Raw genomic sequence first — 484,343 nt, 5'->3', positions numbered from 1 at the left:
TGCAGTCTTTTTACCCTAAAGTAGGGGTATGTAAAACTAGATTTATGGTGAGGGGGGATAAGGTTTAAAAGAGGTCAGAGGAAAGTGAGTGTATGGAACGGGCTGCCATTGGAACTGGTAGAAGCAGATACAATTACAACATTTTTACAAGGTATTTGGACCATTGTGTGATTGGGAAAACTATAGAGGAATATGGAAAAGCAAATGGGAGGTAGCTCAGGTAGGTAGATACCTTTGGTCAGCATGGGCTACTTGGGGTGCAGAACCGGTTTCTGTGTTGCATAACTGTGAGGCACTCTGAAACTTCAGCCAGTACCTGAGCCTGCGGCACCCCCTCCCCTCGCTCCCCATGGAATGCTGAATACTTACACGAGTCCCGGTGCAGGCTCTGGGGCCGGCCGTCAACAATTCCTCTCCCTGTCGGTGTTCGTTGTTTGCGTTTTATCTCTTGTTTTCATTCTCACTTCTTATTCTCGTCACACAGTCATTTTTGGTGCTCTGACTCTATGTCAGTAAATCCGTCAATCGTGTTCCCCCCCTCACATCTCCAGTCATGCATCGTCTTTGGTATTCCCACCCCCACCAATTCTCCTGCCATCCAGCCACATAGCAACAAATCTTTGCGATGTGGGAGGAAACCAGAGCACCTGGGGGCAATCCATGTGGGTACAGGGAGAGAGTTCAAACTCCACACTGACAGCACCAGGGGTCGGGGATTAAACCCAGATCCGTGGGGCAGTGAAGCAGAGGCTCTACTACCTGCACCACCGCATAGCCCACGACATAATCGCTGCTGTTTGTTATCTTTTATGGAATATTTAACGCCCCTGAAGATGCATGGAGCTGATGAAATTCTTTTGTGATAGCATCATTCTCTACAGCAAGGCTGGAGAGCCAGGCCTGGTACAGCAGGCGGTCTGCAGCTGGCTGAGGGACAGAGCCAGTGGCCGTGCCCCAGGCGGCGTGGCTGTGGTGCTGGAGCTGTACGTCCTGCATGTGCTGCTGCCGCTTGGTCTCTACGCAGAGGCAGAGAAGGAGATCACGGACACAGCAGTGTTGACGGAGCAGCAGAAGGAATTGGCACTGGAGCTGGTTTCGCAAAGGAGGTCCAGGTTGCTGGAGCAGGAGCCGGTGGATGGCAGGAGCCAGGATCCAGCAGAATGCAACAAGCAGAGGTGCTCAGGTAACCATCAGTATCAGCCTGATTCAGAACCATTTACAAACAGCGATGAGGAGCCAGAACGTAGTGAATCTGTGGAATTCATTGCCACAGTTGTGGAGGCCAAGTCATTGGTATATTTAAAGTGGCGGTTGATGAGCTCTTGTTAAGACATACGAACAGAATTAGGCCATTTGGTTCATCGAGTCTGGTCCACCAATCGACCATTACTGATTTATTTTTCCTTTCTTAAAGGTGTTGAGAGTTACAGGAGGAAGATGAGAATGGGTTTGAAAGGAAGCGAAATTAGTAATGAGTGAGTGACTCGATGGGCCGAGTGGCCTGGTTCTGCTCCCATGTTAACATACGCTGAAATGTGTCATTTGCTTTAACAACCAACACAACCTACATCCCACAAATGTCACCACACATTCTGATGCCGACGTAGCATGCCTGCATAGTTCAGCAGAACAATAGCAATACAAGCCCATTTTCTCCCTCCCCCACACGTCACCAACTCCAGGACAGGCTTTCTCTCGGCTTCCAACCTCCAGTCCCTGTTCCAGACTCACTTCCAACTTCCAGAGCCCCTGACCCAGGGGCCATAACCACATAGACTAGTTGGAATGAATGATCCCTTGCTACCTGCAGGGCTTGTGTAACACCAAATTCAAAGACACAGATTCAAATTCCGATGTACAGCACTTATAAAAAGTATTCACTCCCCCTTGGGAGTTTTCATCTTTTATTGTTTTACAACATTGGATCACAGTGGATTCAATTTGGCTTTGTTTTACACTGATCAACAGGAAAAAACTCATGTCAAAATGAAAACAGATCTGTACAAAGGGATCTAAATTAATTACAAATATAAAACACAATTGATTGCATAAGTATTTACCCCCTTCAAGACACTATTTAGTAGATGCACCTTTGGAGCAATTACAGCTTTGATCTGTGTGGCTAGGCCTCTATCAGCTTTGCACATCTGGAACTGCAATTTTTCCCCATTCTTCTTTATAAAACTGCTCAAGCATTGCATGGGGATCAAGAGTGAACAGCCCTTTTCAAGTTAGCCACAAATTCTCAATTGGATCGAGATCTGGAGTCTGATTTGGCCATTCCAAGACATTAACTTTGTTGTTTTTAAGCCATTCTGGTGTAGCTCTGGCTTTATGTTTGGGGTCACAGTCTTGCTGGAAAACAAATCTTCTTCCAAGTCGCAGTTCTCACACAGACTGTGTCAGGTTTTCATCCAGAATTTCCCTGTATTTTGCTGCATCATTTGACCCTCTACCTTCACAAGCCTTCCAGAGCTTGCTGCAGTGAAACATCCCTACAGTATGATGCAGCCACCACCAGTAGGGATGGTGTTTTTTTTTTAATGATGTGCAGTGTTTGACTTATGCTTATATAATGTCCAAAAAACTCAATTTTAATTTCATCAGACCATAAAAACTTTTTCCAGCTGACTTCAGAGTCTACCACATGCCTTCTGGCAAACTGTTCAAGATTTCATGTGAGTTTTTTTCAACAGTGGCTTTCTGCTTGCCACTGTCCTACAAAGCTGGGACTGGTAAAGCACCTGGGCAACGGTTGTTGTATGCACGGTCTCTCCCATCTCAGCCACTAAAGCAGGGGTAGGCAACCTATGGCCCACGGGCAAATACTGGGATACTATGCTTATCTGGCCCGCGAGCGATTTTTCCTTATTCTGAGTGTTTGACGCGACCAAGCTGATGGATATGCATGGCGTCTTGTTACACTGGCCCCAGGTTCTGTTTTGTTCCAAACCAAACACTGGTATACTGTATACGAATGACGGGAAGGCAGACTACCTTATTAATATGTATTAGATACTCTCCGTGCACGCGCAGGTTTTCAGATGGGATCGTTCAAATTTGTAAACAGAAACAGCGTCACTGTGTTTTAACAAGAAATCCACACTAAATATCCAGATATTTATATGTGCTACGATACTTGTTGAATAACTCGCGTTTCAAAATAAAATCGATGAAAAAAATTCCAATGGCAATGAATGCAAAACGCAGGAAGGTAGACTCTGAGTGCCGAAATTTCCAAGACACTTGGACACTAGATTACTTCTTCATCGAGCAAGCTGGGAAACCAGTTTGTCTCATTTGCCTAGAAAATGTTGCTGTGACAAATATCAGGCAACATTACAAGACCCACCATAGTGGAAATTTTAACAAGTTTACTGGGCAAGCAAGGAAAGATGAAGTTGAGCGAATGAAGGCTAGTTTCGGAAAACAAACGTCATTTTTTGCCAAAGAAAGCAGTGAAAATGCAGGAAATACCCGTGCCAGCTACGAAGTCTCAAAACGTATTGTCTCAAAAAGTGGACACTGCATCAGAAATTTTTCAAATGGAATTGATTGAGATGCAGTGTGACAACATATTGAGATCAAAATTTCATTCTGAGGATGTGTCAGTGCTTGACTTCTATGGAAAATATATTCATCCAAGTGGGAAGTATCCTGACCTCGTGGGCCATGAAAAAAAGATGGCATCATTGTTTGGCAGCACTTATCTGTGTGAGCAATTATTTTCAAAAATGAAGCACACCAAGAACCATTTGAGAACAAGATTGACTGATGCCCATCTGGATAATGTCTTGCTCTTGGCATCAACAAGTCTAACACCCAATATTGAGAAGCCTTCAAGCAACAAAAAGCATCAAGTTTCACATTGATTTGTTGACTGTTTGCATTAAAAGTTTCTTTTTTATTATACTTAATTTACCACCATTCAATGCATCATCTTCATAGGTTTTATGTTTAAAGATTCTTTGTGTCCTCTTAATAGATTCAAAAGATGCCTTGATTGAAATAAATTGCAACTAAACTGAGTTCTTTGATTACTAATTGGCATCCTTGGTTAAGCACAAATGATTTTCTAGCATGCGTTATTCATTAATTTGAGGCAAAACATAACTAGATGTATTTAAATGGATAATTCCCATATTTCAAGTTTTTTATGGCATTTATCTGGCCAACTGTCCACTCATTAATATGTGATCTGGCCCACAGAGGCAAAAAGGTTGCCGACCCCTGCACTAAAGCTTGTAACTTCTCCAGAGTTGTCATAGGTCTCTTAGTGGCCTCCCTCACTAGTCCCCTTCTTACACAGTCTCTCAGTTTTTTGAGGATGGCCTGCTCTAGCAGATTTACAGCTGTGTGATATTCTTTCCATTTCTTGATGATTGACTTAACTGTTCTTCAAGGGGCATTCAGTGACTTGGAAATTTTCTTCTATCCATCTCCTGACTTGTGTTTCAATATCCTTTTCGCAGACTTGTTTGGAGTGTTCTTTTGTCTTCATGGTGTAGTTTGTGCCAGGATACTGACTAACCAGCAGTTGGACATTCCAAATACAGGTGTATTTCTAGTGCAATCAATTGAAATAACTTGACTGCACACAGGTCTCCAAAAACAAATCTCTATTTAACTAATTATGTGACTTCTCAAAGCAATTGGCTGTACCAGTGATGATTTGATGTGTCAAATTAAAGGGGGTGAATACTATTTTGTGTTTTATATTTGTAATTAATTTAAATCACCTTGTAGAGATCTGTTTTCACTTTGACATGAAAGAGTCTTTTTCTGATTATCAGTATCAAAAGAGCCAAAATTAAATCCACTGTAATTCAATGTTGTAAAACAATAAAACATGAAACTTTTCAAAGGGGTGAATACTTTTTATTGGCACTGTACTTATCATGTGTACATGTGTATATACAGAGAAATACAGCATTTGCGTTAACACAAAGAGCAAAACCACATAAAACACAACAAGCGACAAAACAACCACAGCAGAACAACCCCTGATTTTGGACCAGAATGCTGGAAATTGGCAGCCTCTGTGGGGAGGGAAACAGTTCAGTGGTCTTGAGCAGCCCCCGTATATTCTGACTGTATTTCTGTTCTTGCAGTTTCTTGCTGTTGACTTTTCCTGATTTGTTGGGTTTCTGTCTAATCTTTTGCCCTCATGTTATTGCAACTGCTGACCGACAAGAGGCCCTGTATCCCTTTCCTACTGTCTTCTACACCGTCTTGATTCCTGGTGAGCTGGCAGCAAGCTGTTAAACTGTAAAGGCTGTGAAAATGGTGCACACACTTCGTACAGCCTTTGCTACACCGCTCTGTCATACACTGCTCTGTCTTTGTTGGATTCTAACCTGCATTAAAAACATGCTCTCATAAAGCTGCTGTGGTGTAGATTTGGAGAGCAGTTCCTCTGTTTTTTTGTGTGTGTGTGGCTTGGTATTGAGCTTGGAACAGGTAATGAGTACCTTTTACTCTAAAAGTCAGTCCTTTTGCTCTAAACTTGTCGTTGTTGCCAAGCTGTATCCTCGGACCTTCCATCTTAGTCCACTAAATCCTTATCTCTGGCATTTTGCATCTAGGATTATTGCAATGCTGTCTTCTCTGCCGTCCTGTCTTATATCATAGACCCTTCAGCCCACAATGTTGTGCTGATCCTTTAATCTTCTCCAGGATCATTCTAACCCTTTCTGTCTGTATAGCCTTCAATTTTACTTTCATCCATGTGCCTATCTAAGAGTCTCTTCAATGTCCTTAATGTCTCTGCCTCTACTGTCACCCCTGGCGCATGTTCCACAGATCTATCACTCTCTGTGTAAAAAGCATACCCTGATACTTTCCTCGAAAAACCTGAAAATTATGCCCCCTTGTATTAGTTATTTCTACCCTGCGGAAAAACTCTGGCTATCCATTCAATCTATGCCTCTGTTAAGTCACCTCTCCTCTTCCTCTCCAGTGAAAAGCCCTGGCTTACTCACCCTATTCTCATAAAAAATGCTTTCTAATTCAGGCATCATCCTGATAAATCCCCTCTGTACCCTCTCTAAAGCTTCCACATCCTTCCTATATAATGAGGTGATCAGAACTGAACATAATGCTCCAAGTGTAGTCTATAGTTTTGTAGAGCTGCAACATTACCTTGCAGCTACTGAACTCAATCTCCTGACTAATGAAGATTCTTAACTACCCTATCAACTTGCATGGCAACTGCAAGGGTTCTATGGACATGGACCCCAAGATCCCTCTGTTCTCACACACTGCCATTAATCCCATACTTCGTTTGACCTTCAAAAGTGTTTCACTTCATACTTTTCCAGATTGATCTCCATCTGCCACGTCTCAGACCAGCTCTGCACCCTGTCAACTATCAATGTCCCATTGTAACCTACGACAACCTTCTACGCTATCTGCAACACCACTGACTTTCAGGTCATCTGCAAACTTACTAATCCACCTGTACACTTTCTCATGAAACTAATTTATAAAAGCTAGATCAAGGAGGAACTCAGTGGGTGATAGATTCTTGGCCTGAATCACTGACTGTTTAATCCTCTCAATAGATGTCGGGTTCCTCCTGCATTTTGTGTTTTTTGCTCTGGATCTCTGGCTGTCTGCAGGTTCACTTGTGTTGATGTTGAGGATAATCATACAATGTTTATATTGCCTCCTCTCTCTCTGCAGCACACTACACACCACGCCACACGTTCAAGTTCATTAAGCAAGTGTTAGGGTTGTGTGGACGAAGTCTACATTTGGTATCTCTGCGCAAGCTGCTGCTGGCGGTGTTTGTGGCCTATCTACTGATGGTCAGGCTGGATCCTGGTGAGTGGCACATCTCCCTCATGTGCACCTGTTAGTCACTACAGCACCTCACAAATCCATGCCCAGTCCACCATCACCTGCAGGCTCCCTTCCGAGCTGCCCACCATCCTGACCGGGGTGATACATTGACAGTATTCCATTGTCACTGGGATTCCCTTCTTTCCAGCATTGCAAGAGCACCACCTTCAGGATGACTGCTGCAATTCATTCAGTTCAGTAACCCTGCAGCTCCTTGCTGTGGCTAACTTGGGACGGACAGTAAATGCTGGCCCTGCTGGCGACACCCAGCTCCCAAAATTTGAATCACACGAAGGAAGTGTTCCCAGAGCCATCTGCTATTACATCGTGATGCTCCAGGGACGGGTTGCAGTAGTATGGCACTGCCCAGTGCTCACTGAAGCGACATGATCATGATCATGTGTATCATGATCTGTACACATCATGATAGATCAGATGTGTATATTTTGAGTTTTTCAGGTCATATCAATCAATTCCATAACACCAGTAACACGAAGGCTGATTCAGTGTTTGGCTGTTCTCTTGGGTATGACTGGCTGAAGTAATCCCAAGAGTGCTCAGCGCTTGGTTATGGATGGTGTATAGAAAAGAGTGGGTGTGGGCTGACTGTGAACGAGGAGTGAGCAGTATGTAGGTGGACAGCTGACGTGAGATGAGTTAATAAGTATCTCTGTTTTTATTTTGGATTTCCAGCATATGCGGAGTGTTGATTCTCAAGGACATTTCTGTGTTTTTTTTTCTCTTCAGCTTCCCCAGCAACCTTATCCTGTTTAACCAGCCTCCGGCACTTTGTCAAGGCAACGTGGGACGCTATGTTTTCTCTTTACCACAAGGCAAGGATTGGTGTGTGACGGCGGTTGCCCATCCTCTTGTTGGTTAAGCTCCATGGTGTAGCGCATGTGAGGAAGTCCAGCAGCCAGGGTTTCACTGCAACTCTAGTGAAACTCATCCTGATCAGCATTATCGGATCTGCGGTCTGTGGCCTCTGCACAGCAGATACAAACCTCAACATTCTCTGCTGTGATCCCTTTAAGCCATCCTCTGTATTGAAGGGGTTAAATATCTGTCGCTGGGTTGCTGTTATTATCAGGCCTCTACTGATCAGTGTATTGAGGAGGTAAACATGTGGGGTCAAAGTGGGGAGCAAGCCCCAATCCCTTCGTGGCCTTGCCTGTTCCACTGGTCAATCCACCGCCTGCCAACTGTTCCCCTTAACCTCTGTGATGTATCCTTTCTTCCTTATTCCTCACAACCTCATCTAAATAACTGGTGGCATTGAGACACTTGTATTTGCTTATATTTCCGTAACTTTCTCTTCAATGTCACTCCTGGCAAATCCAAAACCCAAAAGTACCATTCTCTGTTTAGAAATTATTAAGTCCTGATATTTTTAATGATAGCAAATGGTATTTGCATTTCAAACCTGAGGATCTCAGACCACCAATTCTATATTTGGAATATAAAATTCTATTGTTAAAAACTCATGGGGAGGTATAAAAATTCCTTCACTGGGCCCTGGACCAACTTGGAAAGGATGCTATTGGAAGCATTATGAAATATTAAAGAATAATAAATTCGAGGGATGGAATATATCCTAAAATCCTAGCCCTCAGTATTTTCATCTCTCAAGTTTATTTATCCAATCATGGCTGGAACATTCAATCCAGGGATCGATCCTGAGGTCAAGATATTTCTCAATGTTACTTGGATTAATAAATGAAACTTCTCCTCCATTGAAAATCCAATTATAGGTAGCGTTAAAAAGGAGCGTATTATTTTTACACTCCATATATCATAGTCAGCAGTCTTGTCGAGATTAACTTCAAGACTTGTATTCTTACAGATGTTCTCCTGGACCTTGAGGATATTGACCACGTCCTTGTGAGAGCTGCTCACAAGGACATCATCAACAAAGGCTAAAGCTGTACATGACATATTGTCAGCAGTGTTGTTGCACGAATGAAATCCCCAGAGAGAGTTACTGGTAGATACAAAGCAGCTTCTTTATTCGACAGAACCAGGTACAGCAGGCATCATATGGAGATGCTTTCGGTAGAAAGGTCTTCTGGCCCAACGTGGGGCTTGATATTTATTTGCTAAGCACAAGGCAATTCCATATCTACAAAGTATAGACAATGCTTTCTTTTGAAGCTACATACAAACTTCACACCTTCTGATTGGCATCCATCCCGCATACGTCAGCAGCATCTGGACTGGGATCCACAGCTTTTAGGAATGCATTGTCCCACGCTGACTCCACAATACAGGAACAGAAAACTGGTAGCCAAAGCCATTTACTAAATGTAAATAACCTGAACCCAAAATTACTCTAACAGTCCCTCCTCTTCGGGAAAAAAAATAAATTTGTACCAGGAAAGGCCAACCTAGGAGATCTACTCAAATAGGGCAGCAAAAAAGCCCTGCCTCGAAATTCCTCCCCCCCCCCCAATTTTGTGTGCCAAGATCTACTTTAGCATCCCCTAATCACTACCTACCAAATGTTAAGCAGAGAGGTTGTTCCAGAAATTTGAACAAGTCATTAGAAATGCGGCTTCTGCAAGGACCTCTCCCTAGTGGCACCCCCTTCCGAAATGTCCAGTCAATCACTGGCGCGACTGCTGAAAGGGCCCAGCCCCTCAGACTGGAGGTTGCTGCTTTCAGATGCCGTGTGCAGTCTGAAATGCCATCGAAGTTGTGGAACTTGTTGTCTCTACTTTAACTTTAAAAAATCCTTCCCCATCTATTTTCCAATATCTTTTCTATTCTATGCTATTAAACTAATCATCTACCTTCAGCAGCCAGCCTTCATTTACAAAGTACCATCATCATCACACTTTAGCATGCTCTTCATGGTTTCCGTCTCGCTGTCTGCTGCTTCTGTCACGCTGTTGGGGTCTTCTGCCTTTGCATTTTCTCTGGGTATGTTTTCATCAGCTGTGGTCTGGCTGGTGTTCCTCTCTTAGGATCTCTGTAATTACACTTGATCCACCGCTCTGTCTGTGGGAGCAACAAGAGGGTGAGTCATATGCTTTAACTTGAATCCAGTGTTTCCACTGGCTGTCTCGCCGACTCTGCACACAGACACAAGTATCATGGGTTAAGAGTACCACCTGTGGCTCTGCCCAGCTGGGGGCAAGCCCTGGCCTTTCCGGCAGCACCCTCACTATAACTTGGTCACCGGACTGTGGAAGGACTATCTCCCTTCCCTCTGGCTCTCTCTGATCAGCGATTCGCTGCTGTTGCATCGCAAGGTCCTTCAACACTTTAAGTTGATTACAAAGGTCTTTCACATACTGTGTCATTCTATCCCTGTAGGCCCCAGGCTCTCCGCAACCTGTGATTACTCCATGATGTAGCTTCAGTAGTATCTGCCTAATACATGGTGGGACCACCACGTCTCTTTCCTACCTGTGTGCCTAGCTCCCATCTGGTCCCTGCTTTGCTCCTTTCTCTGCCCCCTCTCCTTCTCTTCTGCCCCCACCTCATCATATAATTTTACCAAACTGGCTTCTGTCATTTCTTCCTGAGCACTTGCAATTTTAATTGCCTCTTGTTCCTCCGCTGCCTTATTCGCAGTAATGTCTGGCCTCGGAGGGACTGGAAAAGCTTTATGTTCTGGAGACAGGCCATTCAGGATTGTTGCAGGGCCCGCCACTAAGGGATGCAATCTCAGTTTGGTCTTAAGGGTGGTATAGCCTGTTATTAATGGATATGATCCACTGGGCTTCTTTACCGGCCATATAGCCAAGTTAGTAGTTGCCACAGTCACTCTGAGTATCTCCAGGTGTTTTAGTTCTTTTACTTTACCCTGAACAGCGGTCAGTGTGTCAGTATTTATAGGGTACTACTTATGGGGTTTATACAGACCCCTCTCTATTTTAACTGAGTTTATCTTTACTCAATCACAATCTTGCTTGTGTATACCCCACACTGCTGGGAACTGCTGACAAAGTAACTCATAGATGCAGTCCTGGCTCCAGTCTCTGATGATCGGGGCGGCTGTTGGACTATGCTAGCCAGACTGTGTGTTCTATTGGTTGTACATGTTTGCTGCCCTGACTTGTCCATGTTATTTCTCCTTTTCCTGAATCTATAACAGCTCCTGCTTCCTTTAGGATGTCTATTCCAGGGATGGTGTCCTCATTATTTGGACATACCCAGAAATACACTGGAAGCTACACTCCCCTGTTTTCTAGTATTTGTGCCTCGCTTCTCTCTGCTTTCACTGTTTTCCCTCCTACACCCCGAATATAAATGGCCTGTCCGGTTGTTGGCAAGGGTAGGCCAGTTATTGATACCAATGCCCCTGTGTCCATTGGCATATTGCATTGCTGTCCTCCTAACAATGCTGTTGCGTACATCCACGGGGCACCAGCGCTGGCAGTGGGGCCCGCCGCCACATCTTTTTCTTTACTAGCTCTATGATCTGATCAACAGTCAGACTGGGCACCGATGGGTTGAGAGATAGTGTGTCTGCTGTGACATTCACCTGTTTTTCTTTCCTTTTTCTTGGACACTGCCTCCAACCATGTCCCAATAACTCCTTTACCCTCCCACGTCTATTCCAGCAGTTCTTTGCTTCGTGCCCTCATCGCTGGCAAGCAAAACAAACTCTCTGGTACATCATAGCAGCTGCTTCCACTATAGCCACTTTACGATCTCTCTTGCACTTTCTTGGGTCTATCTCACTGGCCCACGGACAGAGTAGGTCGACCCCACCGTTAAGCACTCAAAAATTGACCTTGGCTTTTTTTGCTTTTTTTGCTAAGTTGGCTAAGTAAAGTTATGAGGGAGACGAAGTATGATATACCCAATCTTAAATCTTCATTTAGCTATTGCTGCACATACCATAGGCCTTATTTCTCAAACAATACCATAGCATTTTTATCTAGGTATTTTTCCCAACCGTGTGTTCTGAGAAAGTAAAATGGAAATGAGCTCAATAAACTCCTCACATGTTTTAGGTGAAAGATATGAAGGGGTGCCTGATCCTGCATTTCCAAATTTCTGTATGTGTGCCTTCAAAAATAGGTCAAACTCACTTATTACCTCTAGAATGCCCATGTAGTTGCCGTTATCAGGCCTGCCAAATATGTCACTGGAGCCTCGGATAGCCAGTCCCCTCTCGACCAAAAATTTCACAACCGCCACCACTCTTCTCAATACGTCGGTCCAGTAGACACACTCTGACTCGAACTGTTTTTGCAGTTCTGTATCTATTCTTCTGTTGTCAGGTGCTAGTGTAACGTAGGTCAGTATCGTTTTCCTGTGGTGTTTGCTATTTTCATGCTCTCCTATGCGCTCAGCGACATGTTTCCAGTCGCTAAAGTCAGGTTTGAAGATGGACTGAGTTACCATCACTGAAGATGCGACATGCAAAACAAAACATAGCCAGTGGAAGGGGAATATAAGAGCCATTGCCTTGATATGTACTCACCATTTATGAGCCTGAGTTTGAAGTGAAATTTGGAGAAAAAACGTCTCTGCTGTTTGTATACTCATTCCGAAGCTTTGATATGCATATCCGTATTCCGGCAGGACTCCGGCCCTTTCTTAGCCCAGTACGCTCAGACTGAATCATCTAACATTTCCTTTCCCCAGTGAGCAGGATCAGTGCTGTAAGGATCCTCAGTAGCAGTAACGTTAACATTAATGGTGGCCCGACTTGGTTGCTCGGAGGCCTCTGTGGTCAGGAATCCCAAAGTCATGCTCTCTGCCTCTTCGAGGTTAGCTGCTGACTGTGGCAAGGACGGTGGTCCTGTGCTAACGCAGGTGCTAGCACTAGCGCTAGCTGTTGAACAAGTCTCTATTTGTCCACTGGTCCCAGACTGTGACGAGAGCGATGGTACTGCTGCATCATCGAGAACAGGTTTAAAAAATTCTGTCAATTTCAATGTCTTCTTTAATGCTTCTTTCTTACGGTCCTTGTTTCCTTGTATATATTTTCTTTTCTGTGCTCCACTCACGTATTTTTTTTTGTCCGCCATGATGATAGCTACCTATTTTGGGCTGCTCTGCAGCTTTGGCCCCTGGGCTGCGGCCCAGCCTAGCCCTGCCTAAAGTCCGGCCCTGGGCTTGTGAATGGTCATATTCATTGTCAAGGGCTGGCTCGGATCATCAGGGTTTTCAACCCGACATTGCTTGGTCTCAATAGGTGCCATCCTGACACATATATCTGGGTAAAGCTTTTCCCTGAAGTAACTCCACACTAATTCCCACACTGTGGTGTGTCCATCGTCGTCGATGAAGACCTCAACACCATTAGTCACTTTGAGACTGGATGCGGTGTGTCCGAAGATGACTGGTCAGGCCAATTCAGGCATGAATTGTCCTGGCACATGTTGGGCAGACACGTGTAGGCACTGCAGTCATTGCGCTGGTGGGTCTGGACTTGTGCAGCTTGCGCTTATGTTGTGCTTCAGCAATGCGCCTTGCTTCGTAAGCTTGACAGCCCTTGTGGATGAGGCCGCGCCAGGTAGGGCAGTCTTGTGCCAGCGTTTCCCAGCAGGTCGTGTCTATGTCAAATGACTTCAGGGAGGCCTTTATTGTGTCTTTGTAACGTTTCTTCTGCCCTCCACGCGAGCGTCTTCCAGCAGAGAGTTCCCCAAAAAGGAGTTGCTTGGGTATGCGCTCGTCCGGCATGCGGATGATATGGCCTGCCCACTGGGTCCGTGCTCTCATCAGCAGTGTGTGGACTGATGGTAGACTTGCTTTAGAGAGAAGTTCAGTGTCTGGTACTTTATCTTGCCATCTGATACCTAATATTCTGCGAAGACAAGTCATGGGGAAATGTTTGAGCTGTCTTGCATGCCTTCGACACACAATCCATGTTTCACAGACATACAGGAGGGTAGTGAGTACCACGGCTCTGTAGACCTTCAGTTTTGTTGCTGGACTGCTTCCTCGATGTTCCCATACAGTGGAGCGCAGTCTACCGAAAGCAGAACTTGCCTTCACTATTCTGCAGTTAACTTCTGTATCAATAGTCACTGCTCGGGAGAGGGTGCTGCCAAGGTAAGTAAACTGGTTCACTGCCTGTAGTTTCTGTCCTTTGATTGTGATTTTGGGTTCTGTGTACGGTGCATGAGGAGCAGGCTGGTGCATGACTTCGGTCTTTTTGATGTTGATGGTGAGTCCAAAGTTGTCACAAGCCATGGAGAATTTGTCCATGTTGACTTGCATCTCTGGCTCTGAGCCAGCATACAGGGCGCAGTCATCGGCAAAGAGGAGGTCTCTCAGAACAGTCTCCTTCACTTTGCTAATAGCTTGAAGTCTCCTCAGGTTGAAGAGCTTCCCATCCACTCTGTACTTGAGGCTGACTCCAGCATCACTGTCCTGGAAGGCATCATTCAGCACAGCAGTAAACATCATGCTGAACAGTGTGGGTGCAAGCACACAGCCCTGTTTGACGCCATTGGTGACTGGGAACGCCTCAGAGGATTCTCCGCCGTCCAGCACTCTGGTCATCATGCCATCATGGAACTGGCATACCATCTGAATGAATTTGGCGGGGCAGCCGAACTTTGATATGATCTTCCACAGACCTTGTCAGCAGACAGTGTCGAAGGCTTTTGTGAGGTCAACAAAAGTTGTGTAGAGTTCGCGATTCTGCTCCTGACACTTCTCCTGAAGTTGGCGCGCGATAAAAATCATGTCAATAGTACCACGACCTTTGCGAAAGCCACACTGACGCTGGCAGTAGGCCCAGCTCCAGATGAGTGACCAGACGATTTAGCAGGACTCTTGCAAGGGTTTTTCCTGCGATGGAGAGCAGCGAAATTCATTGGTGGTTGTCGCATACTTGTCGATTGCCCTTCCTCTTGTAGAGGTGTATGATGGATGCATCTTTAAGTTCCTGAGGAATGGATCCTTGCTTCCAAAAAGACTGGAACAACTCGGTGAGCTTCTCTATAAGTACAGGACCACTGGCTTTGTAGATCTCTGCAGGTATGGTGTCTGCCCCTGGGGCTTTGCCACTGGATAGCTGGCTGACAGCTTCCGTGACTTCGACTACTACCGGTGGGTCATCCATGGTGCTGTTAATGTCAACCTGGGGAATCCTGTCTATCGCCTCATCATTAATAGATGACGGTCAGTTGAGGACGGCTTCAAAGTGTTCAGCCCATCTCTGCAGGATCTGAGCCTTCTCTGTAATGAGAGTTGTACCATCTATGCTCAGGAGGGGGGTACTCCCGAGAGACAGGTCTGTAGAGAGTGTTGAGGGCTTCATAGAATCGTTTCAAGTCGTTTCTGTCAGCATATCCCTGTATTTCATCTGCCTTGGTACTCAGCCAGGCATCTTGCATTTTACGCAGTTTATTCTGGACTGTCCTGCGAGCACTGGTAAAGGCGTTTTTCGTGACAGCTGATGGTGGGTTGTTCTGATGGGCACGATGAAGGCAGTGCTTTTCAACAAGTAGAGCCTGTGTCTTCTCATCATTCTCATCGAACCAGTCATGCTGCTTGCGGGTAGAGAGCCCTAGCATCTTCAGTGCAGATGAATGGACAGCATCCCAGTCGTCCACAGCGCTGCCTGCAAGATGCAGGTCAGCAAGCTTGCTTTCTAAATCTTCAGCCAGTGCTGAAGCTATGCTGGAGTTCTTCAGCCTGGCCACATTGATTCTTTTCATAGCCGTGCTTCCTTGTGGTTGCCTCTTGGTTCTGATACGGAGCTTCATTTTGGAGACAATGAGCCTGTGATCTGTCCAGCAGTCAGCGCCACACATGGCCTTGGTCACTCTGACATCCTGCCTGTCTTTTCTCCTGACAATGAAGTGCCTCTACACTGATTCCCATACCACGCAAAATATAAAAGACGGGTACCAGTTAAACAGTACTTAAAACTGCAGAGTATGTACTCTGCAATCTGCCACTTTTGAGCGCCTGAACTCATGATGCCTGCTGTATTCCTTTGCATCACACTTGCAAAATGTGCACTAAAGTGCAGCTCCCCGAACGAGTGTACATGCCTCCACTCTGGCGTCCCGAACCATCGGTAACCATTCTTCGCAAGTGGTGGCTCCTTCTCACCAAGTTAACATGCAAAGTTTCCTCACTTACATAAACACACATGCACGCATGCACACTGCTTGTATATCTAGCAGTTCAGCTCTCCGCGTTTGTGGTACCTTGTGTTCCTGTGTACCGCTGACCCAAACAGATCCAAGTCTGAGTGCGATTTTAGAAAATACTCACCCACTTAGACTGCTAAGATTATTGGTCACATGATGGGTCACGAAGGTATCCCACTTCTGATACCAAATGTTGTTGCGTGAATGAAGTCACCGGAGAATTACTGGTAGATACAAAGCAGCTTCTTTATTCAACAGAACCAGGTACAGCAGACATCATACTGAGACGCTTTCGGTGGAAAGGTCTGCTGGCCCAACGTGTGGCTCGATGTTTATTTGCTAAACACAAAGGCAGTTCCATATTTACAAAGTATAGACAATGCTTTAGAAACATAGAAAATAGGTGCAGGAGTAGGCCATTCGGCCCTTCGAGCTTACACCACCATTCAGTATGATCATGGCTGATCATCCTAACTCAGAACCCTGTACACGCCTTCTCTCCATACGCCCTGATCCCTTTAGCCACAAGGGCCATATCTAACTCCCTCTGGACTTCCCCAACATAGCGAACAATCTTCCTGCATCTAGCCTGTCCAATCCCTTTAGAATTTTATATGTTTCAATAAGATCCCCCTCAATCTTCTAAATTCCAGCGAGTATAAGCCTAGTCGATCCAGTCTTTCATCATATGAAAGTCCTGCCATCCCAGAAATCAATCTGGTGAACCTTCTTTGTACTTTCTCTATGGCAAGAATCTCTTTCCTCAAATTAGGGGACCAAAACTGCACACAATACTCCAGGTGTGGTCTCACCAAGGCTTTGTACAACTGCTGTAGTACCTCCCTGTTCCTGTACTCGAATCCTCTTGCTATGAATGCCAGCAAACCATTCGCCTTTTTCACCGCCTGCTGTACCTGCATGCCCACTTTCAATGACTGGTGTATAATGACACCCAGGTCTTGTTGCACCTCCCCTTTTCCTAATCGGCCATCATTCAGATAATAATCTGTTTTCCTGTTCTTGCCGCCGAAGTGGATAACCTCACATTTATCCACATTAAATTGCATCTGCCATGAATTTGCCCACTCACCTAACCTATCCAAGTCACTCAGCATCCTCCTCACAGCTAACACTGCTGCCCAGCTTCGTGTCATCCGCAAACTTGGAGATGCTGCATTTAATTCCTTCGTCTAAGTCATTAATATATATTGTAAACAACTGGGGTCCCAGCACTGAGCCTTGCGGTACCCCACTAGTCGCTGCCTGCCATTCTGAAAAGGTCCCGTTTATTCCCACTCTTTGCTTCCTGTCTGCCAACCAATTCTCTATCCACATCAATACCTTACCCCCAATACCGTGTGCTTTAAGTTTGCACACTAATCTCCTGTGTGGCACCTTGTCAAAAGCCTTTTGAAAATCCAAATATACCACATCCACTGGTTCTCCCCTATCCACTCTACTAGTTACATCCTCAAAAAATTCTGAGATTCGTCAGACATGATTTTCCTTTCACAAATCCATGCTGACTTTGTCCGATGATTTCACCGCTTTCCAAATGTGCTGTTATCACATCTTTGATAACTGACTAGCATTTTCCCCACCACCGATGTCAGGCTAACCGGTCTATAATTCCCCAGTTCTCTCTCCCTCCTTTTTTAAAAAGCGGGGTTACATTAGCCATCCTCCAATCCTCAGGAACTAATCCAGAATCTAAAGAGTTTTGAAAAATTATCACTAATGCATCCACTATTTCTTGGGCTACTTCCTTAAGCACTCTGGGATGCAGACCATCTGGCCCTGGGGATTTATCTGCCTTTAATCCCTTCAATTTACCTAACACTACTTCCCTACTAACATGTATCTCCTTCAGTTCTTCCATCTCACTAGACCCTCAGTTCCCTACTATTTCCGGAAGATTATTTATGTCCTCCTTAGTGAAGACAGAACCAAAGTAGTTACTCATTTGGTCTGCCATGTCCTTGCTCCCCATAATCAATTCACCTGTTTCTGACTGTAAGGGACCTACATTTGTCTTAACCAATCTTTTTCTTTTCACATATCTATAAAAGGTTTTACAGTCAGTTTTTATGTTCCCTGCCAACTTTCTCTAATAATCTTTTTCTCCCCTTTCCTAACTAAGCCCTTTGTCCTCCTCTGTTGGACTCTGAATTTCTCCCAGTCCTCAGGTGTGCCGCTTTTTCTGGCTAATTTGTATGTTTCTTCTTTGGAATTGATACTATCCCCAATTTCCCTTGTCAGCCATGGGTGCACTACCTTCCCTGGTTTATTCTTTTGCCAAACTGGGATGAACAATTGTTGTAGTTCATCCATGCGATCTTTAAATGCTTGCCATTGCATATCCATCGTCAACCTTTTAAGTATCATTTGCTAGTCTCTCTTAGCTAATTTTGAAGCTACATACAAACTTCACACCTTCTGATTTGCATCCATCCCACAGACGCCAGCAGCGTCTGGACTGGGATCCACAGCTTTTAGGAATACATTGTCCCACACTGACTCCACAATACATTATCGAGGAACAGAAGATTGGTAGCCAAAGCCCTTTGCTAAATGTAAATGATCTAAACCCCAAAATCACTCCAACAAGCAGCAAGATAGAAACCAGAACCATCCCTATCTAATAAACAGAATAGATTAGGGATCCCCAACCTTTTTTGCACCGCGGACCGATTTAATATTGACAATATTCTTGCGGACCAGCTGACCGGGGTGGGTGTTGAAATAGGGTTAAACTCACCTCAACATGTCTTTTACAGTTAGGGTTGCCAACTTTCTCACTCCCAAATAAAGGACAAAAGTAGCAGTCAAATCCCGGGACACTTTACCCCGGAAAAAGACTACCAAGACCATGAAGCCTTGCACAGGTACGCACATACATGTACGTGCTGATTTTTTCCCCCACAGACCGGTTTTGCCTTCATCTTCCAGACTATACTGTACATACATTATTTCTACTTTATATAGGCTGTGTATTTATCATATCATTCCTGCTTTTACTATATGTTAGTGTTATTTTAGGTTTTATGTGTCATTTGGTATGATTTGTTAGGTTAATTTTTGGGTCTGGGAAAGCTCAAAAAATTTTCCCATATAAATTAATGGTAATTGCTTCTTCGTTTCACGCCATTTCGGCACGAAATGGGAACGCTCTACCTTAGTGGGGGAAATACGGGACAAGGGCGGTCTGGTATGGGACAAACCAATTTAGCCCAATATACAGGATGTCCTGGCAAATACGAGACAGTTGGCAACCCTATGTTCAAGATCAACAGTGGGCGTGACAGGGAATGATGAAAGGTGCAATTGACTCATATCATTTCCTCACGGCCGGGTCGCACATGGCTTTGCGGCCTGGTACCGGTCCATGGCCCAGTGGTTGGGGATCGCTGGAATAGAGTGTCCATGACAATGTTAAATAATGAGGAAAGCAGGTCACCACAGTTTACCCATCTTAAAATAGATAGATCCAAATTTAGACTTGCCATTCTCAACAAGATTGTTGGAACCGGCATACAAGTTTGTGATGAGGTTTACAAAACGAGTGCGACACCCCACCCCACCCAAATCTGGTCTAACAATAAGCAAATGGCCAAGGGAGTCAAATGCTTTTGCAAGATCAACAAACACTACTGTTAGCTAGAACCCATCAGTTCCCTTGCCAGACCTTTTTTTTATTAGCATTACAGTGAAGGCTATACATCTCAACTTTAGCTTCCTTGTTTCAAGCTTGTATGGCCTTTCCCTTTTTGTCTACAGAAATATTAGTAACATTTCCTAAAATCCTAAAACTGAAAATCATTATTAATAATATCTAATGATGGATTATCTAATATGGCCAAAGCTGCTGAAGTATGTCTCTATCTGTATATAGATTCTGTCTGGTTGGTAATAGATGCACTGACTATGACTGAAGTTAACCTCATGTTCATCTTACCTATTAGTATTTAAATACTTATCTCTCAATTGGACAAACTCTAGTTTCCTTTAATATGAAATCTGTTTATTGGTCTTGGAGCCTTATCACACTGTCAAGGAAAACATAAATGTTTTTCTTGCCAATGTATTATTTTTGCTCCAAGGCCAATAGTCTATATTGATTGAGGTCTACCTTTCTTAACCGGTTTCTGTGCAACTAGAAGACTTGGAGGTACATTGGCTCTTCTCGTCAAGTTGTGCAGAGCTGGGTGCATGTAGAACTCGTGCTGGCCTAGACCAATCTTTGAGTTGAAGGATGCATCACATTCATTGCATTTGAATGACCTGGAATTCTGATGCACAAAATCAGCACATCCCTCATCAGAGTCTGGTCTGCTCACATACAAGACTTTGGGTTTGGACTGTGTGAGGGAGATATGCCATTAAAAGATCCACTCCAGTTGATATAGTCCAGTGAAACTGACCATGGTGATGAATACAGCCTTCCTCGCTGTAGCAAAGGCCACCCAATAATCTCCCTCACTACAGCAGGGGTTTTCAACTTTTTTTTATACTATGGAGCCTTATCATTAACCAAGGGATCTGTGGACTCCAGGATGGGAACCTGTGCGCTACAGCATCACTGGGCTGGTGCTCCAGTAACTGGCACAGTATGGCCATCAGCAGTCATTGCCAATCTTCAATAAATAAACTGGACTTCCATTTACAATAGAACACACCATGACTGGACCTTGGGGCAGGAGTCTCTAACCATACAGTTGTTGTCAGACATAACAACGTGGATTGAGTTACAGGTTCCAATCACACTGTAAATTTGCTTAATCAGGAAAGTTGACAATAAAGATAAACTGGAAATGTATTGATTCTTGTTGGTTTGGAAAAGGTTCCCAATGGGTAACAATTTGTTTTAGTCTTTACCAGCCCCGGGAATCCCTCAGGGCAGTGTCCTTGGCTGATCTTCAACTGCTTCATCAATGACTTTCCTTCCATTGTAAGATCAGAAGTGGAGTAAAACCAGAATGCTCAATTCCATTGTCTTCTCAGCAAGTGAAACAGCCCATATCTGCATGCAGCCATGCCTTGTTAATATACAGCATAGGCTGATAAACAGATACAATATTTTTTATGTAATGTGGCCAGGAAATAATCTCCAACGTAGTTATAACACATACAATGAGTCAAATCTCCCACCATCAATAGGCGAGGAAGGAGTCTCCATGAATTAGAAATACAGCTGAATCAGACACAGAGTGACTACAAGAACAGGTCAGATGCAATTTTCCATTGCAACTAACTGGCCTTCTGCCTTACCATCGACAAGGCAGTTGTGAGGAGTATGATGGAATAATCTCCCCTTTCCCAGATGAATGCAAGTCCCAACAGTTTTCCAGAGGCTCAGTGCCATTTAAGACCAAAAAAGGCCCATTTATGTGCCATTCCCTCCCTCCACCACCAACACACAATGGCAGCAGTGTTAACCATTTAGAAAATGAATTATAGTTACCCAGGCTACTCCAAGGGCACCTCACAAACCCATGTGAGATTCATGCTCTACCACTAAGGAAGAGGTCAGCAAGTTCATGTAGTAATCGGTTTACTATTGATAAGTTGTACACCACCATGACTTGCACAGCAAAGGAACTGGCTTTTCAGCCCACAGCAACTTCTGACTATGATCCTAATCCCATCGGCCTGTACATGGTCTGTATCCCTCCATTCCCTGCCAGTTCACATGTCTGTCTAAATATCTCTTAAACATTGCTACTGTATCTGCTTTCACCATTTCCCATGGCAACATGTTCTGGGCACCCATCATTTTCTATGTTAAAGAAGTTGCCTTTTAAATCTCCTTTAATCTCACCCCCTCCCCCACCACCGCCACATTAAAAGTTAATGCCTTTTAGCACTAAAGATTTTCATCCTGTGAAAAAGGGACATCAACTTTCTACTCTATGCCTGTCATAAGGTTTTATACTTCTATCAGATTGCCCCTCTGACACTCCAGAGAAAATAATCCCGGTTTATCCAACATCTTATTGCTAATATTCTCTAGCCCAGGCAACAGCCTGGGCTACATTCTCTTCTGCACCCTCTCCACAGATTCCACATCCTTCCTGTAATACAGTGCCCAGAACTGCACATAATACTCCAAATGTGGCCAAACCAAAGTTTTGTATAGCTGCAATGTGACTTCCTAACTTAACTAATCAACAAGTTGATTGATGCTGTACACCACTTTTGCTTCTCTATCTACTTGTGTTGCCACTTTAAGAGTGTTAGAGACTTGTATTCTAATATTCCTATCTATGTCAATGCTTCCTAAGGGTCCTACCATTTACTGGGAACGTTACCTTTATAATTGACCTCCCAAAGTGGACACTTCACACTTGTCTGGATTGAACTCCCTTCTTTCATCTCTCTGCCCTCTCCCCAATTCCACCTAGTCTATATTATGCTGAATCTGTTGACAACCTTCCTCATTTTCCACAATTCCTCCAATTTTTGTGCATCTGACAGTTACTAATTAACCCTACAGTGTTGTCCAAAATTTTCCCAGCAGTAGTCCTTGTGGAACATCACTGGTTGCAGACCTCTGGTCAGAATAACACTGTCTTCTTCAGCCAAACTAATTTTGAATGCAATCTTCCAAGTCTCCATGAATCCTATGTGGCTTAATCTTCTGAATCAGCATAGTATGAAGGACCTTGTCAAAAGCTTTACTAAGATCATGTGGCTAACATTAACTGCCTTCCCTACCTTCATCAATCACCTTAGTCACCTCAAAAAACTCAATCGTTAGTAAGATATGATCTACATAAAGCTATGCTCACTTTCCCTGGTAGGTTTGTGCTCTTCCTGATGTAAGTAGATCCTACCACTAAGAATCTACTTCCATAATTTCCCTACCACTGATCTAAGATTCTGATTTTCTGCTGCTCTGCATAAAAAAGGAACATTAGCCATTCTCCAGTTCTCTGGGACCCCACCTGTGACTAAAAAGGATACAAAGATTTCCATCAAGGCTTCAGTAATCTTACTTCTCAATAACCTGGAATTGATCTCAACAGGAGCCATCCTCCCTAATGCTCTTCAAAAGACCCAACACCTCTGCCTTGATATCAACATGCCCTAGAATATCAGCATACCCGCTTCCTGATCTCACTATCCTCCAGATCCTTCTTGCTGAGTATCAGTGCAAAATATCTTACCCATTTCCTCTAGTCCCAGTTATAAACACCCTGTCTTGTGACCAGTAAATACCTCGCCAGTTCTTTATTAAAGCTGAGTCTAAATCCTCGAACTCTCCATCTGAAATTGTGGGGGTGTTTTTACCTCAAATGTGCAGGTGTTTGAGGTGACACCATCTCTTCCTGAGGGCAATTAGGAAGGTGACACCTTTAGCCGTTAAGCAGTCACGTGCTAAATAAATTAAAAAGGTATTCACAGTGTGCAAGTAGCATTGTTCACAGATTAAACAACAATTGATATTATTTCACAGATGGCAAATGATAAACATGTCATAGACTATAAAGGCTCATGAATTCCATAAGGTAGACCTACCACTGTTTGGTGATTGCCAATGGCAGGTGTATCATGCTGAGATTGCACAGTTAGTGATGTCACCTCAACCTAGTTTCATGGGGTAGATATTTTTGTTCACCATATGTGTGTATTACACAGGTAGATATTTAACTGCTCATAGGTTGCATGAATTGGTGAAGTTTTGTTCTCAGACAGTGCAGAGTACATTTGTAAATCCTTATAGATTGGCCAAGAGAGTAGTTTCACTGCTCTAAGTCTGCAAAAAATAAGGACACCACTGAGGAACGTGTACATAGCAGATGTTAACTGTTGAGAAATGCATGGGTAGTAACGTCATACATATAAACTGCACATGAGTATATTACTGCACAGATTGCACAGAGTAGAAATGTCACTTCACATATTGCACAGAGGCACACAGGGTAAGGATGTCATTGCTGACAGATGGCACTGGTAAACTTACAATCTTCAACAGATTGTATGCACTTAAATACATCACTTTTTAATAAGGTGTAAATATATATCAGCTCAGACTGCACGTCACAGAGGTTACCCTTCACAAACTATAGATAAGATGTAATCACTTTTCTTTTAACCAATTGCACAGAATCATTGACTTCATTCCTCACATTGACATAATTCCCCCGGTCCTACAGTGTGAGTGCATGTCTTTGACTGTGTGTGCTGTGGGGGTACAACTTTCAATACACCACTGCTGGGTGTTGACTGCCCACAATAAAGTTGATTTTGTTTGTTCACCATTCTTGTTACCTGCCTTAACCAACGTGAAAGAACTATAGACAGTACATCACGGAGTAATTCAATAGTTCCATTTAATGTCAGAGGATGTATACAATATACAACCTGAAATTCTTATTCTTCGCAGACACCACGAAAACAGAAGTGCCCCAAAGAATGAGCGACTGAGTGTTTTGCCGATAGAACTGCCGCTCACTGGATGGTTGTTTTTAAATTTGTTCTACCACTCTCTGTAAACTAGAGACTGTTGTACATGAAATTCCCAGGAGATCAGTATTTCCTGAGATACTCTAACCACCCCCTTCTGGCACCAACAATGATTTCACAGTCAAAGTCATTTAGATCACATTTCTCCCCCATTCCAATGTCTAGTCTGAAGAACAACTGAACCTTTTGACCATGTCTGCATACTTTCAGGCCCTGAGTTGCTGTGATGTGATTGGCTGATTAAATGTTTGCACTAATAACAGGTTTACAAGTATACCTAATAAAATGCCCACTGAATATATATATTATAAGGTTCGGCCATCGTCATCGATGAAGACCTCAACACTCAACCTGGCACAGATGGCAAGCGTGCCCGGGAGCAGCTCAACTAGATTCGAACTCTGGAACCTTCGCTCCCAGAGTCCGGCACTGATATCACTGCACCACTAGCCGGTAGGTGGTGTCGAGACTAGCGCTGTGATTTGGATTTAAGTGAGGGAGAGTTGCACAGCGTCAGCCTCACTCTCTCTTCCCAATTCCCATCTGGATCCAGTGGCAAGACAAGAATCGAGATGGCTGGAGATGGGACTAGGCGCAGTGGATGACCAGGACGTCTTCTGTGTCTTGTCCTGCTCTATACATTCCATGACACTTGCAGAGACCGCCTTCTTGACCATTGGACCTTCCATTGGTCTGTCCGCTCAATCCGCCGGAGTCTGTCTTCACATGCTGGGATAGGCAACTCCCTATCTCACCGAGGGTTTGAGACCCGTCGACTACCCTCACCTGGTTTAGCCGGCTTGTCGAAGCCGTTGCCCGGAGTGTGGCCGCTGTCGCATGCAAACAGCTACGGGGAGCCACAGGTGAGAGCTGAGTGTCAGGTGGGGACCAAAGGTGGACAAACTGCCCTGAGAAGGACGTGACATGTCCCCCCCCACCAGAGGTGCTACCCCTCCCTGACACCCCATACACTCCTAATACATATATATACTGAGGTGGAGTGAGACTAGAAAAAGAGGTCATAGTTTAAGGGGGAAAGGTGAAATATTTAAGGGGATCATCTCCACTCAGAGGATCATGAGAGTGTGGTATGAGCTACCGGTGGAAGTCGTGGCTGTGGGTTCAGTTTCAATATTTAAGAGAAGTTTTGATAAGAACATGGATGGGAGGGGTGTGGAGGGCTATGGTCCAGATGTGGGTCAATAGGACTAGACAGAATAACATGGACTAGATGGGCCAAAGGGTGCAGTAATGCTCTATGACTCTGCTGGTGGCCCTGTGTCTGGCTCTGGGGCTCAACAGGGAAGGGTAAAGTCAGGCAATGTGGTGATTAAAGGAGATTCTCTGGCTGCAAAAGAGACACCAGGATGGTGTGTTGCCTTCCGGGTGCTCAGGTCCATGGTGTATTGGAGTGGCTGCAGGATATTCTCAAGGGGGAGGGAGAACAGCTAGGGGGTGTGGTGCATATTGGCACCAATAATAGGCAAAAAAAAAAGGGAAGAGTTAGGAAAGAGTCTGAAGAGAAGGACCCCCTGTCCCATGGAACAGTGCAGGTAGGAATGGGGTGATAGCACAGATGAATGAGTGGCTGCAGAGGTGGTCCAGGAGACAGGGTTTCAAATTCTTGGATCATTGGACCCTTTTCTGGGGAAGGGGTGGCCTGTACGAGAGGGACGTGTTGCACTTGAACTAGAGGGGAGCCAATAACCTGGCTGTGAGATTTGCTGATGCTATTCAGGAGAGTTTAAATTAGTTTTGCAGGGGACTGGTTTGATTAATAGGACTGGATGTTACAATCCCTAAAGTTTCTGCACTGCACTTGACTTGAGTGGAAGTAGTTCTTAAAGATGACCATTAGATGATGTTACTATCATTACGACACATCTTCAGTTGTGTACCTCGACATCACTGGGTGTTTCGGCCTTTTATCACAAGACACCCTCAGCCGAGGCAGGCCCACCACAGGCTGATCAGACCTGGCTGTGTGTCACATGGTTAGTCTCTAGATGGTCACTTGGCAGCCCAGACAACGCCCCTTCTTTTCAGCCACAGCCAGTGACTGCTCATTTCGGCGGCATTAGCAAGTGCTTTGATTGCCTTCCTATGGGCCTGCCCTCTGACTCCTACTTCTCTTAGCAGCCTTACGGTGGAACTGGCTACAAAGCCCCTGCACCCCACCTCAACTGGGCGCACTTTTACATTCCAGCCTCGCTCCTCTGCTTCAACTGCGAGGTTGGCATATCGCAGCCTTTTCGGTTCGTAAGCCTCATCCACAGCATCCTCCCAGGGGACCGTCAGCTCAATGATAAAGACGCCCCAACAGGAGTTGGTCCAAAGAACCGGGTCAGGCCATAGGTTGGTCGTTGCAATTTCAGATGGGAAGGTCAGTTTCTAGCCTAAATCAACACGCATTTCCCAGTCCCTGGCTGCACTCAGTGGGCATGAGTCATGAGGCAAGGGGTTAGCCCCCGGTTTCTCTCCTTCCTGGATGAAGGATGGTAGTTGTGGGACCGTTGTCTAGGCATTGAGAGGCCTGGCATTGGTGGTTAGTCTCTTACACTCCAGTTCAGCTGCCAAACACCTCAGCATTTGGTTGTATCGCCTGGTGTATCTGCCTTGTATTAGGCTGGTCTTGCAACTAAAACAATGTGCTTGAGGGATGCCGGAACTGCTCACAGAGGACAGGCTGGATCCTCTCCCAGCCAAATATTTAGGTTTGTAGGAGAGGGCAGGACATCATATGTTGCTGTGATGATGAAGCTCAGTCTGTTTGACTCCATGCTCCACAGCTCACTCCATGTGATTTTCCTCCTCTCAACACCCTCCCACCTCATCCAGCAGCCTTGCTTGGCTTGGGATATTGCTTTGGTGGTGCACCTCCACCACCACCGGGTGCTGGCGTTCAGTTGTAGTAGCCTTTTGCCAGGTAGGTTTCATCACTCCAAGGCCAAAGCCTCCTCTGCCCCATTGGACATAGCCTACTATGGACATAACCCACCCGGAGGGCGGCTTCTGCGTCCAGTACTGCTGCGGCCGGGGTTCATTTCTTCCCTGTTACTAGAGCAGGAGCAACACCTCTTACAATTGGGTCCCGAGATTTTTGAGTGTCATTTCCAGCCTGGCTTTGGCACATTTGCATTCCTCCACCAGGCTAGAAATTGGCAGAGAAAGGGCTCCGTTCCTGTGAAGTCCTATGCTGCTAAGGCATCTTGGTAGCCCAAGCCACTTCCTCACACGTGAATTCACCAGACTCTCCAGTCGATTTGCATGAGACAAAGTGATGAGTCTGTGGTGGCCAGTGCGATCATGTTTGCTGTTGTGTGCTGGGGCAGCAGGCTGAGGGTAGCAGACACCAACAGAATCAAAAGACTCATTCGTAAGGCCAGTGATGTTGTGGGGATGGAACTGGACTCTCTCACGGTGGTGTCTGAAAAGAGGATGCTGTCCAACTTGCATGCCATCTTGGATAATGTCTCCCATCCACTACATAATGGACTGGTTGGGCACAGGAGTACATTCAGCCAGAGACTCATTCCACCGAGATGCAACACTGAGCGTCATAAGAAGTCATCCCTGCCTGTGGCCATCAAACTTTACAACTCCTCCCTTGGAGGGTCAGACACCCTGAGCCAATAGGCTGGTCCTGGACTTATTTCCTGGCACAATTTACATAATACTATTTAATTATTTATGGTTTTATTACTATTTAATTATTCATGGTGCAACTGTAAGGAAAACCAGTTTCCCTCCGGATCAATAAAGTATGACTATGACTATGGCTATGACTATGACCTCATAGATGGTAATTGGCCACATAAGTCGGGGCAACAGTCCAAACTGAAAGCACCAAAGCTTCAACCTCCCCGGGAGAGCCGTGTTGCTGATTAGCTTGAGGCCACTGATTGTATGGGCACAGTTGTTCCACCCGCACTGTGTCTCTGAGGTCTGTGTTGTACCAACGTCCGAGGCTTTTGATGGGCTTCTCCAAATTTTGACAGTTGGTATTGGCTCAGCGTTGATATTAAACATTATGTTGGTGAGCCGGCCTTTGACAATTGAGATACTGCGAGACTTACTGGATTTGATCTCCATTCGTGCCCATTTGGTGTTTCACTGGAATTTATCCAGCAGGCATTTGGTGCATGCTTTTGTTGTTGTTATTGTGGTCATGTCATCCATGTACGCCCTGATTGGAGGAAGATGCAGCCCATTCTTCAAGCGTTTCCCTCTGACCACCCATTGTGATGCTCGGATAATGAGGTTCATTGCCATGAGAAATGCCAGAGGAGAGATGGTACAGCCCGCCATTATGCCTATCTCAAGGTGCTGCCGTGTGGTGGTGTTATCTTGTGTTGTGACACAGAACTGCAGATCCTGGAGGTACACGTTGACCAGCTTTGTGAAGCCCTCTGGAACCTGGAAAAAGCTGAAAGCTGTCCACAGAGTCTTGTGAGACACCGACCCAAAAGCATTGGCAAGATCTAGGAAGACCACATGCAGGTCTTCCTTTTCTTTCTTGGCAGTTTGTATCTGGTGCCAGATGACATTTGCATGTCCCAGACATCCTTGGAAACCATGTATTCCTGCTTTCTGCACTGATATGTCAACGAAGTTGTTGCTCTGCAAAAAGGCTGAGAGTCTTTGAGCCACAACACCAAAGAAGATCTTTCCTTCCACATTCAGGAGACTGATCTGCCAGAACTGACTAATTGTTGAGGAATTCTTCTCTTTGGAAATTAGTATCCCTCCCGCCCTTCGCCATGCCTTAGGTATAATTCCTTTCCCCCATGCCACCTTCATTAGATTGCAGAGGTATTTCAGGATGCCAGGGGTGTCCTTATAGAGCCTGTATGGGATGCCATTGGACCCTGGAGCTGATGCTGATATTGCTCGTTTAACTTTACTTTCCACCTCCTTCCATGTAGGGGGCCTTACATCCATCTGGTGCTCAGGTGGGTGGATTGGTGGCATGTCATTCGGAATGGTGACTGGCTCATGCCTCTGGTTATCAGAGTGGGTCTTCCTCAGGTGCTCCTCCAGTTCCTTCACAGGTACTCTAGGAGTCTAAAAGGAGTTCAGTTTCCATGTGTCACATTGATGAAGGTAGAGCAGTGGTTGTAGTATATATGGATTTCAGTAAGGCAATTGATAAGGTTCCCCATGCAAGGCTCATTCAGAAAGTAATGAGGCATGAGATCCAAGGAAGCATTTCTTTGTGGATCCAGAAATGGCTTGCTTACAAAGGGTGGTTGTAGATGGTTCGTCTTCTGAATGGATGATGGTGACAAGTGGTGTTCTGCAGGGATCTGTTCTGGAACCCATCCTCTTTGTGATTTTTATAAATGACCTGGATGAGGAAGTAGAAGGTGGGTTAGTAAGTTTGCTGATGACACAAAAGTTGGGGGTGTTGTGGATAGTCCGGAGGGTTGTCAGAGGTTACAGCGGGACATTGATAGGATGCAGAACTAGGCTAAGAAGTGGCAGATGGAGTTCAACCCAAATAAGTGTGAAGTGGTTTATTACTGTAGGTGAAATTTGAAGACAGAATATAATATTAATGGTAAGACTCTGGCAGTGTGGAGGATTAGTGAGATCTTAGATTCTGTGTCCATAGGATATTCAAAGCTACTGTGCAGGATGACAGTGTTGTCAAGAAGGCATATGGTGTGATGGCCTTCATCAAACGTGGGATTGAGTTCAAGAGCTGGGAGGTAATGTTAAAGCTATATGAGAGCTTAGTTAGACCCCACTTGGAGTAATGTGATCAGTTCTGGTCACCTCACTACAGGAAGGATGTGGATATTATAGAGACAGTGCAGAGGAGATTTACAAAGATGTTGCCTGGATTGGAGAGCATGCCTTATGAGAATGGGTTGAGTGTACTTGGCCTTTTCTCCTTGGAGCGACGGAGGATGAGAGGTGACCTGTTAGAGGCGTATAAGGTGATGAGAGGCATTTTGATCATGTGGATAACCAGTGGCTTTTCCCAGGGCTGAAATGGCTAACACAAGGGGGCATAGTTTTAAAGTGCTTGGAACACCTACAAGGGGATGTCAGAGGTAAATTTTTCACATGGAGAATGGTGGATGCGTGGAATGCACTGCCAGCGATGGTGGTAGGGGCGGATACAATAGGGTCTTTTAAGAGACTCTTAAATGGGTACATGGAGCTTAGTAAAATAGAGGGCTATGCAGTAGGGAAATTCTAGGCAGTTTCTAGAGTAGGTTACATGGTCGGCACAACATTGTGGGCCGAAGGGCCTGTAATGTGCTGTAGATTTCTATTTCTGATGTGTCACCAGCAAGGAGGCATTATATGCATCAAAAGTAAAACGATAGCTAGGGATTGGGTGGAGGCACTCAAGGATAAAGGGTTGTAAATTTGCTTGGGTGCAGAGAATGTGAGTGAGGTATTTAATGAGTACTTTGCTTCAGTATTTACCAAGGAAAAGGAGATGGAGGACCAGGAGATCAGTGCTGAGTGTATAAATACGTTAGGGCGTTTAGAGGTCAAGGAAGAGGAAGTGTTGGGCCTCCTAAGGAGAATTGTGGTGAATAAGTCCCCAGAACCTGATGAGAAATACCCCCAGGTTATTGAAGAAGCAAGAAATGAGATTGCTGAGCCCTTGACCAGTACCTTTGTGTCATCTCTAGCCACAGCTGAGATCACGCAGACTGGTGAGCAGCTAAGAAGGGAATAAGGGAAAATCCTGGGAGCTATAGACCTGTGAGTCTCACATCAGTTGTAGGGAAATTGCTGGAGAAAATTTTGGAAATCCATGGCCTAATTAGGGAGACCCAGCGTGGCTTTGCTTGTTGCAGTGTTTGAGTTTGCAGTTGCAGTAATTGAGGCACATGATTCTCATTTTGGGCTGGCTACATAAACAGCTCCTTGGTTCAGCTTCAGTTACTGGACTGTTCCCTTCCCTTCCCTTCCCTTTCCCTTCCTTCTGTAGCCTTTCACCTGTGTTCTCACCTATTCTCACCAGTCAAGTTCTTCTGCCGGAGCAAGACCAGAGCCTTGCTGTGTCTAGATAACGAACTGTCTTTCGTTGTTTGGAACTGTCTCTGTATCCACACCTTTGCTAGGTAGGTCCGGCCGTTTGCCGCTACCTTGAGTTGGGAACTGTCTCTATGTCCATGCCTTCACTAGGTAGGTTCAGCTGTTTGCCGCTACCTTGAGTTGGGAACTGTCTCTGTGTCCATTCCTTCGCTAGGTAGGTCCGGCCGTTTGCCACTACCTTGAGTTGGGAACTGCCTCTGTGTCCACGCCTTCACTAGGTAGGTCTGGCCGTTTGCCACTACCTTGTGTTGGGAACCATTTCTGTGTCCACGTCTTCGCTAGGTAGGTCTGGCCATTTGCCGCTATCTAGGGAACTATCTTTGTGTCCATGCCTTCGCTAGTTAGGTCCGGCCGTTTGCCGCTACCTTGTGTTGGGTACCGTCTCTGTGTCCACGTCTTCGCTAGGTAGGTCTGGCCATTTGCCGCTACCTAGTGTTGGGAACTGTCTCTTTGTCCACACCGTTGCTAGTTAGTTCCGGCCGTTTGCCGCTACCTTGTGTTGGGATCTGTCTCTGTGTCCACGCCTTCGCTAGGTAGGTCCGGCCAGTTGCCGCTACCTTGTGTTGGAAACTCTCTCTTTGTGCCCTCAGCTCCGCTGGGTAGGGCCGGCTGTTTGCCGCTACCTTGAGTGGAGATCTGTCTCTCAGTGTTCTCTGTATGAGTTCCGGCCCTATGTCCTGTTTCCAAGGAGGGGTTCCGGCTCTGTGTTCCATGTTCCTGTCTCTCAAGACCAAGGCTCTGTGTTCTGTGTTCCTGTTCTCCCTCAACCAAGGCTCTGCGTTTCTGTTCTCCCTCAACCAAGTCAAGGCTTCATATTCTCGTCCTGTCCATGTGCCTCACCCAGCCCAGGAGTACCTCGCCCAGCCCGGTGCTGGGGTTCCCTCATCCTGTCCAGGAGTCTCACATCCAGTCCTATTGCCAGTCCTCGTCCTGTAGCCACATCTTGTCCTTGCCTGGATCCAGGGTCCGAGCCCGAATCAAGACCGGGTTCCAGGTCCCTGTCCAGTCTCTGGCCCAGAGTCCCTGTCCAGGTTCCAAGTTCCTAGTTCCTCGTCCAGGTCTTGCTTTCCTAGTCTAGTCCTAGCCCAGGGCCTGTGTCTTGTCCAGCATCGCTTCTTCCCCACTTCCCTTGCTTGCTTGACACACCTAGTCCTGTTCCTAGTACTTCAGTGTCTGTGTCTTGCATTTGGGTCCGCTCCCAACGCCACATTATGACAGGCAGGTCTTACCAACTTGATAGAGTTTTTTGACAAGGTGACGAGAGAGATGGATAAGGGTAGGGTAGTGGATGTTGTCTACTTGGATTTTATAAGGCATTTAAAGTTCTTCATAGGAGGCTAATCTAGAAGATTAAGATGCATGGGATCTGCAGTGAATTGGCAGTTTAGATTCAGAACAGGCTGGCGCATAGAGGACAGAGGGTATGGTTGAAGGGACGCATTCAAGCTGGAGGTCTGTAATTAGTGGAACTCTGCAGGGATCTGGGTTGGGACCTCTGCTGTTTGTGATGTGTATAAATAACCTGGATGAAAATGTAGGTGAGTAGGTGGGTGGTTAGTAAATTTGCAGATGATACCAAGAATGGTAGAGCTGTGGATAGGGTAGAAGACTAGCAAAGAATACAGTGGGATATGGATCAGTTGCAGATATGGGCAGAGAAATGGCAGATGGTGTTTAACCCAGATAAATGTGAGGTGTTGCACCTTGGTGGGGCAAATGCAAGGAAACAGTCCACTGTTAAAGGCTGGTCCCTTAACAGTGATGCTGAGCAGAGAGGTCTTAGGATCCAAGTTCATAGCTCTTTGGAAGTGACTACACAAGTTAGTAAGGTGGTTAAGAAGACTTTTGAAATGCTTGCTTTTATTAGTCGAGGCATTGAGTTCAAAAGTCAGGAAGTTATGTTGCACATCTGGAGAATTGTATACAGGTCCAGTTGCCCTGCTATAGGAAGGATGTTGAGGTTTTGGAGAAGGTGCAGCAAAGGTTTAGAGGGCATGTGCTATCACAAGAGATTGGATAAACTTGGGTTGATTTTTCTGTAGCACTGGAGGCTGAGGAGAGACCTGATAGAGGTTTACAAGGTAATGAGAGGCATAGATAGAGTGGACGGTGAGTATCTGTTTCCCAGGGTTGAAATGTCTAATACCAGAGGGCAGACATTGAAGGTGAGAGGGGATAGGTTCAAGGGGATGTGACAGGTAAGTTTTTTTTACTCAGAGAGTCACAAGTGCCTGGAACACGCTGCCAGGTATGGTGGTAGAAGCAAGTATATTACAGTCTTTAAGAGACGTTTGGTTAGGCACATAGATGTAAGGAGGATGGAGGGATATGGACATGGTGTAGGTAGGAGGGATTAGTGTTTGGGTGTTTTTGATTTGCTTTTTAGCTGGTTTGACTCAACTGTGGGCCAAGTGGCCTGTCCTGTGCTGTACTCTTCTATGTTCTAGTAGAAACGACTCCTTACAGACTGCACACAGTGGATGATGGCTGCTTGCACGGGCTAATTATATATTTACAAAGAGATACAGAGGTTACATGAATCACTTTGCATAATGTACAAAGCTGAACTAACAACTCACCGTTTGCACAAGGCAGAAATACCACACAAATACACACACCCACACTCTCATACACACACACACACACGGACATGGATAGGGCTGATACTACGTTGTTTTACAGCATGATAGGTATCTGAGCAAAGGTTTTAAGAGAGCAGGGACATCCCTGTTCTCATATAAGGGTTCATTTACTATTAATAGATTGCTTAAGGGTCCATGTGAGCAATAGGTGCAAGGGCTGGTGAGTCAGCACACCTGGAGGTCAGGGTCCCATCATTGGCAAGTCCGGGGGCAGGGGGTGGGCGCGGGTAGTCAATACCGAAGATTGAAGCCTGAAAGTTGATCGGAAGTCTGCAAGTTGAAGCCCAATGGCCAAAGCCTGGAGAATGGAGACTGGAGACCCAAAGGCATGTCCTAGGGCTGGAGAGAGGGGAGAGGGGTTGGGAGTTGTTGTTTTGTTGCTTCTGGTGTTCTGTGTTGTTCTGAGTATGCTGTGTTGGCACCAGAATGTGTGGCAACACCTGGGGGCTGCCCCCATCACATCATTAGGTTGTGTTAGATGTTAATATAAGCAACACCTTTCACTGTATGTTGTGCTTCCATCTATACGTGATATACAAATCTGAATATTTCAGTGTTCGCACTCTGCAAATGTGGAGTTATCACAGCTTGCTCATTGAACAGGAATGGGATATTATTGCACCGAGCAATTCTTAGTTGCTCAGGCTCCACAGGGTGGCGATCTCACTGCTGAACGTTGCTGGGGTAGCTGTATTACTGCTCTCAGACTACAGGTCAATACTTTGCTTCCCGGAATGCACCAGATAAATGTATTTAGGTTACCGAGTGGGTCCATCACCACTGACCGATCGTTCAGACTGCTTACATCCCTTGTCACTGATAGGACCAAGTAGAGATATCGCTGCTCAGAGATCGAACAGAATAGATTTATAGTTTTTTTTTACTTCAGATGTTGGGAATCCAAAATCAAACAGGGAATACTGGAAACACTTTCTTCTTCAGCCTTTTACCTCTTCCACCCATCACCACCCAGCTTCGCACTTTATTCCCCCTCCCCACCCACCTACCTTCCCCATTGCTTGGCCTCACCTGTCACCTACCAGCTTGTCCTCCTTCCCCTCTCCCCACATTCCGGCATCTTCCCCCTTCCTTTCCAGTCCTGATGAAGGGTCTCGGCCCGAAACGCCAACTCTGTATTCATTTCCATAGATGCTGCCTGACTTGCTGAGTTCCCAGTATAGTGTGTGTGTGCTGCTAGAAATGCTCATCAGGTGTGGCTGTATCTGTGGAAAGAGAAACAGTTAAAATTCCCAACTGGAGAATGACTTGCTGAGTATTTCCAGCACTTTCTGGTTTTGCTTTTGATTTATAAATGTTATCACTCTTCATCTTGCAGGAGGAAGAGGTACCACAGTTCCTAGATACAGTATTTTATGTGATGGCTGCAGTGTGCAGTGTGAACTGTGACCACACAGGTTTGCAATACCATTAGCAAGAGATGGGTGTACCAGAGGTCCTTGTTTGCACTGGCTATGTATTTCACGCTCAGGTTTCTGCTATCAGTTTGCTCAAGTTGATATCTTACTGCTTATAAATTGCACAAAGACGTCAGAGGCGCCGCTGTGCAGATTGTGAAGATACAGTATACCTGTGCCCAGAGACGGCCCAAGTTACAATCCTCCCTCCTCTGGGATTGCAAGAATTGATGGGGTACAGAACTCTCTAAAGTGCATCATGGATCATAGATCATGAGGAAAGTGATATCATGACAGAACGGAGGGTTACCAGTACTCACAGAAGGTAGAGGGTAGTTCTGGTCCAGTCTGGATACAGTATTGCTCACAGTTTGCATGATGTAACAGTTGTATACAGGCCCTCAAACCGTAGTTACAACAGAGCATACAATCAATCAAGAAATTAGGTACAAACAACAAGGAGGGATTTTAATTTGTATATTGACTGTGTGAAGGCCAATGCCCATGTGGAGGATGCAACATAAGATTTGTGTGTTCTGAGGCCACTCTCAGCACCTCCATGTTCTGTCTGGGTAGCCTCCAACCTGACAACATGAACATCAGTTTCTCTAACTTCCAGTAATTTCCTCCCCCTAACCCTTCTCTGTTCTTCCATTCCCCAATGTGGCTCCCCGTTACCCCTTCTCTTTTCCTCAGCTACCTCTCTCTGATGCCACTCCTCTTTCCCTTTCTCCGATAATCCATCATCCTCCTCTATCAGATTCCTTCTTCAGGCACTTACCTGTACCACCTATCATCTACCAGCTTCGTACACCCTCACCCACCCACCTTCCCCCTCGGCTGGCTTCACCTATCATCTGCCAGTTCGTACTCCCCCACCCACCCACCTTCCCCCTCAGCTGGCTTCACCTATCACCTGCCAGTTCGTACTCCCCCACCCACCCACCTTCCCCCTCAGCTGGCTTCACCTATCATCTGCCAGTTCGTACTCCCCCACCCACCCACCTTCCCCCTCAGCTGGCTTCACCTATCACCTGCCAGTTCGTACTCCCCCACCCACCCACCTTCCCCCTCAGCTGGCTTCACCTATCATCTGCCAGTTCGTACTCCCCCACCCACCCACCTTCCCCCTCAACTGGCTTCACCTATCATCTGCCAGTTCGTACTCCCCCACCCACCCACCCACCATCCCTCTCAGCTGGCTTCACCCATCATCTGCCAGCTTCGTACTCCCCCATCCACCCACTTTCCCCCTCAGCTGGCTTCACCTATCACCTCCTTCCCCTGCACCACTTTCTTATTCTGGCTTCTTCCCCCTTCCTCTCCAGAGATGCTGGCTGACCTGCTGAGTGAGTTCATCCAGCATTTTGCGTGCGTTGCTCTGGATTTCCAACATCTGAACTCTTCAGTTTGATGTGGGAACTGGTTACTTTTCCGTCCAGCGCAATGAGAAAGGGTTAATTGATGTAAGAAGAGATCAGCTGCAGACATTCGGCATCGTGGGCAATATAATGAAGAAGTAACAACAGTAAGCGTTTCAATCAAGCATTCTTCCTCAGGTAACAAGCATACCTGACGTAACCAGCTGTGAAGCTGCTAGCAGCTGGAGGGAGTTTCACTTCAGACACCTGTCGCCCAACCTGGAAAGGTAAGAGAACAAGTTTGTTTTTCAGTTACGGAGAGGGGGTGGTGGAAGAGAGCAGGGGAGTGTCTGCGGTGAAGTGTAGACCAGAGCGGTTCAGGTGTCACAAGTCCTCTTTGTACAGTCTCAGGGAGGGCAATGAGTGCTTGTCTGCCTGGGGCAGGTGTAAGTAGAGGGAAGTGCCTGAGAACACAGGAGAGAAGAAAAGCGTTGCTGGATTGTGAAATACAGAACACAACTGTTGCTGGAAATCTGAAATAAAGAGGAAGGCTGGAAATACCCAGCAAAGCAGGCATCATCTATGGAGAGTGAGCCCTATTGATCTTCTGTGTTGAGCTCCAAGGGTTAGAGCATATCTAGACCTAAAAGGAGGTGCTGTTCCTCAGATTTACATTGAGCTATTATTAAGGAATGAAGTGTGGAAGGTTTGGACATTTGTAGTGAAGGAGAGCCAGTTGGAACCAGTTGTGTGTACAAAGGGACTGGATGAGAAAGAAAAGTCACAGTGGAATGATTTAATCGTGTGGTTGTTATTGTGTCCTTAGCGACTAGTGATCGCAATATGGAAAATTGGGAGTGTTTTATTCAATCTGAAACCAATTGTCTTCCATTTGAATTAATAAAACTACAAAGGCATGAGTTATCTGGCAAACTGCACTGGACGCAAATAACAACTGGCTAGTATTTAAAGAATTAATACAGAGGTTACAAGTCATGTTCTTTAAGGCAAAAAAACCTCAGGAGGAAGAGTGGACCAGCTGTGGCTGTCAGATGTTAAGGTATTTAGAGGTGGTATTTAGTAGCAGTTAGCTTAATGCTATTACAACACCAGTGACCCTAGTTCAATTTCAGCCTTTGTCTGTAAGGAGTTTGCATGTTTTCCCCGTGACCACGTGAGTTTCCTCCAGGTGCTCAGAGTTCCTCCCACAGTCCAAAAATGTATTGTATGGGTTAGTAGATTGGGCATGTGTTGAAATGTCTAATACCAGAGGGCATGTATTCACGGTAAGAGGGGTAAGTTCAAAAGAGATGTGTGGGGCAAGTTTGTTACACAGAGAATAGAGAGTACTTGGGACGTGCTGTCAGGGGGTACTGATATGGGTATAACTGGGTGGCATGGGCTTGTTGGGCCAGAGGGACCTGATACTGTGCTGTATCTCTAAGCGAAATAAAACGCCACTAAATTAAAAAAATAATAATAAAACAAACTATTTAAGGCATGTGGTGTTGTCAAAAAGCAATGATCATGATTTTGGAATTCGACAGAGTACGGAGGTAAGGAAAAAGAAATAATGAGAGGAAGCAAGTGGGAAACATCAGAAGATGGTAGGAGCATCTCTCAGAGATGCTCTATTCTTATTATACTCTATTCTTGGTTGGTGCAACTGTAACAAAACCCAATTTCCCTCGGGATCAATAAAATATGACTATGACTAAAACAAATTGGTTTTATTTGTTTAATTAGAAATTAATGAGATGGAGCTAAATGCTCAGGATGCACCAACCTTCGTTCCAGGGTTTTGAAAGAGCTGGCTTATAGAGATAATGGATGCTCTAGGTGCATTTTCCAAAAATTCCAGGGATTCTAAAAGGCTGGAAAGTAACTAACATTTCGGAGGGGAGGATCGAATTTCCTGGTGAAGTGAAGCTAGGTGGCCGTGTTGTTTATAAGGAGGATACATGGAAAAGCAAAAGTGCCTTTTGGACAAGAGCCCCTGAGACCTCAGCTACATCAAGCAATTAGGGAGGCAACTAACAAGTTGCCTTTGTCGCACGGGGTTTTGAGTAGAGAAATGGAGACATCTTGCTCTGATTATAGAAAGCTATGGGATAGGATACAGCTGGAATATTGTCTATGAGTCTGCTTTCTCTACCTAAGAGAGCCCACCAGCACCTCTACTTCCTCAGGAACCTAAAAGAAATTTGGCATGTCTCTGTGGACCCTCACTAATTTTTATCCATGCACCATAGGAAGCATTCTGTCTGAATGCATAACGGCTTGGTGTGGCAGCTGCTCTGCAAGTGGCCGCAAGTAATTGCAGAGAGTTGCGGACGCAGTTCAGCACCCGACAGGAAGTAGACTCCCCTCTATGGACTCTGTCTTTACTTCTTACAGCCTCAGTAAAACAGCCAGCATAATTAAAGACCCTGCGTTCTTTCCTCTCCACTCTTTCAATGGGAAGAAGGTACAAAAGTCTGAAAGCACGTACCATGAGGCTCAAAAGGAGCTTCTAGGCATTGCACTGTTATACGACTCTTGTATGATCAGATTGACTCTTGACCTCAGACTCACTGAGCATATCTACATGAAATGCTGTTGTAGGAAAACAGCATCCATCATCAGAGATCCTCACCACCCAGGCCATGTTCTTTTCATGCTGCTGCCATCAGGTAGAAGGTACAAGAGCCTCAGGACTTGAACCACCAGGTTCAAGACCAGTTACTACCCCTCAACCATCAGGCTCTTGACCAAAGGGGGTAACTACACTCACTTGCCCATCCATTGAGATGTTACCACAGCCAATGAACTCACTTTAAGGACTCGTTATCTCATGTTCTCGTTACTTATTGCTATTTATTTATATTTACATTTGCACAGTTTGCTGTCTTCTGCACTCTGGTTGATCTTTCACTGATCCTGTTAGAGTTACTGTTTTGTAGATTTGCTCAGTATGCACACAAGAAGATGAATCTCAGAGTTGTGTATGGTGACATATATGTGTACTTTGATAATAAAATTTACTTTGTACTTTAGCTCGTTATGATCTTCCACTTTGTTTAACTTTTACATTTTATTCTGAATTGTTATTGTTTTACCTTGTTCTACCTCAATGTACTGTGTAATGATCTGATCTGTATGTACAGTATGCATGACAAGTTTTCATTGTATCTCGATACGTGTGACAATAATAAACCAATAAGAAGAATGTATTGTGTTTGAGGTTTAACGGCAAATGTCATAGCGAGTCATAGAGCACGTAAGCAAGCCCTCCAACTCACTTATGCCGACAGTGTTGTCCAGTGAGCATGTTCCACCCGCCTGCGTTTGGCTCACAGCCCTCTAAAACTCTCCAAGCCATGTACTAATCTGGATGGGTTTTAAGTGTCCCCTCTCGGCCACTATTTCTGGCAGCTCATTCCATACGCACCACCGTTTCCATGAAGAAGCTGCCCCGATGCCCCTTTTAAACCCCTCGCCTCTGATCTTAAACCAATGTCCTCTTGTTTCTAGCATCCCCTGCAAGACTACGTGCTTTCACCATATCTGTGCACTTCATGATCTTATATACTCTCTCAAGCCACCCTCAAATCTCCTACGTTGCAGGAAATAAAGTCCTATTTTATGTAACCTCTCCTTGTTACTCAGGCCCCCAAGTCCAGACAATGCCCTGGTAAATCATTTCTGCTTTTTCAATGTTTACAAGGGTGATCCTTGGTATACAGGTTTTAGATTCAGACTGGGCTCTTTTGAATCTAAAAGAAAGAGGAGCGATGTCCATTTTACAGGGTACACATGGAATTGATGCTTCCCCTGTCTGGGATCTCTAGAACTGGAGGGGAGGGGCGCTCAGAGTATCAAACTAGAGTCTCGGCCATTTAGTACAGAGACAGACTGAGATATAAATGACCTGGATGAAAGCTTGTAGTCAGTTTGTAGATGATGCAAAGTTTGGTGGTGTTGTGGGTAGCCTCGAAGACTGGCAAAGGATACAACAGGATATAGATCACATGCAGATATGGGCAGAGAAATGTCAGATGAAGTTTAACCCAGCCAAATTTGAAATGTTGCAATTTGGGAGATCAATTGTAAAGAGACAAAATGCTGTTAATGTTAGCAGTGTTGATCCTTGGGCCCAAGTCCATAGCTCCATGAAAGTGGCCAGATAGAATAACAGGGTGCTAAAGAAGGCATATGGCAGTCCCTATGTGATTCAATTCTCCGTTCATCCCTCCCCACTGATCTCCCTCCTGGCACTTATCCCTGCCAATGGGACAAACGCTACACCTACCTAGTCAGCTCCTCCCTCAGTACCACTCAGGGTGCCAAACTCTCCTTCCAGCTGAAGCAACACTTCACCTGCAAGCCTGTCAGGGTCACCTGCTGTATCCTGTGCTTCCCATGCAGTCTGCTCTACATCGGTGAGACCTGAAGCAGATTGGGAGCAACTTCACTCCGTCCATCACAAAAGGCATGATTTCCCAGTGGCCACCCATTTCAACTTCCCATTCCCTTTCTGACATAACTCTTTTGCCACGATGATTCCACTCGCAGGTTGGAGGAGCAACACCTTATATTCCATCTTGAAAGCTTCCAACCTGACTGCTTATCTCCCCCGCCAACTTTTCTCTCTTTCCATTCCCCATTCCGGCTCACCTCCTACTCCTTCCCTTCTCCTCAGCTGCCTCTCCTTCTTCCCTTTCTCCCACGGTCCACTCTCCTCTCCCATCAGATTCCTTCTTCTCCAGTCCATTTCCTCTTCCACCTATCACCTCCCCTGAACAGGGCAGCTTCTACAGGGCCAACCAAAGATATTATTGCCTTTTTTAAATGTACTGTATTTTTTACGATCACAAGACCTTGCTGGATATTAAGACCAATCTGCGAGTTGTTCATTGGAGAAGCTGAAGGAGCTGGACTTGGTGCAGATCGTGATGCTGCCGCGTCAGAGAGTTGGAGTTGGCGTGTGAAGAAGGTGCGCAGAGTAACACTGAGTAATTGTCGTAGTTGCTTTTCTCATGATCACAAGAGCCTTTTGGACATCGGTTATGTGTATGCTGCAAGTCTGATTCACTGGTTTACTGATGAACGGTGGGGGAGCTGCTTGGCCTTGGTCGTAGGGAGCACAAGGCCTCAGGCTGCATTGTCACCTGTTCGCAGCTGCCCAGGAGCGAGGTGTCAGTGTCAGTATGCACCAGCGGAGTGCCAGAGGCAGTACGGTGCAGCGCCCATGCTGGAATCGGCGCTGCACTCCAGTGTTCGCTCGGCAGGAAGCTCAACTGCAGACTGCTGCAACACTCATGGACCCAGGGACTTGGACTGTATTTTTTTTTGCATTTTACTGCTTGACACGTTATATGTGCCATACATGCCTTGTGCTGTGTGTGACTGTTTTGTGTTCACAGGCTTTTACGTATGGTTGAATGCCACCTAAACTTGAACTCAAAATTATAAGATCATGAGAGGCACAGATAATGTAGACAGGCAACATCTTTTTCCCCAGTGTTGAAATGTCTAATACAAGAGGGCATGAGCTTCAGGTAAGAGGAGGTAATGTGTGGGGCAAGTTTATTACACAGAGAATAGTGGGTGCTTGGGACGTTCTGTCAGGGGTGCTGGTGGACGCAGATATGATGGAGGTGTTCTGCAGACTCTTAGGTAGAAACATAGAAAATAGGTGCAGGAGTAGGCCATTCGGCCCTTCGAGCCTGCACCGCCATTTATTATGCTCATGGCTGATCATCCAACTCAGAACCCTGCACCAGCCTTCCCTCCATACCCCCTGATCCCCGTAGCCACAAGGGTCATATCTAACTCCCTCTTAAATATAGCCAATGAACTGGCCTCAACTGTTTCCTGTGGCAGAGAATTCCACAGATTCACCACTCTCTGTGTGAAGGAGTTTTTCCTAATCTCGGTCCAAAAAGGCTTCCACTTTATCCTCAAACTGTGACCCCTCGTTCTGGACTTCCCCAACATCGGGAACAATCTTCCTACATCTAGCCTGTCCAATCCCTTTAGGATTTTATACGTTTCAATCAGATCCCCCCTCAATCTTCTAAATTCCAACGAGTACAAGCCCAGTTCATCCAGTCTTTCTTCATATGAAAGTCCTGCCATCCCAGGAATCAATCTGGTGAACCTTCTTTGTACTCCCTCTATGGCAAGGATGTCTTTCCTCAGATTAGGGGACCAAAACTGCACACAATACTCCAGGTGTGGTCTCACCAAGACCTTGTACAACTGCAATAGTACCTCCCTGCTCCTGTACTCGAATCCTCTCGCTATAAATGCCAGCATACCATTCAGCTTTTTCACCGCCTGCTGTACCTGCATGCCCACTTTCAATGACTGGTGTATAATGACACCCAGGTCTCGTTGCACCTCCCCTTTTCCTAATCGGCCACCATTCAGATAATAATCTGTTTTCCTATTTTTGCCACCAAAGTGGATAACTTCACATTTATCCACATTAAATTGCATCTGCCATGAATTTGCCCACTCACCCTACCTATCCAAGTCACCCTGCATCCTCTTAGCATCCTCCTCACAGCTAACACTGCCGCCCAGCTTCGTGTCATCCGCAAACTTGGAGATGCTGCATTTAATTCCCTCATCCAAGTCATTAATATATATTGTAAACAAATGGGGTCCCAGCACTGAGCCTTGCGGTACCCCACTAGTCACTGCCTGCCATTCTGAAAAGGTCCCGTTTATCCCCACTCTTTGCTTCCTGTCTGCTAACCAATTCTCTATCCACATCAATACCTTACCCCCAATACCGTGTGCTTTAAGTTTGCACACTAATCTCCTGTGTGGCACCTTGTCAAAAGCCTTTTGAAAATCCAAATATACCACATCCACTGGTTCTCCCCTATCCACTCTACTAGTTACATCCTCAAAAAATTCTATGAGATTCGTCAGACATGATTTTCCTTTCACAAATCCATGCTGACTTTGTCCGATGATTTCACTGCTTTCCAAATGTGCTGTTATCGCATCTTTGATAACTGACTCCAGCAGTTCCCCCACCACCGACGTTAGGCTAACCGGTCTATAATTCCCTGGTTTCTCTCTCCCTCCTTTTTTAAAAAGTGGGGTTACATTAGCCACCCTCCAATCCTCAGGAACTAGTCCAGAATCTAACGAGTTTTGAAAAATTATCACTAATGCATCCACTATTTCTTGGGCTACTTCCTTAAGCACTCTGGGATGCAGACCATCTGGCCCTGGGGATTTATCTGCCTTTAATCCCTTCAATTTACCTAACACCACTTCCCTACTAACATGTATTTCGCTCAGTTCCTCCATCTCACTGGACCCTCTGTCCCCTACTATTTCTGGAAGATTATTTATGTCATCCTTAGTGAAGACAGAACCAAAGTAATTATTCAATTGGTCTGCCATGTCCTTGCTCCCCATAATCAATTCACCTGTTTCTGTCTGTAGGGGACCTACATTTGTCTTTACCAGTCTTCTCCTTTTTACATATCTATAAAAGCTTTTACAGTCAGTTTTTATGTTCCCTGCCAGTTTTCTCTCATAATCTTTTTTCCCCTTCCTAATTAAGCCCTTTGTCCTCCTCTGCTGAACTCTGAATTTCTCCCAGTCCTCAGGTGAGCCACTTTTTCTGGCTAATTTGTATGTAAATATAGAAATATAAGCATGTAAATATATAGAATGGAGTTATATGGACATTATGTGGGCAGAAGGGAGAAGTTTATTTGGTGTTTGATTAGCACGAAATTGTGGGATGAAGGGTCTGATCCTGTCTGTACTGTTCTGTGTTTAAATATCTTCACCAAGTGGTGGTAAATCATTTGAATTCTCAATCAGGTGAGCTGTGGAGGCTCAATATAATAAAGAAAGGGATTAATAGACTTTTTGATATAAGGAAATCAAGGGATATTGAGTTAAGGTAGTGTGTACTAAGTACAAGATGTACTGCAGCACCTTCCAGACCCACAACCACTACCATCTAGAAGGACAAGAACAGCAAATACCTGCAAACCCCACCACTTGGAAATCCCCCTCCAAGTCGCTCACCATCCTGACTTGGAAACCTATCGCCGTTCCTTCACTGATGCTGAGTCAAAATCACGGACAGCACTGTGGGTGTACCTACACCTCAGGGACTGCAGCGGTTCAAGAAGGCAGCTCATCACAACCTTCGCAAGGGCAACTAGGGATGGGTAATAAATGCTGGCATAGCTGGTGACACCCACATCCCATAAATGAATATATATTTTTAAAAATGGTGCTGAGGTTAGAAAAGTGGCACATTTTCAGGTACAGGGGTCAGAATGTGTTAACTAAGGAGCATGCACTCGCAGGTGAGAGGTGGTAAGTTCAAAGGAGACGTGCAGGCAAGTTTTTTTTACACAGAGAATGGTGGGTGCCTGGAATGCACTGTCGGGGGTGGCGGTGGAGGCAAATACCATAGACGTGTTTAAGTGGCTCTCAGATAAGCAGAATGTGCAGAGAATGAAGGAATATGGACACTGGGACGGCAGAAAGGATTAGTTTGGTTAGGCACTTGTTTCATTAGTTTGCCACAACATTGTGGGCTGAAGGGCCTTTTCAATGCTTAATGTTGTATGTTTAACACATAGAACAGTTCTGCACAGAAACAAGCCCTTTTACCCTCAAAGTCTGCGCGGAACACAATGCTGAATTAAACTAATTTTCCTCTGCCTGTACGTGATCCATGTAGCTCGAACCATGCATCCATTTAACAGCCTCTTAAACACCTCTGTTGTATTTACCTCCATCTCACCCTGGCAACACATTCCACCACTATCTGTGGAAAAAAACTTCCCCTGCACATCTCCTTTAAAATTCCCCTCTTACCTTAAATACATGTTCTCTATTACTTGACATTTACACACTGAGAAGAAGATTCTAACCTTCATCCTGCCTCTCCACAGCCTCTGCTGCTTTAGGGAAAACAACCCATTTGTCCAACCTCCCCTTATAGCATACACCCTCCAATCCAGGCAGCATCCTGGTTAACCTCTTCTGCACCCTCTCCAAAGCCTGGACACCCTCCTGTAATGGGGAAACCAGAACTGCATGCAATGATCCAAGTGTGGCCTAACGAAAGTTTTTTATAGCTGCAATATGACATGCATCCTCTTATACTCAATGCGTCAACCAATGAAGGCAATCATGCCGTAAGAATTCTCTGCTCCCCTATCTACTTGCATGGACAATTTCAGGAAGCCATAGACTCCAAGATCCCACAGTACATTGATGCTGTTAAGGGTCCTGCCTTTATTGGTATACTTTCCCCTTACATTTGAACTTCCAACATCTCATACTTGGTGGGATGGACTCCATTTCTCTATCCATTATCTGTCACTGATCTAAATTCTGGTCTGTACCCTTTGACAGCTCTCTCCTTTGTCACAACACCACCAATTTTTATGTTATCTGCAAAATTTACAAACCCACCCAGCTATATTTTCATCTATGTTGTTTATATATATCACAAATAACAGAGGACCCAAACTGATTCCAATGAAATACCACTGGTCACAAACCTCTGGGCAGAACAACATATCTCTATCACTACCTTCTGTCTGCTGTGGGTAAGAGTCTGAATCCAATCTACCAAGCCACCATGGATCCTGTGCATCTTGACCTTCTGTATCAGCCTACTGTGAGGGGCTTTGTCAAATGCCTGACTAAAAAATCCATGTAGACAACATCCACTACTCTACCCTCATCAATCACCTTTGTTACCTCTCAGCATGAAGTTATCAAGGAGTGACCTTCCCATGTTGACTGTCCAGAGTCAGGCCATGTTTTTCCACATGCACTTAAGTCCAATGCTGAAGAATCCTGTCGATTAGAATCCTCTCCTATAGATTCCCTACCCTAATGTGAGGCTCAGCATCCTATAATTTTCTGGATTACCCCCGTTTCCCTTTTTGAACAAAGCAATAATGTTGGCTACCTTCCAGGCCTCTGGGATCTCACCTTGTCAGAGAAAATTACTGTTGCTGATTAGACTTAAACAAAGACACAGGCCTTGGTATTTGGTTTAATTACTTTATTAAGTGATCACCAAGAGCCAGCTATGACTCTGACAAAGCGAGCACAAGCAAGGTCTTTTATACATTAAAATACATGCAGTTCAGCAGTCTTGAGGGGTCAAGATTTCATGTTTAGACCTAATTGACAAGGTTCAGGATGCTTCCATATCTTACACAAAATTAGACATAGGGTCCCCATGTACACAATCAGTTCCCTGTTAATTAGAAGAAACCAAGCTGTTAGTCCTGTAGCCTTGAAGGCTGAAGGAGCCTCTCCATTAATTATAAGAAACCAAGCAGTTGGTCATGTAATCTTGAAGGTCAATGGTTCCTCCCCATAGATTATAAGAAACCAAGTCATTAGTCATGTAGCCTTGAGGACTAAGGACTTCTCCTTACACTCAACATTCGTGCGTTATCAGCAGGACTTATGACATCTGCGCATTATCAGTTCTTAGTTTCTAACAGGACTTATTGCTACTTAGTACGAGTAGACAGACACTATCTGCTTCTTACCCTGCTGCTCTCATCATTTGGTTAATCCTTAATTCTCAGGCTGAATTTTCTTCCACACAACCGTGGCTAGTGAAGAAACAAACAACTTCATCAAGAGCTGAGCAGTCTCCTCTCTTGCCTTCTTGATAACCACCAGGGTCTGGAGACTACCCAGCTCAATGCTGCTCCAAAGACTCAGCACCACCTCCTTCCTGATCTCAACATGCCCTAGCACATTAGTGTGCCTCACACTGCTCCCACTATCCTTGAGGTCCTTCTCCTTGGCAAATACTGTTCATTAGTGTGTAGAATTGTTATTTTCCTTCCTGGTATTTTTATTTGATCACCTATATTCATGGAATTGTTCAGTGAATTTTCCAGCAACTATGGTAAAATTACTTCTATATTTTTCTTGAAGCTTCTTAGTTTTGCGTAGCAGGTGTCAATGCCACATGAATCTGGCTTTAATAAATTAATTGTTATCACTGTAATTTTTGTTATCTGTAGTCTGAGTATGAGCTGACCATGACTGCTTTTATTCTTTTGTCTTGTTTTGTTTGCTCCTTGTTCTTCTAACACTTAATAAAGTTGCTTAGCAGCAAGTTTTATGCCTCATTCTTGACTTTTGAAGAACCTTTGGATTTCAAAAGCAGCAGGATCCAACAATACTGACACAAAGTACTCTCTTAGTACCCAGCCCACATCCTCTAATTCCAAGTATAAGTTCCCTCCTTTAGCCTATGGTGAACCTAACGTCTCCCTAGTTTATCCCCTTTTTTAATATAAGTAAAAGATGTCTTGGGATTCTCTTTAATCCTGCTTGTCAGGAATATTATATGGCTCCTTTCGGCCTTCCAAATCCCCTGCTTGGGCTCTTTCCTGCTACCTCAATATTCTCTAAGGACCCTGTCTGATTTTAACTTCCTAAACTTTACATATATTTCCTTTTTCTATTTGACTAAGTCCATTAGCTCTCTTGTCATCCAAGATTTTCTTACTTTGCCATTCTTGTCCTTCCTCCTGGATCTTGTCAATCCTGAACTTTGATCATCTGGTATTTATTTAAACAACTCCCACATGTCGGATGTGTTCTTGGCTGATAACTACTGCTGTTAATTAACTTTGCCTATTTCCTGGTCAATAAGGCGGTGATTTGCCCTCCTCCTACTTACTGGGGAGATGTGTTTGCATGGCTGAGTCACTGGGTACATTGGGTTACCGTTGGAGGGTTATGGTCCGGAATGAACCGTTTCTATGGGAGTGTCACTGTACAGGAGAGATGGAGGAGGTGTCATTTGATGGGATAACATTAGAGGGAGAGTCGTTGTAGAATGGAGTTTTGATGGATAATAGCAATCCTCCCATCTTAGTATCTCCTGCTCAGGGTGAGTGTGTGAGTATGCTATGTTGGCATTGGAAGCACAGTGACAGTGGAAGGCTACTCCCAGTAGCTTCTCATTGTGTTGGTTGGTGACACAAACAGCCCACTTCACTATATGTTTCAATGTACATATGACAAAGAAAGCTAATGTTTAGCATTTTTAATCTTTATCCTGTGTGTGTGTGTGTGTGTGTGTGTGTGTGTGTTTGTATATAAACTAGCCGAGTGTGTTTTGATGTACGTGTAACAAATAAAGCTAAATTTTATCATTTTTCATCTCTAGTTTGTGTGTGTACCTGTATGTTATACCAGTTGTATGCGTATACTGTTTATGTGTGTATGTATGCATACCAGCTGTATGTGTATACCAGCTGTTTGTGTGTGTGTGCATAACAGCTGCATTTGTATACCAGCTGTTTATGTGTGTGTGTGTATGCATACCAGCTGTATACCTGTATACCAGCTGTTTATGTGTGTGTGTGTATGCATACCAGCTGTATACCTGTATACCAGCTGTTTATGTGTGTGTGTGTATGCATACCAGCTGTATACCTGTATACCAGCTGTTTATGTGTGTGTGTGTATGCATACCAGCTGTATATGTGTATACCAATTCTGTGTATATATACACACTATGTGTGTATATATATATATAAACTGTACCAGCTTTATGTGTGTGTGCATACCAGCCGTGCATGTGCATATCAGCTATGTGTGTGTAAGTATAAGCGAGTGGGGGGCGTTGGGGAAACCAGTTCGAGACCGCCGTGTGTCCGGCCGGTCTTTTGTGCCCCTCCACGGCTGAGTGCTCGCTGCCGGCCCGGTGTTAACATTAAAGCCGCCCCCGCCCGGCAGCGCCTCTCCGAGTGGAGCCGCCCCCTTTCCTGCCGCTCGCCGGCCACTGTGGGGAATTCACGTCAAAGGTTGGCTGGCGATCCATGAGCAACGATGAGATCAACAGGCCGCCAGCTTCCTCTTCCCGGAAGGAGGGCCGCGCTCCAGGGATGTGATTGGCAGCGGCCGGCTGGAGCGCCGCTACTTCCCCCTGCTCGGCGCTGAGGCTTCCCGGAACCCGGCTGGGGGCTGCGGGTCGGCCCGGGGCCGCTTCCCCCTCGCAACGGCCCACAGGCAGGAGGCCAGCGCGGACCATGTCGGAAGCGGCGGCGGCAGCCAGTGCAGGCATGTCCGAGGCCTTCGCCCAACCTCATATCAAGGTAAACACAGAGATTGTGGCCGGCTCCGCGCAGAAGGAGAGCCCGGTGTGTGGGGCCTTCGGGCCGGGGACGGAGGGGGGGTCGGGTTGGAGAGCCGGTGTGTAGTAGGTGCCCCTGGGCCGGGGGAATAGCCCGGTGTGTGGGGCCCTCGGGCCGAGGGGCGGGGTGGGGAGAGCCGGTGTATGGGGCTCGGCTGGTGCCATCACAGCGGAGAGTGCGGAGGGAGGAGAGGGACCCGGCCGAGCCGGATCAGGAGGCTGGAAAGTTGGACCACCAACCAGCCCTCCCCCACCCCCTGTAAAATAAAACTCCGGCTTCCAGGAAAGGAGCCCGGGGCTTTGGTCTGCGTCCAAGTGTAGAAAGAGCCAGGGGCTGAGGCGCAAGGTTTTAACCCTTTGCTGGCAGCCTTTGTGCCGACTTGTAGAAGTAAATACTGCACTGGGTTTGCACCCCGGCTTCCATCCACCCTGCCTGCGTTCACTTCCCCGCAGAGACACTTGATTGAAATTAGATCCGATCCCCTGGCTGAGGGAGCCCTGGGGCACTTCTCGGTTCGCGGTCTCACAGTGACGCAGGTCCTTCTAACCTGGGGAATTCGAATCCGTGCACTAGTGCCACATATACTGTGAACAGCTTTTGTTGTGCGTGCCATCCGGACGGATCATTCCATTACATCGAAGCAGTGAAATTAGTTTTAGTTACAGAGAAAGTGCGGGTAGGTATCTGCCGCAAACCTGGGACTTAATGCCATCGAGATTTGACATGCAGTGGCTGCATACTACTTTAACCTGCCTTAAAACCCATCCAACCAGCCCATCATTGTAACAACTCCCAGTGGCATGAACTAATCAGACTCCTGTACTTCCAGTGCTCATGTTACAAACGCAAGAATTTGAATCAGGTTTAATAGCATATGCCGTGAAATTTGTTGTCTTTGAGGCAGCAGTACAATGCAATACATGATAGAAAGGAAAAAAACTATAAATTAAGCTCTGGAGGACTGTGCTGCTGGTTCTGCAGATGCTAGAAACCCATAGTAAAACAGACAAAATGCTGTAGGGAGCTCTGCAGGTCAGGCAGCATCTATGGGAACGGTATAAGAGGCAAGGTTTTGGGCGGAGGCCCTTCATCAGGACCGGAAAGGAAGGCGGTAGAAGCCGGAATAAGAAGTTGGGGGAGGGGAAGGAGTTCAGGCTAAAAGGTGAGTGGTGAGACCAGGTGAGGTGGAAGGTGGGAGAGGTGGAAGAGGTAAAGGGCTAAAGAAGGAAGAATCTGATGGAGAGTGGACCATGGGAGAAAGGGAAGGAAAAGGGACTCCGGAGGGAGGTGATAGGTAGGGAGAAGATGAGGTGTGAGAAGGGATCTGGAATAAGGAATGGAAAAAGAGAGAAGGGGTGGGGCAAGAAATTACTGGAAGTTGGAGAAATCATGTTTATGTCATCAGGTTGAAGGCCCCTGAGAAGGAATATGAGGTGTTGCTTCTCCAATGTGAGAGTAGAATGTCTGAATGGGAATGGGCAGTAGAATTAAAACTGTTGGCCACCGGAAAATCCTGCCTATTGTGGATGGAGTGAAGGTGATCTTGTAGTTGGCTGGTAGGGGACAAGCTGCAGTTTTTAAATAGTCTCATTACTGAGAGCATCTACCAACTACTTGACGGCAGGACATTGTCTTGAAGCTGACCTCATGCCGGGTGTTCCACAACAGAGTGATTAGTGATAGGCAGGCAGGCTGAAGTTGGGTGGAGATGGAAATGCACAAACTTCTGGAAAGGAAAGATTAATTGCTTTACAGAACTGAATTTCAGTGATGTCACATCATCAACAAGTTGAGTTTTTGTTACAAGCATAAATACAGTGGTGCTAGAAAGTTTGTGAACCCTGCAGAATTTTCTCTATTTCTGCATAAGTATGACCTAAAATGTGATCAGATCGTCACGCAAGTCCTAAAACTAGATAAAGAGAACCCAATTAAATAAACAACACAAAAGCATTATACTTGTTCATTTATTTATTGAGAAAAAAATGATCCAATACTGTATTACATGTATTTGTTGGAAAAAGTATGTGAACCTTTGCTTTCAGTAACTGGTGTGACCCCCTCCCGCCCCCCCCCCCCCCGTACAGCAATAACTTCAACCAAACGTTTCCGGTAACTGTTGTTCAGTCGTGCACATTGGCTTAGAGGAATTTTAGGACATACCCCCTTACAAAACAGCTTCAACCCTGGGATGTTGGTGGGCTTCCTTGCATGAACTGTTGCTTCAGGTCCTTCCACAACATTTCTATAGGTCAGGGCTTTGACTCAGCCATTCCAAAACACAGTTTTTGTCTTTTTAAACCATTCTGTTGTTGATTTACTTGTCCTTTGGATCATTGTTTTGTTGCATTATCCAACTTCAACTAAGCTTCAGGTAATGGACTGCTACCCTGACTTTCTGCTGCAAAATGTCTTGATACAGTTTTGAATTTGTTGTTCCCTTAACGATTGTAAGCTGTCCAGGCCCTGAGGTAGCAAAGCAGCCCCAAACCACAATGCTGCTTCCACCATGCTTCACGTTTGGAATGAGGTTTTGGTGTTGGTGTGCTGTGCCCCTTTTTCCTCCAAACATAGCAATGTGCATTTCTGCCAATGTTCAACTTTTGTCTCATTTGTCCACAGAACGTTGTCCCAGAGCATTGTAGAACATCCAGGTGGTCTTTTGCAAACTTGAGACCTGCAGCAATTTATTTTTGGAGAGCAGTGGTGTCCTTCCATGAATACCATTCTTGTTTAGTGTTTTTGTTTTTCTATAGTGGACACGTGAACAGAGACTTTAACAAATTCTAGAGATTTCTGCAGGTCTTAAGTTGTTAAACCCTTGGGTTCTTTTTCACCTCCTTCAATATTACACGTTATGCTCTTATGATCTTTAAGGTCCTTTGAAAGTTGTTTTGATCAAGGCATGGTGCACATAAACAGATCTTTCTTAGGAAGAGTAGGCTCTGTCAGTAACCTGACTTTGTGTGTCTTTTTTATAGGGCAGGGCACCTCTACAACCCACCCCTCCAATCTCATCTCACTGATTGGAACACCCGACTCCAAATAGCTTTTGTAGAAGGCATTTCCCCAGAAGTTCACATCATTTTTCCAGCAAATACATGTAATATCGGATCATTTTTTTTCTCAATAAATAAATGAACAAGTATAATGTTCTTGTGTTATTTACTTAATTGGATTCTCTTTATCTAATTTTAGGATGTGTGAAAATCTGATCACATTTTAAGTCATATTTATGCAGAAATAGGGAAAATTCTACAGGGTTCACAAACTTTCTAGCACTACTGTATTGAGGTACAGGTACAATGGAAAAGCTTGCGGTGGTGTCACAGACAACATGTTGAACTTGAGTTATACATAAATTTTACATACATTATGCCAGAGGGTGAAGAACAAGACAGTGTAAAACAGCACATGAGCACAAAAGTGTTATTAGAAACAAGACCATTGTAGTGCAAGAGGTGGTCTGTAGTATTCCATTGCTGAGGTAAGGCTTAGGGTTATGTAGGTTGGTTTAAGATTTTGGTGGTTATAGGGTTGTCACTGAATAGCAGATGGGGTATCCTAATCCATTGCTGGAGGAAGGAGGGAAGAGAAAGCTGACTGGAATTTCTTGGAGAGGTTAAAAGTGAAATCTGGTGATCCCACCATAAATTCTGGAAACTATGTCCAGTCATCTCAATAGCGAATCGGGGGCAATGGTTATGTCTACATTTGAGATGCTACCAATGTTGGAGGTGATGTTACTTTTTTTTAAAAGCAAGCTGACAAAATTCTAAGAAGCTGTTGAGACGAATAAAGAATTGGTTTATTATTGTCACATGTACCAAGGTACAGTGAAAATCTTTCATTTTGCATGCCAAGCAGAGAGATAATTTCATCAGTGCATTGAAGTAGTACAAGGGAAAGCTTTAAAAAGTGTTACAGTTACAGAGAGTGTGCTGACAGTAATGTGCAAGGACATGATGAGATAGATTGCGGGGTCAGGAGTCCATCTTATTGTACTAGGAGACCGTTCAATAGTGGGTTAGAAGCTGTCCTGAGCCTAGTGGTGTGCTTTTGCATCTGCTGCCTGATGTGAGGGGTGGGGGAGAGAAGAGAGAACATCTGGGGTAGGAGGGGGTCTTTGATTATGCTGTCTGCTTTTCCAAGGCAGTGTGAAGTGCAGACAGATTCCATGGAGGAGAGGCTGGAAAGCCATAAAAAAGTATCAAACGGAATACAGCGTCAATATTCTAACTAGTTTAGTTGGGCTGGGGAACGGTATGAGGTAAGTGTGATTACGACTGCTAAATGGAGAACAGATTTTACAACTGACAACCTGGGCTGTTTTAATGTACTGTTTTAATTTGTGTATCTTTGGGCTAAGAACTCTTTATTGTGGGGGATTTCAGCAAAGCATATCTGCTCACTGTGGTTTAAAGATGCATTGTGTCCTGACAAACATTAATCTCTACACTCTGCAGAAACCAAACCACTGGATTAACTCCACAGGTCGGGATACACGATGTACAATATGGCAGTCAGATCTGAGAAAATTGCACCAGTGATGAATTTCAAAGAGAAAATTTGAGGTCCCTCAAGATTAAGCCTCAGTGTTATGCAGTGACAGGCCCGTCCCAACTTTTACTGTGTCTCAGTGTTTTACACTGACGGAACCATCCCCACCAGTACTGTACCCCAATGATAAACGGTGACAGACCCATCCCCACCAGTACTGTACCCTGGTGTTATACACTGACAGACCCATCCCCACTGGTACTGCAGCCCAGTGTTTTACACTGATAGACCCATCCCCACCAGTACTGTACCCTGGTGTTATACACTGACAGACCCATCCCCACCAGTACTGTACCCCAATGTTATACAGTGACAGACCCATCCCCACCAGTACTGTACCCCAGTGTTATACAGTGACAGACCCGTCCCCACCAGTACTGTACCCCAGTGTTATACAGTGACAGACCCGTCCCCACCAGTACTGTACCCCAGTGTTATACAGTGACAGACCCGTCCCCACCAGTACTGTACCCCAGTGTTACACAGTGACAGACCCATCCCCACCAGTACTGTACCCCAGTGTTATACAGTGACAGACCCGTCCCCACCAGTACTGTACCCCAGTGTTATACAGTGACAGACCCGTCCCCACCAGTACTGTACCCCAGTGTTACACAGTGACAGACCCATCCCCACCAGTACTGTACCCCGGTGTTATACAGTGACAGACCCGTCCCCACCAGTACTGTACCCCAGTGTTATACAGTGACAGACCTGTCCCCACCAGTACTGTACCCCAATGTTATACAGTGACATACCCATCCCCACCAGTACTGTACCCCAATGTTATACAGTGACAGACCCATCCCCACCAGTACTGTACCCCAATGTTACACAGTGACAGACCCGTCCCCACCAGTACTGTACCCCAGTGTTACACAGTGACACACCCGTCCCCACCAGTACTGTACCCCAGTGTTATACAGTGACAGACCCATCCCCACCAGTACTGTACCCCAGTGTTATACAGTGACAGACCCATCCCCACCGGTACTGTACCCCAGTGTTATACAGTGACAGACCCATCCCCACCAGTACTGTACCCCAGTGTTACACAGTGACAGACCCATCCCCACCAGTACTGTACCCCAATGATAAACGGTGACAGACCCATCCCCACCAGTACTGTACCCCAGTGTTATACAGTGACAGACCCATCCCCACCAGTACTGTACCCCAATGATATACAGTGACAGACCCGTCCCCACCAGTACTGTACCCCAATGATAAACGGTGACAGACCCATCCCCACCAGTACTGTACCCCAATGATATACAGTGACAGACCCGTCCCCACCAGTACTGTACCCCAGTGTTACACAGTGACAGACCCATCCCCACCAGTACTGTACCCCAGTGTTATACAGTGACAGACCCGTCCCCACCAGTACTGTACCAGTGTTACACAGTGACAGACCCATCCCCACCAGTACTGTACCCCAGTGTTATACAGTGACAGACCCGTCCCCATCAGTGCTGTACCCCAATGATATACAGTGACAGACCCATCCTCACCAGTACAGTACCCTGGTGTTATACACTGACAGACCCGTCCCCACCAGTACTGTACCCCAGTGTTACACAGTGACAGACCCATCCCCACCAGTACTGTACCCCAGTGTTATACAGTGACAGACCCGTCCCCACCAGTACTGTACCCCAATGATATACAGTGACAGACCCATCCTCACCAGTACAGTACCCTGGTGTTATACACTGACAGACCCATCCCCACCAGTACTGTACCCCAGTGTTACACAGTGACAGACCCATCCCCACCAGTACTATACCCCAGTGTTATACAGTGACAGACCCGTCCCCATCAGTGCTGTACCCCAATGATATACAGTGACAGACCCATCCACACCAGTACTGTACCCCAATGTTACACAGTGACAGACCCATCCCCACCAGTACTGTACCCCAGTGTTATACAGTGACAGACCCACCCCCACCAGTACTGTACCCCAGTGTTACACAGTGACAGACCCGTCCCCACCAGTGCTGTACTCCAATGTTATACAGTGACAGACCCATCCCCACCAGTACTGTACCCCAGTGTTATACAGTGACAGACCCGTCCCCACCAGTACTGTACCCCAGTGTTACACAGTGACAGACCCATCCCCACCAGTACTGTACTCCAATGTTATACAGTGACAGACCCATCCCCACCAGTACTGTACCCCAATGTTATACAGTGACAGACCCATCCCCACCAGTACTGTACCCCAATGATAAACGGTGACAGACCCATCCCCACCAGTACTGTACTCTGGTGTTATACAGTGACAGACCCATCCCCACCAGTACTGTACCCCAGTGTTATACAGTGACAGACCCGTCCCCACCAGTACTGTACCCCAATGATAAACGGTGACAGACCCATCCCCACCAGTACTGTACCCCAGTGTTATACAGTGACAGACCCATCCCCACCAGTACTGTACCCCAATGTTATACAGTGACAGACCCATCCCCACCAGTACTGTACCCCAATGATAAACGGTGACAGACCCATCCCCACCAGTACTGTACCCCAATGATAAACGGTGACAGACCCATCCCCACCAGTACTGTACCCCAATGATAAACGGTGACAGACCCATCCCCACCAGTACTGTACCCTGGTGTTATACACTGACAGACCCATCCCCACCAGTACTGTACCCCAATGTTATACAGTGACAGACCCATCCCCACCAGTACTGTACCCCAATGATAAACGGTGACAGACCCATCCCCACCAGTACTGTACCCCAATGATAAACGGTGACAGACCCATCCCCACCAGTACTGTACCCCAGTGTTACACAGTGACAGACCCATCCCCACCAGTACTGTACCCCAGTGTTATACAGTGACAGACCCATCCCCACCAGTACTGTACTCTGGTGTTATACAGTGACAGACCCATCCCCACCAGTACTGTACCCCAATGTTATACAGTGACAGACCCATCCCCACCAGTACTGTACTCTGGTGTTATACACTGACAGACCCATCCCGACCAGTACTGTACCCCAATGATATACAGTGACAGACCCATCCCCACCAGTACTGTACCCCAATGATATACAGTGACAGACCCATCCCCACCAGTACTGTACCCCAATGATATACAGTGACAGACCCATCCCCACCAGTACTGTACCCCAACGATATACAGTGACAGACCCATCCCCACCAGTACTGTCCAAAAATGATATACAGTGACAGACCCGTCCCCACCAGTACTGTACCCCAGTGTTATACAGTGACAGACCCATCCCCACCAGTACTGTACTCCAATGTTATACATTGACAGACCCATCCCCACCAGTACTGTACCCCAGTGTTATACAGTGACACACCCATCCCCACCAGTGCTGTACCCCAGTGTTATACAGTGACACACCCGTCCCCATCAGTACTGTACCCCGGTGTTACACAGTGACAGACCCATCCCCACCAGTACTATACCCCAGTGTTACACAGTGACAGACCCGTCCCCACCAGTACTATACCCCAGTGTTACACAGTGACAGACCCATCCCCACCAGTACTATACCCCAGTGTTACACAGTGACAGACCCGTCCCCATCAGTACTGTACCCCAGTGTTACACAGTGACAGACCCGTCCCCACCAGTACTGTACCCCGGTGTTACACAGTGACAGACCCATCCCCACCAGTACTATACCCCAGTGTTACACAGTGACAGACCCGTCCCCATCAGTACTGTACCCCAGTGTTACACAGTGACAGACCCGTCCCCACCAGTACTATACCCCAGTGTTACACAGTGACAGACCCGTCCCCATCAGTACTGTACCCCAGTGTTACAGTGACAGACCCATCCCCACCAGTACTATACCCCAGTGTTACACAGTGACAGACCCGTCCCCATCAGTGCTGTACTCCAATGTTATACAGTGACAGACCCATCCCCACCAGTACTGTACCCCAGTGTTACACAGTGACAGACCCGTCCCCACCAGTACTGTACCCCAATGTTATACAGTGACAGACCCATCCCCACCAGTACTGTACTCCAATGTTATACAGTGACAGACCCATCCCCACCAGTACTGTACCCCGGTGTTATACACTGACAGACCCATCCACACCAATACTGTACCCCAGTGTTATACAGTGACAGAACTGTCCCAATTGGTACTGTACCCTGGTGTTATACACTGACAGACTCATCCACACTAGTACTGTAGCCCGGTGTTATATACTGACAGATCTGGCCTAGTGGTACTGTACCCTGTTGTTTGTTCTACAGTGACAGACCCATTCCCCTCCGGTACTGTACCCCAGTGTTTTACACTGACGGACCCATCCCCACCAGTAATGTACCCTGGTGTTATATAATGACAGACCCATTCCCCCATACTGTACCCTGGTGTTATACAGTGACAGACCCATTCCCCCATACTGTACCCTGGTGTTATACAGTGACAGACCCATCCCCCCATACTGTACCCTGGTGTTATATAATGACAGACCCATTCCCCCATACTGTACCCTGGTGTTATATAATGACAGACCCATTCCCCCATACTGTACCCTGGTGTTATATAATGACAGACCCATTCCCCCATACTGTACCCTGGTGTTATATAATGACAGACCCATTCCCCCATACTGTACCCTGGTGTTATATAATGACAGACCCATTCCCCCATACTGTACCCTGGTGTTATATAATGACAGACCCATTCCCCCATACTGTACCCTGGTGTTATATAATGACAGACCCATTCCCCCATACTGTACCCTGGTGTTATATAATGACAGACCCATTCCCCCATACTGTACCCTGGTGTTATATAATGACAGACCCATTCCCCCATACTGTACCCTGGTGTTATATAATGACAGACCCATTCCCCCATACTGTACCCTGGTGTTATATAATGACAGACCCATTCCCCCATACTGTACCCTGGTGTTGTATAGTGACAGACCCATTCCCCCATACTGTACCCTGGTGTTGTATAGTGACAGACCCATTCCCCCATACTGTACCCTGGTGTTATATAATGACAGACCCATTCCCCCATACTGTACCCTGGTGTTGTATAGTGACAGACCCATTCCCCCATACTGTACCCTGGTGTTATATAATGACAGACCCATTCCCCCATACTGTACCCTGGTGTTATATAATGACAGACCCATTCCCCCATACTGTACCCTGGTGTTGTATAGTGACAGACCCATTCCCCCATACTGTACCCTGGTGTTATATAATGACAGACCCATTCCCCCATACTGTACCCTGGTGTTGTATAGTGACAGACCCATTCCCCCATACTGTACCCTGGTGTTATATAATGACAGACCCATTCCCCCATACTGTACCCTGGTGTTGTATAGTGACACACTCTTCTCCACCAGTATTGTACCCAAGTGTTATATAGTGACAGACCCATTCTCACCATTACTTTACCCTCCTGTTAGACAGTGACTGACCAGTTCCCACAAGTACTAGACTCCGGTGTTATACTGGAACAGACCTGTCTCCATTGGTACTGCACCCTGGTTTTATACAATGACAGACCCATCCCCCACCAGTACTGTATGCTGGTGTTATACAGGGATAGACCTGTCTCCACCAGTATCATTCCCTGTTATAACAGGGGAAACATGTCCACTAATATTATGCCACTGTATTTTGCTAGTGTCCATGATGTTAAGTGTAACTGGTGGTGAGGTTCCATTTACCTAAGCTTCAGTAATTGACGCAGTTCAATTTGTTTCTCACAGCAGGAGCGAAACGCATACACCCCGCCCGTCAGCCCCGTGCCACCGTTTCCCAGCTCCATTCACGGGGCTGCTTCCGAGGGTAGACACATGGCAGATGGATCACATACTCTTCCCACCCACCTTCGTAAGTAGACCTGGCAATCTGGCGTGTGCATAAGGACTATTCCACTTGTGTGGGCTTTGACACTGACTACTTCATCCAATTTCTCACCTTGCTGCTTAGACTCAAATCCGAAGCCATTCTTTTTCCCTATTTTGCGTTTCTTCTCTTTCCTACCCATTCCTTTATCCTATCCTTCTACCCCTTCTCATACCCTTCTAGTCAGTCTTTTATCCCTTTCTGCCCCTCTCTCCTCCCTTTGTACCTCTCTATCTTCCCTGGGCCCTGTAATGTGCAGCTCCAACCTCCTTTCCCTCTCTCTGTACATCCTTCCTGTTCCAACTCTCCAAGCTGAACCTTCACTCCCATTTCTTGCTTTTCCATCCTGCCTTCCTGACCTTCCACTCTCCCTTGCTGCATCTCTACTTGCCCTTCTTCCTGGTAACTATATTTCTGGCCTCCTTCGCACTATCCTCTCCTCTTCCCATATGCGCCTCTTCCTCCACATGTCTCTTCTTCCCTTTGTAATGCCTCTCCTGCCCAAATTGGCATTCATTTCCATCTTTTGATTCTGATCCCTTTTCCCTCGCTTCCCTGATTTGCCTCTCTACTTGCCACATCACGCTGCATCGACACCTCACTCGAAGGGAGATGGTTGTATCTGTTGGGCATTAATAAGATCAGTGCCATGACTGCTGAGTCCCTCGAGCAGTGTCCTGGGCTCAAGCATTTTCAGCTGCCTCGCTGTACGTTCAGCCACGGGGATGTCTGCTGATTGCACAAAATTCAATTGCATTCACCTCAGCTCGCTCCCATTCAATTCCTCACCATTCCACAAATGCTACACTTCCAATTGGATTACCTTTCAATTTTCCCCACTGGACGTTGGTTGTTTGTCAGTCTTTGCTTATGTATAGTTTTTCATAAATTCTATTGTATTTTCCTGTAAACGTCTGCAAGAAAATTAATCTCAAGGTCATATATGGTGACATACAATTGCAGTGGTAATAAATTTATTTTGATTTAGCTTTCTTAATTTCATTCTTTTAAGCCAAGCCTGCTGCCTGTTCTACACTTATCTATCATTTCTAACTATGAAGAATCCTGTAGTATTTAATTTCCAGTTTCTAACTGTGCTTCATTAATGGTTATTACCTATTTACTTCTAGTTGAGTTAATAGTTCATTGATCTTGGCACGAATCACTGTGTCTTCAGTTTTTATCCCTGCTCTAAATCTGATTGTAGAATCATAAAGTTATACAGCATAGAGGAAAGGCCCTTCAGCCCATCTCATCCATGCTGATCAAGTTATTTATCTGAGCCAGTTCCATTTACCTGCATTTGATCAATCTCCCTTTAAATTAATCCTAACCAGGAACCTGTCCAAATGTGTTTCTAACATTCTACTTGTATCTGCCTCTACCACTTCCTAGTTTTTTTAGGAACATATTCTTCCCCTGTGCCATCAGATTTCTGAACGGTCCATGAACACTACTTCATTTTTAGCTTTCTTTTTGCACTATGTTTGAACATTCTAAACATTTTTACTGCAGCTTATAGTAATTTTTTATGTATTGCACTGTACTGCTGCCACAAACCAATAAATTTCACAACATGTGTCAGTGATAACAAATATGATTCTGATTTTTCTGGCAGCTCATTCCATGTACCCAGCACACTCTTAAAACTGCTCTCTATGGTTTTAGATTCCCCTAACCTGGGAAAAAGACTGTAACCATTTGTCTTATCTTTACCCCTCACGATCTTATGATAGTAGATATTTCCTGGTATTTGCATGTTTTGTCCTTTCCCCTGACGCACAGTCTGGTTACTGTTACCCATTCTCCTGCCTGCACCATTGCTTCGTCCTTGCTCTGTAACTTTCTAAATTGCCAACGTACCCCTTGACACCCTGGAGCTGGTCCGCCATCTACAAAGTACACAAGGCACAGGTTGGGTATGTACTAGCATACTCTCTGCATACTTTGGGTGGTGAATTGCTACTGCGTGTAATGAGTCTTGGGCACATGTGTATAGCTAAGATGCCTAAGACTTTTGCACAGTATTGTATTTGTTACTGTGGAACAGAGAGCAAGTTTGTAATTCTGGCCGGAGCAAGCAAGTTTGTAATTCTGGCTGGAGCAAAGGGTGTTGGGAATGGTGAGGGTGGAGCACTGTGGGACAGGTGGCAGAGAAGAAGTGCCAGGGCTGGGGGTGTGGCACAGGTGCAGACACACCCAGCCCTAAGACACCAGGCAAAGTCATTTGATTCCAAACAATTGGTTTATTGATCATTACAGAATGTGTCTCTCCCTTCCCCCTTTCCCGACCATGACTCCCTTCTCCCTGCCCCCTTCCCACTCTCAGTTCACAATAGGAACCCATATCAAAATCAGATTTATCATCACTAACATATGTCATAATTTTTTTGCAGCAGTACAGTGCAATACATAAAATTACTGCTGTACTGTGCACACATCTTGGGCATCCTAGCTATATTTATGTGGCAAGACCTTTGCATAATGCTTTTCATTCTTCCCAGTTACCATGTGGGTTTCCTCTGGGTGCTCCAGTTTCCCCCTACATTCCAAAGGTGTATGGGTTAGTAGGTTAATCGGTCATTTGGGTGTAATTGGGCAGTGTGGACTCGTTGAGCTGGAAGGTCCTGTTACTGTGCTGTATCTCTAAATAAATCAAATAAAATCAAGTACTCTGTGCGTGGACTGAAAGAACTCTGAACATGTTTGACACCAGGACAAAGCTGCCCACATGATTGCTGCACTCTACCTCTCTAGGCAGTACCTGCAACCATCGCACCGGGGCCACTAAAGGAGCCGTAGTTACCTGTCCTGCTGATCCTTGGTACATCATCACTGCCAAAAAGAAGGATGAATTATTACAACCCCTTGCAACAGAGGTCTTCCAACCTCCCAGCAGTACTTCTGTTTTCATGTACTGCCAAAGTGAGCAACTTCAAATTGGATTCTGACTTTTTGTTTATCACTTTCCGCACCTTGGCATCTTATCCTGAGCAAATGTGGGTTCCTTACACTCCCTCTTCATCTCAGTCATTCCCAGAGATTACAGTTAATTAATCCCTGTGCCAGTCTGCAGCTTCTCCGACTGTTGCCTCTCCTTCAGTCGCTCATCCCTATGAGACTTCGTCTAATGTGACCCCACCTTCTCTAACACTTTTTGAAGGAGGTGGAACCACTTTCACCTTTCTTCACCCCTTCTACCCTCTGCTCTTTGTCTGAAGACTGTCCTCTGTCAGGATAATAGATTCTACTTGTGGGTTGACTGTGATGACCTTCCTCGCATCCTCAGCTGATCCTTTGGTACTGAGCCCGTACTCCCTCAGCACTGCCCACCTGAATGGCAAGTTCATGTTATGTCAGGGGTTGTGTGTACATGCACGCGGGCACGTATGGTTTTTTTGGGGGGATGTTGTTTGAGCAGCGGCGTTGCATTGTGGTGGGTGGTGGAGTTACTGTTTGTTGGAGGATTAGAGGATGGGTCGGAGTCATGGAGGTTCAGAGGTTGGGGCTGGGATCTCTCTATGGAGAGGTTGCCCGGTCGTACAGCACAGAAATGGCCCCTTTCGCCTATAAAGCTAGAACTGCTTGTGGCACCCCGTGACAGTGTAGAAGGTTGCTGTTGAGGAGTGGGGTGCCTGTATGCCGTGGGGTGGGGGCAGTGCCCGAGTGTTCCACACTTCTTGTGTTTATCAGCCGGCACTGTTTACGTCCCGCAGGACTGCAGCCTGTGTTTTGGAGCAGGCTCGACGTCGGTCAGTGGCTGAAGTGGGCGGAGCAGGAGTACTCTCTGCGCCCGATGGACTGCAACATGTTTGAGATGAACGGCAAAGCCCTGTGCTTGCTGACCAAAGAGGACTTCAGGTATCGCTGCCCGCACTCAGGTAAAATGCCGTCCTTCAACCAGACCGTATCGTTGGGGGGGGTCGGGGGGAGCATACCGCTGGAAATCGCTGGTAGTCCCTGTGCAGGACCCACAGCTGAGGATGAAAATGAATCAGAATCGAGTTTATTACCACCAATATATGTCATGAAGTTTGTTTTGTAGCAGTACAGTGCAAAGCATGCACAAAAAAATGACACCAAGTTGGAATTAATAGTGCAAAAGAGAAGTAGCAAGATAATATTAATGGGTTAGTGTCTGTGGCTTGTGGGGTTGAAGGAATCGTGTGGAAGATGGCCTGTCCATGGGGCTGGGAGTACTTCACTCCACCCCTTCTCTTTAACTGCTTAGCCTGCGATATTCCTCCCCCCCGCCCCCCCCCATGCAAACGTTCACCCTCCACCTGCATCACCACTCCTTTGCTTCTTGTACTTCTCCTGATTCTCCCCAGGCTTGTTTACTGGTCTCTCATTTGCTGAACTATTGCTCCTTCTGTAAATGCCCTCGCTTCCCCTCCCACCCCTTTCTGTACCCTGCTTTCTCAATTGCTTCTCCACCCCCCCCCCCCACCCCCGGGCCAAATCTAGTGGTTGAAGAAGTGAATGTTGGGAGTGGGGGATGCAGTGCCAGTTAGGAGGGCTACAGAGTTCTTGGTGGTGCTGAGCTTTTTGAATGTTTCTGGAGCCACACCTATTAAACACTAGTGCTGGCTGGTGCCTTGTAGGTTGTGATGAGGTAGTGACGTACACGATGCTGGAGAAACTCAGCAGGTCAGGCAGCATTCGTGGAGAGAAATAAACAGTCGACATTTTGGGTCAAGACCCTTCATCATGACTGGAAAGGAAGGGGGTAGAGGCCAGAATAAGAAGGTAGGGGGAGAGGAAGGAGGAAGTACAAGCTGGCAGGTGATAGTTGGCCACACATTTCAATTTGAATTCCTATTCTGACATTCAGGCAGGATTTCCTGGTGGCCACCCATTTCAATTTGACTGCCCATTCCCATTCCAAGAAGTCCATCCATGGCCTCTTCTAACGCCATGATGATGCCACCCTCGCGGGTTGGAGGATCAACACCTTGTATTCCATCTGGGTATCATCCAAACTGATGGCATGAGCATCGATTTCCCTAATCCCCAGCTTCTCACTTCATCCCTCCTCTCCTGCCTATCTGTTCTTGGACATTGTCCCCACCCCTTAGTCCTTGCTTTAACCCCTGCCTCTCATCGCAGTCTTTTACCACCCCTTCTCCCCCCCCCACCTTCTGTCATCCCAACGGCCTTCTGCCTTTCTTGTTTTTATTGCCCTCAGTCCACTGTGACCTGCCCCATCGCTCCTGTATTTTGTAGCCCACCCCTTGGCTTCCTTTAACTCCTCCCCACGTGACCTCGTGCTGCTTTGTCCCTGGTGTCTCCCAGCCCAGTTCCACTTTGCTTCATGCCCCATCCTGGTCACCCCTGACCTTGGGCCTCTCCTTGTCAAAGTTCAGAGTACATTCATTACCAAAGTATGTGTACCGTATATAACCTTGAGATACATCTTCTCGCAGGCAGCCACAAAGCAAAGAAACACAATAGAATCCACAAAAAAACCCACACCACAAAGACCAGCAAACATGTAATGTGCGGAAAAAAGAACAAATTGAGCAAATAATAAGTACGGTAAACAAGTAACACACTGAACATGAACTGCAGAGTCCCTGAAGGTGAGTCCACGGTCATGGAGCCAGTTCAGCACTGAGGCGAGTGCAGCTAGTCCAGAAGGCCGATGGCTGCAGGGCATCTACTGCTCCCGAACCCGGCTGCGTGGATCCAAGATCTTCCTGATGAAGAGAGGGGGTCGGGTCAGACGTAGGCAGACAGGACAGGCTCAGGTGAGGGGTCCTGGCTGACGTGGAGTAGTGAGTTGATCACCGGTTCGTCCTTCAGACCCTCCCCCCCCGTCCTCGATGCCTTAATCTTTATCATCTGACTTGGCGCTTAAATCAGATAAACATCGGTTCAGGTTCTGCTCACTGAATCCTTCAGGATACCACAAAAATGCCATATCGTTCAGACAGTTTGAAAGCACAATTCCTAAAGGGAAATTACGGGCTGTACATTGCAGTAAACATAGTCCAGAAAAAGTAATTTAGTAGAATAGTAAATTTGTGAGCTGCCTGCAAAATATCACTGTAAATCACCAGCACCACCTTGACCTAACCATCACCACCTCCTCTACCTCTGTTCCTGCCCCTCTGTAATCAGCTTCATCCTGTGATCTTCTGCTCACTTACTCTTCGCCCCCATTCCCTTTGCTCCACATTGCACCCCCCCCCCTGTCTTCACCCACTAACTTCTCTCTCTTCTACTTTCCTATACCGATCGATGTTTAGTTCTTCTGCCCCTTTTGCTCCTTGGGATACCTCATTTTGTTTACCCCTGTTTGTTCTATGACCACACCCCTCTTGACTCTCCACTGCCTTTGTCCGTGCACCCCCTCCCATTTGATCCAATGTTCATCTTGCTCTTCACCCCACTTATTCTACACCACCCTCCCCATTATTGTTCTACAGCCCTCTACTCTCAGTCCTGCTGCCCCCACCCTCTGGACAAATTTCTCCCTTTACTCCCCCCCCCCCCCCCCCCCCAGGTCCTCCAGCGATTCACCACCCCTTGCCCCATCACCTTTCCAACTCCCATTGGTTCCTTGCTCTCCAATCATTTCAAATGGCAGTAATCATCTTGACTGTCCCCCAGCCCCCTTTGACCTTATTGTGAACTTATTCTGCATCTCTCGGTCTAATCACCCCTCCCTGGTCCTTGACTCACTTTTATCAGAATCTGGATTATTCTCACTGATGTGTGTCATGAAATTTGTTGTTTTGTGGCAGCAGTTCAGTGCAATAAATAATATATACTATAAATTACAATAAGTGATGTATGCTCATTGGTCACTTTATTAGGTACCCTTGTATACCTGCTTGTAAATGTAAATATCGAATCAGCCAATCTCGTGGCAGCAATTCAATGTAGAAGCATGCCTATGTAGTCAAGAGGTTCAGTTGTTGTGAGACCAAACATCATGAGGAGGAAATGTAATCTATATGATTTTTGACCATGGTAGTTGGTGCCAGACAGGGTGGTTTGAGTATCTCAGAAATTGCTGATCTGCTGGGATTTTCAAGCACAACAGTCTCTATAGAGTTTTCAGAGAATGGTGCAAAAAAACAGAAAACATCCAGTGAGCAGCAGTTCTGAGGGTGAAAATGTCTTGTTAATGAGAGAAGTTAGGGGAGAATGGCCAGGTTGGTTCAAACTGACAGGAAGGCATCAGTAATTTAAATAACCACACATTACAACAATGGTGTATAGAAGAGCATCTCTGAACACACACCATGTCAAACCTTGAAGTGGATGAGCTACAGCAACAGGAGACTGCACCAAGTTCCACTCCTGTACCTAATAAAGGTGCTGCAGTGTACTACAATAAATTAAGCCGTGCCAAAGAGAGAAAAAATAGTGAGGTAATGTTCAGGAGCTGGTTCATTGTCCGTACGGAAATCTGATGGCAAAGGGGATGTTACTTTTCCTAAGACCTTGAGTGCATGTCTTCAGGCTCCTGTACACCATCTCTGATGGTAGCAATGAGAAGAAGGCATGTCTGGGTGATGGTGATCCTTAATGATGGATAATAATCATTGATTTCACGGTTGCTCGCTTCTTGTGCTCTCAGGAGATGTCCTCTACGAGTTACTGCATCACATTTTGAAGCAGAGGGAGTCGCCTGTGTGGTACCCACCGTTCCTGCAGTGGGGGAGTACGCCACATAATCCGCCTGAGATCATCCTTCACAATCACTTGGAAAGTAAGTGTTTATGGGACACACCAGTGAACCTAGTCTCTCCTTATAAATGAATCACCCCATCCCAATCGCATCCTTTCCTATAGTATGGTGATCAGAATGGCACACTGTACTATAGCCATAGCTCCACTCAGTGCCAGACGGTCCTTGGAAACATGGGTCAGGGTCAGGGTTTATTGCTGGCTCAGTTGCAGAACAGGTCACATCAGGAACATGTGACAATAGCAGCGACTCCAGGTGGGAAGCCACTTAAGCAGCACTCTGGCCTCAGGGAGGCTGTTCCATTGCCAGCTCTCAAAGTGATGCCACTGCCAGAGTGCTGACAGCAAGGAGTAAGGTCAAGTGGTTGAAAAGGTTAGGATAAGGAAATCAAATTGAGGATCTGAATAAAGAGTTTGAACTCTTTAAAATGGAGAGAGAGAAGGATGAAGGAGGGCGAAACAGTGAAAGAGAGATGCGTACGGGGAGAAAGAGAGGGAGGAGAAGAGAGATAGGGAGGAGGGGACAAAGAAGTAGAGTGTGGGAAGACAGGAGGAAACAGATGGAGTGTGGGGGAGAGAAAGGAGGGGACAGAAAGGTGGATGAAAGGGATACAGAAAGGAAGGAGAAAAAGGATAAAAGAGGGGGTTAGAGGGTGGGGGTAGTGAGAGGGATGGGGAGAGAGAGGGAGAATGGAGAGTGGGAGAGGAGGATGGAGAAGTGCAGAGAGAAAAGGAAGGTATGGGAAAGAAGGAAGAGAGAAGGTGTCTGGAGGGAGGAGAGAGTGGTAGAGAAAAAATCTTAGTTAATTGTCTGCAATGTATGTTCTCAGAATTATGCACAGCGAGAGGGACAGCCGTTTTAACAGATTTTTTTTGCTCTGTTTTCTTGGGTCACTGGGATTAATCCTGGGACAACAGATGTTCACATAGGATGAGTGAAGGTGGAGAGTGTTGGAATTGGGAGTGCTGGTTGCACCTGTAGTCCACGACCCAGGGGGAATATTGTTCAGTATAAAATAGATATGGAAAAGGATATCAAGGACTCCAAGGTGACAACGGGGGAAAGGCCATTCCCAGTGGGATGACAGCAGATGCAGTTCAGGTGAACTGGATTCTGAGTTTGGCTGGCTAAGCTGAAACTGAGTGATCGAGGTTTTTAAGATGGAAATATTACAGCTGCAGGCTAAGGAATGAAAATCTTGGAGTTTCCTTGACCATCCAGAACATGAAACAGGAAACTGGTGCCTGTGGCAGAAACCAGGTTGTGAGAAACAGGCTGTACTCAGAAAGTCCTGAGGGGACATGAAAAAGGAAATGGGAGTGTACAATTTCCTGAACCTAATATTTTCACGCTTTTAATCCTGTGCGCATGACTTCCTTTTGCAGGTGCGGTGCACAGAAACTTGCGGCCATCAGAACAGGCCGGCCACCAAATGCAGCCCTCCGCGGAGCGGTTGCTTCAGTCGCCGGCGCGCAGCAACCACCGGCTCTCTCCAGAGATGGATCAGGAGAGCTCGCATAACCTCCTGCCGCCAACGGACAGGAACCAGACCCCCAGGTCTCAGGCGGAGAACACGCACAGCTCCTCGCCAGACATGGAGCAGAGACTTTCCATTTCCCCGGTCGATGAGAACCACTGCCCCTCGGGCAATGAACAGATGCTACATCCGCAGCAGGCGAATGGCTCGCCGCAAGACAACTCTCGCTACATCCAATTAATTCCCACTTCCATGATGAACCCCATTATCTTTAACAGCAGGCAGCCATTGGAGTTCAGGCCTAGACCGTCAGAGGAGAATTCACACAAGGAAAAGCCATTAAACCTTTCCCATAAGGAGGAACAACTGTACAGGAACCATCTCATGGTCCCTGTGCAAGCCCAGGAAGAGCCATTGATGCCCATAGGGAGGATTGCAGGTTGGTAATAAATAACCCTTGCAGGGGACCACCACACTGTACACTTCATATTACAGGACTGAACCTCAGCTCCTGGCTAGTGGTGATGGGTCTTGTTTCTAGATTTGCCAATTTCAGGGAATCACCTTTGCTGGCTCGTTTGGATCAGAATCAGGTGTTTGTCACTGATATGTCGTGAAATTTGTTGATTTGCAGCAGCAGTACAGTGCAATACATAAAATATACTATAAATTACGGTAAGGAACTTCTTTGTTTTATTGTTCATTGTTTTCGTTGTCTGTTCAGAAATCTGATAGCAGAAGGGAAGAAGCTACTCCTAAAACTCTGAGTGTTTGTCCTCAGACTCCTATACCTCCACCCTGATAGTGGTAGTGAGACAAGGTTATGTCCTGGGTGGTGAGGGTCCTTCATGATGGATGCCAACTTCTTGAGGCATTGCCTTTCAAAGATGTCCTCTGGTGGGGAGCCTTGTCCCTGTGGTGAAGCTGGGCTGCGTTTACGACCCTCTGCAACTTTTTTCAAATCCTGTGCTGTGTGGCCCGTCTGTACCAGACGGTGATGTAAGCAGTCCAAATACCTTCCATGGTACAAAGTTATCCACCTGAAGGAATAGTTTTGGAAATGTTATCTTGATTGTGTCTGTGTTCTATCACAGCTGTCCCTCTGTTCTCCTCATCCTCTTCCCTTAGCATCAGAAACAGGCTGCTTTCTCGGTGTCCCAGTTGTGATGACAGGCCCTTGACTTGAGGAGGGAACTGTTTTGTTTTCTCTCTGCTTCTCAGCATGCATTTCCATCATTCTGTGCTCTTGACTCAGATTTCTAGGCTCGCTGTTTTGGAGTGTTTATTGAGTAACGTGCTCTTGTGATCGAGTAAGGTCTCTGTACAACGAGATGAGTAAGGAACAGCAATGTCCTCAGACAGAGAACCAAAGGTGCAGGAGGAGGGAGAGACAGCCAGGCAATTGGTGCCAAACTGGGAGTGAGAACTACAATTCTGGGAGGAGCTTCCTATCCTCCCAGCTTGTGCTTGAGAGAGACTGTCCCCAAAGCTAGTACCCCAGAAAGTATAAATTCAAAGGACACCTTTGTCCTTAAGTTCTACTGTTGGACAGGGTCTTGTGGTGTTCTTCTGAGTCCAGCTTAGACCGAAGACAAAGGAGCAGCATTCGGCCATGCGTCCCATCAATCCTGCTTTGTCATTCCATCATGGCTGGTTTTATTTTCCATCTCAACACCATTCTCCTGCCTTCTCCCTGTAACCTTTGACACCTTTACTGATCAAGAACCTATCAGCCTCCGCTTTAAATATACCCAGTGGCTTGGCTTCCACTGCTGCTTGTGGTAATGAATGCCACAGATTCACCACCCTCTGGCTAAAGAAATTCCTTCTCATTTCTCTTCTAAAGGGATGTCCTTTTGTTCTGAAGCTGTACCCTCTGGTCCGAGACTCCCCCACAACTGAAAACGTCCTTTCCATGTCCGCTTTAGCTAGGTTTTTCAATATTGGGTGGATTTTAATGAGATTCCCTCATTCATTTAAACTCCAGTGAGTGCAGGTCCAGAGCCATCACATACTTTAACCCATTCATTCCCATAGTCATTCTCGTGAACGCCTCTAGACCCTCTTCAATGACAGCACATTCTTTCTTAGAAACGGGCCCCAAAACTGCTCACAGTATTCCAAATGTGGTTTGACAAATACCTTACAAAACCTTAGCATTACAACAGTGATTTTATAAATCTAGTCCTCTTGAAATGAATGTTAACATTGCATTTGCCTTTGCCTTCCTTACCACTGATTCAACCTGCAAGTTAACCTTTAGGGAATTCTCCACTAGGACACTCAAGTCTCTTAGCACCTCTGATTTCAGAATTTTCTCCTCGTTTAGGAAATGGTCTACACCTTCATTCCTTCTACTAAAGTGCATAACATCAGGAGCAACCCACTTCAAAAAGCTTTGATCTGGCGCTCAGGGTGAGGGAGAGCAGGTAGCTGAGGCATCACCCGCCTTACTCCAGACTGTGAGCATATTCAGCCCATTCCCTCTGCTGAATGATGTACATGGAGGTGAGTGTGGCCAGTGCCAGGCAAACTGTGCCCCCCCCCACCCCCTTGGCCCCATCACCGACTGTCCTTGCTCCTTTTCCTGGCCTGAGCCAGAGCAGCAGCCTGCATGGGAATAGGATGTAAGAAATATTTGGCCGCACAGCCCTTCAACCCTGTTCCCCATGCAGTATAATCGTGGTTGAAGGACGTCCCTTTAGAACAGAGGTAAGGAGGAATTTATTTCATCAAGAGAGTGGGGAATCTTTGAAGTTCATTGCCACAGGCGGCTCTGGACCGAATCATTGGGTATATTTAATGTGGAGGTTGTTAGGCTCTTGATTAGTAAGGGTGTCAAAGGTTATAGGGAGAAGGCAGCAGAATGGGGTTGAGAGGAAAAATAAATAAGTCATGATGGAATGGCTGGAGCAGACTCATTGGGCCAAATGGCCTAACTCTGCTCCTAATTCTGCTTCTATTTTGTCGTCCAATCTTGGCCCTTGTGTTTCTGCTCTCTCCCCTTACCCTTTGACCCCCTTGCATTCTCTGCCATAAATGTGTTCAATGGCTCCCCCTCCACAGCATCTCTTGTGGCGATCTCCATGGTCACCACTCTCTGAATGGAGAAATTCCCCCTCATCTGCATTTTAAAATAGGTAACCCCTTTTTTCTGAATCTATGCCCCTATGCTTTAAGATGCCCCCAGATGGGACATCCACTCTCCAATTCCCTCTTAGTATCTTGTCTTGCAAATATGATGGCCTCTCATTCTTCTCATCGTATTGACTCAACTTCTGAACTTCTTGCATCAACTTGTTCACCCTGGGGACAACTCAATGAACCTTCTCTGCGCTTCCTCCAGTCCAAGTACATCCTTGAAAATGCAGTCTTATTAACTCCTTGTAAAGCACACTCCATAATCCCTTTCAATAAAGACCCACATTCTATTGCTTGCTGTGCTTGGATGCTAACTTAGACCATATGGTATAGTAGCAGAATTAGGCCATTTGGTCCATCGAGTCTGCTGCACCATTTCATCATGGCTGATCCGTTTTTACCTCTCAACCCCAATCTCCTGCCTTCTCCCTGTATCCTTCATGCCTTGACCAATCAAGAATCTATCAAGCTCTGCCTTAAATGTGCATAATATATTTGGTGTCCACAGCTGCCCATCCTTCACCTTTCCCATCCCCAAGATGCAAGCCAAGGCGTTGCTGTTCAGTGCCATCTTAACTTCATCTCGCCTTCTATGAGAATGGTCTCCCACCATTCTCAGTCCTGTCAGACTGATCCAGGGTATTTTGGACAATTGCAGATGGAAGGGGTATTGAATGCTGACAAAATAGGAAGATGGCTTGCTTTTTCTTTTTTTTTGTGATTCTTGTTCTTCAACGTACAAGTAGCCTCCCCATCTCATTGAGAGAGGGGTCACTGTTCTAGAAAATGGGCCGTACCCTGCAACAGAATTTGAGTCATCTGTGCAAGTGTCATCAAAACGGAGTTGGAAAAAAAATGTTGATTTACTTACTTCCTCATATTTTGTGAGAGTGAATTTTATTCTGTATATCAAGTGATTTTTGAATTCTGTAAACGTGAATTTCTGTTACCTGAATGGCCATAATGTGGAGGGTCGCCTCTAGTCATAGTAAAAGAAAACACCACAGTGAGTGTGTGTTCTGTTATATCCCTCTATCTTTTTCAAATGTTATGGATTAAATATTTACTGTGTCACCAGGATGAGGTCCTGTCCTCTTCATACAGTATAGTGGAGTCTTTATTGTGTACCTGAGAGGGTGTTTACAAAGCTTTCACGGTTAGTCTTGAAGGAGATGTTCCTTGACAGTCTCTGCTTGTATTAGGAGTTCGGATCTGAGTGTGAATTCAAAGCCAAACCATTAGTCAGAGGTAAGATTGCTTCATGGGTCAACTTAGCAAGAGATCAGGGGAAATTAGTGACCATAAGGCAAAGGAGCTGAATTAGGGTATTTGGTCCATTGAGTGCTCTGATATCCATTCATGGCTAATTTATTTTCTCTCTCAACCCCATTCTCCTGCCACCTTTGATGCCCTTACTAATCAAGAACCTATCAAACTCTGTTTTAAAAATATCCAATGACTTGACAATGGATTCCACAGATTCACCACCCTCTTCCTAAAGAAATTCCTCCTCATCTCTGTCCTGAAGGGGCGTCCTTGTATTCTAAGACTGTGCCCTCTCGTCCTAGACTCCACCACTTTTGGAAACATTCTCTCCATGTCCGCTCTATCTAGGACTTTCAATATTTGATATGCTTCAATCAGTGAATGAGACTTTGGCTTTTTATAAGAAACTAGACATTCTTCAAAACAAAATGCATATTTTGGGTTAGGAGCCCATTGAAGATTAGAGGTATGTAGCTTATCTCTCGTTGTTAATGTTACTCTCCCCAGACTGCAGGCTCTTGTGGGATTATGTCTACCAACTGCTGTCGGACAGCAGATATGAAGCGTTCATCCGATGGGAAGATCACGAGTCAAAGGTTTTCCGAATCGTGGACCCTAATGGCCTTGCACGTCTGTGGGGGAACCACAAGGTAGGGCACATTGGGATGTGTCTGTCAAGGGCCATCATGGCATGACTGGGTGCTCTTGGGGGATCCTTATGATAATTAAGGTCATGTGATGTTGGAGCAACTAATAATAGAGATGGGCTATGACCCATTGATGTTACTGCAAGGCATGGAGATGAGGTTTGTATCTGTCAAGCATTCATGTGGTGAGGGATTCAAGCAGTGTTTTCACTCCCTGCCCTCATTTCTTTGAGTGAATTCTTTTCTCCCAGAAGAAGGAGAAGAAACTGCAATGTAGTGCGTTTAGCTCACGCAGGGCTGATAAAAGGAGAATTTACAGCTGTTACAAGGCTTCAAAGTGTACAGCAGTTTAATGTTCCAAAACTCTCTCCTAACAGAACAGAACAAACATGACGTATGAGAAGATGTCAAGGGCTCTTCGCCATTACTACAAACTCAACATCATCAAGAAAGAGCCTGGACAGAGGCTCCTGTTCAGGTACCCAGCATTTGTGGTGGACCCACACTTTTTGGAAGATGGAATGGGTGTGTTTGTGTCTGCAAGCAAGCATGATGTGCCCCTGTGGGTAGGGAATGGGGGGTAGGACTATGGAGGAGCCTGGGTGTGGTGCAGTCAGCAATGGTGGTGGTAGGTTTATGGGGAGTGTTAGGGTATGGGCAGATCCAGTGGTGAGGATTGTGGAGGGGGAGTGGCAGAGGGTCATAGAACACTACAGAAGCATGCCCTTCGGCCCATCTATTCTGTGCTTAATTATTATTCTATGTCATCTCATCAACCTGAACCTGGCCATAGTCCTCCACACCCCTCCCATTGTTGTACTTAACCAAACTTCTCTTAAATGTGGAAAACAAACTTGCATCCGCCACTTCTGGAGGTAGCTCATTCCACACACTCACCACTGTCTGAGTGAAGAAATACCCCCTCATATTCCCCTTAAATATTTCACCTTTCACCCTTAACCCATAACCTTCTGTTCAAGTTTCAGCCAATCACTGAGTAAAACCCTACCTGCCTGCACTTAACCTATTTCTACACATCATCATTTTGTATACCTTTATAACATCTCCCTTCATTCGCTTATGGTCCAGGGGAAAAAGTCTTAAACGGGAAATGGGAGAAGAGGGAACGGAAAGTGAAGAAGAAGGAATGGGAGGAGCAGTGTGAATGGGAAAGGCTGAAATGGGAAGTGATAAAGTGGTGCAACTGGATGTCAGTTTGTCCAAGATAACAGGATTATGAGGTAATGAGAGGAAAATGAATAGGAATATAGAGAAGGTAGGATCTGTACGAAGTGTGGGTGGTGTAGGGAGTACTATATAGGAGTGGGCAAGATGGGGAGGCAGAGGGGAAGGCACATAGCTTGCTTCACCTCCACTTTTAATAAGTTTTGTCCTGTGGCCTCTCGACAGATTTATGAAAACACCAGACGAGATTGTCAACAGTCGATCAGACCGCCTGGAACACCTGGAGTGTCAGGAGATGGAGGAGCCTCTGTACCAGGACGAGGAATGTTGAATGTGGTAGCGGGGGAAACTTGGTACACTTGCTGGATGTGAATTACTTGCCAAGGTGTAATGGTTGATGGACTGGCAACCCCGAGCTCTGGAGCAGAAAGTGGCTCTGTGAAGTGTTGGAGACACTTGCGGCTCACCTAGTAGTACTCCAGAACATCGCTATATCTATTCTACACTGCTGTTTCATTACTGTGACAACCTTCAACCATTTATTTGACCAGTGATTGGGAGTTGCTAAAGATACGCAGAGGTTCAGCCCAGACCCAGAAGCCTAAAAGGAGTAGAAGATGCTGCCATCTCTGATGCCCCGTCATGGGCTCTGTTCTACTTCCGGGCCAGGGGAGTGGAGCCAGACCTGACTGATAGATCTCGTGCTGGAACTCTGTCTGTGTCAGCCTGCTAGGGTGGGGGAGTGGGGTATCCTGCTGTCCAATGCACTATTTCTCTTAATAGTTATAACTTGAATTTTGAGTTTTTTAAAAAAAAATGTAATTTCTCGCTCTTTCTCTCTGAGCTCATGCTGAGAATCCATATTTCTGACAAAAACACACTTTGTATCAACTCTTTTTAAGCAATGCTACACCTCAAATTAAAATGAAAATGGATTCGAAATATGCATGCTTGTAAGGGATTGGAGTTATGTTCACTTGGGGTGATTCTGTGAATCAAGTATCTTGCAGATGTCCTTGAAGAGCCAGCAACCACTGTGACAGTTAAAACTTGGTGCTTGACTATTAGTCATTTACAAGGTTTCATCTACCTTATGGTCTGTAAGTTGGTGTTGTCCATAAATCACAACAGGGTCACTGGCTGTTTTTATCTAACCAGGTGATGTATACCCATCCCTGCCAGCTGCCCATACACTTTGCAGATTGAACTGGGCATGCTCCCTTTATCCTCGTTCCTTCACTCTGGACAGATATTTTAGCAGCGCTGAAGCGCAATTCACTAACTTCAAAATTCACACCCTCTGTCAGCTATTGAAATCACTTGGTGGGGGGGCGTGGGGGAAGGAGACTGCTGACTAGGGCTGCGTCTGTGCTGCCTTGTTAAAGTGTTCTGAATGCTCTGCAAATTTAGTGCATCTAAATGTTTATTCATTTTCCATTTCAAAGTTTTTAATTGGTTTTCATCCTTTCAGAGTGCCCAATGTTTTCCATGCCTGTTTCCACCTCTTATCCACTAGTTCCTGTTTCCCACCCATGTGAATCTGGTTCCATCATCCAATACCTAACTTAGTTCAGTTCCACTATTACCTACTAAACCCTGTCTGGCACCTCCCTCACCTTTATACTGCCTGTCTGTACACTTCGTCCTGATGCAGGGTTTAACCGGAAACATCAATCATACCTTTTCCTCCACAAATGCTGCCTGACCCGCTGCATGCTTTTTGTTTTGTTTCAGAGTTCAGCATTTGCAGTTGCTTTTGTCTTCATCAGTTTTGTTTTTAAAACAACAGTGGATTGGATACTAATCGTGGGGGCCTTGCCTTCTGATACCACAAGTCAGAGATATGCATTGAGTGCAGTGATGACACTCAAATTCCACATCCAGAACTAACAGCCTATTAGATAGGTACCCCCATGTACCTGTATGTACCTTCTACAAACTGCACTGTAACTATTTACAGTACCTAGGCAACTGCGGTAGCACCTCTCAAATCTATGACCTCTGCCACAGAGAAGGACAAGGCAAGGGGATTAGGGATAGTCAGCATGGCTACTTGCATGGGAAATCATGGTCTCTCATATTTGGATTGAGTTTCTTGAAGAGGATTGATGAGGCTAGGGTGGTAGATATGTCTATGTTAACTTTAACAAGCACTCTGACAAGGTCCCATATTATAGGCTGCTCTGGAGGTTAGAACATGGGATTGGGGGGAGTTAGCAATTGGATACAAAATTGGCACAAAGACATGGGGTATAAATAGATCATTCCTTAAAAAGTGGAATTTAGGCAGATGGGGTGATGGGGCACTGAGTATAAGTGTCAGGATGTCATGTCACAGTTTACAAATGTTGATCAGGCCACACTTGAAGTATTGTTTGCAATTCTGGCCGCCACATTACTGGCTTTTTCAGGTGGCAGAGTTGCAGTCAACTCGGTGGAGGAGACTTTATGCAGGTGCAGGAGAGAGAGATTTCAGCTTCTCTCGGCGCAGTCACGAATCATTAGCAAGGGCAATTAAAAATAAAGCAGGGACAAGCAGAGCAACCATTGTTGGAGTGTTAGGCTTTGGCTCATCAGGCTTCGGCAAGATAAATATCTGGTGAGTTTCTTCTTCATTCTAAATTCTTCATCTGTTAGTGCATAGTTAGAGCAGTGAGAATGGCTCCAGGGGCTGTGTTGTGTTCTTTGTTTGAGATGTGCAAATTCTGGAACACCTCCAGCCTCATCTGCACCAGGTGCTCAGAGCTGCATCTCAATCACTTACAGCTCATACAGGAAACTGAGGCGGTGACAGATAGGAGCTACAGAAGGGTGGTCACCCCCAAGTTGCAGGAGGCAGGTAACTGGGTGACTGTCAGGAGAGGAAAGGTAAATAGGCAACCAATACAGAGTACCTTTGAGGCCATTCCCCTCAATAATAAGTGTACCTTTTGGGATATTGTTGAGGGGACTGACTGTGGGGGGGGGGGGGGGTGGGAGAGGAGAGCCAAAGCAACCTGTTCTCTGGCACTGAGTCTAGTACTGTGGATCAGAAGGGAAAGGGGGAGAAGACTGCAGTGGTGATAGGGGATTCCATAGTTAGAGGAGTAGACACAAGATTCTGTGGATGTAATAGAGACACCTGGATGGTGCCTCCCAGGTGCCAGGGTCAGGGACATCTCAGCCCCACTTCCCAGCTTTTGCCTCGTAACCTTCGATGCCATGTCCAACTAAGAACCTATCAATCTCTGCCTTAAATACACCCAACAACCTGGCCTCCACAGCTGCCTGTGGTAATAAATAACACAAATTTACCACCCTCTGGCTAAAGGAATTCCTCTACATCTCTGTTTTAAATGGACACCCCTCTATCCTGAGGCTGTGCCCCACTGTCCTAGACTCCCCCACCATGGGAAACATCCTTTCCACACTTACTTTGAAATGCTTCAAATGTTGAAAGGCCTAGACAATGAGATTCCCCTCCCCCCAATCTTTCTAAATTCCTGTGAATACAGACGTAGAGCCATCTAATGTTCCTCGTGTGATAACCCTTTCATTCCCGGAATCATCCTTGTGAACTTCCTTTGAACCCTTTCCAATGCCAGCAGATTTTAGTTGAACACAAAACTGTTCACAAAGGGCAGAAGTTAGTGCTATCACTATAAATAGGAGAAGATGCTTGGGGAAACTGAAAGGTCTGAAGGTAGATGAGTCACCTGGACCAGGGGGGCGCGGAAGCTGGTGGGGTGGTAGGTGAGGACAAGAACTTGGTAGGGTGGCGGGAAGATGGGGTAAGAGCAGGCATGCATGAAATGGAAGAAATGCGGTTGAGGGCAGCGTTGATGGTGGAGGAAGGGAAGCCCTGTTCTTTGAAAAAGGAGGACATCTCCTTCGTTGTAGAATGAAAAGCCTCATCCCCGAGAGCAGATGCGGCTTTTCCGTACAAAAATCACAAGTATGTAAAATAAAAAATGATGTTTAAAGATTAAATAAAAATTCGTTAAATGCAAGGTTAAATAAATGGGTTTTGAGCTGGTGTTTAAAAGTGTCATCTGAGTCTGCATCCCTTATAGTTTTAAGGAATTCAATTCCAGTTTAGATGTGTAATTTAGAAAAAAGCTGGCCTGCCGATGCATTTTGAGGGTGATTGTTTAAATTTCAGAGACTGACAGAAGAGGACCTGAGAGCTTGACCATGATTATAAAATGAAAACAATTCTGTGATTTACTTTGGTCCCAGAGTATTAAGAGCTTTAAAAACAAGAAAGGGAACTTTAAAATCAATTCTAAAAAATACAGGAAGCCAATACAGACTAGCTGGTATGGGAGTGATGTTCTCTCATCCTGGTTTTGGTTAAAAGTCTAGCAGCGGCATTCTGAATGAGTTGAAGTTTGTCAAATCAAAGGTTGCTTTGGAAGGCCAGTAAAAAATGCTTTTCAGTAGTTAGTCTATTTGATATAAAGGCGTGAATTAGTTTTTCAGCATTATTGTGTGACAGAAATGAATGTACCTTTGCAATATTTCTTCAGTGTAGAAGTGCTGCTCAGGTCACTTTCATTATATGGGATTTTAAAATTCAAATCTGAATCATGGATAACACCCAGGTTAGCTACTTCTGATTTTATAAGAGGAGACAAGTTCCCAAGTTTATCCAGAATAAAGCATTGGTGAAACCTCATTTGAAATACTTGGAGATATTTTAGGTCTTATATCCAAGAAAGGATATGCTGGCATTGGTGATGGTCTGCAGAAGATATATGAGACTGATTGAAAGGTTTGAAGTAGAAGGAGTGCTTGGTGTCTCCGGATCTCCACTTGATAGAATTCAGAAGGATGACGGAGAATATCTTTGAAACCTGGATACTGAATGACCTAGATCAGGGGTTCCCAACTGTTTTCATGCCGTGAACCAATACCATTAAGTAAGGGGTACGTGAATCCTGGGTTGGGAACCCCTGACCTAGATAGAGTAAATGGAGAGGATATTTCCATTAGGAGGAGAGTCTAGGATCCGAGGGCACAGCCTCAGAATAAAGCAACGTCTCTCTGGAACAGAGATGATGAATCTCTTCATCTAAAGGATGGTGATTCTGTGGAATTTGTTGCCACAGAGGGCTCTGGAGTCCAAGGCAGAGATTTCAAAAGGTACATTTAATGTCAGAGAAATGTATACAATATGCATCTTGAAATTCTTTTTCTTTGTAAACATCCACAAAAGCAGAGGAGTGCCCCAAAGGATGAATGACAGTTAAACGTCAGAACCCCAAAGCTATAGGTCAGGGACTTCAAAACAACCTTGAAAGAGGAAAAACAAAAGATATCAAAGATAGAAATAGAGCTGTTTCTGAAAATGCAAGCGAAGGAGTTAGCTTTTAGCGCCATCATCACATTTGATAGGTTCTTGATTAATAAAGGAGTCGAGAGAAAGCAGGAGTTTGGGATAGAAATAAAAATCAGCCATGATTGAATGGTAGAGCAGACCTGATGGGCCAAATGGCCTAAAGGACAGACTGGTTAATTAACCTAAAGGTCAATTTGCAGGTTGACTCTGGTGAAGAAGGCAAATGCAATGTTAGCATTCATTTCGGGAGGACTAGAATATAAAAGCAAGGATGTAATGTTGAGACTTCATAAAGCACTGGTGACACCTCACTTGGAGTGTTGTGAGCAGGTTTGGGCCTCTTAGGATGTGCTGAAACTGGAGAGGAAGTTTGTGAAAATGATTCCAGGTTTGAAGGGCTTGTCATATGAGGCGTGTTTGGTGGCTCTGGACCTATATTCATTGGAATTCAGAAGAATGAAGGGTGACCTCACGGAAACTTGTCAAATGGGGAAAGGCTTTGATGGAGAGGATGCTTCCTGTGGTGGAAGAGTCTAAGATCAGACGACACAGCCTCAGAATAGAGGGGTATCCTTTCAGAACAGAGATGAGTTTCTTTAGCCTGGGAGTGATGAATCAGAGGAATTTGTAGCCATGGGCAGCTGTTGAACAATGAATAAATGATGAATGGAAGCAAGGTAATGACCCTTCATTGTCTTTAACCCCTCAAGATCGTCCAAAGATGTGAAAACTTCGTTACTCAAAACCATTACTTGCTTTTTCTTTTACTTCCTACCTCCCTGAATACTCTGTACCTGAAACATTAGGCTCCATAATCTACTCTTTGCTGGTTTCAAATCTCTAATCACCTGATATCATGTTCTCTGATGACCATTTGGGCTCACAGTTTGCCAACATAAATACTAACCTCAAACGTTTTGTTTTCTATGTCTTACTCATTCTTTGTGCATGCTTTCTAAGGAAGTGCATTGCAGAGAACTGGTTTTTTCAACATGCTTGATCAAAAACGGATGTAAGCCAGATCACTTTAGCAATCATTCCTGGATGAGATTACATCTTACCCAAGGGGCCTCTCACGACAAGATTGCTAATTAACCCCTCCTCATTGCTCAAAACCCAGTCCAGAATAGCCTGCTCTCTAGTTGGTTCCTCGACATGTTGGTTCAAAAAACCATCCCGCATACATTCCAAGAAATCCTCTTCCTCAGCACCTTTACCAATTTGGTTCACCCAATCTACATGTAGATTGAAGTCACCCATTATAACTGCTGTTCCTTTATTGCACACATTTCCAATTTCCTCTTTAATACCATCTCCGATCTCACTACTACTGTTAGGTGGCCTGTACACAACTCCCACCCGCGTTTTCTGCCCCTTAGTGTTACACAGCTCTACCCATATCGATTCCACATCTTCCCGGCCTATGTCCTTCCTTTCTATTGCGTTAATCTCATCTTTAACCAGCAACACCACTCCACCTCCTTTTCTTTCATGTCTATCCCTCCTGAATATTGAATATCCCTGAACGTTGAGCTCCCATCCTTGGTCACCCTGGAGCCATGTCTCTGTGATCCCAACTATATCATAATCATTAATAACAATCTGCACTTTCAATTCATCCACCTTGTTACAAATGCTCCTTGCATTGACACACAAAGCCTTCAGGCGCTCTTTTACAACTCTCTTAGCCCTTATACAATTATGTTGAAAAGTGGTCCTTTTTGATGCTTGCCCTGGATTTGTCGGCCTGCCACTTTTACTTTTCTCCTTACTACTTTTTGCTTCTACCCTCACTTTACACCCCTCTGTCTCTCTGCACTGGTTCCCATCCCCCTGTTGTGAACTAACCTCCTCTCGCCTAGCCTCTTTAATTTGATTCCCACCCACCAACCATTCTAGTTTAAGGTCACCTCAGTAGCCCTCGCTAATCTCCCTGCCAGGATATTGGTCCCCCTAGGATTAAAGTGTAACCCGTCTGTTTTGTACAGTTCATGCCTGCGCCAAAAGAGGTCCCAATGATCCAAAAACTTGAATCCCTGCCTCCTGCTCCAATCCCTCAGCCACGCATTTATCCTCCACCTCATTGCATTCCCACTCTCACTGTCGCGTGGCACAGGCAGTAATCCCGAGATTACTACCTTTGCGGTCCTTTTTCTCAACTCCCTTCCTAGCTCCCTATATTCTCCTTTCAGGACCTCTTCCCTTTTCCTACCTATGTCATTGGTACCTATATGTACCACGACCTCTGGCTCCTCACCCTCCCACTTCAGGATATCTTGAACACGATCAGAAATATCCCAGACCCTGGCACCAGGGAGGCAAACTACCATCCGGGTCTCTGAACTGCGTCCACAGAATCGCCTATCTGACCCCCTTACTATCGAGTCCCCTATCACAACTGCCCTCCTCTTCCTTGCCCTACCCTTCTGAGCTACAGGGCCAGACTCTGTGCCAGAGGCACGGCCACTGTCGCTTCCCCCGGGTAAGCTGTCCGCCCCCAACAGTACTCAAACAGGAGTACCTATTGTTAAGGGGCACAGCCACCGGGGTACTCTCTATTACTTGACTCTTCCCCTTCCCCCTCCTAACCGTGACCCACTTGTCTGCCTCCCGTGGCCCCGGTGTGACCACCCACCTATAACTCCTCTCTATCAACTCCTCACTCTCCCTGACCAGACGAAGGTCATCGAGCTGCAGCTCCAGTTCCGTAACGCGGTCCCTTAGGAGCTGCATCTCGATGCACTTGGCGCAGATGTAGACGTCCGGGAGGCTTAGAGACTCCAGGGCCTCCCACATCCGGCACCTTTTGGTGAAACTCTTTTGGTGGAAAGGTCTGGCTGGCCCAGTGATACCCAATATTTTATGTGTTAAGCATCAAAGGGCAATTCCATATTTACAATGCATTCACAATGCTTTTTCTGAAACTACACACAAACTTAAATTTGCGCCCACACCACAGACACTAAATGAATTTTAATCAGCATTGTCTGGTCTGTGATCCAAGTCTTTTGTTCATAGAACATAGAACAGTACAGCACAGTACAGGTCCTTCAGCCCACAATGTTGTGCCGACCCTCAAACCCTGCCTCCCCTATAAGCCCCCACCTTAAATTCCAACATATACCTGTCTAGTAGTCTCTTAAACTTCACTAGTGTATCTGCCTCCACCACTGACTCAGGCAGTGCATTCCACGCACCAACCACTCTGAGTAAAAAACCTTCCTCTAATATCCCCCTTGAACTTCCCACCCCTTACCTTAAAGTCATGTCCTCTTGTATTGAACAGTGGTGCCCTGGGGAAGAGGCGCTGGCTATCCACTCTATCTATTCCTCTTATTATCTTGTACACCTCTATCATGTCTCCTCTCATCTTCCTTCTCTCCAAAGAGTAAAGCCCTAGCTCCCTTAATCTCTGATCATAATGCATACTCTCTAAATCAGGCAGCATCCTGGTAAATCTCCTCTGTACCCTTTCCAATGCTTCCACATCCTTCCTATAGTGAGGCAACCAGAACTGGACACAGTACTCCAAGTGTGGCCTAACCAGAGTTTTATAGAGCTGCGTCTTTACATCGCAACTCTTAAACTCTATCCCTCGACTTATGAAAGCTAACACCCCATAAGCTTTCTTAACTACCCTATCCACCTGTGAGGCAACTTTCAGGGATCTGTGGACATGTACCCCCAGATCCCTCTGCTCTTCCACACTACCAAGTATCCTGCCATTTACTTTGTACTCTGCCTTGGAGTTTGTCCTTCCAAAGTGTACCATCTCACACTTCTCTGGGTTGAACTCCATCTGCCACTTCTCAGCCCGCTTCTGCATCCTATCAATGTCTCTCTGCAATCTTTGACAATCCTCTACACCATCTAAAACACCACCAACCTTTGTGTCGTCTGCAACCTTGCCAACCCACCCTTCTACCCCCACATCAGATCTGCATTTTAAATTTAATCTACAATGGATATTCAGGTTTGAAGATTGGTGGCTGAAGTTATTTGCTGGGTGTGCTAAACCCAACAATTGCTCTAACGGTCTCTGGACACAGTCCTGCACAGCATCCACATCCTCATCAGGTGGCTGAGAAGATAGAAAAGCATTGTCTGTATGGGATAGAAGGAGGATGTGAATTTTAATGAGTTGGTAAATTCAAAAATCCCCAGCCCAGATTGGTTGATGATAAAGAAAAGCTGGATTGGTAAGCACTGAGGAGGACACAAAGAGCCTGCTGGAGGTTAGGGAAAGGTTAGGTACGGGCAAAAGGTTGGCCCTCATAGTATTATATGGGAAAATGTGAAGTTATCCACATGGAAGTTAGAATGAAAAAACAAATTATTATTTAAATGGAGTGGAGCTAGAAAATTATGCAGTATAGAGAGGGCTGGGGAATGGCAGTTCATGATATACAAAGGGTTGGTGTAGAGCTACAGGAAATAATTAAGAAGAGTAGTGGAATATTGGCATTTATTACCATGGATATGGAATATAAAAGTAAGGAAGTTTTGATGCCACTTTTCAGGGTGCTGGTGAGACCACCCCTGGAATGCTGGATGCAGTTTAGGACACCCGGAAGTTTCACTAGAATAAAAGTGTTGATGTGTGAAGAGAGGTTGAGCAAGTTGGGTATGGTACCCTTTAGCATTTAGGACAATAAGAGATGATTTTATTGAAATATAGATATTCTGGTGGTTTTGAAAGCGTGGGTGCTGAGGAGGGTTATCTAGAGCTAGGGCTCATAGTGTCAGAAAAAATTGTGCCATTTAAGGTGGTAATGAGGAAAAATTTCACCTCTCAGAGAGAACTGTGGAGAGACTGAGGTTTGTTTGAACTACAAAGTGTCAAGAGCAGGAAAATGTTGCTGCAGCTATAAAAGGTATATGAAAGGTAGAAACAGCGGTTTGTTTGAACTACAAGGAGTCAAAGAGTAAGAGGCAAGAGCAGGAAAATGTTGCTGAAGTTAAGTCTGGATTGGTCATGGTTTTGTTGAATGGCAGGGCAGACTGGAGGGGCCGAGTGGCCTCTTGCACCTGTTTCTTATCTTCAAAACAAGCAAACCTCTCCAGTTGTCACCTGTGACAGAGTACACCAATAATCAGGTGACTTGCAAGTCCATCAGTGTTGGTAGTAGGTCAACAATGCATGATTCATTGATCTAATTACTTCAATAATTTCCCACAGCATTGCCATTTCCTGATGAACGGAAGTTCATTTAAAGTACCCTACCCTCTGCTCAAAATACACCTTCCACAGACACTCACAATTCTGCAGGTATGAATAGATGTTGAGAGCCTGAAAACTTTGAACTTGTACAACACACAAAACACAGGAGGAACTCAGCAGGTCAGGCAGCACCTATACAGTAGGCATCATATTGAAACTCTTTTGGTGGAAAGTTCTGGCTGGCCCAATAATACCCAATATTTTATGTGTTAAGCATCAAAGGGCAATTCTATATTTACAATGCATTCACAATGCTTTTCTTGAAACTACACACAAACTTAAATTTGCACCCACGCCGCAGACATTAAATGAATTTTAATCAGCATTGTCTGGTCTGTGAGTCTGTGGGAGGGAAGTCAACATTTTAGGTCAAGCCTTTCACCTGGACTGAAAGATACTGAATATCAGTACCCAAAACGTCGACTGTCTCATTTCCCTCCACAGGTGCTGCCTGACCAGCTGAGTTCCTCCACCATTTTGTGTGTTGCTCCAGACTGCAGTGTCTGCTGTTTCTTGTATCTCAAACACAAGAGATTCTGCAGGTGCTAGAAATGTTGAGGAATACACACAAAGTGCTGGGTAGCAATAAGGGGACATAGTGACAGCTCCACAACAGCCTGGGTTTGATCCTAATCTTTACGAGGCTTGCATGTTCTTTTTGTGGCTGCGTAGTTTTCCCTGGGCTCCTCTGGTTTCCTCCCACATTCTGAACAATTGCTTGTTGACTGTAAATTGTCCCTAGTATTGATGAGTGGCAGAATCTGGCAGCAGTTGATAGGGATACGGGGAGAATAAATCAAAATGGGATTAATTTAAGTGATGGGGCAGACTCAGTGGTGCAAAGAGCCTTTTTCTATGCTGCATGACCCTATAATGAGATATAGGGTGGAGTACATGCATCTGTATCAGTGGTGCTGAGGAGGAGATGATGGAGAGATCAGAGTTCCTAGATTTAAATATCACCAACAATTTGCCCTGATCCAGTCATGTAGATACTATGACCAAGAAGGTACACCAGCACCTCGACTTCCCCAGAAAGATAAAGAAAATTCAAATGTCACCAATGACTCTTACCAATTTTTACTGATGCACCACAGCTTGGTACAGCAATTGCTCTGCCAAAAAAACCCTAGAAATTACAGAGAGTTGTGAATGCAGTCTAGTCTATCACACAAACCTCCTCCATCTACATTTCCCACTGCCTTAATAGAACAGCCAACATAGTCAAGGACTTGTCCCACCTTGGTCATCCCCCTCCCAGCGGACAGAAGAAGCAAAAGTTTGAGAACACTTACCACCAGGCTCAAAGGAAAGCTTTCTTCCCAGTTATCAGATTCTTGAAGAGGCCTCTCATACACTAAAAGATGAACTGTTCAACTCCCAGTTTACCTTGTCATGGCACTAGCACTTTGTCTGCCTGCACTGCATTTTTTCTGTAACTGTTAGAAGCATAGAAAACCTTCAGCACAAAACAGGCCCTTCAGCCCACAAAGCTGTGCTGAACATGTCCCTACCTTAGAAATTACATATGGTTACCCATAGCCCTCTATTTTCCTAAGCTCCAGGTATCTATCCAGGAGTCTCTTAAAAGACATTCTGTATTCTGTTCTCCCCTTTACCACTTAAATGGGATTATGAGTGGAACAATATTTTTACTTTATTTAGAGAACGGGCTTTCTGGCCCGATGAGGGCATGCCGCCCAGTTGCACCCACGTGATCAATTAACCTACTAACCAGTACATCTTTGGAATGTGGGAGGAAACCAGAGCACCTGGAGGAAATCCACACAGTCATGGGGAAAACGTACAATCTCCTTGCAGACAGCTGACTGGATGGCACACAAAACAAAGCTCTTCACTGTATTTTTGTACACGTGACAATAATAAACCAATAATAGTAATTAATGCTCCTCAATGGCTGTAGTGCGTATTCAATCGAAGGCTGTGAATACCACCCAACAGCTCCAATTTATGCCACAAGATAGAAACATGTGTTGCACAGCTATTGCTAGGTATGAGCTGCACACAAAGTTCTTCATTCAGCTTCCTGTTTGATGTATTTTCACTCAGAAACAATAGTGGGTAGGATCTAATGTGGTATTACGTGCGATTTCTGCAATAGGAGCAGGCATAGTTTATCCAGTTTCCAGCCATTTAGTCTGTTTCTTTTTGTTCTTTTTTACAAAATGTGTCATCTTACAAATTTTTGCATTAAATTTCATTTACTGGTGTTCATTCTGCCATTTGCATTTTGCTGTCTTCATTGTTAGTTAGCACACCTTCAATATTTGTGTCACGTGCAGATTTGCAAAGTTTGCTCTTCTCTCTCTATTCAAACACAAACAATTACCACATAAAAGTGTTTTTGGTATTATCCGCAAACAACCTTCCACTCTGAAAACAATCATTTATTACAATCTCTCTCCTTTATGTCCTTAAGCCAATTTATTTTTATCCACACAACTCCAGCTTCGCCTTCCTTTCACGTGAGCGAATGAAGAAAAAACGCAGATGCTAGAAATCTGAAGTAAAAACAGAAAATGCTGGAAACCTTAAGATCATAAGATTTAGGCCTTTCAGCTCATCAGGTCTGGCCTGCCAATCCATCATGGTTGACTTATTATTCCTCTCAACCCCATTCTCCTGCCTTCTCCCTGTAACCTTTAATGCCTAAAGGAGTTTGGGGGCTTGACCCTATAGGAGTGTAAAATTATTTATATTATCAAGCCCTAATATATCTAATTTTTTTCAACCCTCAGTTATGGATCAAGCCTTTTTGATATGGAAAATGAAAGGTATAACATGCTTTCGTGACTTATTTCTGGATAACTGTTTCATGTCTTTTGAACAGTTACCTAATAAATTTAATTTGCCCAGATCCCATTTTTTTAAGATATTTACAAATAAGAAACTTTTTAAATACCACACTGCCTACCTTTCCGATTTCACACCCTACTGATATCATCGATAAAATTTTAGGTTTAAATCCCTTTCAGAAGGGATTAATAGCATCTATTTATGATATAATTATGAAATTACAGCCAGATGTATCTGATAAAATTAAAAGTGAATGGGAAAGGGAACTTCAACTTTGCCTACCTATAGAGAATTGGGATAAAATTTTTCAGTTAGTTAGTTCTTCCTCCATATGTGCCAAACGTATGCTAATACAATTTAAAGTAGTGCATGCGGCCCATATGTCTAAAGATAAATTGGCCCCTTTTTATTCCCATATAAACCCTATTTGTGACAAATGTCACTCTGAGGTGGCTTCCTTAACTCATATGTTTTGGTCCTGTCCTCTTTTGGAAAAATTCTGGAAAGATATTTTTGATATTATCTCAACAGTTTTGCATTTTGACTTACAACTCCATCCTATTACGGCAATTTTTGTTTTGCCAATGATAGAACATAGATTTTTATCCTCTTCAGCCCGTCAGATGATCGCATTTGTTACTTTAATGGCCAGAAGATCCATTTTATTGAACTGGAAGGAGACCACATTTCAATGGTTTTCCCAAACTATATCATGTTTAAATTTAGAAAAAATCAGAAATGACATTTTTGATCCTTCAGTTAAATTTGAGGAGACTTGGAAACCTTTTATTCAACATTTTCATATGATGTAATTTGACCTTTCTGAATCCTTCTTATTAACTTAAAATATATGAATAGAGGAGGGGAGTTGACAATATTATTGAACATATTCGACTTAAGATATTGGTCCAGCCTTGTTTTGTTCAGTTTGCTTTTTTTTGGGGTTTAGTATTTAGTTTTTTTTGCGGGGTTTTCTTTGTATTTTTTTTCATTTCTTTTTTCTCTATGATTAACTATATTAAGAGTTTGGAAGACTATTACACCTGTATTATTTGAAATCTTTTTTGTACATGTTTATCAACAATAAGATGATTCCAATCTCTCTGTATCAATATTGTTATTCTGTTTATAATTTTGGAAAATTAATAAAAAGATTTAAAAAGAAAGAAAGAGGTGTAAAATTATGGGGAGGGGAGCATAGATAAGATGGATGGATGCAGCCTTTTTGCCTGGGTAAGAAAGGCTTACTCTATGCTAGAGGGCATAGGTCTTAGGTGAAAGGGGAAAGATTTGGAAGAGAATTTCAGGATGTATATTGTAAACATTTCTCTGACATTAAATGTACAGTTGAAGTCAGAAGTTTACATACACCTGAGCCAAGTACATTTAAACTCAAAATACTTTGCAGATGCTGGGGTCAAAGCAACACTCACAACACGCTGGAGGAACTCAGCAGGTCGGGCAGCATCCGTGGAAACGACCAGTCAACGTTTTGGGCCAGAACCTTTCATCAGGACTGAAGAGGGAAGGGGCAGAGGCCCTATAAAGAAGGTGGGGGGAGGGTGGGAAGGAGAAGGCTGGTAGGTTCCAGGTGAAAAACCAGTAAGGAGAAAGATCAAGGGGTGGGGGAAGGGAAGCAGGGAGGGGATAGGCAGGAAAGGTGAAGAAGGAATAGGGGAAAACACAATGGGTAGTAGAAGGAGGCAGAACCATGAGGGAGGTAGTAGGCAGCTGGGGGAGGGGGCAGAGTGAAACTGGGATAGGGGAAGGGAGGGGGGAGGGATTTACTGGAAGTTGGAGAATTCAATGTTCATACCAAGGGGCTGGAGACTACCCAGATGGTATATAAGGTGTTGCTCCTCCAACCTGAGTTTAGCCTCATTATGGCAGTAGAGGAGGCCATGTATGGACATATCCGAATGGGAATGTGAAGCAGAGTTGAAGCGGGTGGCAACTGGGAGATCCTGTCTGTTGTGGCGGACGGAATGGAGTGGAGGTGTGGAGGTGTGAAACTCAGTTTTTCACAATTCCTGACATTTAATCCTAGAAAACATTCCCTGTCTTAGGTCAGTTAGGATCACTGCTTTATTTTAAGAATGTGAAATGTCAGAATAATAGTAGAGAGAATGATATATTTCAGCTTTTATTTCTTTCATCACTTTCCCAGTGGGTCAGAAGTTTACATACACTTTGTTAGTATTTGGTAGCATTGCCTTTAAAATTGTTTAACTTGGGTCAAACGTTTTGGGTGGCCTTCCACAAGCTTCTCACAGTAAGTTGCTGGAGTTTTGTTCCATTCCTCCAGACAGAACTAGTGTAACTGAGTCAGGTTTGTAGACCTCCTTGCTCGCACACACTTTTTCAGTTCTGCCCACAAATTTTCTATCGGATTGAGGTCAGGGCTTTGTGATGGCCACTCCAATACCTTGACTTTGCTGTCCTTAAGCCACTTTGCCAGAACTTTGGAGGTATGCTTGGGGTTATTGTCCATTTGGAAGTCCCATTTGCGACTGAGCTTTAACTTCCTGGCTGATGTCTTCAAATGTTGCTTTAATATATCCACATAATTTTCCTTCCTCATGATGCCATCTATTTTGTGAAGTGCACCAGTCCCTCCTGCAGCAAAGCACCCCCACAACATGATGCTGCCACCCCCATGCTTCACGGTTGGGATGGTGTTCTTCGGCTTGCAAGCCTCACCCTTTTTCCTCCAAATATAACAATGGTCATTATGGCCAAACAGTTCAATTTTTGTTTCATCAGACCAGAGGACATTTCTCCAAAAAGTAAGATCTTTGTCCCCATGTGCACTTGCAAACTGTAGTCTGGCTTTTTTATGGCAGTTTTGGAGCAGTGGCTTCTTCCTTGCTGAGCAGCCTTTCAGGTTATGACGATATAGGACTCGTTTTACTGTGGACATAGGTACTTGTCTACCTGTTTCCTCCAGCATCTTCACAAGGTCCTTTGCTGTAGTTCTGGGATTGATTTGCACTTTTCGCGCCAAAGTACATTCATCTCTAGGAGACAGAATGCATCTCCTTCCTGAGCGGTATGACGGCTGCGTGGTCCCATGGTGTTTATACTTGCATACTGTTGTTTGTACAGATGAATGTGGTACCTTCAGGAGTTTGGAAATTGCTCCCAAGGATGAACCAGACTTGACATCATTTTCTGACCTCAATCTGATAGAAAATTTGTGGGCAGAACTGAATAAGCATATGTGAGCAAGGAAACCTACAAACCTGACTCAGTTACACCAGTTCTCTCTGGAGAAATGGAACAAAACTCCAGCAACTTACTGTGAGAGGCTTGTGGAAGGCCACCCAAAACGTCTGACCCAAGTTAAACAATTTTAAAGGCAATGCTACCAAATACTAACAAAGTGTATGTAAACTTCTGACCCACTAGGAAAGTGATGAAAGAAATAAAAGCTGAAATAAATCATTCTCTCTACTATTATTCTGACATTTCACATTCTTAAAATAAAGTAGTGATCCTAACTGACCTAAGACAGGGAATGTTCTCTAGGATTAAATGTCAGGAATTGTGAAAAACTGAGTTTAAATGTATTTGGCTAAGGTGTATGTAAACTTCTGACTTCAACTATACCTACTGAGACCTGAAGGACAGGTTTTTCACAGAAAAGGTGATAAGCATGTGGAATGAGCTGCCAGTGGAGGTGGGGACAATTACAATGTTTAAGTAACATTTGGATAGGTACATGTATTGGAAAGCTTTAGAGGAATCTGGGGCAAAGACAGGCAAAGGGAATTACTCAGGGAGATACTTTGGTAGAAGGAATAAAGGTGTAGATTATTTTCTAAATGGGGAGAAAATTCAGAAGGCGGAGGTGCAGAGGATTCCCTAAAGGTTGAGTCAGTGGTAAGTAAGGCAAATGCAGTTTTAGTATTAATTTCGAGTGGACTAGAATATAAAAGCAAGGATGTAATGCTGAGGCTTTATAAGGCATTGGTCAGACCACACTTGGAATATTGTGAGCCATTTTGGGCCCCTTATCTAAGAAAAGATGTGCTGGCATTGGAGAGGGTGCCCAGGAGATTCTCGAGAATGATTTTGAGAATGAAATAGTTAATGTATGAGGAGGATTTGATGGCTCTTGGCCTGTACTTGCTGGAGTTTAGAAGGATGAGGGGAGATCTCATTCAAACCTATCGAAAATTGAAGCCTAGATAGAGTAGGTGTGGAGAGGATGTTTCAAATAGTGGGAGAGTCTAGGATCGGAGGGCACAGTCTCAGAATAGAGGGATGTCTATTAAGAACAGGAAATTCCTTTAGCCAGAGGGTAGTGAATCTGTGGAATTCATTGCCACAGATGACTCTGGAAGCCAAGTCATTGGGTAAATTTAAAGTGGACATTTGTAGTATCTTGATTAGTCAGGGCATCAAGGATTATGGGGAGAAGACAGGAGAATAGGGTTGAGAGGGATAATAAGTCAGCCATGGATTGGCCAGATGGCCTAATTCTGCTCCTGTCTCTTATTATGTTCTTGTTGTGTACTATCATCTGTGTGGATGAGTTGGCTGAAGGGCCCTTTGCTCTATAATTCTCTGATTCTATGGAAAATGAAGAGATTAGGTCGATTAGGCCTATATTGCTCGAGTTTAGAAGAATAAGAGGGGTTTTGCATAGAAAAATAGCAATAGGACTGGACAGACTAGATACAGGAAGAATGTTTCTGATGGGTGGGGAGTCTAGGACCAGGGATAACAGTCTAAGAATAAGGGGTAAACAATATAAGATGGAACTTGGAGAAAATTCCTCTCCCAGATATTGATGGAACTGTGTATTTTCTACCACAGAACACCTTTGAGGGCAAATCATTTAATCTATTCTAGAAGGAGTTAGATGTTCCCAGGAGCTAGAGGAATCAAGGAGAAAACTGGAACTGAAGTTGGATGATCATCTGTGATGGTGTTGAATAATGAATCAAGCTTGAAGAGTCAACTATCCTGTTCCTACCTCTACGTGTCTGAAAGAGTAGGAGAAATGTACTGGAATTTAACTAACAAAAACAAAACTGGTACTCCAGCAGGCCTACCTATTGCCATTCCCACAATGTTGGGGTCATCTAGCAAGCTGGATGCGATCCACTGGCTATTTGTTATTCTTCCCTGATGTTAAAACATCCATAGCATTTGCTTCATCAGATTTTTCTGTTAACTGTTAACAGATTTGTTTAGGTTGGGGATCGTATCTGCACAGTCTAGCACAACACACACACAATACTGGAGGAACTCAGTAGGTCAGGCAGCATCTATGGAGACAAATAAACAGTTGATATTTCAGGCTGATATCCTTCATCAGGGCTGTATAGCTCCATAGAGAACCACCAGGCTCTTAAGCCAAAGGGGATAACTTCACTCGCCCCATCATTGAAATGTTCCCACAACCAATGGACTCACTTTCAAGGACTCTTCATCTCACATTCTCGATATTTATTGCTTATTACTTATTTATTTATGTATTCATTCATTCATTCTTAATTTTTGTATTTGTTCAGTTTGGGTGAACATCCAAGTTGGTGTTTCATTGATTCTGTTATGGTTATTATTCTATAGATTTGTTGAGTATTCCACAAGAAAATGAATCCCAGGGTTGATAATTAATTTACTTTGAACTTTGCAATGTTATCACACCACAACAAATAAACAAGAGAACAGTCCAGCTGTATTCTCTGGCTGTAAAGCATAGACCACAATTTAAGACCTTACACCCGTAAAAGACTTTGAGTTCACTTTTGTATCAACTGCTATTTTATACTCATCTTTTGTTTTTGCCTGTGTTACTTTCACGTCCTTCCTGAATTTACTATATTCAGTCTGGTTCACACGTGAATTCCTCACCTGACATGATTTAGGCTTGTAAAAATTTCAAAGCTTCCTTCTGTTGCTCTTCTGATGATTGAAATACCATTACTTAGCCAATACTTAGCTGGAGCGTAATGTGCTACTTTTTGTAAGGAGGACGCATCTACTAATTTTGCACATTGCCAGATGGATATCAAAGTCTAGCAAGAACAAGGAAGTGAAATAAATAAGGATTAGTTTTAAAAAGTACTGTAGTACTGGAGAGTTTGGTGAGATTAAATCCCTAGGATGGCATGATACACATCTCAGAGTTTTGAAAGAGGTGGAAATGTAGATAGTTTCTGGAATTTTTCTGTGGATTGGAGGCAAGCAAATGTGACTCCACTGTTTAAGAAAGGAAACAGATAAAATTGTTAACAAGCATCTTGTCAGCCCAACATCAGTGGGAGGAAAAATGTTAGAATTTATGGTGAAGAATGTTGTAATAGACCACCTTGAAAAGAATAATAGGATTGAGCGGAGTTGACTTGAAAGGAAAATAATATTTCACTAATCTGCTGGGGATTTCTGAGGAAGCAGCAGTGATGTGGTGTATTTTAATTTTCAAAAAGCTTTCAATAATTTCTCATGTAGGAGGTTGGTCAACCAAGTTGAAGCACATAGAATTATGGGTTATATGACTGGCATGAATTGAGAATTTGTTACTGGACTAAAGTGGAGGCTATAAATGGTTTTCTTGTGTTGGCAGGCTGTTTAACAGGTTACTGCAAGGATTAGTGCTTGGGCCCCAACTGTTTACAAGCTACATCAATGACTTGGTTGAAAGGATCACATCTCATAGTCCACAACATGCTGGAGGAACTCAGCAGGTCAGGCAGCATCCGTGGAAACGATGAGTCGACGTTTTGGACCGGAACCCTTCGTCAGGACTGAAGAGACTGGTACCAGCCTTCTACTTCCAACCCTCCCCCACCTTCCTTATAGGGCCTTTGCTCCTTCCCTCTTCAGTCCTGACGAAGGGTTCCAGCCCAAAACATTGACTCATCGTTTCCACGGATGCTGCCCGACCTGCTGAGTTCCTCCAGCGTGTTGTGAGTGTTGCTTTAATCCCAGCATCTGCAGATTATTTTGTGTTTACGTGTCATAGTCCTAAATTTGCTGATGGGTACTAAATTAAGTGGGATTGTGAGTATGGAAGAAGGTGTGAAGAAGCCTCAAGGGGGAATGGACAAGCTGAGAAAGTGGACAAGAACATAGCAGGTGGAATATAATGTGATTAACTTTGATGCTCAAAACAAAGAACAATGTATACTTTTTCAATAGTAAATATTATTTAATCACCTGACTTAAGCTAATGTTTAAAGGTACCTCAGCAGGTCAGGCAGCATCACCAGACCCTTCACCAGGACCAGGGGTTCCCAACCTAGGAGTCCACAGGCCATTTGCTTAATGGTAGTCCAAAGCATAAAAATGGTTGGGAACCCCTGGTCAGGACCATTCCTGATGAAGGATCTTGGCCCTAAACTACAACTCTTTATTCCTCTCCATAGATGTGGTCTGACCTACTGAATTCCTCCAGCACTTTTTGTGCGTTACTCTAGATTTTCAGCATCTGCAGAATCTCTTGTGTTTGAAGTTACCTGGAGTGCTTATACACATGACACTGAAGGCCAACCTGCTGTTGCAACAGACAGTTAGGAAGGCCTGTGGTGATGAGCCTTCTTTACAAGAGGATTTGATTATAGGAGTAAGGAGGTTGTAATATAATTGTCCAGTGCCTTAGTTACACTACGTCAGCTGTATTGTGCATAATTTTGTTTTCCTTACTTATAGAAGAACATATTTTCCACGACATTCATGCAGAAAGATTTACTAGACTGAATCAGTGGATGACAGGTTTGCCATATGAGGAGGGAGTGAGTAGATAGACTATAGAAACATAGAAAACGTACAGCACAATACAGGCCCTTCGGCCCACAATGCTGTACCGAACATGTACTTACTTTAGAAATTACCTAGGGTTACCCATAGCCCTCTATTTTTCTAAGGTCCATGTACCTATCCAGGAGTCTGTTAAAAGATCCTATCATATCTGTCTCCACCACCATTGCCGGCAGCCCATTCCACGCACTCACCACTCTCTGTGTAAAAAAACTTACCTCTGACATCTCCTCTGTACCTACTTCCAAGCACTCTAAAACTGTGCCCTCTTGTGTTAGCTATTTCAGCCCTAGGAAATAGCCTCTGACGATCTACACGATATACACCTGTATCAGGTCACCTCTCATCTTCTGTCACTCCAAGGAGAAAAGGCCAAGTTCACTCAACCTATTCTCATAAGGCATGCTCCCCAATCCAGGCAACATCCTTGTAAATCTCCTCTGCACCCTTTCTATAGTTTCCACATCCCTCCTGTAGTGAGGTGACCAGAACTGAGTACAGTACTCCAAGTGGGGTCTGACCAGGGTGTAACATTACCTCTCGGCTCTTAAACTCAGACCCACGGTTGATGAAGACCAATGCACCATATGCCTTCTTAACCTTCTTAGCTGCAGCTTTGAGTGTCCTATGGACTTGGACTCCAAGATCCCTCTGATCCTCCACGCTACCAAGATACTATTAATACTATATTAATATTAATACCAGTAATACTATTAATACTATATTCTATACCATTACCATTAATACTATATTCTACCATCATATTTGACCTACCAAAATGAACCACCTCACACTTATCTGGGTTGAACTCTTATCTGCCACTTCTCAGCCCAGTTTTGCATCCTATCAATATCCTGCTATAACCCCTGGCAGCCTTCCACACTATCCACAACACCCCCAACATTTGTGTCATCAGCAAATTTACTAACCCATCCCTCTACTTACTCATTCAAGTCATTTATAAAAATCATGAAGAGAAGGGGTCCCAGAACAGATCCCTGAGGCACACCACTCTATAATTACTTGGGCTATCTTTACTCCCTTTCTTGAATAAGGGAACAACATCTGCGACACTCCAATCATCTGGAATCTCTCCCGTTCCCATTGATGATGCAAAGATCATTGCCAGAGGTCAGCAATTTCCTCCCTTGCCTCCCACAGTAGCCTGGGGTACATCTTGTCCGGTCCCAGAGACTTATCCAACTTGATGCTTTCCAAAAGCTCCAGCACATCCTCTTTCTTAATGTCTATATGCTCAAGCTTTTCAGTCTGCTGTAAGTCATCCATCCCTACAATCGCCAAAATCCTTTTCCGTAGTGAATACTGAAGCAAAGTATTCGTTAAGTACCTCTGCTATCTCCTCCGGTGCCATACACAATTTTCCACTCTCACACTTGATTGGTCCTATTCTCTCATGACTTATCCACTTGTTCTTCAAATACTTGTAGAATGCCTTGGGATTTTCATTAATCCTGTCCACCAAGGCCTTCTCGTGGCCCCTTCTGGGTCTCCTAATTTCATTCTTAAGCTCCTTCCTGCTAGCCTTACCATCTTCTAGATCTCTATCATTACCTAGTTTTTGAACATTTTGTAAGCTCGTCTTTTCTTCTTGACTAGATTTTCATTAGCCTTTTTACACCACGGTTCCTGTACCCCACCATCCTTTCCCTGTCTCATTGGAACATTCCTATGCAGAATGGCATGCAAATATTCCCTGAACACATGCCATATTTCTGCTGTATATTTCTCTGAGAACATCTGTTTCCAATTTATGCTTCTGTTCCTGCATGATAGCTTCATATTTCCCCTTACTCCAATTAAACACTTTCCTAACTCGTCTGTTCCTATCCCTCTCCAATGCTATGATAAAGGAGATAGAATTGTGATCACTATCTCCAAAATGTTCTCCCATTGAGAGATCTGACACCTGACCAGGTCCATTTCCCAATACTAGATCAAGTACAGCCTCTCCTCTTATAGGCTTATCTACATATTGTGTCAGGAAACCTTCCTGAACACACCTAACAAACTCTACCCCATCTAAACCCCTTGTACTAGGGAGATGCCAATCAATATTTGGGAGATTAGAATCTCCCACTACGACAACTGTTATTATTACACCTTTCTAGAATTCCCCAAGTTTAATAGAATGAGAAGTGATTTCACTGCAACTCACTAAATTCTGACAGAACTTTCCAAGCAGGATCAGGAGTGTCGAATTAAGGGCACAATCTCTGAATAGGTGTAGACCATACCACTGAGATGAGGAGACATATCTTCATGCAGTAAGTGGAATTCTCCACCATGGAGCCTCAGTCATTCAGCACACAGATCAGAAGCTGGACATTAAGGGAATTAAGGAACATGGGGATAATGCTGGAAAACATCACTGAGGGCTATAGTCCATGGTCTTGCTGAATGATAGAGCCTGTTCAATGAACCAGATGGAAGCAGAAGCACGCTTGGAGATAGAAGCCTAGAAACATGGTAGTGCCTTTTTATTGACATTTTAGCTCCCTTAACTTTGTTAGAAAGTTCCAAAAACATTGTATTTCACAATGGTGAGTAAAAATTGTATTATTTGACTCCAATGTGTAATGCCATGCTGCTGCATAACCGTGGGCATTACTGAGAAGTTTGAAGCTTGTTAGGACTCAGGCACATAGCAGGGAGCTAATCAGCCAGCCCATGTAGTCACACAAGGCACCAGCTCCCTCCGGCTCTTGGGGTATCTGAAGATAAGGAGCATGCTAGGGAGGGAAGGTAGGGATTTAGTGAATGGGACCTGGAGAGGCCATTGAATAACATCACCCACAGGAGGGGAATAGAATCTCTCTAAGGCTCCCTGTGGGTGATACTTGCAGGGGGCTGCCAAGGAGTTCACTGTAAGTACAATAAGTAACCAGTGTCAAGCTAAATATCAAGTTTAGTTAAAAAGTAACTCCTCACAGTTCAAGACCTTCCTTACATCTAGATCTCTTGTATTCACCGCCTTTCACATGCCGCTGGCTCAGTGGCACGGCTAGTAAAACCGCTGCCTCCGCAGTCTCTGAGGCCCAGGTTCAATCCTGACCTTGGGTGGTGTCTGCATGAAGATTACATCTTCTCACTGTGACCACGTAGGTTTTCTGCAGTTGCTGCGCTTTCCTCCCATGTTCCAAAGATATGCAGATCAGTAGGTTAATTGGCTACTGCAGATTTTGTCTCATATTTAAAATTGGGGCAGCTGATGTGAAAGTGGGGAGAATATAAAAATCAGAATGGGGTTAATGGAAGTAGATGGTTAATGGTGAGCATAGACCCTGGGGGCAAGGGGCCTGTTTCTATTTCTTTCTCTCTCTCTCTCTCTCTCTCTCCCTCATAGAACATAGAAACAGTACAAAACAGCAACAGGCCTTTTGGCCCATGATGTGCCAAACTAATTAAATTCCTCACTGAAATAGTCCCTTAGGGCTACACAAGTCCAGATTCATGTACCCTTCTCACCTTAAATTCTTGCCCTCTGGTATTAGACAATTCAGCCTTGGGGACAAAAAATACCAGCTGTCTATCCATGCCTCTCATAATCTTATAAACCTCTATCAAATGTCCCCTCAGCCTCCATTGCTCCTGAGAAAACAACCCAAGTGTGTCCAACCTCTTCTCATAGGAGGTTCTCTTATCCAGACAGCATCCTGGTAAACTCCTTTTTGCACCCTCTCCAAAGCCTTCGCATACTTCCAGATGTGTTTGAACCACAGTTTTATAAAGCAGCAACATAACTTCCTGAGTTGAGCTCAATAACTTGACTAATAACGACAAGCATATCATATGACTTCTTTACTACCCAATCAATTTGTCCAGCCGCTTTAAAGGAGCTATGAACGTGGACCCCAAGATCTCTCTGCACATCAATGCTGTTAAGGACCCTGCCATTAACAGTGTACTGTCTCTTTATATTTGATCTCCCAAAGTGCGATGCCTTTCACTTGGCCAGATTAAACTCCATCTAACATTTCTCCGCCCAGTTTGCAAATGATCTATCTCCTGCTGTATCCTTTGGCAATCTTCTATATTATCCTCAATACTACCAATCTTTGTATCATCTGTGAACACCATTTTTTCATCCAAGTCATTTATATATATCATAAACAGCAGAGGTCCCAGTACAGAACCCTATGGAATACCACTAGTCATGGACCCCCAGCCAGAATAAGTCCCATCAACCACTATCCTCTGTCCAAATAGCAACGTGTAAATCAATTCTGAATCCAAATGGCCAAGTCACCATAGTTCCCTCTGGATGAACCATGTTGGAACTTATCAAACATTTTAATTATAGTTCATGAGATACAACACTGGGCGGCACGGGAGGTCATTCCTGTCTGTGGCCATCGAACTTGCAGCTCCTCCCGTGGAGGGTCAGACACCCTGAGCCAATAGGCTGGTCCTGGACTTATTTTCCATCTGGCATAGTTTGCATTTTGTTGTTTGATTGTTTGTGGTTTTTGTATTGCTATATTTACGCTCTATTCTTGGTTGGTGCGGATGTAACGAAACCCAATTTCCCTCGGGATCAATAAAATCTATGTATCTATCTATCTGTGTAACCACAGCTCTACTTTCTTTGATCACCTTTGTCACCTCCTTGAAAAACTCAATCAAGTTAGTAAGACACAACTTGCCCCACACAAAGCCATTCTAACTCTCCATAATTAGGCCATGGTTTTTGTAATGATCATGAATCCTAGCCCTAGGAATCCTCCAGCAGTTTCCCTAGCTATGTCATGAGATGCTGCAGTTTATAGTTACCAGGATAATCCTCATTTCCCTTCTTAAACAACAGAACAGCATTAGCCACTCACTATTCCTCAGGGACCTCACTCGTAGCTAGACTGAACATCTTGGTAAGGCCCCAGCAGTCTTATCTCTTGCCTCTCTCAATAACCTGGGATGTATCCTACAAAGCCCTGGGGGCATCCACCTTAATGTCCTTAAAGAGACGGTGCACTCTTTCTTAATCTTGAATTACCCAGTATATTAGCATGGTCCTCAATGTCCTCCATGTTCTTCTCCTTAGTAGATACTGACATTAAGTGCTCAATTAGGACTTCATGTACGACCTCTGCCTCCAGGCACATGTTTGCTCCTTTATTCTTGAGTGGTCCTACCCTCTCCCTAGTTATCCTGTTGCTCTTAGTGTAGTTGTAGAATGTCTTGGGATTCACTTTAATTCTACTGGCCAGGGACTTTCCATGCCTGTCTCTCTGAATTCAGTCCTTGAATTTTTTTGTAGCTTTTTAATTCTCAAGTGCCTGTTTGATTTTATTTCCAAAACCTTACTAAGCTTTGTCTTTCTTCTTGCTTAAATTTATCACCTTTTTCACAATCTAAGGATCTCTTATGTTGCCATCCTTATGCTTCCTTCTTAATGGAACATACCAGTTGGTAGACTGCAGTTAGTCTTTAAACAACCTTTACATGCCAAATGTGGACTTGACCAGAAACAGTTCTTCCCAATTATCTTTCTAGCTCCTGTCTAATACTGTTGTGGTTTTCCTTGCTCTTATTCATCACTATCTTAAACCTTGCGGAGTTGTGGTTACTGCTTCCTAATTTTTCTTTCACTCTTGTCATTGGACTGTTTACATATTGATTTAGGAAACCCCCTTGGATGCATCTGACAAAATCTTCCCCAACTAAACCTCTTGCACAAAAGAGCACCAGTCTGTATTGGGGAAGTTGAAGTCAGCTATGCAATAACCCTCACACAAGGAATTCTGCAGATGCTGGAAATTCAAGCATCCTGACAAAGGGTCTCAGTCCGAAATGTTGACTGTACCTCTTCCCAGAGATGCTACCTAGCCTGCTGCGTTCACCAGCAACTTTGATGTATGCAATAACCCTGTTGTTTTTGCATGTCCCTAATTTGCCTGCATATCTGTCCCTCAATATCCCAATGGCTATCGTGGGAGGGGGAAGGGGGAAGGGGGGAGGAGGCTTCAGTGGTATAATTCCATCAGAGTGATCACACCTTTTTTATATTTGAGCTCTACCCATATAGACTCAGTAGGTGATGCCTCCATTATGTCCCCTTTGAGAGCAGCTGTGATTATGCCCTTGATTAAACTCCCCCTCCCCCTTACCTCCTTCTCTATCTTTCCTAAAAATCAAAATCTTGTATCATTATATCTTACCACTCCTCTTGCAACCAAGTCTTTGTAAGGACCACAACATCATTGTTCCTGGTAGCAGAATCTCTCAAACACACACTGAAGATGCTTTGGCTCCCACACTCTGCTTCCATCTCCCTCTTTCTTCTTCTTTCCTTGGCATGCCAATGGATCACATACAGGCAGAAGAGATTTAGTATAATTCAGCTTCAGGCATTGTGGACCAAAAAACTTGTCCCTGTGCTGTTCTGTTCTATGAGCTCCGAAAGTACAACACCTTATATTTGTCTGCATTAAATTCTATCGTCCATTTCTCAGTCAATTTTTCCAGTTGGTCCAGATCCCTTGATAAGCTTTCCTTGCTTTGATAGCCTTCCTCACTGCCCACTACTCCCCCAATCTTGGTGTCACCTACAGATTTGCTGATTCAGTTTACCACGTTATCATCCAGATTGTTGATATAGAAGACAAACAACAACTCGCTCAGCACCGATCCCCGTAGCACTTCACTAGTCACAGGCCTCTGGTCAGAGAGGGAACCATCTACTACCGCTTACGTCTAATCTTATATTTATTAATAACGATCTTAATGACTGGTAAGCACTGTCTGTAATTATTAAGATTATTAAGGGATTGGACATGCTAGAGGCAGGAAACATGTTCCCGATGTTGGGGGAGTCCAGAACCAGAGGCCACAGTTTAAGAATAAAGGGTAGACCATTTAGAATGGAGTTGAGGAAAAACTTTTTCACACAGAGGGTTGTGGTTCTGTGGAATGCTCAGTGGAGGCCAATTCCCTGGATTCTTTCAAAAAAAGAGTTAGATAGAGCTCTTAAAGATAGCAGAGTGAAGGGATATGGGGAGAAGGCAGGAAAAGGGTACAGATTGTGGATGATCAGCCATGATCACAGTGAATGGCGGTGCTGGCTTGAAGGGCTGAATGGCCTACTCCTGCACCTATTTTCTATTGTAATAGTGGTAGAGGCAAATACATTAGAGGGTCTTAAGAACTGTTTAGATAGACACATGTACATGAGGAAGATGGGGGGGGGGGGATATGGACATTGTGTAGGTAGGTGGGATTCATTTTTGGGGGGTTTTAATTTACTTTTTAGCTGGTTTGGCACAACATCATGGGCCGAAGGGCCTGATACTATGATGTACTGTTTGATGTTCTATGTTTTTAACTTAGAGTTATGATCACTATACATAAAATGTTCTCCTACTGAAACTCTGCTTACCTGGTATTTCCCAATACAAAATCTAGTATGAATCCTTTTCTGGTTGTACTATCTACAAATTGTTTCAAGAATTTTGCCTGCATGCGCCTAACTAATAATGCTCCATCTTAGCCCTTGGCATTAAAGGAGTCTGAGGAAAGTACTTGCTACTTTCCCAACTTTCCAGCATCACAGCCATTCATGATGTTAGGTTTTGGCTTGTGGGAAATAATTGCTGCCACAGCTGACATGTATCTGATTCTGTCTCTAATTTCACCCAGAGTTGCTTTTTCACTCTCACAATAGCCTTCTGTAGGTCTTACCTGGATTTCTTGTAGAGCTTTTGATCACTGAGTAATGATCTGGTAGTTAGGAATCTTCTTGGAATGAGTGATCACAGTATGATTGAATTTCTCATACAAATGAAGGGTGTGATCTTATGCCTAAATAAGGGAGGAACTGGCTAGCATAGGTTATATAGACTGTATGGTGGGACAGTTGAGAACTTTCAAAGGGATTTTTCATGGTGCTCAACTAAAGTATATTCCAGTTAAAAGCAAGGACAGTAACAGTAGGGAGAACCAGCCTTGGGTAATGAAAGAAATAATACAAGATAGCAAACTAATGCTTATGCACACAAAGTTCCCAAGAGAAATGGGAAACTGGAAGATTGGGAAAACGTTATAAAGCAAGAAAGAACCACTAAGCTAGCAATAAGGAAAGGGAAGATAGATTATGAAAGTAAATGAGCACAAAATATTTTAAAAAACAGGTAGTAGAGTGGAAAAGGGTGGCTAAAGTGAATATAAGTCCCTTGGAAGATAAGAAAGAGGATTAATATTGGTTAGTGTGGTAATGCCCAAGGCCTTGAATGACTATTTTGAATTGGTCTTCATGGTAGAGGATGTACCTAAGATGCCAAAGGGAGATGTTATGGATATGATGGGAGATGAGGGCCTCAATACAATCACTGTCACTAAAGAGGTGGCGATGAGCAAACTAGTGGGCATGAAGACAGACAAGTCCTCTGGTCCTGATGGGAGCCATCCCAGGGTACTGAAATAAATGGTTTAAGTTAGAGTAGATGCATTGGTGATAATTTACCAAAATTATCTGGTCTCTGGTTGGGTCCCAGCAGATTGGAAGACAGTGCATGTCATGCCACTGTATAAAAAAGGGTATGGGTAGAAGATGGGTAACTATAGGCTAGCTAGCTTAGCATCTGTAGTTTAGAAAATGCTTGAAGCTATCATTAAAGAAGAAACAGGGAGAAATCTGGATTTATGTGGTTTCATCAGGCAGACATAGCATGGGTGCAAGAAGGGCAGGTCCTCTTTGACAAACTTCCTGGAGTTTGTTGACGATATAATGAGTGCAGTGGATAGAGGGGAACAGGTATACTTGGATTTCCAAAAGGCATTCGATAAGTTGCTACATAAATGACTTATCCATAAGGATACATGGAGCTGGGAGGATTGTACTAACATGGATAAAGGATTGGTTATCCCATAGAAGGTAGAGAGCTGAGATAAATGGATATTCCTCTGATTGATTGGCAGTCAGTGTGAGTGAAGTGCCATGGGGGTCGATGCAAGTGTTCATTATATACATGAACAATTTAAAAGAGAGGACTTAGTGCAGTGTATCTAAGTTTCTGATGACACTAAATTGAGTGGAAAAGCAAACTGTGCAGAGGATGCAGAAAGTCAACAGAGAGACATAGATAGATAAAGTGAGGGGGCAAGGTTCTGGCAGATGGAGAGCTAGGTCATCCACTTTGAAAGGAAAAATGAAAGATCAGATGATTATTTAAATAGTGAAAGATCACAGCATGCTGTTGTGCAGAGGGATTTGGAAGTGCTTGTGCATGAATCACAAAATGTTGATTTGCAGGTGTAACAGGTTATCAAGAGTGCAAATGGGATGTTGGCCTTCATTGCTAGAGGGATTGAATTTAAGAGCAGGGAGTTTATGCTGCAACTATACAGTGCACTGGTGAGGTTTGTGCAGTTCTGGTCTCCTTACCTGTGTAAAGATAACCTGGCTTTGGAGGTGGTGCAAAGGTTTACCAAGTTGATTCCAGAGATGAGGAGTTTAGTCTATGAGGAGAGATTGAGTTGCCTATGTCTATACTGACTGGAATTCAGAAGAATAAGAGGGAATCTTTTAGAAAGATATAATGTTATGAAAGGGATAGATTAGATAGAGGCAGGAACATTGTTTCCACTGGTAAATGAAACTAGAACTAGGGGATACAGCCTCAAGATTTGGGAGAACAGATTCAGGACAGAGATGAGGAGAAACTGCTTTTCCCAGAGAGTAGTGAATCTATGGAATTCTCTTCCTGGGAAATCAGTAGAGGTTATCTCAAAGCTACAGGGAAGAGACAGGTGGGTGGAGTTGAGTCCATGGCCAGATCAGCCATGATCTTATCGAATGGTGGAGCAGGTTCGACGGCACAGATTGCTCCTAGTTCTTCTGTTATGATATAGATCATGTGCAGGCAGTTGTAGAGTCTTACAGCATGAAAATAGGCCCTTTGTCCATGCTGAATGTGTTGCCCCGTGAGCTGGTCCCATCTTCCTCCATTTGCTCACAGCCCTCTACACTTCTGTTCGTGTACCATACTGTGTAAAAGTCTTAGGCACATATACATAGCTAGGATGTCGAAGACTTTTGCACAGTACTGTAATAATTTTATGTATTGCACTGTACTGCTGCGGCAAAAAAAACAAATTTCATGACATATGCGATTGATAATAAACCTGATTCTGATATGGGTCTCTATTGTGGACTGAGAGTGGGAATGGGGCAGGGAGAGGAGAATCATAGTTGTGAAAGGGAAGGGAGGGGGAGGGAACAGGAAGCACCAGAGGGGCATCCTGTAATGGTCAGTAACCCAATTGTTTGGAATCAAATGACTTTGTCTGGTGTCTCAGGGCTGGGTGTGTCTGTACCTGTGCCATCCCCTGACCTGGCACTTCTCTGCCAACCTGTCCCATGGTGCTCCACCCTCACCATTCTCAACATCCTTTGCTCCCGCCAGATTTACAAACTTGCTCTCCACTCCACATTGACAAATATAGAACTGTGCAAAAGTCTTAGGCATCCTAGCTATATGTTCCTAAGACTTTTGCACAGCACTGTATGTATCTAGGTGGCTTTTAAACATTGCTATTATGCCTGCCTTAACTACTATTTCCGTCAGATCAAATAAGGTTGTAAATCTAGGCAGCTCCATCTTGGGCACTAGCCTACAAAGTACCCAGGACATCTTTAGGGAGCAGTGTCTCAGAATGGCAGCGTCCATTATTAAGGACCTCCAGCACCCAGGGCATGCCCTTTTCCCATGATTACCATCAGGTAGGAGGTACAGAAGTCTGAAGGCACACACTCAGTGATTCAGGAACAACTTCTTCCCCTCTGCCATCATATTCCTAAATGGACATTGAGGCTTTGGATATTACCTCACTTTTTCAATACACAGTATTTCTGTTTTTGCACATTTTAAAAAATCTATTCAATATACATAATTGACTTTCTTATTTATTCATTATTATGTTTTATTTTCTTTATTATTATTTTTTTTTCTCTGCTGGATTATGTATTGCATTGAACTTCTGCTGCTAAGTGATAATAAACTTAATACTGATCTTTGTGTGAAGAAACTGCTCCTGATGCTCCTTTTAAATCTCGTCTCTGATCTTAAACCTATGCTCTTGATTTTAGTACCCCTTCCCTTGGAAAAAGACCCTGTCACCCTTTCTAGGTCCCTGATGATCTAATATATGGTCATCCTCTGCCACTCTCCTATGTCCAGGCAATAAAGTCCTAGTCTACACAAACTCTCCTTGTAACTCAGGACCCTAGTGCAGGATTGCTTCAAGTTGGCATCATGGTCAGCACAGACATTGTGAGCTGGAGTCTGTTTCTGTGTTGTACAGTTCTACGGTCTAGAAAAGAATGCAGAACTACACTGCTCTGTGTTAATGTGATTTTCAGCCATGCAAAATTCCAGCCCTTAGTACTCTGCACAGCTGGCTGGAATCTGTAGTGTCACATTAAGATGTGGGAAAGAGTAAGGACAGCAGATTTCTTTCCCCAAGGAATATTACTAAACCAGATATAATTTCATCATAGAACAGTGGTTTCACAATCCTTATTCCTTAATATGGAATAAATAAATTAATAAGAGTAATAATTCACTATTTTATGGTGCAGCTTGAACTCCTGTGTTGGATCGTTAGCCCAGGCCTTTGGAATACAAAATCCACAACCTAACTCCTCAGAATTCATTCTTCTGTTAGTGCTCTTGAGAAATACTGCAGTACAACATCTGAGATACATTGTGTTGCAATCCACCATAAACCTTTGCTTCACGACATTTTAACAGTCTGAATACATGTGATTATATTGTAAGTAATGCGATATATTCTGTGCTAACTCCATGAATGGCTGTACTAATCAGTTACTAATTGTATTAATTTACCATGCCATTGCTGCGATAAGTGGCTTGTATCAAGAGTGGACATCCCTGAATATCAAAGCCACATATCTTGAGCTCTACAACACTGTGATTATGAGAAATTTTGCTCCAAGATCAGTTTAACTCTTTCCTCCTAATAGCCCTCAATTTTCCCTTTATTTTTTTATTTAGAGATACAGCACAGAATAAAGCCTTCGAGCCACGCCACCCAGCAACCCCTGACAACTCCGATTTAACCTTAACCCAATCATAGGGCAATTTACAATGACCACTTAATCTACCCAGTACATCTTCAAGAGTCTCTTAAATGCCTCCAATGCATCAGATTCTGTGAATATCTGAAATGTTTTACAGTTTTCTTGGTCTGGCATTTATGCATCCAGAATCTCCATGCAACTGGTAAGCATTTCTCAGAATATCAGACTATTATTAAGCAACAGCAGATCTATTCAAAGCCAATAAGCCGAAATCTCCACAGCCTTCAAGTTCAACTCATGAAAGTGCTGTTGAACCTGAAGAAATGCCATTAAGAGTATGCAGAACAAGCAAATAGATCACACTGCCTTTTCAAGATTTAGTATTGTGATTTTAGGTGGTGGTTTTGCCCAGGATAGGATGTGTATAGAAATCTAGGCATAGACTTCATAATATTATTAAAGTATGTAAACTTAAACAGTGCATTTTATTTCTAGAATAATGAAAAGACATGTTTAGTTTATTTAATTTCTCCATAAGGGCAGCGCAGTTGCCAGCTGATTAGCAGTAGCCTCTTCTTTGCTATAGTGAATTCATAGAACACCGCAGCACAGTACAGGCCTTTGGCCGATGATATGGTGCCAGCCTTCTAGCCTACTGTATGATCAATCTAGCCCTTCCCTCATATATAATCCATAACCACCCATTTCCCTTTCATCCATGTGCTGATCTAAGAGTTCCTTAAATGCCCCTAAATGTATCAGTCTGTACCACCATGTCAGGCAGCGCATTCCAGGCATTTGCCACTCCTGTGTGAGAAAAAAAACCTACCTCTGACATTTCCCCTAAACTTTTCTCCACTCATTTTCACAGGATGTTTTCAGGTATTAGCCATTATCTCCCTGGGCAAAAAAGTGCTGGCTGTCCACTCTATCTAAGCTTCTCAACAAGTTGCCTCTCATCTTCCTTCGCTCCAAACAGATAAATGCTAGCTCACTCACCTTTGAAAGTTTAGTGCCATTTGATTAATTTTTTGCTGTATTTAACTTTAATACTATTGAGCCATAATTTGGAGAAGTGCAGTGTAAAATATTGTAATTTACAATAAAGTAGCTGCTCCAGGAGACCAGTAACACACATGAAAAATGCTGGTGAATGCAGCAGGCCAGGCAGCATCTATAGGAAGAGGTACAGTCGACATTTCAGGCCGAGACCCCTCGTCAGGACTAACTGAAAGGAGAGATAGTAAGAGATTTGAAAGTGGGAGAGGGAAGGGGAGATCTGAAATGATAGGAGAAGACAGGAGGGGGAGGGATGGAGCTAAGAGTTGGAAAGTTGATTGGCAAAAGGCATACAAGGCGGGAGAAGGGAGAGGATCATGGGATGGGAGGCCTAGGGAGAAAGAAAGGGGGGGGGAGCCCAGTGGATGGGCATGGAGTTATAGTCAGAGGGGAGGGGAGGGGAGAGGGGAGAGAGGAGGGGAATGGATAAATAAATAAATAAACAAATAAGGGATGGGGCATGAAGGGGAGGTGGGGCATTAATAGAAATTAGAGAAGTCAGTGTTCATGCCATCAGGTTGGAGGTTACCCAGACTGAATATAAGGTGTTGTTCCTCCAACCTGAGTGTGGTTTCATCTTGACAGTAGAGGAGGCCGTGGATAGACACATCAGAATGGGAATGGGACATGGAATTAAAATGTGTGGTCACTGGGAGATCCTGCTTTCTCTGGAGACTGGTGTCAGGTATGTGAACAATGTGGCTAACCCAGTGGAACTGCCTTGGTGTAATTAGAGTAGAATGTAAAGAGGATCAATTGGTGGAAATTTACTATCAACTCTAACAGCATGGCAGATACAATTTATGGTTATAGCCGTCTAATAGTAGAAAAATGTCAGAGATTTCTGCAACGAGAGGGTAACATGGACTAGTTGAATTGCTGTTGGGAGGGTCTGATGGAGTCTTAGTTGCTCATTCAGTTTCCAGTATGCCCGATAATTCCATATTGAAACAGTTCAGCACATTTCTTGTGTAAAGACCAAGAGATAAGCATTCAAGCCTTTCTCCGTAACGAATAGTGCCAGAACAACTGATGTTAAACATAATCTGGCTCTGTAATCACAAGCATAAATTCAGAAATATGCAGTTGGCTGCAAACTGGAGTGCAGTTAATAGGGAGGGAGTAGCAAAACAATGAAAGAAAGGGAATGTCCTGGGCCTGTGGTGAAGTTCCCTGCTATGGCATGCAGTTGTGTAGCAATTAGCTCATCCATTGACAAGTGGCAGTGCCACCTCCTGCTCGGCAAGCTCCCTGTGCGACAATCTAACCATGTAGGTTAGAACACATCTATAGATCTTCTGCAGTCTGCCAGGAGGGTTGCTGTCTCCAACTGAAACAACGGAAGTAATCAGCACAAATAATTGAAAGCACCCTATTCTTAGCTTTCTTCTTTACATCAATGGAATTTCTGTTTCATGGCACTTGGGTTCTGGCTGGGGATCTAAGAACAGATTCCCAAGTAGGAGAGTTTCACCACTTCCACAGCCCAATGTTGCTGGCACACATGCTGACTAATGCTGGCAATTCTGCACTGTAGCTTAATACCTCAGCCAGAAAGTTACAATATAAATTTGGGAACAATAAATTAATTGTAATGTAGGTGAGTTAAACGTGTTGCATTTTGGTAGGAAGAACGAAGGAGGCCACATTCTCCTTGGAAAATGAAGATGTAAATGTGTAGAGCAGCATAACATGGGAGTCAAGGGATATGGGGAGAAGGCAGGAAAAGGGTACTGATTGTGGATGATCAGCTATGATCACAGTGAATGGAGCTGCTGGCTCAAAGGGCCGAATGGCCTACTCCTGCACCTATTGTCTACGACACATAAGGCATTACAAAAACAAACAAAAAGGTAATGTTGCAGCTATATAGGACCCTGGTCAGACCCTAATTGGAGTACTGTGCTCAGTTCTGGTTGCCTCACTACAGGAAGGACGTGGAAACCATAGAAAGGATGCAGAGGATTTTACAAGGATGTTGCCTGGATTGGGGGGGGCATGCCTTATGAGAATAGGTTGAGTGAACTTGGTCTTTTCTCCTTGGAGCAATGGAGGATGAGAGGTGACCTTGTACAAGATAATGAGAGGCATTGATTGTGTGGATAGACAGAAGCTTTTTCCCAGGGCTGAAATGGCTAGCACAAGAGGGCACAGTTTTAAGGTGCTTGGAAGTAGGTACAAAGATGTCAGGGGTAAGTTTTTTTACACAGAGAGTGGTCAGTGCATGGAATGGGCTGCTGGCGGCGGTGGTGGAGGCGGATACGATAGGATCTTTTAAGAGACTCCTGGATGAATACATGGAGCTTAGAAAAATAGAGGGCTATGGGTAAGCCTAGGTAGTTCTAAGGTAAGGACATGTTCGGCACAGCTTTGTGGGCCGCAAGGCCTATATTGTGCTGTAGGTTTTCTATGTTTCTAAAAACTTGGCTTTCTTTTCTGGAATTATAGACCTGGAAGCCAAAGCAGATGATACTGAGATTGGGGGTGTAGCGGACACCAAGGAAGGCTATTAAAGCTTACAGCGGCATCTGAACCGGTTGGGAAAAATGGCAGATGGAATTTAATGTGAGGTGTTACACCTTGGGGGGACCAACTTGCACAGTGAGCGGTAGGGCACTGAGGTGTGTGGTAGAATAAAGGGATCTGGGAATACCGGTCCATAAATCATTGAAAGTGGCATCACAGGTAGGGTTGTAAAGAGAATTCAGGCACATTGGCCTTCATAAATCAGAGTATTGAGTACAGGACTTAGGATGTTACATCGAATGTTGTATAAGATATCGGTGAGGCCTAATTTGGAGTACTGTGTGCAGTTCTGATCACCTATCTACAGGAAATATATCAACAAGATTGAAAGAGCACAGAGAAGATTTATAAGGATGTTGCAGGGACTTGACAGCCTGAGTTGTAGGGAAAAATTGAAAAGGTTGGGACTTTATTCCCTGGAGTAAGGGAGAATTAGGTGAGATAGAGGTATACAAATTGAGGGGTATAGATAAGGTGAATGCAAGCAGGGTTTTCCCACTAATGTTGGGCTAGACTAGAACACAACCACAAGAACACACAAACTCTTCAGCACTGGATTTCAGGATTGAACCTGGGTTGCTGAATTGTTGAGACAGCAGCATGCTGTGCTGCAGCACAGAAAACATTTTAAAGATTAATACATTAACTTCTAAGACCAGAATTAAAGGCTATTAACAAATTTGTATATTGGAAACACGTTACCAATAGAGGTTGTAGGCTGTTTGTGTGACAAAAAGGGAATCTTACACCAGAGTGAATGAGTGCATCTCTTGCCTTCAGGGGTTCTGTCATAGGCACAATGTGCAGGAATGAGGACATCCTTTACCTTCAGTGACAGAATCACTGAAGGCAAAGAATGTTCTTGTTCTTCTCACACATTGCCTGATATTCTTCACACGTTGGTCATGACTAGACTGAACTCCTGCCTCAGCAAGGATCTGGACCCATTGCAATTTCCCTATTGCTACAACAGGTCAACGGCAGATGCAATCTCAATGGCTCTTCACACAGCTTTAGACCACCTGGACAACACAAACATTTACGTCAGGATGCTGTTTGTCGACTATAGCTCAGCATTTAATATTGTCATTTCTACAATCCTGATTGAGAAGTTGCAGAACTTGGGCATCTGTACCTCCCTTTGCAATTGGATCCTCGAATTCCTAACTGGAAGACCACAATCTGTGCGGATTGGTGATAACATATCCTCCTCGCTGACGATCAACACTGGCGCACTTCAGGGGTGTGTACTTGGCCCACTGCTCTACTCTCTATATATCCATGACTATGTGGCTAGACAGAGCTCAAACACCATCTATAAATTTGCTGATGATGCAACCATTGTTGGTAGAATCTCAAGTGGTGACAAGAGGGCGTACAGGAGTGAGATATGCTAACTAGTGGAGTGGTGCCACAGCAACAGCCTGGCACTCAACGTCAGTAAGACAAAAGAACTGATTGTGGACTTCAGGAAGGGTAGGATGAAGGAATACATACCAATCCTCAGAGGGATCAGAAGTGAAGAGAGTGAGCAGCTTCAAGTTCCTGAGTGTCAAGATCTCTGAGGATCTAACCTGGTCCCAACATATCAGTGTAGTTATAAAGAAGGCAAGACAGCGGATATACTTTATTAGGAGTTTGAAGAGATTTGGCATGTCAACAAATACACTCAAAAACTTCTATAGTTGTACCATGGAGAGCATTCTGACAGGCTGCATCACTGTCTGGTATGGAGGGGCTACTGCACAGGACTGAAAGAAGCTGCAGAGGGTTGTAAATTTAGTCAGCTCCATCTTGGGTACTAGCCTACAAAGTACGCAGTACATCTTCAGGGAGTGGTGTCTCAGAAAGGCAGCGTCCATTATTAAGGACCTCCAGCACCCAGGGCATGCCCTTTTCTCAGTGCTACCATCAGGTAGAAGGTACAGAAGCCTGAAGGCACACACTCAGCAATTCAGGAATAACTTCTTCCCCTCTGCCATCTGATTTCTAAATGGATATTGAAGCTTTGGACACTACCTCACTTTAAAAAAAAAATACAGTATTTCTGGTTTTGTATGCTTTTTAAAATCTATTCAATATGTGTAATTGATTTACTTGTTTATTTATTATTATTATTTTTTCTCTGCATTGAACTACTGCTGCTAAGTTAACAAATTTCACGTCACATGCCGGTGATAATAAACCTGATTCTGATATCCTACACAATCCTTTTGCTCATGATTTCTCCTGAGCTCCAGGACTCCCAGTTGCAGTGATTTAGGAGCAAGAGGAGCTCCTTTTTTTGACAGAATTTCAAAAATTAGCAAGAAAACTGGTGCATTTCTTCTTTATCATCTGTGTATTCTTCTTCCTTCTTCTCCCTCCAGCACACTGTAGCTGGAATAGCCTCATGTTCGACTCCTGTTTATTTTTCTTCAAGTGACAGTTATCAATTTAGCAATGATGGCAGAATCAGAACTCATTTAAGTGTGAATACCAGTGGAAACTTGACTATCATTATGACGTGTGTGTCTGTCTTACCCCAGTCTCCATGAAGAGAGAAGGGAAGATAAAAAGATGTTTATCAGCTACCTACAGGAATATATCATTTAAGGCTGTAAGAGTACAGAGAAAATGTACAAGAATTTCCCTGTAACTCAGGACTTGAGAACCTGAATTACAGGGTAAGATTGAATAGGTTAGAAATTCATTCCCTGGAGCATGGGAGAATTAACTGACATAGAGGTATAGATAAGGTAAATACAAGCAGGCGTTTTCCACTGAGGTTGGGTGAGACTGGAACTAGAGGTCATAGGTTAAAGTTGAAAAGTCAAATATTTAAGGGGAACCTGAGGGGGAAACATCTTCACTCAGAGGTTGGTGAGAATGTGGAACGAGCTACCAGCAGAAACACAGAAAACCTACAGCACAATACAAGCCCTTCAGCCCACAATGCTGTGCCGAACATGTACTTATATGAAGTGGTGAATGTAGATTCAATTTTAACACTTGAGAGAATTTTAGGTAAGTACATGGATGGGAGGGCTATGGTCCAGGTGCAGGTCGATAGGACTAGGCAGAATAATAGTTTAGTATAGACTAGATGGGCTGAAGGGTCTGTTTCAGTGCTATAGTGTTCTATGACTCAAACTTTCCAAGTATGTGACTGCATTTATTCATAACGAACTCACCTGTGCTGATGTGTGCACATTCATCTCCATACTGTGCACTGCTTTTGTCTTTTTGACCAGTGATTCGTGTATTTTCACTACTTTCAGATTTGATTTACCTTCAGGATTTCTTTAATCCTCAGAAATGAACTTATATTAATGACCCTGTACTCATTTCTTTTTCACGGTGTTGTTTCTTCCACTTCTGAGTAACATTAGTAATCACAATCGCCTTCAGTACTTTTGTGTACATCTCACTGCGTGCTTCTTCTTTCATTGTGTGACTCAATTTATGCAAAACACTTCAGCCATTGCCCTCAAGCTCACCATTTTATTTGAACAATTGCTCTCCCAGGTATTTATGATCATTTTGCTTTTACCTTTACTGCATCTCCTCTCCGACTCTCGCCTCATGATTTGGCTGAACTGAGCTCTGCCACCTCACTTGGGGAATGTGGTACCACAGCTGAGATGGAAGTTTACTAGAGGATGTACCATTTCAGCGTCCTTGTAAAACCTTTCTGGGGTCTCTTCCATGATTCTCACTCATCTCTCATGCGAAGCTAGGTGGCTCAGAGAAATAGACATATGCTTAAATACCATTTTGCTTCATGAAATGCTCAAATAAAAATAAATCTAACTGTTCATAGTCTAACACTAGCTTTTCCAGCAAGCCATGATGCAATAGTTATCAGCTCTTCAATCTTGTACTCAGTGATGCAGGGTAGGGCCCATCCTGAATGGTCATCTCTGAGTATTTTTGCAAGTTATTCATTCCCTTTTCACAGCAATCAACATATCCCCTGTTAGGTATCACTCTGGAGTTATGACATTATGTATATTGTAATCATGGATTAACTAAAAGAACCAGTCTTGAAGAAATCAAACATGTACACAATTTAATGGGACATTCTGATATTGTCCCATTGAAACTACGTAGTGGAAGACAATAGAAGAATGTTCCTGCTATTATCACTGTTAAAGGTGTATTCCTGCCACTTTGTGCAGTGCAGAACAGCCATTGTCACTTAACCTTCTGCCTATTGTATATTCACGGAGCCATCCCTCAACACTGTGGCACAATAACGTCGTGGTTAGCAGAACACTTCACAGTATCAGCGACCCAGGTTCATTTCCCACCACTGTCTGTAAGGAGTATGTGACCGTGTGGATTTCCTCCAGATGCTAGTTTCCTTTCACAGTCCAAAGTCATATTAGTTGGTAGGTTAATTGTTCATTGTACATTGTCCTATGATTAGGGTAGAGTTAGATTGGGGGTTGCCAGGTGGTGTAGCTCTAAGGACCAGAAGGGCTTACTCCACACTGTATCTCAAGAAATTAATAGATAATAAAAAGGGTATATTTTGGGTATTTGACTTTAAGAACATGCATTGGTTTTAAATATTCAAAGAGATTTGCTAGTTGGAATGTGGCATCATATGTAATTCTGTAAATTTACCTGACTATATTCAAAATCTTAAATTTAAGTACGTGATTACAGCAATCAAAACTGCAGTTAATTGTTTATTGTTAACTTTGTGTTAAAGTATAAAACATCGTGTCAGAAGAGTGAGATCTTTCCTGAAAGTTCGCTATGTGAATAAGGATTTTTATATTTCCCAGTTTCAGCTTCTGTGTGACTCAGTTTTTGTTCAGTCACAATATCCTTTTTGGAAAAGTCTGGTTGTCTATTACCCATTCTGTAAAGGTGTCTTCACTGAACTGACTGCAATCCTTGCAAATCCTGGTATATTTCTCAATACCTCTGGCCTGACCTGGTTAATATGCAAAATATCTGGTGTATTACTTTCAAGCTCAGAACATCGGAATGTTGAGTGAAGCTCCTCTGGAATTGGTAACAAGGAAGGTCGATGAGTGTAGTGTTTTTAATTAATCTACATGCATTTTTCAGATGGCCTTTTCACGAGTACTCTCACAGCAGATTGGTTAAAATTAGTGTAAGACCATAAAGTGCAGGACAGATTGGCAACTGGATCCAAAATTGGATGCAGATGGTAATTGCTGTTGGGTGTTTTTGTTACTAAGGCCGAAGGCCATTACTAGTTAGGTTCCACAGGGCTTAGCAGTTAGTCCCTTGTTTTTCATAATGTATGCTGGCTGCGAGGCTGAGTGAAGAGCAAAGCTTTAGGCAGCAGGAAGTGGCCGACTGAGTAGGGAGGAAAATTGGCAAATGGAGTTTAACCCATTGAAGTAGTGTATTTGGGGAAGAGTAAGGGGGGGGGGGTATGTGGGATAGCAGGACTTTAGTGTACATGTCCACTGGATTTTAAAGGTTGTAAGACAGTACAATAAGGTCATTGAAAAGGCATAGGGGATGCTTTCCTTTATTTCCCGAAGCAGCAAAATTATACTAAAAAATGTACACTGATTAGGCTGCAAATTTAAGTGCTGTGCAGATCTCCAATCCATGCTCTGAATTCTCATGTGGGAAGTGGGTAACACTGCCGTGATCTCATTTTATCTCGTTTCACTGTTCAATGTGCAACCATAGTGGGACAACAGACTGGTCCATTTTGGCATGCCTGACACCGATGCTGTCAATGTTACTCACTTTGCACCTAGAGTTTTCATTAGAGATTTATGGTTGATGGCCAAAGCAAAACATTTTCTGAGTAAGAATTAATGAAACCTTTTCATTCAAAAGTAATCCCCAATGCTGATCTCAAATTCAAAACATTTCCTACTGCTCTTAGTCAATGTCAGTGATGAAAAGACAACTGTTTTTCTTCAACATCATCCATTATATCATTGAATTACTGTTCATTCTCCTTAATTTAGAGCATTCTGTTTTATTGAACATACTGCATTATTATAAACTAAAAAAAAATCATCTCCAGATTTTATTTTTACACAAGTCTTTTGCCCTAATTTAAGTTCTAATCTTTTCTCACTGATCTGTGGTGCCAAGACTTTAGCAGGATCTGGCTGACACAGTATTACACTGACTGGACACTGGGCACGAATGTAAACCCTACATCAGGGACCAGTGTGAATCGTGAATCGTGCATTGAACTCTCTAGTGTGAACAATATGCAAGTAATGCTTCCAAATCACCAAGAACCCCGCTTTGGACATCCATTGTAAACCCGACATTAGCAACCACAGCAGATACTGCAGCTGGCGCCAATGCAGCTTGAAAATTGGCCATCATTGTGAACCGTACACTGTGTGCCATTGCAAACTGCACACAGGCAACCATACTAAATCCCTGGGTACCAGTGTGAATACTACACTAGCAACCACTGCATATTCTACACTGTTCATGTCTATGACCCATACACATCACTGTCCTGTAAGCCAGCAACACCGTACTGTATACTGGGATCATTTTAAAAGCTAGCCTAGAATTACTATGAACAGATATTGCAATAAATACGAATTGCTGGAACTGTAGTCTGGCACCACAATGAACATTGAACTGGCCACTAGCACAGTAAACCATACACTTGTACCACTGAACCCTAACAGCGTAGAAACTGTAACTAACTATGGAGATGCAATCAGTGATAGAAAGTCACTAACAGCACCCCCTGATGGTATATGATTCAACCTCCTCCAATTAGTAATATTCTGCAGTTTAAGCAAGCCACATGCCATGCAAGTACCATGCTAAAGGCCTTCTTCAAAGGGCCTCACCACAGTCACAAACCCTGATTGTGTATGATCAGAGTTATGCTCAGCCACTGCTATGCAACCATCAAGAGCTGATACTGTGAACTCTTAGACAAGGCAGGATAATGGTGCTGACTCACAACTCCAGAGACCCAGGTTCGGGCCCGACCTCCACCGCTGTGTGTGGACTTTGCATGTTCTCCCTGTGACCACACGGGTTACCTTCCATTTTCCAATGATGCAGGTTCATAGGTCAATCGGCCATTGTAAATTGGTTATGCAGGTGAGTGGTTAGCTTGAGGGGGGGAGTTGGTGTGGGTTGAATCTCTGTGAGAATGCGTTAATTTGGCCCATCGTGTCTTTGCTCACTCTTTGAAAGGGGTTGTTCACCACCTTGCTCTTTCCCTATTGCCCAGTAATTTATTTTTCCTACAATCAATGTGGCAACTGCATTTTGGAAGGAACACTATTCTTTGTTCCCACTTCAGACAACATTAGGAAAAGATTCCAATTTATGAGACTACAGAGCCTGGATAATAGAGACTTTCTGTTGTGACGGGGTCCTGAATTACCCCTATGAACTGTGCTTTTGAAAAGAGAGAGTTATTTAACACCAACATGTTGTTTTGAAAAGAGAGAGAGAGAGAGACAAAGACTAACTTTTGGACTGTCACTTTAAGGCATGAGGAACTATTGGATTTCTGCTGAGTTGGGAGAGAGACAGCACCGAGCAGCTTGCAAGTCGCTATGGTAACCGAGGGCGGCATTATTTGATGGACAATTGATGTTATGATTTTTCGGCAATGTGTTTATACTTCCAAGGACATTTGCCTGCTTGTACATTTCTTACACAGTCAAAGGAAAGAGGAGTTATTTGAATGACAGTTGGTACTCAGTACAGTGAGATAAATAGGAGGTCAGATGATATAGACCTCAGGCACATGTTTTGGACACTGAATGAGCTTTGTTGTGCCCAAGGAAAAAGTGGGTTTTTTGGAGGATCAATCAGTGGCTCTTGCAGTGAGAAAAGGGAGTGACCGGTGGGGAGTTGTCCATGTGTCCAGCCTTTGCCTGGGTTGATAGCTCCACCACAGAAAAATGGTCCCCTTTGTTGTGGTCACAGTTGGTGACTTATAAAGGATTTTGGAGGACAACGAGAAGATCGACGGGGTCAACTCAACTGAAGACTCAAATCTATCACTACTCAACTCAACATCACAAACTGAACTTTACTTATTGTCGTAAGACTATCTTTTTACCCCTAGACTTGAAGAAGCTTAGTTTTTCATATATATTTCCACACTTATATACTTACTTATATCATTGCTAACCTGTTTGATTTATCTACATTTATATTACTGTATTGCATAGTTACTAATAAATATTATTAGTTAATAGCAATACCGGACTCCAAAGTGTTTTCCATCTGTGCTGGATCTTTAACCCGTCACGGGGTACGTGACACTGTCAATTTGCACACAGAGCCCATGCGTGTTGGCTGGATAAAGATTAAAAAAAAAACACAGGCAAATAAAAAGCAGAGGAAAATGTTTTTTAAAATATATAAATTTGTATCATACCAAGTGTTAATAAATAACTTTAATTCCACCTTCACACGTTGCGAACGATAATTATTATCCAAGTGAGTGCAAATGATACCAAAGCACATCACAGTACGTAGCCTGTCACAGAACATCAGTGGCATATTTACAGTAAATTCAACATTGTAATCCCTGCAAACTGGAGTCTTACAGAGGGAGTCTGCATGTAAAAAGTACACAACAGGGAAAATATGATGATTCATTCCTGTTTTGTGCACATCTGAATGTAACATTTACTGTTTGCTGACAGTCTGCCAGTACAAAGGAAGATTTACTATCTAGATCTCTGTGGGGTTGAGATGGCTTGCCGGGGGGGGGCGGTGGAGGAGAGAGTGGGAGTGGGGATAGGGGAAGAGCGAAAAGGATGGGGAGAGAGGGAGGGGTGAGGGGAGACATAGGGGGAGGGGGAGGGGAAAGAGGGGGAGGAGAGAGAAGAGAGAGGGAGGAGGGGAGAGGAGAGAGAGGGGGAGGGGAGAGGAGAGAGAGGGGGAGGGGAGAGGAGAGAGAGGGGGAGGGGAGAGGAGAGAGAGGGGGAGGGGAGAGGAGAGAGAGACAGGGGGAGGGGAGAGGAGAGAGAGACAGGGGGAGGGGAAAGGGGGGAGGGGAAAGGGGGGAGGGAGAAGGGGGGAAGGGGGAAGGGGGGAAGGGGGAAGGGGGGAAGGGGGAAGGGGGGAAGGGGGAAGGGGGGAAGGGGGGAAGGGGGAAGGGGGGAAGGGGGGAAGGGGGGAGGGGGGAAGGGGGGAAGGGGGGAAGGGGGAAGGGGGAAGGGGGAAGGGGGGAAGGGGGGAAGGGGGGAAGGGGGAAGGGGGGAAGGGGGGAAGGGGGGAAGGGGGGAAGGGGGGAAGGGGGGAAGGGGGGAAGGGGGGAAGGGGGAAGGGGAAGGGGGAAGGGGGAAGGGGGGAAGGGGGGAAGGGGGGAAGGAGAAAACAGCGCAGAATGAAATGGGTTAAAGAGAGAATGAGATGACTGAGACTATATTTAGGAAGAGGAGATGAATGAGACTGAGGGTGTTTAAAACATGGGATTGAAGAAAAACGGGGAGAGTACTGAGTGAGGTTGCGTGGTTTCACATTGTACATAGAGTATAGCATTGAGAAGAGGGAGACAGAGGTAGTGACAGAGACAGATAGATGGGAGGGGCAGAGGTCAGGGACAGTCTCTAGGTGATCCCAGCACAGTGAGCATGCCTGCAGGGTAACAACAGGTTCAATGATCACAGATCCATTGACTTGTGTCTATGGACAACACTCTTCATACTGCAACTAGATGTGAATGATATATCCACAACACTGGCTGTGGGGTTGACAGGTTAGAGTTCCACAGCTGGTTAGACTGGGATCCCCAGACCCTTTGTAGTTCTGACTTACTCAGCAACAGTTGTTGGAGCTCTCCTTACTAAGGACTCCAGTATTTATGCTGGGTAACCGACTGCCACATCCTGTGGGGAACTCTGTCCCGATGGAGTTTGATAGGGATTGGAAAGCTGAGGCAAAGAAAGGAAGAGTTACATTCTTTAAAAAAATTGTGCAATTTAAAAAATTATTTTGAAGTGTTAAAAGAGGAGTGGCACAATGGTGCATCCACTAGAGCCACTGCCCCGCAGCTCCAGAGACCTGGGTTCAATCCTGACTTTGGATGCTGTCTGTGTGGAGTTTGCATGCTCTCCCCACGTGAGTTTCTTCCAGGTACTCCAGTTTCCTCTCACAACCGAAAGACATGCAGGGTGGTAGGTTTATCGGCCATTGGAAATCACCCCAGCGTGTGGGCGAGTGGTAGAATCTAGGGGGAGTTGATGGGGATGTGGGGAGAATTAAGAGTGGGATTAATTGAACTGGATAGCTAGACCCTTACTCAATGGGCTGAAGGGCTTGTTTCTGTGCTGTACAACTCTCTAACTGCACGAGCAAGCCTGAGGCAGCAAATTAATCTCAGTGAGGGCACCGCGCAGAAAACTGAATCAACTGAATGTATTTTAAGTGTATGAAGCACCCTGTACAATCACATTTTATCACGTTCCCATTGGGAACTGATCTGATTCACAGACCGATCAGGCCTATAAATGCTCTCGCAGAGAGGCTACCAGTAGGTGGGGGCTCCTATCCAGTTCCTGGATTTCTCTTATTCTCCATCTGATTTAGACTCCAGTTTGAGTGCAGCCACAAAGTCACAGACACAGATTTCAAACCTGACCTTCATAATTACATTCCTCAGCATTCCACAGGATTTCATTCTTAAATATATTTGCACACCTCTGTGTACTATTACACGCACACTCATCTGTACATAATACTGTGTTAAACCACAGGTTCAACACTGCTGTAACCCTGACCGCATCGTAAGATTGCTGAAATACAATGAAATAAACACACTCTCACCCAGACACACACACACACACGCACGCACGCAGATGCAGAAACCATGCACACAGTGTTCAGTTCTATTTGCAACTCTTTAGGTAATAAAGCAATCCATGTCCACATGCAGCAAGACCTGGACTATATTCAGGCACAGGCTGATAAGTGCCGAGTACACTTGCACCTCTCGTGCCAGATAATGATTACCTTTAACAAGTGAGGCTCTGACCACCTCCTCTTTACACCTTGTTGCATTACCATTGTCCAATCATCCACTGTCAACACCCTGGGCATCTCCAATCACCAGAAACGTAATCAGACCGCATACGTGAATATCGTGTCTCTGAGAGGCTGTGTATCCTGCTGGGAATGGTTCATTTCCTGACTCCCAAAGCAGTCTTCTCCATCTGTTAGGCACATCAGGAGTGGGATGGAATACCTTCCATCTGCTGGATGAGTGCATTTCCAAGTTCGGCAACATTCAGGATGAAACTCAACTCGTCCACCACCCTAAACATTCACTCCCTCCACCACCAATGCAATAAAGTCCAATTGCCTGTAAGTTTAAATTACTGGCTGTTCTCCACTAATTCAGGAGATGTTGAGACAAGTGCTATCAACTAAATGTACAGCAGTTCCTTACCAAGGCTCCTGTAACAGAACTTCTCACTCCTAACTGCAGAAAGGGCAGCAGAGGCATGGAAATACCATCAGCCCAGTGATGTTTCATGTCCTACAGTGGAGGAAAACTAATAGAATTGCTGAGAGGGTTGGAGCAGACACTGTGTCACTCTGCAGGTCCCCTCCAGACTTGGAGTGGTATTGCCACCATAATTCCCTCCTAATAGCACCATGGGAGTTCCTTAAACGGGAAGCAGATTCACTACACCACCTTCAGTGCAACTAGGGATGGGCAGTGACTGGTTCTGTAGGAGTGATACCATAAAGCCAGAATAGTGGGCAGGAGTACGTGGCTGGTGGGTTTGCACTCAGGATCATGGTGGGAGGAATGCAGAACAGCTGGAAAAGGCTGCAGAGGGAAAGGAAATGGGTGGAGGGCAGTGGTATGTCAGAAGGGAGAAAAGTAGGACGTAGGGACAGGGTCCAGTGCTTGGAGCTGAAAGGAGTGTTGTCAGGCGACTGGAGTGCGTTGGGGAAGGAAGTGTGCCTGTTTAAGGGTTGGGAGTCGCATGGGGTACAGTAACTGCCCAAAGAGGGAGATACTCCCTGACATGTAAGCATTCCCCTATCCAGGTAGAGGCTGCCAAAGGACTGAAAGTCTGCCAAAGTGGTCTCATTTTTGATAAAGGGAGCAGGGTCAACAGCCAGTTACTACAGGTTAGTCAGCCTAAGACCAGTACGGAGAAATCACTTGTCAGCAGCTTTGGGCCCTTTATCTATGAAAGGATGTGCTGACATTGGACAGGGTCAGAGGAGGTTCTTGAGAATGATTCTGGGAATGAAAGGGTTACCATGAGGACTGATTGATGGCTCTGTGCCTGTCATTCCCAGAATTCAGAAGAATTGAGGGGGGGGGGGAATCTTACAGAAACCTACTGAATGTTGTAAGGCCTCGGTAGGGTGGATGTGGAGAGGATATTTCCTATGGTGCTAGAGGGCAAAGCCTCAGAATAGAGGGACGTCCATTTGGAATGGAGATGAGGAGAAATTTCTTCAGCCAGAGAGTGGTGAATCTGTGGAACTGATTGCCACAGGCCACTGTGGAGGCCAGATCATTAGGTATATTAAAGGCAGAGGCTGATAGATTCTTGATTAGTCAGGGCATGAAGGGTTACGGAGAGAAGGCAGGGGATTGTGGCTGAGAGGAAAATGGATCAGTCATAATGAAATGGCAGAGCAGACGTAATGGGCCAAACAGCCTGATTCTGCGCCTACATCTTATGGTCTATGGAAATATTCAGGGAAGATTTAGTCAAGGATAATCAACATGAAATTGTCAGCCAAGGTTGAATAAGGACAAATTAGATTTTTTTGTGGAGGTATCAAGGAGTGGATCTATAGTAGCACAAGACTTCTGGCAAGATCAATTCCATGGCAAGAAACTAAAAGCCCATGGGATTTAAGTGAGAGTGCCAATTGTCTCTCCTGTGCGGGAAAAAGCGAAGGGTATTGATAGGATGGATGTTTACAGAGGGGTTTCAAAAGGGCTTGATGCTGGGTGTTTCACAGTGCACATCATCGATAGGGAGTTAACTCTGGGAGCTATGACAAATAGATTGCAGATAATGTAAGAATTTGTGGCTAACAGTGGCCAGGGGCTGGCCAGACAGATAATGTAACTTGTAGAAGGGCAACATCGTGCATGTGGGGAGGGCAGACACTAAAAATTGGCAGGATACTGGGAAATCTAGACCAGCAGAGGCTTTGGAGTGCATATTCCACAGGATCAGAATGTCCCAGAGTAGGTAGATAATGGTTTTTAGGATATTAGGGATACTTGCTTTTATTAGTCGAATCAGAGGATATAAGAGCAGAGAAGCTCCAGTGGGTGATGTTTCCAATAGTGGGAGAGTCAAGCAGAGCCCGAGGACATCCTTTTAGAACAGAGATGAGGAGGAATTTCTTTAGCCAGATGTGGAATTCATTACCTCAGATAGCTGTGGAGCCAAGTCCACTGGGTATACTTAAAAGTGGAGGTTGATAGGTTCTTGATTAGAAAGGGCATCAAAGGTTACCCGAAGAAGGCAGGAGAATGGATTGAGAGGAATAATAAATCAGCCATGTTCAAATGGTGAGCAGACTTAGTGGGTTTTACAGTCTTATGGAGAGATCATGTGATAAACGTATAAAATACTAGTTAAGCCACAGTTAAAGTATTGTGTGCAGTTCTGGTCACATTAGAGAAAGGTAGCTTTTAAATTTATTTCCACACTGCTGAAGGGAGTGGCCGAATACAATATGTGATGGTGATGTGGCAATGGATTAGGATAGGTGCTGGCACACACATATGCATGCGAAGGAATAGCAGCCAGCCACGTCACTGGGCGTGTGTGAAATGATGGGTATCTTTATTTTGGAGATATAGGACAGGAACAGGCCTTTCTCTCCTGTCATAAGATAGGATAGATGTTACCAGACTCTCCAACGAATCTCTTACACACTGAAACTCCCAGCCTACCTCATTGTAGCCATTGCACTTCAATGTCTAACCGCACTACACATTATCTGGAACTGTAACATTATATTCTGCCTTGAAGTACTAATGAAGGGAATGGTCTGTCTGGTAACGCACAAAACAAAAGCTTTTCACCGTATATCAGTACACGTGACAATAATAAGCCAAAACCAACTGGCTATGCTGCCACTTTGTTCCACCCCATCCACCTACACTGATCTAGACTGATCCAGGTGAACCTCTATTCCCCTCTCCCTGAAATGCCTATCCGGCCTCCTCTTAAATATCACTGTACCATTTCCTTCTAACACCCCCACGGTAGACAACTCCACATTTTTGAGTACTGTTGGGATTTTTAATGACTCCCCTACTGGAATGGGCTATTATGTGTTTGTTCAACTGAGATATGTGAGAGATAATGAGGAGCTTTAGGGGATGCAATGTCCAAGTGAACCAATGACAAGGTAGAGCATGTAAGTGAAAAGGTAAGAAAAAGAAATGAGCTGCTGAGTGCTTTTTAATGGTGAGAAGTCACTGGACTCCTTTAAATGCATCACCATCTATGTTTTCCATCTCATTCTGTTCATGCCGTGGCATTTGAATGGTTTCTGCTGTATCATGCAGAGCCCAGCCTCCCCAAAGAAAAGGTAACTGGTGCCTACAGCAACAGATGGAGGTGGGGTCACTCTGCGCTAAGCACTCTGAGCTCCAAGATCAGTGGCAGGAAGCTACAAAAGACCCTGATGATACCTCTGGTTGGACTTGGTGTCACAGGGCAGTGGCACCACTGGTCTGGAGAATTGGACAGTGAAAAGATGGAAAGCATGCCTCCATCTCAAGGTGCGGGGTATCTATTACTGCCTTGCATAAGAGAAGGATCTGCAGAACGAGCAGGGTCTATACTTACTATAGGGTTCACGTCCTGTGCTTGCCAGTTCTACAGTTCCATCAAAAGTAATTAAGTTCTTATGAATCTGTTGAAATGAGCTAGTGGCCCCATAACTCGTGCAAATCGGTTGTGTCTCCTGCCCTCTGAGCACCCCTCCATTATTGTCCAGAGTATTCGAGAGCTGGCCAGTATCTGATCGGGATCGGCTGAAGTTGCTCTCAGTTCAGGTGGGGACATGTATGTGTGTGTGGCTGACACATTGGCATGCAGCACAACCACTATTCTGCAGTGTTCACCACAGTGGGAATCTGCTCCACCAGCCACCCATAGGACAACCTCTTGCTACCCCTTCTGACCACTGTTGATGCTGTGCCCGGGCTTTCTGCGTCTGCAGCTGCAGGTGGGCCATCTATGACCAGTTCAAGTTGTAGCTCTTGCTCAGCATGACAGCCTCCAAGTCCTTGTCTTCCTCCTTCTCGCGGAGCCGCTGTTCTTCAAGCAGCGCCACCAGTGCGTCTCGCTGCTCCACCACCTCCAGCATCTCGTTCAGGATCCGCCTCTCCTCCAACAACTCCTCGCTGTTCTTCAGATTGTCTGCCAAACACAATGGAGAATCATCAGGCACAGAGCAGCTCACTGTCCCAGCCACACCAGGGCATGGACTGTGATAAGCCACAAAACGGGACGGGTGCCAATACCCAGGACAGAGATCTTCTGAGAAGAAAAAAGGGAGAACACCACATACCCAGATAATCTGGGAACATGGATCCAGATACCCAGAGCAAGAGGATGGGAATGATCTAGGAACAGGGACAGAGTTACCCCCAAAATAAGGAACTGAAAGATGGAATACTCTGGGAAAAGGGACCTCGATACCCCAGAGCAAAGGATAGGGATTGTACTCCCAACAAGACAGACATAGAAATCCCTAGAACACAGAGTGTTGAGGAGGATACTGTAGGAACAGGGATCTAGATTCCTTCAGAACAAGGGGCTCAGGGAAGAATACTTGGACTAAGGAGGGATACTTTGGGACCTCGATACTACAAGACAAGTGGGTGAGAGGGAAATACCATGGGAACAGGGACAACCAGAATGTGGTGGATACTGTGGGAACACGCTCCCAGATATACCTAGAATAAGCGGCGTGAAGGATTGTGAATACCCTGGGAATGTGATCATGTATATTCCTAGAAGAAGGTGTTACAATATTCTGGGAAAATTAAACTATATATTCCTAGAAAAAGGAATGGCGGAATACCTAGAGATGAAGGATCGAGATAATTTTAAAACAGGGGAGTGGGGCATTATTTTGGAACCAAGATTAGATGCAAAGGGAAGAGAGAAGACTCTGGGAATAGGGGTGAAGTCATACCACGGGCAATATCCAATGGATTAATGGAACTAGCAGTGATCATATGCTGGGACTGTAGTGAGAGGTTGGGGAGAGACGTCCCAGGATCAGGGTGGGGAAGGGCACTGGAAGGGACAGAAGGGATGCAGATCAGATGGGATTAGGGTCAGGAGGATTGGTATAGGGTGACAGCAGTTCAGAAGAGATGAGGGACAGAGGGAGTGAAGGAGAGGAGGAGAGAGGACAGACGGAGAGAAAGGAGGTGACAGGGTGGAGGGTGGGAGGGAGAGGAGGCATGGAGAGGATACAGTAAGTGGAAGAAGAATAGTGAATGAGAGACGGGAGAGTGAGTGAGGAACAGGGGAGGGAGAGGGATAAAGATGAAAAAGAAAACAGAGGGAAATAGGAGTGAACAAGGGAGGTGGGTGGAAGCAAGGATGAATTGGGGTGCTGGCAGCCAAACACTGCCCTTTATGTTGTGCCTGCCTTCTTGCCATTGTTCCCTATAATTTTACCAATCCGAATGCTTGATCTCCGAGTAAAACCTCCCAAGCTGGTCCATGGGTGGTTGCACCCAGAAAAAAAGACCAGCATGATCTTATTGAATAGGAGAGAATATGCAAATGGCCAAATGGCTTCCCCTGCTACAATTTCTTATGTTGTTAAGAACCAAGCTGAAGGACTTTTGGACATTTGTTCCAGGTGATTGCCTTCTTCTCAGACAGTCCCTTGATATCAAAGATGAGTAGTTTCTACTCCAGTTCTGGGAGTTTTTTTTCTGACTGTGGGATGAACTCAGCAGGTGGGGCAGGTGGTCTTGTTGTAGGCGAGTACGCTGGAGGTGGTGCTCCCCTTCCACAGTTTGCACTTGGCCTCTGGGAATCTCCTATAGTGTGGAGAACTTGTAATGGGAGTCTGGTGTGACATTATGATCCACCTGCAGACACAAGGACTTTGGATTTTCTGGTTAGTGACCAGCCCTGCTAACTCATCAGGGCCTGTGAGGTCACTTAAACTTTAGAGTAGTCCCTGGCAGGGCATTGTACTATCTATCAGAGTCACCTTAAGGGCAATAGATGCTGGCCTTGCCAATTCTCAAAGTATGAGTGCCACTTACCATCAATGGCCATGCGCTCCCGGAGTTCCTGCTGTAACCTGCTCTGACAATCCTCGAGCTCCAGCTCACGGGCACTGCACAGGAAACAAATACAGTTCATCATCCGGCATCTGGCCCACTGGTCCTGGTTTATTCTGACATTCAACCACACTCAGCTTCATGTGGGGCTACAGGAAACTGAGGGTAGAGCTCCCATGGCATGGGGCTGAAGCCTTTCCTCCTGTCCTCTTTGCTACTGACAAAAGCTTCTAAACTGTTTTGGACTGCACCTGATAGATCATCTGCTCTGCTACTGGACTCCACATTGGAGATGGGGTGTGGAGGCAGGGGACACTGCACTAGGAGGGGTTGATGTACAAAGGGCTTTCTCCTGCACCATAAATTATTATACACAATTAAATAAAATTATAAAACATTAACTATAATTTCATAAATACTTACACTATTTTCCTGCAGTTCAATTACTTCATTAAAAAAAAATTGTTGAGATTGATTTGAACACTGACAGGTTGCAACAACCTTTTGGAAGAACTCCAAATGGGTCGAGTAGCATCCGTTGCGGCAAAGGAACTGTCGACTTCTAGTGTCAAAGCCTTGCATCAATACTCAGGACATCACGTGCTGTTTGCCCGCTGAGTTGCTCCAGCAGATTGTTTGTTGCTACAGATGCAGTCCTTCGTGTCTCCCTGTTTGCTACGCTGGCTGGGCTCAGTGGGTTATCAGGAGCAGAATGCCTCATTTTAAAGATGTGAGGAGTCTTGACTGTAATTCATGATCATAGAACTCTTAGGGGATTGTGTAGTACTTAAAGAGCAGAAACAGTCCAAATGTACCAACATTAAACTCCTCTTCTGCTTTTCATTCAAGAGGTAAAAGACTAAATTATGGTTCAGGATAAGTGAGAAACAAATATTGCAACTTACAAGATCATCAACTCTGATTCATAGCGTACCAGCCTGTTCTTCTCCTGCACCAATTTAAACCACTCCTGCATCAGGCGAGGGTCATCCTTTTTGCCCATTCCTGTTGGAGAGCACATCAAAGTCAAAGAGCCCAACAAACAAGGCGATGCATGAGGTAGGAGGTAATGTGCCACTCACCAATATGAAGACATCTCTGTCAAACAACCTGTTTGTAACTGCAAACACACTGGAGGGGGTCAATTCAACATGGCACTACCCCTGCACTGCATACCATGGGATAACACACTGACTTACCCTAGCCCTAGGTCATCGGTCAGTGGCATCATCAAACTGGCAGCAGAGTGTTTGGCAATCAACTCCAAAGTAGTATAAAAATCAGCTTGGTGCACCTGGTTAACTATCAGCACCACCCTCATTTAACTTGATGTGAATGTATAAAATTCTCAAATTTCTCGACTCTTTCAGACTAGAATTCACTTCCAGGTAGGTGTTGTCCTTTATACTGATTGCCTGAATTTCTTGATTGCACTCTAAGCAGTAACTCACTCCCATATCTCTCATCCTGTGTATAAACTTCAAATATTCTTGATTAGATTCGAACCAATAATCTACCCAGTGCATCTGTTCACCTACATTAAACTCCCAAACTTTTGGCTGGACTCTAGGATGCAACTTGTTTTCCAGATATCTGTGTGTGGTTTCAGCATGTCCCATCTCATTACAATCCAGCTGCAACCAAGCTGGGCTCAGAAAGTAGGTCACAAGGTACACGCCTAGGGTTGTATTGGTTCTGGAGGCCAGGATACATACTTGAGGGGGTAGGGGTATTGCTAGGGTAGGTAGGTGGAATCACAGCGTCTAGTTCAGGGAGAAACAGGGATCAGAGTATAAAGAGTGTGTGTGTGTGTGTGTGTGTGTGTGTGTGTGTGTGTGTGTGTGTGTGTGTGTGTGTGTGTGTGTGTGTGTGTGTAGATGAAGGTAAGTGTTTCACTAACTGTGTGGGCCTCACAGAGAATCTCTATGACAGTAAGACCATCTTGTCCTGGTGCCCCACAACACCATCCAAGTCCCCTTGCAATGCTCTAAAAAAAGCATTGTGCACGGAATCAATGCACCTTGTACACCTGATGTGGAAATTAGCTCGTGGTCAGAGGAGTCACTATGATAGGAAGTGTTGGGCGGAACTTTTGCAGCAATGTAAAACAAATTGAAAGTGGGTATTGTGCATCATTCACTCATGGAAATCATCAAGTCAAAGGCACTGGGCTAAAAAAATATTTTGCAATGGATTTCCGGACACTGGAACTTCAGTTATAAATCCACCAAATTTCTCAGTAAAATGGTAGCTGGCAACATGAACTAAACCTGCTCAAATCTCGCGATTTCAGTTTAGAATTTTGCCCAAGAAATCTCTCTTCAACATTCTTCCAAAAATCACTCAGCAAGATTATTCCAAGGCATTCTATATACAAGTCACCAAAATGTTTCAGTAAAAGAGACTCTTTGGCCCACTGAGTGCATGCTTTTTTGTCTCTGTTAATCCTGTTTTCAGTACTCACCCAAAGCCTTTAATGCCATAGCATTTTAAATGCTTTATCTAAATGTTACGAGAGTACCTGCCTCCTCTACCCTCATAATCACTGTATGCCAGAATCCAACCATCCTCTGGGTGAAACTTCTCCTTCTCAGATCCCCTACTCTTTTACCTCATACTCATGCCCTCTGGTTACAAACACACCTGCTAAGAAAATGTTTCTCGTGACTTTCACTATCTTTGCCCCTCATGATTTTGTTTACCTCAGTGATCCTCAGCCTTCTCTGCTCCAAAGAAAACAAATGCAGCCTCTCTAGTCTCTTACAGCTGAGGCACTCCATTCAGACAACACTGTGGTGATTCTCCTCTGTTCCCCTCTCCCATGCAATCATGCCCTTCTGACAGTGGAGTGACCAAAATGGTACACAGGACTCCACCTATGGCCTATCCAATATCTTGTATTTCTATATTCTACACCCCAGCTAATGAAGGCAAACATCCCATATACCTTCTTACTCACCTTGTCTACTTGTGAGATTGCCTAAGGGGACTTAGACGTACACCAAGGTCCCGTTTTTTTTTTAAAAAAAGAGTTCTGCTATTCATTGTGTTTATCTTAGTGTTTTGGTCCTCCCAAAATGTATCATCTCACATTTTTCAGGATAAAATTGTCTCTGTCATTTCTCCGCATATTTTACCACTAAATCAATGTTGTTCTGAAGGGTACCTTCCCCATTATCAATTACACCAACAATATTGTCCCACTACCTACATTCACATCCAGATCATTAATGCACAGAACAAGCAGTAAGGCTTGTAGTACTGGTTCCTGTGGTACACCAATGGTCACACACTTAGTCATAGAAATCTAATTGCATTCCAGCTTGTAACTCACTTCAAGGTGTTAAGTTATTCACTATATAAACTCCCAAAGCTGGCCTGTAATGTACTTCCAAGTACCTCAATTTAGAGGGGGTACCTGCTTTAAAGAACACAACGTTTCTGTCCACAAGAGTGATCCTGAGCTTCAAGTTGCCTGTTTCTTTTGTTTGCCATCCCACTTTCATCTTGATCTGTTAGCCACTAGCTTCTTTTAGCTCAACTTCATCTTCCCTCTAGACTAATTTACAGTCCTCAGATCAGCAATGAATTCAACAATTCAGCTATTCCAGTCTTGCATTTCACATTTACACTATGCAGTCCCTTATTCTTCTCTCCTCTCCTGCTGTTTCAGATTTCTTTCCTCTTCTCCTATCTACACCTTCCAGACATATCTTCACCTCTCTCAGCGGGCACCACCACTTGTGTTGTTCAGTGTCTCCTGGTTTCTATCCTATCAGGCACCTCTCTATCTTCTAGGCAACAAAACACATTTCATTTCTAACTTGTTCCCAGTTCCAAGAACATTGGTCTTAAACACTGACTGTATTTCTCTGTTCACAGAGACTGCCTGACCTGCAGAGTATTTCCACTGCCTTATGTTCTTCTACATATCTTAAAAACTCCAGTGACAATCTGCACATAACTCACTTTAATGCTTCTGTTATTCTATAAATGTGCCCAAACCTGTTTATTTTATTATGGCTTTTACCTATTTATAAAACTCAAACTTAGTCCAGTTTGGTTGTTATTCTATAAATAAGAAGCCAATAGCTGTCATCCAAGCTGAAGTCTATAACTTGCTCCAATTTATTTCGGATTATCTTCAAAATCTCTCAATAAGACAATTTATTTCTCAGATTGTTATTCCACTTTTGATCTCTTGCTCGTACTTCCATCTTGATACCTATTACCTATTCCATAATTAAGTTCTCAGTTAGGTTCTGGACAGTAAACATTAAAAGACATCTATTATTCTTTATGTACGTCTCAAATAATTTGTGTTTCGATTGTACATTCTAACTCACTCTTCAAGTATTTGTATAGGAACTTACCACATCTCATCTCCAGTCATCTATTGTTCCATAATTAAACTCTCTGAATTAGATTTTACTTTGTATCTCACTCTCAGACAGCTGATATTCCACTATTGACTAGATTTTAGCCCACAACATACTTCAGGGTAACTGCTACTCTATTATAAACTCACAAAGTATTTTGATAAATTTCCAACCCATATCTTACTCCAAGTTTTACACTCTCTACATCAACCTTCAAATCCCACTGAATATGTTGTAACCTGTAGCTCACTACGTGGGTATACATAAATATCCTACATCTGAACTTTGAAAATCTCTCAGTTTGGATTTGGCATTGAACTTATCGCCAGGTATTTTATATTCCACCTGTAATCTCTTCGATATCTATTGATTAGATTCCAGGCTGTAACTCAGCTGGACATCTGTTACTGACTATATAAACTACAAGAAATTCTAACCTGCAAGTCTCTACAAGGTCTGCTATTCTCGATAGTGCATTCTGCTGTCAGGTACGCTGTATCACATAGACAATTTCTGTCACACATTCACTATTTTCTGGGACACCCCAGGCAATTCTGAGCACAAGTGTATATCCGCTATCTCAGAGACACTCACGTATGAAGACATATTTTCATTCGCAATGCACACGTTCATTCACAGAACCTCAGAAGTGACCAAAACTCTAATACAATCACATTCCTGAGCCTACTCTATCCTGAACGTAGATAAAAAAAACAAAGCAAGCAATGGTTCTTGGATGTAAATTAGAGACTGACCTTTGAACATTTTCCTTACCCCACTTGCTTATTCCTTCAATAACTTATTAGGCACAGCAATGCTTTAACCTGTAATATCTTTCTGGAGTGGGACCTAAAACGTAACTCAGATAGCCTCAGGGACTCACTGAGCACTGGGAACTGGCGTAATTGCAACAAGCAACTAAAATAAAAAGTCAGTAGATAACCAGGTGAAGTCTTGTTATAGTATTATTGCAGTGGTATATCTATAATCAAAGTTTGTACAAAGGGAAGCTTGAAATGTTGGTTTTATTGCAATAGAACAGAGAAGTCCTTAATCAGCTTGTTTCAACTGAGTCTGATTTTGACTTAATGGTTGGTCTTGTGACACTGGTTCCTTACAATGGCTTGGCTGTATTATCAGTTTGTTAAGAGGAGTTTTACAACATTGTTTTTATTGGAATGCAGTCTCTACATTACTAATTTCACACAATGGTTGATGTTATATTGGTTTATTACAGCATGAGGCCTTTACTGTTAATTTGTAATAATGGATCAGCTGTAATATTGGCTGAGTGTAATGTGAGATTTACACTATTAGCTACACATAACAGTTGCTCTGTAATCTACCCAGATACATATAGTGATTAATCTGCAATGCTAATTTATGATAGGAAATCTACAAAATCGGTTACAATGGCAGGTCTGTAATATTAAATTGAAACTGATTGGTCTGTAATGTTACATTCATACCATGACTGGTTTGTTATAAAGGAAGCCGTTTGTTAGCTTATTACACTGATAAGCTTGTAATGTCAATTTGTTTAACAAAGAATGATACTTTTTGTGAGATTTAACCTAAGATTTCCCCAATTTTTTTGTTATACCAAGACAATGAAAAATTCCTCTATCAATGTACTACCCAAAGATATTATTGCTGCTCTTCTGCTTGTGGAAAGCTGTGAGAAGGGGGAATTGGAAGAGCAGAGTAAAGGTGAGTGGATGGAAAGAGGAGGGAGGATGGGGCCATGTTGGGCCTGACAGATGAGCATAGTATTTCCACATAACGCCTACTGATGGACAGCTTCGAGTTTATTAAGTTGGCCTCAGCTACAAAACATTCTCTAGAGAACAGTAGAAGTCAGGAAATGAAGTATTTCAGACTCTTGTAAAGCATTTAATTAATGTAAAGTTTCATTTGTATTGAATTCAAGGTTAAAAAAAACTGAAAACACTTCCCAATAACTTTGAGTGGTATGGATTTGATTGGCTGGTGTTCCTACTCTTACTGACACACTTGAAACTCACACTGGATTCATTCCCTTCTTGCAAATTCGTATCTAGGTTATAACAGTGACTGACTAACTACCATTCAGTCACTCTGGTACCATAGAACACCGCCAATTCGGTTCACTGGTTTATTGGAAGGACCGATGGCAGGGGGAGCTGTGTGGCCTAGGTAATACACATAAAAGTTGCTGGTGAACGCAGCAGGCCAGGCAGCATCTCTAGGAAGAGGTACAGTCAATGTTTCGGGCCGAGACCCTTCATCAGGACTAACTGAAGGAAGAGTGAGTAAGGGATTTGAAAGTTGGAAGGGGAGGGGGAGATCCAAAATGTTGTTTGTTGGCCTAGGTAATAGTCAGGATTAGGCCTCATGCCGCAGTGTTGCCTGTTGCTACCGCCAGGAGGGGAGACACTGGAAGCGGTGTGGTGCAGCATCCATGCTGGATTGGGTGCAGGCTCCAATCATTGGTGCTGCCCTCCGGTGTTCATTCGGTGGAGGACAACTTGGATTGCGTGTGTTTATCCGCATACGGCTGAGGGTTTGTTCTTGCCAACACCGTTCATACTTCATCAATCTACAGGGCATGTCACTTAAGGACTCGGGGGCTATATTATTTTTTTTTGTGTGACTGTATGTTTACTGCTATCTTATATCTGTGATATGTGCTTTGTGTTGTGTATGACTATTATGTGATTTGCACCTTGGCCCCACAGGAACACTGTTTCATTTGGCTGTATTCATGTATGGTTGAATGATAATTAAACTTGAACTTAGCCTGACAATCCATTAAGAAGGACAGCTTCTAATCGGTTTGGAATGAATATAGAAATCTAAAGATGCTGCTGCTTCCTACTTCTGTCCCTGAACATGTGTTTAATTAGTACTAATTAGATTTTATGGTTTTAAAAGTTCAAGGTATATTTTAAACAGCAAGTTTGTATCATCATTATTCATATCATTCCAACTTCTTTGTACTTTGATGAGACTGGGCTAGTTGAGGGAACTGTGTACTTAGTGCTTAGAACCACTGTCTGCAAACCCGTCTTTCCGCTTTCCCAGCCCCTGCCCCATGTTCACCAGCTGTGGTTTGCACCTGACTCCTGATTCACTCTCTCTGGCCATGTTTGACAGGTAACCCTCAGATGCCTCCACTGGCAGCTGACCAAGGCTTAGAAATACCGTGCCTCTGCAAATGGAAGGATTCTCAGCCAAGATGGGGGGAAAGAGGGATCTCAGACCATTCAACAAAATGGATACTTGCAAAAACCGAAGAGAAGAGCAAGGAGCAGGAATAAAGCTCAGTCAGTGAGATGAGAAGTCAGTCCGGGTGGAGACTGCTGCGGGTGAAATGGAGCGAGTTACTGCAAGCAGGCAGAAGAGGCAAAGTAGAGTCCCAGGGAACAGCAGTTATGCGCTTATCAAATCCACAACCTGATTTCATGCTTGCCATCCCTTGTCAGCCCCAACAGGTACCCACAACAAAGTGAATCCTTGGGGGTGGAGCTCAGGAAATTGCCCTTCCTCATTTGTTGCCCAACTCCTCACCTCCTTAAGGGTGGTAGTTGCTCGTGGGTCTCCTACACTGTTGCCTGGCTTTCAGACCCACTGTACCATGCTGGCTCTGCACTAACCCCATTTAAATGAACGCCACACTGCCCCACTAACTCTCCTGTGCATCTCGGCTTCTGCTGAGTGTGTATTGACTGCAGTCACATTTGGAAATGACCCTAATCTACTCCCAAGCCACTACCCTCCGGGTAGACTGCTGACTGACTTTTCACTCAGAGTGGTTTTCCAGTTCTTTAGATTGTTATTGCTGGTGTGGGAATGGTCCACTTGAAAATACGCGGTCTGAAAGGAGGATCTTTACCACAGTGAGCATATGCATCAACATAAATTGTACCATCAAGTACTGGACGGGAAAAGGGGAGCTCAGGGAAAGATGAGGGAAGAAGTTAGCGAGGAAATGTGTGGGCCAGAACATTTTGTTAAGAGAGATTGGGAGAAAATTGGATGGGTACAGAAGCACCTAATGGGGAAAACAGGAAACGGGAAGGAGCGGCCAGGAAACAGAGTAAAAGGAGAAACAGAGAACAGGAGATGGGGAGTCTAAAGGGTCAGACTAGGAGTGTGCCTGCATGGTGTGGTCACAGGGTAGTGAAGAGTAGCAGGAGAGAGTGAGGGCATGAAGCAATGGGGTCAGGGCACCGAGGGAAGTGGGGATTAGGGGTGGCGACGGGGTTGAGTGCAGGTATCAAGGAATAGCATAAGGGCACTAGTGTTGAGAGCTGGTACAGAGGATGAACCAGGTGGTAAAGTTGGGGGGTGGTGGTGAGAGATGAGATGGAGCTTAGGGCGGGCATCAAAGAATGGTGTCAGGGCACTGGTGTTGAGAGCTGTGACAGAGGATGGAAGGGTTGGGGTGGGGATTGGGGATGGCGGTGAGTGGTGTCAGGGCACTGGTGTTGAGAGCTGTGACAGGGGATGGAAGGGTTGGGGTGGGGATTGGGGATGGCGGTGAGTGGTGTCAGGGCACTGGTGTTGACAGCTGTGACAGAGGATGGAAGGGTTGGGGTGGGGATTGGGGATGGCGGTGAGTGGTGTCAGGGCACTGGTGTTGAGAGCTGTGACAGAGGATGGAAGGGTTGGGGTGGGGATTGGGGATGGCGGTGAGTGGTGTCAGGGCACTGGTGTTGACAGCTGTGACAGAGGATGGAAGGGTTGGGGTGGGGATTGGGGAAGGTGGCGAGTGGTGTCAGGGCACTGGTGTTGAGAGCTGTGACAGAGGATGGAAGGGTTGGGGTGGGGATTGGGGATGGCGGTGAGTGGTGTCAGGGCACTGGTGTTGAGAGCTGTGACAGAGGATGGAAGGGTTGGGGTGGGGATTGGGGATGGCGGTGAGTGGTGTCAGGGCACTGGTGTTGAGAGCTGTGACAGAGGATGGAAGGGTTGGGGTGGGGATTGGGGATGGCGGTGAATGGTGTCAGGGCACTGGTGTTGACAGCTGTGACAGAGGATGGAAGGGTTGGGGTGGGGATTGGGGAAGGTGGTGAGTGGTGTCAGGGCACTGGTGTTGAGAGCTGTGACAGAGGATGGAAGGGTTGGGGTGGGGATTGGGGATGGTGGTGAGTGGTGAGATGGGAGGGAGGGGGCCGAGGGACAGGCGGTCCTATGTCTTGTTTCACTGAGGATCACTGTTAGTCTGGCAGAGTATTTAGATCCAATAACCTAAGTGAATCATTTCCCTTCTCTCTCTGCCCCATCAGTCTGAAGTTATGAATTCCTCGGCTTCCTGATGGGGGTCCAGCTCTCTATCTGCTCTTGCCTCAACCTCACTAAATCTCGTCCCGCAGTGGGCGCGTCGTTGTGGATTCAGATTTACAACCCGAGCGGGTGTCCAAGGGAACTGTACTGAGCCTCAGGGTTTGAGAGCCCTGCGGTGTGGTTAGAGTGACCCCCTCGGGGCTTGTTTACGTTACCTCTGTCGTGGGTGCAGCAGTGGCAGAAGGAAAGAGGTCTTCGCCGCGGAGCTCCAACAAGGGCCTCAACTTCAACCAGAGAAGTGAAAGAAAGGGAAAGCACAGGAGCAGAGTGTGAGAGGGACAGAAGTAGAGGGCAAAGAAAAGATTCTAATAATGAGGGCAGGAAACAAGCAGAAAGAAATGAAGGAAAATAAGAACAGAATGAGACAGTGCAAATGCCTGCAACAATCCAGGAACTAATGGCATTTTCCAGGCATGCAATCCAGGGTTAAACAATCAAAGACTACGGGTAACCTTTGATAACAAGCAGCCTCCAACTTTCAAAACCTGAAGCGTAGTGTTCTCACTGAATCAAGAGTGGGGCAAGACCGAGGGAGAGAGGCAGAGCCAGGGAGCAACTCAGACAGAAACAGAGAGGCAGGGAGGAATGGGAAGCATGGTTTGAGGGAGGGAAGGCACGTGCGTGCAAGAGAGTGAGGAAGAAATAGCAGGGGGAGAGAGAGAGAGAGAGGAGGCAGTGAGTCAGTGTGAGAGAGAAGAGTAGATGAGAAGAGTGAAAAGTGAATCCAAAAAGGTGCAGGAAAGATTTGTTGCTGATGGCACTGCCCACGTATAGCTCAGAATATGGAGTGTTCTGCCTCTTTCTCTCATTGCCCTTCTGTTGTTGTGCTGTGTCATAATGGCTGGTTTATAACAGTAGTTTCTTTGGTCTTCAGCTTTTAGGGTCTGTGCTCTAGCTAAGCCGGTTTGGCAGAAGACTGCTTGAGCAGTGTAGAACCTAGCACGATGCTGAGTTAGGGAAACAAATTCCACAGTCATGGAGCATCATGCGAGTCATGAGAACATCCACCAGTGCCCATGCTTAAACCGAACCAACACCACGGGACAGTCTGCCCAACAGGGAGAAGTGTTGATACAGATCCAAGGTCAAAGGGCTATGGGTGATGGAAGAGAGGAAACAGTTAATTATTCAACAAAGAAACCATTTCAATTACATAAAGAGCATGCAATCAAACCAGCCTACATTTAAAACCAGGAGCAAACATACAGCTGGACTTTATCAGTGACTGTCCCCTCTAAGCGTAAGTCAGCCCATTAACAGTAACTGTTCCCTTTAGCAGTGAGCTATCCATTTGGCATTTAACCTGGTCAGAGGGAGCAGGGCTATCCATGAACTGTGATTCTCAAATCACACCGAGAGTGATTTCTGCTCTCATCCCTCTGACTTGTAGATTCCAACTCGAGCTGTGCATCATCACCTTTAGTAACGTGTCAAAGCTTCAAGGATGAGTACGGGTTGGCTGTTGTTAGGGACAATCGCAGCTGAGGACAGTTGTGGTTGCTGCCAACATCTGCGTGTGTGCCATTTTTCCACAGCCAATGATAGGGAGCAGGAAACCAAGCCAGACAGATGGTTAGGTTCATGCAAAGAGATGTACACAGTGATAGCTAACAGAGAGAAGTGAGTGTGAAACCTACAGTCCACTCACTATTGTTAATATTACTGCTCCAAAGTCTAAATATTCAGGCTCCTGTGATAAAACAGAAAAATCAGGTAAAAATAACTGCAGAGCACACCCTTTTCTTATTAAGTGCAACAACCTATCTCCAGTCTCTCTCCTCTGCCTCCCCGTCACAGTTCTCTTCATCTCTTCCTATCGCATCCTGCCTCCCCCAGTCAGAACCCCATCTCCCCATACACCCAACTCCCCTTAAACACCCGCTGTCTCCTCGATTCACACCATCTCCGTCACATCTGCCTCTCCCCATCACACCCTACATCTCCCCACACTCTCCTCAACCTCTGCTTCTGCCCACCACACCATCTTTCCTCATCACACCCTTCCTGTCTCCTTTCCCACACTCTCCTTCACTTCTCCCATTTGCCTTGTCCCACGCCATCACACTCCCCAGCCCTCCACCCCATCACATCTCCCCACCCTTCACAGAACTTTAGTATGGTCCAGCACCAGAGACTTAACCCCAATAACCCTGCATCAATCTTTCAAACAGGACATTGCTTTATTTTCAAATATCCTTTGGGAGGCTCACCCATCCTATTAGGTGATGCAGTGGTCCTGCCCCATCCATCTGTAGCCATTAATATTTATTCTGCCCATTAGTGTCCATCTGCTTGATAACTAGAGTTCTGTTTTGCCCCATTATTGCCCACCTCACACCATCTTATTACCTCCCCAACACTGTCAGTCTCCCTCCACTGTTCGAACGTTGGTGGTTAAAAGTTCCACCTCAATGACTACAGCTCCACAACTCGGGTTGACCAAGTGCTGCATCGGTCTCGATAAACCATCTCCCTGCACTCTAGTCCATTGCCCCATAAGATCCATTCAATCACTCAGAGATCCCTGCAACATTTCCGACACAGAAGGCCTCCCTTTCAGTGCTCCTGCTTCAGCTAATAAAGGAAAGGCCCCAGTATATCTTTTTAACCACCATAAGACATTGGAGCAGAACTAGGCCATTCGGTCCATCAAGTCTACTCTGTCATTCCATCATGGTTGATTTATTATCCCTCTCAACCCCATTCTCCTGCTTTCACCGCATAACCTTTGATGCCCTCTAGAGCCATCTATGACAATGAATTCCACAGATTCACACCCCCTGGCTGAAGAAATTTCTCATCTCTGTTTTAAAGGTATGTCTTTCTATTCTGAGATGGTCCCTTTAGTTCTAGACTCCCTCATTATACGAAATATCCTCTCCAAGTCCACTCTATCAAGGTCTTTCAATAATTCGATAGGTTTCAATGAGATCCACTCATTCTTCTAAACGCAGGGCAGGTCTAAACCTATTGACCTGTCCTACTACTTTTAAGTGTTTGTTCACACACAATCTAAGATTTCTCTGTTTCTCCACACCATTACTCTGCTATTTTTGTGATACACTCTACAGTTAAGGCTACATCGTTAATTATGTAACACAAAAATAAGGACCAAGTAGTGATCACTGAGCACCACACCCTCTACCTCCCAGAGGGACAGCTTACAGTCTCAGATACCCATTGACTATGCTTTTGAAGTCTGTCATGAGCCTTGTGGCCCAATCAGGCTGGTGCTTATGCCCGTTTCCGTGGAGACTGAGAGTACGAGACTCCCCCCCCCCCCCCCCGGATAGGACGCCAGTCTATCACGAGATTAACCCCCAGCATTTTTGCCGGTACCTATTCTCAGCTGGGTAGACTGGAGCATTGTGTGGTTAAGCGCCTTGCTCAAGGACACACACGCTGCCTCAGCCGAGGCTTGAACCCACGACCTTCAGATCGCTAGTCCAACGATCTAACCACTTGGCCACACACCACACACTGTCTCTGCTTCCTGCCACTGAACTAGTTCTGAACCTACTTTGCCTTTCTCCCTTGGATCCCAAGAATGTTTGCATTTTATGACTAGTGTTAAAAGCCTTGCCAAAATCAATGTAGATTACATAAATCACATGGTGAATTTTTTAATGTAACAGTCAGGCTAATCAGACACAACTTTTACTTAGCAAGTCTACACCGACTGTTTCCAATTAACCTCTGGTTCTGCAAATGCCACTTAGAATTGATTCTAATAATACATCCAAGAATTAACTGTGTTATCCTTTCTCTCATTTTTTTAAAACAATGGTACAACTTTACCAGTCTTCCAATCCTTGGTAGTCGGGAAAAATCAAAAAATTGTGATTAGAATCTCTGCATTTTCTACCATAGTTCTTTAAATAGCCTGGGCTGTAGTTCATCAGGCTCTGTTGATTTGCCCACTTCACAAATGCTAAAGCCCTGAATTCCTTGAACCATTTTGTTAAGTGGCTTCTGTGACTGATTTACCTTTGAAAAACCGTTAATAATGCACTGTCACTCTCAATTTACTAAAATTGTGCATGCCCACAATTAGAAGCTTTACATATTTCTCTCTGCCCTTTTCCATAACTATGCCAAGTCTAACTGAATTAAGTTCACTGTTCATTCCAGTGATGTAAATCCAGCATAGCAACCTCCCACCCCATCAGCTTGGCTTGCTCCATACTAATTATAAAAATTATCTCCTTAGTGCATCGTTTGGAACTCTGACCTTCTATACCCCAGTGCATTCTAAGGTGCAAGAGGAGATACCATCTCCATTGGGTAAGAGGTGTCTGACAGTGCAGGTGAGTGGGCAGTCTGAGAGGTGGGGCTACTGTCACTTACAAAGCAATGCTAATTAAAAGCCTTCTTAACTAGTCCGTTCTGCCCACACCAGTCAATGTATTTTAACTTTTACCCTGTTCTCTGCACATACAGTACATATGCCCATCCTCTGAAATGCCTTTATGCTACTTGCCTCCACTGCCATAGCAGTGTACTCCCAGCACCCATCACTTTCTGTGTCAAAAAAAATTACCCACACATCTCCTTTGAACTTACCCCCTCTCACGTTAAAAGCATACCCTCTAATTTTTGACATTGCGACTCCGGGAAAAAGATAGTGGCTGTCTAATCTATCTATGCCCCTCATAATCTTACAAACTTCTTTCAGGTTCCCCCTCTGTCTCTGCTGCTTTAGAGAAAATAACCCAAGTCTGTCCAGCCTCTCTGCATATCACATGCGCTCTGATCTACGCAGCAACCTGGTAAACCTTTCCAAAGACTCCACATCCTCCCTACAATGGGGCGAGCTGAAAAGAGAGCAATATTTCAGATGTGGTCTAACCATAGTTCTGCAAAGCTGAAACATACTGTAGCTAGCTGAATCTTGAACTCAAGCGCCTTGACCAACAAGGGAAAGTGTGCCATGCACCTTCTCTACTATCCTGTCGAATTGTGCAGCCACTTTCCCGGAGTTATGGTCTTGGAGGAACTGTGTTTGCTCCCAATGCATACCCTCATGTTTCCCGAATCCCCTTTACTACTTTGAGTGGTCATGAGATTTCCAGGACTCAGTGGGGATGTTTCACTTTTATCAAGGTGGTGTTTAGGACATCCTAAAAATCAAATAAATCTCATCCTGTGACAGGGCAGGAACAAGATTCTGTTCTGGGAGTCTGGTGTCTGACATGCTAATGCTGTGATCTGCTCACTGGGGCTGATGGACTATAATTGCGCTGGAGATGCTGGTCTGAGAGAGGGCACTGACATCCAGCATCCTGCTAGAGGATTTCATGGGTTTTGCAGAGTCAGTGTCAGAACTTCTCCAAGCCTTGAAGTTACCTGCTGTAAGTAGTCCATTTCTTAGAAACATTCCAGGACAGGGGTCCTTACTGCCCGATAGATCATGAGTTGTGTGTTAGGTTAGAGGTTATAATCTTCAAAATCAGTCTCTGAACACAGTGAAACACAAACATTGTCTGCATACTGCAGCTCTGAGATGGAGATGGGGTGGCATAATGATTCTGGAGTGGAGGTGGCCTATGTACAGTTTCCTATTCCTATTAGTCCGTAAATTAGTTCCATTCCAGTGGGAATACTGTGGGAGGGGAAGTGCATCATTATTGTGAGAAAGATGCCACACTGGGATACCAATAATGCTTGGTAATGCTGCTAGCTCACTGGTTAAAATTGTGCTTTTCAGGCCTTCATGAAGTGTACGTAAGGAAGAGATGAACTGTGGGTGGCCAGGTCTAAGGTGGGTGCTCCATAGTTCCCCATAATTGATGCAGTCACACTCTTTACCGTCAAAGAAGGGAATTATAGGGGTGAATGGGTAGGTGTGGCATTTCTGTTGCTTGTACAGATATGTGCCAGGAAGGAGATTAGTGGAGAGGGATGAATGGACAAGGGAATCATGAAGAGAGCGATCTCTGTGGTAAGTGGAGAGTGAGGGGGAAGTAATTATGCAGCCTCCAGCTCCAGCTCCAGTCTGCACCTTGGCTGCCACCACTGCAGGCCGAGACCTTCCCTGCTGTCGCTGGGCCCCCAGGCTCTACTCCCCCCACCACCACTCTCCAACCCCTAGTCTCTCAGGCTCCTCCGTCACTCCTTGGATCCTCAGAACTTCCATTTTCTTCCCACCCTACTTTCCCTGAACACTCCAGTCCTCCCCCTCCTCTCTTACCCCGCCTCTGATCCCAGCTCTAATCCCTGCTAAGTCTTCACTATTCCCTCTGACCTTACCCTCTCTCTGAGGCGGACTGTTCTGTCCTCAGTAAGGGCCTCACCTTTGTCTCCCTTCGCCTGCACCCACCATGATGCTGAACTCTTCTGTCACCTTCTTTGGCAGAATTCCCCTCCCCACACTAATGACCCTTCTCCTGTTTCCAACCCTCCTCTTCTTGGACATCCCACTCTGGTTCTCTGCCTGCTCTGGATCTTTACATCTCTAATTGCCGACAGGACATCAACCGGCTTGACTTTGGTACTCCCCTCTCCTCGAACCTTACTCCCTCCACACTCTCTGCACCAATTCCAACCTTATCATCAAACCTGTAGACGAAGATGGCGCTGTTATAGTGTGGTTGACTGACATCTAGCTTGCTGAGGTCAGGCTCCAACTCTCAGAAATTTCTTCTAACATATCCCTTGTAACGGGCCCCAATCTGGATCATCAGAAAATTGTCTCTGGCACCATCACTAATCTCATCAACTCTAGAGAACTCCAATCCACTGCCACCAAAATTATAGCTTCCTTACCCCACACTGTTCATTTCTACCTTTCCACAAACCTGATTTCTACATTTCCACAAACCTGATTATTTGTGTAGGCCTATTGTTTCTGCCTGCTCCTGCCCTAATGAACTCATGTCTGCATACCTTGACTCCATTCTATCCCCCTTGGACGAGCCCACTCCTACCTATATCTGCAACATGCCTTCCTCACTAGGTTTCTAGTCTATGGTCCTGACCGCCTCATTTTCACCATGGATATCCAGTCCCTAGACACATCTATCCCCCATCAAGAAGGCCTTAAAGTTCTCCTTTCTCAAGAATCAACCAGTTCCCCTTCAACACTACCCTCCTTTGTCTGGCAGAACTGGTCCTCACCCTCAACAATTTCTCCATTGGCTCCTCCCACCTTCTCTGAACTCGAGAGGTAGCCACGGGCTCCAGCTATGCCTCTTCCCTCTATGGAGGTTCAGGGCCCCAAACAGGTCCTTCCAGGTGAGGCAACACTTCACCTGTGAATGTGTTGGGGCTATCTATTGCACCCAGTGCTCCCTATGTGGCCTCCCTATATTGGTGAGACGGTGTAAACTGGGGGAGCCGCTATTGTATCTAGTGCTCACAATGTGGCCTCCTCTATATGGGTGAGACTTGACATAAATTAGGGGACGTCTGCTCCATCTGCCAAAAGCAAATTTCCTGGTGGCCAACTATTTTAATTCCTATCCCCATTCCCTTTCCGGCATGTTGATCCATGGCCTCTTCTTTTGCCACAAAGAGGCCACTCTCAGGGTGCAGGAGCAACATCAATTATTCCATCGAGATCATTCCAACCTGATGGCATAAGCATAGATTTCTCCTTCATTTAATTTTTTTTCTTCTCCCTTACCACTTCTTCTGTTCCCCACCCTGGCCTCTTACCTCTTCTCTTCATCTGCCTACCAAAACGCCTTTCCTTCTTTCTTTTCTCCCATGGTTCACTGTGCTCTCCTATTAAAATTCCTTCTTGCCAACCCTGTACCTTTCTCACTCACCTATCACCTTTAAACTAGTCTCCTCCCTCCACCCCAACCTTTTTATTCTGGTGTCTTTCCCCTTCTTTTCCAGTTCTGAAGAAGGGTGTTGGCTGGAAACGTCAACTGTTTATTCATTTCCATAGATATTACCCGAATTGCTGAGCTCTTCCATCATTTTGTGCGTGCACCCATGGTCGAATGGCAGAGCATACTTGATGGGCTGAATGGCTTATGATCTTAAGGTGCCGGTGTTGGATGGGGGGGCTGGTGTAGCACAGTGGGGTCGGGGTATATAACAATGGGGTCTTGTGCATGTGCCTCTGACAAAACAGTGCCAGTCATGTCAAGACTGGTCATACCTCCCATCTGGTGAGACACAACTCTTCCCTCTGTAGTCACCATTGGGATCAGTTCGTTACACTCTGGGACACAGAGCATTGTCTAGAAGTCCGTGTTGGCCACATCTGCAGCCTCCTGGGTTAGGGATGCCTGTACTGATGAGACCAGTGCGTTGATTCTTTGCTAGAATGAGTTGCATGGTCATGAATGACTGAGATGTTAGACCAGCTCACCTTTTGTGATGAAAGCCACTCCTCTCTGGTTTGGTCCTCCAAAACGTGCAACCCACTGTTGTGTTCTTTAAGCCCTTCCCATTGTATCCCCTGCCTCTCACCTCTGCTGCCAGCTCTTGGTGAAAGGCACTACATGACTACACAACACTAGCAGTGGAAGTGGGGTCAGGAGCAGAGTGGGGAACAGGGTCTGGATGGTGGGAACAGAGATCGGGCCTATCCAGATAGCATGGAAAGCTGTTCTACAGGGGATTGGGAGCAGCCATGGACAGGGAGCAGCCATGGACAGGAGGACATTCAACAGGCAGAGATTCAGGGAACGAAAGGTCAAGGGGAAGGTAAGCAAGGAGGAGGCAGTGGGCAAGGGTATCTGTGCCTGTACGCATGCCCGAGACCCTGCAGCTGTGTGTACAAGGGTATTGAGAGGAGCCTCTCAGCACACAGCACAGTCTGATTCCCCCATTGTACAGAGCTCCGCGCTGCTGGATTGAGGCCCTCGTGTGTTTAGCACATCCAGATTCCTCTCCTTCTGTCTCAAAAACTGAAGCAAAAACCAGCAGATGCCAGAAATATGAACTAAAAACACAAATCTCAGAAACGGAAGGTCAGGCAGGATCCGTCTCTATCAGAATTTAGGAGTCTTTGACCTAAAGCATTAACTTTCTGTCTGCACAGGTGCTGCCAACCTGCTGAATATTGCTGAGATTTTGCCCTTTTTATTTTGTTTTTCTCACCCTGCTTTCACTGCTCTCCAAACTCTCTCACCGTTTCTTCCTTTTACACTGTCTTTTCCCTTCCTAGATTTTTTCTCTTAGTTTCTAGCACTCTGCAAAGTTACTTTCACCTTCCAGGCCTGGTTAAGGCATAAACTGCCTGTGCCGTAAGGCCCCATTCTCCCCAGGACTGGCCCTAACATTCCAGGAAACCATAGCTTCGCATTCAGTTGCACTGTCCTCCTATTCAGTGCGACACAGGGAACTGGATCTTCAATCTGTAATGATTTCTCTAACTTTCTGTAATTACTCGCCCCCCCCCCCCCCCTTTTTCCATTTCCCATTCTGGCTCCCTTTTTACTCTCTCTTCTCACCTGCTGGTCACCGCCCTCTGACACCTCTCCTCTTTCCCCTTCTTCCATCATCCACTATCCTCACCTAACAGATTCCATCTTCTTTAGCTCTTTACCTTCGCCACCTATCACCTCCCATCTTTTCACTTCATCCTTCTCCCCGACCCACCCAGCTCCCCCTCAGCTCGTCTTACCCATCACCTGTCAGCTTGTACTCCTTCCCGTCCTCCCACCTTCTTATTCTGGCTTCTTCCTTTTCCTTTCCAGTCCTGGTGAAGGGTCTCACCCCAAAACGTCAGCTCTTTATTCCTCTAGGTTGATGCTGCCTGACTTGTGGAGCTGCTCCAGCATTTTGTTTCTGTTACTCTGTATTTCCAGCATCTGCAGAATCACTTGCGTTTAGGAATCTGGAACTTATGAAATTTACTACCTTTCAGGCCCTGATTCTTAAGCCCTTTCCTACCTCTTTAAAACGAGTCTTCAGGGCATTGTCTCTATCATTACTCATGACAATCGTACCAAAACAGACCAGAATTTCTGCTTGTTTAGCTATCCTTCCCGTAGCTTCTTCAGCCACTCAATGAAATATTTCAACCTGGTATCACATGAAAGCTCACCTTTGACTGCAGCAGTGCCCATCTGCTCCCCCTAGAAGAGAACTTCTGAGCACAATGGCTCCTTTGACCCTTCTCCTTCCCTGCACCTCTGAGCCACAGTCTGGTGGCCTTGTATCAGGTTAGACACCCAGGGGGGAACACTCTCCCCCATTGGTCCACAGAACGGTGGACGTCGAGGAGAGGGAAAGCAACCTGAAGCTTGCATGTGACAGAGGACATGCACTCCAGCCACATTACTGTTTGTTAGTTTCCATCGCTACATTAAACTCCTCTACCCAACAACTCACCCCCTTGCTTCGTGCTCTGCAGAAGTGAACTGTTGTGGGGGCAGTTGTCCCTGGGACTGGACTCTGCCCCATGGACTTATTACTTCCTCATTACTGTTAGGCTTCACATCTATCTTGCCAGTTAACATTCTGTCATTTCCCCCTCTCCCATTTGTCACTGCTCGCCCTTCATGGTGTGTCTTCACTCCCCACTCCTCTTTTTTCCTCTGCTATCCACATTCTCCTTCATTCCTCCCCAGTCCAGCCCCAGCCCCCAAAGACAGGAACAGGAACTTATCCACAACTATTATTTATCAGCATGGAACTGGATTCAAACCAAAGCTCTTCCTACCATTTGCTGCTTGATTACATGTTGAATAATTTTTAATCACCGGTTCCAATTTGACCAATTCCCCTTCTGTCTGTCCGAGAATGCTCACCGATATACATGAGCCTGTGCAATATCCAGGGCAAGGAGGCAGATACTCTAACCTCACCCAGCTTAAAAGAGGGTGCAGTCAAAGATGCAAGTGAAGAGAAAGTCGTTAGAGAGGAAGGTGAAGGTTAGCAAGAGTGGGGAAACAGAGCGACAGCCATACGTACCACCCAGATGCAAGTCGAGGATTTCACTGTAACTAGACTCTCCCCAATAGTCTATAATAAGATTAGAAAGAGTTACTGTACAATGCCAGGCAACACGCAGTACAAAACATGCATACACACACCCCCACACACACACAGGAGCTGCTCGAGAGGTAAGCCAGAACCCAAGCTTTCAGCAGGAGCGTTGGAGCACCAGCAGGTCTGACCGCGTGGGGTGACACCATCCAGACTCAGTGCTCTGTCATCTCGTGGTACAACTGTGTTGCTATCCTTGGATTTCTGGTGTGTTCATTTGCAGGCTTACTTTGAGTAGTAGTTGTTTCACTGGGGTAAACCCCCGGGCTGTCAATTGCTTGCCGAATACCCGTTCACCCATTGACTTCTGAGTGAGAAATGGCTAACCTCTTGAGCAGTTTTATTAGACAGGAACTGTGCAGCAATGGAGACAGTAATCGAGTCTGACAAAGTAGGACAGGCTCAACCAGAAACCGATTGATTATCAGAAACCCAATGCTCACTGCTGAGGTCATTTCAGAGAGAGCTGGCTCAGGACAGGACGGGAGATAGCAGTGATAGACAAAACCAGCTGGAGAGATGCCTTTTAACATCCAGCAAATCTAATGGGCTGTTGATGAGTCCGAGCTTATTTTAGGGTGGAGGGAAGGGTTAAAGGAGCCAGTGCAGTAGCTGTAGAGGGTGATAGGAGAGCTCGGTGGGAGGGGACCATTCACCGGGTTGTCCTAAGCTCAGTGGAAATACCAGTCTGATGATGAGCAAAACGGCACCAATTAAAAATTTTGTAAAATAGCAAACAACAAAACTAAAACACAGCAGTTAAATGTTGCTGTTCCCCTCCCTCCTCCACATGTAGGTGAGATACAGCTCAGGTTGAGGGTTATCAGACACCAGCTGCTCGGTAAGTCATCGTGCTGGGATCTAGGTTATCAACGGCACAGGACCCATTGGTTCTGTGTGTTTAGGAGTTGTGAAGCGTGGCTGGTGACAGACTCCAAGCTGCTGAGGTAAGGACTCCAGAACCACATGTGGACAGGATCCTAGGAAATGGGACAGAGTTTGTATTAATCCTTTGGGAGGAAAAAGGAGATGGTGAGAATAGCATTCAGTCCCCATCATTATTTACTCTGAGAGGGCAGTGGAACCACACTGATGAGGAGTTCTAGGAATCAGATCCAGCAATGAAATTATAGTGCTAGAATGGTGAGTGAGGGGAGGAATGTACAGTGGAATAGCTCACCTTTGCCACGTCTGTTGTTCAGACTAAGGGAGAGAAAGAGAGCTGGGGCAAGGAAACCGTTAACTGCAGGTCAGCCCACAGTAGGTGAGAATGACCTCAGAAGCACTGTGACTGACCCCTGGAGGAAGTACAAAGGTCTCTGGTAGGACACTGGATGACCTTTCACACTCCCCTAGAAAAAGCAAATGACCATGGGCAGACCTGTAGGTGATCGGTGGAGTGTAGAGGTCATCCTGGTCAGCAGTTGATGCTCACCCAGGAATAAGCTGATGGTACAAGGGTTTATATCTGATTTCACTGAGTGAGCAAGTGAAGCTAGAAACGTCTGTATTTGATTCAGAGTGTAGTGACTGTGTTTAACGGGATTATTAAATCTGATGGAGAAGAATGATTTTCAGGCATTTTGAGATTAATCCCAGAATGAATGATTTGGAAAAAAACTGTGATTAGTTCCAGAGAGACCAGTTCTGGAAAGGACTACGGTTAATTCCATTGTAAGTGATCTGGCAAAGATTGTGGTTAACCAGTGATCTAGGAAAGATCGCGGTTAATCCCAGAGTGATCTCGGCAAGATCGTGGTTAATCCCAGAGTGATCTCGAAAAGATTGTGGTTAATCCCACAGTGATCTCGGAACATCAAGGTCGTTCCGAGTGCGGGAAGAAGTGCTGAGGAAGGAGGATTCATAAGAGGGACCAACCTTTAGCATTCGATCTCAGCAAGGAGAGAGAGGGAAGGAGCTTCCAGCTTACCTTGCCCACGACTCCTTATTGGCACTGGAAGGAACAAGTGAGCCCAGAGAGCAAAGGGCTGACCCTGGCTGGGAACAGATGAAGCAATAGGATTGGACATCCCGTATATAGCTGTTCAGTCGATGACTGGTGGAAAGGGGCCAACCTCAACATCCTGTCCTCAGATGCCAGCATTACTGGGCCTAAAGAGAAACTACTACTGGACGGTGCTGTACTCCAGCAGTACTGATGGTGATAAACACAGGGTGGAGGTACCTGCTTCTCCACGAAGAGCTTTCTCCACAGCCACTCCTCTCTCCTCCAGCTGCCTTTGCTTCTCCTCCACCTGCTCGAGCTGTCGTTGAATGATCTGTCAGAGGAAAGGAGTTTATTTAGCGCTTTCACTGGTAATGCAGTGAATCCCCATTCCCCATAAGAACAGAAAGCTGGGCACAAGAGTCAATGGTGCCTGAAGGCAGAACCACAGCCAATCTGTTACTACCTCTACCACAACAGCAATGAGACGTAGAATCCATCACCCCAGCTGGCAGTGAGCTGTAGAACCCATTACCCTTCTGGCCGTGAGATGCAGAATCCATCACCCCCTCGGACAGTGAGATGTAGAATTCATAATCCTCTTTGGCAGTGAGCTACAGAATTCATAACCCTCATTGGCAGTAGGCTATAAAATCCACAATCCCCTCTGGCAGTGAGCTGCAGAATCCATTACCCTCACTGGCAGTATGCTGGAGAATCCATTATCCCCTCTGACAGTGAAAAATGGAATGTCTAATGTCCTCTGGCAGTGAACATTAAAACCTATCATGCGCTCTGGCAATGAAACACATAAGTGGTTGTTGCCTATAAAATCAAACAGAAGAGCTCATTAGGCATTTTGGCAGCGACCATGAAATCCATTACCCTCTGACAGTGAACCCACGACCCTGTTACCTCCTCTGGCATTGAACAATAGAACCCGCTGTCCTGTTTGAGCAGTGGTCACCCCCCATATGACTTGGGGCCTCAGGACCTCTTACCCACCTCCAGCAGTGAACATTAGGGCTCATTACCCATTCTAGCACTGAACCATCATCCCCTCTGGCAGTGAACTGTAGAGACACTCCCTGCCAGTGGCCATAGAACTCATTACCCAGCTGAACATTGGTCATTAGAACTGATACCCCTCGGTACAAAGTCCCATCCAACTGCCGGTCAGTGTGCTATATATCCACCATAGCTGTACGATGGCACAGATAACTCGTGGAACACATTAGCTCTGCAGGAGCTAAGACAGTGGAATAGGGAAATGTCTGCTCCTCACAGGCAGTGTGCCTTAACAATTATTATCTGGACATCGCAGTGTACATAATCCAAAACACCCCGTGAGTGTACAGTAGAAACTGCTACCTATTCAGAGAATCAAACCACTGGCTTTAACACTCAAGGCAGGCTACCCGAAAACCTGTCACACCTTGGACTGGTTCAGTTTAGATCCTGATACATCCCCAGGGAGGACCGGTGTGCAGGAGTACAGAAGTCATAGTGCAGTTATATAACACCACATCTGGAGTATTGTGTATGGTTAGAGAGAGGGGAGTGAGTGAGTGAGTGAGAGAGCGAGAGGAAGGAAAGAGGGAAGGGGAAAGGGGAGAAGGAGGAGGAGAAGGAGAGGGAGAGGAAGAGAGAGGCCACGCAACTGGGAAGTATTTAGCATTCAACCACAAAAGACTAAAAAGCCCGTAAGAAGGGGGAATGTTGATTTTAAGAGAAATATGGAAAACAAACAATAGGAATTTCAATGATACATAAATAGGAAGTAGTTGGCTCAGTGCAGCATGATGAGAGGATGAAGCTGCTGAGTTAATAACAGGAAACAAAAGAAATGGTAGATATGTTAAAGGAACATTGTATCAGTTTTCATCATGGAAAACAGTGTAAATATCAGTATGCTAACCGACTAATTTCAAATAACAGGAGGAATTTGTAAAATTTCAAAGCACAAGGGATAAAGTATTAGAGAAACACACATTTCAGATTTCTGCATGGACAATGAACTGCTGAACATGACCTCACTCTTTTTGCATAACTTTTTTAATTTTCAAAATATATATTTCTTATTGTAATTTATGGTATATTTTATATTTGCAGTGTACTACTGCCGCCAAACAACAAATTTCATGACATATGTCACTGACAATAAACCTGGTTTTTATTCTGACAGAAGATGGGAAACTGGAACATCTTGCTAACAGTAGGTGTTAAACTAACTTCAGTTAGTTGGCAAGATGTGTGAGTCAGGAATCAAAGTGGAAATAACTAATCATTTAGGAAAGCTTAATATAATTAAACCTGGTCAAAATAGCTTCATGGAAGGTAAATCATGTTTGATGATTCTGCTGCAATTCAGGGAGAGTATAAGCTGATCGGAAAATGACAGGAATCTTGTAGATGTGTGTATTTGCGTTTCCAAAGGGCGTTTGACAAAATGGCACATCATGAGCGGCATGGTAACATAGTGGTTAGCACAATGCTTTACAGTACAGGTGATCTGGGTTCAATTCCTGATGCTGCCTGAAAGGAATTTGTACTCCTCCCTGTGACCACGTGGGTTTCCTCCCACAGACCAACGATGTACCGGTTAGTAGGTTAATTGGTCATTGTAAATTGTCCTGTGACTAGGCTAGGATTAAATTGGAAGATTGCTGGGCGAAATGGCTGGAAGGTCTGGTAGGGAGCCTATTCCGTGCTGTATGTCAACAAACAAAAAAATAAATAAAAGCCCAAAGATTGGAGAAAGTGTGTTAACATGGATTGAAACCTGACTGTCACATAGAGAAATTAGGCTGGAAGGATGTAACCAGTAAAGATCCCCGAAGATCAGCGCTTGCCCCTTATTTGATTACTTTGATCTGGAGGAAGGAGTGAATGATATACAAGGTTTCCTAGTTTGCAGATGATACAGATCAAAGAGGAAGCTCAGTGTTGTGGTGAGGACATTGTGATTCTGCAACATGATATAAAAGGATTGAGTGATTTGCAAAAAATCTGGTTAAGTGGAGTTTCAAAGTGAGGAAGTATGAGATCCTGCACTTTAGTAAGAGGAACTGAAAGGCGGATCATCTGAACAAAGGGACAGCGCAAGGGAGAGAAGTTCAGGGAGATCACAGTGCTAATGCATAAAGTACAGAATGTTAGCAGGCAAACTGGCTTATAAGAATAGGGAAGCATTGTTACAATTGGTTCGGCCACCTGAAATAACGTGTATTGTTCTGGACCCCTTCACAACGAAAGGTTAGCAGTCCAAAGGAAATTTGCCAGTCTAATTCCTAGGATGAGAGGGTTGACATTTCAAGACGGGCTAGACAGCTTGAGTCTGTATTTCTTGGAGTTTAGAAGAATCAGCAGTGACTTTATTCAAACTTATAAGGTCCAAAGGGAAGTTTGATAAAATAAATGATCTCACCAGCAGGAGGGCCATGATTAAGGTGACATCATCACAATACAAGAGCTGGCTTTTTGAAATTGAGGTGTGTAAGAGACCATAAGACGTAGGAGCAGAATTAGGGCATTCGGCCCTTTGAGTACTCTGCCACTCCATCATGGCTGATTTATTATTCCTCTCAACTCCATTTCCTACTTTCTCCCCATAATCCTTGATGCCCTAATTAATCAAGAACGTATCAACCTCTGCCTTATATATACCCAATGACTTGGCCTGCACAGCTGTCTATGGCATTGAATTCCACAGATTCACCACCCTCTGGCTAAGGAAACGTCTCTTCATCTCTGTTCTAAATGGATGTCCCTCGATTCTGAGCCTATGATCTCTGGTACTAGCCTCCCTCACTATAGGAAACATGCTCTCCACATCCACCCTATTTAGTTTCAATATTCGATAGCTTTCAAGGAGATTTGCCCTCGTTCTTCTGAACTCCAACGAGTACAGGCTCAGAGCCAAACACTCCTCATACGTTAACCCTTTCATTCCTGGGATAATTCTTGCGAACCTCATTTGGACCCTGCCCAATGCCAGCATATCTTTTCTTAAATAACAGGATAGAAACTGCTCATAATACTCCGTGTGGTCTCACCAGTGCCTTATAAAACTCAGCATCACATCCTTGCTTTTGTATTCTAGTCCTCTTGAAATGAATGCTAACATCGCATTTGCCTTCCTTATCACCAACTCAATCTGCAAACTAACCTTTTGAGCATGCTGCACGAAGACTCCCAAGTCCCTTTGTACCTCTGATTTTTGAATCTTCTCCCTATTTAGAAAATAATCTAAGTCTTCATTCCTTCTGCCAAAGTGCATGACCATGCACTTCCTTACACTATATTCCATCTGCCACTTCCCAGCCCCTTCTCTCCAAGTCCTTCTGTACTTGGCCACAAAGGCTTCATCTAAATCACTGACAAATAATGTGAAAAGAAGCAGTCCCAACAGTGATTCCAGTGGAACACCACTAGTCACCAGCAGCCACACAGAATAGCTCCCTTTATTCCCACTCTTTGCCTCCTGCCAGTCAGCCAATCTTCTATCCGTGCTAGTACCTTTCCTGTAATACCATGGTCTCTTATCTTGTTAAGCAGCCTCATGTGCAGCACCTTGTCAAAGGCCTTCTGAAAATCTAAACAAACAACATCCACTGACTCTCCTTTATCTATCCTATGTTATTTCCTCAAAGAATTTCAACACGTTTGTCAGGTGACACTTCTCTTTTAGAAATCCATACTGACTTTATTATGTGCCTCCAAGTACTCCGAAACCTCATCCTTAACAACAGACTCCGGCATCTTCTCAACCACTGAAGTCAGACTAACTGGTCTATAATGTCCTTTCTTCTGCCTCCCTCTCTTCTTAAAAAGTGGAGTGATATTATTCTAGAATTGCTGTTTCCCTAGGGGGTTCAACCACAATCTGCTCTTAAAAAGCTATTTCATAGGTATTTTTCAAATTCCCTCTCTTGGGATCTAGCATTAACCCAATTTTCCCCATCTAACTGCATATTGAAAACCCCCATGATTATTGCAACATTGCTCTTTTTACATGCCTTTTCTATCTCTCAATGTAATTTGTAGCCCACATCCTGGACGCTGTTCAGAGGCATGTATATAAATCCCATCAGTGTCTTTTTATCCTTACAGGTCTTAACTCTACCCACAACGATTCTACAACTTCTGATCCTGTGTCACCTCTTTCTAAGGATTTGATTTCATTCTTTACCAACAGAGTCACCACATCACGCCTGCCTACCTGCCTGCCCTTTTGATACAATGTGTAATGTGTTAAGCTCACAACTATGATTTTCTTTCAGCTATGACTCAAGAGATGCTCACAACATATTACTTTCCAATCTCTAATTGTGCTACAAGATCATCTACCTTATTCCACATACTGCTTGCATTAAAATATGACACCTCCAGTCCTGTATTCATCACCCTTTTTGATTTTGGCCCCCTTGTTACACTTTAATTCATCCCACTAACTGCAATTTTGCCCCGTTCTCAGCCTTATCACTCCGGTTCCAGTAGGGTATTGGCCCCCTTGGGTTCAGGTGTAACCCATCCTTTTTGTAGGTCATACCTTCTCCAGAAGAGACCTGAATGATTCAGAAATCTGAAACTTTGTCCCCTGCACCAATTCCTCAGACACGCATTCATCTGCTAAATCATCCTCTTCTTACCCTCGCTGGCATGTGGCGTAGGCAGCAATCCAGAGATTAGTACCCTGGAGGTCCTGTTTTTCAGCTATCTGCCTAACTCCTTATATTCTCTTTTAGGAACTCCTCCCTTTTCCCGTCAATATCATTGGTACCAACACGTACCATGACATCCGTGTCTTTACCCTCTCCGTTTAGACCACCATGGACTCTATGCAAAACATCCCTGACCCTGCCACCTGGGAGGCAACATACCATCCGGGTGTTTCTTTGACATCCACAGAATTACTTTCTGCTCCTCTGTCTATGGAATCCCCCATCACTACTGCACTCCTCTTCTCCCCACTTCCCTTCCGAGCCACAGAGGCAGACTCAGTGCCAGAGACCCGGTCAATGCGGCTTCCCCATTAGGTTGTTTCCCCCATCAATACCCAAAGCGGTATACTTATTATTGAGGGGAACTGCCACAGGGGTACTCTGCACTGGCTACCTATTCTCTTCTCCTCTCTAGATAATCACCCAAGTACCTGCCTCTTGCAACTTAGGGGTGACTACCTCCCTGTGGTTCCTATCTATTGGTTCCTTATTTATTCCAATGCGCTGAAGGTCATCAAGGTATAGCTCTAGTTCCTTAACAATAGTCTCTGTGGAGCTGCAGCTCAACACACTTCGTGAAGATGTGGTTATCAAGAAGACTGGAGGTCTCCCAGAGTTCATACATCTCACACAAAGAACATACCACTCCCTCCGGACCCATTCTCAGCACACGCGCTATGTACTAACACAAAAAAATAGTAGAACCTTACTTAGAACCCCAGTCTGAACTTGCCCAAGCCTGCTCTCACTTAAACTGGACCATTCTAACACTCACAAAATGCCGGAGGAACTCAGCAGGCCAGGCAGCATCTATGGAAAAGAGTACAGTTGACATTTTGGCCCGAAATGTTGACTGCACTCTTTTCTGTAGATGCTGCCTGGCCTGCTGAATTCTTCTGGCATTTTGTGAGTGGTGCTCGGATTTCCAGCACCTGTAGACTTTCTCTTGTTTGCCACTCTAATACTGCCCACTTGCACAACAGCTGCTCCGCTTACATGTCCTTTCATTTTATTGGCCTCGCACTGATTGCAGTTCGCCAAAAAACAGCTGAAAACACCCAGGTTCTTTTTAAACCTTGTGCTGCGTCACCAATGAATGACTTCTCAAGCTAATTGCAGCCCTTCAAAAAAAGCAGCAAATATGTGCGATTCTCCGTCTCCGATGGTGGTGGTGGCCAGATCACTAGATATATTTAAAGTGGAGACAGATAAATGTTTTTGAAAGGTCGAGGAATTGAAGATTATGGAGATCTGGTACTGACGAGCTGAAGATAGGATAGGTCAGTTGTGATCATATGGAATGGTGACCTACTCCTGCTGATTTTCAAGTGCTCACTGCTCCCTTAGGGCTGTGTAGCACACAGCCCATTCCCCTCTCAGGCTGCATATTTTATAATGTTTTAGTTTATAAGAGAACCATGGTAGCACAGTGGTTAGTGCGAGGCTATTACAGCTTGGGACTCTGAGTTTTGAGTTCAATCCTGGCACCCTCTGTAAGGAGCGTCTTTATGTCCTTCCCATGGAATGTTTGGCTTTTCTCTGGGTCCTCCAGTTTCCTCCTACAGTCCAAAGACGTAACTGGTAGGTGAACTGGTCCTTGTGAAATGTCCCTGACTAGGCTAGGGTTACATTGGGGTTGTCGAGGTTGCTGGGCGGTGTGGCTCGAAGGACCAGAAGGGACTATCCCACACTGTATATCTAAATAAATAACAAATAAATAAATAGCACATAAATTGAAACCAATCACAGTACCTACTGCCCATTAAGCCAGTGAACAATAGAACCTGCTACCATCTCAAGGTACCACCATAGATGCCACCTCAAGGCAATGTACCGTTCATTCCTCTACCACCTCGGGACTGTGTATCATGGAACTCAATTCTCCTGCAGGCCAGTGTGCCACTGAACTAGTTACCGTTTGAGTCCTCACCGTCCCCCTCCTCCCCAGAACCCCATATCCACGGAGAAAGTGGTACATGAAGTTTGTACTTCAGGCACTTGAGGTGTTTTGTGTGGATAACAGAGAAACAAGATAGAGGAGGGTGTTGGCTGGTCTGCAATGGAATCTTTTACATGAACACTAGAATGGCATGAAGGAATGGATTCTGGCTCTGTCCACTCATGTAAGGTTATTGGCTTTGCTTGATGCAAAAATGTTTCTTCTACTTTGGTCATACTAATCGGATGTGGCAACCCACCAGTTACAAACCTGCGCTCTGTGTAGCCTCTTCAACTCTTCCTGCTTGGCCTGTCTCCGGGCTGCCTTTTGGACCCTCCGAGTCAGCTTGGAGTTGAGTTCCTCCTCGGTGTAGGGTTTCTGAAAGAAGAGAGCTGAATTCTCACTTTTGCTTAACATGAGTATCCTTCCCAGTGAGCCAAGGAACTAATACCAGGAGCGATCAAGTGTGCTCCACATTTCTAATGGATACAGTTTCAGAGGATCACAGAGACAAAACATGCCACTGGGATCTATAGCCACTGTTAAATCATACCACTGGATCTGTTGTAGGCTAGAATACAGAAAACACAGGTACACTGGATTCATTTGAAGACACACAGACAAAGCAAACTACTAGATCCATGGTGACACAGACAAAAAAAGACTGGATCTACTTGCAGAGTCCACAGACAGAGAACATCACCGGGTGTACCGATCGAATCAACCTCACAATACCTGGAGAATACCAAATCAAGGCACAGGGAGCTCTAATTCAACACAGTGTTACCAGTCAAGCTGGGGTTAATTCATCAGTTGTTTCTCTACATTCTGGTTAGGAAACGAGGCAGAAAGACCTCTGTCATATTTTAGTCATTACTTCCTTAATGTCTTGAGACAACAGCAGTAACACACTAAAAGCTCCTTTAATCTCATACACCTTGGTAAGATTTTCCGGACAGAAGGATAACTATCAACCAATTACATGTGGATATTCAAATGCCAGTTCACCCTTCTCCTCTGCCGTGGATGATTAGGAGGACAGCAGGAGAATGTATGGCGAGAGGAAGAAGGTTGGTAAGAGATGTGCAGAGCTGATTTTGTTGGTTTTTTTACACAGAATGGGGAAGGATGCCTGGAACAGGCTGCCAAAGGTGGTGGTGGTGGAAGCAGCCACAATGGTGGTACTAAGAGGTACTTAGACACATGACCATGCCGGGAATGGAGGGACAGGTATTGTGTACAGGCAGTTTAATCTGGCATGGTTAGAATAGATTCTGTGGGCTGAAGGGCCTGTTCCTGTGCTATACTGTTCTATATAAAGTTGGAACAATGGGAAAATTGTTGGTTTGTACCTACTTAGCCTATAAGCCCCCATTAACAATGGTATTATTGGATGAACGGGAAGAAATTTGTTCTCTATAGTTTCCAGGACTCCATTAATTCCCAGGCCACTGTCAAATGACTTCATTTAATGAACATAAGCTCCAAGAACGAGCACGAGCCAAGAGGAAGCAGAGCAGATAGCAGTTGTTAATAGTGGGAAACAGGCTGCTTCCAAAAACCTCAAGGAAAACAAAAAAGGAAATGGAGGCAAATGGGAAGCAAAGATAATGACTGGCAGTATATTTAAAGGGAATGGAGAAATATTCCATAGGCTTGAGACCAGAAGGGGGTCATAAGGGGGAGGTGGCCTGTGATCAAAAATAAGTTTACTCATGGATGTAGAGGGTGTGGCTAAGGTACTGAGAATTTACAGAGCTCACCACAGGAAAAATAGGTTCCTGAAGTCATGCAAAGACTCAGTGGAAATTCTAGATAGGCTACAAACAAATGGTAACAAGCAGATAACGGAAAGACCCGTTGAAATGGGATAAACTGTTGATTCTGAAATCTGGAGCAGCAACTATTCTGCAGGAGGAACTCAGCAGGTTGAGCAGCATCTGCTGGGGGAAGGGGCGAGTGTAACGTGAAGGGTTAGTGTGCTTCCTGATCAAAAGCCCCTCTCTGTGCTGTTCATCAAAGGATGTAGCAGCTCTTTCCCATTGGTTGCCCTATGTGCCATGGCACCGGTGTACAGTTCTGGGTATAAGAATAGCACGTACGAGAGACTCGCTGGATTTTCCTTTGTCTCCAGGGGCTCCGCTTCACAATGTGCTGAAGAACCAACAGGAAAGTATGCTGCAGATATAGGAGAGCCCACACTTACACTTAGCTAAGCTTCTGTTGAATGCTGATGTTGTAGTTGGGTAACTTGGGGAAATGAACTACCTGTCAATTTTGAAGTGTTACTGAATGTTTAGTGTCGTTTTTTTTTAAACTTAGGGTTGCTGAGGTGAGTACTTGTTTGACCTTGATGTTTGGTCAAATGTTTTACTGTCTATAAATAAATGGTTAATGTGCTTACTCGCAATCAGTGTTTGTCTCACTTACCAAATCCACGAACCTGCTTCCCCAACAGTGGGGTGAGAAACTGTCGATGTTTCAGGTCAAGACCTTGCATCAGGACTGAGACGGGGGGGATATATCACCTGGTTCAGATGGAATGCAACCTAGGCTGCTTAGGGAGGTAATGGAGGAATGCAGAAACCTTGTAAGGGCACACCTAGGTAAGTACTTTAATGCTTGTTATTCTGTTCTAGTATACAGGGTTTATGCTTCTAAGTAGGTAGTTGAAGTCGGTGGCTTTCTGCCTTACTGAGCCGAATCTGCAAGTCTTTCGGTGTAACATAACAAACCATAGCCATAATTTCCCGAACATTCACAAGTTCAGAGGTGCTGCCTGAGGAGTGGATATTGCACTCCTTGTTCAAAGCAGGATGTAGGGATAAATACAGTAACTACAAATCAGTTAATGTTGCAGTAGGAAAAGTTCAAAGAATAATCAGGGTCAAATTTATCAAGTAATTTGGACACGTGGATTGATAAGAGAAAGCCAGCAAAGGCAAATCACATCAAATTAACATAAGCAAGTTTTGAAGTAACAGATAGTTGATGAGGGAAGTGTGGTTGATGTGGTATGGCCTTCTAAGAGACATTTGTTAAGTGGCACATAATAGGCTTATGTTCAGGATGAAAGGACTGGATAGATAATTGGCAAATGGAGTAGTAGTGAAAGGTTGCTTTTACAGACCGTTGGTAAATGTAGAGTGGAGTTTTCCAGCAGTCTATGTTGGAACTGCTGCATTTATTTATATATTGTATATTGGTGGCAAAGGGACAATTCACAGTAAATTTGGGAGAGGGAATGAATTGTGAAGGGTTCTGTAACAGTTTGGAAAGAGATTCAGATAGGCTACTGGTGGCACAGACAGATGGGTGGCAGATGAAATACTATACTAGGAAAAGTGAAAAGTTACATTTTGTTGAGAGTATGAGAAGAGGGAATGTAAACTTGAGGACATTTCTACAAACGTCCATTCAGCCACAACTGTAGTAGTTAAGAAGAAGAAAGAGGTGCATAGCAGGTATGGACATCAAGGAACTAATGAGGTGTTTGAGGAGCATCAGAAATGCAAGAGAACACTTAAGAGGGAAATCAAAAGGGTTAAAAGAAGGCAAGAGTTTGCTCTGGCAGACAAGCTGAAAGAGAGTTCCAGGGCCTTTGACACATACACTATGAGCAAAAGGATAGCATGGGACAAAACTGGTCCACTTGAAGTTCAGCATGGTCATCTATGCATGGAACCAAAAGAAATGGGGGAGATTTTAAATGGATTTTTTGCATCTGTATTTATTTGGGAGATGGACCCAGAGTGTACAGAATTGAGGCAAAGATGTTTGCTGTCTTGAGGCACATGAGGGCAGATAAGTCCCCAAGGCTTGACGACGTGTTCCCTCAGACCTTGTATGAAGTTACTTCAGAAATTGCAGGGGCCCTGGCAGAAGTACTTAACATGTCTCTTGCCACTGGTGAAGTGCTGGAGGACTGAAAGATAGCTCATGTTGTTCTATTGTTCAAGAAAGGTTATATGAATTAATCAGGAAACTATAGGCCAGTGAGTCTGACATCAGTAGTGAGTAAATTATTGCTAGTATTCTAAGGGTCCAGATATATAAATATTTGGATAGGCAGGGTCAGATTAGGGATAATGAACTTGGCTTTGTGTGTGGTAGGTTGTGTCTAACCAATCCTATAGTTTTTCAAGGAGGTTACCTGGAATTTACTGCAGACAAGTGTGAGATGTTCCACTTTGCAAGGGCAAACCAGGATAGGGCTTACACAGGTAGGGCACTGAGGAGTGTGGTAGGACAGAGTGATCTCAGAAAATAGAGCCATAATTCCTTGAAAGTAGCATCACAGTTAGATAGGACAGGAAAGAGAGCTTTTGGCACATTGGTCTTTAGAAATCAAAATATTAGCTGTAGGAGTTGGGATGTTATATTGAAGTTGTACAAGATGTAGGTGAGGCCAAATTTGGAGTATTGTGTACAGTTCTGAGCAAACTCAATTGTAACGTTCAAGAGACAGTTGAAAGTATTGGAGAGGAGAGAATTTGTTGGGAAAGGGCAGTGGACTGGGACTAACTGTTCTGCTCTTACATGGAGTCAGTATGGACTTGCTGGGCTGAATGGCCCCCCTCTGTGCTGCACCCATTCTGTGATTCAGCACACTGGTGGGGGAGCCCGTAGGTAACACCTGTGAGAAGACAAGGGCAATGCTGGCATGAGCAAGGCAAAGACTGAAGAGACTAGCAACAACTTGTTCCAGAGGCAAATAAGGGAGTAAAGATGATGAGCGTGAAGAACTAGCGTGGTTCACTGATGACTTTCCAGCTCAGATTAGCTGAGGCCATGATCTCAGCCAGGTTACCCAGTTAAGGCCATCAGCGAATTTTATTGAATTCATGTATTAGTAACAACAGTGAACCTCACCAAGCTGTCCTTAACTCATGCTGACTGCATTGCATAGAAACTGAGCTATATTACTTTAAATGAAATGAAAAGATAATTAAATATTGATGATAAACAGTAAATGAATACCTCTGTGGTCCAAGAATGGGATTAAAAACAGATCTGTATTTCAGTATCATCTTCATGAGTGAAGAAGTGGGAAATAAATGGAGGTTCAGCTGCTGATCCAATGACAGAACTGTAATGCAATACCTACAGAAAGGATTAACTCATAGGCAATGGATTGCTGCTTTGTAAGCATCTTGATGGATTGGGAGATGGAGGTATGGGCAGGTGAACGGTGGAAAACTTGAACTTCACAACTGAGGGGCCTGGGAAGGATGAAAAATTAAACTGTTGATACCTCCAGTCCTTGAAGTGTCCAACTCCTTTCTGAAATAACTCTCCCACCTCCACACTGACCAAATTGACTTATTCTACCCCATAACAAATGAATCCACTTTCCTCCAGTTAGTACTACTGCTACCCACCCATCCGCGACCCCACCACATTCATTCAAGCTCTCCTCTCCCCACTACAAGAGGAACCCATCTGGTTCTCAGAAGGACTGTAGTACAGCCATTCGATGTCAGTGGACAGCACTCTACCTTGAATTTGTATGATCTCCTGAATGCCAGAGCATGAGGAACATAGAGAGTCTCAAGGAGGGAGAAAAATAAAACAACTTAGAAAGGAACAGATTGAGAACAGAACACAGTAACAATGATAAACCATTTTCACAATGTGGTGTAATTGCACAAGAAATAACAAACCATACTATAGCTTCAAACTCATGCCTACCTATCAATCAATCCCACTGTGCCTTCACACTCATCAACCAATCCCACCGTGCATTCATGCTCACCAACCAATTTTACTGCACCTTTGCGCTCACCATTTCCACAACACTTTCACGCTCAATAACCAGTCCCACCGTGCCTTCACTCTCACCAACCAATCTCACCGTGCCTTCACACTCATCAACCAATCCCACTGTGCCTTCACAGTCACCAACCAATCCCACCGCGACTTCATGCTCACCAATCCCACCGCGCCTTCATGCTCACCAAACATCCCCACAGTGCCTTTACTCTCACCAGCCAATCCCACCGTGTCTTCACGCCTACCAAGTGTACCACATCTCATGCTCAACAACTAACCCACCATAACCTCATGATCAAATGCACTGCATCCTCACATTCACTAACTGACCGCACTGTGCCTCATGCTCACCAACTAATCCCAATCTCAGCGTCCTCAAGCTCACAAACTGCAGTGTGTCCTCACACTTACCAACCATTCCCAATGTGTGTTCATGCTCACTAACCAATGCCAACCATCACTTTCACCAAACATCACATTGTATCCTTGTGGCCATCAGCCAACACCTAGTTCTCAAGCTTAGACCCTAACACATACACCGACTCCCTTCCTTAATCCTCTTAATCCCATGTACACTTGGCTCCTTTTATATACTAGAATCTGTCTGCTTGCAGTCCCCGCCATGACACTTGGACTTCTGTGTACTTGTACACTTGAACCCTGCAAGGTTGGATGCTGAACCTTTATACTTATACTTCATACTTTACCCCTGTTAACCTGTACATTTCCACTCCTGTATACTTGACTTCTCTAATGCTGAAGACATGGATTCAAGTACAGAAAACCTTTCGATTGGACCCAAGTACACTGAGATACCTCTATCCATGTACATATTCATCACAGTGCACTTTGCTGGTGTGTCTTGGACTTTTTCTTTGGCTATAAGCTTAAACAATTCCATCCCCGAACCCTCGGACCTCTTGATCTCTGTACCCAAAGCTCTTACACCTCACTGCACTTGGGTCCCAACATGCATATTCCCTTGGACCCAATTAACCCCGTGCAATCTGGCTCCTTTAACCAAATAAGCTTGAATGCTTATATACCTCTAACCCTCTACTTGTAAAACTTAATCCAAATCCAGTCATGGTACCACCCACAATCCTGATCCAATTTACAATCCCGATCCCATTTACAATCCCAACCTGAACACTCATCTCAAGAGTGAGCATAATCATGCCTGGTTTGAAAACAGTCCTCGACCAACCTTCCCAAGTGGCTTACTAGGTGAAGTCCCTGACTGACCATTTCATGTACAACATGTATACAGGGTTCCATCAGCCCAGACTACGCAGTTGGATAGATAACCCACAAGTACTTTGCAGATTCATGCCACACAGCTCTATAGGTGTGAACATCACCAACAATCTGTCCTGGTCCAACCACTGATGTCATGGCCAAACAAGATCACCAATATCTTTACTTGCTTAAAAGACTAAATAAATTCTGCAAGTCTCTGTTGATACTTATCAGTTTTTATCATACATCACAGAAAGCAATCTGTCTGTGTGCATAATGGCTTGGTATGGCAACTGTTCTGCACCTGACTGCTGGAAGCAGCAGAGTTTTAGATATAACTGTGCACATCACAGAAATCAGCCTCCCATCTATGGACTCTTATCTACACTTCTCGCTGTCTCAGTATAGTAGCCAGAATAATCAAAGACTCCACCAACCCTGGAGATTCTCTTCTCTCCCCCCTCACATTGGGCAGAAGATACAAAAGCCTGAATGCACATACCACCAGGCTCAAGGACAGCTTCCATCCCACTGTTATCAGACTCTTGAATGGACTCCTTGTATGTTAAGATAGATGCTTGGCTTCACAATCTACATGCACTGCACTATTTTGGTAGCTGTTGCACTTTACACTGCATTGTTATTGTTTTACTTATTCTAGCTTAATGCTCTGTGTAATAACTTGATCTGATGAACAGCATGTAGAGATGAGCTTTTCACTGTATCTCGGTACACATGACAATAATAAACCAATACCAATACCACACAAACACACACAAAACAGTGTTGGGGTACCTCTCGCCTGGAGCGCTGTGAGGTCCTCTCGAGTATATCGTCACTGGACAGGTCTGAGTCTTCTGAAAAACTGAGGTGTTGACGAAGCTGAAGTTCTGCAACAAACAACCATGAGAACTATGTTACTGAAACAAGCTGATGAATGAAAGTAGCCACATATGACATGAACACCTAGTGTTAGAATGATGAAACTAAAGGAACTCACATCAAACCCGTGACCCTAGTACAGTGGCAAGACTTGATGTATACCCCATATCACCAGACGGTGATATTAGAAAAAGGATAGAGGATCTCCTTGAAACCCACCAAATATTGAAAGGCCTAGATACAGTGAACATGGATTAGCTCTATTTGTCACATGTACATCGAAACACACAGAGAAATGTACTGTTTCGATCAACATCCAGCACATTCCAAGATGCGCTGGGGGCAGCCCGCAAATGTCGCCATGCTTCTGCTGCCAACATAGCATGCCCGCAACGTACTGACATTAACATCGTTGGAACGTGGGAGGAAACCGAAGCACCCAAAGGGATCCCATGCAGTCACGGAGGAGAACGTTCAAACTCCTTACAGACAGCGGCAAGGATCGAACCCTGATTTTACTGTAGGTGTTACAAAGCATTACACTAACTGCTATGCTACTATGCTGCTTGTTGGATATTTCCAATAGCAGGAGAGTCTAGGACCAGAGAGCACAGCCTCAGAATACCAGGATGATCCTTTAGAACAGAGATGAGGAGGAACTTCTTTAGCCAGAGGGTGGTGAATCTGTGGAATTCACTGCCACAGATGGCTGTGGGAAGCCAAGTCATTGGGTATATTTAATGCACAGGTCCATAGGTTCTTCATTAGTAAGGGCATCAAAGGTTACGGGGAGAAGAAAGGATAAAGGGGTTGAAAAGGAAAACAAATACATGGAGCAGACTCAATGGGATGAACGGTCTAAATCTGCTCTTATAGTCTTATACCCCACACTACCAGAGTAGGAGTCTTCATACAGCTTTCTTTCACCCAGCTCATCAGATCTATACTAATAGTTCCCAAAGAAACCTCACATATATTACCACATTCATAATTCAATAATGCCTAGAGAAGGCACCCGTATATAGACTCCACCTCATTCCATACGCTGGAGTATATGACCTTCACCTGTATTGCAGTGCTCCTAGAAAGAGCCCAATACTGTCACCTGCTGCTCAGTGACTGAGAAAGGGATTACATATCTCCCCACAAAGGTGCACAAAAAAAAAAAAGAGGACTGGAAGGCAGCACTGTTGTATAAAAAGTGAAGGAGGATTAGACTGAAAAGATAGTCAGTAGTAAGGGCATAATCAATAATTAATAAACTATTGGAAAAATAGATGAGATTGTATTATGGGTCATTAAGAAGCTCATGATTAATTAAGGACACCTGCATGTTAAGGAAATGTCGGGTCCAACTAATTCAACCGAAATTATGGAAGGTGGAAGCTAGAAGAGTCACTGAGGATTGAAAAGGTTTTGATGCAGTTGCCACACAGCTAGCTTATCAGTAAATCTTATATCCGTGTGGGTTCAAGGCGATAGTGATTGTAGATCCAAAGTTAGCCCAGTGAGAGAAAGTATCAGGGATAGTTGAGAAGCTGTTTCTGGTGGAGTTTTACAGAGCTCAGAAATAAGTTTTTATTTTTTGCACAACGCACACTTAATGCTGGAGGAACTCAGCAAGTGAGGCAACATCTATGGTGGGGAACAAACAGTTGAGACCTTACATCAGGACTCTTGGCCTGAAACATCGACTGTTTAGATATGCTGCCTAGACTTGCTGAGTTCCTCCAGTGTTTTGGGTGCATTGCTCTGGCATTCTAAGATCCGCAGAATCTCTTGTGTTTTTGTTTTTTTGCACTATAGGTCAATGAAGAATGCAGCTGGGAAGGGAAAACACAGCTGATAACTGTGTCACTGAGTACTGTGGTTGGGTGAATCACTGAGTCAGCAGGTTGGGAAATGGAGTTAGAGGGAACAAATTGAAGTGTGAGGATATCATGTTGGGGGCAGTGTTTCAGGGTCAGGGAGTGGTACGTTAACCAGGGCCCAGTACTGCTTCCTACCGACTGCAGTGCGCAGGATGTCAGTGCTGCGCTTGGTGCCGGAGTTGGTGGTGTTACTGTTGGAGGGAGAGCCCAGGCAAGCCTTCTCCTCCTTTTTCTTCCTGTCCTTCCTGTAGCTGGAGAAGACGGACCTCCAGATGGACCTGGGCTTGGTGAGTTCTTCGGTCAGGCTGTTCTCGGCCTTTGACTTCTTCTCCTTCTTGCTCTTCCGAGGTGAGAACAGGGAGGCCCTCTTCTTGGTCTTGCCACTTGAGCTCTCAGAGGAGGCCACTGAGCCCTCGTGGCTACCGTCCAGCGCTGGCGCTGGCACCAGCACCGGGCATGGCAGGCTGTCGACCACTGCCTCCTGCTGCTCGTGGCCATTGATTAACCCGGCAGAGGAGAGGGGCGCACTCTCGGTGCCAGTGTCCTGAGCTCTCTGGGGGCGGGCTGAGGCTTCTTCCACCGCCTCCATCTCTTTCATCTTCCTCAGCTCCCTCGCCATGGCATCCCGGAGGGCCTGGCTCTTGACTGACTTTTCCCGAGCCTTCATCCTTTCCTTGGCCACCTCCTTGGCCTCGGGGGAGATCTCGGTCAGTGGCCGACGCTTGGCAGCTGTGGGCACGGCCTCTCCGACCTTCATGCTTTGGATCGGATGCAGCCTGGCAGGTCTCTCCTGCCCGAGAGTGTCTTGGAGGCTGGTCTCAGGCGTCCTCTCATCGAAGGTGTCCTCTACGTCATCTGCAAATGGGATCTCATCAATGCTCTCTGCCAATGACTTCCGGACACTTCTCGGCGCAGGGGTGGACTCTTGCTGGCCTGGCGACTCCTGGGCGAAGCCCTGCTCAGCTGGACGCTTCTTCGTGTCACGGGGCTTCCTCCGGCGTAGGGTGGCTGGTTCTTCGTTGGCAGGGGGTGGGGGAGGTGGGCTGGAGGGAGGGGTCAGCATGGTGTCCGAGTTGTTGAGGCTCTCACTGGCGGCTGTCCTGGTGTTGCTCAAGCTCCCATTCAGGCCCAGGCCGGAGGTGCTGGTCAAGTCTCTCTGGCCACTGAATGAACTCTTGGGCTCTATCACTGCGGAGGGGCTTGGGGTGAGGGATGGCACTACCTGCTCCTCAACTGAAGGTATGCTTGGTGCTCCGGAGGGTGGAGGAGAACTGGCTGGGTGTTCCTCGAACAGCTCCTCTGGCGTGAAGGACTGGGGAGAGGCAGATCCTGTGGTGGACAGCGTGAAGCTGGTCTCTGAACCGCTGGTTCGCTCCGGGGCACCGACTCTGAGACTCTTCCTCATCTCCGAGCTCCTCAGCCAGAATTCACCCACAGGGTCCTTTGCAGCTGGCTTCTCTTCCCCCTGCACTGGACTTGTTGCACTGCTCTTCTTGTCTCTGCCCGGCTCTGCTATGGGGGTGGACGTTAGAATCGTGGGGACCGGCTGGGATTTCACCGGTGACTGGGTGGTGATGGGACTGGCTGCTTCAGGAGACGTTAGCGGCTGACAGCAGATGGCTGGAGTGGCTGGACTTTGTGCTGCAGGGGTGGCTGCTGGCTGAGATCTCACTGGCGAACAGGGTGAGGTCAGTTCTGGAAAGAACAGAGGCTGTAGTCGCACTGGAGAGAGGTTGGAAAGAGAGCTGGCGAGTTTTGATGACTGTTCTTCTCTCCTTTCAGAGCAATACGGCTCCACTATGGAGTTGAGCTTGCTGACCTATTCAAGGGGAAAGGAAATAAAAGGTGTCAAACTCAGACAGACAACAGACAAGTTGTGAATGCACAGACATGGAGCCAAAAGTTGCCCTTTTACTTTCCATTGAGAGGATAAAGAGGATCCTCCAAGCACTCATCCAGAACCAGCTCTCTCAAAGGCCCACCCTGAACCAGATCTCCCAAACACCCATCCAGAATCAGATCTCCAAAACACCCACCCTGAACCAGATCTCCCAAACACCCATCCAGAATCAGATCTCCAAAACACCCACACTGAACCAGCTCTCCCAAAGACCACCCTGAATCGGATCTCCAAAACACCCATCTAGAATCAGATCTCCAAAACACCCACACTGAACCAGATCTCCAAAACACCCATCTAGAATCAGATCTCCAAAACACCCACACTGAACCGGATCTCCAAAACACCCATCCAGAATCAGATCTCCAAAACACCCACCCTGAATCAGATCTCCAAAACACCCACCTTGAACCAGATCTCAGAAACACCCATCCAGAATCAGATCTCACAAACACCCATCCAGAATCAGATCTCCAAAACACCCACACTTAATCAGCTCTCCCAAAGACCATCTTGAACAGGATCTCCCAAAGACATATTGAACAGATCTTCTAAAAACTCATCCTGAACCAAATCTCCCAAAGGCCCATCCTAGAACTAGATATCCGAAACACTCATCCCAGAACGAGATCTCCCACTCATCCTGAACCAGATCTGTCAAAGACTACCCTGAATCAGAACTCCCAAATATCCATTCCAGATGTAGAGTCCCTAAAACAAACATCCTGAACCAGATCTCCCAAAGATCCATCTCTAATGAGATCTCCCAAACCAGATTACCCAAACATGCATCTTTAAACCAGATCTCACAAACACCCATCTCAAACCAGGTCTCCCAAATAGACATCACAAACCAGATCTCCCCAACACCCAGCCCAGAACCAGAACTCTCAAACACACATCTCAGAAACTGATCTCCCAAAAAACCTGAAACAGGTTTTCCAAACACCCACCCTGAGCCAGATCGCTCTAAGACCCACCCTGAATCAGAACTCACAAATACCCATCCCAGATCCACAGCCTCCAAACAAAACCAGCCTGAACCAGATCTTCCAAACACCCAGAAACAGATCTGCCAAAGACCTGTCTCTAACCAGATTTTCCAAATATCCATCTTGAATCGGACCTTCCAAACACCCATAAAAGATCTCCCACCTCTCATTCTGAGTCAGAACAAACACTGATCCCAAACCAGATCTCCCAAAGATCCACGTCTAACGAGATCTCCCTAACAGGCGACTTTAACCAGATTTCACAAGTACCTATCCTAAATCAGGTCTCCCAAATACACACCCTGAGCCAGTTCTCTCAAATACCCCATCCCAGAACCAGATCTCCCAAAACCCTTCCTGAACTAGATCTCCCAAACTCCCATTTCAAACCAGATCTCCTGAATTCTCACTCCTAGTCAGAGCACCAAAACACTGATCTCAAGCCAGATTACCCAAAGACCTGTCTCCAACCAGATCTCTCATAGACTTATCCCAAACCAGGTCTATCAAACACCCATGCCAGAATCATATCTTCCAAGTCTGATACCCGGCCACATTACCCAGCGACCCAATCCGAGCCACACCATGCAACACCCCACAATGTGTTTACTGTACCTCTGGCTGATTTCTCAGAAAGTTGAGAGAAGATACCTGAGGATCTGTATTGCTTCTTGAAAGCACTGGGTGGGTGGGTATGTATCCATCTAAACATATCAGACAGATATCCATTTAGAAAAATGCCATAGATCACCCCATTCATTTGCTGAACCTCCCTCTTTCATACAAATCTATCTGCAGTATTTTGTTCTGTTTTCACCCAGAATCTGCCAGGGTGGGTGTGCCAAACTTCCAGTGTGCCAAGGAAAATGGACTCATAGAGTTGCTCAGTATGGACACTGGCCATTTGGTCCAGTTTGCACATACTGACCAAGCTATCTATCTTAGCTAGTCCCAGTCACCTCTGTTTGCCCCATGTCCCTGGAAACCTTGCCTATCCATGTACATGTCAAAATGTATTTTGTATGCTCTAATTTCCCCCACTTCTACCACTTTTTCAGTTGGCTCCTCAACCCACCACCCTTCTCTGTGTAAAAGCTGTCCACCCACTTCCTTTAAGTTTCTCCTTTCACCTTAAATCTATGCCTTCTGGCCCTACCCTGGGAAAAAGATTGTGACCATCTTCCTTATCTATGTTCCTCATGATCTTATATAGCTCTAATAAAGTCACCCGTTAGCTGCCAAAGCTCCAGGGAGACAACATGCTAGTTAATCCAGTATCTCCTTATAACTCAAGACCTCCAGTCTTGGTACATCCTTAGGTCTTTTCTGCACCCTTTCCCGTTTAATGACATATTTCCTATAGTTGGGTGAGCAGAACTACACAGAATACTCCAAGTGCAATCTCAATGGTTGCATAGTTGCAACATGATGTTCCAACCTCTGCACTCAATTTCCCATCCAGTGAAGGCAAGTATACCACATGCCTCCTTCACCCCTCCATGTCTACTTGTATCACAGGGAACTATGTACCCATACCCACTCGTCTCTCTGTTATACAGAATTCTCCAAGTCCCTGCAATTTACGGTGCAAGTCCTGATTTATCGTACCAGTATACAACATCTCACACTTGGAGTTAAAATTCCATCTCCCATTCCTTGGCCCACTTACTTAGTTCCTCTAGATCCTGTTGTAATTTTAGATAACCTCCTTCACAGGCCGAAGACAGCCTGTCCTGGGATTGGAGGATTGTTGATGTAGTTGGGTTGATGGGAGAGAAGAATGGGTTTTATTTTGCTATTGTTGTTTTGTTGTTTGTTGTATTCTGTGTTGCTCTGCTGTGGACTGTGGGCACGCAATGCTAGCGCCAGTATGTGTGGTGACACTTCTTGGTTGCCTCCACACCATGGGTATGTTGGCTGTTAACGCAACCAACACATTTCTCTGTATGTTTCAATGTTCATGTGATATGTGAATCTTGGAGAGGGCAGCACTGCAGAGGGGAAGGGACAGTTGGACCCTCAGAACAGTTCAGCACATATGATTTGTCAATATGCTTTTTTTGCTTCTGTCAATGTCAGAGGCAGGCTGATTCAGCCAGCTGTCAAAGCGGTTCCAATATTGAGATCATCAGTTCTGAAGGGGGAAGAGAAGCACTGTGCTGGGCACCACCAGTCTGTTTCCTTCAGCAACAGCTCCAGGCAAAGGTGGGTTAAACTATCAGTTTGAGACAGTGCAACAATCCGTTTAAGGGAGCTGCTTAAGAAGGTTTGGAATTAACAGTTAAGTTCCTTAAGGATTCAATTGAGATCTTGGGGAACTTGATACCTGAGGCATCAGATAAGTCTGGGTGAGAGCTGATGTGGTCTTGGGGTTGGGCTAAGATCATAGAAATGTCAAGGTCTCAGAGTGAATAGATATGAAATCATGGAGAGATAAAGCATAGAAACAGGCCCTTTGGCCTGCCAAACCTGCATTATCCATCAATCACCCATTTTTAGGCTAATCCTACCCTAATGCCTGTTATTCTCCCCTACATTCCCAGGTCTGGCCACTCATCTACAGACTACGATCTACCTAGGGTGGCCCATTAACTTACCCATCTGCACATTTTTCAAATGAGGGTGGAAATTGGGGCACCCTGGAGAAATGGAGGTATTGACAGGAAGGACATTAAACCTCCACACAGACAGCAGAATTGAAACTCTGTTGCGGGACCAGTTGCAAATTAGCCAACATTATACTATTTCCGCTTTTTTTACAGGCAGTTCATGGGAATACATTATGGGAGGTTGAAACATTATTTAGCCCAAAAATCGCCCAAATTTTTTTGCCCTCTCCAAAATCCAGAAAGTTCTCTCAGTCCTCAAAGGTTCAGCATTTTACAATGATAGTTTATTCAACAGCAGTGCTGACAGGAGTATGGTGAAGGGTTGGGCTAGCTGGTAAACGGCAGGGGAAGTAGAGGAGATTCGAGCTAGGTTCTGGTAGGATTTAAACGTTAGGTTATTTCATGCAGTTTTCATTAAATGAAATCTTCATGAGAATTTGACAAGCCTCAGTTGATTCTGATGGCATTGATGGAGGAACAGAAGAACCCTGGGAAGATCATAAACAGAGGTAGGTGGAGGCCATTCAGCTATTCAATAAGGTGATGGCTAATTTTGTACCTTAATCGGTGCGTCAGCTTTTCTGAACTACACCCTTAAACTGTGGAATTCAATACCTAAAACCATAAGGGATGCAGACTTAGTTGACACTTTTAAACGCCAGCTCAAAGCCCATTTACTTAACCTTGCTTTTAACTAACATCGTTTTTATCCTTTATTTTTACATTTGTACTTTATCCCATTGCAAGCATTTTAAACGACATTGTCTGTTTGAAAAAGCGCTCCACAAATAAATTATTTATATTATTATTAATGTCTCATCTCTAAACTAACCCCATATCCCTCTATTCCCTTAAGATGTAAAAATATCTCCCTTGGATATATTTGATAACTGAGTATTTGCAGCTCTCTTTGGGAGTGAGTTCCAAATGTTTACCATCCTCAGTTGAAGACATTTCTTCTCATCTCTGTTCTGAATGGCTAACCTCTGATTTTAACTATTTTAACAGGGCGACTCCTGGTAGTTAACACACTGACTGTGGTAAACATTATTCCAGCATCCTCCATATCAAGTTCCTTAAGTTATTGTTAACTTTTGATTCTGTGACACTCTGACCATCCCAAGTATGAAGCTGGCGACCATTTCCTGCATTTGCTCTGTCGCAGTGGGAGGGAGGCCAGACCTGTGCACAATATTCCACTTGTAATCTCAGCAGAACCCTGTTAATCGGAGCAATTTGTTTCTACTACTCAATCAAGCCAACACATCTTTTTGCCTTCCTACTTTCAAGCTATACCTACAGTACATGCTAACTTTCAGTGATTTTATACAAGGACATCTAAGCTCCTCTAAAGATGACAAATTTCAATCTGTCTCCATTTAAATAATACTCTGAATTTCATTCTTTCTCTACCAAGATAGACAAACTCACATTTGCCCTCATGATCTTGCATCTGCCATGTCCTTGCCACTTCACTTAGTCTGGCCCTATCCCTCTCAGGGGTCTGTTCATTTTTACACAGCCTGCACTTGCTTTGACCACTTGTACATTTGGATGTTTTATATTGATCACCTCATCAGAATCATATAGATTGCCAAAAGCAGATCAAAGTGCAGACTTATCACCTCTTGTTCTCATTAAATTCTTCAATACTACTTTTTAAATTAACGCTGCTTTCTTTGATCACACCAGATCTGTATTTCTTCACCATTTACAGGAGATTTTCTATGTTTTTCCCCCCACAAGATATATAAAAACTTTCTTATTCAATCTTTTTATTAATTTCAAAATATAGAAACAAAACATAGCAATAATACAGATAATATGAGATGTATTGTTACATTTAAAAAAAGAGTAATTGCAAAACCAAATAGTGGAAATTACCAAAACTCCCATACATGTAGAACTGATCACGGATAATATAAAGCAAAAAAAAAAGAAAAAAGAAAGAAAAAGAGAAAAAACTAAACTAAACTAAAAGACTTGGGCAAAACTAACAACTTAAAAATGGAAAAGAAGAAAACCTCAGCGTCAACGATTCCATTCCCCTCCAACAACAGTATAGAGAAATAAAACAAGTTTGGAAATGATCAAATTAAATCAAATGAAAATGCTGAATAAATGGCCTCCAAATTTTTTCAAACTTAATAGAAGGGTCATAAACTGCACTTCTAATTTTCTCCAGATTCAGACACACCATAGTTTGTGAAAACCAATGAAATACTGTAGGAGGGTTGATCTCTTTCCAATTCAACAAAATGGACCTTCTAGCTATTAAAGTAAGAAATGCAATCATACTTCGTGATGAAGAGGTTAAGTTATTTGAGTCTATCATTGGTAGTCCAAAGATAGCAGTAATTGGATGAGGTTGTAAGTCTAGATTTAGGACCGTTGAAATAATATCAAAAATATCTTTCCAATACTTCTCCAACAAGGGACATGACCAAAACATGTGAGCTAGAGAGGCAATCTCAGACTGGCATCTGTCACATATTGGATTAATATAAGAGTAATAACGAGATAGTTCATCTTTGGACATATGAGCCCTGTGAACTACTTTAAACTGTATCAACCTATGCTTAGCACATACAGAGGATGAATTCACCAACTGAAGATTTTTTTCCCATTTTTCAGTCGGTATATTAATCTCAAGTTCTCTTTCCCAGTCAGCTTTAATTTTATTAGAGGCATCAGGACATAAATTCATAATTATATTATATACAATTGCTATTACACCTTTCTGAGAAAGATTTAAGTCTAAGATTTTTTCCAAAGTGTCCATTGGATATGGGTGTGGAAAATTAGGGGAAACAGTAATTAAAAAGTTTCTAATCTGTAAATATCTAAAAAAGTGAGATCTGGGTAACTTATATTTATTAGAGAGTTGATCAAAAGACATAAAACAGTTATCCAAGAATAAATCGCGAAAAGATATTATACCTTTGGTTTTCCAATCAAAGTAAGCTTGATCCATCATGGAAGGTTGAAAAAGAAAATTTGATATAATGGGACTTGCTAGAATGAATTGATTAAACCCAAAAAATCTTCGGAATTGAAACCATATACGTAAAGTATGTTTAACTATTGGGTTATTCATTTGTTTATATAATTTAAAAGAAGTAAAAGGAAGTAAAGTTTCTAAAACCGAACCCAAGGAAAACCCTTGTAATGAATTAGATTCAAGATTCACCCAATGAGGGTTTAAAGATGCGTCCAAATCTTGTAGCCAAAATTTTAAATATCGAATATTAATTGCCCAATAATAGAATCTAAAATTTGGGAGGGCAAGTCCCCCCTCCTTCTTGGATTTCTGTAAATATCTTTTACCTAACCTAGGATTTTTATTCTGCCAAATATATGAGGAAATTTTTGAAACTACGTTATCAAAAAAAGATTTTGAGATAAAAATTGGAACCGATTGAAATATATACAAAAATTTAGGCAAAATGATCATCTTAATAGCATTAATCCGACCAATCAAAGACAAAGAGATTGGGGACCATTTGGTAAATAAAAGTTTAATCTGATCAATTAAAGGTAAAAAATTAGCTTTAAGTAAATCTTTATATTTTTTGGTAATTGTTATCCCTAAATATATAAATGAATCAGTAACCAATTTAAATGGTAAACGTCCATAAATAGGTACATGCTTATTTAAAGGGAATAATTCACTCTTACTAAGATTCAATTTGTAACCAGAAAAGTTACTAAATTGAGCTAACAGATCTAAGATAGCAGGAATTGACTTCTCTGGGTTAGAGATATATAACAACAAATCATCTGCATATAATGATAGTTTATGTATTTCATTTCCACGGGTAATACCAACAATATTTGGCGAGTCACGGATACCAATTGCTAAAGGTTCAAGAGCAATATTAAATAGTAAAGGACTAAGAGGGCAACCTTGCCTAGTACCGTGAAAAAGACGAAAAAAAGGAGATCTATAATTATTTGTACAGACCGAGGCTACCGGGGAGTAATATAACAATTTAATCCAAGATATAAATGTCAAATTAAAATTAAATTTCTCAAGAACATTAAATAAATAAGGCCATTCAACTCTGTCAAAGGCTTTCTCAGCATCTAGTGAGATAATACATTCCCGGGTAGTAAGTGAGGGGTTAAGATATATAAAAACTACTTAATTTTTTTTTGGCTGTGCCTGCGTGCGTGCGAGTCTGTATGTCTGCGTGTGTGTGCGTCTGCGTGTCCGTGAATGCATCTGTGATGATGTCTTTTTCATGGCTTATACAAGGCGCGGAGCAAGCGAGAGAGAGACTGTGTGGCGCACCATTCCTCACCCAGACATTTTTGCAGTATTTTCCCTTTATTTTACGAGGTCGAGTTGCGATCTCAACACTCAACCCGGCACGGATGGAAAGCATACTCGGAAGCGGACCTGACTAGTTTTGAATCCGGGGACCTCTGCTCCCGGGTCCGGCACCGATGTCATTGCTCCACCAGCTGGTCCTATTTAATTTTTCTGTCATTTTAATTTCTCCTGCCTCAGCCTGTAAGGGAAGATACCCTGTGATCAAATGATAAAATTCACTTCTGTCAATTGCCATAAACAATGATTTCACAGAAATAGAGATAAACTGCAGCACAATACTGGCCCTTTAGCCCACAATGCTGTGCCGAACATGTACTTACTTTAGAAATTACCTCGGGTTACCCATATCCCTCTATTTTTCTAAGCTCCATGTACCTATCCAAGAGTCTCTTAAAAGACCCTTTTGTATCCACCTCCACCACCATCGCCAGCAGCCCATTCCACGCACTCGCCACTCTCTGTGTAAAAAACTTACCCTTGTACCTACTTCCAAGCACCTTAAAACTGTGCCCTCTCGTGATAGCCATTTTGGCCCTGGGAAAAAGCTGACTATCCACATGATCAATGCCTCTCATCTTATACACCTCTATCAGGTCACCTCTCATCCTCCGTCACTCCAAGGAGAAAAGGCCAAGTTCACTCAACCTATTCTCGTAAGGCATGCTCCCCAATCCAGGTTAAATCCTTGTAAATCTCCTCTGCACCCTTTGTATAGTTTCCATATTCTTCCTGTAGTGAGGTGACCAGAACTGAGTACAGTACTCCAAATAGGGTCTGACCAGGGTCCTATAAAGCTGTAGCATTACCTCTCGGCTCTTAAACTCAGTCCCACGGTTGATGAAGGCCAATGCACCGTATGCCTTCTTAACCACAGAGTTAAACAACGCAGCAGCTTTGAGTGTCCTATGGACTCAGACCCCAAGATCCTTCTGATCCTCCGCGCTACCAAGAGTCTTGCCATTAATACTATATTCTGCCATCATATTTGACCTACCAAAATGAATCACCACACACTTAACTGGGTTGAACTCCATCTGCCACTTCTCAACCCAGTTTTGCATCCTATTGATGTCCTGCTGTAACCTCTGACAGCCTTCCACACTATCGACAACACCCCCAACCTTTGTGTCATCAGCAAATTTACTAACCCATCCCTTCACTTCCTCATCCAGGACATTTATAAAAATTATGAAGAGTAAGGGTCCCAGAACAGATCCCTGAAGTACACCACTGGTCATCAACCTCCATGCAGAATATGACCTGTCTACAACCAATCTTTGCCTTCTGTGGGCAAGCCAATTCTGGATCCACAAAGCAAGGCTCCCTTGGATCCCATGCCTCCTTACTTTCGCAATAAGCCTTGCATGGGGTACCTTATCAAATGCCTTGCTGAGTTCCATATACACTACATTTACTGCTCTACCTTCATCAACGAATTTAGTCACATCCTCAAAAAATTCAGTCAGGCTTGTAAGGTACGACCTGCCTTTGACAAAGCCATGCTGACTATTCTTAATCATGTTATGCCTCTCCAAACGTTCATAAATCCTGCCTCTCAGGATCTTTTCCATCAATTTACCAACCACTGAAGTATAATTTCCTGGGCTATCCCTTTCTTGAATATGGCAACAACATCTGCAACCCTCCAATTCTCTGGAACCTACCCTGTCCCCATTGATGATGCAAAGATCATTGCCAGAGGCTCAGCAATCTCCTCCCTCGCCTCCCACAGTAGCCTTGTTTTTTGAACCTTTCGTAAGCTTTTCTTTTCTTCTTGACTAGATTTTTAACAGCCTTTGTACACCATTGTTCCTGTACCCTACCGTCCTTTCCCTGTCTCATTGGAATGTACCTATGCAGAACGCCATGCAAATATCTCCTGAACATTTGCCACATTTCTGCTGTACATTTCCCTGAGAACATCTGTTCCCAATTTATGCTTCCAAGTTCCTGCCTGACAGCTTCACATTTCCCCTTACTCCAATTAAAGCTTTCCTAACTTGTCTGTTCCTATCCCTCTCCAATGCTATGGTAAAGGAGATAGAATTGTGATCACTATCTCCAAAATGTTCTCCCACTCAGAGACATGACCAGGTTCATTTCCCAATACCAGATCAAGTACAGCCTCTCCTCTTGTAGGCTTATCTATATATTGTGTCAGGAAACCTTCAAACTCTACCCCGTCTAAACCCCTTGCCCTCGTGAGATGCCAATCAATATTTGGGAAATTAAAACCTCCCACCATGACAACCCTGTTATTATTACACCTTTCCAGAATCTTTATACTTTATTGTCGCCAAACAATTGATACTAGAACGTACAATCATCATAGCGATATTCGATTCTGCGCTTCCCACTCCCTGGATTACAAATCAATAGTAAATATTAAAAATTTAAATTATAAGTCATAAATAGAAAACAGAAAAATGGAAAGTAAGGTAGTGCAAAAAAACTGAGATGCAGGTCTGGATATTTGGAGGGTACGGCCCAGATCTGGGTCAGGATCCGTTCAGCAGTCTTATCACAGTTGGAAAGAAGCTGCTCCCAAATCTGGCTGTACGAGTCTTCAAGCTCCTGAGCCTTCTCCCGGAGGGAAGAGGACAAAAAGTGTGTTGGGTCTTGTCCTCGATTATGCTGGCAGCACTGCTCCGACAGCATGCGGTGAAAAGTGAGTCCAAGGACAGAAGATTGGTTCGTGTGATGTGCTGCGCCGTGTTCACGATCTTCTGCAGCTTCTTCTGGTCTTGGACAGGACAACTTCCATACTAGGTTGTGATGCACCATAGAAGAATGCTTTCTACGGTGCATCTATAAAAATTAATGAGGGTTTTAGGGGACAGGCCAAATTTCTTCAGCTTTCTCAGGAAGTAAAGGCGCTGGTGGGCCTTCTTGGCAGTGTACTCTGCTTGCTTGGACCAAGTCAGGTCATTTGTGATATTGACCCCGAGGAACTTAAAGCTTTTGACCTGTTACACTTGCGCACCACCGATGTAAATGGGGTCGTGCAGTCCGCTACTGTCTCCCTATCTGCTCCTCCTTGTCCCTGTTACTATTGGCGTATTTTAATTCGAAGAAGGGAGTCTGAGAATCGGAGCGGGAGTGCGGAGGAAGCCATTTTTGAATTTTTCGTTTTTTTTTCCCATCAGCGTTCAGAGAGGCAGGACTGCGCAGGCGTGTGACATCGGGCAGTGAAGTGCGGAAGATTTAAAAGGAACAGAGCCTTATACAGCGGGCAGTGGAGTTTGCGGGCTGCGGAGTGAGCCGGGAGCAGAGTGAAGGCTTAAGGGGTTCGGCTCACCAGGCTTAGGCGGAAACGGGCGAGGCGAGGAAGGTTTGGTATTCATTTTTTCTTGTTATTTGAGGAGAGGGGCAGTATGAGTGTGAGGGTAGTTCCTTGTTCTTGGTGTCGGATATGGGAGGCCCTGGAGTCTCCAAGCCTCCCGGACGTCCACATCTGCGCCAGGTGCGCCGAGATGCAGCTCCTAAGGGACCGCATTAGGGAACTGGAGCTGCAGCTCGATGACTTTCGTCTGGTCAGGGAGAGTGAGGAGTTGATAGAGAGGAGTTACAGGCAGGTGGTCACACCTGGGCCACAGGAGGCAGACAAGTGGGTCATGGTTAGGAGGGGGAAGGAGAAGAGTCGGGTTATAGAGAGTACCCCGATGGCTGTGCCCCTTGACAATAGGTACTCCTGTTTGAGTACTGTTGGGGGGACAGCTTACCTGGGGGAAGCGACAGTGGCCATGCCTCTGGCACAGAGTCCGGCCCTGTAGCTCAGAAGGGTAGGGAAAGGAAGAGGAGGGGCAGTTGTAATAGGGGACTTGATAGTAAGGGGGTCAGACAGGCGATTCTATGGACGCAGTCCAGAGACCCGGATGATAGTTTGCCTCCCTGGTGCCAGGGTCCGGGATATTTCTGATCGTGTCCAAGATATCCTGAAGTGGGAGGGTGAGGAGCCAGAGGTCGTGGTACATACAGGTACCAATGACATAGGTAGGAAAAAGGAAGAGGTCCTGAAAGGATAATATAGGAAGTTAGGAAGGGAGTTGAGAAAAAGGACCGCAAAGGTAGTAATCTCGGGATTACTGCCTGTGCCACGCGACAGTGAGAGTAGGAATGCAATGAGGTGGAGGATAAATGCGTGGCTGAGGGATTGGAGCAGGGGGCAGGGATTCAAGTTTTTGGATCATTGGGACCTCTTTTGGTGCAGGCGTGACCTGTACAAAAAGGATGGGTTACACTTGAATCCTAGGGGGACCAATATCCTGGTGGGGAGATTTGCGAGGGCTACTGAGGTGACTTTAAACTAGAATGGTTGGGGGGTGCGAATCAAATTAAAGAGACTAGGAGACAGGAGGTTAGTTCACAACAGGGGGATGGGAACCAGTGCAGAGAGACAGAGGGGTGTAAAATGAGGGTAGAAGCAAAAAGTAGTAAGGTGAAAAGTAAAAGTGGCAGGCCGGCAAATCCAGGGCAAAAATCAAAAAGGGCCACTTTTCAACATAATTGTATAAGGGCTAAGAGAGTTGTAAAAGTGAGTCTGAAGGCCTTGTGTGTCAATGCAAGGAGCATTCGTAACAAGGTGGGTGAATTCAAAGTGCAGATTGTTATTAATGAATATGATATGGTTGGGATCACAGAGACATGGCTCCAGGGTGACCAAGGGTGGCAGCTCAACATTCAGGGATATTCAATATTCAGGAGCGATAGACATGAAAGAAAAGGAGGTGGGGTAGCATTGCTGGTTAGAGAGGAGATTAACGCAATAGAAAGGAAGGACATTAGCCGGGAGGATGTGGAATCAATATAGGTAGAGCTGCATAACACCAAGGGGCAGAAAACGCTGGTGGGAGCTGTGTACAGGCCACCTAACAGTAGTAGAGAGGTTGGGGATGGTATTAAACAGGAAATTAGAAATGTGTGCAATAAAGGAACAGCAGTTATAATGGGTGACTTCAATCTACATATAGATTGGGTGAACCAAATTGGTAAGGGTGCTGAGGAAGAGGATTTCTTGGAATGTATGGGGGATGGTTTTTTGAACCAACATGTCGAGGAACCAACTAGAGAGCAGGCCATTCTGGACTGGGTATTGAGCAATGAGGAAGGGTTAATTAGCAATCTTGTCGTGAAAGGCCCCTTGGGTAAGAGTGACCATAATATGGAGGAATTCTTCATTAAGATGGAGAGTGACATAGTTAATTCAGAAACAAAGATTCTGAACTTAAAGAAGGGTAACTTTGAAGGTATGAGACGTGAATTAGCTAAGATAGACTGGCAAATGACACTTAAAGGGCTGACGGTGGATATGCAATGGCAAGCATTTAAAGATCGCATGGATGAACTACAACAATTGTTCACCCCAGTTTGGCAAAAGAATAAATCAAGGAAGGTAGTGCACCCGTGGCTGACAAGGGAAATTAGGGATAGTATCAATTCCAAAGAAGAAGCATACAAATTAGCCAGAAAAAGTGGCTCACCTGAGGACTGGGAGAAATTCAGAGTTCAGCAGAGGAAGACAAAGGGCTTAATTAGGAAGGGGAAAAAAGATTATGAGAGAAAACTGGCAGGGAACATAAAAACTGACTGTAAAAGCTTTTATAGATATGTGAAAAGAAAAAGATTGGTTGAGACAAATGTAGGTCCCCTACAGACAGAAACAGGTGAATTGATTATGGGGAGCAAGGACATGGCAGACCAATTGAATAATTACTTTGGTTCTGTCTTCACAAAGGAGGACATAAATAATCTTCCGGAAATAGTAGGGGACAGAGGGTCCAGTAAGATGGAGGAACTGAGGGAAATACATGTTAGTAGGGAAGTGGTGTTAGGTAAATTGAAGGGATTAAAGGCAGATAAATCCCCAGGGCCAGATGGTCTGCATCCCAGAGTGCTTAAGGAAGTAGCCCAAGAAATAGTGGATGCATTAGTGATAATTTTTCAAAACTCTTTAGATTCTGGACTAGTTCCTGAGGATTGGAGAGTGGCTAATGTAACCCCACTTTTTAAAAAAGGAGGGAGAGAGAAACCGGGGAATTATAGACCGGTTAGCCTAACATCGGTGGTGGGGAAACTGCTAGAGTCAGTTATCAAAGATGTGATAACAGCACATTTGGAGAGTGCTGAAATCATCGGACAAAGTCAGCATGGATTTGTGAAAGGAAAATCATGTCTGACGAATCTCATAGAATTTTTTGAGGATGTAACTAGTAGAGTGGATAGGGGAGAACCAGTGGATGTGGTATATTTGGATTTTCAAAAGGCTTTTGACAAGGTCCCACAAAGGAGATTAGTGTGCAAACTTAAAGCACACGGTATTGGGGGTAAGGTATTGATGTGGATAGAGAATTGGTTGGCAGACAGAAAGCAAAGAGTGGGAATAAACGGGACCTTTTCAGAATGGCAGGCAGTGACTAGTGGGGTACCGCAAGGCTCAGTGCTGGGATCCCAGTTGTTTACAATATATATTAATGACTTGGATGAGGGAATTAAATGCAGCATCTCCAAGTGTGCGGATGACACGAAGCTGGGTGGCAGTGTTAGCTGTGAGGAGGATGCTAAGAGGATGCAGGGTGACTTGGAGAGGTTAGGTGAGTGGGCAAATTCATGGCAGATGCAATTTAATGTGGATAAATGTGAGGTTATCCACTTTGGTGGCAAAAACAGGAAAACAGATTATTATCTGAATGGTGGCCGATTAGGAAAACGGGAGGTGCAAGGAGACCTGGGTGTCATTATACACCAATCATTGAAAGTGGGCATGCAGGTACAGCAGGCGGTGAAAAAGGCGAGTGGTATGCTGGCATTTATAGCAAGAGGGTTCGAGTACAGGAGCAGGGAGGTACTACTGCAGTTCTACAAGGCCTTGGTGAGACCACACCTGGAGTACTGTGTGCAGTTTTGGTCCCCTAATCTGAGGAAAGACATCCTTGCCATAGAGGGAGTACAAAGAAGGTTCACCAGATTGATTCCTGGGATGGCAGGACTTTCATATGATGAAAGACTGGATGAACTAGGCTTATACTCATTGGAATTTAGAACATTGAGGGAGGATCTTATTGAAACGTATAAAATCCTAAAGGGATTGGACAGGCTAGATGCAGGAAGATTGTTCCCGATGTTGGGAAAGTCCAGAACGAGGGGTCACAGTTTGAGGATAAAGGGGAAGCCTTATAGGACCGAGATTAGGAAAAACTTCTTCACACAGAGAGTGGTGAATCTGTGGAATTCTCTGCCACAGGAAACAGTTGGGGCCAGTTCATTGGCTATATTTAAGAGGGAGTTAGATATGGCCCTTGTGGCTAAAGGGATCAGGGGGTATGGAGGGAAGGCTGGTACAGGGTTCTGAGTTGAATGATCAGCCATGATTGTACTGAATGGCGGTGCAGGCTCGAAGGGCCAAATGGCCTACTCCTGCACCTATTTTCTATGTTTCTATGTCTATAAAAAACACCCAGTAGAGTTATTGACCCCTTCTTGTTTCTAATTTCCATCCACAGAGACTCAGTAGACAATCCCTCCATGACTTCCTCCTTTTCTGCAGCCATGACACTATCTCTGATCAGCAGGGCTGTGCCCCCACCTCTTTTGCCTCTCTCCCTCTCCTTTCTAAAACACCTAAAGCCTGGCACTCTAAGTAACCATTTCTGCTCCTGAGCCATCCAAGTCTCTGTAATGGCCACAACATCACAGTTCCAAGTACTTATCCACGCTCTAAGCTCATCTGCTTTGGTCATGATGCTTCTTGCATTAAAATAGACACACCTCAACATTCTGAGCATATCCCTTCTCTATCACCTGCTTATCTTCCCTCTCGCACTTCCAAGCTTTCGCTATATGTGAGCCAACTGCCGCTTCCTCCGTCTCTTCAGTTTGGTTCCCACCCCCAGTAATTGTAGTCTAAAATCTCCCCAATAGCCTTAGCAAACCTCCCTGCCAGGATATTGGTCCCCCTTGGATTCAAGTGCAACTGTCCTGTTATTTTTTCGTATTTCCTGTTTCTTTTTGTTGTCTTCAAAGCAATAATCACTTCTTGCAAACTATGCATTAACTCTTGAAAAGTTGGTCATTGCTGGCCATACCTTTTAACATCCAGTGGCCACTTTATTAGGTACACCTACTCGTTACTGCAAATATCTGATCAGCCAATCATGTGGCAGCAACTCAATGCATTAAAGCATGCAGACATGGTCAAAAGATTCAGTTGTTGTCCAGACCAAACATTAGAAAGGGGAAGAAATGTGACCTACGTGATTTTAACCATGGGATGATTGTTGGTGTCAGGCAGGGAACTTCGAATATCTCAGAAACTTGGTGATCCCTTGGGATTTTCATACATGGCAATCTCATCGGGCATGAAACTGTGTACCCTGATGCCTTCCCTATCACTGCCAGAGATTTCAGCCAGGCAAACTTGAAGAAGCCTCTGAACAACTATAAAGAACATTATCACCTGTAGAACCAGAGGAACCAACAAACTTGATCACTATTATACTACCATCAAGAATGTGCCATCCCACACCCACAGTTTGGAAAGTATGACCACCGGGCTGCACTTCTACCAGCATAAAGGCAGAGACTAAAGACCACAGCACCAGTGGTGAGTACCAAGAAGGTATGGTCAAAGCAGGCACAGAAGCTCTTACAGGACTGCTTTGAGTCGGTGGACTGGACAATATTCAGGGAGTCATCTTGAGTTTCCACGAATACACCACAGTTGTCACTGACTTCATCAAGAACTGTGTGCATGAGTGTGTGCCTTTCAGAACATACTGGTCATGCCTAAACCAAAAGCCGTGGATGAACCAGGAGATTTGTAGTCTGCTGAGGTTAGATCTGTGGCATTCAGGACCAGTGACCCAAAAATATACAAGTAGTACAGGTATGACCTATGAAATGCTATTTTAAGGGAGAATAAACAATCCTGATTGAGGTAACACACAGAAACGGATACACATCAGCTCTGAGGGTTTGCAGGCCATTACTTCCTACATAGTGAAACTTAACATCATCAATGGCTGTAATGTTTCAGTCCCAGGTGAACTCAATACCTTTTACGCACACTTTGAAAGGGAGAATAAAACTACAGCTGTGTGAATCCCTGCAGCAGTTAGTGACCCTGTGATCTCTGTCCTGGAGACCAATGTCAGAACATCATTCAAGGAGGTGAACCTTTGCAAAGCATCAGGCCCTGATGGTACATCTGCAAGGCTCTGAAAACCTGTGCCAACCAACTGGTGGGAATGTTCAAGGACATCTTCAATCTCTCACTGCTGCAGTCGGAGGTTCCCACCTGCTTCAAAAGTGCGACATTCATACCAGTGCCCAAGAAGAGCAGGGCGAGCTGCCTCAAAGTCTATCGTGGACTTCAGAAAGAGGAAGTCAAGGGAACACACACAAGTCCTTTTTGAGGGATCAGCAGTGTAAAGGGTGAGCATTTTCAAGTTCCTGGGTGTCAACATCTCTGAGGATCTCTCCTGGGACCAATATACTGATGCTTTTACAAAGAAGGCATGACAGTGGTTGTATTTCATTTGGAGTCTGAGGAGACCTGGTACGTCATCAAAGATGCCCACAAATTCCTACTGATGTACTGTGGAGATCATTCTAACTGGCTGCATCACAGTCTGGCATGGAAACACCAATGCCCTTGAATGGATGATCCCACAAAAAGTAGTGGATACCGCCCAGTTCATTATGGGTAAAGCCACCGCCCCCCCCCCCCCACCACCACTGAGCACATCTACACAAAACGTTGTCATAGGAAAGCAGCATCCATCATCAGGGATCCCCTTAACCCAGGTCGTGCTCTCTTCTCACTGCTGCCTTCCGGAAGGAGGCACAGGAGCCTCGGGACTCACACCACCAGGTTCAGGAACGGTTATTACTCCTCAAACACCAGGTCTCAAACCAAACAGAATAACTTTACTCACCTTTACTTGCCCCATCACTGAAATGTTCCCACAACCTATGGACTCACTGTAAGTATGCTTCATCGCATGTTCTCCCTACGTATTGCTTATTATTATTATTTATTTATTTCTGTATTTGCACCGTTTATTGTCTTTTGCATACTGGTTGAACACCCGAGTTGGTGCGGTCTTTCATTGGTTCTATTACAGTTATTATTCTATTATGGATTTTTTGAATATGTCTGCAAGAAAATGAATCTCAGGGTTGTTAATGGAGACAAATACAGTATGTACTTAGATAATAAATTTACTTTGAACTTTGATTACAGTTTCTACCCTGATGACTCTTTAACAGTAGATATAGTGTGAGATAGCACTGGAGTTTGTGGCTCATTGCAAGCTGCCTCCTGCATATCCACTCATTATGAACTCTATGATATCCTGTTGCTGCCTCCTGCATACGCACTCATTATTAGCCCTAAGATATCCTGTTCTCTCTTTGGTTCCTCGATGTAATGATCTGAATAAATCACTCTCTGTACTTCCTCAACCCAGGGTCAATAGGCAGAAGCTGCTTCCATTAACAGATCAAGTTCTGATTGAGGAGTGCTGGGCCCAAAGGGGAATGGGATGCTTTGTAAGAAGCCAGCATTGCCACAATGACTGAAAGGTTTCCTCCTGTGCTGTAAGAGAAATTTTGATGAGATCTCAGGAGGAGTCTAATGAAAGTTCTCGGAGGAGTCTGATAATGGGGCTTTCGGAGAGCTGGATGATATCTGAGAGTAATTCCATGGTTTCATATGAACCAGTTCTGAAGGCACCCAGGGCACATCTTTGTTGCCCTTCTCAAGTATTCCACTGGATATCATGCAACTGATGAGTTTCACACACAAAATGGTTGAGAAATTCAGCAGGTCAGAAGAATAAGCTGTTGACGTTTTTGGCCCAGACCCTTCAGCAGGACTGGAAAGGAAGGGGGAAGAAGCCAGATTAGGAAGGTAAGAGGAGAGGAAGGAGTACAAGCTGGCAGGTGATAGGTCCCTGGTGAGAGGGACGGTGGGTGGGTGAAATGAGAAGCTGTGAGGCGATAGATAGAAGGGCTGAAGGAGGAGGAATCTGACTGGAGAGGACAGTGGACCAAGGAAGAAATGGGAGGAGGGGAACCAGGAGGTGGTTAAGGGCAGGTAAGGAGAAAAGTAGGGGTAGGAGGGGAGCCAGAATGGAGAAAGGAAAAAGAGAGGGGGGGGGGGAACTACTGAAAGTCAGAGAAATCGATAACTGATGAGACCCATCTTTTTTTTAAAAATGATTATCACTAATTTCCTCTTTCACTGCTGCCAAAATTTTACATCTTCTGTAACCTTGACAGATGGTTCAAGAACTGGGAGACTCCGGTTCAGATTCAGATTCATTTATTTATCACGTGTACATTGAAACTTGCACTGAAATGTGTTGTTTGTGTTAACATCCAACACACCACAAGATGTACAGGGGGCCACACGTTCCGACACCAACATAGCATGCCCACAGTGTTCACAGAACACACAAGTAACAACAGCAGCAGCAAAACCCTTACCTCCCTCACACAGACAGTCCTCTAACCCCAAGACACGCCGTCTCTGGGTCTTCACTGAACTCCTGGACTCGCAGGCATAGGGCACTGGGCATTCAAAACGATGCTCAGAGGCACGGGAAGTGGGAGAAACACCTCAATCCTGAACATCTCCACCTCTGAACCTGAAACTGCATCATCCTTCTCACTACTTTCACCTTGATGATCATTTTCAACTCTGCCTCAGCCTATAAAGTGCACGCTCTATATTTCAGTCTCGTATTTGCCGTCGGACTAGTTCAACACATAGTTATGTCCTAACTGACATATCAGCCTATAGAATTTCTTCAGCCAGAGGATGGTGAATTTGTAAAATTCTTTGCCATAGATGGCCGTGGAGACCAAGTTTGTAGGTGTATGCTTAAGGGAGAGATTGATAGGTTCTTGATTGGTAATGGGATTCAGGTTTGGGGAGAGAAGGGTGAGAGAATGGGGTAATTAAAAAGGAGCATACTCGACAGGCCGAATGGCCTAATTCTGCTCGTATATCTGTTGGGTCTGATCATTTGCCACTCATCTCTTGTTCTGCAGCAGCTTCCGAATTTTTCACTGCGTTGAATCCCAAAACATGCCTCCTTTATATACATATAGCCCTACATTGCCAACCTACCTCACCCGAGCCCTGGAAGACTCTCCAGTTTCTTATCACAACCCACATCTTTGTTGCTGGGGTCTGTTGCTGATATGCTCCCTAATTTGATTCCATAATCATACATGGCGAAAGGTACCCATATGTCATTCGGAATTATGCAAGATGCCCAGGCTTACCTGGACTTAGAACCTCGCCACAAGCCTCTTCTTTTTTCCGCACTAATTGCTCCAGCTCATGTGTATATGAGACCAAATTGCTCTCTGCCTCAGCATCAGACGCAATATCTGTCAACAAAAGAGTCAGACAGGAGCAGTAGGGTTAGTAGGAGGAAGGCAGAAACCCGGATCCAGGCAAAGGAATGCGGAGGGTGCGCATTAATGGCTATTACAATGAGGCAAACAGAAGTTCACAAAGCTATCCAATGATGTTTTACAGTAACACACATCAAAGTTGCTGGTGAACGCAGCAGGCCAGGCAGCATCTCTAGGAAGAGGTGCAGTCGACGTTTCAGGCCGAGACCCTTCATCAGGTGCTGACTTCGTCAGAGATGCTGCCTGGCCTGCTGCATTCACCAGCAACTTTGATGTGTGTTGCTTGAATTTCCAGCATCTGCAGAATTCCTGTTTATGTTTTACAGTGGTGTGTGTCCAAAGAATAGTGCCACAACAGCAATCTCTCATTCAATGTCAGCAAAAACCAAAAAACAAACAGCCCATTATCAACTACAGGAGGAAGAAGCCAGAGGTCCTTGACCAGTCCTCATTAGCGAATCAAAGGCGGAAAGAGTCAGAAACTTTAAATTCCTTGTTGGTTGTTATCATATCAGGGGATCTGTCCTCAGACCAGCACGTAAATGTCTTCACAAAGAAGGCATCACAGCATCTCTACTTTTTAAGAAATTTGTGTAGATTTGGCACCTTCAACTTAGAGAAACTTCTGTAGATGCACAGTGGAGAGAATCTCAACTAGTTGCATCATGGCCTAGTATGGAAACACCAATGCCCAAGAATGGAGAAGTCTACAAAAAGTGGTGGATACAGCCCAGTCCATCACAGGAAAAGTCCTCCCCACCATTGAGCACATTTATTTGGAGTACTGCATCAATCATTAAGGACCCTCACTATCCAGGCCATGCTCTCTTCTCACTACTACCATCGGGCAGGAGGTACAGGAGCTTTAGGTCCTACACTACCACGTTCAGGAACAGTTATTACCCTACAACCATCAGGCTCCTGGACCGCCATGGATGACTTCACTCACCACAACTCTCAACTGATTCCACAACCTGTGGATTATCTTTCAAAGACTCTACAACTCATATTACTTTTATCTACAGTTTGTCTTCCTTTGCACATTGGTTGCTCGTTAATCTTTATGTTCAGTTTTTCATAAATTCTATTCTATTTAATTCTCTTGAAATTGCCTGTAAAAAAATGAATCTGAAAGCAGTACTGTAGTAACATGTACGTACTTTGGTAATAAATTTACTTTGACTTTGATGACCATTGTGTGTTCCACTGAATTTTTTTTTAAAGTAAATTACCTGTTTTGCATTTTGATAAAAGTGGGATGTATTAGTTTAGGCTCTGTGGGTAAACATTCTGTTGTTCTTCATCATAGTGCCTTGTGACCTTTTATGTCCCTCTGAAAGGGCAGGTATTGCCTTCATTTTACACATGATCCCACAGATAGAACCCCTGACAATGCAGCAGTCCCTCAGAGCTGCCTGAATTAAATGGACAGATACCAAATTACTCTGTTTGACACCAAGGGTGCAGGCATAAAGCATATGGTCCACTGCCAGAACATGAGCCCACAGATGGAAGGTTAAGTGTGGAGAAGAGGTACCTGGAAGAACCTCGTGATACAGAGAACTGATTGTTGCAACCTTCACGATTCAGAGGCAAGGTCCAAGATTCAATTTCTAGATGAATAAAGCAAAGGGTTGAAGACTGTAAAAATGATTAGGACCATCTGTAGATCTGTAGTGGAGGGAAAAGGTCAAACCCAACCATATAGAGATGGTACGACAATGTAGAGGTTAGCTTAATGCTATTACCACACCAGTGACCCGGGTAGGATTCCATTGCTGTCTTTAAGGAGTCTGTATGTCCTCTTCAAGACTATATGGGTTTCTTCCGGTTTCCTCTCAGATTGCAAAGGTGAACAGATTAGTAGGTTAATTGATTACATGGGTGTAACTGAGCATCATGGGCTCATTAGACCAGAAGGTCTTGTTACCCTGTTGTAACTCTAAAATAGGTTAGTAGGGTAATTGGTCACATGGGTGTAATTATGCACCACAGGCTCGATGGGTCGCAAGGGCCTGTAACCACTCTGTATTTCTAAATAAAACAGGTCTATATCTGCTCTGTAACCTCTTTAAACTGGATGCAGTTCAGAGAGAAGACTTTTCTCCATGTCCCAGTTCAGTCTTGACACAATAGTTAATATTATTATCTTGCTGTTAAGGAACTTCTAGGAAATGATTTAAAATTAAAAGTAAAAGTCATCAGCCTGAAATCAGGGTTTACAATCTCGAGGGAAAAGATGGTTCAGGAAGGGCCGAGGCAAATCCCAAGGAGGCAAAGGAAGAGCGAACAAATATAGAGCTTGACAAAATACCAATCTTGACAAAGCTTATGACAAGCGTAGGGCTGTAAATATCAATGAGAAGAAGGTGGACCTCGAAGGAATCAGAAGAGAAGTGAAAATTAAACTGAGAAGCAGAGAATGTATGAGAGAAGATGAGCTGTCACCATGTAAAAGGGGAATCCAGAATGTTCTATAAGCATATAAATAATAAAAGGAGTAGTATATGGAGTCAGGCCTTTGACAGACAAAAGCAGGAACTTGTAAATAGATATTGAGGGCACTGTTAAGGTATTAAATGAGTATTTGTATCTGACTTCATGGTACAGGATGTTTCCAAAGAAGCAGTGAAATAGGAGAGGTGTGACACTGGGCATATTTAAGATTCAGAGGTATTGAAAATGTTGGTTGAATGTACAGTTGTTAAGCAATGCTCCCTATAACTTGTAATAACCAGTGTGCGCAATAATCTTGAACTGTGCAATTTTCTTGCGCAGTGACAACAACATGCGCACAATGAATTTTATGTATAGAGTTATTTATTTTAACAACTAGCAAAATACTATCAATAAGAACTTTGATCTCTTCTGGGTTTGATCGTTTCCACTCTCATTCATCTGCACTTTCACAAAACATATGTAGCAGGCCTGTAGCGGGTAATAAAGGATTTTCCCGTCAGAGCTTTTGCACATCATCCATATGTGATTTGCTTGCTAAACAATGCTTCAAAAAGTCAAGTTTCCAAATATCACTCCACTTCTTCCTACTTGCAAATTCTCCAGCAACTTTTGCATCACAACAATACACGTAGGTAACACCAGTTTCTGTATTGTAAATAAATATTTCTCGTAGCTGCATGTTCTTGACCTCATGAACTTTCGGTGTAGCAGTTCCTAATGTTTCATTAAGCCATAGTCAGGGGAGCAGACAGGGGGTTTTGTGATGTGAGAAGGATACCCGCATGGTTTGTTGCCTCCCAGGTGCCAGGGTCCGGGATGTCTCTGACCGGGTGCACAACATCCTGGTACGACAGCGAAAGCAACCAGAATTCGTGATACATGTTGGCACCAATGACATAGGCAGGAAGAGGGATGAGTGTAACCCCACTTTTTAAAAAAGGAGGGAGAGAGAAAACGGGGAATTATAGACCGGTTAGCCTAACATCGGTGGTGGGGAAACTGCTAGAGTCAGTTATCAAAGATGTGATAACAGCACATTTGGAAAGCGGTGAAATCATCGGACAAAGTCAGCATGAATTTGTGAAAGGAAAATCATGTCTGACAAATCTCACAGAATTTTTTGAGGATGTAGCTAGTAGAGTGGATAGGGGAGAACCAGTGGATGTGGTATATCCCACACAGGAGATTAGTGTGCAAACTTAAGGCACACGGTATTGGGGATAAGGTAATGAGGGAATTAAATGCAGCATCTCCAAGTGTGCGGATGACACGAAGCTGGGCGGCAGTGTTAGCTGTGAGGAGGATGCTAAGAGGATGCAGGGTGACTTGGATAGGTTAGGTGAGTGGGCAAATTCATGGCAGATGCAATTTAATGTGGATAAATGTGAAGTTATCCACTTTGGTGGCAAAAACAGGAAAACAGATTATTATCTGAATGGTGGCCGATTAGGAAAAGGGGAGGTGCAACGAGACCTGGGTGTCATTATACACCAGTCATTGAAAGTGGGCATGCAGGTACAGCAGGCGGTGAAAAAGGCGAATGGTATGCTGGCATTTATAGCGAGAGGATTCGAGTACAGGAGCGGGGAGGTACTACTGCAGTTCTACAAGGCCTTGGTGAGACCACACCTGGAGTATTGTTTGCAGTTTTGGTCCCCTAATCTGAGGAAAGACATCCTTGCCATAGAGGGAGTACAAAGAAGGTTCACCAGATTGATTCCTGGGATGGCAGGACTTTCATATGAAGAAAGACTGGATGAACTGGGCTTGTACTCATTGGAATTTAGAAGATTGAGGGGGGATCTGATTGAAACGTATAAAATCCTAAAGGGATTGGACAGGCTAGATGCAGGAAGATTGTTCCCGATGTTGGGGAAGTCCAGAACGAGGGGTCACAGTTTGAGGATAAAGGGGAAGCCTTTTAGGACCGAGATTAGGAAAAACTTCTTCACACAGAGAGTGGCGAATCTGTGGAATTCTCTGCCACAGGAAACAGTTGAGGCCAGTTCAATGGCTATGTTTAAGAGGGAGTTAGATATGGCCCTTGTGGCTAAAGGGATCAGGGGGTATGGAGGGAAGGCTGGTACAGGGTTCTGAGTTGGATGATCAGCCATGATCATACTGAATGGCGGTGCAAGCTCAAAGGGCCGAATGGCCTACTCCTGCACCTATTTTCTATGTTTCTATGTAGGTCCTGAAGAGTGAGTTTCGGGAACTAGGCAGAAGGCTGAAGAACAGGACCACAAAGGTGGTGTTCTCAGGATTGCTGCCAGTGCTACGTGACAGTGATGGTAAGAATTGGAGGAGATGGCAGTTGAATGTGTGGTTGAAGAGTTGGTGCAGGGGGCAGGGTTTTAGATTTCTGGATCATTGGGATCTCTTCTGGGGAAGGTGGGACCTGTACAGATTGGATGGGTTGCAACTGAACTCGAGGGGAGCAATATCCTTGCAGGTAGGTTTGCCAGCATGGTTCGAAAGGTTTTAAATTAATTTGCAAAGGGGATGGGACTCGGAGCAATAGAGCAGTGGAAGAAGTGCATGGAGTAAAGCCAGATCTAACATATAGAGAGGCTTTGAGGAAACAGAAGCAGAATAAAGGGTGTAAAGGTAGTAAGGCAGAAGGGCTAAAGTGCATGTACTCAATGCAAGAAGCATCAGGAACAAAAGTGATGAACTGAGAGCTTGGATACTTACATGGAATTATGAGGTAGTGGCCATTACAGAGACTTAGCTGGCACCAAGGCAGGAATAGATTCTCCATATTCCTGGATTTCAGTGCTTTAAAAGGGAAAGAGAGGGGGGGAAAGGGGAGGAGGGGTGGCATTACTGGTCAGGGATACTATTACAGCTACAGAAAGGGTGGGTACTGTAGTAGGATCCTCTTTTGAGTCAGTATGGGTGGAAGTCAGGAACAGGAAGGGAGCAGTTATTCTATTGGGAGTATTCTACAGGCCCCCTGGTAGCAACAGAGATACCAAGGAGCAGATTTTGGAAAGGTGCAAAAATAACAGGGTCGTTATCATGGGTGACTTTAACTTCCCTAATATTGATTGGCACCTGATTAGTTCCAACGGTTTAGACGGGGCAGAGTTTGTTAAGTGTGTCCAGGACGGATTCCTGTCACAGTATGTTGACAGGCCGACTAGGGAGAATGCCATACTAGATCTAGTATTAGGTAACGAACTGAGTCAGGTCACAGATTTCTCAGTGGGTGAGCATCTGGGAGACAGTGACCACTGCTCCCTGGCCTTTAGCATTATCATGGAAAAGGACAGAATCAGAGAGGACAGGAAAATTTTTAATTGGGGAAGGGCAAATTATGAGACTACAAGGCTAGAACTTGCGGGGGTGAATTGGGATGATGTCTTTGCAGGGAAATGTACTATGGACATGTGGTCGATGCTTAGGGATCTCTTGCAGGATGTTAGGGATAAATTTGTCCCGGTGAGGAAGATAAAGAATGGTAGGGTGAAGGAACCATGGGTGACAAGTGAGGTGGAAGAAGGCAGCATACATGAGGTTTAGGAAGCAAGGATCAGATGGGTCTATTGTGGAATATAGGGTAGCAAGAAAGGAGCTTAAGAAGGGGCTGAGGAGAGCAAGAAGGGGGCATGAGAAGGCTTTGGCGAGTAGGGTAAAGGAAAACCCCAAGGTATTCTTCAATTATGTGAAGAACAAAAGGATGACAGGAGTGAAGGTGGGACCAATTAGAGATAAAGGTGGGAAGATGTGCCTGGAGGCTGTGGAAGTGAGCGAGGCCCTCAATGAATACTTCTATTCGGTATTCACCAATGAGAGGGAACTTAATTACAGTGAGGACAATATGAGTTAGGTTGATGTTCTGAAGCATGTTGATATTAAGGGAGAGGAGGTGTTGGAGTTGTTAAAATACATTAGGACAGATAAGTCCCCGGGGCCTGATGGAATATTCCCCAGACTGCTCCACGAGGCAAGGGAAGAGATTGCTGAGCCTCTGGCTAGGATCTTTATGTCCTCGTTGTCCACGGGAATGGTACCGGAGGATTGGAGGGAGGCAAATGTTGTCCCCTTGTTCAAAAAAGGTAGTAGGGATAGTCCGGGTAATTATAGACCAGTGAGCCTTACATCTGTGATGGGAAAGCTGTTGGAAAAGATTCTTAGAAATAGGATCTATGGGCATTTAGAGAAACATGGTCTGACCAGGGACAGTCAGCTTGGCTTTGTGAAAGGCAGATCATGTCTAACAAACCTGATAGAGCTCTTTGAGGAGGTGACCAGGCATATAGATGAGGGTAGTGCAGTGGATGTGATCTACATGGATTTTAGTAAGCATTTGACAAAGTTCCACATGGTAGGCTTATTCAGAAAGTCAGAAGGCATGGGATCCAGGGAAGTTTGGCCAGGTGGATTCAGAATTGGCTTGCCTGCAGAAGGCAGAGGGTGGTGGTGGAGGGAGTACATTCAGATTGGAGGATTGTGACTAGTGGTGTCCCACAAGGATCGGTTCTAGGACCTCTACTTTTCGTGATTTTTATTAACGATCTGGATGTGGGGGGTAGAAGGGTGGGTTAGCAAGTTTGCAGACTACACAAAGGCCGATGGTGTTGTGGATAGTGTAGAGGATTGTTGAAGATTGCAGAGAGACATTGATAGGATGCAGAAGTGGGCTGAGAAATGGCAGATGGAGTTCAACCCAGAGAAGTGTGAGGTGGTACACTTTGGAAGGACAAACTCCAAGGCAGAGTACAAAGTAAATGGCAGGATACTTGGTAGTGTGGATGAGCAGAGGGATCTGGGGGTAAATGTCCATAGATCCCTGAAGGTTGCCTCACAGGTAGATAGGGTAGTTAAGAAAGCTTATGAGGTGTTAGCCTTCATAAGTCGAGGGATAGAGATTAAGAGTCGCGAGGTAATGATACAGCTCTATCAAACTCTGGCTAGGCTGCACTTGGAGTACTGTGTCCAGTTCTGGTCGCCTCACTATAGGAAGGATGTGGAAACACTGGAAAGGGTACAGAGGAGATTTAACAGGAGGCTGCCTGGTTTAGAGAGTATGCATTATGATTAGAGATTAAGGGAGCTAGGGCTTTACTCTTTGCAGAGGAGGAGGATGAGAAGAGACATGATGGAGGTATACAAGATATTAAGAGGAATAGATAGAGTGGACAGCCAGCACCTCTTCCCCAGGGCACCACTGCTCAATACAAGGGGACATGGCTTTAAGGTATGGGTGGAAAGTTCAAGGGGGATATTAGAGTAAGGTTTTTTACTCAGATAGTGGTTGGTGCCTGGAATGCACTGCCTGAATCAGTGATGGAGGCAGATACACTAATGAAGTTTAAGAGACTACTAGACAGGTATATGGAGGAATTTAAGGTGGGGGAGTTATATGGGAGGCAGGGTTTAAGGATCGGCACAACATTGTGGTCCGAAGGGCCTGTACTGTTCTATGTTTACTCTGCTTCAAATGAACAAGCTGTTCTTTTGAGCTTCACCCCCTTTGCTTCCTTGGAATTCGACATAGTGAATCAGTAATTTCTTCATTAAAAACAGCCAGTTCTGACTTCTGCACACAAATCATCACAAACTCCACGTTGTCAACACTGCCCGCATCAGAAACCAGAAAAGGAAATGTGATTGTGTACCATTGTGAAATATACTTAACATGCCAATGAAGTAGAGGGTGACAACCTTTTGTGCGCAGTTTAAATTCCTCTGTGTGCCAGGAGCAAAAGACGCATGCGCACACTTTAGAGGGAACATTGTCGTTAAGTCACCAGGAACAGAGGGGACATATCCTTAGGATTCTAAGGAAAGTAGAGAAGAAATAACAGCCACTGAATGTGATCTTCCAGTGTTCTTTGGGTACGAGGGTGGTGTTGGAATACCAGAAAATAGCAACTGTCACCCCATGGTTCAAAAGGGGAGTAAGGGTAAGTTCACTAACTCAAATCAGTTATCCTGGCTGGTGGGAAACACTGCGACAAACCATAGTAAGGAAAGGACCTGTTGACGTTTTGGATTGAAACGTGGCATTCAGCCTTAATGCAGAATCATCAACTATTCCTTTCTCTCCACAGATGCTGCTCGAACCACTGGGCTCCTCCAGCAGATTTGTTTCTTGTTCGAGATTCCGTCATCTGCAGTCCCTTGTGTTTCTTAGAAACATTAACTAGAACAGGTTTAGTGGTAACCCAGCTGAAAATGCATCATTTGAAGTAAGCCAGCATGGATTAGTCAAGGGGAAATCATTTTAAACCGACCTAAATGATTTTTGATGAGGATAAGAGTCACTGTGATATGCATGGACTTCCAGAAGGCTTTTTAAGGTGCCCTATAAGCAGCTTGTCAGAGAGGTCGATGGATGTGGTCAGTAAAAGGGACATTATCACGGATAAAAAGTTGGCAAGGTAGCAAACAACAAAGGCCAGGCCAGAGGGAGACGAATGGTGGTATTCATTCCAGCCCCGTCCACCATTGAGCATATTTACAAAGAGCGCTGCCACAAGAAAGCAGCATCCATCAAAGAACCCCCCACCCCACTCCAATTTAGACCATACCCACTTCTTGCCACAACAATTGTGCAGGAGGTACAGGAGCGTTAGGTACCACACCACTAACCTCAGGAACAGTTATTACCCTATAACCATCAGGCTCCTGAACTGGAGTGGATAACACCCATCACCACTATTCTGAACTGACTCTATGACCTATAGACTCACTTTTAAGGACTGCTTACAACTCAGATTCTCAGTGTTATTCTTATTTACAGTTACCTTCCTTTGCACATTGGTTGTTTGTCAATCTTTATGTATAGTTTTTCATAAATCCCATTGTATATATTAATTTTCCTGTAAATGCCTGCAACAAAATGAATCTCCAGGTAGAACTATGGTAACATATGTACTTTGACGATAAATTTATTTTGAACTTTATTTCCCTATGATCAACAGTGGGTTGACAGGCTTCATGAGAGGATCCAGTAGATATTTATGATAAAGGTTCCTGGAAGAAGGGACCAGAATTATAAGGATGAATTTGAGAGACTGGGACTGTTTTCTTTGGAGAAGACTCAGAGGAGATCTGACAGAAATACATCAGATGAGGAGAACCCTGGGCAAAATACCCGGCGGTAGAGGGGTGTAAGGAAAGTCGATTCTTCCTAACACAGAATGGAATTTTATCAGACAAAATGGTGTTAGTCTGGGATGTGACAATGCTTTGAGAAAGTAAAAGGGAACCATTTCACAGCTATGTTTTGAGAACAATGTGAGTACCATTTTACAGCTTGAGAGTAGATAACAGTGAAAACACATTTATCTGGAAAAGTACTGGGGTAAATGTTATGATAGGTTCTTGGAAGTTTCTTGAAGGGTTAAAAAAAGGTTTTTTTGTGGAAGGGGAATTCTTAAGCTGGGTCACGACTAGGACTAGTAACGACTGTTAAAGAGAAAAAGTAAGGGGGGAGGAAGAGGGAGAGGGAGGGGTCAGGCACCTGCAGTTCCCTCTGGCAGTGCATTGTGTGGAGTGGCTTAGTGATTGGTTAATAAGCATTATTTTGTCTCTTTTACGACTTCATTAATCATTTTTCTTTCTTTCTATACTTTATTCTTTATATGACTAATAATTTCTCATAACCTTGAACACGTGTAAAATGTCCTTTGTTTGAGGATACCTCCTGCTGCTGAATCAGAAAAGAACAAGGAATGAATTTTAAAAGACTTTCGTCACAAAGGGTCAAGGACATAACATTAAAAGTGACGTGAGGTGAAAGTCTGACATCACGTTTGAAATCTGGAACTTACTGCTTGCAGGTTTCTTTGTGGCCTGCAAGAGGGAATTAAATAAAAGCATGACAGAGAAAATAAAACTGTCCAATAGGTTGTACTGGAGAGCAGATCTCATGTTGAGCTAGCATGGGCATGAAGGCCAAAAGGCCTCTCTGTGTGCAAAACCATTCTATGATTCTAAACAAAAGACATTATTAAGGCATGAGGAACTGGTCCGTTGTGTTAGACTGCGAACCTATGTTACAGAGTAAAACTGCAGAGAGGCAAGGGAAGTGATTTTTTGTCAATACATAAATATTCAATTCCTACCTTTGGGTGGCTCACTAGTAGGTTCACCATTCACTAACTATATCAACATTTTGACTGAGATGATCAAATGTAACATTTCCAAGTTTGCTGATGGCACAAAGCTAAGTGGTAATGTAATTAGTGATGAGGATGCAGAGAGGTTTATGGGTAAGCGAGTGGGCAACCACAGGGCAGATAGAGCTCAGTATGAAATTGTGCACTCAGGTAGAAGAAACTAGAAAGGAGGGCTTTCTTTTAATGGCGAAGGACTGGGAAATGTTAATGTTCAAATAAATCCAGGTGTCTTTGTGTACAAGTGACTAAAAATCAACATGGACGCTCATCAGAAAGGCTAATAGGACTTTAGCCTTTATTGTGAGAGGATTTGAATATATGAGTAAGGGATTAAGGGACAGAGAGTGAAATTTGAGGTGGATCAGCCACACCATTGATAAGAAAGCCAGATAGCTTCCTCCTCTTAATACATACAAAATGATAGAGGAACTGAGCAGGTTAGGCAGCATCTATGGAAAGGAATAGAGTCAATATTTGCGGTTGAGATCCTTCATCAGGATTGGAAAGGAATGGGGATGAAGACAGAACAAGTTTCTTGTAATAGCTTGCACTCCATCTCCTCCTCCCACAGTCTAATTCTGGCTTGTTCCCGGTTCTTTTCCAATCCTGATGAAGGGTCTCAGCCCAAAACATCTTTTCCATAGATGCTACTCGACCTGCTGTTCCTCCAGCATTTTGTATGCATTGCTCTGCATTTCCAGCATCTGCAGAAGCTCTTGTGTTTATGGCATTCTTCAGCTCCTGATTTTTATCTACTCCTGACAAATTGTTGAAGTGTTGTGAACAGTCGGATCGAAGGCTGAGACCTGTCAATCAATAGAAGCCTTTTCAAGAATTGGATGCTGTATTCATTGAACGAGCAAGTAATACTGTGTACATAAAACTCCAGAGCAATAAAGCTCGCTCAGAGCATTGAATTATAATCCAAGAGGAAGTCATATGGTTTTCACAACACTGAAGGACACGCCTCAGTGTTAGGTAGTACGTGAAGGAGAAATAAGTACTTGATCATTTCCCAAGAAATTGGCCTGCACATGTCCAACTCCAAATTAATTAAACACAATGATAAAGTAAAATAAATAGAAACAATTTTGTGGATATCTGACTTAACAAAACTCTGTGATGTGGAACATATTGTGACAAACCACCTGGCCTTCCTGAGCTCAAAGACAAAGTGGGACAGAAAATTACCCCACATACTTACAAGAAATCCATGCATGAATTCATCACTTTGTACAAACCTCAATGAAAGTCAAAACTCCCATATGCAAACCTGGCTGCAATTACCTCAAGCTTCAGGATCAGAATCAGATTTATTGTCACTGACATACAGTATTGTGCAAAAATCTTAGGCACATATACTGTATATCACCAGGGTGCCTAAGGGTTTTGCACAGTATGGTATGCTGCTTTTATATCATTTCCTGCATGGGTTAATTTTGATTTAATTTGAAGTATGTGGCGGAAGTACATCCATCTCCACCCTCTATTTGCCCTTGAAACAGCAATATCAGTGAGTCTTTGTAAATATTGGTAAACATTGAGTAGTCATAGATAAACTACTGTACAAATAAACAGAGATAATGTGGAGATCTGATTTAACAAATAGCCGTAATGTGCAACCTTTTGTGACCAATTAGCATATGAAGGTGTGTGTGTGTACGTGAATCTGAGCTTGTCACCTCTGAGGAGCTGCTCTTAATAATCAGATAACACCCGAGGCGCACCTCATGCTCGCATGCACTAAAGGCAACATTAAGTATGGCTTGAGTTACATTTGAGTTCCAGACTATTGAGGTATTTAGCATACCATCCTCCAGTGACGAATTATTCTCCTCCTCCTCCTCTTCATCTGGGCTCAGCTCCACGTTCATCTGCTTCTCTAGAATTCAATGAAGATGATGGAAAAATTAAAGAACCACCAAGTCTCAGGCAGTCCTCTGCTTTAGAGTACAAGTGTACTCTGAAAGACCATCACTCAATAGCTCAGCTTTCTAATGGGGCACACAAAGTAAAATTCACCTGTTTATTGCAAATTGCAGTTACAATTAACTGCAAGGGAGTGACATCAAATAAAACTTAACACTGAGCCAGGGAAGTAAATATTACATTAAAAAAAAACAAAACACAAACTTGGTGGAAGAGTTGGGTTTAAGCAATGTCCTGAAGACAGGAGTTTGAGGGGCTCAGGGGTGAGGTTTCTGAGTCTTGCACAGAGGCAGTAGAAGCACAGCTCAGTGGGGCAGGGGGATGATTAAAATGGGGGGCTGTGCCAAGGACTGGAACTGGGCAGCACCACCACTGCGGAGATTCCTCTGACCCTGCGGGGCGGGGGCAAGGGGGAGATGAAAATAAGAATGTTTCAACATAAAGAAATAACTTGGAGGTGTCTGCTTGGTTATGGGATCGTATCACACTATTTCCATTTATCCAGCATTTCTAATTCTGTTCTTCAGCTCACTCTCCACAATCCTGAACACCCCACCCTCCCTTTAAACAAAGGAAAAGGCTGTTTGGCCCACTGACCCCATGCTACTTCTGGGGAATTCCTGACTATCCCATTCCCTGGTTTTGTCCCTGTGGGTTATTTACCCTCGTATCCCTACTAACTCTTCCAGATTCCTCTGCCACACAGCTATGATGGAGGTAATGGAAGCAGTCCGTTAACTGACCTACCCACACATCATTCAGATGTGACAGGAAGCCCAAGAACATTGAGGAACCCACAGAGGCACAGGGAGAATGTGCAGACTCCACACAGACAGTACCTGGGGACACGACTTGAGCTGCAGCACTCTGTTGCCCACTCTGGTGAAGCCAGTTCTCCTGATCAGCCCCCCTAGCACGTATCCCATTCACCCCTGTTCCTGCAATGGTCAATACCAAACCAAGTTTCAACAACACCCTCTTCCCTTTACATTTACTCTGACTGGAAAACCATTCTGCAATGTAGTGTCATCCCTCTCTGTGTGACATAGACAGCAAAAAAGGATTCAGTCACCCACTGCATCTCCTCCTCTCTTCACACCCTCTGCACCCCCTTCCCCTGCCCACACCCTCTTCCCCTGCTCACATCCTCTGCACCCCCTTCCCACACCCCCTGCACTCCCTTCCCCCGCCCACACCCTCTGCACCCCTTCCCCTGCCCACATCCTCTGCAACCCCCTCCCCTGCCCACACCCCCTGCACCCCCTTCCCCTGCCCACACCCTCTGCACCCCTTCCCCTGCCCACACCCTCTTCCCCTGCTCACACCCTCTGCACCCCCTTCCCACACCCCCTGCACTCCCTTCCCCCGCCCACACCCTCTGCACCCCTTCCCCTGCCCACATCCTCTGCACCCCCTTCCCCTGCCCACACCCCCTGCACTCCCTTCCCCCGCCCACACCCTCTGCACCTCTTCCCCTGCCCACACCCTCTGCACCCCCCTCCCCTGCCCACACCCCCTGCACCCCCTTCCCCTGCCCACACCCTCTTCCCCTGCTCACACCCTCTGCACTCCCTTCCCACACCCCCTGCACTCCCTTCCCCCGCCCACACCCTCTGTACCCCTTCCCCTGCCCACACCCCCTGCACCCCCTTCCCCTGCCCACACCCTCTGCATCCCCTTCCCCTACCCACACCCTTTGCATCCCCTTCCCCTACCCACACCCTCTGCATCCCCTTCCCCTGCCCACACCCTCTGCACCCCTTTCCCCTGCCTACACCCACTGCACTCCCTCTACACTCCCTTCCCCTGCCCACATCCTCTCCATGAACCCACACTCTCTGCAGCCTCCCCTGTCCCACACTCTGTACCTCCCCTCTCCCTGATTCCACACCATCTGCACCCCAACTCCCTGATCCCACACTCTCTGCGCCCTTCCCCTCTCCTCCCCAATCTCTCTGCATCCCCTCCCCTGCCCATACCTGCACACCCTCCTGTCTCCACTTCCTTTGCAACCCCTCCCCTCCCTGGTCCCACAATCTCTGCAACCTCTCCCCTCCCTGGTCCCACCTTTTCTGCACCCACTCCCCTCTCCTCCCCACACTCTCTGCACCCCTCCCTTCCCTGATCACCACCCTCCAGCCCCCCCAGGTCCACACTCTCTACTCTGCATCCTCTTGCCCAAGCTGACAGATGCTGTGTGCTCTGACTCACAGTGTTAAAGTGTGTGTGAGATCCACCCCTCACCCAGAGACCCCACTCAGTTCCCCCTGACACCCAGAGACCCCACTTGGTTCCCCCGACACCCAGAGACCTCACTCGGTTCCCCCTGACACCCAGAGACCCCACTCGGTTCCCCTGACACCCAGAGACCTCACTCGGTTCCCCGCTGACACCGGTGAGCAGAGTGGAAGGAAAGAAGCACGAGGCCAGGCTCTCTTTAACAAAACAGAACTACCTCCAGTCAGGGAATCCAACCACGCCCGAACTGCTTCACTCCGAAACGGTGGAGCGTTGGAGGCTACATTGGGGGGAGAAAATGAAAACTGATGAACAGCTGAAACAAAGGGAAGGATTCCCATCTGAGGTGAGGGAAGGAAAATGACCACTTTATGCACAGTCTGTACTTGAATCAGAACTTCAAATCAACACTGGGTTCACCAGAGAGTATTTATAACCAAACCAGCAGCCACCTACAGGGTCACGAGACTAGAATCCAACTCCTACTGCAAACAAAAGCACAATGCAAGAAACCAGCAACACGTACATTATGAATAGTCGCAGTAACAATGAACAGGCTCATAAACCAGCACCACCTGGAAACAAATGCACAATTCAAGATACCAGCACTAACAGGAAACAGCTGCATGATGCCTAAAACCAACACCAGCGGTGAACAGGCGCACAATGCCAGAAACCAGCACCAGTTGTGAACAGGTGTACAAAGGCAGAAACCAACACACCAACAGGGAACAGTCGCACATGCCAGAAACTAATCTCAGTTGTGAACAGGCACACAATGCCAGAAACTACCACCAACAGGGAACAGTCGCACATGCCAGAAGCTAATCCCAGTTGTGAACAGGCGCACAATGCCAGAAACCAGTGCTGTCAGGGAACAGGCGCACAATCAGTTGCAACAGTGAACAGACCAACAACAGCCAGAGCAACACACACAAAATGCTGGAGGAACTCAGCAAGTCAGGCAGCATCTATGAAAAAGAATAACACGTCGACGTTTTGAGCCGAGACCCTTCACCTAGACTAGAAAGGGTAAGGACGCCAGAATGAAAAGGTGAGGGGAGGAGATGGAGGCTAGATGGAAGGTGATAAATGCAGCCAGGTGGATGGGAAGGAACCTACTAGGAGAGGAGAGTGGACCATGGCAGAAAGGGAAGGAGATGAGGCATCAGGGGGAAGTGATAGGCAGGTGAGGAGAAGAGGTAAGAGGCAAGAGGCTAGAGTCGGGAATAGAAGAGGACACGGGGGGAAAAAAAATTACCAGAAGGAGAAATCGATGTTCATGCCAAGGGGTTGGAGGCTACCTAGGTGAAAAATAAGGTATTGCTTCTCCACCCTAAGAATGGCCTCATTGTGGAAAAAGAAGAGACAGGAACCGGCATGTCCAAATGGGAAAGGGAATAGGAAATAAAATGGTTGGCCACAGGAAATTCCATTTTTGGCAGATAGAGTGGAGGTGCTTGCTAAAGCAATCCCTCAGTTTACGTCAGGTCTCCCTACTGCAGAGGGGACCAGAGGTAATACATCCAGCATCCTCTAACAGTGCAAAGAAGGCTGGACATCCAGTTCTACTTAACACACTCACATTGTTTGATATTTTCTCTTACTCACAGGCACCTGCCCCCATATCTAATTTTATTAACCGGGTTCTATTTATTCGACAGAAGCATGAGCTTCACTTAGTCAGAATGAGATGACCGACTGCAGGCACCATCAAGGAGACAGTTACCGGGGGTTGTAGAGTTACTGTGGAGAGCAAGGGGTTCAGAGTACACTGTCCAGTTGGTCCGCTGGAGAGATTCGGATCAGTGGGGCCTAGCTGTCTGTGGTGAGCAGTGATGGAGGGGCCTGTGGGCCGTTGGTGCCCTGGAAACGAGGAGCAACACTGAGGGCTCTAGAAAGGGTTAATGCAAACAGGCTTTTACCCCTCAGGCTGGGCCAGTCTAGAACTAGAGGTCATAGGTTTAGGGTGAAAGGTGAAATATTTAAGAAGAAGCCAAGTGGAATGAGCTGCCTGCGGAAGAGGTGGATGTATGTTCAACTGTAATGTTTTAAGAGAAGTTTGGATCAGTACATGGATGAGAGAGGCATGCAGGGTTATGGTCCAGAGGCAGGTAGATTGAACTAGGCAGAACAAACAGGCTGGCATGGAGTAGGTGGGCCAAGGGGCCTGTTTCTCTATTGTAGGGCTCGATGACTCTCAGACAGGTGGGAGTAATGGCAACCTCCTCTTTGTTAAATGCCAGACTCTGGAAAAAAAAATCTACAGTGATAACAAAACTAACGGACTGTTAAATTTGGTTTGGGTTACAAACCATTTTATGGGAAGATCTCTCGCTACTCCTGCCAAAACGTGGCTCAGAACCACTTTCCCATTAATGACCCACTCTGATAGTTCAGCACGTCACTTGCTGTACCTAAACCCAAGAGCTAAACTAGGAGCTGAATTACTAGATGGGCTGATTGGTCTCCATCCCATGAATCCAACCAGGACACTCCCAACACACAGGCTCTTATGTCTTCACACTTGTGACAACCATCACCGTGTTGGGAGTCACTCAGCTCAGAAAACAGCCAGCATTCAGAATGAGTAGTGGTAGAGCTGTGTATTCCACCATGTGGCCCAGCATATCCCTCGTTCCACTATTCCTGCGGTCCGGCTCTTCAACAAGCAGCTCGAGGACACACACGAAAGTGGGACTAGGACACACTGAGGGACGGAGTCCCAATCTCGTAAAGCTGCTACACCACTCTAACTGCAAGCTAACCAGCTAATGCAAAGACAACTATATGCCTGACAGATCAGACCAGTTCTTGATGTGAATGAAGCCAGGCAGCTGCAGAGACAATGCCCAGTGCCCCTGAGCCAGTGGTTTCGGTACTGTCGCAAAATGCTGTCCATCTGACTTGGTAGAACACTGACCAGGTTATGTCCCTGCCATAGAAGGCAAGTAAACTCCAAGCAGGCTACTCAATCATCACCAGAGTGCTGAATGGTACAGCCAATGTACTCCTCCTGTTCACCTGCAGTTTTTGCTAGAAGCACTTCACAAAACAACAAAGCCCTAGATGTGGAGATGTTTCCAGTAGTGGAAGCGTACAGGGCCACAGAAAGCACAGCCTCAGGACACAAAGATGTTCCTTTATAACAGAGATAAGGAGGAATTTCTTTAACCAGAGGGTGGTGAATCTGTGGAATTCATTACCATGGATGGCTGTGGAGGCCAAGTTATTGAGTATATTTAAAATAGAGATTGATAGGTTAATTAGTAAGGGCATCAAAGAATACAGTGAGAAGCTAGAATGGGATAGAGAGGGATAATAACTCAGCCATGATGGAATAGCAGAGAAGGATTGATGGGTTGAATAGCCTAATTCTACACCCATTTGCTATTGTTTTATCTTCGTTATCTTGGCTCAAACACCAACAATAAAAGATGGCAAGAGGTGAGATGAGTGCACTTCTCTCAACGTCAAGGCATCCTTAGAACCAAGTATGGCATCAGTGAGCATTGGTTAAAGACTGAAATCATTGCCATACTCAGCGGGATTCAATAACGTCAATCAGCAGCACTGTGAGGGCTGATCATCAATGCAGGGGCATCTCTAGACTGACAATCTGCTACTCATCGATGGCCGTCCTTCCATTCACAGGATCCCAGTGGGGTGCTTCCTGTTCCACTCTCAACACCTGTGCAAATGAAGCCGCCCCAACCTGTAGGCAGCAAATTCCAGACAACATTCAGGCAGGGTTGGATGAGCATCCGGTAACAGTTACACCTTAAATTTCTTGGCAATGTCTATTTCCAGAAACCTGCTCTTGACTCTTAGTGGCATCACCATCACCAAAGAGTCACCATCCACGCTCTTGGCAGGGGGGCGGGGGGGAGGAGGTCACGAAAACTTCACTGGACAGGCCAATAGCGTTGGCTCAAGAGCAGGTAAGAGGTTGGGTATCCATTGGGAGTGACATAATCAACTTTCCCACCATCTACAAGGCACAAGTCTGGAGAGTGATGGAATCCCATCCACCCGCCTGAACGAATGCACATTCGTAAGAAACTTGACATCACCATGGCAAAGTAGCCCACCCAGCCGACAGCCCCTCCACACTCACTACCTCCAGCTTCAGTGCACGGTAACCGCAGTGAGGGCTTTTGCAACATCCACTGCAGATTTCCCAGATCACTGGATGCTATTCCTATAGATGCTCAGATACACTTGAATTTTATTTTTCACATTACATTGGAGTGTCCACACACCTGGTCTGGACTCCAGCTCTATCTACACACCCAGTTCGTGCTCCGGACTTCACCTCCAACCACACCATCTCCATCCACACACTGGATCTATACTCCAGACCCCAGCTCAAAACAGACACCCCACAATCTGGATTACAGTTCTGGCTCATGGCTCTATCCTTGCACGTGGCTCACAGTCCATGCCTCACCCCCAAAACCTCCACTCCCATCCCCATCCTCGTCCCACCCTCCAGTTCTGTCCACACAACTGGTGTGTACTCAGGACCTTGCCACCAGCCCAAGCCAGGCGACTGAATGAACCAGATGCCAACCCACTGGGTTTCCAAACGGTCAGGTGCCGGGCCACCAGAATTTCATTACAACAGGAACCCAGATACACACCTCACTGCAGAGCTGACCTGGGCCCAGGAGAATATCCTGCCTAATACCCAGTCTTCTGCCTGGGATCTCTGATACCCTTTCTTAGAGGCCCTTCCACCTCCTCCCTCACACACCCTCCTATTCCCCTCCCCAGCCCAGTTATTTGGAAAGACTTCACCAAATAAATCAATTGGGAGAAAGCAAGTTTTTGAGATCAGTGTGGGCAAGGACAAGGATGTTCTGTGAAAAGACATAAAAAAATCAGAGCAGGGTCAGGTCAGGGAAAATTACTATCGAAAGGAATGAAAGGAGGATGCAGTGATAAACGTGAGGGCTCCAGGGCTGGACCTACAGCCACAGTTGGAGTATCTCCAGGGGCAACAGCAGCAGCAGGCTGAGTAGCTCAGAGACTGCAGAGGGAAAAAAAGCCAACCACTGACCCAGGTAAACCACACACGCATTGTTCAACACTCTGACAAGCAGTCACAATCCCACATGCTGTCCGCTGTGTGGCTCCCTCACATAGGCGGCCACCATGTATCCAAGACCCACCCAGAGGCAGTCTCTGCGCGCCCGCCTCACTCCCACCTGCAGATTCCCCCACGTGCCCGACTCCTCCCCCACCACCCACAGCAGTCACCTCGCGCCTGACTCCTCCACCCCCATGCAGCTGTCCCCGCGCGCCCAATAACACGCCCCCCGAAGCTGTTCACGCACGCCCGACCCCATCATCCACAGCTGTCCCTGCGCACCCAAACCCCCATCACCCATAGCTGTCCCTGTGCACCCAAACCCTCATAACCCACAGCTGTCCCTGTGCACCCAAACCCCCATCACCCACAGCTGTCCCTGTGCACCCAAACCCTCATCACCCACAGCTGTCCCTGTGCACCCAAACCCTCATCACCCACAGCTGTCCCTGTGCACCCAAACCCTCATAACCCACAGCTATCTCTGTGCACCCAAACCCTCATCACCCACAGCTGTCCTTGCACACCCAAACCCCCATCACCCACAGCTGTCCCTGTGCACCCAAACCCTCATCACCCACAGCTGTCCCTGCTCACCCAAACCCCCATCACCCACAGCTGTCCCTGTGCACCCAAACCCCCATCACCCACAGCTGTCCCTGTTCACCCAAACCCCCATCACCCACAGCTGTCCCTGCTCACTCAAATCCCCATCACCCGCAGCTGTCCCTGTGCACCCAAACCCCATCACCCGCAGCTGTCCCTGTGCACCCAAACCCCCATCACCCACAGCTGTCCCTGTGCACCCAAACCCCCATCACCCCCAGCTGTCCCTGTGCACCCAAACCCCCATCACCCGCAGCTGTCCCTGTGCACCCAAACCCCCATCACCCGCAGCTGTCCCTGTGCACCCAAACCTCCATCACCCACAGCTGTCCCTGTGCACCCAAACCCCCACAGTTGTCCCTGCATTCCTGACTCCCCCCTCGACCCACAGCTGTCCCTGCACACCCAAACCCCCACCACCCGCAGCTGTCCTGCGCCTCTGACTCCCCTCCCCAACCTGCAGACGTTCTTGCACGCCCGACTCAACCTACCCCACCCTGCAGTTTCCCCCACGTGCCCAAGTCCCCCCACACGCAGTTTCTCCCAATGCCCTCCCTCACCCACGTGGTCCCAACTTGTGACTCCTTTCCACACAGTGTGACCGTACTTCTGCCCCAGCCAGCCTTTCCCTGGGCTCTCCTGTCTCTGCTCTCATGGCATTTAACTCCCTTCACCCCTTTGGTGTGGGACGGTTGGTACATCATTACCTTCTGGGGCAGAGGCCGCTGGTGAGCCTACCCCTCCGTGCCCTGTAATGTGTGTCCAGTGCACATCTGCCTTGATGTCCAGAGGGTCAATGGGGCTGACGATCTGCCGCACCCTCAGGCTCGAGGCTATTCCGGGAGGGGGCACAGTGCCAGTGAAGCAACAGGAAGGCAGGTGGAAAGGAAGGCGAAGAGAGAAAGAGAGATTATGAAAGAGTGAGGTAGATCCTGGAGTGGAGAGATTCAGGCTCACATAGCAGAGGGTCGCATGCAGAAAGCAGCCGAACGCAAGGAGAAGTCAGCGAACCAAGCTCCTGCCAGCTCCAAGAATCAGTTCAGCACCAGTGGAGGCTATTCAGCCCATTCAGTCTATGCTGGCTCCTGGTCAGGCAGTCACACCAGTCCCATTCATCTCTCCTGGCTCTGCACACCCCCTCCCCCCAAAAAAGGCTGCTTGATTTCTTTCTGATGGCATTAAATGACCCTGCTGACATCGCTCCAGGCTCTCTGAGAAAATACACTTCCCCTCACATTTCCCTTCCATCTTTAGCCTGGAGTTTTAGACCTGTGTCACTGCACTCTGAACCACTGAACACAAACAACTCATCCCTGTTTCCTATCAGTACACTCATGATGAGATGAAGAAAAGCAGGAGTAGGCCATCTGACCCCTTTAATTTAGCTCCATACCCCATAAGGTCGCAGCTGATCCCCTGCCTCAACATCACCTCCCTACTTCTCTTGATTCCCACTGCTTCAAAATATGCTTGGTGTCCAGCTCTCCCTGGGCGGACAAACCTCAGGACAAAGACTGCCCCCACCCACCAGGCCTGGTGAAGCCCCAGTGGGCCCAGACTCACCTGGTACCTGTAATGCCCTTTTCCTGGAACCATTCAAGGACCTGATCCAATATCAGCAGCTCTGCATCTTTTCACTGCTCTTTGTAACCTAGCAATTCCCACTAATGATCCCAATCCAGTCTTTTCAGCTTCGGATCCCAACAATTCCTCAATAATTATTCTTACTTCTGTAAGTGCCCAGTCAGCCAGCCTTTGATCTCTGATGGGTAATTACTATCCCAGATCTCTGTGCAGTGACCCTAATGACTGAATTACAGTCCAGATTCCTCGTTTGTACTCCCTGATTCCACGTGCTCATTTGAATTCAAAAATCCCTGATGCATTATTCCTACTCCTGATTAAATTCCAAATATTCCCTATCCAAAAATGAGTCCATCTAATCCTGTCCTGTCCAACCGCATACACCTGGTCCTCCCAGCCCAAAACTGCCCAACAATCCCAGACTAACCCCAGTCCAAAGCACTTTAGTCTGGTCTGGTCCTCCCAGTCTAGTCTAGTCAGTCCTCCCAGCCCAGTCCAGACAGTCCTGCCAGTCTAGTTCGGTCCAATCCGTTAAGTTGGTCCTTCAAGTCCAGTCCAGATGGTCCAGTCCGACCCAGTCAGTTTAGTTCAGTCCAGTCTTCCCAGCCTCATCTGGTCTGGTCCATTCCTCCGAGCCCAGTCCAGCCCAGCTCAGCTGAATCCTACCAGCCTAGTCCTCCCAGCCCAGCCCAGTCCTCTCACTTCAGTATAACCCAGTCTTCAGGTTAGTCCAGTATGGTCCTTCGAGCCCAGTCCTTCCAGGCTAGATGAGTCCCATTCGGTCTCCCAGACCGATCCTGCAGCATACACCACAGCACAGCCTGAAGTTCATGTGCCAGGCTGGCACAGCACAGCCACACATGGCACATACCAGCCCAACCCAGTGCCCCACGAGGTGATACAGAACAAAGGGTGCTTAGAGCAGTGAGGACTGCCTCAGCTGTCGAGCACTGGTGGTAGCAGGTGGTTAGTGCACAAGCCATGCACACACCCTGGGGACAGATGCACTCAGTGCCGACACTGGCACACAGCTGGCCAGGCTGCGGTCCTGCGGCCTCTCTGCACCCAATGCCATTCTCACAGCTCCAGTGTCATGGGGCAACACTTTCTCTCACCAGCTGCCACAGCAAACGCTCTTCCCAGGAAAGGGTTAATGTCAGCAGAGGAAGCTTCAGCGTTGCCCAGGCGCTGTAGGGATTGCTAGAGCAAGCCGGTGACAGTTGGAACACAGCAACGTAATGTCCCACCCAGCCCAGGGTGTCAGATGTCTGCAGTGATGCCTGGGGCAGAGAAGTCTGCATACAACAGACACAGTGTGGGGTTTGGCCAAAGAGACTGGAGAGTCACCCCAGCTGGGAGAGCAGCTCTCTGAGGGGCATTAAGTGAGCAATGGTTAGGGCTTGTAAGACAGCCTGTGCTCCATGACGGTCTGTGTCAGTCCATGTGATGGTCAGTGTGATGATCTGTGTCATATGGCAGCCAGTGTGACCTTAAGACATAAGAGCAGAATTAGGCCATTTGGCCCATCGAGTATTTCCTCCATTCCATCATGGCTGACTTATATTCCCTCTCAACTCCATTCTCCTGCCTTCTCCCTTTGATGTTCTGACTAATCAAGAACCTATCAATCTCCACTTTAAATATACTCAGTGACTTGGCCTCTATAACTGTCCATAGCAATGAATTCTGCAGATTCACCACCCTCTGGCTGAAGAAATTCCTCGTTTTGTTCTAAATGGACATCCCTCTATTCTGAGGCGGTGCCCTCTGGTCCTAGACTCACCCACTATACTACAGGAAACATCCTCTCCACATCCACTCTATCTAGACTTTTCAATATTCCATAGGTTTCAATGAGATTCCTTCCTCATTCTTCCAAACTCAAGCCAGTACAGGCCCACAGCCATCAAACTCTCCTCATACGTTAACCCTTTCATTCCTGGAATAATTCTCATGAACCTCCTCTGGATACTTTCCAATGCCAGCACATCTTTTCTTAGATAAGGGGCCACAATACTCCAAATGTGGTCTGACCAATGCCTCATAATTCCTCAGCATTACATCCTTGCTTTTATATTGTAGCCCTCTTGAAATGAATGCTAACATTGTATTTGCCTTCCTTACCACTGACATAACCTTTAGGGAATGCTGCACAAGGACCCCAAGTCCCTTTGCACTTGGAGTTTTGAATTTTCTCCCCATTTAGAAAATGGTCTATGCCTTTATTCCTTCTATGAAAGTGCATGACCAAACACTTCCCTACACTATATTCCACCTGCCACTTCTCCCAATTTAAGTCCTTCTGCAGACTCTCTGCTTCCTCAACACTACCTGCCACTCTCCCCATCTTTGTATCATCTGCAAACTTGGCCACAAAGCCATCAATTTTGTTATCAAATCACTGACATATAACGTGAAACCAAACAGTCCCAACACTGACTCCTGTGGAACACCACTAGCCACTGGCAGACAACCAGAAAAGGCTCCTTTTACTCCCACTTTTTGCCTCCTGTCAGCTGGCCAATCCTTTATCCATGCCAATATATTTTTGACAATAACATGGGCTCTTACCTCGTTAATCAGCCTCATGTGTGGCATCTTGTCAAAAGCCTTCTGAATATTCAAGTAGATAACATCCACTGACTATGTTGTCTATCCTGCCTATTACCTTCTTAAATAATTCCAACAGATTTGTCAGGCACGGTTTCCCCTTAAGGAAACCATGCTGCTTTGGTGTGCTTTATCATGTGCCCCCAAGTACCCTGTAACCTCATCCTTAATAATGGACTCCAACATCTTCCCAACTACTTAATTCAGGTTAACTGGCCTATGATTTCCTTCCTTCTGCCTCTCTCCTTTCTTATGGAGTGGAGTGGCATTTGCAATTTTCCAGTCCTCCAGAATCACTTCAAAATCTAATGATTCTTAAAAGATGATTACCAATACCGCCAAAATCTTTTCAGCTCTTTCAGAACCCTGGGTGTAGTCCATCTGATCCAGGTGACTTATCTTCCTTCAGACCTTTCAGCTTCACAAGCACTTTCTCCTTAGTAATAGAAGCTCCACACACTTCTGTCACCACCCCTCCCCCCGATATTCTTGAATTTCTGGCATACTGCTGGTGACTGACACAAAATACTTATTCAGCTCATCTGCCATTTCTCTGTCCCCCATTACCACCTCTCTGGTGTCATTTTCCAGGGTCTGATACCCATTCTTGTCTCTTTACTCTTTATATATCTGAGAAAAATCCATTTTTTGATATTCTCTTTTATAACATTGGCTAGCATACTTTCATGTTTCATCTTTTCAATTCTCTCCTGCCATCATTCCTGCTAGTGACCCATTCCAATCAAATTTGGCCAGCTCTTCTCACATACCTCTGTAATTCTCCTTACTCCACTGAAATACTGATATATCTGACTTTATCTTCTCCCTCTCAAATTGCAGGATGAATTCTATTAAATTATGCTCACTGCCTCCTAAGTTTACTTTTCCTTAAGCTCTCGAATCAAATCTGTTTCATTCCACAACGCCCAATTCAGAATTGCCTTTCCCCAAGTGGGCTCAACCACAAGCTGCTCTAAAAAGCCATGTTGTAGGCATTCTACAAACTTCCTCTTTTGGGATCCAGCACCAACCTGATTTTCCCAATCCACTTGTATATTGAAATCTTAATTTTGACATTGACAATTTTAGCATTGCCCTTTTTGCATGCCTCTTCTATTTCCTATTGTATTTTGTATCCTACACCCTGGAGGCCTGAGCATAATTCTCATCGTGGTCTTTTTATCCTTGCAGTTTAACTCCATCCACAAGGATTCTACATCTTCTGCTCCTATGACACTTCTGTCTAAGGATTTGATTTCATTTTTCTACCGACAGAGGCATGCGAACTCCTCTGCCTACCTGCTTGTCACTTTGATACAATGTGTACCTTTGGATGTTAAGCCCCCAACTATAATCTTCCTTCAGCCACTGCTCAGTGATGCTGACAACGTTAGAACTGCCAATCTCTAACTGCGCTGCAAGACCATCCATGTTATTACGTACACTGTGTGCATTCAAATATAGCACCTTCAGTCCTGTATTCATCATCTCTTTCAATTTTGCCCCCATGTTACATTTCAACTCATCCCATTGACTGTCATTTTGGCCTGTCATCTGCCTGTCTCAAGGTCCCGTTACACAATGCATCAATTTGTATACTAACATTCCCATTCTTAGCCCTATCATTCTGGTTCCCATTCCCCAGCCAAATTAGTTGAAACCCTCCCTAACAGCTCTAGCAAACCTACCCGCAAGGATGTTGGTCCCCTCTTCAGGTTCAGGTGTAACCTGTACTTTTACAGGTCATACCTTTCCCAGAAGAGATCCTAATGATCTAGAAGCCTGAAACCCTGCTCCCTGCACCACTTCCTCAGCCACTCATTCAACAGTACTGTCATCCCATTCCTGCCCTGACTAGCACATGGTACTGGGAGTAATCTAGAGATGACCACCTCGGAGGTCCTGCTCTTCAGCTTCTTCCCTAACTCTCTATACTCAGTGAGCAACACCTTCTCCCCCTTTCTACCCATGTTATTGGTCCTCTGACTGCTCACCCTCCTTCTTGAGAATCTTCTGCAACTGCTCAAAGGATCTGTGTCCCGTAATGGTCGGTGTGACATTCAGCATGCAGTGATGGTCAGTGTGACGGTCCCCGTTCCAGTTAGCTTGCTGTGCCCCTGCCCTGATCACGTCTGTCCTAGGTAACACCAGTTGGGGCTGTAGCTGGACCATGAACCCAGGCTGGCATCTCCTGCCCTGCCTTCCCCCCCACAACCGGGAAGCCTGTACCCTTTCAGCTGGATTTCTGTTCCACCTGTCATCGGCTGATCAGCTCTAGCCTCTGCCCTGCAGTCAACAAAGCAGCGGCTGCGCACCCTGAGGGGCTGGTGCACATGATTAGTTCTGCAGAGCTGTGTACTTGCAGAGAAATAAAGATACCTCGGAACACATGGGTGTCCTCTTCCTCAGAGAGCTGATGTACCCAGAGCCCATACTGGAGCTCCTTCTCCCAGGGGCAGTATTCACCCTCTTCAGAGAGACACATGGAGGGAAAGGGAAGAACACACACACACACACAGATACACACGTGCATGCAGATACAAGGCAGGCACACACACATATGCATACAAACACAAATGCGCATGCGCAGATACACACACATACATGGACAATCCCACAAAGATTTATACATAGATGCACGTAGACATACAATCTCACACACAGCCATGAGACACACATACGTATACAAATATATACATTAGAAAAACACATATGTAGTCAGAAACAGATAAATGCACATTTACGCACATCCCAAAAATATCCACACACGGGTACAGACACACACACACACACACACACACACACACACACACACACACACACACACAGAGTGGGGCAGAGGAAAAGATGAAGTACAGTTAGTGCAGGAAGTTCAGGGCGGCCGGCCTGGTGTAAGAGCCGGAGGTCAGTCCTAAATGAGGGCTGGGAGTCCTTAACCGGCAGCCTAGCTGGAGCCTCTGGGCTGGCGTTACAATTGCCCCTTGCCTCTGCTGGGGTGTGACAGCCATGGTAAACCAGGCCAGGTTGAGATGTGAAGCCATGGTAAGAGCTGCCTTATCCCCGCCCTGCTAGACTACTGTTAGATGTCCCTTCATTGCCTGTTCCAACCTACACTAACTGGGACAGTGTCAGCAGTTCACTTCCCTTTGTTCCATTTCCCAGCACTGTCCGAGACAGTAATTTGGAGTCTGGAGTAATGCACAGAGTGGAGAATTTATCCAATGGGCCAACTCCGATTCCTGTGCTCCAGACAGCAGCCTTCAGCTGGCAATCGACCTCCTGACACCGTCCATGCACGGCAAATAAAAACTTGGCCCTGATAGGCCTGAGGAGGAGCAACCCTGTCCTGCCTATTTCCAGGGAATAACCCCCCTCCCAACCCAGATATCACTCCAGGTCAAATCCAGAGAGATTCCAGAGGCGCTAATGGCCACTTGAGAGACTGCCGAGATAGGGATCAGGCAGTGAGGGCAGTGGGTTTATAATCTTCCACAAGCCCACACTGACATGTGGAGTCACCACATTACCCCAGACCTTCTCTATCCCTCTCAGTGAATTTCACGCAGCCACTCAACCTTAGGTCCAACGAATCACATCCTCACCCACTGCCTCCTGCCTGCCTGACTGTGTCTCTGTTCTTGAGGTGAGTCTCACTGCTTGCCCTGCCGCTACTCAAGGTCTGAGCCACCTCAGGTGCAGAAAGGGAGCTCTCCACGCAGCTACCGCCCAACCAATCCAGGCACAGTCCCACCCACCACACTGTAAGCCCTGCACATCAAGCTGGTGCTGGTGAAAGGCAAAGGGTAATATTTCTGGTATTGGGAGGGTGAGAGTGGGAGGGTGGTGACCTGCACGCCACTTTCCCTGCGAAGATCACACCTGGCACAAACCGAAAAGGCTTTTTGTGTCACCGTCCAGAACCACAGCATGTCTACAGACACCCATGAAAGACATCTGGAATTCAATCACGTTCCATACTGCTATACTCTGCAGATCACTCTTGATCCACAGACACCTGACAGCCATTAGCAATCTCCCCGGAGGAGCAGATTACTCACAATAACGGAGGAATCAGTCGCTGGTGGAGTTACAGTTGCTTCTTCAGGCCTGTACAGCCACTCAGCAGGAGAGTAGCTGATCTAACTCAGTCCAATTCATGCTCTATCCCCATAAGCCCCAATTCCTTAAGTATCAAGAAGCTCATTCTTTTTTAAAATGAATTCTCTGACTGTGCCTACACAGTCCTTCTCGGAGCAGAATACTCTTTCATACAAAGAGCTTTCTCATCTCAGTATTCTGAGCCTCCCCAGTATTCTGAGAATGTAGCTCCTCACACCCTGGACTCCGGATCTCCACAGTGAATTAATTGCCTCTAAGCCCGTATATTGACAGTTTATTAACTCCCCCGATCCCCCCCCCCACATCAACAGTTTAACTCTCCCCTCCCGTATATCAACAGTTTATTAACTCCCCTTGAACCCCGTATATTGACAGTTTATAAACTCCCCCAATCCCCCCCGTAAATCAACAGTTTATTAACTCCCCCTGAACCCCGTATATTGAGTTTATTAACTCCCCCGACCCCCCCACATCAACAGTTTATTAACTCCCCTTGAACCCCGTATATTGACAGTTTATTAACTCCCCCGATCCCCCCCCCCACATCAACAGTTTAACTCTCCCCTCCCAGACATCGACAGTTTACTAACTCCCCCTGAACCCCGTATATCGGCAGTTTATTAACTCCCACGCACCCCCCCCATATATCAACAGTTTATTAACTCCCCAACCCCACCCCACCGTATATTCACAGTTTATTAACTCCCCCATGGAATCCCTTATCTTCAGTACATGAGCTTCTGCCCAATGTTCTGTACCTACAATATTTCAACCATCCTACAGAACCTTGTGCTACCAGTATAATCAACCTGCCGGTTGAGCCATCCCATCACATCAACTCCTGTCTCCAGTGCAATGGCTGCCCATTGAGCCATCTCTAGATTAGCTCTTCAGTAAGCACACGTTCATGGTGCCAAACTCCACACACCTCCCTCATTACTCAGTAGGCATGGATGTTTCTGCATGCCTGGGCCTTGGACCAATGACAGCTGGTACTAGTTGTAACTAGGTCTGGCTCCCTGCAGTTCTAGGGTTCAGATAGTCTTTTCAAATGGTGTCCCCACAGACATTAATGACTACCATCTCCACAGCAAGTCCTGGAACCCGCGGCTCTCACCGTAACTGGATTCCGATTTCTGCTCATCCTCGCTCTCGGCTTCCGTGTCCTCCTCTGGGCGGTCCTTCAGCATCTGATGGATCTCCGCAGCTTTTCCCCATGGAAGGCCATCCACTGAGGGGGCCACTGCACCTTCCTTACCCTTCTCCTCCTCCTCCTGGACCTCTTCCACCTCCTCGTCCTCACCCTCCTCCTCGTCCTCCTCCATTTCATACTCGGAGCTGCTGCAACTGAACCCAGAGAGGTCACTTGATAAGCAAAGCCCTGACTGTTGAGGGTCAGGTCAAAGGTCAATCTTATTTGCCATTTACATTTAGATGTATTAGGAATTTGCTGTGATGTGTTGGTCAGGACATGAGATGCAACAAAAAATAACAACATTCAACAACTAAAAATAATAGGATAACAAAAAAAAAGACAGGGTATGGATAATAGATCATAAAACCACAAGATATAGGACCAGAGATATGCCATTAGGCCCACAAAGTCTGCTCTGCCATTTCATCTTAGCTGATCCAATTTTCCTCTCAGCCCCAATCTCCTGCCTTCTCCCCATATTACTTCAATCCCTGACTAATCAAAAATCTATCAATCTCTGCCTTAAATGCACATAAAGACTTGGCCTCCACAGTTGCCTGTAGCAAAGAATTCCACAGATCCACTACTCTCTGGCTAAAGAAATTCCCCCTCTAAAAGGATGTCCCTCTATTCTGAGGCTGTGCCTTCTGGTCTTATACACTACCACTATAGAAAATATCCTCTCCACAACCACTCTTATCAAGGCCTTTCATCATTCGATGGGTTTCAATGAGGTCAACCCTCATTTTTCTGAATTCTAGTGAATACAGGCCTAGAGCCATCAACACTCTTCATATAACAAGCCATTCTGGAATCATCTTCGTAAACCTCCTTTGAATCCTCTCCAGTTTCAGTGCATCCTTTCTAAGGGGCCGAAACCTGCTCACAATACTTCAAGTGAGACACAACAGTGTTTTATAAAGTTTCAAAATTACATCCTTGCTTTTATATTCTAGTCCTCTTGAAATAAATGCTAACATCGCATTTGCCTTCCTCACCACAGGCTCAACCTGCAAATTAACCTTTAGGAAATCCTGCACAAGGACTTCCCAAGTCTCTTTGCACCTCAGTTTTTATGTATTTTCTCTCCATTTAGAAATTAGTCACCCTTTCATTTCTTCTACCATAGTGCATTACCATACACCACCCGACATTGTATTCTATCTGCCACTTCTTTGCCCATTCTCCTAATCTGTCTAAGTCCCTCTGTAGCCTACCTCCTCGAAACTACCTGCCCCTCCACCTATCTTCATATCATCTGCAAACTTTGCATCAAAGCCATCAATTCCATCATCCAAACCACTGACATACAACATAAAAAGAGTCGGTCCCAACACAGACCCCTGTGGAACACCATTAGTCACTGGTAGCCAGCTGGAAAAAGGCTAACTGTATTCACACTCTTTGCCTCCTGCCACTGCTTTATCTATACTAGAATCTTCCCTGTAATACCATGGGCCCATGGCTTGTTAAGCAGCCTCATGTGTGGCACCTTGTTAAAGGCCTTCTGAAAATTAAAGCACAGAACATCAACCAATTCTCCTTTGTCCATCCTGCTTGTTTTTTCTTCAAAGAATTCCAACAAATTTGTCAGGCCTGTGCCCCCCGAATTGCTTTCAGAAATTCTCCTGACATATTTCTCCTGAAGTTGATATGCATCTCCATGGATTTGAGAGTGTCAGTAGTCGTGGGAAGGAGAGATCAGCCGGCAGAGACTGCAACATTGGATGGAAATTGGACATCGCTATACACGATGCACGGGGCAAGACAGAATAAAGACGCAAAGTTGGCAGGACCAGTGCCAGAAGAGAATCAAAGTTATAGAAAAGATACAGAACAAAAGAAGCCCATCAATTGCATGCCAGTCGATAAAGGATTGCTCACCTCCCAGCACCAGGCACGCAACCTTGCAGGTCACAACTCTTCAGGTGCACATCTAAGTTCTGATAAAGGATTCAACCTGAAGCATTAACTCAATTTCACGGCACAGTAGCTTAGCAGTGCCAGCTGCCTGTAGTTTGTATGTTCACCCCTGGACTGCGTGGGTTTCCTCCGGTAGCTCCCACATTCCAAAGCTGTACTGGTTAGTAGGTTAGTGAGTGTGGGCATGTTACATTGGTGCCAGAAGCGTGACGACATTTACGGGTTGTCCATCACAATCCTCGCTGATTTGGCTGGATGCAAATGAAACAACTTTGTTGTGCATCGATGTACATGTGGCAGGTAAAAGGCTAGTGTCTGTTTTCCTTTCCACAGGTGCTGCCTGACCTGCTGACCAGACAACACAAGGAAAAGGCCCTTTAGCCCACTGAGACATGATGACCGTGCAAAGGTTTAGAGTGATATGGGTCAAGCACGAGAAAATAGTTCTGGCTTAGATGAGAATCATGGTTGTAGAAACATAGAAAACCTACAGCACAATACAGGCCCTTCGGCCCACAATGCTGTGCCGAACATGTCCTTATCTGAGAAATTACCTAGCGTTACCCATAGCCCTCTATTTTTCTGAGCTCCATATACCTGTCCAGGAGTCTCTCAAAAGACCCTATCATATCCGCCCCCACCACTGTTGCCAGCAGCCCATTCCTCGCACTCATCACTCTCTGCGTAAAAAACTTACCCCTAACATCTCCTCTGTACCTACTTCCACGCACCTTAAAACTGTGCCCTCTCATGCCAGCCACTTCAGCTCTGGGAAAAAACCTCTGACTATCCACACAATTAATGCCTCTCATCATCTTATACACCTCTGTCAGGTCACCTCTCATCCTCTGTCGCTCCAAGGAGAAAAGACCAAGTTCACTCAACCTATTCTCATAAGGCATACTCTCCAATCTAGGCAACATCCTTGTAAATCTCCTCTGCACACCTTCTATAGTTTCCACATCCTTCCTATAGTGAGTTCTGGATCAACAAAACAACGTCCCCTTGGATCCCATGCCTCCTTACTTGCTCAATAAGCCTTGCATGGGGTACCTTGTCAAATGCCTTGCTGAAAACCATATACACTACATCTACTGCTCTTCATTCATCAATGTGTTTAGTCACCTCCTCAAAAAATTCAATCAGGCTGGTAAGGCACGACCTGCCCTTGACAAAGCCATGCTGACTATTCCTAATCATATTAAGCCTCTCCAAATGCTCATGAATCATGCCTCTCAAGATCTTCTCCATCAACTTACCAACCACTGAAGAAATTCACTGATCTATAATTTCCTGGGCTATCTCTACTCTCTTTCTTGAATAAAGGAACAACATCTGCAACCCTCCAATCCTCCGGAACCTCTCCTGTCCCCATTGATGAGGCAAGGATGATCGCCAGAGACTCAATAATCTCCTCCCTCGCCTCCCACAGTAGCCTGGGGTACATTTCGTCCGGTCCCAGTGACTTATCCAACTTGATACTTTCCAAAAGCTCCTCCACATCTTCTTGTTGTCATGGAGAAGCTGGGCTAAAGGGCCTGCTCCTGTGCTGTGTAACCCTATGACTCTAAACCCGGCACGAGCAGGCAGGGTCAAGCACACCAGACCCAGCAAATGGTGGAATCACTAAACAGACCAGACAGTGTCTGCAGGGGGCGAAGCAGAGGTAACGTATCAAGAGTGACTTAATCAGGTTCTGGTGAAAAGTCTCTCTAATTTGGAACTATGACAATTTCCTCACTTGCAGACCCCAGTCAGATAAGATCGGCAACATCTGCTCCACAACCTCCACCAGCACAAGGCTGTGAGCCTAGCCCCCTGCTCTAATCATTTTATACTTATGACTATGTGGCTACGCACAGCTCCAGTGCCATAGTCAAGTTCGCTGATGACACCACCGTCGTAGGCAGAATCAAAGGTGATGACGAATCAGCATATAGGAGGGAGATTAAAAATCTGGCTGAGTGATGCCATAACAACAACCTCTTACTCAATGCCAGCAAGGCCAAGGAGCTGATCATTGACTTCAGGAGGAGGAAATCGGAGATCCATGAGCCAGTCCTTATCGGAGGATCAGAGGTGGAAAGGGTCAGCAACTTTAATTTCCCTGATGTTATTATTTTGGAAGACCTGTCCTGCACTCAAGTACATTTTCTTAGAAAGCAGAGCAGTGCTTGTCCTCTAATTCGTTAGGAGTTCGCAAATATTCGGCATGACATCTAAAACTTTGACAAACTTCTATAGATGTGTGGTGGAGACTACCATTGATTGACTGCTTCATAGCCTGGTATGAAAACACCAATGCCCTTGAACAGAAAATCCTCCAAAAGGTACAAAATTCAAAGTTCAAAGTAAAATTTATTACCAGAGTACATACACGTCACCACATACAACCCTGAGGTTCTTTTTCCGCAGGCATACTTAGCAAATCTATAGAACAGTAACTGTAAACAGGATCTGTAAACTGTAAACAGGATCTGTAAACTGTAAACATCAGGAATTGAAAAATGCAAACAAATTGTGAAAATGCAGATAATAAATAACGAGTGTGAAATAACAAGATAAAAGAGTCCTTAAATGAGTGTAGTTATTCCCTTTTGTTCAAGAGCCTGACTGTTGAGGGGTAGTAACTGTTCTTGAACCTGGTGGTGCAAGTGCTGGAGGCACCTGTACCTTTTACTGATCACTCAGTGAGAAATCCACTATTTTTTGTGGGATTTTCAGCTCAAAGGCATTGGTGCTCCCATACCAGGCCGTAATGCAGCCGTCAGCACACCTTCCACCATACATCTATACAAGTTTGCCAAGGTTTGTGGTGACATGGCGAATCTCCACAGACTCCCGAGGAAGTAGAGGCATTGTTGTTCTCTCTTCTCAATTATATTTATATGATGGTTCCAAGAGAGGTCCTCTGACATACTGTCACGTAGGAAACTGAAGTTACTGACCCTCTCCACCTCTGATCATCGGATGATTACTGGCTCATGGACTTTTGGTTTCCCTCTCCTGAAGTCTACTATCAGTTCCTTGGTTTTACTGACATTGCGTGACAGGTTGTTGTTATTACACCACTCAGCTAAATTTTCAAACTCCTTCCTGTATGCTGATTCATCACCACCTTTGATACAGCCCATAACAATAATGTCATCAGCAAACTTCTCTATGGTGTTGGAGCTCTACCTAGTCACACAGTCAAAGGGGTAAAGTGAGTAGAGCAGGGGGCTAAGTGCACATCCCTGCGTGCACATGTGCAGATGGAGGTTGTGGAGGAAATGTTTTTGCCAATCCGACTGGGGTTTACAAGTGAGGAAATCCAGGATCCAATTGTTCAAGGGGATGTTGAGGGTCAGGGCTTGAAGTTTACTGATTAGTTTTGAGGGGATGGTGGTATTAAATGCCGAGCTATAATTGATGAGGGGCATCCTGATATATGCATCTTTGCTGTCCAGATGTCCCAGGGTTGTGCGAAGAGTCAACGAGACAGCATCTGCTGTAGACCTGTTGCTTTGGTAGGTGAATTGGAGCCAATCCAAGTCATCACTCAGACAGGAGCTGAAGTGCTTTAACACCAGCCTCTCAAAACACTTCATCACTGTGGACTTAAGTACCACTGGGCAAGTCATTTAAACAGGTTACCATGTTCTTCTTGGGCACCAGTACAATTGAAGCCTGCTTAAGACAGGTGGGTACCACACACTGCAGGAGCGAGAGGTTGAAGATATCCGTGAACACACCAGTCAGTTGGTTAGCACAGGTCTTCAGTACTTGGCCATGTACTCTGTCCAGACTGGATGCTTTCCTTGGATTCACTCCCTTGAAGGCAGCCAGCACGCCATCTTCAGATGTAATGGATACGGCCCAGTCCATCAAGAGTAAAGCAGCATCCAACATCAGGGACCCCCACCATCCAGGTCATGCATTCTTTTCACTGCCACCATTAGGGGGGTGGTACAGGAACTCATGACAGTTATTGTCCCTCAACCATCAGGCTCTTGAACCAAAGGGGTAACTTCACTTGCCACATCATTGAAACGTTCCCACAATCTAAGGATTCATTTTCAAGAACTCTTCATCTCACGTTTTTAATATTCATTGCTTATTTATTATTATTATTTCTTTCTTTTTGTATTTGCACAGATTATTGTCTATTACATTCTGGTTGCACACCCAAGTCGGTGCTGTCTTTCATTGATTCTGTTCTGCTCATTATTCTATGGATTTATTGAGTATGCCTGTAAGAAAATGAATCTCAGGATTGTATACGATGACATATAGTATATGTACTTCGATAATAAATTTACTTTGAACTTTAACTACATTTCTCTTCCCACAGGTACAATCTAACCTGTTGAGTGTTTCCAGCACTTTCTGACTTTATTTTGTGGTATTAGACACCGAAGACAAGTACAAAGAAATGTGACCAGATAGACCCCGTGAGACAGGGACGAGTTGTGAGAAAGAAACCAGACCCCGTGAGACAGGGGCGAGACGTGAGAAAGAAATCAGACTCCGTGAGACAGGGGCGAGGCGTGAGAAAGAAACCAGACCCCGTGAGACAGGGCCGAGATGTGTCAAAGAAATCAGACCCTGGGAGACAGGGGCGAGACATGAGAAAGAAACCAGACCCCGTGAGACAGGAGCGAGACGCGAGAAAGAAACCAGACCCCGTGAGACAGGGGCGAGACATGAGAAAGAAACCAGACCCCGTGAGACAGGGGCGAGGCGCGAGAAAGAAACCAGACCCCGTGAGACAGGGGTGAGACGTGAGAAAGAAACCAGACCCCGTGAGACAGGGGTGAGACGTGAGAAAGAAACCAGACCCCGTGAGACAGGGGCGAGACGTGAGAAAGAAACCAGACCCCGTGAAACAGGGGCGAGATGTGTCAAAGAAACCAGACCCGTGAAACAGGGGTGAGACATGAGAAAGAAACCAGACCCCGTGAGACAGGGGCGAGATATGAGAAAGAAACCAGACCCCCGAGACAGGGGCGAGACATGAGAAAGAAACCAGACCCCCGAGACAGGGGCGAGATGTGTCAAAGAAATCAGACCCTGGGAGACAGGGGTGAGATGTGTCAAAGAAACCAGACCCATGAGAAAGAAACTAGACCCTGTGAGACAGGGGCGAGATGTGAGAAAGAAACCAGACCCCGTGAGACGGGCGAGACCTGAGAAAGAAATCAGACCCCATGAGACAGGGGCGAGACGCGAGAAAGAAACCAGACCCCGTGAGACAGGGGCGAGCCATCAGACATGGGTAAGATTTGAGAGAGGAGTGAGATGTGAACTGACAAAAACTAGATAACGCAGAGAAGTGAGGTAGTACTAGGATTGAATCCGATGAACAATGGGAGATCCTCTGACCCACGGAAAGATCTAGTACTGTGTGGTCTTTCTGTCTCCCCACAACCCCCACCCCATGTCAGGCACTGACCTGCTGCTGGGCTCTTGGCCAGTCTGGAGCAACGCGTTGCTCAGGTTGTGCTCGGCTAGCGTCTCTTCGGGCACTTCCTGCAGATCCTCCTCCCGCTCCAGGGACACACGGATGTTCTCCAGCTCGATCCGCTCAGGCGTGCCACGCAGTCGCTTCGCCTGCCAAGGCTCTGTGACGGCAGAGAGGGCGCGGTTACCGGCAGGGAGCACCAGAAGGTAAGGTGGGCATGGTTACCGGAGGGAGCACGAGGAGGTGAGGTGGGCCCGGTTACCGGAGGGAGCACGAGAAGGTGAGGTGGGCGCAGTTACTGGAGGGAGCACGAGAAGGTGAGGTGGGCGCAGTTACTGGAGGAAGCACGAGGAGGTGAGGTGGGCGCGGTTACCGGAGGGAGCACGAGGAGATGAGGTGGGCGCAGTTACTGGAAGGAGCATGAGGAGGTGAGGTGGGCGTGGTTACCGGAGGGAGCACGAGGAGGTGAGGTGGGCATGGTTACCAGCAGGGAGCACGAGGAAGTGAGGTGGGACGAGCAGCCTCCTGACACAGGCCACCACTTGGCACGGTGCAGATGGGGCATCAGAGGGACTGCCAAGACAAGGCAGGATGGGAAAGACCCAAGAAGGGGACAGACACAGGAGTGAACCAGGGTGGGGGGGGAAAAGAGGTGGGACAGGGGAGTGCCTGGGAAGTGGACGGGACACGAGAGTGACCTGGGAAGGGAAAGGGGTCATGAAATAAGGGAGTGACCTGGGAAGGGAAAGAGGGTATGAGACAAGGGAGTGATAAGGGAAGGTGGGGGGGGGGGTACACAAGAGTGACCCGGGAAGGTGGGGGGGTACACAAGAGTGACCCGGGAAGGGAAAGGGGCACAGAAGTGATGCAGGTAGGGAAAGGATGGGACAGAGGAGTGACCTGGGAAGGGCGGGGGGAGGGAAGGGTGGGACACAGGAATGACCTCGGGGGAGGGGGTGGGACATTGCAGTAATATAGGAAGCGGGGCGGAGACACTGGAGTGACCTGGGAATGGGGGACATGGGAGTGATCTGGGAAGAGGGGGGAACAGGAGTGACCCAGAAAGGGGGGTGGGGGAGAGACATGGGAGTGACCCGGGAAGGGGGAGGGACATGGGAGTGACCCGGGAAGTGGGTGGGGGAGAGGCACAGGAGTGACCCGGGAAGGTGGGGGGGACATGGGAGTGACTCGGGAAGAGGGTGGGGGAGAGGCATGGGAGTGACCCGGGAAGGGGGTGGGGGAGAGGCATGGGAGTGACCCAGGAAGGGGGTGGGAGAGAGGCATGGGAGTGACCCGGGAAGGGGGTGGGGGACATGGGAGTGTCCTGGGAAGGGGGTGGGGGACAAGGGAGTGTCCTGGGAAGGGAGGGGGAGCAGAAGGGAAGAGCAGGCTGACCAAACGCAGTGAAACTGACAGGGCTGTCGGTGGTGATAGAGACAGATACACTAGGGCACTCTTAGAAAGGCACATGGATGATAGAAAATGGATGCTAGTGTGGAAGGGAAGGTTAGAATGATCTTAGAGTAGGTTAAAAAGTCAGCACAACGTCATGGGCCAAAGCATTTGTACTGTGCTGTAATGTTCCACATTCTGATCCAACCACTGCCAAACAGCTGTGAATAACCTGGGCTGTTACGTTACCCTAGAAACTTGCAGTGGGTAGGGCTGTGTCTCAAGTGTGTTGTGTGGTCTGTCTGGGCTTGGACTGTGCGTCTGCATCCAAGAATGTGTTAAGAGTGCACAGTACAGCTTGGTCTCTACTGGCCCTGCTACTGGACTCCATCGAGACAACACAGCAGCTGATTGTATAATGGCCAAAAGAACTCGCACTGCCATCCCCTGCTCAGAAATGAAGTGGGATCAAGTCATCCATATGGGGATCGGTTTCTGTCTCACATCACTTTGAGGGATTGTAAAGAGAAAAGTTTACCCCAGTGACTGGAACTTCAGGCAGTTCTCTGGCTGAAAACAGCAGTGGAAGCCTCCAATTTATAATCCTCTCCATTATACTGTGACATTGGTCCAAGGCTCCCTTTCATCCATTACCACTGTCCACCCTCCTCAGTACTTCCCCACTCTCTTGTTGTGATGCTATGTTGAATTGTTTAAGGTATTGGTGAGGCCAAATTTGGAGCATTCTGTGTCATTCTGGTCACCTACTCACAAGGAAGATATCAATCAATAAGCGTGGAAGAGGGCAGAGAAACTTTAGAAGGATGTTGTCAGGGAAGGGTTGAAAAGGTTAGGACTTCATTCCCTGGAGTGTAGAAGATTGAGATGAAATCTCAATATAGAGGTATACAAAATTATGAAGTGTATAGATAAGAATGCGAGCAGGCATTTTTCCTACTGTGGTTAGGTGAGATTAGCACAAAAGGTCACAGGTTTAGGGTGAAAGGTGAAATATTTAAGAGAACCTCAGGGCGAAATTCCTCACTCAGAAGGTAGTGCAAGTGTGGAACGAGCTCCCAGTGGAAGTGGCTTATGCAGGTTAAATTTCAATACATACGAAAAGTTTGGACAAGGACATGGATGGAAGGGGTGTGGAGGGCTATCGTCCAGGTGCAGGAAGATGGGACTACGCAGAAAACTGGGCTAGCACAGACTAGTAGGCTGAAGGGCCTGTTTCTGTGCTATTCTGCTCTGTGACTCTATGACCAAAGCCAGGCAAGATGACTATTCCCTCAAGTGTTGAATCTACAGTCTGTGAGCCGAGTTGCAGAAGCTCCATTTAAAGTGAGTGTGAATATAACCACACAGAACTCTGCTGCTGTAACACTGGGGAATAGTGATGGAGAGTGAACCCCACCACTTCGGTACATCAAGCTTCCCCAAACCCATTCCTCACTTCCATCATAGCTCTGTAATCTCGACAGCTACCCGTCTCTGCTCACTCTAACTTGCTCTCTCTCCTCACTCCCTGCACTCATCTCTTTCCCTGCATCTTCTACCTTCCTGCTCCTGTTCTTTAATCATTCCCTTTCCGTTCAGTTTTTATTCTCCTGCTGCCCGTTCTCACTTCTTTCCCATACCATTTCCCTTGTTCCTCCTCCATCTCCCTCTCTCATCTCCTACCCATCTCTCCACCAACTCCCTGCTCATTTCCCCCCTCCTCACTCACTCCCAACTCTACCCTGCTCTCTTCTCCCTCTGCCCACTAAGTTGCCCCTCTCCTCTGCTCACACATCTTCCCCTGTTCATTCTCTGCTTTCCTACTGACTCTCCTCTCCCCCATCTCTCCTTCCCTCAATTCCACCTCTCCCTGGTCATGCCACCTCACCTTCCTTGCTCACTCCACCTTCCCCCACTCACTCTCTCCTCTCTCTACCTACTCCCCTCTCTGTCCACTCATTTCCCTCTCACGACTCACTTCCAACTCTGCCCAATCAATTCCCCCCCTCCCTGCTCACTCTTCACTCTCATTTCCACTCTTACCTGCTCATTGCCCCTCTCCTCTCTTCACCCTCCCCCTTCTCATCACTCAATCCCCCTCTCCCTGCTCATTCCCCTCTCCCCTACTCATCCACCCGCTAACTCTCACCTCTCCCCACTTACTTCTTCTCTCAGCTCTTTCACATCTCTCCACTCAGCCTCCCTCAGCTCCCTCTCCCCAACCCCCCACTCCACTCCCCACTCCCCCTCACTTATTCTTCTCTCTGCACCAGTCTTCTCCCCAATCCTCCTCCTCCATTCACTACCCCATACCCCACACACTCCCTCCCTTCCCTTCACACCCCCCTCCCCACTCACTCTATCTCCTCACTCCCCAATCCACTCTCCCCACCCCCTCATACTCCCCTCTCCTGTGTATTTCCTCTCCCTACTCACCCCCCCACGTACTTCTCCATTCACTCCCACCTCTCTATTCACTCATTCCCACCTCTCCTCTACTCACTCCCCCGTTTGTTTTCCCCATTGATATCTCCCCTTGATCTCCGTCCCCTCTGCACCTCCTCGTCCTCCTCTTCCCCAGCCACTCTTTCCCTCCCCTTGCCAAGAGTCAGAGTTGTACAGCATGGAAACAGACCCTTTGGCCCATCATACCCGTGCAACCCATGAGTTTTCTTGAAGCCAATCCTATTTCCCTGCACTTCGTCCATATCCCTCTATACTCTTCCCATCCGTCTAGCTGTCCACCTGATCTGAAATGTATCTGATGTACCTGCCTCAACCACTTCCTCTGGTAGCTGGCTCCGTATATCTATTACCCAATGTGTTAAAAAGGGTCCTTAATAAACCTTTCACCTTGAACCTTAAAATGTTGTTCTCTAGTTTCCGATTCCCTATCCCTGGAAAAAATGACTGCTCGCCCTATCTGTGCCCCTCATGACTTTATACACCTTGTGAGATCACCCCTCAGTAAATGCATACCTGTCTAATCTCTCCCTATACCTCACTCCCTCATCCTCTCTGTACCCGTTTCCAGCCCACTCTCTATCCGGGCCTGCTCTGCTTCCATTTCCCACTCTCCCTCTTCCTTGTCTGTTCTCCAGCTCCCTGGTTCCTTCCCAAAGTTACCCTTTGTGTGCATTCCTACCACTCTTCATGGTGGTGGATTCCGACAGCTCTCCTTCTCAGCACACTCTGTCAATGGGTCCCCCTTGCTCTCCTTCTAGCTGTGTCACTTCCATTATTTTGCTTTTTGGATTACTGTCATTCCGTGTCTTTACTCCCAGTTGTCCCAAATTTCCTCCACTCCCCTTGTTACTGGATCCCCTTTGTCTCTCCTCCACCCTGCACCCTATTGTTCCTCACCTTGCTGAAAGGACACCAGTCCATGTTCTATTGGGTGGGCATCAAGGCACCCGTAATTGCATCCACACCGTCCATTTCATGGTGAATACCTCACTCCCACAGGAAACCTCATTCTCCTTACCTCTGCCTTACTGGATCCTTGTTCACCTTGCCAGACCCTCGCCTGTCGTCACTCTTCCCATGTTGCTGCTTCCCTACGGCTCTCCTCATCATCAGAGCCTGTCATTCCCCTTGTTACCACATCCCCACATTCTTATCGCAGGATCCCCATCATTCCCTTGAATGGATCCTTGCTATTCTTGTTACCAGATCCCCAATCTAAATGGACCCCCAACATTCTCATTAAAGGATCCTGGCATTCTTGTTAACGAATTCCCTATCAACCCCTCATTATCAGATCCTATGTTCAAATTACCAGATCCTTGTTTTCATCATGAACGGCTCCCCATTATTGTTACCAGATTTGTTGACTTGCTGAGTTCCTCTAGCAGTCTGTGTGTGTGTGTGTGTGTGTGTGTGTGTGTGTGTGTGTGTGTGTGTGTGTGTGTGTGTGTGTGTGTGTGTTTTTCTTACCTCTTTCACTCTCATTAATGGATCCCCAATCTCCTCAGTTCTTATTACTGGATCCTAACCTTTCTCTGTGGTCTCAGTTCCCATTTATCTTATTGCTGGATCGCCATCATTTTTCTTGTTACTGAATCCCTTGCCTTTGATCGGCCTATTTAAGGAAGGAAGCATCTCCCTTGGAGATGATACACATGCCATGCTGTATTTTGATTTCGGGTACCAAATGATTACATCACAAAGACAGTTTAAGCAGATTAAGCCTCTGTTCCCTGGAGTTCGGGAGGGGTGACCTTATTGAGACATTACACCCAGAGAATCAAAATGCTGGCAATACTCAGGTTTGGCAGCACCACAAGGGCTGGAGGAACCCAACAGGTCTGGCAGCATCTGTGGAGGGGAATAAACGGTTGACGTTTCGGGCTGAGACTCTTCATCAGAGAGGAGCTAAGTTCACGTTTCAGGTTAACAACCTTCCAACACAACTAGAAGTTAGAAATGCACGTCTTCAATCTCCTGGTTTTCCTGCCCCTGCCTCAGCTGCTCCGACACCTTGGCCCTCACCAATCCTTTTTCCTCAGTCCTGGTTCCCCCTCCACCATGGCTGAAGTCTCACAACTGCTCCTGCTCCGCTCCCTGCAACTTAAAATGTATGGCTTTTCACAGTACAGAGGCAGGCTCCTCAAGCCCACCTCACCCATGCCGACCTAAATGTCTGTCTGAGCCAGTCCCATTTGCCTGCATTTAATCCATATCCCTCTAAACCTTGCTTAATGGCATGGCCCATGGCATAAAAAAGGTTGGGAACCACTGCTCTAAACTCTTTCTCTCCATGTACCTGTCCAAGTATCTTTTGAACATGGTAATTGTACTCTTCTTCACCATTTCCTCTGGCAGCTTGTACCTACCAATCCCAAGGTTGATTATGGTATACATTACTTTGATAATAAATGTACTTTGAAGTCTCTCAGTTACACACTTGCCCCTCACATCCCCTTTAAATCTTTCCTCTCTCACCTGTAGCCCATGTCATCTAGTTTTTGAATGTGACCATCCACCTGATCTGCACCCCTCACTGTTTTATAAAGCTTTAAATGTTACCCTGCAGCTTCCTCCACTCTCATTTCTCTCTTCTCCCAGTTCTGAAGAAGGGTCACAGACCTGAAACACTGACTCAGTTTCTCCCTCCACAGATGCAGCTTGGCACGGTGAGTACATTTCCAGCACCCGCAGAGCATTTCCCCCCATCGGGCTGACAGGGTCGGTGTGGGGAAGACTCTTCTTCTGGTGGGGAGACCAGAATTGAGGGAGATATGGTCTCAGGAGATCAGGTCACCTATCTCAGATTGAGCTGAGGATGGGCAATGGACCTTTGCAGCCCTAACTTACAAAACATGAGGTATTCTTAGCAGCGTGGAGACACAAAAGGATCTTGGGTCCACATGAATAGGCCCCTTAAAGCTGTTGCATAAAGAAGGCGTATGGTATGTTGGCCTTCATTTGTCAGGGGACTGAGTTCAAGAGCTGTATGGTAACGTTGCATCCCTACCTGAGAGGGTACAGAGGAGACTTACCGGGATGCTGCCTGGATCAGAGAGCATGCCTTGTGAGGAAAGGTTGAGTGAAGTAGGGCTTTCTCTTTGGAACAAAGGAGTATGAGAGCTGACTTGATAGAGGTGTACAAGATGATATGTGACATAACTAGACTGGAAAGCCAGTGCTTTTTCCCCAGGGCATAAATGGGTAATACATGAGGGCATAATTTTAAGGTGATTAGAGGAAAGTATAGGAGAGATGTCAGAAGTAGGGTTTTATACTGAGTTGTGGGTGTGTGGAATGCGCTGTTGGGGTGGTGGTAGAGACAGATACTTCAGGGGCATTTAAGAGACTCTTAGATAGGCACATGAATGAAAGGAAACTGGAGGGTTATGTAGGAGGAAAGGATTGGATTGAACTTGGTGTAGGTTAAAAGGGCAGCATAACATTGTGGGCCGAAGGGTCTGTACTGTTCTATGCGTCCGAGATGGAGAAACACCGAGGCATGGGGGAGTCGAGGATAATAGAAATGAGACCAGGGCCAGGAACACAGCAGCCATGATCTTACTCAGGGTTTTGGGGGGGGAGGGGAGGCGCGTAAGAAACAGATTCAGGGACTTTTTGATCCACTTGGGCTTCCAGTCCTCATCTTCCCACACTCTTATCCCTTCATTCCTGGACACCGGATCACCGTTTGCCCTTATGTTACAGAACCCCCACCCACAGGTACTGTGGGATTCTCAACATTTTTCTGTTCTTACCTGTTCCCCCTCTCCCCCCCCTCCCCAGTAAATGACAGAACACCGGAAATGCCCAGCAGGTGCCGGCTGTACCAGAGGAGAGAAAAATGGACTGATGTTTCCAGCTCTGTGATTTGGTCAAAAGTAATCAATGTGATACATTAACTTAACCACACGAGAAAATCTGTAGATGCTGGAAATCCAAGCAACACACGCAAAATGCTGGAGGAACTCAGACCTGCTGAGTTCCTCCAGTACTTTGTGTACGTTGCTTACATTAACTTAGTTCTCTCCACAGACACTGCCCGATCTGCTGAATATTTACAGCATTCTCTGATTCATTGGTACCATGACCTCACCTTAACCCTGGTTACTCTATCCATACCAGTCTGTACAACATGATCTACATCTTAATCCCAGTTACTAGATCCTCATCAGTCCCCATGCTAATGATCAGATTCCTGATCAGCCCATGTAACTAGATCTCCATTTGTCTTAGACTACCATATCCCCACAGTCCTCAGATCACTGTGGATCTGAAGCCAACCCTGGATCACTGGATGACCAGTTGTCCCTGGGCCACTGGATCCTCGGCTATCATCAGATCCCCAGCTGTGCTGTCTCACCGGATCTCCAGCTTTCACTGGATCCTCAGATCCCCAGCTGTCCGAGATCACCAGATCATTGGATCTTCAGCTATTATTGGGTCCCCAGCCATCACAGATCACTGGACTACCAGGTGTCATTGGGCCACTGGATACCTAGCTATCATTAGATCTCCAGCTGACCCAGGATCTCTGGCTGCTCGAAGATTCTCAGCTGTTCCCAGTCACTGGAATCCTAGTTGTCACCAGCTCCCCAGAAGTCACTGTGCCACCGGATCCCATACTGCAGTGTAAGCAATTGCTCATTTTTGCCCAATATAACTCTTTGCTATCACTTTAAACATACTAGCCAGACCCAAACCAATAGCAGGAGATTTATTAGAGTAGCAATTGTTGTAGTTTTGGAGTATCTGACCACCTCTAACCCATCAGCCGGGGTTCTAGGGTTCCATCTTCATGCTTGCACTTCCTGTAAGGCGGAATTTGGTTGGTCGTTTTCCATTAGGATGGGCTAAGACTGGGCTTACAGGGGGCAGTGGTGGAAGTGGGTTGGGGGCGTTAGGGAGCTGCAGAGATGGTTCGGGCTTTAGTGAGATAAGCAGGGGGTTCTTCAGGTGGTTTTGATACATGATCAATTAGCTCCTCTTGAGGTCAAGGTCCTTTCACTCTACACTGCTGGTCGGGGGGAGGGGTGGGGTTGGGGGTACTGAGACCATGCCCTCTGCTAGCCTTCCTCATCGTCGGAGTCATAAATCCATTCATTCATTCCGTCGCACAGGCGGCCGAGGTGCCCCCTCAGCGGGAAGGGCAGCCAGCCGTCCTCGAGCAGGGCGCAACATCTACCTGCGGCTCCCTCGGCGTGCGGCTCCTTAGGGCTGGGCTGTCCGTCGGGGTTGATGGTGGGCAGCGGGGGCGCAAACACCTTCTCCTGCAGTAGAGGAAACACAACAGGACAGGAGTGGGCCAGGTTTCAGGGAACATGCACTGGCATCACCTGTGACCACTGTGCACTTTCTGGATATCGGAGAGCTTGACAACTCTGACAGGCACCCCCCCCCCCCCCGACCCCCTTGCCTTACAATTACTCTGTAGGGCATGGGAGGCGACCCTTGCAAACCCAATGGTCCTGCACCAAGCGTGGCACTCAGCACCTACACATGCGCATGAATAATCTATCCAAGCTGAGGCAGGGCTGAATGCTGGCAACCACTGCAGCACCCCTGTATCAGCACTATCTCCAGATCTCCAGCACAAGTACACTCCCCAGCCCTGCAGGGAAGTACAGTCCCTGGTCCCATGTGCAAGTATGCTCCCACTGCAACACCCTCCCTCCCCGAATACAACACTAAGCCCACCTCTCTTATTCTGCGAGCAGCAGATACCAACTGCTTGAGAAGCAACCCTCCCCCCCACCCCTTCGGTACAGGAGAGGCAATGCCAACGGGCTCCCTACTCTGATCTGACAACCCCCGGTGTGGCTGGTACCTGGGCGGCTGCTGGGGGCGTTGCCGGTCTCTTCCTGGCCTCCCGTCCTGCCAGTCGGTAATGGGGCTTACAGTAGAATTTCCCTGTAACAGGATGGCATCCAGTTAAATAGTGTTACAGCCCTGGGCTCCTGTACACCACCCACACCCCTGGTATACACACGCCCCACTGCACGCCTGGGACACGTGCACACCGGACGCATATATTCCCCTGCATCTCCAGGCTACGAGTACCACTGCACACCAGAATGTACACGTTCTCACACAACCCCAGGACACAGGACACACGACACACGACACAGCGAGGAGCAACACAAGTGCACCATAGCTGAGCAGTTTTCCGCAGTAACCAGATTAAACAAATACAGTGGCATGCAAAAGTTTGGGCACCCTGGTCAAAATTTCTGTTACTGTGAATAGCTAAGCGAGTAAAAGATGAACTGATTTCCAAACGGCTTAAGTTAAAGATGACAATTTCTTTAATATTTTAAGCAAGAAAACTTTATTTCCATCTTTTACAGTTTCAAAATAACAAAAAAGGAAAAGGGCCCGAAGCAAAAGTTTGGGCACCCTGTATGGCAGTACTTCGTAACGCCCCCTTGGGCAAGTATCACAGCTTGTAAACGCTTTCTGTAGCCAGCTAAGAGTCCCTCAATTCTTGTTTGGGGGATTTTCACCCATTCTTCCTTGCAAAAGGCTTCTAGTTCTGTGAGATTCTTGGGCCGTCTTGCATGTACTGCTCTTTTGAGGTCTATCCACAGATTCTCGATGATGTTTAGGTCAGGGGACTGTGAGGGCCCATGGCAAAACCTTCAGCTTGCACCTCTTGAGGTAGTCCATTGTGGATTTTGAGGTGTGTTTAGGATTATTATCCTGTTGTAGAAGCCATCCTCTTTCCATCTTCAGCTTCTTTTTTTTTAAACAGACGGTGTGATGTTTGCTTCCAGAATTTGCTGGTATTTAATTGAATTCATTTTTCCCTCTACCAGTGAAATGTTCCCTGTGCCACTGGCTGCAACACAAGCCCAAAGGATGATCGACCCACCCCCGTGCTTAACAGTTGGAGAGGTGTTCTTTTCATGAAATTCTGCACCCTTTTTTCTCCAAACATACCTTTGCTCATTGCGGCCACAAAGTTCTATTCAAAAGGTTCAAAGGAACACCTAAACAAGCCTGATGCATTTTGGAAACAAGTCCTGTGGACTGATGAAGTCAAAATAGAACTTTTTGGCCACAATGCGCAAAGGTATGTTTGGAGAAAAAAGGGTGCAGAATTTCATGAAAAGAACACCTCTCCGACTGTTAAGCACGCGGGTGGATCGATCATTCTTTGGGTTTGTGTTGCAGCCAGTGGCACGGGGAACATTTACTGGTAGAGGGAAGAATGAATTCAATTAAATACCAGCAAATTCTGGAAGCAAACATCACACCGTCTGTAAAAAAGCCGAAGATGAAAAGAGGACAAGATAGTGATCCTAATAAGAGGTGCAAGCTGAAGGTTTTGTCACGGCCCTCACAGACCCCTGACCTAAACATCATTGTGAATCTGTGGATAGACCTCAAAAGAGCAGTGCATGCAAGATGGCCCAAGAATTTCACAGAACTAGAAGCCTTTTGCAAGGAAGAATGGGCGAAAATCCCCCAAACAAGAATTGAAAGACACTTAGCTGGCTACAAAAAGTGTTGACAAGCTGTGATACTTGCCAAAGGGGCGTTACGAAGTACTGCCATGCAGGGTGCCCAAACCTTTGCTTCGGGCCCTTTTCCGTTTTTGTTATTTTGAAACTGTAAAAGATGGAAATAAAGAAGTTTTCTTGTTTAAAATATATTTAAAAAGTGTTCATCTTTAACTTTATGCCTTTTGGAAATCAGTTCATCTTTTACTCACTTAGCTATTCACAGTAACAGAAATTTTGACCAGGGGTGCCCAAACTTTTGCATGCCACTGTACCAAGGGGAAGCACTGTGCACCTGGGGACCGGAGATCAGACCTTGATCAATGGGGAGCATAAGCAGGCAATAACATCACAGCACAGTAATCCCCACACAGCCTTAACCACCGGAGACAACCGCCAACCCCTCCTTTCTCCATCTGAGCCTCTCAGTAACTCAATAACTTTTATGTCTGTTCCCCAAGTCCAGCATCTTCAGTATTCTCCTAAAGTAACTCGGCAGAGTCAGGGTGCATTAACAGGACTGGGGTCGCTGAATAGAACCTAGTAGCTGCAGGCCAACAATAAACAACCACCTCTGCCTGAGTCGACCTTAAACTCAGTCCTCCAGTCCCTAATAAGGTAGTCATAGTTCCTCACCCTTTAACCTTCAATATCCCAGGAACACATCACTAGTTAGCGTAATCTCTTCCAGGAGTTGAGATGATGTGGTCACGACCTGGCTCTGATCACCAGCACGAGAATATGAAGGGCCCTCAGTGGCCGAAGAAAAAACATGGAATGGAATCATTCCAAGAATGAAGGATTCCGGCTCCAATGTCAGAGGGAGAGGGCAAGTCAGGAGCTGATTTGACAGATCACGATGGGTTGGGTGAACCAAATGACCGGAAGTCAATTACTACTAAACAGAGCCACTAAGCACCAGTCACCAGAACGTGACCAGGCCACAACAGGCAAAATGAGCTGCTTGTTCTCTTCAGCTGGTGTCCAGACAGGTTTTACTCCTGGAATAACAGCAACAGAACAACAGGCAAAGACCACCGGAGTCACTGGACTGTACGAACACTGGAGGGGAACCAGGCCACTTCAACGTGGTTTTAACCGGGGTCAATCATCATGGTGTACTGGTGAATGGCCACCACAGCGTGACAGGGGTCTCTGAATGGACATACTTAGATGGAATAGAGTGTGGGAGGTGGTGGAATGGAGAGAGAGATTTTTTTTTGCATGAGGGCTGGGAGTTGTGAGCTCAGGTCTGTAGCTCGGAGGGCTGATACAAAGTCTCAGCTGGTCCTTCACCCCAAACCCCTCCCTCCAGAGTGCTGGACCTATGTAGTGACATCAAACTGAGATTGTGCTCTCTCTCTCTCAGGCTGACCCAGTGGCACTGTTATTGGGATGTGGGTGCTCCCCTTAACCCGACCAGTTCCATAACGTCACTAAAACAAATGCACTGGTTACTCTTACTGTCCCGCAGCTGCCGCACAGACTGACTATCATCTCTGTCAGCTTCGAAAGCTGTGAGATGCCCCCCCCCCCAACCATTTCAGTAGTGGCTGCAATCTCACCGTTCTCCGGGTTGTAGGCATAGGTGGAGAGCCGCAGGGTTTCACCGCAGTAGTCACATTTGAAGCAGCCGCGGTGGAAGAACTTCCCTTCGGCGCTCAGTCGCTCCATCACATAGACTCGCTTCCCGCAGAAGTAGCAAACATCACTACCTCCGATCTCTGAGGGAAACTCCTTCCGTCTGATTGATTGCTGTGGGAAGACGGGACAGATTACTGCAGGAGGACTGGAAGGAGAACAGGGACCACCTGCCTCCCCCACCTCACCACCTTCACACAGGGAGCCTCATTCACTGGAGCACCAACCACACACACACACACACACACACACACACACACACCCAGCCAGACTTCCTCAAGCGGCACCTGGTCCCAGTTAGTACAACTCTTGCCTCTTTGAGTAAATTCAAGGACAGGCAGGACTCTGCCGTGTTGAGGTGACACAAACTGTCTCTCTCCCCCACTCCACCCCCGACCCCCGATTGTGAACCCTTAGTACTGTCTGGCATGGAGGGGCCACTGCCCAGGATTGAAAAAGGCTGCAGAGGGTTGTAAACACAGGCACTACCTTTCCACCATCGAGAACACCTTCAAAAGGCAATGCCTCAAAATGGCAGCATCCATTCTTATTGCCCTCGTCATGTTACCACCATCAAGTAGGAGGTACAGGAGCCAGAAGACACACAGTCAGTGTTTTAGGAACAGCTTCTTTCCCTTTGCCATCAGGGTCCATGAACGCCACCTCACTATTTTCCTCATTTTTTTCTGCGCTGGTTATTTATTTTATATATTTCTTATTGTAACTTCCAATAACTTTTTGCCTTGCACTGTACTGATGCCGCAAAACAACAGATTTCATGACATACAATATGTCAATGATAATAAACCAGATTCTGACTCGTTTGACTAAATAATGAATGGAGCCATACAGCCATCTGACGGGCCTGTCACGCTGGTTACCATTCAGCTCTGCTGCTGTGGAAGAGAAAGACTGCCTGATAGAGTCACAGATTTATGCAGCATAGGAAGCAGGCCCTTCAACCCGACTTGTCTATGCTGACCACAATGCCTAACTATGCTAGTCCTATTTCCCTGCACTTGGTCCATATGCCTCCAAGCTTTTCCTGTCCACCATGCTCCAGTGGACCTTGGACCATTTGTTATGCTCGAAATAAAAAAAACGTGCCTTGTTTTATGAAAAGGTGAAGCCCTGCTGCAGAGATAGAGCACAGAGATACAGACTGGCCCACAAGCATGTCCTGAGTGAGCCCAGCCCCATTTCTCGGGTGAAGGTCTCCCTACTTGCCTCTCCTCCCCATGACCCTTAAAGCACGTTGGCCAGTATTTAACCTGCAATCCTCATCACTAAAGTTCCCCATTCTTTGGACAGTAATCATCACCGTTTGCAATGGTGTCACTGCAGGTTGGCTGGAGTACTTCTCACAAAAGTGACTCAACCTTAAAAGTACTTCAATAGCTGGAGAACATTGACAGGCACTAGGTTTTGAAAGGTGAATAACCTAGCCTGCTTCAACTGATGGAAGCAACCTCTCGTATTCCATCAGGGAGCCTCCAACATAGAGCATGAAGCTTTAGTGGTCAGTGTGAGGAGATGTAGGCAGAGCAGACTTCACCAGGAGATGGTGTTGGATGGCTAGACATACAATCAGTCTAAGAACATATGAAACAGGAGCAGGAATAGGCCATCTGGCCAGTCGAGCCTGTTCCATCATTCAATAAGATCATGGCTGATCCGGCCATGGACTCATCTCCACCTACCTGCCTTTTCCCCATAACCCTTAATTCCCCTACTATGCAAGAATCTATCCAACCTTGTCTTAAATATTTTTACTGAAGTAGCCTCCATTGCTTCATTGGGCAGAGAATTCCACAGATTCACAACTCTCTGGGAAAAGCAGTTCCTCCTCATCTCCGTCCTAAGTCTACTCCCCCGAATCTTGAGGCTACCTCCCCTGGTTCTAGTCTCACCTACCAGTGGAAACAACTTTCCTGCCTCTATCTTATCTATAGTATTTATATAAGAGTTATTTGTACACTGTGTTTTATAGGATTACTTTTATATTTACTATGTATATCCCTCACCCCACCGATCACCACCTCCCAGCCCTGGGTCATTGAAAACCCAGCCTGGCACATACTCTACACTCTCAGTCACTACAAACCTGACCAAGAAAGCTCCCTGCACAGCACTCCCACCATCTGCATCCCCTCACCACCACTGGGCACTCTACCCACCCCCTATACCCTACCCACCCTCTCCCTACACCTGAGCCCACATGTCACGCCCCAGCCCACCCGACACTTTACACCCAGCAACCTGTCCCACAAGCTCGACCCTGCCCTGTTACCCACCCCACCAACGCTACAGCACTGGCAGGAGGAGGCTTACCAGTTCTCTCCTGTCTATACGGGGTTTGGGCTCAGTGTGTCTCTGCAGCTTGCTGGCTATCTGCTCGGCGAGCCCACTCACTCCCCCTGTGTACCTGCTGATGCACCTCTAGTACAGCATCGGGTGGTGTGCCAGGGCGAGGGAAGAGGGGGAGAAACATCAGGGGTAGGAGTGGGGGAGAAGGGGAGGGGAAGAGGGGCAGGGGATGGGATGGGAAGAGTAAAGGGGCAGAGAAGGAGGGAAGAGGAATGGAGGGTAAGGGGGCAAGAGAGAATGGAGGAGGAAGAGGAGGAGGGGAAGGGTGGGGGATGATGAGGAAAAGTTAAGAAGTCGGGTAAGGGGGTGGACAGGCAAGGAAGGGGAAGGGTGGGGGAAAAGAGGAAAGAGGAAGGGAGGGAAGGGAAAAAGAGGAAGGATCAGAGGAGTTAGGTATGAGGAGGAGGTGTGGGGGGCAGAAGGAGGAGGTGTGGAGGGTGGGAGGTTTACCAGGGTGTAGTGTTGGAAGAGGAGAATAAGATGGAAAATACAATAATTAGACTTCAGGAAAGTTTGTTAACATAATGCTGACAGAAATACAGCAAAGCTATCATTGTCCATCGGTGACGTCTCATTAAACCAACAGTCTCCTCTGGCTTCAGTTACAATTAGACAGCGAAATCAAACATGCAGAACAGTAGACTAGTAGTGGTATTAGTGAGTTACTGCACACACTACACACCCAGTGACAGAATGCACCATGGAGCTGCCTCCGTGTTCTTAGTCACGCGTGTATGATCCGTCCCGGATGAAGGACGGACCTGTAAGCCAATGCTGTAACCATGGGGGATCAGAAAGAGGCATGGAGAAGTCAGGAGAGAATTGGAAATCAAGTGGACTTCCATTGTGTCACAGGAGTAAATAACAAGACAATCCTAAGGTAAGGTCACACACAACGCAGAAGCAAGAGTAACTTAAGGCAGCACTCCAAGAGCCCTGGAGGCAGACAATGGAGAGCTCCACCCGGCTGACAGCCTAGCAATGTTCCAGTTGCATCTCTGCACCCTGGTATTCCTGGAGAAGGAACACGCAGTGTTCATGGGTACAGTCAAAGTGTTCCTGGACCACTGGAGGTGAACATCACCCCGGGTAGGGATAGGTATGTTTTAATTTAGTCTGTGTTGTTTATGGTCTCTTCCGTTTTTGTTCCAGCATTGTAGAATTACAAAGTTACAACAAGCTTATTTTGGTAATAATAAAACACAGATTTGGAGTGTGATAATTAACTCCCGTAACATGGAATCGGGGCCCGATGGAACAATGGCAGTTTTTAACTAGTTTTAGGATGTTGGTGGTGCCAACGAGGCCAGCATTTACTGAGTTCATTCAGGCAGTTGGTGCAACTGATAAGGGCAGCACTTACTGCCCATTGCTTATTGCCCTTGAAAAGGTCAAGGCCAGCCATCTCTTCAATCTGCTGCAGATCTCCTGGTGAAGGTATAAGTACGTTGTACCTGGGAGGTACCTACATGATTCAGGCCCAACGATGATGCCTTCCTGCATCCAGATAGTGGGAGATTGCTGGGTCCCTATGTACCTGCTCAACCATCACTCCCGAGCAGCCTGTGTCACTGTAAATTGAACTGTTTCAATGGCTACCCTTATCAAGGAATCTCCTTATCTGTCTAGTTTGAGCTAGATGACCACGACTTCCTGGTTCTTTGTCTGTTCAGGCCTGATGAAGGGTCTCGGCCCAAAATGTTGACTGTTTACCCCCCCTCATTAGATGCTGCCTGTATTGCTGAGTTCCTCCAGCATTCTGTCCATGATTATCACTGCCCAGGGTTGTGACTTCCCTCACTTGCACACTGTTGCTTACCGAGCCCTTGACCTGATACACTGAGCCATGGGGTTACAGGGGTCTACACAATGTCGTGCTGCCTCTGACCCCCCGCTGATCATTAAGGCAGATGGTGGAGCATCAGGTTCTCGCTCAACACAGTCCTGCAGCCCTTGACCAGCCTGATCTTACCACTGCGCTTGGCTGGGGACTCCCCATCATTGCTGGGTTTGATGTGACTGGCAAGGAATCCAGGGCTTGGGCAACAGTGTTGAGATGCAGCTTGACATGTCAATGCAAGCAGCAGATCCCCAAGGACCAGTGAGGAGGATTGGGTGAGACCATTTGCATTTGGTTTTGCTCGTGTCAGTGCCATACACAGTTTATACGTCAGGCATCAGGAGTCTGTCACAAACAAAGAGAAAATCTGCAGACGCTGGAAATCCAAGGAACACACACAAAATGCTGGAGGAACTCAGCAGGCCAGGCAGCATCTATGGAAAAAAGTACATTATTTCCAACTGTACTTTTTTTTTTCCTCCATAGATGCTGTCTGGCCTGCTGAGTTCCTCCAGCATTTTCCCTGTGTTATATCAGGAGTCTGTGACAGGATGGGTAAAGGTGTGGGTGAGAAACCAGGGGCAAATGAACACAGAATCGTGAGTGCAACTCGTAGAGTCCAGCAGATACCCCATGCATGGAGCTGAGTAACACAGGCAGCTCAGATTGGTGCACGGTGCCAGACGTACACAGCACATCACAAACACCAAGGAGAAAAATCAAAGCACAACGATCAGCAGTGACAAACGTGACAAACAACTAACATTCTGAAACACAGAGCAGTGTCACACGATCCAGCCTTGCTGAATCTTTCCAGCATCTACAGTATTTATGATTTTCACACAACCCTCGTAATGCAAAATAGTGACTGAGACTCATGCCTCCCTTCTGTAGAACAGTTTGGGAACATGACTCCTGTAATGTTACACCGAGTGTGTAACACGATGCCTGTAACAGAGAACAGCATGTGTAATATAAGGCGTGTATCATGGAGCAGTGTGTGTAACACATGACCCCTTTAATACAGAACAATGTAACACGTGACCCTGTAACACAAATTAGTGTGACACATGATGCCTGTTACATGTAACAGCACATGTAACACACAATGCCTGTAACACAAACAGCCAGTGTAACACCCGTGCTGGTCAGCTGGCTGGGGTGTTCACCAATATCTTTAACCTCTCACCTCAGCAAGTTGGGGTACTCACCTGCTTCAAGCAGGCTTCAATTCTACCGGTGCCTACGAAAACAATAACCTGCTTCAATGACTATTGTCCTGTAGCACTTACATCCACAGTGATGGAACATATCAACTCCTGCCTGAGAAGTGACTTGGATCCACTCCAATTTGTCTGCTGGAGTAACAGCTGCAAAACAGATGCCATTTCATTGGCTCTTCACTCAATCCTGGAACATATGGACAGCGAAGATGCATACATAATGATGCTCTTCACTGAATACAGCTTGGCATTCAATACTATTACCCCCTCAAAACTGATCAATAAGCTTCAAATGCTAAGTCTCAATACCTCCTTGTGCAATTGGATCCTCAATTTCCTCACTTGCAGACCCCACTCAGTTCCAATTGGCAACAACATCTCCTTCACAATCTCCCTCAGCGCAGGTGCACCACAAGGCTGAGCTTAGCCTCCTGCTCTGCTTGCTTTATAGTTATGACTGTCAGTCTAAGCACAGTTTTAACGCCATGTACAAGTTTGCTGACGGCACCGCTGTTGATAGCAGATTCAAGGGTGGTGACAATTCAGTGTTTAGCAGGAAGATTGTGAATCTGGCTGAGCAGTGTCACCACAACCTCTCACTCAATGTCAGCAAGACCAAGGAGCTGATTATTGACTTCAGGAGGAGGAAATGGGAGGTCCATGAGCCAGTCCTCACCAGGGGATCAGAGGTGGGGAGGGTCAGCAACTTTGAATTTCTTGGTGTTATCATTTCAGCGGATCTGTCCTGCATCCAGCATGCAAATGGTATTACAAAGAAAGCACTGAATCACCCCTACTTTCTCAAAAGATCGTGAAGATTATCAGGTCATCTAAAACTTTGGCAAACTTCTATAGATGTGTGGTGAAGGGAATATTGAATGGTTGCATCACAGCCTGATATGGAACTGTCAATGCCCTTGTATAGAAAAGCCTACAAAAGTAGTGGATGCAGCCCAGTCCATCACAGGTAAAGTCCTCACCACCATCGAGCACAGCTACACATAGTACTGCTCCAGGAAAGGAGCCATCCATCGAGGAACATACCATCCAGATCATGCTTTCTTCTCGCTGCTAGCATCAGAAAGATACAGGAGCCTGAAGGCCCACACAGAAACAGTTATTACTCCTCAACCATCAGGCTCTTGAATGAATATGAGAGAATGACTTCACTTGCCCATCACCGAACTGGACTCATTTTCAAAGCCTCTTCATCTCAACATACTCGATATTTATTGTTTATTTATAATTATTACCTTTTTTCCCCCCTTTTTGTATTTTCACATTGGTTGTCTGCCCTGTTTGTTGTGGTCTTTCATTGATTCTATTGCATTTCTTGTATTTACTACGGTTGCTCAGCAGCAAATGGATCTCAGGGTTTTATACGGTGACAGCTGTAGTTTGATAATAAAATTACTGAGCTTTGAACACAAGACTCCTGTAAATAAGACACCACTGCCTCTGTAACACAGAACCACATGTGTGATAGACCAACCCTGTAACGGAGAACAGTCAGTGTGACGATTGGGGTCAGAGCAACAGCTGAGTCACGACCACTGCCACATAGCCAGCGAGGGCACGGCACATACCTGTTTCACGGAAGAGCTTAAAAACCGATCTAGTGCGGCGAACATTCATTGCAACACACAAAGGTCAGTGTGATATCTAGCGTCTGTAACACACAACCGAGTGCGTGCATCACTGCGTGCATTTACTCACTCCATGCTGTTATGAGGTCGCAGTTGGAGGCGGCACTCAGTGACAAAGCCATCGAGCTATACTGAGCAGAGACATGCTGCCTGTACCTGCCGGAGATCATTGAGGGATTCTACAGGGAGGGCCACAGGGATCTGCCCGGCAACCTGCTGTGTGTCTGCTGCCTCACTCTCAACCTGAAGAACAGAGGAAGATGGTCAAATACTCATCACGGGGGGCAAAGCCGCAGGGACGGACAAAGCACGTGGAAGTGTGGCAAATAGTCTGAGCATCGAGCAAAGGAGAGAGAAGCTTGGACTCCACTGCCCACATGACTGGAGTTTCCAGCTGGGAAATATGACTGGACATTGCATCTGGTACAGACACTGCTTGTGCTGGGCTGTGCAGGAGAGGTCACTTCAGGTCAGTGAAATCCAAGGAACACACACAAAAAGCTGGAAAAACTCGGCAGGCCAGGCAGCATCTGTGGAAAAAAATGCAGTCAACGCTTCAGGCCAAGACCCTTCAGCAGGACTCAGCCAAAATGTTGACTGTACTTTTCTCAATAGATGCTGCCTGGCCTGCTGGTTTCCTCCAGCATTTTGTGTGTGTTATATCAGGGGTCTGTGACAGGATGGGCAAAGGTGTAAGTGAGAAACCAGAGGCAAATGAACATAGAATGATGAGCAACACACATCAAAGTTGCTGGTGAACGCAGCAGGCCAGGCAGCATCTCTAGGAAGAGGCACAGTCGACATTTCAGTTAGTCCTGACGAAGGGTCTCGGCCTGAAATGTTGACTGTACCTCTTCTAGAGATGCTGCCTGGCCTGCTGCGTTCACCAGCAACTTTGATGTGTGTTGCTTGAATTTCCAGCATCTGCAGAATTCCTGTTGTTTGTGTTTTTTAATAGAATGATGAGTGCAATCTGCAAAGTCCCATACACGGAGCTGAGTAACACAGGCAGCTCAGGCTGCTGGCAGTGCCAGAAGTACACAGCACAATGCCACAAACACCAAGGAGAAAAATTGAAGCACAACCATCAGCAGTGATAAACGTGATGAACAACTAACATTCTGAAACACAGAGCAGTGTCACACGATCTGGCCTTGCTGAGTCTTTCCAGCATCTACAATATTTATGATTTGCACACAACCCCCATCGTGTGAAATAGGGACTGACACTCATGCCTCCCTTCTGTAGTACAGTTTGGGAACACGACTCCTGTAACGTTACAGTGAGTGTGTAACACATGATGCCTATAACAAAGAACAGCATGTGTAATATAAGGCATGAATCATGAAGCAGTGTGTGTAACACATGACCCCTATAGGACAGAACAATGTAACACGTGACCCCTGTAATACAGAACAAGGTAGCACGTGACCCCTGTAACATAAATCAGTGTGACACATTATGCCTGTTACACAGAATAGTGTGCAACAAACAACCCCTGTAATTTGGAACACTCATGTGTAACACAGAAACAGTTAGCGTTACACCTGTGCTGATCAACTGGCTGCAGTGATCACCGATATCCTTCACCTCTCCCTTCAGCAGTAAAAGGTACTCACCTGCTTTAAGCAAACTTCAATTACACTGGTGCTAAAAACAATATGATAACTTGCCTCAACAACTATCGTCCAGTAGCACATACATCCACTCTGATGAAGTGCTTTGAGAGCTTGTTGATGGAACATATCAACTCCTGCTTCAGAAGAGACCTGGACCTACACCAATTTGCCTACTGTCACAGCAGGACAACAGCAGATGCCATTTCACTGGCTCTTCACCCAACCCTGGAACATCTGGACAGTGAAGATACATACATCAGGATGTTCTTTATCAATTACATCTCAGCATTCATTACTATCGTCCCCTCAAAACTAATCAATAAACTTCAAATTCTAGGCCTCAATACTTCCTTGTGCAACTGGATTCTCAGTTTTCTCACTTACAGACAACAGTCAGTCTGGATTTGCATCAACATCTCCTCCAAAATCCCCATCAGCACAGGTGCACCACAAGGCTGTGTGCTTGGCCCCCTGCTCTACTCACTTTATACTTCTGACTGTGAAGCTAAGTACAGCTCCAATGTCATATTTAAGTTTGTCGATAACACCACTGCCATTGGCCCAATCAAGGGTGTTGCTACAATAACTACCTCTTGTTAACGCCAGCAAGACCAAGGAAATGCTTATTGAATTCAGCAGGAGGAAACTGGAGGTCCATGAGCCAGTCCTCATTGGGCGATCAGAGTTGGAGAGGTCAGCAACTTTAAATTTCAGAGGATCCAGTATTCAAGTGCCATTACAAAGAAAACAAGGCAGAGCCTCTAGTTCTTTAGAAGTTCGCATGACACCTAAAACTTTGACCAACTTCTACAGATGTGTGGCGGAGAATACGTTGACTGATTGAATCATCATTTAGTATGAAAACACCAATGCCCTTGTATGGGAAAGCCTACAAAAAGTAGTGGATACAGTCCAGTCCGCCATGGGTAAAGCCCTTCCCACTACTGATCACATCTACACGCAATGTAGTTGCCTGGAAGCAGTGTCTATCATCAAGGACCGCCACTATCCAGGCCACGCTCTCTTCGCACTGTTGTCATCCAAAAGGAGGTACAGGAGCTTTGGGACCTGCACCACCAACTTCAGGAAGTTATTACCCCCCAAAAATAAGGCTCTTGAAACAGAGGGGATAACTTCCCTTAACTTCACTCACCCACCACTGAAATGTTCCCACTGAACTGACCTCACTTTCAAGGTCTTTTCATCTCATGTTCTCCATATTTATTACTATTTATAATAGTATTTATCATTTCTCTTTGTATTTGCACATTCTGTTGTTTTTTTGCATAGTGGTTGTTGTCATTCCTGTTAGATGAAAAACACGAAAATCTGCAGATGCTGGAAATTCAAGCAACACACACAAAATGCTGGGGGTCACCGGCATATTGTGCCTGCTGCTTTCATAAATTCTATTGTGTTTCTTGTATTTACTACAATTCCACAGCAGAAAATGGATCTCAGAATTGTAAATGGGGACACAGATGTACTTTGATAATAAACTTACTTCGAACTTTGGATACGAGACTCCCGTAACAGAAGCCACAATCTAGGTGACACAGAACCACGTGTGCTATACCACCTCTGAAGTGGAGAACAGTCGGTGTGACCATTGGGGTCAGAACAACAGCTGAGTCATGACCACTGCCACACAGCCAGTGAGTGCACAGCACATACCTGTTTTATGGAAGAGCTTTAAAGTGCGGCAAACATTCATTGCAACACACAAAGGTCTCTGCGATATTTAGCACCTGTAACACACAACCGAGTGCATGCATTTACTCACTCCATGCTATTATGAGGTCACAGTTGGTGACGGCACTCAGTGACAAAGCCATCGAGCTATACTGAGCAGAGACATGCTGCCTGTACCTGCCGGAGATCATTGAGGGATTCTACAGGGAGGGCCACAGGGATCTGCCCGGCAACCTGCTGTGGGTCTGCTGCGTCACCCTCAACCTGAAGAACAGAGGAAGATGGTCAAATACACATCATGGGGGGTAAAGCCACAGGGACAGGCAAAGCACGTGGAAGTGCGGCAAATGGTCTGAGCATCGAGCGAAGGAGTGAAAGGCTTGGACTCCACTGCCCAGAGGACTGGGGTTTCCAGCTGGGAAATATGACTGGACACTGCATTTGTGCAGACGCTGCTTGTGCTGGGTTGAGCAGGAGAGGTCACTTCAGGTCAGTGTGCGCTCTGCGGATGCTCCCTCTGCACTAACGCACATTCCCAGATGACGTGTGGCAGTGCTTGGCGAAGATCCTCCTAACCCACCACCTGATACATGTTAACTGTCAGTTAGAAACAAAGAGATCTCTCTGAATGGTGACCTACTTAACACTTCTAGGGAAGGGTTAGAAGCTTCTTGCAATCACTCTATGTTTGGTGTACATGTGATAAATTAACTTGAATTTTGAATCCGAAAAGCAAGGAAACCCATGGGAAGCACTGAGGAGGTGAATTGCGAGCAGGATCACAGGTCACTAGCGAAAGCCGGAAACAAGCAGGTGAACTGGTACGGCAATGTAGTGACATCACCTGTCTGCAACGCAGTGGACCCAGAACTGGCCAGGGAAGCATTACAATCTTCCTGGGATAAACTTGCAACTGCTGCATGTCTCTTCTCTTAGGTCAGAAAAATGAGGAGAGAAAACAGGCATTAGGCAACACACCAGATGACAATAATACTCAGTCTGCTGCCGATACAGAGTGGCAGCAAGTTAGACCAATTACTCCTCACCCTCTGTACTCCTGATGGTGCAGGTCGCAGGACTGTACAAGAATACCCAGTGCACATTTCCACTTTCACCTCTTCTCCCCACTCCCATCAGGCAGAAGATACAACCCTGAAAGCACATATCACCAGCCTAAAGGACAACTTCTATCCCATCGTAATCAGACTCTTGAATGGACCTCTTGTACAATAAGACAGACTTTTGGCCTCAGTATCTACAGCGGCACAGTAGCGTAGTGGTTAGCACAATGCTTTACAAAACCAACAACCCGGGTTCATTTCCTGCCACTGTCTGTAAGGAGTTTGTACGTCCTTCCTGTGACTGTGTGGGTTTCCTCTGGGTGCTCCACTTTCCTCCCACTGCTCGACAAGTCAATGCAAGCAGCAGATCCCCAGGAACCAGTGAGGAGGATTGGGCGAGGTCATTCGGGTTTGGTTTTACTCATGTCAATGCCATACATAATCTATATGTTCGGCATCAGGAGTCTGTCATAAAGAAAGGGAAAATCTGCTGATGCTCGAAATCAAAGGAACACACACAAAATGCTGGAGGAACTCAGCAGGCCAGGCAGCATCTGTGGAAAAAAGTGCAGTCGATGTTTCAGGCCAAGACCCTTCAGCAGGACTCAGCCAAATCGTTGAGTGTACTTTTTACCATAGACGCAGCCTGGCCTGCTGGGTTCCTCCAGCATTTTGTCTGTGTTGTATCAGGAGTCTGTGACAGGATGGGCAAAGGTGTAAGTGAGAAACCGGAGTCAAATGAACATAGACTGATGAGTGCAATCTGCAAAGTCCACCAGGACATCCCATACACGGAGCTGAGTAACACAGGCAGCTCAGGCTGCTGGCAGTGCCAGAAGTACACAGCACAACGCCACAAAAATCAAGGAGAAAAATCAAAGCACAACAATCAGCAATGATAAACGTGATGAACAACATTCAGAAATACAGAGCAGTGTCACACTATCCAGTCTTTCCAGTATTTCCTGTATTTAACATTTCCAGCATCTACAGTATTTATGATTTTCACACAACCCCCATCATGCAAAATAGGGACTGAGACACATGCCTCCCTTCTGAAGTACAGTTTGGGAACATGACTCTTGAAACTTTACAGTCAGTGTGTTACACATGATGCTTGTAACAGAGAACAGCGTGTGTAATGCAAGGCATGTATCAGGGAGCAGCGTGTGTAACACTTGACCCCTGTAGCACAGAGCAAGGTAACACGTGACCCCTGTAACATAAATCAGTGTGACACATTAAGCCTGTTACACAGAACAGTGTGCAACAAATAACCCCAGTAATTTGGAACAGTATGTGTAACACAGAAACAGTTAGCGTTACACCTGTGCTGATCAACTGGCTGCAGTGATCACCGATATCCTTCACCTCTTGCTTCAGCAGTAAAAGGTACTCACCTGCTTTAAGCAAGCTTCAATTACACTGGTGCTAAAAACAATGTGATAACTTGCCTCAACAACTATCGTCCAGTAGCACATACATCCACTCTGATGAAGTGTTTTGAGAGCTTGTTGATGGAACATATCAACTCCTGCCTCAGAAGAGACCTGGACCTACACCAATTTGCCTACTGTCACAGCAGGACAAAGCAGATGCCATTTCACTGGCTCTTCACCCAACCCTGGAACATCTGGACAGTGAAGATACATACATCAGGATGTTCTTTATCAATTACATCTCAGCATTCATTACTATCATCCCCTCAAAACTAATCAATAAACTTCAAATTCTAGGCCTCAATACTTCCTTGTGCAACTGGATTCTCAGTTTTCTCACTTACAGACAACAGTCAGTCTGGATTTGCATCAACATCTCCTCCAAAATCCCCATCAGCACAGGTGCACCACAAGGCCGTGTGCTTGGCCCCCTGCTCTACTCACTTTATACTTCTGACTGCGACGCTAGGTACAGCTCCAATGTCATATTTAAGTTTGTCGATAACACCACTGCCATTGGCCCAATCAAGGGTGTTGCTACAATAACTACCTCTTGTTAACGCCAGCAAGACCAAGGAAATGCTTATTGAATTCAGCAGGAGGAAACTGGAGGTCCATGAGCCAGTCCTCATTGGGCGATCAGAGTTGGAGAGGTCAGCAACTTTAAATTTCAGAGGATCCAGTATTCAAGTGCCATTACAAAGAAAACAAGGCAGAGCCTCTAGTTCTTTAGAAGTTCGCATGACACCTAAAACTTTGACCAACTTCTACAGATGTGTGGCGGAGAATACGTTGACTGATTGAATCATCATTTAGTATGAAAACACCAATGCCCTTGTATGGGAAAGCCTACAAAAAGTAGTGGATACAGTCCAATCCGCCATGGGTAAAGCCCTTCCCACTACTGATCACATCTACACGCAATGTAGTTGCCTGGAAGCAGTGTCTATCATCAAGGACCGCCACCATCCAGGCCATGCTCTCTTCGCACTGTTGTCATCCAAAAGGAGGTACAGGAGCTTTGGGACCTGCATCACCAACTTCAGGAAGTTATTACCCCCCAAAAATAAGGCTCTTGAAACAGAGGGGATAACTTCCCTTAACTTCACTCACCCACCACTGAAATGTTCCCACTGAACTGACCTCACTTTCAAGGACTTTTCATCTCATGTTCTCCACAATATTACTTTTTATAATAGTAATTATCATTTCTCTTTGTATTTGCACATTCTATTGTTTGTTTGGACATTGGTTGTTGTCATTCCTGTTAGATGCGGACTTTCATTGATTCTATTGTGTATCTTGTATTTACTACAATTGCACAGCAGAAAATGGATCTCAGGATTGTATATGGTGACATAGATGCAGTTTGATAATAAATTTACTTCGAACTTTGGACACAAGACTCCCGTAAAGGAAGCCACAACCTATGTGACACATAACCACGTGTGTGATAGACCACCCCTGTAGTGCAGAACAGTCAGTGGGGTCAGAACAACAGCTGAGTCACGACCACTGCCACACAGCCAGTGAGAGCACGGCACATACCTGTTTCACAGAAGAGCTTTAAAACCGATCAAGTGCAGCAAACATTCATTGCAACACACGAAGGTCAGTGTGATATCTAGCACCTGTAACACACAACCGAGTGCGTGCATCACTGCGTGCATTTACTCACTCCATGCTGTTATGAGGTCGCAGTTGGTGGCGGCACTCAGTGACAAAGCCATCGAGCTATACTGCGCAGAGACATGCTGCCTGTACCTGCCGGAGATCATTGAGGGATTCTGCAGGGAGGGCCACAGGGATCTGCCCGGCAACCTGCTGTGGGTCTGCTGCCTCACCCTCAACCTGAAGAACAGAGGAAGATGGTCAAATACTCATCATGGGGGGTAAAGCCACGGGGACAGGCAAAGCATGTGGAAGTGCGGCAAATGGTCTGAGCATCGAGCGAAGGAGTGAGAGGCTTGGACTCCACTGCCCAGAGGACTGGGGTTTCCAGCTGGGAAATATGACTGGACATTGCATTTGTGCAGACGCTGCTTGTGCTGTGTTGTGCAGGAGAGGTCACTTCAGGTCAGTGTGTGCTCTGCGGATGCTCCCTCTGCACTAACGCACATTCCCAGATGACGTGCGGCAGTGCTTGGCGAAGATCCTCCTAACCCACCTCCTGATACATGTTAACTGTCAGTTAGAAACAAAGAGATCTCTCTGTACGGTGACCTACTTAACACTTCTAGGGAAGGGTTAGAAGCTTCTTGCAATCACTCTATGTTTGATGTACATGTGATAAATTAACTTGAATTTTGAATCCGAAAAGCAAGGAAACCCATGGGAAGCACTGAGGAGGTGAATTGCGAGCAGGATCACAGATCACTAGCGAAAGCTGGAAACAAGCAGGTGAACTGGTACGGCAATGTAGTGACATCACCTGTCTGCAACGCAGTGGACCCAGAACTGGCCAGGGAAGCATTACAATCTTCCTGGGATAAACTTGCAACTGCTGCATGTCTCTTCTCTTAGGTCAGAAAAATGAGGAGAGAAAACAGGCATTAGGCAACACACCAGATGACAATAATACTCAGTCTGCTGCCGATACAGAGTGGCAGCAAGTTAGACCAATTACTCCTCACCCTCTGTACTCCTGATGGTGCAGGTTGCAAGAATGTACAAGAATACCCAGTGCACGTTTCCACTTTCACCTCTTCTCCCCACTCCCATCAGGCAGAAGATACAACCCTGAAAGCACATATCACCAGCCTAAAGGACAACTTCTATCCCATCGTAATCAGACTCTTGAATGGACCTCTTGTACAATAAGACAGACTTTTGGCCTCAGTATCTACAGCGGCACAGTAGCGTAGTGGTTAGCACAATGCTTTACAAAACCAACAACCCGGGTTCATTTCCTGCCACTGTCTGTAAGGAGTTTGTACGTCCTTCCTGTGACTGTGTGGGTTTCCTCTGGGTGCTCCACTTTCCTCCTACTGCTCGACAAGTCAATGCAAGCAGCAGATCCCCAGGAACCAGTGAGGAGGATTGGGCGAGGTCATTCGGGTTTGGTTTTACTCATGTCAATGCCATACATAATCTATATGTTCGGCATCAGGAGTCTGTCACAAAGAAAGGGAAAATCTGCTGATGCTCGAAATCAAAGGAACACACACAAAATGCTGGAGAAACTCAGCAGGCCAGGCAGCATCTGTGGAAAAAAGTGCAGTCGATGTTTCAGGCCGAGTCCCTTCAGCAGGACTCAGCCAAAGCGTTGAGTGTACTTTTTACCATAGACGCAGCCTGGCCTGCTGGGTTCCTCCAGCATTTTGTCTGTGTTGTATCAGGAGTCTGTGACAGGATGGGCAAAGGTGTAAGTGAGAAACCGGAGTCAAATGAACATAGACTGATGAGTGCAATCTGCAAAGTCCACCAGGACATCCCATACACGGAGCTGAGTAACACAGGCAGCTCAGGCTGCTGGCAGTGCCAGAAGTACACAGCACAACGCCACAAGCATCAAGGAGAAAAATCAAAGCACAACAATCAGCAATGATAAACATGATGAACAACATGCAGAAATACAGAGCAGTGTCACACTATCCGGTCTTTCCAGTATTTCCTGTATTTAACATTTCCAGCATCTACAGTATTTATGATTTTCACACAACCCCCATCATGCGAAATAGGGACTGAGACACATGCCTTCCTTCTGAAGTACAGTTTGGGAACACGACTCCTGTAACGTTACAGTGAGTGTGTAACACATGATGCTTGTAATAGAGAACAGTGTTTGTAATGCAAGGCATGTATCAGGGAGCAGCGTGTGTAACACTTGACCCCTGTACCACAGAGTGAAGTAACATGTGACCCCTGTAACACAGAGCAAGGTAACACGTGACCCTTTCACATAAATCAGTGTGACACATTAAGCCTGTTACACAGAACAGTGTGCAACAAATAACCCCAGTAATTTGGAACAGCATGTGTAACACAGAAACAGTTAGCATTACACCTGTGCTGATCAACTGGCTGCAGTGATCACCGATATCCTTCACCTCTCCCTTCAGCAGTAAAAGGTACTCACCTGCTTTAAGCAAGCTTCAATTACACTGGTGCTAAAAAACAACTTGCCTCAATAACTATCAACCAGTAGCACATACATCCACTCTGATGAAGTGCTTTGAGAGCTTATTGATGGAACATATCAACTCCTGCCTCAGAAGAGACCTGGACCTACACCAATTCGCCTACTGTCACAGCAGGACAACAGCAGATGCCATTTCACTGGCTCTTCACCCAACCCTGGAACATCTGGACAGTGAAGATACATACATCAGGATGCTCCTTATCAATTACATCTCAGCATTCATTACTATCATCCCCTCAAAACTAATCAATAAGCTTCAAATTCTAGGCCTCAATACTTCCTTCTGCAACTGGATTCTCAATTTTCTCACTTGCAGACAACAGTCAGTCTGGATTGGCATCAACATCTCCTCCACATCCCCCATCAGCACAGGTCCACCACAAGGCTGTGTGCTTGGCCCCCTGCTCTACTCACTTTATACTTCTGACTGTGAAGCTAAGTACAGCTCCAATGTCATATTTACGTTTGTCAATGACACCACTGCCATTGGCCCAATCAAGGGTGTTGCTACAATAACCACCTCTTGTTAACGCCAGCAAGACCAAGGAAATGCTTATTGAATTCAGCAGGAGGAAACTGGAGGTCCATGAGCCAGTCCTCATTGGGCGATCAGAGTTGGAGAGGTCGGCAACTTTAAATTTCAGAGGATCCAGTATTCAAGTGCCGTTACAAAGAAAACAAGGCAGAGCCTCTAGTTCTTTAGAAGTTCACATGACACCTAAAACTTTGACCAACTTCTACAGATGTGTGGCGGGGAAAATGTTGACTGATTGAATCATCATTTAGTATGAAAACACCAATGCCCTTGTATGGGAAAGCCTACAAAAAGTAGTGGATACAGTCCAGTCCAGCATGGGTAAAGCCCTTCCCACTACTGATCACATCTACACGCAATGTAGTTGCCTGGAAGCAGTGTCTATCATCAAGGACCGCCACTATCCAGGCCACGCTCTCTTCGCACTGTTGTCATCCAAAAGGAGGTACAGGAGCTTTGGGACCTGCACCACCTGTTTCAGGAAGTTATTACCCCCCAAAAATAAGGCTCTTGAAACAGAGGGGATAACTTCCCTTAACTTCACTCACCCACCACTGAAATGTTCCCACTGAACTGACCTCACTTTCAAGGACTTTTCATCTCATGTTCTCCACAATATTACTTTTTATAATAGTAATTATCATTTCTCTTTGTATTTGCACATTCTATTGTTTGTTTGGACATTGGTTGTTGTCATTCCTGTTAGATGTGGACTTTCATTGATTCTATTGTGTATCTTGTATTTACTACAATTGCACAGCAGAAAATGGATCTCAGGATTGTATATGGTGACATAGATGTAGTTTGATAATAAATTTACTTCGAACTTTGGACACAAGACTCCGTAAAGGAAGCCACAACCTAAGTGACACATAACCACCTGTGGGATATACTACCCCCGCAGTGCAGAACAGTCAGTGTGACGATTGGGGTCAGAACAACAGCTGAGTCACGACCACTGCCACACAGCCAGTGACAGCACGGCACATACCTGTTTCACGGAAGAAGTTTTAAAAACTGATCAAGTGCAGCAAACATTCATTGCAACACACAAAGGTCTGTGTGATATCTAGCACCTGTTAACACACAACTGACTGCGTGCATTTACTCACTCCATGCTGTTATGAGGTCACAGTTGGTGGCGGCACTAAGTGACAAAGCCATCGAGCTATACTGCGCAGAGACATGCTGCCTGTACCTGCCGGAGATCATTGAGAGATTCTACAGGGAGGGCCACAGGGATCTGCCCGGCAACCTGCTGTGGGTCTGCTGCCTCACCCTCAACCTGAAGAACAGAGGAAGATGGTCAAATACTCATCACGGGGGGTAAAGCCGAAGGGACAGGCAAAGCACGTGGAAGTGCGGCAAATGGTCTGAGCATCGAGCGAAGGAGTGAGAGGCTTGGACTCCACTGCCCACATGACTGGGGTCTCCAGCTGGGAAATATGCATCCGGTGCAGACACTGCTTGTACTGGGCTGTGCAGGAGAGGTCACTTCAGGTCAGTGTGTGCTCTACGGATGCTCCCTCTGCACTAACGCACATTCCCAGATGAAGTGCAGCAGTGCTTGGCGAAGATCCTCCTAACCCACCACCTGATACAGACCGCGGCGGGTTAACAGTCAGTTAGAAATGAAGAGAATTCTCTCTACAGTGACCCGTTTAAAACTTCTAGGCAAGGGTTAGAAGCTTCTTGCATGCTGCCCATCTGACACTTCCAGGGCAAACTGTGCATGAGCCACACCTCTGGCAGCAGGAGTGGGGCTGTGCAACAGTGTCTGATGCACCGTGCACCGTGGGATCAACAAGGTAAAAGCCATTCTACTGACACGCAGATCGATGTGAAGGTTAGAGTGGAGTTCTCCAGAGGTGGTAAGGGCTGAAGAATTCCCTAGAGTTGACAATAAAACAAATTTCTGCGAGTCCACTGGGAAAAATCAAAGCCTGTTGTCTGCAAACCTGAGTCGATGGAGCCCTGTCCTGGGGTTTGAGACTTGTGTATGTGCATAGGTGGGAGGGAGGAACGGGGCTTGATTTGCTGTTGTGTTCGATGTTGTTCTGCTAGGCATTGTGAGCATGCTACATTTGTGCCGGAGTGTGTGGTGTACCCAGCACGCCCACAGGTGTTTTGGTTGTAAATGCGAATGACTCAATCACTATATGCTTGATGTAGACGTGATAAATTAGCTTGAATTTTGAATCCGAAAAGCAAGGAGACCCACGGGAAGTAGTGAGGAGGAGAATTGCGAGCAGGATCACAGGTCACTAGCGAAAGCCGGAAACAAGCAGGTGAACTAGTAAGGCAATGTAGTGACATCACCTGTCTGCAACGCAGTGGACCCAGAACTGGCCAGGGAAGCATTACAATCTTCCTGGGATAAACTTGCAACTGCTGCATGTCTCTTCTCTTAGGTCAGAAAAATGAGGAGAGAAAACAGGCATTAGGTAACACGCCGGATGACAATAATACTCAGTCTGCTGCCGATACAAAGTGGCAGCAAGTTAGACCAATTACTCCTCACCCTCTGTACTCCTGATGGTGCAGGACGCAGGAATGTACAAGAACACCCAGTGCACGTTTCCACTTTCACCTCTTCTCCCCACTCCCATCAGGCAGAAGATACAAAACTCTGAAAGCACATATCACCAGCCTAAAGGACAACTTCTATCCCATCGTAATCAGACTCTTGAATGGACCTCTTGTACAATAAGACGGACTTTTGGCCTCAGTATCTGGAGCAGCACGGTAGCGTAGTGCTTTACAAAACCAGCAACCCGGGTTCATTTCTTGCCACTGTCTGTAAGGAGTTTGCACATTCTTCCTGTGACTGTGTGGGTTTCCTTTGCGTACTCCAGTTTCCTCCCACAGTCCAAAGGCATCCCAGTTGTTGGGTTAAATGGTTATTATAAATTATCTTGCGATCAGGTTCAAATTGGGAGTTGCTGGGTGGTGCAGCTCAAAGGGCAGGAATGGGATGGATAGATTGATAAGTAAACAGCAAATACGTAAACAGGAAAAAATATTGTTCTTTGTTTGATCTTGCACCTTATTGTCCACCTGCACTGTCCCTGCAGCTGTTACACTTAATTCTGCATTGTTGTTTTACCTTATTCTAGCTCAATGCATTGTGTATTGATTTGAACTGTATGAACAAGCTTTTGAAGACAATAGTAAAACAATCAATACTACAGAGTATGTAAAGTCAAAAAGGTTGATACTAGTGTTTCAGGCTAACTGCCTCTAGTTCACAGCATCGTGGCAGCCTAAGCTTATCACTTTCTTCCGGCATTGCCAGAGTACAGTACGGCAACCCTCCCCATGCCTGTACAATTGAATCATTAACGCTACACACATTGCAGCTGCTACTGAGCTCCTGAAACTGAGGCAGGGAATGATTTACTGGATGCTGTTCAGTGAAGAGCTGCGGGTAGTGTTCAACCTCATTCAGATGACATTCTGTTCGCTTAGGTTTGCACGCTGAAGGATCTCACTGAGTGCATCTCCAGTGCTGATACGTTCACGCTCCCGGGCAGGGTCCTGTGGTCTGAGGGCAGGTGAATGCGCCATTGAACAGGTTGGTACAATGGGTTTAAGAGTAGAGGTGCGCCTTTACCTGCTTCCAGTGAGGTGTTTGTGTTTCGTCCCTCTGCCCGAGGTAGGGATGCTCTTGTGATGAAAGGTTTGACTGGGAGTATGCATTGGCAAACATCCAGTCAGGGACGGCAGGGAGCAAGACAGCGGCACAGTAGTCAAGCAATGCGGGCCGAGGGGACACAGAACAAGGCAAAACAAACGCAAGAAAACAAAACAGGAGATAGTTAAGGCTTGTTTAAAAATGTGATGCTTTTGTTTGAAAATAGGATGATTTGGGATTTAGAAGGTGCTTTAACACCCAGTTGACAGGAGTAATTCACATTGAGAGGTACTTCAGGAAATGGTTCACAGTCAGCAGATCTCTCATCCTTATCAATCTTCCTGGAGCAGAATGAACATGCAAAGTTCGGATAAGTTCCAAAGGGTCGCCTTACATTACCCAGGGTCTCCAGACTCTGATATTATGTTTTGGCCTCAAACCCAAGTTTCAGCTGCCTTGACACCTCTTCTGCTTCTCTGAAAAGTGGAAGTCTACCAGGCCAAGAGCTGAGGGGCAGGAAGTGACTGCTTCCTTCAGAGTCCTGAACTTCGGTAAATGTTTACAGCTTCCAATTGCAGAGTACTCCAGCTGTGTCTTGTGAAGGTTTGGTGCAGTTGGGAATGGGCCAATGAAGGCAGGTGTGTCTAGTTCAGGAGGACACGTTCCTTGGCAGGGGGAGTTGGGCTGGAGAGCTGTTTGCACACCATATGACTAGAACTCTTCTCTATCTGTGATATCTGTTGATGGACTTGTGGTGCAACATGATCCTAAAAGCACGCCTCAAACACTGAGAATGTGATGAAAAGTCATACACTTAAAGCATTAATGCTCTTTCTGCCTCCACAAATGTTGCTCAATCTGCGGAGTATTTCCGAGACCTGCTTTCCCATTATGGCCCTGTGAAGCACCATTTTCTCTGGCCATTTCCCAACGTTAATAAGATCATAATAGGAGCAGAATTAGGCCATTTGGCCTCTGGAGTCTGCTCCACCATTCATTCATGGCTGGTTTTATTAGCCATCTCAACCCCATTCTTCTGCCTTCTCCTCAGAATCTTTAACACCCTTGCTAATCAAGAACCTATTAACCTCTGCTTTTAATGTACTCAATGACGCCCTCCACAGCCGCCTGTGGCAATGTAATCCACAGATTCGCCAACTTTTGGCTTAAAAAATTTCTCATCATCTCTGTTCTAAAGGAATGTCCGTGTATTCTGAGGCTGTGCCCTTTGATCCTAGACCCATTATTGGAAATGCCTTTTCCACGTCCACTCTATCAAGGCTTTTCAGTGTTCAGTAGGTTTCAGTGAGATCCCCCTTCATTCTTCTAAACTCCAGTGACTACAGGTCAAGAGCCATCAAATGCTCCTTTAGAAGACTACACCACCTTGTTGTAAAGGCATCTTCAGGACTTGAGTGCTGAGTAGACAATTATACTCAGTCATGTTGTACAGTACAACTCACCTTCAACGTATCCCAGGACTCCATTTGCATATTTTACATCCTTTGCTACTCTCACTCCCTCCAATATCTTTAAGCTCTCCTCAAAACGCTGAAGGAACTCAGCAACTCAGGTAGCATGTACCGAAGGAAATAAAACAATCAATAATTTGGGTGAGACCTTTCATCAGTCATGATGAAGGATCTTGGCCAGAAACATTGTCTGCTTATTCCCCTCCACAGATGCTCCCTGACTTGCTAAATTCCTTCAGCATTCTCTGTGTGTTGTTCAAGATTTCCAACATCTGCAGAATCTCATGTTTTTAAACTCTTCATATTTTGAAACCATCAAGATTCCCATCATTGCTAACATTAATGACGTAGATACACTTCCTACTGCTATTGTTTTTCCATAGCAACCAACTTCCTATTGCTCCACTGCCTGTCACTTACTGCTGATCCATCCCTATATCCGTATCCTTTCACATCTCTGACGTTCCTTCTTACTCATTTTCAAACTTTAGCCAGACACTGGTAACACTGATCTTGTACCTCTGTGTAACCCCTGATAAAAATGGAACAGGTTTCAGCATACATCCAGGAAGGAACCATCAGGGAATCGATGAGGGAGCCATCACCATTTTGCACCATCCCAGGAAACATCTGGTTTATCCTAATCTGCCTTCTTTCCAATGAATGTTTTGTCTCTGTTCAATGCATTCCATAGATGCCTTCTGAATTATTTCTGCTGCAACCAACCTTTTATTTGGCATCCTATCAAATACTCACTAAATATTCCCACCCCTCTGCAAACTCTCCTCCCTCATGTAAATCTCCACCAGATTCCAGACTCCCTTTCCAAAATTCCATTGCTAATTTAGAATTTTCTCCTGTTGTCCCACATTACTTCACCATTTTGGGTTGTATATTCTATACTTGCAGTTCCATTGTTTTAACCCATATTTACTGTGATCCATCTCCAACCTGGAAACCTGCTCCTGTTCCATCTTTGAAGGGGGTGGCACAGGTACAGAAGAGGTTTAAGAAGGCATAAAAGCTATTTCCATTTGTTACCTGGTGTACGGAGTACAAGTGCAGGGAATTCCTGATACAACTTTAGTGTGGTCACGCTATAGAAAGGAATCAGAATCTGATTTATTATCACTGAAATATGTTGATATTAAGAAGCAGCTCCCAATCTACTTTTACCAGGTCCTGTCTAATGCTGTGAAATTGGTCTTCTCCCCCAACTTAGAACCGAATAAGCAGACTATCATCATCCCTCTCCATAACTATCTTGGAACTTAGAATCATGATTGCTCTTCCCAAATTGCTCCCCCATTGACACCTCCCCCACTTGTCCAAATTCAATCCCCAAGATTATGTCCAGTAGAGGCCTTCCTCATGTTGGACCATTTCTGTATTGGCTCAAAAGAAGTTCTCTGGATGTTCTTTACAAATTCTACCCTATCCAAGCACTAAGGAAATCCAAGAGGCCCTCCGTTGGTTGGATTCGAACATGGATATTGCATTCAAACCATCTACATGATACGGAAGCCAAAGCACCACGATATGGAGAGCAAGCTGTTGCCCATGCAGTAGATGAATTCTAAGGAACAGCAGAGACTGATACAGTTTGACACCAGTGGCATCACAGGAATTGCCAGTCAGCATTGAACTCAACGTAGTATTACCTTAGGGTCTCCAGCTCTGGATTTTTCTTGGGATTTACTCACAAAACCTTACCCGTGAGTGGGTATAGCTGCAAGACGAGTTTGAGATCAGAGATTTTCTTCTCCTAGATGAGCACCAACCATGGCTGACGAGCCCCATCTGCCCGAATCGACTGATTTTCAGATGTCAGTAACCCATCTTTGCCCCTCCTCCTGTTAGTAGCAATGGTTCCGCTGGGCTTAGTAGCTAAGCCACACATGGAGGCCAGGAGATGGACTTGGTTGTAAGAGGCTATTTGAGACACATGCTAATAGGTGGTGAAGCTTATTTCTATTACCTCCCCTAGCTGTGACAACCTTAAGTAACCTGGGTAATCAGAGAAGTTAAAATCTTTCGCCTCTGTGTGATTTGCCTATATAGCTGCTCCTCTATCTCCCACTGTCATTTGCCAGGGGCCTGTAACAAAACCCGAGGAAAGTGATAAACTCTTCGCTCTTTCTAATTTCTACCCAAATGCCCTTATTAATTATATTTATCAAGCTAGCCTCTGTTGCTTCCCTGGGCAGAGAATTCCACAGATTCACTGCTCTCTGGGAAAAGCAGTTTCTCTTCATCTCTGTGCTAAGTCAACTCCTCCAAATCTGGAGGTTGTGTCCTCTCATCTTCATCTCATTCTAATGTGAATTAGTCACCAGAGGATGCCACAAGGCCCCCCCAGCTGGCTCTGTCAGTCAAGGGTTGACCTGACGATCATTCTTCTCCTTCGGGGTCTTAGCTCTTTATTGTACCGATTTAGGCAGCCGCTATATCTGGGAGCCTGCAGGATGGAATCCTCCACCAGACCCTGAGTCCAAAGGGGGCGGAAGTACAGGAACACAAGGATGCTGGAAACCTTGAACAACACACACGAAACGCTGGAGGGAAATAAACAGCCCACGCTTCAGGCCACGACCCTTCATTAGGACTGGAAATGTGGGTGGATAGGGGAGGGGTAATGAGACTCAGAGATGATAGGTGGAAGGTGTAAGGGGTTGAAGGAGGAATCTAATGGGAGAGGACAGTGGACTATGAGAGAAAGGGGAGGAGGAGGGGAATCAGAGGAAGGTGGTGGGCAAGTGAGGAGAAGAGAAGGGGTGAGGGGGAGAGGGTAACCAGAATGGGTAATGGAAAAGGAGGGGGGGGTGAATAATTACTGGAAGTTAGAGAAATGCGGTACTCATGTCATCAGGTTATAAGCTGCCTAGATGGAATATGATCCATCACCATCCATCACCAGAGCCTGTTTAAATTCTACTTGTACGTTTCTGTCACACTTATACAACAGTTGAATTCCCAGAGGGATATCATATTCCAGTTGTACACTCTGATCTGTCGCATACGCCACTGTGGATACACTGTTCCAAGCTGATTCGAAACCCAAACATACATTTTATTTTGCACAATAGTTATTGCCATGTTTTGACCCAGCAATGACTTTGTTGAAGATCAGATCAACAGATGACAGTGGGAAGAACTGGCTGAAGATTACACAGACACACACATACACACACTCTCTCCATCTCTCACAACACATACTCTCTCACACACACAAACCCACAGAAGCTGACAGCTAGAGGTGAGCCTTGGATTGTGTGGCTGAAGGATTCCCACTGCCAAAGACCAGGGCAGCTTTGTCGCAGGGCAAGTACACGGTCGGACTTCTGGACTGCGTGTGCCTCCTGATCTGGGAGCTGACTGCTGGTCAAGAGACAGTGTCTGGAAGCACTGTGTGAACCGAGGACAGAGGAGCAGTGTGCTCACTGGGTAAATGAATCTCTAGACTTTGTAGTATCTCACCCTAGCACTATTCCATCTGCTCCATCCCTTCCTTCTTCAGGGTGGTATCCAACAGTCCACACACCTTGACTGAGGCCAACCGGTGTGTTCAGTGTAACAGAAATGTCCAGCTTTTATTTTCTATGTTTATAAAACTAAGAACCCACAATGATTGCAACCCGAGCCCCCACACAGACCCCTAGGATCCTACATACCACACACCCTCAGTCAGAATAAGAACCTACAAGCAATGCCTTTTTAAATTAAACTACCTTCAAGTTCCTATTACTCCCACAATATTAAGTTGTCCATTGTTCTATCAGAATCAATTATCACTGACTTATATGATATAACATTTGTCGCTTGCCAAAGTCCTGACTTATTCAGTCAGATTCCGAATTGTGTGTGTGTGTGTTGGGAGGATGGAGTGTGAGTGTGTGAGAGTGAGAGAGCGAATGTGCGTGAGAGAAAGAGAGTGTGTGCGTCTGTGTATTTTGAGAGGATAGAGTCTGCATATGTTGAGAGATCAGAGTGGGTGTGTGCACGTGTTGAGAGGTTGGCGCATGTATGTGATTGTGTATTTTGAGAGGATGGTGTGTGTGAGTATATGCAAGAGTGTGTGTTGGGAAAATGGAGACTGTGTGTGTATTTCACTGATCATGCATGTATAAAGTGCACCCTCACACACGCACGTGTCTGCTTGTGACTGGAGTCACAGGCTCAGAATGAGGCAGTAGCCATGCAGAACCAAGAGGAGAAAATTCCTCATCCAAGGATTCACCATCCTCCAGATATCTCAGCCCAAGCTTCACTCTGTCTATTCACTGGAGAGCACGACAGACTTGCAGAGAGAATTGTGCTGAGATTATACACACAGTCACCATCTCACTGAAGGATGAAGCAGTCATGAGGGCTGATGTTTAGAAGAATGAAGCGGAGCTCACTGTAACCTGCCAAACATTGAAAGGCATAGACAGAATAGATGTGAAGGGGATCAGAGGCACAGCTGCAGAACAGAAGGACGTCCCTTCAGAATTGAGGCAAGAAGGAATTTCTTTAGTGAGAGGAAGGTGAATTTTTGGAATTCATTGCCACATATGAAAGTGCAGGCCAAGTCATTAGGTACATGTTGAGCAGAGGTTGATAGGTTCATGAACAGTAAGGGTGTCAAAGGTTACAAAGAGAATAGGGTTGAGAGAGATAATAAATCAGTCATGATGGAATGGCGGGGCAGACTCAACGAGCCAAATGGCCTAATTCTGCTCCTATGTCATGGCCTCCTCCTCCTATGTTTCCTCACATTCCCCCATTGAACATACGTGGTCCCCCACACCCAAATCATCCACCCTTACCTGACTCTTCAATCCACCGACATTGACCTCGGACTTGGAGAGGAGCTTGTCAGTTATGGTTTTGATGTTTCCCCTCTGGTGCATATCCCGTTCCTCCTACCGAGAGTAATGCATGGAGGAAAGCAAGTGGTTAACATATCAATATTACAGGACCAACAACCATCGCTGACTGTAAGGAGTTTGTATATTCTTCCTGTGACTGCCCGGGTTTCCTCTGGGTGCTCCGCTTTCCATCCACATTCCTAAGTACGGGTTAGTAGGTTAATTGATCACGAGTATAATTGGCTAGTGTGGGCTCATTGGGTCAAAAGGGGCTGCTACCGTGCTGCATCTCTAGAGTAAAACTGAATAAAATAGTGAAACATATACACAAGAGATTCCGCAGATGCTGGAAATTCACAGCAACACACACAAAATGATGGAGAAACGCAGGAAGAGTTTTGAAGGCATGACAGAATTCCTTCAGTACTTTGTGTGTGTTGCGCTTAAAAAAGCGAAACATCACCTCCACCACCCAGAGCACACACAACTGGTTGTATTTTGGCCTCTGCAGCTGCTCCACGTCTTTCCAGCACTGGGTTTGCTCTGGAATACAGTGGTGGGACAGAGAGCAGTCTCCGTTACCCGGGCCTGAACCTGACCAATACTGAACTTCCAGAAGGCAGTTCAGGAAGGCCTGTACCCCAACACTGGGAATTACTGTATGTGTGGGCAGCTGTACCCACTACTCAGTATGTGCCATACTAATGAGATTTACACTCTTTCTTAACCAGTACATAAAACACAGAGCACTACAATACAGGAACAGGCTGTCTGGTCCACTGTGCCTGTGCTGACCATGACACCACTTCAAACTATTCCCATCGGCCTGCTCAAGTTCTACACCCATTCCCTGCCTGGCTAAATGCCCCATACACATAGCTATTGTATCTGCTTCCAGCACCTCCCCAGGCAGTGTCTTCCAGGGACCAACCACTTGTTGTGGACAAAAAGACTTGCCTCATAAATCTCTTTTAAATGTTTCCCTCCTCCTCACTCTCAACCCATTCCCTCTAGTACCTGACATTTCCACCCTGGGAGAAAACACTCTGGCCATCTGCCCTCTCTATGCCTCAGAGATTAAGGGTGAGCTTTATTTGTCACATGTACATTGAAACATGCAGTCAATCTGCATTGGAAATAATTCCAAAAATGTGTAGCTCCGTTGGTTGAAGGTTGGGTTGAATTGTTCTTCGATCTTGGCAATTTACCTGCAAATGTTTCAACACTGAGCGAAAAGACATTGTTGTGCATTGAGGTCTAGAATTTTGCCCGCACTGGCTCCCGAATAGGATTGAGGTTTTCTGCGACAATTCTGTAAAACACATAGACCTCGATCCTATTTAAGATCTGATGCAGGCAAAATTCCAGATCACAATGCAGCAAGTTCGCCACACAAGATTCCTTCCCGACATCACAACTGAGTTTCTGAAATTATGACAAATCAGCTGATCGAAAAGTATATAAAAGCCAAGCACTCGGAGGACAAACCACCCTCAACAGCACACCGACGATGTCTTCTCGCATGGTGACAGAACATTTGCAAGTAATTGCCAAGTTGGGAGAACAACTCAACCCAATCAGTCAAATGCATTATTCGTGCAGGGTTCTCAGTAATACTAGATGGACTGTTAACTGTTAATCACTTATTACCGAAATAGCTTCCCTGAAGTGTTATATTAAAATGGCTTCTCGTACTGTTAACTGCTGAGCAAGGGGTTCTCTGTAACAGCAATGTTTGGGTTATACTATGTGATAATGGAAATTGTATTCATTTGTTAGCCAATGGAAGTCATGTTATGTTATCTTGTATATGTGTGCTGGGTTGAGGAGCGCAGGCTTTTTTGGGAGGCGTGCAGAGAGGACGGACGTGCGGGGAACGGACAGCGGTTCCAGGGCGGCAGATACCGGACCTCGGGGGGTTCGGATGGTGGCCGGAGTCTCGGAAGGACGTTGTGGATGGAATCGGAGACGTGAGCTCCAACATATTAATATATTATGTGCACAAGAGTGATAAGTTACTTATGTGGTGCCTTTTCTTTTAGTTGTTGCTACTAACCCATCACCAAAACTTGCTATAAAGTATAACCCTTTACTCGCACTTGGTACATTGTTTCATATTTGTGTCGTGGCTGATCATTGGGTGCCTCACACCGTATCTACACCAAAGCATTTGCACCGTTTGGCGGGGTCGACGGCTATTCATCCGAGACAACGGGAGTCAAGTTGGGGCAAAAGCCGTTACACTTGCATCAATGATCTACACAGTCTGAGGATCGTGCTGGGTGCAGCCCGCAAGCGTCACCATGTTTCTGTTGCCAATGTAGCCCACCCACGACTTACTGACCCTAACCGGTAAATCTGTGGAATATAGGAGCATCTTTGGAATGGAATAAACCCACATGGTCAAGGGGAGAATGTATAAACTCCTTACAGAGAGAGCAGTGGGAATCGAACCGTGATTGCCGACGCTGTAAAGCATTGTACTAAATGCTACGCTATCGTGCTACCCTATCATAACATCCAACAGACCAGAAAATCTGAGAGTCCATGATCACCAAAGCCATCAGTGTGCTGGATTGTCAGAGATTTACAGTACACATGGTCAGAGAGTACATGACGGGGACCACCAGTGGAACCCTTAACTGAATTAAACCTGATGTGTAGAGACAGAAAGAACAGGCCACAGGTTCAGCGTGTAAAGTGATAACACTGAGAACTCCACACGGACCAGGGTCACAGTGGACAGACGGTGGTCACTATACACTGGCAAAATGCAGACAGTGGTCTCTGTACAGGGGTCACTGGTACATAGGGACAGTGGAGTCAGCTATCATTCTGTAAACAGGGTCAGGCAGGGGTCACAGGGTGAGTGAGGTCAGGGTTTACTCTGTATGCGAGGTCAGAGGTCACTGTACACAGGGTCAGTGGAGTCAGAGGTTGCTGTGTACACAGGAATGGTAGGGGGTCACTCTACACACGGTCAGGGGTCACCTGGTACCCGAGGTCAAGGGTCAGTGTACACGAGGTGGGTGGGATCCCTCTCCACGCAGGGAACTAACTCACTTTTCTCCCCGTTGGATTCATCATTGTTGCCCGTCTGGCAAGACCCTAAACAGAAACACAGAGGAAGAGGTAAGCGGAGGGGGATGTCAAGCGTGTAGGGAAGCACACACAGGGTGAGGGTTTACACTGGAACACAGCGAGGTCAGGGGTGACTGGTGTAGGATCAGGGGTCACTGCGAATACAGGATGAGTGGGGTCGGGTCATTAAGTGAACAGTGTAAGTGGGGTCAGGTCACTGTGAACACGGTGACTGAGGGCAGGGGTGACGATGGACATGATATTAGCGGGGTTGGGGACACTGAACACAGTGTGAGTGGACTCAGGAGGTCACTTTGAATGGGATCGGGTCTGTGTACACAGGGAGATTGGTTTCGGGGGTCATGGTGTACACAGAAAGAATGGAGTCAGAGTGAGTGACCGTGATAGCTCTCTATCTGAACCGTCTCACTTGTTTCTCTGTTAACCTGGACAGTGACTCGTGTCCTACATCTTCCTAAAATACAGAAACACAGAGACAAATCTGTCAGCAACCTCAGGGTCGTGTGTTCACTGTACAAGGAGACAAAGGATACAGGGTTATTTTACTTGCAGGGTGAGTGGAGTCAAGAGGTTCAGAGTAAATGTACGTAGGATCAGGATGAATTGACCCTTTAGGTTCAGAACTGGCTTGCCCATAGAAGACAGAGAGTAGAGGTCGAAAGGACTTAATCTAGCTGGAGGTCTGTGATAAGTGGTGTTCCGCAGGGATCTGTGCTGTTTGTGTTGTATATAAATGACCTGGATGAAAACGTAGATAGGTGGGTTAGTGCGTTTGCAGATGATACAAAAACCAGTGGTGTTGTGGAGTGTGTAAAAGATTGGCAAAGGATACAGCAGGATTTAAATCAGTTGCAGCTTTGAGTGGAGAAATGCCAAATTGAGTTTAACTTGGTCTATGTGAAGTAAATCACCTTGGTAGATCAAATTAAGTGTTGATGAGCAGAGGGATCTTGGGGTGCAGGTTCATAGCTCCTTGAAAGTGGCTACACAGGTCGGTAGGATTGTTAAGAAGGCTTTTGGAATGCTTGCCTTTATTAGTTGAGGCATTGAGTTCAAAAGTCAGGAAGTTATGTTGCAGCTTTATAAAACTCTAGTTAGGCCACATCAGGAATATTGTATACAGTTCTGGTTGCTTTGTTACAGGAAGGATGTTGAGGCTTTGGAGCGTGTGCAGACAGGTTTATCAGATGTTGCCTGGATTAGAGGGTATGTTAGACAAACCTAAGTTGTTTTCTCTGGAGTGGTCAAGGCTGAGGGGATAATACTTTGAGAGGCAAAAACAGAGTAGGCGGACAGCATCTTTTTCCCAAGGTAAAAATGTCTACTACCAGAGGGCATGCACTTAAGGTGAGAGGAGGTAATTTAGCCATTTGTTTACTAATTCATTTTGTTTGGCACAATACTGTGGGCTGAAGGGCCCGTTCCTGTGCTGCACTGTTCTGTGTTCTACATTCTATGCAATACTGTACATGAGGTCAGGGTTTATTCTCTGTACATGTGGCCAGTAAATTGGAGGCCACGTGATACACAGGGTCGAGGACAACGTACACTAGGGTCAGGTTTTTCTCTGAGAAAACCCTGCTTTCTCAGAGTTAGGAGGTCTGTGGACACTCTATACACAGAGTCAGCAGTCACTCTGTACACAGGGTCAGTGGGTCACTATTCAGAGTCAATGGAGTCAAGGGTCACTCTGTACACAAGGTCAGAGGTCACCGTAGATGGGTGGGTGGGATCCAACACACACACTCACTTTACACGGGGAACTAACTCACTTGCTTCCCTGCTGACTTCAATGTTGCTGGTCTAGCAAAACCGTAAAACAGAAATAGAGGGAGAGGCGAGTGGAGGGGGGAAGACAATGCTGCTGATCAACTGTGTGGGGAAAGCAAACATAGGGCTTAGATTACACTGGGAGAGGGATCCCAGGATACTGGGGTGCGCTGGCACCCACCACGGGAGCACCCCACGCCCAGGCCTCCATCTGTGTGACAGGGTCCATGCTCACAGCAAGGTTAGAGGTGACTGATGATCCTCTATTGGGGATCAGGGGTCACCCCGTACATGAGATGACTAGGGTCAGGGGTCTCTGTGTATAGTTTTTAAAAAAGTTATTCATTTACAGAATATGGGCGCCGCCTACTAAGCCAGCATTTACTGTCCATCCCTAGCTGCCCTTGAGAAGCTGCCTTCTTGAACTGCTGCAGTCCCCGAGGTGTGGGTACACCTACAGCGCCGTTAGGGAGGGAATTCCATGATTTTGACCCAGCATCAGTGAAGGAACGGCGATATAGTTCCAAGTTAGGATGGTGAGCGACATGGAGGGGGATTTCCAAGTGGTGGTGTTCCCAGGTATCTGATGTACTCGTCCTTCCAGATGGTAGAGGTTGTGGGTCTGGAAGGTGCTGCCTTAGGTACTTTGGTATGTTGTTGCAGTACATGTTGTAGAGAATACACACTGCTACAATTGTTCGTCGATGGTGGAGGGATTGGATGCTTGTGGAAGGGGTACCGATCAAGTGGGCTGCCCTCTACTGGATGGTGTCAAGCTTCTTGAGTGTTGATGGAGCTGCACTCAACCAAACGAGTGGCAAATATTCCATTACACTCCTGACCTGAGCTTTGTAGATGGTGGACAGGCTTTGGGGAGTCAGGAGCTGAGTTACATGCCGCAGAATTCCCAGCCTTTGACCTGCTCTGGTAGCCACAGTGGTTATATGGCTAGACCAGTTCAGTTTCCTGTCATTGGTAACCCCCAGGATGTTGATAGTAGGGGAATTCAGTGATGGTGATGCCACTGAATGTCAAGGGACAATGGTTAGAGACTCCCTTCCATTGCCTGGCACTTGGGTGGTTCAAATGTTACTTGCCACGTCAGCCCAAGTCTGGATATCTTCCAGGTCCTGCTGCATTTGGGTATGAACTGCTTCACTATCTGAGGAGTCATGAATGGTGCAGAACATTGTACAGTCATTTGCGAACATCCCCACTTCTGACCTTATGACAGAAGGAAGGTCATTGATGAAGAAGCTGAAGACGGTTGGTCCTAGGACGCTTCCCTGAGGAACTCCTGCAGTGATGTCCTGAGGATGAGATGATTGACCTCCAACCACCACAACCATCTTCCTTTGTGTCAATGATTCCAACCAGCGCTGGGATTTCCCCCTAATTCCCAGTGACTCCATTTTAGCTAGGGCACCTTGATGCCATACTCGGTCAAATGCTGTCTTGATGTCAAGGGCTATCACTCTCACCTCACCTCTGGTATTTAAGCTCTTTGGTCCATGTTTGGACCAAGGAGGTGATGAGGTCAGGAGCTGGGCATCCGTAAGCAGGTTATTGCTGAGAAGGTGCTGCCTGATAGCACTGTTGATGACTCCTTCCATGACTTTGCTGATGATTGAGAGTGATGATTGGCTGGGTTGGACTTGGCCTGTTTCTTGTGTACAGGACATACCTGGGCAATTTCCCACATTGCCGGGTAGATGCCGGTGTTGTAGCTGTTCTGGAACAGCTTGGCTAGTGGTGCAGCAAGTTCTGGAGCGCAAATCTTCAGAACTATTGCTTGGATTTTGTCTGGGCCCATAGCCTTCGCAGTATCCAGTGCTTTCAGCTGTTTCTTGATATCACATGGAGGGAATTGGATTGGCTGCATTCTGACATCTGGGATGCTGGGGACTGGAGAAGGCAGAGCTGGATCTGACTGAAGATTGCTGCAAATGCCTCAGCCTTATCTTTTGATATCATTGAGGATGGGGATATTTGTGGAGCCTCCTCCTCCAGAGTTGTTTGATTGTCCACCACCATTCACGGCTGAACGTGGGACTACAGAGCTTAGGCATGACTCATTGGTTGTGAGACTACTTAGCTCTGTCTATTACTTGCTGCTTATGGTGTTTGGCATGCAAGTAATCCTGTATTCTGGCTTCACCAGGGTAACACCTCACATTGAGGCATGTCTGGTGCTATCACCAGACCAATCCTGATGTTTTCTGAACATGTACCCAAGGATGTTTTTGCAGGTATCGAGGATGGGTGGAGTTAGGTGTATCCCAGAGCCCTTCAACATCCTCTGAATATTTTTGATGGAAACTTTCCACATACAAAACCTGAAGATGCTGCTGGGTGGGGCAGTGTCAAGCAGGCTCTCGTGTTTTAGCCTTGGACAGGTCTGCTTCTCATGAACCCTCCTTTTTTCTCATGAGTCTGATGGACATGGTGGAGAGGATCAGGAGATGATCTGTCCAACAATCATCTGTGCCAATCACGGCCCTTGTGGTATTCACATCCCTAGCTCAGACAATGATACAGTCAGTGAGATGACACTGCTGCCAAGATGCCTTGAATTTGGTTTTCTGGCGCAAGAGTGTTGGAGATGCTAAGATTGTGCTCTGCACATATTGTAAGTAATAGTACTCCATTTGAGTGAATGTGGCCAAATGCCTCCCTTTCCTATAAGGTGGCATCTGTTATGTCTCGCGAGACGATGGATCTGCCCCTGGGTTTCCAGGGCGCAGACCTGGGCAAAGTTGTATGGAAGACTGGCAGTTGCCCATGCAGCAAGTCTCCCATCTCCACAACACCGATGTTGTCCAAGGGAAGGGCAAGGGCCGGTACAGTTTGGCACCAGTGTCGTTGCAGGAGTTACCAGAACGAGGTTGAAGGCAATGTCGGACTGCCTTAGGGACTCCAGCTTCGGATTTGTCCTCAGGGTATACTCCCAAAGCTTTTCCCATGAGTGGGCATGGCCGCAAGGCAGCGGAGGTTTGAAATCAAGTGTTTTCCCTCTCTTAGATGGACTGCCTTTCCAGGCTGACGAGCTCCATCTACCCGAAGCACTGGTTTTAAGGCGCCAGGACCCTTTCCTATGGTACACTTCTAAAGGCTGAAGTCCCAACCAACCCTGGCACTGAAGTCCCCCAATAGAATTATCTTATCCTCCTCGGGGATGCTTGACAGTGTTGTGTCTAGGCAACTGCAAAAGGCTTCTTTTTCATACCCACGTGAGTCCAGAATTGGTGCATAAACACTCACAACGGTTGCCAGCTGGTTGTTGGCCAGCACTCAACAGAGATGTTCACTGATTCCCATGGGAAGTTCAGAGAGTTGACTGACAAGCTGGTTCTTTATTGCAAACCAAACACAATGGATCCTAGGCTCACCAGCTGCCTTCTCTTTTTGGAAGATGGTGTAACCACCATTCTTCTCCCTCAGTTGCCCTTAGTCAAGATACCTCTCAAGCTTGGGCGGTTAAATTACATTGGATTCAGTGAGGGATAACTAATTGGATTTGTAAGATGTATGTCACAGGGGTTAGAGCTGTTTGTAATTTATAGAAAGGATCTGAACAGGAATGTACAATATCTGTTTAATAAACTTATGGATTATACTAAAATAGGTGGCATTGTGTTCAGTGAAAAAAGGTTGTCAAAAATTACAGGGGGATTTTGAACAGCTGGCTAAGTGTGTCAAGGTTTGACAAGTGACTTTCAGTTCAGGTAAGTGTGAAGGGTTGCATTTATGGAAATCAACCTGGTGAACAGTCAAATCAAGGGAGTGTTGATCAACCGAGATACCTTGGTGAACATGTAAGTTCACTGACCAGTGGTGTCAGAGTCGACAGGATGGTGAAGAAGATGCTTGGCACACTGACTTGCATCAGACTGGGCAATGAGTATAGGAGTACCTGTATGTTCTACTTGTATAAGACATCGGTGAAGGCCGCCCTTGGAGTATTATGTACAGTTTTGATCATCTTGTTAAAGGAAAATTATTAAACAGTGCAGAAAGGATTTACCAGGATTTTGCCCGAGGTACAAGGAGAGGTTGAGTAGACAAGGATTTTGCTCCCTGGAACATAGGAAATCGAGGGGTGCCCTGATAGAGGTACACAAGAAGCTGAGGGGCACAGAAAAGGTGGCTCCTTAAGATTATTACAGCCAGGGGTGGCAATGGCGATGAGCTTCCACTATCTATTAAATGCTCCCAATGCATGCGTCTCAAATAGCCTCTGACAACCAAGTCCAGCTCCTGGCCATCACAAATGGCTTAGTTACTAAGCCCAGTGGAACCATTTCTACTGATACAGAAGAGGCAAAGGTGGGTTACTGGGGCCTTAAAACCAGCCACTTCAGGGAGATGAGGCTCGTCAGCTTTGGTTGGCAGTTCATCTAGGGGAAGGAAAACTCAGATTTCAAACCTCAACTACTTTGCGGCTATACCCACTCATTGGGAAGGTATCAGGAGTAGATCCCAGAGAAAAATCCAGAGCTCGAGTCCTTGACAGGAAATTTCTGCAACGTTGCTGGTGCTGAACCGTATTGGTCTCTGCCATTCCTTTGGGTTCATCAGATACATGGGGAACGGGAGCTTGCTACACGGGCACCAGCTTGCTCTCCATATCGTACAGCCCAGGCTTGCGCACCCGGACAGCTAGGGTGCAATATCCATGGTTGAACCTGACTGACGGACGTCTACCACTAGAAAGGGTGGAAGCACACTGTCTTTTTCCCAGGCAGGGGAGCTAAAAACAACGGGGAGTAGACTGAAGATAAGAGACAAGAGATTTAAAAGGGACATCAGGGATTGCTTCTTTACATAAAGGATGGTGAGCATTTGGAATGAGCTGCCAGAAATAGTGGTAAAGGTGGAACCATTAGTAACATTTAAAAGCCATCAAGACAGGTACATACACTGGAGTGGTGTAGAGGGCTCTGGGACAAGCACAGATAGATGGGACTAGCCTCGCTGCAGTGGTGTAGAGAGCTCTGGGCCAGCACACGCAGATGGGACTAGCCTCACTGGACACCACCATTGCCATGGAGAAGTCTGGGAGAAGGCCTGCCCCCAAGCAGTATGACTATGACTTCATGAGTGTGGTCAGGGGTCATTGTGTGCACAGTGTGAGAGGGGTCAGAGAATACATTGGATGAGTGGCCAGGGGTCAAGTATACATAGGGGAGCGGGTTCAGGGTCATGGTGTACATGTGATGAGTGGGGATGACTACTCTATCTGAACTAACTCACATGTTTCTCTGTCGGCCTGGACATTGCCTCACGTCCTACATCTTCCTGAAGGACAGAAGCACAGAGACAATTCTGTAAAAAATCTCAGGGCCATTGGTCATTGTACAAAGAAACAAAGGAAACAGGAGTCGAGTCAATTTATACACAGTATCAGTAGGGTTAGGGGTCACAGGACTCAGTCAGTGGGATCAGACGTCACTCAGCACATAGGGTTGGAATATCTGTACATAGGGTCAAGGGTTACTGTACGAGAGGCCAATGTTTACATGGGGTCAGTAAGTCTGGGCTCTCTATGCACAAGGTCAGTAGGTCAGGGGTCACACTGTCCACAGGGTCAGTGGGACAGGGGTCACTGCACACCAGGTCAGAGGTCACTGGACACAGCATCCATAAAGTCAAGGATCACTCTGTACACAGGTTAGTGGGTCAGGGGTCGCTCTGTACACAGGTTAGATGGTCCAGGGTCACTCTGTAGGCAGGGTCAATAGGGTCAGGGGGTCACTGTACAGAGGGCGGGTGAGATCTTCCTCCTCTCTTCACGCGGGGAACTAACTCACTTGTCTTCCAGCTAACTTTATTACTGCTGCCCGTCTGGCAAAACCCTAAAAGAGAAACAGAAGGACAGGTGAGCAGAGGGAGAAGTCAGTGCTGCTGATCGATTGTATGCGAAAAGCACACACAGGGCAGGAATTATACTAGAGGAGGGATCCCAAGACACTGGGTGTAGGGGTGCCCACCCACAGCAGCACCCTGAACCCCGGGCACCATCCGGTATCCATTTTGCATCTGTGGGATGTCCCAAAGCACCCTGGCTCTCCATTCACAGCAAGGTCAGAGGTGACTGGTGCCCTTCTGTCAGGGGTCACCAGGGTGAATGAAGTCAGGGATAATGGTGTACACAGGAAAATTGGTCGGGGGTCATGGTATATACGGATTGAGGTCAGGGATGACTCTTGGTTATATTACAGGGTAAATAACATCAGGGGTCACTACATGGTGTGTATGGGATCAGAGTTCACTGTGTACACAGAGCACGAGGGGCCAGATTTCACCATGTACACAGGGTACATGGGGTCAGAGTTCATCATGTATAGTACATGGAGTGAATGGGGTCAGGGGTCGGCACTTCCTGCATACATAGTGTGGAGGTTCTGGGGTCACAACGTACAGAGAAAAGTTGGTCAGGGGTCACTGTGTAACTGAGTGGGGTTAAAGGCCACTGTGTTCATGGGAAGAGTGGGGTCAGAGGCCAAGGTGTACACAGACTCAGTGGATTTAAAGGTGTCTGTGTACATGCGGAGAATGGGGTCAGAGTGTTCACTGGGTGAACAGGAGTGAGGATTCTCTATATGAACTAACTCACTTGGTTCTCTGCTGACCCGGACACTGACTCACGTCCTACATGTTCCTAAAGTACAGAAAAAGAGACAAATCTGTCAACAATCTCAGGGTCAGTTCCTGATGTAACTCCCGATTGAGTTCGGATCCCAGGATTGTTCGCCGAACTGGGTGCAAGGAGTATCCGCATTAACCCGCTATCACCCTTTATACTAGGTCAATGGGTCTGGGGTCAGTGGTAACTCTGTACGCACTGTCATCAGGGTGATCGGTCACTTGGTGGTGCCTTGGTTAGTAAGGAGGGTTGCCCATGACTACAGCAGGATATAGACCAAATTTGTAAGTTGGGTGCATCATGGGTGATGGATGGCAAGTGTGAGGTGATGCACTTTGGTAGGGGCCAAACAAGGATAGGACCTACACACGCAATGATAGCGCTCTTGGAAGTGTTGATGAAGAGGGACCTTGGGGTACAAGACCTTAAATGCCAGAAAGCGGCTGAATTGGGTGTTTGGATGCTGCCTGGATTAGAGTATTTCAACTATAATAACAGATTGTTCAGGCTTTCCTTACAATTGAAGGAAAATCCCAGGGAATTCTATTGGTATATTAAAAATTAAAAGGTTGGCTAGAGAAAGAGTACGTCACCTAAGAGATCAATAGATGTGTGGAGCATCAGGAGACAAGCCAGATTTTGTGAATATTTCTCACCAGTTTTTACAATGGAGAACATAATGGATACTAAAGGAATGAACTAAATGCATTATGATATCCTGTGTCGCGAATAAATCACCTGGGAGAAGGTAATATTGGTCTTAAAGTGAATAAATCTTTGGACCTTCTTGGAAGTATTAGAGAGTATTCTGAAATAATGTGGATATAGTGGATACTAATTCAAACAAGAACTACTCTTCAGCTCTTATTGTAAATTAACTTCAATTTAATGCTTGTAAAATGGCCCACGGACTGAGATTACATATGCATCAGCCCAATGATAAGTCAATGGGGTAGTGTTAATTGGCCTGCATCAAACCAGGCAACATGAGTTATGTTATTTGCACCATTGTGACAGCATTCAAGCTGGTAGACCAGACAGGTGTTGTCACTTAGCATATTAAACATGGTCACAAGTATAAGTAATCAGTAGTTTTTTGTGTATTCAGAGACTGCCCTGACAACATTAACTTCGGCTGTCTGGCTCCCCATTGTGAGAATTTTTTACAGAATAACCGTGTCAATTACTCTCTCCCAACAAAGGTGTTTGAACCGTCATAGGTGTCTTATCAATTACAATGTGCTTCCATTGTAATTATGTACCTCAAAAAGAATTATTCGTTAACCCAAAGTATTGAAGTAAAGAATGCCATGGTAACTATTGAAATTGTATTGAATCACCACCTGTTAACTTTGAACTTAAGGGTATAAACTTGTGAAGTACTTCTGGGTTTGAGAGTCTCCATGACAATGGCTACTCCTGATATCATCAGCTTCAGTGTCTCTCTGGTGACTTTGACCAACAGAAGGCAGGTGAAGAAACAGCAGATATCCTTGTTCATCTTTACCCACGGGTAAGTTCTGGAATACTGGAGGGTGGGTAACATTGTACTGGCATTTAAGGAATCCAGGGAACTACAGGCCAGTGAACCTGACATCAATGATGCGTAAGTTACTGAAGGGGACAAATACATCAACATTTGGACAGAGAAGGTCAAATTGGAGATGGTCAGCAAAGATCTGTGTGTGGGAAATAATAGATGAAAGATACCTTGGAGATTTTTGAAGAGGTAGGCTTCGTTGCCTGTATGAACTTGTTGGGCCGAAGGACCTGTACCCTGCTGTGCTGACTTTGAGATAACCAAGAGAATAGCTGAGGGTAGGGCAGTGGCGTTATCTATATGAACTTTAGCATAACCTTTGACAAGATACCACATGGCATGCTTGTCAAGAAGGCTAAATTGCATGGGATCCAGGGAGAAATAACTAACTGGATTGATAAGTGACTCGATGGTACGAAGCAGAAGATTGTTTCTTGAATCGGAGACCTATGACTAGTGAAGCACCACAGAGGTCGGTGCCGGGACCATTGCTGCTTGTAATTTTTATTGTGAATGCATAATGCATGGGTAGTAAGTTTGCAGGTGATACTAAAATAGGTGGTATTGCATTCAGTGAGTAAGGTTATCCAATTACACAGGGACTTTGATCAACACACATAAAAGTTGCTGGTGAATGCAGCAGGCCAGGCAGCATTTCTAGGAAGAGGTACAGTCGACGTTTCGGGCCGAGACCCTTCGTCAGGACTAACTGAAAGAAGAGCTAGTAAGAGATTTGAAAGTGGGAGGGGGAGGGGGAGATCCAAAATGATAGGAGAAGACAGGAGGGGGAGGGATGGAGCCAAGAGCTGGACAGTTGATTGGCAAAAGGGATATGAGAGGATCATGGGACAGGAGGACCTCGATGGGAGAAGTGATGGGAGGCAGAGTCAATAAAATGTGAGTACCTGGGATCCTCAGAAGGTCCAAATTGAGAGGCTCGAAAACGAATCCTAAAGCCAACTGGAGTAAGTTGGCGGCGGAGACACGTTCCAAGAAAGGATATATGGCTGTGACAGCGAGTATGAGTCAAAATGTGGTCAAAAGGTTGAAGAGCTGAAGAAATTACAGATGGGGAGCAGTGAGAGATGGTTTCACTGAACTCCCGTTGAAGAGAAGATTTAAACTTCTTCAGTGTAGGCATCACTGGAAGAGGTTTCGCAGTAGTGAATTTAAAAAAGCAAACACGAGGAAATTTGCAGATGCTGGAATTTCAAACGTCAACTGTACCTCTTCTTAGAGATGCAAACATCGACTGTACCTCTCCCTAGAGATGCTGCCTGGCCTGCTGCGTTCACCAACAACTTTTATGTGTGCTGCTTGAAATTCCAGCATCTGCAGATTTCCTCGTGTTTGCGTTTTTAAAAGGGACTTTGATCAGCTGGCTAAGTGGGCCAGAGTGTGGCAAGAGGCTTTTAAGTCAGACGAGCGTGAGGTGTCGCATTTAATGATGTCAACCCAGTGAATGGTCAAAGCCTGTGGAGTGTTGAGGGACGGGAGACATCAAGGAGAACCAGAACGTAGTTTCACTGAAACTAGTGTCATGGGTACACAGGATACTTGGCAAGTTGACCTTCTTAAGTCAGGGCTGTTGGATTGGGCAGTGGAATTGTTATTTCCTTGTAGTTTAACTTTCTTGTGCTTGTTTGTATTTTTACATAATTACCTATATACATGTAATTAATTCAGTGTATTTTCTAGTGGTTGCACCTTAGTTTCAGTAGCAGGTGTCACATTACTTGAATAAGGACGATCTTATTGGTTAATTCAAGCAATGGAATGTGTGCATTCTCAGCAGTCTGATACAAGAGGGCCAGATCACATTAGTTATTTTCCTTTGCTTTATTCTCTTTGTTCTTCCCCCTGCCACTAGGCTTTGCTTTTGCTCTTCGCCATCTTTCCTTTTCCCTCGTTTCCTTTGCTCCTGTTGCTTACGATCGTTTTAGTAAGTGATACAAGTCTTAAGCCTCATTCTTGTCTCCCAAATCGTAAAAATGTCAGAATCCAACTGGGCACTGAGTACAGGAGTTGCACCATTGTGTTGAAGAAGTACAAGATATTAATGAAACCGGACCAGTAGTACCGTGTGCAGGTTTGATCACCCTGTTACAGGAAAGTTGTTACTATACTAGAAACAGCACAGAAAAGATTTACTAGGATGTTGCCCCAGTACAACAGAGATGTTGAGAAAACCAGGACTTTATTTTCTGGAACACAGGAGACTGAGGGGTGGCCTGATAAGAGTTATATAAGATGACGCAGGGCACAGAAAGGGTGAAAGCTGAAAACAAGAGGGATTAGGTTACGGTCAGAGACAAGAGATTTAAAACATACATCAGGGGAAGGAAGATTCTTCACACAAAGAGTGGTGTGTATTTGGAATGACCTGCCAGAAATAGTGGTTCAGGTGGACACATTAGCAACACTTAAAAGCCACCGAGGTACATACACGGCCATTAGTGGTGTAGAGGGCTACGGGCCAAACACAGGCAGATGGGGCTAACCTCACTGGGCAACAGTGTTAGTATGGATAAGTTGGGCTGAAGGGCCTCTTCCCATGCAGTATGACGCTACGCTCAGTGGCCACTTTATTAGGTACCTCCTGTACCCATCAAAGCGGCCACTGGGTGTATGCTTGTGGTCCTCTGCTGCCGTAGCCCATCCACTTCATGGTTCAATGTGATGTGTGTTCAGAGATACTCTTCTGCACACCACTGTTACAATGTGTTGTTATTTGAGCTACTGTTGCCTTCCTGTCAGCTTGAACCAGTCTGGCCATTCTCCTCTGATCTCTCTCATTAACAAGGCCACAGTACTGCCACTCGCTGGATGTTTTTTTGTTTCTCACACCATTCTCTGTGAACTCAACAGAATGTTGTGTGAAAATCCCAGGAGATTTGTAGTTCCTGATACACTAAAACCACAATCATTCCATGGTCAGTCACTTAGATCACATTTCTTTTGGCCTGATTAACAACTAAATCTCTTGACCATGTCTGTATGCTTTTATACATTGAGTTGCTGCATGGTTAGTTGTTTAGATATTTGCATTAACAAGCAGGTGGAAAGGTGTACCTAATAAAGTGGCCACTGAGTGTATGACCCCCCCATGAGTGGTGTCAGGGGTCATGGTGTACACGGGGAGAGTGAGGTCGGGGGTCACATGGTACATGGGATGAATAGGGTCAGGGCTCACATTGTACACAGTGTGAACTGGGTTGGGGTCACAGTGTACACTGGGTGAGTGGGGAGGGTAACGACTCTCTAAATGAACTAACTCACTTGTTTCGCTGTCAGCCTGGACACTGACTCACGTCCTACATCTTCCTAAAGGACAGAAACACAGAGACAAATCTGTCAACGACCTCAGGGTCATGGGTGACTGTACAAAGAGACAGAGCACACAGGGGTCATTTCACATGAATTATCGGTGGGGTCAGGCAGGGGTCACTGGATTCAGTCAGTAAGAATGGGTCACTCAGCACACAGGGTCAGAGTAACTACACAGGGTCATGGGTCAGGATTTACTCTGTACATGGGGTCAGTACTTCGGGGGGCGGCAGATCAGAGGTCACTCTGTCCATTGGGTCAGTGAGGAGGGGTCACTGTACACCAGGCAGGGGTCAATATATATAGGTTCAATGGAACCAAGGGTCACTCTGTACCGAGCTTAGTACGTCAGGTGGGTAAGATCCTGCTCCTCTCTTTACACGGGGAACTAACTCACTTGTTTCCCTGCTAACTTCATCACTCTTGCTTGTCTAGTAAAACCCTGAAACAGAAACACAGAGGTGAGTGGAGGGGGGAATGTGTGCTACTGATCGACAATGTAGGGAAGCACAGACGGGGTGAGGGTTTATACCAGGCGAGAGGGTACAGGACATTGAGTGAGGGGGTAACCACCCACTGCAGCATCCCGAACCCTGGGCACCACCATGTGCTGAGGTTATCATCTGTGAGACATCACGCAGCAACCTGGGTTCCAATGCACAGCAAGGTCAGAGGTGACTGGTGGTCATCTGTGAGGAATCACCATGTACACAGGGCGAATGGGGTCGGGGATCACTGTGTGCACGGTGTGGGCGGGGCCAGGGGTCACGGCGTGGGCGGTGTCAGAGGGAATCGAATACATGGGTGAGTGGGGTCAGAGCTCACACTGCATGCTGGATGAGTAGGGTCAGAGGTCACGGTGTACGCAGGGTGAGTGGAGTCAGGGATCACGGTGTACACAGGGTGAGTGGAATTAGGGATCACAGTGTACACAGGATGAGAAGGGTCAGAGGTTACTGTACATAGGGTGAGAGGGGATGACAACTATCTGAACTAACTCACTTGTTTCTCTGTCGGCGTGGACACTGACTCACGTCCTATATCTTCCTAAAGTACAGAAACACAGAAAATCCATCAATAACCTGAGGGACATTTGCTCTGTCAAGTAGTTTTCTCTAAAACATCAGAGGCTGAGGGGAGACAAGGTAGAAGTTTGTAAAATTATGAGAGTCATAGATAGGTCAGAGATTCTTCTCCCCAAGGTAGGAATGTCTAATACCAGGGAACATGTATTTACGGTGGGTCAGATTTTGTTTTACACAGAGACTGGTGGATGCCTGAAACTGGCTACTGGGAGAGTTGGCAGGTATGATAATGATGTTCAAGAGGCTGTTAGATGGACACTTGCATCTGCAGGAAATGAGGGACCTCATACAGGCAGAAGAGATCTGGTTTAATTCCAGACTGTGTTTGGCATAGGATCAATTCCTGTGCTGAACTCTTCTGTGTTCCCAATGCAATTCCAAACTGATCTCAGGTCCTGGGATCGTTCCCTGCACCAGGTGTAAGCAGCATCCACATTAACTCAATACCACCTTTCATACTGGGTCATTGAGTCAGGGGTCACTGAAAAGTGTCAATGGGGAGCACTGGTCACCCTTACTCAGGCCCGGTGAGGTCAGATGTCACCTTGTACACAGGGTCAGGGGGTCACGGGTTACTGTGTACAAAGGCGGGGATCACACTACACACGGTCACAATCACTCTCTACTTCAGCTCAGGGATTACTCAGTACACGGGGTCATGGGTCACTGCACTTCTTCTCTCTTACACGGGGAACTAACTCACTTGTTTCCCTGTTAACTTCAGCATCCTTACTTGTCTGGTAAAATCCTAAAATAGAAACACAGAAGGAGAGGTGAGTGGGTTTAGGGGGAGAGACGGTGCTGATGATCGCCCGTGTGCAGACATTGTGTACGTGGGGTCAGAAGCGTCAGTTGAGTAGGGACAGGGGTCAGGGGTCGCCGTGTACACAGGACTGGTGGGGTCACATCCCTTCGAGATGGCCCTAGTGAACCACAGTGATGATCTGTCGGCTCCGTACAGAGGGACTGTATACATGGGGTGAGTCGGGTCGGGTCTGGGTAACGAGTACATAGGGTGAGTGGAGAGAGATGACTCCATCTGAACTAACTCACTTGTTTCTCTGTCGACCTGCAAACTGACTCATGTCCTACATCTTTCTAAAGGACAGAAACATGGACACAAATCTGTCAACAACTTCAGGATTGATTCTATATTAACTCATTATCATCCTTTATACTGGGTCAGTGGGTCAGGGGTCATTTGTAACAGGGTTAGTGAGGTCAGGGGTCAGACTATACAAGGAGTCAATGAGTCAGAGCCCACAGGGCTGGTTGGCCAGAGTGTCACTGTACACAGGGTCAGTGGGGTAAGGGGTCACTTTGTACAAAGGGCAGTCAGGTTACACCACACATGGAGTGACAGGTTAGTCTGTACACAGGGTCAAGGAGACAGTGAGAGCCTCTCTGTTGAAGCAGGGACACACTTGTGCATTTTTCTGTGGGAATACTCTTTGTCTGACTCCCAACAGCTCCCCGAGACATAAAACACCTCTTCTCCAGATTCACTGTCAGCACCGGGATCCCGGTCACACCAGGGCAATAACTGTGCTGGACGGGCAATAAGTGGGAGACTGGGACATCTCACATCCCTTGTCCCAAGTGAAGGGCAGATACTCACAGCTAACCCTGGGGTGAATGGGGTCACGGGTCAGGGGTCACAGCGCACACGGGTCGAGACAGGTCAGGTATCATGGGGCGAGTGGAGATGATGACTCTCGCTATCTGAACTAACTCACTCGTTTCTCTGGTGGCGTGGAAACTGACTTGTGTTGTGCTTTAGCCTAAAGTACAGAAACAGAGACAAATCATCAGTCAGTATCGGGGGCCAAGACAGCCCTAGCCAGTGGACTGGGGGGGTTTGATGATAGAGCCAGCGGGGTGAGCGAGACCGAACACCAGAAGACCAGTGGCAGTGAGAACCATGCAGGCACCCAGCGGGAATTACTCAGGGCACGATGAACATGGTTGAACACCCACGTGTGAATTCAGTGTGAGTTTAACTCGTGAGCTTGCACGACTGTGGGCGCAGTGGGCCAAGGGTGGGACAGGAGAGTGAACACTGGTGAACAGAATGGGGCCTCTGGACATTACTGAACTTGGTGGATGTGGGTCTTAGCACAGAAAGGAGTACGAGGCAGTGGACACAGGTCGAAGAGAGCAGGAAGTGCGTCAGCCAATGCCTGTGGATGCAGCTGACGGGAAGCAGCGGAGAACACAGCGGGAAGGAGGGTGGCGGATCTAGTGAACACAGTGGAGAGCAGGCCAGGAAACAGAGTGAGATGTGGGCTGCTGCACAGGTGAAAATGCAGGAGGTGGGCTACTGGGCAGCAATGGTGGGGACAAGTGCGACAGAAATGGAACAGGAACTGGGCTGATGCACGTGTGTAGGCAAAGGTGGGACACGGGCAGTTCCAGGGTCATGTCAGGGCTGAGAACTGCCTTAATCCATTCTTTTCTTGAGTCAGAAATGAACAATTACATCAGGGCTTCATTTGACACCAATGTTTACTTCTACCCCTGTTAGTCGCAGAGCACAAGGTAAATGGAGACTGTGATGCAGGTCAACATTGTGGTAAGTGAGGTATTGTAACACTGAACGACATGGCCCAGGGCAAGGTGGTGCGGTGGAGGGGGTAGTTGGAAAAGTGGGCAGGGATCAAAAGCGAGTCAACACGGTGACAAATGGAAGTGTCTTTGTGGACATGTCGTCAACACACCATTTGACCTGGGGCAACAGTGAACTCTTGTGGAAATGGGTAACTGAACACATCAAGATGAACGAGAGGGCATGAGTGAGCTCTGTAAGTGACGTCACAACTCGTGTCATTGTGGGACGTGGACACTAGTGAGCACAATGGGGAGTGAGTCGTTGGACTAGTAAGCGCAGTGGGAGAGAGTCACCAGACTAGTGAGCTCAGTGGGAGTGAGTCACCAGACTAGTGAGCTCAGTAGGAGTGAGTCGCCAGACTAGTGAGCACAGTGGGGGTGAGTCGCCAGACTAGTGAGCGCAGTGGGGGTGAGTCGCCAGACTAGTGAGCGCAGTGGGGGTGAGTCGCCAGACTAGTGAGCTCAGTGGGAGTGAGTCGCCAGACTAGTGAGCGCAGTGGTGAGTCGCCAGACTAGTGAGCGCAGTGGTGAGTCGCCAGACTAGTGAGCACTGTGGGAATGAGACGTCAGACTAGAGAACGCAGTGGGAGTGAGATGTTGGACTAGAGAGCTCTGTGGGGAGTGACCAGTAGACAACAGTGAATATGAATGAACCCTGCAAAGATCATCAGCAGCAGACACAAGTGTCCTTGGACTGTGATCATGGACCACAGACACTGGTGAGCCGAAGTCAGGTTGCCTGATTCTGCAGCCTCACACACATCCTGTCAAAGGAACCAGACCTGCACCTCCCTCTTACTCTCTCCAAGTTCCTGTATCACTATGTCCAGAGCTGGTGGAGCATAAACCATCTCTCCCCATGCTTCTCTTCCCTTTAGTCACAGCCTCTATGGGAAGAATAACATCATCCCTCCTCGCACACACCCCCACCCCTGTCAGACTACCTTTGGTGTCCATTTGCGAGTGATGTTCTGTCCCAGCCTGCTGAAGAAAGCGATGGGTGATTTCGTGGAAGCGGAAACATTGGACTTGTCATGAAATCCCAACAGATATTCTGTGAAGAAAGAAAAGGCTGTTGAGAATTGTCACCCCATCGACACAATCTTTGAATGAGTCACCACCAGTGTCCATTAACCCACAGATATGAACAGAGCCCCCCCAAGCCCTTTGAACTTGTCCCATGTGACTAAGCTCTAAATCAGAATCAAACGTTTTGTTATCTAGGGCTAAAAGAATTTCAAAGCCATGAATGGATAAATTTAACAAATGCCTAGTGTCCACGCTCAATCTCCACACCTCAGTACTTTGCAAAAGTCTTAGGCACATATATGTAGCTAGGGTGCCTAAGATTTTTACACAGTACTGTATTGGTCAATCTGGAGTGAACAGTGAGTTTGAAAATCTGGCGGGAGGAAATGATACTGGGAACGGCAAGGGTGGAGCGCTGCGAGAGGGGTGTGGGTGCAGACACACCCAGCCCTGAGACTCCGGGCAAGGTCAACTGGTTTATTGATCATTACAGAATGTCTCTCTCCGGTGCTTCCCGCTCCTCCTCTCACTTTCCCTTTTCCTGCCCCTTTCCCACTCTCGGTCCATAATACAGACCCATATGATCATCACTCATGAAATTTGTATTCTTTTGTGGCAGCAGTACAGTGCAATACACAAAATTACTATAGTACTGCGCAAAAGTCTTAAGACACATTGGAGAGTGTGTGTGAGTGAGTGTGTGAGCGTGTATGTGCGCGCGCGCGCGCACACACACACACACACAATGTTGCCTGCAATGGGAGCTGTGTTTACAAGGAGAGACCAAGAGACCGATCCCAGGAGATCAGCAGTTTCTGAGATCCTCAAACCACCCCTTCTTGCACCAACAATCATTCTACAGACAAAATCACTTACATCACATTTCTTCTTCATTCTGATGTTTCGTCTGAAAAATGACTGAACCGCTTGACAATTTTCATGCTTTTATGCACAGAGTTGCTGCCATGTGATTGGCTGATTAGATATTTTCATTAATGAGCAGTGTACAGGTGAACTTAATAAAGTGGCTACTGAGGATGTATGGCATAATCTTTCTGGATGACCAGCACACAAATCTTTCCACTTTGCCTCTGTACATGTGACAACATTAAACCAATTACCAATACAAATCCATGCCCATCCATCCCATTGATCTCCCAGATACTCATTCCTATGCTCAGGTTGAGAAGAAGACGTAGCGGTATTTCAGTGGAGTAAAAGAAATTGCAGTGATTATGAGTGAGGAGAAGAGGACCTGTTCTACCATATCCTGCAGTATTACTACATTAACAGCAACAGGTTTAGACTACAGACCATAAGACATAGGAGCAGAATTTGGCCATTTGGCCCATCAAATCTGCTTTAGCATTTGATTTATTATGCCTCTCAACCCCATTCTCTAACGTTCTGCCTGTAACCTTTGTCGTCCTTACTAACCAAGAACCTATCAACATCTGCTTTATGTATGCAGTGACTTGCCTCCCACAGAAGTCTGTTTAGAGTGAAAGATGAAATATTTACAGGGAACATGAGGGGGAGCTCCTTCACTCAGAGATGGTGCGAGTGTGGAACAAGCTGCCAGCAGAAGTGGAAAATGGAGGTTTGATTGTAACATTAGAGAAGTTTAGATAAGTACATGGATGACAGCGATATGGAGGGCAATGGTCCTATGGGACTATGCAGAAAATCAAGCTGGCATAGATTAGATGGGCCAAAGGGCCTGCTTTCGTGCCGTAACACGCCATAATGATGCCTCCCGATACTGAAGCACTGGTCTCTATGAGCCCTTCTGTCCTTCCAATCAGTCCAACTCCCCACCGCTGGCTAACATCTCCCCCAGGGACCGCACACAGGGGACACAAATGCCTACTCATCACGCACCACTGGAAGACACTGCCCCAGAGTCAGGTGCCGCACATTTCCCCAGTGCACACGTGCTAAAGTACATCTGCTCACCCTCTGGAGTGGTGTCCTTCAGCATCTCGTAGAACTGCAGCAGGTACATCACCATGCTCAGTTTGTCCGGCTCCCCCACCGATGCCATCTCCTTCCCCGTCATGATGGGAGAGATCCCAAACTCCCGCTCCGCAACGTCAAACGCAAGCTGATTATTGGCCTCCACGTTCTTCTCATTCAGCTGCTGAAAGTCTCTGCAGGCAAATAGGAAAGAACATTGGTTTACCTTTCTCCATGAATGCCACACTCGCCATTGCAGAGATTGTAACCACTTGGTGGCACTGAAATTCAGGGGATTGACTGACTATCAGAGGTTCCCTGTAGGAAGAAAGGTCCAGTGGACTCTGGAATTTCCCGTGGGAATTTAGGAAAGTGGGTGATCTCACAGAAACATTCTATGACGGGATGACGCTGTGAGATGGTGCTTCCCTTTATGGGGGATCTAGAGTCGGAGAACTTGAAATAAAAGCCGTGCTGCAGACGGTGACATTGAAGCAGTGAGCTGTTGGTATCCCCTCTCACTGTGGCAGGAGTGTCACCTCTCTCTCCCTTGTTAGTGAAAGAGAGAGAGTCTGTGGCATGTTGAACTATTGGGTGAACTGTGGTTCTTGATGGACTCTAGATCGTGCATGGTCTCTTTGGGGGCTTTGCTCTTGCTTCACGCTGAGTGGTTTTGGGGGGGGCTGATGCTTTTGCTGAGGCAGGTGGGGGGAGGGGCTGCTGCTTTGCATGGGAGGAGGGAGGGGCAGCTTTGGGGTTCTAACGTTTTCCTGTCATTCATTCTTTGGGGTTTTTCTTTCATGGATGTCTGTGAAGAGTAAGAATCTCAGGTTGTGTATTGTATACATTCTCTGATATTAAGTGGAACCGTTGAGATGGTATAGTTTCAGAATTGGGGGTTGCCATTTAGGAACAATTATATTTTCTCAGGGAAGTGTGACTCACAGGCTGATGTAAGTGTGAGTATGAGGATCAGGAAAGAACGGATCAGTCACATATTTACTGAAAGACAAAGCCAGCTGTTGACAGGTCCACTCCGAAACCTTACAATCCTAATCCCAGCCTGATATTGTGAAACACAACCATCAGACACAAAGGTGGGCAGAATCACTGTTACTCAGAATAGCATTTTATATTCCACCTTTATTAAGCTATTTAAGTTGGGGTCCAAGTCCAAAGATCCTCAAAGCTGCTGCACAGTTGATAGGATGGTTAAAAAGGTGCATGGTGTGCTGGCCTTCATTAGTCAGGCGACTGAGTTCAAGAGCCGTGAGATAATGTTGCAGCTCTATAAATCTCTGGTTAGACTAATTGAAACATTGTTCTCAGTTCTGGTCACCTCATTATAGGAAAGATGTGGAAGCTTTAGAGAAAGTGCAAGCAGATTTACTGGGATGTTGCTTGGATTAGAGGCCATGCCTTATGAAGAAAGGTTAAGTGAGCTAGGGCTTTTCTCTTTGGAGCAAAGGAGGATGACAGGCAACTTGTTAGAGGTGTACAAGATGATGCACAGATAGAGTGGCCAGCCAGTGCCTTTACCCAAGGGTGACAATGGCTAATAAAAGAGGAAACAATATTAAGGCGATTAGAGGAAAGTATGGGGGTGATGTCAGAGGTAAGGGTTTTAATTTAAACAGAGGTAGGTGCATGCAGTACATTGCTGAGGATGGTGGTGGAGTCAGATATACTTGGGACATTTAAGAGACTCTTAGGCACATGGATGAAAGTAAAATGGAGACCTTGTGGTAGGGAGAGGTTAGATTGATCTTGGAGTAGGTTATAAGGTCAGCAAACATCGTGGGCTGAAAAGCCTGTATTGTGATCTAGTATTCTATGTTCTTAAATTGCCTTGTTGGATTTGAACCCACGCCCACGATTCCTGCATCACCAGCCTGCAAGTGATAGCTGTCAGGAGGGGCAGCCCTGAAGTTCCCAGCACCAACTCTCATGACTTCAGGCCACTGATTAATACTTGGAATCATCCAACAACTGATATTAACACCGAGAGCATCCAACACACCGAATGGGGAGGAGACTCCAATCTCTCTCATCAGGTGCAAAGGTTGGATCAGCACTTCCAGAGTGAAAAGAGGTGGCAGACTGGTGGTGGGAACTAGCACTGGGGAGTAAACCGCTGGACGTTGGTCTGACGCTGAGTTACACGGCCCGTTACTGGGTCGGAATGAAGAGCAGGACAATGAGGACTCATCCTCCGAAGTGACTGCTGAGGCTCAGTTGTTGATCTCAACCAAAGCAGAGATATCTGGATGTGAGGGGACATTATGGGGATAGTGCTGAGAAATGCCAGCGGGCAGAAGATCAACAGTGAATCAGAACCAAAGGAAATAATAGAGAGGGGCTGTGTACATGGGTTCATTGTCCATTCAGAAATCTAATGGCTCCAGAGACCAGCTGCCCACACCTTATGTTCAGACGTCACTACGAACATGCAGTGGTTGTCAAGGTAAAGCAGCTATCATAATCAAAGGCTCAGCTTCTACCCCACTGTCAAGGGACAGCTTCTACCCCACCGTCAAGGTAAAGCAGCTATCATAATCAAAGGCTCAACCCGCCCAGATGTTTTCTTTTCTGGCCTTTCCAGAAGCATATATCACTGGGCTCAGGGACAGCTTCTACCCCACTGTTACCACGTTTGCTAGCACAATAAGATGCACCCTTGACCTCACAATCTACCTTGTACCTTACTGTTTGTCTGCACTGTATTTCTCTATAAATAATAGTTTATTCAGCACTCTGCTGCTGTTCTACCTCAGTACAGTGTTGTAATGATCTGATCTGTATGGACAGTAGGCAAGACAAGTCTGTCACTGTATCTCAGTATATGGGGCAATAACAGAATAATTTACCGATACTGACCACAGTGTCTGCTGTCCCATTCTTACGAAGTCCAGGCAGATTCTTCAAACTCCCAATGTGTTTTCTGGGACGGTCTGATTATAAATCTAACTGCCCTACAATGAGGGGTAGCTCCTGAGTAACCCAATTGATAGTGCCGAGCTTGTTACTCAGCAGCTCCCTCCCACCCGTTAGCGAGCCGGGAGTGCTGGAAAGCACTCAGTGATGCAAACATCGAGAACCTACGACATAGGACGATAAATGAGCTCCGGGTTCAACAATACCAGTTCCGTCACACCCAGTCACAAACCATGGTGGCGCTCAGGACAAGAACTCTCCGAACATCCCTAAATTCAATAATGATCGAGCCAGTGTTGGCTGTGTGTACTTGGCACACGGGATTCTTCTAGGTGCTCTGGTTTCCTTCTCCATTAATTAGTGACTATAAAATAGGCCTGATGTGGAGGGATGGGCGAATTGAGGTGGAGTTGACAGACTTGTGAGAGAGGATAGTTTACTGTGAAAGAAGTGGGGGTCTGGACAGAAGACACAAAGTGCTGGAGGTACTCAGCAGGTCAGGTAGAGGAGGGACAGTTGACTTTTTGGGCTGAGATCCTTCACCAGGACTAGAAAGGAGAGGGGCAGAAGCCAGAGTAAGAAGGTGAGGTGAGGGGAGGGGAAGGAGTACAATCTGGCAGGTGATAGGTGAGACCAGGTGAGGGGGAAGGCAGATGAAGTATGAAGCTGTAAGGTGATAAGTGGAAGAGGAATAGGGCTGGGACTGATGGATGGTTCTGAGAGCCAGTATGGATGTTAAGGGCTGAATTGCCTCCCATGTTACTAGACAAAATAAGAATATGAGAATATTCTTCACACTGAGAAAAGAGTAGCCTGATTGTTTGGAATCCCATCCGTCATTTTAAATCATTCATTGTTCCTACCTCTGTTGTACTGTGTCTACAATAATGGGCTTTCTTCAACGTGCAGTTTATCATATCCCTTGTCAGAGCCCCTCTGCTACCAAGACGGTAAATGGAAACAAGGATAGGGAATATGATGACCTCACTAGGACCCTTCCAAGGTTACGCATCATCTGTCACCAGTCTATCATCATAACTGGGCCAAATTCCCGGAAACCTCTGCTTAACAGCACTGTGAGAGCAAGAACCCCATTTCCCTGGGGTATTTAGGGATGGAGATCAATTCTGGCCTTCTCACTGAAGCCCACGTTCTACGTATGGATTAAAAAGAGGGGTCAAAAGCTAACATGTTGGCCTGCCTAATTCACACTGGTGACAGACTGCTGATGTTAGCATCGAGTTCAGGGAGAGGCCTGCCTAACGCACACAGCACTGGCAACATGAAGAGGAAACTATAACTTCAGCTCAGTCGCATCCCAGCATCCCGACAAAAAGGTGTATCTGAAAGCTTGCTGATGCACTGACACTGAGGAGACATAAATTATTTCAAAGCAGAGCTGCAGGAACCAAAGTTCAGTTAGCTTCGACTGTTTACTTGGCGGGTATTCCCCACAATCAGCACACCACCTAGTACTGAAAACTCCCTGTACCCTGATGCTACTTTTCTCATGGCAGCCTTTATTTCTTGGAGAGATTTTATTAATTTTCTGTCAGCTCATAAAATTGAGCTCTTTGCCCAGACAGATCAGTAAATTACAGATAATCACTGCAATCAATGGCAAACCCACCACTTCAGTTCCTTCCCACCCCGGGGACGTGCTGAAATAGGAAGCAAATAATACGAAACAAGAATAGCCCAGTACAAAACCTTTCGCTCATCACATGGGTGTCAGTGAGATGTGACACTGTCCAATCCCGGGGAAGTGTGGGCACCTAAATCACACACCCATCTCCCACATTCAGTCAATAGGGCAACACCACGCAGGAACCTCTGTCAGCAGCTGGCACAAGTCCTGAACACTGGAGTCATCTGGCTCCATTGGTGGAGGGCAGCTTTTTTTTGGGTGCGTAGGGTAGGGGAGGAGGAGGAGCCCTGGGTACGCGGGTTATTTCAGATGTATTCTGTAATCTGGTTAATATGTAATCTGTTGTAATCAGGGTCTGTTGGTGAAGGCCAGTTTAGCAGAGTGAGTGAGTGAGTGTGTGTGTGTGTGTGTGTGTGTGTGTGTGTGTGTGTGTGTGTGTGTGTGTGTGTGTGTGTGTGTGCGCGCGCGCGCGCACCACTAACGATTTCAGCTCTCAAGTAAACCCCACAGCACTCACATCAGGTCAGGCCGGTAGCGATGGAGGATGGCACAGAGCGCCAGCCCGCTTTTCCACGACGTCGTCAGGTCAACCACATTGACGTTCTTGTAGCCCTGCGTCTGCTTCTGACACCAGGCCAGCAACTTGTTGGATCGGGCCAGAGAGTCTGCAAACCCAAAGATCACATCACTAGCGCATGGTGAGGGGCAGAGTGGAGGGGTGGCACGAGAATCGGGGCAGGCAAGAGGGGTCACAGGGAAGGGACCGGCCACGGGGGTCAGTACCGGACTGGGTGCATCCCGTCTGGATTATGGCTGGAAACAGATTGAAGGCTCAGTGATAGCATGTTAGCAGGCGACTCTGATCACAGGAAAAGGTGCAGGGTTAGCAATGGTGTCAGAAGCTACAGGAAACCATTCAGCCCATCATCTCCTTGCTGACTGCAGATACTGGAGATCTGGAGCTACACACGCAGAATGCTGGAGGAACTCAGCAGCTTAACATTTAGGGCTGAGATCCTTCAAAGGGTCTCAGCCTGAAACGAAACTGTTCATTGCCCTCAATAGATGCTGCCTGATCTACTGAGTTGCTCCAACATTTTGTGTGCCTCGCTCATCCCACTAATCCACTGATTTGTACGTAAAGATTCCCCATCAGGATAGTTTTGTTTAAATGAGAGGGGTGTTGCTGGCCCAACCAGGGTTTACATGCTGATCTCCACATCCCCACTCCCGTCAGACTGCAAAGACTTCATCTCCCAATAATCCTCCTCCTGACTCACAACATAAATACTTAAACCCCCGGCTCACTCACTGACAATGCGTAACCAACCATTGCTGAAGTGCCCAGTGAAGCAGTGGAGGCTACCACTGAAATATATTTAAAACAAGGTTGGATAGATTTTTACATAGTAGGGGAATTAAGGGTTATGGGGGCAAGGCAGGTAGGTGGAGATGAGCTCGTGGCCAGATCAGCCATGATCTTATTGAATGGCGGAGAAGGTTTGACAGGCCAGATGGCCTACTCCTGCTCCTATTTCTTATGTTCTTATGTAAAACCCCTCACAACTCTCTCATTCAACTGTTGTGCTAATTCCAACAACCTGGGTCAACTCTCCCTTCAGGCACCAATCCCACTCTGGAGGTAAAAAAAAAAACAGACAGCTTGTCAGCTTCTGCTCCCACTGCCCTGGTAACACTGCAGGAAGTGTCTCCCATCCTCTTCCTAGTGACGTTAACTGCTCCTTTTGGGAGCTGCCAAGACATGCGTTCTGTGCTCGAGCTGTGTTCCACACACTTCAGGCGATAACATTGCTTTTGCATCCCATGCCTCAGCGAGTAAGGAGAAACATGCCCTCTATCTTTTTAAAACCAACGCTGCTACCTTTCAGGATCAGAAGACACATCACAGATTCCTCTACATTTTACCCCTTACAGTGATACCCACCCCCACCTCCCAAGTAATGCCAACATGAGTAATGAGGCTGATGCTAAGGAACAGATTCCTACACTGCAGGAAGGAATAATTGAATTGGATGAGCGTGTAGAAAAATGTCAAGTGGAACTCAGTCCAGAGAAATGGCAGCTCCCTGCTCTGGCAACGCCAACACAGGCTTCCTGTGGCTGTAAGACATGACATTACAGCGGAATTAGACATTTCAGCCCATCAGGTCTGCTCCACCATGGCTGCTTCACTTTCCCTCTCATCCCTATTCTTCTATCTGCTCCCCACACCTTTGCCACCCTTGCTGATCTAGAACCTATCAACCTCCGTTTTAAACAGAACCCAATACATGGCACAGTGATCACGGCTGGTATGGTGCTCTTTCACTTACACAGTTCCACAGGCACCTTGCTGCCCCTGACCTACATAATTTTTCAACCCCCTCACCCACCCTGGGGCTCAATGGACAGGTCTGTACTCACTGCAGCCTCATTGTCAACCACACAGCCAACTTCTGAAGGCACAAGAGATTCTGCAGATGCTGGAAATCGTGGGCCGTGCACACAAAATGCTGAAGTACTCAGCAGGTCAAGCAGCATCCATGGAGGGGAGTGGACAGTGAATGATTTTGGCCAAGTCCCTTCTTCAGGACTGGAAAGGAAGGGGAAAGAAGCCAGAATAAGAAGGTGGAGGCCGGGGAAGTATAAGCTGCAGGTGATATGTGAAACTAGGTGAATGAGGGAGGGGTAGGTGGATGGGGGAGGGGTTTGGTAAAGTAAGAAGCTGGGAGAAGATAGGTGGAAGAGGTAATGGGCAGAAAAAGGAGGAATCCGATAGGAGAGGAGAGTGGATCATGAGAGAAAGGAGATACACCAGAGGGAGGTGATGGTTAAGGGAGTAGGAGAGAAGGGGAGAGGGGGTAACCAGAATGGGGAATGGAAAAAGGGGAAGGGGAAGAGATTAATGCAAGTTTGAGAAATTAACATTCATGCCATCAGGTTGAAAGCTATTCAGACCTAATCAGTGCACAGGGGTGTGTTCACTGCAGACTCTCCGTCAAACACACAGCCATCTTATGCAGACACAAGAGATTCTGCAGATGCTGGGAATGGTGAGCATCACAAACAAAATGCTGGAGGAACTCAGCAAGTCAGGCAGCATCTACAATGGGGAATAAACAGTGTCAACATTTCAGGCCGAAACCATTCATCAGTGCCGAGCTCCTCCATAATTTTGTGCGTGTTGCAGCCAACTTGGCTAATTTCCATATTCTCCATGTTTAAATCTAGCTCACTGTAGGAGACTGGATTCTGAGTTCAGTGGAGTCCCCGGTACATTGCCAGACCATAAAGTGCCTGCAACATCATCTTCTCACATTTGTCACTGTCTCAAACTTGGATCCAATGGCAGCAGTAACTACAGAAAAGGAGTCCATTGTGGTGATGGTCAACAGACTGTGATCCAGTACTAATACCCTGGACAGTCTGGACAGCAACAGTGGTGGTGATGCTAACAGTGATGTTGTTTAGTTTTTAATATCAATACAGGGCTGCACAATGGGTCAACAGTGGTGGCGATGCTAATAGTGATGTTGTTTAGTTTTTAATATCAATACAGGGCTGCACAAAGTGTCAACAGTGGAGCTGCCACCCCCCCCATCCCCCACAGCAAAAGCAACCCCGGATCAGTCCTAATTTCTGTCGCTGTCTGTGGAATTTGAACACATGGGTAAGTGCAGGAGACGACACGACATTAAGACAGAATCTACAGGATCTGGGGAAGCAGGGTAGGAAGGGCATGAACACAGTCTGAGGGAATCATGGATTGGAGTCAGTATGAAATTTCTAGGATGAGCGCAGATGGGCACTGCGGTCAGCATGGATGTAGAGGGCTGAAAGGTCTGTTTCTGTGCTGTGTGACTGTAAGGGCAGGGAGGGCTGACACAGCGAGCAGTCAGTGGGTTAGAAGCACGGGGCAGGACTGAATGAGTCGGTAGACAGCCGGGCTGGGGGTGGGGGGGTGGGGGGGTGGGGGGGGCGATGTCAGAACCACTGCATTACTGGGGGCCTGCCTGGAGGAAGTTACTGAGGTCGGACGACTGAAGGCTGCAGGGTGCCCATGTTCTGAGCCGGACCTGTGGGAGTACAGGTCCGACAGCTCAACAACAGGGTGAGAATCCTTTAAAGCAGGGGTTCCTAACCTCTGCTTCCATGACGCGAGAAAGGTTGGGACCTGCTTCAAAGCAAGGTTACAGTCAGCTGGAGTGTCATGTGTTTGTGGACAATAAAACACCAAAACTGCCTCGTGAATGGTAACCGATGGTGATGGGCTCAGTGTCCATTTTGTGTGAGTCCTTACGCCCCACTTGTTTCACTCACCACTCTGCTTCGTCCGTGGCGACCTTGAACCTGCCGCAGGTTCAGCCGTGGGGATGACCTTCTGGTCGCCTGTGATGTACAAATGCCGGACCTGCCAAGACAAAAGGGACCCATCAGTCCTGCCATGGATGGAAACTTTAGACAAAGGTGATAGTGACAGAGAACATATAACAGTACCACACAGGAACAGGTCCTTTGGCTCACAGTGTTGAGCTGAACCAACTGAATTAGAAATCAAATGACCAACTAAACTAATCCCCCTCTGCCTACACAATATTCATATCCTTCCATTTGCCGCACAATCATGTGCGTGTCTAAACATCTCTTAAAATCTCTTAAAGTCTAACGATTTACGAAATAATCTACTAAAAATTAAAAACCAAAATTGAGAGGCTGAAAAGGTATTCATCCCCTTTGTAACCACTATGCTAACTTTCCTCAGGTGCAGTACTGTATATTACCTTACCATCTCACCCAATTTGATGATGCAGAAAATTGCAGGATCACCTGTTTTCAATGCATTCATTAGAATAAATACCCCCTCTCTCTATAAGGCGCAACAATATGGTAGATTGTCAACAGACCAGACCAAACTGAACAAAAAACATTCAAGTCAAGTCAGGGAAATGATAAGAGAAGCACAAATCTGGGGAAGGGTACAAGACCATCTCAAAGGCACTGAACTTATCACAGAGCTCAGTGCAATCCATCATGAAAAAGTGGGGAAAAAAAATGAAACCACAGCCACATTGCCTAGGTCAGGCCGTCCCTCTAAACTTAATCATCGGAGAAGAATGCCACATGTAAGAGAGGTTACTGTGACGCCAACTGTCAGTCTAACTGAGCAGCAGAAGTCAGTGGTTGCAATGAGAGATGAAGTTCATGACTCCACAACCTCTAAAGCCTTGCACAATAGGAGTATTTAAGGAACAGTGGCAAAGAAGAAGCCCAGGCTCAAAAAACCATATCCTTGCCCGTAAAGACTTTGCAAAGCGTCACTTAGCAGATACTATAGATTAGATGACATTACATTAAACTTTATTGTCATTGTGCCGAGTACAGATACAAAGCCAATGAAGTACAGTTAGCATCTGACCAGAAATGCAAAGAAGTGTTATTTACAAAATAACTGCGAATAAAAAGTAAGTGCTACAGTACAATATGGGTGCAATATTGCTTAGCGCTGTGATGTGAGGTTCAGCAGGGTCACAACCTCAGGGAAGAAGCTCTTTCTGTGCCTGCTGGTGTGGGAGCGGAGGCTCCTGTAGCGCCTACCGGATGGGAGGAGAGTAAAAAGTCCATGGTTAGGGTGAGATGCATCCTTGATAATGCTTTTCTATAAAGATGTGGATGAAAGTCTTGTTGTCAGATGAGACTGAAGGTGGAACTTTTTGGCTGCAACACTAAGCAGTGTATTTGGCATAAATCTAATACTGAGGATCAGCCAGGTAACACCATCTCTACTATAAAGTATGGTGGAGGTAGCATCATACTATGAGATAGAAACATAGAAAATAGGTGCAGGAGTAGGCCATTCGGCCCTCCGAGCCTGCACCGCCATTCAGTATGATCATGGCTGATCATCCAACTCAGAACCTTGTACCAGCCTTCCCTCCATACCCCCGATCCCTTTAGCCACAAGGGCCATATCTAACTCCTCTTAAATATAGCCAATGAACTGGCCTCAACTGTTTCCTGTGGCAGAGAATTCCACAGATTCACCACTCTCTGTGTGAAGAAGTTTTTCCTAATCTCGGTCCTAAAAGGCTTCCCCTTCATCCTCAAACTGTGACCCCTCGTTCTGGACTTCCCCAACATCGGGAACAATCTTCCTGCATCTAACCTGTCCAATCCCTTTAGAATTTTATACGTTTCAATAAGATCCCCCCTCAATCTTCCAAATTCCAACGAATATAAGCCTAGTCGATCCAGTCTTTCATCATATGAAAGTCCTGCCATCCCAGGAATCAATCTGGTGAACCTTCTTTGTACTCCCTCTATGGCAAAGGATGTCTTTCCTCAGATTAGGGGACCAAAACTGCACACAATACTCCAGGTATAGTCTCACCAAGGCCTTGTACAACTGCAGTAGTACCTCCCTGCTCCTGTACTCGAATCCTCTTGCTATGAATGCCAGCATACCATTTGCCTTTTTCACCGCCTGCTGTACCTGCATGCCCACTTTCAATGACTGGTGTATAATGACACCCAGGTCTCGTTGCACCTCCCCTTTTCCTAATCAGCTACCATTCAGATAATAATCTGTTTTCCTGTTTTTGCCACCAAAGTGGATAACCTCACAGTTACCCACATTAAATTGCATCTGTGATGAATTTGCCCACTCACCTAACCTATCCAAGTCACCCTGCATCCTCTTAGCATCCTCCTCACAGCTAACATTGCCGCCCAGCTCCGTGTCATCCGCAAACTTGGAGATGCTGCATTTAATTCCCTCATCTAAGTCATTAATATATATTGTAAACAACTGGGGTCCCAGCACTGAGCCTTGCGGTACCCCACTAGTCACTGCCTGCCATTCTGAAAAGGTCCCGTTTATACCCACTCTTTGCTTCCTGTCTGCTAACCAATTCTCTATCCACATCAATACCTTACCCCCAATACCATGTGCTTTAAGTTTGCACACTAATCTCCTGTGCGGGACCTTGTCAAAAGCCTTTTGAAAATCCAAATATACCACATCCACTGGTTCTCCCCTATCCACTCCACTAGTTACATCCTCAAAAAATTCTATGAGATTCGTCAGACATGATTTTCCTTTCATAAATCCATGCCGACTTTGTCCGATGATTTCACCGCTTTCCAAATGTGCTGTTGTCACATCTTTGATAACTGACTCTAGCAGTTTCCCCACCACCGATGTTAGGCTAACCGGTCTATAATTCCCCGATTTCTCTCTCCCTCCTTTTTTAAAAAGTGAGGTTACATTAGCCACCCTCCAATCCTCAGGAACTAGTCCAGAATCTAAGGAGTTTTGAAAAATTATCACTAATGCATCCACTATTTCTTGGGCTACTTCCTTAAGCACTCTGGGATGCAGACCATCTGGCCCTGGGGATTTATCTGCCTTCAATCCCTTCAATTTACCTAACACCACTTCCCTACTAACATGTATTTCCCTCAGTTCTTCCATCTCACTGGACCCTCTGTCCCCTACTATTTCCAGAAGATTATTTATGTCCTCCTTAGTGAAGACAGAGCCAAAGTAGTTATTCAATTGATCTGCCATGTCCTTGCTCCCCATTTTCAGCAGCAGAAACCGGAAATCTGGTCAGGATTGATTGGAAGATGAACGCTGCTAAATACAGAGAGATCCTGGATAAAAACCTGCTAGCCTCTGCCAGAAAGCTTAAACTGGGGAGGAAGTTATTCTTCCAGCAGGACAATGACCCAAAGCACACTGCCAGAGGAAATACGGAGTGGCTTCAAATGAAGAAAATTGATGACCCTGAGTGGCCCAGTCAGAGTCCTGACCTTAACCTGATCGAACATCTCTGGCAAGACCCCAAGATTGCTGTCCATCATCACTCCCCAACTAACTTGGCACAACTTGTGCAATTTTGCAAAGAGGACTGGACAAATCTTGCTCCATCACATTGTGCAAAGCTAATAGAGACTTACACAAGATTACTGGTTGTAATAGCTGTGAGAGGTGGTTCAACTAGGTACTGAACAAAAGAGGCTGAACACTTGCATACTACTGACATTTCAGCTTTTGAATCTCCAGGTTTTCATGTTTTTCAATTTTCCCTGTTTTTGGGCTCTACTGTGGAAAAAAGGAGTATGCGATTCACAAATAAAAATTCTTAGTTCCATTGATCAAAATCCCTTTTGTAATCCTCATTCATGTAAACAGAGGGTTGGGGGCCAAATAATTTTACAATGCACTATAACTCAGCCATGATCAGATGATGGAGCAGACTCGAAGGGCCAAATGGATTACTTGTACTTCAGTGTCTTATGGTCAAAATGATCCCCACACCGACAAACACAAACACAGAGCTGGCAATGGTAAAGACAGAGCCAGTTCTGGACAGGTGGGATGTAGGGAAGGAGCCTCAGCTAATGGGACGTAGGAAGGTTATGGTCTTCCCAAGAGAAAGCGCTGCATAAAACAGCTGGGTATCATCGGCATTCCCAAAGCTAAGGTTGTGGAAGTGGGATGGAGACAGGAGCAGGTGGCTTGAGAGCAGTCATGGAAGAAGGGCAGAAATGCCCAACCAACCTTCAGGCAGAACCACATCCAACCACACCTCTCCTGTCTGCCCATCAGCTCACCATCACCCTCTCAATCTACATCCAACCAGCAAACCGCCTCTCTCCCACCATTCCATTTTCCCTATTGGCTAGTTTCCCTGATACACAGGGGGTGGTGCCAAGGTTAGGGTAAGTGGTTTCTCATTGTGCTGGAAGGTTGGGGCTGTGTTTACTGTTGTGACAGAGGACATTTTCTGTTCTGCTGCAGCATCCCTGAATTGTTGAGACTTCCTGTTGTATGAGAACCATCAGGAGTGGTAATATTGTTATGCATGGGTTCTGGAATTGGTAGGTAAGTTCTATGGCTGTGCTACAAGCTGTTGGAAGTGGCTTTATTGCTGTTTGGCAGATGTTACAATGTTCCAGGATAGAGTACTTTTTCCCTCTGTACTTTGGAGTGTCAGGGGAGCTCATAACTGCTCAGGGGTTAGCTCAGCTGTTGGATTTGGGGGGGGGGGGGGGAGGGGTGGTCAGGAAGAGAGATGAGCTTGGTATGGGTCTGCCTGCTAGAGGTAGGGTTTGAGAAGAAGGGCCCCCCAACTAATCTGAGCAGGGATGCCGAAGAAGATTGGTAGATTGGGTTTGCTGATGGTGATGTTCTCGATGAGGCTTCTAGTTGCATTGGGGATGTTGCTGGGGGCCAGAGATGTGGGGATCATCTGTAGATAGGTTCACAGGGTGTGGGTGTCAATGCTAAGAAAGCATCTCTTGCCTATCCCCAGCTGTCCTCAAGAAGGTGCTGGTGAGCTGCATTCCTGGTCTACCTCAGCTTTTCTGGTGAGGGAGCTTCCAACCCTGCAGTATGGTGTGCCTCGACAACTCTGGAGGTGCACCAGACCCTGCAATACTGAGAGTATGCCTATGCAGTTCCAGGGTGGGCAGAGGAACATTGCAAGTGCTGACGTCCCTACGTGCCTGCCACCCTCCTCCAAGCTGCCAGACATTGGGAAGACATACAAAATGCTGCAGGAATTCAGCAGGTCAGGCTGCATCTATGGAGGGAAATGAACAGGCGACATTTCAGGCCAAGCCCTTTCATCAGGACTGGGTTTGTAAAGATGTCAGTAGAGAGAAGTGTCAGAGATGGTCTAAGTAAATTTGAGGGCAAGGTTGATGCTGTGAGGCAAAGTTGATGAAATTGACGATCTCAGCATGGGTTCATGACGCAGTAGTCCTGATGAAGGGAAGGAGGAAGAGAACCAGAGGGAGGTGATGGGCAAGTGGGGACCATGGAAAAAAGGGAGAAAGACCCGACACAGAACGGAGAACTGCTTTGCTGAGCATCTTTGCTCTGTTTGCCAGAAAAGGCAGAATCTCCCAGTGGCCACCTATTTCAATTCGACCTGTCATTCCCATTTGTCGGTCCATGATCTCCCCTACTACCGTGATGAAGCCACACTCAGGTTGGAAGAGCAACACCTCATATTTCTTCAGGGTAGCCTCCAAGCCGATGGCATGAACATCAATTTCTCTAACTTCCAGAAACCACTCCCCCTCTTTTTTTCCCTCTCTTTTTCCATCCCCTATTCTGATTAACCTCTCATCCCTTCTTTGCTTCTCACCTGTCCTACTCTCTAGTTCCTCTCTTTTCTCCCATAGTCCACTGTCCTCTCCTATATTTCTTCTGCCTCAGCTCTTTACCTCTTCCACTCATCCCCTCCCAGCTTCTTAGTTTACCATCCCTCCCCCATTCACCCACCTTTCCCCTCACCTTGTACTCCTTCCCCTTCGCCTCCCCCATCACCTCATTTTGACTTCAGCCCCTTTCCAGTCCTGACAAAGTGCTTTGACCCGAAACGTTGACTTTTTACTTCTCTCTACGGATGCTGCCTGACTCGCTGAGTTCCGCCTGTCCAATTACTACACCTGGTGTTGACCAGGCCACTGACCCAATCCCTGACCTTATACAAATGTTCCAATTGTCTGAAGGTTTGCAATGGTCAGGGAAGGTTTCGGGGGAAAAGGCCACTCGGCATTTCTCAACGGACCCCTTCGACAGTGCCCAAGCAGTGGCAACTTCCACAGAGATGCTCTCTGCAAGCGGGTTCAACTGCCCTCTCCACCCGCAGGACATAGAAGATAGGACAAGCCCTTCTCAGCTACGATGTTGTGCCGACCTTTTAAACTACTCTAAGAACAATCTAACCCTTCCCTCCCACATAGCCCTCCATTTTCTATCATCTATGCACATTAAGTCTCTTAAATATCCTTAACACGTCTGCCTCTGGAACCACCCTTGAAAATGCCTTCTATGCACCCACCACTCTCTGACTTCCCCCACATATTTTCCTCTAATCACCTTAAAATCATGCCCTTGGGTATTAGCCATTGCTACCCTGGGAAAAAGTTACTGGCTGTCCACTCTATCTAGGCCTCTCATCATCCTGCACACCCTGTCACTGTGGGACATCTGCTGCTTCTGCACACGTCGTCCTTGACTGTAGTCTCCAGGTTGGCATCTTGATGCATTAGGCTCGCTGCTCACTGCATGCAAATAATAGGGAAAGAGGAATCTCAGGGTTACAGAATGGTTGGGCATTCCAGCTGCTGCAATGATCCACAGTGCCTCACGGAGCTACCGCAATGGCCCTGGATTCACTCCCTGTAGCACGATGGCATCACCACCGACAGAACGCAGGCTGGTTTCACATTGTGGAGCTAAGGCTTTCATTCCAACAAGGTAGTTGCAGTGGCCAATCTAACCAATACTGCCAATGACAAACAGATCTAACCTAGAGTGGTGGGTGAATGCCAGAAGCAGGCTCATCACTAGTGACCGGTTACATTTGGGCTGGCGGGGGGGGGGGGTTCTTGGTTAGGGGCTGAATTTACAGTAGGGCAGGAGCGCTGAGGGTGGGGTTAGGGTTTACACGAGCAGAGATCGTGTTGCTGAACTGGAGTTGTCAGAAGTTTGTAGAGCTGCTCTGGATTGGCTTTCTGCCATAAGATGAGGATGGTGTTGTGGTTACAATTCTGTTCTGAGAAGGCCAAGTTCCCTGTTAGGCAACAAACTGAAGGTGCAGTTCATGTTCCCATGCTCCCGGGGGCAGTGGGAGAAGACAGCGTTGGTGCATTTAATGTTAGTGTTTAGTTACTAACCTGATTTGGATCCAGAACATGGATATTGACTTTGGGGTATCGGGTAACGGGATCGATGCTGAACAGATTGAAGTCCTTGCTGATATTCTGTGGCGTAGTCTGAGGCAGTAATCTGTAAATGCTCTCCCTGGAAACAAGTTAATCACATTAAACATGGGCTGCACACACCTATTCACTGAAGAGAAAAGTCAATTTGTACAGGAGAGTGTCCTATAATCTCACTAAATAATTCAGCACTAACACATCAGTCATTGCTTGTGGGAGAATAAATCGAGCACCAATGAAAGGATCTCTTCAGGGAGGCTCTCTCTGGCTACAGAGGACCAAGATATGACAAATGGCTCAAATAGCTTAGAATATAAGAATGAGGGGCAGAGTAAGCCAATTCCTGCTCTACCATGCAAAAAGGTCATGGCTGATCTACCCAGACTCAGCTTCAGGTACCCTTAATTCTCCTGCTATGCAAAAAATCTTTCTAACTGCTTCTTAAGTATAGTTAATGAAGTAGCATCTACTGCTTTGCTGGGCAGAGAATTCACTCCGGGAAAAGTAGCTCCTCATCTCAGTCTTAAATTTATCTCCTTGAGGCTACGTTCCCTTGTGCTCGTCTCACCTACCAGAGGAAACAACCTTCCTGCTTTGATTTATTAGTCCGTTTCATAGTTCTATATATTTCTGTAGGATCCCCTCTCAGTCTTCTGAATTCTAGTGAGCAGTCTAGTCCCAGGCAACTATGGATGCAGACAGGACCCAATCTGTCCCTCCACCCGTGTTCTCTCGACGCAGTGCGGATGAATTCATTTCTCTGAACACAGCAGGTCCGAGCTGAGGGATCACTTTCTCCCAGACAGCTGCCCGGCCATCACATTACCAGCTCCCTACTCAGTGACACCTCCCCCTCCCGGTGTGACGGGGAATGCAAAAATCAAAGTGAAGGGACTTGGCAGTGTCCTGGAAGGTGGGGAATCCTCTGGTACAGGGGAAACTTGGTGCTGTCCGATCCTGCTTCAGGCAGTGAACAAACTATGATCTACAGCTGCAGCTGCCAAGCAACTCACTGACTGAACAGAACAAGCACAGGGGGAACGTTCCCTCTGCCTCACAACTGCAGTTTCATTATGCAATGGAAAGTGACTGAAGCTACGGGAAGTGGGACTCATTGCCTAGACACAAGCGTTTCTCCAGCAGGGAGGGCATCACTAACAAAAGGAGGACTGACATCGCACACCAAATGCTGGAGGAACTCAGCAGGGCAGGCAGGATCTATGGAGGGGAACAAATAGTCAATACTTTGGGCTGGGACCCTTCACTCTGATCAGATCATCTGAGTGAAAGGTCCTGATTTTCATCAGGATGAAGGAGCTCAGCCCGAAGTGTTGACTGTTTATTCCCTTCCATAGATGCTGCCGACTTGCTGAGTTCCTAAAGCATTTGGTGTGTATTGCTTAAGATTTCCAGCATCTGCAGAATCTCTTGTCTTTAGAGCAAATATCAGATGCTGCAAAATTGCCCCAACATTCAACTGGAGGCAGAGGCTGTGGTAATCAGAGAGGGAGAGGAAGAGGAAGAGGAAGAGAGAAGAGGACTGTGACAGTGTCTTACACGGCGCCCCACACCATGAAAAAACACATTTAGAAGAAGCGGTCTCAGTTTCTGTTCCGTTGCCAGCCAATGTGCTCAGGAAACCTGCAGTCACCCTGGAAACATCCCCCAGTTGTCAGAGGGGGAAAGGGACCCCCGCACACTGAGGTGAAGGGGAAGTGGGCATGACCTGTTTGAGGACTCCCTGAAAATTAGGAATGAATTCCCTGCGGAATGGGACAGGTAGAACAACTTTCCAATGGATTAAGGAGGGTTGTCCTGGGATTTACATGTAAAACATTAGGGGAGGGCAAAGGCAATTGGGTGTAGTTTGGGGCTGAAGAATTAATGCAAGTCAATATGGGAATTGGGCCAGACTCGAGGTTGTCCAGGATGGGGCTGGAACAAGGGGTGCCTGGAAATGGGGCCGGAATTAGGCTTGTCCAGGAACTGGGTACGTCCAAGAATGCAGCTGGAATTGGGAATATTGTGGCAGTAGGTGGGAAGACTAGAAAAGATGTGTCTGCTTGCAAAGATAAGTGCCAGAGGGAGATCAGTAGGGAGGGAATCTTTCCCTCTCCATCCACCTCCTGCCTTTCACAGGGACTGCTCCCTACGTAACTCCCTTGTCTATTCGTCCCTCCCTGCTGATCTCCCTCCTGGCACTTATCCTTGCAAGCGGAACGAGTGCTTCACCTGCCCCTACACCACCTCCCCCACTACCATTCAGGGCCCCAAACAGTCTTTTCAGGTGAGGCAACACTTCACCTGTGAGTCTGTTGGGGTCATATACAGTGTTCGGTGCTCCCAGTATGGCCTCTTGTATGTTGGTGACACCTGATATAGACTGGGAGACCGTTTTGCCGATCATCTATGCTCCGTCTGCCAGAACAAGCGGGACCTCCGGGTGGTTATCCACTTTAATCCCACTTCCCATTCTGATATGTCCATCCATGGCCTCCTCCAGATAAGGCCACAATTGGGTTGGAGGAACACCACCTTATATTCCGTTTGGGTATCCTCCAATCTGATGGCATGAACATCGATTTCTCAAATTTCCGGTGATGCCTCCACCCCCACAACGCCCCCTTCACCATTTCCCATCCCTTGTCCCTCTCTCTTGTTATCTCCTTGCCTGCTCATCGCCTCCCTCGGGTGCTCTTCCCCTCTCCCCAACCCCTTCTTTCTTCCACGGCCTTCTGTCTCTTTCACCAATCATTTTCTTACGTCTTTGCTTCATCCTTCCCCCTCCAAGTTTCACACATCACTTGGCGTTTCTCTTCCCATTCCCCCCTGCCTTCAAATCTACTCAGCTTTTTTTTTTCTCCAGTCCGGTTGAAGAGTTTCGGCCCAAAACGTTGATTGCACTTTTTTCCCCACTGATGCTGCCTGGCCTGCCGAGCTCCTGTAGCATTTTGTGTGTGTTGCATGAGTTTAAGACGCACACTAGGATCTTTGGTGAGTGACCAGTTGCTCCTGTTGTTTGGCTGCATGAGAAAAAGTTCCTGAACACACCTCAGGTACTGGACACTGACAAGAATAACTGAAAGTGTCAATAGGTGCCTCTACTTGCTTTGAACAGAAGTTTCATTCTCTGAAGCGCACTGCCGTTTCAGGTAGCAGAGTGGAGAGTTGGAAGTGGGAATGTTGATTTTCAACCCCTTTTTAGACCAATAAAGGTAGGACGTATAGAACAATGGAGCTACATGCAAAGAGTTGCCACGTTTTGGTGCCATTTTCGAATGAGACTGGCTCAGGAAGGCACCTTGGTCAGCAAGGACAAGATGGGTTGACAGACTGTTTCTGTGCTGCACAGCTCTAATGCTCAAGGTAATTTACCATTAGTGAGGGAGAACCTTAATCAGAGTGAGGGGTGGGTTGGGGGGATGTTTTATCCTAACCAACAGTAAGCTAACCACCAGTGATATCAGTAAGGAAACTCCATCTCATGAAAGCTGCTGGAAATGGGGAACTTCCAAAATGGTGGAGAGATGCAGCAGCTCAATGTATTGAGAGAGGTGTTATTAGGCTCCTAAATGATGAGGGCATTAAAGATGATGGAGCAAGATGCAGTGAGAAGGTAAGGCAGGCACCAGCACTCATTACTTCAAAGAGGGGGATGGGATGGGATCCAGAACAGTAAGAGAAAAGGGCAGTTGTTGTATAGGTAGATGCAGCATGTTGTGAGATTGTGAGAAAGGATAGGCAGTTGATAAGGTGTAATTGCAGTCAGTGACAGGGGTTGAAGTGTGTCTGTTTGACCTTTTCAGAATGGAAGGCAGTGACTAGTGGGGTACCGCAAGGCTCAGTGCTGGGACCCCAGTTGTTTACAATATATATTAATGACTTAGACGAGGGAATTAAATGCAGCATCTCCAAGTTTGCAGATGACACGAAGCTGGGCGGCAGTGTTAGCTGTGAGGAGGATGCTAAGAGGATGCAGGGTGACTTGGATAGGTTAGGTGAGTGGGCAAATCCATGGCAGATGCAATTTAATGTGGATAAGTGTGAGGTTATCCACTTTGGTGGCAAGAACAGGAAAACAGATAATTATCTGAATGTTGGCCGATTAGGAAAAGGGGAGGTGCAACGGGACCCGGGCGTCATTGTACACCAATCATTGAAAGTGGGCATGCAGGTACAGCAGGCGGTGAAAAAGGCAAATTGTATGCTGGCATTCATAGCAAGAGGATTTGAGTACAGGAGCAGGGAAGTACTACCGCAGTTGTACAAGGCCTTGGTGAGGCCATACCTGGAGTATTGTGTGCAGTTTTGGTCCCCTAATCTGAGGAAAGACATTCTTGCCATAGAGAGGGTACAAAGGAGATTCACCAGATTGATTCCTGGGATGGCAGGACTTTCATATGATGAAAGACTGGATCGACTAGGCTTATACTCGCTGGAATTTAGAAGATTGAGGGGGGATCTGATTGAAACGTAAAAAATTCTAAAGGGATTGGACAGGCTAGATGCAGGAAGATTGTTCCCGATGTTGGGGAAGTCCAGAATGAGGGGTCACAGTTTGAGGATAAAGGAGAAGCCTTTTAGGACCGAGATGAGGAAAAATTTCTTCATACAGAGAGTGTGAATCTGTGCAATTCTCTGCCACAGGAAACAGTTGGGGCCAGTTCATTGGCTATATTTAAGAGGGAGTTAGATAAGGCCCTTGTGGCTAAAGGGATCAGGGGGGTATGGAGAGAAGGCAGGTATAGGGTTCTGAATTGGATGATCAGCCATGATTGTACTGAATGGCGGTGCAGGCTCGGAGGGCCGAATGGCCTACTCCTGCACCTATTTTCTATGTTTCTATGTAATGGAGAAATGATCAGGAACAAGGGTGATGAACAAGTATGGGTCAGTACATAGCACTATGATGTTGTTGCCATTTCAGAGACTCGCTGTCACAAAGGCAGAAATGGCTACTGGATGTTCCAGGGTTTCAATGTTTCAAAAGAGACAGGGAAAGAGGTAAAAGAGGTGCAGGAATGGCATTGCTAATCAGCGATAGTATCACAACCACAGAAAGGGAGGGCATCGTGGAGGCGCTAACCATCGAGTCAGTCTGGGTGAAAGTCAGAAACAGGAAGGGAGCATTCACTCTATTGGGAATATTCTATAGACCCCCAATAGCAACAGAAATACTGAAGAACAGATCGGAAGCAGATTCTGGAAAGGTGCAAAATAAAAAGCATTATTGTCATGGGGGTCTTGAACTTTCCTAATACTGACTGGCACCTCCTCAGTGAAAACGTTTAGATGGGGCAGAATTTATTAGGTGTGCCCAGGAAGGATTCCTGACACAATTTGTTGACAGGCTGACTAGAGAGAAAGCCATACAGGATCTGGTGCTGGGCAATGAACCTGGTCAGGTATCAGATCTCGCAGTGGGTGATCATTTTGGATCAACTCCCTGACCTGTTCCAGTAGCCTTGGACAGGGATAGTGGCAGACAGCATGGGAAAGTATATAGTTGGGGGGAGGGGGAAATTATGATGTTATTAAGCAGGAACTTGGGAGCATAAATTGGGAACGGATGGACTCAGGGAAATGCACAACGGAAATGTGGATGTTGTTTAAGGACAACTTGCTCTGGATGAGTCAGCCCTGCTGAGGCAGGAAAAGGGTGCTATGGTGAAGCAACCATGATTGAAAAAAGATGTGGAACATCTTGCCGAGGAAGAAAGAAGCTTACTTAAGGTTTAAGAAGCAAGGATCAGAAAGGATTGCAAGGTAACCAGGACGGAGCTGAAGAATGGATTTAGCAAGAAGAGGGCACAAGACGACTTTGGAATATAAGATTAAGGAAAACCACAAGGTGTTTTATGTTTATGTGAAGAGCAGGAGGGTGACTAGAGTGAAGGTAGGATTAATCACGGATAATAGAGGAAACGTGCCTGGAGCTAGAGGAGGTAGGGGAGGTCCTTAATGATTACTTTGCTTCAGTATTCACCAGTGAAAGCAACCTTGATGTTTGTGAGGACAGCGTAAAACAGACTGATATTCCAGAACATGCCACGTTAAGAAAGATGATGTACTGGAACTTTAGAAAAGCATTAGGATAGATAAGTCCATGGGGCCAGGCGGGATATAACCCAGGCTACTACAGGAAGCAAGGGAAGAGATTGGTGTGCCTTTCACAATGACCTTTATGTCCTCACTGGCCACAGAGTAGTATCAGATGATTGAAGGGGAGCAAATGTTATTCCTTTTTTTCTAATTTTATTTTTATTTGGATAAGGTATTCACAAGTAATACACAAACTTTTTTTTTTACATATATAACCTTTTCCATTTTTTATGTGAGTAAATCTATATTAATTTGTACATTCACAAGTGCACATTGAGATAATATAGAAAATAATTAGGCACTCAAATAGATGTTTACGTGCAACTGTAATTCTACTTTATGAAGCTAAATAATGACAATAGTTGTTATTAAAAAATTAATAATAGTGGTTGAATACTAATTTCCATGCATCTCTTCTGGTCCATTTCTTTCTGGTCCAAAATTTCCCCAGATCTTTTCTTTACTTGTGTTAATTCCACGTTTTCCAAAAAAAACAGTAAACATTCGAGCCAAGGGTGCTTATGTTAACACTATTACTATGCTGGTGAGACAAACAATATAAACCATTAGGAGAGTCATCTAAAGTCTGCTCGCTCTAGGGTTATAAATTCAATCCATTTATTCCAAATTTGATAACATTTTTCCTTTTGAATTATCAGAGAGTAGGTCATCTTTTCCATTTTAAATATTTCCAAAATGATTTCATGCCAATCTTCTAATGTAGGTGATGTTGGATTTAACCACTTTCTGGTGATTGATTTCTTAATTGCCGCTAAAAGGGCCTGCAGCAGCTTTATATCTTTCTTCCGTTCCAAAAACAATGCATGCCCCAAGTAGAGAGTCTCAAAGTTCAGAGGTATCTGAGTCTTAAATACCTTAACAAATGTTCTGTGAATAAACTTAATTTAGGGCAATCCCAAAAAATATGGAAATAATTTGCAAATGTTATTCCTTTGTTCAAGAAAGGGAGTAGGGATAACTCTGGGAATTATAGACTAGTGAGTCTTACTACGGTGGTGGACATATTATTGTTGAAGACCCAAAGAGATGGGATTTATCAGCATTTGGAGAAGCCATAGTCTGATTAGGGATAGTCAACAGACTTTGAGAGGGGCAGGTCATACCTCACAAGCCTGACGTAATTCTTTGAGAATGTAACAAAGTACATCGACGAAGGTAGAGCAGTGGATGTTGTGTATTAAGATTTTGGTAAGGCATTAGATAAGGCTTCCCATGGTAGGCTCATTCAGAAAGTCAAGAGCCATGGGATCCAGGGAAACTTGGCTGCGTGGATCCAGAATTGGTTTGTCCATAGAAAGCAGAAGGCAGTTGTAGATGGAGCCTGTTCTGCCTGAAAGTTGGGATTTGTTCCCAGACAACTGTTTTTTGTAATTTTTATAAATGACCTGGATGAGGAAGAAGAGTGGGCTAGTAAGTTTGCAAACAACATGAAAGTTGGTAGAGTTGTGGATAGTGCAGAAGGTTGTTGTAGGTTGCAATGGTACATTGATATAATGCAGAGCTGGACTGAGAAGAGGCAAACACAGTTCAATCTGGAAAAGTGTGAAGTGATTCACACTGGAAGGTTGAACTTGCAGGCAGAATACAGGGTTAATGGTAGTGTGAAGGAATAGAGGGATATTGGGGTCCATAGATTCCTCAAAGTTGCTGTGCAAGTTGATAGGATTGATAAGAAAGCATATGGTGAGCTGGCCTTCGTTAGTTTGGCGGGGGGGGGGGTGGAGAGGATTGAGTTCAAGAGCGGCAAGGCAATGCCGCACCTCTATGAAACCCTGGTTAGACCACACTTGGATGTGGAAGATTTGGAGAGGGTTAAAGGAGATTTACTAGACTGCTGCCTGAATTAGAGAGCATGTTTTATGAGAACAGGTTGAGTGAGCTAAGGCTTTTCTCTTTTCACTGGAGTACGAAAGGCAACTTGCTAGACATGTACAAGAGGCATACAGTAGTTTGAGTGGACAGCCAGAGACTTTTTCACTGGGCAGAAATGGCAAAGACTAGGACGCACAGTTTTAAGGTGATCGGAGGCAAGTATAGGGAGGGATGTCAGAGGCAGGTACATGGAACGCACTGCCAGGGGTGATGGTACAGGCAGGTACTATATTAGGGACATTTAAGATAGGCACATGGTTGATAGAAAAATGGGAGGCTGTGCAGTTGGATTGATATCAGAGTAGGTTAAAAGGTTGGCACAACATCATGGGCCGAAGGAGGACTGCACTATGCTATAGTGTTCTATGGCCTATATTCTAGATCACAGAATCAGTGGTGAATGAAGCTGTCAACACAGGTTCAAGAACCAGATGGTTTTAGGGTAATAACTGTTCCCAAAACTGATGGTGTGGGATCTAAAGATCCTGTATCTTCTTTCCAATGGCAGTAGCTAGAAAGGGGCGTGGCCCGGATGGTGGGAATTCTTGATGATGGATGCTCCTTTCTTGTGGCAGGACTTAAAATACTCAAAGTTGAGGAGAGCTTTACGCACCAATCTCTGTAACTTTTTCTATTCCTCTGCATTGGTGTATCTGTACCAGGCCATGATGCAACCAGACAAGATACTCTCCACGGCCCACCTATTGATGTTTGTCAATGTTTTTGATGATACGCTGAATCTGTTCGAAGAAAATAGAGGTACTATCATGCCTTCTTTGTGATGACACTTACACTGTAACTTTAAACAACAGAAAAATGTTGGGTGAGCCAGACCACAGGGAGGGTCCAACATGCTGATGGGTGGGGAGGGGGATGTACATGTCATTAGAGTCACCTGTGATCAGATGCATACCCAGGACAGTCACCTGTCCAGTGAAACAGGGAGAAACGTAACAAAGGTCACCCTTGTCCCTTGCACCCGTCCCACACAAAGTAACGCACTACACCAGACGCACTCACCTTTCAGCCAACACATTCAGTGGAGGGGTCCCCTGTGCAAAGGAACGCACCATCCAGGCGGCGTCAAATGCTGCCAGGAACCCACGGGCGATCCCAGTTCCCATTGGCCAGAAGGGCTGTATGATAAAGCACAACTGTGTCAGCTGGAGAGGTGATGGGGTATGGAGTCTAGCACCAGGGTATCCTAGACACCACCTCAACCCATCCCAGATGTGACCCCACTCCCATCTCACGTGGCCTCTACACATTCCAGAGGAAAGCCTGCTCCCATCCCAGATTATGACCCAGCTCTTGCCCCAGACGTGACCTCCACACATTCCAGAGGTAAGCCTGCTCCTATCTCAGATTATGACCCAGCTCCTGCCCCAGATGTGGCCTCTACACATTCCAAGGGCAACCCTACTTCTATCCAAGATGCAACCCCGCTCCCATCCCAGACACGACTTCAATACATCCCAGATGTGACCCTGCTCCTGTCCCAGATGCAACCTCAACATGTTTCAGAGGCGACCCTGCTCATATCCCAGACATGACCCTACTCCTGTTCCAGACGCGACCTCAATTCATCCCAGACGCAATCCCAACCTGCCCTAGATGCAACCTCAATATGTCCCAGACATGACCTCAACATGTCTCAGACTCAACCCTGCTCCCATCCCAGACAGGATCCTGAGCTGACCCAGATGTGACCTCAATCCTCCATACAGGACATCAAGCTGCTCATTGTGTGACCTGGAACACTTCCCAGACACGACCCCCACCCCAGACGTGACCCCATTCTCTCAGATGCAGCCTTTTCCCCGCCCAAACATGACCCTTCTCCCACCCCAGATTCAAACCTATTCATCCAGATGCAACCCCTCTCCCTATAGACATGACCAAATTCCCCCCAAACATGACTCCTGTCTTGCTCCATATATGACCTTTCTCCTGCTCTAGACGTGACTCCATTATCCTAGATATGACCCTTCCCCCGCAAAGGCCAGTCTGGTCCCAATGCAGACGTGACCTTAATTCCCCAAGCACAACCTTGCTCCCAGCCCAGACAGTAGGTGGTCCCCTCCCACTGCCCTATGCCCATGAAAAAATTTGCCTCGTTTATCGTGGACCTTCTCTGTTTGACTATAAAGTTACCTTTATCCAAATCCAGAACCTTGGATGTTGTTCAGTTTTATCAGTCTAAAACACTGCCCTGAATCCCACTATTTGACAATCACAACTGAAGAAATGCTCATCCATGGACAGTGCCAAAACAGTCTAATCCTTAATCAATACTACATCTCCAGGCTCAGGGCACAGTGGGACAGAACATTACCTCACGTACTGACAAGAAATCCATACATGAATTTATCTCCTTGTAGCAACCTAAATGAGAGTTAAAAGTTCCAAATGCAAACCTGCCTGAAATTACTACAAGCTTCAGAAGCAAAATCAGGTTTACTGTCACTGACATACGGTACTGAACAAAATCTTAGGCACATACATAGCTAGGGTGCCTCAGACTTTTGCACTGTACCATATGTTGTGAAATGTGTTGTTTTGTGGTAGTACACAGAAGTTGCTGTAAATTACAATAAAACCACATACAACTAGTGACAAAGAGGAATAGGGTCCTTAAGTTCATCTACTGTTCAGAAACCTGATGGCAGAAGGGAAGAAGCTGTTCCTAAAACGTTGAGTGTGGATCGTCAGGCTCCTGTACTTCCTCCCTGATGGTAGTACTGAAAAGAGGGCTTGCTAAGACTCTAAACTTTACTACTTCACAACTTCCAATGAAGAGCTCACAGAAAATATTCATTATTGTTAAAGACTTCCTTGTACTGATTCTGCCATTGGGTTCTCTGCTGCTGTTTTACCTCACACCTGCAATTGACAGCCCAGTTATTCCAGGGTGAAGTACCATAACCTGGATATTTCACGTCACTTGGGAAACTGGAGGTGGGACCTTCTGCTACCACTCACCCTTTGCCACACTGGGAGCTCTTGCGTCAGATACAGATGTTGTACCTCCAGCAACAGTCCTTTTGGACCACGTTGTGCTGGGTCTCTCAAAGCAATGTTTACTGAGCATCTAGACAAACAGGGATTCGAACTACATGCAGCAGTTGGGATTAGTTTGGACTGGCATTGTGGCTGGCATGATTATGGCAGGTGGAATAGCATGTTCCTTTGCTGAACTGGTAGCTAACGGCATAGCAGCTGACAAGTTAGTATCTCACGACTCAGGAGGTGGCGATCTCCAGTCATCTGGCTGTCGAGCCTGCTCTGCCATTCTATGAGATCATGGCTGAAATAGCCGTAGACTCCGCTCCACCCATTTGCCTTTTTCCCATAGCCTTTAATTCCACTGTCATGCAAAAATCTATTTGACTGGTGCCTTAAATATACTTACTGAGGTAGCCTCAGCTGCTTCCCTGGGCACAGAATTCCGCAGATTCACTTCTTTCTGAAAAAAGCAGTTTCTTCTCATCTCTGTCCTAAATCTATTTCCCCGAATCTTGAGGCTATGTAAAAATAGTTCTAGTCTCATTTACCAGTGGAAACAACTCTTCCTGTCTCTACCTTATCTATCTCATTCATAATTTAATGTTTCTATAAGATTACTTTTCATACTCCTGAATTCCATTCCCAGGCAACTCAGTCTTTTCTCATATGTTAAGCCCCTCACCTCTGGAATCAACCTTGTCAACCTCCTCTGCAGCACCTTCAAAGCCAGTACACCTTCCTTCAAGTAAGGAGACTACTTCTGCACATAGTACACCAGGTATGGCCTCAGCAGTACCCTGTACAGTTGCAGCATAACCTCCTTGATTTTAAATTCAATCCCTCTAGCAATGAAGGCCAATATTCCATTTGCCTTCTTGATAGCCTGCTGCACCTACAAACCAACCTTTTGCGATTCATGTACAAACATTCCCAAGTCATCTCCTCTCACCTCACAATACAGCCCCCATGATATATGCACTAACCTCTAGCAGGCTGTCTCCCACCAGGTTAACCAGCAACCGCTTCCCGCTCTCTTCCCGCACCAGCGAGGCATTCTCTGAGGCATACATGCAGGTGAAATCAAACATGGCCACGTCAGGTTGGCCATAGTGATTCATGGCGAAGTCAAGCTGTGGCAGCTTGTGATTGGTTGAGAAGTCAGCTGCCTCCCTGGCGTAGTTCAGGAGAGCATCTTGATTGACATTATTCCGAGAAAGCAGCTTCTCCGTGTCCTGGAAATCCTAACAAGGGAAAGCAGAGATACCGCACAGAATGGTCAACCGTGCAATCGACACATGTACAGTATGTATGTTGTGCTGTGGCAAAGATCTTATAGACAGGCAGCAACAAGACCCATTGAGTCAACGTCAGGCTTGTAAAGATTTCTAATCAGTCCCACTTCCCTCCCTCCTTTCTCCCCATCGTACATGCACATCAGCTTCCCTCGCTTCCAAACACCACCTCATGCAAAGTAACATTCAGTCCATGAAAGATGATTGGAGAGTTTTAGAGGGAGGTGTAGAGAGGTAGGTGCTTTTTCACACAGAGATTGGTGGGTGCCTGGAACACACTGCCAGGGTATTGGCGGTGGTGGTGGAGGCCAACACAATAGGGACACTTAGGGAGGGCACATGGACGCAAGAAAAATGGAGGGTTTTTCATGGAGTGTGTTTATACGGGTTGGTACAACATTGTGGACCAAAAGGCCTGTACTGCTGTATGATCTAATCAGCTCATCCCCATGTTAATCCATTTCCCTCAACACACAGGCTTCTGTTCGTCCCCCTCTATCTACGTCCCAGCCGCTAGCAGGAAGAGGTTTTCTCCACTCATTCTATCCAAGCCCATCCTAACCTTGCTCACTCTGCCACACTCCGCCACACTCCTTGCTCTGACTGCTCCCAAACAATTATGCATACGCACCAACAACAGAAAATCTGCAGATGCTGGAAATCTGAGCAACAAAGACAAAACGCTGGAGGAACTCTGCAGGCCAGGCAGCATCTATGGAAAAAAGTACAATAGACATTTCGGCCCAAAACGTCAATTGTACTTTTCCCCCCACAGATGCTGCCTGGCCTGCTGAGTTCCTCTAGCACTTTACGTATATGCATCGTGAGGTTCCAGAGCACAAGTTACTATAAATCTGTGTCTTTCAATGTGTCTCCTCACTCTCTCGATTGCATTAAATTCAATCTTGAAACCTACTGCAATAAACCCTGCACTCCCAACTTCCAGGTTTGGTGGTGGTGGTGGGAGGGGGGGGGCGTTGGTTACCCATAAGTACTGAAACCTGACCTGCACCTTCATCTCCAAGAGATGGATGTACATACAGATCCCAGCGCTGAGCCCTGGGGATATTATTGTCCACCAGACCTCAGGTTGAGAAACATCCACTCACCACTCTCTATCCTCTGCCCAACACTGTGCTGCTGCTGACCCTTTTATTCCATAAGCCTCAATTCTGCTAATCACCCTTCAACATGGAACCTTGTCAAATACTTTCTGCAAAGCCATCTAACATGCAGGTAGGATGATACCTCATTGAATTGGAAGGATAATGGGAGGTGACTGAGGCTTTATAGGCGTTGGTCAGGCTGCATTTGGGGTACTGAGAGTGGTTTTGGGCCTCTTATCTCAGAAAGAATGTGCTGCTATTGGAGAAGGTGCAAAGGAGAATGATTCCAGGAATGAAGGGGTTAACATATGAGGTGCACTTGATGGTCTGGGCCTGCGCTCGCTGGAATTTAGCCAAATAAGAGGGGATCTCATTGAAACTTATCAAATATTGAAAATCCTAGATAGAGTGGAGATGGAGAGGATATTTCCTATAGTGAGGGAGTCTAGGATTGAAGGACGCAGCCCTGGTTACAAGGACGTCCCTTTAGAACAGAGATGAGGAGGAATTTCTTTAGTCAGAGGGTGGTGAATCTGTGAAACTCATTGCCATAGATGATTGCGGAGGCCAAGTCTGTTGGGTATTTAAAATGGAGGTGATAAGTTCTTGATAAGCAAGGGTGTCAAAGATTATAATGAGAAGGCAGAGGAATGGGATTGAGAGGGATGATAAATGGAATGGTAGAGCAGACTCAAATGGCCAAGTGGCCTAATTTGCTCATATGTCTTATGGTCATCTAGACTGCTGATTAATAGAACATTACAGACTGTCAAGAGATGGTGTGGGGGGTGGGGGGAGATGATAGCACTAACTTCCCCTGTTAACCCATCAAAAATATTTATTCTCTGTTAGTCTAAGGTGTGCAGGCTCGCCATTATTAGCTAACTTCTCTCAGTGCTGACTCAGCCTTCCTTAATTATTATTTTCAAAGGTTGCACTGACCTGGCTTGGACTTTCTGCCTTCCCCTGTTAGTTTCCAGTCCTCCAGCACGTCCTCAGTGTTGATGAAGGGTTGGAAAGTTACAAGAAACCTTTTCCTCAATTACCGAGGAACAGGTGGGGCATCAGTATTCACAGTCAACCCTCCACAACCTCCTCTTCAATGTTCAGCTCACCTGTCAGTGGAACTCATTGCCATGGACGGCTGTGGAGGACGAGTTATTGGGTATACCTAAAGCAGAGGTTCTTGATTAGCAAGGGTCTCAACGGTTACAGGGAGATGGCAGGAGAATGGGATTGAGGGGAATTCAGTTCTTAATAACTTTACCGCTGTGCCTTGATACAGTGTCACTAAATCTGTCTATTTTTGATTTTTTTATTTTTCTTCATAATTTTATGTAATGCCAAGAGAGCTTCTCTTTGCTCCTCTGCTGAATTCTCAGCCTCAGCACTCTAACATGGGGACAGCCTCACTTAAGACCAAAAACTCACAACACACCCATTCAGTGTTAGCAGCATAAACCTCTCCATTCAGGTGGCACTTGGTAAATCATTTTTTATTTCTGTTTTTCATCTCCTAAGCACAACACTCCGACCAAACTGTGCATAGTAGAGAGCTAAAAGAGACTTTCATACATGTTCTCGTTCTCCCTCTCCCTCCCCCCCCACACACACCACACTTATTGACCTCCTTTTCACCTATAGCAATAGACAATCATAGTTCATCTCTAATGAAGCAACGTACAGAAATCAAGAGGAACTCAGCAGTCAGGGTGCATCTGTGGAGGAAACTGGACAGACGATGTTTTGTACCAAGGCACTTCTCTCCTTTCTCCATGGATGCTGCCTGACTTGCGAAGTTCCTTCAGCTTTTTGTGCGTTGCTCTAGTCTCTAGCAGTTGCAGTCACTTGTGTCTCTTTATCTTTACTGATGTTCATTCATCACTTGTGAATCATTTTGGGAAGTTTCTCAATGTTCTGCCATACATCACTGTAGTCTGCTGGTGCTAAATGTATTCCCAAGACAGTGCCATCCATACACTTGGATAGAATGTACCTCGGGTTCCAGATCCCAGATTATTTCTGTAAATGGTCAACACTGGAGGTCCCCGCACCACCCACAGTGGAATCCCCATCACCTGCCCAACTGCGTAGGACAGGGATCCATTTCTGTGATCTGTTTGCAATCCAGGAAATGAGGAACCCTACAGCAGCTGGTAAATCCATCCCTCCAATTTCTCACATGCTCACTTATACGTAGAGGCTGAACATAATCGTACGCAAAGACAGTCCTGTAGCAGCCTGTTTTCCATTCAGCTGTTTTGTCCCCAAGCCCATACAGATCTTAAAGCATCAGAGCAAGACACACAAAATGCTGGAGGAACTCAGCAGGTCAGGCAGCATCTACGGAGGGAAATAAACTGTCTATGTTTCAGCTCGAGACCCTTCATCATGACTGGGATGGAAGGAGGAAGAAGCTGAAATAAGAAGGTGGGAGGAGGGGAAGAAGTACAAGCTGGTAGGTGATAGGTGAAACAGGTGAGGAAGAAAGTAAGTGGACGAGAGAGGGATGGATGAAGTGAGAAGCTAGGAGATGATAAGTGGAAAACGTAAAGGGCTGAGGAAGAAGAAATCTAATAGGACAGGAGAGTAGACCATGGGAGAAAGGGAAGGAGGAGGGGCACCAGAGGGAGAGAATGTGCAGATGAGAAGAAGAAAAGGGATAAGAGGAGAGCCAGAATGGGGAATGGAAAAAGAGGGAGAGGGGGATAAATTACCAGAGGTTAGAGATATCAACATTTATGCTATCAGACTGGAGGTTACCCAGATGGAATATGAGATCACGGCCCAAAAAGTCAACTGTTCAATTTTCTCCATAAATGCTGCCTGATCTGCTGGGTTATTTCCAGCATCCCAAATTGCTGACATCTGTACTTTGTGGTTTTTAATGTTGTAGGTTATATTTCTGAGTTACAGGTCGGAATCAAAAGAGAGTATGGGTGCTTTCAGACACGGAGTAGAATCTACATGAATGGTTCAGGGATTATTAAGCTGACTCCCCATATTCTGCCAGGTCCCAGAGTTCCTCCCTGCCTCTCCTGTGTTTGGACACCACTGTGGCCGAAGGTGGTACAGAGATAACACCAACCCACCCACCTGCAGAATCACTCCTTTTTCCAGCAAACTCTGCTTCTTTGCAGTCATGACGAAGTAGTGCGTGTCATCTTTGTAGTAGACTATGTTTTCCAAGTCCACACCTGAGCAAAGGAACAGCAACATGTTTATCACAGAAGCAAGAAAGTTCAGCAAGGCAACTGAATTCAGAGAAGGACCCACTTCTCAACTGGACAAACCCACAGAGTGCGAGCGTTCTGTCCCAGGTCAAATCATCTCAGCTGGCACCCAGAGCTGTTTGTACAGTTTGTTGGTGTGGAATTCCCACTAGTTACTCCGGTTTCCACCCACATCTCAAGGAGATGCAGGCTGGGAGGTTAATAGGCCACTGTAAATTGTCCCTGGTGTAGTGGAATCTTGGGGGGGTGGGGGGTATCAATAGGAATGTGGCAAGAGTAGGATGATATTAGTGCAGATGGGTTCGACGTTGGTGTGGACACAGCAGGGTGAAGGGATAGTTTCCATGCTGGTAACTCTCAAAAATCTTGGAGCTCTGGGCACCTCATCTCAGAAATGAAGTCTTCCCCTTGTAGAATGCACACCACAGACTCAATAAAAAGAATTAAAGAGTTAGCAAAAGGGGCAGCTGGCTTACACCAGACCTCTGAGCGAAGAAGGTGAAAAGTTGGAACAGTTTAATTGTTCTACAACCATTTAAGGATTTACAGTCATAGAACAAGGAACAGTACAGCACAAGAACAGGTCCTCTGGCCCATCATTTCCGTGCTAATCACAATGCCAATCCAAACTAATCCTACCTGCAAATGGCCTACATCCTTTCATTCACTGGCTGTTCAAGTGCCAGGCCAAATGCCTTCTAAACGCCACCATCATCGTAGGGAGATTTATATATCAAGAGAATAAGTCGTTCAGCCTATTGAGTGCATGCTGACCCTCACTTTCACAATAATCCTACATTAATTCGATATTCTATTCTTCACTCATTCCCATTAACTGTCCAAAATATTCCACAATAGGGAAAATTCCAGCAGCCAAATCACTCTCCAATCCTCATGTCGTAAGGATGTGAGAGGAAACCAGAGTGCCCAGGAAAAATGTACTTTGATGTAGGAAGGACATACAAACTTCGCAGAAGCAGAACCCATGGTCAGGGCTGAACCCAGGAAGACGAGAACATCCCTCCCCTTCCCCCCGACGGCCCGGGAGCAACCGCGCTTGGGTTAATCGGTGAAAAACCTGTCGCTTCCCGCAGGTCCTGGAAGAACTTCTGGTTGAAGATGAAGGCCACGCCACTGATTTCCTCAACGCGGGCCTCCTCCCGTGTGTGGCGGTTGATGAAGTTAGCTGTGATGGCAATGGCGAGCTTCCCACGGAACTCCTTCCTCCGAAAGCCTGGAATGGCAAAGAGGAACCAGTGATCACACCGGAACAACTCAGCAGCAAAGGGGGGTGGGGGTGAGGGGCACAGAGCAGGGCCCCAAGTGTGATAGGTTCCATTATCAGAACCAGGGGCTCAATAGGGGTGTGCTATAAATCAGGATAAGTACATTGTTCACTGAAAGTGGTATCAATGTTCAAAGTAAATTTTTATCAAAGTACATATATGCTACCATATACCACCTTGAGATTCATTTTCTTACAGGCATTTATAGGGGAAAAACAACAGATTTTTATGAAAAACTATACATAAACAAATAAAGATTGACAAACAACCAACGTGCAAAAGAAGAAAAACTGTGGAAAATATTGAGAACACAAGTAGTGAAGAGTCCTTGAAAGTGAACCTGTTGGTTGTAGTATCTATTCAGATTAGTGATGAATGAAGTTATCCACACTGGTTCAGGAGCCTACTGGTTGACAGGTAATAGGTGTTCCTGAACCTGCTGGTGTGCAATCTAACGCTCCTGTACCTCCTGTCTGATGGTAGCAGTAAAAAGAGAGCATGGCCTGGATGGTAGGGGTCCTTGATGACGGGTACTGCTTTCTTGTGGCAGCGCTCCCTGTACAACTACTCGTTGGTGGGGAGGGCTTTGCCTGTGGTGGACTGGGTTGTGTCTGCTACTTTCTGTATCCTTTCCTGTTCCTGAGGATTGGTGTTTCCATACTAGGCCATGGTGCAACCAGTTAGGATACTCTCCGCTGTGCACCTGTAGAAGTTTTATGAAAGTTACGGATAAGGAGGAGGAGGAGGCTTTTGGCATGCTAGCGTTCGTCAGTCATGACACTGAGTACAGAAGTTATGCTACCGTTGTACAAGACGTTGGTGAGGCCACATTTGGAATACTGTGTTCAGTTTTGATTACCTTACTACAGGAAATGTCCCACGAAGATGGAAAGATGGAAAGAGTGCAGGGACAACCTATGAGGATGTTGCTGGGACTTCAGGGATTGAGTTATGGAGAAAGGTTGCGAGAGGCAGGTTTGGACTCTTTTTAAATTGGATTGTAGAAGAATGAAGGGTGATCTATTGAGGTGTATAAAATTATGAGGGCATAGCCAAGGTGAAATTGCACAGTCTTTTTACCAGGGTTAGACATCAAGAACTGGTGGGGGGGAGGGGAGAACCTGAGGGGCAACTTTTTCACCCGGAGCATGGCCTGTATATGGGACAAGATGCCAGAGGAAGTAGTTGAGGCAAAGACGTTAATCACATAGACAAGGTGGTTCATTTTGATAGATCAAATATGATGGCAGAATATAGCATTAATGGCAAGACTCTTGGCAGCATGGAGGATCAGAGGGATCTTGGGGTCTGAGTCCATAGGACACTCAAAGCTGCTATGAAGGTTTACTCTGTGGTTAAGAAGGCATACAGTGCATTGGCCTTCATCAATTGTGGGATTGAGTTTAGGAGCCGAGAGGTAATGTTGCAGCTATATAGGACCCTGGTCAGGCCCCACTTGGAGTACTGCGCTCAGTTCTGGTCACTTCACTGCAGGAAGGATGTGGAAACTATAGAAAGGGTGCAGAGGAGATTTACAAGGATGTTGCCTGGATTGGAAAGCATGCCCTATGAGAATAGGTTGAGTGAACTTGGCCTTTTCTCCTTGGAGCAGCAGAGGATAAGAGGTGACCTGACAGAGGTGTATAAGATAATGACAGACATTGATCGTGGATAGTCAGAGGCTTTTTACCAGGGCTGAAATGGCTAACATGAGACGGCACAGCTTTAAGGTGCTTGGAAGTGGGTACAGAGGAGATGTCTGGGTACGTGTTTTTTTTTTTTTTACGCAGAGTGGTGAGTGCGAGGAATGGGCTGCCAGTGACGGTGGTGGAGGCGGATACGATAGGGTCTTTTAAGAGACTCCTGGACAGGTACATGGAGCTTAGAAAAATAGAGGGCTATGGGTAACCCTAGCTAATTTCTAAGTAAGTACATGTTCCGGACAGCATTGTGGGCCAAAGGGCCTGCATTGGGCTGTAGGTTTTCTATGTTTCTATGTAAGATACTTGGACAGATGCATGAAAGTTTGGGGAGATAGATGCCAAACACAGGTAAGTACAACTAGTTTAGATGAGACCCTTGGTTGGCATGAATGCGTTGGGCTGAATGGTCTGCTTTCATGCTAACTCAATCAAGGCCAGTACTGCCTCTCCCACTGCCTTATGTAAGCAGTCTACAGTTAGTGAAAACGTTATCAATACTAGATCTCAGAGGCTCTGTGAACATAAAATGGGTAGAAAACAAAGAGCTGCTTTGTGTCAGTGGATGTTAGTGGTGTGTATAACTAAACTCCAGATTGGGATGGAGTGCCACCCCCTTCGCTGCACCCCACCTTGTGGTGTTATCCATAGCACTGACCAGGGCATGAGTGTTCAGTACAAAGTAAATTTATTAACTAAGTACATATGCATCACCATATACCATCCTGCAATTCATTTTCTTGCAGTCATTTACAGGAAAATAAAGAAATAGAATATAATTTATGAAAAACTACACATAACCAGAAGACAAACTGTACAAATAAGAAGTATATAAATAAATAATACTGAGAACATGAGTCCTTGAAGGTGACTCATTTGTAGATTATGGACTAGGCTCAGAGTTGTGGTGAATGAAGCTATCCACACTGGTTCAGAAGGCTGATGGTTGAAGGGTAATAACTATTCCTGAACCTGAGGGATTGGGACCCCAGACTCTTGTTCCTTCTGTCCGAAGGTAACAGGAAGAAGAGAGTGTGGCCTGAACGGTGGAGGGGTCCTTCTTGATGGATGCTATCTTCTTGTAGCAGTGCTCCTTATAGATATGCTCAGTGATGGGGAGAGCTTTGCCTGTGATCCACTGGGCTGTATCTACTAGACGGAAAATGACAGACGACAGGCAGAATCGTGAAATTCAGACAGGTGCAGAGTGGGGATGCTAACATTTGATGGGAAGAATGATGAGATGTCAAGAGTACGGATGGAGAGGATGAGGGTGGAGATATACAGATCCTTGCCAGAACACATCAACAAGACTGATAAAATATATGGGATCGACACAGTCAGTTCCAATGTACAAAAGCCAGGAAATCATGCTTAAAAGCACCAAGGGAAACTGATCAGCCCCAAGTGGAGATTCACATCCTAGTGCCAAACCCTAGGAAGGAGTCAAAGAATTCAGAGGCTGCAGAAAAGATTTACTAGAATAGTGGCAGAGAGCTGAGACATCCGTGAGACAGGGAGTCTGCAGAGGTAACTGGAGTTCAACATTCAATGTCATAATGTGTTGTGATTGAGTTCATAAAGGTAAGCTGTTCCCAGATGTCAGAGGGTTATTAGCCATGGGTCTCAGATTTGGTATTGGTATAGGTATATTATTGTCACATGTACCAAGATACAGTGAAAAACTTGTCTTACACACTGCTCAAATCATTATACAGTGCATTGAGCTAGATTAAGGTAAAATAATGCAGAATAAAGCGTAAAAGCTACCGAGAAAGTGCAGTGCAGGTAAATAATAAAGTGCAAGATCATAATGAGGCCGAGTCCATCCTATTGCACAAGAGGTTTGCTCAAGAGTCCCTGCTAATTTGATATGATGGTATGTTTTGATGTACATACGATAAATAGAGCTAGAAAGATTTTAGAAATTAGCTTCTTTAGTCACATTTACATTTAAATATCAAAACATATACTTCATTTGCCTCAAATCAAATCAGCGAGAATTGTGCTAGGCAGGCTGCAAGTGGCGCCAAACTTCTGGCACCAACCTAGCATGCCCACAACCCACTATCCCTAACCCTAACCATACTTCTTTGGAGTGTGGGAGGAAACTGCAATCACAATCATAGAGATAAAACTGCCCTTGAGCCTGGTGGTACGTGCTTTCAGGCTTTTGTATCTTGTGCCCGATGGGAAAGGGGAGAAGGGAGAATGTCTCGGGCGGGTGGGGTCTTTCACCCTGGGAAGCTGCGAGTTTTTGTTTTAACAGAGCAAACTGTTATGCTCAGCAGCCTGTAAATGCGCTGGAACAGATTCAATATCTTTTAATAGGGTGTTGTATAATAAATATTAAAATATCATTAATAAAAATTGCATCTCTTGAGGGAAGGAGCGAGGCTGTGGGAGTAATTGTGATGTTTTGTTAAAGAGCTGGCATGAATGAATAGCCCTCTTTTGTACTGGATGATTCAATTACTCCCACTTACACAACATATTCAAAAGCCTCAGCACACTACAACTAATTCACAACCAGTCATACAAAACCCTCACGTTCAGCAAAGAGATCACGAGCAGTCCAGGATCACTGTTTTACAAGAAAAGTCCCCTGAGACCCTGGATAGAACTTCTACAGACTGATGTGGGTGGACCTCAAGCCTAAAGGTGGACACGGTCATGGTTTAAGTCATAGGTGAAAGGTGACCTTTGTATAGTAACATACACAAAATGTTGGAGGAACACTGCAAGTCAGGCAGCACCTATGGAGGGGAATGAACACAGTCGATGTTTTGGGCTAAGACCCTTCGGCAGGGCTGGAAAGGAAGGGGCAGAAGGGGCAGAGGGGAAGGAGTACAAGCTGACATGTGATATAGTTGCAAGAAAAAGTTTGTGAACCCTTTGCAATTACTGGTTTTCGGCATTAATTACTGATAAAATGCAGTCTCATCTTCATCTAAGTCACAATAATAGATAAACATAACCTACCTAAACTAGTAACACACAAACAATTGTACTTCTTCTAGGCAACACTGAATACACTATTTAAGCAATCACAGTCCAGGTTCAAAAAAGTATGTGAACCTCCAGGGTAATGCCTTCTACAAAAGCAATTTGGAGTTAGGTGTTCCAATCAATGAGATGAGATTAGAGATGTGCATTGTAGAGATGCCCTGCCCTATAATAAAGACACACAGTCAGGTTCCTGACAGAGCCTGGTCTTCTCGAGAAAGATCTGTTTATGTGCACCACACCTCCATCAAAACAACTTTCAGAGGACCTCAGAAGAATTGTAGAGATGCATGAAGCCGGAAGAGGCCTGAGTGTTCATCATTCCACACTAAGAGAAATGATCTACAAATAGAGGAATTTCAGTACTGTTGCTGCTCTCCCTAGGAGTGGACATCCTGCAAAGATCACACCAAAAGCACAACGTGCAATGCTGAAGGAGGTGAAAGAGAACCCAAGGGTAACAGCAAAAGACCTGCAGAAATCTCTACAACTTGTTAAAGTCTCTGTTCATGTGTCCACTATAAGAAAAACACTGATCAAGAATGGTGTTCATGGAAGGACATTACGGAGGAAATGACTGCTCTCTTAAAAAAAATTGCAGCATGTTGAAAGTTTGCAAAGGACCATCTGGATATTCCACAACACAAAATACTCTTCAGATGCTGGGGTCAAAGTAACACTCACAACACGCTGCAGGAACTCAGCAGGTCGGGCAGCATCCGTGGAAAAGATCGGTCGACGTTTCGGGCCGGAACCCTTCGTCAAGACAGTAGAGGGAAGGGGCAGAGGCCCTATAAAGAAGGTGGGGGGAGGGTGGGAAGGAGAAGGCTGGTGGGTGCCAGGTGAGAAACCAGTAAGGGGACAGATAAAGGGGTGGGGGAGGGGAAGCAGGGAAGGGATAGGCAGGAAAGGTGAAGAAGGAAAAGGGGAAAACACAGTGGGTAGTAGAAGGAGGCAGAACTATAAGGGAGGTAGTAGGCAGCTGGGGGAGGGGGCAGAGTGAAACTGGAAGGGGGGGAAGGGAGGGGGAGGGAATTACCGGAAGTTGGAGAATACAGCTCACATACTGTCTGGGATGTCTCCAGCCCCTTGGTATGAACATTGAATTCTCCAACTTCTGGTAATTGAGGTTATTATTACTGAGATTGGGTGAGAGCACCTAGAGGTCATAGGTTAAGGGTGAAAGATTTGCATGTAAGCAAATAAATCTCGCTGTTGTATTATTTATACATTCTTTGATAACAAATGGACTTTAAAACTTTGAAAGGTGAAATGTTTAAGGGGAACATGAGGGGAAACTTCTTCACTCAGAGTTGAGAGATGTGGAATGAGCTGCCAGTGAAGTGGTAGAGGCAATTTCAATTTCAACGTTCAAGAGAAGTTTGGACAGGTACATAGATGGGAAGGCGATAGAGGGCTATATCCGGGTGCAGGTCAACGGGAGTAGGCAGTTGAAGTGGTTCAGCATGGACTGGATGAGCTGAAGGGCCAGTTTCTGTGCTGTACTTTTCTATGACTCTAATGCTTCACATTAATATTAGATGTGATGGAGGTGGACAACTGAGTGAAGGGAATGGCATTTTTACCAGTGATAGGATGGGATGAGATATAGTCAAAGCTAACAGTGAGGGTCAGTGGGTTTGTCAAAGACATTGGTAGATAATCTGTCTCTGGAGATCAAGAAAGGGGAGAGAGAGTTGTTAGAGATGAAACACTATTGTTTTTCCCCATTCCAATCCTCAGTTCCAATGAAAATTCTCTCTCACTCTCCCTCTAATCCAATGAATGCTTCTTTCCCCACGGCTTACCTTCTAAAGTGTTCCTTCGGCCATCAGCACCGATCACAACGTCAAACTCAAACTGTGCCACTTTGTTGCTTGGGGGATCGATGTCTGCTCTCCAGCCCAGATCTGCAAACAGGGATGACATCCACGCATTACAGGAGGGCATGGGGGGTAAGTGAGCGGTGGCACCAGTGAGTACCCCTTTTCAAAGAACCGACCCACTTTGTGATCTGTCATCAACCACCGCACCACTACTGAGAGAAGGAAGATAAGATTGCATTTCTCTAGCATCCACTACAGGCTGAAGGCAACTGCCTGCCAACCCATCCCCACAGTAAGATGACCCAGAGCTGAATCTCTCTTCTCGGCTCCCACACTATGGTCCTCTAGCATCAGGCACATCAAGGGCTCCAGCAATTGATGAGAGATTTCAGCCACCTCCTCTGCCTCTCCAGGAGTGAATTCAGCCTCCCTGCATTCCTCCCTCAGTTCCCTCTCATCCAACTATCGTTTCCCTTATTCTGTGTTGTGACCTTCCTGCTCATCACTTCAAGACATTACAGGGACCTGCGTAAACAGCTCAGCCCCCCTCAATGCACCAGGGTGCTCATGCCTGCACGTAGCAAGACATGGACAACATCCTCGCAAGGAGTGATCTCTGGTGCCACAACCAATGGCCATCTCCACCGGAGATGCTCACATCACCTACCCCTGATATTCTCTAAGTGATAAAGATCAGCTTCCTTTGTCACACATGTGCAATATATCGAAAAATTGAATTATACATAGTAAAATGTCCTTTGCATCAAATCAAATCAGTGAGGATTCTGCTGATTGCAGTCCCCAAGTGTCCCAAGCTTCCGGTGCCAACACAACATAAACTGTTTCAGCTGCTTCCGTCTGACAAAGGGTACCACAGCATAAGAGCCAGGAACAACAGGGCAGCTTCTTTCCACAAACCATTAGACTTACAAATTCACACGACTGTATATCGTGACAGAGTCTTAATGCAAAGATTTTTACTCCCTCACGTTGTGGGACAGATGCAAGATTTAAGTAAATTCAATTCAACATGCTCTCAACTCATTAATCCTATCCTGAACGTCTTTGGGGTGTGGGGGAAACTGGAGCACCCGGAGGAAACCCATGTGGGTATGGGGTTATGTGGTTATGTGCAAACTCGTTACAGACAGCAGTGGGAATTGAACCCCGATCAGCTGGCAGCTGTAAGGCATTGCGTTAACTATTATGCTCCCCCACCCCCTCAGCCCTGTGCGCTACCCGACCCCCTCGGCCCAGTTATCAACATTATGGGGCTACCACTGCCAGAAGCTCAATAGGTCCCACCAGAAGGGTGCTGCTCAGAGGCTGACTGACCTTCGATGAATTAGTGTTATAGAGCATGGAAACGTACAGCAGTGAAAGAGACCTTATGGCCTATCTAGTCCATGCTAAATCATTTAAACTGCTGAGTCCCATCACGCTGCACTGAGACCACTGAAGCATAGCAGTTAGTGCAATACCCCTGCCATCCATGCACTTTCCCAAACTTCTCTTAAACATTGAAATCGAGCTTGTATGCACCACTTGCGCTGGCAGCTCATTCCACACTCACAAACCTCTGAGTGAAGAAGTTTTCCCTCATGATCCCGTTAAACGTTTCAGCTTTCACCCATAACTCATGACCTCTGATTGTAGTCCCATCCAGTCTCAGTGGAAAAAAACTGCTTGCATTTACCCTATGTCCCTCATAATTTTGTATACCGCTATCACGGCTTCCCTCAATCTTCTATGATCCAAGGAAAAGCTCCTAACTTATTCCATCTTTTCTTACAACTCAGGTCTTCCAGACCTGGTAACATCCTTGCAAATTTTCTCTGTACTCTTTTAACCTTATTTGCATCTTTCCTGAAGGTAGGTGACCAAATCTGCAAACAATACTCCAAGTTAGTCCTCACCAATGTCTTACACACCTTCAACATAACACCCCATCTCCTGTACTCAACACTTTGATTTATGAAGGCCACTATGCCAAAAATGTTATGACCATATCTACCTGTGATGCCACTTCCAATTAACTATGGACCTGTATTCCCAGATCCCTTTGCTCTACTGCACTCCTCAGTACCCTACCGTTCACTGTATAAGACCTGTCCTGGTTGGTCCTGCTGAAGTGCAACATCTCACACTTGTCTGCATTAAATTCCATCTGCCATGTTACAACCCATTTTTCCAGCTGGTCCAAATCCCGCTGTAAACACCGATAATCTTAGTTGCTGTCCACTACACCCACAACCTTGGTGTCATCCACAAATTTGCTGATTGAGTTAACCACATTATCATCCAGATCATTGGTACAGATGACAAGCAACAAGACTCAGCACTGATCCCTGCCACACTCCACTACTCACAGGCCTCCAGACAGAGAGGCAGCCATCTATTACCACTCTCTCACTTTTCCGACAAAGCCAATATCTAATCCAATTTACTGACTATTGAATGCCAAGTGAATGAACCTTCTTGACCAATCTTCCATGTGGAGATTGTCAAATGCCTTGCTAAAATCCATGTAGACAACATCCACTGCCTTGTCTTCATTACCTTTGCTGGTAACTTCCTTGAAAGACTCTATAACATTGGTTGGACACGACCTACTACTCTCACAAAGCCATGCTGATTACTATTAATCAGTTCATCTCTCTCCAAATTCTGATATATCAGGTCCCTTAGAATACCTTTCAATAGTTTTCCCACTACTGATGTCCGGCTCACCAGCCTACAATTTCCTAATTTATTTTTGGAACCTTTCTTAAACAGCAGAGCAACATTAGCTAACATCTAATCCTCTGGTACCTCACCTGTCACTAAGGATGATTTAAACATAACACTGGAGCCCCTGCAATTTCTGCACTTGTCTCCCAGAGGGTCCAAGGGAACACCTTGACAGATCCTGGGGATATATCCACCCCAATTTGTCTCAAGACAGAAAACACTTCCGCCGTGAACTGTATAGGGCCCATGACCTCGCTGATGCTTTGCTTCAGTTCTATAGACTCTGTGTCCATCTCCAGAATAAATTCAGATGCAAAAATTCCATTGAAGATCTCCCCCATCTCTTTTGCATAGATTACCACTCTCATCTTCCAGAGGACCAATTTTGTCCCTTGCAATCTTTTTGCTCTTAACATATCTGTAAAATCCCTTAAGATTCTCCTTCACCGCTAGAGCAACCTCATGCCTTCATTCAGCCCTTCTGATTTCTTTATTAAGTGACTTGTCTTCTGACACCCCAAAATCTTTTCACTACGTACAAGTCAGAAAAGTGAAAGAATGGTTGGCGCTTGCCTAGATGAATACAGCTTCAACAACACCATCAAACACAAAGCATAACTGGTAGCCCGTACACCACCCTTAGCTCTCGCTCCATGGTCAGAGCACCACAGACACACGCACTTGTGATGTGTTCTAACTATGAAACGCTCCACAGCTGATCAACATTTATCAACAGCATCTCCCAAACACACAGCTCCTGCGGCCTGGAAGGAGAAGGCGGTAACAGCAGGTACTGGGGAACACCAACCCCGCCAGGTCACATACTATCCTAAACCTGGAAATATAACGGTCATGGGTCCTTCATTGCCCAGCATGGAGAGTCTCAATCTGGTCAGTAGGTGGTCTCCAGAAAAATCGTTCAATGATTGGAACATTTCCCAGGAATTATTTAATGGCCTCACCAGTCAGTGACACTTTTAGAGGTGACGTCAGTAACATTTCAGCGAGGAGGGGTATTGTTGATGGTAGGCCTCCAGTTGGTCTGAATGTAATGGCACATTTCAAGATAGAATTAATAACAACTTGTGCATGGGAGACAGAGGCAGGACACATGAACACATAAAGTTAGCAGGAGTAGGCCACTTGGCTCCTCAAACCTGTCCTATCATTTAATATGACCATGGGTGTTTTGGATAAGACCTAGTCTCCTCCTGTTTACCAGTTCCCCACAGCCTTGTATTCTCCAAGCTTTCAGACAATGACCTACTATCTCCGAAAACTACTCTAGCAATCTAGTCTCCATACAAGGCAGAGGATTCCACGGTTTCACCACACCACTGTGAGAAGTCGCTATACCTCGGCTTTAAATGACTGCCCTCTAACCTTGAAACTGTTCCTTCATTCAAGACTCCCCCGAGGAGCAGAAACATCTCCACACCATCTTATCATGGACCCTTAAAATCTGTATGGCTCTGTAAGATTATCCCTCATTCTTCACAAAGACAAGGCATTCTGCAGACACTTGAAAGCTGGGGTAACACAAACAAAATGCTGGAGGAACTCAGCAGTTCAGGCAGCATCTCTGAAAAGGAATAAACAGTTGATGTTTTGGGCCACGACCATTCACCAAGACTGGAAAGGAAGGGGGCTGAAGCTTGAATAAGGTGGTGGGGTGGGGGCGGGTGAAGGAATACAAGCTGGCAGGTAATAAGTGAGACCAGGTGAGGGGGAAGGAGGAAGGAAGAAGGACTGGGGATGAAGTGAGAAACTGAGAGGTGATAGATGGAAAAGGTAAAGGGCTTTTACCATTTTCCTCTATCAGATTCCTTCTTCTTCAGCCCTTTATCTTTTCCACCATCACCTTGCAGTTTCTCACTTCATCAAACCCCTCCCCCACCTACCTACCTACCTCCCCCCTCACCTGGCAACACACATCACAAGAGCTTGTACTCTTCCCCCTCTTCTCCCACCTTCTTATTCTGGCATCTGCACCCTTCCTTTCCAGTCCTGATGAAGGATCTCTACCCGAACCATCGACCTCTCATTCTTCGAAGCTCTCAAGGGTGTAGACAAGATTTAAGCAGCTACTTGATCACAGAATTAGCCTGGCGGTCCTCTTGTGGACTTTTGGACAGCGGTACAAGAAATGGGCAGTGAAGACCACCCAGAAGGGTTTCAACATTGCAATGAAACATCTCCAGTTCAAAAACTGGAACCTTCAGGCAGAGAGATTACACGGGAAAGGAATCCTGTCAAGGAAATAAACTACGGCATTTCTGATGCTTGGAGGTATACAGGTGAATAAATAGGCCAACTTAACTGAGATCTTTGAAGACGCAATGAAAGGATTTATTGGGATCATTCGGTTAACACAGTGTATAAGGACTTTTCAATGTGATTTGATTGTACACCTGAAGCACTAGTTTCAAGTGGCTGTTGGCCATGCGTTTACACAATTAGCAAATGGGCAAAAGGATAATTCTCAGACTGGAGGGGAGTCAGAATTACAAGAGTTATACACCATGGAAACAGGCTCCTTGGCCTAACTCATCTGTGACAGATATTATCTAGGCTGATCTCATTTGTCTGTGCTTGGCCCAGATCGCTCTCAAACATTCCTAACCACATACCTGTCCAACTACCTTTTAAAATTGTACCTGCCTCTACCACTCCCTCTGGCAGTTCATGCCATACACCCACCACTCTGTGTGGAAAAACCTGCCTCTAGATCCCTTTAAATCTCCACCCCCCCCACCATTTTAAAACTGTGCCCTCTAGTTTTAGATTACACTACCCTAGGGGGAAAAAAAAATGTGATTATCCACCTCATCCACACCTTTCCTGATTTTATGTATTTCTACAAGGTGACCCCTCAGACTACTTCACTCCAGGGAAAACAACCAGTCTCACCTAATAACTCAAGCCCTCAAATCCCAGCAATATCCTTGTCAATTACTTCTGCAGCTTAATATCATCCTCCCTATAGTGTAGTGACAATCGACACATGATATTCCAGGTGTGGTCTCACCAATACTTTTCACGACATCCTAACCCCTGTACTTAGTGCTCTGACTGATGAAAGTCAGCGTGGCAAATGCCTTTTTCACCATCCTGTCCACACACACCCACACCCCCACCCTTACTACAATGCATATCAGTCACTTACTTGGGTTTTTCAGACCCCTGGGTGGTAGAAGCCCACGGAATTCCACGTTTAGATGAATTTCCGTCCCCAAGATCAAGGCAATCTTCAACAAGACCAGTTGGAGCTGACGGATACCTGACAGAACAGGAGGCATATTAATCCCTGATCACACAGTCATCTATGTTACCTATCTGTCTCCTCATGCCCTCTTGCAGAAACACCACTGCTTGTGGCACTCAAAGTCCCCTTTTTGCCACCAGTTCTCCTTCTCCGTCATCACAGCCCATCCATTCAACCATCAGGGACATCAGAGAAGCAGAAACAGGGTCAGGAACGGAGATTGATGACATTTGTGTCGTCTGAACACAATTTACCCAGTAAGCTGTATTTGAATTAAAAGGGCTGGAAAACGAAGTCAAGTCAGTCACATCAGGGCTGACTTCCAGAGACGGACTAATAGGGTGTCGTGGGAAAGTGGGACTGAGCAACTAAAAAACTGCTGGGCAAACTCTGCATGTCAGGAAGAAATCAGCGGGTCAGGTAGCATCTGTGGAAGGAAGTGGGCAGTTGATGTCTGGATTGACGTTTATTTTGGAAATGGAGTGGGATGATTAGGGTGAGACTAGGCGTGGGGAATGTGTAGGCACTTTCAGAGACACTCAGAGGGCTAAGCTATAGATCTGGACAGTTAAAACAGAGATGGACTATGGGGGCGGTGGCAGAAGCTGGATGGGGATGAAGCTTTTTGAGTGCTAACTGACTCAAAGTCCTTCAGTTCAATGAAAAGTTATCCCCTGGGTGAGACTGCGGAAAGGTCCCGGGGAATCTCCCTCCCCAGACCAGTGAGAGGGGGCCAGCAGCGCGTGCAGCGTTTCACCGGGTTCAGAGTAACATGACAAAGGAACTCACTTATGTGGTCGATGGCCCCGGCACAGAACTTCCCGTAGATTTTCTTGGCCCCTAAGTTGCGTAGGTCCTGGATCGTGTACGGCCACAGGTGTAAGACATTATTCCTGGAAAAGGTGTCACGCTTTTCCACGATGATAACTTTGGCTCCGAGGAACATCAGCTCGATGGCTGTGCGGAGGCCACAGGGTCCAGCCCCGATCACCAGACACTGCAAGAGGGAGTGGAGAAGCAAGGTTAACAGGCGAACAGGCATCAGCACTCATCAGGACCCTGCAGCACGGGACGGAGAGCTGTGACAGGCCCGTGAAGTTGTGGGGAGAAACGGTGTGGGACACCCAGTTAACCAGATTTGGTATTGGTTTATTGTCAGAAGTACTGCAGGGAAAAGCTTTTGTTTGCATGCCACTCAGACAGATCAATCTTGACGTGAGTACATTCAGGCAGTAAAAAAAAAAGTTCTAAGTAAATTTATTGTCAAAGTACATGTATGTCACCATATACTTCCCTGACAGTCAGTTTCTTGTGGACATTCACAGTAGACAGAAAGAAACACAATAGAATGAACGAAAATCTATACACAAAAATGGACAAATAACCAATGTGTAAAAGACAACAGATTGTGCAAATACAAAAATAAAAGTATCTAAATAATAATAATAATAAATAATATTGAGAACATGAGAGCTGTAGGATCCTTGAAAGTGAGTCCAGAGGTTATGGAATCAGTTCAGTGTTAAGATGAGTGAAGTTATCCAAAAGGAAAATGAATACACAATACAGTGTTGCAATTACAGAGAAAGTACAGTGCAGGCAGACAATAAGACCATAAAGACTGTTCCCCCTTCCTTTCCATTCCTGAAGGATCTCTGCCCAAAACATCAATTGCTTATTCCCCTCCATCAACGCTGCCTGTCTCTGACTTCCTCCAGCACTTTACATCTGTTACCTTAATCGTCATTACAGCTTAGCAACACTATGACTGTTCTCATTAATTTTCCCTAAAATAGACTGTTTTATTTTGTTCTAATTGCTTTTCCTTCTTGTAAAAGCTGTGTACAATTTATGATAAACACAAGAGGTTCTGCAGATGCTGGAAACAGCAATACACACACAAAATGCTAGAGTAACTCAGCAGGTCGGGCAACATCTATGGAAAGGAATAAATAGTCAACATTTCAGCTGTGACCCTTCATCAGGACCGGGAAGGAAGGGGGAAGATGCCAGAATAAGAAGATGGGGAGGAGGGGAAAGAGTACAAAGTGGTGGGTGACATAAGTGACCAGGTGAGAGAGGGAGGTAAGTAGTTGGGGAGGGGGACGAAGTGAGAAGCTGGAAGGGGATAGATGCTCTGCACAGAGAAAGTGAAGTCCAATTGAAGTGCAAGAACCATGACGAGATAGATTCAGAGATCAAGAGTTCATCTTTTAGTGTACGAGTCTGATAATGGCAGGATAGAAGCTGTCCTCAAGCCTGGTGGTATGTACTTTCAGGCTTTTTCATCTTCTGAAAGGGAAGAAGAGGGAATGCCCAGAGCAGGTGGAGCCTTTGATGATGTTGGCTGCCTTCCCAAGGTAGCAGGAAGTGCGGACAGAGTCAATGGGGGGGTAGGGGGCTGGTTATGTAATAAACTGGATTATATTTACAACTGCTGTCTCGGAAAGAGCCGTTGGCGTACTTCTAGCAGGAAGGCAGGCTGGGGTCAGGCATTACCTGCTGGGAACCTGGAACAGGATGGTGGGAGGGAGGACCCAGTGCTCCCTGCACCCGTCAACGCCACTCCCAGTAAAGCAGCCTGACACCAGTATGTCGCTGTACAGAACACGCCCAGTGGGTCAACTCAGACTCAGTCGCACCCCTTCAGACTGGGCTGCAGGTGGCCCCGGTTTAACACAGCTCTCTGTTCCATACGTCGGAGATGAACTTGAGGAAGAGCCGGCTGAGTCTCCTCATTATAGGAAGGATATGATAACTTTAGAGTGGGTGCTGAGGAGATTTATCAGGATACTGCCTGGATTTGAGAGCATGTCTTATGAGGATAGATTGAGCAAGCTAGGACTTTTCCCTTTGGAGCAAAGGAGAATGAGAGGTAACTTGATGGAGGTATACAAGATGATAAGAGGCATAGATAGAGTGGACAGCCAGTGCCTTTTCCCCCCAAGGCAGAAATCGTTAATACAAGATGGCATAATTTTAAGGTGATTGGAGGAAAGTATCGGGGGATGTCAGCAAAATCTTTTACAGAGTGCATGGAACACCCTGGTGGTAAGGGAGAAACATCAAGGCTACTTAAGAGACGCTTAGAAAGGCACATGGATGACAGAAAAATGGAGGGCTATGTAGGAAGGAAGGGTTAGATTGATCTTGGAGTCGGTTAAAAGGTTGGCACAATATCATGGGCCGAAGGGCATGTACTGTGTTGTAACGTTCTATGAATGTCTGGGGAGGTACAGTAAGGAGAAGACTTTGCTCACACACGTGTATCATTGCAAGAACACAAGCATCCACAGGTATACACCCTCAGTTCCTATCGCACTCCACATGCCTACTCTTCCGTACACTTTGCAATACCCCACCCTGTCTAAACCCAATCTTTCCACTCTTTTCCCAGGTAGATCAGTCCAGATGAAAAGTCTCGACCTAAAACATCAACTGCCCATTTCCTTCCACAGATGCTGCCTGACCCGCTGAGTTCTTCCTGGAGTGCTGATTTTTCCCAGCACTTTGTTAGTTACTCCAGTCCCACTTTCCTACTACACCCTATGACTCATTTTCCTGTACGCAATTCCATGTAAGCTATCATTTAGATTTTAAATTGCACCTCACTTCTACGTGTCATTCTATCTATAAACATCCTTGATCACATCAATTAACTTACTCCCAAGTATCTGTTTTTTTTTAAAATGTATATCAGTCCCAGATCTGCTGTTGGATTCCTACCTAGAACTCACTCTGAGACAAAATTACATTCTGCAGAGACAGAATATTTGTCACTAATTACAGATAACATGTGGAAATGGAATTGGTTTATTATTGTAACATGTATCGAGATATAGTGGGAAGCTTGTCTTGCATACTGATTATACGCACACAAAAAGCTGCAGAAACAGCAACTCGGGCAGCATCTGTGAAAGGGGAATAAACAGCGGGGTGAAGTAAGAAGCTGGGAGATGATAGGTGGAAGAGGAAAAGGGTTGAAGAGGGAATCTGATAGGTGAAGACATCAGACCATTGAATCAAGTGAAAGAAGAGGGGAGATGGGCAGGTGAGAAGGGGTGAGAGGGTAACCAAAAAAAAACAGGAAAGGAAAGAATGGGGAGAAATTGATGCTCATGCCATCAGGTTGGAGGCTAACCAGACGGATAATCAGGTGTTGCTCCTCCAACCTAAGTGGGGCCTCATCGTGGCGGTAGAGGCAGCCATGGACACACATTTCAAAATGGGAGATCCTGCCTTTTGTGGTGCACAGATCTGCAGAATCTCTTCTGTTTATGATACAGATCAGATTATTACACAGTGTACTAAAGTAGGAAAGGTATAGCAAAAACAATGCAGAATAAAGTGTAACAGTTACAGAGAAAGTGCACTGCAGGTAAACAATAAGGTGTAAGATCATAAGAAGGTAAATTGAGAGGTCAAGAGTCCATCTTATCATACTTGGGGTTTATTTAATAGTCTTATAACAGCGGAGTAGAAGCTGTTCTTGAGGTTGGTGGTACACACTTTTGTACTTCTGCTCAATGGAACAGAGGAGAGAATGTCCATGAAATTTCTGACAAGAACCACATTCACTGTTCACTCCTGTCTCACTCAGTCATAAACTTTTAACCCACAGAGTCCATGCTGACCATCAAGCACCCATTTGCACTAATCCTATTATATTCTTCCTTCATTCTGATCAACTCTCCCCCAAGTTTCTATCACTCACTTACACACTAAGGGCAATTTTACAGTGGCCAACTAACCCACTGACCCTCAAGTTTTTGGGAAGTGAGGAAACCGAAGAGAAGGGAGGAAGCCGACGTGGTAATGTGGAAAACGTGCAAACCCCACACAGACAGTGCTGGAGGTCAGGAATGAACCAGGTGCTGGAGCTACGAGGCAGAGATTCTACTGACTGTCCCACTGTGCTGTCCCATACGGCCAAGAGCCCAAGGTACAGAATGATGGGGAGTTGTCAGCAATCGGCCACTGGCAGGCAGAGACGAGGTACAAAGGGAAGGAAAGCTGAGAGGGGTTTGACAGAGTTTAAATCTGGATCTGCTTGGAGAGGCAGTCGTTCTACCTTTATATTGGCACAGGCTGTGTTTTTCTTGTAGTCCTTGTGGCTGCCTCGCTTGTCCAGCTTTGCAAAGAGTGCCTTCGCTTTCCAGTAATTCAGCTTGGACTTGAGCTTAGTGTAGAAGTAGGGGAAGTCAAGGTTGGAGACATCCAGGATCTCGCACAGCTCCTGAAAGCCTTTGAAAGTGCCCTTGCACGTGGTTGCCTGGATGAAGCGGTCAAAATGTATGTGTGACTGCTCGATGCTCGAAGTCCCACCGTCCCCCATGATGACAGGCAACTCTTCCCAGGCGGTTGGCTGGATAAATTATTTCTTCCTCTTCAGCTGATGGTCTCCCGCATCATGAACCTTCAAGAGAAAACAACAGGAATAGGGATTATATACATCAGCCTTCCAAAAACTACCATCACTTTCATCCCATTGAAAAGAGACAATATCTGCTGCAAGTCCTGCTCCATCACACTGTGTGGTCTGTCGCCATGAGTTACTTTGTTACTGGGACACTTTCACATTCACCTCAAGGAGATCCAAGCTTACCTGCTTCTAACCCCACTCCCTGCTTCACTCCAGAGTCCTAGAGCAACATAACAGGCATACAGACCCTCCAGCCCAATCAGTCCCTGCCAAACATGGTGTCCACCCAGCTACTCCCAATGTCCTAGTTCATTCAGTCCATATCCCTCTTAGCCCCACCCCTTCATATACCTATCCAAGTGCTTCCTAAATGATACCATCACACCTGCCACAACCACTTCCTCTGGCAATTTGTTCCATATACCCACCACCTTCTGCGTGACACTGCAAATGCTGGAAATCTCAAGAAACAGCCACAAAATGCTGGAGGAACTCAGCAAGTCAGGTAGCATCGATAGAGGGGAACAACGTTTTCCCTAGACCCTTCATTTGGCCGAAACGTTGACTGTTTATTCCCCTCCATAGATAATGCCTGACTTGCATATTGTAAGTGTTGCTATGTGTAAAAAAGGTTGCCCTTCAGGTCCATTTTAGGTCTTTCCTCTCTCAGCATAAATCTATTCTCTCTAGTTTTGGATTCCCCTACCCTGGGGAAAAGATTGTTAACATCCGCCTTATCTATGCTCCTCATGACCTTCTATAAGATTGCCCCTCATTGCCAGATGTTCCAAGGAGTAAGCACCTAGCCTGACCAGCCTCTCCCTATACCACAAGCCCTTTATACCTGGCAACATCCTCATAAATCCTTTCTGCAATCTTTGCAGTTTAGCTATGGCCTTCCTATAACAGGGTGACTGACCAAATCTGTACAGAGGACTCCAAGTGTGGCCTCACCAACAACTTGTATAACTGCTACATCATGCCCCAGCTCCTATACTCAGTGCTTAGACTGACAAAAGCCAGGATGCTAAATGTCTTTTTCAGCACCATCTCTTGTGACACCACTTTCAGTGAACTACACACTTGTACTCCTAGGTCCCTCTAAACCATTACACTCCCTCGTGCCCTGTCATTCATAGTAGAAGTCTTATTCTGGCTTGACTTTCCAAAATGCAACATTTCATCCTCATCAGAATTGAAATCCATTTGCCACTCCTTAGCCCACTTCCCTACCTGGTCAAGATCCCTCTAAATCTATGATAACTGTTTTCATTATCAACCACACCTCCTACTTTTATATCATCCACAAGCATACTAATCAAGCCTCAAGCATTTGCTTATGCTTTCTAGTGACAGGAGAGAGAGTCAGAGCTGTGCTGACCTTCACACAGCCTCTCAAAGTGCCCTCTCTTACTGCTTGCTTCGCAACAGAAGGGGAGGTCTCATGGTATCAAATCTACAATAGGAGTTATCCCTTCAACCTGCAACCACATCAGGAACACATGCATGGCAGAAACACATAGGCATTTACCACATTTTACTCATCAGGGGAAAAGCTAACAGTGGTGTCACAACTAATGCCTGCAACATTGATTCTCATAAATAACCCCTCAGTTTAATTCTTTGGTTAGAGCAATCTGCTTGTTATCTAAGCCATGCTGCATCAACTCCTGAGAATGTTTAATGGGATAGTTTAGGAGGAAAACCCTTCTGTAACTAACTTGAGCTGGAGTCAAGCTTGTATTGGAGGTACAAATGATATGGAAGGCAGACGATTCAGGACCAATAGTTACCGTCCAAAGGTACTATCTTAAATGGGGAAATTGTGGGTGCTTTATTCATGACCTTCCCCCAATCTCTTAATGGAGCAGTTATCTCTAACAATGCCAATTTACCATCTGTAAAGTGTGATAAGACATGTAACTGGCTCATTGGCGAAACCAGTGGCAGATGAACTGCGTGGCCTCAGCAATTGTGCAGACCGGGCCCTCATGCTGTGGGGTCACCTCTTGCAGCCACCCAGGGAAGAAGACAACAGAGACAGTGTGGGAGAGAGCTGGAGTATGTGCTCAGCTGGGTGCTGGCCCCTCCCATCAGTGCTGCCCTCCAGTGGTCGCTTAGTGAAACACAAGTTGGATTGCGTTAGTTTGCAGCAATACTCGTGCCCAATTAGGGTTGCTGCACCGTCAATCTGCAGGCCATGACACTCAGAGGCTTGGATGGTCAGTATGCACGACAGTGCAAAAGTCTTCAGCACATATATAGAGTTAGGGTGCCCAAGACTTTTGCTCAGTACTAGATTTGTCAATGTGGAGTGGAGAGTGAGTTTGTGTACTTTCAATTTTTTTTTCCAAAGTTTTAGATTTGATCAGAAAGTCTTCCTTTTTTTTTGGTTGTATCCTGAAAATGGACAGCCCAGTCCCTTTTCTCTGTGTTTCTTTTTTTTTGTATAGTGTAGTGTTTTTTTTCTTCATTTAAAATTCAATGTTTTTTCTTTCCTCTTCGTGGACCGATAAGAGGAGAATTGCTGTTTTCTTTTATTATATATTTTATGATTTTGATAATGTCTATTTAATCTCAGTTTGTATTGTTATTGATATATATATTTGAGATAATTCTCTTGCTTGTATTTATGTTCCTTTTAAATCAATAAAAAGATTAATAAAGAAAGAGAGCAAGTCTGTAAGCCCGGCAGGAGCAAAGGATGCTGTGAATGGTGAGGATGACTAAACCCTGTGCAAATAAACAAACTGATCCGTCAGCAGCTGGCCGGGATGTGTAAAAATAAATTGCCCTGAAAACCTAAGTGCTCTGGATGATAAGGGAGACTCTGAGAACAACGATGCAAAGCAAAAGCGACATAGATCAGGTGAATAATTCAATCAGGCTGGTGATATTAAACTGGGAGGAGAGATGACAAGAAAATGGAATAGCAGTTAACATGAAGAGAGTCACCCCACCCCTAAACCCCTACAGCATGTGAGAAGGTGCATAGCAAGGGGAAGGGATCACTGAACAGGGATCCAGAAGGTAACCAACACAGAGGGACAAGCTGGAATTCTTTGTTAGTCTTTTAGATTGATCATTATCACAGAGAAGAACATAGGTAATCTATCCATACAACTAGGGAAAATGGGCAGATGGAAAATGATAAGAAGGTGGTGCAGGAAAGGCAAGCCATGTTTAGTGTGATCCAGTGACCTGGGTTGCGGGATCAGAGGTCACTGAGGAAGGCGGGGTGAAGATTGTGGAAGGGCTACCCAACCCTTCTTCCATTCACTGGGACTGGCAAAATGCAGGAAATGGAAAATGGAACAAGCTTGTTCAATAGGGCAACAATGACAGGCCACTCCATATTGATTGATTTAACCTCAGTGGGTGGAGGGGGGGATCTTTATAAAGAACAATTAGAGAGCAAAGTTCAGTAAATACTTAGACAGCTTTGAATGAATTAAGTTGATCACAGTCCTGTTTGGCTAATTCTGAATTTTATTTGAGGAAGGAACAGGGAAGGTTAATGAAGCGTCACAGCAAATCCACCTACGAGGACTTTCAGAAACATTCCACATGAACAGCTGACTTTTGAAGCTGTGCGGTAAAAACCTCAGTGATGTGATAATGAGAAAGCTTTCCGTTGGATAGAGGGCAGAAGACCATTGGACATGCAGAATCAAAGAATGGGTACAGCAAGAAGGGAAGGCAATCAGCCCTCCAAATCTGTACCAGCCCTTTGTAAGAGCTACCCAGTTAAAGACTAACTTTATTTGTCAGATGTACATCAGGACATACAGTGAAATGCATTGTTTGCATCAATGACCACAGCCCGAAGATGTGCTGGAGCGGCCTACAAGTGTCACATGCTTCCAGCACCAACACAGCAAACCCACAGCTTACAAATGCAAATGTCTTTGTAACGTAGAAGCATTTGACAGAACCCTACGCAGCTACAGGGAGTATGTATAAACATCCTACAGACAGCGGTGGGAATCGCTGATGCTGTAGATAGCGATACACTAGCTGCTACGCTACTGTTCAGCCCCTCGCTCATCTCCCCACAGCTCTGCAAGTTCCTTCCTCGTAGACACTTGTATTTGAATGTTATAATTAAAATCACAAATTCACTATATGTTTTAATGTTCACATGATAAATAAACTTGAATCTAGCTCCAGGATTTATGTCATCTGCATGCTTGGAAATTGTTCCCCAAGCACCAACCCATGGGGACTTCTCCTCTGAGACACAACTTTTCACTTCTGTTCTCTTTCCTGTCACGGATCCAATTCCCTAGCCATGTTGCTGTGATCCCTTGTATTAAGGCAGGTCTCATCCCTGACCATTGCCTTTTGGAAGCCCTTCATAACCTAATTAGCACTGTAGAGAGCATTCCATACAGGTGCCTCACTACTCTGCCCCAGACTGCAAGTATTTGCAGAGTGTTATGAACATAGCCCAATGTATCGTGAAAACCAGCCTCCTGTCTGCTGAGTGACCCCACCCATTTTGTCTCCTCACCTCTCCCGTCAGACAGAAAGTATCGAAGCCTAAGAACCTATAAGCTCAAGGACAGCATCCATCCCACTGTGATCGGATTCTTGAGCAGAGCTCTCATACACTAAAAGATGAACCTTTATCTTTCAATCCAGTGCCATGGTAGTGTAACAGTTAGCACGGTGCGCGGGGTAATAGAGTTCGGAGTTCAATCCCAGCATCCTCTTTAAGGAGTTTTGTACGTCCTCCCCCTGGAAAGACGTCAGTAGGTTTATTGTTCATTGCAAATTGTCCTGTGATTAGGCTAGGGTTAAATCAAAGGGGGTATTCGTAGGGCTGGAACCTATAAATAAATAAATAAACAAATCATGGCCTTGCACTTTATTGTCCACCTGCCCTGCACTTTCCCTATCTTCTGCATTCTCCTGCTGTTTTCCCTCTGTACTAACTCGACATACTTATGGGTGAAACCATCTTTATGGATAGCATGCAAAATTAAGGTTTTCACATAACTGAGTACACGTGACAATAATAAACCAAATACTAACTTCATAAAAAAAACATAACATTAATCAGACATATACACTACATTATACAGTACAAAATGTGTTATACATTATATAACCTATGCACTGCTAAATCTGTCTGAGATTATTTTTCTAGGACTGTCACTGCTTCTGAGGTTAAGCAGACTGGTGTGTAGTTACTGGGGTTTTCCCTACACTCATGCATGATCAAGGATGTGCTATTTACAATGTTGCAGTCTATGAGGAGTAGCCTGGGACCTATAGATGCTGGGAGAGGTTGGAGAACGATGGGTAGAATTACGCCCCAGATTCAGTGCTGGAACGTGACCTGTTGTCTCATATAGGGTGCCACAGCATGGTCAGGAGTAACTCTATTACAGCACCAGCAACCTGGGTTAAATTCCCGCTATTGTCCGTAAGGAGTTTATAGGTTCTCCCTGTGACTGCGTGGGTTTCCTCCAGGTGCTCCAGTTTCCTCCCACAGTCCAAAGATGTAGGGGTTAGTAGATCAGTTGGTAACATGACTGTCATTGGGCAGTATGAGTCCTGGATGGGATGGGCCTGTTAGGTGCTGCATCTCTAAATAAGAAATAAATAAATAAATAGGTCTACAGAAAAACACCGGAGGACGACACTGGGGCTGGAAATGTGGTGAAGGATATAATGCCCCCTCCCCTGTCAGCATTCAGAAACACCACAGGCTATTCTTTATCAGTAATAACAGTTGCTTCCCTCACCCTGAATCACCCCTCTGCCAGCTCTAGATAATGGTATAGCTGAAGCATCACGTCCATTGCCCACTCTGCAATGTCCTCTACACCAGGGAGTGATGATATATACCGGACACCTCATTAAACCACTTCCTTCACCCTGCCTGTGTGCCTCCCAGCTGCAGGATAGGGCTTCTTCTAAATCCCCTCCTGCTCTTGCCTCCTTACAGTTGACATCATTGATCTGTTCCCCAGCAAGAGAAATCTCAGCACCACACACAACCTGCTGGAGGAACTCGGCAGGTCACGCAGCATCCGTGGTGGAGCAATGATTTGGGCTGAGACCCTTCATCAGAAGAAGAGAAATCTCACCTTTGATCCAACACCTTTGCATTTGACACAAGTTCAGCAAGATGGGAGGGTTCAGGAGGTACATGTTGGGGTGCATGCAGATGGGAACAGGCAGATCGGTTCAGCAAGAACAGAAGGGCCAAATAGCCCCTCTCTGTACTGTAATGCTTTATGAGTTTAAGTTCACACCCTAACCACCTTGCCCATGTTGTTATACAGCAGGTGCTGATCATCAACACAGCCCCTGAACCATTTCCCAGCTACCTCCTCGCCCAACAGTTACCAGCCTCCTTAGCCTTCAACCTTGTCATTGAATCACTTGCGCCCTCCTCTCCTTCAGTCCCCAGCTCTTCCAACACACTTTCATAACAGCAAAAGCACACCCAAGGCAGAAATCTGGAGTAATCGCAAGAGCCATAAACACTCTGCAGGTCAGGCAGCATCTGTGGGGAGATTTACCTTGAAGAGATTTGTTATTACACCGAAGACTCTAGCAAATTTCTTCAGCTGTACCACATAAAACATTCTGACTGTATCACAGGCTGGCGTGGAGGCTCCAATGCACAGGATGGAGAGAGTCTGCGCAGAGGATTGTAGATTCAGCCAGCTCCAACACAGGCACAAGCCTCCCCACCATCGACAATATCTTCAAGAGCAAGTATCTCAAGATCGTGAAGGACCCTCACCATCCAGGACATGCCCTTTTCTCATTCCTACCATCAGGGAGGACACACAGCAACCCGAGGAACCAAACTCAATGTTTTAGGAATGGTTTCTTCCCCTCTGCCATCGGATTTCTGGGTGGTCCATGAACACATGGACACAGCCACACTACTCCACTTTGGCATTATTTATTTGTTTTTATTGTAACAGAGTAATTTGCTAGATCTGCACTGTAGGCAACTAAATTTCCACAAAACAACAGATTTCACAACTAAGGGGAGGGGAGGAGAAGACGGCAGCGCGACACAGCGCGCACGGCCGCTCCAAAATGATATCGGTATTTGTTAAGTAGGGGCCATGTACAATCCTGATTTGATGGAGACAGACGTGAGAAGCACTGAAGAACATCTGGAGAAACTTCTGAAATGCCTGCTTCGCTGCCGCTGCAACTGTTCGATCGAGAATCTCCAGAGGGGAAGGGCCCAAAATCTCGGCTTTGCCTATTGCCGGGGTCGAAGCACTCGGCAGAGATGATGCTTGGTGCTCGGTGTTGAAGGGCTGGTCGGAGGCTCGAAGTTTTCAGACGGACTCAAGAGTCGGGTGTGGTCCGGTGCTTCCAGGGTGCTGCATCGGCAAGTTTGCGGCGCTGGAAGCTCATGGCAGGGAGAGTTTCTCCCTTCTACCAGTCTGCGTGAGATGATGGGACTTTCGAGAGACTTGAGACATTTTTTTTTTTAACCATGCCCATGGTCTGTTCTTCATCAAATTACGGTATTGCTTTGCACTGTTGTAACTATATGTTATAATTATGTGGTTTTTGTCAGTTTTTTTTAGTCTTGGTTTGTCTTGTGTTTTTGTGATATCATTCTGGAGGAACATTGTATCATTTCTTAATGCATGCATTAATAAATGACACTAAAAGAGGACTGCATGTCCTCATAATCTAAATCTAAAAAAATCTAATGTCAGCAACAATAAACCTGATTCGGAGATAGCTTTCAGGTTGATGAAACTGCATCCATTCTAATTAACAAGTCAGCATTCCAAAACCTTAATCCCATCAATCTCTAACTTTCGATTCCACCTTAAGATCACCGAGTCTTTCCCTCAGAGTTGCTACAGGTCCACAGCATCCTGAGCTCTTAACACACATGACTACCTGCTCATCACTCTGCACGTTTTGAGCACTCCCTATGAAGTGGACCCTTCACTGGAGTGCTTCACTGAGGCTTCAGAGGGACCTCTCCCTAGGTCCCAGTCAATGAATACTACATTACTTTGCCTTCTTCACCACGGTCTTCCCCCAACCCCTCACTCCACTACTGTTACCCTTAACAGTAATAGCGCACTACTACAGCACAGCAACCACCTAGTGGGTGCCAAATTATGTTGCCTAGTCTCATCAACCTGCACCTGCGCCAAAGCCCTCCATACCCCTCCCACCCATATACCTATCCAAATTTCTCTTCAATGTTGCCTTCCATCCCGCATCCACCACTTCTGCCGGAAGCTCATTCCATCTTCTAGGCAAAGTAGTTCCACTTAAATGTTTCACCTTTCACCCTAAGCCCATGACTGCTAGTTCCAGTCCCACTCAACCTCAATGCAAAAAGCCTGCTTACATTTACCATATCTAAATCCCTCATAATTTCGTATACCTCGATCATATCATTCCTCATTTTCTAAGAGCTCAGATCACTGACATGTTTGGCACCAAGACATCCCTGTCGGCCTGCCAGCGCACAGACGGCGCGGGAAGGATCCGAACAGCTGCAAATTCAGAGCTGTGCTGGAGAGAGAGAGAGAGAGCCCACCAGCTGTCTTGCATTCACATCCACAGCTGAACCACAACACATCCTGCTGCCCTTGCTTGTACACTGTCCACTCTCTCTCACCCTGCAGGACAGTATCACAGGGAGACTGCGACAGATCACTGTCTCAGTAGAGACATGGGGTAGAATGCCCTCCCACCCCCCCATGTCTAGTTCAGCCCATCGAGCAAAGCTACAGTACCTCACACAGCAATCCAATTCCCCACCAGTTTTCCCTACACCCTAAACTGATTCCACAACCTATGGGCTCACTTTCAAGGACTCTGCAGCTCACATTCTCAGTATTATTTATTTATTTGTATGATTTGTCTCCTTTTGCACATTTGTTGTTTGTCAGTTTTTGTGTGCGTAGGCTTTCACTGATTCGGTTGTAATTCTCTGTTCCACTGTAAATGCCTGCAAGAGACTTAATCTCGAGGCAGTATATGATGACACATATATACTTAGATAATAAACTAATTTGACAACTAATCTCATCAACTTCCCTCACATTCTACCCCTCACCCTCATACCAAGGACAGTTTATACCAGCCATTTAACCAGGAGACAACTGGAGCGCCTTGGAGAGAGGGAGAACTCCACGCGGACAGCACCCAAGGTCAGGATCAAACCTGGGTCTCTGGCACTGTGAGGCGGCAGCAGCTCTACCCACTACATCGCTGGGCACATGGAGCTCCAGAAGGAAGAATGGACAAAGCTTCTGGTACAGAACGGGAGGTGTGGGTACAGTGACTGTGCAGCCCGCCGCTTACAGTGGAATGGGTTAAACTACAGGAACTCAATCTGCATCAAATACAAATGAAAACACAGCCTCTCGAGCTGAAAGCAGCTGATTCATAAACACAGGCATGCTCCCAAAACCCACATCATCAACAACAAGGCACCAAGCCCAGCTGCCCGATCCCCATCGGTGTCGTCATCAGCAGAGGCAGTCTATTGACCAGGGCCACAGCCACTGCCTTATGTTGCCAATCAGTCACCACTCCATAGTTGGGCATACAGCTTCAGTACCACAGGCTGAAGGTTCAACAAATAGCTCCAGCAGATTCAATGCTGGAAAGCTCAGCTTAACCATCCCAAACCCATTGGCAGGCACACAAATAGTCTGTGGATGCCATCTCCTTCATTTCTGAAGCATCAGGACAGTAAAGGCACCAACATCAGACGATAAATATTATTCATTAATATAATTCCAAGCAAACTCACGACTCTGTGCCTCCCTCTGCAACTGTATCTTTGATTTCCTGACCAACAGACTGCAGTCAGTAAGGAAAGGCAGCCACAGCTCCATCATGATTACTCTCAACGCTTGTACTCCACAAGGTTGCATCCTCAGCCCCCTGCTCTACTGCCTGTACACTTATGACTGTGTGGCCAGACTCTGCTCCAACTCCATCCACACGTTGGTAGACAATACCACTGTGGTGGGCCACATCCCAAACAGCAATGAGTACGAAAAGCAGGGAGAGAGCTAGTAACATGGAGTCATGACCACCACCTTTCCCTCAATGCCAGCAAAACAAAACAGCTGGTCACTGACTTTAGAAAAAGAGGTGCAGTGAACATGCTCCTGCCTACGTCAACCAGGTGGAGGTTGAGAGCTTCAAATTCCCAGCAGCGCACATCACCAAAAACCTGTCCTGCTCTAACCACGTAGTCATCGCAGACAAGAAAGCTCACCTCAGGAAGGAAAATAAATTTGTCACATCCCCATCTAACCTTACCAATGATTGTCAATGCACCATAGAAAGTATCCTATTTGGATGCCAGACAGCTTGGTAGGGCAACTGCTCTGCACAAGGAACTGCAGAGAGTTGTGGACACAGCTCAGTATGTCACAGAAACCAGCCTACACTTCTCAATGCACCAGTAAAGCAGCCAGCATAATCAAAAACCCACCCACCCACGACATTCACTCTTTCCACTTTTCTATTGGGCAGAAGATACAAAAGCCTGAAAGCACGTACCAACAAGCTCACGATTCTTCTCCACTGTTATAAGACGATACTATAGTTTCCCAGTATGATCATTTTGACACTTGATCATACAGTCCAGCTCAATACAGCTTGCAAGTTATCATTTACCTGCACTGCTCTTTCTCTGTAGCTGTTACACTTTATTTGACATTGTTATTGTTTCACCTTGTTCTGCCTCAACGCGCTGTGCAATGACTTGATCTGTATGATCAGTATGCAAGACAAGCTTTTCACTATCGCATCACGTGACAATAAACTAATTCCATTTCCTCCCTCCATCTGCTGCTCTCCCCTTCCCTTCGTACTTACCTCCATTGTTGTCTCCCTTTCTCTCCCACAGTCTCTCACAAGTTAGTGATCGATTACTGGCAAATCTTCATGTCATCAGTCTAAATGCTATTCATTCCATCAGGTAACCAAGTCCCATTTGAGTTAACAATTAACTCTTGATCCAAAGAATTCACAGCAATTTCAGCCCAGGCCAAAGGAATTACCCACAGTGTGCCCTCACCACCAGTTACATACCAGTGTTACTCAGTAACATACCTGTTCCCACCAGTACTGTACCCCAGTGTTATACAGTGACAGATCTGTCTCCACCAATACTGTACCACAGTGTTATACAGTGACAGACCCATCCCCACCAGTACTACACCCGTGTTATACAGTGACAGACCCATCCCCACCAGTACTGTACTCCAGTTATACAGTGACAAACTCATCCCCACCAGTACTGTACCCGTGTTACACAGTGACAGACCTGTCCCCACCAGTACTGTACCCCAGTGTTATACAGTGACAGATCTGTCTCCACCAATACTGTACCACAGTGTTATACAGTGACAGACCCATCCCCACCAGTACTACACCCGTGTTATACAGTGACAGACCTGTCCCCACCAGTACTGTACCCGTTATACAGTGACAAACCCGTCCCCACCAGTACTGTACCCGTGTTACACAGTGACAGACCTGTCCCCACCAGTACTGTACCCGTTATACAGTGACAAACCCGTCCCCACCAGTACTGTACCCGTGTTACTCCGTGACATACCTGTCCCCACTAGTACTGTACCCGTGTTATACAGTGACAGATCCATCCCCACCAGTACTGTACTCCAGTGTTATACAGTGAGAGACCTGTCCCCACCAGTACTGTACCCATGTTACAGTGACAGACGCATCCCCACCAGTACTGTACCCCAGTGTTACACAGTGACAGACCCGTCCCCACCAGTACTGTACCCGTGTTACACAGTGACAGACCCATCCCCACCAGTACTGTACCAGTGTTACACAGTGACAGACCCGTCCCCACCAGTACTGTACCCCAGTGTTATACAGTGACAGACCTGTCCCCACCAGTACTGTACCCATGTTACTCAGTGACAGACCCGTCCCCACCAGTACTGTACCCATGTTATACAGTGACAGACCTGTCCCCACCAGTACTGTACCCGTGTTACAGTGACAGATGCATCCCCACCAGTACTGTACCCCAGTGTTACAGTGACAGATGCATCCCCACCAGTACTGTACCCCAATGTTATACAGTGACAGACCCATCCCCACCAGTACTGTACCAGTGTTACACAGTGACAGACCCATCCCCACCAGTACTGTACCCCAGTGTTATACAGTGACAGACCCAAGCCCACCAGTACTGTACCCCAACGTTATACAGTGACATACCTGTCCCCACCAGTACTGTACCCCAGTGTTACACAGTGACCGACCCGTCCCCACCAGTACTGTACCCGTTATACAGTGACAGACCCATCCCCACCAGTACTGTACCCCGGTGTTATACAGTGACAGACCCATCCCCACCAGTACTGTACCAGTGTTACACAGTGACAGACCCATCCCCACCAGTACTGTACCTGTGTTATACAGTGACAGACCCATCCCCACCAGTACTGTACCCATGTTATACAGTGACAGACCCGTCCCCACCAGTACTGTACCCCAGTATTATACAGTGACAGACCCGTCCCCACCAGTACTGTACCCCAATGATATACAGTGACAGACCCATCCCCACCAGTACTGTACCCCAATGATATACAGTGACAGACCCATCCCCACCAGTACTGTACCCGTGTTACACAGTGACAGACCCATCCCCACCAGTGCTGTCCCCCAGTGTTATACAGTGACAGACCCGTCCCCACCAGTACTGTACCCCAATGATATACAGTGACAGACCCATCCCCACCAGTACTGTACCCCGGTGTTATACAGTGACAGACCCATCCCCACCAGTACTGTACCCATGTTATACAGTGACAGACCCGTCCCCACCAGTACTGTACCCCAATGTTATACAGTGACAGACCCGTCCCCACCAGTACTGTACCCATGTTATACAGTGACAGACCTGTCCCCACCAGTACTGTACCCATGTTACACAGTGACAGACCCATCCCCACCAGTACTATACCCCAGTGTTATACAGTGACAGACCCGTCCCCACCAGTATTATACCCGTGTTATACAATGACAGACCCATCCCCACCAGTACTGTACCCCAATGATATACAGTGACAGACCCGTCCCCACCAGTACTGTACCAGTGTTACAGTGACAGACCCGTCCCCACCAGTACTGTACCAGTGTTACACAGTGACAGACCCATCCCCACCAGTACTGTACCCCAATGTTATACAGTGACAGACCCATCCCCACCAGTACTGTTTCCGTGTTATACAGTGACATACCTGTCCCCACCAGTACTGTACCCATTATACAGTGACATACCTGTCCCCACCGGTACTGTACCCCAGTGCTACACAGTGACAGACCCGTCCCCACCAGTACTGTACCCGTTATAGTGACAGACATGTCCCCACCAGTATTATACCCGTGTTATACAGTGACAGACCCATCCCCACCGGTACTGTACTCTGGTGTTATACAGTGACAGACCCATCCCCACCAGTACCGTACCCCAATGATATACAGTGACAGACCCATCCCCACCAGTACTGTACCCCCATGTTACAGTGACAGACCCGTCCCCACCAGTACTGTACCAGCGTTACACAGTGACAGACCCATCCCCACCAGTACTGTACCCATGTTATACAGTGACAGACCCGTCCCCACCAGTACTGTACCCCAATGTTATAGAGTGACAGACCCGTCCCCACCAGTACTGTTTCCGTGTTATACAGTGACATACCTGTCCCCACTGGTACTGTACCCGTGTTACACAGTGACAGACCCGTCCCCACCAGTACTGTACCCATTATACAGTGACAGACCTGCCCCCACCAGTACTGTACCCATGTTATACAGTAACAGACCCATCCCCACCAGTACTGTACCTGTGTTACAGTGACAGACCTGTCCCCACCAGTACTGTACCCGTGTTACTCCGTGACATACCTGTCCCCACTAGTACTGTACCTGTGCTATACAGTGACAGATCCATCCCCACCAGTACTGTACCCATTATACAGTGACAGACCTGTCCCCACCAGTACTGTACCCGTGTTACTCCCTGACATACCTGTCCCCACTAGTACTGTACCTGTGCTATACAGTGACAGATCCATCCCCACCAGTACTGTACCCATTATACAGTGACAGACCTGTCCCCACCAGTACTGTACCCATGTTACTCAGTGACAGACCCGTCCCCACCAGTACTGTACCCGTGTTATACAGTGACAGACCCATCCCCACCAGTACTATACCCCAGTGTTACTCAGTGACAGACCCATCCCCACCAGTACTATACCCCAGTGTTATACAGTGACAAACCCGTCCCCACCAGTACTCTACCCGTGTTAGTAACATACCTGTCCCCACCAGTACTGTACCCGTGTTACACAGTGACAGACCCGTCCCCACCAGTACTGTACCCGTTATACAGTGACAGACCTGTCCCCACCAGTACTGTACCCGTGTTACTCAGTGACAGACCCGTCCCCACCAGTACTGTACCCGTGTTATACAGTGACAGACCTGTCCCCACCAGTATTATACCCCAGGTGTTACTCAGTGACAGACCTGTCCCCAACCAGTACTATACCCCAGTGTTATACAGTGGCAGACCCGTCACCACCAGTACTATACCCCAGTGTTCTACAGTGACAGACCCAACCCCACCACTGTACCAGTGTTATACAGTGACAGACCCATCCCCACCAGTACTGTACCCCAATGTTATACAGTGATAGACCCATCCCCACCAGTACTGTACCCGTGTTACACAGTGACAGACCCATCCCCACCAGTACTGTACCCCAGTGTTACACAGTGAGACCCATCCCCACCAGTACTGCACCCGTGTTATACAGTGACAGACCCGTCCCCACCAGTACTGTACCCCAATGTTATACAGTGACAGACCCGTCCCCACCGGTACTATTTCCATGTTATAGTGACATACCTGTCCCCACCAGTACTGTACCCGTTATACAGTGACATACCTGTCCCCACCAGTGCTGTACCCCAGTGTTACTCCGTGACATACCTGTCCCCACTAGTACTGTACCCCAGTGTTATACAGTGACAGATCCATCCCCACCAGTACTGTACCCATTATACAGTGACAGACCTGTCCCCACCAGTACTGTACCCATGTTATACAGTGACAGACCTGTTCCCACCAGTATTGTACCCGTGTTACTCAGTGACAGACCCGTCCCCACCAGTACTGTACCCATTATACAGTGACAGACCTGCCCCCACCAGTACTGTACCCATGTTATACAGTAACAGACCCATCCCCACCAGTACTGTACCTGTGTTACAGTGACAGACCTGTCCCCACCAGTACTGTACCCGTGTTACTCCGTGACATACCTGTCCCCACTAGTACTGTACCTGTGCTATACAGTGACAGATCCATCCCCACCAGTACTGTACCCATTATACAGTGACAGACCTGTCCCCACCAGTACTGTACCCGTGTTACTCCCTGACATACCTGTCCCCACTAGTACTGTACCTGTGCTATACAGTGACAGATCCATCCCCACCAGTACTGTACCCATTATACAGTGACAGACCTGTCCCCACCAGTACTGTACCCATGTTACTCAGTGACAGACCCGTCCCCACCAGTACTGTACCCGTGTTATACAGTGACAGACCCATCCCCACCAGTACTATACCCCAGTGTTACTCAGTGACAGACCCATCCCCACCAGTACTATACCCCAGTGTTATACAGTGACAAACCCGTCCCCACCAGTACTCTACCCGTGTTAGTAACATACCTGTCCCCACCAGTACTGTACCCGTGTTACACAGTGACAGACCCGTCCCCACCAGTACTGTACCCGTTATACAGTGACAGACCTGTCCCCACCAGTACTGTACCCGTGTTACTCAGTGACAGACCCGTCCCCACCAGTACTGTACCCGTGTTATACAGTGACAGACCTGTCCCCACCAGTATTATACCCCAGGTGTTACTCAGTGACAGACCTGTCCCCAACCAGTACTATACCCCAGTGTTATACAGTGGCAGACCCGTCACCACCAGTACTATACCCCAGTGTTCTACAGTGACAGACCCGTCCCCACCAGTACTGTACCCCAATGTTATACAGTGATAGACCCATCCCCACCAGTACTGTACCCGTGTTACACAGTGACAGACCCATCCCCACCAGTACTGTACCCCAGTGTTACACAGTGAGACCCATCCCCACCAGTACTGCACCCGTGTTATACAGTGACAGACCCGTCCCCACCAGTACTGTACCCCAATGTTATACAGTGACAGACCCGTCCCCACCGGTACTATTTCCATGTTATAGTGACATACCTGTCCCCACCAGTACTGTACCCGTTATACAGTGACATACCTGTCCCCACCAGTGCTGTACCCCAGTGTTACTCCGTGACATACCTGTCCCCACTAGTACTGTACCCCAGTGTTATACAGTGACAGATCCATCCCCACCAGTACTGTACCCATTATACAGTGACAGACCTGTCCCCACCAGTACTGTACCCATGTTATACAGTGACAGACCTGTTCCCACCAGTATTGTACCCGTGTTACTCAGTGACAGACCCGTCCCCACCAGTACTGTACCGGTGTTATACAGTGACAGACCCGTCCCCCACCAGTACTGTAACCCCAATGTTATACAGTGACAGACCCGTCCCCACCAGTACTGTTTCCGTGTTATACAGTGACATACCTGTTCCCACCAGTACTATACCCATGTTATACAGTGACATACCTGTCCCCACCAGTACTGTATCCCAGTGTTATACAGTGACAGACCTGTCCCCACCAGTACGGTACCCATGTTACTCAGTGACATACCTGTCCCCACCAGTACTGTATCTGTGTTACTCAGTGACAGACCTGCCCCCACCAGTACTGTACCCCAGTGCTACAATGACAGACCCATCCCCACCAGTACTATATCCCAGCATTATAGTGACAGACCCTTCCCCACTAGTACTGTACCCGTGTTACTCATTGACATACCTGTCTCCACCAGTACTGTACCAGTGTTTTACAGTTTACAGACCCGTTTACCCAATATCAATATTATACAGTGACCAACCTGTCCCCACTAGTAGCATACGCCAGTATTATACAGTGATAGATCTGTGTCTGATAGCACTGTAATTTATAGAGTGCGTGCATGCATGCGTGCAACTATTCGAATGCATCAATTGATGAAAGGTAGCATGTAATTATCTATGGAATGAATGTCCTCTGGGTACGTGCCACCTTGTAATTGCCTCGAAAAATTGTTGTGGCTGGGATAACAGAAATGTGTGTAACTGCTCCTTTTAAGGTTGTTTTGCCTCTTGCTGCCGACACCATTTGGGCTCTCTATTGACCCAAGTTTCCATCCTGTCCTTTTGTCTGCTTCCCTTTAGCACTCCAGCCCTTCATCCCTAAGTACAAACCCTAAGCAAAAGCAGGTGTATGGCCCTGCATCCATTGAATTATTCCTTAGTGGCGACCTCTGTGACTGTCACTGATCATGGCCACACCGGGGCTGGTGCCTACACGTAACTGCTCGACAAGGTCAGCTGATCATCCTATCCTTCCCCAAATGAACCTGTCGGGGAAGTGGCAGAGGGCCCCAAGGACAGAAGAACATAAGAATTAGGAGCAGACGTAGGCCATCAGTTCCACCTGCCTATCTTTTCCACATAACCCTTAGTTCCCCTGCTGTGCAAAAATCTATCCAAACTTGTCGTAAATATATTTACTGAGGTAGCCTCCACTTCATTGGCAGAGAATTCCACAGATTCACCACCCTCTGGGAAAAGCAGTTTCTCCTCATAGAAACGTAGAAAACCTACAGCACAATACAGGTCCTTCAGCCCACAATGCCGTGCTGAACATGTACTTATTTTAGAAATTACCTAGGGTTACCCATTGACATTTATTTTTCTAAGCGCCATGTACCTATCCAGGAGTCTCTTAAAACACCCTATCGTATCCACCTCCACCACTGCCGCCGGCAGCCCATTCCACGCACTCATAACCCTCTGTGTAAAAAAACTTGCCCCTGTCATCTCCTCTGTACCTACTTCCAAGCACTTTAAAACTGTGTCCTCTCGTGTTAGCCATTTCAGCCCTGGGAAAAAGCCTCTGACTATCCACACGACCAATGTCTCTCATCATCTTATACACCTCTTTCAGGTCACCTCTCATCCTCCGTCGCTCCAAGGAGAAAAGGCCTAGTTCACTCAACGTATTGTCATAGGGCATGCTCCCCAATCTAGGCAACATCTTTGTAAATCCTCTCTGCACCCTTTCTATAATTTCCACATCTTTCCTGTAGTGAGGTGACTAGAACTGAGCACAGTACTCCAAGTGGGGTCTGACCAGGGTCCTATACAGCTGTAACATTACCTCACAGCTCTTGAACTCAATCCTACAGTTGATGAAGGTCAATACACCGTATGCCTTCTTAACCACGGAGTCAACTTGCACAGCAGCTTTGAGTGTCCTATGGACTCAGACCCCAAGATCCCTCTGATCCTCCACATTGCCAAGAGTCTTACCATTAATACTATATTCTGCCATCATATTTGACCTATCAAAATGAACCACCTCACACTTATCTGGGTTGAACTCCATCTGCCACTTCTCAGCCCAGTTTTGCATCCTATCAATGTCCCACTGTAACCTGACAGCCCTCCACACTATCCACAACACCCCCAACCTTTGTGTCATCAGCAAATTTACTAACCCAACCCTCCACTTCCTCATCCAAGTCATTTATAAAAATCACAAAGAGTAAGGGTCCCAGAACAGATCCCTGAGGCACACCACTGGTCACCGACCTCCATGCAGAATATGACCCACCTACAAACACTCTTTGCCTTCAGTGGGCAAGCCAATTATGGATCAACAAACCAAGGTCCCCTTGGATACCATAGCTCCTTACTTTCTCAATAAGCCTTGCATGGGATACCTTATCAAATGCCTTGCTGAAATCCATATGCATTACATCTACTGCTCTACCTTCAATGTGTTTAGTCATATCCTCAAAAAATTCAGTCAGGCTCGTAAAACACGACCTGCCTCTGACAAAGCCAAGCTGACTATTCCTAATCATATTATGCCTCTCCAAATGTTCATAAATCCTGCCTCTTAGGATCTTCTCCATCAATTTACTAACCACTGAAGTAAGACTCACTGGTCTATAATTTCCTGGGATATCTCTACTCCCTTTCTTGAATAAGGGAACAACATCCGCAACCCTCCAATCCTCTGGAATCTCTCCCGTCCCCATTGATGATGCAAAGATCATCGCCAGAGGCGCAATCTCCTCCCTCACCTCCCACAGTGGCCTGGGGTATATCTCATTCAATTCTGGTGACTTATTCAACTTGATGCTTTCCAAAAGCTCCAGCACATCCTCTTTTTTAATGTCTATATGCTCAAGCTTTTCAGTCCGCTGTAAGTCATCCCTATAATCGCCAAGGTTCTTTTCCGTAGTGATTACTGAAGTAATGTATTCATTAAGTACCTCCGTTATCTCCTCCGGTTCCATACACACTTTTCCACCGTCACACTTGATTGGCTGCATTCTCTCACGTCTTATCCTCTTGCTCCTTCACATACTTGTAGAATGCCTCCGGGTTTTCCTTAATCCTGCTCGCCAAGGCCTTCTCATGGGCCCTTCTGGCACTCCTAATTTCATTCTTAGCTCCTTCCTGCTAGCCTTGTAATTTTCTAGATCTCAATCACTACCTAGTCTTTTGAACCTTTCATAAGCTTTTCTTCTGAATCTTGAGGCCATCTCCATCCTAAATCTATTCCCCTGAATCTCGAGGCTATGTCCCCTAGTTCTAGTCTCACTTACCAGAGGAAACAACTTTCCTGCCTCTATCTTATCTATCCCTTTCATAATGTTATACCTTTCTTATAGGTACCCTGTCATTCTTCCGAATTCCACTCAATTCCAACTAGTATGGTGGGTGTGGACATGGAAGGGAAAGGAGGTATTATTTGGGTCAAGAGAGATCAATTTCACTTCATATGGAGAGTCACTAATCATCCTAATCACTGCCCGCCCTGATTCCCATTCACAAACTTCTCCCTCATCACCTACCAAGCAATCGAAGTTCAAAGTAAATGCATTATCAAATATAATATTGTCACTATATAGCAACTTGAGATTCAATTCCTTGTGGGCATTTACAGGAAAAATAATAAATACAATAGAATTTCTGAAAAACTATACACAAACATACAAAGACTGACAAACAACCAGCACGCAAAAGACAAACCGCAAATATAAATAATACTGAGAACAAGAATTGCAGTGAGTCCTTGAAAACGAGTCTGTAGGTCATACAACCTGTTCGGAGTAGTGTTGCATGAAGTTATCCACGACAGATTTTCCTGAACTTGGTGGTGTGGGATTTAAAGCTCCTGCATTTCCTGCCCAATGGCAGTAGCAAGAGGAGGGCATAGCCTGAATGATGGGAGTGCTGTTTTCCTGCTGCTGCGTTCCACAGAAATGTACTCAATCGTGGGGAGAGCTTTGTCTGTGGTAAATTTCTCAGTGTCACCTCAAGAGGCTGGCAGTCTTCAGGCAGGAGGCTGGGACGGAGCTCAGAGACCTGATATGGATGGCCAAAGAGAAAGAGGCTGTCAGGGACAGACGTCCACAAGGATCTGGGCAAGAGGCAAACGGCTGATACTAAAGCATTACCTATAACTTTCACTTCCTGTCACAGTTCTCTTCCAGTGTCTTCCTTTACAGATATCAAGAGTGCTGTCAGAATACAAAACAGCTAGGATATATTTATTTTGATTAATTTTTGGAATGTAGACAATTTCCTGTTGGCCTGCTCCCTTCCGTCCTTCTTGAAGTGGAGGCTGTCAGTTTGGGAAGTGCTGTTGTAGTAGCCTGGGTTGGTTACCGCAGCATATTTTGAATCCGGAATAACTTGCAGTCGCTGTGCACCACTTAGAATATTGAAAAGACTGCCAAACAAACTGATTACCGTGCAGGAAAAAAGGCACCAAAGCTGCTGTAGAGTTGTATTCATCTCGAGTCAGGTTTACTATCACTGACAGGTGTTGTGAAATTTGTTGTTTTGTGGCAGCAGTACAGCAAAATACACAAAATATACTATAAATTACAATAAGGAATATATATTTTTAAAAAGTAAATAAGTAGTGGAGAAAGAGGGGGAAAATAGTGAGGCTATGTCCATGGGTTCATTGTCCATTTAGAAATCCGAAGCCAGAGGGGAAGAAGTTGCTCCTAAAATATTGAATGTCGTGTCTTCAGGCTCGTTTACCCCCTCTCTGGCGCTGGGAATGAGAAAAGGGCATGTACGGGGTGGTGGGGTCCTTACTGATGGACACCACCCTTCGGAAATATCCTTGATGGTGAGGAGGCAAGTGCCCCTGAGGGAGCTTCCATCAGGGAAGTTGAAAATAATCCATTAAGCTCCTGACTTGTGGCTTGAAGATGGTGGAAAGGTCTGAGACAGCCTTTGATCTACTCTTGCGGCCACACTACCTTTGAATTTGGTTTAGCTCAGCTTTTGGTCTATAGTGCTCATATGGGCCTTACTGCTGTTAAGATACCTGCAGGACGTCACTGCCTGAATGAGATTTTATTAGCCTCTGCCTGAATGCCGTCTGAGTTTTGCTGCATGCAGACATGGATTGCTTCATTGGCAAAGGGCTTGTGAACAGCGCTGAGCATCGTGCAGTCGCTGGCAACAGATTACCAGTGAGCAGCACACTACAGAGGAAGGGTCATTTGATAGCATTCTTGTCATGATGCTGGGATAGTCAAAATGAGATTACATTTACATACATCGAAATACAGCGTACAGTGAAATGCATTGGAACACACACAAAATGCTGGAAGCACTCAGCAGACCAGGCAGCACCTATGGAAAAGAGTAAACAATTGATGTTTCAGGCAGAGACCCTTCATCAGGACTGGAAAGAAAGAGAAGCCAGTAAGAAGTTGGGAGGAGGGGAGGAAGAAGTCCTGAGTGTGGCTTCAATGATAAGGCCACACTCAGGTTAAAGCATCAACACCTTACATTCCGTCTGGGTAGCCTCTAACCTGATGGCACCAACATCAATTTCTCTAACTTCCAGTAACTGCCCCCCTCCTCTTCTTCACCATTTTTCATTCCTGTTTCCCTCTCTAGCCTTATCTCCTTACCTGCCCATCACCTCCCGCTGGTGCTCCTCCCCCTTCCCTTTCTCCCATGGTCTTCTGCTCTCTCCTATCAGATTCCCCCGTCTCCAGCCCTTTATCTCTTTCACCAGTCAAATTCCCAGCTTTTTACTTCCACCCCCTCCCTGGTTTCACCTATCACTTTGTACTTCTTTCTCCCTTCTCCCCACCTTCTCATTCTGACTTTCTCCTTCCTTTCCAATACTGATGAAGGGTCTCAGCCTGAAACGTCGACTGTTTACTCTTTTCCATAGACGCTGCCTGGCCTGCTGAATTCCTCCAACATTTTATATGTGTTGCTTTGGATTTCCAGCATCAGAAGATCTTCTTGTGTTCGTGAAATGAATTATTTTCATCAATCACCACTACAGTCCAAGATAGTGCTGGGGGTAGTCTGCAAGTATTGCCGCACTTGTGGCACCAGAATAGCATTCCCACACCTCACTAATCCTAAAGTACATCTTTGGAATGTGGGAGGAAACCAGAGGAAGCCCATGCTGTCATGGGGGTTTCAAGCTCCTTACAGACAGCAGTGGGAATTGAACTCCAACCAGTGATCACGGATGCTGTAAAGCGATTGTAGTAAGAACTACAGTACCATACTGTCAGGGTACTACAGCAGAAAAACGAGCACTGTGGCCCACCTAACACATGCCAACCTGATCTTCTGCCTAGTCCCATCTACCTACCTCCAGACCATATCCCTCCATCCATGTGCCTATCCAAGCTTCTCTTAAATAATACAAACCTGTAACCACTACCTCCACTGGTAGCCACTGCACACTTGCACCACCTTCTGAGTGCAGAAGCTTCTCCTCAGATTCCCCAAAAATATTTCACCTTCCATCCTAAACCTATAACCTCTAGCTTTTAGTCTTACCCAACTTGAGGGCATTCACCCCATCTATACTCCCCTCATAATCTTGTATACCTCTACAAGATCTCCTCTTAATCTCCTACACTCCAGTGAAAAAAGCCCTAACCTATTCAACCTTTCCCTTTAACTCAGGTCTTCAAGTTCCAGCAACAGCCTTGTAAATTTTCTCTGTACTCTCTCAACCTTATAGATATCCTTCATGGAGGTAGGTGACCAAAACTGCACACAATACTCCAAAATTAGGCCTCACCAACATCGTATACAACTTCAACATAACACTCCAACTCCTCTGCTGAATACCCTGATTTATGAAGGTCAATGTGCCAACTCCACTTACGACCCTTTCTACCTGTGATGCCACTTTCAAGGAATTATATATCTCTGTATTCCCAGGACCATCTGTTCTACCAGGCACCTCAGTGCCCTACTATCTACTATGTAAGCCTTAACCTATTTTGTCCACCCAAAGTATGACACCTCACACTATTACACCTGCCATTTTTCAGTCTATTTTTCCAGCTGGCCAAGATCACATTATAAGTTTCAATCACTTCCCCCGTTGTCCAGTACACCCCCAATCTTGGTGTCAACCACAAATTTGCTGATCCAGTTTACCACATCACCTAAATCATTAATACAGATGACAAACAGCAATGGACTCACCACCGATCTCTATAGAACACCACTATTCTCACAGACAGAACCCAGGCTGTAAAAATAGGGGACAAGCTCTCCTCTACAATCACTCTGAGCACAAGCGCCCCACAAGGCTGTGTACTCAGCCCCTGCTGTACTCACTGTACACCTATGATTGTGTAGCCAAGTTTCCATCAAACTCAATATACAAGTTTGCTGATGACACAACAATTGTAGACCGTATCGCAGGTAATGATGAGTTTGAGTACAGAGACGAAATTAAGAACCCGGTGGCATGGTGTGAAGACAGTAACCTATCCCTCAATGTCAGCAAGACGAAGGAATTGGTTGTTGACTTCAGAAGGAATAGCGGACCGCACAACCCAATTTACATTAGTGGTACGCAAGTGGAACAGGTCAAAAGCTTTAAGTTCCTCGGGGTCAATATCACAAATGACCTGACTTGGTCCAACCAAGCAGAGTTCACTGCCAAGAAGGCCCACCAGCGTCTTTACTTCCTGAGAAAACTAAAGAAATTTGGCCTGTCCCCTAAAACCCTCACTAATTTTTATAGATGCACCGTAGAAAGCATTCTTCTCGGGTGCATCACAACCTAGTATGGAAGTTGTCCTGTCCAAGACCGAAAGAAGCTGCAGAAGATCATCAACACGGCGCAGCACATCACACAAACCAATCTTCTATCCTTGGACTCACTTTTCACCGCACGCTGTCGGAGCAGTGCTGCCAGGATAATCAAGGACACGACCCACCCAGCCAACACGCTTTTCATCCCTCTTCCCTCCGGGAGAAGGCTCAGGAGCAGATTTGGGAACAGCTTCTTTCCAACTGTGATAAGACTGCTGAACTGATCCTGACCCGGATCTGGGCCGTACCCTTCAAATATCCGGACCTGCCTCTCGGTTTTTTTTTTGCACTACCTTACTTTCCATTTTTCTATTTTCTATTTATGATTTATAATTTAAATTTTTAATATTTACTAATTTTTACTATTTTTAATACTTAATATTTGTAATCCAGGGAGCGTGAAGTGCAGAATCAAATATCGCTGTGATGATTGTATGTTCTAGTATCAATTGTTTGGTGATAATAAAGTATTCACAGGCCTCCAGTCAATGGGGCAACCATCTACTACTACTTTCCGTAGCCAATGTTGAATCCAATTTACTACATCATCCTGAATGCTGAGGGAGCTAATATTCTGGAACAAGACCCTCACGCAGGGCTTTGTCAAAAGCCTTGCTAAACTCCTAGTAGACAATGTTCACCACGTTTCCTTCATTAACCTTCTTGGTAACCTCCTCGAAAAACTCCATAAGATTACGACATACCACACACAAAGCCATGTTGATTATCCCTAATCAGGCCATGTCTATGAAAATACTTACATGTTTTGTTCCTTTGAATACCTTTCATAGTAACCAGAGGTGTAAACTCATCCAGCAATTACTCAATAATTTGATGTGGAAATGTTAAGACAAAAGCTGCTGCAATAATGATAAATAGTATTTTACATGGTGACACCTTTCTTCTATTTTAATCTCTTCCTGATTTACCCTGATTAATGCCAAGAGATTAGACAGTGCTGTGGGATATTTTTCCACTTTAAACACACTGTATAAGCATAAGAATTTTTTCTAGAATCAGTCACAAGTTACATTTTTGTTACAGATGCTGAACGATTTGGAAAAGAAACAAACTGAAAGAAAGCCCACAACTCCCTGGTGATGAACTTGACCTTGGAAAGGAACTGTGGATATACAACTGCTGTTATCATACGGACATTCAGTCTAACGTGGCAGAGAACACACTAGATCTCAGCAACTCTTAAAGGGACAGCCATGCAATACTGACAACTGGGCACTCCTTCATTTCACTGAAGAATCCAGCACACAATTGCAGAATGCTTAAGGTGAAGAAGCTGACCATTTGGTTTGTTGATCAAATTTCAATCCTGATTCTGAATCCACCCCAGCTCCATGTAAAAATAAACTGCATAAACCCACTCCTGTTCCTCACAGTCCTGCTAATGCTTTCCAGCTCCCCTCTGAATGCTAAAACTGAATCTGCTGTCCAGGCCCATTTTCAGCCCACTGTACAAACAGTGTTCCACCTCACTTCATTTTTGGTTTTGTTACCTAATGTTCCTTTTTAATGATCTTGAACAGTTGCTATCTGATCTGCCCACAACTTTCGTCATTTTAAATACCTCCCACCAGATCGCCCTGGCAGCCTCCTCTGTGCCAAAGTTTCTCCCTAACCCATTATCTGAAGTCCCTCTTTCAAGAAAGGTGGCACGGTAGTGATAAGCACAACGCTTTACAGTACTAGTGATCTGGGTTGAATTTCTCGCCACTGCCTGTAAGGAGTTTGTATGTTCTCCCTGTGACTGTGTGGGTTTCCTCCAAGTGGTCTACTTTCTTCCCACATTCCAAAGACAGACCGGTTAATTGGTCATGGTAAATTGTCCCATGATTAGGCGAGGGTTAAATTGGTGGGGGGGGGGGGTTGGTTGCTGGGCAGTGCAGCTCGAAGGGCCAGAAAGGCACATTAATCAATCAATAACTAAACAAATAATCTGCCGCATCCTCTTCAAAGCACTCATACCTTTCCTGAAGTTCATCATGACTTCCTTTCCTCTACTTATAAAGTTTAGAATCCCATAACCTTCTGTCAACCTTGGCACTTTCATCAGAATTAGGTTGAGTATCACTGATGTATGACATCAAATTTGTTATTTTTTGGCAGCAGTACAGTGCAAGTCATGAAAAAATTACAATCGGTAATAAAAAAAATATACTGCAAGAGAGAAATAGTGAGGTTGTGTTCATGGGTCCACAGACATTCAGAAAAATGATGGCAGAAGGGAAGGAGTTGTTTCTCAACATTGTGCATGCATCTTCAGGCTTCTATACCTCATCTCTGATGGTAGTAATGAGAGAGGGCATGTTGTGGATGGGAGAGTTCTGAATGATGGATGACGCCTTCTTGAAGCTTCACCTCTGAAGATGTCTTTAGTGGTGGGAGCACTTGTGCTGATAAAGTTTAAGGGAAAGGGGGATTCTCAAGATTCCTGTAAGCAATGAATTAAGTACTGACTATGTCTGTGACTGCAGTGTGTTTGAATAATGTCTCACAGCTGCCTTCTTTGGAGCAAGATGATTAAAGTTTGCCCACATCCACATCAGATGTCTCTGGGCTTGTCACACCTTTTGATTTTGACAAAAAAGCAGTACCTGATGGAAATTAGAACATTCCTTTCTTAATTAAAGCATAAATTTGAAGGATGTTCTTATCTTTGTAATTAAGTTGTGCCTCCAGCAAACCAGGTAGGACATTCTTTTCCTTAACTAAGGTGGCTGGAGTGTCTAACAAATTGATTGTACTTTTGTATCAATAGTCCATTGACTTGGCCGGAATAGTTATCAAACTGATTGTTCTGTATCAATAGTCCATTGACTTGACCGGAATGGTTATCAAACTGATTGTTCTTTTGTATCGGTGGCCTTATAACTTCTGACAATTCTGACATCGGGCAGTGAACTTGTAGAACCGCCGGGGAGATGAGAAAGGTTCTTTCCCTGATGTCGAGTCCAAGTTCACTCGCTGGCTGAGCTCGAAGAAATAAACAGGTGGAAAGTTAAGTAATGATCTTTTTGTGCTGTCGTTAATTGATCCAGCAAAGTTACGTTTACAGTGCCTTGGATAGAGATGGCTGAGTCTACAGCCCTCTGCATCCTCTTTCGATCCTATACATTGGGAGTCTCCATATTGGGCAGTGATAAAACCACTCAGAAACCTCGATGGTATATCTGTAGAAATTTGCTGTAATCTTTGGCGACAGGCCAAACCTCCTCAAGCATTGCCACTACCATGTCTTTGTGATTGTATCAATATGTTGGGCCCAGGATAAACCCTCTGAGATGCTGAGGCCCAGAAATTTGAAACTGCCCACCCTTTCCACTGATCCCTCAATGTGGACTGGTGTGTGTTCTCCTGACTTTTCCTTCCTGCAGTCCTCAAACAATTCCTTGGTCTTGTTGTTACTGAGTGTGAGGCTGTTATTGCAACACCTCTCAATCAGCCAATTCATTATCCCTCCAAACCCCATTCTCCCACCTTCTTCCTACAACCTTTGATACCCTTACTAATCAAGAACCTATCAACTGCCGTTTTCAATATACCCAATGCCACAGCCGTCTGTGGCAATGAATTCCACAGAAGGAAAAGCATTTCAGGATGTATATTGCATACATTTCTCTGACATTAAATGTACCTTTGAAACCTTTGAGATTCACCACCCTCTGGATAAAGAAACTCCTCCTCACCTCTGTTATAAATGGACTATTTTGAGTCTGTGCCCTTTGGTCCTAGACTCCCACTCTAAACGAAACATCTTCTCCATATCCACTCTAACCAGACCTTTCAATATTTGGTAAGTTTCAAAGCACACTGAGTTCCCCCAGCAGTTTGTTTTTGCTTCCACTATCTCAGTAGCCACTTCTTTTGGGAACACAGGATCTTCCACCATCAAGTCGCGGGATCATCAGCCTTTAGCCTGATAAACTTGCCCAAGACTGATTCCCCTTCTTCCTTTTTTAAGTATTATGTGACAGTTTGTAGAACTTTCTACCACAAGGTGAAAATAATACAAAGGGCTGCACAGTAGTGTAAAAGGTGGCACGCAAGCGGAGTGGTTAGCATACCACTACCACTATATATATATATAGCACCAGTGATAGGGGTTTAATTCCTGACACTCTAAGGAACTTGCATATCCTCCTCGTGACTGCATAGGTTTCTTCTGGATGCTCTGGTTTCTTACAAGATATATCCCAAAGACGTACCGGTTGCATGTCGTGGCATGCTACGTTGGCGCCGGAAACAATGGCCACACACGCGGGTGCATCCTGCACATCCCCGGACTGTGTTGGTCGTTGATGCAAGTGATGCATTTCACTGTATGTTTCAACGTTTTGACATAATGTGGCAAATAAAGCTAAGCTTTAAGGACATGATAATGATAGGCAAGTTTTGTAAACCACTGGACACAAAGTGCTTTGAGAAGGCAATTAGACGCCGGAGATTGGCAATCCTTTAAGCAGATGCTTACTGGTCAAAGCTGGCTGGTACTATAGAGCTATAATTTAGTCATGGAGAGGTTGAGGAAAGTCGTTGGGGAAAAAAACATGTCAAATAAAATTGTGGGATCTAAACTGATTTCATAAACAAGTAGAAGTGCATCAGAGAGAAGCTTTGACCTGAATTATCTGAAGAAATGTGCAACATTAGCAATGAGTGCTAATGAAATAAATAAATAAATAAATAAAAAGATAACTAAACCTTTCAGTCATTAGGTCTGCTCTGACCATCAACTAAACACATACTAATCCAGCACTCAGTTTAGTCTCCCTACATTCCCCTCAATTCTCTTCAGACTCACACATCACATTTCAAAGAGGCAAATTAACCCACGAAGTCAGAGGGAGAATGTGCAGACTCCACACAGACCGCACCAGGCTCCAGGATTGACCCTGGGTCTCTGGTGCTGTGGGTTAGCTCCTCTACCAGCTGTACCTCTGCAGAAGTTTTAGTTTCAAGAAATCACAGTGTGAAACGATGTGCAATTTATCTATGGAGCTGAATGAAAAGTAAAAAAAGAGCTTGACACAACAAGCAGCGGACAGACAGCACACAGCAGATTAACCATGTAACTGAAGTCAAATGCTAGGGGATAAGAAATGGATAAGCAGCTACTTTGCAGATTAAGCCAAAAGGAAAGAAATACAGGAGCTGTATTAGAAGATAAGAAAGCCAAACTAAATGTCACGAACTGAAATCTGCCTTGACAAAACCTGAAGTGGTGAAATAATTGACAAGGAACAAGCAAAGGAAGGATTAACTTCATTTATCACAAGTACGTTGAAGCTTACAATGAAATACGTCATTTGCGTCAACAACAAACATAGTCTGAATGTGCTGAGGTAGCCCATATGTGTTGCCACGCTTTTGGCATCAACATAGCATGCCCACAACTCATTAATCCTAACCTGTACGTTGTTGGAGTATGGGAGGAAACCAGAACATTGGGAGGAAATCCACACAGCCACGTGGAGAACATACAAACTCCTTACAGACAGCAATGGAAATTGAACATTATTCACTGGTGCCTGTTGAAAGAAAATGCTCAATGATTCAGTGCTTAATCAGTTCTGGTAAAACTCCTTTTTCACAAAGGGAGGTGACAGTGGTGAAGTTCAAGGTATTAGTATTTTGAAAAAAAGCAACTCTCAGGCCTTTGGAAAATAGTGGGGGCCGGTGAGAAACACCCAATGTGGAGTAAAAGACTTCTCATTAACAACAAGTGCCCGCTAAATTTGAAAGAACTTTACCCAGTTATTTATCAAAACAGACAATGAAATACATCATTTGTGTTAACAACCAACACAATGAGGGTGTGCTGGAGGCAGCCCACAAGTGTACAGTAGCTGTAATTCCAATGCCAACATAGCATTCTCACAGTGCTCAGCAGAATAACACAAAACACAGTAAGTAACAAAACAACAAAAAAGCAAGCTCCCTTCCAGCCACGCATATACCCAGTGCATTGACACAAGTCTTCTTCAGCCTCCAGTGAGCTCAGACTCAGGCTTTAACTTCCCCAGCAGAGCCATAGAGATTTGCAGACCAATGGACCCTTGGGCCTCTATCCTTGGCACCAATTCCAGGACACACCAATCACTAAACACTAGGCCTTGAACTCTGGACTGGCCGATGTTGGGACCCTGAACTCTAGGCCTTGAAGTCCCATCTCATCAAGTCACATACCCAGGGGATCAAGTTCAAAGTTCAAAGTAAATTTATTATCAAAGTGTGAGGCTCCTGTACCTTCTTCCTGATGGCAGCAATGAGAAGAAAGTGTGACTTGGCCATTGGAAGTCATTCCTTCTGCCCAGACCAAATTCTGACTCTGGTACCCACCAACAACTCGCTGACCGAGGGGCATTTTTGTCAATTTTCTGATGATCCAACCTCCAACCATAGACGTCTCTCATCTGCTTTGCTGGCCTTCGAACACAGAGTGTGATTTACACCTCTAATTCTCTCACATCTGTCTCTAAACCCTAACCTGACACCTAACTCCCCTCATTGTCCCCAAAACTATCTCTATGAACCTAAAGAAAAAAAATTAAAATACAACTAAATCTGAACTGCAACTCAGAGATCATAGCTCAGTGCCATCTTTGGAAACCATTAAGTTTCCCAATAATTCCAATCTTCAAAAGCAATACAGCAGATGGGAAAGAATCATCTCTTGGAGTTCATTCAGGTCATCATGTCCACACATGCTGAGGAGAAGAATGTAAGAGTGGTGTGATTTGAAAAGCACACAGATATGACAGATTGACCATTTGCAATAAAGTTGGAAAAAAAACATGAGAACTTATATTATTATAGCAGTTTTGCTAAATCATTCAGCACTATGGTCCATTTGGCCCATCATGGCTGTGCTTGCCCTGTGACAAAGTTCTACAGTTTGATTCACTTCTCCGTCATATTTTCAGTCATTTATGCAGCTTTATAGATGATAACAAAGCCTTTGACAGTGCAAACAACACTAATACAGCATGTTTTGAACCCAAGACCAATATTAAGCATCCATAATGAATCCTTGCTATCTAAGTGATGCTAAGGTACTAAAGAAAACAACAAGACTAAGTCAATCATTGGAGTAACTGATGCTCCCTTACACACAATTTATTTACTTAGTGACAGAACAGCACAATGGTTCAGCTGGCTGACTTGCGTCTCACAGCTTCTGAATCAGGTTCGATCCTGCCCTCCGGTGCTGTTTGCACATTCTCCCTTTGGGTTTACTCTGGGTGCTCCATTTTCTTTACACATCCCGATAATATGCAGGCTGGCAGGCGAAGAGGCTGATGTAAACTGCCCCAAGTGTGACAGTGAACGGTAGCAATCAAGAGAAGATGGGAATGTGCCGAGAATAGATAACAGGGAAAAGTGGTGTTTGAAATGGGATTGCATTCTGAGCCAGTATATACTCATTGGGCAGAAAGGCCTCCTTCTATGCCATAAGGAAATATGGTGCATGGTAGGAAAACAAACAAAACTGACTGTATCAAACAAATGACATTGGAACAAGCCCTGTATGTTCAAAGATTTGAAACAAAATGTCAGAAATACTGATAACATTGGCAAATATGCAGAGCTAACTGAAAAGGTGCATGTGGAAACAGTAAAATATGTGGATAACAGATAAACAGAAATGAGACAAAGTTCACATTCCTTGGAAATATCAGAGATGCCCAAATTGGGTATCCGAGAATGGGAATTGCTTCTGGATGATTCCGCAGCATTAAGGAAACATTTCAGTTAAAACAGAAGAGCTTATGAAACAATGACTCTTCCTTTTATTCACTAATGGGATTAAACATCTCATCCGTAATTGATCCTGGGAATGTAGTGGTACAGACTTTGGAAGCGTCTCCAGTATGCTGTAGGTTAATTAGAAGCAGCACGGTTTGAAGGAACAAGAGAGGGCAGGGCAGCAGGTGGCGTCTTCAGGGATTTTATCAAAACTTTAGACAAGGTCCCACATGGTCGACCAGTCCTGATGGCAAGATCACTTTGGATCCAAGGTGAGCTAGCCAGCAGGGTACAAAATTGGCCGGGTGGATAGAGTTGGAAGTGGTAGCAGACGGCTGTTTCTCACATTGGAGCCCTATGATATACAGATAACATTGGCACTGGGTCCCCCGTTGCTTGTCGTATATATTAATGATATGGAGGAGAGTGCAGGTGGCATGATTAGCAAATGTGTAGATGACACCAAAATTGGTGGTGTGGTGGACAGTGGAGGAGGTTATCTGACAGGATCTAGATCAACTGGGCAAGGGAACAGCAGACAGAATTTAACATAGATAAGTGTATTTTTGGAAGTTAAATCAGCACGGGACTTGCACTGTAAATAAGACCATAAGACATTGGAGCACAATGATAGGCTATTCAACCCATCGAGTATATGATAGAGAAATTAGAGAAACCCTTGAGGTACAAGTAGATGATTCCCTAAAAGGGGCAACATAGGTACACAAAGATGTGAAGGTGATGTGCAGCATAGTTGCCTTCATCAGTCAGGGTGTGGACTATAGAGGTATGGACATCATGTTACGGATGTACAATCTGTAAATGAGCTATGGAATACTGTGTGCATTTCTGTTTGCCTTACTAGATGAAGGATATGCTTCGACTAGTGAGGGTGCAGAGAAGATTCACAAAGACGTTTCTAGGACTGGCAAGCTTGAGTTATAAGAAGAGGCTGGATAGGCTCTTTTATAAACCTACCAATTCCCAGAGCTATCTCCTGTAAAAATGCTATTCCCTTTTCTCAGTTTCTTTGCCTCCGCTGCATCTGTTCCCAGGATGCAGCTTTCCTTTGCAGGACATCAGAGATGCCTTTCTTCTTCAAAGAACAGGATTTCGCTTCCTCTACTATTGATGCTGCCCTCAACTGCATTTCCTCTATTTCCCGAACACCCATGCTCACCCCATCTTCTCACTGATGAAGTTCCTCTTGTCCTCACCTACCATCCCATGAGCTCCCACATCCAACACATCATTCTACACAACTTCCACCATCTCCAAAGGGATTGTACCACTAAACATATCTTTGCCTCCCTTCCCTCTCTGCTTTCACATGGATCACTCTCTCCACAATTGCCTTGTCCATTCGACCCTCCCCACTAATCTCCCTCCCACACTTATAACTGCAAGCTGCCTAAGTGCTACACCTACCCATTCACCACCTCCCTCACCCTCATTCAGGGCCCCAATTAGTCCCTCCAACACTTCATCTGTGAATCTGCTGGGGTTGTCTTTTGTGTCTGCTGCTCCCGGTAGTCTCTCTTACATTGGTGAGACCCGTCGTAAAGTGGGGGACCACCTCATCGAGCACTTTCTCCATCCGCCAAAAGTGGAACTTCCTAGTGGCCAAACATTTTAATTCCTGTTTCCGTTCCAATGGTGCATGGCCTCCTTGTGTAAAGATGAGGTTACCCTCAGTGTGGAGGAGCAACACCCTATATTCAATTTGGGTAGTCTTCAACCTGATTGAAAGAATATCAATTTCTCCTTTTGGTAAAAAAAAAAAAATAATTCCTTCCTCCTTCTCCTATTCCCCACTCTGGCCATTGCCCCCTTCTCACCTCCCTATCACTTCCCTCTTGGTCCCTTCCTTCTGTTTCTCCAGTGGTCCACTCTCCTCTCTTATCAGGTTCTCTCTTCAGCATTTTACCTTTCCTACCCACCTGGCTTCACCTATCACCTTCTAGCTAGCCTTGTTCCCCTCCACACTACCCCCACCCCACCTTTTTTATTCTGGCTTCTGCCCCCTTTCTTTTCAGTCTTGAAGAAGGGTCTTGGCCCAAAGCATTGACTGTTTCTTCATTTCCACAGATGCTACCTGACCCGAGTTCCTGCAGCTTTCTGTGTGTTGCTTTGGGTACACTGGGCCTATTTTCTTGGAATGAAGGAAGCTGAGGGATGACCTCAAAGAGATTTATAAAATCATGAAGGTCAGAGATAAAGTAGTCTTTTTCTCAGGTTAGCGGAATCTAAAATCTAGAAGGTAGAGGTACAAAGTGAGAGAGAAAAGATTTAATGGGGATTTGAAAGAGAGGTTTCTCCCCACTGTAGGTGGTGGGTGTATGGAATGAGGAAGTGGTATAGGCAGGTACGATTACCATGTTTAAATGTCATTTGGACAGGTGCATGGATAAGAAAGGTTTTGGGGGATACGAGCCAAACACAGGCAAATGAAATTAGCTCATGAAAGCACGCTGGTTGGCATGAGTGAGTTGGGCTGTCGGGCCTGTTTCCACGCTGCAGCAGTTAGGTAAAACTTCGGTTAAGCCACACTTAGAAGTATTGTGTGTGACTCTGGATACGCCAGTATGGGAAGGCTGTGGAGGCTTTGAAAAGGGTACAAAAGAGCTTTCTTTACCAGGATTAGCAGTATGAGATACAAGGAGAGGTTGGACAAACTTGTGATTTTCTCCTTGGAGCATCGACAGCTGTGGGTAGAACTAACAGATTTACAAAATTATGAGAGACTGAGATAGGGTAGACATCAGTTTCCCAAGTAAAAATTTCAAATACTAAAGGACATACATTTAAGGTGGGGGGGGGGGGGGGGGAGTTTAAAGGAAATTTGAGGGGCAAATTTTATCTATTTATTTATGCAGAGAAAGTGGTAGATGCCAGGAATGGGTTACCAGAGGTGCTAGCGGAAGCAAAAATAATAGAGGTGTTTAAGAACCCTTCAAATAGGCATACAGATGTACAGGGAATGGATCATATGCATGCTGCAGGGATTTACAGGTATCCCCCACTATCCAAAAGTAAAGCAATCCTATGAAACCTCTCGTAAGCCGAAATGGCGTAAAGCGAAGAAGTAATTACCATTAATTTATATGGGAAAAATTTTTGAGCATTCCCAGACCCAAAAAATAACCTACCAAGTCATACCAAAAATCGGCACGTACACGCATGCGCACACATCTGCCCGTGCAAGGCTTCACAGTCATGGCAGTCTTTCTCGGGGTAAACATAAGTTTAAAGCAGGCACCTTTTTTCGTAAAAGCGAAAATCCTCTTCGGATTTCTTTCAGTTAGCGAAAACAGGTACTAATGTAGGTCTTTCGTAAAAGCGAAGTGGCATAAAGCCAGCTTTCATAAAGTGGGGGACACCTGTACTTTAATCGGGCATCTTGCCTCGGACAGACAAAGTGGGGCAAACAGTCTGTTCCTGGGTTTTATTGTTCGATCGCTCTATGTATTCTTTGTAGGCAAGTACAATGGAAGAACTCACACAAAAGAATGGAAGAAAACAAGAGAAAAAAGAATTTCTTAAATTCAAAGTTTCAATGGGTGGTTTCTTAGCAGAGCTCAAACACTAATAGGCTGAATCCCTGTCATCTGGCCAAAATTCCTTTGAGAAATAAAATGAATCAGAGTCAGGTTTATCACTGATGTGTCATGAAATTTGTTGCTTTGTGGCGGCAATACAGAGCAAGACATAAAAAAAAACTAAAAAATAATAAATAGTGCAAAAGAGGAATAGTGAGATAGTGTTCAGGACTGTTCAGAAATCTGATGGCAGAAGGGAGGAAGTTGATCCTAAAATGTTGAGTGTGGTCTTCAGACTCTGATGATAGTAATGAGAAGAGGGCACATCCCAGGTGGTGAGAGTCCTGCATTATGAATACTGCCTTCCTCGGGCACCCCCTTTTGAAGACATTCGGCCATATTGAACACATCATGCCAGATGGAAACAGATAAGGAAAAGGGAGACTGGTGTTAAAACCTTTAAACTATGTGGGTTGGAGGGGAATTGGCATGCAGTGGCATTCCCAAGTACCCACTGCCCCGGTTCTGTGGAAGTCGAATCCAGATAATGTCACTCAGAGACGGTGTAAGTACAAACTCTTTATTCAAAGTACCCGGGGCTTACTCAGTTAGTCGCTCAAACAGGAACAATCTGTGACTGTTCTTGCCTGGTCCACCAACTAACTCACAATTCCCCTTACAAAATGGATGTAGTCATTCAGATACACCCCACACAAACCAAGCTGAATCAAGACTTATCTATTGCTTGACAGTACCGAGAGACAAATTACAGAACAGGCCTCATACACAAACAGGCTGGAGTGGTCTTACCTCTGCACATGACTGCACAAAGAAACAAGGGGGAAGAACTATGGCTCAGCATTGCTTCACACATCTGTTGATCATCAGTGGTTTCTTTCAGAAAGAACAGGCTGCTATTGTTTAACTAACGAGTTAACCCTTTTACATACTTCATCAGTTCTTTGTGGTAAATGTCATGATTTGGGAGGTGATATCTGTGCAAGACCATAACACATAGCAAGATAATTATGCTATTCAGCCCATTGAATCTGCTCCATCATCCCATAATGGCAGATATATAACTCCTCTTAACCCCATTCTCCTGCTTTCCCTGTAACCTTTGACACACTCATTAAGAACCTAATAAGACCTAATAAGACAATAAGATGTAGCTGAGGTACATTGTGTAGGTGGTACACCCTGCAGCCACTGACCCCCACGGTGAGGGAATAACATTCAGGGTGGTGGAGGAGTGGTAATCTAGCCAGCTGATTTGTCTGGGATGGCATCAAGCATGGTGTTAGAACTGCACTTATCAGGGAAGTAAACAGTGCATCAGATTCCTGATTCACACCCTGTTGACCGGATATCAGAAGGTGACACACTTGTCACAGGACAAAGAGCCTCTCATCTCCCCTTGTAATCATGGCTTTTACGCAGCTGGTCATAGAGCTTGGAAACCGGCCCTTCAGCCAAACTGGTCCACGCCGACCAAGATTCCCATCTGAGCTAGTCCCACTTGCCTGCTTTCAGCCCATACCCCTCTAAACCTTCCGTATCACATAACCTTTTAAATGTTCTTCATGTACTTGCCTCAACTACTTCCCCTGGAAGCTCATTCCATATAATGACCATTCTCTAGGTAGAAAAAGTTGCCTGTCATGCCTCTCCCCTGTCACCTTAAACCTACACACACCAGCTATTGATTCTCCGACTGTGGGAAAAAGACAGAGCATTCTTTGGATCTATGCCCCTCGCAATTTTATACACCTCTATACAATTTTATTACCCTTCATTCTCATATCTAAAGTCCAAACCTGCTCAAGCTCTCTCCCTAACTCAATCCCACAAGTCCCATTAACATCCTTGTAAGTCTCCTCTGCACTCTTTCCAGCTGAGAGGTAGAAATAGAGTGGACTGCTGGCACCTTTCTCCCTACGGTGGCAATGGCTAATACAAGAGGGCATACTTTTAAGGTGTGATGGCATCAGGTTCACTGTACACAAAGCCCTAAACTCTAAAGAATTTAAGCTCTATCCAATATAGATATCTATGGGTTTTCCTCACTATAGAGAGGTTGTACTGTATCCACCTAGACTTCAAGGACTAGCTTACTTCCCTGTCTTGTCTCTGCGGCAATGTCTAGCTGCCAATACCCACTGTTTGAGTGGTGGGTTCTCCCTTCCCTACCAAGGAGTGGCCACTTTATTAGGTACAGCTGCTCATTAATACAAATATCTAATCAGCCGACCATGTGGCAGCAACTCAATGCTTAAAAGCATGCAGTCATGGTCAACAGGTTCAGTTGTTGTTCAAAACAAACATCAGTATGACCATCTGTGACTTTGACCATGGAAAGATTGTTGGTGCCAGACAGGGTGATTTGAGTATCTCAGAAACTGCTGATCGCCTGGGATTTTACACACAACAGTCTCTAGAGTCTACAGTGTTAGAAAACAAAAAATATCCAGTTCTGTGATTGAAAATGCCTTGTTAATGAGGGAGGTCAGAGGAGAATGGCCAGATGGGTTCAAGCTAATAGGAAGGTGACAGTAACTCAAATAACCACAAATTACAACAGCAGTGTGCAGAGGAGCATCTCTGAACGCATAGGAGGTACCTAATAAAGTGGCCATTGGGTGTACCCCCAGCAAACACAGTAGCTTAAAAATAATTTACTTTTGATAACACGTGTTTAAATTTAGACTAATAGTTCTAATATGCACTTAACAATCGCAGAGGATTTCTGAAATATGTATAAAAAAAATCAGAATTATAAAAGATTTACAAACCACAATGGATTTCCAGCCACAGGTACAATTCTTACAAACTAAAAGAATAAACCAATGAGTTGCTGATGACTGAGTCGTCCGTTGCAGAAATGGAAGATTGAAGAATAAATTTTAGTTCTTCCTTCTGTCATTCCTATCAATCCTGAACACTTTCTAGCACTTATACTGCTTTGCTACTAGTTGACGTTATTGCATGTGATGTTTCTCAGATACCTTTGCTGGGACAAAGCAATTCAGACAGATGGCTTAAAAGCTACAGTGAGGACTGACTGAGTACACAAGTATCCCAACTACTGATTGATCATACCTCTGACCATGTTTGATGTGCTAAGTGACATAACTTCCTGTTGCCTTGTGTTTGGCTAATGCAGACAATAAGTCTCATGGCCATAAAAGGAAGGATGTAATACTGCGGCTTTATAAAGCATTGGTCAGACTGTATTTGGAGTATCATGAGCAGTTTTTGGGCCCCTTATCTGAGAAAGGGTGTGCTGGCATTGGAGAGGGTCCAGAGGAGGTTCACGAGAATGATCCCTGAAATCTAAGGGTTAGAAGAAGAATGGGGGGGGGTGATCTCATTGAAACTTATCGAATATTGGAAGGCCTACATAGACTGGACATGAAGAAGATGTTTTCTATAGTGGGCGAGTCTAGGGCTCAAGGTCACAGCCTCAAAATACAACTATGTCCCTTTAGAACAGAAATGAAGAAGAATTTCTTTAGCCAGAGGGTGGTGAATCTGTGGAATTCATTGCTACAGATGCCTGTGGAGACCAAGTCATTGGGTATATTTAAAGCAGAAGTTCATAGGTTCTTAATTAATCAGGGTGTCAAAGGTAACAGGGAGAAGGCAGGAGAATGGGGTTGAGAGGGAAAATAAAACAGCCATAATCGAATGGCAGAGCAGCAGTAATGGATTGCATGGCCAAACTCTGCTCCTGTGCTTCATGGTCTAATTCTGTAATTTTTGTTTTAGATTTCCAGCATTGGCAATTTTGTTTGATTTTCATTCCATACAACAACTTATTTCCCTCAAACTGTAGAATCGATTGTTAAACAACACCACAGAGTTTGCAGTCACCTCCTCAAACTGCACACACTCTCGCTTTCACCTGGAGCTAATCCTACTGCAGCCCTCTAACTGTGTCTTTGATAAGTAACCCCTCATTACAACCTTCCCTCTCCCCACTTTCCAAAACTCAATGTCCCAATATATTTAGGCTCTTAACCCAGCGACCAGCTGCTTTTCACGTCTTGTGATTCTGAATCCCCAAATCCTCTTACATAAATATCACCACACCTCCTCCATTCACAGTATTTATTCTTTCTGTTCAAGTCAAGCATATCACCACAGATCCACCAACAATCAATTACATGCCTCACCTCCAATGGCCCCTGTCTACACTTCCCACTGCTTCAGGAAAGCAGCCAAGATTAATCAAAGACCCCACCTACCCCAGACAGTCTCTTTTCTCCTTGCTCCTATCTGGCAGAAGATAGAAAAGAAAATAGACACCACCCAGTTCAAGAGCAGTTTCTATCCTGTTGTCACAAGACCATGGAACGGACCCTTCTGTAAAAAAGACCCGCAGATTTAATTTACCTCGTCATGACCCTTGCATCTCAGTTTGACATAACACCATATCCTGCATTGTCATAAATACAAGAGATTCTACAGATGCTGGAAATCCACAGTAACAAACAAAAAAATTCCAGGAACTCAGCAAGTCAGGCAGCACCTATAGAAAGATCAACTGAACCAAGACCCTTCATCAGGACATTCTGCGTTGTTATTGTTTTCCTTTATTTAAATCTACCTCAATATATTTAAAAAGTGATCTGCCCGGGTGGCAGAAAAACAAAGGCTTTCTCCGTACAAGTGACAACAACAAAGCAATTACCGAATACACGTGTCTATTTCTTTGTAGAATCTGTCGAGAAACAGTGTTGATGTTTCAGGTTGATGAAATTTTGTCAGAACAGGGACAAATGCGGATGCCGGAAGTCGAGGTCCATTGGCCAGAACAGAGCATGCGAATCCCTGTGAGTCCGCTGGGGAAGTCAAAGCCTGATGTCTGCAAGCTCCAGTCTGAGTCTGAGTCAGAGTCAGAGTCAGTCTGCTGGAGGCCGAAGAAGATGGCCTGTCCTGGGGTAAGAGGACTGTGTATGTCCATAGATGGGAGGGAGGAATGTGCTTGTCTTGCTGTTGTTGTTTTGTTACTTGTGCTCTGTGTCGTTCTGCCGACATCAAGGAGCATGCTGTGTTGGCACTGGAATGTATAGTGACACTTGTGGGGTGCGCGCAGCACTCGCTCAGGTGTGTTGGCTGTTAATACTAATGACGCATTCCACTGTATATTCTGATGTACACGTGACAAACAACCTTGAATCCTGAAGTTAGAAGAGTAGCAGAAAAAAAGAGGAGGAGGAGCAAGATGTACAGTGGGAATATGTGTGACAGGATGGAGACTAAATGATACAGGAGCTGAGAGTACTGGCTGAGAGAGGGCAGGATGAACACCAAGGGATTCTCAGTGATACAAGAACTGAGGGTACTGGCTGAGAAAGGGCAGGATGAACCCTAAGGGAGTCTGAATAATACAAGTGGTGTGGGTACTGGCTGAGAGAGGGTGATGAGGTTTGCTATTTGTAGTTGACCTGTTTTGGGAAGATAAATGAAGAAAGGGATCTCACTGGTTTATTTCTCCTACACAGTTCCAATGAAGCTCAATGTGAGGAACCCATCAAGAGTCAACAAAGAATCCAGCAATTTCAGATAACCAGCCTGTCCTGTTTGTCACAGGTTGACCACATTAACTCAGTATTTTTCTCTCTCCACAAATGCTGCATAACCCTTGGGTATTTGCAACACCTTGCTTACTTATAGTTGGTTATGCCTCTGCTGAACCTCTTCTCTGGGAGCGCTATTCATTTCAGGCCTCATTGGAAAAGTGCAGGAGACAAAAAACCAATGGGATTTCTTTCTTCATTCATCTTCCCCAGACAGACAGGTCAGCCACAAATAACAACCATTCAGCACCCTCTCTCAGCCAGAACTCTCACCTCTTGTATCATTCAGTTTCCCTTGGTGTTCATCCTGGCACACACTTTCCCTCTATACTCCTTCACCTAGTAAGATGAGACAGGCAGCGGAAACCACTCCCCCTTGGAGAAAACTGCTCATGGTTCCTTGATGATAACTTGGAGTAACAGCACATTCCGCTGCCTGCTTCACTGGGTGCTTCACAGAGAGTCACAGCCTAACAGCCAAGTCATTGGCTCCATCACCATCCCAGTCAAGAAATGAACTTGTGCTGCTTATAACATCCAATAACACATGAAAACTGCAGAGGCTCCAGATTGCTGTGAGCTCAAGGTCATTAATGGCAAAAAAAAATAACCCATACATCAATAAGAACAGAAAATCTAGTAATTTATCGAGTTCATGGCTGACCTTAAACTGCAGTCCAGATTCATTTAATTTGCAGAAATCGACGTTAAGTAACTGAATATCCACAGTACTCTGGATCAGGCATCTGCAAAGATCTTCACTCACTTCAACTCTGACCTGATTTCGCAATCTAGAGTCATTTTCAAGGTCTCTACAACTCATGTCCTCAGTATTATTTTAATTTTTAACTTGCACAATTTGTCTTCTTTTGCACATTATTTCTCAGTCTCCTTGTATAGTTTTCATAAATTCTATTATATTTTATTTTCCTGTAATTGCCTTCAAGAAAATGAATCTCAAGGTAGAATATGGTAACACATTCGTACTTTGATAATAACTTTACATTGACTTTGATTTCTCCTCATCTCAGTTGTAAGTGGTCTCGACCTTACTTGGAAACTGTGCCCCATGTCATTGGTTCAATAGTTCTGTTTGATTTCAGAGAATGTACAGTTTACAACCTGATATTCTTGCGCTTCGCAGACATCCATGAAAACAGAAGAGAACCCCAAACAATGAATGACAATAAAACGTTGGAACTCCACAGACCTGTCTCTCCCTATGCACAAGCAGCAAAGTATCAGCACCCACCAGGCGCAGGCAAGCAATAGCAAAGCCTCTAAAGAGACCATGATCTGCAACCCAACAATTTGACATGCCAAGGCTCTCTCTGTCCTTTACAAGGGACAGTGATATGTCTTCTTTTCCACAACAAAACAGCACAGAGAGAGAGAGAGAGAGAGACACACACACACACACACACACACACACACAGAGACATTGCCCAAGTACAGAGGCCTCCAACAGCCGATCCACTGTTCATGATGTTCCACTTCCCCTGTGACATCTCAGTCGGTGGCACCGGCATGGAATCAGTTCATCCATTTGACCCATCAGCCAGAGGAGCCATCCTCTATGAACCTAGCCCGCTGATTCTCTTAGAAATTTTGTAAATTGAGATCTCCGCTCATTATTCTAAACTGTTGGAAATGCAGGTTGAGTCAATCACTTGCCATGTGGCAAACCTGTTACTCAAGGAATCTGCACTGTGAGTCTCTTCTGCACACCCTCTACGGCAAGAATGTCCACTCCCCAGTAAGGTTACTAGAACTGTACACAATAGCTATGAATGGTGTCAACAAGGCTCTGCATAATTGCAAAGGCAGGCAATATTAGTTACTCCTATGTTTGTTAAATCTAGCCTGTGCTTTTCATCACTATCTATCACTCTTATGTTCAGCTGGCATGCCTCCCACATTATTAAACTGCATACTTCAAAACAAAATTTTTTTAATCCAAAGGACACTCAAAGTTGCTGTGCACGTTGACAGTGTTGTTAAGAAAGTGTATGGTGTGTTGGCCTTCATCAACTGTGGGATTGAGTTTCAAGAGCCATGAGGTAATGTTACAGCTATACAAGACCTTAGTTAGACACCAGTTGGAGTACTGTGTTCTGTTCTGGTCACCTCACTAGAAGAAGGATGTAGATACAGGTTTCCCCCGCCATCTGAAGGTAGAGCGCTCCTATGAAACGGTTTGTAAGCCGAAAGGTCGTAAAGCGAAGAAGCAATTACCATTTATATGGGAAAATTTTGTGAGCGTTCGCAGACCCAAAAATAACCTACCAAATCATGCCAAATAACAAATAAAACCTAAAATAACAGTAACATATAGTAAAAACAGGAATGATATGATAAATACACAGCCTATATAAAGTAGAAATACTTTTCCACAATCATTGCCGGCACAGATCTCCGTAGCGAAAATCTCACACAAGCACCGTCGGCAGAAAATCTCATGCAAGCGCTGTTGGCAAAAACACGGCGCAAGCGCTCTCCAGTAATCTTTAAACTATGAAGCTGCCAAATCGTACCAAATAACACGTAAAAATACACAGCCAATATAAAGTAGAAATAATGTATGTACAGTGTAGCATCACTTACCGGAATCAGGACAGCACAGAGCACACTGATGATGGTGTGTTAGGCTGAGTCGTTGCAGGCTGGGTGGTGCAGTGGCCCCCACTCTCCGGGCCACCAACTGATACATTGCTGCATAGCACGCAGGGGTCCAGCGGTAGCCGGGACGCACCCAGCACATCTTTAAGAAAAAAGCCAAAATAAACATACTAATTAATTACATGCTGCCCGACAGGTAATTGTCAGCCCAGATCAGTGCTGATTGCATCGCCTCTGATCTGGGCCGACAATTACGTGTGGGGCGGCACCTAATTAATTAGCATGTTTATTTCGTCTTTTTTCTTAAAGATGTGCTGTGTGCCTCCCGGCTACTGCTGCATTCTCCACGAATCGGTACAGTATCTGTCCACGGCCTGCGTGTTGGGGTGGTGGGACACTGGGGTATCATCTCGTTGTCTGTTTCCATTAGAGCAGGCAGCTCATCTTCTCCTATGACTGCCCGCCTCGATGTCGAAGGTCGGGGTTCATCGTCTGCTGCGGCTGCTGTGGAAGGCTTGCCTGACTGCTGAGCCTCGCGCATTTTTCTATCATACAGTTCTTTGTAAGGACTCAAAGAATCTTGCAAATATCCCCTAAACCTACGTACCCTTTCAAAATTAAAGTCGTACTTTATCATTACTCATTCCGTTTTGATTGTTATCCTTTCCTCTTCCAACTGCATCAGCTCTTCATCATGGGATGCCAAAACCTCTTCAACATCATCTTCGTCAGCTTCCACAGCCAAACTCACTTTGTCCTTGCTTCGTTCACCACGATCAAAACGCTTAATTACGTCTATTTTTACGCTAAGTGTAACACCCTTACGAGCTCTTTCAGGCTTTTCTGACACCATAGAACTCATCTTGCAAACGACTGCTCACAGGCTCATGTTAAAGCAAGGCCGGCAAGAATGCTGTTCCGAATCCGGGGAGAGTGGCTGCTCAGGGCACGCGCTGCTTTTTATCGCACGCTGATTTTTTTTCGTTAACAGTGAAAACACCTTCTGAAAGCGAAAACAGGGTACTAATGTAGGTCTTTCATAACAGTGAGGTTTCGTAAAGCGAACGTTCGAAAAGCGGGGGACACCTGTACTTTTGAGAGAGTGCAAAGGAGGTTTACAAGGATGTTGCCTGGATTGGAGAGCATGCCTTACGAGAAAAGGTTGAGTGAATTGGCCTTTTCTCCTTGGAGCGACAGAGGATGAGAAGTGACCTGATAGAGGTATATAAGATGATGAGAGGCATTGATCATGTGGGTAGCCAGAGGCTTTTTCCCAGGGCTGAAATGAATAACACAAGGGAGTATAGTTTTAAGGTACTTGGAATTAGGTACAAGGGAGATGTCAGAGATAAGTTTTTCCCCACACAGGGAGTGGTGGGTGCATGGAATGCATTGCCAGTGATGGTGGTAGGGGCGGATACAATAGGGTCTTTTAAGAGAACCTTACACTATGTCCACACTACGCCCGCTAATTTTGAAAACGCTGGTTTCAAGTAAAAACGACAGGCATCCACACTAAGTATTTTTCAAAATATCTCCGTCCACTATAGATGGATATTTGGGCGAATCTCCTCCTACTGGGCACGCGCAGAACACACAGAAAACAAGCGAAGACGAAACGGTATACTTGGCACGCGACTGTCCAGTTACAGAGTAGAAAAACTTAAAAGGACTTGCTCTTGGCTCTTGCACAGGAGGACTTAAAACTAAAAAAAAACAAATACTGGAGCGTATTGAGACAACCGACAGGGAGTTCACGGACAGTATAACCCAGCTGACGACGAACATTGAAAAACTGACTAACTCTGTTGCATTAATAAAGCACCTTGTTAAATGTATGAAACATCTGCATCAGTGTTATCTTGTATTTCCATACAATGTTACATTAGGCTGTTACACATCTATTGTCAGAGAAGTACTTGCATAAACAGGTGAACCACCTTCATACAAGCAAGGACAGGAAACAGGGCAAAGTGAGTATACTTATTTATTCAGTAAGCTATGGGTCAAAGTATTTGGTGAGTACATTTCTAACCCTTCTGGCTTCAGTCTCGTTGCCGTCTGTCCTGAAATTGTTAGGTGGTTGCGTTCAAGAAAACAACGAAATGCCACGCTGCGGCTATCTGTTCCGGCGCATCATGACAGCGTTTTTAAATAGTCAAAGAAGCTCACTTTACAATTTAACTCTCACGCCGTTCACACCGACTGCGCGTTATAACAGCTTGCGCAATACCAAGCAGAAGCAGAAAAAGCATTGTTGTTGTGGTGTTGCCATGACAGCGTTTTTAAATCTCTCCGGTTACCCCGTACACATTACAACGGATATTAGGCGTTTTCAGATTTATTCACTCTGGAGATCGTTTCTGAAAATCTCCGCTTTCGGGGGCTGGAAACGCCGGCTCAGTGTGGACGGGAGGGCAAAACGAAGAGAAAAAGCTTCGTTTTCAAAATTATCCGGCATAGTGTGGACGTAGCCTTAGATAGGTACATAGAGCTTACAAAAATAGAGGACTATGAAGTAAGTAAATTCTAGACAGTTTCTAGAGTAGGTTACATGGTTGGCACAACATTGTGGGTCGAAGGGTCTGTAACATGTTGCAGATTTATATGTTCTGTAACATGGAGAGAAGAGAGCATAAATAAAAATGATTTCAAATTATCTGTGCATCTGTGGCACTGGAATGTGTACTGACATCAGCGGGCTGCCCCAGCACATCCTTGGGTGTGCCGGTTGTTAACACAAATGTTCACGGTATATTTTGATGACATGTGATAAATAATCTAAATCTGAATCTCAATCTCAATCAGTGTTTAGCTGGGGAGACGTTGCTTCCAGCTTGAAGCAACACAGTACAGACACTACAGGTTGGAAGCTGAGAAAAGTTAACTCCACACCATCTCATCAAACACTGTCAGGGAGAGGATGTCCTACTGTCACCTGTGACTGCATAGTTGGCCTCATGCTCAGATCCCACTTTTCCCACACAGCTATCATTGAAAGAGTTTTCCAATGGGTTGGAAATGGGAATGCTTTCACAGCAACAAAACCATTCCCAAACAGATGACTGCACAGGTTTCCTCCTCAACGACCGTTGAGTGTTATGACTGGTTCTCTGCTTTCTGTGAGCAACAGACGCTGGTTGTAACACAAGGTCACTCTCTGCAAGTTGTCAGCTCCAGATGGAGGCTGTTTCCGTGCCACAGCAACATACCTTCGGCAGCTTCCACTTCATAAACATCAGATATGACTCACATCACAACGGACATACCAAGGCAGAACTGAAACGCTCCACCTTTTCCAATTGTCAGATTTCTCCTTCTTCAGCCTTTTACCTTTTCCACCCATTGCCATCCAGCTGCTCACTTCATCACCCCCTTTCCCAGCCACCTTTTCCCCCCCCCCACCCCTTCACCACCTTCTTATTCTGGCTTCTTCCCCCCCTCCTTTCCAGTCCTGCTGAAGGGTTTCAACCTGAAATGCCAAATGTCTGTTTCACTCCAGAGATGCTGTCTAACCTGCTGTGTTCCTCTGAAACCCTCCAACCTGGGGTGACATGCAGCTTTTGGAGAATTTACTAGTGGAATGTGGGTGTTGTTGGCATTGCCCTTTCCAGTTACCCACTGGGCACTGCTACAGCCCCACACGCCCTTCATACATGATTAGCAAGCATCTGCAGAGCAGAAAGGGTCATTGTTTTCTGTAATGCAGTGGACCCGAAGTACAAGGGAGCGACAAGAGACCGAACGTGGAGTACAATTCATGTCGGTATATTCACCACACTGAGTCCTGGCTCAGCAGAACAGGTTGCACAACCAGGTTCCTACGCCCCGGAGTTAGAGTCATACAATGCTACAGCACAGATACAGACCCTTTGGCCCATCTATAGCACATTAAGACACAGGAGCAGAACGAGGCCATTCAGCCCATCAAGTTTCCTCCGCCATTCGATCATGGCTGACTTACTTTCCCTCTCAATCCCATTCTCTGTCTGCTCTCTGTAACCTTTTACACCTTTACTAATCAAGAACCTATCAACTTCTGCTTTAAGTATGCCACAGCCATCTGCAGCAATGAATTCTATGGATTCACGACCCTCTGACTAAAGAAATTCATCCTCATCTCTTTTCTAAAAGGATATGTTTGTACTCTGAGGCCGAGCCCTCAGAACCTAGATTCCTGCATTACTGGGAACATCTTCTCAATGTCCAGCCTATCTAGGCCTTCTAATATTTGACAGGCTTCAAAGAGATTTTCCCCGCCCCTATTTGCCTAAACTACAGCAAATACAGGCTCAGAGTCATCAAATGTTCCTCATATATTAATCCTTTCATTCCTGGGATCATTCTTGTGAATGTCCTCTGGACCCTCTCCAATGCCTCAAATAAGGGGCCCAGAACTGCTCACAATATTCCAAATGCGGTCTAACTAATGCCTGATAAAGCACCAACATTACATCCTCGCTTTTATATTTTAGTCCTCTCAAAATGAATGCTAACATTGCATTTATTTTCCTTACCAGTCCATGTTCAACTGTTACTCTGCCTAGTCCCATCGACCTACACCAGGACCATAGTCCACCATTCCCCTGCATTTATTTTCCTTACTAGTCCATGTTCAACTGTTACTCTGCCTAGTCCCATCGACCTACACCAGGACCATAGTCCACCATTCCCCTCCCATCCATGTATCTCTCCAAACTTCTCAAAGATGTTGCAATCAAACCCACATCCACCACTTCTGCAGGCAGCTCGCTCCATTCTCTGAGTGAAAAAGTTCCCCCCATCAGGTTGCCCTCAAGTATTTCACCCTAAACCCATGACCTCTGGTTCTTGTCTCCCCCAACCTCGGTGGAAAAATCCTGCTTGTATTAACCCTATCCATACCCCTCATCTCACTCCACAAGAACCTCCACCCAGATCCTAGCACTCACCTGCAATTTACCCCTCCCGTCGCTGAGTTGAGACGAGTGAGACCAAATCTAGAAAGTATACAAAATCCTGACCAGATGGACAGAGGGGAGGCTGTTTTCGCAGGATACAGGGGAAGGAACTTCAGACTCAGTCGACAGCCCCCACCCCCCACAGGGTGGTGAACCTGGGGAACTCGCCACCACAGTTGCTGAATGTATTCACAGAGTGGAATTAGTTCTGAGAAACAAAGTCGAAAGGGTCATGGGGAGAGAACAGGAAGGCGGTATTGAAACATAGTATCAGTCATGACCTCACAGAATGGCAGAATGAAATGTCCCACCCACAAATTTTCTGTTTTGGTGGAGTGCCTGTAGAATACGTGCGATGTGTATTTAAACTGTGTCTGACATTCATGATATACAATGCATATAATTAAAGAATTGCGAAGTTCAAGACATGGTTAGACCAGGAACATACATAAGTCAAATGGCAGCGGGCACCTTGATTTTGGAACACTATGACCACTTTAATCACACTGCACTAAAATAGACTCCTTGTTCTAATTGTATTCTTTCTAGTAAAAAAAAAGCATATAATTTATGTTCAACTTATAGTTTTCTTGTGATGTTGTTTGTATGACGCCATGCATCACTGTCTGGTATAGAGGCACCAATGCCAAAAAGGAGGGTTGTAAACTCATGTGAGCACCAGCTTCGCCAGCATCAAGGACATCTCCAAAAGGCAATGCCTCAAGAAGGAAGCATCCATCATCAAAGATCTCCCCTATTCAGGGCATGCCTTCTTCTCATTGCTACCATCAGAGGGGAAGGACAGCAACCTGAAGACCCACACTCAAAGTTTTAGGAACAACTTCTTCTCCTCCACCATCAGATTTCTGAGCAGTCTATAAATCCACAAACACTACTTCAGTATTTTGCCCACTTTTTGCACCACTTATTTCCTATACATATATTTCTTATTATAACTTATTAAAATTATAGCAATTTATGTATTGCACAACACAGCTGCTCAAAAAACAAATTCCAGGAGGCACGCCAGAGATAATTAACCTGACTCTGACCTGCCTGTGGTACTGCTGCAAGTAAGTTTGTCATTGCACATGACAAGAAACTTGACTTTGTCAAGGATGCCAGTTCAAGGTGGTCCGTGTTCGAGTTTGCTGCTTCCTTCGGGACCACTGTGAGAACTTTTGAGGAAGTGAGCCAGAAGTTTAGCTGCAGCATGACCAGAGTCTCAGAGGATGGGGTTCATCCAACACAAAACCACATCAGACTGTTTGTTGAAGACATCCTCTTTTCTACTGCCAAGGCGTTGTCACCTGAAGCAATTCCTTCCTTTGGATCTATCCGCTCAGCTGAATAAGCAACCCTCACCCAAATACTGGCGATCCTCAGCACGGCAATGGACAAAGGAGACAGAGATAGATCGAGAACAGGGAGAGAGGTGTCAGAAATGGACCGAGTGAATTTAAGGGCAGGGTGGAAGTTGGAGGCAAAGTTGATGAAACTGATGAGCTCAGCATGGGTGCATGAAGCAGCACCAATGCAGTTGTCAATGTAGCACATAAAAAAAAAATCGGAAGCATTACAAGGGAAGGGTTGGAACATGGACTGTTCTACACAGCCAACAATAAGGCAGACACAGCTGGGCCCCATGCAAGTGCCCATGGCTACACATTAAGTTTGGAAAAAGTAGGAGTCGTCAGAAGAAAAATTGATGTGGGACCAGTTACGCCAGACAGAGGAGGCTGGTGGTAGAGGGGAACTGTCAGGTCTGTTGCTGAGAAAAAAGCAGACAGCTCTAAGGCCTTCCTAACAGGGGATAGAAGTCTATAGGGACTGGACATCCACGGGGAAAAATGGGGTCCTGAACATAAATCATATATGATTTTTCACAAAAAAAAGAGCATAATTAAAACAAAGCAAAATATGAAGTGCATTTTAGTGCAAAGTTGATCAAAGTAGTCATAGTGGTAGAGCAATTAGAGTTAACATAGAACAAAGAACTAAAGCACAGGAACAGGCCACTTGGCCTACAGTGTTGTGCCAAACCAGCACAAAAACAATCAATAACACCAAAGCATTAATCCCTCCTCCCTACCCCATGTCCATATACCTTCATCTTCCTTACATCCAAGTGCCTATCCAAACATATCTTAAAAGCCTCTATCCACAACGTACTCCTTACATCCCTCTAGAACCTACCCCTTCTCAGTTTCAATGGATGCCCTCTAGTACTGGAGCATGCCCCCTGGTATTAGGGCTGTGCCAGTTGGTTCAAGAACTAAATAGTAGAAGAGAAGCAGTTGTTCTTAAATCTGGTGGTGCAGGTCTTCAGGCTTCTGTACCTCATTTCCAATTTAGGACACAGCTTTAGAACATGTACGACAATCTCCAGACAGAATTGTTCACGTTTGTACAAGTGAACTTGCTGGCTCAGACCAAACTGACACGATATCATTCACTCGCTGACATGCACAAACTAGGTTACAGCTCTGATAGCGAGTGAGGTGCAGGCAATGAACCTCCATGGCCACATAAATACACTCGAGTCCCACATGATTACAACTCAAGAGTCACAGAGCACCAGTTATCTGGGTATAGCACTGCTCAGGGAGCAGGGTTATATTTCCCCACCCTGGTTAGAACACAAACCGCAAGGAGTAGGCAAGGCTGTAGCAGACGCCAGCTGAAAGACACGCTTTAGGGATAGAGCATTATGAGGACAGGGCTGGCAGCCTGGCTGTGAATTAGGTAGAGAAGGAGATGTGCAGTGGGTGGGGCAGTCAGGAATCAGTGAGGTACAAATTCCACACGTGTATGTATTCCCCCCCCCCACCCCCCGCCTTGGAGACCATGAGAAGAGTAGGGAGAGATATGCGAACAATGAGAGATATGGGACAGGCAGGGAATTAGTACAGATACGTATCCCCCTTGGAGACCATATTCATTGCATCTGCATTTCAGGTCTTCAATTAATGTTTTAGAAATAAACACACAAAGTAGCAGAAACACAAGAGATTCTGCAGATGCTGGAAATCTTGGGCAACATGCATTAAATGCTGGAAGATCTCAGCAGATCAGGTAGTATTTAAAGAGAGGAATAAATGTTTACCTCAAAAGAAACTGCCTGACCAGCATTTTGTGCATGTTACATGTTTCAGTGATGGTGGTTGTGGGGCATGTGTTGTGCAGATACTTGGAAGGACATCTTGCCCTTGGAATGAATACTATGCTACGTTACTCGCAAATACCTAAGTGGGTATTCAGCCACATTCCTTACTGAAGAGACATCAAACCACAACTCTAACAGTGCTGCGATCCCTTAGTTCTACCCCTACTCTACTCTGGAGCTCCTTCGCACAGTGAAGTGCTCCCTCCAGCACTACAGAGCTCCCTCAACCCTGCCCCTCACCTCCTCTGGCACTCCCTCAGCCTCACCCATGGCACAGGGCTGCCTCAGTCCCACACTCTGGAGCTCCCTCCCCATGGTACAGAGCTCCCTCAGTCCTGCCTTTCCCCCAGTCTGGAGCTCCCTGCCCATGGTGTAGAGTTCCCTCAGTCCTGCCCCACCCATAGTGCAGAGCTCCCTCAGTCCTGCCCTTTCCCCACTGTGCAGCTCCCTCCCTATGATGTACAGTTCCATCAGTCCTGCCCCACCCACAGTGCAGAGCTCTCCCAGTCCTGCCCTTCCCCCAGTCTGGAGTTCCCTCCCCATGGTGCAGAGCTCCCTCAGTCCTGCCCTTCATAGTCATACTTTATTGATCCCAGGGGAAATTGGTTTTCGTCACAGTTGCATCATAAATAATGAATAGTAATAAAACCATAAATAGTTAAATAGTAATATGTAAATTATGCCAGGAAATAAGTCCAGGACCAGCCTATTGGCTCAGGGTGTCTGACCCTCCAAGGGAGGAGTTGTAAAGTTTGATGGCCACAGGCAGGAATGACTTCCTATGACGCTCTGTGTTGCATCTCGGTGGAATGAGTCTCTGGCTGAATGTACTCCTGTGCCCACCCAGTACATTATGTAGTGGATGGGAGACATTGTCCAAGATGGCATGCAACTTGGACAGCATCCTTCCCCCACTGTGGAGCTCCCTCCTCATAGTGCAGAGCTCCCTCAGTCCTGCCCTTCCCCACTGTGCAGCTCCCTCAAGACCCACCTGGGTAAGGCAACCTTATATCACGATCACAGCTCCATAGGTGAGCCTGAGCACTTCAGTCCCAGCCACTACCTCCATGCACACAATCACTCTGCACCCATCCCTGCTCTTCGGGGACATGGACGCTGACAAAACTTGCATCTGAGATGCGCCTCAACCGAGATGAAAGCTCCTGAGTAGCTTCACAGGAGTAGACAGCAAATAAATCAAAGCACTTGGAGTATTGTGTTCAGTTCCAGTTGCCCCATTATAGGAAGGATGTGGAAGCTTTACAGAGGGTGCAGAGATTTTACCAGGATGCTGCCAGGATTAGAGAGCATGGGGACAGGTTGAGTCAGCTAGACCTTTTCTCCTTGGAGTGAAGGAGGAGGATAGAAATGTACAAGATGGTAAGAGGCATAGATAGAGTGAAAATGACTAACACAGGGGCATAACTTTAAGGTGATTACAGGAAAATATAGGGAGAGGTCAGAAGTAGTTTTTTTTAAGAGAGTGGTGGGTCCGTGGAATGCCTTATCAGGGGCAGCAGAGACATTACGGACACTTAAGAAACTCTTAGATGAGCATAAGGATGATAGAAAGAAGGTTATGTAGGAGGGAAGGGTTAGATTGATCATGCAGTAGGGGCTGTACTGTTCTACGTTGACAAAGAAATATTCAGAAAGGTGAGCAAACAGCACGTGAAGGGAGGAAGAAACAGAGCAGTAAGGAGGGGCGCAGGGACAGGCCAAGGCACAACTGTAAACTGGAAAGATTTAAATCAGGGTGGGGGGGGGGAAACAGGTAGCAGGGTTTGGATAAGTTCACCTTCTTCTCCATGCTTGTAGGATGGGAGGGTATAACCCTGACAGAAGGGCAAGATATTATACAGGGATGGGGGTTTGGGGGCTATGAGCCCGACAACTCAATGAACACTACCTTGTTATTTCGCTCTCTTTTTTGGACTATTTATTATATGCGCAGTTGAAGTCAGAAGTTTACATACACTAAGGATGAGTCATTAAAACTCATTGTTTAACCACTCCACAGATTTGATATCAACAAACTATAGTTTTGGCAAGATGTTGAGGACATCTACTTTGTGCATGACACCATTAATTTTTCCAACAATTGTTTACAGACAGATTATTTCACTTTTAATTGACTATAATCACAATTCCACTGGGTCAGAAGTTTACAAACAAAATCAAAAGAAATCAGCCAAGACCTCAGAAAATAAAATTGGGGACCTCCACAAGTCTGGTTCATCCTTGGGAGCAATTTCCAAACGCCTGAAGGTGTCACGCTCATCTGTACAAACAATAGTACGCAAGTATAAACACCATGGGACCACGCAGCCATTATACCGCTCAGGAAGGAGACGCATTCTGTCTCCTACAGATGAACGTACTTTGTGAAAAGTGTAAATCAATCCCTGAACAACAACAAAGGACCTTGTGAAGATGCTGGAGGAACTAGGTAGACAAGAATCTATATCTACAGTAAAACGAGTCCCATAGCGACATAACCTGAAAGGCTACTCAGCAAGGAAGAAGCCACTGCTCCAAAACTGCCATAAAAAAGCCAGATTACAGTTTGCAAGTGCATATGGGAACAAAGGTCTTACTTTTTGAGAAATGTCCTCTGGTCTGACGAAACAAAAATTGAACTGTTTGGACATAATGACCATCGTTATGTTTGGAGGAAAAAGGGTGAGGCTTGCAAGCCGAAGAACACCATCCCAATCGTGAAGCATGGGGGTGGCAGCATCATGTTGTGGGGGTGCTTTGCTGCAGGAGGGACTGGTGCACTTCACAAAATAGATGGTATCATGAGGAAGAAAGATTATGTGGATATATTGAAGCAACATCTCAAGACATCAGCCAGGAAGTTAAAGCTCGGTCGCAAATGGGTCTTCCAAATGGACAATGATCCCCAAGCATACCTCCAAAGTTATGGCAAAATTGCTTAAGGACAACAAAGTCAAGCTATTAAGAGTGGCCATCACAAAGCCCTGACCTCAATCCGATAGAAAATTTGCGGGCAGAGCTGATAAAGCATGTGTGAGCAAGGAGGCCTACAAACCTGACTCAGTTACACTAGTTCTGTCTGGAGGAATGGAACAAAATTCCAGCAACTTACTGTGAGAAGCTTGTGGAAGGCCACCCAAAACGTTTGACCCAAGTTAAACAATTTAAAGGCAATGCTACCAAATACTAACAAAGTGTATGTAAATTTCTAACCCACTGGGAATGTGATGAAAGAAATAAAAGCTGAAATAAATCATTCTCTCTACTATTATTCTGACATTTCACATTCTTAAAATAAAGTAGTGATCCTAACTGACCTAAGACAGGGAATGTTTTCTAGGATTAAAACTGAGTTTAAGTGTATTTGGCTAAGGTGTATGTAAACTTCTGACTTCGGCTGTATTTTCTTACTGTAATTTACAGTATGTCTTGCACTGTACTGCTTCTGCAAAACAATAAATTTTACGACATATCAGTGATTTCAAAAAAACCCTGATTCTGATGGCTGGCATCTCTCAGTGGGTAGGAGGCCTGTTTCCATCAGTTCCTATGACACCACGACTTCAGCGATCAACCAACTAACATTAGGGAAATAAGGATATGTAGGGATATGTAACATGTCTAGTAGGGTATGGAGGGCTATGGTCCCGGTGTAGGTCAATGGGAGAAGGCAGTCTAAATGGTTTTCAGCATGGACTAGATGGGCCAAAGGGCCATTTCTGCACTGTACTTCTCTATGGCTCTGAAGTCTTCCTCAGCTTCTTCACCAATCACATCTCATCCTGCAAGATTATGGCTGAGTCCAAGAAATGCAAACACAGAGCAGACTCTGATGCTCAACAGCAATAGAGGTCTCAGTGGAAGAGCAGCACCTGTTATCCCATTGAAACAGTGCCTGCACAGGACCTTGTCCAACACATTTGAGGAGCACTGAACTGGATTCATGCCACACCTGCAAGATGTGGCCAACTTTTACCCCAAAGGAAAACTCAAATTACGTCTTATTTGTGAAAGCAGCAACAAATTCTGTACGGGGTTGACCAACACTGCCCTCCCTATTCTTTCCAGGGTACACTGTCAACATGGCCATAGAAGGCATCAAAGCCCGAGACCTGGGCAGCAGCAGAGACACTCCTCCCAGGGCTGTGTGCACAGAAGCGGTCAGGTTTAAAGGGAGCTTTGGTTTATGGTAGGTTCAAGGTGGGAGGCTGGCCAGGACAGTGATGAATACCACACTGTGGAGAGCAAAGATGAGGTTTTCAGCAGCTCAGGTACCCAGGCAGGGTCCGCTGGGTGATACAGGGAGATTCCACTTCGGATACTCTGACAAACCCTTACAAAAGAGTGCTCAGATTGGTTGCATCACAGGAGTGCAGGAGGCTGCAGAGGGCGGTGGACTCAAGTCAGTTCCATCACAGGTACAGTTCTCCCCACCACTGAGGACATCTCCAAAAGGCAATGATGTCTCAGGAAGGTTAGGCTCTCCACCTTCCTCTTGTCGATGCTGCCTTCAGAAACAGTACAACACAGGAGCAGGCTCTTCAGCCACCATACTGTGCTAAACTAATAAAACTAGTAACTAAGTACTTAACTGAACTGCCTGCACATGATCTACATCCCACCATCCTCTGTAAATTCACGGGCCTATCTAAGAGCCTTCTAAACACCTCTATATTTTCCCCAACCACCGCTCTTGGCAGTACATTCCAGGCACTCACCACTCTCTGTGTAAAAAAACTTATCCTGCACATCTCATTTGAACCTAAAGCCCCCTTGTATTAGATGTTTTGACCCCAGGAAAAAGATACCAGTTATCTTCTTCATCCATTCCTTTCATAACCTTATAAACTTCTCCGGTCTCCCCTCAGCCTCCGCTGCTCCAGAGGAAACAACCCAAGTCTGTCCAGCCTCTCCTTATAGCAATAGACAATAGGTGCAGGAGAAGGCCATTCAGCCCTTCGAGCCAGCACCTCCATTCACTGTGATCATGGCTGATCATCAACAATCAATATCCAGTTCCTGCCTTATCCCCATAACCTTTGATTCCACTATCTTTAAGAGCTCTATCCATCTCTTTCTTGAAAACATCCAGAGACTTGGCCTCCACTGCCTTCTGGGGCAGAACATTCCATATATCCACCACTCTCTGGGTGAAAAAGTTTTTCCTCAACTCCGTTCTAAATGGCCTACCCCTTATTCTTAAACTGTGGCCTCTGGTTCTGGACTCACCCATCAGCGGGAACATGTTTCCTGCCTCCAGCGCGTCCAATCCCTTAATAATCTTATATGTTTCAATAAGATCCCCTCTCAGCCTTCTAAATTCCAGGGTATACAAGCCCAATCGCTCCAATCTTTCAACATATGACAGTCCCGCCATCCCGGGAATTAACCTTGTGAACCTACACTGCACTCCCTCAATAGCAAGAATGTCCTTCCTCAAATTTGGAGACCAAAACTGCACACAGCACTCCAGGTGTGGTCTCACCAGGGCCCTGTACAACTGCAGAAGGACCTCTTTGCTCTTATACTCAATTCCCCTTGTTATGAAGGCCAGCATGGCATTAGCTTTCTTCACTGCCTGCTGTACTTGCATGCTTGCTTTCAGTGACTGATGTACAAGAACACCTAGATCTCGTTGTACTTCCTCTTTTCCTAACTTGACTCCATTTAGATAATAATCTGCCTTCTTGTTCTTACCACCAAAGTGGATAACCTCACATTTATCCACATTAAACTGCATCTGCCAAATCACCCAGCCTGTCCAAGTCACCCTGCATTCTCATAACATCCTCCCCACATTTCACACTGCCTCCCAGCTTTGTGTCATCGGCAGATTTGCTAATGTTATTTTTAATTCCCTCATCTAAATCATTAATATATATTGTAAACAGCTGCGGTCCCAGCACTGAACCCTGTGGTACCCCACTGGTCACCGCCTGCCATTCCGAAAGGGACCCGTTAATCGCTATGCTTTGTTTTTCTGTCCATAGTACGTGTCCTCTAATCCAGACAGCAGCCTGGCAATCCAAAGCTACACACACAAAATGCTGGAGGAATTCAGCAGGTCAGGCAGTGTCCATGGAAATGAATGAACAGTCGACGTTTCGGGGCAAGGATCTTCATCAGGATTGCTTTTCATCGCCTATCCACGTCACTGGCCTTCTAGGCAGAACAAAACATATTCAGCTGTGATACTCTCCCTAGGAATGGCATCGCTTCTAATCTCTCCCAGCTCCCTGCAATGTCTCTCTGCCCCCCGGTGCAGGCATGGGCCAAGACCTCTGGCTGGTTTCCCTCCTAAAATGCTCTGCAGTCATCAGTGATGGACTTGAGCTTTACACAAGGGATGCAACATCTCACCTTGGGATCACATTGGTGGCTATGGGAATACTTACCCACATCCCTGTACCATGGAAGAAGCACAATGGGCTTATCACCAAACACCCAAACAGGTGTTGGAAACAAACTTCAACAGGTGTTTTGCTGGAGTTGTCTACTGTGCCTGGTTCTCCCTGTGCAGCCTCCTCTACTCTGATGAGGCCTGCTGTAAATTGGGGGACGGCTTTGTCAAGCACCTCCATTCCATCTGCCTAAAGTGGAACTTCCTGGTAGCCAAACATTCTAATTCCGATTCCTATTCCCATTCCCATATGTCGGTCCACGGCCTCCTCTTGTGCCACCCTGAGGGTGGAGGAGCAACACCACATATGCCATCTGGGTAGCCTCCAACCTGATGGTATGAATAATTCATTTTTCCTTCTAGTAAAAAAAATTCCCTTCCCCTCCCTCCTTCTTCTGTTCTGAATCTGGCCTCCTACCTCTCTCACCTACCTATCATCTCCTCCTGATGTTCCACCTCCTTCCCTTTCTCCTATGATCCACTCTCCTCTCTTATCAGATTTCTTTCTCTCTGGCCCTTTACCATTCCTATCCACCTGGCTTCACCTTCTATCTGTTTTCTTGCCCTCCCCCTCACCTTTTTATTCTGGCATCTTCCCCCTTCCTTTCTAGTCCTGAAGAAGGGTTTCAGCCTAAAACGTTGACAACTTGTTAATTTCCATGGATGCTGCCTGATCTGTTGAGTTCCTTCAGCATTTTGTGCACGTTACGCTAAAATGGAAATTTTTTTGATCTGATTCTGTTCTTTCTTGTGAAAGTTGGGGTATAAATTAGGGTTAATTCATGTATGCTATTTATACAACGCTCTGCGTCTGTGATGCTGCGCAAATAAGTTTTTTTCTACTGAGGATGTCAGGCAGCATATATGGAAAGGAATAAACAGTTATCATTTGAGGCCATCTCGACCCGAAACACTTCTGCTCCCTCGATGCTGCTGACCCACTGAGTTCCTCCAGCACTGTGTGTGTGTGTGTGTGTGTGTGTGTGTGTGTGTGTGTGTGTGTGTGTGTGTGTTGCTCAAGATTCCTAGCATCTGCAGAATTCCTTCTGTTTTTAAGTTTTCCACTGCACCTGTGCATATATGCATATGACATGAACTCAACTTTGACTTTGAATCTCCTCTGCCAAAGTTTTTTCGTCAACTCACCACTGGACAAACTCCCTAAAGCAGCTACAATGTAGGACAGGCAGACCTGGGAGCTCCCTGTCTGTACACATTGATGGCGACCATAAGCAGCTTGCAAAAAGCAGGAGGTCTTGCAAGAGCAGAGGGAAATGGAGAAACTATTTCCTGGGTAAAAGCAGGGCAAGGTGATGGAGGGGGACAGTGTGCTCAGTCAGATGACCTCCCACCCTTGTCTGTTTCTCTGCTGGGTGGGGTGGGCAGGGAAACTATTTGAGGAGAGAGAACCACAAACAGCACCAGCCAACATGGGATATTCAAGCAGGGCCACCACGTAGTCAGCAGCTCGGTGGTAATTAGAAACATTGTGAAAGCACCTGCCAGTGAGATGACATGGGGCAAAGGGGCTTGGGAGAGACTGGCAGGCAAACAGCGGGCTGGGAAGGGTTTTGTGGGTGTTTGAGCAGCAGGGCCAACTGGAGGAACAGAAGATACAGGAGAGACTGAATGGAGGGAATCAGCCTTGGAGGCAATAAAGCCCATGGGAAATTCACATTTATAGTGAATGCAAGTGCAAAGGTAGAGGCGGGGGGGGGGGGGGTTCTTATCCTTGCATGGTGAGCAGCTTTGGTAAATACTGAACTAGCCCAATGGGGCATCAGGATATCATAATGGTTATAGCACAATGCTTCAGAGTAGCCAGCTGTACAATTATAACTCGTTTCGTATCACTCTCTGTAAGGAGTTTGTGCGTTCACCCAGTGATCGCACAGGTTTCCCCCAGGGGCTCTGATTTCCTCCCATGTACAGGTTACAGTTAGTGAGTTGTGGGCTAATGTTGGCGTCAGAAGCTTGACACTTGCAGGCTGCCCAGCACAATCCTTGCAAAACAACGCATTTCACTGTATCTTCTAATGTACACGTGACAAATAAAGCTAATCTTTAACTTTCTCTTGATGTGAATGGATAAAATAACATCTAAATCCCCCTAGACTCAAGGCAGCGATGAGGAATAAACTGCAAAATATGAACTCAGGTACCAAAAGTGGTGTTGATGGGTAGCTTAGTGTACTAGTTGCTATGGGAACACGGAGGCCCACAGACCAGACCTGGGAAACTAAAAGTGCAGTGGGGCTTTCTTTGTGGAGAGTTTTTCCCAGGATGATTCGCAGGGAGCGGGTGTGAAAAGGAAAAAAGCATGTGTTTAAAAAAAAAATGAAGGTCAGAAAGTGTTTAAAAATCATCTCATAAGTCAGACAACGAGCTTGGTGGTGGCATGGCAATAAAAAAAATGCTGGGATAGAGGGAGAGAGAATAATAGAAAATGGGAGGGGTGGTGGGATGGCCGTGAAAGAGAGTTAGGAAGTTTACATGAAGAGAAAGAATACTAAGGTGGTAAATTCCGGACAGCAGGAAGGGTTGAGCTAGGGGTTGAATCCAGTAAAAATGAGAAATTGCCCAGTGCAGAGGCTGAAGGAGGAATCAAAGAAGAAACCTCAGTAGCAAACATATTAAGGAGCAGTACTATCCTGGGATTGTTAGATGGCACTGCGTGGGGAGGTCTGCTCTGTATCCAATAAACATTGTATTTGAATGAGAAAAGGTTTAGAGGAAATGCCAGTCTGAATGTAACTTGTAATGTAACAACTCTGGGGACTACCTTCCTCGACAGTGAAATTACTACCTGGCCGGATCCCAGCAAGTTCTGCAGCGAGATAGCCCACGATCACTCAATCAGTAGTTAACAAGTAGCACAGAGGCCATTTATCATCTGTTTGCAAAACTGTAACTGACTAGCTTCCATAAATTTTTGGTTTGCAACACCCAACGTGCCAAAAATCCACCTTATCTGACTCCTCATCGTCCCATCAGACAAAGCCAGCGTGATGCACCGGTGCTGGTGGGCGAGGGGAATGCCTTGACCACAGATCAGGAAGCAGGGTATCCAGCTAGCACCATACCTTCAGCCAGAACTGTTCCGCTGAACCCTCCATGTTCCTGTCAAGATCTCATCTCTGCACCGTGGACGACCAAGCCAGTGAGAACAACGCGTTGGCAGCACCCTGCAGCTCAGTCCACCGAGCAGCTCCCTCTGCTTGGGAGGGATGGCGGCAGAATCTGCCTGCAGATGCAGTGTATCCTCCACCCAGGTGCTCTCATCCTCAGAACTAAGTCAGCCTAGCCAGGGTTGTCATGGTAATGAGGAAGGAATCCCCAATGATCTCAGACAAAACAACTGCAATGTCAAACCACTGTTAACCACAGATAACCACAAAGAGATAACAGCTCAGTTTCAGCAGACAGCAAAGCGTGTACTAACAGTGTGCTCCCCACCCAGGCAGCAAAGCTGGGAGCCACCTCCCAAGCAAAAACTGGAGAGGGTATCCGGTGAACTGGAGCAGGATGGAGACAGGCAACACAGCGAATCCTGGGATAAGACAGTGTCAGTCCACACGTACCGAAACCCAGCTCAGCACAGCGAGTCCCTGACTGCAACTGGGCAGTCACTCGGATGGAATGGGCGGGGCCTCGAGGCGCCAGGAGCACCGCCCAGTTTGGGGGGGGGGAAGAGGAGAGCACTGTCGGGAGGGGCGGGGCCGAGGGAAAGGGCGGGGCCTCGAGGCTCCAGGAGCACCGCCCGGGGAGGGGGGGGGGGGGAGAGAAGAGAGGAGAGCACTGTCGAGAGGGGCGGGGCCTCGGGGAGCCAGGAGTCACCGCCTGGTGGGGGGGGGGTTACTATCGGGAGGGAAGGGGCCGAGGGGGCGCCGGCGTGGGGTGGGCGGGGCCAAGGAGGGGGCGCCGGTGAGAAGAGCGACGTAGGATGTCTGTGGACAGGCGTCCCTGGATGGAGTCACCGTTTTCGGGGAGGTGGATGTTATGAAAGACATACAAGACCATAAGACCATTAGACCATTCGGCCCATCGAGTCTGATCCGCCATTCTAACATGGCTGAAATAATTATCCCTTTCATCCCTACTCGGTCTTCTCCACGTATCCTTTTACTGATCAGAACCTATTAACCTCGCTTTAAATATACTATACACAATGACTGACCCATCTGAAATAATACGTGCCCCCCCCGACATACACATTTCACAGACAACTGTTAAGGCAAACTGATTCCAGTCGTGAATAAAGAAGAGTCCAGCGCCGAACTCTTTGCAGAATATACTAACGCACGTTCACAACATATGACACAAGATTTGCAAGCGCAGTCAGCATTCTCACCCAGGCCGTGTTGATAGTGAGGCGTAACGAGCTGCGATGAGGTAAGTGATCAATTATTCTATTGTTTGGGTGGAGTCGATTGTAGGCTCAACATTGCCCCAAGGCACTTGGAGAATTACTCCTCTCCCTCCCACTGATCTCGCTCATCCTCCTCAGTAAAACACAGGCGAAACGTCCGCCTGATGCCCCTTTCAGAAGGCTCAACAATAGTGCAACTCTCCCTCAGTACCGACACAGTAAACCTTACAAAACGGCACTGCCGTAAAACGGTTACTAACAAAGCTGAAAAGAGCTCTTTTAACTCTGTGTTACATGCTGCCTTGGAGACACCAGTGACTGTTACAATTAGGCACAAGTCTTTTCCACTAGTTCAGTGTTCCACGGCACCTTGGTTGGTACCCGGCTTCACTCCTCTCTGACAAGCCACCTCACATACAAACATCAAAACCAATCCTTTCAAAGCAGTCACGCACATTCAACGTCGCAGGTCCGCTTCAAGCACCTCTGCATAGTCGTTCTGCCCTGAGAATAAACATCTCAGTGCATTCCTTGCCAACGTGCACATTGGGTACGCTGATCTTTTGATGAAAAGATGTTTCTGAGCTTGTATTGACAGATCCCTGCACACCTCACAGTCTGAAAATGTGAAGAATCTGAAAAATGCACTCCAATTTACTGCACTGATTACAGACAAGGCAATAAGGAAACAGTTTTCCCGTTATGGATGCAGACACTCACACGCAAAGTGTTGGGCTGCACTAGTATCACAGTTACCCCTGACTGATACTGAAACTAACAATTCAAATCACCATTGCAAGTTAAAACAATCTCAACTGCCAACAGAGCACTGGTATTTATTTTAGATGCAAATTTCAAAATGACTGTTATTTTAAATTATTAGAGGTTTTGAACTTACAAGCAGCTGATCATATGAAGATGGGTGGTGAAGTGTTTAGTGAGGTTTTAGAGGGATGCAGACAGCAAATGGGGCAGGGCAAAAGGATGCAGACAGCGAACGGGGCAGGGCAGCAGGTGGAAGTGTGTGTAAAAACATTTAGTCACCTATTTAACAGAAAAGGCAGGTGAACTGTATTTTAAATGGCAAAAGATTGAAAAGTGTTGGTGTTCACAACCTTGGTGTCTTCACCTTAAAGGACTACATGTTAACATGTACAAAATGCCGGAAGAAACCAGAAGGTCAAGCAGCATTATTGAGGAATACACATTTAGGACCAAGACCCTTCAACAGGACACTTCATTACAGGTGCCGGTGAAGGATTTCAGCCCAGAATATCGACTGTTTGTTCCCCACCATAGATGCTGCCTGACCTGCTTAGTTCCTCCAGCATTGTGCGTGTGTTGCTCTGGGATTCTAGCATCAGCAGAATCTCTCGTGTTTCTGAAAGTTAACAGGCTGGTGCAGCAAATAATTAGGAAGACGGGCAGCATTTTGGCTCTTACGCCAGGGAGCATCTGTACATTTTACTGCTATTCTACAGGGTCCCGGTGAGATTGCATATGGTATGTCATTTTCAGGGTCGGATCTCCCTCTCTGAGAAAGATACATGTATTTGCAAAAGGAGGAGAGCAACAAGCTTCATGAAATTCATCATTTTGCTCTGGATTTCCAGCATCGATAGAATCTTGTGTTAAGAGACCTTTATATATTTAAAGGTCACTCAGGCCATACTGCAGTAAAATGGTGTGAGGTAAGAAGATGTAACTGAATGTGGGGTTGGGGGGGAGTGAGCAGGCACTTGGGCCGAATGACCTCCTACTTCTGATAAAGTTATTTGGTACTTGTATGGACTCTGGTCACACTCTGCATTGATTTCTATAGCTGGACATGAAAACACAAGAGAAGGTGCAAAAATCTGGTATCAGAATTAAAGAGGTTACAGTTAGGAAGAGTCCACTACAGATAGAAGTCTCAAAGGAGACACACTAGACATCAGTAAAATTATTGAAACTGAAAAGGCAAAAGTGCTTCCACTCAGAAAATCCAAAATGAGCAGTCAAAAAGACCATAAAACATAGAAACAGAATTAGAACATTAGGCCCATTGGCTCTGCTCCGGCTCATTTACTTTCCCTCTCAACCCCATTTTCCTACCTTCTCCTTGTAACCTTTGATGCCCTTACTAATCAAGAATCTATCTGCTTTAAATATACTCAATGAGTTGGCATCCACAGTTGTCTGTAGCAACGAATTTCACAGAATCACCACCTTCTGGCTAAAGAAATTCCTCATCTCTGTTCTGAAAGGACGTCCTTCTATCCTGAGACCCAGTGGTTAGAATACCAGACAAAGTAGTTGAGGAAAACAACTCTAGTTTAAAAGGAAAAGATCATGAGAGAGAAAAAAAACAATAAAAAAAAAACTCATGGAAAGACTGCATGGAGGCAGTCAGAAATGGCACACCACGGATGGAAATCCCAAAATTCAAACCAAGGAAGAAGGGACACTGCAGGCTGTACTTCCAAAAAGATGTAAAAATACAAGGACTCTTAAGGCTGTCAATGATTTATTTCCTGTGCTTTTAAAAACGTCAACTGTTTATCCCCCTCCGTAGGTATTGCCTATGGAGAGAGGAGGTACAGGAATATTTGCTCTCTGCACGCACAGAGCTAGGATGCTTAAGACTTTTGCAAAGAAATGAAGAAATTTTATGTATTGCACTGTCCTGCTGCTGCAAAAACTAATTTCATGACATATGTGAGTGATGATAAACTTGATTCTGATATGGGTCTCTATTGTGGACTGAGAATGGGAAGGAGGCAGGGAAGGGAAATCATGGTTTGGAAAGGGGGAAGGGAGAGGGGAGAGAGTGGGAAGCACCAGAGAGACATTCTGTAATGATTAATAAACAGTGTTTGGAATCAAATGACCTTGCCTGGTGTCTCAGAGCTGCCGTGCCCCTGCCCTTGCCCCAGCACACTTTCTCTGCCACCTGTCCCACATCTGTCCCACGGTGCTCCAGCCTCTCCATTCCCAACATCCTTTGTTCCTGCCAGATTTACAAAGTCACCTCTCTGCTCCACATTGACGATTGACTGTTCAGAAGCCTTCGGCACCCTAGCTAAATATTTATGTATAATATTAAGACTTCTGCAAAGTGCTGTCGTGTGGTGATCGAGTGTGAATACTAGGCATTTGTTATATTTATCCAGTCGCTGCTTTCAAATTCTGTTAGCTCCAAATAACGAAGGAGTTTGATTCTGATGTGAAATGAAAACTTATATCCTGCAGTTTTAGGGAATACAAGAAGACTTCAAGAAAGCAACAAACTGCCAAGAGTTACACGCAGTATCACAGGGAACAGCTGCCAAATGCTAGGAATATTGCTTTGATTTGGCCATTACCAGGAAAGCTAGCAAGTTGGGCATATTGCCAGATTTCAAAAGAGTGCATTTAAGAGAAGTGATCAAGAGAAAGATAAAAAAACACTGGCCTAGATGGATTGCACCCTTACATCTATCAAGTTAGGGACAGCATTTTTATACATAAACAAAAATATAAGTGGAAAGAACACGTCAGAGAGGCAGATAGCTGGTGTTACATTAAAGTGGATCTGACATGCCAGGAACCACAGACCAATTAGCTTAATATCAATTTTAGAAAAGATGTGCAAAGAGGCAACAGAAAAAGGTCCAGCTTAAAAACAATGTGCAGTGTCAATATCAGGAGAAAAGGCTGGCTTGACCAATGGTTGATAAATGAAAAAGATATTTGAATTTTTCATAAGGGACTTGTGTCTAATGGTGGACTTATGGTAACAGGGACAAGCTGCATAGTAGATAGCCGGGAAAGAAAACAAGGTGGTGCTCGCAGGGGGGTTGCCGGCATTGGCTGACGGCACAAAGTAGCAACCCACAAGGATTAGCAATTTTGTTCGCAACTTACAATTTGGAATCGAAAATCAAAACATGGGGCCTGCACAGAACGGAGATTGTAACAACAGAGAGTTCTGTTACAATCACAGGCCAAAGTTGACTGTAAAGGGACACTGGCGGGAAGGACGGCAGAGCAGCAGTGGCTGGAGTTTATGCAAGAAGTGAGGAAGGTGCAAGACAGGTATATTCCAAAAAAGAAGAAATTTTCAAATGGAAGAAGGATGCAACCGTGGCTAATAAGAGAAGTCAAAGCCAAAGTTAAAGCAAAGGAGAGGGCATACAAGGAAGCAAAAATTAGTGGGAAGACAGAGGGTTGGGAAGTTTTTAAAAGCTTACAAAAGGAAACTAAGAAGGTCATAAGAGGGAAAAGATTAACTATGAACAGAAGCTAGCAAATAATATCAAAGAGGATACTAAAAGCTTTTTCACCAGTGGTGTTCCACAGGGGTCCGTGTTGGGGCCGCTTCTTTTTACATTGTACATCAACGATTTGGATTATGGAATAGATGGCTTTGTTTCAAAGTTTGCTGACGATACGAAGATAGGTGGAGGGGCCGGTAGTGCTGAGGAAACAGAGAGTCTGCAGAGAGACTTGGATAGGTTGGAAGAATGGGCAAAGAAGTGGCAAACGAAATACAATGTTGGAAAGTGTATGGTTATGCACTTTGGCAGCAGAAATAAATGGGCAGACTATTATTTAAATGGGGAGGAAAATTCAAAGTTCTGAGATGCAACGGGACTTGGGAGTCCTCGTACAGGATATCCTTATGATTAACCTCCAGGTTGAGTCGGTGGTGAAGAAGGCGAATGCAATGTTGGCATTCATTTCTAGAGGAATAGAGTATAGGAGCAGGGATGTGATGTCGAGGCTCTATAAGGCGCTGATGAGACCTCACTTGGAGTACTGTGGGCAGTTTTGGTCTCCTTATTTAAGAAAGGATGTGCTGACGATGGAGAGGGTACAGAGAAGATTCACTAGAATGATTCCAGGAATGAGAGGGTTAACATATGAGGAACGTTTGTCCGCTCTTGGACTGTATTCCTTGGAGTTTAGAAGAATGAGGGGAGACCTCATAGAAACATTTCAAATGTTGAAAGGCATGGACAGAGTGGCTGTGGCAAAGTTGTCTCCCATGATGGGGGAGTCTAGTACGAGAGGGCATGACTTAAGGATTGAAGGGCGCCCATTCAGAACAAAAATGCGAAGAGATTTTTTTAGCCAGAGGATGGTGAATCTATGGAATTTGTTGCCACGGGCAGCAGTGGAGGCCAAGTCATTGGGTGTATTTAAGGCAGAGATTGATAGGTATCTGAGTAGCCAGGGCATCAAAGGTTATGGTGAGAAAGCGGGGGAGTGGGACTAAATGGGAGAATGGATCAGCGCGTGATAAAATGGCGGAGCAGACTCGATGGGCTGAATGGCTGACTTCTGCTCCTTTGTCTTATGTCTTATGGTCTTATGGAAAGTGTTTGAAGGAAGATAAGTCGCCTGGATCAGACGGACTACACCCCAAGGTTCTGAAAGAGGTAGCTGAAGAGATTGTGGAGGCATTAGTAGTGATCTTTTAGTGATCACTAGATTCTGGCATGGTTCTGGAGGACTGGAAAATCACAAATAGAGTGGCACTCTTTAAGAAGGGAGGGAGGCAAAATACAGGAAATTATAGGCCAGTTAGACTGACTTCAATGGTTGGAAAAATACTAAGAATGAGGTTTCGGGGCATTTGGAGACACATGCTAAAATTGGCCGAAGTCAACATGTTTTCCTTAAGGGGAAAATCTCACCTAACATATCTGATGGAATTCTTTGATGAAATAACAGGTATGATTGATAGACAAAGGACAGTCAGTGGATGTTGTTTACTTGGATTTTCAGAAGGCCTTTGCAGCACACGGCACGAGGCTACTTAGCAAGATGAGCCTTTAACAAGATATATTGGGCGGTGCTATGATGGCACTAGAGCTCACCTGCAGGAACAGCTTAATTTCTACCTTTAAAGTCTCTTTTTGTTCTCCTTTTCAAAGTGGATAAGGTTTTGAAGTCCCTGACCTACAGCTGCACTCAAACCAGTTCTTTATGGTAACACACATCAAAATTGCTGGTAAACGCAGCAGGCCAGGCAGCATCTCTAGGAGGAGGTACAGTCAACGTTTCAGGCCGAAACCCTTCGTCAGGACTAACGAAGGGTCTCGGCCTGAAAGTGTGTTGCTTGAATTTCCAGCATCTGCAGAATTCCTGTTGTTTGCAGTTCTTTATGGTGATTGTTCCCACTCCTGGGGCTCACTGACCGGCCATTTTTCGATATCCCAAAGCCGCAGCCCAGAAGACGGGTGCACCCTCAGGGTGTTGAGGCTCTGTGGCCCCAGGGATGGGCCGATTCTATGCCGGTGTCACTGAACGTAGCATTGCGGTAGAAAATGGAATATCGCGAACAGCAGATCAGCTATTGGAGGTCTCTTTATTCAGCAAATACATCTCTACATCTCTCTTCAGTGAGTTTTTTTTTGACTTGTTAGTTTCCCCTTTCGCTGTGTGACACATCTCTGCCCCTATATTAGGGAGAGAGAGTCTGTGGTATATTGATTTGTCAGGTGATTGACTAGTTTTTGATATTTTGCAGATCATGGTCTCTTACAGCCAAACGCTGTGGTGCCGCCAATATCGCGGCCTCTCTCCCAGATGAGCTCAATCACTTTTATGCTTGGTTTGATGTCGCTAACTCTGAGCCTCCGAGGAAAGCCACCGCTACAACCTGCAACCTGGTTATCTCCGAGGCTGAAGTACGCAGTTGTTTCCAACGAGTGGACAGTCGCAAGGCTGCGGGACCGGATGGCATCCCAGGGCAAGTACTTGAGGTGTGCACAGCACAACTGGCAGGTGTATTTACTGACATTTTTAATCTCTCTCTCTCTCTGCCCCAGTGTAGAGTGTCCTCCTGCTTCAAATTATCCACCATTGTCCCTGTACCAAAAAAGACCAAGGTAACTTGCCCGAATGACTGGCGTTCTGTTGCACTCACCTCAATGATAAACAAATGCTTTGAGAGGCTGTCAAAGATTACATCTGCAGCTTGCTACCACCCAAACTGTACCCCCTACAATTCGCCAATCGATTGACAGACAGCGCAATAGCTACTGCTCTGCATACCATCCTTACACACCTGAAGAAGGATGTTTATGTGAGAATGCTGTTCTTGGACTACAGTTCAGCCTTCAACACCATAGTCCCAGCCAGGCTCGACAAAAAGCTCAAAGACCCCGGCCTTGCTGCCTTGTGCAGCTGGATCCTGGACTTCCTGTTAGATCGCCAGCGGGTGGTAAGAGTGGGCTCCCTCACCTCCACCTCTATGATTCTCAATACAGGAGTCCCCTCCTTTACTCCCTGTATACCCATGACTGTATCGCCACGCACAGCTCCAATCTGCTAATTCAATTTGCCGACGATACTACATTGATTGGCCTTATCTCAAAACAATAACGAGGTGGCTTACAGGGAAGAAGTTACCTCTCTGACACAGTGGTGTCAAGAAAACAACCTCTCCCTCAATGTCGCAAAAACAAAGGAGCTGGTTGTGGATTACAGGAGGAATGGAAATGGGCTAACCTCTACTGACATCAATGGATCTTGGGTTGAGACGGTAAATGACTGTAAGTTCCTCAGCATCCACATCACCGAGGACCTCACGTGCTCGGTACACACCAGCTGTGTGGTGAAAAAGGCACAAGAGTGGCTCTTTCACCTCAGATGGTTGAGGAGGTTTGGTATGGGCCCCCAAATCCTAAGAACTTTCTACAGGGACACAATTGAGAGCATCCTGACTGGCTGCATCACTGCCTGGTATGGGAATTGTACCTCCCTTAATCACAGGATTCTGCATAGAGTGGTGCAGACAGTCTAGTGCATCTGTAGTTGTGAACTTCCCATGATTCAGGACACTCACAAGGACAGGTGTGTAAAAAGGGCCCGTAGGATCATTGGGGACCCGAGTCACCCCAACTACAATCTATTCCAGCTGCTACCATCTGGGAAACAGTACCGCAGCATAAAAGCCAGGTCCAACAGGCTCCAGGACAGCTTCTTCCACCAGGCCATCAGACTGATGAACTCACGCTGATTTGAGTGTATTCTATGTTACATTGACTGTTCTATTTATTATAAAAATTATAAATTACTATGATTGCACATTTAGACGGAGATGTAAAGATTTTTACTCCTCATGTATGTGAAAGATGTAAGAAATAAAGTCAATTCATTCATTTAATTAATTCCTGGGGGCTTTGCTATTGGTTGCTTGGTGGGTGGTGGGTGTTCGGTGTTGATGCGTTTTACTATAGGAAGTGAGGGGGGGGGGGGTTTGGGATTCCAATGTCTTTACCATCATCATTCTTTGAGGTACCCTTCTGTTTTTGTGGATGTCTGCAAAGAACAAGAATTTCAAGTTGTATACTGTATACACTCTCTGATATTAAATGGAACTATTGAAGAGCCCATAGTATTACAAGAAAGATATTAGCATCGATAGAAGATTGAATCCTAGCACAAGATTCCGTAAAGATTGACTTGCAGGTTGAGTTAGAAGTACGGAAGGCAAATATAATGTTATCATTCATTTCCAGGGGACTGGAATATAAAAAGATCTAATACGGAGGCTTTATAAGACACTGGTCACACCTCATTTGAAGTATTGTGAGCAGTTTTGGGCCCCTTATAAGACCATAAGATATAGGTGCAGAATTAGGCCATTCAGCCCATTGAGTCTGCTCTGTCATTTCATCTTAGCTGATCCATTTTTCTCTCAGCCCCAGTCTCCTGCCTTCGCCCTGTATCCCTTCATTAAGGGTCATTACCAATTAAGAATCTCTCAGCCTCTACCTTAAATATACGTAAATTACTGGCCTTCACAGCCACATGTGGCAAAGAATTCCATGGATTCACCACTCTCTGGCTAAACAAATTGCTCTTCTCTAAAAGGTCCTAGACTCTCCCACCATAGGAAACATCCTCTCCACATCCACTCCATCAAGTCCTTTCACTATTTGATAGATTTAAATTAGGTTACCCCTCATTCTTCTGAATTCCAGTAAATACAGGCCCAGGGCCATCAAATGCTCTTCATATGGAATGCCATTCAATCCTGGAATCATTTTTGTAAACCTCCTTTGAACCCGATCTAGTGTCAGCACATCCTTTCTAAGATAAGGGGCCCCAAAACTGCTCACAATACTCTAAGTGAGGCCTCACCAGTGCTTTCTGAAGTTTCAACATTGCATCCTTGCTTTTATATTCTAGCCCTCTTGAAATGAATGTTAACATTGCATTTGCCTTCCCCACCAGACTGAAGCTGCAAATTAACCTTTAAGGAATCTTGTACAAGAACTCCCAAGTCCCCTTGCACCTCAGATTTTTGAATTTTCTCTCCATTTAGAAAATAGCCCACCTTTTATTTCTTCTACCAAAGTGCATGACCATACACTTCCCGATCATGTATTCCATCTGCCACTTCTTTGCCCATTCTCCTAATCTGTCCAAGTCCCTCTGTAGCCTCTACTCCTGAAAACTGCCTACCACTTCACCTACCTTTGTACAATCCACAAACTTTGCAACAAAGCCATCAATCCCATCATCCAAGTCATTCACATATAACATAAAAAGCAGTCTCAGCACAGACTCCTGTGGAACACCACTAGTCATCGGCAGCCAACCAGAAAAGGCTGCCTGTATTCCCACTCTTTATCTCCTTCCAAGTCACTGCTTTATCCATGCTAGAATCTCCTCTGTAATGCCATGGGCTCTTACCTTGTTAAGCAGCCCAATGTGTTGGTACCTTGTCAAAGGCCTTCTGAAAATCCAAGTATACAACATCAACCAATTCCCCTTTGTCTATCCTGCTTGTTATTTCTTCAAAGAATTCCAATAGATTTGTCAGGCCAGATTTTCCCTTGAGGAAACCACGCTGACTATGGCCTATTTCATCATGAATGGTTGAAAGGATGTGCTGGCATTGGAGACAGTCCAGAGGAAGTTTACAAGAATCATCTCGGGAATGAAAAGGTTAATGTATGAGGACCATTTTGATGGCTTTGGGCCTGTACTCACGAGAGTTTAGAAGAATGAGGGGATCTTATTGAAACCTAATGAATATTGATAGTTATGGACTTGCTGAGGTTTTTTCCAATAGTGAGAAACTAGAGGGCACTGCCTCAGAATAGAAAGAATTCCCTTTAGAACAGAGAGGAGGAATTTCTTTAGCTAGAGGGTGTGAATCTGTAGAATTCATTACTATAGCTGGCTGTGGAGAACAAGTCATTGGATATATTTAAAGCGAAGGTTGATAGGTTCTTGATCAGTAAGAGCATCAAAAGTTACAGGCAGAAGGCAGGAAAATGGGATTGAAAGGGAAAACAAATTACCGATAGACTGGTGGAGCAGACTCAATGGGACGAATAGCCTCGTTCTGCTATGTCTGAAGGAATGTGGTGCATAGACTAATAAAGACAAGCATCCCATATGTTTCCTTTGCCACTCTGTCAAGGTGGTCAGCCACTTTCAGGGAGCTAAGGCACGGATGCAACGATCCATGTACCCCAAGCCCACCCTCCTGCAGCAGTGGCCTCACCATGTATGGGTACATTTAAAGTGGAGGTCGATAGGTTATTGATTAGTAAGGGTGGTAAAAGTTAGAAGGAGAAGGCAAGAGAATGGGGTTGAGAAGGAAAATAAATCAGCTGAACTGGCTAGAATCTGCTTCAATGTCTTATGGTCTAAAAGGCAATTAACCTTCAGAATGGGTTTGTAAGCGATAAATTGAAAATGGTATTATAGGAAGAATGTGTTCGCATACTCTTTGGATATATGTGTCAAAGAGCAAAGCAGGCCGAGAGTACAATCAGTTCTAAAGTAGCACGGAGGGTTAATGAGCCACACCATAAAACAAACTAACCACAGAAGCTCACAGCAGAGTTATTTTAAGCTTGTATGTAAGTGTGGTTAGACCAAGTTTAAAGCAAAGTAACAGACTTGAGACGATAAAAGTCAGTTAGTTTCATGGAGAAAGATGGTGGGTGACTAGAAATAATGAGCAACATACACAAAATGCTGGAGGAACTCAGCAAGTCAGGTAGCATCTACGGAGGAGAATAAACAGCTGACCTTTCAGGCCGAGGCCCTTCGTCAAACCCCATTCTCTAGTTAAAAAGACCAGGGGAGGGGTGTGGAGGGACTGGTAACACAACACCGGCCTTTCAGATGATGAGTGAGGCTGACAGATTAGATGCAGAAAAAAATACAGACAAGCACAGAACTAGGGGCCATTAGCACAGTGTATTCACAAATAAAGGAAATTCTCTGGCCAGAATGTTGGTTAGAATGCGGAACTCTCGACCACAAAGCGTCTTTAAAGAAGCCTGATCTACCAATGGGGAGGTTGGCAGAGATGGAAAGTCATTTAAACAAATATAGGCTTAGCTGAAGTAAGTGGAAAAGAGGCTCATGTGAACTGAAGCACAGGTTTAGATAAGGGCTGACTGTAACAAACACCGTGTAATACAGGGGTTCCCAAACTTTTTTACATCACAGACCAAAACCTTTAGGCAAGGGGATCGTGGACCTCAGGTAGTGATCCCCAGTGTACTATTATATGAATGGAAGTACCCTGGCTGGTTGCATCACAGTCTGGTACAGCAATTGAAAAGAGCAGGAACCCAAGGGACTGTACAGAGTAGTGGACTCAGTCCAATACGTCACAGGCACATCCTTCCCCATCATCCACAGTATCTAAAGGAGGTGCTGCCTCAAGAAAGCACCATCCATCAAAGAATCCCACCATCTGGGCCATGCCACCTTCTCACAGCTACCGTCAGGCCTCCTGCCTGACGTCCCACACCACCAGGTTCAAGAACAGCTTCTTGCCATCAACCATTCAGTTCCTGAACCAGCACAACTCTGACCACTTTGCAGTATGAACTTAATTTTTGTTCTACTTGCGTTCTTTTTTGTATTATTCAGTTTTAAGTTACGTTTTCCTTGTGAATTCTGCTTATAGGATGTTTTGTGAACATGATACTGCTGCAGGTGGTTTAACATAGCTCCTGTGCGTTCATGTATTTGTGCACATGACAATAAACGTGACTTTGATTGATTGGTTGACATGGAGGAGAACTCGCTTGGCAGAATGGTCTGTTAATGTACTGTAAATTTGTATGGAAGTCTACATAATACACCACTGCATAGCACTACGGTACAATATACCACCTAGAGATATACACATTACACAGTGAACTAGATATTGTAATAAGGTACTATACTGCAGCTAATACCAAAAATATCACAAAGATCAAAATGATATCAAATGCCAACAAAATATAGGACAGTGACACACTGTGACCTGCACAGTTAATTCAACTATCACATATCAGTGAAACATTACAGCTAATATGACGTTCTATATATCACAAACATACTATATCTTGCAATGAGGTATTATATATTGCAGTAAAATGCTATAACTCACAACTAGGTACTGTATTTAACAAACATGGACCACAGTTCACTCCAACATAACAGACACTGCAGACAACGTAATACTTGTATTGCAGTGAACATCAGCCTGGCAACAGTTAATCATGAAGCCTCCTCATTCTCTAGCAGCACTGAACTCTATATTGCAGGAGGCCATTCAGCCCACTGTGTTCAGCAGCCCTTTGCTAAATTACGTTAAAATAATGCTCTTCCTATAACCTTTCTCTTGGTTTAAGAAAGGTGGAACGGTCTCCATCTAAACCATTCCCAATGAAAGGTATTGTGAACCCTCCAAAGTCTACCTCATTCCTTCTCTCAATTCCTCTGTCCACCATCCCCTTCTCTCAATTCCTCCATCTCCTCCACCTTTGCTCAGGATGAGGGTTTTCATTCCAAAACAAAGGAGATGTCTTCCCCTTTTCAAAGAAAGGGGCTTCCCTTCCTCCACCATCAATGCTGCCCTGAACCACATCTCTTCCATTTCACGCACATCTGCTCTTACCCCAACCTCCTGCCGCCCTACCAGGGATAGGGTTTCTCTTGTCCTCATATACCACTCCACCAGACTCCGCGTCCAGCACATAATTTTCCGGAACATGTGCAATCTCCAATGGGATCCCAACACTAAGCATATCTTGCCCCCCCCCCACCCCACTTTCTGCTTTCTACAGAAATTGGTCCCTACGTGACCCCCTTGTCCATTCTTCCCTCCCCACTGATCTCCCACCTGCCCCTACACCTCCTCCTTCACTACCATTCAAGGCCCCAAACAGTCCCTCCCGGTGAGGTGACACTTCATCTATGAAACTGTTGGGGTCATACACTGTGTCCGGTGCTCCCGGCGTGGCCTTCTGTATGGAAGACCTGATGTAGACCGCTTTGCCGAGCATGTACGCTCCGACTGCCAGAACAAGTGGGATCTCCCAGTGGCCACCCATTTTAATTCCACTTCCCTTTCCGATATTTCAATCCACAGCCTCCTCTACTGTCATAATGAGGTCACACTCAAGTTGGAGGAACAACACCTTGTATTCCACCTGGGTAGCCTCCAGCCTGATGGTATAAACATCGATTTCTCAAACTTCCGGTAATGCCCCCCGCCTCACAACTCCCCATCCCCTTTTCCCCACTCTCACCTTATCTCCTTGCCTGCCCATTGCCTCCCTTTGGTGCTCTTTCCCCCTTTTATTTTTTCCATGGCCTTCTGTCCTCTCCTATCAGACTCCCCCTTCTCTAGCCCTGTATCTCTTTCACCAACTTCCTAGCTCTTTACTTCATTTCACCCCCCCCACCACCTCCTGGTTTCACCTATCAACTCGTGATTCTCTCTCCTTTCCCAGCACCTTTTAAATTCATAGATGCTGCCTGGCCTGCTGAGGTCCTCCAGCGTGTTGTGTGTGTCACCCAATTCCTGGAGCTTTATATTTATTGTGCCTTATCTCTTCACCCACATGACACACATCCACTCTACCACAAGCACAGTGCTCCTTTTAAGCAGCTCCAATGAATTTCCTCTTGGAAAAAAAAATCATCTCAGTATCCCACTCTGATATCACCCAGTTAAATCCAGGCCTTGGTGGCTTTAATGTTCTTCTTAGTAATTGGGCATGCAAAACTTCAGCTCTCCACTCATAATGGAAAAGTTATCATTACTTTTTTAAGACTTACATTTCATGCCTGTTTATAAAAACCCAAAATGCTATAAACCTTCTGTTATTATGTTTATTTTGTTATTCCTCTCTATGGCTTGTGGCGCATCGGACAGCAACCTTCCCATTTCTGTAGCATTTTATCTGTTTTTATGAGGCCAAGTTGCTAGTTTGACGCTCAACCAAGCATGGATGGAAAGCGTACAAGCAGCCAGCCCAATTCAAACCCAGGACCGCTCGCCTCAGAGTCTGGTGCTGATGTCACTACACCACCGGCCGGCATTGGCCTTTTGCAACACATACAAAAAGCTGGGCGAGCTCAGCGGTCAGGCAGCATCTATGCAGGGGAATAATCAGTCAACTGGTTATTTCCCTCCAAAGGTGCTTCCTGACTGCCAAGTTCCTCCAGCATTTTTGTGTGTGTTGCTCAAGATTTCCAGCATCTGCAGAATCTCTTGCATGAACCACTGACCTTTGTTTTTGTTCAGTCACAGTCAGTGTTTTACTTCCGTCCATTCTTTAGTGCCTCCCCCCAGCCCCAACTTATTTTTACTCCTGAGATGTTTATTTCACACTTCCATTCTGTTAAATTTTTAATCGGCCGTTACCCTCCTCACTGTACTCCAGCAACCGTGTTGTTTTTCAAACCTGCGCTCTCGGCCAATCACAAACAAAAGCAGGCCAGTGTGTGCTATTTAGACAGAGAATAAAAAATGGGGATGCTATTGTTGTGGGGCACATTCCTTTCCTAATTTGCGTGGCATCCTTTTACAATGACTCTATTTCCTGCTTCGTGCTGCTACGTTTCCTCTAATGCCATCAACATCAATTCTCTAATTGGCTTCACATTAGACATGTCGGGTGCCATCAGATATCAAAACAGACCTAAAAAAACATGGTTACCTTCATGAACTTCCTCTCATACGGCAAATTCTATAAGTTGGTGCAGGACCTTGCACTTACTCCTAGGTTTGAACTCCTTTCAAGAGAAGCATGTTGTATTTGTCTGGGAAATGTTGGGGCGTTGAAAGGTAGAGTGTGTGTCTAAAGTATGTTGCAGGCAATATATTTCAGATCACACCACCATGCAGACAAACAATTCCCATTCCTCCGCTGTCAATCACCCTGAAACCATCAGCTTTATTGTCACCAAAATTAAATAGAAATAAAGGCTTAGACTACTTAAGGTGCAAAGGGACTTGTAAGTCCTTGTGCAGGATTCCCAAAAGGTTAATTTGGAGGTGAGGAAGCCAAATGTGAGTTTAGCATTCATTTTGAGAGGACCAGAATATAAAAGCAAGGATGTAACGTTGAGGCTTTATAAAGCACTGGTGAGGCCTCATTTGGGAGTATTGTGAGCAGTTTTGGGCCCCTTATCTAAGAAAGGATGTGCTGACATCAGACAGGGTTCAAAGGAGGTTCATGAAAATTATTCCATATGAAGAGCTCTGGGCCTGTACTTACTGGAATTCTGGAGAATGAGGGGAGACCTCATTGAAACCTATCGAATGTTGAAAGGCCTCGACAGAATGGATCTGGAGAGGGTATTTCCTATGGTGGGGGAGTCTATGACCAGAGGACACAGCCTCAGAATAGGACATCCCTTTAAAACAGAGATGAGGAGGAATTTCTTTAGCCAGAGAGTGGTGAATCTGTGGAATTTGTTGCCACAGGCAGCTATGGAGGCCAAGCCATTGGGTATAGTTAAGGCACAGGTTGATAAGATTCCTGATTAGTCAAGGCATGAAGGATATGGGGAGAAGGCAGGAGAATGGAGATGAGAGGGAAAATGGATCAGCCATGATGAAATGACGGAGCAGACCCGATGGGCCAAAGGGCCTAATTTTGCTTCTATATCTTATGGTCTCATAGATAAGTTTCCCTCTTATCAACCTTTATCACATCTCCCCTTGCAGTCAATCCCTGGACTCTCTCAAAAGCCTTGCCATCCTTCCCGAGTTCAAAGTAAATTTATAAACCAGGTATGTATATGTTATCATATACTACCCTGAGATTTACTTTCTTGCAGGCATTCACAGTGGAACAAAGAAATAAAAGCACTAGAATCAATGACAAAGTACACACAAAGACTGACAAACAACCAACGTGCAAGATCCTGAAATTAATGCGGAACCATGGCGGTAGCTGAACTAGCATGTACCTCCACTTTCTCATTAATGAAGCCAAGGATCCGGGAAGCTTTGATTAGGGAAATGAAAACCAGCTCTCTCACATTTCTGTGCAGTGACATGGCAAGTGTTGTATCTTTGCAACTGTTTCAAACCGTGACCTTGACTGTACTTCCATTTCCTGCACTTTGCCTTCACCCCTTCTCAACCCCTCAGAACAACTCTCTGTCTGTTCTTGCTGCTGCCTGCCATCGTCAGCCTCCTCAATCAACACCCCCCCCCCAACTCCTCCGATGTAGTATCACCAACATATCACCCCTTGCTGATTCCAGGGGGGCTATTATTTCAGGGGTGTCCACCTAACTATTTCATTATATACAGAAGTTTATTCAAATGATTACAATATCACTATAGCTATTGTACACCATTTGGAACTTCATAAAACACACCTTTTATAGCTTTGATCTAAAATACGGTTATCACTGTCTACAACACACTCGAGCCCTTGACGGGCCCACTGTTGTCCCCATGGATGCTGTGTGCTCCGTCTGCAGAGACACATAGATATGGACGTAACCCTGAAAGAGGGGTCGGCAGTTGGTTTGGGCAGTACTCTCGACCATCTGCTGCCTGGACCCATGAGTGGCCAGTTTCACCAAGCCCAGCAGCAAACCTACCAGGAGATCCACACCCGCCCGCCCCCCCTCCCCACCGAGTGATCTACCCCCCATTCCGCACCGGCTGACCACTGATCATGAGCATGGGACTGAAATGTAGTTAATAACTGAGGAGCAGCCCCTTCATATACTCAAATAGAAGCTGCAACCCCTCATTCTCTGTGATACGTGGTACACTGTCTCCTCCCGGCCACAAAAGTGACTGGTGAATGAGGAACTGACTCAAATTGTAGCTTGGTACTGCTCTATGCAACACTTTCCACTCTAGGTCCCCAATGTAAAGACCAAAAGACACAAGAGCAGAATTCAGGTCATCAAGTATGCTCCACCATATGGTCATGGTTGATTTATTATTCCTTTCAATCCCATTCTCTTGCCTTCTTTCTATAACCTCTGATAACCTTACTAAACAAGAACCTCTGCTTTAAGTATACCCAATGACTTGGCCTCCACAGCCATCTGTGCCAATGAATTCTACCCTCTTAAAGAAATTCCTCATCTCTGTTCTAAAGGGAAATCCTTCTATTCTGAGGCCATGTCCTCTGGTCCTAGACTCCCCCACTATAGGAAACATCCGCTCCACATCCACCCTATCTAGGCCTTCCAATATTTGGTTGGTTGCAATGATATCTCCCCTCATTCTTCTAAACTTCAGCAAGTACAGGCCCAGAGCCATCAAATACTCAAGGGGGGGGGGGGGGAAGAGAAGGACTTCTGTATAAAAAAAAGACCTCCATTACAGACCTCACTCACTGCTGGACACACGGATGCCCACTGCTTCCTGCACAACCCTTTGCTTCCTCCCCTAGGTGACTGCTGCTGATGCTGTGCTATTTACCCATGGAGGGATGGGTAAGTTCAAATCACTGTTTGTGTGGCAAGGCACTGTCTCACCTCCACTCTAATCACTGCCCTTGTATTTTTTTTTACAAAAATACCTTTATTACAAATTGCATTCTACAATACCTTAAAATATAAACAAAAAGACAAAACTCAAACCAAATTAAATTAAAATATCCCCAGCCCTTTCAAGGATGGCATTTATCCCTTGTGGCACCCAATGGTCTCGGAACATCTCCAAGGTTCCCATGGACATTGCACGTTCCCTCTCCAGAGTTACCCAGGAACGGGCACAACATGAAACATCGCCAGGCACTCCGTTCCGGTGAAACCCTCAGCTTCTGTGAGTCCTAGAAGCGATCTTTGCCAACCACAGAAGTCTACTAGGAAATTCTCATCCCTCCTTACTGGATAACCACATATAAAATATTGTGGAGCTAAAATGCAACCAGAAGGCAGAGAACAGTCTCCTCCAGCCCACTGAGTGACAGATCTGTGAGCAAACTAATGAGTTTGTTACAGGACTTCCCTCTACGCAAGAGTCTCTACATCAGGCTCCCGATGTATATGGGAAGGACACCCGTAAAGGGACTTCCATTGGGGTCCCCCTCGCTCCCAGTTGGAAAAACCGACCGCCACACTGTGTCAGCACAGTGGGCCCCTTGTCCTCCTCTACTGTTCCAACAAAGCTTAGCCTGTGAGGTTGAGAAACAACAAGCATCCCTCCTTCTGAGTGGACACAGTGCAGCCTTCCAGACTTGACACTGTTCCACAATCATGGGTACAGGTCCACCCCAGGTTACGAAGGCCCAACTTTTGTACAGCCTGTACATAAAATAGATGGTTTTTGAGTCCAGCAGGATGGATTTGCCAGCTGCCACAGGGATCCTCTGTCAGGTGGGAACTCAGTTCACTGTCGCATTTCCAACTCGTGAACCATCCAAACAGTTTACAGGGACAGCACCATGTAACAGCCTCGGGAGGACCTGCGGGACAGTTAACACAGCAGTTAACGCATTGCTTTGCAGCGCCGGTGATTGGGGTTCAATTCCAGCTGCTGTCCATAAGGAGTTTGCACATTTTTCCCACGACTGTGTGGGTTTCCTCCAGATGCTCTGGTTTCCTCCCATGTTCCAAAGCCGTAGGTTAATTGGTCACATGGGTGTAATTGGACGGCGCAGGATCATTGGGCCAGAATGAATTTGATGATGTAAAATAAAAATAAATAAGAACTGCCATCACTATTTCAGAAAATCCATTCCTTCCTGTGGTAATTTCACTTAATTACCTTGCAGGCCGACTTTTTCTTCTAACTCTTACCCTATTATCATTTTCCACATAGCCCTGTTGTCCCTAGTTATCCAGATTCTCCCAGCTTCCACTCTACGCTGCCGCTCTGTCCACTCCACCATAACCCCTCTCAGATATTCCCTTTCATCCTGTTCTCCCTCCCCCTTTCTCTGTCTCTTCACACTTGTTTTACCTCTAACCTTTTCCCGGTTCTGATGACAGATCAACCAGAACATCAATTCCACTTTTCTCTTCATAGACACTGCTCCACCTGAGTACTTCCAACATCCCCACCTTTGAGAAAATGTTTCTCATTTTCCTACCAAAATACATATTTTCCATAATTTCTGCCTTCGATTACAACTAGCCATAATTCATAATTCATTAAAGTATATGTATGCTATCATATACTACCTTGAGATTCATTTCCTTGGAGGTATTTATTGGAAATCCATAATTTCTACTTTAGATTACGGCTAGTATGCATTAATCCACTTCATTACAGTCCTCTGTTTAGTCTCATATACACAGAAACAGGCCCTTCAGCATACTGAGTTTATGCTGACCTTCATTCTAACCATGAGGGGCACAGAATGGGTAAATGCACTTCCATGGCTGGGGAATCACAAATTACAGGGCAGAGGTTTAAGGTGAAGAGTGAAAAAATTTAAGAGGAATCTGAGGGGCAAATCATATACACAAGAGATTCTCCAGAGCAACACACACAAAGTGCTGGACGAACTCAGCAGGTCAAGCAGCATCTATAGAAATGAATAAAGAGTTGACCTTTCCAGCTGACACCCTTCTTCAGTACTGGAAAAGAAGGGAGAAGACACCAGAATAAAAAGGTAGGGAGAAGGGAAGGAGGACTATCTAGAAGGTGATAGATGAAGCCAGGAGAGTGACATTTTTACACTACGGGCAGAACGTAAATGGAACGAGTTGCCAGAGGCGGTGACAGAGGTGGGTGCAATAATGACTTTTGGAAGACAGCTGCATGGGTATATGAAGAGGAAAATTTGAAAAGGTTATAGGCCAAATGGAATTAGCTTGGATAGGTATCTTGGTCAGCATAGACCAGTTGGGCCAAAGGCCTGTTTCCATGCTCTAAGACTCCACATTAATCCCACTATATTCTCCCCACATTGCCATCAACAACTTCCCAATTCCACCACTCAACCACACACCAGAGATAATTTAGTGGCCAATTAACCTCCTCCCTTATGTCTGTAACTGTCCTCCATGTTTCCAATTTTGCACACTCTCCAAGGTTTAAAAACCCAGCTCAGGTACCCTGGTAACCATAAAAAAAAATCATAAAGAGCAGGGTTTCTGAGGAAGAACCCTTGGCAAACGTCCCCAGCTAGTCTGAAATGCAGTAGTTCAACTTTCCTCTGATTTCAGTCCCAGAAGCAATGTGGAATCCATATGGTCACTGCTCCACTGACCCATAGGCTCCTTTCAACCTGAAGACATAGGAGCAGAATTAGGCCATTCAGCCCATTGAGTATGGTCCACCATTCCACCATGGCTTACTTATTATCCCACTCAACCCTATTCTCCTGATTTCTCCACATAACCTTTGATGACCTTGCTAATCAAGAACCTATCAACATCCATTTAAAATACATCCAGTGACTTAACTTCCACAGACATCTATGGCAATGAATACCACAGATTCACCACCTTCTGCTAACAAAACTCCTCATCACTGTTATAAAGGGACATCTAGTATTCTGAAGCTGTGCCCTCCAGTCCGAGACTCTCCCACTATAGGAAACATCCTCTCCACATCCACTCTATCTCGGGCTTCAATATTCAATAGGGCTTGTTGAGATTCCACCCCCCCACCCCCACATTCTTCAAAACTCCAGAGAGTACAAATCCAGAGCCATCAGTCACTTCTCATACGTTACCCCTTTCATTCCTGGGATCATTCTCGTGACCCTCTCCAATGTCAGCATTTTTTTTAAGGGGCGCAAAACTGCTCACAATACAGGTCGACCTTCTATAATCCAGCACCATTGAGACCTGAGGAGTGCCAGATTAGTGAAAATGCCGAATTACAGAAGGATCACATTAAGCAATAGCTAACTGCCTCATCATACCTTTAAAATAACAAAGGATTCAAAGGTTCATTTAATGTCAGAGAAATGTATACAACATACATCCTGAAATGCTTTTTCTTCGCAACCATCTACAAAAACAGAGGAGTGCCCCAAAGAATGAACAACAGTTAAATGTTAGAACCCCAAAGCTCCCCCCCCACTCCCCCCCTCCCATGCATAAGCGGTAGCAAACAACAATCCCCCTTCCCCACCGGCAAAAAATAAAGCGCACCCACTACCAGCACTCAAGCGTGAGCTAAGCGATAGCAAAGACACAGACTTGCAGTTACCCCAAAGACTACATTGCACTCGCAATTACTAAGGGAATCCTTGTTAGTTGCTTTTCCTTCACTTAGTAATATACTTAAATTCAGCGGGTCACCACGTCTGATCTGAGGTTGTAGGCAGAAGAGAACGGAGTGCCAGCTGGGCGACCCCGGAGGGTAGTGTGCGAATGCCAGCAAGCATGCGAGAAGGCAGACTGACCCAGCGTGCGCTAGTGGGTGAGACGGGCAGGTGCCGGGCGGACACACCTCACGCAAATGATATTAATAAATGCAGGAAAACAAGCAAGAATCGCCTGTCTGCGCTTACAAGAGCACACCAACATGTGAACAGATCTAGCGCAACCAAAACAATGCGCAGCAGATTGGTACGGTGGCCCGGAAAATTTGAAATTACAGTTGCACGAAAAATTTGAAATCAGTGCGGATTATCGAAGGAACCGGATTACAGGTAGTTGGATTAGTGAAGGTCGACCTGTACTCCAAGTGTGGTCTGACCAATGCATTATAAAGCCAAATATCTGGTACTCTGTCAAATACCTTGACAATAAAGCCAATCCCTCCAAGGCCACGTTATTTCTTAACCTCCTCACTCAAATAAATCAGGCATGATTGAATGGCAAAGCAAATTTGATGGGCTGAAATGGTCTAATTCTGCTCTTGGGTCTTACAGTCAGACTCCAGCTCACTTCCTTATTCATGCTTTCAAATGCCCCTCCTGGGTTTGTCTACACTCCAAGCTCCCTTGGGTATTCCACAGCCCTTCTACCTGTTAAAGAACATTTCTTATTGTCCAGCAGACCGTGGCACTGTAAACTGTGGACCCTGGTTTGCTTCAGGAGCACCACAGCCCAGCAAGCTCCCTCTACTAACTGCCAGCATCCCTGACCCATCAATTAGGCAGCCATTGAGACGACAGCAGATGATGCCAAGAGTATTTTTATGACCAGGCTGATTACAGCCATTTCACGCTCTCTCGCCCCGAGTCAGACTGAGGCATCACTCAGACCCAGATCGTTAAAAGTCCCAGTGCAGGGCAGTGCATTAGAAGCAGTCGCCAACGCTGTGTGCAGCACTCTCGGACTGTCTGTACGAACACCACTGCACTCTGCCTGCCAGCCACCTACAGAGCCAACCATCACCAGCAGGACGCAAGAAGATGGCAATCATCTCCATCCTAAATCTACTCTCGTGTCCCCAGGATACGTCCTCTACTTCTAGTTTCACTTACCAGAGGAAACAACTTCCCTGCCTCTCTCTTATCTATCCATTTCATAATGTTATGTGTTCTTCATTTTTCCCCTCTCATTTTTCTAAATTCCAGTAAGGTCCCAGGTGACTCAACCTCTTCTCTTACACTAACCCTATCCTCTCTAGACTCAGCCTGGTGAACCTCCTCTGCACTCCTCTGCATCTCCAAAACCAGTATAACTTCCCTCACGTAACTGCAAGCAGTACTCCAGGCATCTAATATACGTTTATATTGTAAGCATTATATAATTATATGTATACTATGTATGTATACTATATATAGTATTCTGTTGGTTACTATATATAGTAACAAACATAATATTATATATTATAGTTGGGGCAGTTAATATGTAGAACTGAAAGAGCAGGGAGTTCTTGGGTCAGGCTGGGAGGGGAGGAGATGGTGGGATAGAGAAGCCAGGCTAGATTACAGGGGGAAACAACAGGGCCTTGCCCATGTTTGGATCACCTGAAGCACTACTACTATCCCAGGGACGAGGCCCAAGAAGGGCACCTCACCCTGGAGGGGAGCCAGCTGAGATTCGGCCACAGCGGGCCCAATGGCTTTGAATCAGGAGGAAGTGGAGGCCTGGATTATCCTGGGTTTAGAAGGTAAAATGCGCCTTAAAAATGAAAGGACGAGAGAGGAAGTGGTTCGGGTGGAAGCTGCAGTATCCACAGCTCCACACGATGTGTATTGGGCATGGGCAGTTTTGTGTGGCTCCCACTTTCCAAAAGAGTGGAGGCATCAGAAATCTCAAAAGAGGGAGCTGGAACTCTGGAACCCACTGACTGAATAATATAATGATAGGATTATATATCAGTGTGAGGCACTTGCTAACAGAGAGAAAGAACAAACTGGTAAAAGTTTAGAATTGGGAGAGGTACAGGAAAGAGATAGAACAGGGACCCATAACAGACCAAGATCTGTATAGATGTCTCCTTTCTCACTCACCATCCATCAGGCTCAGTGACTTTCAGGGGCAAACAGGGTGAGGAACCACATGTTTCCCTCACCACTCCCTTCCCAAAACCAGGCTTCACACAAAGGCCAGGAGGACTTTGGGACCACAGGTTACAGATTTCCACCTCAGCCACAATTCTCTGGCTCGGTGGGAAAACATTTGGATGCAGTCAGAGCCTAAGGCAGACCCAGCCTTCCCTCACTCTCTGTCTCCTGTGATGGATTGAAACCATCAGCGTAAGTCACTGGGGCAGCAACTGCACAGCCGTCCTCTGCTCATAACACAGGTAAAAACAAACTGCGATCTACAGCACAGACCATACCATGGCCAGTCCAACAGCTCTGTGGCCAGTGGAATTAGACCAACAGTAAAGATTTGCTGATTTAATCACATCAAAGGCTCCGGACAGCTCACAGGCCAGTTACTCTGAACACAACATTCCCCTCAGACAGCTCACAGATCCTAGGCCCCACTCTCCTCTGGGAGAGAATGGAATGAATCAGATGCCTCCTTCCAGAGTCAGCAGGAAAGCATTTACAAAAACACACAACCGAGGCACAGGCCCAACAGCAGAATTTCAGCTAAATCTGGCTCGGATGTCTCCCTCAAAATCGAGTCTGATGCTCCCTCAAAATCGGACTCCCAACACACACACACAGCAGACGATTCATCTCAACCACAGGATACAGAGAGAGGCAGGAGAGTCTGCATGGACGAATTGAGCAGAGGGGCCTGTTTCTGTACCGTATAGTTCTGGCGCCGGTACTGTCCGCAGACAGCAGCCAAGGAACAACTCACAGCCTCTGGCTGCCAGCCTAGGACAGGCTGCAGACCCTCCCTACGCTCGGTGGCCCAGCGGCAGATGCCCGCAGCCCCTCACCCAGGACTCCACTCAGGTAGGAGCCCTCGCCAACCTACCCGGGCACGGGCACTGGCTCTGTCCAAGGGCTGCCTGGAACCACAGTTCCTGTCCGGGAGGCTCGCTTGCTGTTGGGCACTCTGGCCATCGTGCACACACACCACTCACTCTCAAGTCTCTCAGTGTGTGTGCACAACTTATTGCACACTCGGTGCACAACAGCGCAAACACGTGCAGCGCGCACGGTGCACACTCTCTCAGAGCACACGCACCCTCACAGACTCACTGACTGCGGGCACAATCAGTACACACTCACTCACAATAGGCACCCTCCCGCAGGGCGCAGACACCGAGCACACTCGGAGCACCTGGCGCACACTCACCGCCCCTGTCCCCCTGTCCCCCTGTCCCCGGCACCCAGGTACTCACCCTCCGCCCTTTCGCTCGGCGGACCATCCGTCCTGTCGCGATTTGGGGGCCGTGAGAAGCCGGCGGCCTGTCAGGAACCTCCCGCTCACGACATTAACCAGCCGGCCGGGCTTCCCTCCCTTCCCTCCCCGCTCTCTCGGCGCCTCCCACCGTACGGCCGCAAGGTCAGGGGAAGGAGGCCCATCCGGCCCCGCCCCTGGGTCCGCTCCCCTCTGCCGGCCGCCACCATCCCGCTCCCTCATCCCGAGTGTGTCTGTGTGGACGTGAGGGAGGGCGCGTATGTTTGCATGTTCAAGCATCGGTGTGTATGTGTTGTGTGTCTGGTGGGGGGAGGATGATCAAAAATATGCTTGGTAGTGCGTGTGCCTGATAGTTTATCTGTGATGGTGCGTATCAGATATTTTGTGAGATAGTTTACATTTTGCGCCTGATATTTTGTATGTGATAGTGTGTGTCTGATATGTTGTTTGTGTGATGTGTGTAGCTGATATTTTGTGTGTGCAATAGCGTGTGTGATATTTTACATACGTGATATTTTGTGGGATAGTGTGTGTCTGATATTTTGTGTGTTAGTGTGCAATATTTTGTGTGGTTTGATGTGTCTCAAATTTGTGTGATAGTTATGTGCATAATAATGTGTTGATATGTGTCTGATAATTTGTGTGAGTGTTGCTGTGATAGGGTATGTGTAGTAGTTTGTATTGGTGTGTTGCTGTGTGTGAAATTTTGTGTGTGTGTGTTGGTGTGTGTGATAATTTGTGTGTGTTAATGGTTTGTGTGATGGTGTGAGTGATAGGTTTAGTGTGTGCATGCATGAGGGAATGTGTGATATATGTGCTAATATGTGTACATTTTGTGTGCATGTATGTTAATCTGTGCCTCTTCTTATTTGTGTTTAAGTACCCGAGTGTGAGCATGTGTATGACTGTTGAATACGGTGTTCATGATTGAGTGTGTCTATTTGTAAATCAATCCATAGTATCATAAAGATGTACACCACAGAATGAACCATTCATCCCTATATGTCCAGGCTAGCAAATTAAATTCGACCTCCCCATTCCCAGTTTTTGGTGCATTGCATTATCTGGTCATTTGGACACTTTAATTGCAGTGATGGTGTCTGATTGCCTTCCCATCCAGTCTTGTCCATCCAAACTCATTCAGTGAAAGCAAATTCCCCATTGCCTCTCTAACTTATCTCCCTATTAACTACAACCTCCCCAGTTACAGTCTCCTCTCTCTCTTAGACATAAACTTCACCTTTCTTATCCATTTATAATTAAATACATATTAATTATTAATACATATTTATTAATCTAATTTCCTCATAAGAAAAGAGCCCAGTTCTGTAAATTATCAATGTCCTGGTAATTTTCCCGTGTTCCCTCTACAGCCATCTTCGGCTGGTGACCAGAGGTGTGCCCAGTGCTCTGGCTGTAGCCACCCCTCTGTTGTGCACACATTCAATGTGGTCTAGTATGTCACCTCTGCCAATAAAGACTAGTATCCTATGTGTCCTGGTGGCCACCTTGTCCATCTATTCTGCTGCCAGCAGGGGTTTTGGACATGTTGCTCTACAATTCTTGGGATTGGTCCCTTGTGTTTCATGTTTCTCTTCCCTGAAGGCATCCCCTCACCTCGACTGATCAAATTCCATTTGTCCCCAACATCCCTGGTTTAACCAGTCTATAAATCTCTCCTCCCAGCTCAATAAACACACTCATTCTGACATGTCTGCCCACGGCTTCCTTTACTGCCACACTGAGGCCACGCTCAGGCTGAAGGAGCAACACCTTATGTTCCACCTGAGTAGCCACGGACATCAATTTCTCCAACTCCTGGTAATTACTACTCTGCCCTCCCTCCTTCCCCCTTTGTCCATTCCCCATTCTGATTCTCCACTCATCTCTTCTCTCCTCACCTGCCCATCACCTCCCTCTGGTTCCTCACATCCTTCCTTTTCTTCCACAACCCAGTCTCCTCTCCTGTCAGATTCCTTCTTCTTCAGCCCGTTACTTCTTCCACTTACCCCCTCCCAGCTTCTCACTTCATCTCCCCCCCCACCCACATGCACCTCACCTAGTATCATCTTATCACCTTGTACTTCTTGCCCTCCATCCACTTTCTCATTTTGGTTTCTTCTCCCTTGCTTTCCAGTCCTGATGAAGGCTCCCGACTGTAACTCGGACTGCTGGTGATGAAACATAACAACTCCTGAGAAGTGACCTGGATCCGCTCAAATTTTTACCTACCAGCACAGCGTGTCCACAGCAGATGTCATCTCACTGGCTCTTCACTCAGCCCTGGGGCATCTGGACAGCACAGCTGCATCATCAGGATGCTCTTTATCAACTACAGCTCAGCATTCAATGCTATCATCCCCTTAAAACTCAACAATAAGCTTCAAGCCCTTGACCTCAAGATCTCCTTGTGCAATTGGATCCTTGATTTCCTCATTTGCAGATCCCAGTTCAGTTCAGATTGGCAAATACATCTTCTCCGCAATCTCCATCAGCACAGGTGCACCACAAGGCTGTGTGCTTAGCTCTCTGCTCTATTCACTTTAAACTTATGACAGTGAGGTTAAGCACAGCTCCAGTGCCATATTTAAGTTTGCTGACGACACCATTGGCATTGACCGAATCAAAGGCGGTGATGAATCAGTATATGGGGAGATTGAAAATCTTCCTGAGTTGTGCTACTACAACAACTTCTCACTCAATGTCAGCAACACCAAGGAGCTGATTATTGACTTCAGGAGGAGGAAATCGTAAGTCCATGAGCCAGTCCTCATCAGGGGATCAGAGGTGGAAAGGGTCAGCAACTAAGTCATCATTTCAGAGGATCTGTCCTGAGCTCAACATGTAAGTACAATTACAAAGAAAGCACAGCATCGCCTCTATTTCCTTAGAAGTTTGTGAAGATTCAACATGATATCTAAAACTTTTACAAACTTCTATAGATGTGTGGTGGAGAGTATTGACTGGTTGCATTATGGTCTGGTATGAAAACACCAATGCCCATGAACAGAAAATCCTACAAACAGTATGGATACTGTTGTGTATTTAAGATTTCAGTAACATTTGAGTAATATTGTAAATATATTGTTTGATTAAGCTTTCTTTGTTTACATAATTGATTACAGGTTATAAGTAAGATGTACACACGTGGCATAAGACATTACACAATCACGTCATATGTGAGTGCCTCACTAAGGTAAAATGAAGTAGACACACTTTCTAGGGCTCCAGTGTTTTTCCTTTGATTAGCTTCTGGAATTACAAAACATAACAGTGGTGATGAGGTAGCTTTAAAATGAACCGGAGACAACTACCTACCTGTTGAAGTGTGGCACATTTTTCTTCAAAGGGAGAAAAAAGTGTTTGAGTTTTTATAAAGCACAGCACAGTTTTATCTTTGGAAGGGGATAAAAGGTGAGTACCAAATGATAATCAAATAATTAAATAAAAAGCAGAAATGGCTGGATACATCGGAAAGATTGATACATTTGATTGCACAACAGGTAACTGAGGAATGTATACTGAATGAACTGAGTGATATTTTAAAGCAAATTGAATAGCCAATGAAAACGAATGCTAGTTTGCTTAGAAGTTTAACTGCTCCAAACAAACCAGCCAAAATGAACTTTGTTGATATGTTAAACATAATGTCGTAACCTTTAGAACCCAAATCATTGTTTATTACAAAACGCTTTAGGTTTAATAAGCAGAATCAAAAGGTAGGGGCGTCCATTTCAACTAACGTGGCTGAACTAAAGAAATTATCCTAGCATTGTCAGTCCAGTAATGGACTTAATGATGCACTGAGAGGTTGTTTAGTTAGTTGCATCTTACAAGCAAACATTCAAAAACGGCTCCTAACTGAAGTACAACTCACATATAAAAGAGCAGTTGAAATTGCTGTATCAATGGAAAGAGCAGCCAGAGATGCCCATCCTCACCACATTCTACAGAGGTTGTATTGAGAGTATCCTGAGCAGCTGCATTACTGCCTGGTTCGGAAATTGCACCATCTTGGATCACAAGACCCTGCAGCGGATAGTGAAGTCAGCTGAAGGGATCATAGGGGTCTCTCTTCCCGCCATTACAGACATTTACATCACACACTGTATCCGCAAAGCTAATACCATTGTGAAGGACCCGACGCACCCCTCATACAAACTCTTCTCCCTCCTGCCATTCGGGCTCTCACGACCAGATTGTGCAACAGTTTCTTCCCCCAAGCCATTAGACTCCTCAATTCCCAGAGTCTAGTCTGACACCAACCTACCTACACGCACGCACACACACACACACACACACACTCAAATGAACACCACTCCACTCCCTTTGCAATTTTTGCTCATTTCTTTCTCAATTCCTGCTAAAACATTGTTCACGTTGTTTACATTTACATTTACATCATTTATTATTATATTGTAATTTGTCCTTTACTGTGCCTATTGTCTTGTTTACTAATTATTGTACTGTCTTGCACTGTTTTGTGCGCTTTATGTAGTCCCATGTAGGTCTGAAGTCTAATGTAGTTTTGTGTTGTTTCAGGTAGTTTAGTGTAGTTTTGTGTTGTTTCATGTAGCACCATGGTCCTGGAGGAACATTGTCTCGTTTTTATTGTGTACTGTACCAGCAGTTAAGGTTGAAGTGACAATAGAAGCGATTTGACTTGACTTTAGTCAGCAATGAAAGTGAATGTGAACAAAATTGAAATGTCTGAATAGAAACCTGCCTGGCTGAACAAATTGTGTTACTGTTGTGGCAGGGGCTCACATACACCAGACAAACGTAGATTTAAAAGAGAGACTTGCAAAAAAATGCAACAAAGTAGGACACATATAAAGCATGACTGGTGAACAAAAATAGGAGAGAGAAAAAAATAAAAAGTCAAGTTGCAGTTTCAAAAAGAGCACTATTCTATATGCTGTTGATGAAAAATCTGTAATGATGAGAGTGACTCAGGATCGGATAGCCTTAAGAATTACACTGTAAAAACTAACAATAGTCAAGTAATATGGCCTATACCAGATGTGAATGACAAATTAATGAAAATAGAATTGGACACTGATTTGACTGTTTGTCATTCCACAAAATAAGTTTGAACAGCAGACACTGAACTGAAGCTTGCAGATATCCAATAAAGAACTTATACTGGAAAAGAGATAACTCCTGTGGGAATGACATTTGTAATAGTGAAATACAACAACCAACAAGCCACATTGGTTTGTATGTGGTGAAAACAGAAGGGCCAGCACTGAGCAAACTACAACTTCACTGGAGATCCATTTATCATTTGCATGCCACATCCCCTGCAATAGCAAACACGAGGAAAACTGCAGATGCTGGAAATTCAAGCAACACACATCAAAGTTGCTGGTGAACGCAGCAGACCAGGCAGCATCTCTAGGAAGAGGTACGGTCAACGTTTCGGGCCGAGACCCTTCGTCAGGACAAACTGAAAGAAGAGCTAGTAAGAGATTTGAAAGTGGGAAGGGGAGGGGGAGATCCAAAATGATAGGAGAAGACAGGAGGGGGAGGGATGGAGCCAAGAGCTGGACAGTTGATTGGCAAAAGGGATATGAGAGGATCATGGGACAGGAGGCCTAGGGAGAAAGAAAAGAGGGGGGGAACCCAGAGGATGGGCAAGGGGTGTAGTGAGAGGGACAGAGGGAGAAAAAGGAGAGAGAGAAAAAGAATCTGTGTATATAAATAAATAACGGATGTTGTACAAGTGGGAGGTGGGGCATTAACGGAAGTTTGAGAAGTCAATGTTCATGCCATCAGGTTGGAGGCTACCCAGACGGAATATAAGGTGTTGTTCCTCCAACCTGAGTGTGGCTTCATCTTTACAGTAGAGGAGGCCGTGGATAGACATATCAGAATGGGAATGGAATTTGGAATTAAAATGTGTGGCCACTGGGACCCTGCAAGAGAGTCAACTGAAAGCAAATTAAGAAAGGTACTGCATGATGCCACAGCAGTGTTTAGGGATAGCATTGGAAAAAATAAACATTTCAAGGGTAAAATAGTGATGAATGAAAATGCCACACCCAAGTTTTATAAAGCCCATCCAGTTCCTTATACCATCCATGATAAAGTAGCCGGTGAGTTAGGTCACATGGAGGCCGAAGGGATTCTTTCCAAGGTTCCAAGAAGCCCATAAACAACACTAGTGGTCCCAGAAGTCAAGAAAGATGGATCTGTCAGGATCTGTGATGATCTTAAGGTCACTGTTAATCGAATACTGAAAGTAGATCAATTTGCTCAGCACAGGATAGAGGATATCTTTGCAAACCTTCCCGGAGGAAAACACTTCAGCAAAGTGAGGCCACCAACAGTTGGAGATGGAAGAAGAGTCCAAAGTGTTTCTCATGATAAACACTCACAAAGGACTTTATCACGATAATAGGTTTATTTTTGAAGTTGCATCTGTACCTGCACTCTGGCAGAAAGCTATAGATCAAGCGCTGCAAGGCTGCTCAGGCACTCAGTGTTACCTAGATGACACCATTGTTACCGGTGAGGATGACAAGGAACACCTCCAAAATCTCAAGACAGTGTTAGGAAGATTAGAAGATTATGGGCTCAGAGCATGATGCAACATCTGCGAATTCTTTAAACCAAACATCACTTACTGTGGTCAAACCATTGACACACAATAATTACACAAGTGTGCTGAGAAAATTCATTCAGTGGTGGATGCCTCAAGGCCAAAGGATGTGTCACAGTTGCAAACCATTTTAGGTTTTGTCCATTACTATAACAGGTTCTTGCCAAACATGGCCACTGTGCTCCACCCCTTGAACTCATTATTTCAGATCAGAAAGAAATGACAATGGAGAAAGCAGTATGAGGTGGCTTTCCAAAGGAAATCATGATGTCAGACACTGTACTCATACATTATAATTCACATCATCCAGTGAAGCTTGCCTTATGGTATAGGTGCAGTCATGTCACATGTTATGAGTGATGGAAGTGAACACCCCATAGCCTTTGCATCATGTTCCTTTATTGCTGCAGGGAAAAATTATGCACAGATTGACAGAGAGACTTTGAGTCTCATTTGGCATCTAAAACGCTTCAACCAGTACTTGTATGGGAGAGAGTTTACTCTTGTTACTAATCATCAACCACTAGTGTCCATTTTCAATCCACAGACAGGTGTTCACCAACAGCAGCAAGATGAATGCAGAGATTGGCTCTCTTCCTTGGAGGACACAGTTACAAGATCAAATTCAAAAGGACAACTAATCATGAAAATACTGATGGATTGTCCCATTTATCCTTTGAAAAGGAAATAACTGAAACATTTACTAATTTCCTCTTGACGTATTCTCCCTAATGCAAATCAGAAGTCTCCCTATTACAGCTGAGATGAGCCAAAGAGAAACCCACACTGTCTCATGTCTACATAGCAACCTGAAATGGCTGGAACGTGCAGCAGAAATTCCAGTTTCTCCTTTTGACCAACACCGGGATGAACTTGCCCTTGATGGAAGTTGCCTTAGGTGGGGATTGAGAGTTGTTGTGCCATCCAAGCTGAGAGCTGAAATGTTGGGGGAGCTACATGCTGGTCATCCAGGAGAGGTCAAAATGAAAGCATTAGCACAAAGCTTTGTCTGGTGGCCTGGGATAGATCAGCAGATCAAGCAGCTTACTATACACTGTTTGGGATGCCAACACCTCCAGAAGAAGGTGATTGGAGGTTTCAGAACCTCTGCTGTTCCAGAGTCAACTCCTACAACTGGAGGAGCCCCAGAACCTGAGGTGGTTTCACAGCCACAAGTCTCATCTGCCAAACAGAATAAGCCCCCTTGTCAGGAAGGACATTATCCCACGAGACTAAGAAATCCTCCACAGTGCTGCCTTTTTGAGGTGTCACTCCTGGAAGACGTCCTGGATCCTACAGAGGCTAGTGCCTATGATGGAACTGACTAGGTTTACAACTCCCTACAGCTTATTTCAATCATGTGCAGTAGCTCCACCCCTCCCCCTCCAATACCAGGTAATGTTGCAGCCAGTTAGAATGCTCAGTAGCATCAACAAAAATCTTAATCGTGATGTTTACATTAAAGTCCAATTTTAAAAATTGCACAAAATGTAAGAGGCTGCAGAGAAGCATTTGGCATTTAGCACTCAGTCATCCATATTCATTCTCACCATTCTCACACTTCCTAATAGGAAGCCTCTTCCCCATGGTCTGCATCATCTTAAAGGACAGCAATGTTTAAGAAGGCATTTAAATAGGCACATGAACAGGCAGAGGGTGGAGGGATACAGTCCACGGGTAGGTAGGAGGGGTTAGTTGAAATGGGCATTGTGGTTAGCACAGTCATGATGGGCTGAATGGCCTGTTCCTTTGCTGTACTCTTCCATGTTCTCTCTTTCACTTTCACTATTGTGATTTCCTCTCCATCAATCCTCAATTCAACCCCTATTGCCTCACTTGTTGATCAGTGTCCATATTTCCATAATCAATACTGCCTCCAAGCTTTCACCTTTTACTCCTCGTCCATCGCAGCCGAGTTCAAGTTTATTGTCATTCAACCATATACTTGTGTACAGCCAAATGAAACAATATTCCTCTCGACCAAGGTGCGTAATACAGTACATATAACTCACACAAAACATATTAAGTAATATCACAAGTAAATTAATAACTAATAAAATACATTCCAGTAGATTTACATTTAGCATAAGGTGCATTTATGACATAAGTTAAAAAGTAAACAGTGTAACACTACCAGTGCTTCATACGTGATGAGACCTGGGTGGTGGCAGAGAGTTCTGTAGTCTCATGGCCTGGGGAAACAAGTTTTTCTCCATCCTCGCAGTCATTGTTCTAATGCTGCAGTACCTCTTGCCTGATGGTGGAGGGTTTGTGGGGGGGGGGCGTCAAAGAGATTGTTGGATGGATGGGAGGGATCATTGACAATGCCAAGGGCCTTGTGTATGCAGCGCTCCTGTTAAATATCTCTGACAGGTGGAAGGAAGACCCTGATGATCCTCTCAGCAGTCTTCGCAATCCTTTGTAGGGTCTTGCAGTCAGATGCCTTGCAATTCCCATACCACATGGCGATGTGGCTGGTCAGGACACTCTTAGTGGTGCTCCTGTAAAAATTGGTTAGAATGGTAGGGCAGGAGCCTCGCTTGCCACAATCTCCTCGGGAAGTGGAGACACTGCTGGGCTTTCTTGACTAAAGTGGTGTTGAGGGACCAGGTGACATCGCCCATTGCGTGTACTCCCAGAAACTTGGTGCTCCTAACTCACTCCATAGAAGAGCCGTTTCTGTGCAGTGAGCACTGGTCATCCTCCATCTTCCTGAAAACTACAATCATCCCTTTAGTCTTGTCCATGTTGAGACTCAAGTTGTTGTGCTCACACCATTCTACAAACTGCTCTATCTCCTCTCTGTACCCTGGCTCATCATCACTGTTGATAAGGTTAGCAAATTGATCATTTGTTTTGAGCAGGATCTAGCAATACAGCAAGGCCTCTGTAGTAACTGCTATGTCAGCCTGTATGTTTTCAGTTCATTGTGTTTATTCTCCAGGCTTCTTAGAGTAAAGTAGGCACCATCTGCAAACTTCTCTTCGCTTCCTTCCATCTTTGTTTCCTTTTGCCTTTCAAACTTGTTTTGCCAGGTTCCGAGACCATTTAGATTAGGATAGATTACTCAACCAAGTTTCAACAGGATTGAGAAAGGCTTCAGAGGGTTGTGGACTTAGCCACCTCCATCAGGGGCACAAGCCTCCCCATCATCTCAGAATCTTCCAAAGTTGGTGCCTCAAGAAGGCAGCATTCATCATTAAGGACCTTCATCCTCCAAGGTATGTGCTCTTCTCATTATTCCAATGAGGGAGGATGGACAGGAGCATAAAAACCCACATTCAATGTTTTAGGAGCAGCTTCTTCCCCTCACCTATCAGATTTCTGAATGGCCCATGAACACTACCTCACTAGTCGGCTTTTGCATTATTTATTTATTTTTATTGTAACTTTTGTGATTTTTTTATGCCCTGCACTATACTGCTGCCACAAAACAACAATTTTCATGATTAATTCAGTGACAATAAACCTGATTCTGATTATGAAAATGTGGTGTTCCCATTCTCCCTGCCAAGATATAGTTTAGTCGATCCATCAAACCTTCCTGCAGACGTAAGTGTTTTTGGGTGTTGTGGTTTGAGATCCCTGCCTCTGCTTTTTTTAATCAAAATAAACTTTATTCATAAAAAATACTTATAAGAATCACTTTCTCATTCTTTACATTCATACTCAATGCTTTCCATATTGTTCTATACATTAATAGAACTATTGTCACTCATGTGGCCCCCTGGGGTGGTAGGTACACTGCTACAGCCCAGTCCCTCCCTCTCCAGTAGCAAAAGAACCCTACACTGTAGCCCTTGAGGGGCTGCATCCCTCAGCACATACTCCTGCAGCCTGGAATCTGCCAGTCAGTTGCATTCCTCCATGGACAGCTCGACGTCCAGGTAGACCGGTAACTTTCGGGCAATTCAAAGGCCATCTTTCACTGAGTTGATGATCTGCCAGCACCACTTGATGTCCGTCTTCGTGTGTCTTGCTGGGGACAGTCCGTACGTCAGACAGTCCTTTTGTCACGCAGCTGCTTGGAATGAACCACAACACAGGCCCTTGCATCTCTCTCCACACCCTCTTCTGAAACCCACAGTCTTCAAAGAGGTGTGCTAATGTCTCCCCCCCATGACAGTTATCCACGGGCGACACACAGTGGGAGTGGTGCTCGGGCCAAGAGGGCCCCTCTCACTGTTAGCCTAGCAAGGTCCATGCCCCTGGTCACCACACTGCCACCCAGTCAGAACATTCCACAGCCAGAACCTGCAGAGCACAGAGAACTTACCTGTCTTGGGAGCCATCTTTTGGTAAAGGCAAGCAGTAATGACGCAGTTCACATTCACCATAAAGTGTGGAGTAATCTTTGCTCAACTGAGGAAGAGGGTGAAGAGTTAGGAAAGGAGCAATAGGGTGGAAGGAGGCAAAGATGAGGTTATTTGAATGAGAGTGCACGTGGCGTATGGAATTTAATTCAGACAAATGAGAAGTGATAAGCCTCAGCAGAAAGAATCAGGGGAGATGATACAGATAAAATGGTGGTTTGAAACAAAGTGCAGGCCAGAGGGAGCTGTGACTGAATCTTTGAAGGCTGAGAAGGCACATGGATTTACCGAATAACAACCAAAAGTGTACAAGTGGATGAGGTTTTGCTGACCCTGTATCGAAACTGCTAAAACGTTTGTTTCAGGTGTGGTCCGCACCCATTAGGGAGGTTGTGAAAATGCCAAGGAGAGTCCAGCGTGGGTTCAGGGATGAGGGGCAAGTTCTGAGCACGGATTAGAGGGTTTGGGATTGTCATTCTTGCACCCAGGATGGCAGAAAGTCCTCATCAATCTGGAAAGGGTAGAGAGGGGATACGAAGTAGAGGGCACAGGCTAAACATGGCAGAGATGTGGATTCAGCAGGATTCTTTTTTCAGTGTGGGGACTGTATAATCCGTATCTGAGGGTCGTGGAGACGAGTAGTTACTTGAAGATAGAGATACCCGGGGGAGATGGCATGACTACATTGTTTGACTCCAAGCAGGCACAGAGCTGATGGAATCCTCTGCTGTAGGTTTATGGCTTTAGTTTCCCTGGTATTCTGTATGTGAGCGTGTGTGCTTGTACTTAGATGTGTCCACCACCATGTATGCACGTGTATGCTTGTGTGTTATACATGTGTTTGAACATGTAGCATCAGAATTGAACTGTACAGCATTTTGTGCTTTTTGTATGCATTTGGCATGTGATTTCTGATGTCGGCTTGTACATACGTGTAATGTGTAGTTCAGGTCATGTGTGGTGTACATGCTCAAATTAGCATTTTTGTGTTGTGTATAGCTTGTGTGTGTGTGTGTGTGTGTGTGTGTGTGTGTGTGTGTGTGCGCGCGCGACAGCTCTTAAAGAACAGAAACTAATTGAGAAAATAGCCGCAAAACATGAGGAAATCTGCAGATGCTGGAATTTCAAGCAACACACATCAAAGTTGCTGGTGAACGCGGCAGGCCAGGCAGCATCTCTAGGAAGAGGTACAGTCGACGTTTTGGGCCGAGACCCTTCGTCAGGACTAACTGAAAGAAGAGATAGTCAGAGATTTGAAAGTGGGAGGGGCAGGAGGAGATCCGAAATGATAGGAGAAGACAGGAGGGGGAGGGATGGAGTTAAGAAAATAGCCGGGATTCCCTTCATTTATTTGGGACACTCTGCCACTTAATTGGGACAGGAGACTGTTGGCAAACAGTTTCTAACTAGCCCCAGTCATTACATTACAGCGTGCTTAAAGTGAACAGTTTTTAAATAGCGTCACTTGCATGTGTTTAAGTTCAAAGAGGTATGATTTTTGTCACTGATAGTTGGTGAGAAATAAACAGTAAGACAATTCAGAACTGTTTTGCTCAATCATTCAGGCTTGGAGATGCAAGGAATAGACAGGAGTGAAAATGCAACGATTTCACTACTTCAACAATTTAGGAACTACGAAGAATTTGAAAGTAACAACAATTATCTTGAATGTTATAATGAAAACGAAGATTTGGAGGATGCAATCGTCAAAAGCATTGTATGAAGTCAGTTCATTATCTGCTCTAGGTGTCTGTGCTGATTTTGTTCATTTACAGTCAAATCAAAAGAGCACGGCAGCATACACTGGATGAATTCCTCCATTGATAATTACTAGGAGCTAATACACAGTTTTATAGTGCTGTAGCAGGAGTGGTGGTGTTCTAATTTGTTCTGAATTTCATTTAAATACAAAATTTGTTACTCAGTTAAATGGTAGTTTGACTTTCTTAATATCTTCCTAGCTGTTTCCATGAAACTTCAGTAAGTTGGGTATGCTGCTTAATTGGGCCAAAATGTGCTGGTCCCGATGTGTCCCGATTAACCAGAATTACTATACAGGGGCAGTGTGATAGCATGGCAGTTAGCACTTCACTCTATAGCACTAGCAATCGGGTTCAGTTCCTACCAATGTCTTAAGGAGTTTGCACATTGTCCCTGTTTGCTCTCACATTCCAAAGACGCAATATAGAATACATTGGTGTTGTTCCTTTCCGCACATTGGGTGACAACCTTGCCTTCCTTTAGCATTTTTATCTGTTTTTTCACAAGGTCGAGTTGCTACCTCAACGTTCAACCCAGCACTGATGGAAAGCATGCAGGGATCTGGCTGGATTCGAACCCAGGACCACACACCTCAAAGTCCGGTGCGAATGCCACTACACCACCGGCCCGCTTAAAAGCAGGTAAGTTAGTAGGTTAATAAGTCACATGGGTGTAAATTGGGTAGTGTGGGCTTGTTGGGTCTGAAGGGGCATTAAAACATACAGTGAGTCAATGACCAACTTGGTTCTGAGGATGTGCTGGTGCAATCTGCAAGTGTTGCCATGCTTCCAGTGCCAACATAGCATGGCAACACTTACTAACCCATTCATCTTTGGAATGTATATGGGAGGAAACCGGAGCACGTGGGGGAAACCTGTGTGGTCACAGGCAGAGCCGTACAAACTCCTTACCGACAGCAGTGGGAATTAAATCCCGATCGCTGTTGTTATAAAGCATTACGCTAACCACTACGCTACTGTGCCGTCCTGCGTGTGTAATGTATGTGCAGGGAGGGTGAGTGTGCCAGTGTAGTGTTTATGCAGTGAGAATATGCACAAGTATGACATAGTGTTTGTGTGCGGTGTATGCATGTACAATGCAATACAGGTGCATGTGTGTGTTTGTCTGCCTCCTGCCTTCAATGCACCTCACAGTCATGCTCATCAAACCAATCCTGGTTTTCTGTGACAGGGCATAGAATGTCTTCACAGGCATCAGGTATAATAGACCAGGGCCGTCTATAGGCCAAGGATAAACTGTGCTTCCAGAAGGTTGATGTGGATAGTTTCTGTGTTTGGTGGGAGAGGGGGTTTACTGTCCAGGGAAAGCTGCCTTATCAGCCTTCCAGAGTTTCTTTATTGATTTTCTGGGACCAAAGCTTCTATTGATGCTGATACTCTGGGGGGCAGGGTGATGGACATTTTGAAGGGAACTAAGTTAGACCAGCAATCGTCAGTACCTGTCACGGTAAAGATCTGGACATCTTTGTGATCCCTCTCTCAGATGAAGACACCATCCAATAGGTGCTAGGGGTGTTGCCATGAGGTATTGTACTTGGCTCCTTGGTGAAACTGGGTGTTCATTACTACAAGACCATGCTCCGAGTATGTAGTCAGGAGGAGGACATTATTGGAGTTGATCTTCTCTACTCCTTCCTTATCAGAGAGTTGCATCCCATCCCAGCCTGGCATTGAAGTGGTTAAGGTGAAGCAGGTGGGATCCCTTCAGGATGCAGTCCCAGAGTTTTTTTCAAGGTTGGAGATGAAGACCCCCGGTCTCATCAGGAGCCTTTGGGGTGGGGGACACTTTGCAAGCTTGTCTCGTATGGAGCAGTCGTTGGAATCACGTTTATTATCACTGTCATGCTGTGCCATGATATTTGTTGTTTTGTAGCAGAAGTATGGTACAAAAATTACTGCGTTGTAATAAGTAAATACAGAGTGCAAAAGTAGAATCACAAGGTTGTGTTCATGAGTTCATGGTCCTTTCTGAAATCAGACTGCAGAAGGTAAAAACTGTTCCGAAAACTTCCCTGAGTGTGGGTCTTCAGGCTCCTGTATCTCCTCCCAGGTGGTAGTAACGAGAAGAGGGCATGTCCCAGATGGCGAGGGTCCTGATCATGGATGTTGCCTTCTTGAGGCACCGAGTTTTGAAGATGTCCTCGATAGTGGAGCGGACTGTGCCCTTGATGGATCAGGCTGAATGTACAACCCTCTGTCGCCTTTTTTGATCCTGCAACTTCCACTTGTTCTGCAAGCGAAGTTAGGGAGATGCTGGGACAGGTCATTCTTTATGGCGAAACCCGTTCCATGTTCTCCTTACAAACGACCCCTCCAGAGATGTACCTACCAACTTGTTATCTGAGTCGGTCCTCTCTTTCCTGAAGTGTCTCACTCAGGGTGTTCACGTCCTGACAGTATGTGAGTTCCTGAACTACCTCAGCAGAGGAGCATCCAGATCTTCAAGCTCCACGTGGCTCCGCGAAACTGTTGCTTAGTTTCCTCTACTGTAGGATGGCCATTGAGTCCCAGCTATAACACAGGCTTCACAGAGCAAGGTGTTGACCCAGTGACAAAGAGGGGAACCAAAGGCGCTGGAGCCCAGGCTCGGCTGAGGCTGAGAACATAATTCATAGCAGACATGAGGTACTCTTGGACTGGAGGCAACCCTCTCCTCCTCGAGGGGACAGAACCAGCTCCCCATGCAAGGAAGAGGCAGCAGGGGATACTTGTGGTCTAAAGCCTAGGCGTGAGGCCAAGTGGTTAAAGCATTCGTCTGGTGATCTGAAGGTTGCTAGTTCGAGCCTTGGCTGAGGCAGCGTGTTGTGTCCTCGAGCAAGGCACTTAACCACACATTGCTCTGCAACCACATTGGTGCCAAGCTGTATGGGTCTAATGCCCTTCCCTTGGACAACATCGATGGTGTGGAGAGGGAAGACTTGCTGCATGGGCAACTGCTGGTCTTCCCTACAACCTTGCCCAGGTCTGCGCCCTGGAAACCTTCCAAGGCGCAAATCCATGGTCTCACGAGACTAATGGATGCCTATTATTATAAAGCCTAGGCAGGGGTGCAGGAGGCTCACATACCATTGAAAGCCAAAATACAGACAGGTTCCCCAGTTCCTCAAGTTCCAAATGTTGTCGCCTATTAAATGGACTCGAAATCTCACACTCATTGCTGAATCACACTTTAATTATTTGTGCACAAGGAGAACAGCATTGCCCCTGTCTCTACATTGCTCTGGTTTGAACAGAAAGGTGCCATTTTTATACAAAATTGACTCTCAGCTACTGATATTGACAATTTTGTAAACTGTGTATGTTCAAGTTCCTTATTTGCAAAATCAATCACCATTCACCATACAGGTGTGAAAAATCATCAGAAACTGCAGGCTAGCAACTGATGATACTTTGAGGTCAGTAAAGTAATTGTTCCCGAGTTGGCTTGCGTCTCTCTGTTACAGCCTGATCTTGTCCCCATATGCCAAATGGATCCGGTCCCCTGCTGTGCAATTGGAAGCTATGTTCCTCAAAGACCTCAAAGGCTTTTCTTCCCTGGGTTTTCTGCATACTATCTGTAAACTATCGTGGCCTGGACATTAACTTAACCCTTGCCTTGCTGCAACTTCCATAGAAGCACCAAAGCCTCCACCCCAAAGCGAGCCAAGAATGGATGATCACGTAAGGGACATGAAAGGCAATCGCAGCGGACGCTCCAGAACTTCTTCTGCTAAGGTGCTGCCCTTGAAAGGAATGTCCTCGACTCAATCCCACAGCAGTCTTAAAATCAGCAGCAAGGAGCCTCAGACAGGAATCCATGATCCGACTGTCTGTGCCTGGGAAGATGGGAGATGTACCCTGGAACCTCAGAGATTCTGCAATTATGACTCACCTTTGAGAAGGGGGTCTTCCTCCTGTGGAAACGGCAGAGAGTCTCTCCGCCGTCTGCCATAGGAAAGTCGTCACCATCAATCCCATTAATGGTGATCACCGGAGATTCTGCAGATGCTGCAAAACTTGAGCAACATACACAAAAATGCCAGAGGAACTAGCAAGTCAGGCAGCATCTACGGAGGGGAAATCAGCAGTCGATATTTTGGGTTGGGGTACACCTCCCCTCCCCCAACCTTCTTATTCTGGCTTCCATCCGCTTCCTTTCACAGATGGAACCGCCACGGCATTATCACAGATGGTAGGGTGGGTCTGCAGAACTCCCTCCCCCCACTCCCCACCACAGATTCAGGTACCCACTAGATTCACCTCCGCCCTATGTTTGTTCCACATCTGTGTAAAAATTCCTAGCCAATCAGTCTGCTGCCGAACCAGTCTCTACATCAAGCCAACACCTTTCTCGGGTCTTTCTCACATCCAACAAGCCTTTCTGTGGGGTGGAGCCCACCTTCAGAGCTGTGAATTGCAAAACCGCACACTCCAGAATCAAAGTCCCCAACTTCTGCCAGGGAGTGGCAGGCTGCGGATTACGCCTATGCCTCAGGACATTCGGACACCAAACTCCAAGCCGATTGGGCTGAGGCTCCATTGCACTCGGTCGATTATCTCTTATGCAAGCACATCCAACACCATTCTCCCAAAAGAGGCACTCTATTCCGAGAAAGAACAAAATCTGCAGACACTGGAAATCATGAGAAATGTGCATAAAATGTTGGAGGAACTGAACAGGTCAAGATTCAAGTTCATTTGTTGTGTGTACGTTGAAAGATACAGTGAAGTACGTCGTTTGCGTCAACAACCAACACACCCACGGGATTTGCTGAGGGAAGCCGCAAATGTTGCCACACATTAAGGTGTCAACATAGAGTAGACTTGAGTAAAACAAATGGCAGATGCGGTTTGTGTTTAAGGGAAACCATAACAACTCATTTTTTATCCCCCAAACACAGAACAGAGCACAGTAAAAAGAACTTCACATCATTATGTCATCACATCAGACCAGCCTCTTAAAGTGAGACCCATATCAATGTCGGTGGTTGTGAATTATGCATGTGTTTCCATTACATACCCGACACAGCCTCCCCCAGAATTTACCAAAACTGGCACTGTGAGCCTGTCTAAAGCTTGGACGAGCTACCAAACTCAGACCAGCTGCCCGGCTCAGATCTTATGTTCCATTCGTGAAGTAACAGCAGATGCCCCTGGTCATCCAGAAGTATGTGGACACACTCATGGTCATGTTGTGATGCCAGGGGGATGGTAGCGGAATCTTCCAAATCTTGGTGGGCCGGTTTAAGGCGATCTACTGAAATACATTTAGGCTTATCCCTCCTAAGATAAAAATATTTTCTCTCCATTCCAAAACATACAATGGGCCATCGTAAGGGGCCCTAAGGGAATCACTATGGCGGACGAAAACAAACGAGGTGGAACGTAGGTCAACAGGAACCTAAGAGTACTGTACGTCAGGATGGGAGGTAGGAATAAGTTCAAAGGAATTGAGTTTACTGAGGAGGGCGGAATGCTGTTGAGAGGCTGACTAGGAGGCCGTGGCGTCAGGAATAAAATCATCTCACACTGTTGATGACTGCCCGTATACCAACTCAGCCGCAGAAGATGGCATATCCTCTTTTGGAGCCATTCAGAGCCCCAGCCGGACCTACGGGAGACAATCATGCCAACACTCGCCATTCAGGGAAGCCCTCAGAGCAGCCTTTAGGGAGCAGTGAAACAGCTCGTACAGGCCAATGGACTGTGGGTGATACGCTGTGGAGTGATGTAGCCTAACACTGAAGTTCTGGGCCATCGTAGCCCGGAGGTCTGATGTGAACTGGGCACGGTGGTCAGGGGGAATATCAGAGGGGGTGCCTAACCCAGCAACCCAGGTGCTGATGAATGCCTGTGCCACGTCTGTGGCCATCATTGATGTTAGAGGGACGACCTCTGGCCACCTGGTGGTGTGGTCCAACATGGTAAGAAGGTGTGTGAAACCACAGGAGGGGAGAAGAGGATTAATCAGGTCCACACTGACATGGTCAGACCGTCGCTCAGGGATTTCAGAAGGTGCCAATGGAGCCTGAACATGACGGTTAATTTTCACCCGCTGGCACTCCACACAAGCTGCAGTCCAATCACACACATCCTTTCTGAGGCTGTGCCAAACCAACTTTAGTGCAACCGGTCTCTGTGAGGCTTTCCAACCTGGATGCAAGAGGCTGTGAACAATGTTCCCTCGAATTTTTAGTAGTCAGTGTGCACAAAAATCTTACGTTGTGCAAATTTTTTTCCAGTGACAAAAGTATGTGAGCACTGAATGCACACATGGCACAGTTTATGTAGGTTTACAAAATATTTGATACAAAACTGCACAGAATAACAACAAAATAACATACATATTTAAGTCACTCAGTTATTTTTTCTCTCTCCTGTCTTTGACATTTACCCATTCTTTGTAAACTATCTAGACTAATAGAACTTCCATCCAATTGATAGCTTTTGATTCTCATTAACATATCCAAATGACATTCACCTAAACGGTTTCTCAGCTTGTTTTTGAGTTGATTCATTAGGCTAAAACCTCTCTCACAGTCCGCACTAGACACAAGAAAGTTTCCCCCAATGTCCATCAACTGTGCAAGGTCGCAAAACTGTTCATTTTGAAGTACAAATGCCACCACTTGAGCAAAGTTTGAAATCAGTTTGGATTTAATTTTTTCTTGCACGGAAAATTTGAAATCATTAAACTGTCTAACTATTACAGTATTTTCAGCTAGAAAATTATAATATTTTGGACATAAGGCATTAACTTGTTCATCGCCAAATGTGAAGTCACAATCTGCAATTGCGGAGAAATCAAAAGCTGACCATTCTTGTACCTCATTTTCACGAAACCTTTCTTCTAAATGAAGACAAAGACTATTTATAAAAGTCAACAGCAAACTTAAATCTACTGTGACGTTTTCTTCATGTTGTTGGCTTAACAAAACTTTAACTTTGTCATTCCACGAAACATTGTCTCCCAGATACTGCTTTCTTATCTTGTTAATTTTGCCTTGCGCAAAATGAAGTGAATCAATCGGTGTCAGGCCACTCTTTTGCAGAATCTTGCACAGTGCAGCCAGTTCATCAAAGACATCATTTAAAACCTGTAAAGCTACGTTGTATGTGATGTTTATCAATTTCTTGTGACAGTATTTAGCCACAGGGTCATTTGACTGATCTTCAAAGTATGTGATCAGTGCCTCATAATTTTTTATTATTGCCTGCAATGCAAAATGTCTAGATAACCATCTGACCTCATTAAGTGGTCTGAAAGCAACAACTTCATTTTCAGAGGGCTCTGCAATTTCTTTAAATTCGCATCTTTTAACTGCAGATCGAGAAAACATTGTATAGATTGTTCTCATCAAAGTTTCAATGTCTCTGATTAACATGACTTCTTTCCATGCATCACAAATCCCCAGATCTTCATAGTGTGCTGCACGGTGTTGCTGAACTAAACGTGGAATGTCCTGTTTAAGTCTTGCTGCAACACCATTAACTCTGCCCAACATTACTGATGCTCCATCAGACGTAAACATCACCATTTTATGGAGGTCAAGTTTCTTCTCTTCATAAAACTACTTGATTGCTGAAACAATAGAAGTAGCATCACACGCTGTAGCTGAACTATTCCGCCAAAAAACACTTTATAAACAGTACAATCTTTAGATCTGAATTTGAAGTACAGAATGAGACATTTGTTGACAGATATGTCTATGGTTTCATCAACTGCTAATGTGTGAAAATCTGCTGATGCTATCTCTTCCAACATGTCTTTCTGAACAATATAGTTGATAGTCTCCTGAAATTTGAACGTATAATTTTTGCTTTGCCAGCTGTCTGGGAGTTGAACATACTTTTCCATATGTTCATTAATGTGTTGAATGTAAAGAGTAACATGCGCAGCACTCCTGTAACGGGTAATGACGGATTCTGTTGCCTGAGCTTTTGTACACCATCCAAAAGCGATTTACTTGCCAAATGACGCTTCAAAAAGTCAAGTTTCCAAATATCATCCCACTTCTTTGCACTAGCAAATTCTCCAGCAACTTTCGCATCACGACAATCATCATTATCATCAGGTGCTGTGCCCAGTTTGAGCTTTGACTGCCATGGCCCACATACTCCTGTTTTGGGTCAAGTGGATCAATTCATTGGTATTCATTTCCAGTTCTCTGGCTGCTGTCTCCATCATCATTTGTCTTTGTCTTTCTCTTGCTTTCTTCCCTTCAATCTTTCCCATAACTACCATGCATTCTAACTCCTCTTTCCTAATCATATGTCCAATGAAATTACATGATCTCATACATTATTTCTCTTTCTGTGTTTGCTCTGTTCATGACATCCTCGTTAGATATTACAAACAGGTAACTCCAGTTTCCGAATCATACATAAATATTTCTCGTAGCTGAACGTTCATGACCTCATGAGCTTTTGGTGTAACAGTTTCTACTATTTTGTTAAGCCATTCAACTTCAAACAAATTTGCAGTTCTTTCGTGCTTCACGCCCTTCACTTCTTTTGAATTCGACATAGTGAATCAATATAATTTTCAATAAAAACTTAGTAAGCTATCTACAGGATTTGAAACAGATCCTTGTAAACTTTATGATATGAACACTGTCTGCCAAAGATGGCTGCCGTCGTGATGCAGCTGTACAAACCGGAACAGGAAAGGTCAGGTGACATAAAATAGTGATGTGCATTGTGTATTTGAAAAACCGACTAACTAGTTAACAGAAACATTTAGCCAAGAGATTATTTTCAATAAGTATAATTATTAATTACTACATTATTTTAGGTAACTAACCTTTTGCGTGCTGGTTGAAAAACGCATGCACACGCGCACAGCTTAGAGGGAACATAGGCTGTGAATGGAATTAAAACAGTACCCTTCCAGTTTATGGGCACTATGGAGTGAGGGTGACTGGGTGAGGCATCACACAGGATGGAAACCCCAGCTTCCCTGAACGTAATGTCAGCCAACTTCAGGCCCATGACTGCTGTTCGGTAAGCCTGGACCTCTGGGTCAGTATCTTGGTCGGCTGCCAGGCCGCATAGTCAACCCCTATGTGTACGGCCTCAACAGCTGGCTGTGAGAGGCAACCGCCACGGCATTACTTTTCCCCTTGATGTGTTGAATATCTGTTGTGAAATCTGATACATAGGCCAGATGACGATGCTGCCATGCAGACCAAGGGTCTGATATTTTCACCATCGCATGCATGGGGGGTTTGTGATCAACCAACGCCATAAAATGGCCACCCTCTAGAAGAAAACAAAATTGGTGAACAGCCAGATAGAGACCGAGAAACTCGCTGTCAAACATGCTGTACTTCCTTTTGGACAGACAGAGCTGCTGGCCGCACACCTCTAACCAACTGTTCATGCACAGCACTCACAGCACAGTCTGAGGGGTCAGTATTAATGGCTATGGGAGTAATAGTAAGGGAGCAAGTGAAGGGTCAGTATTAATGGCTATGGGAGTAATGGTAAGGGAGCAGGTGAAGGGTCAGTATTAATGGCTATGGGAGTAATAGTAGGGGAGCAGGTGAAGGGTCAGTATTAATGGCTATGGGAGTAATAGTAGGGGAGCAGGTGAAGGGTCAGTATTAATGGCTATGGGAGTAATAGTAAGGGAGCAGGTGAAGGGTCAGTATTAATGGCTATGGGAGTAGTAGTAAGGGGGCAGATGTGTCAGTAGGGTCACGTTGGTAAGAGCTCATTTGGTATTGTCAAGTGCCCTGGTCATGTCTGCTGACCAGTCAAACACATGATTAGGAGCATTGCCTTTAAGGGCACTATACAAGGGGAGCACAATTTCAGCAGCTCGCAGAATGAGGTGGTGATAGAAATTCACCATGCCTAAAAACTCTTGTAGGCTTTTTTATTAGTGCAGGGCAGTGGGAAATCCATAATAGTGATGGGTTTAAATGGGAGGGGTTTCGCACTTTCTGGAGAAATGCGATGGCCGAGAAAGTCAATGGTTGACAGCCCAAACTGGCATTTAGCAGGATTAATAATCAACCCATGTTGGCTTAAGCACTTGAAAAGTGCGCGGAGATAAGATAGGTGTTAGCATTTGGATGCACGGGCGACAAGTATGTCACCCAGAAAATCTAAATCTTTAATACAGAGTCCATCAGCCGTTGTAAAGTCTGTGCTGCACTTTTCAGTTGAAATGGCACGTGCAGAAGCTCAAAAAGGCCAAATGGGGTTATCACAGCCACTTTAGGAATGTCCTCTGTGTCAAGTCAACTTTAGAAAAAATTAACTTTCCAGCTAAATGTATCAAAAAGTCTTGGATGTGTGGGACCAGGTAATGATCGAGGATGGAGACTTGTTAAAGCACCGGTAATCAACCACCATCGGGCTTAGGAACCACATGGAGGGGCGAAGCACACTTGCTATTTAACCTGCACACAATGCCAAGCCTTTCCTTGTTGGCAAGCTCAGCTTTCGTGGTGACCAGCTTTTCTGGGTCCAGTCTACGCAAGCCGGCATGGACTGGCGGGCCAGTTGTGGAAATATGGTGCTCAACCCATGTTTTGTGACTGTAGTGGAGAATGTGGGCTTGGTGAGGTTTGGGAATTCACTCAGCAGTCGAGTAAACTCTCATTCAGTGGTGCACGCGCTTGACAGAGTCGTTTTGGGGAACTTACTGAGGGAGCATGGTAATGACCCAAAGTCTTTGACGTCCTCAAGCCGGCAGTTCAACCAACAATCATTGTGCACATGGGAAATATGCGCTGGGCAGAGGTCCAACCACTTTAGCCAGGGTGAAGTCCTGTGTGTAATGTCGCCCACTGAAGCAGAGTGTCACCTATCGCATCCCAGAAGTCTGGATCGTGTTGCAGCTGGCGGCCTCCAGCGAGGCTTTGTTGCTCTTTGCCTTCTGATTAAAAGGCGATGCCATCAACAAATTCAGCTGAGCACCCGTATCGCACAAGAAGCGTCACGCTTAAAGGGTTTCTATAATGAACAGTAGACGACCCTGGCAGCTGGAGCCCATGGTGTTCAGACTTTTGATGTCCCAGTGTGCTGGCACTGTCGAAGCTACAAGGTGCTCAGTACTTCCTAGCGTTTGTACCAAAGGAAGCGTGGTAAAAACACAGACACGGCACTGTCTGTTTCACAGGCTCGGGCATGTATGTGTTGGAGGCCCTACTGACTGGGCATACTGAGGCAGGGAAAGGCGGAGGAATTATGCATCTCTGCCTGACTGAGTGTAGACTATCAGGCATTTTATCAAGCTCCCTCTAGTTATTCACGGATGTATTAGCGAGGGCTATGTGAACTTGATCAGCCACTTGCTGCACAAAGAGCTCTTTAAAAATAAAACAAGGATGGTGATTTCCCAGGAGAGACAGCATGTGGTCCATTAGCTCCAAAGGCCCAGCATCACCTGGACAAGGCAAGGACAGCAACTCCGATAGTCCGGAAGTCTGTAAGAGGTGACTTTTCAGCTTTCCATATTTATCATGTTCAGGCTGGTGTTCAAGCAGACTCCCCACCCTCTCACTGTTGTGGAACTACTGAACAGCACTACTATATAGTAATATCTGGTGTCATCCATGGAGATTTCTTGCAGTGTGAACTGGGCATCAGCTTGTACAAACTAAGAAGTGACGGCACTTTGCTCCCCAAGCTCCAGCAGTTTCTAAAGAACCGCATTGGCCAACATGTTCAATCACTCTGGAATTGTCCTAGAGCATCAGGGTCACCAGTGTAGGTTTTTGCAAGTATAATGGCAGAGGTGGTTTGTACTTAAGGGAAGCCGTAACAACTCCTTTATTATCAACCAAACACAGAACATAAAGCACAGTAAAAAAAAACCCCACGTCATTATGCCATCGTGTCAGACCAGCCTGTTAAAGTGAGACCCAACTCAATGTTGCTGGTTGTGAATTATTAATGTATTTACCCTGCAACAGCATGACCACAATGCTTGGCAAAACAACACAGTACACGACAAGCGATAAACAACAACAGCAAGTACAAGCCCTGCTCCTCCCTCCCACTACACACATGCACAGTTCTTCAACCCCTGAACTGGCTTCACCCTCCAGTGGACACAGAATCAGGCAAGTAGCATTATTCGAGGGATATAAACAGTCGACATTTCAGGCCAAGACCCTTCATCAGCACTGAACAGACTCGGCTCAAAAGCATGCTGACAAAGAGTTGGACCAAAATGTTCATTCTCCTCCACAGATGCTGCTTGACCTGCTGAGTTCTTCCAGCATTTTGAGTGTGCCACTCTGTTCTGAGGTGTCTTATGGGAATAGATTATCAGGTGGCCAGAGGAAAAGGTTTGAGCATGTGTTTGAACCCTTCCTGGCCCGTGACCGTGTGCAGAAGGAACTTTTGGGATAATGGTGAGAGCCATGTTTCCATACACCAGGAGTGCACAGCTGCTCACGAAACCAGCTACTGCAATCTGCTGACCCATGAGTGGAGATATCTGCAGTTCCCTCTTTGTCCTCATCAATCACCCCGGAGCCCAGAGAACTGATGGAAGCAACTCATCCTCGATCCTGAGGACCTGCTTAAGGGGAACTTTGTGTATAACGTGCCTGTCAATGCAGGAGTTTGTGTACCATGAATGTTTACACACATGTATGGTGTGTGCATGTAGTGTGTGTTTTGTGTGCATGGAGTCAGTGCCTCATGCACTAGTGTACAAAGTGCACATGCATGTGCAGCTATTGTGTATGATGAATGTCCATGCTGTGGGTAGTGATGTATATAATGTGTGTGAGTGTACACGTGTGAACACGCATTGTGAGCTTGTGCAGGATGTTTGTGTGCACACAGGAGTGTGTGATATTTTTGTGCATGTAGTGTGTGTGTGTTTGTGATTGTGCACATTTCTGTGCAGATGAAAACATGTTTGAATATGCAAGCGTATGTTTGCATATTTGTGTATCTGTATGTGTCAGTGCGAGCTTGTGGGTTGTGTCTATAACATGCATCTATATACAATGCCTATAAAAAGTAACTCACCCCCTTGAAAGATTTCATGTTTTATTGATTTACAACATTGATTCACAGTGGATTTAATTTGGCCTTTTTGACACTGATCAACAGAAAAGACTCTTTTGTGTCAAAATGAAAAGAAATTTTTACAAGTTGGTCTAAATTTATTACAATTATTAAACACAAAATAATTGATTGCATAATTACTCACCAAGTCAGTATTTAGTACATGCACCTTTGGCAGCAATTGCAACCTTGAGTCGTGTGGATAGGTCTTTATCAGTTTTGCAGATCTGGGCACTATAATTTTTCCCCCATTCTTCTTTACAAAACTGCTCAAGTTCTGTCAGATTGCATGGGGGTCATGAGTGAACAGCCCTTTTCAATCCAGTCACAAATTCTCAATTGGATTGAGGTCTGGACACTGACTTTGCCTCTCCAGGACATTAACTTTGTTGTTTTTAAGCCAGTCCTGTGTAGCTTTGACTTTATGCTTGGGGTCATTGACTTGCTGGGAACAAAAATCTCCCAAATCGCAGTTCTCTTGCAGACTGCATCTGGTTTTCCTCCAGGATTTCCCAGTATTTTGCTACATCATTTTACCCTCTAAATTTTGCCTTCCGGGTCCTGCTACAGTGAAGCATCCCCATAGCATGATGCAGATACCACCATGCTTTGCGGTAGGGATGGTGTGTTTTGATGATGTGCAGTGTTTGGCTTATGCCAAACATAGTGTTTAGTCTGACGGCCAAAAAGCTCAATTTTGGTTTCATCAGACCATAGAACCTTCTTCTAGCTGACTTATTTCAAGGTCTCCCACATGCCTTCTGGCAAACTCTAGCTGAAAATTCATGTGTTTTTTTTTCTGTAGTGGCTTTCTCTTTGCCACTCTCTCGTAAAGCTGTGACTGGTGGAGCACCCAGGCAACAGTTGTTGTACGTGCAGTCTCTCCCATCTCAGCCACTGAAGCGTGTAACAACTCCAGAGTTGTCATAGACCTCTTGGTGGCCTCCCTCACTAGTCCCCTTCTTACATGGTCACTTAGTTTTTTGAGGATGGCCTGTTGTAGGCAGATTTATAGCTGCGTCATATTCTTTCCATTTTTGATAATTGACTTAACCAAGGGATATTCATTAACCTAGAAAGTTTTTTGTATCTATCTCCTGACTTTTATCTTTTCAATGACCTTTTCGTGGAGCTGATTCATGTGTTCTTTTGTCTTCATGGTGTAGGTTTTGCCAGGATACTGACCCACCAGCAGTTGGACCTTCCAACTACAGGTATATTTTTACACCTGTCAGGTGTCAACTGAAACATGTTGACTGCACACAGGCCTCCAAAAACAGATCTCCATTTAACTAATTATGTGATTTCTAAAGACAATTGGCTGCACCAGTGATGATTTGATGAGTCATATTAAAAGGGATGAATACTTATGCAATCAATTATTTTGTGTTTTATATTTGTAATTAATTTAGACCAATTCGTAGAGGTCTGTTTTCACTTTGACATGAAAGAGTCTTTTTCTGTTGATCAGTCTCCAAAAAAAGCCAAATTAAATCCCACAGTGATCCAATGTAAAACAATAAAACTTGAAATCTTTTCAAGGGGTTGAATACTTTTCATAGGCACTGTACGTTTTTATGTGCGGGTTGGGTGGTGTGTGTGTGTGTGTGTGTGTGCATGTGTGTATGTCTTGTGCTAGCTTTTGGGCCGGTACTACACTGATTTCTCAAAAAGGCTGACGTAGGATTAGCAGATAGCGGCTGTCTGATCTGTACTTGTTACAGTGCCAACTGACCTGGTCAGATTACTATGTGTGTGCACTTCTGAAGAATGTTTAACACAGCACTCTCCGCGGGATCTCTCCCTCCCCGCCACCCCCACGCTGCAAAGATTACTTCTCCAGTCCCGCATCTGAACAGCACAGCCACGGACATTTTACCGAAAGAATGGCTTAATCAGAGAGAGAGAGAGCACTGCAGGGTTACCGATGGAATGTTTGCCTGGATCAACGATCTAGCTGATAATGTGGTAAACTGGATCAGCAGATTTGCAGATGATGCCAAGATTGGGGGCGTGAGGAAGGCTATCAAAATTTGTGGGATTTGGACCAGCTGGAAAAATGGGCTGAAAAATGGCAGATGAAATTTAATCGGACAAGTGTGCGATGCTGTACTTTGGCAGGACAAACTAGGGTACAATAAATGGTGAACAGAGGGACCTGGGAATACAGACCCATAATTCCTTGCAAGTGGCACCACAGGTAGATAAGGCCATAATGGAAGCTTTTAGTACCCTGTCCCTCATAAATCAGGGAATTGTGTAGAGGAGTTGGGATATTATACTGAAGTTGTATAAGACGTGAGTGAGGTCGAATTTAGAGCATTGTGTGCAGTTCTGGTCGCCTACCGACATGAATGATACCAACAGGATTGAAAGAGTACAGAGAAATTATACAAATATATTGCTGGGATTGAGAACTTGAGTTATAGGGAAAAGCTGAATAGATTTGGACTTCGTTCCCTGGAGCTCTGGGGAATGTGGAGAGCTTTGATAAAGGTATACAGAATTGTGAGGGGTATAGCTAGGGTTAGTATACGCAGGTTTTTCTCCCTGAGGTTCGCTGAGACTAGAACTAGAGGTCATCGATTTCGGGTGAAAGGTGAAATATTTAAGGAGAATCTGAGCGGGAACTCCTTCACTTAGATTGGTGGGAATGCGGCACGAGCTGTCAGTGGAAGAGGTGGATGTGGCTTCAGTAGTAACATCTAAGAGAAGTTTGGATGGGTACATGGATCGGAGAGATATGGAGGGCTATGGTCCAGGCATGGGTTGTTAGAACTAGGCAGAAGAATGGCATGGACTAGATGGGCTGAAGGACCTGTTTTTTGTGTTGTAGGGGCCTCTATGACTCTAATATGCCAGAAATTGGAGTGCACTGTATTTGAGTGGCTGAATACAGAGGAAAGGATTGTGCAAGGAAATTTTGATTTGCTTTGGCATCAGGAGTCTTGACAACAAAACCACCTGCTAAGGCAGTGGGTGCAAGACCCAGTATTGTCTGGGTGGAAAGGTTCTTTAACTCCTGCCTGATCCTTCTAAGTCTATATTCTGTAGTTATTCATTGCCCTACTGAGGGAAGTACCTGTCCTGACTTCATAATGTTGCACGATTCAACCCCCGCCCCCCCCCAGCCTTCTCCAAAGAACAACAATCCATCCTGGGCAGTCTCTCCACATAAGTTTCCAACAAGTGTCATCATAATTCTCCTCTGCACCATTCTTCACCTCACTGTGAGCTGCCCAGAAGTCCCTGGGCATCCACATCTCTGTTGATACAATCACAAAGAAAGTATGACAGCGGCTTGTACCTCATTAGGAGTTAGAGGAGATTTGGTATGTCACCGAAGACACCCGCAAATTTCTACAGAAGCACCATGGAGACCTCCAGGACACCTTCAAAAGGTGATGCCTCAAAAAGGCAGCATCATCCATCATTAAGAATCCCATTACCCAGGACATGCCATCTTCTCATTGCTACCATCAGAGGGGATGGTCAGGAGCCTCAAGGTGAATACTGAAGAACAGCTTCTTCCCCTCTGCCATCAGATTTCTGAATGGACATTGAACCCATGAACCCTTTGGTATTTTTTCTCTCTTTTTGCACTACCTATTTAATTTATTTTTTATAGGTAATTTCTGTAATTTAGTGCTTTTGTTACCATGGACTGCTGCTGCAAAAACAAGTTTCACATCATTTGAATCTGTGATTAAATCTGATTCTGCTTCCCCTCTCTCGGCTGGTGAATGAAGGTGTCTGTCTCCTCCACTGTAGCCCCCTCTGTCCTTCCCTATTTCCTCATACCCTCCTGTTTAGCATCAAGAACCAGTTGTCATATCACTCTCGGAAGTTCTACGTCAGAGGGACAATGTAAATCCCTTCCACTATCTCAGCTTGCTTCTCTCCAGCACTGCACGAGTGAAGGGTGGGATTCGCTCGCCCTGACACTGCACGCGGACTGAATGAGCAGCTCAGCACTGTGAGAGGAGAGACGTTTTCACCGGGAGGACCGACTCGGTCACATTGTTTAGAGAAAAGCGGTGGTGATTGGGCAGTGCAGTCCACCTGGGTAGTGCAAATCACGGCCAAGAAAGCTCAACAAAGCCTCCACTTCCTCAGGAGGATGAAGAAACTGGGCATGCCCCATTGGCCCTAACCAATTTTTATCAATGCACCACAGAAAGTGTTCTGTCTGGGTGCAGTGCAGCTTAGTGAGGCAACCACTCTGCACGTGACTGCTTGAAGAGTTTGGACCCAGCCCAGCACGTCCCAGAACCAGTCTCCCCTTTCGATTCTGTCTGCACTGTACTTCTTGCTGCCTCAGTAAGCAACCAGCACGATCATTCCCTTCTCCTATCGGGCAGGAGATGCAAAAGCCTGAAAGCATGGACCACCAGGCTCAAGGAATGGCCTCTGTACAATTCTTAAAATCATCTAAAATGGATCTCTTGTACAATAAGACGGACTGCTGACCTCATGATCTATCTTGCTATGATCTTGTACTTCATGGTTTACCTGCACTGCACTTTTTTAAACTGTTAAACTCTATTCTGCATCGTTGATATTCTATTTTACTTCGTAATGATTTGACCTGCATGAACATTCTGCAAATTTCTACAGATGCTCAGTGGAGAGCATTCTGACTGGTTGCATCACAGCCTGGCGTGGAGCTTCAAGGCACAGGATGGAAAGAGGCTTCAGGAGGTTGTAAACTCAACCAGTCCCATCAATCATTAAGGACCCTCACCACCAATGTTCTCTCTAATTTTTAGTAGTCAGTGTGCGCAAAAATATTATGTTGTGCAAATTTTTTTCCTGTGACAGAAGTGTGTGAGCACTGAATGCACACATGGCACAGTTTATGTAGGTTTACAAAATATTTGACATCAAATTAAAGAGACTAGGCTTGAGGAGGTTAGTTCACAACAGGGGCATGGGAACCAGTGCAGAGAGACAGAGGGGTGTAAAGTGAGTGTAGAAGCAAAAAGTACTAAGGAGAAAAGTAAAAGTGGCAGGCTGACAAATCCAGGGCAAGCATTAAAAAGGGCCACTTTTCAACATAATTGTATAAGGGCTAAGAGAGTTGTAAAAGAGTGTCTGAAGGCTTTGTGTGTCAATGCAAGGAGCATTCGTAATAAGGTGGATGAATTGAAAGTGCAGATTGTTATTAATGATTATGATATAGTTGGGACCACAGAGACATGGCTCCAGGGTGACCAAGGATGGGAGCTCAACGTTCAGGGATATTCAATATTCAGGAGGGATAGACATGAAGGAAGGGGAGGTGGGGTGGCGTTGCTGGTTAAAGATGAGATTAACGCAATAGAAAGGAAGGACATTAGCCGGGAGGATGTGGAATCAATATAGGTAGAGCTGCGTAACACTAAGGGGCAGAAGACGCTGGTGGGAGTTGTGTACAGGCCACCTAACAGTAGTAGTGAGGTCGGAGATGGTATTAAAGAGGAAATTAGAAATGTGTGCAATAAAGGAACAGCAGTTATAATGGGTGACTTCAATCTACATGTAGATTGGGTGAACCAAATTGGTAAAGGTGCTGAGGAAGAGGATTTCTTGGATTGTATGCGGGATGGTTTTTTGAACCAACATGTCGAGGAACCAACTAGAGAGCAGGCTATTCTGGACTGGGTTTTGAGCAATGAGGAAGGGTTAATTAGCAATCTTGTCGTGAGAGGCCCCTTGGATAAGAGTGACCATAATATGGTGGAATTCTTCATTAAGATGGAGAGTGACATAGTTAATTCAGAAACAAAGGTTCTGAACTTAAAGAGGGGTAACTTTGAAGGTATGAGACGTGAATTAGCTAAGATAGACTGGCAAATGACACTTAAAGGATTGACGGTGGATATGCAATGGCAAGCATTTAAAGGTTGCATGGATGAACTACAACAATTGTTCATCCCAGTTTGGCAAAAGAATAAATCAAGGAAGGTAGTGCACCCGTGGCTGACAAGAGAAATTAGGGATAGTATCAATTCCAAAGAAGAAGCATACAAGTTAGCCAGAGAAAGTGGCTCACCTGAGGACTGGGAGAAATTCAGAGTTCAGCAGAGGAGGACAAAGGGCTTAATTAGGAAGGGGAAAAAAGATTATGAGAGAAAACTGGCAGGGAACATAAAAACTGACTGTAAAAGCTTTTATAGATATGTAAAAAGGAAAAGACTGGTAAAGACAAATGTAGGTCCCCTACAGACAGAAACAGGTGAATCGATTATGGGGAGCAAGGACATGGCAGACCAATTGAATAATTACTTTGGTTCTGTCTTCACTAAGGAGGACATAAATAATCTTCCAGAAATAGTAGGGGACAGAGGGTCCAGTGAGATGGAGGAACTGAGCGAAATACATGTTAGTAGGGAAGTGGTGTTAGGTAAATTGAAGGGATTAAAGGCAGATAAATCCCCAGGGCCAGATGGTCTGCATCCTAGAGTGCTTAAGGAAGTAGCCCAAGAAATAGTGGATGCATTAGTGATAATTTTTCAAACCTCGTTAGATTCTGGACTAGTTCCTGAGGATTGGAGAGTGGCTAATGTAACCCCACTTTTTAAAAAAGGAGGGAGAGAGAAACCAGGGAATTATAGACCGGTTAGCCTAACGTCGGTGGTGGGGAAACTGCTGGAGTCAGTTATCAAAGATGTGATAACAACACATTTGAAAAGTGGTGAAATCATCGGACAAAGTCAGCATGGATTTGTGAAAGGAAAATCATGTCTGACGAATCTCATAGAATTTTTTGAGGATGTAACTAGTAGAGTGGATAGGGGAGAACCAGTGGATGTGGTATATTTGGATTTTCAAAAGGCTTTTGACAAGGTCCCACACAAGAGATTAGTGTGCAAACTTAAAGCACACGGTATTGGGGGTAAGGTATTGATGTGGATGGAGAATTGGTTAGCAGACAGAAAGCAAAGAGTGGGAATAAATGGGACCTTTTCAGAATGGCAGGCGGTGACTAGTGGGGTACCACAAGGCTCAGTGCTGGGACCCCAGTTGTTTACAATATATATTAATGACTTGGATGAGGGAATTAAATGCAGCATCTCCAAGTTTGCGGATGACACGAAGCTGGGTGGCAGTGTTAGCTGTGAGGAGGATGCTAAGAGGATGCAGAGTGACTTGGATAGGTTGGGTGAGTGGGCAAATTCATGGCAGATGCAATTTAATGTGGATAAATGTGAAGTTATCCACTTTGGTGGCAAAAATAGGAAAACAGATTATTATCTGAATGGTGGCCGATTAGGAAAAGGGGAGGTGCAACGAGACCTGGGTGTCATTATACACCAGTCATTGAAAGTGGGCATGGAGGTACAGCAGGCGGTGAAAAAGGTGAATGGTATGCTGGCATTTATAGCGAGAGGATTCGAGTACAGGAGCAGGGAGGTACTACTGCAGTTGTACAAGGCCTTGGTGAGACCACACCTGGAGTATTGTGTGCAGTTTTGGTCCCCTAATCTGAGGAAAGACATCCTTGACATAGAGGGAGTACAAAGAAGGTTCATCAGATTGATTCCTGGGATGGCAGGACTTTCATATGAAGAAAGACTGGATGAACTGGGCTTGTACTCGTTGGAATTTAGAAGATTGAGGGGGGGATCTGATTGAAACGTATAAAATCCTAAAGGGATTGGACAGGCTAGATGCAGGAAGATTGTTCCCGATGTTGGGGAAGTCCAGAACAAGGGGTCACAGTTTGAGGATAAAGGGGAAGCCTTTTAGGACCGAGATTAGGAAAAACTTCTTCACACAGAGAGTGGTGAATCTGTGGAATTCTCTGCCACAGGAAACAGTTGAGGCCAGTTCATTGGCTATATTTAAGAGGGAGTTAGATATGGCCCTTGTGGCTACGGGGATCAGGGGGTATGGAGGGAAGGCTGGGGCGGGGTTCTGAGTTGGATGATCAGCCATGATCATAATAAATGGCGGTGCAGGCTCGAAAGGCCGAATGGCCTACTCCTGCACCTATTTTCTATGTTTCTATGTTTCTATAAAACTGCACAGAATAATAACAAAATAACATACATACTTAAGTCACTCAGTTATTTTTTCTCTCTCCTGTCTTTGACATTTACCCATTCTTCGTAAATTCTATCTAGACTAATTGAACTTCCATCCAATTGATAGCTTTTGATTCTCATTAACATATCCAAATGGCATTCACCTAAACGGTTTCTCAGCTTGTTTTTGAGTTGATTCATTAGGCTAAAACCTCGCTCACAGTCCGCACTAGACACAAGAAAATTTCCCCCAATGTCCATCAACTGTGCAAGGTTGAAAAACTGTTCATTTTGAAGTACAAATGCCACCATTTCAGCAAAGTTTGAAATCAGTTTGGATTTAATTTTTCCTTGCACGGAAAATTTGAAATCATTAAACTGTAACTATTACAATATTTTTAGCCAGAAAATCATGATATTTTAGACATAAGGCATTAACTTGTTCATCGCCAAATGTGAAGTCACAATCTGCAATTGTGGAGAAATCAAAAGCTGACCATTCTTGTACCTCAACTTTGATCTCCTCTGGGTTTGATCGTTTTCGCTCTCGCTCATCTGCACTCAACCGTAACATGCGTAGCACTCCTGTAATGGGTAATGACGGGTTCTGTTGCCTGAGCTTTTGTACACCGTCCAAATGTGATTCACTTGCCAAATGACGCTTCAAAAAGTCAAGTTTCCAAATATCATCCCACTTCTTTCCACTAGCAAATTCTCCAGCAACTTTCGCATCATGACAATACAAACAGATAACTCCAGTTTCTGAATCATACATGAATATTTCTCGTAGCTGAACATTCATGACCTCATGAGCTTTCGGTGTAGCAGTTTCTACTATTTTGTTAAGCCATTCAACTTTAAACAAACGTGCAGTTCTTTTGCGCTTCACGCCCTTCGCTTCTTTTGAATTCGACATAGTGAATCAATATTTTTTCCAATAAAAACTTAGTAAGCTATCTACAGAATTTGAAACAGATCTTTGTGAACTTTACAATATGAACACTGTCTGCCAAATATGGCTGCCGCCGTGATGCAGCTGTACAAACCAGAACAGGAAAGGTGAGGTGACGTAAATTAGTGACATGCATTGTGATATTTGAAAAACTGACTAACTAGTTAACAGAAACAGTTAGCTAAAAGATTATTTTCAATAAGTATAATTATTAATTACTACATTATTTTAGGTAACTAACCTTTTGTGCGCACATTAATTTCCTTTGTGCACTGGTTGAAAAACGCGTGTGCGCGTGCACCTGCGCACAGCTTAGAGGGAACTATGCTCAACTCCCAGGACACACCATCTTCTCACTGTGACCATCCAGGACATGCCATCTTATCACTGTGACCAACCAGGACACACCATCTTCTCACTGCTTCCGCCCAGGACACACCATCTTCTCACTGCTACCGCCCAGGACACACAATCTTCTCACTGCCACCATCCAGGACACACCATCTTCTCACTGTGACCACCCAGGACACACCACCTTCTCACTGTGGCCATCCAGGACACACCATCTTCTCACTGCTACCGCCCAGGACACACAATCTTCTCACTGCCACCATCCAGGACACACCATCTTCTCACTGTGACCACCCAGGACACACCACCTTCTCACTGTGACCACCCAGGACACACCACCTTCTCACTGTGGCCATCCAGCACACACCATCTTCTCACTGCTACCACCAGGACACACCATCTTCTCACTGTGACCATCCAGCACACAACATCTTCTCACTGTGGCCACCCAGGACACACCATCTTCTCACTGCCACCACCCAGGACACACCATCTTCTCACTGCTACCGCCCAGGACACACCATCTTCTCACTGCCATCACCCAGGACACACCATCTTCTCACTGTGACCATCCAGGACATGCCATCTTATCACTGTGACCAACCAGGACACACCATCTTCTCACTGCTACCGCCCAGGACACACCATCTTCTCACTGCCACCATCCAGGACACACCATCTTCACACTGTGACCACCCAGGACACACCACCTTCTCACTGTGACCATCCAGGACACACCATCTTCTCACTGTGACCATCCAGGACACACCATCTTCTCACTGTGACCACCCAGGACACATCACCTTCTCACCGCTACCACCAGCACACAACATCTTCTCACTGCCACCACCCAGGACACACCATCTTCTCACTGCGACCTTTGCGGGGGAGGTACAGGAGCCTGAAGACCCACGCTCAATGTTTCAGCAACAGCTTCTTCCCCTCCGCTATCAGATTTCCAAAGGTCCATGAACCCATGATCACTATTTCACTATTCCTCTTTCCCACTATTCATGTATTTTCTTATTATGACTTACCATGATATTTTATGCCCTGCAGGGTACTGCTGCACAAAACAACAAATTTCACGACATAGGTCAGTGACAATAAACCTGACTGTGATTCCGATGGGCTTTGTGCTGTGACAATAATAAACCAATTTCAGTACAACCTGCCACCATCCGTTTGGGGCCTTCAGCTGTCAAAGGGTAGAGTGGTCAGCTGATCACCTTCTGTCCTTAACCTTCCTGATGCTGACACTATGGCGTGGTGGGGAGGCGATGTGTACCTGCGACCCCCCACCCCCACCCCCAGGAGCCACACCGCTGGAGGGTACTCGTTCCTGGAGACAAGGTCAATGGAGCAATGGCACGTAAGTAGTGGGCACCTCGATGGGATGTAGGTGAACAAGGCGAGGGCACTGCTGAACCAACTGGCACGACCCTAATCATCACCTCAGTATCTGAACACTCTGTCCACTTTGCACTAACGTGAACTCTTTTATTGTTTAATTATGGTCCTTCTCGTATAAATTTATATAATTTATGAGTACTTTATGTTTTACTTGTGAATGCCGTGTCTATGTGCCTGTGAAGCTGCTGCAAGTAGGTTTTTCATTGCAACTTAGCATACACGGACTTGAGCACCGATAAGGTGAAGGCGGAGAGGCTTGTGGGTCGCCGATATCCTGAGAGTGATGTTGTCCGGAGTTTAGCCATCTGGCGCTTGGATCCTGGTAGGGTCACCAACGGCGATAAAGTCAATGGGGAGGTTCCACACCAAGAACAATCCAACCAAGACCTCCGCGGTGGAGCTAGCGGAAGATAACGACGCGCAACAACTGCAGTGAAGGCAGAGGAACGCCGCAGCGGTGAAGGGTCCCAAATTGTCTTGCATTCCATGCCACTGAATTCCTACCTGGATCTGTCAAGGACTGTGTGGCGGCTACCATGCATCAGCCTCTCCCATGAAACAAAGTTCCGCACAGGTATCCTCCACTAAGGGAATCCACGCTCTTCCTTTAGGAGAACATCATACTCGAGTGATTAGACTACTACTGTTTGCGCACATGAAAATGGACTTTCAGGACCACAGCTTCCACTCTGAGCTCCAAAGTCTAATGTAAGATGTAATGGAAGTTCTGCCCCTCCGGAGCAACACCTCTCTGTCCTGAGATTCCTCCGTGGCAGGGGTCGGTCAGATTGCTGTGACAGCCCCAATCCTGCAGTAAAGCCTGCCACCCAGTGTTGGTACCAGGTACTGCAGCGAAGGGTGCCTCCCTCAATGCCTTAGTGACTCGTTGTTGAGTCAGATTCACAATCACAATTAGATTTATTGTCACTGACATCTGCCATTAAATGTGTTGCTTTGTGGCAGCAGTATAGCGTAAGACAAAAATCACTATAAGTTACAGTAAGAAATAAAATACATAAATATTGCAAAAGAGGAATAGTGAAGTTGGGTTCATGTGTTCATTGACCGTTCAGAAATCAGATGTTGGGGAGTGCGGAGGGGGTGTTTCCAAAATAGTGTTAATGAGTTCATTGTCCATCCAAGATTTCTGAGACATTGAGTGTGTGTCTTCAGGGTTAAATCAGGGATTTCTGGGTGGCACGGTTTGAAGGGCTGGAAGGGCCTATTTATTCCATGCCGGATCTCAATCAATAAGCTAATAAACATTTCACCTTTCACCCTTAAGCTATGATGGTATCTCAATAAATAAATAAAAATAAAATAAATACCTTCCCATACTGTCTGCCTCTTTCCAATATAAAGGTCACAAGTCACAGACTTTCAGCCAGAATAAACCCCATCAGCCGCTACCTCCTGTCTTCAGAAGACAAACCAATTCCTTCATCAAAGACCCTCACCATCCAGGGCATCGACTCTTCTCATTACTACTGTCAGGCAGGAGGTACAGGAACCTTGGGTCCCACACCACCAGGTTCAGGAATAGTTATTACCCTACAACCATCGCATTTCTGAACCAGTGTGGCTAACTTCATTCACAACTATTCTGAACTGATTCTCCGAACTAATCACTTTCAAGGACTCTTTACAACTCATATACTCAGTAGTATTTTTATTTGTACAGTTAGTTGTTTGTTTATATAGAGCTTTCCTTCAAATTCTACTGTATTTCTTTTGTCTTGTAAATGCCTGCAAAAGATGAATCTCAGAGCAGTATACGGTAACACAATAGAAAATACTTTGATAATAAGTTTACTTTGAATTTCAGGAGTGTGGCCCCAGAGCAGCATTGTGACCTCATGCACTCTATCTTCACAAGCCCACTGCCCATCAAACACCTCAGACACCTGGAGCCTGACCCCAGCCCCACTCCCCATGCCTGGGCTCATCCGCATCATAAACTGGCCGAGGATTCGGACAAACACTGCAGTTAAGCATGGAACTTCCAAGCACTTACCCATAACCAGCTGGCACTTGATGGTCACTGTACTCTCTCCCCTTGAGAAGGCCCCCTCAAAAGCAAACTGCGAGCAAACCAACTATTCAATCAGCAGTGTACAGCAGGGACAGGCAACCCTGGGACTGTGCGTGACATCACAAACACTGGCTGCAAGTCATCGCCCACCCGGCTCCCAGTGGCAGTAGATTACAGGGGGAAAACACCATGAGGAGGAACCAAGAGGGAGATAGTGAGGGGGGCAGTTTATTACCACTGACAGTTTTGTGCCATTTTGGGTGTGGGAGGAGAAATGAGTGACGGACACAGGAGGCAGCTGGGAATAATGGGTGACCAGAGGGAGCTGGTAAGGAGTGAGGAATGGGGCAAGAAAATGGGATGAAACAGAGAGAAGGAGGATGTAACCCAGGTAACTGTGAGATTGCGAGCTAGGGTGAGTGAGGAGGAAATGGTGGGGACCAAAATAAGGGAAGGGAGAGAGAAATGGGGGTAGAATGGAAGCAAACTGTATGTGGTGGAAGCAGCAATGGAACTTGTTCTAGTCTGGTGTGTGGGTGGACAGACAGAGACTGTCTCTCCCTCCTGATGGAGGGTGGAGTTACACTGGATTATATAAAATTAGACAAAAAGCACAATCAGAAAACATAAAGCTCATTGTATTGTGTTTCAGTTATATTCATGCTTTTCTTGTGAATACTACTTACATGATCTACCTTATATGCAAATATGTTGTCCATTGCATTCTGCATGCATATCTTGTGATTGTACACAGGACAATAAACTCAACTCGAAATGGTAGTGCAAAGTGCTCAAAGTCATCATGGTGTTGCTGTGAGTGATGAGTGATGTGCCAGTCAGTTGAAGAATCAAATGGTTGAGGGGAAGTACTGGTGGTGTGGGACCTCAGGTTTCCCCACCTTCTGCCTGATGGCAGCTGTGCGAAGATGGCATGGCCCAAATGGTGGGGATCTCTGATAATGGATGTTGCCTTCTTGAGTCAGTGCTTCTTGTAGATACTACCGATAGTGGGGAGGGATGTGCCTTGTTGTGTTTTTTATATTAATCCGTACCGTGGGTTACTCATAAAGAAGCATATTCTGGAAGAATATAACTAGAGCTTTTATTTACAACAGCAACCACGTTTTACAGCACCATGTTTTCTCGTTATTCGCTCATTTCTGCACAGGCTCAGAACTCTGTCCAATCATGTTCTGACATGCGATATCACCACATCTTCCTTTCCTTAAAAAGAAAAACAATTAGCAACATTGATCAAAGCAAATACATAATTTAACATGTCTCTATCAGTCTCTCTGGGGGTTTACGAACACGAGTAGACCTTCTAAATGGTTCACACAGTTCTTGTGTTTCGTTGTTATTTCCATGTTTTATCTGGTCTGCATCAATTAACTGTAACTCTGAAGTTGGCTCTTTCTTGAGGTCTTTGCGATTTCTTCTTAACACTGCTCCTTCTTCTGTTTGGACCATGTATGATCTGGGTTGGACTTCTTCAAGCACTGTAGCTTTCTGTGTCCATGTGTTCATTTTGTCTTGTATCCTCACTTCATCTCCTTGGTGCAGTTCAGGTAATGGACGAGGACATCTGTCAAAGTATGTTTTCTGCTTTGCTTTGTGTTCATCTTTCCATTTTTTTACTTGTTCACCTCCCTCTGTTCTCAGAAAGCTCTCATCTATTGGCAGATTGGATCTCAAATGGCGTCCCATCAAGAGCTGAGCAGGTGAAAATCCACATTCGAGTGGAGTACTACGACAGGCTAACAAAGCTTTATAAAAATCACCTCCACTATCTTTTGCTTTGTGCATCAGTTTCTTGATAATTCCTACTGACTTCTCAACTAATCCATTGGACTGAAGGAAAAATGGACTAGATGTTGTATGAACAAAGCCCCATTCATGAGCAAAATGTCTCATGCATTCACCATTGAATTGTGGACCATCGTCTGTGAAAACTTCATCCGGTACACTATGTCTGGACAAAACTGATTTCATGCATGTAATTACATACTCTGCTGTTGTTCTGCTCAAACCATACACTTCAGGATACAATGAGTAGTAATCTGTTATTAATAGATAATCTTTGTTGTCAGTTACAAAAAGATCAACGCCAACCCTCTGATAAGGTCTCCGAGAAGTAGGATGTGGATGCAGTGGCTCCTTAGGGTTGTTAGGTTGATATTTAAAACATATTTGACAAGAAGACACCAATTCTGTAATTTCTTGATTCATCCTGGGCCAAAACATCACTTCCCGTGCCCTTCTCTTACACTTTTCAATACCTAGGTGGCCTTCATGAATTTTCCCAAGCATTTTTTCGGAGACTTTTAGGAATCACAATTCTGCTACCTTTGTACAATATCCCATCCACAACAGACAGTTCTGATCTGTGGTTCCAATATTCTTGTACTTATGAGGTACAGTCATGCTTATTATCTGGACATCCATCCATCACCACTTGTATTACCTGACTGAGAATTTTGTCCTTCTCTGTCTCAAGGCGCAGCCGTTCCAACTTTTCAGCAGCAACAGGTACAGTTTCTATGATCGTATCGACAAATGCCTGAACATAATCAGCGTCCCCGTGACTGTCTTTTGTTGTTGGATCCACAGCTCTGGAAAGTGTGTTAGCCATGTACATGAATTTTCCAGGTGTGTATGACACATTCAATGCATATCTTTGCAATTTGATCATCATTTGCTGAATTCACGAAGGACAGTCGCTTAAAGGTTTGTGAAACAATGCAATCAAAGGCTTATGATCGGTTTCAACATCAATAGATTGCCCTGATACAAACTGACGAAATCTCTCACAAGCAGACATAATGCTGAGCAGTTCTTTTTCAATTTGGGCATTCCTTGTTTCTGGATCAGATAATGAACAAGATACATATGTCACTGGTAACCATTCCTGATCATGTTTCTGGAGTAATACTGCCCTAAGCCTGCTTGAGATGCATCACATGAGATTTTAATGGGTCTCTCAGCATCATAGAATTTCAACACAGGTTCTTTAGTGAGCGCTTTCTTGAGATTTTGCCATTCCTTCTCCTGTTCATGATTCCAGCTCCATTCGTTTTTCTTTTCTGTTAACTGCCTCAATGGAGCAAGCTGTTCCGAAAGATTGGGTATGAATTTTCCCATGTAGTTGACCATTTCCATAAACCTTTGAACATTCTTTTTACATTGCAGTCTTGGCATGTTCTCAATAGCAGAATCCTTCAATGGATCAGGATGCACACCCTCTTTGCTGAAGATATCACCCACAAAGGTAAGTTCAGTCACTCCTAGCTGACATTTGTCTTTATTCAACTTCAGGTTTGCCTTGTGTGTTGCCTCTAAGACTTGTCCAAGTCTGGTGTTATGCTCTTGTTTAGATGATCCCCAAACAATAATATCATCCATGGAAGTATCTACGCCCTCAATGTGCTCATATAGCATGTGAATGGTTTTATGGTACACCTCAGGAGCTGACACAATTCCAAATGGAAGCCTAAGAAAACGGTATCTGGGAAAAGAGTGTTAAAGGTACACAACTTTGAACTCGGTTCATCTAGTTTAAGTTGCCAGAATCCAGAGGATGTATCTAATTTACTAAAGTACTTTGCATTAGCAAACTGTGACATAATTTCTTCATGAGTAGGCTATTTGAAATGCTCTCTTTTAATGGCTCAATTCAAGACTCTTGGATCTAAGCAAATCCTCAGTTTTCCATTTTTCTTATCAACAATAACAAGTGAATTGACCCATTCAGTTGGTTCATAAATTTTTTTTATAACTCCTAACCGTTCCATTCTGTCAAGCTCTGTTTTCAGTTGATCACATAATGCAAAAGGTACTTTTCTACATGGATGTACTATGGGTGGCACTGTGTTGTCAGTTTTAATCATGTGCTCCTCTGGAAGACAAGTCTTTGAACAAGTCTTCATACTCTTTCATCAAGTCACTGTATTCTGACTCTGTGTCACTGTCCGGGACTAAAACTCTTTTCACCAAATTCTGTCCCTCACAGGCAGATAAACCCAGTATTGACTGTACATTTTTTGGCACCACCACAAATGAAAGCGTGTGCACCATATTTGTGTGTGATACTTTTGCCACACATGTTCCTTTAACTGGAATGTCTGCACCTGAATACCCAGTCACTTTTATATTTGTCTTATGTAACTTGAGTCTTGGCTTTAATGCATTAAACTCAGATTCTGGTGGTGGTGATGGTGATGATGATTGTGGTGATGGTGCTGTTTTTTTTTAAAGCGTGTCGTACCAGACGTTCAGCCGCTCTTGTCTGGAATGTGGTGTCAGGATTAACCGGGTCATGTTATGAATGTTCCTGACTCGACCCTTATATTTTTTATGAGGCCGAGTGGCTAGCTCGACACTCAACCTGGCATGGATGGAAAGTGTGCTTGGGAGTGGCCCGACCTGGATTCAAATTCAGGAACCTTCACTCCGGAGTCCGGCACTGATCTCACTGCACCACCAGCTGGCCAATGGTGCTGGTGGTGATGGGGATGGTAGTGATAATGGTGATGATGATGGTGATGGTGGTGTGTTGATGGCAATGGTGATGGTGGTGATGGCAATGATGGTGATGGTGGTGATGGTGATGGTGGTGATGATGATGGTGGTGATGGTGATGATGGTGGTGATGGAAATGGTTGTGATGATGATGGTGGTGATGGTGATGGTGCTGTCATAATGGGGATCATGATGGTGATGGTGATGGGTATGGTGATGCTGCTGGTGGTGGTGTTGATGGTGGTGGTGATCATGATGGTGATGGTGTTGATGACGGGGATGGTGATGCTGCTAGTGGTGGTGTGGATAGTGATGGTGGTGGTGGTGGTGATGTTGATGGTGTTGTTGATGATGGTGATGGTGGTGTGGTGATGGGAATGATGTGGGTGATGGTGATGATTTTGATACAGGTGGTGCTGGTGGTGATGGTGGTGATGGCGATGGTGATGATGGTGGAGTTGGTGATGGTGGTGTCATGACGGGGATGGTGCTGTGGTGATGGGGATGATGGTGGTGATGATGATGATGGTGGTGATTGAGATGGTGATGGTGATGATATGGGTGATGATGATGCTGGTGGTGGTGATGGAGTGGTAATGATGGTGGTGATAGTGATGGTAATGATGGTGGTGTTGATGGTGATGATGGTGGTATTGTGGTGATGATGGTGTGGATGGTGATGTTGGTGTTGATGGTGATGATGGATCTTATCATTCTTAGAGATCTGGCAAAGAGCTTCATCCAATGTCTGATAAAAGCATTCCTTGGCCTCATTCTCAGATGGCTAAGTTGGTGTATAGGCACTGAGAAGTGTGGCATAATGTTTCTCTGCTGGGGGATATGGAGCGTCATTAGTCTTTCACTAATGCCAACAGGTGTTTTGTGAGACTTGGTAGAAAGTTGTTCTTGATGGCCAATCCTACACCATGGAGATGTTGTCCACCTGGGGGGAAACCTTTCCAGAAGAAGGTGTAAACCATCCCTTCCTCTGTTAAAGAGCCTTCATCCAGGAGCCTGGTCTCACTCAGGGCAGCAATATCGATACTGTAGCACCACAGATAAGATCCTTTTGCTTGGGGACTTCAACGCTAGGGTGGGACAGGACAACAGGATATGGAGTGGAGTGCTAGGTAGGTATGGTATTGGCAAGGTGAATGCAAATAACATGAGGCTACTTACTCTTTGCTCTGAGCATAACCTTACTATAACCAACACCATTTTCCAGCAGAAGGCAAAGTATAAGACCTTGTGGATGCACCCTTACTCTAAACATTGGCACATGATCGACCGTCATTTTGAGATGCAGTGACATCAAGGATGTTCTCTTCACCCATGCCATGAGAGGTGCAGAGTGCTGGACTGACCACCGTATGATTGTGGCCAAGCTCCATATGAAAGTGCGTTCCACCTTGCGGCTGCAAAAACCCAGTAAAAAGCGGCTAAATTGCAACCACCTGAGAAACACAGAAGCAAGAAGTGAGTTTCGATGCATCCTAACTGAGAAACTAAGGGAGCTGGAATCTTGTCTGAGCTCAGAAAATACCATGGAACAACAGTGGACCTATATCAGCTCTGCTCTCTGAGGCAGCAGCCCAATCCATCGGCCATAAGAGCAGGAACCACCAAGACTGGTTTGATGATAACTCAGACACCATCCACAACTTGCTTAAGGACATTGTCACGTACTCTGTGACGGGTTAAAGAACTAACAGAGATGGAAAACACTTTGGAGTCCAGTATTGCTATTAACTAATGGTATTTATTAGTAACTATGCAATACAGTAATATAAATGCAGATATATAAAACAGGTTAGCAATGATTATATATAAGTAAGTGTGGAAATATATGAAAACCAAGTTTGTTCAAGTCTAGGGGTAAATAGGTAGTCTTGTGATGATGAGTAAAGTTCAGTTCAGTTTGTGGTATTTAGTTGAGTAGTGATGGAGAGAGAGAGAGGGAGAGATTTGAGTCTTCAAGTGGGCTGATGCTGTCAATCTTCCCGTTGTCCTCCGAATTCCTTTAGAAGTCACTGACTGTGACCACAACAAAGGGGACCGTTCTTCTGTGGTGGAATTATCAACCCAGGCAAGGTTGGACACACAAATAACTCCCCACTGGTCACACCCTTTTCACATTGCAAGAGCCACTGATCGACCCACCTGATCGATCCTCCAAAATCCACCTTTTCTGTGGGGCACAACAAAGCTCATTCAGTGTCCAAAACCATGTGTCTGTAGGTCTATCATCTGACCTTCCATTTATCTCACCATGCTGAATACCAATTGCCTCTCAAACAGCTCCTCCCTTCTCTCTCTCTAAGAATTTCCAAGCAGGCAGTGTCCTTGTAGAAAGTATAAACATGCTGTGAGCAGTCTTCGCCTATCTCTCTCTTTCTTTTTGTCTCTTTTTAAGAAGGTGTTTGTGTTGGACACCTCCCTCTCTCTCTTTTCAAAAGCACAGTTCATAGGGGTAATTCAGGACCCTGTCACAACATGCACAAAGCGCACCGGGCAACTTTAGATAACCCTTCATCCATCAGCATCAGGCAGCTCGGAGGAAAGTGCAAAAGGTAATACGGGCTGTACAAAATGAATGATGGATTGAAAAGGCACATGAAATCCAGTCCTTTGCCAATAATAATGACATACATAATTTTTACAATGCTGTCAAAACCAATAAGTCCATGCGTTACTCCCCTGAAAACAGCAGATGGTCTAACACTTCTGAAGAATCAGAATACCATTCTGCTGAGGTGGGCTGAGCATTTTAACACCCTGCTTAATCAGGACTCTGACGCAGATCCCACCATCCTGGACGAACTGCCTGAACTTCCTCCTATCCACAACCTCAATTTACCATCAACCTTCCAGGAGATTCTATCAGCTGTCCATTCCCTTAAGAACAACAAGTCCCCTGGCACTGACAATATCCCTGCTGAGTTACTGAAGAACGGAGGGTACATGTGTATGCGCACCCTCTACCAGTACATCACCAAGGCCTGGATTGATGAGAACATCCCACAGCAATGGAGAAATGCAAACTTCGTTGTCATTTATAAGAACAAGGGTGACAAGGCCATCTGCGGCAATAGTAGGGGCGTATCACTCCTTTCTGTTGCTGGAAAGGTCCTGGCTAAGGTGATGCTTCAGAGACTCATCAGCAACATCACTGAGTCAATGCTGCCTGAAACGCAGTGTGGATTTAGGAAGAACAGGAGCATGATCAACATGATCTTCACAGCCCGGCAACTTCAGGAAAAGTGCAAGGAACAACATCAGGACCTGTTTATGGCCTTTGTCGACCTCTCCAAAGCATTCGACACTGTGCAAAGAGAGTTCTTATGGGATGTACTCCTCAGGTTTGGCTGTCCCAATAAATTTGTTAACATCCTCCACCAGTTCCATGATGGGATGACTGCTCGGGTGACCATAGGAGGACAAGAGTCTGAGCCCTTCCTTGTGCGCACAGGGGTGAGGCAGGGGTGTGTGCTAGAGCCAGTGCTCTTTAACATCTTCCTCTTGTGTGTTACCAAGTTTCTCCACAACGAAATTGAAGACAGCAGCGGACGTCAGATTAGATGGCAACCTCTTTGACATCAGGAGGCTCCACACAACCACCAAGCTCTGTAGAGAGTGGGTCCTGGAGCTGCAGTATGCAGACGACTGTACTCTTGTGGCCCATACTCCGGAGGATTTTCAGACTGTCCTTGCTGTGGCGGTGAGAGTGTACAGCAGGATGGGGCTGACTGTCAATACCAACAAGACAGAAGCGGTTTGCCAGTGGAGTACCAGTGTCCCACCCACTCTACCTGCCTTCACTGTTGGTGATGAAAAGCTGCCGGCAGTGCCATCTTTCAAATATCTGGGGAGCATTCTCTCTGAGGATAGCGGCATTGACAACGACACCCAGAGTCGCATTAAACAGGCATCAGCTGCCTTTGGGAGACTTCGGCGTAGAGTCTTTCAGAACAGGAGCCTTCATCCCTCCACAGAGGTCGCCATATACCAAGCGGTCTGTGTCACCACCCTCCTTTATAGCTGTGAAGCTTGGGTAACCTACAGTCATCACATCAAGTCCTTGGAGCGCTCCCACATAAGCTGCCTATAGCACATCCTGGGAAATACCTGGCGTGAGTGGGTGCCTCACACTGAAATACTTGTAAAGACCAACCGCAGGAGTATTGAGGCCATGATCACCCAGCGCCAGCTGCAGTGGCTGGGGCACGTGATAAGGATGCCCCCATGTCGGTTACCCCGCAGAGTGTTATACGGCCAGCTACATCATGGTCGACGCTCAGCTGGAGGGCCGAAGAAGCGCTATAAGGATCAGATGAAGAACGCTTTAAGAAAGTGCAAGATCAGACCTGGGGAGCTGGAGGATGTTGCTGCTGACCGTACCACTTGGCGACAGCTGTGTAGGGATGGGGTTTGTATTCAGGAGATGGAAAGAACAATCAGAAGACAGCAGAAGAGAGCCAGGAGAAATGCAGCCATGGTTGTCACCACTACCATATATACACCACCTGCAATAGAGCTTGTGGGTCCAGGATAGGACATTTCAGTCTTCAAAGATCTCACCGTTAAAGGAGTGGATGTCGTCATCGGATTTCGATGGACAACCGAAGAGGAGAGGTGATGATGAGAGTGATGGTGTCCGTGGTGATGCAGGTGGTAATGATGGCAGTGATAGTGATGGTAATGATGGTGATAATGGTGGCAGTGGTGATGGTGGTATGGTGCTGGTGGTGGTGATGGTGATGGTGTGATGATGGTGGTGGTGATGCTGCTGGTGGTGGTGATGATGGTGATGGTGATGGTGAGGGTGATGGAGGTGGTAATGATTGTGGTGATAGTGATGGTGGTGGTTGTGGTGATGGCGATGATGGTGATGATGATGGTGGTGATGGTGGTATTGATGATAGTGGTGTTGGTGATGCTGTTGAAGATGATAATTATGGTGGTGATAGTGATGGTTATGATGGTGGTGATGGTGATAATGCAAGTGGTGGTGGTGATGGTGGTGTCGTAATGGGGATGGTGATGGTGATGGTGGTGGTGATGATGGTGATGGTGATGCTGCTGGTGGTGGTGATGATGGTGATGGTGATGGTGAGGGTGATGGAGGTGGTAATGATTGTGGTGATAGTGATGGTGGTGGTTGTGGTGATGACGTTGGTGGTGATGGTGATGATGGTGGTGATGGTGGTATTGATGATAATTATGGTGGTGATAGTAATGGTAATGATGGTGGTGGTGATGGTGATGATGCAGGTGGTGGTGGTGATGGTGGTGTCGTAACGGGGATGGTGGTGGTGATGGTGGTGGTGGTGAAATGTTGGTAATGGTAAAGGTGGTGGTGATTGTGTTTGTGATGATGGTGAAGGTACAGTGATGCTGCTGATGTGGTGTGGTGATAGGGATGATCGTAGTGCTGGTGGTGATGGTGATGGTGGTGTGGTATGGGGATCATGAGGGTGATGTTGATGCAGGTGGTGGTGGTGATAGTGGTGTCATAATGGGGATCATGATGGTGATGGTGATGGTGATGCTGCTAGTGGTGGTGGTGATGGTGGTGGTGAAGAAGCTGCTGACCCAGGTGCCGGTGCTTCCTTTTGCCGTATGTACTGCACCACGGATGCCAGCTGAGAGGGTTTAGGGGGCGTCCTGTAACAGGGCACTAGGTTGAGGCCCGTTGCATTTGTCAGCCGGGGTCCGTCGCCCTCCAAGAAAAACTATCCCATGCACAAGTTGGAATTTCTGACATTGAAATGGGCAGTTGTGGATAAGCTGAGTGACTACCTCTATGGGGCCAAGTTTGCGGTGAGGACGGACAACAACCCCCTAACATATCCTGACCTCAGTGAAACTGGATGCCACAGGCCATCGGTGGTTGGCGGTGTTGTCTGCCTATGATTTCAGCCTGAAGCACTAGCCGGGAAGCAGGAACATTGATGCTAATGCTTTGTCCCAACAGGCACACAAAGGACTGGTCAGGGACAAGGAGTGGGAGAGTGTTCCTGCCCAGGGGTGAAGGCCATGTGTCAGTTTGCCATCACTGTGAAGGCAGAGGGAAAGTAGGGGCAGGATTAAGCGGTGGATCAGTTGGGAGTTTCTGATGACACCATTCCCCAAGTTTACTGTAACCTGACTGCTCTGAAGACAAATCAGCTGCCAGAATTGAGTTCTGGGGAAGTGGCAGCTGCTCAGCGAGATGATCTGGGCATTGGCACTATTTGGGCAGCGGTCGAAAAGAGAGACATGGCTCAAGCGGAGAAGACAAAACATGTGTCGGCGTCTCCATTTCTGTGAGAATGGCCTGGGTTGGAGTTGAAGAACCAGATCTTATACCAGGTCACGTAACCCCCAGACCGACCTCAGCGTTGCCAGCTGGTTCTGCCCGAGAAGTATCGGAGGATTGCATTGAAGTCACTTCATGATGTTTCTGGACATTTGGGGGTGGAAAAGACCTATGGATTGCTCCGAGATCAGTTTTACTGACCCTGGATGAAGTCAGGGGTCAAAGAATATTGCAAGTCGTGCATTCGCTGCATACAGCGGAAGACACTGCCTACGCAGGCAGCTCCCTTGTCCCACTTGCAGAGTGTGGGGCCCCTGGACCTGGTGTGTATGGATTTCCTGTCAATAGAACCTGATGCCAGCAACACGGCAAATGTCTTAGTCATCACAGACCACTACACCAGATATGCTCAAGCTTTTCCTATCAAGGACCAGAGGACATCTACGGTGGCAAAAGTGTTATGGCAGAGGTATTTCATCTATTATGGCCTTCCCAGGTGGACACATAGTGATCAGGGACGGGATTTCGAGAGCAGACTCATCCATGAGTTACTGGGCATGCTTGGAGTCGAGAAATCGAGGACCACACCCTATAACCCTCAGGGTGATCCCCAGCCAGACAGGTTTAATCGGACCTTGCTGGACATGCTCGGAACCCTGAAGATCAGCAAGAGGAGCAAGTGCAGACAACGTATTGGGCATCTGGTTCACAGTTACAACTGTACACGAAATGAAGCTAATGGGTACTTGCCATATTATCTGATGTTTGGGCGCGAAGTGATGTTGCCCATTGACATTTGTTTTGGGACTAAAGAGGGTGGCTTACCACCGAAGACTTATCTGAAATATGTGTCTGACATGAGAAGAGAGCTGAAAGGGGCTTATGAATTAGCTGGGGTCGCGGCTGCCAAGCAGAATCAAGGAAATAAGAAGAGGTACAATCAAAAGGTGAGGTTCTCCCAACACCTGCTGGGAGACCAAGCCCTCATAAGGAATTTGGGTCTACCTGGAAAGCATAAGTTGGCTGACGGCTGAGTGGCTACACCCTATGTGATGGAGAGTCAGATGCCAAACCCACCAGTTTTCCGGGTGAAACCAGAGGATGGGAATGGGCCTGTCAAGATTCTCCATCAGAACCACCTGCTGACAAGAGATGCAGGTAGACCCAGAGCCTGACTTGGAGCCTACACCTAGTAAGAGGACTGAGGAAATACGGGACAACTGCAGGGCCTACAGCAGGTGAAGTTAGGCTGGCCCCCACCCCTGAGAGGGATACTGATTTGGAGGATGATGATCTGGATGTGCGGTACATGCTGCCTTTCACTAATTCCCCATTGATTGAGGAAGAGACTCCCGGCCCTTCTCCTGCTGAATCAGGTGAAGTGGGGGGGGGCTATCTGTGGGCAGCCTGGGTTGCAGTGGGACTCTGCAGGGGAGGAATCAAGGCTTGGCCACGGGTCAGAGGGGTCCGAGTTGCATGTGGGCATGAGTGATAGGTTAGGAGAGGCCTCGCCAGGTAGACCAGAAGTATTCCCAGTAATGTCTGAACCTGAAGAGTTAGGTGAGGGGTTGCGGAGGTCTCAGAGAATTCGGAGACCACTGGATAGGCTGGCTTATGTAGCACCAGGAGAACAGAGTGTGACCCCTACCGTTTGGGGAGCTATGTCACTGACTTGTGCACCTGGATTGGACTTTGTGTTTTGCAAGAAGGGTTGGCGAATTATCTCAATGTCATGAGGACATGACTAAACTTGGTGCGAAGAGAGTGTAACACGCTGTGAGGTTTCACTGCTAATGTAATGGCTTCTCTGTAATGTTCCACTGCTGAGGTAATGGTTTTTCTGTAGCAGCAATGTTTGGGTTATGACTAGAGATAATGGGGCAAGCTGGCCAATGAACATGATGTTCTTTCTTGTGTGTCTGGGAGCCGGGAATTCGCTGGTCTTTTGCCAGGGAGAGATGAGGAGAGAAGGCGCGAATGGAGAGAGTTGGTAGACCGCCAGACAGAGTGGACTTGGAGTGAGGGTCCGAGGATCAGCGACGATCGGAGGAGGTCGATGGTGGATGAGTGGCCTTATCAGTGAGCTCCAACATTGCGCAATAG

At 45.5% G+C, this 484,343-nt stretch overlaps 3 protein-coding genes and 1 long non-coding RNA gene across 20 annotated transcripts in view; 3 read left to right on the top strand and 1 right to left on the bottom strand.

The window, feature by feature from the left end:
* The window catches only part of pex26 (peroxisomal biogenesis factor 26), a 24,566-nt gene extending 2,968 nt beyond the window's left edge, over positions 1-21,598 (top strand). The window contains exons 3-5 of one of the 2 annotated variants that reach the window (XM_072268095.1): positions 867-1,183; positions 6,685-6,825; positions 7,591-21,598. In XM_072268095.1, coding sequence (XP_072124196.1) covers positions 867-1,183; positions 6,685-6,825; positions 7,591-7,694 — 562 coding nt within the window. In that variant the 3' untranslated portion in view covers positions 7,695-21,598. The remainder of the gene's footprint in view (positions 1-866; positions 1,184-6,684; positions 6,826-7,590) is intronic. The other variant, XM_072268096.1, reaches the window with a different exon arrangement.
* A 28,075-nt stretch (positions 21,599-49,673) lies between these two features.
* On the top strand, positions 49,674-79,923 carry LOC140202769 (transcription factor ETV6-like). Of its 4 annotated transcripts, none has more exons than XM_072268091.1 (9): positions 49,674-49,987; positions 60,346-60,466; positions 63,239-63,406; positions 64,198-64,362; positions 68,073-68,204; positions 69,569-70,099; positions 74,575-74,717; positions 75,092-75,192; positions 76,125-79,923. In XM_072268091.1, the coding sequence occupies exons 1-9, from the start codon at positions 49,922-49,924 to the stop codon at positions 76,228-76,230; spliced, it is 1,533 nt and encodes a 510-aa protein (XP_072124192.1). In that variant the 5' UTR covers positions 49,674-49,921; the 3' UTR covers positions 76,231-79,923. The 4 variants fall into 4 exon arrangements, with proteins under 4 accessions (XP_072124192.1, XP_072124191.1, XP_072124194.1 ...); XM_072268090.1 differs by having other exon boundaries at positions 49,675-49,987; positions 60,343-60,466; XM_072268092.1 differs by lacking the exon at positions 63,239-63,406 and having other exon boundaries at positions 49,679-49,987; positions 60,343-60,466.
* A 42,005-nt stretch (positions 79,924-121,928) lies between these two features.
* LOC140202766 (protein-methionine sulfoxide oxidase mical3a-like) lies at positions 121,929-433,144 on the bottom strand. 12 transcript variants are annotated; one of them, XM_072268078.1, is made up of 37 exons: positions 432,933-433,144; positions 344,963-345,307; positions 340,681-340,888; positions 339,793-339,906; positions 333,879-333,980; positions 327,157-327,312; positions 325,942-326,042; positions 321,431-321,688; positions 318,462-318,577; positions 309,402-309,528; positions 302,028-302,118; positions 298,225-298,372; positions 293,126-293,319; positions 291,085-291,194; positions 287,451-287,495; positions 273,127-273,171; positions 270,022-270,117; positions 244,876-244,983; positions 242,469-242,658; positions 239,229-239,311; positions 238,587-238,671; positions 229,535-229,703; positions 222,100-222,329; positions 219,243-219,332; positions 213,377-213,502; positions 207,189-207,251; positions 204,615-204,686; positions 192,078-192,185; positions 173,457-173,545; positions 170,085-171,768; positions 167,992-168,086; positions 160,456-160,563; positions 152,764-152,857; positions 150,504-150,554; positions 130,827-130,926; positions 129,904-129,977; positions 121,929-128,026 (listed from the first exon to the last, which is right to left on the bottom strand). In XM_072268078.1, exons 2-37 carry the CDS (start codon positions 345,224-345,226, stop codon positions 127,842-127,844), a joined length of 5,979 nt encoding a protein of 1,992 aa, XP_072124179.1. In that variant the 5' UTR covers positions 345,227-345,307; positions 432,933-433,144; the 3' UTR covers positions 121,929-127,841. The 12 variants fall into 12 exon arrangements, with proteins under 12 accessions (XP_072124179.1, XP_072124178.1, XP_072124180.1 ...); XM_072268077.1 differs by lacking the exon at positions 150,504-150,554 and adding an exon at positions 139,784-139,852; XM_072268079.1 differs by lacking the exon at positions 150,504-150,554 and adding an exon at positions 139,784-139,852 and having other exon boundaries at positions 173,493-173,545.
* Positions 433,145-433,161: 17 nt separating this feature from the next.
* On the top strand, positions 433,162-446,265 carry LOC140202768 (uncharacterized). 2 transcript variants are annotated; one of them, XR_011887184.1, is made up of 4 exons: positions 433,162-433,318; positions 434,639-434,773; positions 435,090-435,796; positions 446,138-446,265. It is a non-coding gene; the product is annotated as an uncharacterized lncRNA (long non-coding RNA). The 2 variants fall into 2 exon arrangements; XR_011887183.1 differs by lacking the exon at positions 446,138-446,265 and having other exon boundaries at positions 435,090-436,863.
* Positions 446,266-484,343: the final 38,078 nt, after the last annotated feature.

Source organism: Mobula birostris, chromosome 9 (assembly GCF_030028105.1).
Source record: "Mobula birostris isolate sMobBir1 chromosome 9, sMobBir1.hap1, whole genome shotgun sequence".
Classification (NCBI taxonomy): Eukaryota; Metazoa; Chordata; class Chondrichthyes; order Myliobatiformes; family Myliobatidae; genus Mobula; species Mobula birostris.
The sequence above is the reverse complement of the archived record's forward strand: the minus strand, read 5'-3'. Positions and strand labels throughout refer to the sequence as shown.

Bases quoted from the DNA above. Each gene is read 5' to 3' on its own strand.
- LOC140202769 (XM_072268090.1), top strand. From the start codon at position 49,922: ATGTCGGAAGCGGCGGCGGCAGCCAGTGCAGGCATGTCCGAGGCCTTC. The intron at 64,363-68,072 runs GTAAAATGCCGT...TTGTGCTCTCAG, and splicing joins GTATCGCTGCCCGCACTCAG to GAGATGTCCTCTACGAGTTA. The intron at 75,193-76,124 runs GTACCCAGCATT...GCCTCTCGACAG, and splicing joins GGACAGAGGCTCCTGTTCAG to ATTTATGAAAACACCAGACG.
- LOC140202766 (XM_072268077.1), bottom strand. From the start codon at position 345,226: ATGGGGGACGGTGGGACTTCGAGCATCGAGCAGTCACACATACATTTT. The intron at 192,186-204,614 runs GTATGCTAAATA...TTTTGTTGACAG, and splicing joins TAATTCGTCACTGGAGGATG to ATATTGCGTCTGATGCTGAG. The intron at 171,769-173,456 runs GTACAGTAAACA...CCCCTTGAATAG, and splicing joins TTCTGAGAAATCAGCCAGAG to GTCAGCAAGCTCAACTCCAT.